The 576,716-nt window shown below is 36.9% G+C and overlaps 1 protein-coding gene across 2 annotated transcripts; it reads right to left on the bottom strand.

Moving 5' to 3' along the window:
- Positions 1–290,830: 290,830 nt before the first annotated feature.
- GABRB2 (gamma-aminobutyric acid type A receptor subunit beta2) lies at positions 290,831–525,893 on the bottom strand (the record flags this gene model as incomplete). 2 transcript variants are annotated; one of them, XM_080804923.1, is made up of 10 exons in its annotated part: positions 290,831–291,178; positions 322,263–322,376; positions 327,088–327,332; positions 330,859–331,011; positions 332,936–333,073; positions 406,622–406,704; positions 444,205–444,425; positions 524,480–524,547; positions 525,569–525,660; positions 525,817–525,893. In XM_080804923.1, the coding sequence occupies 10 exons, from the start codon at positions 525,891–525,893 to the stop codon at positions 290,831–290,833; spliced, it is 1,539 nt and encodes a 512-aa protein (XP_080661049.1). The 2 variants fall into 2 exon arrangements, with proteins under 2 accessions (XP_080661049.1, XP_080661050.1); XM_080804924.1 differs by lacking the exon at positions 322,263–322,376.
- Between the last annotated feature and the right edge of the window lie 50,823 nt (positions 525,894–576,716).

Raw genomic sequence — 576,716 nt, 5'->3', positions numbered from 1 at the left:
TTGAGATTCTCCAATGTGACCAGCACAGCCAGAGTTGGCTAGAGTCCTAGGTGCAATGCATAGTCCATCTGTTTGGTGTGAGGTTGGAGAATGAGTTTTGTGCATGGGACAGGTTCCAGTTGAATTTGAATTTTCTACAGATATTGAAGATGTGGTTGTAAGTTCTAAATTCAATGAACCCTAAGAATTAGAGAGTCTCACAATGGGCCATCCCCACCCCAAGTTTTTCAGTTCATACACAGCAGTGGTTGAGAAAGATAAGGCTGGTAAATCTAGTTAAGCACAATTCCTGGTTTATAGTAGGTATTTTAATAACTGTTTCTTTAATAATAATAGTAGTAGCATATCTTTAGTACTTCTATACATCAGATGAAGGCCAAGTAATTTCCTTCCTTCCTTCCTTCCTTCCTTCCATTTTTTATTCCTTTCTTCCCTCCCTTTCTTCTGCCCTTCCTTGCTTCCATCCATCCTCCCTCCCTTCTTCTCCTTCTCTCTCCCCCTCCTTCCCTTCCTTCTTTCCCACAAATATTCACTGAATTCCCTATACTGTCAGGTACTTTTCTAAGAACTCTGGCTATAGTAGTGAACAAGTACATTATGCACCTTAAATTATAGTTAGGGAGATAGTAATAATCAGGTAAATAAACAGCTTCGGATAATGACCCAGGAAGGAAGGACTACTTATCTTGGAGTGTACAGGAAAAACTTCTGTGTGGGAGAAACATATGAACGGACATTCTTTTAATGGGGAAGGTTTTCCAAGCAGACAAGTATCCCAAGATAAATGTCCCATATGAACCAGACTCTTTTGTAAAATAAAAAGAATTCAGCATCTGTGGAATAAGATGCATAATGGGAGAGAGTATTTCATGCATGAGGTTGAAGAGGAAAGCAGATGGCAGATCATACAGAGATGTTGTAGGCTATGGTGAATAGGGTTTCTGTGCATTATATTCTTTAATCAACATAATAACCCTGGGATGTAGGTGCTATTTGTAGCTCTATTTGCAGAACAGAAAAGTGAGATTTACAGAGGTGAGATGGCATCAGGGACACATCACTGGTAAGTCACAGAATTCAGATTTTGAATACAGACTGCCTGACTCCAGAACTCATTCCACTTTCTCAATGTAAATCCAGACATTATTAATAGCACCTTAGAATCACATCCTTTTCACACATCCAACAATTCGTCTTTCCATGTTCCCTTTCCCAACATGGAACACCAGGTACTAGTATAGATATGGGAATTAGAGTCAAACAACTTTAGCTTAAAATCTCAGCTCTGCCTTGACTGGCAGTGTGACTTGGTAAGTTATCATTCCTTGGGGCTTCAGTTTTCTCATCTGTAAAATGGCACTCATATTGTTACTTTCTTCCCACATCCTAGGTGTTGTGAGAATAAAGTGATAATTTTTTCATGGTAAGTGTAATTTGCTCATGAATTCTTTACAGACTAAACCAAACCAAACCAAACCACTACTACATAGCCCCATTTGCCACAAACAATCTCTCTTTCCTCTTTCCTCCCACATAACACTCAGTGTCACTATTACTGTCACCCAAACCTTCTGAGTCAGACTCTGGAGACAGAGTCAGGAAGGTGCATTTTAACACACTCCCCTGATTCTGCACACACCAGAGTTTAAGATCACTGAAATGGACCATGAACCAAGATTCAAGGGGATCTTTATAGATGTCTCTATCAACCTTAGAAACTGAAATTATATTTGCAAATATACACAGTGTTGGGCTTAAGTGGTATTTTGGATCTTTACAATGCAATTTCAATGCTATTGCAGCCAGAGTTTGGGGAGCACATTAATCCTTCCCTGCTACTGCCCATCTTCCATATTCTCGTGCCCTCACGACATTCCTATCTAAATTGTATGCAAAGAATAATAGCCAAATTGTACTTAACATAACGCTCAGTACCCAATTATGCTAAAATCTAGTCTGATTTGCCTGTTTACATTCAACGCCTAAAATTTAATTCAAATGTTGACATCTCAGTTTGAATCCTCAACAGACATTTCAAAATGTAATGTATACAAAGCCAAACTCATTGTTGTTCCTCTAAATCTGCTCCTTCAATAACATTTCTCATTTGGGAAAAAGAGCTTATCTATCCTTCCAACAGCTCGGACTTGGAGGGATCAGTTGCTCTTCTATTTTCCTCATGACTGATAGTAACAAATAATGTTGATTTTATCTTCAAAACGTATCCAGGGTGTGAATTCCCAATAACATGGCTACCACCACTCTGAACTGAAACATCATCATCTTTTGCCTGAGGTTTTGCAAGAGCCACCTACCTGGTTCTCCTTTTCCTGTCCTTATAAGTCCAAAACTGTTCTCAACAGAGCAGCCAGAGAAACCTGAATCAAGTTAAGTTACAGTCTTGCCTCACTATCTAGAAGCAGAGTTCCTACAAAACCTTTTCTAAGGTAAAAGAGCGTAAAGCAAAGAGTATATCCCACTTTCTAAATGTTCACACTAGGGGACTTTGCTTTTAAGAAAGGCCTGTGTTCATTCATTATCAGCTTTTCTAATGAAAGCAAAAATTCTCTTTGAATTTCTTTGTAACTAAAATCAGGTACTAAGGTAGATCATTCCTAAAAGTTACTTGGCGTAACTCAAACTTTTGGAAAGCAGGGATACCTGTATCTGTGGTATGTCCTAACCCTCAAAACCCATGAATGTTACTATATTTGGCAAAAAAAGATGTTGCAGATATGAGTACATTAATGATTTTGAGCTGAGAAGATACTGTTGGATTTCGAAGGTGTGCTGATGTAACTACAACCATTTTTTTTTTTTGAAGATTTTATTTATTTATTTGACAGACAGATCACAAGCAGGCAGAGAGGCAGGCAGAGAGAGAGAGGAGGAAGCAGGCTCCCCGCTCAGCAGAGAGCCCGATGTGGGCTCGATCCCAGGACCCTGGGATCATGACCTGAGCCAAAGGCAGAGGCTTTAACCCACTGAGCCACCCAGGTGCCCCAGCTACAACCATTTTTATAAGAGGGAGCTGGAATAGTCAGAGTCAGGGGAAAAGGTGGTATAACAATGCAAACAGAAACTGGAGCCATGTGCATTGAAAATGAAGGCAGGGGCCACAAGCAAAGGCATACAGGGACTAGTAACTCTGAAAAAAAAAAAAAAATAGGTAACAGATTTTCTTCTCACAACCTCCAGAAGGAACCATCCCTGCCCATAGTGTGACCTCAGTCTAGTAAAACTGATTTTGGAATTCTGACTTCCAGAACTATAAAAGAATAAATTTGTTGTTTAAAGCTGTTAAATTTGTAGTAATTTGTAATAGCAGTAATAGGAATCTAACACAGCTCTTCATTGTTCCCCCTAATCTTGAGTAAAATCCAAAGTCATCATAATGACTATAAGTACCTAAGCAATCTGCTCCCCACCATCCACATCATAGCATGGACCTCTTCTCCTATCACTCTGCCCTTAGGTCACTCTGTTCTAGCCACGTGGCCTCCTTATTAATCCTCAGCCACTCAGTTATGCCGCCTGTTTTTTGCCCTTGCTCCTTTCCATATCTGTAGTGCCTTTCTCCCAAAATAGTCACAGAATTGGATTTTTGCTTCCTTGAGTGTTGTTCAATTGTCATCTTCTCATTGAGGACTTTCCCTACCCCTCTACTTGAAATCAGAACAGCTCTTTTCACCCCTATAGTCCCTGTCCCACTTGTGTGCTTTAAGTTTTTCCAAAGCACTTACCATCTGAACAACTCTACATTTTACTTATTAAAAGAATATAAGATCTATTTTCTGTGCTTTGTACATGGCTAATGCCTACCACTCACCATGATGCTTGCACATAGTAGGTGCTCAAAATATTTTTGTTAATTGGAAGGAGCTGAAGTGAAGGAAGTTCTAACCCAGGACAATGTCCAGTACGATTTGGCATGCAGGCAGAGAGTAATGGCTAGGTTCCAAGGAGAAACCTGACTCAGCTAAGTGTAAATTTTATGAAGTTTAAGAAGAGGGGAGGCAGCTGACATGTCCTGGCAAACAAAGTTCTCATCTGACTTACTAACCAAGCTGTGTGTAGTGGAAGGCATGGGTTAAGGTCTCTAATCCATTAATATTCATGGCACAATTATTTCTTGATTTCTGGCCAATTATGTTAGCAATTCCCCCCTTCTCTTGAAAAGAAACCTGGAAAGGGGGGGGCATAGAGATGGGAATTAAATTTTCTTTCCCCTGTATTGGGTTATTTTTAAGCCCTTCAGAAATTCTCAAGGAAATGATTTAATGAGAAACCCACAAATTTCCAGATTTTCAATGACAAAGGATGATCCATGAGCAAAGTTTGGCTTCCTTTTCAGCATAAGGATGTATTCTATGCAAATTAAAAGCTCCTCAGTGGTCACCCATTAGTGATGGTGTAATATACTACATTACACGCACACACATCACACTGTAAGGGAAATTGATGCCTTTGGGACCTAAACCATGGATAGGATCCAAAGCTGGTTAGAGCAGCTGCAGGGATGGCAGATAGTCAGGCTTATCTGTCAGTTCTCAAATAGTTGCCCGAAGCTCTCAGGCCTCATCTAGAAGCAGTAGGAGAAAATGTATGCTGAATTAGTGATGCTGGCTGTGAGCATAGGAAAGCCACACATGTCACAGACTTGTTTGCTTTGAGTTAGAGAAAACATTTGGGAGATTAGGATTCGAAAAGCAAACTAACGGGAACCACTGTGTATTTTACATCCCACTCTCTTCCATGGGTCGCTACTCCTGCCTAATATCCTGTTAGGACAGAGAAAGCAAGTCAGAATGAAGTTAACAGATCTGGTTGAACCTACACAGTAAACGAATCAAAGAGCAAAGTCCCAAGGTTTACAGCAACGCTGGTTATCATTAGTGACTGCGTGTGACATATTGAAGGATGGGCACTTACAGAACAGTACTTTGTGTGGAGATTCCATGAATGAACGAAAACCTATTTTCCTCATGCTAATCTCTCATTTCTCACCACTTGTGCTCTTTATCAGAAAATTGGCTCACCAATCACCAAATATGTGATGGTTATTGATAAGACAAGAAGACAAAACTGAAGGGAAAAAGGAAATCAGGCAGCCAGAAAAGCACCCTGCCGCTAATCTTCTTCATTATTGTGGTGGATTACCCAATCCTTTCTGTTCTTGAAGTTGGCTTTGAGTCAGCCTCCTTTGGAGACCTGCTGAGTGTGTTACAAATATGGGTTTGACATGTAGCAGACGAGGATTTTTCAAAACACATGTTCAGTGAGGAGGGAGGTCATAGCTTAAATGAGATCAACACAGGTTCTTGGCCTGGCTTAGATGGGAGGACCTAGTATGTACAATTCTCTGGAGGGTCATGCAAGTACACCTGGGAACAACCTTATATCTTCTTATTGACCTCCAGATCTTGAGTCCTTTGTCATGGGGGCCTTTCCTCAGGTTCTCCTGTGATCTACCAGGGTTTGGGGCTCTTTTGGCAATTCTCAAGTATGTTTCTAACATCCTCCTTCATCATTTCTCCACCCTGAAATTATCTTGTGGATAATCCTGGCAGCTGGTCTTGTGCAATGCTGCTCTGGGTAGTCGCAGAGCTTCTGGTGGTAGAATCTTTCCCTGCAGCTTTTACTCCTGATGGTGGAGACAGTGTATGCCAGGTGACCAGGCAGAACAGATGGCCTCACTTTTTGTCTGGTTCCTATTTAAAATCAGGTTCTTCTCTTCTTATTTCAAAAGCTACTCCCTCTAAGCAATATTTACTTATATTAATATTCCTAGACTCAGATTTAGCCTGGAAGAAAATTTAGATGTTTTAAGAATTTTTAAATATATTTATTTTATAAATTAAAAATGCATGTGGTGAAGTAAATTCTAAAAACACACAGAAAGGCATGAAATAGAAGATAAAAGTCTCTCTTCTCTCTCTTCTCTTAAAGGACACTGATAAACTTTCTTACGTATCTCTCCAGAAATGCGTTTCTAATTATATCTGTATCTTTCTATCTTTCTTCTAATTCTAAGAATTAGGATAACACTATGCATATTTGTCTACAATCAGCCTTTTATTTTTAATAATAATAATAATTTTATTTTTAATAATAATAATATTTTTTTACTGTGGAAAAGCTTTTTATATTGATATATATATATATATATATATATATTACATTGATGAAATCTCAATATGAAATCTCAAAAGCTGATTTTTGCTTTTATTTCCCTTGCCTCAGGAAACATTTAGAAAGATGTGGCCAATGTCAAAGAGGTTGCTGCCTGTGTTCTTCTCTAGGATTTTGATGGTTTTAAGTCTCATATTTAGCTCTTTAATACATTTTGAATTTATGTTTGTGTTTAGTGTAATTAAGTGGCCCAGTTTCATTCTTTTGCCTGTTGCTGTCCAGTTTCCCCAAGACCATTTGTTGAAGAGACTTTTCCCATTGGATATTCTTTCCTGCTTTTGAAGATTAATTGACCAGATACTGTGGGCTCATTTCTGGGTTTTCTATTCTGTCCTATTGATCTATGTGTCTATTTCTATGTTAGTATGCTACTGTTTTGATCACTACAGCTTTGTAATATAACTTGAAGTCTGAACTTTTGATGTCTCCATCTGCTTTTCTTTTTCAAGGTTGTTTTGGCTATTTGGAGTCTTTTGTGGTTCCATACAAATTTTAGCACTGGGTGTTATATGCAACTAATAAATCATTCAAACACTGCTTCAAAAATTAATGAGGTATTATATGTTGGCTAATTAAACATAATAAAAAATTCAGGATTGTTTGTTCTCGCTCTGTGAAAAATGCTGGTGGTATTTTGACAGGATTGCATTAAATGTGTCAATTGCTTTGGTGGTAGAGACATTTTAACAATATTTGTTCTTCCAGTCATGAACATGGAATGTTTTTCCATTTCTCTGTGTTATCATCAATTTCTTTCATCAGTGTTTTATGGTTATCAGAATACAGGTCTTTCACCTCTTTGGTTAGGTTTTTCCTAGGTAGCTTATTATTATTTTTGGTGTAATGGTAAGTGGGATTGATTCCTCAATTTCTCTTTCTTCTGGTTCATTAGTGGTGTAGCTTCTGTGCAAACAATAAATAAAACTAGAAGGCAGCCTATGGAATTGAAGAAAATATTTGCAAATGGCATATCTGATAAAGAGTTAGTCAAAATATATAAAGAACTTATAAAACTGAAAAACCCTGGGCGCCTGGGTGGCTCAGTGGGTTAAAGCCTCTGCCTTCAGCTCAGGTCATGATCCCAGGGTCCTGGGATCGAGTCCCACATCGGGCTCTCTGCTCTGCAGGGAGCCTGCTTCCTCCTCTCTCTCTGCCTGCTTCTCTGCCTATTTGTGATCTCTGTCTGTGAAATAAATAAATAAAATCTTAAAAAAAAAAACCTGAAAAACCCATAAAATGAATAACCCAATTAAAAAGAGGCAGAAGACAGATATAGACATTTCTCCAAAGAAGATGTACAGATGGCCAAGAGACACAGCAAAGATGCTCAACATCACTCATCATCTGGGAAATACAAATCAAAACTATAATCAGATATCATCTTGTACATGTCAGAATGACTAAAATCAACAACACAAGAAACAACAGGTATTGGCAAAGATGTAGAGAAAGGGGAACCCTCTTGCACTGTTGGTGGGAATGCAGATTGGTGCAGTCACTCTGGAAAACAGTATGGTAGTTCCTCAAAAAGTTAAAATAGATCATAACCCTATGATCCAGTGATCACACTGCTAGATATTTACCCAAGGAATACAAAAATACTAATTCAAAGGGAAACATGAATTACTTACGTCTATCGCAGCATTATCTACAATAGCCAAATTATGGGAACAGCACAAGTTTCCAGCAATTGATGAATGGATAAAAAATTAAATACTACTCAGACAAAAAAAGGAATGAAAACTTGTCATTTACAATTACGTAAATGGAACTAGAGAGTATTATGTGAAGAGAAATAAGTTAGAGAAAGACAAGTACCATTTGATTTCACTCATACGTAGAATTTGAGAAACAAAACAAATGATCAAAAGGAAAATAAAAAGAGAGAGAGGCAAATCAAGAAACAGACTTATAACTATAGAGAACAAATTGATAGATATCGGAAGGAAAGTAGATGGGAGGATGGGTTAAATAGGTGATGGGGATTAAGGAGTACACTTGCTGTGATGACTACTGGGGATTGTATGTAAGTGCAGAATTACTATATTTTACACCTGAAACTAATATTACATTGTGTGTTAACTAACTAGAATTTAAATAAAAACTTAAGAAAGAAAACCAACACTGGGAATCCACAACATGTACACTTATATACCATTTCGTAGTGCATTAATAGAATACTTTTTTATCATTAAATACTCTTAAAACAAAATTAAAATTAAAAAATAGTTTATATTGGAGATGATGTCATATAAGCAATATAATCTTATTTTCTTTTCATTAACGACATGGTATTCCATCACATAGATGTACCAAAATTTAACTCGTTAGGCTCTTAGAGGTGGACATCTGTGTTATTTGTAGTAACTATCATTAGGTTTTTGCTACTCCAAACGTTTGCTACTACAAACATATGGGAATGGAGGTGTGAGGACCCCTGTCCTTGGCTCACTTTTGCACATATATAATAGTCTTTAAAAGACTTTGCTGTCCTAAAATTCTTTTGCATCTTACCCTGTTTTATTTCCTTAACAGCATACAGTGTTTTCTTTCTTTCTTGAACATTTTTTTTAAAATTTAAATTCAATTAGCTAACACATAGTACATCACTAATTTCAGATGTAGTGTTCAATAATTCATCAGTTGTGTATAACCCCCAGTGCTCATCATATCATATGCCCTCCTTACTGCCCATCACCCGGTTACACCATTCTCCCCCACCACCCCTTCCCTTTAGCAACCCTCCATTAGGAGGGTTAGGAGTTAGGAGTCTTTCATGGCATTCAGTGTTTTCTAAGCTAAGCCATTTGTTTCTATTTAGTTTCTCTCCCCCAGAATTAGAATATTGAGGTGCCATAAGAAGAGGCGGTATTATCTTATTCATTTCTGTATTACTACTACCCAAAACAGTGCATGTGACACAGTGGGTGCTCAATAAATGTCTGTCCAATTAAAAACAAAGTTAACCACAACATCTCTCATAGAATGAATTTGACTATGTATAACCAAAAACTTACAATGCAAACTGGCTTAAACAAAAGGGAAATGGATTATCTCACAAAACTGGAAGCCTAGAAATATGATGTTCTAAGCATTTTTTTTTTCCCTAGGCATTTTTGATTAGTGCCTTAAGATAGTCACTGAGGGCTTCCCATCTTTTTATTCTGTCATTTTCAGCACGATCTTTATTTTATGCATAGTTATGTGATCAAAGATGGCTGTAGGATTTGTGGGCCCCATCTCCAGATGTGATAATGCCTAGAGGAAGAAAGTAGACTATCCCTTTCTGTACTTCTATCCTAGAAATAATAAATTCGTTAGAAGTCCCCAGCAGAATGTCTTCTAACATTTTGTTAGCCAGACCAGTCACATGCACATTTCAGAGTCAGCCAAAGCAAGGGATGTGGAATTACCTAGCTTGGCTTACACTAATTGCCTTGAATAGAACTGAGATTGTGGAATCATCCATAGATGTCCACAATACTTGAGCTCTCGAGTCAAGTAAACGGTCCTGGTAGTCTGGGGCTCTAAGCCTGGGCATAGGTAAAGTGCAAGAAGTTAGTTATACAATGTAAATGGGACCAACATAGGAGGTAGAAATTTGGAACTACTGGGGATTTAAGGAGCTAAATTGCTCTGTAATCATGTAAGACATTTTCTGTGATGGAGACAGAGATACATATTTCCAGACCACATTTTTCGGGGGCATAACTTTAATTTCTAGGTCTGGGCTTAGACATAACTGTGATGAAAATCAGTGGCTTGTTCTAAGGTGACATGTGCATTTTTATTTGAACAGTAGCCGACACACATCAGAAGCTAAAACAGAAGACTTCAGGAACGTTGTGTGGGTTTCCACTGTAGGCCAAAACAGCTCACCTAAAAAACCAAGACTGTATTGATTCAAAACATATCACAGACCCAAACCATGCTTATCATTTCCACCCCTACAAATTTAGCTGAAGCCCCCTTCATCTCTTGTCTGGACCTTTCCTGCCTGGTGGTGTGTCCTTGTGCCCTTCTCTCTTGCCTTCCATCAGTTGGTTTCACATAGCAGCCAAGCAAGCTTTTAAAAACAAAATCAGTCACCATTTTGACTCAAATTCTCATGTATCTTTTCACCCCCCTAAGAGTAACATACAGTTGCCTTGAATTCTCCACCATGAGATGTTACCGATAATCCTTTCACCGCTACACTGCAACCCCATGGATGCTGATCTTTCCCCTTGAACATGCCAAGCCATCTTACCATCTGAAGGTCTTGTACCGGACTTGCAGTTTCCCATGATTGCACCTTCAGATTATTCAGGTCTCCCGTCCAACATCACACCTTCCCTAGGCCATCCCTGCACACTCTAGTTAAAGGCACTCTACCCCAAGTCCTAGTAACTCTATCACATGTTTTAATTTGTCCAGCGTTTTATCCCTATATAATGTCTTACATATTTATTTGCTTACTAATTCAGTTTCTCCCGCAAGAAGGTATATTCCTGGAGGACAGAGTTTTGTTTGGCACTTTATCCTCAGCACCAAAAACAACGGCTGGATTAATTCATTTTTGAGGTTTAATTAATATTTGTTAACAAAAATGTCAACACCTGTTCTTTTAACCCCATCTACATAGTACTTTCACATCACATATCACATATGAAGGCCCAAAGAAGGAACAACTTCATTGCAGGCATGTTTGATTCGGAGAATAGAAAAGAGCATGGGTACAGGCTTAAGGACTTTTTGTCAAATATTTAAAGCACTGTCATACTGTCATGTGGAAGTGTGGCTCTAAGGTCGTCGCTTCAACAGGACCAGTAGGTAGGAATTAGCAGACATTGACTTAGACACATACAGTCCACAGAAGTTAATCCCTAAACTGCCAGATCAATTTCTTCCTCTTATGGAAGGAATAATTCTTTCTTGCTGAGAGAGGTGCTAAGTCAATCTAGTAATAGAGGGCTGGGACAGAGAGGGCAATGGAAAGGAGAAGGGAAGGAGTCTTCGTGGGAGCAGAGGAGGAATTTTTGAAGGGGAGGATGGTGATTGAATAGCAGTGTACTGATAGAAAAGGGGGGGAGAAGAAAGGATTTTGTGATGTATTCGGGTCCCCTTTAGGGCAGATGAGTGAAGAATAGAATTCCTTTCTCTTTATTTTTGGATAGTGACTGTACTTCTTGAATATAAACTCCCTCTGAGACTGAACCAACTGGGTCCCTGGATTATAGTGGTTCCATTATAAAATACACTTTAAAACAATTGACTGAAAGTACAAAAAGGTGCCTGAAAAATAAGTTAATCTTGCCATTTGGAATTTAAGCAGAATCTCAAAGACGATTTGCAGGAGGTGAAAATCTAGATTATCTTCTGAAGCCTGCTTCAATTCAGCAGACTATGGCTTTAGTCTACTGACAGGTAGGAAGAGCTTCTGGGGGAGGTAGAGCAGAGGGACCATTGCATTTTCTTTTCCTACTGAGCAGAGAGCCCGATGTGGGGCTCGATCCCAGGACCCTGGGATCATGACCCAAGCCGAAGACAGAGGCTTTAACCCACTGAGCCACCCAGGTGCCCCACCGTTGCATTTTCTTAAAGTTGGCTCCTGGATGAAAGTTTGCTAGTGTGGCACTGAAAATGGGTATAATAATGGGACACTGATCATTTCTGTTTTCCCATCTAGAATTTCATGCCAAAATCACTTGCAGGGGTAGACAGTACAGGTATTAGGGGACAGGACAGGACAGGAGGAACTGGGTTCCATTCTGGTTACGGTTGGGTGTGTGGCCTCAGGTCAGTCGCCAAACTCTCTGTGCACTCTCTCCTGTCACCTACACGCAGCAGAATGGTATTCTGTGTAGAGAAAAGGTGTTCTGGTTTGGGAGCTGTCCTGATCTCAGCAAAAACTGGGCCCAGGGGGGCTAGTAAGCAGATGGTGGGCCAGGCACAGTGAACTGGGAAAAAAGGTGCTGGATGGTGGCTGTGTGTGTATGTGAACTTGGGAGTCCCCTTCCTTCTCTGGGCCTCGCTCTGCTTATTGGGACTAAAGGGGGCTCACCAAGACACTCTGACTCTTAACTCTGACAGTCTATTTAGCAAAGTTTCAGGTCAGTATATTTTGCTGTTGCATAATCCTCAGAAAGCTAAAGTTTAGAATAAAATTGGGACATAAAAATAAGGTAAAGGATGGCATCAATAAAGAAATGTAAATAATTGGTCCAGAAAGGCACCCATTAGAGAATGGAAAATCATAAACTTGGTTAGACAGAATAACTTTATAAGCAGCCATTGAAAAAAAAGTAAATTCTCAGCAGACTCTTCCACTACAAGTATTTCTGCAAGGTAGAGAACTATAGATGAGGAATCTCTTTTTCCCTTCTTCCTTACTCTTCATGACTGCTCTGAAAATTAGATTTTCCTTAACACACACACACACACACACACACACACACACACACAGTTCTCCATTATCTACTCCAGATGTCTTTCCTACTTTATCTCTCTACCATCCTTCCTGATCTTTTATGAAGGTGGACACTTCGGACTCTTCCTCACAAAGACTGTACTTTGCTGTCTGTATTAGCTTGTTCAGGCTGCTATAACAAAATGCCACAGACTGGGTGGCTTTAACAACTATAATTTTTTCTCTCACAGCTCTGAAGTTACAAGCCCAGGATCAGGGGTGCTGGCAAATTTGGCTTCTCCTGAGGCCTCTTTCCTTGTCTTGCAGACAGCTGCCTCCCAGCTGTGCGCTCACACTGCCTTCTCTCTGTGCTCTGGTTCTCTTCCTCTTCCTACCAGGATTAGATTAGTGCCCCACCTTAATGACCTCATTTTAACTTAATCCTCTTTTTGAAGTTCGTATCTCCCAATCCAGTCCTATTCAGAGCTACTGGGGGTTAGGACTTCAACATGGGAATTTTGGGGACACAATTCAGCTCATAACACTATCTTGTACGCTTTGTGCAGATGTTTGCCTCTTGGAATGTCTTGTCCTCTTTTCTATATTTCAAAATTCTACACATTCTTTAATTCTATCTTAAAAATACCCCTTTTCATTCCCTTTATTTATTGCCCGTCCCTCTATAACTGGCTTTTCTTTTAACTGAGGAAGTAACACTTGTACATGGTATAATAATAAAAAGCACAAATGTGCTGTCACGTAAATGATAGTACTCTTTAATACCTACAACCCCACCCAGAGTGCTCCTGCACCACCAAATGATTAATACTAGCTTTTGAAGACTCTTGTCTGACCCACAATACCATTAAGCCACACCATCTAGGGAGAAGGGGTGATTCTAAGTGAGGGACGGATGATGACATCCTTGTCTATTGCATATGCTCTCACTCAAGGACTCTCCCCATTCCTGATGATTAGAAGTGCTCCCTGCCTCGGCAGTGGGGCACAGGGAAGGCTTAGGGTTTATGAATCACACAGACTTGGATTTCAATGACAGCACTAGAATGTACTAATTGTGTACTTTGGACAAATTATTTCACCACGTTGGGTCTCTGTTTACTTGTCCATTACATAGGAACAACAATTAACTTTTTCAGAGAGCTGTAAGATGAAAGAGGTTGCTTGTGAAGTGCCATGTAAATGGCACCCAATAGTGAGTGCTAAGGATGTGTTTTTCCTTTTTGTTGCTGTTGGGGTCCCTTCAGGACTCTGCAACTACTTCCTCACTCATGGAGGCTACTTGGCTCTCCGCCTGTCCTGTGACTCCTTTGACGTCAGGACCCATGTGGGTGCAGTTTTATACCTTTGAAGATCCGCTAATTCTAACTCAACACCTTTTTAGGTGATTAATAAACATTAAATGAAATTTAAAACTGGATTTCTCTGGCACACAAAAAGAAAAGCATCATATTGCGGGGTAGAAAGACGTGGGTGAGTAACCCAGTTCTGTCACCACCTAATTGAAGTGTGGCCTCAGGCAAGTCATTTAAGCCTCTCTCATCCCCAGGTTCCTTATCTGTAGAATGTGGGTGGCCATCTCTACCTCACAGGGCTGCGGAGAGGAGAACTGAGGGAAGCATCTGATCTGCTGCAGGAAACAGAGGTACATAGAACTATGATGATCTTTCTAAGTTTGTTTTCCCTTCACGTGAAATTCTTCTTCTGGGTACACAGTTTCCCTGTTCCTCCTATTAGTATCTCTTTCCTCATATTGATAGCCCACAATAATCAAGGGCTGGGGAGAAGATAAGAAACTGAGGTCTGTGCAAATGTTCTAAGTTCTTTTCCTAAATTCTGACAGTTTCGAAGTGCATTGCTACAATTTTCTGTTCTTTTTTTTTTTTTTTTGTATGGTTCCACATTTTATTTTATTTTATTTTTTTTAAAGATTTTATTCATTTATTTGACAGAGAGAAAGATTACAAGTAGGCAGAGAGGCAGGCAGAGAAAGGGGCGGGGGGGTGGGTGGGGAGCAGGCTCCCTGCTGAGCAGAGAGCCCGATGCAGGGCTCGATCCCAGGACCCCGAGGTCATGACCTGAGCCAAAGCCAGAGGCTCAATCCACTGAGCTACCCAGGCGCCCCTGGTTCCACATTTTAAAAGGTAAATGTCAATGGAAATAATAATATACATAAACACCACTGTCATAGTGAAAATTTGTTGAGATAAATGAAGTCTTACATTTTAGTTAAAAAAAAAACAATTTTCCATTCTACTGTCAAACTGACTTGAGTGAATCATCTCTATGATAATCATTAGAGAAAGCCTCACATGATAATTTACTTAATGATAGAATCCACATTGTTCTGCACATGCCCATCCTCCTAAAATACAGTCAGCAAGTGAGAGCAGGACATCTGTCACTTAGTGACCCATTTGGTGCTACACAGTGCAGTATCTTCTGTGCAAATTCTAACTGTCCAGTTCTCTGGTACCTCATTTAATATTCCAGAACCTTCCATCTGACCATCCCTAGGGGTAAAGCACATTCTCAGACTTGATCCCATGTCCCCATCTCCAAGATCATAGCCTGAGTAGATCTCAATTAAAAACGGAGAGAGCAGCCTTGAAGTAGAGGTCAGGGAAGGCCATCAGACAGGCTTGTGGTAGGAATGAGGAGCGGGCAGAGATTTGCCAAGTTTGCTTAGGTCTGAAGTTCTCAAGCATTTTAGTCTCAGGACTCCTTCACGTTTATAGAAATTACTGAGGACCCTAAAAAGGTTTTGCTTATGTGGATTATATCTATCAACAGTTATCCCAATTAGAAATTAGAAGAAGGTACATTTTGTAAATTTAAAAATAGCAATGATAACTATTAACATCAGAGAGAGTATCAGTATGTGTCATATGTAGCCTCTGGAAAACTCTACTCACAAAAAAGAGTGAAGGTGAAAAAGGCAATGATGTCTTAGTACTACAGTAAAAATAATTCTGTTCTCATGGACCTCCAAAAAGGGTCTTGGGGAACCTTTCAGAGCTATTGGTTTAGGCAAGGACATTGGAAATTAGAACCTGAATATGTGTGTGTGTGTGTGTGCGCACATGTGCATGTGTTTGTAATATGTAATGTATGTAATATGTAATGTATTCATGTATGAATATGTAGTATTCATACATGAATATATGAATACAAGAATATATATGAATATGTATGAATATACATACTCTCTCTTTTTTGGTGATAAAAACACATTAAGTGTTTACTGTGAATTACCTATTATGTTAGTTCACAGTTATTTAATTCCCGTAGTACTCACAAGAGAAGATATTATTATTATACCCATTTTATAGATTAAGAAATAAGGCACAGGAAGGTTGAAATGCAAAGTGAGACAAATTTCTAAGATAAATATCAGAAAAGGACAAATGAGATTTCTAATGCAAATCATTGTGAGGGTATTCCAAAGCATGCAGATAGAAAACAAACAGACTTGAGGAACACTCTTCTGCAAACAAACTCCAGGCTGTGGGTTATTTGGCCTTGGAGGATGATAAGAGTCACTTTCCGGTTAGGTTCTAGAGAGACAGAGAAGGCTGTACCAGCGGCTGTTGTGTGCTGCCCTCATCTCTCTCAGAGCTGAGGGACTCAGAAACTCACTGCTGACTACTCTCAGTGAGTTCCTCTCTTAGAATTATTCTCAATGAGAGCATCTAATTCAAGTTCATATCTCTTCCCCTGGGGCAACCCCAAACCAGGATTGGTGAGCAGGTATAGACTAGCCCTTGCCTCAGGGCAGGACAACTCTGCAAAGCCATCCAATTCCAGACCTCCCTTAGGATCTGAGGAGGCCTTTCTTGCTTGTGTGGTATTGCTCAATACTTCCCTTTGCCCAGCCCTGCTTTCTTCACTGGGGCATCATCTTACAATCAAATCTCCCTCTCTGAGCCTGTTTCCCAGGGCAACAACCTAAGACAGATTCCTAAACTTCCACCACTCAACACAGTTCACTCCAATTTTTCCTAAGTAATAGGTCTCCATATAGTTAATATTAAGCCTCTTTGAAGTCAACCACCTGTGGAACCAGTGCTGATGTATGCTTGTTCAGCCTTCCAAGGACAGTCCTTTTGTTCCATGTTGGACACTTCTAATTTTGAGTTATTCCTCCTATTGAATGCAAATCAGCCTTTCTGGTGTCCATCCATTGTTTTTATTTTCCGAGTAGGGCTTTCAAGATTGACTCATTCATTCCTCCATGAGTTTTTACTTAAAAAAATTTTTTTTAATTTAATTTAATTTTTTTTCAGTGTTCCAAAATTCATTGTTTGTGCACCACACCCAGTGTTCCATGCAATACATGCCCTCCCTAATATCCACCACCAGGCTCACCCAACCCCCCCACCCCACTCTCCAAAATGCTCAGTTTGTTTCTCAGAGTCTACAGTCTCTCATGGCTGGGTGGAGTTTTTAAACTAGACCCATGAGGACCTCATCATAGTCAGAACTAGGCCAGACAACATTTTAGGTGTTTCCTAGTCCTGAGAGTTTCTGACTCCAGGAAGTTTTCTCTGGTAGGCTCTTCATGACAAAATGTCCTCCATTTTCTAACCTTCACCTTCATGCAGACTTACATGCCCCAGACCATAAGAGGCAGTAGCAAAACAAACTTCCTTCTAATTCTTCTTTTGTTTTCCACTATAGTAAAATGAGAGTGAAAATTTGGGGCCCCTTAGTTCCAGGTTTTCAGTTTGACCCCATATATCTCCTTTCTTACAAACCAACTTAGTTTTGTGCAATCTCATCTTCCCTGCTGTGCTCTGGAAGTAGGACAATTGTCAGTGTTATTTTTAATCATGTAGCGCTCAGGGAGATAATGATATTGATTAAAATGTAAGCCAAGGAAAGGTAATTCTCTTGGAGAAGAAGTGTGTCTTGCCTCCCAGGCGCCACTAGGTGGCATTTCATTAAAATGGTATTGCTATTGTGCTATTGTGCATATTAGTGGTAATTGCTCAAGCCATTATTTTTAAAGGGACAGTAGTAAATTCCTTGAAAATTTAAGTGACTGTATTTCTATAGGTAATTATAGTGATGATTCTAAAACAAAAGTTTGTTGTATTTTCTAAGATAAAATATGCAGATGCGTGCCTGCCAAACCTAGCTTAATCTAAAAAGACAAAATTTCTAAATAGGAGAAGGGGATTAAGAGGTAAAAATTGCCAGTTATAAAATAAATAAGCTATAGAGATGAAAAATATAGCATAGGGAAAATAGTCAATGGTATTGTACTGTTGTGTGGTGACAGACTACACTTATCTTGGTGAGCATTGTATAATGTATAAATTTGTAGGATTGTCTATTTACTGTCATACATATGAAACTAATACAACATTGTATGTAAACTATACTTCAATTACAATAATAATAAAAAAAGATTTCTAACCTGGGTCCTGACCCTAATTTATTGTGTGGCTTTGTGAAGTCACTTTCCCTCTCTGGGCTGACTTCTTTGAAGTGAAAAAGGAAAATCAAATAGTCTTCTAAGGTATCTTTACTTCTAATACTTACAATTCTGTTTCTTTCATTAATGTGTTTAAATTGTAGGTTTTCTAAAATACCCTCATCACCTAATTTGTAATAAAGATAAAATGTGATGACTGGTTTGTTTATAAAATAATTTATATGAAATATTATTGTGATTTTGACTATTCTAACTTTTTATTATTTTAGAGAGCCTGTGAGAGGCATTTATTCTCTTACGGAGTCTTGGAATCTTTTATTTTGAGCCAAACAACTTTAGTGGCTGACAACCTCTTTTTTACCCTTTCAAGTTGTTGTGGAATGAGTTTCTTTGAAACCTAGAGGAACTCATCTGAGGGAGCAAGAGAGGTCTTTACAGATAATTATCAGCAGTAGACAGGTGACAGCCCTCAACTCTTGTCCAGTTCTATAAAAATAAAATAAAATAAAATAAAAAACCTCTTTTAAAGTTTCTATTTTCCAGATTGCTTTTACCTGAACTATAAAAGATCCTACTGAACAGAGGGTTATAATACTTTACAATGTCACAGGATTTTTCCCTATCTTTCTATCTTGGTGACATAAAACAAAACAAAACAAAACAGGGGGATTGTGCCTTCAGAGCCTAAACTCCTCTGGGCATATGAATTTGGGCTCAGGGGAAGGCAGTGTTAACACTTGAGGAGAATTGCTGCTCTAATATGACACTGAATGAGGCCATATTAATTCTGTGGCTTGAAGTCTCCCTCAGCTTCATTACTCTCCTCACCCCAAATTCATAGAACCTCAGTCTGTCAGAGTTAGAAAGGACTTTGCTGGTTGCCTGGCTCCATGTTTTTCAAAAGGTGTTCTGTGGATAAGGGCCACTGTGGTAAAAAGAAACGATTCTTTCATCAAAGAAGTTTTAGAAAGTTATAGAGAATACTTTCCTCAAATTTTCACAGTGCACATTAGCATTCTCTGGGAATTCCTACAAGAAGAGAGCCTATTTGTATAACCCATTGTTTTGCATACCTATGGAATGCTTTAGGGGGATATAGCTCTGGTTTGTTTTATTTTTTTTAGGTTATGAAGAAACAGAGATTAGTCAAGAATGGAGGAGCGTATTTGGGATCAGAACCCTGTATCTCCTGTTCTCCCCGCCCCCCCCATTCTAATTGCAGACCTAAATCTAGAACATCTTTTACAATCCTACTAAGTGTAATATGGATTAGACACCTTTTAAAACAAAAATGGGCCTCATCAGTGTTGCTCAATATGTTACTAATGAGCAAAGTAAGTATCAGTGATGTTAAGTGACCTTCTCAAGGTTGTACAACTAAGTAGGAACATAACTAGGGATAAGGGATGAATTTGCTCCATGTCTGTCAAAGGATAGATAATATCTATAATCACGTCATCTGTCCACTTTAACCCATACCTTTGAATTAGGAATGAAGATTATATCTAAGCTATTCTATACACATATCATTGTCAGCCATTAATAACTTCAGCTGAAAAGGATTGCTTCTTTCCCCTACCTGAGGAACATGACAACAGGACAGAGAAGTTTTGATGATACTGTTTTGACAAGGAAGAGCCAATAAAAACAAGGATAAAAAATGTCAAATACATAACTGTGAATATAAATTCACTGAAGTTTGGCTTAGACTAGTTTAGTAAGCAATTAGTAATTATTATTACTAAAAACACATATTAATAGATTTTTTAATACAATTCCAGGGGTGCCTGGGTGGCTCAGTCAGTTGCATCTGCCTTCAGCTCAGGTCATGGTCTCAGGGTCTTGGGATCAGAGTCCCGCCTCAGGCACCTTGCAGAGAGGGGAGTTAGCTTCTCCCTCTCCCTCTGCTCTTCCCTCTAGCTAATGCTTATTATCTCTCTCTAAAATAAAATAAAATAAAATCCAATTCCAGCTGTGAGTAGTAGTGACAAAGGGCCCCAATATTAAAGATACTAACAATTATGGAAATAAAGATAGATACCAGCTACTAAGTGTTTTTGCAGTGCCAGGCACTGGGCTAAGGACTCACATACACTGAACCTCCCAGTGACTCTCTGAGGTAGGTATGCCCATTTTATGGATGATAAAGCTGAAGCTCAGAAAGGTTATGAGATTAGTCAAAGGTCACACAGTAGCAAGTGGTAGAATAAGGATTTGAACCTATAAAGTTAGTTTTTACAGATAGTGTCCTTAAATATTTTACAATATTAAGGAAATGCCACATTGAAAATCAAATCTGAAAATATGGTATTAGACATGTCTTCCTCCTCTGAATGCCCCCTTGCCCAGCAAGAAGAAAGGCATCCTCTTTCTTCCACACATTTCTGACAGAGAGTTCATTGCTGGCCATTCCCTAGGTAAGGTTATGCTGCCTTATACTCTGAGGACTCTTAGAGGGTGAACACAAACACTTCTGATTTCATGTGTAATGATTATGTGATTTGGAGAAGAACTGGGCTGTAGGCAACTTTCCAAACTCTGAAAAGAAAGAGTTTGCCAAAGAAAATGATGATGTGAATAAGATGACCTGAAGTGTAGTCTGAGTAAGAAAACTGATCTAGAGTAAGTTGTAAGCGTTCCAAAATGTGCTCATTGCCAAGATGCCAGTCTATCTAAACATACTCTGTAATAACCTTTGTTTTCCCCTATAACTGAGGTGATAGTAGTGGCATCCTTGGTTTTAGAGAATGAACACATTTCACTTGAATGGCTGGTTCCCTGGTTCTGGGAAGACTGAAGTATCTCCCAGACTTCTAGGAGTTCCAGGGCCTAGCTTCCTCTTGCTGACTTGTATCTTCCTCCTACAGCCATTGTTGTGTTGGACCATTCTCTTGTTTCCAGGGGAATAAAGCCACTCCTGTTTGTGAGTTAGATCACTTTACTAAAAATTTGAAGGGTCAAGGGGAGAGCTAACATTCCGAAAAGTTTTCTGCCATCTGTTGCCTCCTCTTCTCTCCTTCCCCTTTGTTTCTCCTTATTCCGTCTTTCCCTGTTGGGAACAAATTCCCCTTCCTGTCACTAGCAGGAGGCTTTGCCCTTTTCTGATGGCTCCATGTAAGCTGAAATGCATTTCCCACAGTCACTCAATGACTTTAAGAGAGGCACTAAGGACACTGTTTCAAGAAATATGGTTTGCTCCTTAAGAGAAATTCCGTTAACTTACCATTGGGAATAGTTTTCTCTAGCTGTTATAAACAATTACATGTGCTTGAAAATAGCAAAATTGTGTTTCTTCTTTCAAATTTTGTACTTCTGACTTCTCACTAATGCAGTCAACCTTTCTTCCTGGTTATTTAATACCAGTAGTTTACTAAGAAAATGGTTCTTTTGAAAATACTAGGCCTCTAAATCATCTCTTATCTCATGTCTCCTCATCTTTCTTATATAAGGAAAGTAGGGAGGATGTTGCCAGATACACTCTAAAGACGAACAAAATTGAGGCTTAGGAAGGTGAAATAATCAGAACGCAACCTGTACATATCTGCACCAACACCCCTGTTCTTCCTCGATGTACTCTGTAGCTTCTGATACATATCCTCCAAAATTTAGAAGATCACCAGTTTCACTGGTGGGCACAGAGTATGGTAAGCTCCGCAGTTTAGTTCCGGGGCTGGAGGCTACCGCAAAGAGAGAGAAGAATAAAGTAATAAGGACAAGGAAAATTTCCATTACCATTGGTCTTCCAAGAGCGTTGGTGAAGTCATCTGGGAGCAGTTTTTCTCTACCCTGCAGAAGAAATATGCTTTTATATTTAATTGGGTCATTATTAAAGTTTAAATGCTTCCTTTTGCTCTTAGGTCAAAAATCCAAACTCTTGACCAAGTTCCTGAGTGATCTTTCTAAGTCTTTTTTTTAATCCTCAGCTGATTTACCTGTTTCCTCCTTCGGTCTGCTTCAGCTGTGTGGCCTCTTTGTAGTTCTTCAAATGAGCCATGCTATCTTCCATCTGAGATTTCTCCCACCTGGTCCACTTTTTTTCTGGTTTTATGATTCCTGCTTGTTTCCTCTTTTGAAAATCCCTTCCTACTATCCTGTGTTAAAGAGCCTGCCCCCATTTTGTCCTATGCATTGACATGATTTTTTATGGTCTCTAGTTCCACAGACATCCTTAGGCTCTGAGGGTTATGCTTAGTGTAGTTCCAGGCACATAATAGGCTTTCAATAAATAATGGAATGAATATTTGAATGAAGGAATGAGCAAAGCAGCATGGTTGAGTGTTCTTTTCTGTTTGGGCTCAGCTCATTTATTTGCCACTTCTACAAATGCCTATAGGGTCTCACCCCCCTTGTGTGTGTATTAAGGGGACCAACGGTTTGGTCTGTGATAGGCCCTGCCGTCTGACACTTAAAACAGAGTAAGAAGTTGTCTGGGAGGCAGTTGTGGAGAACGGTAACCGAGCTCAGACTTTGTCTTTGCCAAACCTGCTTATCTACAACCTTCCAGAATCGCCTTAAGGCTGCCCCACATGTTCCATACCCAATACATCGTGATGACCGCTTAAGCTGCCGGGTCAGCTGTATTAAAACAACTCCAGCTACAGCTCCAGTGATTTCTAGGCTCTGGTTTTGCAATTTCTGAAAGAACTGCAAGGATAGGATTAGTAGCTGAATTTAATCTGTTTGTTTATCACAAATTGAGAAAGGCAGTTTGTCTACTTCCTCCTAAAAGGGAAAACATTTTTAAATTACACATTAGAGTGCTCATCCCAATTCCCCTCAATTTTCAGAGCCCACACAAGCCTAACTCTTCTTCGAAAACTCCCTGAACTAACCTGGTGTATTGTTAATTTTCTGAATACATTCTCTCTCTCTCTATCATTTTGTCACATAATCATGTAAACTCACATATTTTTACATATATAATGTTGCATTATTATTTAGCCTTTTTAGGGGTATGTGTGTATTCTGTCTCCTTATGGACAAGAACATGTGCACTTCCTTTATGAACCCCATCATGTTTAGCATGGTCATAGGCATTCCTTAAGAGATCAAGTATGTAGGTCCCATAACAGAATGCCACATATTGAGTTCCTCAGAAGCAGACAAATCCTGTTTGGCTTGCAGGATATTTGTCAGGCATCAGGGCATGGGGAATGAAGGTGGGAGAGGACTGGGAAGATGAGAAGTTCTACTGGGAGGCAGATCCAACAAAGCCTCAGCTCACCCCACAGAATTCTTCCACAAAGCACCAAAGTGACAGGATCTTTAGAACCTCCATCCCCTGTCTCAATCAGTCATTGTATGTGAGGCTGCCCCTTAAGGGCATGCCCTTGGGTGGCTTTCTACCATTGGAGCAAGGCCTGGAGAAGCTGACAGCTGAGGCAGCCTGCTGACAACTGAGGTAAATGGTCCTTCCATCGGTGGGAATCTGGGTGGTACATTTTATCCACCATAAAGGAGGTGACACCACTCAACAAAAGCCTTATGAGATTAAAATTTGATAAATAACTTGTGAGACTAAATCTCATTGGCCAGACTTGTGGTTAAGCTGAAAGACCACTGTATGAACCTAGATTCTACCTAATAAGGAAAAAATAGTGAGGACATCTTGGTGTGGGGATGATATGGGGCAGATGATGCATCCCTCAAAAGTTAAAAGGGTGCCCAACACATAGGAAAAGTTGCATCTCTAAAATCTCTAAAATCTACCCAGGACTCTTCCTTTCCATAGACAGTTCCTGTTAAATGAGTGCAGAAGTGTTCCCCACCCAACCATATTTCCTTAACAATGCTTGAAATCTCTGTCACGACAATATGTTATTATCTGGATCATATAAAAGCCTAAAAAATAGCAATAGCGGCTACTTATTGAAAGCCTACAATGTACTAGGCATTTTATTTTATTATTTTATTTATTTTATTACAACCTCAAGATCAATACCTGAGCTACAGATTTAGATACTTAACAGACTAAGATACCCAGGTACCCCAATGTATTAGCTGTTTTACATATCTATTTCTTAATTTGTGTGGGATTATAAACCAGGTGCTGTGCTAAACACTTTTTGGGGATTATCTCATTTAATCATAACATTATAATGTAAATTCTATTTACACTGTACATTCTATTATTCTTATTTTAGAGATAAGGAAATTGAAGTTTAACAAGGGGAAACAACTTGCCCAAGGTCACAAGCTAGTAAATTACAGAACCAGAGTTGAATCCAAGCAGTCTGACTCTATGGAGATTTTAAATTTTCTTTACAAAGACACCAATTTCCCACTAAAGATAGCTGTTTACTTTTTGAAATTCTCATAAGTCCCTCAGGATTTCAGGGCCTCAGGGGGTAGCCTCCAAGGCTTTAGAGCGTAGGAACTATTCTTCTTAATAATAGCAAGGTAAGGAATTCAAATTCCTTAGGAAGGGAATGAGAGGGACCAGGCTGACTTGTCCCATTGGAGGAAGAATCAGAAAGTAACCCTGCCTACATCATACCTACAGCAGCTCAACTAAAAGTCTTTAGGGGAACCAAAAGGAGGGATTAAATTAAAAAAAAAATCATGTACATAATATAACCTTCCTCCTCATTCTTATAAAAGCTGTGGTAGGGGCGCCTGGGTGGCTCACTGGGTTAAAGCCTCTGTCTTCAGCGCAGGTCATGGTCCCAGGGTCCTGGGATTGAGCCCCGCATGGGGCTTTCTGCTCAGCAGGGAGCCTGCTTCCTCCTCTCTGTCTCTGCCTGCCTCTCTGCCTGCCTGTGATCTCTGTCTCTCAAATAAATAAATTAAAAAAAAAAATCTTTAAAAAATAAAAAAAATTTAAAAAAATTTAAAAAAAAAGCTGTGGTAAAATTGACATAGCTCATAAAGACACTTGTGTGGGCGGGTTCTTTACAAAACTTGAGGTGCTGAGATCAGCATCCAAATGGATGCTGGGTGATTATGGAGACAATCCATTGACACAAAAGATCCCCAGGACAAGGAGGGCAAGAGGATAACTTATTACTATTATTTTTTAAAGATTTTATTTATTCATTTGACACAGAGAGAGATCACAAGCAGGCAGAGCAGCAGGCAGAGAGAGGGGGAAGCAGGCTCCCCGCTGAGCAGAGAGCCCTATGTGAGGCTCAATCCCAGGACCAAGACCACAACCACAGCTGAAGGCAGAGGCTCAACCCACTGAGCCACCCAGGTGTCCCCAAGAGGATAACTTGTAAATGAGTTTCCCTTTCATTTAAAACAACTCATCAGATTAGTTGCTGTTTCCATTTTGTGGTAGAAGAAATAGTGACTGTAAGACATTAACTTGCTAGCTGTCACACAGAGAATAATGACAGACCAGGTCCCATAGTCTTAATTCTTTTTCCTGTGACCTTAAACTGGCATCCAAAGAGGTCAGGAACTTTTTTTTTCTATGACCTTAAACTGGTATCCAAAGAGGTCAGGAGACATATTAAAACAAATAAACAAAAATCTGTTAATATTTTGATTCCTCTCTCCTCGGTTCTTAATTTTAATCTTTTTGACCTGAGCAGAAAAAGCTAAATGAAAAGTGAAAGCCACAAATAAGAATCCTTCTGAATGACTATGTGTATAATGAGCGAGAGCTCTGATCCCCTATCCTTCTTCGTGAGTGACAGTCATCACTGCATAATGAGGTCACAGCTCATGGAGGAGATGCAAGGAGCCAAGGGATTTTCAGCCTCAGAGAGCTACAGAAGCTACACACCATAACCTTTCGAAATTGGGGATCCTGTTCCTACCCATGACATCTCTGCAAAGCAATCATGAAATTTAAATCCACAGAGATCCATGTGTCGATTCAGCATGCAAGGTCCTAGCCCTCCAAGGAGCAGCAGGGTTTATATAAAAAGAAAACTGAAACATGAAAGCTTGCTATCAGTGTCACATCAAAAACCCAGCCAGAGCACTCTCCTCTAGTTGTTTCATTTTCACTGAAATAGGCATGGCTGCCATAGGAATTGCAGACCAAAGTGTCCTGATCTGACCCACAGATGGGAGGATGGAAAGAAGAAAACCAATTCAGGCAAATGTTTGAACTTTGAACATTTACTCCATGCGAGGCTGTGTTCCCTCTGTCCTCAGGGCAGGTAAGACAATAGAAAACGAGAGAGATGAGATCCTTGCCTTCATGGAGCTCACAAATATAAATTGGCAAGATGGGTAGGAAGATTTAGAGTACAAGACGGAGGAGCAAGGGAGATTCTCAAACTTAGAAGACAAGCCACTCATTGACTTGAATTGAGCTGTCAGGAGGCTTTGAAGATAAGAAATATGCAAAAACTTAGAAATTAGAACCATTTCTTTCTAGGCTCAAGATTCAGCAGAGGTATTGGGGCTGGGGCCAGGATGAACCCCATTGCCCCTGCCTCGCCCACTCATCTAGGCAAGACCAACAATGGTATATCACAGGTTCCTGGGACTATTAATAGGACTTCCCACAAAACTTCTGCCCATTTCTTTGGTGCCCCACACCTCTTTAAAAACTTTGTCAACAGTCATCACACCGAACTCCTCAATGCCTTTGTCCCATTGTGCATTATTGGGTAAACTGACAAGAAATGCAGGCAGTAGATTAAAGTTCTATATTACTGTTCAATTTGCCGAAGCTGAGAATTGTAGTGTGGGTATAAAAGAAAATAGCCTTCTTAGGAAATACACACTGCAGTGTTTAGGCATAAAGGGCAATAATGAATGTAATTTACTTTCCAACATTCAGGAAAAAGTATATATATATTTTAAATATAAATATATAAATATAAATATAAATATGAATATATATATATACATATATTCTTCACTATTTGTGTAATTTCTAAGTTTGAAATTGTTTCCAAATGAAAAGTTTTATAAAATGGTCCGTGACCCTGTCCCTTAAATTTTATCCTCACTTTGAGATTCTGTAAAATTTGTTTTCCATACTGCCACCATCACACAAGGCCCCAGAAATGTGATAATCCAACTGTAAATCCTTTGTACTAGCTTCTGTCTCGGGCAAATGCCCTGGGATACACTTATCTGAACAGAGGTTTGAACGTTTCAAGCAGGGTTTTATAAAATACTGGAAAAGAGCAAAAAACAAATGGAATAAAAAACCCACACACATACAAAAATACAAAATATATACAAAAATACAAGGAGGAGGCTGATAGACCTAGGGTCCAATCCTTGCTGATCCACACCTGGGGCAGGACACTGCCTCACTTTGTTAATCAGTTTTCTGATCTAGAGTATGGAGATAAACACAGTAGTTTTTTTTTTTTTTTTAAAGATTTTACTTATTTATTTATTTGACACATTTTACTTATTTATTTATTTGAGAAAGATCACAAGTAGGCAGAGAGGCAGGCAGAGAGAAAGGGGAGCAGAGAGCCCGATGTGGGGCTCCATCCCAGGACCCTGAGATCATGACCTGAGTCAAAGGCAGAGGCTTAACCTACTGAACCACCCAGGTGCCCCTAAACACAGTACTTTAAGTGGTTAAAACAAACAACAAAAAAAGATAAGACATAGAAAACAGATTAATAACAAAGGAGTGTATGCCCAGGCAACTAGCCCTTTTATAGTAAATACAACATTAAGTGACTGTAGTTGAAGCAGAGTGATACCAATACAGAACTGGACAGAAAAACAATGAAGCAGTGTCATAGTCTAGAAATCTATCTCAACTCCTGAAGAAATGTTATGTTTGAAAGAGAATGCATTTCAAATTTGGGGGGAGAAAGTTACACTCAATATGTTCTGTTGAGAAAAACAAAGGGCTGGAGAGAAATGGATTTTCAGAATGATGGAAAACAGGAAGCTGAGATGTTCAGGAACATCTGGGTCCCGTCCCCATTTTTCTATCTCAAATGTTAATGTGAAGTGTGGCAAAGAGCTTATATAGGAGAAAACTGAGGACAACTAGACATAAGATGCACAAGTAGAGAACTGAAGTTCTATTTTTGTTTGAGCAAACAGAAACAGCCCACATTTTTGTTTGGGAATACACCTCCTTCTAGGCACACACATTCAGTCTACAAGAATCAGGATGGGCTTAAGCAGCTGACATCATGTATTGAAGAAAATCATACTTTGTTTGCAAAGGCCAGATAGTAAATATTTTAGACTTTAGGGAACAAGAGACAAAATTGAGGATACCATGTAGGAGGCAGGCAGAATTCTAGAAGGCCAAACTTCCTCACCTCTGCAGGAATAAACCAGCAGATAGCAAAAAAGCCAGAGGTCATCTGTAGATGACCGCTGAAGAAAATTTACATACAAATGTTCCTTTCTTACTCTTCTTGTAAAATCTGAAGACCCAGCAACAGTAAGCCTACATGACAATATTCCTTTACGACAATAATTGGCTGCTTTAGATAGGCCATGTGGTTTCCACCTAGCCTACTTCCCTCATTTACGCATTTGAAGTTCATCTATATTGTTACATATATCAATAGTTCATTCCTTTTTATTTCTGAATAGCATTCCATTGTGGGATATGGCACATTTTATCCATTCATTAGGTGATGGTCATTCAGATTTTTCTGACTACCGTAAATAAGGCTACTGTAAACATTCACATACAGGACTTTGCATGGATATATGTTTTCATTTCTCTTGGGTAGATACTGAGAGCAGATTTGCAGGATCATATGGTAAATCTATGTTTAGCAACTTCAGAAACTGTTTTTCAAGCAGGCTTTTCAAAAAATTGGCTTGTTGTTTCTTACATATTTTGAATATAAGTCCCATATTACATAGATGATTTGCAAATATTTTCTTTTAATTTGTAACTTATTTTTCCATTAATGGTATTTTTTGAACTACAAAGGTTTTAATTTGATGGTCAATTTATCATTTTTTTTATCAATGTGCTTTTTTTTTGGTAACTAAAACTTGTTTGGTTAATCTGCAGTCACAAAGATTTTTCTCTTATGCTTTCCTCTAGAGTTTTATAATTTTTGTGATTACATTTAGCTCTATGGTCCATTTAAGTTAATTTTTCATATGGTATGAGATTAACATCTAAATACATTTTTTTCAATGTGAATGTCAACTGTTCCAGTACCAATTTTTGGAAAACTTATCCTTTCTCACAGAATTGCCTTGGGCCCTTTGTCGAAATTAATAGATCTAAATGTAAAAAAGTAGTTCTAGATTCTCAATTCTGTTCCATTGATCTATACATCTACTTTAATGCCAATATCACATTATCTTTTTTTTTTTTTAAGATTTTTATTTATTTACTTGACAGACAGAGATCACAAGTAGGCAGAGAGGCAGGCAGAGAGAGAGGTGGGGTGGGGGGAGGAAGCAGACTCCCCGCTGAGCAGAGAGCCCGATGTGGGGCTGATCCCAGGACCCTGGGATCATGACCCGAGCCGAAGGCAGAGGCTTTAACCCACTGAGCCACCCAGGTGCCCCATCCAATATCACACTATCTTGATTATTATAGCCTTCTTGCATGTTTTGAAATTGGGAAATATGAGTCCTCTAATTTTATTCTTTGTCTTCAAAATTGTTTAGCTACTCTGAGTCATTTGCATGCACTTCCACATAATTTTAGGTTACTTGTCAATTTCTGCAAAAAAAAAAAAAAAAGCCTGCTGAAGTATTGATAAGACTCAATACCTTATCTACATATCAATTTTGGGGGAAATTCATCTCAATAATACTGAATCTTCCATCCATGAACATAGAATCTCTCTCCATTTATTTAAGTCTTCTTAATCTATTTCTATAATGTTTTGTAAGTTTTGTCCTTCTTTTATTAAACTTATTCATATATATTTTTATTCTTACAATGCTATCATAAATGGAATTAAAAAATTTATTTCTGAATTGTTCAGTGATTGCATATAGAATTATAATTGATTTTGTATGTTGATCTTCTATTCTGTGATAGTGCTGAAATCATTCATTAATTCTAGTAATATATCTGTGTATTCCTTAGATTTTCTACATATGGATTACGTGTCTGCAAATTAATATGGTTTTTTTTCTCTTTTTCCAGTTTGGATGCTCTGTGGTCTCTCTTATTACCTGATTCCACTAGCTGAAACTTTTATTATTGATTAGAAATGGCAAAGGTAGACACCTTTACCTTGTTCTTGATGTTGAGGGAAAGAATTCAGACTTTCATTATTTCATTTAATGTTAGCTATAGGTTTTTGTAAATGCTTTTTATTAGGCTGGGGAAATTTTATTTTATGTTTAGTTTGTTGAGAGTTTATTTTTCCTTTTTAGTAATGAATGAGATTTGGATGTTTTAATTAGGATTTTTCTGCATCTGTTAAGATGATCATGTAGTTTTTGCTTTTTTTTGGGTAAATTAATATGGTATATTACATTAACTGATTTTGGAGGATAGTTTAACTTTGCATTCCTGGAATACATTCCACTTGTTCACAATGTATAAACCTTTTAATTTGTTTTTGATTGTGCTTGCTAGTGTTTTTGGAAAAATTTTTGTATCTACATATGAAAAATATTGGCATGCAGTTTTGGTTCTGTTTTTGGTGAGTGATGTCTTTGTCTTTGGTATCGGGGCCTTAAAGGATAAGTTATGTTCCCTCTTCCTCTGTTTTCTGGAAGAGTTTATAGGGGATTACTAAAATCTCTTATCTAAATGTTTGAAAGAATTCACCAGTGAAGCCATCTGGCCTTGGATTTTACTTTGTGGGCATATTCTTTTTTTTTTTTTTTTTTAAAGGAAATTTTTTTCGTGTTTTTTTTTTTTTTTATTTTATTTATTTGACAGAGAGAAATCAGAGCTAGGCAGAGAGGCAGACAGAGAGAGGGGGAAGCAGGCTCCCGCCGAGCAGAGAGCCCGATGCGGGGCTCGATCCCAGGACCCTGAGACCATGACCTGAGCCGAAGGCAGAGGCTTAAACCACTGAGCCACCCAGGTGCCCCTGTGGGCATATTCTTAATCATTAATTCAGTCTCCTTGTGGATTTTAGGTCGATCAGATTTTCAATTTATTCTTGAGTCAGGTTTATTAATTTATATCTTTCTATTAATTTTTCCTTTTCATCCAAGCTGAAGAATTTATAGGCATGAAGTTATTCATAATGTTTTTGAAACTTCTTTTAACTTCTATCAATTTGCTTATGATGTCTGCTTTTTTTTGGGTAATCTCTGTCTTCCTTTTCATACTTTGTTAGTTTAGATAAAAGTTTGTCATCTGGTTATATTGACTTTTTTTTTCTGATTCCAGTTTCCTTGATTTCTGCTCTAATATTAACTTCCATTTTCTTGCTTTGGCTTTGGGGTTTAGTTTACATTTTTTTTCTAGTTTCTAAAGATCAAAGTTTATGTTATTGATTTATTTTTTTCTTTATCAATACAGGTATTTAAAGCTGTATGTTTTCTTCTTAGTACTGCTTTACTGACATCTCATAAGTTTTTATATGTTGTGCTATTGTTTTCATTCAGTTAAAAATATTTACTAATATCCTTGATGATTTTTTCTTTGACCTATGTGTTATATAGAAGTGTTTTTATATTTTCAAATACTTATGAATTTCCCCTATTTCCTTTTGTTGATTTCTAATTTAATTCCATTTTGAGAACATCCTTTGTATAATTGAATACTTTCAATGTATTGCTACTGCTTTATGGCCTAGCATATGGTCAATACTGGAAAATGATTCATATGCACTTAAAAATAATGTATATTTCTCAGTGGTTGGATGAATTATTCCCTAGATGTCAATTATATCATGTTGATTCATAGCTGATAATGTTGTTTAAGTCTTATATATGGTTGCTAATTTTATGTCTAGTTTTTATGTCAATTTTTGAGAGAAGAGTTCTCAAGTTTCTAGTTATTTTTGTTGTTTGATGGTCTATTTATTTCTCTTTTCAGTTCTTTAAGGTTTTGCTTCATATATTTTGGGACTCTGCTGTTATGTACAAAAATGTTTATAATTGTTACATATTCCTTATTCTTTTACTATTATAAAATACCCTGCTTGCTTCTACTAACATTTTCTATCTTAAAGTGTATTTTGTCTAGTATCAGTATAGCTCCTTTAGATCTCTCATTTTTATTCTTTGCATGGTATACTTTTCTTATTCTTTTGCTTTAAATTTGTGTCTTTCTATCTAAAGTGTTTATATCTCAGTGTGTTTGTATTTAAAGCTTTGTAAGTAGCATATTTTTGGGTCTGGAGTTTATTTTAGTCAGTCTGATAGCCTCTGGCTTTCATTGGGAATTTTTAATCTATTTATATTTAGTGTTTAATGTGGTTGAATTTATTTCTATCATTTTGCTAATTGTTTTCTATGTATTTTTCCTCTTTCTGTTTTTGTTCTTTTTTATACTGCCTTTTAAATTTGTGTGTATGTGTGTGTGTACCATTTACATTCCTTTGTTGATATTTTTCTTACATAAACTTTATTATTTATTTTTAAGGTTGCTTCAGGGATTACAGTATGCCTCTTTATTTATCATAATTGACTTCAGATTAATACAAACTTAAATCCAGTAAAAAATACAAACTTGTCTTTATTATAGTTCCATTCACCTCCCTACTTCGGGTATTTATTTTCAAATATATAATCATATGTTATAAACTCAGTAATACAGTTTCTGAAAGTTGTCTTGAAGTTGAGAGAAGAAAGAAAAAAAATGTGTTTATATACTTTTTAATGCATATCTTGCAATTACCTCTACCAATGTATTTCTTTTGTGTAAATTCATGTTACTGTCTAGTTTCATTTCATTTTAACCTGGAAGATTTCTTTTGGGATTTATTTTAAAGGCAGATCTGCTAGGAATTAATACTTTTCATACTTGTATTTCACCTTCACTTTTTAATGGTTCCCCTTCATTTTTTAAAGGATAATTTTTTTTTAAAGATTTTATTTATTTATTTGACAGAGAGAGATCACAAGTAGGCAGAGAGGCAGGCAGAGAGAGAGAGAAGGAAGCAGGCTCCCTGCTGAGCAGAGAGCCCGACACGGGACTCGATCCCAGGACCCTGAGATCATGACCTGAGCTGAAGGCAGAGGCTTAACCCACTGAGCCACCCAGGCGCCCCTTAAAGGATAATTTTGATGGATGTAGAATTAACATTTACACATTGTCAGTGTTTTTTCAGGATCTGCAATATGTTATCCCATTGTTTTATGGTTCCTGTTTTTTTTTTTCTGACGTTGCTTTTTTTCTGTGGTTCTTTTCAAGATATTACGTGTCTGAATTTTAACAGGTTATGATGTGACTAGAAGTTTATCTTTTTGTCTTTACCATACTTAGAATTTGTTGTGCTTTTTAGATGTGCAGATTAATATTTTTCAAACATTTTGGATTCCCATTAGGCATGTTAGTACTTTTGATATAGTTCCATAGGTCTCTGAGGACCTGTTTATTTTCTTCATTTTTCCCCCTTTTCAGACTGTACAGTCTCTATTTTATTCTTTTTTGCTGATTCTTTCTTCTGCCAGCTCAAGTATATTGAATCCTTTCAATGTATTCTTTTATGTCAGTTATTGTACCCTTAATTCAGAATTTCAGTCTTGTTCTCCTTTATATTTTCTATCTCTACTGATATTCTCCATTAGTGATTTGTGATATTTTCCTTTAATTCTTTAAACTTAATTTCCTTACTTCTTTGAGTGCATTAATTATCCTTCATATTCTCCCTTTGTTGCTGCTTTGTAGTCTTTGTTAGAGTAAACAACTGGATACCCTCAATGATAATTTCTACTTATGCTTTTCTATTTATGCTTCCTTTGTGTGTGGATTGGACAAACTTTCCTGTTATGTTGCATTTTTCTTCTTTTCTTTTCTTTTTTCTTTCTTTTTTTTTTTTTTTTTTTTTTGGTTGGGAATGGGCATTTTAGATATATTGTAGTACTCTGGATTCTGGTTTCCCCATCCTAAGTGATGTTGTTTTTGCTTTAGTTGTTTGTTTAGTGACGTGGTTGGATTCAGTCTATCAAATCCTTCTATTTTGCATTGTATGATCAGTGACGTCTTTACTCAGGTTATCTTACAGAAAAAAATTTTTTTTAACCTTAAGGACTCGCTTTCTTAGGTTTGCTCTATCAGCAGAGCTTTGTGGTCAGCCAAAGATTGGTCAGAAGTTGTATTTAAACACTTTGAGATATTCCCTTTTTGCCAGTGGTTCTGTGTGTAGATTGCAGAATTCTTCAAAGCTCAAGAAGTTATCAAATTTGGGCCAGATTTCATTTTCCATTGTGCAAAGCTTCACATTCATCTAGGGATGAGTAGATAGCTAGAGCACTCTCTCTCTCTTTCTTTTTTTAAAAATAAGATTTATTTATTTGAGAGAGAGAGAGAGTAAGTGGGGGGAAGGGAAGAGGGAAATAGACAAGCAGTGAGCAGGGAGCCTGAGGCAGGGCTCCATCACAGGAGCCAGACATCACAACCTCACCTGAAGTCAGATGCTTAACCAACTGAACCAACCAGGTGCTCCACTAGGACCTCCTCTTGACTCTCCCAAGCACACAGACAGCCTTCTAAACTACCAGAAATGTTTGGATTATTATCAAAACTTCTCATGCCTACTTTGTTCATTGTATTTCCTTGCTATATTTCTGGCTAAGGTGTTATTTGGGCCAGTCATTATCACAGTCTCTGGCAGATGTGAGGTTTGTCCCCCCTAGATTGGCACAAGGATCACTACTGTTTTCAATAAAGCCCTTAGACATGTGGCTCCTCTCCAATCTGTTCCAAATCAAGTTAGCCCTCCATGGTAGTAGAGCTGTCTGTTCTTACACTCTGCCCAGCCATAGTAGAGCCACCATGCCATGAGCTGGAAGGAAGAATAGGAACAGCCTATAAAGTCACAAACTTTCACTGTCCTTAGAGATGGTTAGTAGTTTTTCTTGAGTAAATACTTCTCAATTTATTGTATGCCTTTGATCAATTTTCAGAGTCCTACAGTGATTGCTATTAACAATTCTGCTTTTATTTTTTTTAAGATTTTATTTTATTTTATTTTATTTGAGAGAGCACAAGCAGAGGGGAAAGGGCAGAGGGAGAGGGAGATGCAAACTTCCTGCTGAGCAGAGACCCAGGCTTGATCCTAGGTCCCTGAGATGACCTGAATAAAGGTAGATGCTCAAGTGACTGAGCCACCCAGGTGCTCTCAATTCCGTCCAGTTTTATCATTGCTTTTTAGGGTATTTGGCAAATCTCTCCTCTAACATTTTGTGGTTCCTTCTATAAACATATACATTTTATCAAGCATATTTTCCTACACATTTATACCCTACATATAAATGTAATCAAGCTTCAAAGCTGAATTCCCAAACCACCATGAGGTACCATACAGCATCCCACAACAACTCATAACCAAATTTTAATCTCCTTCTTATTCCCTGTGAAATTTCATGAAAATATATGATTTTAATAATACCAGGATTAAAAAACATAGAGCCTTTCTTTCTTTGGTCACTGGTAAGGAGAGAGAGGAGGGAGAAGTCTTAGACTTACTCTATAACCCATGTAACAACATTCCTGATGCGAGGAAGAAAGAACCTAGAAGGAATAAGATGGTAGTAACCACAGATCTAAACATTATTTATTTGACACTCTCATTTTACAGATTAACAAACTGAGTCCCAGGGAAATTAGTTCTGGGAGCAAATTTTAGATTATTAGTTTTTTAGAGACTCTGTTATGGGTATGTAGCTGTTATATTTTTTAGTGGCGACTGATAGAGTTGGAGGAGTTGAAAAGCTGTGTGGAAGACTGATGTTGGCTGTTTGGCAGGATAAAAGTACTCCCAGTAATTCCTTTTACTTTCTTTCTAAGGAAAAGAATATGCTTTGTTGTGACAGCAAAGGGCTCTTTCTACAGGAAAAGAAAAATCAATTTCTACAGATGCCAGCTCTGCATTCTCTAGCTATGTGGCTAGAAATATAAAACTGAAATATAATGGCCAGGGATTTGTATTAGGATTCACTTGGGGATATGTGCTGGGAAGAGGATGTGACAAACTTACAGTGCATTGCTTCTACACTCAGTTTAGAGATCAGACATCTACTTGGATCACTGATAGCAACACACAAAGTATCACCATTTCCTAGCTTCTCTTATAAGATTCTGGGCTGAAATAAGACAACTGCTTCCAGAAATGGGCTAGACATAAACAAATAGATCTCTTTAAAATGGATAGCGGTTTCCTCTGGTTTGGCTAAAGTCTTTATCCTCCCCCATGCCTAATGGCAGTGACTTTTACTTAATGCCTGTCCCATTGTATTAGACGCTTGGTTTGGATTTTGCTACACTTGGGCATTTCTTTGCACTTTCTATACCAAACAACCAGCATAGAAGTATAGATACTTACCTCTGTAATCGTGGAGATGGTTTATATGTCAGACACTAGGACAGGATAATTTTTAGCCAAAATAACAGATAGCTTTTAAAGGGAGTAGGGGGAAAATTAAGAAAATGATTATTTTGAGGTCTGTAGATGTTAGAATTTGAAGTTATCTGATACTGAATAGCATATGCCTGTTGGTCAGAACTGTTTTATATAGGGATAAATCTTCCTGTCTTGACCTAACACTGACCGCAAACCATGAAATTAGAAAAGACTGATGTCATGGGGAGGAAGAGAGAGGCAAAAGAATGGAAAAAGAAAGCAAAGAGACAAGGAGGGAAAAGGGAAAAGAAATAAGGGGACTCAGATGATGAGGTAGCAGAAAAGGAAAGGAAGAAAGGAAATTCAAGGAAGAAAAAGAAAAAATGGAGGAAGAGTAAGCAGAAAACCAGGACAGATGACAATGAATGCTCTGTTACACATCACAGGACCTGGGCACTATTCTACTATGGAGATGTCTATTAAGTTCTCTGGGGTTGTGTTTTCCCACCTAGAGAATGAGTAGGCTAGACTGAGTGATTAGTTAGGTTCTTTGGTGACTTAACATCCTGTAAGAATAGTACCCCATTATAGACTGCTTTTCAACATGCTTCCATCTGTGTTATCTTATTTTCTTCTACCACTTTCCTTACTTGGCCAATCCATTGCAGTCATGTATTCCTGCTATTCTCCAACATGTGGACTACACTCATCCTATTGAGCCCACCTAGGCATTTTGCCTTGTAATTCCCTCTGCCTGGAGTTTCTCCTATTAGACCTTCCTGAGGCATGCTCGTTCACATCACCTAGATTTATACTTAAATATTACCTCCTTGGAGAGTCCTTCTGCAACCTTCCCATGTAATGGGAGACCTTACCTGCACCCTCCTCTATCTCACTCTCTATCTTATTACTCGGTTCTACTTAATTCCTGGGTAGTATAACATGTATAATATAGTATAATATAAATGTGTGAATTTAATTTTGTTTTAATCTCTCTCTGATGCAAGGATTTAGTCTTGTTCTCTGGTGTACCCTTAGCACCAAGGACAGTACCTGCTACATCGCAGACACTCAATAAATATTCATAGAATAAATCTTACACCTGGCTCTAGAGGTAGACCAGCCAAGTTTTAATATCCCCTTTTTATAGATCAGGACACCACTGTACAAAACAAGTATCAGTTCGAAACATCTTGTGATTTGGCAGTTATTTTTGCCTTATTCCCCTGTCACTCTACGCATTTGCCCTGCATTTATACTAGACTTCATCACTGTGCTTCCCCACCCCCAAACTCTAACATCCTGTTCTGATTAATAAATTGCAATCAATTGCAATGCTTAATTACCTCCTCAGGAGGTCTGAAAAGAATGTAATAGATGGAGCATACTTACCTCTCAGCATGGGAGGGTAGTTATGGCTGGGTAACTCAGAAAAAAAATGCTTCAAGGAGAAAAAAATAAGCAGGCAAATGAAAAGTTGTTCTAAGTAGAAATGACTTAAATGTGTTTGCTACTTCCAAATATAAAGTTTAAAAAAAGTTGTTTGGTTTGATGTCTGGAGGGTTGTTTTTTTTTCTTAAAGATTTTATTCATTTATTCATTTGGAAGCAAGGGGGAGCTGCAGTCAGAGGGAGAAGCAAGCTCCTTGGTGAGCAAGGAACCCAAAGTGGGACTTGATCCCTGGACCCCAGGATCATGACTTGAGCTGAAGGCAGACACTTAACCAACTGACCCATCCAGGTATCCTTGCCTGTAGTGTTTAAAGCAGTATTTCTCCAACTATGATGAACAGACCACCTGATTCAAATATACCCAGATGCTTGATACAAAGGCAAATGCTTACAAAAATTCCAGATTGATGGAATCAGAGCCTCTAATGTAGCCCAGAAATCAACTTCTTTGCTAAGTGGCCCATGATGTTTTCTGATGCACACTAGAATTTGGCATAAAATTAGCTGAAAGATTATTCAGTTTTATTTTGCTCTTTAAAGAGTAATATGCTTTGAAATAGATTTTTTCCATTTATTTATCACAAACATTAAACGTTTATTTATCACAAAGTACCTGCTTTGAAAAGACACTATGCTAGGTAGATACAGAGATGAATTAGATGTGAGGTTTGTGGTAAGGGAACTCTGTCTTTTAAAATTACTGAAGGTCACAGAGAGAAGACAATGCAGTGTAATGGAGGGGCCCAATCCTGTAGTCTGGACTCTGTGTGGGAAAGCTACTATCAGGAGATTTGAAGGGATATCATGTGGAAGGGGCATAGGCCATGTTCAATATGGTCCAGAGAACAGAAGTAAGGCCAACGGGTGGCTGTTTCAGGAAAGTTAATTTGGGCTCCATATGGAGAAGAATTTTCCTTCTATCAGAGTTTCCCAGTTGGGGAGCAAGTGGTCATTGGCCTCATCCAAGTGGGTATTGGAAGACCATCTGTTAGAAATTTGAAAGCAGGGATTCCCATACTTAGTGAGAGGTAAAGCTCCTTTGCTTTTGACTGAGAGTCATGATTCTCATACCAAAAATACTGTATTAATTGATATTTTACAACAATCTGTAGTCCAAAATTCTTTTACACCTAGACTCTGTGAAGGGTATAAAATAGGCAATACAACTCATCATTGCTAGAAAACAAAAAGAAGAAGAAGAAAACAAAACCAAAACCAAAAACAGTTACTAAGATTGACAACCAGCCTTTCTGGCAAGCCTCCTGTGTGCTGATGCTGGACCTTATGTTAAACACCATCCATTTGTACTTTGTCCTTAGAGCAACCTTTGATCTGGGTACCATTATTATCTCCATGTTACTGACAGACTCAATGGTATTTAATCCAATGACCTCCTCAACCCAGGAAAAGGAATACCATTCTAGAATGACTCAGTATTGCAGATTTTAAAATGTTAAAACAAAGTTCTCAAGTGATTTTTGACTCTTTCCCTGGCTAATCTCTACGCAGCTCTCAGATCTTGCCATCAATGCCACGTCTTTGGGAAAACGTTCTCAACTCCCCTAGATTAAGCCAGGTCTCCCATCCTGTGCTCCATTGGTATCTTTAGCTCTTCCTAGTTACTGTGAACTATTATAAAGGGAGGAAATACCTGGGTATCCATTTTAGAGAGATTCAGTTTATTCACTTGAAACTATACCTCATCTGATGCTGTAATGGCATCATGGTGACTGAACACTAAATGTTCTTGGTGGGTTTCTCAGCCCGGAAGAGAATTATAGTATTCCATTTTTAATATAGCCTGAATCTGTCACATAAAAATCTCAACAATTCCTGGGCCTACAGTCAGTGGCTTTAGGATTGCATATGAAACTCTTCAGAGGTGGTCCTTGACCACCACTCATTGCCGACTCTTCCTTCTCCACCTGCAACTCTACCGTAAATGCCAGCTGTGCTGAGTTACAGACAGTTTCCTCATCAGCCTTGTTGTTTCTTATTTCCATTATTTGTTCACACTATTACCTCTGCCTGCATTCCTGTACTCTAGCTCTCTGCTTGGTTATCTTTCAAGATATCTTCTGAGAAGGGGTGCCTGGGTGGCTCAGTGGATTAAAGCCTCTGCCTTCAGCTCAGGTCATGATCCCAGGGTCCTGGGATTGAGCCCCACATCGGGCTCTCTGCTCAGCAGGGAGCCTGCTTCCTCCTCTCTCTCTGCCTGCCTCTCTGTCTACTGTGATCTCTGTCAAATAAATTAAAAAAATAAAAAAGGAAATGCTTTAAAAAAAAATAACTTCTGAGAAGCCACCCCTTCCTCACAATATACCCCACAGAAAATTCTGTAATAATACCAGCACCACTTGATTTCACATAAGCCTACTTTTACTAGATTGGGGGGTCAGCAAAATTCTGTAAAGACTGAGATGGTAAATATTTTCAGCTTTGTGGGGTGCAGTTTCTGTTAGCAACTACTCCATTCTGCTACTGTAGCACAAATATAGCTATAGATAATACATAAACAAATGGCCCTGTGTGTGTTTCAATAAAACCTGATTTAGCAAATCAGAAATGGGGCCAAATTTGGCCCACAGTCTGTAGTTTGTTGATCTCTGTCACAGACTATAGACTTTTCAGGATAACAACCATGATTCATTTATCTATTTCTAGGTACTAGCCTGATGCCTAACCCATGGTAGGTGTTCAGAAAATGTTTGTTGGCTGAATACATGATTCCAATCCTGATATAAACTATATAGCAGGCTGAGACAATTTTCCTTCCAAGAAATATCTTAAAATTCTAACATTCTTTCCATTTGAGCACCAAATTGATTATCTGAAAAGTGATGGAAATACCAGCTACCTTGAATCAGTCAGGGTTTTCAAGAGGACCAAAGAGCTCCGCACTTGGATGTGGACTTCTACAAAGAAGGCCATGCATGTGAGGGATTTTAACTTCTATCATGTGTTAACTGGATCTATAGTCAGTGAGATTGCCACAAAAATTTAATGGAGAAGTACACATGCAAATGTGAGGTCTGATTTGGCAAATGAAACCAAAAAGAAGATCCCTTGTAATTGACAGAAAGGTCTAAGGAACAGTTAAACACATGGGGGAGGCAGGGGAAGCATTTGCATCCAGAAGCTGTACTTTCTTGCCCTGAGTCAACCTCAGCACATGCTGGAGCTGTTTTGCTGCCTCATTACCAACTTATTTGGCTCTCAGATCCAGGGAGGCAGATTGGTTTGTCCTCCTAAGCACCAGTGCTGGCTGCTTCTCAGGGCCTGCCTATAGCTGAGAAGGACTCTGAGTCTAAACCAGCCTCAGTGAGTTTTACAAGAGAGCAAGTATTGCTCAGGGGACCTCTGACATTGAGGGGCAAATATCATAGATATCATAGATCAGGTTGCCTCAAGGGCCTGACTGTGTCCACTGCAGTGGGGAGTGAAGGGAAATATGTTGGTCTCGGGTACCAGGTAAAGGCATATAAGCCAATTGAAAAAGTAAGGTGTGGGGATGCCAAAATCAAATGTGCATCATTTCAAAATTTTAGTTAGAATCAAACCAGGATTGACTCTTTGTTTTGTTGACTGTTTGCTGCGCAGAAGGTTTTTATCTTGATGAAGTCCCAAAAGTTTATTTTTGCTTTTCTTTCCCTTGCCTTTGGAGATGTGTCTTGAAAGAAGTTTCTGTGGCCGATGTTAAGGAGGTCACTGCCTATGTTCTCCTCTAGGATTTTGATGGATTCCTGTCTCACACTGAGGTCTTTCATCCATTTTGAGTTTATCTTAGTGTATGGTATAAGAGAATGGTCGGGTTTCATTCTTCTGTACACAGCTGTCCAATTTTCCCAGCACCACTTATTGAAGAGACTATTTTTTTTTTCCATTGGATATTTTTTCCTGCTTTGTCAAAGATTATTTGACCATAAAGTTGAAGGTCCATATCAGGTCTCTCCACTCTGTCCTATTGGTTAAAGCTTCTGCACACAAAAGGAAACAGTCAACAAAACAAAGAGGCAACTCACAGAATGGGAGAAGATATTCACAAATGGCACTACAGACAAAGGGCTGATATCCAAGATCTATAAAGAACTTCTCAAACTCAACATCCATAAAACAGATAATCATGTCAAAAAATGGGCAGAAGAAATGAACAGATGCTTGTCCAATGAAGACATACAAATGGATAACAGACACATGAAAAAATGTTCATCATCATTAGCCATCAGGGAAATCCAAATCAAAACCACATTGAGATACCACCTTATACCAGTTAGAATGGCCAAAATTAACAAGACAAGAAACAACAAATGTTGGAGAGGATGTGGAGAAAGGGGAACCCTCTTACACTACTGATGGGAATGCAAGTTGGTGCAGCTACTTTGAAAAACAGTGTGGAGATTCCTCAAAAAATTAAAAATAGATCTATCTTATGACCCAGCAATTGCACTACTGGGTATTTACCCCTAAAGATACAGAAGTAGTGAAAAGGAGGGCCATATGTACCCCCAATGTTCATAGCAACCATGTCCACAATAGCCAAACTGTGGACAAAGCTGAGATGCCCTTCAACACATGAATGGACAAAGAAGATGTGGTCCATATATAAAATGGAATATTACTCAACCATCAGAAAAGATGAATACCCAACTTTTGCATCAATGTGGATGGGACTGGAGGAGATTATGCTAAGTGAAGTAAGTGAAGCAGAGAAAGTCAATTATATGGTTTCACTTTTGGAGCATAAGGAATAACACAGAAGACATTGGGAGAAGGAAAGGAGAAGGGAGTTGGGGGAAATCGGAGGGGGAGATGAACCATGAGAGACTGTGGAGTCTGAGAAAAAAAACTGAGGATTTTAGAGGGGAGGGGTGGGGGGATGGGTGAACCTGGTGGTGGGTATTAAAGAGGGCATGCATTGTATGGAGCACTGGGTGTTATATGCAAACAATGAATCTTGGAACACTACATCAAAAACTAATGATCTATTGTAGGTGACTAACATAACACAATTAAAAAAATATCAGTATGAATGGGACTGGAAGAGATTATGCTGAGTGAAATAAGTCAAGCAGAGAGAGTCAATTATCATATGGTTTCACTTACTTGTGGAGCATAAGGAATAACACGGAGGACACTGGGAGGTGGAAAGGAGAAGTGAGTTGGGGGAAATCGGAGGGGGAGACAAACCATGAGAGACTGTGGACTCTGAGAAATAAACTGAGGGTTTTGGAGGGGAGGGGGTTGGAGGGTTAGGTGAGCCTGGTGGTGGGTATTATGAAGGGCATGTATTGCATGGAGCACTGGGTGTGGTGCATAAACAATGAGTTTTGGAACACTGAAAAGAAATAAAATAAAATAAAATAAAATAAAATGCACACGATGTTGTAAAAATAAACAAATAAATAAATAAAGCCTTAAAAAATAAATAAACTAATTTTTCTAGCTTCTACTAAGAAAAAAAAAATTATCTAGGAAAGATCATGGAATCTGTCTTTTTACCTCTTACTTGGAAGAACCTAAATATAACCCTGTGTTATTGGTACTTTAGATTACTCGTTATATGGGTCAGTTATGCCCCTTGGTGCTAGTGGGCTATTGTAGAGATCTTTCTTTACTTAGAACATTGTCTTTATCAGTAAATTAGTTCTAAGCATTTCCTAAGTGATCTAAAAACTTATGAATATTCTTTTAGGTCAGTTTTACCTTATTTGCCTTCTGTCTGATTGGCCTGTTGTTTTGTTTTCTTGTCCTGAATCCAGCTCCCCCACCTGCTTCAGATTTCAACCTTGTATAACTGTGGCTCTTAACACTGGCTGTACAGAAGAATCACATGGAAAGTTTTTAAGACAGTTTGGTACTTGGGACTTCATTAATATGGTCAGGATTTGGACAACAGAAGCTTTTAGAAAATTAGATTCTCCTCCCTAGAGAACTATTTTTTTTTTTTTACTAATTTTTTTTTTTTAAGATTTTATTTATTTGACAGAGATCACAAGTAGGCAGAGAGGCAGGCAGAGAGAGAGGAAGGGAAGCAGGCTCCCCGCTGAGCAGAGAGCCCCATGTGGGGCTCGATCCCAGGACCCTGAGATCATGACCCGAGCCGAAGGCAGAGGCCCTAACCCACTGAGCCACCCAGGCGCCCCTTTTTTACTAAATTTTTACTAAATGTTTTCACAGATCGTTTGAGGTCAGGCTCTTGGGACAGACAGAGATGGTTTTGTGTCCTACTTCCCCCACTTACCATGTGACCATGGGAAAGTGGAATAACTTCTCTGTTTCTTGATTATTTCAAATTATTTAATGGGGCAAATATTTGTACCTTTCTCATAGAATTATTATAAAGAAGAGGTAAACATATAACAATATCTAGCACATGATAGATGAGTAATAAATACCGACTCTTAAGGATATTGCAGTTTTTGTTCTTCTTTCTGTGGTTCTTATGATTATGATGATTGCCAGCATGATATACATACTTCATTTACCTACTCCTGGATCCCTGTGGTTACTCCTAAGCACAACAAGAAGTTAATTTTCTATTTTTGTTTTTACATTCTATAGCTGACTATGTGAACAACTATACAACAGAGGTCTAGAACTAGTCAGGAATCCTAGGTTCTAGAATCCACTTCTGCTATGTACTAACTGTGTGATCTTGGGTAGTCATCTTGTTTTCTTGGTTACAAATAGGGTATACCAATACATACACACAAAAGAACACCAGCATTCCCTGAGAGGGAAAACATTTATACTTCTCTTTGTGCATGTTGTTCCACAAAGAGGACCTGGAATATCTTCCTTCTTGATTCTTCTTCTAGTGTACTCCTTTCAATGCTTAAGAACCAGCCAAAATTCTACCTTCTTGCTAAAAAAATGCATGGATCACATCAGTTTTACTTTTATGTTCCTGGAGTATATTATTGATGCTTATTTTGACACTCTAACTTTGTCTTGAATTATAATTAGTTCTTTCTCTACTCTCTTACTATGAGGTCACTAAAGATAGAGATTCCTTTTTTCTCCTCTTGTGTAGCTAGACATTTTCTAGAATAGAACTTAGCATGTTATATTAATCAACTAGAGCTGCATGACAACAACCTCAAAATCTCAGAGGCATACAAAATAGGCTTTGATTTCTTGATCATGCTTTGTTGGTCAACTGGGGAAATCCTACTTCAGGTTGCAGGTCTGTGGGTTGGCTGGTGCCGGGGTTGGGGCTATTGTGCTCCATGTGCCTCTCTTCCTCCTTCTGGGACCACTGGGTTAGCTGGAACATGTTCTCATGATCATAGCAGAAGCTCAAGACAACAAGCTCAACTATGCAAGTCCATTTTAAGCCATTGCTCATATTGTGTCTGGTTTATGCCATTGGCTAAAGCAAACCACATGGTCATAGACTCAAATCATTTTTTATGAGAACTGAAAAGTTACAGGAGAAAGATTATTGGAAATGATAAAGAATTATAACCAAAAATTCTTTCTAGCATGTGTGTAGTAAAATTGAAAAAGGTGACAAAAACCAAATAAGCATTTACATCTAATAAAACACATCTTAGTGCTAGGAAAACATTTCCTAAAATATTCATCATAGAACACTAATTTCAGCAGGCATGACTAAGTGTTTCATGATAAAGGTGGGATGGGTTCTATAGTAGAATAAGTATGGAAAATACAGTTACATTTAAATGGTTTTTGTTTTGTTAACAGACATTTTCAGAGCTTTTAATTTGTTAACTTGTCTCATAAATATGCTAAAGAACTATATATTTATTAGCTTTAGCAACATTTATAGGAGCATGGAACTTTTATTTTTCTACTTTTTATTTGATTTTATTTATTTAAGAAAGAGAGAGAGAGAACACAATGGAGGTGGGAGGAGTGTGTGCAGGGGGAGGGGCAGAGGGAGAGGGAGAAGCAGACCCCCTGCTGAGTAGGGAGCCCAACATGGGGCTTGACCCTAGGACCCAGAAATCATGACCTGAGCTGAAAGCAGATGCTTAACTGACTGAGCCACCCAGGTGCCCCAGGAGCATGGAACTTTTAGATGCTTCTTCTTGAACTAGTGATATGTGGGACCCATTTCAGAACATACTATGTTGGAATAATGGGAACACAGTTTTCTTGATCTTCCACTTAGAAGGGTTGTTTGAGGAAGGTGGAAAAGGATTATTAAGGTAATAAGTGTAGAAGAATGGTCAATTAGAAAGTTGAATGAAGATTCTAATTGATGACAGAAAGTGCACATAGTGAGGTAACTATTTAAGAAAATAGGCCCTTGGGAAAACCTAAATAATAAATAGAGAAATTGAGAATTTCATGGAGACCTTTTCATGCTGCAAATTACTATAATGTCAAAGCAGAATCTTGTTGATCAGTCAGAGTTACGACTTTGAATTGAAATTGCAAGTAATTAAGTGTGATGAGATTGATCAGGCCAGACAGTCCCCATCCTCTGAGGTTTCATGCTTCAGGCAGCAATGATTTTCAGGGTTAGGGGCAGGCCCATAGAGGGGATGAATTATTGGCCCACGCTGTGCTCTCCTGTTCTCCAATCATTTCCATTCCTCCCTCAGTCCTTTGTCCTTGCTTTTGCACTTCTTTACTAAACTGTAATCTTGAAAACAGGGAGTCAAAACTGTCTGGGCTCTGTTGACAGACAGCTGATTCATCGATTAGATGGCCAGGAGTGATAGAAACAATGCAGTTGTTGGGAGTGCAATGAGAGGTGTAGATAAGTGCAGAGAGGGAGGGAACTAGAAAAAGAGACAGAAAACTAATGTTATGGAGTAGGAGAGCTCTTCTGTACTCACTGGAGCCAAGCTGCAGGGAAATTTATTTACAAAGCTTTGTGAATCAGGACTGAACAATAAACATGGGGTGAGAAATACTGGAGGGAAGCACAAAATTTGAAGAGATAGAAAGTGTTAAGTAATCTTTTTCTGACAGTTTCAAAAAGAAACATGTATTTAATTTTTTTGTTCTCCTCATGACTATTACAAATTTGAGAGCAAAATGTTGATACTTCCTGTTAAGAAATAAAATAAAGATATATTTTATAGCAGAAGTGACAGGTTTAAAAGCCTAGAAAGTCCAAGTAGATGATGTCAGTGGTTGGAGTTGGACAGAGATAAACTGGGGAAATAGGGGATAGTGGTGAGTGAACCTGAAGGCACAGGTCCCATCAAAAGCATTGAAAGCGAGGGGGTAATCTGCAGGCAATTGTTGCCTTGCTACAATGGGGATCCAGAGTCACCAAATGTTCTAATTTATTAAAAAAAATAAAGGTCTATAAATGCACATCTTTTGTGTAAATTAATACCCCTTTGGGCATCCTATGTGGGTCTAACTAAACCATCATTTAGTAGTCTGTGAACTCTGTCTCATAAGACTATAGGGAGGCAAGATTGGGAATGCCAGCCTCTGAATCAAAACCTAGACTTAGATCCTGGTGACCTGGAGGTTACTTAATAACTAACAATTATCAGTAGGATGGGGGTGTTTGTGATAATATCCACACCACAGATTTAAGTGGCTTCATAGCCAATCAGTCACTACAGCAGAGTAAGCTTTTGCTGTTCTCCTTTGGGGTATAATCATTTCTGGGTAGTGGTTTTCCTACAGTGACTACATTTCCTAGCTCCTGCTTATAACCAGATGTGGCCTGGTGAGTAGTTCTCAATGATGGAGTCAGAGCAGAAGTGACACATATCAGTTCTGGACCAAGGCTGTCAGGAAGTAGGGACGTCTTCTTCCGCTTCTCTCTGTCATCCGAATGCATGTGATGCTGAGGGTGGCTGAGACACAAGATAGAAGAAGACTGGGTCTCAGTATTACCATGTGGAGGTCAGGATGTTCCTGCCACCAGGAACATCCATTTGTACTGTTAGATGAATGGTAAATGAATTTCTATTTTGTTTTGAACTTCTAGACACTTTGAGACCAATTTGTCACTGTAGCCTGGCCTAGCTTAATAGTATTATCCTTGATACATAGCAGGCACTGTGTGAATGTGAATTCCTTTTCCTTGAATTATGCTCGTAATTATGCTCAGTTACCTTCTCTTCTGCATGTATTATGTGTGCAACATGCTCTCAGTCTCTTTACCCACACGATGTCATTCTTCACTACCATTTTGCTAGGTGGATAATATCACTTAAATTTTATAGATGCAGAATCAGCAACTTTGAGAGGTGAAGTTATGTACTCAAGGTGACCCAGCTAGTAAGTACTAGAGCTATGTAAACTATGTCTGTCTAATTCTATACCTGGGCTCTTCCTTGCGAACCACACTATTTTCCTGTGGCACTGGAGATGAATGGCCCTAGAGATGAATGGAGTATAATGGAGGAAAGATTCCACATGTCCCTGAATAGTATGTTCAGAGCTTTTAGTCTCTTTTCTTTCTTTACCAATAAATAGAGCATAGACAGCTTCAGGAAACATTTCAATAATTTAGACAGATCTGTGTGACTCCTTGCTGGAACCTAAAGAAAGTACTTTAGCTCATCCAAATTAAACAAAGGATGTGACTTTGCAAAGAAACTTCACGCTGAATTACTCTATGACAATAGTATCAGACTGGACTTGCTCAGCTACATTTAAGGTAAGTGAAAAGAAAAGACTTTTCAATGTACCAGGGAGAGTATGGTCTCATCTCAAGTTTATTTGTGTATCTCTGGGGCCTGTGCAGTTTCTAACGTACACCAGGCACTCAATTATGATTTGGAAGGGAGGGAAGAAAGGAGGGAGAAAGGGATGAAAAGTGGCAAAAGGAGGAAGAGGTCAGAGAGATGAGGGAAGGAAGGAGAGGATGGAGGAATAGGAGAGAAAAAGTAGGAACAGGCATCATAGTGCTAAACTGCAGTCCTGTGTTCTATTTTTGGTTGAAGTCCCAGTGCTCGCAGTAACCAGCTTTATAAACTCCTAACATAAATTTAGTATTGAAAGTCACCTTGAGTGTCTTGTCTGAGCCTGTCTTTGAAGACAAGGAATTTGAGATTCAGAGGTTAGACAAACTTTACAAGGTTTTTCAGCTAGTTAGTTGCAGAACCATTATTAAAACCGCATTCTCGTGACTTTCATTTATACCAATTTTTAAAAACCATCACCATACAATTGCTGTGATGATAAATGTGGTTGAAATGAAAGTGCAAGGGCTTTTGGGCAGAGAAATCAGGAAGAAAAAGTACATATGTTTATATAAGTAGTTTCGTTATTCCCAGTGATTTATAATAAGCAACCTGACTAAATTTCACAGGCAAATTCAGTGAAGTCCCAACAAACATTTAATTTTGACAATTTTAACTCCAGAAGCTCAGCAATGAAAGTCAGAAGCAAAGAGGGAGGTTAGAGTTTAAATAATGAGGTGACTTGCCTATTACTCTACTCAAACATACAGCCCAGGCAGCCTGACACAGGAGGTATGGATCTGCTATTCTTCCTTTAATACTAAGTTCTCTCATGCTTCCCATGGAGTGAGCATCTCACTCTGCTGAGTGTTTAGTGTTTAAAGATACATATTTTTCATACAACATTGCCCCTGAATGCGAGCCAACTCACCACTTCATCTGGTGCTCAACTGAAGAAAGAGCAATCTGTTTCAAAATAGGAGCAAATGTAGTCTGTGTTGGATATGCTTTTAGTATTACGATCGCCAAGGTAGTGCCTCTTGTGGGGTGTTGAAGGATGATTTTGACTATTTTGGTGTTTGCTTTAGAAGCTAATCCTCTGTTGAGATGGGATGTCCTTGTATTGATCTCTACAATGGGCATTCAGTGTCCATCTGCTTGCTACTCTGACTTTAACATGGACAAGCATCATGTGTTTTAATTGCAAAATTAGTGACTTTTTAACTTTGACTCAAAGTGTATTATCAGATACACTTTGGAGGGATGATGGAAAATATTTAAGATTCCTAAAATTCTGCGGACCCATAACACAAAACTGGTAGGTCTTTTTTTTTTTCTAATAGTAATATTTAAGATTTCTCTCACTGTAAGGACTAACAACAAATATTACCCCCCAAGAAAGGAACTGTATAGACTTAAAAGAGCAATGGATAAGAGATCTAAGACCATGAGTTTGAATCTTAGCCTGCCATTAATAGATAGGAGGCACCAAGCATGTCATTTATACTGTCTGGGATATGATTTTACCACTTAAAATATGTGTAGGTTCTTCTAAGAAATGGTGACCAAGAAGAGTTGATGTCTCTTCAAAATCAGAGAAAAAACACTATCATCTTGAGCTTGTCTCTTCTTCCCCCTAGGCAAGAACAGTAATGAAAACCTCCTGTTCTAGCCAAAACACAATATAGAACCATAACATCATATCACCTTTTGAATTAAACAAGGAAAAAATCAGCAAGGAAAGGGCAAAGATGAGAGGACACAAACACTAAGGAATGGGGAGGAGAAATTAAAGATACCCATAGCTGAAAGATTCAAAAAGGAGAACAAAGCTTCAGAAGAATGAAATGGCCTCTCTTTTTTTGGAAGACCTCCAAAGAGATGAGTGATCACCAAATGAAAGAGAATGGAAGCTCATGAAGGGGGAAAAACACAACAACAACAACAACAACAATAACAAAAACAAACTAAAGTATAGTTGATTCTAATAAGAAGACACATTTGCAGCTCTCTGAACCTTGTTTGAGCTATTAATATAGAGGATACCTCCATTTAGGGCCAAGACATGGACATGCTTTCTCATATCATAGTGGAGTATGTTCTTTGTGTCTGTCCTCTTCACCTAACTGAGAGAACTTGAGGGCTCATACCAGGCACATAGTACATGTTTTCCTTTATTAAACATTATTCTAGAATATGTCTACTTTAACTGTCCTCATCTTAAAATAGTAAACTAGTTTTTCTTTTGTAGGCACAGAAACAGGATAGAAGAGAAGGTGAAGTTTAAGATCCTCTGTTAGAAATATATTTATAAAGAGTAATTTTAAGTGGCAAATCCAATACAGACAAGAGTGAAGATTATAGGGGCAGCTGAGCAAACTAAACAGAATGATATTAAGTTAAAATACAAGCAAGAGTTAAGCAATTCCAAGTTAAAGAAGGAACATAATAAGAATTCAGAGACAGGGATGAGGACTGTGGGTTGGAGCTTTGTGTGTCATTCAGCTGCCAGAGTCCTGTTGAGAAGAGAACATCCTACATAACAGTGGCTGTTGTGTGAGAAGCTGGGAGGCTCTTATATTTGCACTGCCCTGGTCTTAGGCTAGAAGAGCCAAAAGGACCCAAATCTCCTTCTTCCATCAGGGGGAGCCATGTTGCCTCAACAGACCATCTCTGGCCCCTGGAGTATGGAGGAGAAAATACAGGGACTTCAGAGATTAATGTACTCACTTACTGTATTTAAAAGCCCTGATGCTTCATAATAATTAGTTTATCAGAAGTACCTCCACCATTTGTTTTATAGCAAACAAGTGTAAGTGAAAGCAAGATTCCAAGTGCAAGAAGGGTTATGGTGATTTAAAAAAAAATGATAGTGTATAATATATTTAATTTAATTTTTAAAAGATTTTATTTTTTTTAGAGAGTGAGAGAGAGCACTTGTGAGTAGGGCAGGAGGGCTCTAGACAGAGGGAGAGGGGCGGAATCTCGAGCAGACTCTGTGCCTGATGCAGAGCTCCATCCCATGACCCGGAGATTGTTACCTGAGCTGGAACCAAGAGTCAGACATTCAACTGACTGAACCACACACCATCCCAATATTTAGTTGACTTTAAAAAGCCAAAATATATTTCTGAAAGACTGAGAAGATTCAGACTATCTATATTCTTTCCGCTGGTATGAATTTTGCCTTGAATAAGAGGGCAATGGAGAATTTTGCTGAAGTTTTACTGTGGGCTATACACTGTTCTAAGCACTTTGTAGGGCTTGTCCCCCTCAATCCTCACAAAACTATACATTATAGACGGGACTATTGTCAGACCGATGTTTAAAGATGTAGAGATGATACAAAATGAAGTTAAAAAAAACTGCCGATAAGTACAGGAGACAACACAAAAACCTGGATGGACTGAGTTCAGTGTCCACATTTTCAGGAACTGTGCATGAGGAGAGCTATCTCTTATTGTGACAACTATTATGTTGGATGTTTTAAATGTGTCTTATTTAAATAACTCCCTGCCAAAACGCTAAAACTGAGGGAAGTGATTTGCCTATTATCATGTAGCTAATTAGTAGATGAGACAAGTCATTTATTTCAAAGCCATATTTTTGATATAGGAACTGGGTGGGGGGACGATATAGGAAAAGAACAGATCTTGATTCCTCCCTTCTAGAACTTTAGAGTATCATAGAGGATACAAAAAGCAGTGGATAAAAAAACAGCAAAAATTGGGTTAAAATTCTAGTTCAAAATATGAGGTTTAGCAGTTGATTGTGAGGGCCAGGAGACATGAGGGACAATAGGGCTTTGGGGGCCTAAAATCTCCTGGAAGAAAGAGGTTGGCTCTGGAACTGCAGAAAGCCTTGTCAGTCTCATTCTAATCATTGCCACAATCTATCTGTTTCTTCTCTATGGATCTTGAAATAAACCTCTTGTCTATTTTCAGCTGAATGATGCCATGGAGACAGGCCTGGTGTCCAGGAAGTAGAGATCTAAGCAGTCTGTCCTGGAGTGCCTCATGACTCCCAATCCAGGGCCATGGGAAGAGCTGTCTGTGTTGCAGGGAGCCAGCTTGTGTGTGGTTGGAGTTAGCTGTGCAGCTGTGAGATGCGAGGCAGGTCTCAGGTGGGGGTTTTGGAAATTGGAAATAAAGGCTGCCAGTTACTACCATTTCATCTGAAGAGACTTTCGCAACAAACACTTGCAGAGAAATATATTCAGTGCAATTGTGTAGAAAGATGGGCCAAGAAGATCATAAGACAGAAGAAAAAGACACGTCTATTACATATTTTCACACATTTTTTTAGTTTCATAGAAAACAATAAGAAATACTTTGTGTTGAGTATGTACTATGTGCCAGGTGCTCTAAATACTTGATCTCTATAGAATTCCTATTTAACAAAGGGTACGGATGGAAAATTTAAAGAAGTTAAAGTAAAATCACATATCTTTGAGCTCAGATTGGCCTGAATCCAAAGCCCATGCTTTTTGACCTGACGTTCAAATGTCCTACACGTGTTCACAGAATCCATTATCTCAGAACTTCTTCTTAAATCCAGGAGCAAGTCTGTGTTATAGTGTATGTATACATATACATATATACATACACACATGCATGCATACACACACACACACACACACACAGATATATATGTGTGGGAGACAATAAGAGGTGGTAGCTATGTACATTGAGATTGGATCTTCTTGCAGGCACAATAGTGGAGGCTGGAGCAGCTGGGTGAAACTTCTAGTCTCTATCTCCATCATCATTGGTCTAAGTTGAGGTTGATATTTGCAATAGAGCTTCCATAGTACAGCACATGGGATGACTGGACATTTCTCTTAATTGCATTTGATCCTGATTTAGTAGCAACCCAGTATGGTTCCCAGAAATCATGTAAGCTTATAATAAACCCTTTTCTGCTTGAACTAGCCAAAATGAATTCTGTGGTTTCCAAAGGACTCTACAACTTATTTTATAGTCCATTTGATAACTGGGGAAATGAAGCCTCAGATGATGTGATTTGCTAAACATTCCTTCCATCATATTCTTTTTGCATAGATATATGTTTCTCATACAAGTCCTCTACAGATTAGCCTGTCTACATGGCTTTTACCCTCAGTGACTGTTACCGTGTGGTATTATTTTAGGCAACATACGGAATTCTCTTTCTGACCTAACTTTAAAGGAATAAGAATCCTTAAAAACACCATATGACAGGAGGCAATATATGGTGCACTAAAAATGTAGGATGTAGGGATATGTGTTGTTTTGCCAATTCAGCAGACTTCTTTTTTTGGTAAGAGCTGCCTGCTCTTCCTTTAGATAACTGTTTTTCCTCCCTCCAAGTGATTTTGATTTTGATTTTGATGAATCAAGAGATCCCTGCCAAAGGGCCAGCATGTTTCTCAGATTGGCCAACTAGGGTGCCAGCAGGGTCCACATGAGGGCATATGGCCCAAGTGAAGTCAACCACAGCCAGTTTTATGGTTTGTTTCGACTTTTGAGAGAGAAGGAAAGAGGGAGGGCGAAAGAGGGATATTCCCAATACACTCTACGTTTCCAGAAGCACAGAAGCTTGAAACTTCAAGGGACCATCTTGCTACCATATGGAACAAACTAATCTGAGAATGAAGTTTAAAAAGATGAAAATAGAGCTGATAACAGAAAGAGGAGATCTAGATGGGGCAAAACATCTGGAGAAAGAGAGGCAGAGGCTGATAGACAGAAAAAGGCAGAAGGAGCCAAAGGAAGACAGAGAAAGAGGAATTACTTTAGGCATGTATACTTAGAGATCACACAGGTACAAACACACAGAGACAGGGAGAAACACACACACATGGAAATATATATACAGGGACTCCATGACACTATCACTTGATATCATTTGAAGTCCTGCGGCCATCTGTGCCTAAGACAATATCTGTTCTGTGGACTTCCTGGGTTTAAGAGCCAACATTGCTTAAGCCAACTGGGGTTGGAGTCCTGAAGAATACAAACTAGGAATCTGGTGTTTGTGTTTCCATTTTGGTCACTTAGCCAGCTCTGTGACCTTACTGTGTCTCAGATTCCTCCGTTTTCTGATCTTTAAAAATGTAGCAGTGATACAGCTTTGTCTTCCTCCAGTGTTGAGAGAGCTGATAGGATAAGGCTATGGAAGGGGTTTGAAAGCAAAAACAATGTTATACAGATACATGGTCATCATCATGGAATGTCTGTTTTTGAAAAAATTGCCATGGTAGGAGTTTGAATGTTGTTTTTTGATGCTGCAGTTTTCATAGTGGACAAGGCCGGAGAAAAAGCTAATCCACCCAGGTGATGCTTTTTGAGGTAACAGAAAGCAGCTATTAAAAGGTGTCAAACATTTGGGGAGCTGATGTATCTAATGGGAGAGAACTGCTTTGAACAGAGATGACTGCTACTTTTAAGGACACCTTGAGGAAATGACCCAGAAAATTAGCATGATCACCTGCTGCAAAGTGGTTCTCGCATCTCCATTTGCTTTCGGAAGATAAGAAAATGGAGGGAGGACACGTAATTCCATTTAAAATCCATTTTTTAAAACTGATTTTGCAGAGAGTTAAAATCTTTGGTTAAAGATAAAAAAAAGAATTTTATCCTCATGCCTGTCTGACGAGAGATGTTTTCTTTGTAATCTGTTGGGTTCCTATAGGAGCAATAATGATGTACTGTTTTTTGTGTTAAAGGAACAATAGATACATGGTAGTTATGTTAAATAGGTTACCACCTAAAAGGAGGCTGAAATTTTCTGTAGAAAATGATCTCCAAAATATTAATCCAATTACTATACTGTACAGCTAAAATTGATATAAAAACCATATGTTAAAAAATAAAATTTATTAATTCAAAGAGAGTATTTAGTATGTACTGAATGCAGTTCAGTAAAATAGGTATTTCATATCCTTTATCTTCTTCAGTACTCATACATGAAATAGGAATTGGACCACATCTTACAGATGAGGACACTGAGGTGTAGAGAGTATGGGGCAGAGGCTCTCCCACCTGCTAGCACATCAGCATCTGAAGTATTGTTTAAAAACAGATTCTTTGGCTGAAGTGCAAGTGACTCTGACGTGTGAGATCAGGTAGGGAAAAAACCATGTTCAGTGATGGCTAACATTGTACTGATAGTTGATGGATTGTACTGATAGTTGATGGGGCCAGTATTTGATCTAAGTCTGTCTGTCTGACTCTAAATTCCACATTCTTTCTGTTTCACCATCTTTGTTAATGATCTTTCAAGGTGGCTTAAACAAACAAAAGGAATAGCAGATATCCTTTGTGTTGTTCCCCATTCCTAAAACATTTCATCAAGACATAGGAAATCACAAATCCTATTGAGTCTGCACTTCTGGAACAATTTTTCCTCTAGTGATGGTCTTGTCTATTTCAGACTCAACACAGGGCTAATTAAATGCTTGCCGTCTTTTGCCAGATTTGGCGAGTGACATTGGAGTGGCTATCTGTTTGCTGGTGAAATTAAGAGAACAAAAACACATTCACTTGAGTGTGGAAGGTCAGCTCTCCTTAATAAAGGGTTTGCAGCTTTGTGGAATTGGAAAAGGAATGTATTCTGAAGCTATTTTCATCCCATTAACTTAAGTCAGGAAGAATAAAGGCAAATGCAGTTTCAAAGATTAGCCTCCAAATCTGATGTGCACTTAAGAGGCATAACTGACTTTTTCCCCCTACCACCTCTACTTTCTCTGTTCCCTCCAGCTTAGAAACTTGAAACTGGCACATTCACAAATGCTGAGAGTATACTTGTACTTTTCATGTTTTTCTTTGACAAGACATAGATTTTCTGAGCTCAGGGTCTGTAAATCTACTGATCCTTAGGGAAGGAATGATTCTGTTTCCTTCTCTAAGTCCAGACACCCCCTGCACCATTTGTCTTTAGGACAGAAACCAAATAAATATGGGACCCTGATGCCTTCTAACATTTAATTCAGAGTTGGTGGCAAACTTGTTTTAATTCACTGTAATCAAGTTAATCCAACTGGTCTATGTTATGATTTGGGACATTCTTCCCTAGAGGTTCTGGCTTTCTGAGGGCACCAAAATAACAGAGAATTACCAAAATAACCAAAATAACAGGGATTTGAACTAGGAAAAGCATGACCACAGCTCAAGTCATTCTCACAAGAGTAGAGACCATAATACCCTCTAGTTCCACAAAAGCACACAAGGCACAAGGGAGGAGAGGCATTTCCAGAAAGTGATTTTTTTTTTTTAAGATTTTATTTATTTATTTGGCAGACAGGGATCACAAGTAGGCAGAGAGGCAGGCAGAGAGAGAGGAGGAAGCAGACTCCCTGCTAAGCAGAGAGCCCAATGCGGGGCTTGATCCCAGGACCCTGAGATCATGACCTGAGCTGAAGGCAGAGGCTTTAACCCACTGAGCTACCCAGGCACCCCCAGAAAGTGATCTTATCCAAAATGGCATATACATACTTTATGTGTATATAATCTTTCTGGTGTTCACAGTGGAGAGCAGCAATTCAAGATTTTTCCAACTACCCGATATTCTAAGATGAAGACTAGAATTTCACTTTTAAAGACCTTGTATTGTCTAGTTTTTTGTTTTGTTTTATTTTGTTTTTTAAACTTGAGAAGTAAATCTGGATCCTCATCAGAGGAACAAAAAGGTCAAGGTAGAAGAATGAGAAAGAGAGGAAAGGGAAGCCTCAAAATGTGCAGATGGGATTTTTGGCTAATCTGTCTTTAGCAGTGAAATTCCTAGTGGTACGTGGGACCTGGGTGAATGGGGAAAGTGCAGCATTATGAAGGATGTTGTTTGTCTGAATGAATTATTCCCCTTGATTTTAGTAGTATGCCTCCATTATTTTAAGACCCATTACTCTTTTAAAGAGGAATCCAAAGTTATCTCTGATAAAAAGTGGTGCTTTTAAACCGGTCCAATGAATCCATCTTCTAGGCGTCCACATTCCGTAAAAATGGGTATACCCCAATGGTATGGTCATGAAAACTCTATTCCCTGCTGGGCCTTCCCTGGCTTCTTACTTTGTTTCAGGCTTTATGGGAATTTTCTCCCACCTCCAACCACCTAAGTTAGGCAGATTTGATTTCCCCAGGTTGTTCCTCTTTTCCATAGAATCTTCACTTGATCTCTGGCTTTCCTCACACTAAGACATTCTGGGAAACCACTTGGTTCACTCCAAACCCAGCCTCCAGGATGCTTCTAGATGTATCAGCTGATTTAGTTGGCATCCATTTATTCTTGAGATTTTTATAAGAGGCATCATTTTACTCCATTTTCTATCAGTTAACCAGATAACCAGATCTCAAACTCCATCTGACTAATTTGCTTTGTGGCAAATGCCTGTTGGAAATGAATCTGAGATAAAAGTTAATCGTGTTGGGTCTCTGATGGCAAAACCCCAAATCACCAAATATTTGATCATCTTTTAAGCATAGTTACTACTAACCCTATCACCCTATCTCTCTTATTCATAGAGGGAGACATGCTGAAGTTAATTCAGGCAAATACTCTTTTTTTTTTTTTTAAGTTTCTGAAGATAATGTGGCCTTTTAAAAAATTAACATATAATGTATTATTTGTTTCAGGGGCACAGGTCTGTGACTCATCAGGCTTACACAATTCACAGCACTCACCATAGCACATACTCCCCTCAATGTCCATCCCCCAGTCACCCCATCCCTCCCACCCCCTCCATTCCAGCAACCCTCAGTTTGGTTACTGAGATTAAGAGTCTCATGGTTTGTCTCCCTCTCTGGTTTCATCTTTTTTCATTTTCCCCTCCCTTCCCCTATGATCCTCTGTCTTGTTTCTCAAATTCCTCATATCAGTGAGATCATATGATAATTGTCTTTGTCTGATTGACTTATTTTGCTTAGCATAATACCCTCTAGTTCCATCCACGTCTTTGCAAAAGGCAAGATTTCATTTTTTTGGTGCCTGGATAATATTCCATTGTGTGTGTGTGTGTGTGTGTGTGTGTGTGTGTGTATGTACATATCATATCTTCTTTATCCATTCATCTGTTGATGGACATCTGGGCTCTTTCCATAGTTTGGCTATTATGGACATTGCTGTTATAAACTGGGTGCATGGGCCCCTTCGGATAACTACATTTGTATTTTTGGGGTAAATACCCAGTAGTGCAATTCCTGGGTCATAGGGTAGTTCTATTTTCAACTTTTTAGGAACCTCCATACTGTTTTCCAGAGTGTCTGTACCAGCTTGCATTCCCACCAATAGTGTAGGAGTGCAGACAAATACTCCTCATTAGTAATTTTCAGTCTCTGATTCCAACTCCTTTGTATTCTATGTATCTGTTGAAAGGGCCTAAAACCAGCCAGTGAACATATCTTTTACCTACATCAGTGGCTGGCACAAGTGTTTCCTTCAGTAGTACCCTATTTCCTTCAGGTTGAGAGCTAAGAAGTCTTTTAGGCTTCTAGAAGGAGGAACTCGGTCTCTAACTTCACAGGACCAAAAAGAATTAGACCAAGAGGGAAAATGTCAAGAGAGAATTCTATCCCCCTTTAGTTCTATCCACAATCTACTCCCTCTATTTTCTCTCATCTTGTTCTTCAATCCTGTCATGGCACTACCTTTACCTTGATGGGGAAGTGAGGGGTGGCAGGCAGTGTGTGTGTGTCTGTGTGTTTGTGTGGGGGACTCTCCATTAGGGTTAGAATGGACAGCAAATAATGGTCCTTAGGGCATTCAGTGACAAAGAGAACTGGACGGTGAAGCTACAGGGAAATCAGTCATTATTGAACTCAGCTGGCTGAAGGCAAATTGATAAAACCCTGCTTGAGGGAAATCTGTTAGTATGTATCAATTATGTTTAAAGTGTATATTCTGTTCTTTAGGAATCTATTTTTAAAGAAATAAGAAATGCAGAAAAGTATTTGTGCCCAAAGATCTGAATCTCAGCATCATTTACATCACTGAAAAAAACTCAAGAATTTATGTTATGATAAATTACGAGTTATGAAATATCCACACAATGGAAATCTGTCATTAAAAATACTATTTCTGAAGAATATTTAATGATGGGGAAATTATTACACTAAGTGAAAAGGATAAATATAAAACTGTGTGATTATAATAGTGTTTTACCAAAAATGAAATATTGAAAAAGATTCTGTACAAAATGTTACTTGAATTTTGGGTGATTTTTTTTTCATCTTTATATTTTCTGTATTTAAACACACACACACACACACACACACACACACACACACGTCTCCAAACAATAGTCACTAGGTAACAAGAGACAGAAATAAGACAAAGGTTTAGTAAACCAAATGAAGGCAAACATTCGATGCCGGGTATGTCTGGGAGGTTCCCAATTGCAAGCAATAAAAGCTGATCCTGATGCAATAAGTAAAAAGAGATTGTTGAAAAGCACCCTGGGGCTTACAGAATTGATGAGGAGCCTGAAGATAAAGCTAGAGAAGAGCAAGTAGGCTATCCAGAACATTTGAGATGCCAGTGCAAGAGTACAAATGGAGGTCCATGTACTTTATGTTTAAATATTTATGAGTTGTAAATCAAACTAACAAACGATTACATGAAATATGTTCTATCTTTTGCTCTTGACAAATAAGTCTTCTTAAAAAAAAAACATGTGCGAAGCAACGGCAACTTCTAAATAACTGTGGATAGCCTGCACATTTTCTCTGGGGATATGGAGACACAGGAGAGGCCAGACAGGAATGGGGAGACATGACTGAAAAGAATTTTTCCCTGGCTTGCTGGCTCCCCCCCATCCTCAGTCTCCACTTCTGATGGCTCAGGAAATCCCAGAGACAAGCTTCCACATTTTTCTCCCTCTTTGAGCTGTTCTGTGGGGATAAGGAAGCTCTTTCTGCTAAAATTTGGCTGCTTGTCCACTGAAAACCCTTTTCCCCCGATTCTAAGCACTTCATAAGCCACAAGGTTTCTCTTCACCCTACAGAGTTCAAATTGGGCAACCTGTGTCCACAAAGTACCCCAACACCCCTGGCCTCTGATTGCTCTTCAAGGTTTCTCTGAAGAACCTCCCTTTCTTCTCTTTGTACACATTTGCAGGCCATAGAAGGGCATTGCCCGTACACATATGGATACCTCACATCATTATATTCGCATCCTACCACCTTACAAAAATCATCCCATGACCAATCTTAGGTCCCAGGAATGTGAGCACCAGTGGCAGTATGGTCTACCCTCATGAGTGTAAATATGAGGAAGCACTGAATGCAGGCTGTAGCCATGTGAGTAGGGAATTTTGGACCCTGGACATGAAAAATAGGGTGGGTGGGCTCCAAGTGAGGACAACTCTTTGCTCCCACTGGAAACAGGAACAGGGAAGAAAAAGAAAAGGGTTCAGGAAACCAAGGCTGTCTGGTCACCAGAAAAACCTGGTCAGGAAGGACTGCTTATGGTCATTGCCATCTTTGCTATTGGCGCTAGGTTAGGATTCAAGATCCAGGCAGAGGTCTTCTGATTGGACACTCGTGGGTCTCTTGACAGGTCCTAACTGAACTAGATAGCTATTATGCTACCATAGTTGGAGGGTGATACTAGAAAATGTCCTTTTGCCAAGGCAGTATACAATATAAGAGGAATCCTCCACATGGATATAATGAGGCCACTCAGAAGGGCAATAAATGCTGGGGAATCACCTAGAAAACAGGTAATTTATTTATAAAATTACTTACATAGGAGAAGGGTACAGCCACAGCTTTTTCTCTGAGAAGATTAATTAGGTTATAATACATTCTATGGTCTAAAAGTCTGTGTCCTTCCAAATTAATATGCTGAAATCCTAACCCCCAAGATGATACTGTTATGAGGTGAGGCCTCTGGGAGTTGTTTAAGTCATGCAAGGGAGTTCTCATGATTGAGCTTTGTGTTTTATAGAAGAGACCCAGAGAAATCTCTTGTCCCTTTCAGTATGTGAAGACTCCGAGAGGGTACTGGCTAACAAACAGGAATAGGGCCCCTATGTTGGTGACGATGTTGGTGCCTAGATCTTGGACTTCCCCAGCCTTCCAAACTGTGGTATTTTGATATAGTCGCCTGAATGGACTAAGGCAGTGGAGAAGATAAATGGAGGTAGGAAGTTAAGTTAGGAATGCTCTCTACTTTGAAGTAAGTATTCATGGTTACTTCTGAGACCAGTGGTTATTTAAGACAATGACCTTCCCATTCCATTTGGGGCCTGGGATTCCAGGTAGTTCCTTACAATCCTCTGTGGGTTATGGAGTGACTGTCTTGCTCCTCTGGCTGGACTGTATGTAACGTTGGGTGAGGTAGCTTTCTGCTTGCCTCCAGCCAAGAAATACATTTAGAGCCACAGAGGCAGAGAGTGTTGTGTATAGAATAACTACTCTTTGACAGAAGAAAGAACATTGGGCCCCACTATGTCTAGGAGTACTTGCCGATGAAGGATTCAGTGGTTCCCTCTGAGAATAGGTCTGTCACTCACACACACACACACACACACACACACACAGACACACTCACCCAGAGGGAGAAAGAGAGAGAGAATATATACGTTGAGGGGACCTAGAACACATAAATGCAATGAAAGAATTTATGTGTCCAATTCCTTTCACATCAACTATCTCAACACTTGTATGTGAATAAATGTAGGGAAATGGGTTGAGGAAGAACACTTTATTTCATACCTCTATTTGAGAGTATAATGCTTAGCTTCTGGTTAAGTCCTTCTGAAAATCAAAACAGCAGATCTCTGGGATAGGAATTACAAATTATCTCCTTCATGATCCATTATTTCAAAAGTTGTAACTTTTGTTATTGCAACTCAAGTGTGTAAATGTCTGTGTTTCTGGTTTGAATGAACATGGACTCTAGTATAGGTTTCTCTTTAGAAGGTTGAAGCAATGATGATGTCTTATACTTTATTAATCTCTTCTAACTTCTCATTCTTTGTCTTTCCACCCAAGTCTTGCTCTTTTTTCTCTAGCTTCCCTCTTGCTCCAAATTGACTACCTTCTCAGACTTTGCCATTTATGTCAATAGGGTAATTATTATCTTATTCAGAATCAATACCTGGTTGACATAATCAATGCCTCCATTTTCCTCATATCTACTCAGTCACAATTCCTGTCAGTCCTGTCAGTATGCCCATATGACATCTCTGACATGGCTACCATTCACCCATTTTCTACCATCATATGGCCTCCACAATTACTCATCCTTATCTATACTATGAGGTTAATTATCTCCCTTTTTTGAATTTCTCTCAATTCACTCAAGTCTGTATCTGTATTCTGTTAGGAGATTAATATGCTATTACTAAACACTATTTTAGAACTGCCAAGGAATTTCCAAGTCTTAATTATAAATTAAAAATTCCTTAACTTGGCATTCAAGGCTTTCACTCTGTCAGCTACCTACTTTTTTTTTTTCATCTTACCTCCTACAGAATTAGTAGCTATAATAGTCCCCTAAGTGTTTCTAAGAACCCGAGGGACATTTTTACCTGATTATCTTTGTTTCTGCTAATCAACCTGCCTGAAATTCTCTCCCTTATTCTAGTGCATTACTTAAAGATGGTCTCAAAACTGACCTTTGCTTTGGAATATTTTCCGAGCGCCTAATTTAGAATATTTTCTTTTCCTCTAATAACTTTTATGAACTTGCTCTCTTTACCATTCTCTCATTTTAATTTAATGCTAGCTAGCTGTAATGTTATTTCTCTCTTAATAGAAATACCCTGTCTTTCAGCTAGGTTGTATATTCCTTGAGTGTATAACCTTTCTTTTATATATATTTTTTTTACTTGAAACTCTAACAACAACAATTAATAAAAAGAATAACAGCAACAATGATTAGGTGCTTACTACATGCCTGACACTGGGCTCAGAGTTTTATGTTTATGATCTCACTTAACTCCTTACATCACTGAATGAGGTAGGCACTGTTAATCTTTCCCCTTCACACATAAAGAAGCTGAAGCTTAGAGAAGGAAAGTCACTTGTCTGAGGTCACAAAGCTAGGAAGTCATAAAGTCAGCATTTGAACCTAGATCTTTCTTGCAGCAAAGCCTAAACTCATAAACCTGTTTTCTACTGAACCCCAACTTTTTCATTCTGTGTGGTACATTCAAAGAAATTTCAAGGGTCAACCAAATACAAAGCATTGTTTTTATAAGATATCCACTGATATGATAACTTATAAATAGCTAAAAGTAGCTCAAAGTAGCCTGCCCAAAAGGGCTCCTTCCTATGGAGGCACACAACATTCAGAAACCCAAATATTGCCAGCTACCATGCAGGATTAAGGATGGCTGCCAATTCCTTTCTACTCTTTTCATCAAGAGGTCAAGTTTAATTTTTCACCTCTTGAAATTAAACTGCACTTAATGAATTGCTTTGGAATTAATGAATAGATTTGGGGCAGAAGAGAAAGTAGTGGTAGTTTTTAGCCTGGGACCTTAATGGATTTTCAGCTTTCACTTCCTCTCTTGGAATACTTTCCAGAGGGGAATTCTGAGTCACTCTGAAATGAGTCTGACTAGGAGTGCTGTCCTGCAGAGGTCACCTGGAAAGGGTCAGGCTGACAGGTTCAGTTGAGCCCAGACTTCCTGCCAGCTTCACCAAGGCACCACATATATGAGTAGAGACCATAATAGGCACTCTAGACTGGTCTGTCTGCCGGCTGAAGTGACTTCAGTCAATGGCATATAAAGCAGGAGACCCACTCACCCAAGCCCTGCCTTAATTCCTAACCCACAAAATCATGAGGTGTACTAAAATCATGATTGTTTAAAGCCCTAAGTTTGTTTTTTGTTTTTTTTTTTTTTTAAGATTTTTTATTTATTTGACAGAGATCACAAGTAGGCAGAGAGGCAGGCAGAGAGAGGAAGGGAAGCAGGCTCCCCGCCGAGCAGAGAGCCCGATGCGGGGCTCGATCCCAGGACCCTGGGATCATGACCTGAGCCGAAGGCAGAGGCTTAAACCACTGAGCCACCCAGGTGCCCCAAAGCCCTAAGTTTTGAATGAGTCTGCAGAGCAAGCGGTAACTGGAGCTAACTAGAACCAGGGGCTGTTAACCATAAACTGCTCTATGGGCCTACCAGGGCTTCCATCCCTTTTCCTTGCTAAGTGCTTATGTCATTCTTCTCCCTTTCTGTGGAATGACTTCCTGTTTTCCTGTACATAGAGCTGGAACCAGTCATAGCACAGTTCCCTAGTTTATATATCCTTCTGGTTCAAGAGATAATGGAAATTGAACAGTATCTATATTCAATTATGAGAATTATTAGTATGAGAAGTGAGGGCACAGGGCAAATTGCTGTCCCCAAGATTGGAGAGACAGGTGAACATGGGGAGACACAGATTACCAGAGCAGAGACTCAGGAGTGGAAACTGCCTTGGAAACCAATAGTAGGGTAGGAAAACCTGAACTGCAATTGACAAATTGCTGGAGGCTCAATGGGGCCAATTCTGTGAGCTAAAACCAGGAGCCTAAGTCATGGTAGGAGGCACCCTTTTATGGGTTTTTCCTCCTGGAAAATCTTTGATTTTCTGTAGTTTGAAAATGTTATGGTTAGGTATAGCCTTTTTATTTCCTTTTGTTTTTGTTGTTGTTTGATATTTATATTGCTCAGTTTCTCTCAGCCTCCTGTGGTTTGGTGTCTGACATTAATTTGGGCAAAAGTTCTGTTGTTATTGTTTCAAATAGTTCTTCCGTTCTCTCTTCTCTTCTTCTGGTATTCTTATTATGCAAATGTTACACATCTTGCAGTTGTCACACTGCAGTTGTCACACATTTCTTTTTTATTTTCCAGTCTTGATTCTCTTTGCTTTTCAATTTTGGAGGTAACAATCAAAAAAATCCTCAAGCTAAGAGATTCTTTCCTTGGATATGTCCAGTCTACCAGTAAGCCCATTGAAGGGAGGCAGTCTTCATTTTTGTTGGTGTTTTTGTTCTGAAGCAGTTCTTTTCTTTCTTGGGATTTTTATCTCTCTGTTTACCTTTCCTATCTGTTCTTACATGCTTTCTACTTAATGAAAGCCCTATTATATTGCACTCATTTAAATTCCTAGTCTGATAATCCAATATCCCTGCCATAACTAGTTCTGATATTTGCTCTCTCTTTTCAAACTGTGGTTTTGTCTTTTGGTATGACTTGTAACATTTTCTTGATAGTCAGATATGATGTACCAGGTAAAATAAAGTACTATGAGTAGGCCTTTAATGATGTGGAGAGGTATATGTGTGTGAGGCACGTGTTCTACAGTCCTATGAATAGGTCTTAGTCTTTTAGCAAGCCTGTGCCTCTAGACTGAACTTCACACATGTTTTTTCACTTTTTTCCTCTCTTTGGTGGGACCGGATAACTACAGTGAGCTGGAGTTGGTATTTCCCTCCTCACACATGGATCACTAGAGTAGATAGGAATTTAATATTTCCTTTATCCTATATGTAAGGTAGATCTGGCTATAGTTAGTTATTTCCCTTCCCTTTTGCCTAGGTCGGGTAGGCTTTGATAATACTTGAGCACATTCTAGGCTCTGGTTGACTCATCTTCTGAGGGCAAATGGAGCACTATGGTGTATTTGATTCCTTCCTTCCTCCCCCTGTGGGAATCTTGAGGAGATTTTTGTTTCATATTTACTGTGAGAACATGGAAAACCTAGAAGAAGTGGATAAATTCCTAGAAACATAAATCTTCCAAAACAGAATGAGAAAGAAGTAGAAAATTTGCACAGACCAATTACTGTAACAAAATTCGAACTGGTAATCAAAACTTTCAAAAAACATAAGTACATAACCAGATGATTTCATGAATGGACTTTACCAAACATTTAAAAGAGTTGATACCACATCTTCTTTCTCCATGAGCATAGGATGATGTATGGAACTGCTGAATTACTATATTATGCACCTGAAACTAATATAACATTCTATGTTAACTAACTGGAATTAAAATAAAAACTTAAAAAAAAGAGTTATTGCCTAGTTTTCTTAAACTATTCTTAAAAAAGAGGAAGAAAGACTTCCAAATTTATTGTCTGAGGCCAGCATTATACTGATACAAAAACCAGACAAAACACTACAAACAAAGTATAGGACAATATTCCTCCTGAATATAGATGCAAAAATCTTCAACAAAATATTAGCAAACCAAATTCAACAATAAACTAAAAGGATCATTCACCATGACTAAGTGGAGTATAGTTCAGGAATGCAAGGGTGATTCAATAGTCACAAATCAGTGTAATGCATCACATTGACAAGAGGAAGGATAAGATACCATATGATCATTTCAAAATACACAGAAAAAGTATCTGACAAAGTACAGCATCTTTTCATGATAAAAACTATCAACAAAATGAATTTAGTGGGACTATAGCTCAACAAAATAAAAGCTATATATGAAAAACCCACAGCTAACATATTACTCAATGGTGAAAACTGAAAGTTTCTTCTCTAAGATCAGGAACAAGATAGGATGCCCAATCTCAACACTTTCACTCAGGACTAGAATTCTTGGCTATAGCAATCAGATAAGAAAAAGAAATAAAAGTCATCCAAATTGATAAAGAAGTAGTAAAACTGCCATTACTTGCAGAGGACATGATGCTATATATAGAAATCCCTAAAGATTGTACAAAAAAGCCCCACAAAAAACTATTAGAATAAATGATTTCCACGAAGTTATAAGATACAAAATTAATATTCAGAAATCTGTCTCTGTACACTAATAACAAAGTAGTGGAAAGAGAAATTAAGAAAACAATTCCATTTAGAATTGTACCAAAAAGAATAAAATAACTAAAAAAAATTTAACTAAGGAGGTGAAAAATCCATACTCTGAAAACTATAAGACATTAAGAAAAGAAATAGAAGATAATACAATGAATGCAAAGATATAGCATGTTTACAAATTGAATGAATATTGTTAAAATGTCCACACTACCCAAAGGAATTTACACATTCAATGTAATTTCTATCAAAATACAATTTTTCTTTTTTCTAAACAGAACTAGAAAAATCTTAAAATTTGCATGGAACCATAAAAGATGTCAAATAGCTGAAGCAATCTTGAGGAAAAACTGGAGCTATCACAATACCAGATTTCAAGCTATACTACAAAGATAAAGTATTCAAAACAACAAGATCCTGGTAGAAAAATAGACACACCGATCAATGGAACAGGATAGAGAGCCCCAAATAGTCCCATGTTTAAATGACCAATCTACAACAAAGGAAACAAGAATATACAATAAGGAAAAGACTGTCTTTTCAATAAATGGTATTGGGAAAGCTAGGCAGCTCTACGCAAAAGAATGAAACTGAATTGCTTTCTTATACTGCACACAAAAATAATCTTAAGTCAGATTAAGGATCCAAATGGGACACCGGAAAACATAAAATTCCTAAAAGAAAACATAGGGAATAATCTCTTGGGCATAAATAACATATTTATGGATATGCCTCCTCAGGGAAGGGAAACAAAAGCAAAAAAAGAAAAAAAGAAAAAAAAAGAAAAGAAAAAAAAACTATAGGGACTCTACCAATCTAACAATCTGCTCATTGTCAAATCAAGAGAATAATTTCTGGGAGAGATGATTATTTTGAGCCAAAAAGTCAAATGCTGTTTAAAGTATGTTCTATTTGAATTTCTGCTAACATTCCATGTGAGAGTACATTGTGCTGAAAAATTGGTGGATAAATTTTCCACTGGAACAAAAAAATTCCAAGCCAAAGGTTGGTTTCTGGTTAAAAATAAAGAAGGAAAGGGGCACCTGGGTGGCTCAGTGGGTTAAAGCCTCTGCCTTCAGCTCAGGTCATGATCTCAGGGTCCTGGGATTGAGCCCTACATCAGGCTCTCTGCTCGGTGGGGAGCCTTCTTCCTCCCCAGCCCCACCTCTGCCTGCCTCTCTGCCTACTTGTGAGCTCTCTCTGTCAGATAATTAAATAAAATCTTTTTTTTTTTTAAAGAAGAAAATAACTAGTTTAAATAAAATTTCCAGTTTAACGAAAAATTATGAGATATGCAAAGAAACAAGAATGTATGAACCATACTCAGGAAAAAAGCAGTCAATATAGTCAATGGAAAACATGCTCCTAAACTGAATTTAGCAAAGACCTCACAGCAGTTATTACAAATATATTCAAAGAACTAAAGGGAAGCATTTTTAAGGAATTAAATGAAAGCATGTTGATCAATAATAAAAATAAAAATTTCAGTAAGAAAAATTATAAAAAAGACCAAACAGAAAGTCTTGATTTAAAAAGTACAGCAAGAAAGAAAAATTCACTAGAACATTCAATGGAACATTTGAACTGGCAGAAGAAATCAGTTGAATTTGAAGCAAGATCAGCAGAAATTATCTAAAGGAGACAGAAAAAATTACTATAAAGGAGAAATGGACAAAACCTCTGAACTCTGAGATAATATCATGAGTACTAACCTGCATGTAATAAGAATGCAAAGAAAAATAGAACATGGAGAATTTGAAGAAATCAAGGGCAATTTTCCCTAAATTGATGAAAATCATTAATCTACATATCTAATATGCTAAGTGAATCCCAAGTAGGATACACACAAAGAGATTCATATCAAGACACAACACAGTCAAATTGATGAAAACCAAGGACAAATGGAAAAGAGGCCATTGATACCTGAGGGTTTCACAATCTTTATCAAAATGCTGGACAAAACCACGTCTGTGATCTTTGCTCTTTAGTTGGCATATGATTAAGTCTCTTATCCAAGTAACTTGAATTGAAATTCTCTTGTGCAGAAGAACCCTATGAGCACTTCTACATGGTGTTTCATCTCTGACTGTGCAACAGAGTAATAGTACTAGAACACGGAAGTTTAATTATGAAAACTACACAATTTGGCCATATTCAGAGCAGCTTCCCCGACTGGATAGACTATGTCTAGAATAGACCTTTTGTCTCAGAGGAAAATGTCACTTGCCTCTTGACTTTTTAGGCATATTAGTTTCCCCAGAGAAAGTGAGGAGGATCTTCTAGCTTTTCTGAAAACGGTGACAGGAACATTTATACCTGGGGCCTGTTAAAAGACATAACTAGTAAGAGTTCATCAAGACCTGGCTGTTGATGCCAAGTTTCTTTTTCCCAGATTCCCCAGTTGCTCATTCTCTCTCCGCAGAGAGTCTCTAGATTCAGGGTGATTTTTTTTTTTTTAAAGATTTTATCCATTTATTTGACAGACAGAGATCATAAGTAGGCAGAGAGGCAGGCATAGAGAGAGAGAGGAGGAAGCAGGCTCCCTGTGGAGCAGAGAGCCCAATGCGGGACTCGATCCCAGGACCCTGAGATCATGACCTGAGCCAAAGGCAGAGGCTTACCCCACTGAGCCATCCAGGCACTCCAGGGTGATATCTTTAGGCAGGAATTCCTAACAGCACGTTTGTGAATTGGATCATTCAGGGAAAAATAAAACTCCAGCTCCAATGCCATCCATTCCGCTCCATGTCCCTAACTTCTTGGAACAATAAATCTGTTTTCACTGTGTATCTGCAGTCCAGCCAATGATTTCTTGGAAGTTATGAAGCCTCACATCAACTTATCTGCCAGTATCTCATGAATGGTGGATCTTGTTCTGCTTTGGCACATGAATATAATAAAATTTTTTCTACTCTGATCTTTTTGCTTCCTTTATCCTCAAAGTGTATTTCATTTGCAAGATTAAAAGGGCTTCTTACTGGGCACCTGGGGCTCAGTTGGTTAAGCAACTACTTCCCACTCAGGTCATGGTCCCGGAGTCCCGGGATGGAGCCCCACATCAGGCTGCCAGCTCCGCGGGGAGTCTGCTTCTCCCTCTGACCTTCTCCCCACTCACGCTTTCTCTCTCTCTCTCTCTCAAATAAGTAAATAAAATCTTAAAAATAAATAAATAAATAAAATGGCCTCTTACTGTCCTCCAAGCTCTGGGAGGTAGAAAGAAAAATAAGTAGCAAACCCAAGACTGAACTCAGCTAATAGGAGAAATTTAAATCATCTAATTTCCAGCAGTGATATTGCAACATCCTTACTAGATTTAAGGAGTTACTTAAAGGTAGGAAACAGGTCTTGTCTTTTAATAACAATACATAATGGGTTCTCAATCTCAATGTTGAAAGTTGCAGAACAGCTGTTTTGAGATATCATAATCAGGCATCATTTTTTTTTCTTTCTTTGGCTTGTGATTTAAACCAATTCACTGGTCTCTGGGCAGTATTGGTTATAGAGTTGTGGAACCTCTTAAATATATATTTACTTAACCTCACTGGATCTTGAAGCTTCATTAATGTTTAGGATCTATTCAGTTTCTTTTTTATGATTCCCTAATGAAAGATCTATTTGTAGTGCAGTCAGGACATTTCACAGTGCATTCACATATATTGGTGCATTTTTTTCCAACACTACAGTATCAGGACATTTCACAGTGCATTCACATATATTGGTGCATTTTTTTCCAACACTACAGTACAAATAGCACAATTTAAATGTACATATTGACAATTATTTTCACTTTGCCAAAGTGAAAATTTTAACGAATGCTTAATTTCTTTAATGTCTTATAAACCAAATTCATTAAATGTTCACTTTTCTGTTCTTTCCTGTTTTCTTACCCATTGTGTGTTAATCTTTCTAGCTGGTTTCTCTCCTCCAACTGGGAGATGAGAGAGATAGGTAGGGAGGGATTAGAACCACAAAATATTATTTCATACACAAGTATTTTCCTTGAAGTTTCTTTTGTAGTGACTGCCTCTGGTCCCAAGACGATGTATTAGCTTTTGCTATCAATGTGAGTTATAAGGGTATTTGCAATTTTTATTTTCCTCCAGTCTTTTAAAGATATTTTCTAGGGTCTTTATTCCATAAGCCATAGATGGGCAACATCAGTGTCATCTGGGAACTTGCTGAAACTATGCTATGTGGAGTCCCATTACAGACAGAGTTTTCATCTTATCAAGAACAAAAGGGATTCTTATAAACATTAAGGTTTGAAAAGCACTGCTCTAACTCACCGGTTCGCAAACTTGGCTGCATATTGGAAACATCTGAGGGGTTTTCAAAAATATTGATTTTAGGTCTAATCCTCAAAATTCTGTTTAAATAGGGACATTGTTATTTAAGAAAAACCCACAGAAACCGCAGGTGATTTTTAGTATGCAACAATGTTTGAGAACTACTGCTATCACATATATGTTACATTTACAGATATACAATGATACTATAAATAAACTTTCGGTCATATGTCTATGTTCTCCTCTCAGTACACTGGGAGATCAGCAGGTAGGTTATTAATGTGCCCATCTTACAGCTGGAAACAATAAGATTCAGGATGAATAAGTTATACATGAGGGATAATTATGATGGAATCTACAGTGTACTCTTCTGATGCTTTTTTTTTTTTTTTTTTTTTTTAATTTTTTATTTTAATAAACATATAATGTATTTTTATCCCCAGGGGTACAGGTCTGTGAATCATCTGGTTTACACATTTCACAGCACTCATCATAGCCCATACCCTCCCCAATGTCCATTTCCCCACCCCCCTCTCCCGTCCCCCTTCCCCCCCGCAACCCTCAGTCTGTTTCTTGAGATTGAGTCTTTTATGGTTTGTCTCCCTCCCAATCCCATCTTTTCATTTTTTCTTTTCCTACCTCCCCCCAAACCCCCCCACCTTGCATCTCCCCTTCCTCATATCAAAGAGATCATATGATAGTTATATTTCTCCGATTGACTTATTTCGCTAAGCATGATACCCTCTAGTTCCATCCACGTCGTCGCAAATGGCAAGATTTCATGTCTTTTGATGGCTGCATAGTATTCCATTGTGTATATATACCACATCTTCTTTATCCATTCATCTGTTGATGGACATCTAGGCGCTTTCCACAGTTTGGCTATTGTGGACATTGCTGCTATAAACATTCGGGTGCACGTGCCCCTTCGGAGCACCACGTTTGTATCTTTAGGATATATACCCAGTAGTGCAATTGCTGGGTCGTAGGGTAGCTCTATTTTCAGTTTTTTGAGGAACCTCCACACTGTTTTCCAGAGTGGTTGCACCAGCTTGCATTCCCACCAACAGTGTAGGAGGGTTCCCCTCTCTCCGCATCCTCGCCAGCATCTGTCATTTCTTTTTTTTTTTTTTTTTTTAATTTATTTATTTGACAGACAGAGATCACAAGTAGGCAGAGAGGCAGGCAGAGGGAGAGGAGGAAGCAGGCTCCCTGCCGAGCAGAGAGCCCGATGTGGGACTCGATCCCAGGACCCTGGGATCATGACCCGAGCCGAAAGCAGAGGCTTTAACCCACTGAGCCACCCAGGTTCCCCTGTCATTTCTTGACTTGTTAATTTTAGCCATTCTGACTGGTGTGAGGTGGTATCTCATTGTGGTTTTGATTTGTATTTCCCTGATGCCGAGTGATGTGGAGCATTTTTTCATGTGTCTGTTGGCCATCTGGATGTCTTCCTTGCAGAAATGTCTGTTCACGTCCTCTGCCCATTTCTTGACTGGATTATTTGTTCTTTGGGTATTGAGTTTGATAAGCTCTTTATAGATTTTGGATACGAGCCCTTTATCTGATATGTCGTTTGCAAATATCTTCTCCCATTCTGTCAGTTGTCTTTTGGTTTTGTTTACTGTTTCCTTTGCTGTGCAAAAGCTTTTAATCTTGATGAAATCCCAATAGTTCATTTTTGCCCTTGCTTCTGTTGCCTTTGGCGATGTTCCTAGGAAGAAGTTGCTGCGGTTGAGGTCAAAGAGGTTGCTGCCTGCATTGTCCTCAAGGATTTTGATAGATTCCTTTCGCACATTGAGGTCCTTCATCCATTTTGAGTCTATTTTCGTGTGTGGTGTAAGGAAATAGTCCAATTTCATTTTTCTGCATGTGGCTGTCCAATTTTCCCAGCACCATTTGTTGAAGAGGCTGTCTTTTTTCCATTGGATATTCTTTCCTGCTTTGTCGAAGATTAGTTGACCATAGAGTTGAGGGTCTATTTCTGGGCTCTCTATTCTGTTCCATTGATCTATATGTCTGTTTTTGTGCCAGTACCATACTGTCTTGATGATGACAGCTTTGTAATAGAGCTTGAAGTCTGGAATTGTGATGCCACCGACTTTGGCTTTTTTTTTCAATATTCCTTTGGCTATTCGAGGTCTTTTCTGGTTCCATATAAATTTTAGGATTATTTGTTCTATTTCTTTAAAAAAAATGGATGGGATTTTGATAGGGATTGCATTAAATGTGTAGATTGCTTTAGGTAGAATAGACATTTTCACAATATTTGTTCTTCCAATCCATGAGCATGGAATATTTTTCCATTTCTTTGTGTCTTCCTCAATTTCTTTCATGAGTACTTTATAGTTTTCTGAGTATAGATTCTTTGCCTCTTTGGTTAGATTTATTCCTAGGTATCTTATGGTTTTGGGTACGATTGTAAATGGGACTGACTCCTCAATTTCTCTTTCTTCTGTCTTGTTGTTAGTGTAAAGAAATGCGACTGATTTCTGTGCATTGACTTTATATCCTGACACTTTACTGAATTCCTGTATAAGTTCTAGCAGTTTTGGAGTGGAACCTTTTGGGTTTTCCACATATAGTATCATATCATCTGCAAAGAGTGATAGTTTGACTTCTTCTTTGCCGATTTGGATGCCTTTAATTTCTTTTTGTTGTCTGATTGCTGAGGCTAGGACTTCTAGTACTATATTGAACAGCAGTGGTGATAACGGACATCCCTGCCGTGTTCCTGACCTTAGCGGAAAAGCTTTCAGTTTTTCTCCATTGAGAATGATATTTGCGGTGGGTTTTTCATAGATGGCTTTGATAATATTGAGGTATGTGCCTTCTATCCCTACACTTTGAAGAGTTTTAATCAGGAAGGGATGCTGCACTTTGTCAAATGCTTTTTCAGCATCTATTGAGAGTATCATATGGTTCTTACTCTTTCTTTTATTAATGTATTGTATCACATTGATGGATTTGCGGATGTTGAACCAACCTTGCAGCCCTGGAATAAATCCCACTTGGTCGTGGTGAATAATCCTTTTAATGGACTGTTGGATCCTATTGGCCAGTATTTTGGTGAGAATTTTCGCATCTGTGTTCATCAAGGATATTGGTCTGTAATTCTCTTTTTTGGTGGGATCCTTGTCTGGTTTTGGGTTCAAGGTGATGCTGGCCTCATAGAATGAGTTTGGAAGTTTTCCTTCCATTTCTATTTTTTGGAACAGTTTCAGGAGAATAGGAATTAATTCTTCTTTAAATGTTTGGTAGAATTCCCCTGGGAAGCCGTCTGGTCCTGGACTTTTGTTTGTTTGGAGATTTTTGATGACTGTTTCAATCTCCTTACTGGTTATGGGTCTGTTCAGGTTATCTATTTCTTCCTGGTTCAGTTGTGGTAGTTTATACATCTCTAGAAATGTATCCATTTCTTCCAGGTTGTCAAATTTGTTGCCATAGAGTTGCTCGTAGTATGTTCTTATAATTGTTTGTATTTCTTTGGTGTTGGTTGTGATCTCTCCTCTTTCATTCATGATTTTATTTATTTGCGTCCTTTCTCTTTTCTTTTTGATAAGTCTGGCCAGGGGCTTATCAATCTTATTAATTCTTTCAAAGAACCAGCTCCTAGTTTTGTTGATTTGTTCTATTGTTTTTATAGTTTCTATTTCATTGATTTCTGCTCTGATCTTTATGATTTCTCTTCTCCTGCTGGGTTTAGGCTTTCTTTGTTGTTCTCTCTCCAGCTCCTTTAGGTGTAGGGTTAGGTTGTGTATTTGAGACCTTTCTTGTTTCTTGAGAAAAGCTTGCACTGCTATATATTTTCCTCTCAGGACTGCCTTTGTTGTATCCCACAGATTTTGAACTGTTGTGTTTTCATTATCATTTGTTTCCATGAATTTTTTCAATTCTTCTTTAATTTCCTGGTTGACCCATTCATTTTTTAGAAGGATGCTGTTTAGTCTCCATGTATTTGCGTTCTTTCCAAATTTCCTCTTGTGATTGAGTTTGAGCTTCAGAGCATTGTGGTCTGAAAATATGCAGGGAATGATCTCGATCTTTTGGTACCGATTGAGACCTGATTTATGACCCAGGATGTGGTCTATTCTGGAGAATGTTCCATGTGCACTAGAGAAGAATGTATATTCTGTTGCTTTGGGATGGAATGTTCTGAATATATCTGTGATGTCCATCTGGTCCAGTGTGTCATTTAAGGCCTTTATTTCCTTGTTGATCTTTTGCTTAGATGATCTGTCCATTTCAGTGAGGGGAGTGTTAAAGTCCCCTGCTATTATTGTATTACTGTCGATGTATTTCTTTGATTTTGTTATTAATTGGTTTATATAGTTGGCTGCTCCCATGTTAGGGGCATAGATATTTAAGATTGTTAGATCTTCTTGTTGGACAGACCCTTTGAGTATGATATAGTGTCCTTCCTCATCTCTTATTATAGTCTTTGGCTTAAAATCTAATTGATCTGATATAAGGATTGCCACCCCAGCTTTCTTCTGATGTCCATTGGCATGGTAGATTGTTTTCCACCCCCTCACTTTAAATCTGGAGGTGTCTTCGGATCTAAAATGAGTTTCTTGTAGGCAGCATATGGATGGGTTTTGTTTTTTTATCCATTCTGATACCCTGTGTCTTTTGATTGGGGCATTTAGCCCATTAACATTCAGGGTAACTATTGAGAGATATGAATTTAGTGCCATTGTATTGCCTGTAAGGTGATTGTTACTGTATATTGTTTCTGCTTCTTTCTGATCTACTACTTTTAGGGTCTCTCTTTGCTTAGAGGACCCCTTTCAATATTTCCTGTAGAGCTGGTTTGGTGTTTGCAAATTCTTTCAGCTTTTGTTTGTCCTGGAAGCTCTTTATCTCTCCTTCTATTTTCAATGATAGCCTAGCCGGATATAGTATTCTTGGCTGCATGTTTTTCTCGTTTAGTGCTCTGAATATGTCATGCCAGTTCTTTCTGGCCTGCCAGGTCTCTGTGGATAGGTCCGCTGCCAATCTAATGTTTTTACCCTTGTATGTTACAGACTTCTTTTCCCGGGCTGCTTTCAGGATTTTCTCTTTGTCGCTAAGACTTGTAAATTTTACTATCAGGTGACGAGGTGTGGACCTATTTTTATTGATTTTGAGGGGCGTTCTTAGCATCTCCTGGATTTTGATGTTTGTTCCCTTTGCCATATTAGGGAAATTCTCTCCAATAATTGTCTCCAATATACCTTCTGCTCCCCTCTCTCTTTCTTCTTCTTCTGGAATCCCAATTATTCTAATGTTGTGTCGTCTTATGGTGTCACTTATCTCTCGAATCCTCTCCTCGTGTTCCAGTAGTTGTTTGTCTCTCTTTTGCTCAGCTTCTTTATTCTCTGTCATTTGGTCTTCTATGTCACTAATTCTTTCTTCTGCCTCATTTATCCTGGCAGTGAGAGCTTCCATTTTTGATTGCACCTCATGAATAGCTTTTTTGATTTCAACTTGGTTAGATTTTAGTTCTTTTATTTCTCCAGAAAGGGCTTTTATCTCTCCGGAGAGGGTTTCTCTAATATCTTCTATGCCTTTTTCGAGCCCGGCTAGAACCTTGAGAATTGTCATTCTGAACTCTAGATCTGTCATGCTACCTATGTCTGTATTGATTAGGTCTCCAGCCTTCGGTACGGCCTCTTGTTCTTTTTTTTGAGGTGAGTTTTTCCGCCTTGTCATTTTGTCCAGGTAGGATTTGCTTTCTCCTGCTGTGGAATTCCGCTGTTCTTGGTGACTGAAGTTGGTTTTGGATCGGTTTCTTGTTGATCTTCTGGGGGAGGGGCCTGTTGTAGTGATTTTCAAGTGTCCTTGCCGCAGGCGGAATTGCACCGCCCTTGCCAGGGGCCGGGCTAAGGAATCCGCTCGGGTTTGCTTTCGGGAGCTTTTGTTCCCTGAGCGCTTTCCGTAGAGTTCCGGAGGACGGGAATGAAGATGGCGGCCTCCCAATCTCTCGGCCCGGAGGAGCCGAGAGCTTGGGGTTCCGCTCCTCAGTGCGCTCTCAGAGCAAAGCGCCCAACAGTCCCGCCTCCCTGGCTTGCGGTCGCGCCTCGAGGAAAGCAGTGAATTGTTGGAGCTGGAGAAAAGCGCCGGGTCGCTTTTGTCTCCGCGGCCTCTGGCCGCGCTCCGAGCCCACCCAGCCTGCGACCGGCACAAGGTAACCCTGGGCTTAGAGCTCACTCCTCGGCTTTGTCGCTGTAGCCGGCTTCCCCGCTCCAATACCTGCGAGCTCTGTGGCACTCAGACACCCCCAGTCCTTCTGTGACCCTGCGGGTCCTGGGGTTATGCTGACCCCGCCTGGGTTTCCCCCCAGTTTAGCCTCTGGAGCGATGTCTCCCAGTGGAGCCGACTTTTAAAAGTCCCGATTTTGTGCTCCGTCGCTCCGCCGCTTGCCGGGTGCCGGCCCCTCCCCCCGGGGTCTATCTTCCCGTCGCTTTGGATTCACTTCTCCGCAGGTCCTACCTTTCAGAAAGTGATCGATTTTCTGTTTCTGGGATTGTTGCTCTTCTTCTCTTTGATTTCCCGTTGGATTTGTAGGTGTTCACAATGGTTAGATAAGCTATCTAGCTGATCTCCTGCTACCCGATGTCGTCTCAGCCTGCTACTTCTCCGCCATCTTGACTCCTCCTTCTGATGCTTTTTCTATACTGTCACATTGCATTTTAGATTAGTGAGGCATAAAGTACTATTTTCAAAATCTGAACAATGTGTACTTCATCTGTGATTGTTTCTGACCCTACCATCAAAAGCCAATTTTGTTAAAATAAGTTGCTTTTTCCGTATAGGTTATTCTAGAAAGCTTGTTAAGTTGCAATAAAAGGAAAACCAACATGATCTTATCATTATTTAAGCAGTTTACTTGTTATTTTTAAAATTGGAGATCAAAGTTATTGAAGTCCACTGGCCAAAACCCACTAGGAAAACCCAGCAAAAAGTTTGATTTATTTCACTTGCATAGAGCACCTTCTAGATAAACCATGGGGGCGTGTTTGGGGAAGGAGGCTAGGAAGGCTTGTTCAGGCTTGTGCTGGATGATTCTCAGGAGAGATGAAGGAAGAAGGGACAAGTTATTGACTGGAAACTGTATGTTTTATAGAGGAGGTGGGAGGATTATGGGGGCTATTGTTGTCACTGTAAAGAAGCATCAGCTTCACGTATGTCAGTCAGAAGTTGTGGTATGTAGTCAATTGTGGTTGCAGAGTGACCTTATCTCTATTGTATTCCAAATAGGATCCTAAAGTGGTCTTATCTGAGCCTTATTCATATTCTGTGATATGTCACAGTCTGGCTACAAGGCTATTACCTTTTACTTTGTAAAAGTTTTATTTCATATGCTGTTAAGTTCTGATAACTCTTGAAAATTCTAATAAGAAAAAGAAAAGGAATACAAATTCCCATGTCCTACTACTACTGAGGTCTGAAAATGGACATAGTAAGGATTTCCTTTGGAAGTAGGTTACAAAATATTATAAATCAAAAAGATTAAGCATTTATAATCCATCAGCTTTTTAAAAAATTACCAACAGCTTTTTAAAAAGATTGCATTTGGATAGTTGAGAAAGTTTTTTGCTGTTGTTTTGTTGGGTTTTTGTTATTGTTGTTGTTCTGTTGATTAAATTCTAGGTGTATTTATGGTAAAATGTTATGGATAAGAGAATAAAAACAGAGTATTTAATTACCAACAAATTAAAGGAGGGAAGTGGAATTGGAAAACAAATATCTCTCTCAGTCAGTAAAAAAAAATCAACAGTAAAGGAGATAGATTAAAAGGAGAGAAAAAAATAGAAAGCACCAAATAAAATGGTAGAAATCAGTTCAAATATATTAATAATCACAATGAATTAAAATGGATTATGCCTGTCAATGAGGAAATAGATTATAATATAATATTTTTAAAAATCCAATTCTCTTATATTTAAAAGACACTAGACTGTGGGAAGCTTGAAAGAAAAATGATGGAAACAGGCATAACTGCCAAGTACGAACCAAGAGAAACCTAAGTGATAAGATGGATTATACTCTATGATCAATAAAGAACATGATTAGGTATAAAGTAAATTAATATGAAATGCTGATATGATGAAATGTTGATATGATGGGTTCAACTTACCAGGAAGTCATAATAATTATAAAATTTTATATATATATGCGCATATATATATGGCATTATATATATTACATGTAATATATATAGCATATATAAAATTATATGTATAAGCATATAATATATATAGCATATATATAGCATTATATCTACAGCATAAGAACTACATGGCACACTGATAGATCCACCATTATGATGGAAATTTTCAATGTATCTTTCTCAATTTTAAGACAAACAGGTGAAAAATTAGTAAGATACAGAAATTTGAATACATATGTAACAAGCCTGATAAGGTAAATGTAAAGAACACTGCCTCTAACAAGTAGAGAATATATTTTTTTTTTCAGGCACATATGGCACATTTATAAAGCAGACCTAAAACTAGCTCATAAAACAATTATTACTAAATTTTAGAACATGTGTATTATTAGAACACATTTTATAATCACAATGCACTTAGAAATAACTTTATTTATTTATTTACTTAAAGATTATTTATTTTTAGAGAGAGAGAAAGCATGAGTAGGGGGATGGACAGTGGGAGAAGGAGAGAATCTAGAGCAGACTCTATGCTGAGCATGGATCTTGATGTGGGACTCGATCTCATGACACTGAGCTGAAATCAAGAGTCAGACACTTGACCAACTGAACCCCCAGGTGCCCATACCTTTTTAAAGATAAATTTAAAGAAATAACTAACACTAAAAGAAAATTTAAAACAAAAGCCCTCTAAAGTTTTTATCTTGAGACAAAATTATAATGGAAATAAAAACTACAACTCAATTAAAATACTAAAAATACTATGTTATAGTCACATAATGGTACACCATAGAGTAATGAAATTGACAAATTATGGTGATATGGAACCATGTGGATGAATTTCACCAACATAAAACTGAGTAAAGAAGCCAAATATAGAAGTTTATACAATGTTTCCTTTTTCATAAAGATAAAAAAGGCAAAACTAATAGATGGTAACAGGTATCAGAACCATTCATCCTTTTATGAAAGGACAGTGATCTGGGAAGGGTGTATTCTGAGGTCCTGACAGTGTTCTGTAGTGTGATCTGGGTAGTGATCACATGGGGACAATACCTCTGCTACTACCACAACCTTGCAAAACTACTTTCACTTTGGAAGTATCCTGCATGCTGCAGACTTAAGGCTTGTGCATTTCTCTGTGTCCTTCAGTAGAAAACTTCCCTTAAAAAGGCAAACAAATCTGTGTAAAATACTATAAATACTTATGTGCTAAAACTTCTCTCTTTAAATAAACAAGATAATGCTAAACCCAAATTCAGAATAGCAGTTACCTCCGAGGAGCAGAGGGAGGTTGACATGTGACTGGAGAGGAATGAAGGACATCAGTAGAACTGGTGATGCTCCAGGCTGGGGTTGGCAAACTCTGTCAAGAGACAGACAGTAAAAGTTTTTTGCTTTTGCAGGACATACAGTCACTGTTACAACTATCCATCTGTGTTATTGTCACAGAGGTAGCCACAGACAACACATGAATAAATGGGCTTGACTGTATTTCAATAACCTTATTTACAAAAATAAATGGTGGACTGAATGTGGTCCACAGAGCAAAGTTTGCTGATACTTATTCTCATTCTTCACAGAAGATCAAATAGCCTTATTCGCAGTTCACATTGTTCTCTGACATTTTATGCTTTATAATTTATATCTCCTTTATTTATATAATTTTGCACATTTCAGAAAATATGCATCCACAGAACTCACATAGGATAGTATGAGGGCATTTAATGCGACAATACTTTTTTTTTTGGGACAATGCTTTTAAGATGGAGTTGGTACTTAAGATTTCAGTTGTATACACTGTGCAAATATGTTAGTGTCATAACCTTCTTAGGTAATTGACCTTGAACAAATTATCCAACCTCTGTTTCTTCACCTATAAAATGAAGATAAAAATTCCGTGTTTGTTGCTGCCACCACTGCCACCGCCATCAAGGCTTCTACTACTACTCTATTGCTACTATTAATCTCTAGGGCCCAGTTCTGTTTGGTAGAAAAGAAGACAAAGTAAACTCTAAAGGTACTTCTAGCTCAGTGTCACAGACAGATAGGAACAGAGTTAGGATTCCCCTGTGTTTGTCCAGTTGAGGTGACCTGATATAATGGATGAATAAGAACAAGGATATTCAGCCTATGTGTGTGACTGAGTATTTTATAACGCCCTTGGGAATGCCTGAGGCAGTTTGGTTCTTTAAGTAGTTCAAACACATTCTTGCACCATTCATTTATACTGGATATGAAGAAGATATTTGCTGAGTCTGTGTACTGTTAGCCTCAACATCAGAATGTTGATAAATCCCTAATGAGTAAGGCTTTACTGTAGAAAAGATACTAAAAAGAGGTCAAGAGGGTGTGTGGGAGCAGGATAAATGAGGCTATGCAGCCAAGAATTTAGTGTTGCTGAAAGTGCCACCACTGAGTGTATTGGCTCTCCTAGTAGACCTGGATTCTATCCTGATTCTGCCACTTCCTAACTAGGTCACTGATGGAGTTACTTAAAGCTAGAGCCTCAGTCTCTTAATCTGTAAAAAGGAAGTGATCATGAAAAGTACCTTTTAATGTTGAATGCATGTCAATCACTTTCCTTCATGCCTGCATTAGTAAGTGCTCAACAAAGGGTCTTAGTATCAATAAATACTAGACTGAGTGTTTCTTTCAAACATGGAGGGCAGAGGAAAAATTTTAAAATCTCCAACACTGGGCGCCTGGGTGGCTCAGTGGGTTAAAGCCTCTGCCTTTAGCTCAGGTCATGATCCCGGGATCCTGGGATCGAGCCCCTCATCAGGCTCTTTGCTCAGCAGGGAGCCTGCTTCTTCCCTCTCTCTCTCTGCCTGCCTCTCTGCCTGCTTGTGATCTGTCTGTCAAATAAAGAAATAAAATCTTCAAAAAATAAAAATAAAAATAAAAAAAATAAAATCTCCAACACTTTGAAAGAAGGGTGTTTCCCCCACAAGGTTTTAAGAATTAAACAAGTTACCATGCATTTGTTCATGCTCTCTACCAAAAATCAGTCTAGAGATTTTATGTGTATTATTCACTTAATCCTCACAAAATCCTGCTGAGGTGGACAGTACTATCCCCTTTTACAGAAAAATAAGGTCATGTTGAGAAAGGATGATAATTTATTCCAGGTCACATAACTAGGAGCTCAATCAAGGTCTCTGACTTTAAACCCAGTACTTTCATCAGCTCATCACGTTGTCTCTTTTTCACCAGATCCCTTTGTTCTGCAACGTTTTTAGGTGGTTCAAATTGCATGCACATTTTTGCATCTGTCGCTTGGGTATTGGTCTCTGACCTACTAGGCTCTCTTGTGCCAGGGGTCTGAGGTTACCACCTTCCTCTCAGTCCAGAAGTTAACTTTTAAGAATAAGAAATCTCCTCTCCCTGTTTCTAGTTCCCTCATATGCGCAGATACCTCCTGGAGGAAAGAGTTATTTGTGTATTTATTCAGGATAGACTTAGTGCAACCGGAAGACTGCGTGTGTTTGGCAAAATTGACCCCTCTTTTCCCAAGGGCCATTACAACTATATTTTTATATAAATCCAGCATGGAAACATTTTTTATATTTTGAATAATGTGAATTATTATTATTAACTAAATTAATAATAAATTGTTGATTATTAATTATTATTAAACCTGATTTAAATGCACATACATTTTCATAATCTCATGCTTCCTCTCACCTATAAATTTTGCATTTTCATCTTCATATGAGCTTTTGAGGTAAGTACCTCAAAATATTATTATTATTATTAGTCATTATTCATAATAATGAATGACAGCTATCTATTACCAATTGAAGAATTATGTCAAATAACTTTATACTTAAAGGAGAATAAAAGAACTGAAAATAGTGGGAAATATTTTGTCAACTATAGGACCTTGAGGTCCTGGTACAAGAGCCCCAGTTTAGGAAAGGTAGACACAGCAGGGCACTACCTGGCCCCAGCAAATGTCCTATCTCCTCAGAATAGACTTGGCTTTGAAGTGACACTTATTCCAGCTAAGTAGAATCAAGAGAAAAATCCCACTACTCTGTACATATAGGATCAACATGTTGTGCTGTTATCCTCTCCTCAGCACTCATGAGCTGTTTTTGTGACTGCAGGTTCATACCTTTCCACTGCACCATTTTGCTCAGTCCTACTTCTGACCTATATGCTTTGCGTGGCTGGAGTTACAGCACCTAACTTCAAGAGTTGAGAGAAACTAATTGGTTCTGCAAAGATGTCAGACCCACTGAGTGACTTTTATCTTCAACAACCTAATTAATGAATATTCCCTTCTCTACTGACTTGGTAAGTCATCTGGTGTATATGCGTGTGAAAAAAATTAAGAAGTTAAAATATGAATGCTTGTCAACAGAGGAAACTATACTGACTGAGCAAGTATTCTGTGCCAAATGTTGCATGAGGTGAGATACACACACACACACACACACACACACACATATAATGTCATCTAGGTTTTTTAATTAAAGGTTTTATTCATTTATTTATTTAAGAGAGAGAGGAACAGAGGGAGAGGGACAAGCCGATTCCATGTTGAGTGTGGAGCTGGATTCCACGATCCTGAGATCATGACCTGAACTGAAATCAAGAGTCAGCTACTTAACCTAGTGAGCTAGGCAGGCGCCCTTATCATTTAGTTCTTAACACAACCCTTAGAGCAGTGTTATTATTCCCATTTAAAGGCAAAGAACCTGGGTGCCTGGGTGCCTGGGTGGCTCAGTCGGTTAAGCAGCTGCCTTTGGCTCAGGTCATAATCCCAAGGTCCTGGGATGGAGTCTGCTTTGGGCTCCCTGCTCAACAGAGAGCCTGCTTCTCCCTCTGCGCTGTTCTGCCTATTTGTGCTTTCTAGATCAAATAAATAAATAAAATTAAAAAAAAAATTAAGGCAAAGAATATGGACCCACAGACACAGGGTGACTTCTTCCAATGTCTTGAAGTCTTAGAAACCAGATTTAAATGCACATACATTTTCATAATCTCGTGCTTCCCCTCCCTTATAAATTTTGCATTTTCATCTTCATATGAGCTTTTGAGGTAAGTACCAGTATTATCTCCACTTTACCAGTGAGGATACTGATGCTGAAAAAACTTAAGTAAATTGTTCAAGATGACAGTTTGTATATACAAAAAATAGTATTCTCATTCATGTATGTCTGAGTGCAACAAATTATAAGCATTAGCAGTGGCACTTAGTTTTTAGTGTTTGTTTTTTTAATAAAATACTATGTCCAACTAAGCCAGCTGACCATTGACTTGCAAATTTCAGAAAGAAAGACTGGGACTGAATCAAACTGGAATTATTCTACATGGATGGAGAAGACAGTAGTCTGAAAAATCTGCTCTGATTAGCCACTCAGCAAACTTCTTTTTCCTATTTTGCCTAATCAAGGAGTCACTGACTTCTTCACAGCTTGGGTAAGAACTACTGTGTTTTAATTGAGCAGTGGAAAGAAACTGCAAAGAAAAAACACAGCAGAAAGTGTTTTGCTTGCTAACTCATTACTACTTCTCAGAAAGCAGAGTGATGCCTGGGGTGTGGAGAACAGGGCCCTGGGAAGGGACTGTGAAACCTGATGGTAAATTCTCAGGTTGAGCAGAGATTTGAGGGGGTAAATCCAATTCTGCTCAACTGCTCAACTGCTGAATGACCCGCCAGGGTGTGGGGTGAGGAGGGGAGTTAGTTAAGCTCCTGGGATGTTGAAAGATTAAATAAGTTTGTGCAGGTGATGTATTTGGCATAGATCCTGGTACATAGTAATAAGAATACCATAATTCTCCATTATTATCATAGTGTCAGCTAGAGCAGAGGCTTAACCATATCTAGTCCAGACTTGGACTAGTCTATCTTGGTTCATTCATGGACTTATCCTTTCTTCTTGTTTCTGAAAAGCAGCGGGGGGTGGTGAGGGGCATGATGAGGGCACACAGGATCCTCTTGAGATGCTGCCTGCAGCTTTTCAGAGTAGTTGCTCTGCAGACCAGGTGTTCCAGTCACCAAATCTTTTGCAGGTACTTAGCAAATCAAAGCTGACAGCAGGAGGCTGTCAGCCTGACATATGATAAACACACTCTGTAATTTAGCACTTTAACACAAGGAATGTGCTTGCAGGATGAGTTAATTGCCAAGCTATCAACAAATGAGCACCCTGGAAGCCAGCTGAGAAAGGTCAAAGAAACTTGGGGGTAGTGCGAGGTTTCTAAGCCTAAAGAGAAAGTTGGGTGGGTATGGCCAGTGAGGGGATTGGCTGGTGGTAATACAAACTATATCAACTCCCGACAATATGATTATCTACACGCAAATTAAACAAAAAACAAACAAACCCAAAAACAAAAAAAAAAAAAAAAAAAAAAACCTAACCAAAAGAACAAATCAGAAAGAGCCCTAGAAATAAGGCAATAAAAGCCATTCATTTTACAGGTAGAAAGTGAGACCAGGGGAGATGCAGGGTTTGAGGGACAAGGAATGGCCTGAAAGCTAGAGAGTCAGAGACAAAGCTGGCTGATCTTTTGGGTCTGAATTCAGTTTTCATGCAATCATATGGTTGTTTTCTATGCAATTAGATTTTTATGCTGTGTTTTTTTTTTTTTCTGCTATTAAAATTTTCTTCTGGAATTGACAATGGGCAGCATAGTGTAGACTCTGGCATATCTTGGCCTGGCGGTTACTAGTTCTGTCATCTCAGGCAAATTATTTAGTCTTTCTTGTGCTTCATTTTCCTCAACTCTAAAATGGGTTAATATTAGTACCGATTCCAAAGGATTATTATGACAATTAAATGAGATAATACATGTTAAAGGTTTGAGTTTGTGAAGGTGTGAGTAAACTTCATCTAATGCTATTATTATTGGTCCCAGATTATTGGTTTAGTTTCTTGGTGATGGGTTTGGCTGGGATTTTTGTAGTGACTGAGGACATGGCAGAGACACCAGCTTTCTGATAATTTCCACCAAAGTCCTCTCTTGTAATTCTCAAATTCATATTGAGGGAATAAAGCTATCAAGAGAAAAAAAGCCCTGGACCAGTATTGCAGAATTTGGTTCTGGTCTCAGCTGTGGATTAATTATTGGGTCTACAATGGACCATCTACTTGATTCTTTTGAGTCTTTTTATCTGTAAAGGGGATAAGAATGTCAATCCCATTGTGTTATTGTACGAATCAAAATAATATAATACATGTTAAAGTATTTTGTATGAAATCTGTATAAACAAAATATAAGCTTTGTATTTTTTAACCCAAAACTTCTGATACTTCCTTTTCTCTCAGATCCCTGTTTGTTCTACCACTAAGTCCTACCAATTCTACCTTTAAAACAGATCTCAAATCCAACCAGTTACCTACCTCCACAGCTACTACCTTAATCCAAGTCCTTATCATTTTTCACAGGGTCATTTTCAATAGCCTCCTAATCTATCTCCCTGTGTTCAGTTTTTCTCTTCCAATTTAGTCTCCAAAAAGCAAATTGGCACTTCACTGTGTCACCTGGCCTCCTACACTAGTCTCCTTTCATGACGCACTCCTCACTCAGGCTTGCAAGTTCTCAAATACTTGATGAAAACATCTTTCTGTATGAGAAAAAGTCCATCTTCCATCTCTTGCATTTCCCTTACTGCTCACACAAAACACTTCTGGTCACCAAATACATAGGTGGGTCCCCCACCCCAATACCACATAGTGCTTCCTGACTCCAGCTAGGTGTCCTACAATTTAACTCAGGGCTGACACTATTTACCTGGAGGTAGCATCAGTTCCCCACAATCTAAGGACTCATTCCCAACAGACCTCCCCTAACCTCCTTCTGATGCCCAGCACGGGCCCAGTTTATCACCTGTCCTTCTGACCAACCAGCCCTAGATTAAAGGTTCCACAATACTCTGAGAAACATTACACTTACTTGATTACTGGTTTGTTATGAAAGTATATACTCAAAGATAGCCAGGTAGAAGAGATGCATAAGGCAAAGTATGAGAAAGGTCATGGACCACCTATGCCTCTCTGAATGCACCACTCTCCCCAGACTTCATGGTTCACCAACCTGGAATTTCTCCCAGCCCTCACCTTTTGAGTCTTTATGGAGGCTTCATTACACAGGCATGATTGATTAACTCGTTAGGCATACATGCCTGAACTCAATTGCCAGTCGTCTCCCCTTCCTGGAGGTCAAGGGGTAGGGTTGAAAGTTGCAACCTCTAATCATTTGTTGGTTATCCAGTACCCATCCTTGGGTGCCTTCTATAAATCACCTCATTAACACAACAAAAAACACCTTGACCCCTCCCATCACAGGAAATCCAAGGGTTTTGGTAGCTCTGTGCCAGAAACAGGAAGATAAAATAAATGCATATATATTCATGTGCATATACATATGCATATATAAGATATATTTGTAGTGAGATATATATATATATCTCACTACAAATCATAATGTCTTACTTTCCCACTTCACAATATTACATACAATGTTTCTTCCCCTTGAAATGATCTTGTTTCCATTCTTTTCTGGAATAATTTCTTATTTTTGAGGTCTCAATTTAATTGTTGCCTTAGGGAGGATTCACATGACCCTGCAATCTACATCAACTGCCTTTAAGACCTGGGTGTCTCAGTGGGTTAAAGCCTCTGCCTTCGGTCAGGTAATGATCCCAGGGTCCTGGGATCCAGCCAGTGCCAGGCTCTCTGCTAAGCAGAGAGCCTGCTTCCCACCCAGCCTCTGCCTGCCTCTCTGCCTACTTGTGGTCTCTGTCTGTCAAAATAAATAAATAAATAATCTTTATTTAAAAAAAAAAAAAAAAAAACCCACCTTTTTTTTAACCTTATGCACTTTTTACCTCATTTTTTTCCTTTGTAGCACTTACCTTTTAAATTGTATGCTGATTTTTTTTTTTTAATGTAATTCTCCCACTCAGTTTTAAGCTATAATGGCAATATAAGCTATTTATAAGCTATAATGGCAAGGACCATATATGTATAACACATGTTTGTATCACTTGAAGCTAGTACAGTATCTGGTATTAAGGACTCACTGTGACTTTCAAGATGGAGAGCTGGTGAAGGGATGAGAGGAAGGTCGCCGAGAAATTCCCCATCTCAAATTCAACCCCGAAATTCTATTTCCAAGTAGGATAAAGTAAGTACTAAGAAGCTCTTGCTTCTACCTAGCAACCACATATAACAGAATCAAAATTTAGAAATATTGGAAAAAAATACATTGGAAAAGGTATGGTAGCATAGATAGATAATTAATATTCCGGAGAGGGAACAGCCCCACTTCTAGGTGGGCTTTTTCTAGAGACATTTGCCAAATCTGAGAGTAGGGTGTCAGTCTGGCTTGCTATTGCCAACAGGATACTTCTAAGAGAGAGAGAAACCCATGGAGTTTCAGGTTATGGTTGCTACTGTGGCAATGTGAAACCTATAACACTTCTCACTTCTCTAATTCCACGCTTGGTATTGACACCAGCATAGTTCTGTACCCACGCAGCACCCCCCCCCACACACACACAGCTTTATTGAGGAATAGTGAACAAATAAAAAAAATTTTTTTTGAGATTTCATTTATTTATTTGAAAGAGAGAGTGTTAGTGCATGAGCAGGGGGAGGGGGAGACGGAGAGGAGATCATCTCAAGCAGACTCTCCTCTGCACACCGAGCCCAACATGGGCTCCATCCCACAATCCTGAGATCAAGACCTGAGCTGAAATCAAGAGTTGGATGCTTAACCAACTAAGCCACCCAGGTGCCCGTGAACAAATAAAAATTTTATATATTTAAAGGGTGTAAAGTAATGTTTTGATATACGTTTATGCTATGGAATGACTACCAAAATCAGGCTAATTAACATACTCATCACCTCACAAAGTTAGTTTCTTTCTTTCTTTCATCCCCCCCCCTCCTTTTTTTTTGGTGGTGAGAATAGTTGCTACTTTTCTAGAAAATTTCAAGTATTATTTCTAGAAAATTTCAATACAGAATTATTAACTATACTCACCACGCTTTACTTGAATCTCTAGGTTTTATTCATATTATAAGCAAAAGTTTGTACCATTTGACCAACATCTTTCCAACCCTCCTTCTGCCCCCACTCACTGGTAACCACTATTCTAATCTCTGTTACTATTACTTTGACATTTGTAGATTCCACATATAGAAGAAATCATGCAGTGTTTATCTTTCTTTGTCTGGCTTATTTCACTAAGCATAATGTCCTCTGGGTTAATCCAAGTTGTTACAAATAGAAGGATTCCCTCTTTTTTTAACAGGCTGGATAATATTCCAGTGTGTGTATGTATTTTATATTTTCTTTATCCATTCATACAACCATGGACACTTAGGCTATTTTCAGATCTTGGCTATTATGAATAATGATTTGGTGAACATAGGAATGCAGATATCTCTTCAATATACTGATTTCATTTTTCCAGGATATATACCCAAAAGTGGGATTGCTGGATTATATGATACTTTGATTTCTTTTTTAAAGATTTATTTATTGGGCACCTAGGTGGCTCAGTCGTTAAGCATTCGCCTTTGGCTCAGGTCATGATCTCAGGGTCCTGGGATCGGGCCCCACATTAGGCTCCCTGCTCAGTGGGAAGCCTGCTTCTCCCACTCCCACTCTCCCTGCTTGTGTTCCCTCTCTCACTGTCTATATGTGAAATAAATACAAATCTTTAAAGATTAATTTATTTATTTTAGAAAGAGGGAGAGAGACCGTGCAAGTGGGGGGAAGGGTAGAGGAAGAGAGAGAGACAATCTCAAGCAGACTCCTTACTGAGCAAGGTGCCTGACATGGGACTCAGTCTCACAAACCTGAGGTCATGATCTGAGCCAAAAGCAAGAGTTGGAAGCTTAACAAACTGAGCCACCCAGGCACCCTGATACTTTGATTTTTAATTCTTTGAGGACACTTCGACTGTTTTCCATTCTGGGTGTGCCAGTTTACATTTCCACCAACTATAAACATGGTTCAATTTTCTCCACATCCTCAACATTTGTTATCTCTTTTTGAGGATAGCCATTCTCACAAGTGTGAGCTTATATTTGTTTCACTGTGGTTTTGATTTGTATTTCCCTGATGATTAGCAATATTGGGCATCTTTTTCATGTACCTATTGGCCATTTGTATGCCTTCTTTGGAAAAATTTCTATTTTCTGCCTATTTTTAAATTGGACTTCGTATTTATTTTATTTATTTTTTTGGTATAGAGTTTTATGAATACTTTATATATTTTAGACTTTAACCTCTTTTCAGATATATGATTTGAAAATAGTTTTTCCCACTCTATAGATTGCCTTTTTATGTTGTTGATGGTTTTACTGTGCAGAGCTTTTTAGTTTCATACAGTCAGACTTATTAATATTTACTTTTGTTGATTGTACTTTTGGTGTCAGATCCAGAAAATCATTACCAAGATCAGTGTCAAGGAGCCTTTTCACTATGTTTTCTTCTAGGAGGTTTCCGATTTCAGATTTTATGTCTCTGTAAAGCACTTTGGGTTAATTTCTGGGACTGGTATAAGATGGGGGTCCAGATTTTTTTGCATGTGGATATTCAGTTTGTACCAGTTCCATTTAAGAGATTATTCTTTCCCCATTGTGTATTATTAGTGCCCTTGGAAAAGATTAGTTGACCATATATGCATGGCTTATTTGGGGGCTCCATTCTGTTCCATTGGTCAGCGTGTATATTTTCATGCCAGTACCATACTGTTTTGTTTTGTTTTAGAAAGAGAGAGAGCACAAGCGGTGGGAGGGGAGGGGCAGAGAGAGAGGGAGGGAGAGAATCTTAAGCAGGCTCCATATTCAGTGTAGGTTCCATCATGGGGTTCAATCTCATGACTCTGATATCATTACCTGATACAAAATCAAGAGTTAAGGGGCACCTGGGTGATTCAGTTGTTAAGTGTCTACCTTTGGCTCAGGTCATGATCCCAGAATCCAGGGATCAAGCCCAGCATAGGGCTCCCTGCTCAACGGAAAGCCTGCTTCTTCCTCTCCAACTCCTCCTACTTGTATCTCCTCTCTCACTGTGTCTCTCTCTGTCAAATAAATAAATAAAATCTTAAAAAAAAGAATCAAGAGTTAGAAGCCTACCTTGCTGAGCCACCCAGGTACCTCAGTACCATCGTGTTTTGATGACTATAGCTTCATAATATGCTTTGAAATTAGGCAGTGTGTTGCTTCCACCTTTGTTCTTGCTAAATATTGCTTTACCTACTCAAGGTTGTTTGCAGTTCCATACAAATTTCAGGATTGTCTGTTCTATTGCTGTGAAAAATACCATAGGAATTTTGACAGGAATTGCAGTGACTCTGTGGATTGCTTTTGGGTAGTATGTACATTTTACTGCAATCTCTGTCAAATAAAAAAATAAAAAATCTTTAAAAAAAAATACTGATTCAATCATACTACTTGTTATTGGTCTGTTTAGGTCTTCTTTTTCTTTGTGATTCAGATTTGGTAGGTTATTAAAATATTAAATATTTTAATCCATAAACATAGGATATATTTCCATTTATGTCTTCAGATTCATTCATAATATTTTACAATTTTCGGTATATGGATCTTTCACCTTTTTGGTTAAATTTATTTATGTTTTATTCTATTTGATATTACTATAAATGGGATTGTTTTCTTAATTCATTTTTTGATAACTCATTGTTGGTGTGTAGAAATACCACTGATTTTTTATATGTTAATTTTGTATCCCATAACTGTGCTGAATTTGTATATTAGTTCTGTTCATTTTTTGATGGAGTCTTTAGGTATTTCTATATATAAAATTATATCATCTACAATTTTATTTCTTCCTTTCCTCTGGATGCCTTTTATTTCTTTTTCTTGCCTTTTTGCTCTGGTGAGGACTTCCAGATCTATGTTGAATATGAGTGCTAAGAGTGGGCACACTTATCTTTTTCCTGAACTTAGAGGAAAAACTTTCAGTCATTCACCATTGAGTATAATATTATCTGTAGACTTATCATATATGGTCTGTATTATGTTGAGGTAACTGTCTTCTATATCCAATTTTTCAAAGAGTTTTAAATCATGTTGAATTTTGTCAGATTTTTTTTATCTATAGAGATAATCATGTGATTTTTATTTTTCTATTAATATGGTGTATCATATTTATTGATTTGTGTATATTGAATCATGCTTCCTTCCCAGGGATGAGTCCCTCTTGATCATGGTTTAAGAGCCTTTTAATGTGCTGTTGAATTCAGTTTGCTATTATTTTGTTAAGGATTTTTGCATCCAGGATCATCAGAAATATGAGGTGCAGTTTTCTTTTTTTCTTTCTATAGTGTCCTTGCCTCACTTAAGGTAATGTGGTCTCCTAAAATGAGTTTGGAAGAATACCTTTCTCTTTCATTTTTTGGAAGAATTTGAAAAGGATTGGTGTTAATTCTATTTTAAATGTTTGTTAGAATTCACCAGTGAAATCATCTGGTCCTGGATTTTCCTTTCTAGCACTTTTTTTCTTTCTTCCTTTAAAAAAAAAAAAAAAATTACTGATTCGGGGCTGCCTGGGTGGCTCAGTGGGTTTAAGCCTCTGCCTTCAGCTCAGGTCATGATCTCAGGGTCCTGGGATCGAGCCCCGCATCAGGCTCTCTGCTCAGCAGGGAGCCTGCTTCCCCCTCTCTCTCTCTGCCTACCTCTCTGCCTACTTGCAGTCTCTGTCAAATAAAAAAATAAAAAATCTTTAAAAAATTACTGATTCAATCATACTACTCGTTATTGGTCTGTTTAGGTCTTTTTCTTTGTGATTCAGACTTGGTAGGTTATTTGTTTCCAGATATTTATCAATTTTATCTAGACTATCCAATTTGTTGGTCTATAATTATTCATAGCAACCTCATGATTTTTAGTATTCCTACAGTATTAGTGGTAAAGTCTCCTCTTCCATTTCTGATTTTATTTGAATTTTCCCTTGTATTTTTCTTGGTTAATCTACCTAAAGATTTGTCAATTTTGTTTGTATTTTAAAAATCCAGCTTAGTTTGATCTTCTATATTATTTTCCTGGTATCTATTTTCTTTATTTAAAGTCTTAACTTCGTTATTTCCTTCCTTCTGCTAACTTTGAGGTTAGTTTGTTCTTTTTCTAGTTCTTTAAGGTCTTCATTTGAGATAGGTTGTTCATTTAGATATTTCTTTTTTCTTCAAATAAGTAGTTACCACTATAAACTTTCCTCTTAGAAATGCTTTGCTGCATCCCATAAGAGGTTCAGGTAAACAGTCTTATTGCCTCTCTTATACTGTGTTTTCATTTTCATTTGTCTCAAGATATTTAAAATTTTCTATTTCTTTTTTGACTGAGTATTTAGGAATGTGATGTGTAATTTCCATCTATTTGTGACTTTTCCAGTTTTTCTTCTAATACTGATTTCTAGTTTTATATTATTGTGGTTGGAAAAGATACTTGATACAATTTTAATCTTCTTCAATTTGTTAATACTTGTTTTGTTACCTAACAAATGATCTATTCCTTAGAATGCTCCACATGCACTTAGAAAGAATGTGTATTCTGCCACTTAGATGGACTCTTCTGTGTGTCTGTTAGGTTCTTTTGGTCTAAAATTTAGTTCAAATCCAATAATTCCTTATTAATTTTGTCTACATAATTTATCCATTGTTGAAAGTGGTATATTAAAGTTCTCTACTATCACTGTATTTTGTCTATTTCTCCCTTTAGATTTGTTAATATTGGCTTTCTATATTTAGGTACTCTAATATTGGGTGCATACATACTTACAGTCTTTTTATCCTCTTGATGATTTTTCATCCCTTTGCTCATCCTATATGTTTTGTTAAATCTGAAGTGACCCTTGTATAGGCAACATGTAGTGGAGTCTTGCTTTTCATCCATTTAGCCATTGTATGTTTTTTGAATGGAGAATTTAATTCATTTACATTTAAAGGAATTGCTAATAGGTAAGGCCTTATTGACATTTTGTTAATTGTTTCTGCCATTTTGTAGTTCTTTTATTTATTCTCTCTCTCTCTATTATCTTCTTGTGTGCTGTAACTGTCCCTCAGAACAATGTACTGACCAAACATGCTTGAACACGTACCAGCAACAGGCCTCTGGAGGAGAGGATGATATACATCCTTGAAGCCCAACAGCTGAGAAGGCCTGGCCAGCTCAGGATGGAATACCACCTGCTTCTTTTTTCTGTTATCTCCCCTTCTCCAGAGATCACCTGTAGTTAATTAGGTGATTCCTTTAAATGTGTTTACTCAACCACAAATCCTATACTACTTGATCAGACATATCTTGTTTATCTATAATCTCCTTCAACTCCTTTGTTGACTGTTATTTGTATCTAATAAATCCAGACTGAGGAGTTGTTCTGAGCAGGTCTTCTCAACTTCCAAACCCTGCTCCCATTCTCTTGAAGCTGACTTGTTTGTGCCTCATTCTCCTGTGTGGCCATTGGAAAGTGGCAAGTGGTCGTTGGAAAGGGGCAGTGTGCTTTGATGACTTTCTGTAATGGTATGCTTTAATTTCTCTTTCTTTTCCTTTTGTATATTCAACAGGATATTTGTAATAGAAATAAAATGCATAAAAATGATAGCTCAGAGGTTGGAAAGTGGTAAAAAAAAAAAAAAAACAACTGTGGTAAGGTTCCTACAATACTTGAGAAGTACCAATGATTTAAGGTAGAATATTTAAGTTCAGGATACCTATTGTAATCTCCAGGGTGACCACAAAAATAATAAGGCAAAACAGTTTACCCAAGAAGCTAATGGAAGAAATAAAATCATGTGAAATGTTAAAATAATATGGAATAATAAAAACACTTCATGAAAAAAGAATGTAGAACAGAAGGAATAAATAAATAAGAAACATGGAACAAAAAAAAATGAATAAAAGAAATGAATACCAAGATAGTGGGCTTAAATAAAATTATACCAATAATTATATTATATGTGATTGGATTTAGCAGTCTAGGCAAACGACAAAGGTTGTTGACTTACTAAGACAAACAACAAAAAACAAACCAACAAGTATATCTGTTTACAAGAGCCACATTGTAAAAATAAGGTCCTTGAATGCTTGGCATTAAATATGTGAGAAGATATACCTCTTTTAGTAAGTGATAAAAAAGAGCAGACAAAAAAAGCAGAATATAGAATTAATGTTTACAAAAACATAACACTCAGCAAGTACAGAATACAAGTTATTTTTTAGTGCATATGGACCACTTACTAAAATAGACACTTGTCTAAGCCAAAAATAATACATTTCAAAATATTGAAATTATAGAGTATATGTTCTCTTAGTAGAATTATAGAAGTCAACAACAGAAAGATAATTAGATAATTCCCAAATGTCCAGATATTAAGTAGCATACTACTTAATAGCCTATTGGTCAAAGAAGCCACAATGAAAATTAGAAAATATTTCGAAATTGAGTAAAATAGAAAAAATGACATAAATTCATTTAAAATTACTTTATGGCCAGGGCCCTTGAAGTTGAAGATTTTAGAAGTAAAATAAAATTGAAAAATCTTATGGTCAGATGGTATATTTATTTGTCAGAGCTGCCATAAAAAAGTACCAAAGACTGGGTGGCTTAAACAACAGAAACTTATTTTTCTCACAGTTCTGGAGGCTAGAAGTCCAAGATCAAGGTTTCAGCAATTTTGGTTCTTTTGAGGCCCCTCTCTTTGGCTTGCAGATGGCCACTTTTTTGCTGTGGCTCCACATGGTCTTTCCTCTGTGCACACACACCCCTGATGTCTTTTCTAATAGGGACATCTCATATTGGATGAGGGCCCAATCATACAACCTCAGTTAACCTTAATCGCCACCTCTTTAAAGTCCCGGTCTCTAAATATAGGCACACTGGAGGTTAATACTTAAACATATGTCCTTTGACAGGGGACATAATTTAGTCCATAGAAGATGAAAACAGCTTGGCCAGGCTTCTCTACATCATTAAGACTGGAAAAAGAGAAGAGGCAGAGATGAAGATAAAAGGGAAACACTTGGGGCGCCTGGGGGGCTCAGTGGGTTAAATCCTCTGCTTTCGGCTCAGGTCATGATCCCAGGGTCCTGGGATCGAGTCCCACATCGGGCTCTCTGCTTAGCGGGGGAGCCTGTTTTCTCCTCTTTCTCTCCTCCTGCCTTTCTGCCTACTTGTGATCTCTGTCTGTCAAATAAATAAAATCTTTACAAAAATAATAAAAGGGAAACACTTCTTAGAAAAACAGAGGTTCAGGAAAGGAAAACCTTAATAAATGAGCTATTGTCTGCAGTCAAAAGGCTACAAAGAGTGACAACTATAATATCACTAGCCATTAACATTTGTTACCTGCTTATTGTTAGAATTTTCTTGATGATTAAATAAAATAATCTATAATACTCCAACAAAATTCAGAGCATATACCAAGCATTCAAGAAATGCCACACATTTGTAATTATTTCTGAGCTTTGTTCTTGCCAGTGGAAGAAAGGGGCATGCAATGTCTCAGGAGCTGAATTGTGTTTAAAATGTGCTATTAAAATGTATGGGGTAGTGTTATCAAGTTTTTTTCAAGAAGCATAATGGCAAATGGAGGTTAGAAGAAATCTGCTGATGTATAATAGAAAGTACCGGTTGTCACGGTGAATCAAACCTTGAAGTACACAGAACATGTTTCATTTTATTTTAATTCTTATCCAAATGTCTATAAAAGTATTCTCGCATTTGGAAAAGAATACAAGTAAGCAATGAAAAATTGATTTCTCACTAAGAGGATATTTGGCAAATATGATGTAAATATGTATAAGCAGGAGAACAAAAAATGGTTTTGTTTTATTTTAGTTGAGAGTAAAAGGAGACAGGATAGAATTATACCATGGACAAGTTTCTGTATTTTGTCCTTCAAAGTCTCCACCACCCTTTCCATTTCAAGGGAAAGCCTGTGATACAGTTAACAACAAGCACCCTTTATTGAACACTTACTGTATGCCACTATAATGAAGTGCTGCAGCATTGCTGAGTACAGACCTGGAGTTTTCAGAACTGTCACTTTGTCCTCTGCAGGAGGAGGCCAGGTTAGGTACCCCACCCTTAACCCTCCCATCCATTCCTCTTTCTCTGCCCTCTAGGGCCATTCCCATTATTCAAACCTCTAGATCCAATCTCATGACTTCAGTAAAAACATCCTAAGTAATGTCCCTATTTCTGGTCAGTCCCCAATCAAAGTTATCCTCCATATACACTGCTGCCATACTTTGGTTTTCTGAAACACGGCCTGGAATTTGTGACTTCTTTGCTAAAACTGCAGCAACAACAAAATCATGCCTCCAGATCATATTCAGAATGAAATCTCCATTCACTCTAAGCTGCCTTTCCTACCTTCCCTTTCAATTTACTCTCACAGTTATTGGTCTCCAGCCATTGGAGATCACTACTTTACATTACATAAGGATGTCCTATAATTCCTCACATCCATGCCTTGGCTCACGCTGCTCTTTGGACTATCCTCCCATATGATATATCCCCATCTATCAAAATTACTCTATATACTTTGAGGCCAATATCAGCTCCTCTTTCCAGAAATCTGGAAATCTTTCCAGGGATACAGAGTCCCATTTCTCCCAGAGAACTCTTTGTCTTTACTGTCACATTTGACATGGTTATCTTATTGGTTTCCCAGAAGATAAGCAGTTTAAAGACACTGACCATGGACTATTTCTATTTCCACTGCTTTATAGTAGCCTCTCCTCAAAAAGTATTTGCTTTGGTTGAAGAGATAATTCTATGATACACGTACTTCACAGTCATAGTATTTACTAAATATGGCTACTATAGAATTTGGGCAGAAAGGAAGGGAAGTAGCTTAGTTTTAGAAAGTCTGTGTAACTTTAGAGTCAGAATTCCTTTCTCCTATTGAAAGAATATTGGAAAGATTTACTTGGAAAGTTTGTGTTGTGAAAATCAAAGTGAAGATTACAGAGGTTGTTTTTGGTTTTTTTTTTTTTTCTCTCTAATAAAAAACTACCTCACAAATCATAGCTGAAACAAACAAAAAATGGGACAAGGGCAGGCAAGTGTGGGAAACAGAGAAGGTTAGAATTCCCATTTATTTTATACACAGGGAAACTAAGGCAAGAGATATTTTTAGGGCATACTCTTTATGATATTGTAATAGTGGATTCATGACACTATGAATTTGGTTAAGTACCCAAAACTTTAGAGCACAAAAAGCGAACCTTAATAAATGTAAATTATACACAATTTAGAAGATTGGGGGATCTCAGAATGGAACACAGAGTAAGACAAAATACTTTTCACTATTACAAATATATGAAATAATCTTACTTAAGGGGAAGGGGGCAAAAGGTCCTGGCCTAACTAACTTTGGACATGAATAGAATCTGTTAAGACCAAAGGCAAAAGAAACAGCGCATAGGCACTGAATTCTAGATGATAAGGTTTTTTTTCCCATGGGAACATAGTTAACAGTTCTGACAACACTTTACATATATACTGAAACTGAACAGAACAACTAAATGGTGGGTGGTGGGAGCCAGGTTTCTCACTATTGGAGTAAAAAGTTAGAGATGAGCAAGGTAGAAAGGCTAAAATAATCCATGTGGTAATGGATTATAGTTGGAAACATAAGTATGAACTCATAGTTAGATTTAATATAGGTACTAATGGCGTCATATAGAAATATTTATAGATATGTGAATGCATATATAATATATATATATTATGCACACTTATATTTCCTTATTCAGTCAGCTGAGAGGTCCTACATGCAAGCAACCCCCATGGAAACCAGAATAACTAATGCTAAAAAGAAATGGAGCTCCATGGAGAAATGGCTGATTTTAGAATTGTGCTAGAAGTACAAGATGGGCCTAGAGCATTTTGTGCCAGAAAGTAGTGCAAAAATCAAAACAAAAAAAAAAAACCAACCAAAAAATCCACAATGATTATGTCAAAGGGACACAGGAACCAGCTGAAAGGACCCTTAATAGCCAAAGCCAGAATCGTTTTGTTACAGGATTTCTTCTCCCTCGGTGCCCATGGTTTTTTGTCAAGCTGCTTCGAAGAATGAAGAGGCGGACCAGACAGAGTGGTGGGCAGCAAAGCAAGGTTTATTGATTGATAACAAAGTGATCTTACAAAGCTCCTGAAGAGGGAGGGGACCCAACAGGGTTGCCTCGGGAATTTCTAAGTCTTAGGGGTTTTTATGGGCTTGTTGGCAGGCCCTTTTAATCTGATCAACCTTCCCTGTACCTCATGCAGTCAGTTTTTTGTCACATGGAAAAGGGTGGAGGGCTCCTTCCAAGGTGGGGTAAAATCCTTTTAAAGGTGGTTTCCTCTTAGGGTGGGGAGCACCTTGCCCCTGCCTGCCTGCCTTCCAAATATCTTTCTTCAGTTCCAACAAAAAATAAATAAATTAGCATTTGATTATAATTCAAAGTATAAAGTAAATATCCATGGGTCCATACTGATATAAGCAAGTAAACAATGATATAAGTGATAAATAAATAAGTGTTTAAATAAATAATTGAAGGTAGAGACACGTCTCTTGGCCAGAAGGATTTCAATGAATTTATTTACATACTCTACCCTCAACATTATCAATATTGGTTCATCGGTTGTAACAAATATAGTAATTAACACAAGATGTTTGTAATATGGGCAACTGGATGTGCGGCATATGGACCCTCTCTGTACTATTTTAGCAATTTTCTGTAAATCTAAAACTACTGTAAAATTAAAAGTTTATTTAAAATAGGATGGAAAAATATTCCTAACTGAAGTGAAAATCTGGTTTTATACTGCTCTTGCTTCAGAGACATCTGTTAGCATATTTGGAATTGCTCGTGTTCAGATATGCACTTGGTGCCAAGAAAATGCTTCCAAAATAATGGCCCCTGAACAAAAAGTCAGCTTTAGTAAAACAGTTTCGTGGTTCACAGTTTAATGGGCTGGAGCCAGCTCCTGTAGTTGGTAACTAGAATCCCTCTCCTATTTAACTTGTCCAATTACAGCAAAAACAGCTCACCAACATAGGAACGGTTTTGTAAGAAAAGAAAAAAATGAGGATTGTGTGACTTAGTACCTGTCTTAGCTGTATTGGCTTTAAGGCTTTAAGTTTTTCACTGAAGAGAGAGGAAAAACACTTTGGAATAGTGAGCTGCTTGTATATTTTTGTACCTCGTATATCACCTTTACCCTATGTTTCACTGTATTACCAGGGTTTGTATTTATGGGAAAGGGGACACAGCAACTGTGTTTAGAGATCTGATTTAGAGTCTTTTTCATATGATGTGTATTGTAAAAGAGAGTCCCCATTAATCCTTTGGCTTATGGGTTTGTGTGTATATGTAAAATACATCTTTTCTATTTCTGTAATTTAATCTTGAAATGACTGTTTCTAATAAATATAATGCTTAAATGCATCTGATACTTCAATAAGTTACTGAAAGCATGAGACTTGGAGCTTTAATATAATAAGTAAACATTTAATACAGGATTATTGGGGTACTTGTCTTTGTAATTAATGCCTTGATTGAATCAGTAATTATAATCTCTCAGCAAATTAGTGTATTAACATGTGCATTTAAACAGAAAAATTTATGCTTTAAAATAACTAAATATTTATTTAGCGTATCAGGATTATTTGAATAATTTAAAATTGGTATTTTCTCCCGTTCATTTAGACAGGAATTTCATACACTTGGTTAAAGTGTTCTATTTTACTTTAAATAGAGGGGAGTGGGGTGAGGGGAAAAAAAGATACAAAAATTATAAAATAAAAACCTACATTTTTGTCCAGTTTGGAATTTTATCCTTTTTGGAATTACCATTCTCAATTCTGTATATCAAAATCTTATTCATCTTTAAAGTCCAGTCTGTTGGGGCGTCTGGGTGACTCAATCCATTAAGTGTCTGCCTTTGGCTCAGGTCATGATCCCAAGGTCATGGGATTGAGCCCCCAGGGTTCTAGGATCCAACTGAGCATCTGGTCCCCTGCTTATCAGAGTCTACTTCTCCTTCTGCCCTTCCTTCCTGCTTGTGCGTGCTCTCTCTCTCTCTCTCTCAAATAAATAAATCAAATATTTTTTAAAAAGCTCATTAACTATATTTTTTCAAAGGTCTTATATTTATCCAGATAGACATGTAATGTCTCCCTCTTCAGAAACTCTGTTAACCTCTTAGATAAACTGCTTATAAACATGTGAAGAAGACTTATATCCAGCTAACCTTAAGGGAAGAGACTCCAGAGAAAACTAAGTCAAATATTTTTGTCTTATGGCCAAATACAGAAAATAATGTCAAATAATGGAAAGGAATGTTCAGTTAAAGATTATTATCTGAGTCACAATTCTGACTGCATGATATTATTGTATCTTTAAAGTTCTGGTTTGAGACTGTTAGATAGTATATACAAAGGGAGTGGATAGCTTTCACTTTCCTTAGGGAGTTATTAATTAGATCATTGTTCAGGAATTTTATCAGGAATTCTAGTTACTTTGTAATAGGGGTTGTAGATTTTGTCATGCAAAAAAAGCTTTCTCAGATGGGGTTTAGGAAAATTTCCTTTCTCTGCACTGGATGACTCATCCCAAACCAGACTGTATAAAACAGGAAACAGAGAAATAAACATGGAAGCTTTCTTACCCTGCAAGTTTTATTAGAAGAAAATTTAAAGGGAACAAAATTTCTTTTTCTCTTTTAAAGGGATTTACCATAGATATGGACAGGTAAATCAACAAAATTTCTTTTTTTTTTTTTTTTCACTGACCATTATTCTTTTCACCCTTGGGTTCCATGCAAGCCCAAGGAACAGAATACTTACTGCACGATTAACTAGAGAATTTTATTCTTGTGTGCTTTCAGAAACATTGTGTTGTTTGTGCTACATTAAATCAAAGTGAGAGAATGAAGGAGATCAAAGTTCCAGTCATAAAATAGCATTCCACTGTCACAACCAGCAACAATAGATGAGCGAAGACTGCTGTTTTCACAAACTTTCTTTGCCATCTTAGAAATTTGGGTTGCTTTTTGCCCTCCAGTACTAATTACAAATACAAAAAAGCACAGGCTTTCACAAATCAATTCAACTTCCTGGATATACTTTCAAATGTTTCATTCACAAACAAGGGACTATATTTAATTTCAGTTCCTACGTAACAAAAGAACCCTCAAATTTCTGGGTATTGATGTTTTCATTTTCTCCTCTCTTTGTCTGAAATGAAGACAATTTCACTTGCAACAAGGAACACAAATTGTTCATTAAGAGAATATTTGAAGCATACGCTTACCGCCAGTGAAATTATGCAAGGCAATGAGAGGAATTCAGAATAATCTTGAGTCACTAATGCTTTTGATGAAAACGATATTGATGTTGAAGATACCACAATGAACTTAACAGAGAAAAAGATGATAGCAATCTCAACTACAATTATAACTCTGTGCACTCCACTCTGAGTAATTGGTATACTGAGCAGCAAAAGTCAGAAAGGATACTGAAGATTTAAGAGCAAAAAATGATGTTTGTATAAATCATAATTATACCCAGAATTTGAGAATATGTATTTTTCTCAAGCACATAAGGAGCATTTAAAATAAACATATGCTATACCATAAGTATCAACAAACTTTAAAGAATGAATATTATCCAGATCACATTCTTTGAACATAATCCAATTTATTAGGAAACTAATAGTAAGAAAAGTAGGAACAATCCCTTATGATTAGAAATTAAAAAACAAAATATGTACTTTTTAACAATGGATGGGGTCACAAAAGAAATCTTAAAGGAAAATAGAATATACTTATAATTTAACTGTAATAAAAGTACTACATATCAACCTGTAAAGTATAGATAATTAAAGTTTAATTTGCACAACTGAATGTTTAATTTTGAAAAAAAGAGGAAAGCCAAATATCAATAAACAAATAATCTAACTAAAACATTAGAAAAATAAAAAGCAATAAACACAAAGAAATTTGATACTAAAATCAGTAATATAGAGAGAACAGAATATAGTGAAATAAAAGATACAAAACACAAAATACAAAACTAAAGTTTGGTTTTTGGGAAATTAATAAAATTGACACATTTCTCTTGGGACACATCCAAACAGAGAAGAGGACAAATAAACAAAATAAAAATGGGAAAAAGAACATAATCATAAATCCTACAGATGTTAAAAATATATTATTTAAGGGGCACCTGGGTGGCTCAGTGGGTTAAGGCCTCTGCCTTCGGCTCAGGTCATGATCTCAGGGTCCTGGGACCGAGCCCCACATCGGGCTCTCTGCTCAGCGGGAAGTCTGCTTCCCCCTCTCTCTCTGCCTACTTGTGATCTCTCTCTGTCAAATAAATAAATACAATCTTAAAATATCTATCTATCTATCTATCTATATAATTTAAGGATTATAGGAACAACTTTATGTAAACAAATTTGAAATGGACAAATTCCTAGATAAAGCTTACTTAGTCAAACTGACTAAAGAAAGAGGATATTTGCTTAGTTCTATAATCAACAAATAAATATGTAGTGAAAAATTTTCCTGCAAAAAAAAAAAAAAGACAAAAAACCTCAGATGATCTTCTAGGCAAGTTCTAAAGTTCTAATAATTATCCAAGGAATAGTTGATCCCAATCCCATGCAGCTAACTCCAATTAATAGAAAAGAAGGACCTCAACTACAGATCTATTTATTTAAAGCTGATATAACCTTGTTCCAAAGGCTGATGAAGAAGTAAGAGAAAGGAAACTTACAGTCCAGTTTCACCCTTGAACACTGATGCAAAAATCCTAAACTAGGGGTGCCTGAATTGCTCAGTTGGTTAAGCAACTGCCTTCAGCTCAGGTCATGATCTCCAGGTCCTGGAATTGAGCCCCACATCAGGCTCCCTGATCAGCAGGGAGTCTGCTTCTCCCTCTGCCTCTGCCCATTCCCTGCTCATGCTCTCTCTCACTATCTCCCTCTCTCAAATAAATAATATCTTTAAAAAGAAAAATTCCTAAACTAAATAGTAGTAATGGAATACATCAGAGCACAAGAAAAGATAATACAAAGTTAAAAAGTTAGGTCCACCACACCTCTATAGTCAACTAATGTTCAACAAAGCAGGAAAGAATATCTAGTGGGGAAAAAAGACAGTTTATTCAACAAATAATGTTGGGAAAACTGGGCCACTTTCTTACATTATACACAAAAGTGCATGAAAGGAATCCATCAGAATTCTAGAGGAGAATATAGGTGGCAGTTTCTTTGACCTCAGCTGTAGCAACTTCTTACTAGACACATCACCAGAAGCAAGGGAAACAAAAGCAAAAATGAACTTATTGGGACTTTATCAAGAGATTAAAAGCTTCTGTGCTATGCAGGAAACAATCAATAAAACTAAAATTCAGCTGATGGAATAGGACAAGATATTGCAAATGACATATTTGATAAAGGGTTAGTATCCAAAATCTACAAGGAACTTATCAAACTCAATACCCATAAACCAAATAATCCAGTTAAGAAAAGGGCAGAAGACATGAATAGGCATTTTTCCAAAGAAGACATCCAGATGCTCAACAGCATTCATCATCAGGGAAATAAAAATCAAAACCACAATGAGATATCACCTTTCACCTGTCAGAATGGCTAAAATTAACAACACAGGAAACATTGGGTGCTGGTGAGGATGTGGAGAAAGGGGAGCCCTCTTACACTGTTGGTTAGAATGCAAATTGGAGGAGGCACTCTGGAACACAGTACAGAGGTTCCTTAAAAAGTTAAAAATAGAACTATCTTACGAGTCAGCAATTGTATTACTAAATATTTTTCTACAGGTTACAAAAATACAGATTTGAAGGGGTACAGGCCTCCCAATATTTATAACAACATTATCAACAATAGTCAAACTATAGAAAGACCCCAAATGTCCATTGACTGATGAACGGATAAAGAAAGTGTGATACACACACACACACACACACACACACACACGCACACATACACACATGTATGCATGCACTGGAATATTACTCAGCCATCAAAAAGAACGAAATCTTGCCGTTTGCAATGATGTGGACACAACATGGATGGAGCTAGAGTGTATTATGCTATGTGAAATAAGTCAGTCAGAGAAAGGCAAATACCATATGATTTTACTCATATGGGGAATTGAAGAAACAAAACAAATGAACATATGGGAAGGAAAAATAAGAGAGGGGAGCAAACCATAAGAGACTCAACTATAGAGAATAAACTGAGGGTTGATGGAGGGAGATGGGCAGAGGATGGGCTAAAAGGATGATGGGTATTAAGGAAGGCAATTGTGATGAGCACTGGGTATTATATTAAGTGATGAATCACTAAATTCTACATCTGAAACCAATTTTACCATATATGTTAACCAACTAGAATTTAAATAAAAAATTGAAAAAAAAGTTAGGTCAACCAAAGATGCAAGATTGATTTAATAACTTTAAAATCCAATTGCTATAAGCACATCAAATATTAAGGAGAAAAAATTATCATCTTATGAAGAAAATATGTTTAATAAAATTCAACTTCCATAGATAAGAAAAAAATGTAGCAACTAAAAGTACATGAGAACTTTTTAACCAGATAAGTTTATCTATACAAATATCTATAACAAGAACTATTTATAATAATGAGATACTTAAAACACTATTTTAAGATTAGGGAAAAATACAAAGATACTGCAAAATTTTCTGTTCAACATTGTATGGTAGCTCAAGCTCTAGAAGTAAGGCAGGGAAAAAAGGATACACATATTGGGGAAAAAATAAAAAATTCTATCATTATATGTAGATGATAAAATTATCTACATAGAAAACCCAAAAGATTGTACAGACATATTATTAGAACTTATAAAAGCACTTAGCAGTTGCTGGATTAAACAAATTAATGAACAAATTCCAAATAAATTTTTTTACATCTCCAACAAACAGGAAATGTAATTTAAAAATGTGTCACTTATTTGGATATTACCTGGAGATAATACACTTAAATTATAAATCTAAAAAGATATAAAGTCCATAATGCAGAAAAAAAGTAAAAACTTCATTCAAAGACATTAAAAAAGACATAAGTAAATGGAGAATTACACCATGTCCATGAATTAGAAGCCAGATATCACAAAGACATTAACGCTTCTCAAATTGACCTAATCCAATGTAATTCTAAGATTTTATTTATTTATTTGACAGACAGATCACAAGTAGGCAGAGAGGCAGGCAGAGAGAGAAGGAAGGAAGCAGGCTCCCTGCCAAGCAGAGAGCCCCATGCGGGGCTTGATCCCAGGACCCTGGGATCATGACCTGAGCTGAAGGCAGAGGCTTTAATCCACTGAGCCACCCAGGCGCCCCTCAATGTAATTCTAATAAAGATCCCAATAGCATGTTTTGTGGAAATGGATAAGTTGATTATGAGATTTATATGTAAGAACAAAGGATCCAAATATAGCCAAGGTATTTCTGAAGATGAATAAGATAGGGCAACTATGCTATCTGAAATGAAGACTTATAATCAAACTCTAAGTCTTAACACTATTTTAGTGGAACATGAGAAATGGATCAATCAAATATAATAAAACCCCAGACATAAGACTACATATAAGGAAATTCAATTTTGACAAACATGGAGTAACACTTCATGGGGGAAAGAATAGGGTATTTAAAAAAAAAATGGTGGAACAATTTGTTATCCATAAGGAAACAGTTAAACTCTCAAACCACATCTTACAAAAATTCAATTCTAAAGGCAAACGTTAATGTTTATAGGAGAAAATACATATGGAAATAAAAATTACATAAATACTTATGGAAATACATATGGAAATACATACGGAAATCCAAATTACCTATTGCAAGGAGAGAGTTAATAAAGTAGTTTTTTTCTGAATATATTATGTTTTTTATATATATATTTTTTCTGAATATGTTATGGAATTCTACAAATTAACAAGAAAAGACAAATAATGTAATCAAAATTGATAAAGGACTTAAGAGACACTTTAGAGAAGGAATAAAAATGACTAATAAGGGGAGCCTGGCTGGCTCAGTGGGTTAAGCCTCTGCTTTCGGCTCAGGTTATGGTCTCAGGGTCCTGGGATCGAGCCCCGCATCGGGCTCTCTGCATCGCGGGGAGCCTGCTTCCCTCTTTCTGCCTGCCTCTCTGCCTACTTGTGATCTCTGTCTCTGTCAAATAAATAAATAAAATCTTTTAAAAAAATGATTAATAAGTGTATGAAATATGTTCAACATCATTAGTGGTCTTCAAAATACAAATGCAAATGACAATGAACATATGTTTTAAACCCATCAGATAGGCATACTGAAAGCCGGACAATAACAAGTATTGGCAATATTGTGATCAATGGGACTGCTTACATCCTGATGACATTATTAATAATACAAATTAGTACAACTACTTTGGAAACAATTTGGTAATGTTTATGAAGATGAAATGTCTATTCACCACAAACCAGTAATTTTTGGAGAAATCTTGTGTATGTGTTTTAGGAGTTATGCCTAAGTATGTTCACTGGGACAGCAGAGAAAGGTGGAACCAGCCAAACATGGATTGAAAGGAAAATGGAAAAATAAAATGGTGTCTATTAAAGTAATTCTAGACAGAACTGAAAACAAGTGAATTAAAGCTATATCCATCAACATGAATGAATCTTAAGAGTATACTATTGAGAGAAGAGAAGTTACTGAAGAATTCCTACACTACTATTCCACATACATCAATTTCAAAAACATGAAAATGAAATTATCTGTTTGCTGATGTACATACATGGCAAAAGCTTAAAACATAAAGTTCATAGAGTAGCAGAAGTGAAATTCAGGACAATGGTTAACTTAGGTGGTTTTGCAAGGGGAAAACAGGATAGGGCTTATATGTGGTTATAAAGTTTTGACCCTTAAGCTGGTGATGGGTATATAGGTGTTTGAATTATTATTATTCCAAATAATTTGCACATATTATAAATACTATTTTGTGTATATATCCAATCTTTAACATTAAAAAAACAATAAAAAAAGAAAATTCATTCATATAATATTAGATCTTACCAGAGGCCTTGCCTGAAAACAAAATAAAAGTAATACATTGTATGCTAATAAAAAATAAATTAATTAAAAAAGTAACTCAGGGGGCGCCTGGGTGGCTCAGTGGGTTACAGCCTCTGCCTTCAGCTCGGGTCATGATCTCAGGGTCCTGGGATTGAGCCCCGCATGGGACTCTCTGCTCAGCAGGGAGCCTGCTTCCTTCCCTTCCTCTCTCTCTGCCTGCCTCTCTCCTGTGATCTCTGTCTGTCAAATAAATTAAAAAAATAAAAGTAACTCAGAATTTAAAAAATATTAATCATCTATTTTATAATAATTTGAAAATGTGATAAGGACCAGATAAGACAAAATTTAGCAATGTTCTGCTTGATAGAAGTTTGGAGTTGAAAGGTAGTAGTCAATCTTGAAAGTTTCCCTTACTCCAACTATTAAATGGCACATTTCAACATATATGCAATATATAATATACTTCATCAACTGTTTGGGAGGCTGAAGTTTATCTAATTCTTTCCTTAACTATTAATTAAAAACAAGAAAATAAGTGCCTTCATGATTTTGTCATTTTGTCAGTTTATAAAGGTATCTTAAGCAGCCTCAGAGTGATGAAGTCTGAAATTATGTTAATATGCAAAGTGATTCATGATAAGATAATTATTGAAAATATTTCAGCCCAAATATAAATGTTTTAGTGCACATGTGATTGACTGGAAAGCTGACTAGACATGAGTAAATGAGGCCAAGCTGTTGTTAATAGGCTATACAAGAAGAATGGGGAACTTGATCATGGCTTCTAGGCTTTCTGAGCTCACCCATGGACTTCATTGCTTGAGTTTCTTTTCTGATGTTTTAGAGAGTACAATGGGCTACTTTGAAATAGTTTTGAACCATAAGAGACTATGGACTCCAGGAAATGAACTGAGGGTTTTAGAGGGGAGGGATGGGGAGATGTGTTAGCCTGGTGATGGGTGTTAAGGAGGGTGTGTATTGCATGGACCACTGGGTGTTATAAGCAAACAATGAATCATGGAACATTACATTAAGAAACAAAACAAAACAAAACAAAACAGAAACTACCTTCACAGGGGAAAGAAATGTATTTTGAACACAAGTCTTTTTAGAAAAATTTATAACCAAAGACTTCATTTTCCACTCCATTTCTGCCTTAGCTAGTAGAAGGAGCTGATGAGGGTAAACATAGTTAGGGATTGAATTTGTTTTATTCTAGGAGAAGAAATAAAATGGATCATGAAACAAAGAGAAAGGAACTGGATTGGGTGAATTTTTTCAGTTTAAAAATCAAGAAAGACTTACAGTTTTGGTTTATGAAGTAGGTGTTTTCTCAAGCCTGCACACTTTTAACAATAACTGCAAGGCAAAGAGTGTAAATGTTTTTTACTAAAGCATAAAATGATTACTGCAATATAAAACAAGTTTGAGCAGTGGAAGAAGCAGACTGGCTATGGAGAGACTGCAAGAAATTTTAGACTCTTGACTCATTAAGGTGTGATGAAAATAAAAAACCCACCCCTCAGAAGTAATTTTTAATCTCTGTCTCTCTCTGTCTCTCTGTCTCTCTGTCTCTCTGTCTCTCTCTCTCTCTCTCACACACACACACACACCCCTTTTGGTAGCTACTCTCCTGAGACAGTAAAATCAACTACTTCTGCCTCAGATATGGCATGATGTTTAGTCTATGAGAAAAGAAGGTGCTCGTGGAAACTTTCATCAAACTTTGCTGATTCTTCAGCAGCATTCTGATCACACTGGTATAGCTCCTGAAAGAGTAAAAGTACCATTTTGATTTGTACCCACAGGCCTATTTCTGCACCTGCTAAAATGTTTGCTCAAGTCTAGCAATGACACTATCTTGTCTCAAACATTTCAGAGAGTAGAACTTATAATTTTGGACCAACTTTAACAATTTTCTTCAGAGAATGTTAGAAGTGAAAGAGAATTTAGGAGACCGTCCCACACTTCCATCCCTCATTTTATGTAAGTGGAAGGTCCAGAGAAGTGAAGATGAGCTCAAGGCAACATACTCTTATTTCAGGTTCAATCACTGGTTTATCAACTTCTTTTATATAGAGAGGGAAAGTGGGAAGGAGAGGAAGTCTTAGAAAGAAGAAACAGGATATCAAAACAACTCAAACCTCAGCATATTCTGAGAGCTGGGGATTTGAGTAATGATGGGGGGAAAGTAAGGAAAAAAATACCAGATGGGAACCACCCTGCTTCGTTACATATTCTGTGTACTTTTCCTGCCCGGATGTCAGCACAAGGGACATTGATTTATAACGTGTGCTGTCTTGTGGCTCTCTCTAATGTCTGAATCTGCCAAATCATTACCCATACCTACAGTTGCTATCTCTTAAGTAGTATGGATATATCATTGATGAAAGAAAGAAGAGGGAAGGAAGGAAGGAAGAAAGGAAGGAAGGAAGAAAGGAAAAGAAAGATACACGGAAATATTTGAAATATATTGGGAAATTCACTGTCTATATTTAGATCCTGGAAAAATCCCACGATTAGGGTGCAGATCATTTAACTTAAATTTCAGGAAACATATAGCCACAACCGTATTCTCTCTGGAGCTGCTGGAAGTGACTCCCTTATTCACAATACACTGATAGAGCTCCAGGTACTTGCCACCTTGCTCACTGGGCAGGGATAAAACAGGAACCCAACTTTAGAATGAAGATGATAAGGCACTTTTCAGATCATGGCAGCTTTTCAGTCATTGGAAATTCCCTCACATGGAAACCACTGCAGCTGTTATGGATATTTAGACAATAGATTGAATGTGCTAGCATAAATAGAATCAAATCAAAAAGAAATCTGACATAGAAAATAGTAACTGTTTTGGTAATTTGCAAGAATAGGATTTTTAAAAAGATGTATAATAATTTTGAATTTTAAATATAATAACTCAGATTTTTAAAAAATCTAACAAATTAGAGATCTTGCATTCTTCTATAGCTACACTATTAATTTTAATAACATTTTATCCATGTTTGGATGAGTCCTCAATTGCAATAATTTGGTTTCAGAAGATAGCATTAAAAAAAAAAAAACAGGTGAAAATAGTTGTGAACATTCTTGTGAAGATACTTCATTCTACCTTATTTATAGATTGTAATAGATTATTTGTCATCAACTCCTTGGGTACTGAAGAGGACATTTTGTTATCTCCATGGTATGTATATTAAAATTCTATTTCAAGTTTCATTTTTGATGGCAGGCCGTCAAGGTGACGAATGCACATGCTTGATATTTTCTAACTTCCTGATAATGAGGTTGTATGAAGATCTTCATATTCATAGTAGAATATTCTTTGTATCATAAAACTTCAGTACAAAGTACAGAGCTAGCAAGTCTCCAAATGATAACTAAAATTTTGTTGGAATGAAAACCGTTGGATATGGTATTGAAAGGCTATCAAGATTGACCAAAAATATGTCTTAGGTTTAAAACCAAGTTTCTCTTCCTTTGGAAGTTACACGTGGGGTTTTTGATTAGTAGGTCTGCAATAATGTTTTCTCATATTTGATGGAACTTTATACAACCTGTATGTTGTACATTAGGTTATATTAATTTGCATGGATTTGCCAACACAAAAGCAAAAGAAAAACTGTAGCACAACCTTCCCTTCCATTATTAAGCGTTTGTACTAAAGGGAGCGGGAAGCAAGAGAAGTAAATTTACTTTTTGTCTCTCAGATCTTATGTGCCTCTTTGGATAGCCCCTCCCCTCCCTGAGTGTAAGTCTGGTATTTGAAGGTGAATTTTTTATACAATTGACTCTTAAGCTAATTTTCTCTGCCTGGTTCTTCAATGAAGAAACAGATTTGTTCCAAGACTGGAGGAAAGCCGACTATACTAGATTGAGAGATGATCTTATTAGCTCTCTTATGGTAAGTGAGTGTGGCCATGAATTAGGGGTATCAGGTAAAATGTAAGACACACAATTAAAATTGAAATCTGGAGTAGTAGAAAAAAATTTTTAGTGTGAATTTGTTTTACTAAATTTGTCAATGCTACCATAAATCCTGTATTTTAAGGAATATTTCAAGGACATTTTTCTCCCCACAGGTGATTTTGATTAAAACTGATTTTCATTTCCTGTATTGATATTTTGACCTAACCCTCTTGTAAAATGAGACCATGCTGCTGTTTTATCAAATTCCTTTATAGCTATTGTCTCATTTAGATCTCCATGATGATCCTCATGGATACCTGAAGTCTCTCTCATGAAAGCCCATTTTCCAGATGAGAATGTTGATATTCAGGGTAATTCTGTTAATCAAGGCCATTTGGAGAGTTAAGAGGCAGAGTTTGAACTCTCTTTTAGCCCAATGTTCTCTTACAAACTCACTCCTATGTGGGAGTGGATAATAAGGATATAATCTTAAGAAAATATTGGGGTGCCTGTGTGGCTCAGTTGGTTAAGCAACAGCCTTTGGCTCAGATCATGATCCTGGAGTCCTGGGATCAAGTCCCACATTGGGCTCTCTGCTCAGCAGGGAGTCTGCTTCTCCCTCTGACCCTCGTGCTTCTCATGCTCTCTCTCATGCTCACTCTCTCAAATAAATAAATAAATGAATAAAATCTTTTTAAAAAGTCTTATGAATATATTTCAGTTATTTCATTATAGTTACCCCTGCCCCCTCTTTCTCTCTCTATAATGTACTATAGTGTATAAATATAATGCCATAAAATAAAATTATATAATACTGCCTCCTTGATGGCTTTGTGTTTTAACCTAATAAAAATGTTTGCTTTCCTTCAAGATTCTAAATATAGGTGATTTGGGACAGTATTGTCTTCTACTAAGAGATTCAACAGGCCTATCTGAACACCTTAACATTTTTTATTTTTTACTGCATAGATTACCAATTCCTGAAACTGTTCAATGGCATAAAAAATAGTGCATAAACTATAGAAATGAGATTTTTTAGAAGAATAGTTCTTTAAATGGTTAAGTCTTCTGAGGCACTCCTGCCCCTGAGTCCACACATAATAAGCATTCACTGTTTATGCCTTTGTTTGAAACATATCTCTAAACCTTCTCTCTTGAAATCACTTTCATATAGTCTGTTGAATTGAGTTTTATGGTTTTAATGGTATAACCTTCTTTCCTTTCATGGTCTGTTTACATTTCTGGAACTTGAAGAAGTTGCACAGTGACAATATAAAGCAATACTTATGTTGTTACACACTAAAATGTTCTAGATGGTTAATAACACATACCAAGGCATGTAGTCCTAATCAGACCAGTTTTCATCTTGCCACATCTCTGGTATAATTTCCTCCCTTGATCATTTCAGATCTTCCCGGTAGAAGTGGAGAGTTAATAGTATCAGGAGGAGGAAATTTTGAGTGAATAGTTTCTTCAATGTTTAAAATGCCCTGAGCAGAGTCTTCACAGTATTGTCAATTACTGGGTTCTCAAAATGTCACATTTTCAAAGAATGTAACAAACATGTGTCAACCTAAATGTAGCTTGTCATGGCATACTGGAGTGGGGAAATTACTAAGGGATTAATATATATGAAAAATGTGGCTGAAGCTTTCCTATCCCCATGCATTTTTTGGTGGGTGAGTTCATTTTCCGGATTCTTTATTTTTCTCAAGGTAATCTCACCAAATCTATTTTTTTTAAAGATTTTATTTATTTGACAGAGATCACAGGCAGGCAGAGAGAGCAAGGAAGGGAAGCAGGCTCCCCGCTGAGCAGAGAGCCCGATGCGGGGCTCGATCCCAGGACCCTGAGATCATGACCCGAGCCGAAGGCAGAGGCTTTAACCCACTGAGCCACCCAGGCGCCCCACCAAATCTATTTTTAATTAAATCCTCAGTACTTTATCTAGTAGACAAATTTATCTTCTTCATTGAGGGTTGATGGTAACACACAGGTGCATAGTGACTTTAATGAAGAAATCTAAGGAATATGGGAATAGAAAAAACTAAGAAAGAGAGGAAAAGCTGGGTGGTGGTGGGGAAACCGTCAAAGTGGGGGAGAGCACTTATAAGGAAAATATGGAAATTGAGACTTTAAATCCTTTTGAATAGTAGAAAATTATGCCCTTCTTTGTTCAAAGGAAACTAAAGGCTTTATGAGTTCTTTGGACATCAAATATACTTCAGTGAGGGAGAAACATGCCACTTAAAGTCTCTTTGAAATTCACATTTGATATAAATCTCAAGTCTAAAAATGGTATTAGCATAAATAAATTTATAGAAGGACAGCTCGGGAAGAACATGCAAATAGATTAAAATACAACCCTATGGCTTCCCAGTTTTCTCTCTCTCTGGTACTGGCATGGAGAAGATATTTTGATTTTTCTTATTTAAATAAAGGAACAGTGGCTAAAAAGAAGCATTGAGTACAGATTCAAATGAACAGAACTGATGAAGTGGAAATGAATATGCTTGAATTAATCATAATGCTTTAATCAGGGTTTTCTAATGCTAGTTAATTGCATCACAAAATATAGCACCGAATGAGCTTGGTGAGTTGTAAAAGGGAGACTCAGAGACTCTGAATAGGATCCTGTTTTGAACAAGAGAGGTGTGGAAAAATTGACCAATTGCCACTGAAGCTGTTATGTGCCCAAGTGGCTGAATAAACTTGGTATCAGTCAACTCAATTAAATTATAGGCCTAAATTAAACTTATATCATAGGGCTACCATATTCAATTTCATTTGTTTTTCTAAGTCATCCCTTTCCCAAGAGACACTAAACATCTCTCATGACTGAAAATAAATTATCTTTCTTTTCCAGTGTGGTTTCCATTAATTTACTTATGCCGCATAATAATTAAAACAGTTTGGCCTCTGTGGCATTGAAATATCTATGCATTCAGAATGACTGTTGTCCCCAACAACATCAGAGCGGGAGACTCTACAAACTCTGCCCCCACCCCCTTCAGAAACATCACTCTGGTCTCTCTGACAGGACCAAAAGTTTTTATCACTAATTCTCCTCTTTGGCTTAGGACATAAATGATTTTAATTTCATCCTGCCTGTGTGACTTAAAGGACCATATCTTAAATACTGTTTTTGTTTTTGCCAACAGACCATTTCAATAATTAAAACCAATCTATTTTTTTCCCCTTCAGCAGCATATTCATTCAACTATCTGGCAAAGACTCTCTGATGGAATGTGTTGTTAGAATTTATAAACGCTAAGATCTCTGCAACTTCTCTGTCTCTCTTGCCTCAACATCTGAATCCAGGAGAGCCAGCTTATTCTGAGAAAAGCCAATTCTTAATGAGAACACGAAGTTTTGAATCAACAAACATCTACTAATCTTTCAGAATTCCTTACAAGCCCTATGCCTTCAGATCTTTGAGGCTAGTAGTAATGGTTTTATAACCCACATTTCTAATATGTTGCTTTTTCTTTTTTTTTGAGTCTCTGAAGGGAAATCCTTCATTTATAAACTTCTCTGGGTTTATAAGTTGGATGATGTCAGACTCTGGGGGTGAATAAACAAGTAAGAAAGTTAATTTATGGTGAAATTTGCGTGGGGTGGGGAAACGCATGGTTGGTATGGAGATTGGAAATTATCCAGTGAAGATGAATTGTGCAAACCAAAGCAATTCTTTCCCTAGCTACATTCCTGGGCCACTGAGATTTATCATTCTACACATATCTACCTACCTGACTTATCTAAAAAATAATCTAACCTGCTTTGTTTGCTTTTTTTGTTTATAATATCTGCTGTTTCTGTGCATTGTTTCTTCAGTCAGGACACCGGCAGACAAGTCACTTGTATTGAGCAACTTACTCAACAAATTTATCTGTGTTTCATTAACTTATTAATTGGTCTCAAAAGCCTAGGCTTTGTGTTCTAGTAGATGTCTGGTTTCCTATTGATCAATACTCCTTTATGCTAAAAAACACAGTGGGTTCTAGTCTAATCATGAAGTGGGAAGACTGTTTCCCTAATCATCCATCTGCTTGCTCTTACCTTTTCAATAAGTTTTTTTGATCACCTTAATTCTAATCAACTAAGCATGTCTCACTGAGGTGCCCAACAGGTTAGGACAGAATTCTATGAAGGGCATTTTCTATTAAGTGGCAAGGAGTGTCAACAGGTTAACCTCAATCTCCTCATCTGTAAATTCACACTTAATGCATTTCTTCAGAGAAAAGTCACAAGATCAAAATCAAAATAAAATTTTCATAATATATAAAAAAAGAACAGAGCAAACCAACCTCCTCTTTTTCATTTCACTCATTTACAGTATTATTAATAGCAACAGGTAACACTGGAGTATGACAGATCATTTGCAAACACAGCTGCTACAATTACCCTTATGTTTTGCAACATAAATTGTAAGCTAATCCCGTCGAGGGGTGAAGCCTAGTTTTCCCAACCCGTACATAGGCGGTCTTGTGATTTGCTTTGACCAAAAGAATGTTGAGGATGACTTCTGAAGCCAGAGCATATGAAGATTTGCAGGTTTTGTTTTTATCCTCTTAGAACGATGTCCTGAGATCACTGTGCCATAATGAAAGCTGGAAGGATGACCATGAGGAAAAAGGGATCTAGATGCCTCAGTTATCTCAGCTGAGTCCAGCCCTCAGTTGATTCTCCAGCAGAGAGCATTCATGAGTGAGCCCAGGGGAGACTGCTCAACCAACAGCCAGAATTATAGAAAATAATAAACTGTTTTTTAAAGCTATTAAGCTTTAGGATAGTTTGTTTTATAGCAATAGATAATCAATAGAATTATTGTGGTAAGGATTAGCAGTGAACAACAGAGAAGATCCTTGCTTCATAAATGTATATTCTAGACTCAAAGGTTACAAAAATTGTATTGTAATTGAAACATATATTATGCACTTTTTGTTTATGTTACATAAAGTGATGGTATGTAAAAGCATGAGTTTAATATTTTGCTGAAGGTTGTCTGTGATGCTTAGTAGGAAACATATTGGAGTTAATGGCTGAATTTTTTAATGCTTACTATATAATAGGTTTACAGGTATTTTTACAAGTGTTAACTCACTAAATATGTACAATAACCCTATGTGATATATACATATATATGTGTGTATATACACTTTGCATTAAAGGAAACTGAGGCACAAGAGGATGATAGTGTTAGCTAAGTTCACATAGATAGTAAGTATTGGAGTTGGAATTCCAAGGCAAGCAATCTAGCTTCAGAGTCTACACCCTTAACTTCTGCACACTGTTGGACTAAGCCAACTATTGCATTTACATAGAAATTCTCCCACTTAATTTAAGGAAGGCTAATTTTTATTATAATGTAGGAGATAAAAGATAAGGCTGATTAGAGTGTAAATCTCTCAGAAATCCCCACTGAATTGTCCCAAGGATGGATATAGGGATTTTTAGTTTTTTTAAACACCACTCAGACTTACCTTCAAGGTCACAAATAAAGTAGAAATTATATTTATTTAAAGCAGACAAGTGACACTGAACATTATTATACCAGAGATCAAATTAATCAAATTTTTTTCTGAATAGAGTAATATTTAATGCACTTATTTTGCTCACTCAAAGTCAGTAAACCTGTAAAATGTACATAGTTTTCTACACTATAATCTAGTGACTATTTTGATTAAAGCACAGTACTTACGTCTATCTTAAAGTGCGTTTTGTTGGAACTTAGCTCCCCTAAACGTTTTTGTTTTTTGTTTTTGTTTTTTTTTTTAATGAGTTTGTTTTCAGTGTCATGGGCAGAAACCATCTAGGGGGATGATTTGCCTGCACCAACCTTAAAGAGCCTACTAAATAGTTGAATTAACTATGGCCCTGCTGGGGGAGGCAAAAAATCTACTGAATTATAATCTCCAAAAATGGGGATCAGGAACACTAAGCATGTGAATATGTTCCTTAGGTAATTCTGAATATCAGCCAAGTATGGAACACCCGACCTGGCTATTGGTTTTATCAAAAAATCTTAGAATACTGCATTACCTACACACTCCCTTTCAACTCTCTGAGGTTATGGAGTTACGCAGAAAAGTTATTATTTTTTTTAATGTAATGATAGACTTCAAAAAAGGAAGTTCTTGACGTTTGTATTCAGTGTCTTGCCTTCCAGTTTATGGTTCTTTCTGTTTGGTTATCCTTTTCTCTTAACTCAGGGACTTATCTGCATGTTATACTCATTTATTTTAACCCACTCCTGAATACACTAAGATAAGCTATTCATGAACAATTGACATAAACTAGAAATTCACAGAAGAGGATTACAAATGGCCAAAAATAAAAATAAATAAATAAATAAATAAATAAACATGCTCAACCACTTAGATTATAAGATAAATGAAAAAAAAATCAGTTATGTCTTTTTTTTTTAAAGATTTTATTTATTTATTTGTCAGAGAGAGAGAGAGAGAGCGAGCACAGGCAGACAGAGTGGCAGAGGGAGAAGCAGGCTCCCTGCGGAGCAAGGAGCCCAATGTGGGACTCGATCCCAGGATGCTGGGATCATGACCTGAGCCGAAGGCAGCTGCTTAACCAACTGAGCCACCCAGGCATCCCTCAGTTATGTCTTTTTGTAACGTATCAGATGGGTAAGAAGCCTGAATTTTCTAGTGTTAGCAAGAAATTGACATTTCCAGTCACTTCTGGGCATTTAACAAACACTGATTATTTTGCTAACCTACACTCATTTCCTATCACTACCTCAGCTTAGAGACTAGAAATGTAAATACTCATTTCCCTAGCCTTCTTTGTAGCTGTGGTGGTCATATAACACAGTTCTAATTGATAAACATATATTAAAAAGTCTGTTGTGGAGGTATATGAGAAAGTGAGTATTTATTGATAAGAAAATAGAATTGCAGTAAATTCCTCCTGTTTCTGCCTCATTACGTTTTGAATGTAGACATGATACCTGGAGGAATGGTTTTCATCTTGTTAGCATAAGGGAAAGGCCAAGGAACTCACAGATAGCAGCTATAATATTTTTACGTTCTTGAACAAATGCCAGCAGCTGTCCACATACTACTTTTTGAGACAAATAAATCCCCATCTACATAGATTTCTTTAATTTGATTTTTTTTAAATTTAAAGAATTCCTAATTGATACAATGGGATTATAAAATGATGAAATGTTTTTGGAAGGCAATTTGACATAATCTATAAAATTTTAAATACACTAAGTATTATTATTGCAGTTTAATGTCTATAGTATACAAATTTATCCTAAAGATATATTCACCCATGTATGCAAAGATTAAAGATATATATATATATACATATATATATATAAACATTCATTTAAGCATTCTTACAATAGCAAATAATTATAAATTGTAAATAACTTGGATGTTTACCATTAAGAAGAATGGTTAAATAAAGCATGGGTACTATGCAGCTATTAAAATAAAGAATACACAAACACAGAAAGACCATCAAAATTCAGCGCTAGTTTAAAAAATACATTTAAGAACAATATGTATAATATAGATACCACTTTATACCAGTTAGAATGGCTAAAATTAACAAAGCAGAAAACAACAAATGTTGGTGAGGTTGTGGAGAAAGAGCAACCCTCTTCCAGTGTTGATGGGAATGCAAGGTGGTACAGCCACTCTGGAAACAGCATGGAGAGTCCTCAAGAAGTTAAAAATAGAACTACACTGGGACTCCTGGGTGGCTCAGTTGGTTAAGCGGCTGCCTTTGGTTCAGGTCATGATCCCAGCGTCCTGGGATCGAGTCCCACATCGGACTCCTTGCTCCGCAGGGAGCCTGCTTCTCCCTCTGCCACTCTGTCTACCTGTGCTCGCACTCTCTCTCTCTCTGACAAATAAATAAATAAAATCTTTAAAAAAAATAAAAAATAAAAATAAAAATAGAACTACACTATGACTCAGCAATTGCACTACTGGGTATTTACCCCAAAAATAGAGATGTAGTGTAAAAAGGGGTATCTGCACCCCAATGTTCTTAGTAGCAATGTCTACAATACCCGAACTGTGGAAGGAGCTGAGATGTCCTTCAAAAGGTAAATGGATAAATAAGATATGCTTCATATATACAATGGAATATTAGTCAGTTATCAGAAAGGATAAATACCTAACATTTACATCAGTGTGGATGGAACTGGAGGGTATTATGCTAAGTAAAATAAGTCAATTAGAGAAAGACAATTATCATATGGTTTCACTCATATGTGGAATGTAAGAAATAGCACAGAGGATTATAGGGGAAGGGAGGAAAACTGAATGGGAAGAAATCAGAGTGGGAGACAAATGGTGAGAGACACTGGATTCTGGGAAACAAACTGAAGGTTGTGGAAAGGGAGGTGGGTGGGGGGATGTGGTAACTGGGGGATGGCCATTAAAGAGGACATGTGATGAGATGAGTCCTGGGTGTTATACATAGCTAATGAATCATTGAACACTACATCAAAAACTATATGTGTGTGTGTTGGGGGGGCAAGATGGCAGGGAATAGGAGACCTAAATTTCACCAGGAATTCAGCTAGATAATTATCAAACCATTCTGGACACCTACAAACTGAACAGAAGATGGAAAAGAATAGCAGCAATTCTAAGAATAGAAAAGTAACTACTTTACAGAAGGTAGGACATGTGGAGAAGTGAATCTGAGGTGATATATGGGAAGACAGACAGCGGGGGAAGAGGCCAGCTCCAAGCATGCGATACAGCAGTGGAGTACAAAGTTGAAACTTTCAGAAGTCTGCTCCATGGAGGAAACTCACTCCAGTGACTAAGGGGGTGGGAGGATCCTCATTGGGTCAGTGTGGTCTCAGGACCCTTGGGATCACAGAATGACCAGGGGTGCCTGAGTATTGCAAAGCTCCCAGGTATCAGAGGAGGGAAGCCAGCTGCAAAGATGGAGCTGAGGAGGGGGCTTTCAGCTCAGGGTTGTCATAAACTGTGATCCAAGGCAAAGTCAGACCACTACTCTTTGAGCAGGGACCCCACAAGTGGCAGATCCAGAGAGACTCCCCCTTCCTCCACTGGGAGGAATAGCATGGGAGTTTGCTGCAGGATTCTGCTGGATTTGGAGACTCCAAATGGGGCTGTGTGCCAGAGATAGAAATGCTCAGTCACAGGCTGGGTGAGCTTGGGGTGTAGCTGGAGACCAGGGAGACAGGCATGATTGTTTTTCTCTGAAGGCTCACTGAAGAGGCGGGACTCTGAGCTCTCAGCTCCTCTGGGGCTGGTTTGGGAGGCCACCATTTTCATTCTCATCCTCCAAAGTTGTACAGAAAGTTGCAGGGAACAAAAGATACTGAGAGCAAACTGGAGCAGATTACTTAGCCTGGCCCCTGGCAAGGGCAGTGCAATTCCACCTCAGGAAAAGACATTTGAGAATCACTGCAACAAGCCCCTCCCCCAGAAAATCAGCAAGAACATCCCGCCAAGACCAAGTTTACTGATCAATAAGAACTGCAAAACATCAGTGCTAGGGCAATACAGCACAAAGAATTCACGGCTTTTGTCCCATGATTCTTTAGTATTTCAAAGTTAAATTTTTTAAATTTTTGTCATTTTTTCTGTTTCTTTTTAATTTTCCCTCTTTCCTATTTTATCCTGTTTTAACTATTTAAACTTATCAATACCTTTCTAAAAATCTTTTTACATTTTCATTTTTACAGTCATATTCTATCTCTTCATTGTATTTAACCTTATTTTTTGCATATATAAGTTTTTCTTTCTTTAAAATTTTGGGATACAGTTTCTTTTAACAGATTAAAATATACTCTAAATCTAGCATATGGCTTTGTTCTAATCTCCAGCCTGATCATACTGTCTCTCTATCTCTTTTTAAAACCAACTTCTTATCAATTCCTTTTTTAAAATCTTTTTTAATTTTCATCTTTACAGTCATATTCTATCCCTTCATCGTGTTTACCCTTATATTCATATATATGTAAGTTTTTCTTTCTTTAAAATTTTGGGAGGCAATTTCTTCTAACAGACCAAAATACACCCAAAATCAAGTGTGTGGCTCTCTTCTAGTCACCAGCTTAAATATATATATATATATATATAACCTTTCTCCCCACCCCCACCCCTTTCAGGTCTCTTCTGATTTGGTTAGTGTATATTTCTCTGGGGTCATTGTTACCGTTTTAGCATTTTGTTCTCTCATTCATCTATTCTTCTCTGGATAAAATGACAGGGCAGAAAAAAAGAACAAGAGGTAGTACCAACGGCTGGGGACTTAATTAATATGGACATTAGTAAGTTGTCAGAACTAGAGTTCAGAATGACAATTATAAAGATGCTAGCTGGACTTGAAAAAGCATAGAAGATACTAGAAATAAAATCCCTTTCTAGAGAAATAAAAGAACTAAAATCTAACCAAGTTGAAATAAAAAAAGCTATTAATGAGGTGCAATCAAAAATGGAGGCTCTTACTGCTAGGATAAATGAGACAAAAGAGAGAATTAGTGATATAGAAGACCAAATGATGGGCAATAGAGAAGCTGAGCAAAAGAGAGACAACTACTGGACCACGAGGGGAGAATTTGAGAGATAAGTGATGCCATAAGATGGAACAATATTACATCGATTATTATGGGATAACAATTATTATGGGATAATTGGGATCCCAGAAGAAGAAGAAAGAGAGAGAGGGGCAGAAAGCATATTGGAGCAAATTATAGTAGAGAAGTTTCCTAATTTGGTGAAGGGAACAAACATCAAAATCCAGGAAGCACAGAGAACCCCCCTCAAAATCAATAAAAATAGGTCCACACCCCTTCATCTAATAGTAAAACTTACTAGTCTTAGTGACAAAGAAAATCCTGAAAGCAGCTTGGGACAAGAGGTTCTAACATACAATGGTAGAAATATGAGATTGGCAGCAGACCTATCCACAGAGACCTGGCAGGCCAGAAAGGACTGTCATGATATATTCAGAGCACTAAATGAGAAAAGAAAACTATACCCAGCTAGGCTGTCATTGAAAATAGAAGGAGAGATAAAAAGCTTCCAGGACAAACAAAACTTAAAAGAATTTGCAAGCACCAAACCAGCCCTATAGGAAATATCAAAAGGGCTCTTCTAAGCAAAGAAAGAGCCTCAAAGTAACAAACCAGAAAGAAACAGAGACAATATACAGTAATAGTCACCTTATAGGCACTACAATGGCACTAAATTCACATCTTTCAATAGTTAACTTGAATGTATACAGGCTAAATGCCCCAATCAAAAGACACAGGGTATCAGAATGGATAAAAAAACCAAGACCCATTGACATGTTGTCTACAAGAAACTCATTTTAGACCCAAAGACACCTCCAGATTTAAAGTGAGGGGATAGAAAACAATTTACCATGCTAATGGACATCAAAAGAAAGCGGGTGGCAATCCTTATATCAGATCTATTAGATTTTAAGTCAAAGACTGTAAGAGATGAGGAAGACACTATGTCATACTTAAAGTATCTGTCCAACAACAAGATCTAACAATTTTAAATATCTATGCTCTTAACATGGGAGCAGCCAATTATATAAACCAATTAATAACAAAATCAAAGAACATGTTGACAGTAATATAATAATAGTAGGGGACTTTAATAGCACCCTAAGTGAAATGGGAAGGTCATCTAAGCAAAAGATTAACAAGGAATTAAAGGTCTTAAATGACACACTGGACCAGATGGACATCACAGGTATATTTAGAACATTCCATCCCAAAACAACAGAATACACACTCTTCTCTAGTGCACATAGAACATTCTCCAGAATAGATCATATCCTGGGTCACAAATCACATCTCAACTGATACCAAAAGAGCAGGATCATTCCCTGCACCCAGTGCTCATCACAACATGTGCCCCCTTAATACCCATCACCTAGTTACCCCATCTGCCAACCTCCCTCCCTTCTGTAACCCTCAGTTTGTTTCCTGGAGTCCAGAGTCTCCTGGTTTTCCTCCCTTTCTGATTTCTTCCCATTCAGTTTTCCCTCCCTTTCCCTGTGGTCCCCCGTGCTATTTCTTACATTCCACATACGAATGAAACTATATGATAATTGTCTTTCTCTGCTTGACTTATTTCAGTTAATATAATCCCTTCCAGTTTCATTATTTTTTGTTTATGGCCAGATAAGTTTAAAAGTTAATACAACTATTTCAAAAACTAATGATGTACTGTATGGTATCTAACATAACATAATTAAAAAATAAAATAAAAAGATAAAAATAAAAATAATGAATAAATTTTAAAAAGATTAATACAACCAATGTTTGTATAGGAACAGATAAGTGGGAGTAAGGATGAAATCTGTTACTAGAATGAGTCATTACTGAAAAAGTGAGGATGAGTGAATAGTGGATCTTTACAATTTTCACAATGTTTTTCATAATACTTAACACATATTGAGCACTTACAAGGTCACTGATGTGAGGTACTCTCTTTACATACACTACCTCATTAAATTCTTAAAACAAAATATAGTGTAGATTTCTATTATTTCTCCATTTTACTGATGAAGTAGCTAGCTGCTACTCAGAGAAATTAAGTAATTTGGCCAATTGAGTAATATACCTAGCATGGAATTCTATCCCAGGTCTTTGTGACTCTGGAATTCAAACTGTTCATTATTATCCTTGCAGATTCCAAAGGCATTAAACATGCACTTGCATATGACATAGAGGTTGGGTCAATATATAAGTCCCATATTGACAAGTATATTTTTTGTCTTGTTCAACACTATATCACCAGGACCAGGAATAAACTAGATACTTGACTTATATTTGCTAAATTGATGAATAAACATATATATAAATGAAAGGTTAATGATCTGAATATAAAATAAAAATAACTCCTTTTTAAAAAATGTTTATAGATTTTATTATTATTATTTTTTTATTTGACAGAGAGAGAGAGATAGTGAGAAGGCACAAGCAGGGGGAGAGGGAGAAGCAGACTTCCTGCTAAGCAGGGAGCCTGAGGTGTGACTCGATCCCAGGGCTCTGAGATTATGACCTCAGCCAAAGGCAGATGCTTAACCAACTGAGCCACCCAGGTGCCCCAAAATAACTCCTTCACAAAATCAGATCACCTCTTAGGATGCTATTAAGTGGTTTCCTTCCATGACTATTTGGCTAGAAATATTTTTTAAGATATCTCTTGTTTAATAATTTTAACATTCTAGGAAATGTTTATTAGTTCTAGAGAAATAGCCCAAACTGAAGACTGAGTGAATTTTCCACTGGTGGATGGAGAGAGTCCAAGTGGAACAATGCTTAAAAAAAGCCTCAAAACAGTATGTCCTCCTTTGCATCCTTCTATCAATGGGTCATAAAGAAACAAGCTGAGAATGTTGACTTTGAAGAGCTCCCAAGATAGCTTTCCAGATGACCTCTTGGTCACAAGGGCCTGTTATTTTAAAAGGCGTAAGTACCATAGAGAGCAAAGGGAGTGGCTGGAATGTCCTTCTTTGATTGGTGCATTATTTTGAGAAAAGCTGATACAGATCATTTTGCCTCAGAGGGAGGGAGCCCAAGCTCCTGGCTTTGCCTAGTTTACAAATCCTGAAACCAATTAATCTTTTAGAACTCCAAGGAACTTGCCAAACTGAAGAAAATAAGAATTTCTGTATATATGAGACAAGAAAATAACAATGGAAAATCTAGCATTTATGTGTCAGTACATATTGAGACCATGGGTAGTACTGGCTACCAACAGATCACTTTTTCTAATACATAGTTGGGGAAAAATTAAACCATTTCCCTGCTTAAGCACATTGCTTATGTGTCTCGCTGCTTAGACTCTTCAGAATTGAGTTCTGGGCCCTCTACTTAGCTCCATCTAGCATTATCTCCCACTACTGTCATATATGGATTCTTTTCTCCAGACAAAACAAGTTCTTAGCCTCTTTCTAAAATAAGCTGCAAGATCCAACATTAACATCTAACATTTATCAAGCATGTACCATGTGCTAAATATTCTGCTAAATGCTTATATGGATTATTTCATTTAACCTCATGACTCTGAGGTAAATTCCATTTTACAGATAAAGATGTTGAGGTATGGAGAGGGTAAGTAACCTGTCCCTCACACAGCTGTTAGTGGTAAATTTGAACTTTAACTCCAGCAGTTTAACCCTCATTGCTTTAATTGTTACCTCTCTCTTATAGAAGTAAAATGGTTTAGATCCTTAGTTTTACCCTTTGGCCAACATATAGCATCAAAATCACAAAATGAGTAGAATATCTCTTTTCTACCTCAAGAAGTTTGAAGATCTGTAGATATCATTTGAATTTGGTTCATTCAGTCTTTTAACAAGTGTTCGTTGAGTACCTCCTATGTGTAGGCACTGTTTTAAGCACGGAAGACATATTAGTGAACAAAACAGAAATCCTCACCTTCATGGAACTTATATTTTAGTATGTTCTAGTTCCTCAAATTTATCAAAGGGACCTATGTCCTAAATCTAAATATAGAAGTTTTCATCCCTGGCAAGGGATAAGCAGGCATGTAACTACTTTGCTTTCCCTTGGAGGCTGATTACTTAGAAAAAGAGACCTTTTCTGGAGGTGAAAATGATGTTTAGTAACCAAGAGATATCAAACTTTCATACTACAAGGGCCATCTGGGATATGCAGCAGACCCACTTCCTGGGTCAGGAGGTGACTGAGGTACACTAAAGAGAACTTACCCAGTCTATACAGACAGGCCCTTCTCAACTGTTATGGGCTGTCACCATCCCGGAATGTGGGCTAGTCTTATAAAGCTACCAGATTTCAAGAGAAGACAGAAATCTCATTATTTGTGTGAGTGAAATATTCAATTTTGTAAATTTTGGAAAATGAATTCAAAGTAAAAATAACAAAATACAAATACCAAAACTCTGTGCCAATTAAAAAAAAAAAGCATCTATTTTAAGGCCAAATAAATGTTTCACTAGTACTGCAAGATTCCCCTTACATGAGGTTTCTAAATTAGTCAAACTCATAGAATCAGAGAGTAGAATTGCAGTTGTCAGGGGTAAGGCAATAGGGAGTGGGAGATTTATAATTAATGGGAATAAAGTCTCAATTATGCAAGGAAAATGATTTCTGGAGCTCTGCTCTACAACAATGTCTCTAAAGTTAGCAATTTGTATTGTACACTTTAAAAATTTGTTAAGAAGGTAGATATCACAGTAAGTGTTTTTACCACAATAACAGAAAATTGTATACTCTGTGTGTTTGTGTGTATGTTTGTGTGTTGACGTGAAGCAATTAGGAATGCTCCAGCAGTTAGCCCTGTGATTGCACTAAAGTAATGTATCACCAGAGGCCTCTATTCTAAGCTAGAAAATACAGAATGAAGGAGGCCAGGGACCTTGAAAAAGATCCTATTAAAAAAAAAAAGAAAGAAAGAAAGAAAGAAGAAATTAAATCACTAACAAAAAAAGGTACAAGGAGTGTTTGACAAAAGAATCAGGAGCAATGTCAGTATCAGCAAGTATCTTTCTCCAGAAACATCACACAAAGTTTATTTCAGCCAGTGCCACTTCCCTTCAGGCTCTCTGCAGCTTGCTGACTTGCTCTGATGTAGAGACAGGGAAGGTCATTTCTCCTTTGTCCTGGAGCTCTGGTGGTGATAAACTTTTCCTCTGAAACTTCAGAGACAGGGATAGAGAAAGCCTAAGGCTCCTAGAGGAGTTTCTTGCAAAGGAGAAGTTCTACCTTACCCAGATTGGTTCTCTTGCAGGATCTGGGCATTGCTCTAGGCAAGATTTATTTTATCCATCATCTATCTATCTATCTATCTATCTATCTATTGATTATCATCTATCATCTATGTATTTATTGTGGTAAGAACATTTAACATGAGATATATGTCTTAAGAAATTTTTAAATGCATAATATCATCCTGTTGACTATAGGCATTATGCTGTACAGATCTCTGGAACTAATTCATCTTGCATAACTAGGCTTATTTATATGTGGCAGGTCTAGGCTTGCAATATAGATATGATATATAATTTCAACATTTTTTAGGCAGATATGTTAAAAAGTTATTAATTAAAAAATTTTAAACTCTAAAGATGCCTGTCTCAAAACATTTCCTTTACAATAACTGAAGTGTCTCCATATATTTCTATTCCTTCTACCCCCCACCTCCCCCCACCCACCTTTCATGCAGATAAATTATGCTGACTCTAGGAAGGGCTCAAGCTGCATGTCTGAGGATTTATTGGCTGATAATAGTTGGATTCACGAGAGCCTGCTCTGCCCCAAGCTTGTACTCAGTCCTTTTCTTTCTTTCTTTCTTTCTTTCTTTCTTTTTTTTTTTTTTTTTTTGCCCTAGCTTATTTATTTTGGAGAGAAACTGAAGTTAAAGAAGCTGTAGGCAATCTGCCTATATCCTCACAGCAAGTAACTGACAGAGTGAGAGTCAAACCCAAAACCATATCCAAGTACATCCTGTTAGAACCAACAGGATGGTCTATGGCATTTTGTAAAGCTAATAGCATTCTTTGATGGCATAACAATTTATGACATAGCATTATATCTCAATATGTGGAGTCTAAACCAGGAGTGGAGATAAAAACAAGTGTGGTTGTCTTAGAAAGCGTATCTACCATTCTCTGTCAAAATATTTAACATGTTTTTGGAGTAAATAGACAATTCCACAACTTTAAAAATATCTAAAATATGTTAGTGCTGTCATGTAGAACACAGTCTAGTTTATGCTATAGTAATTTTTAAAATTGGATTTTCATTGTTAGTTCTTTGGAAATAGTCCAAGAATGAACAAAGCATTAGACTTCATATACGGACATTTAAATCATTCATATCCATATTAAGAATGCATTTACAGCAATTGACAGTTGTCACTGAAATGACAGCTAATTAGAAGGGCAAAAATTTTTTAAAAAATTAGGAATTAGGAACAATCCAGATTTCTGTTCTATAAGAGGACTCAGCTTTATATCTCAGTTGTGATATATTAGTTCTTTAATGGTATAAAAAATTCATATTTTCCAGTTAAACAATAAGCAACTATTTTTATGGCATTTAAAAATTCAATTTACTTAAACTAAAACAACAATAGTTCATGTCTATTGGGAGACTCATGTCTCCCATCCCCCATCCCTTAGCTCTGGTAATCACCAATCTGTTCTCTATATCTATGAACATGGTTTTGTTTTTGTTGTTTTTTTCTTTTTTAAGATTCCACATATAAGAGGGATAGATCATACAATATTATTCTTTCCACTTATCTCACTTAGCAAATGCCCTTGAGGTCCATCCATGTTGTTCCAAATGTCAGGATTTCATTCTTTTTTTTATAGCTGAATAATATTCCATGTATGTAAATACCACATCTTCTTTATCCATTCTTCCATAGATGTACTCTTGGGTTGTTCCCATACCTTAGCTATTATAAATAATGCTGCAATGAACATGGGGGTGCATGTATCTTTTCAAGTTAGTGTTTTCATTTTCTTTGGATAAATACCAGGAGTGGAAGTGTTGGATCGTATGGTCATTCTATTTTTAATTAAAAAAAAAAAAAGCAACCTCCATACTTCTTTCTGTAGTGGCTGCACCAGTTTATATTCCCACTGACAGTGCACAAGTGTCCCCTTTTCTCTACACCCTTGCCAACACTTATTATTTCTTGTCTTTTTGATCTTACCATTATAACAAGTATCAGGTGATATCTCATTGGAATTTGACTTTTATTTTCCTGATGATCAATGATGTTGAGCATCTTTCCATGTACCTGTTAACTTTTTGTATGTCTTAGGGAAAATGTCTATTCAGATCAGCCCATTTTTTAACTGGATTGCTTGTTTGTTTACAACTGAATTGTATAAGTTCTTTATATATTTTGAATATTAGCCCCTTTTCAGATATATGACCTGCAAAATTTTTCTCCCATTCAGTAGGTTGCTTTTTCATTTTGTTGATGATTTCCTTTCCTGTGCAGAAGCTTTTTAGTTTGACATAATCTTACTTGCTTATTATTACTTTGTTTTGGGGTCAGATTAAAAAAATCATTGCCAAAACCTATGTCAAGGCACTCACTGCCTATGCGGTAAGCTATTTTTAAATATTGTAAATGATAGCAGGTTTTAACGACTATTTGAATAAAAGAAAGATAGCAATAAAGATAAAGGGTCAGAAATCTAAGTTGATAAAATAGTGTTATTGTATTTTTAATAGACAGTACCTGAAATCCACATTGAACTGATGTACTGCCAGATCAAAAGTATGCACAACTGGGATGGGAGTCTATAGCTAATTTTAGATAAACATTAATTCAGCCATGGAAAAGAGAATATGAAGGCAAATGAAGAACACAGCATAGTGCTCTTTTGACATTTGCCATTTGGTCTTTGAAGTGGAGGAAAAATAAGATAACAATTACATGACATTTGAGGTTAGATTTGAACTGAAAATTTGAATGAGCTCCAAATCTCAGAAAAACAGCAGAATTAGGGCGCCTGGGTGTCTCAGTGGGTTAAAGCCTCTGCCTTTGGCTCAGGTCATGATCCCAGGGTCTTGGGATCGAGCCCCGCATCGGGCTCTCTGCTCAGCAGGGAGCCTGCTTCCGTCTCTCTCTCTCTCTCTGCCTGCCTCTCTGCCTGCTTGTGATCTCTGTCTGTCAAATAAATAAATAAAATCTTTAAAAAAAACCCAAAACAGCAGAATTAGTGATTAGCAGGATTCTATTGCATTGTGACCAGCACAAGAAAAGGGTGGTGGGAGTAAATGTCTTCTTGAAAAAGAAGATCTGAATGTAAAGGGGAACACTAATCAGTGGAGGATAAATTGGTTTGAAGAAATATAGAAATATGGATAATATTTTTCTCAAATTACAAGATTTTCATACTGCTGTGCCCTGTTAGAAATTATCCAAGAAATAATCTGTACTGTTCCGAGATTGGATTTTGAGACTTGGTCTGTGTTAAGTCAACTAAAATCAGTATGAACTCAATTGTTCATTCATTTATTCAACAAATAGAAGTTTTTAGTTTGTTGCCTTTTCTTCTTGGCACAACTTTAAAATTTTATTTTACTACACATATCCTCTTTAGTGAACATCAGGTGGCATGGGTTAGGTTCCAGCACCATCTTCTAACTTCAAGAGTGTTCTAGCTCAGCTTGAGCCAATCAACATAATCTGTATCCCTTGACACCAAAATTGATTCAGGGATGGGCACAGGACAGCCAATTAAAAACATGAGAAGCTACTGGACATCTTGGAAATGGGATTTTCCTTTCTCTTCCATAGAAGTAACTAGGAAGAGATTCTTTCTACCTCTGATGGTGTGATATGAAGATGTGGAGCCTGGAAACACGGAAGTCATTATGCTGGCAAGAGAAGACCCCTGGTCATAGGTGGACACTACCCAACCTGTAGTTCATAAGAAGTCCTTTGTCATAGAAATACAACTTCTCAGCTACAGGTTGATGAAGACCCAGATGCTTTCAGGTAAGAGACTGAAGCACTAGAAGAAATTGACTGAGTTAGATTTTTAAAGGGAAATTTTAAGAAAAAAAGAAAAATAAATATTTCTTGGGAGGGGAGCATGATATAGAAATGAAAAACAAAAGCTTGTGCTACCCCATGCATAGATTGAAAAATGAACCAAAAAATTACAGAAAGTCTGAAAGGTTTATCTGATTGTGAATCAAACCAGTTTCATTGGAAAACATTTATATATCCTGAAGGCTTTTTGTGCAGAACAGAGGAATTTGGGGTAGTGTCCACAGCTTCTGAGAGCAAAAGCATGCTCTTTCCTCCTACAAATAACTGAGAACAAGATGTTTGTACAGAAATAATCAGATTAGTGTCAAGGATGAGTTACAAAGCAAGCAACATCTAAGAGATCAACTGTGCTATCTTTATCCTTAAGAACAATTTAAATCATTAAAAGTAGATTGGTTGTATTTGGAGCTCATATTGAGCTATATTCAATTACATCCACTTCACAGAAAATGTGGCTGAGATTGTTAACCTTTCTTTTTCAAAAGAGTAAAAGCAGCCTCCTGGCAAGACCAGGAATGGTTCTTTTTACTTAACACAGAATTGAGATTTATGGTGCTGGGTTATGTAAAATAAAAAGGAAAATAAATGTATTTGTCTTCTGGCTATAAAGAATGATCTCGTGGATTTGGCTTTGGACTTCTACATACAAAACAGGGATGTGTGATACAGAACATAAGACAAACTCTAATGTACATAGAAATCATGTGGGAATCATTTTGAAATGCAGATTCAGATTCAGGAGATCTAAGTGGGACCTTAGATCTGAATTTTTGACAAGATCCTCCATAATCCTGGTGCTTCCAGGTCCATGGACCACACTTTGTGAAAGAAAGATATAGAGTAAAGAGCTGGGCTACAGACGATGCAAGAAGTCTGGGCCTACTTCCAGATCTATCATTAACCAGTTGTGAAAACTTGCTAATATCACTTAAACTTTAAGTGCTTCTCATATATAAAATGATGGAGCTGGACTTAGTCATTTCAAAATCAATGACAAAGCTAATCCAACAGGAAAAAGAGGCTCTACATATTAATCACTGCATTTTAAATCTTCTCTATTCACTTTCCATTGCTCCTTTCCTTCAAGGAAGATATCATCTACCATACTAGCAACACGACTCTTGTCTTTGGCTCTTCTCTCTCCGCTGCCTCCCTATATTTAGTCAATCTTCAACTATCATCCAATTCCTTATAAGACAATTGTAGGCTCTTTTACTTGTTTGTTTCTACTTGCACTGGTGCAACTAAAATTCAAGTAACTATCATCTTCCTCTTGACCCCCCTATAACAGTCTTCTAAAAAGTTTCTATTCCTCTGTCTCCATTCCAATCCATTATTCACTCATTTAGTCAGGAAATGCATATTTTTAATAAACTGCTTCATAACATTTCCTGTCTTCTGGCCATAACTTTTCATGCACTGCAGCATATCTTTCCTCCTATCTTCTCAGCCATGTGGTTAGGTGGGTTCTACCTACCTTCCCATTCCAATACTGAATTTGTATCTAATTACCTCCTGCCCCCATGTGAAATCTTTCAGTGACTTCCCACTTTTTGTAAGTATATGGACTACAGTCTCTATTATGAAGCAGGCCATGCATGAGCTCACTCTTGTCCTCTCTTTCTCTTTCCTCTCATTCTCACAGTTTAATCACATTGGACTCTTCTAAGTTCTTTAAAAATCTCATGCTCTTTTTCATCTCAGCTTCTTTGTGCCTGTTATTCCTGCAGCCTGGCATTTTCACGCACCTCCTCCCTGATTCACCGAGTGCCTGCTGGTGAATTATATTTGCTGAGCTCTGCTAAAAATGTCACTTTCTGATTCCCAAGGTTAATTTAGGTCAGGACTCTGATATTAAATGTGCTGGAAGTACTGTACACTTGACCTTCACAATGCTAAGTAACACACATTTAAATATTTGTCCGATGTCTATTTTTGCCAGCAGACTATATGCTTGATGAGGACAGGTAACCCATCTGCCTTATACAGGGCTGGATTTGAGAATATTTTCAACAATTACTAACAGAATTCAAATAGGGAAATTACAGATAACAATTTGGCTTTCCACCTCTTTAAAGGCTAGGTTTTATAGAATATTGGACTTTGCTTAGGTACTTTGGTCTCCCTGCCTCCAATTTCTCTTTATGTCAATCTTTTTTTTATTACTAGCAATTATTTCAAACCAGAGCTCCAATCATCTTAATCCTTTGCCTCAAAAGTTATTTTATGGTTTCTCATTGTCTATGGAGAAATCCCCAAACTCATGCTCTTTGTTCAAGTTTCTTCATTAACTATTCTAAGAAACCTTGGAGATGCTATGTACTGCCTAGGCAAATATTCTAATATCCAGCCAAATGGAATAATTAGCTGTCTCTCAAACACCTCCCACACTTCCAAGTTCCATGATTTCATTTCTAATATGCCCCTTTTCTAGAATATTTCTATGTGCATAGCTCAACACAAATTCCATTTAGTTATCAGTCTTTTTTTATGTATATCTTGGGTTAAAAATGAGCTCTTCCTCCTTTATATTCTTTTAGTAGTTCACCTGTCCCTTCATGCTGGAAGTTTAAAGGGGTCTAATCACCCCTGTTCTCTTGTTCCATTTCCAGCCATTGAAATGTACACAGAAAGCCAACAGGGATGATTAATAATGAGGCTTAGAACTCATAAATGACAAATCTTTCTAGATTGTTGAATATGACTTAGACCTAAGGGCTTCCCTATTCCTCAATCCCTTCCCAAGTCTATATCCCATGTGGAAAAAATTAAATCTACTGAGAAGATGCTTATATAGGCAGCTAAATGCAAAATTACAGCTTCCCTCATAAACTCATTCAGGAAAATGACTTAAAGCAGCACTGTGCAGTAGAAATAAAATGCAAGCCACATATACAGTTTTAAATTTTTTAGTAACTATGTAAAAATCCCAAAGAACAAAATTAGTTTTAATAACATATTTAATTTCATCTCATATACCCAAAATATTATCATTTTAACAGGTAATCAATATAAAATTACTGATGAAATATTTTACCTTTTTTTGGTCATGATAAATGTGGTATGTATTTTATACTTGAAAGACATCTAAGTGCTCAGTAGCCACATGTAGCTAATGGCTATTCTATAGCATAGCCTGAGAGAAATATATAGGCTACAATTGCCTTTTTAAAATAAATTTTTATTTTGAACTTATAGATTCAAAAGATGTTGCAAAGAAACGAAAAGTAAGTTTCTATGAATCCTTCAGCTCACCTCCCTTAATGTCAATTTCTTTTATAATTATAGTAGAGTAGGAAAACCAGGAAATTATGCTGGTCCACCATTGCATTTTAAAAACAGTGACCTCGAGGCGCCTGGGTGGCTCAGTGGATTAAAGCCTCTGCCTTCAGCTCAGGTCATGATCCCAGGGTCCTGGGATCAAGCCCCACATCGGGCTCTCTGCTCAGCAGGGAGCCTGCTTCCTCTCTTCTCTCTCTCGGCCTGCATCTCTGCCTACTTGTGATCTCTCTCTGTCAAATAAATAAAATCTTTAAAAAAATAAAATAAAAAAAATAAAAACAGTGACCTTAGGGAAAAAAAAAACCAAACAAACAGTGACCTTAAAAAAATTGGGCAGAAGACATGAAGCAATATGGTTTCAAAGAAGATGTCCAGAAGGCCAACAGGCACATGAAAAGATGCTCAACATCACTGATCATCAGGGAAATGCAAATGAAAACTATAATGAGATATTGACTCACATCTGTTAGAATGGCTAAAATCAACACAAGAAACCACAAGTGCTGGTGAGGATGTGAAGAAAGGGGAACTCTTGAGCACTACTGATGGGAACTAGTGCAGCCAATCTGGAAAATAGTATGGGGCTTGCTCAAAAAATAAAAATAGAGCTACCTTAAGATTCGGGAATTGCACTAGTAGACATTTATTCAAAGAACACAAAAATACTAATTCAAAAAGATACATGCATCCCAATGTTTACAGCAGCATTATCTACAATAGCCAAATTATGGAAACAGTCCAAATGTCCATCAACTGATGAATGGATAAAGAAGATGTGCTATATATACATAAGGGAAAATTACTCCACCATAAAAAAAGAATGAAATCTTGCCCCTGCAAGGGCATGGATGGAGCTATAGATTATTATGTTAAGTGAAACAAGTCAGAGAAAGAAAGATACCATATGATTTCACTCATATGTGGAACTTAGAAAAGAAAGCAAATGTGCAAAGGGAACAACAGCAAAAAAGACAGGTGAAGCACAAGAGTCTTAACCATAGAGAACAAACTGATGGTTTGTTGGGGAGGGGAGTTGGGTGGAGTGACCAGTTAAATAGGACATGGGAATTAAGGAGAGTACTTGTTGTGATGAGTAGTGGATATTGGATGGAAGTGTTGAATCACTGCATTGCACACATCACACTGATATTACACTGTATGTCAACTAATAGGAATCTAAATAAAAACTTAAAAAAAAACCAAAATAATAATAAAAGCAGTGGCCTTTTTCTCCCTACCCAGATTTCTCTGAGATCAGCAATGGATAAGTTCTTTTTCTTACAAGGAACGATGAATAATAAGATGGAGAGATGGGATAAAGTTTTCAATTCCAATACTGCTTTCTTCTAGAGAGTGGATCAGATGTCACCTTCCATCTGTGAAAGTGAGAACTCTTTCCTCTACCCACACCAGTACGTCATATTCTGCCTTATTTTAAAGTTAATTATTTTCTCATTATACTTTTAGTGAAGAAGTGATAAGATTCTGGGATATAGGGAAACTTATTATTTTCAATATCTTCCACACATACCTTGGTTTGCATAGAGAAGATGCTCAGTGAGTATTTATTGAGGTGATTTCTTGAAATGATCCAATTGTTACATGAAAGGCATCCATTATTCACATTTTCAAGCTACTCAACGGTTGTATGCCTAAAAGGGAAATGACATAACCTTTGAATAGGTTGGAGGGATGGCTTTTCTTAGGCAAGAAAGATTTACAAGGCTCCGAGTAAATTAGCCAGTAGGGAATATTCTATCGATCTAGAGGTTTAAGCCCTTTTCCTTACTTGGTTTTAATTAGAAATAAGTCTTTGAGGACTTGTCATCCATTCTGTTGGTAGTTTTTTTAATTGAGTTTATCATCTCCATACTTCAAAAAGACAAAAGCAGAGATGCAGGGACCTCCCAGCCATACTAGCCTACAAGATTTTTCAGCTAATAATTGGTGCATAAATATAAACCATTGTTTTTTCTGTCTAATTTTTACAGTCTAGATGTGTTAAGTTAAATCAGCTCCAGGAGCTACTGACTTCAAATAGATTAAAACCCAAATACCTCAGCTGTGTGATTAGCTTTATTTTTAGATCCAGACAGGGCTAGGAACATGACAGAGAGCAAAAAATATATGTTTAATGAATGAATAAATGAATGAATGAATGATGTTCTCCTTCAGTGTCACTTTTGAATGTATGTAGGGTAGACTGTGAATTGGAAGGGTACTGGGTAATTTAAAAAAGTGATCTTATAACTCACCAGGAAATGTCACCAGCTTCTCAGTATCTCTTGGCAACAACCCTCCAAAGGTCTATGCCAAAAAACCTAAGCCTATCTAGGGCCCATGATGATCACTTTCCTTACTTTTATCGAGGGATATCTGTATGTTAGAGCTTGGAGTTCTGGTCATCACGGTCTTCTAGGAGTGCTCAAAGTCTGCACAATAAATAGCAGCATGTCTTCAGATCCTTGCTTACCATTTATTTAGATTTTTCTTCCACCTGCCAACCAGCCCCTCCTCTATTCTTTGACAGAAACTGGTTTTCCCTTTTTACTTAATGCTTCTACATCCAATTTAAAACCAGGTCTTACTGATTTTGATTTTAACTTACCCTGGAGTCTGTCCATTTCTTTTTAATGTGGCCACAACCCATCTCTAATTTAGGTAACTGCAAGAGTGCCCAGGGAACCCCCTATATTTCCACTTCTGCAGCTGTTCACCTAAAGGGTGCAGGTTGTGTCATGTTAGCTTCTCTGTTTCAAACCCTTCAACGTCTTCTCACTGGTAACGAGCTACATCTCTAATATGGCTTCAAGGGTCTTGACTGATTTGGCCCAGTCTGCTCCTTTAGGCACAACTTTGCCACTCTCCCCTCATGTACAATACCTGAGCTACACTGGGCTTCCTTCAGATGTCTAAAAGTAACAAGATTTTCTTCTTCATGTCCTTTACACATGCTCATCCCTCTGACTAAAAGTGTCCTTTGCTCCACTGCCCCACCCTCTTTCATCAGCTGATGCCCATTTATCCTTCAAGATTTCTTGTAAGTATTACTTCTCCAGATCCCTTAATTCAGGTTGGATCTCTTTCATGATTCCATTCACAAGTCACATCTCTTCTTTATGACATTCATTGTAATTATAGCTTTTGTTCAATATCATTTTTCCTTGTTCTACCATAATTTCCATGAGGCCAGGGTCTGTGAGCATCTTATGAACTATTATGACACAATGCCAACCTGACACAGTGCCTGATAGACTTTGGGTGCTCAGTAATTATTTATAAAAGAAATAGTATACATTCTCATCATTTTCAGTGATCATTTTCCTTTTTCTTTCACAGACCACTCTTTTCTTCATCCCAAAACTTTTCTATCTTCATAAATAACTTATTAATGATCCTAACCTTTACATGCAGTGCAGTGGGAAATACGCCATTGTCAGAAGCTGGATGGTTTGCCTGGGGAAGCATGTTTGTCTGGTGTAACAAAAAGGGTGCTCAATAGGGAGTTACAACTCCAAGGTTTAATGGTCTAAGGGAGTTAATGGTCTAAGATTAAGTAGCTACATAAACTTCACCTAGTTCCTTCCTTGTTCCAGGTCTTAACTTACTTTTGTGTAAACTGTACAGCAGAGAAACTTTAAATGACTACCTAGGGATAATGTTCTATGTTTAAGGGCTTCCCCAAAGAAAACTGTGATAGCTGGCCCTTCAGTTACAAAGAGTAGATGCCACAAAAGTTTTAAAAATAAAGTATAACCACCTTTTGGAAAGTCTAAGGAAAAATACTGATATTCTTTCCAGAAAAAAGGAATGTGTGTATGTGTATGACCATTACAAATTTGCTTAGAATTGTAAGTTAAGAAGTATTACTCCAAATCAATTTTATAGATAAGACCTTCTCTAGGCAAAGTTTTGAAGTCACTGAAGTTTGACTTTTATATCTTTTCACCATTCTATTTACTCTCTCTATGTTCAGTCACTTATAGGCACCTGGGACTACTTTCCATTTCGGTGTAAAAATCTCAATTTTTTTTCAATTGCCATGAAATATTACTTATCCAGCAGATAGAAAAATTCCAAAAGGAATTAAAAAGCCTACTAATTATGTAATAATATTAATAATGGTTAACACATATTGAACACTTACTAAATGTCCGGCATTATTATAATTACTTTACTTAACTTCACCGATCCCCTTGATTAGCTTCTCCTCCAGCCAAACCATTTTTTCTTATTCCTTAAACACCCATACACATTCCTACAGCTGAGCCTTTTCTAACATGGTGTCCTCTCTCTGATTCACATGTGAGTGAATAATTTGTTCCTTTTTTAAAACAAATTATTAACTTTATTTTTTTTAAGTATGCTTAGGTTCACAGCAAAATTGAGTGGACAGTAAAGAGAGCTCACATATATCAACCACCACTCCCACACATGCACAGTCTCCCCCACTATCAACACCCCACCTACAGTGATCCAGAGTGGCTCATTTGTTATCATTGATGAACCTACACTGACACATTATTACCATCTAAAGTACATAGCTTACATTAGTATTCACCCTAGGTGATATACGTTTCATGTTTTTTGACAAATGAAAAATGATATGTATTCTGTAGCATACAGAATAGTTTCAGTGCCCTAAAACTCCTCTGTACTCTATTTATTCAACTTCCTGCTTTCACTGAACCACCGCGGCCACTAATATTTTTACTGGATTGCCTTTTCCAGAAGGTCATATTGTTGGAATCATATAGTATGAAATCTTTTTCAGGTTGACTCTTTTCACTTAGAAATATGCACTTTAGTCCTTCCATGTTTTTTCCTGGCTTGATTATTCATTTATCTTTATCCCTGAATAATAGTATCCTACTGTTTGGCTGTAACACAGTTTATTTATCTACTCACCTATAGATGGACATCTTGATTGCTTTCAAGTTTTGGCAATTATAAATAAAGCACAGAAACATTTGTGTTTAATCTATTTATTGCTTCCTCATTTGCTGTCTATTTTCTCACTGGATTGTAAGGGGAGGGCAGGGATCTTATTTGCCATGTCTTACGTTATATCCCCCGACATAGTACACTGACTGGTTCACACCTGGTGTTCTGTGGCTATTTGTGGAATGCATGCATGAATGAAATGGTTCCATTTTTTCAACACACATATTCCAATTAGTTTCCAACACACAACTAAAACTACCTATATGTCCTAAGAGTGAGATGAGGAAACAACATCAGTACATTCTTTGGGTGGGGGGATGTGTCTGGGCCACCCATTCCTAGTGTTTTTTTCTCATTTTCCATTTTGCCCTTGGCATCTTTTAATTTTTAGCACTTGCAGATAAACCCTGAAGGATTGGGCTTGCCTGGACATCTTGATGCCTAAATCATAGATTGGATCTTTCTTTATGTTCAGCTTTACTATGTCATCTGACTACCAAAGTTATATAGATTCTACATACGAGGGAGGGGTAAGGCTAAAACCATTCTAAGATCAGGATAGAGAAAAGACTACTGCTAGGCAGCCCAGGCAAGACTAAAAGATAAGACAGAAGACCGAAGTATCACTTATAGCAATGTCTTAGTCCTGAAGAACAAAGAAAAGAGAATTTTCATCAGAGTAGATTTGTCTTCACTTAAAAACGGGAGCCTATTATAGCATCCCAATTCTGATAGAACCTTATCTTTCTGTTATTTAAACTCTCCCAAAACTCCTCTCTTCCTCTGTTCCTAAATCATGGTTGCTGAACTAAATATTCTGTGATTCTGCTAACATTCTATGAAGTTTTCATCCAGGTCAAAGAGTCAGTCGTTCTTGATTGTCCCAATCTCTCATGCACAATATATCATAGTCATTTGTTTACTTTTACCTCACTAGTACATGAGCTCCCTAAAGTCTCTCACCAGGCTTTTTTTTTTTTTTTTCCATTAATGTATTCCTGGTACCTATTATAGTGACTGGCATATAAACTGTGAATATTTGTTGAATTATTGAAACATCTATTTATATGGAGCCTCTAGTCCTCATAGCTTATACACATAAGTAATCAGTTGTTAGGGCCATAGGACATTACCACTGAAAAGGATTTCTCAAGATTTTCTAGTTGAATTCCTTAACTATATACATGAGAAAATTGAGCTACAGCTAACTAAGAATCTTGAAGAATAGTCTCACACACCCAAGTGGTTAACTTGTGCTGGTATTCTATTCATAAACATGAAAACTTAAGAGAATGTACTTAACAATGCAATCACAATGCATGCAGTAGAACATTTTCTCAGTAATTCTCCAACCCTGCAAGTTCTTGCAGTTTCTCTGGGTCCTGGATAGGCATGATGATTCTCATGGAGAAATGTGCCAGTTAGTAGAGGTCTGAGTTTTTTTTTCCAGTGTCAGATAATAGGGAGCTTGATTTGTTTCTCTGGGTCAGCAAAACAAAATAAAACAAAACAAAAACCCACCTCTGGGTTGAGTTAATACATTTATTAGCTGTTAATATTTATTTTGTACTTATTTTGTGCCAGATACTTTTCAAAGTGCTTTATGTGAATGAACTCATGGAGTCTATTCAATTCTTATCATTTTCATTCCGCTGGTAAAGAAACTGAGATACAGAAAAGTTACTTTTCTGTAACTTTTTTCTGTAACTTTTCTGTTATAGAAAAGTAACTTCCCCAAGGCCACACAGCTAAGTAGTGGAAGAGTCAAGATATGAAACCAAGCAAGGTATTTAAAATGGCTGAGAAAACAAAGTATTATCATTCTAGGTGGAGGTTGTATCTGGCTCCCTCCCCCAGTTGCTTGCAAAATTGAGATACAGCTTTCTCACACCCAAGATGTGCCTTTGGACTATTGAGTTACATGAATCCATCAGTTCTCTATTGTAATTAAGTCTCTCAGAGCTGGATTTTCTGTTGCTCTTCCTAACTGATAAGAGTTTGCAAATCAGTTAAATGAGTCACTGTGTACATGGAACTATGCCTAATAACTTGGGGCTTACTAAGCATTCAGTAACTTGTACCAGTATTATTCTAACCAGGAGTTGCTCTCTGGTTTTTGGCATTTTCTGCCTTTGATTGCACGTCCAAGGTTCTTCTCAGGTTCTTAAAGCCTCTTGACCTATTGAAATATCATCTACTTTAGAGTCCACCTCACTCTTTTCTCTTCTTTGCCCAGGTCCCTGGTTATCTGTCTGTAACCAGCTTCAATGAGATGCTCAAGGCCTTGTTCTCTGTGCTCATATAGCATATTCTTCCTCTATCATTTAACAGAGCATTGTAATTATTTGTTTCTGCTCCTTGAAAGCAAAGACTGTGTTTCCTATGGCTGTATTCCTTACAGAATGACAGATAGTAAGTGCTCAAAAATGCAAAAATCATCAACTGAAGTTTCCTTAGGTAAGCTCGTCTCAACATGATGCCCCTGGAGTAGGAGCAGGAAAAATGTCAGGAACACTCCTTAGTATATCAGAGTCACATTAATAATTTATCAATAACAAGCAAAGGAACAACAAAGCAGAGAAAGTTTTCCTAACTGTATACTCCTGAAAACAAAGAGGGATTAGTTGACTGGGGTTACTTATAAATGTAGAGTTCCTCGGAGTCTCTGGTAACGATTTGTAAACATCTTTGATTTTTATTTGTCAGAGAAGTATTTCCTCATTCCTTCATCCTAATGCACCATATTTAAAACTCATTTCCCAAATATTGTCAAGCTGAAAATTAAGCAGAGGCTCCCAACACACTTATGAAGACTTTTTTTCTTATCATTTCTACCAGTAATCAGTTAAAAAGCTTTAGTTAAGGATGAGGTGGGGCAGGGAACTCATTGTCTTACCCGCCTCAGTGGGGATAACTTTAGGTCAAAGTTTTCCTTTTAAATCCTCAAGTTGAAAGGAGTTTCCACATTCTGTGAAAGGACTGGAGATGAGATTGAAGCAGGGTACTGAGGGGGAGAAAACGTCCCCCAACAGGGCTTTCCAAGGAGACTGAGTGGGTCTCTTATTGTTCAAGAGGAAAAAAGAGAACAGAGAGTGTTTGATGCGGAACTTGAGCAGAGTCTCTCTGGGAATGGAAATGCTTCTAGCCGTCTACTTGGCTCTTGAGGTCAACTTCAAAACTTTGCTTCCTGACAGAATCTTAAGTAAAGGAGGCTCCTCTCCCCTGTGTCCTGCCTCAAAGCTGGACAGCCTGGAGCTGTCTTGTTTCACTGAATAAATATATTTTCTGAGTTAAGCTAGGGATCAGGGTTAGGAAGCCAGAGCAATGCCACTCTCCAAATCCAAGGAGTGATGGGACACCTGGGTGGCTCAGTCAGTTAAGTGTCTGCTTTCAGCTCATGTCATGATCTCAGAATCCTGGGATCAAGTCTTTGAGCTCCTTGCTCAACCGGGAACCTGTTTCTCCCTCTGCCTGCTGCTCTTCCTGCTTGGGCTCTCTTTCTCTCTCTGACCAAAAAAAAAAAATTAAATAAATAAAATCTTTTTTTTTTTTTTTTTTTTTTAAAGTACCAAATCTAAGGAGTGTGAGAAAGCCACCAAATATAGCTATTTAGTCCCAGATGATAATCATTTAGTTATGAACCTGTATGTCAATGCTCCTAATCACTATATGGTATTGGTGGTCTTAGTAAGGCAGGGTTTTTGTTTATTTCTTTAATGGTAGTTGCTCTTTTGCTTTTTTAACCATTTATTCTGTCTCTCTCGTTCTCTTTCAGTGTATGTGTGTCTGTGGTCTCCAATGCATTATCACATGAATGCTTGTCATATAAATGCCTGGAGGGGCAAATGCAAAGGACTATATGCTTTGTCCTCAAGAAAAAAGGAAATGTAGTACAACAGTAAGGAGTTTCAACTCCAGAGTCATCATCTGGGCCAGAATTTGGACTCTGTTTCTGTCTCAAAGTCTATATGGCCTTAGTCAGTTTACTGTGAAGATCAAATGACATAATGTTTTATGTACATTATTATGATAAAATTATACATTTATTGTACATTGTTCTACATAAAATTCAAATGTTATGTGTCAGAAACTGCTTATTCTATACACATTATTATATATATTATATACATTGTTATATATTAAAAAAAAGAGTTTCTGACACAAAATAGTTACTCACAAGTAAATGGTGGTCCTGGTGGTGATTTCCATCAAATGAAGTTTTAGACTACATTCTTTCTAGAAAAAAAAAAAAAATCTCACTACACTTATTACTTAGGCATCATAATGTCACCATACTTTTTATCCCTCAGTTATCAGGCTTGATAGTAATTTCTACCAAATGACATTCTTCTTTCCATTGTGGAGACAGAAAATTGTATAATGTGGAGAGTGATTGTTTAGTGAGACTGTAAAAGAGAAAAAAGTAAAAAGCCCAGGATCCTCTTTACTGGGTCTAGCTGTTACTGTTGGCTGCTAATGAATGACTCATAGCTGCAAATTTTTCTTCAGAAATTTGTCCTAGGGCAATAGAAGCCACCTTCCTCAGGGACACCTGGGAGGATATGCCAACAGCCCCCCACCCTTCCCCAGCCAAAGGTGTTGGGGAATAAAACTTGCTCTCTTGCTCCAAGGTGGGATTTTGGTAGTGCCATTGTGGTTGTGGAGTTCCCTGTGGGATCAGGCTGAGTCTGTGTTTGGCATCTTCCTCCACTTGATCTTGCTTCTTAATTTCCAAACTGATTTTGTCTGAAAGCCTTCCCTCAATGGCTTACTTGTATACAAGTCACCATCTTAGGCTCTGCTTCTAGGGGATTGGATCTAAGATAACAAGCAGTCATGGCAAGTTTCAGAGAAAAATTCCCTTTCTATGTCCTGCGCCTTGGCTTAGAGAGGTAGTCCAAAATGAACATTTGTTTTGGCTTCTAGCAGGCAGACAGGAGAATGAATTTCCAAGAACATAGAAGTGAGCTTGGTGAAGCACGCCCGTAGTATCTTTGTGAGGTAAGAATTGGGCAGATAGAAATGAGGTGACAAATCATTATTCAGTAGAAAACACTGTGTTGACACCTTATGTATGCTTTATCTTTTTGAAATTCTAATAATCCTAACATAATGTCTTCTAGGTTCATCCATGTCATTGCATATGATAGAATTTTCTTCTTTTTTAAGGCTGAATAATATTCCATTGTATGTATATACCACATTTTCTTTATCCATTCATCTGTTGATGGACATTTGTGTTGTTTCCATATCTCAACTATTGTGAATAATGCTGGGTGAACTTGAAGGACATTATGCTAAGTGAAATAAGACAGTAACAGAAGGAAAACTATTATATGATCCCATTTACATGAAATATCTAAAATAGTCAAACTCATAGAAACAGGGATAGCAGGAGAGGAGAAATGAGGAATTGTAGTTCAATATGTATAAAGTTTCAGTTATGCTAGATTAGTAAATTCTAGAAATATGCTATACATCATTGTATCTATAGTTAACAATACTGTATTGTACATTTAAAAATGTGTTAAGAGGGTAGATTTCATATTAAATGTCCTAGCACAATAAAAATACATTCATAGGCCTAAACGGTGGTTTAATATTTTCATGCTCATTTTGCAGATGAGCAAATTAAAGCATAGCAAGGGATGTGCCCAGGGTTGTATAAGTTTGTATATGGAAGAAGAGGAAATAAAATATATTTGATATGTAGTTAATAGAATTCTTTCTAAATATTGGCATAGTACTCTTTCAAAACTAATTTTTGGTGAACAGGGGATCATTTTTCTCTACACTGCTTGTTATCACTCAAAACCAAGAATGTGGTGGTAAGTTGAGGAGAAAATCAGGGCAGTAAACCTAGTTAAGAGTCTCTGCTTACCTGGGACTTTCTTATCTGAAATGCAGGGTTCTCAGCAATGTTATTTTCAAATCCAGCATGCATGGTTTCAGGGAAGCCTTGTGGTTTGGAATAATTTTATGATATCACCATAGCAACTTATGGGATTGTGCAGATACTGAGAATATAAATCCACAACAAAATTGGTAAGAAGGTAATTTTTTAAAACATATATAGTTAGAACTAAATAAAAACATAAGTGTTTTCATATAGTGATGGTGCACAAAGTGTTAAAAATGAATCTGTTTTTAATACGGGGAGCCCTGTAAGTAAAATTCAATGTGAATGACAGGTATAAAAAAATTCTGAATAAAATAGTGCTTGTATAGCAATGGAAGACCGAGGGCTGCAGGAAGAGCTTGCATGTTAGAAGAAGGTTGAAAATGTACTGAATAGGAGTAGCTGATGAATATTTCAAAAGATGGATGAAAATAATCAGTATAGTGATTATTGGATCATTCCCTTCCCCAGCCTAATGTGCTCAGTTTGGGAGTTTCAAAACTAGGGAATCAAAAACTATTAGTATTGAAAGAGTTCTTAGAGGTCATTTATGATGCTTGACACCCACCCCCACCACACCCTGCAATTTTTCCAGTAAATAATATACCAATAATATATAGTGGTGGATGTTGGTTGTTTTGCCTGCATAATCTGTATTCCTTCTTTATATAGTAGCATGTACTATAATTTTCACTGGGAAGCTAGCCTTCCCCATCATATCCTTCTGTTTGAATGGGTCTGAATCCACCCCAAACTCTGGCTCCTGGGAGGACACATGGCCCAGCTAAGCAGAGCACAGCATCCCCCACAACCACAACAATGAGAAGCCTGAGCAAAGGCTGAAGCCCAGTAGAAGAGATCTCACTCAGAATATTACCGAACTCTTGGGAAAGAGGCTTTTTCTTTCCACTGGATTTGCTAAGGTGTTAGGATGTAAGCTACGAGAAGCGGGTATCCATTTTAGTGTAAACAGATTAAATTTGCTGGAGAATGAAGGCAAAATACAGAAATATGACCATAAGCCTTGTGAACCCTTGGCAATGCTGACAATGTACTTTATCATTTTCTGAGAGGTCCACTTCAAATCTTTCTCTTCAAGCTTCCAGTACACTCCCCTCACCATTCACTTACATCTGATGATCCTGCTTTTAATTTCAGGGAGAGAATAGAAGCAATCTGCAGAGAATTTCCACTGGCAAATCTATCAGACTACCAGCTTTTGTAGCCATGTTTTATTACAATAGTGATCTGTCCCTGCTCCTGATACCAACCCCCTCTTATGGGCACTGGTTCCCGAATCTGAGTACATGCAATCAAGGAGCTTATTCCTTTGTTTACCCTTTGCTTTCCTTCATTATCAGAGTTCTTCTCTTTACTGTGTTATTGCCACCAATTTATAAATTTCCTAACTTTCCCCAATTTAAGAAATACACACATGAATGAAAAACATTCCTTCCCTGTCACATCTTTCTTCAACTTCTGCCCTATTTCTCTATTATCCATTCCTCTGAAGAGTACCCTGTCTCTTCTTTCTCCTCTAATCTCCTTTGGACCTTTACCAATCAGGATCTCATCATCCCACTGAAATCACTCTTGCCATGTCCTGACCTTACTCAACATCTTAGTAACATTTGGCACTATTAGATCACTTCTGTCTCTTGACCTATTGACTTCAGTTGACTTTGACATTATCTGCTTTTCCCTTACTGTTCTTTTCTCATTTTTGTGGCTGGATCTTCTTCCTCTTTTAGCACAGAGCTGAGTCCTACGCTAAAACATTGTCTATGTACACCCATTGTCTATGGTTTTAAATATTACCTTTTCACTCATAGATAACTCCCATCTTTTTATGTTCAAACTTCACTTCTCCCTTGAAATTGCCTTATGTGCACCTCTGAGTTTCACAATATACATGTAAAATTATTTTATGCTTAGACCCTAAAATATCAGTCAATCTTCACTCCTCTCTTTCTCTTATACCACAATCTAATCCATCATAAAGTTCTGTCTATCACAAACCTGACCACCTCTCTCCACCTTTACATCTTCCCTTAGTCTAAGTCACTACTATCTCTCACTTGGATTATAAGCATAGTCCTCTAGCTGGTTCCCTGCTGCTTGGAGTATCTTGCCTCTTTCAGACAAGAGTTTACTCAGCAGGTAGATGTGTTCCTTAAAATAGAAGCCAGATCATGGCGCTTCATGGCTCATAACATCCAACTGTTTTGCATAAAGCATGAAAGCAGGAAGACCAATTGGAAGAAGTCTGAGAAACAAATATAATATGCTGTATTTTGAAGGTTACATTTTGAAAGCCGAGTCTATAGGACTTGAGGATGGATTGAATGTAAGTACTGAGGAAGAGAGAGTGTCAAAAAGGGAGTCCTTGGTTGAGTGCCATTAGAGAGATGATTATGACATTTACCAAAATGAGAAGACATGGTGCATAATTGATTGGAGAAGGACCTGGGTCTCTAGCATCCAAGAAATCGGACAACAAATCCTTCAAGACAATAGCAATTCACTGAGCACGAGAACACATTTTTATACCTGTGAGTAATCCCAGGCATTCTCCCTAAACATGCCCAAAGAAGTCTTTACATTTTTCATTCTTTATGTGATTGTTTTAGTCTAGATAGTTCCTAGGTTTCTCCCCAGCTCTTCACTTGTTTGATTTATAGCAACACCTGCTTCTCCACAACCTGACACTCATAGGTTCCTGTTTTCACATGGGAAGAAAAGTTCTGGTTCCCAAAGTCAAATGTAGGTGTTATTTTGCATTTTCCTGCCTTTTCCAGGCAACAGGCCAAATATCAGCTCATGTGTATTAAAGTCATGGCTTTTCAGGATACCTAAATTCATCTTTTTGAAACACAGACTTGAAATAGCTTGCTTTATTCAAGTTGGGTCTCCCAACTGGAGTATGTTAGGAATATATATATATATATATATATATATATATATATATATATATCCGATGTACTTTTTATTGTAGATCCCTCTAAACTGAAGAGTATTTTCCTGTGGTCAAATTCATCCTAATGAAAGATATCCCAGAAACGGCATAGGTAGCCATTTATAAAGAAGAAGGAGGGTAAAAGTAAACAAAGTAAGAAAGATTAATGTGCCCACCTTTAGGAATAATGTGCTGCCTGCCTGAAAAAGAACCAAGTACTGTTGTTTCCAATAATGCTTCCATTAATCAAAACCTGGTTGTAACTGCATAATGAGGCAAAGAAGTTAATGGATATTAGAATATTGCTGTACTTTCTCCCTTACTGTCATGAGTGGCGAGCTCATGGTCTGGAGCAGCACCATTCTCTCTGTCCTAAATGTTATAGCTGGAGAGAAAGAAAGGACTAGAGCAATTCCCAATCAGGGTTCTGCAGATCACTCCCCAGCATTGAAAGATGCTCCAGAAATAAAACAGTTTCTTTGTTTATACAAGTAGAAAACTTTGCATACTATATAATCTTCTTGGATATTTATAAAACATATTACAAAGGTTCATGGTAAAGAAACTTGTTTACTTTTGTTGAATGCAAAGTTTCTCAAATGACTTGCTAATATTTTAACAATCTACAGTACAATTTGAGATGGGTGGAGTTATTCCCTTTTTACAGTTTCTACAGTTTCATTTACTTAATTACTAGAATTATCCAACTTGAACTCCACAAGGGTCAATGCCATGGCTTATGTGCTGTCTTTACCTGGGCACAGTGTTTGGCACAGAACTTGGGTTAAGTAGGCCTCGAAAACATTAATTCCATTTGAATCATACTCAGTCTAACATTCTGCCTGTTGGTGACATGAATTGTCCTTTTCAGTTTCTGTCAAATTGTGGAGCCATTTCTTGAAAGCTTAGTTGATCCCCATGTGGAGACTACCTTCTAGATCATGTTTGGAACTTATGTAGAGACTCAGTTCAAGAAAAATCCACATATTAAATTCCTAGTTTAAAACCCAGAATTACCTTTTACTTGTTCAAAACCTACTGTTTTTAAGATTCATGGAATTCTCCCTGGACTTTATTATTATGGTGTATATTTGGTGTAAAGGAAAAGCCACCATTTTAAGGTTTCCAGCTGTTTTCTCTTAAGCTGACAAAGCTTTTTGGATCAATTTTCTTTGTTCTAAGAACAATCTGTCCCTCTGAGGCGAGGCCAGATTCAGAGATCCACAGTACTTGCAGGAACTGTATAATATGTTGACAACACCTGAGCTAAGCTGGGAGCGCAAGCTGGTTGATTTGCATGGCTTTAAATGATCCCTTTAGAAGAAAAAGGATGGAAACCAACCACTTTCCTTTTGGAGAAGTTATTAGAAATTCCTAGGTAAATTAAAACAGCGCTAAAAAAGATTTTCTATCAAACAAAGGGTCTCAAAAAGGAATTCATCACGAGGAAAGAAAAATCCAGCAGAGAATAGATGGCCTTTGTGAAGAGCATTCCAGCTTAGGTCAAGCTTAGAGACCAGGGCTCAACGGATCAGGGTTATATAAAGGATTCACACAGGGTAGGGAACTACAGGAATATTAGCACAGCACAGAATTCAGGCATATTATGTGGAGCTAATTTTTTGTAGCCACATTAGAAGAACCTTCACTACAATAGAAGCAAGTATGATTCAAAATCTGGAATATTTTAGAAGAAAAATAACATGTCTAATTTATTCTGTATGGGAACGAACTGACCCACTTGGCTTGAGTAAGCCCCTTGGGAGCTGTAAATTTGAAGCAAAGGATTGCAATGATTAATAGGTTTTAACAAGATATGTGACTTTATTTTGCATGTGTTCATCTTCTGTTTCAAGAATTGTTCTTATAGCTTCCAAATTCTAACCACTAGGCTCTGTACCCATAGACCCTGTACTGGTCTTTGAATTATTTTAATTTAAATACTTAAACATATTTCCTTAAAAACAATGTTTGTCTTTTGTGTGTGGTGAGATAATACGACATACTGCAAAAAGGAGGATAGATTTTCTACTGAAAAATTTCCTTATCTGATAAAATGGGGAAAATATCCACATTTCTCTGTGGGTTATTTTATATAAAAACATTTTTATTTACTGAAGGAGTAATCTATCTGTCATTTTCTCCAATATCTAGCAAAAGTCTGTACATACATTAAATATTAAAAAAAAAAAACACCTGCTGCTTGATAGAAAGGCAGGAAATATGGCAGTAACAGGATGATATTCATAGAGCAGGCAAAGACAAGACAATCAAAGTAGAGTGGGTATAACAGAATAGAGAGACATATAACCACACATAATTTTACTCTGTGAAGGGCACTATGATAATATATCTATTCAAAAATTCACCCAACAAAGCTATGAGAAGTTGCTGTTATTATGCTCACTGTAAGTACTAGTGAGGTTATATGCCACAAAGTACAGAGCTGGGAATTTGACCACAGGACCATTTAAATTTAGAGTTCAAGTTCTTTTTTTTTTAATATAATTTTTTATTATGTTATGTTAGTTACCATACAGTACATCACGAATTTTTGATGTTCCATGCTTCATTGTTTGCATATAACACCCAGTGCTCCATGCAAGTGCTTAACAATTTCATTATAATACCTCTCTTATTAAAAATTGAGATTATTTATCCTTTCTGATGGCTGTGTAATATTCCGTTGCATATATGGACCACATCTTCTTTATCCATTCATCTGTTGAAGGGCATCTCAGCTCTTTCTACAGCTTGACAATTGTGGCCATTGCTGCTATGAACATTGGGGTACATATGGCCCTTCTTTTCACTATATCTGTGCCTTTGGGGTAAATACCCAGCAGGGCAATTGCAGGTCATAGGGTAGCTCTATTTTTAATTTTTTGAGGCATCTTCACACTGTTTTCCAAAGTGGCTGCACCAACTTGCATTCCCACCAATAGTGTAAGAGGGTTCCCCTTTCTCTACATCCTCTCCAACACTTGTTGATGAATACCCAGCTTTTGTATCAACATGGATGGGACTGGAGGAGATTATGCTGAGTGAAATAAGTCAAGCACAGAAAATCAATTATCATATGGTTTCACTTACTTGTGGAGTATAAGGAATAACATGGAGGACATTAGGAGAAGGACAGGAAAAGTGAATAGGGGAAATCGGAGGGGAAGACGAAACATGAGAGACTGTGGACTCTCAGAAACAAACTGAGGGTTTTAGAAGGGAGGGGGGTGAGGGATGGGTGAGCCTGGTGGTAGGTATTAAGGAGAGCACGTATTGCACGGAGCACTGGGTGTGGTGCATAAACAATAAATCTTGGAACACTGAAAAAAATAAAATTAAAATGTCAAAAAAATTTAAATTATTCCTATGTACCTCATGAAGTATCTAAATAAAAATACTTTAAAAATGTATTATAAATATAGATGACCAAATTTATATCCAACAGTAAGATGATTACCCTATTTTATCTCTTTCCCATTGCTCTAGAATGTATCTCTTCTCTTCATTTTCCAACAGTGATGGTAGATGATGTAGATTTTGTATATTATTCTTAAACTTATGAGCAGAGAAAAGCAGATTCCCACACTCATTAATCAACACTATTTGAAGATGGCTTTTCCTTTTCAAACAAGTTGGTTTCTATTGTAAGGGGAAAACACTCACTTTCTTCAAATGCTTCTACAATTTGGCAGACTGTCCTAGGACCTGATGAATCTAGCCAGCTACCTGGACACCCCAGCTAAGTTACTCAGCTTTTCATGATTTCAGTTTCCCCTTCTGTATTATGAGGGTTGAAGCCAAATTTTGAAAAACCATCTGGCACTAAAATTTTGAAGACCTAGGTTAAGTACAGCATAACTTAAGAGATTTATTTTTAGCTTAATCTGGACCAGTTTACCTGCTATTACCAGATGATAAATTCTAACAAAAGAAGCAGTGCAGGGCACTTGGGTGGGTCAGCAGGTTAAGCGGCAGCCTTAAGCTCAGGTCATGATCCTGGTGTCCAGGGATGGAGTCCCACCCTGGGCTCCCTGTTCAGCAGGAAGTCTGCTTCTCCCTCTGACCCTCCCTGCTCTTGTGCTCTCTCTCTCTCTCTCCCTTATTCTCTCCCTCTCAAATAAATAAAATCTTTAAAAACAAACAAACAAATAAATAAGTAATCAATCAGTGCTTAGTTTTTAGAAACGTGTTGATTTTTACTTAATTCCACTACAGAGAACATTTTGAATGATTTCATTTTTAAAAAATTTGTTGAGATTTGTTTTATGGTCCAGAATATGGTATTTGAAAAGAATGTGAATGAATATTAGGTAGAACAATCTATACATGCCAATTCAGTCAAATTGGTTGATAGTATTATTCCAGTTTTTCTACATCTTTATTGATTTTTCTGTCTACTCATTCTATCAATTACTGAGAAGGGGAATTGAAGCCTCCAACTAGAACTGTGGTTTGTTCATTTTTGCTTTCAGTTTTATCAGTTTTTGCTTCATTTGTCTTGAAGCTCTGTTGTTAGGTGTACAACATTTAGGATAGTTGTGACTTCTCAGTGAATCGACACCTTTATATAATTATTTCTTTATGTAATCCCTTCTTATAATATTTCTGATAATATTTTATTTTTTTATTATATTTTCTTGTTCTGAAGTCTCCTTTTCTGATATTAAAATGGTCATTATGGATTTGTTTTGGTAAGTGTTTGCATGGTAAATATTTTCCATCCTTTTATTTTTAATCAGAAGTATTTACATTTAAGCTATGTTTCTTATATATAACATAAAATGGGTCTTGATTTTTTTTATCCAACTGACAATCTCTATCTTTTAACGGACATGTTAGAACAACTATAATTATTGATATTGTTTGACTTAAACCTATCATCTTGCTAGTTGCCTTCTATTTATTCTATTTGTTCCCTTTCCTCTTTTCTCCTTGATCTCAAATAGTATTTTTATTATTCTATTTTATTTCCCCTACTAGCTTGTTATTCAAACCACTATTTTTTTATTTTTTAATGTTTGTCTTAAGATTTATGACATGTAGCCTTAATTTATCAAAGTATACATTCAAATAATATTGTATGATTTCACATAGAGTAAGAACCTTACAAGACATTAATTTCTGTTTCACTATCCTATTTTTTTGTTTTCACATTTTGCTTTATGTATGTTATAAAACAAAATACATTTTCCTTCTAATATGCTAACCTGATTCTATTACTGCTTAAACCCTTCAGTGGATCCCCACTGCCTTGAAGCATTGTGGTTGCTACTGATACATAACAAATCACCTAAGGTTAGAATTTCATATATAGCACAATGTGGAGAGCTTGTTCTGTTCCACAATGTTTGGGATTTCATCTGGAAATATTTGAAAGCCAGGAGTATCCCAATAAATGAGAGCTGGTATCATGTAGAAGACAATTCACTCACATCTTTGGTGGCACAGACTAGTTAGGGCTTCCTCACTAAATTGTGACTGAGTTTCAAAAGCAAACATCCCTAGAGAATGATACAGAAGCTCATGGTACTATATAATCTAGTATCAGAAATCAAAGTGTCCACCCAGTTTCAAGGGGAGGAAGCACATGGCTTCCATGATTTGATCCCTGCTTACATCTCTATGATATTAAACTTACCTGTTTTGAACTCTGCTCTCCAGACATACTAACTACTTTCCTTTAAATCTACCGTATTTACTTGCCTCTTACCTTGTTAATAAGACTACCTCTCTCTCTGAAATAGTTTCCCATCACATACTCCCACCCTCCTCATATTTCCTGGTTGACTTCCTCCTAGATGTTGTTTCCTTTCCTTTGATTTGCCTTCAAATCTGGGTTGCTCCTCTCTTCTTTTATTTCTATATCACCCAGCATAGTGCTTGGAGCGTGGTAAATGCTCAAGAAATATTGTTGAATGAATGGCTATTTCTCCCAAGTTAAGATATTAGGATCCAGCTCACCATGATATCCCTTGAGACTAGTACAGTGCTGACCCAGAGCAGGTGCTCAAAAACATTTGTTGAGGGTGCCTGGGTAGCTCAGTGGGTTAGCGTCTGCCTTTGGTTCAGGTCATGATGCTGAGGTCCTGGGATTAATTCCCACGTCAGGATCCCTGCTCCATGGGGAGTCTGCTTCTCCCTCTCTCTCTGCTCCTCCCCCACTCATGCTCTCGCTCTCTAATAAATAAATAAAAATCTTAAAAACTATTTATTAAAAGAATAAAGTATTGTGTTTTCTTGGTGTTTGTTTGTTTGTTTGTTTTTGAGAATTTATGGGACTAGGTAGAGCTCTTTGAAGAAGATATCATATTGGGCCAGTGCTATACCAGCTGTTGCTAAGAGAACTCTGCAGAGCTAAGATATGAGTCTATTGTGTTAGCATCCGAAAGCTTCTTCCAGGCTGGTTCTCTCTACCTCTCACTCAGATAAACACAGTCTCTGTTCAAAGGGAAGAAGCTATATCAGTCACAGAAGAACCCACCAAGCAGAGAACATTCTAAGACTGCTGCCAGAAACTTGGGTAGGGTTTGAAAAGAAGAAATTATGCAGGTTTTCCTCTCTCAAACTGGGCAACAGAGCTATGCAAGCTTCTTGGTCTTCCTATAAACATTGCTATGGTAACTGACAGGTAATTAGCTATTTATCACACATGCACACATGCATACCCACACAGTTTCAAGCTGGAGTCCTCTGCCTACAACAGTCTGTAAGCATAAGGAAAGGAAGTCGATTTGCACACTGTACCCAAAATTACATTTTTGGAAAGTCTTTCCATTGTCAACCTTCTCAGGAAACAAAATATTTATGGATGGGCAAGCATCACTAAAAATGATAATTTTCTCAAATGTTCTCTAAACGTTTTCCTTGTCACTCCTCCCCAAATAGAATTGGGGTTTAAAGATACATCTTTAAGTTTGAGCTGAGGAGCTGACAGAAGAGACTGCAAAACAAAGAGATAGAGATAATCATAGGAACACTAATGGCGAACTCACTTATTAAGGAAATGTGCAAAGAAACCAGATTTCCTTTTAGCTAGAGGTCAGAATGACTAATTATTTCCTTTCTAGACTCTAACATGCCCCATAGTGCTAATATGAAAAAGCAATAAATAAGGTGGATACTAAAAGAGAGTGAATTGCTTATTTTGGTCCTAATCTATATCATTTTACGAGAAGAATATTAAAGCCTATTGTGCATTTTATTCACATAATTTTGAACATATTTGTATATAATAACCTTCCACCCATAAGTAATTACATCCTATTTATGCACAATCAAAAGAGGCATTTGGAAGAAAAAACAAGTTCATAATAAGATCTGTAATAGAGATTAAGAAGGGCCTAATTAAAATTTTTAAGGAGGAATGAACTCTTTCTCAATGCACCCTTTATAATTATGTTATTTAAGTTTTTTGAATCACAACTTTATTTTGAAAAAAAAGAAAGAAAAAAACTCTGAAGCAATTACCAGAATATATATTTTGTCTTGCTTAAAGGAGCATAGCAACAAATATTCCTAGCACCTGTAGATGGAACTTAAGCTAGGCCAATATTTATTCAATGATAACACATATCACAGATCAAATGAGTATAAAGAATGTATTTTAGAAATTGTGCTAATGTCTTTCTCAGCAAGGAGCCTGTGCTCCTTGATCACTTCCCTCCAGGAAGCCAAGTATGGTGTTATACATTAGTAAGGAGTGAGTTTGAAGAAGACAAATCATCAAGACAGAGGCAGGAAAGCTACTTAGTAAACTCTTAAAAGGAGTCATGATTGGAAATCTCAATGGGTAATGTGCCTCTCAATAAACTCTAATATCCTGGGTTATTATTTTCCAGAGGTATATTTAACAGCAAACAAGAAGGAGGTGTGGCTTCTGCTTCCTGAATGTGACACTTGAGAATTATCTTGGTGGTTAAAGCAAGAACGTAGGGCCACTGCCTCTCCTACCATCATTTCAGCTTCATATTTCCCAATCCTAGCCTTGGCCTCCAATGAGATGAGACTGTTAATTTGGGCTTTCTAGATGCAAACATCTGTGAGGAGGGGGAATAATGGGCTCCCACAGCAACTCCTGTGGCTTATAGTTTGGTAGAAGAGGGCACACACATACACACCCTTATTAAGCTGACCCTGACACAACTCCCATTGGGAAGAGCAGATGCCACATGATTCAGTACTGCTTCCCTTGGCCTCTGCTATGGACTAAATCATGAACATCCAAAAGTCATGTTGAAGCTCTAATCCCGCAGTGTGACTAGTTGGATACAGTGCAGTAAAGAGGCAATTAAGTTTAGATGAGGTCACAAGGGTAGGTCCCTGATCTTATGGGAAGAGTGTCCTTATAAGAAGAGACACCAGAGAATTAATTCTTTCCCTTGCCACTCCCCAACCATGTCTGAACACCTAGGAAAGGTTACATGAGCACACAGGGAGAAGGTGGCTAGCAAGAGGGCTCTCTTCAATAAGAGATACTGAATTGGTTTATACCTTGATTTTGGGCTAACCAGCTTCCAGAACTGTGAGAAGTAAATTTCTGTTTTTTTTTTAAATTAATTAATTTTTTAAAAAATTTCTTTTCAGTGTAACAGAATTCATTGTTTATGCCCCACACCCAGTGCTCCATGCCATACGTGCCCTCCATAATACCAACCACCTGGCTTGCCCAACCTCCCACCCCCCCCCACCCCTTCAAAACCCTCAGATTATTTTTCAGAGTCCATAGTCTCTCATGGTTCATCTCCCCTTCCAATTTCCCTCAATAGCCTTCTCTCCATTTCCCTATGTCCTCCATGTTATTTGTTATGCTCCACAAATAAGTGAAACCATATGATAATTGACTCTCTCTGCTTGACTTATTTCACTCAGCATAATCTCTTCCAGTCCCGTCCATGTTGCTACAAAAGTTGGGTATTCATCCTTTCTGATGGAGGCATAATACTCCATAGTGTATATGGACCACATCTTCCTTATCCATTCGTCCATTGAAGGGCATCTTGGTTCTTTCCACAGTTTGGCAACCGTGGCCATTGCTGCTATAAACATTGGGGTACAGATGGCCCTTCTTTTCACTCCATCTGTATCTTTGGGGTAAATACCCAGTAGTGCAATTGCAGGGTCATAGGGAAGCCCTATTTTTAATTTCTTGAGGAATTTCCACACTGTTCTCCAAAGTGGCTGCACCAACTTGCATTCCCACCAACAGTGTAAGAGGGTTCCCCTTTCTCCACATCCTCTCCAACACACATTGTTTCCTGTCTTGCTAATTTTGGCCATTCTAACTGGTATAAGGTGGTATCTCAATGTGGTTTTAATTTGAATCTTCCTGATGGCTAGTGATGATGAACATTTTTTCATGTGTCTGATAGCCATTTGTATGTCTTCATTGGAGAAGTGTCTGTTCATGTCTTCTGCCCATTTTTTGACATGATTATCTGTTTTGTGTGTGTTGAGCTTGAGAAGTCTTTATAGATCCTGGATATCAGCCTTTGTCTGTACCGTCATTTCCAAACATCTTCTCCCATTCTGTGGGTTGCCTCTTTGTTTTATTGACTGTTTCATTTGCTGTGCAGAAGCTTTTGATCTTGATGAAGTTCCAAAAGTTCATTTTCGCTTTTGTTTCCTTTGCCTTTGGAGACATATCTTGAAAGAAGTTGCTGTGGCTGATATTGAAGAGGTTATTGCCTATGTTCTCCTCTATGATTCTGATGGATTCCCGTCTCATGTTGAGGTCTTTTATCCATTTCGAGTTTATCTTTGTGTACGGTGTAAGAGAATGGTCGAGTTTCATTCTTCTACATATAGCTGTCCAGTTTTCCTAGCACCATTTATTGAAGAGGATGTCTTTTTTCCACTGTATATTTTTTCCTGCTTTGTCAAAGATTATTTGACCATAGAGAGTCTGGGCTCTCTACTCTGTTCCACTGGTCTATGTGTCTGTTTTTATGCCAGTACCATGCTGTCTTGGTGATCACAGCTTTGTGTTAAAGCTTGAAATCAGGTAACGTGATGCCCCCAGTTTTTAAGTCACCCAGTACATGGTATTTTGTTATAGGATCCCAGGCAAATTAATCTAGCCCAAAGATCTCTGATGAAACCACAGCTGGCAATGACACTATCCATGTATAAGGGACCTTGCTGGATCTGAAAGCTCCAGCCTTCCAATATCACTGCCCTATACTTATGTTTCCATCAATTAGCAGTTCTGATTTAAGAAAAAATTACAAGCATATAGCCTTCCTTGTTCTCTGGCATCAATACTATTCTTGATTGTCATAGGACCTGGGAAGTATGAGGATATAAAGCACTTTCAGTGTCCGTAATCCCTAAAGAATACCTCTGTATACCTTTGCCACTAGCTTTTTTACCTCCAGGAAAACCCATTTTCTTGTACTACCATTCCCTCTGGGAAAGCTCATCACTTTCCACTGTAGTAGCTAAAACAAGAATCATTTCTTTTCCTTGTTATAAGTCTCACAACACTGTGTAGTGTTATTAACCTTATCCTTCCAGCTAAAGCAGCTGAGAAGCTCAGCCATTGCCCAAGATCACAAGTCTAGATTCATAATTTTAACCAGGTTTGGCTGACCTCAAAACTCACAAGACTATTACAACAAATTCATTCCAAGTGTTCTATGGAGCAGATGAAGCTATAGAATATGGGGCTAATCTAATAAACAAATCCAGACTCAAAGATTAGCTGTTGGCTTAATAAAGTAATCCTGTCTGGCAATATACTTAAATCTTAATAAACACTATTTAGCTCTAGAGATCTTCTCATATTGGGAGTGAGTTTGAGATTTTGGATTTTATAGTTAGATGCATAAGAAACTTTTCAAGAGAAAACCATAAAAAAACTAATGGTCACATTTCTGGTTTCCCCAAACCATGGAAAGAATCCAGAAGACAAAATTCTACTTTCAAAACCAATGCGTTAAATTGGAAAATACCAGATATAGGTAACGGTGTTAGAATGATGAGTGTATTTTTCTTTGTTTTCCATAATTTCTATAATGCTATTAATTACCTTTGTGATGAAAAAAATTATAAAAACGCTTATTGAAAACTTACTATTAAGGTCTGAATACTTAATGCATAATTAGCTCATTTAATCCTTATAACATCTTGTGAGTTAATTACTATTATTACTATCATCATTTTATAGATGAGGAAACAGTCCCTGGGAGATTTAATACTAGTAAGTGGCAGAATCAGGATTTAAAGCCAGGCATTCTTTCTCCAGAGAACATGCCCTAAACTTCTCCAGTGAGCTGCTGTTTGAATGATTCAATCTACTAAAAGAGAGAGGGCCAGAGCATTAGAATTTGGAGGTGTAGGATAGAAAAAAAGAGGGAAGAAGGTGGGACTGGGAAGCTCAGGAGCTAGACAAAGAGCCCTGCTTCAAAAGAGGTGGCAGAAATCTTTGCTCTGTGGTAGTTTTCTATCTCAAGTTAACATATCATGCTAAATTAACTCCCAGTCCTGAAATAAATGAGTGGCTTCATATCCTTATATACTCAGCTCCAATAATCATATTCCATGCTTTATTTCACTCAGTCTCTCATCACAAATTACAAGGTAAATGCCTTTAATGGGTATGCTTCAGCCTCATAATTAGCAACCTTACATAACAAATTATTTTTTTAGGTAATCCCATCTACAGAGGGCAATAGCTGTAGTGCTATAGTGATTTGCAAATAGTAGAAACGAGATGTGTTGTATAGAAGCGAGGCACTAAATACTCAAGTCAAGCAAAATAACGTCTTGATATTTTATATTACCCCATTACCACCTCAAAAATAATCACGTAAGCAGTATTTACTCAATATGTAATGACGATAATGCAAATCACTGAAAAGCAAGTATTCACCTACTTAATGGTTTCACAAAGACTGAATTTTACCTTATCTGAGGAGAGTGTTTTGGTGATGGTGGGAAAGTCACCATTCAGTTTGTTTAGAAAGAAGAAGAGAGTAAGTACCTTCATCTGTATACCCAAACATGTATTCATCATTCTATTCTATCCACCCATCACTCACCCACTCATCCACCCATCCTTCTATCCACTCCTCCATCCGTTCATTCATCCTTTCATCCACCTACCTTCCCAGCCACTGCCTGATCTAGGGAATATTTGTTGAGTGTCTATACTATAGCTCAGTCAGAAACTCTGCTTCTGCTGCTGTGGATTACTGTTTGGACCCTTTGTCCTCTTTTGCTCTCATTTCATTTTTTTTTTTTTTAAATGTAGACTGTGGACCACCTTCTTCAGAATCTCCTATGGTATTATTAAAAATAATCTCCTAGGTCTTATTAAAAACACATACTCTACACACCCATCTAACTTTACCTACTTTATCAGAATTACTGGCAGGAATTTTTTTTTTTTAAATCTTAAAGATAAATTTAATCTGTTAATAAATGCCAACCTGGACCAACTCCGTTTCATAAGAATTCTTCTAAAAAGAGATCAGAGAACAGAAAGAACCACAGCCATTCTTTCAAAGGTATTTATTAATCTCTAGATGCAAAGAGCTAATGATCTAGAGATAAGGAAATGAGAATAGGATACTGAAGACCTTGAAGAAACATTTGCAGGAGCTGACCTTCCTTAGGCTGGACTCCAGCCTAGATTGATAGAGGGTAAAATCAAGGATCTCAAAGCATTCACAGACAGTCATGGCTGTCCATTTATTTACATCTGATGACCTTCCTTTTAGGCTTCTGACCACTGATATTTCACTTCAGAAGCCTGCATAGCTGTTTTTGAGTTTGGAATCAGAATCCCAGTTGACCTGCATGATCATAGACAAGTTACCTAACTTCTCTGATCTTTCTACTCCTTAACTATAAAATGAGAAGAATTGTTCCTGTTGAAACATTTGAACATTTTAAAACAAATGTTGACATTACATTTCTTTTGGTTCTGTAGCCTTGCTCAACACTGGATTATGCTGTGCATGGTTTCAGCTACCTCCAGCTCCCTAACTATGCTAGATCTGTTTATTTTTTATTCCTTCCTTTTACTGAACTCTTCTCTCTCTAACCACCTACCTCAAATAGCCCAAATTTCCCTTTTGCATGTAAATTTGTATTAAATAAAGAGTTGTGTCTATCTGTATATCTTCATGCTGAGTTAGTAATCTAGTCGTACCCAAGAAGCTGAATTTTGAAAAAATCCAGAATAGGATTTTATGTACAAGACAGTGAGGCAGTAACAAATTTAGAATTTCATAGTAGATATATTCAAAAAAGTCCAATGGGAACCTATACCAAATATGAGTGATAAATGCCAGAAATGCTTCCTATATAAATTTCATCATCAGAATGTCATTCAGGGTCACTCAATCACTTATTTATTCACTCTATCTATCTATCTGTCTATCAATCATCTACCTATCTATCTATTGAGTTTCTACAAGTTATACCGTATGTTCGGGGTTGATGTTTCAACAATGAATAAGAGTTAGAACACTAGGACAACTGTCCTCAAAGAGCTGATAGTTTAGTGAGAGAGCAGAACCATTTACTTTATGTATGTATACAGAAAGAACAAGCCCTTGAGAATAAATGTTAGTGATATTCCAGCAAATCAGGTTTGTCTATAGGTGGTAATTAAACTTGAATCACTAAGTAGATCTATGGAGGATGGAAAAGGGATCAGGATGGGGAAAAAATGGAGAGAGAGGTTAATATTTTCATAAGAGTAAAGGTAATAATTTTTAGGACTGTTTGTTCTCTAAATCTATAATGATTATAGTTTATAGAGTTAGCACAGCAGTTCCCATGTTCATGTCCAAAATTCCTCTCACTCAGATAGCTTTGATACATCAACTAAAGTGGTGGGTGACCCTTCAGAGATAGAGGTATTTGGTGTGTATTTTTTGCAGTGGAATGAAGTGGTCTGAAAACTAGCATTGAGCTTTCTGTTCTGAAGCCGAAGTGAAAAATAGCCCATTGTGAAGGTTAGGATGACTGGATGAGTTAGGATGACTGGATGAGAGGAAACAATACCCATCAACATGCCCTAGTTCAGGGGCTTGTTCCCCCTCATACTGGGGTGCACAAAGTTGACAACTGTCAGTTTCACGATCAGTAAGTTGTCATGTCCAAAAGAGGGAAGTGTCTTATCCAAGGACATGAAGCAAGTTGTCAAGAGAGCCAAGGTGAAAGCACAAGCCTCTCAATTTTCAATCTAGCGTTCTTTTGGCCACATGTCAGCATATCCAGGCACTGAATCTTTATGCTACTGTCTCAGAGGATACTCATCTTTCTCTGGAAACTGCTGACAAAGAACCCATTTTTCACTCAAAATGTAACGTGCAAGTGAAAGACCCATACCAGATGGCCCATTACCTTAGCACCCAGCACATCAGCCAATTTTTGCCTCCTATGGTGAGAAGACACTGCACAGAGCAAGACACTCTGAATCTCGGGCTGCAACTCATATCAAGTAAAGCTCCATTCAAAAGGCACTGTGCCATGAAATGGACACCTATCATCCTCCTCATTACAGGTAGTGTTAAAGACATCAGCACTGCCCACACAACTGACATTCATGTGTGACAGACACTTCATACGGTAAGAAATTCAAATGACATAATATATACCTATATTCTTACTTAACATGCATGATTTCAACTCTGCACCCTTCTCCTCATTCCCTACTCCCCAAAATACGTGTAGGGGGAGAGACAGAGACAGAAGAGGAAGAAACAAAGGACAAAAAATAACATTAAATAATACTGGCAATTTTACCCTCTCATCCCCAAATGTCTTTGACACTTGGCAGAAATAATGACTAATCCTACACATGAGATTCTTCTCTTCAGGTAAAATTTTTGACAAATTGTACCTTACTCGCATAAGGGAGAAATACTGACACTGGGCACTGACTTCATGCCAGGTCTTCTGTGAAAAGCTCTCATACACATTGTCTCATTTAATCTTTCTAACAGGCTTATGAGCCAATTGATAACTTGCATAGCCAAAGTTCTAGAATCATGAAACACAGAAAATGTTTGTATGACAATATTAGCTTTTACTTGTGTTCGAATTTATGGTTTTCAAAACATATCCACATCTATAACCCTACTGAATGCAATTAGTTTCCAGACGAGGAAACAGGAGAAATTGTGGCTGTTTTTCTGACAAGTATCCCTTTCTTTGATGACTATCTTCTTCCCCCTTTCATGTGGTCTTGGGGATGTCAGTCGAGTAGCTACTCTGCTCTGCCACCCTTCCGAGACACATGGTTGGGCATGTTACCAGCCTGACTTCTCAGATAGTTTCAACCCCCGTGGTTTCTTGAGTTTTCATAGATAGACAAAGGAGAGATGGAGAGATCTTTCTTCCTTTTGGATATTAAATTACGACAAAAATCTTGGAGCCCTTTATGGCCATTTTTGTTACCACCTGCGGAGAGTTAATGTAAGAAGACTGTTTAAAAAGGTTTAGAGTTGAATTTGACCAAAAGAAGAATTTGAGAGATGGAGGGAGCTTGCTGTTATTGCTAACCCCTTGGATGATTTCCTTCATAAGCTGGTTTAACCTGCGTTTCTGTAAATTCCAACTAAAGAAGTCATGACTAGTGCACTCACAGAACAGGAACCAGAATCAAAATCTTGGTCCTTTCTGACTAGGCTAGCCCTATGTCTCTAGGGAAATCTGGTGCCTGAGGAATCATGTAGAGTGGGCATAGCAGATGAAAATACTCTGCTTTTAAAGGGAGGAGGAAGAGGAAGAATAAGTGTGGAACTGATCACTCAAATTAAAAAGACAAAATGAATAGGACTAGGAAATGAGCACAATGAATATAAGTATACTTCTTCCCTAATTCTGCCAGTAGCTACCCTTAAAAATTAAACTTAATCTGCCATTCACTGCTGACTCCAAGGCAATGACCCTTGTCAAGGAATTCACAGCTTCATTACTTGGGCATGGTAACTAAAACTGGAGTGGTTTCACCTTTCTTTCCATCTTTGCCACTGTTTTCTACAACTGGGCCTTCTGACCTGCTTAGAATATGTTAATTTACAAAATGTAGTCATTTCCCTTATCAGCCCCTCCAGGCAGTTGGCAAGAAGTATTTTCAGCTACAGACCTTGCAATCAGCCACTCAGACCTGCTGGCTTCCTGTGCCCTGACAGATAGAGCTAATTAGCACTCAGCAGCTTTCAGGCATTATCTCTGGCTCCAGAACATCCCCACAAATGAGGGGCAGGCCTGTCTCCACCCCTAAGGGAGAAGAAGAAAATCGCAAATATTTGGAGGTTAAACAACTTCCTTAAAAGTTCCTCCCTTGACTGCAATTCCATTTCTCCTTTAACGGCCAGCTAATGTCCCATCTTATCTGAGCAGCTTTAGGGGATTACATCAACCTTTCTGTGGTGCTTCTTTGTCATGTGGATTTGTATATAATTTTCCTACCTTGTCATTACCATACACAGTGCAAGAATTGGTGGCATAATCCTTATTTATCCATCCATCCATCTATCCAGTCCACCAGCATTTCTTGAATCTATGGTCTATGTCAAGTACAGTAGGAATTCATAAAACCATGCACAAAAGATAGTTTAGCTATACAGTACTTGTGAGAGAAAGACAATGGTTAAGAAAACAAATTACCAGGGTAATTGTGTATCATGATGAGAGCTGAGTTAACAAAATCAAGTAAAGATAGGCAGAGTGAAGGGAGGTTTGCGTGGTTAAAGAAAGCCTCTCTGGGGAGGTGATGTGCAAGTCCAGATAAGAGTCAGCTACGCAGACATGCAGAGATGGACATATTCCAGGAAGAAGAAAGCAGCGAGTCCATGGTCTCCGTGTGGAAATGAGGCCTGAGGCTTGTGCATTTGAGAAACAGAAGGACAATAAGTGTGACTGGAGTATAATGAGGGAAGGAGAGGTTGGCTTGAGAAGAAGTAAAAGATTCACCCCTTCTTTGAATTATCTTCTAACTGCCATGGAGGGTCATTAGAAGACTTTTTTACCACGTGGACCAGAAACTGACTTACCTTTTCAAAAGCTCACTCTGGATGCTAAGTGGGGAATGGACTGCAGGGGGCAGAAGACAAGGACAAGCCACATAGCAGTTTGGCTCCCTTTCCAGAGCTTACAATGTGCCTGACACTGTGCTGAGGGTTCCACTTAAGTTCTTTTTAGATCCCTTTAGAGCCCGAAGAAGCATTGATTATTTTTGCATTTTATAGATGAGGAACCAGTTGAGAATTCCCCCCAAATCATAAATATTCAGAGTTTGAGCTGGGATTTGCAGCTACAACAAAATAGCTCCAGAGCCTTTGCTCTTAAATGCTTTATTTATTGTATCATGCTGTGCCATGGACCCTTGACCTTCAGAGATTTAACAATCAAGGTTTGGATACATTGTAAGAAATCCTACTATCCCATGATGTATTAATTTTAATTTTGTGGAAGCTCCCACTTGTGTACACTATAAAGATGGTGTGTGGCAGGGAGGCACTTAAAGGGTGAGTGGTTCTTCTGCCAAGAATATGCAGTAACTCTTGTGGAATATCTCTCTAGAGGCTAAGCATAAGAAACATATTCTCCAGGGAACTGTGATTCAAGAACATTTTTCTGATATATAGAATTAAGAATGTGAAAAGAACACATATTTTTCAACTACTATTGCTTTTTTAAGAGAATTTATTTGCTGTGGAAGTATTTGCAAATTGGAGAACTCTGAACATCGGTAGATATACTTTTCAGATTGTCAAGGGTTTGTAACATATCTATAAATAAAGGTTTGGGAATACCCATCACTAGGTCCCTTCAGTAAAGCTTCCAAACTTTGTTCTGTCAATCTCACTTCTCTGTAATTTACACATAAAAATTTGAATTTGATTACAGAATTTAATAGCCATGAACTCCATGTAAAATTAATATAAAGCATGCAAACTTTTGTAATTATTCTTAAAACTGGTACCAAGATCTGGAATTATCAAAATATTTGGGTGTTTTTCTTTTTAAAAGGAAAAATGACAAGGTGAAGTGAGCCCCAACTTAGAGGTCCTTGAGTAGAAAGGAATTCTTTTTAGGGATTTCCAAGGGAAATAGCAAAATACCAGTCCCTAGCCACTCGCTGGAGTTAGAGTTAATTGTGGGAATAGACAAAATTCACATAGTCTCTGGCACCAACAGTTAAGTCCTCCTTAAAGTGGGGAGAGTACCATCCCAAAATGCACCCTTTATACCTGTCCAAACCTCTGCTCCTCTCCTTAGAACTCAACTGCAATAGGTCTTTTCTTTCTGGAAACCAAGGGCTCATATATCTTAGAGTATATATAACCACCCTGGTTAGGGCAATGATATTGTACCAGTGATTTACAAGACCTGTCCCACAGCCCCAGATGCCCAGGCAGCACTGTGGATAATGTCTGGATAGCCAGACAGGCCGCATGGTTTCTCTAACTACAACATTTATTCAAGGAATGCAGTTATTTATTAAGAACCATGCCAGTTATTTATGAAGTATTGTGCAATATTAGAGAAGCTTCAAACACTAGGTAGTATCTAAATAATGGAAAAGTCATCTGGAAAGTTCTAGTATTAGCAAATAGCCTTCATTTTGCTCCCTATATTTTATTTACCCAACAAATTATTATTAAGACTCTATTATGTAATAGAAACTTATTATGTAATAGGAACTTTTCTTGGTTCTCGGGGCACGTTAGTGAATAAATGGACAAAAATCCCTGCTCCCTATTTAATAGCTAAGAGATGGAAACAACTGGAATGTTTACCAATAGATAAATGGATTTTAAAAATGTTGTCTATACATACAATGGAATACTAGGAAGACTTATTTTTTTAATTTTTTAAAAAAGATTTTATTTATTTATTTGAGAGAAGAGAGTGAGTAGAGAGGGAGCAGGGAGGGAGAGGGACAAGCAGACTCTGTGTTGAGTTTGGAGCCCAAGGCAGTCTTGACCTCATGACCCTGACATCATGACCCCCAGATCCTGACTTGAGCCAAAATCAAGAGTCAGATGCTTAACAGATGAAGCCACCCAGGTGTCCCATGACAAAGCCTCAAAAAGGCAGGTCTGACATGGATGGATCTTGAGATCATTATGCTAAATGAAATAACCTAGTCACAAAAGGGTGAATGCTGTATGATTCCAAGTATAGAAGATATCCAAAATAGTCAAATTTATGGAAATAGAAAGTTAAGTGGTGGTTACCAGGAGCTGGGCCGAGGGAGAAAAGGGGTTATTTAGTGTAGTGGGTATAGAGTTTCAGTTCTGCAAGATAAAAAAAAAAGTCTGGAGATCTGTTTCACAACTATATATATATATATATATATATATATATATATAGTGTGTGTGTGTATGTGTTGAAACTTGGGATTGAACAGTCAAAATATTCTTAACACTACTCAACTGCACATAAAACATAGTAAAGATGGTAAATTTTATATATGTTTTTACACAATTAAAAAAAAACACCTCTGCCTTGTGGAGCTTACATTCTAGTGAAACTAGGGGTATGGTAGGGTTAAGTGACAATGTATAATAAGCATAATAAATAAATTATAGAGTATGTTAAAAATGATAAGTACTATCTAAAAAGTAAAATGTAAAATAGGCAAGAGAGGACTTGAAGCGCTAGTTGCAGAGTGAAGTTCAGTGTTAATAGCATTTAAGACCTCAATTAAAAGTGATATTTGGGAAAAACCTTGAAGCAAAATGAGTGACTTAGCTATACAGGTAACTGAGGAAGAGGCAAACATTTCAGGCAAAAGGAACAGGTGGAGTAGACCTAATGGAGAGAACATGCCTATTGCATTAGGGGAACAGCAAAAAAGCTAGTATACTTGCCCCTTTGAGATACTCACAATGCTGGTGCCATTCAACAAAGGTGTGCGTCTTTGTGGAGAAGGTGATTCAATCTTACTCTAATGCCAACCATTCATTCATTCATTTGTTGCAAATTTTGCTCTTTATAAGGTTCCCAGTACTGTTCTGGGGTATAAAGATACAGTGGTAAGCAAGACAAACACAACCTTGTTGCTGGTAGGGGAGAGGAACGGCTCTCCAGGCAAGAGTAGTAACTGGTTGGTGATTTATAGGGATGTATGAGGACTTACCCTACGTGGGAGGTCAGAGAAGGCCTCCTTGAAGGTAAAATGGACATTTTCACCAAGACAGCTAGGAGTGGAAGTTAGCCAGAAAATGAGCAAGAGGAATAGTGTGCTGGGGTGGGAGGGGGCAGGGGGGAGGTGGGGTGTTGAAAGCCCTGAGGCAATATGACAGAGCATAGGAGGAACTCAAACAAGTCTGGCATGAGTTGAGTATAGAGGGAAATGGTACATGGTGAGCACAGTGAGAAAGAAAGATGCAGGGAGACATCACTGGGAACTTGAAAGCTATTTTAAGGATTTTTTTTAATTAAAAAAAAAAATAGAGCGTTGCAAAGAGGAAAATGATGTAACCAAATTTTGTCTGTATTTTTTTTTTTTTCTGTACTAAATTGGTTTCTTCAAGATCTTTGGCTCATTACTATATTCTACATCATTGACCTATGTGTGGCCCTCTTTCATTGATTATTTATTTGCTATATACAGTAATAACCTTTGGACTCAAAGCTATGAAGTTTTGACAGTATCCTTCAATTACTTATATAATTGCCTCCAATTGCCCTGTCCCATACCCCTGTCCTTCACAGTTCAAAGTAATGATTACCCTAGGTTCTGAGTTTATCTTTCTTTTATTTTCTGTTCTGTGTTTTTGTTGTTGGTGGTGTTGCTCCTGTTTAATTAAATTTTGAAATTATGGCTAAAAACCTAAAACATAAAATTCACCACCTTAATCACTATTGTGTATAGTTTAGAAGTGTTAAGTATATTTGCATTGTTGTGAAATAGATCTCCAGAATTATTTTATATTGCAAACTGAAATTGTATCCATTTGACAACCCTCAGTGTTCTCCTCCATCCTACTTTCATTTTCTGTGATTTTGACTGCTTCATATCTCACATATAAGTGGAATCATACAGTATTTGTCTTTTTGTGACTAGCTTATTTTATTTAGCATAAATCCTCAAGGTTCATCTATGTTACAGCATGTGATGGAATTTCCTTCTTCTTTTTAAGCTAAATAATAGTCTTTATACCACATTGCTTCAAGAATTCTTAGAAGGTATACTTTTATTTTGGCAAGAGTACTCTGGCTGCTATTGGTGTTTTAAGGGAGACTAGATAGTCCACAAGAAGGCTGTGATGTCCAAATTGCACTAGTGACATCAGTCCTTGTACCCTAAGCATTCCCATATAAAAATGTCGGTTAACTAGAGTTCCCTAGGCTGGTGTATCATGTATTTTTGGCATGCTGGTTGGTGCCTGGCAATTATCCTCTCTTCGGTGAATCTGCCATAATTTATGGAAATCTACTAATTTCTCACTGTGTGAGATCAGAGATCTCTAGCTGAAACCCGCAGGGTTCTAAAAGTTACCAATGGGCAGAAAGACCCCCTGTACTTCCTCAAATGATCAGGATTTTCTTCCTTTTTTTTTTTTTTTTCTACCAGAAAAATCTTGAAATTTAGTACCAGACACAGAAATGAAAATTTTAATAGTGTCTTCCTTTCCTTCTCATTAATTCATACATGACCTCTTTCTGGAATGCTTATGAGTAAACAGGAATTCAATGGGGTCAGGGAGGATGAAGATGGAGCTGTTGCAGAACAAAATACTAGGGAGGGGCAAGGAAGGGGACAAAAAAGAAGGAAGAAGAGAAAGAACAATGTATGGCCAGGAAAGTAGTCAGTCAGTGGGATGCAGAAGGAATTACGCAGGGGAGAATATTTACTGGGGCACAGAGCATTACAAAAGCAGCAAAAACAAGTAGGAGAGGAGGTGGGAGAGGGAAAGAGAGGGCAGAGAAAATGAAATTGTGCCAACTCCCAGGGAGATTGCTGAGGGGTTCCAACCTGCAAAGCCATCTGTCTCCTCGGATTCTAGGGCAAACCTCATTAATGTGAGGAGGCACCCCACGGCTCCATCCCTACCCCGGGGGACCTCAGATCCCCATCTGGCAAGCTAAGGGAACAAGTGTATTTGCTCTGCCATGGGGTTTGGATTCTCTTGCATACTTTTTCTAATAAGAAAAATGAACCTTTTCCACTATTTGTTAGCTTTTATTGCCTAGTCCATGTTATGTTATTCTAGCCCTAGGGGCCACAGTAACTTGATTTTAAGTTGATTATTGAAGGAGGCTAATAACTTAACTCTTTGTTCAATTAAACTCTGAAAAGCAAATCTTCGTTTTCAGTCATCCTACCTGGCAGGTGGTCAAAGACGTCTACCAGACTTCCAAATGGTGGTTCCTTGGATGTGGGCCAGATGGTGCAGGACTGGGGTTACTCAGAAGGCCAAAGGGCCATGGGCTTGATGAGACGTTCTATTTCTTCCTGGAAAGAAGTGGGAGAAGTTAGGGGACCACTACAAATCTAGAAATTTACATTTCTAGAAGTGAAAAATGCTATACATAAGAACCATAAAGGGGGTGAAAATATAACTGAAACTTATTTAAGAAGCATTCATGCACATACAAAGGCTTATTTGAAGATGGTTAAAATCTCTCAAAGGTTAACTTCCCTCTGTCATGACAGTATATTCATTCTTATTAGGGATTTGAGGACTTGGCACTCTCTTTGCATTAATTAAGTCATTTATTTATTCAACAAATATGTATCAACTACTCACCCAGTGCCAGTACTGTGATAAATATTGGGGCTATATTCATGTAAAAGATAGATTTTTTTTTTTTCCTGCCCTCATGGAGCTTGCAATTTCTTATGGTAATTGAGAATGCATAAAGAGAGGGAAATTGTCAAGAACGCATGCAGAAGATATAATCACTTCGTCTTTGGGATAATTGAAGACATGACACCAGATTCTTCTCTAGCCTCAATTAACTTCACATTGGAACAAGGGAAAGAAGATGCAGTGGGAACCCCAGTGCCTGCCTCATATTTCCACCTCCTCTACTTTGTTGACCTTGAGCATGGCATATAACCTTTCTGAGACTTCATTTCTCTCATCTCTAAAATCCAATCTGCCAGATTTACTTACCTCACAAAGCTGTGTAGTTGAAATAAAATCAAATTTGGGAAGCACTTTGTAAATTTTATGGTATTATACAATGAGGTGTTCTCAAATGCCCTTCTTCCCTTAGGCCTTGGTTTCAAGCCCTTGGGTGGACAAATCCTTACTCTGTCACATCCAGTTGTGTGACCTTGCATGTTTTTATGACACTTTCCAGGACCTTTTTTCCTAATCTGTGAAGTGGATATTACAGCATTTCGCCCACACATTAGCAAGCATTAACAAAGCTAACAATGTGAAGCCCTACTCTGTAAGGCAGAAAGTGTGGTGTCCTTGATTTTTAAATGTTACTTCAATGCTTCCCTCTGTTTTTGTTCTGCTTTCTCCCACCCTTTCATTTGACCTCTAAAAACCACTATGGATAAAAGATCAAAGTTCACAAAGTTATTGTTGGTGGAAGGGAAACCGTATGAGTTAGTTTTCATTGTCAATAACAAATCTTAAGCACTTAACCTCTTTTTTCTCTGGCAAAGCTATAGTCACTAGAATGGCGGTAAACAACAATGTTAGAATAACAATAGCAGACAGCAGAGTTAACTGTGGAATTATGACTAAGCACTTTAAAAGAAAATCTCATTTAATTTTCTACTATCTAAATCAGACACTATTATTATAAGGAAAATGAGGCACAGAGAAGTTAAATAACCCATCCAAGATTATGTGGTTGGAGCCAGAATTTGAGCCCAGGCACTCTGACAGAATCCGTGTTCTCAGCCGCTTGGCATGCTGGGTTCCTGGTCACCATGTTTTATAAAGACTGAACAATTCAAGGAAAATTGACACCTTTTCTGGATTTCTCATTCAGGTGCTACAATTAATTTTTTATAAAAGAATTACAAATAAATATTGGATGATGATTACAAATAAAAAAGGATGGATGAAAGGATGGTTGGGGGTTGCCTGGGTGGCTCAGTCTTTAAGTGTCTGTGTTTGGCTCAGGTCATGATCCCAGGGTTTTGGGATCCAGCCTGGCATTGGGCTCTCTGCTCAGCAGGAAGCCTGCTTCTCCCTCTCCCACTCCCCATGCTTGTGTTCCCTCTCTCACTGTGTCTCTCTCTCTGTGTGTGTCAAATAAATAAATAAAATCTTAAAAAAAAGAAAGAAAGAAAGAAAGAAAGAAAGAAAGCATGGTTAGGTAGGTGGGGGATGGGAGATGGAGGGATGAACAGTCCCTGAAAGCTTCAAATAGTATGTAGTTCTTCCAGGCTTTAATGTAGTTCTTCCAAAATTTTTAAGATTTTGATCTTTCTAGGCAAAATCTGTGATGTTCCAGAATTTTCTTTGTCCTGGGTTTTTTTTTTTTTTCTTTCCTTATACTTTCTCTACCTTTGTTTCAGAGAAGAACTACTAAGTCCCTTCTTATAGGAAAGTTACTAGCTGCTGCCACTGTAGCCTCAGCTGTTTTTAGCTCTGTTGGTTTATTCAGCTCCTTTGATCTAAATCAGTTTGGTTCAAGCACTGCAAATCACCATTGCTTGCTTTTATCTCTAAGGAACGGGATGGGAATAGCAGAGAGGCTGCTGATAATCAATTCGTTACTAATACAACTGATAACAATCATATGAGAGTCCTCTGGAAGCCAGGAATTGTGATAGATTGTTTTATCGTTTTATTTTATCTGCATTAATTTTCCTGCTTAGGTGTTATTCTGTCCATTTTACAGATAAGAACATCAAGTTCAGAGCCCCTGACCACAGGGAGTATGCAGTGCAACAAGGTTACAAGTCCAGCTGTGGCCTGTGCTCTTTCTTTTATAAACAACTTCCCACTCTCCTCTCAGTTTCAAGTTCTGATCAGTGGAACGTTAAATGGATCACTAACTCCTTTTCAGGGCTCAAGATGATCTTTTTGAAAGGATGCAAAATTGCTTTTTATCTGTTTCTAGTCTCAAAATTATTCTTTTCTTTCTTATCAAAATCGGAAGAGCCACCTCCTGATTCCAACATTCTCTGTATACCTGTGTCACCCAAGAGCTTTGACTCATTCTTATATTTTTATATTCATATCACTTTTACCCTTGCATAATGGTTACATACCTCTTTTAGCATAGGAATGAAAAAAATCACATAAAATTCTCTTCTTTACCATGAATGACATGTTGTGACAGTAAGTATAAATAGCTTGAATTGATTCCATGTGTCAGGTCTATTTCAGCGAATACCTGGTGTGAATATTTATTATAAATGTTTGAATACTGATGTCATCTCTCCACTGGGCAGGAAAAGCCAGGGTAAAAGATGTGACCTTTACTTTGGCAATTATACAGTAGAGATTGTTGCTATGCCATGGCTGTACTTCTTGGGGGAGGAGCATGTGCATGAGAATGTGGTAAAATAACCTTTTTCATAATCTTCAGGCGAAAGTGATGCTTCATTCTCTGTCTTCTTCCTGCTTTGGATAAATCAAAGGGTGTCTAGAAAACTGTTAAAGAAGGTGGGTGTGGCCCCTGCTTTGGAATGAGAGCTGTATTAACTGGGTCCTCTGGAAGAAGAAGATGAGGTGGAATTAGGAGCACAAGAGGTTGGTTGTGTGAGAAAGATAAAAGGAAAATAAACAGTATTGGGCACAGAAAGCTTCCAACCATGTTGTAGATTGGACAAAAGTCTTGGTCAACTGAATGCCAACCATGTTGTAGATTGGACAAAAGTCTTGGTCACTGAATGGAGGAACTCTAGAGGAAATATGTCCCATTAGAGGTGTGTAGTCTTGCACAGAAGTGTCCAGGCTCTAAGATCCCATTGGAGCTGCCCAGGAAGAGGATGACACCAGTTTGAAAGCTGGAGAAAGTTCTGAGGGTGTAAACAGTTGGAAGTTAGTTTACTGAACCCTTTGCAACTGCATGGCAATTCTTTCTTGAAAGCAGAGTCAAGTAGTGCACCCCTGTGGCTGTTCTAATCCATTTGAGGTCTTTTAATCCCATTCTTACCTGTTACTGTGTAGTCCTAAAATCTCCTAAAAAATTCTTGGGCATCCTGCAGCTTCTTCAAATGCTTTGCATTTATTAAAGTTTTCTTAGGGACTCCAATGTGCATATTTATATTTTGCAGCCCAATTAGAAATAATATAGTACTTTTTCACACAAAATGCAGAAACTTATACCCCAATCCTGTGTGTTGTAATGATCTTTTATGTATCTCTATAGATGTTACAAATCCCACAAGATAATATTAAGCTTTGCTTTAAATTTACAAAGTAATTACGAGAAATTGTAAGAAAGAATAAAATAATTTTTAAAAATTCATCCAGATATTTTACCATTTCCAATGTTCTTCACTGTATTTGAGGATCTGAATTTGCATCTGGTATCGTTTCTTTTCAGTCTGTAGAATTTCCTCAACCATTTTTACTGGCACAGAATTCTCTAAAATGTCTTGGACTATTATTTATTAAATGCTTTGGTTGTCATAATGTTTTCTTTCTTCTCCTTTTGAGATTCTAATGTTTGTTGAACCAGCTATTATTTCACAGGTTCTTAAGACTTTATCCATTTTACTTAATTTTATTTCTATTTCTCTTATTTTCTTTCTTGTATTTTTTCCTTCTCTCCTTTCTTCAAATTAGATAATTTCTACTAATGTACTTTTCATTTAGCTTACCTAATTTCTGTCATCACCATATATTTAATCTTTGGTTAAGCTGCTCTGAGTCTAGCCATACTTGTCTGGCCCAGGGAACAATGAGGGATGTGGGAAGAAAGAACATGGCGATCCTCTTTTTCCTTTGAGAAAAGTCCCTCCCATCGACCTCAGCAGTAATGTTTCCTAAGCAAGGAAAAAAATGCATTCTTTTTCCCAACAGCACCCTTGCCACCTCACATGAGCCAAACCAACTGCACTTAGCCTTAGGCTAAAAGCTTTGAAAACAACTTACTTTATATGCCTCCCTGGCCCCCTTGCTCTGAAAGAACACTCCCTACCAATCTGTCTTCTTCTGTTCAGTCTGCAGAGCCTCAGATATTTGCTTTTTTTCTTTCTCTTTTTTTTTTTTTTTTATTAAGTTCAAGTTTTATAGCCATTTTCTGCAGGGGAGTCATCAGGTGAGGTCTTACTCTGCCATTGTTAGATGCTGCTAACCGAAGGCTTTTTAAAAAACATGTCAACTATGGTTCAACTACATATGACTTAGTGAATTTTGCTCCCTGAATCCTTCTTGAATTTGGTCAGATCCTTTCGGGTTAATGGCCACTTCGATGGTATTACTTCTGTCCTGTTCAACTAGTTTCTTTGAATATACTTTTATGTGAAGAGCCCCAATGGCAAATATGCCACACGATGGCCAGAGAGATTCAGTTATAGTCCAATGTTAACTAGGTCACTTTCTTATTTAAAATTTTTAAATGTATCCCCAATACTTTTAGAATAAAATTTTAAATCCAAACATAAATAAAACCCTACACAGAATGGCTCTTGCCTGTTTATCTTGACTAGATCCCTATTTCTTACGAGCTCCAGCCACATAGTCTTCGTTCTTCTTTTTCAGTGACATGAACTTTCATGGTCATAGTCTATACACAAAGGGAATATATTTTTGGACAGGAATACTCTTCTTCTTTGCTGAGTAACTTCAGTTCCTCCTCCAGATGTTAGCTCAAATAGCAGTTTCTCCAAGAGGTCTTTTTGTCCTTCAGATTAGCAAAGTGTCCCTTGTGATAGACTTCCATTGTACATGATTGCTTGATTATCACTAGTGTGTTATCCTCAGCTTTTTCCATTTGAAACATCATCTTCCAATACTATACTATTTGATTTAATGTTCAGGGTTTTGAGCCAAGGTTACTTCTGAGTCGATTCTGGTCCTTTACTGTTTCTGTAGATTGAAGCTATCTTTCATGGGCTGCAGTTTTGCTGAAGCATTGAAGGCATCATGAATTATAATAATTAGAGAATTGAACATTTTTTGGCACTCAGGACATAAGTGTGTTGGCTCTCAATGTTGTACTCTTGGAAATTGAGACCCTGTTCTTATATATTCATTCTCAGCTGCTTTCAAATACGATTATCATTTCAGTTTTGATGACTCTAAATGCTTTCATATGATTCAGGCCCAGGGCTAAATTATTTTTATTTTGCATATTTATTTTTGAAACAAAGTTGAAGCATCTTGAGACTCAGAAAACTTCAGTTTGAAAAGATGTCAGAGCTTTGCAGCTGGAGCCCTGGAAACATAAACCTGGAACAAAGCCCTCTGCAAGAGGTGGGTGAGGTGGGAGAACTGGATTTGTTGGAAAACTTTGGATCTCTCCAAAGTCTTCACATTTAGGGGAAAAGTACCGTTTTACACCCCATGGAGATGTCTGACTTCAGCTTCCATTTCTGTTAAGAGAACTGAAGAAATCTGATCTTCTGGAATATTTTTTTAAATAGATTTACTTAATAGATGGAAATGGGCAGTATTGGAAAATTGGGCCTAATGCATTGTTATTCTTTCTCTTGTTTGCACTTGTTTTATAGCAACTAAAGAAAAAAAAGGGAAGATGTGCTGTAAACATGTCAGCATCAGGATCTAAAACTATGCACTGCAGTACCTTCTTTTATTGAAGCAAAACTCATATAACATAAAATTAACCACTTTAAGGTATATAATTAAGTGAAATTTAGTACACTCATAATGTTATGCTACTATCACCTCTAGGTAGTTCCAAAAACTTTCATCACTGCAGAAGGAAACCTCATACTCATTAAGCAGTCATTTCCATTCATCTTGTCTCCTCCTTCAACCCCTAATTAACTCTCTGTCTATGGATTTACCTATTTGGTATATTTCATATAAATGGAACCAATCATTTTATTTGTGACCTTTTGTGTCTGGCTTCTTTCACATTATGGCATGTATCAGTACTTTATTCCTTTTTTTTTATGGCCAAATGATATTCCATTGTATGTATATACCACAATTTGTTTACCTATATCCCATTGTATCTACATACCACAGTTTACCTATTTATCTGTTTTGCACTTTTTGGCTATTGTGAATAGTACTATTGTGAGTATTTGTGTAGAAGGTTTTGTTTGAATATCTATTTTAATTATTTTGGGGTATATACCTAGGAGTGGGATTGTTGATCATATGGCAATTGTATGTTTGTTTTGACAACCCACAGAACTATTTTTCACAGTGGCTATACCATTTTACATTCCCACAAGCAGTGTATAGGGATTCCATTATCTCTACATCATCACCAAAGCTTATTTTTCATTTTATTATTTTTTAAATTAAAGCCTAGCAGGTAGTATGAAGTAGTATTTCATTGTAGTTTTATTTGCATTTCCTTAAGGACAGTGATATTAAATAATGTTGTATGTGCTTGTTGGTTATTTATATATCTTCTTTGAAGAAATATCTATTCAATTACTTCACTTTTTTGTTATTGAGTTGTAAGATTGTTTTATATATTCTAGATATGAGACGTTTATCATATATATGATTTGCAAATATTTTCCCCATTTCTGTATGTTGTCTTTTCACTTTCTTGATAGTGTCCTTTGATGCACAAAAGTTTTTTTTTTTTTTTAAAGATTATTTATTTTTTTATTTGACAGAGAGAGAAATCACAAGTAGGCAGAGAGGCAGGCAGATAGGAAGGGAGAAGCAGGCTCCCTGCTAAGCAGAGAGCCCGATGTGGGGCTCGATCCCAGGACCCTGGGATCATGACCTGAGCCGAAGGCAGAGGCTTAACCCACTGAGCCACCCAGGTGCCCCGATGCACAAAAGTTTTAATTTTGGTGAAATCCAGTCCGTTTATTTCTCTTTTGTTGCTTATTCTTTTGGTGTCATATTCAAGTATCCATTGCCAAAATCAAATTCATGAAGGTCTACCATATGTTTTCTTCTAAAAGTTTGAGTTTTAGCTCATATGTTTTGGTGTTTTTCTATTTGGAATTAATACTTGTATATGGAAGAAGGTATAGGTCTAACTCCATGCTTTTGCATGTAGATATTTAATTGTTGAGACACCATTTGTTGAAAAGATTTCCTTTTCCTATTGAATGGCCTTAGCATGCTTGTCAAAAATCAGTTGCCCATAAATGTGTAAGGTAATGCATTCTTCTTCATCAGTGTTTTTACACTCATAAACATTATCTTTCTCTTGGGTAATGGAATCAAGATATATTTAATATTTTGTTTTTGGAAATCAATCCAACCTCTGCATTTTTACTTGCTAGAGTAAATATTGATATTCTTATTGTAATATATTACACTGTTCTTTTGTTCTACCACTTATTCTTTTTTTTTTTTTAAGATTTCATTTATTTATTGGACAGACAGAGAGAGATCACAAGTAGGCAGAGAGGTAGTCAGAGAGAGAGAAGGAAGCAGGCTCCCCGCTGAGCAGAGAGCCCAATGCGGGGCTCGATTCCAGGACCCTGAGATCATGACCTGAGTCGAATGCAGAGGCTTAACCCGCTGAGCCACCCAGGCGCCCCTCTACCGCTTATTCTTTTCCTTATAAAATTGTGGCTTATCCCATTGAATCTAAAGTTATTGATGGGCCTACGTCTACACTTGCTATATTGGTTCTTAAACTGTGTTAAATGTCAAAAGAAGTGCTCATAACGTCTATCTTGAGTGTTAGCCTATTATAAAGCAGTTATTAAGATGTCTCTCAGAAATACCATTAATGTTGGACATTTGAACACATTGAATATTTAATATTTTCTTCATTATCAGTTTTTAAACTTAATGCTGAAATTGAGATCTTTTGATCACACTTTATATACTACATTATTTCTACTCAGTTTCATTGTTTTTTTTTAAAGATTTTATTTATTTATTTGACACAGAGAGAGAGTACAAGTAGGAGAGGCAGCAGGCTCCCCACTGAGCAGAGAGTCCGACATGGGGCTTAATCCCATGGATCCCTGGGATCATGAACTGAGCTGAAGGCAGACACTTAACTGACTGAGCCACCCAGGCATCCCTCAGTTGCATTATGTTAAGATAAAATAGATTTTCTTTTCCTTAAAGTCCCATACTGAATACAAATAAGTGCCTATTTAATTTATATTTTATGAAATGTGGTCTATAGACTCTTTTCTTAATTCTGACTCTAGTGAAGAAAATAGTTCTAAATATATGAGGATTTATAATATAGAAGTATTATAAAAAATGTAGGGCTATTAATGTATCCTGTAAGTTTTTGTAAATTACTTTGTAAATTATTTGTAAATTGTTCTGCATTTACTTCAATTTTTGTTAATATGATTGGCTAGATATTGGATCATAGCCTTCTGTTATGTGTATATATGTGTGTGTATCCATATATACATATGTGTATAAACTAGTATTTTCTTTATTATCAGTTATTTCTAACCTACTATGTCATTATACTTAAAGTGAGTTTCTTGTAGACAAGAAAGAGTTGGGTCCTCTATTAAGTCTGATCTAACAGTCATTGCCTTTTAATTGGGGTGTTTAGTCCATTAAAATTTAGCTATCAGTATTGTTGCACTTAACTACCATTTTGCAATTTGTTTTCTGTTTTCCTTTCCATTTTTTGCTGTTGTTCTTTCCTCCTCTCCTATTTTCTTAGAGGTGTTAATAAATATTTTTAATATTCCATTTTAATGCCTCTGCTGACTTTTTAGCTAACATATTAGCATTATTTTAATGGCTACTCTAGAATGATAATATATATCCTTAACTTATCACAGTGTTCTTGAATCAATTTGCACCACATATAGTAAAATGTAAGAATGTTGCAACAGTATAGTTTCAATTGCTCTCTGGACTTTGTGCTATTGTTACTTTACATAATATGTAGGCATATAATAATACATCACATAATATGTGCTACAATTTTTTTCCAATAGTCATATATCTTTCAAAGAAATTAAGGGAAGAAAAAATCATATATTGAACATTTTCAGTGTACTCTCTTGCTGTATATACAAGTTTACATCCTATATTTCCTTGGTGTTATTCAAGCTTAAAGAATTTTCCATAATATTTCTTGGAGTTCAAGTCAGATTACTGATAATGAATCATTTAAGTTTTTGTTACTGAAACTTTCATCTGCCAACCTGCCATTAAATCTATCCAGCAAATTTGTCATTTTCGATATTATACTTTATAATTCTAAAATTTCCATTTGGTTCTTATAGTTTCTATTTCTATTATGGGCTTTCACATAATTCTTCTCATTATAAATATATTTTCCTTTAAGTCTTTAAATGTATTTGGAATAGGACTCAAAATCCAAACTCTGTCTTGCTTGTGGTGGGCAACAGTTGTTAACTATTCAACTCTTTCAGTTTTCCATCTGTTACTTTACACTGAGTACTCTGGAGCTTCACTTAATTCACTTACAGTTCAGGGATGACCAGAGAAGTTGAGCAGAGTTTATTTGCAGATTTTCAGAGTTTTGTGGCAACTTTTTTCAAAACTGTCACATTTATTTTCCAGGTTCTCTGACTGAAATGAATTTCATTGTCTAACTCCTTAAGATTGTAAGCCTGGGACTAGAAATGCCTATTTAGATTTGGAGTGTTTAGATGAAATAACAAATCCCTCATATACTTCTTTTTGTCTTAAACTGGTTTGATTTGATTTTTCTTCTATTGCAACAGAAGAAGGCCTGATTAATATAAAGGGTTTTGCTAATTAGCAGATCCTCTTGAAAAAAAAAAAATGGAGTTTCTTCAGTGGAAAGTCATGATCCCAATCCTCTAATTCATGTCAAATTCAAATTATATAGAAACACTGTACCTTCACCAGGTTATAGTAGTAAAAAATGTAACCAATTATTTGTTTAATTTCTGGGTTTTGTTTTGTTGTTTGTTTGTTTTTGCTAGACTGTGGTGAGATTCTTAATGGCAGCAGAAACATCTTATTTGCTTCAGTATTCCCACTGAATAGCATGGAGGGTTTGACAAATATTTGTTGAATGATTAAATTTTGATTTGAGTTTAGCAAGTAAGTTTCAAATTATTATCTAACCAAGCACTTATTGAGTCAGAGATTTATTTATTTATTTAGCATTAACTGATATAATTTTTAAACTTTATACATCGAAAAAAATTTGTTTATAGGTAATATACCTCGTGGTGTGGTTACATTTCTGTACTTTATACGTACAACTATTTTGTTTATTTATTTTATATATTTCACCATGTTATAATATATTTCCCCCAGCATATTTATAAACACAAGGTAATGTATCATATTTTTTCATGTATCTCTATTCATAATTCAGTTCCATCTACAAACTATTGAGTCAATAATTGCTTGTAAAACCAAAATAAATGCAGAGTTATTCAATTTCTCTGCAGATAATTATCTGCAGAGAAGTCAGAGATTTATTAATCAACCCATTCTCTACACTAAAGCTAAAATAATCTTTAAAGAGTTAAAGTAAGATATTTCATAGAGGACTTAAAACCACCCAATGGTTTCCCAAAGCACTCAACATAAAATGTAACCTTACTTCTAGGGTCTAGAAAATGTACTGTGTTCTGGGCCTTTCCTCTCTAATCTCATTTCTTACTACTCTCACTTTTTCATCATGCACTGACACATTGGCTTTCTTTCTGTTTCAAGATTTTATCGTCTCTAACTTTATTCTGACTCAGAACTTTTTACTTGCCATTCAGGCCTCCTAGAATATTTTTCCCACACATGTTCATATAGCTGGTTCCTCATCATTCACATCTCAAAAGCTGACCTTTGCAGAGAACCTTTCCTGAATCTCTCCACTTCATGTAATACAAATGCATGAGCACCCTCCTCCTAAACTCTATATAGTGCATTCCTTTATTTTTTATAATTTACAGCATTACTTATTTATGAAGTCATCTTATTTATTTTCTTTTTTATGGCCTTTTTCATGTCATAAAATATAATTTCCATAAAAGCAGAGATCTTTTCTGCCTGTTCACCCTTAGATCTCCAGTAACAGTGCTTGCTGGGTGAATAAATTTGGTGAATAAATGAATTTAATTATAACAATCAAATCAAGGGTGATTGTAAATAATCTGATTTTAAAATGGCCAATTAACTAGGAAAATAAGCAAAAGCAGTTATTTGGAATCATGAAATGAAACTGTTGTTTCTCCGGTTCTTTAGGGCCAGGGATTAGGTGAGCCACAAAAATATAGCTATCATGTAAGAAAAATTGCAAAGGACCAGCCTAAGTTGTTTTATTGCTCTTTTTGAAGTAGAATTTATACATAAAAATGAGAACCATTAAAGTTAATGCTCTCACACAGCCTGGTCATATTGATTTTTCTCCACAATTGATCTCATTCATTTTGGGCATTTACTATTTACTAGATATTCATGTAGGGGTAGACATTAACCTCTGTGTTGACTGTGATCATTTTTATTGTTAACTTTTTTATACTGTTGCTCCTAACACACTCACATGAATGCTTTTGGTGATTTTTACTGTAAACCTGCCATTTCTTCCAATGAAGACCTCATTTCAGCTCTCTGTTCATAAACACAATAGCCAGTGTACAGCCCTGGTTGCACATTTATTCTACTTATTATACAAGTGTGTATGGAGATGGCATATACCTTAAAGGTTTTAGTACTGTTATGTAGGAATCAAGGCAAGTGTAGGTCACAGACTCTTTCTTCTATCTGCTTTGCAGACCTTCCAATTCTGGAGAGAGATTTCTCCTTTATATGCAAGTGACTTGTGAACAAATTTGATCATTGATCACAAAAAAAGCATCATGTTTTCTCCACTTGTTCTGATCTCCTTCTAGGGGATATCCTAAGATGTCTGCATCTTCACATCTTTTGGGAAACACTGCTGTTTCCATAAGTTCCAACTGCTTGCTTTCTCTGAGTATTACCATGTGCTGTTGCTGCCTCCACTGTCACTCGTGCTTCTGTCAATGGCATGACCCACCACAGCCCCCAACATGACAGGGCTGTGCATTTCAGACAGAGGCAGGATTGATTTTTTTTCTTTTTTGTAGCCTTCTTTGCCACACAACCTCCAACAGAGAATTCTGTGTCTTCCAAAATTTCCCGGCGAGTTAGCTGCTTTTGATTTCACTGAGGGTTCCTGATCCTAACCTCTATAGATTCAGACTGTTGCACGAATCCATATGGGAATCTATACTCAAGTAAAAATTATGTAATAATTGTGCTCCTCCTCTGATAACTAAGCCCTCGTTACTGAACCATGTATATTTGTCTGACTCAATGTCAGCTACTAACACTTACAGAGCACTAGACACGTGTTTTTTGTCTCTTCGTCTCAGTGTAATCCCATAAGGCAGATGCTGTCATCTGCAAGAGAGCAGAGATTTTTGTCTGTTTTGTCCCCTGCTATATCCCCAACACCTAGAACAGAATCTGGAACAAGTAATTATTCAATAAATATTTGTTGGATGAATGAATCTTCATTTCATGCATGAGAAAATTGAGGTTTAGCAAAGTAAAGTAATTTAATCAAAGATGTGGCGGCATCAGGATTTGAATTCAGGCCTATCTGACATTGAAATCCTCACTCAGAACCTTCTGAAAATTGCTTGGTCTCAGGTAGAGATTTCTGTCAGACCCAGAACACCAGACACACACGTCTAAATCTCAGCATGGAATTGGACCAGGCTCTAGTGAGAACTCTGCTAATACTCATTTTGTGAAGAAAATGGAAAAGTTCATATGGAGTTGAACATTTTTAAAAAAATAAAATACTAACACCTGACAAGAATAAATAGATTGTTTAACCATTCCTAAGCACATTCTCCCTTCTACCAGCCTAAGTTAGTCTGGGCTCAAAAACTGTAATCAGTTACAGTAATCCCTCACCTGGAAACCTTTACTTTCCTCCTACCCAACTGTTCCCATCCTCAATGATCAACTCAAAAAGAATCATGCTAGTACAATTTTAACTTCCTTGGTGTAAAGTTAGTTCTTTCTTCTACTTGAGCTTAGTCTTTGTTTGCCTAACATTATTGTGAAATTGCTGAATAAACAGTAGCTATTTATATTAATTGAGTAAACTGAATAGCTCAAATTGAGTAGAATTTATTATATTGCTTGCTTGTTAATTATATGCTATTTTGAATTTCATTTGTGCACGTGTCTTCTCTCTACAACTGAATTTCAGGAAACTTGAGGAGAGGGTGTGTGTCCTTTTTTTGCTTCACAATGCATACAGTGCAGAGACTATTGTTAGACACTAAACTTTTGCTAGTACTGAGACTGATTAGCAGATCTGGACAGGGTCTTGAAAAAGGCATGGCTGCCTTTGGCATCACTATGCTTACCTTATACTCCATTGTGTTGATCTTCAAGGTTTACACAACTCAAAGTCAGAGTATGATATCTCTGATTAGAGAGGTTTGTATGTAAATGGTTTTGCTCAATAGAGATTTTCATTTCTGATGAAAACTTTTAATTGTTCAGTTGCCTGTAGAAATTCCAAAGTACCTGAGAAGTTCATTAATGACAGAGGCAGATATTTTGTTGAGGGAAATCCAGATGCTGATTGTTTTTCCTTGGATGAGGATTTGGCCTGATTTGTTTGATTTACAAGAGTCTAGAAATGTCTCAATTTTTCTTAAATGGAAGTAGCAGACAGTTAATTTAAGTTCTTCCTGAAGGATGATAAAACTCACTGCAAACAGGGTTTTTCTCAAGTCCAAGGTGACCTTATTCTGGAAGAATTGCCATCAACATCTAACCCTTCTACAAGGATGCACCTGCCCAGTGGAAGCTAGGATGAAATATACTGCAGCTACATGTGCTGCTGAATTTTTATAACTTTATTGGACTAAACATAAATTAGGGTATTTGTGCATTTCCATGGCGTTTACAAATGAACCAATAACATATCTGAAATATTCAAGGATGTCATTTACATGTCTAAATCTGAGAAGGAAAGTATTATCTGTTAACTCCTTCATCAACTATATGCTTCATTTAAATCAACATATTCTGCCTTACATATTTTCAATAAAAGCATGAGTTTTTTGTCCTAGATTATTGGGGTATTTCCCTATTTTCTAAACTCTTTTCTGTTTTAAGCACAGTCAAAAATGAGAAAACGATATCCCCAAGTTCCTAAGGATGTTACCTTTACTGGGCTTTGTATTTATGAAGGCAATTTGAAGTTACAATTCTTGACTGCTAGAAAAGTCCTTAATCTCAAATTGCATTATCTCAAGACATCCTAAAAATCTTCTAGCTCATCAATGACAGCTCTGAAATAACAGGTGTAGAGGCAGACAAAAACAAGTTATCCCAAGCAGATCACCCTAGACAGGACTCAGAAGAAGAAACAGATTAAAAAATAGATGACAACTGCAAAAATACACAAAGATGCTAAAGCATACCTGTAGAACTCAGCAGGACACTGGACATTCAGATTTATAAGCATTCAATTCATGACTATCTTCTAAGATAAAATATACAGTCCTATAACCTGTCTTCTTAAGCTCCATGTATGTGTTAAAATGTACTATAGTGGGGTGCCTGGGTGGCTCAGTGAGTTAAAGCCTCCGCCATCAGCTCAGGTCATGATGACAGGGTGTTGGGATCGAGCCCCACATTGGGTTCTCTGCTCAGTGGGGAGCCTGCTTCCCTGAACTCTCTCTCTCTGCCTGCCTCTCTGCTTACTTGTGATCTCTGTCAAATACATAAATAAAATCTTAAAAAAAATAAAATTTACTGTAGTTTGCAAATATATTTTGCATATGTTATTTAATTTGATCTTCCCAACTAACGTATTAACCTGACAGAATTATATCTGTGTCAAGATGTGGAAATTGAAATATGGAGAGATGAAACTGGCATGGAGAGCCTGGTTTGAGTTTTGGCTCTACCCAGAGACCTCTTCTAATTATGAAGTAAAGTCAAGTACCTTAATCTCATTGAGGCATAGCTTACTTATTTATTAAACAAGGGGAAGTTCTACATGCCTGATTGTTTCAAGGAGTAAATTAGGTAAAGTGTGCAGAGTGCTTCTTAAGCATAATGTTTGGCACATAGTATGTGACCTGATATTATTGGCATTTTCAAGGTTACTAAGCTAATAAATCACAGAGCGAGGCCCAAGACATCAATACTTATTGAGAAGTAAATAGTCTAGATATTGAAACTCAGTATAATATGATCTGTCCATTTACCCTTGACAACTTTCTGAAATTGATGTCAGTGACTCCCACTATGAGGATGATGTTACAGCTGGTACCTTGGCATTTTCACTGCATTTGATATTTTTATAAAGGCTTCCTAGCAGTGATTTTTTTTTTTCTTCACAAGTATCCTGTGTAGTAAGACAGATTATATACTGATTTTCCAAACAGTTCAGGGAATTAAATTCCAGACCCATCAGGTTCTCTGTCCATGGTACTCAGTGGCTCAGTAATATGCCTGAATGATACGCCTTTGTTCTAAAGGGGCCATGAGGCCTTTTTTCAGTGCCTCTTCAAATCTGAGATTGGGATTCAGTGGACTGATTTTCCTTATCTTCCTCTTTCCTGAAGGTAAGTATTTTTGGATTCAGATTTTAAAGAGGATTTCATCCCCCTTTTCCCATCCTGGCGAGAACCCTGGACCAAGCCAAAGTTCTTCTCTTGGGCTTCTGCAACAGACATGTAAGTGGACTTTCCTGTTTTCATTTTTACTCCCCTCCAATTTGTCCATCATGTGCAAAGTGACTACTTTCAAGGTACATCACATAATGTTTTCATCCTCTAATGACTTGCCACGCTCTTAGGAAAGAGTTACAAATTCCCACTGTGGCCTTAAGGGCCCTCATGTCTGGCTTCCAGGCACTTTTCCCTTATGTCAAGCCACTCTCCCACATGCCCATCAAGCTCCTGCCATACTGGATGACTCTCACATTCTTAAACCCAGCATGTTCTTCTTTAGTTCAGTCTTTGCAAATGTTGTTCCTTCTCCTAAAATTCATAATCTCTTAGCATCACCTGCATAAGCATATTGATATGGCTGGTTCTTCCCACTCTTTCAACCTTGGCAAAAATGTCCCTTTCACAGAGTGGCTGTCTCTGACTTCCCTGACTACGGTTCTGAATGGTTATTCTCTTACACTGCTTCTTTTACATTTATCATAGATTATGGTACTTTATCTGTTTTCGTTATCATGCCTCCCCCATTAGATGGAAAAATCCTTTGAGAGCAAGGGCCAGGATTGTTTTATTCATCAATGTATGTCTAGCACATATAACAGTACCTTTTGCTATATGTAGAACTTCAAAATATAATTATTGCATGAATGTTTAAACCTACATACACTTGTTGTTTGCTAGGCCATAAATTCTCAGGCCCCAAAGAGAGTTGAGGGACCACATAGTGGTTTTTAAATAGTGCTGTTTGGAGACCTTGGTTTGATGTTTGTGACTTAAGGCAGAGCTGATTTCCAAATAGTGTGCCATAAATTGGCTTCAGATGTGCCCAAGATTCCCCCACCTCAACCCTGCAGTGGCTCTAAGGGTCAGCTAAAACATTTAAGCCATTAACTTTCAACCTGTCCTGTCAGTAGCCTGCCCGTTTGTCTCAGCAAGTTACATAAATACTATCAATTCTTGCATGTTCCAGGAAATAGAAAGGTTACCTTAAATTGGGGTGAAGGTGAAGGTAGAGGAAAGCAGGTGAGTATAATGGTTTGGTCCTAAGGTCATCTTCCTTCCAACCCACAAATGCTGCCTGGTACCCACATTCAACCTGAGAATCAGAGCAGTCATAATCTTATCAGCTTTATAAAGTGAAGCTTCTGGTTCAAATTTACTCTTTAGATATTTCTTTTTTCATACAAAGAAATACGCTTCTTAAATGATGTTCGAAAAATATTAGTAAAAGGACCTCACTTGACAAATAAGGGAACTTAGACAAGCAATCTTCCGTGCTGGACTGTTTTTATTTCCTCTTAGAAAGGCTTTATAGGGCTGCCTGGGTGGCTCAGTTGGTTAAGCAACTGCTCTTGGCTCAGGTCATGATCCCGGAGTCCTGGGATCAAGTCCCACATCGGGATCCCGGCTCCATGGGGAGTCTGCTTCTCCCTCTGACCTTCTCCCCTCTCATTCTCTCTCTCACATATTCTCTCTCTCAAATAAATAAATAAGATCTTTTTAAAAAAAGGCTTTAAAAAGCACAGGCTCTCAATCTAAAAGTCTAAATCTAAAATCTAAGAGTTTGTTGGGGGATTTAAAAAAAATTCTTATGTTAGGCAATACCTCACACTAATGAAATCAGAATATTTGGAAGTAGGACTGAGGCATGAAGATATTAAAATAAGAAAACACTTGTTGAGATTAGTTTTAATAATAAATATACTTAATTTCTAACCTTTCATCTCATTAGTGACTGGTTTCAGAAACAATGCACAAAATGGCAATAAAATTAACAAAATACAAATAGCATTTTAATGGACTTAAAGACTTTTTTGGGAAAATATTCTTAAAAATTGAAAAAGTAATAAATTTTTTTGACAGTGTAAGAGCTCTGTAATTGAGAATAGATTTCTGGAAAAAGAAAGTATTTGCCAAGCTTACTGATTAGTTGCATAATTGGAGATGACTGCTAACCTCTTTCTTGGAAGGCAACATTAGGTTTTGTCGTGTTTGGTAATAAGAAATTGGCATGTTGCATAGGCTAGAGTACATGATGTTAATTTCAGATTCATGGGAAATGTTACTTAATCCTATTAGTGTGAGTTATATATGGCTATTTACAGCCTAAGTGCTGCAAAGTGAGGCTCTGTCAAAGGTCTGTCTCTTCCACCAAGCAGGGTGATAAGCAATATGGAAATTTCCTTCTAAAACCATCACCCTCTGAAGCTGGGACAAGAAGAGTCCTTTGTGAGGTTGTTGTGAGGATCAAACATGGAAATATAAAAAGCATTTAAACACAATGCTTGGCAAGTAACATGGGCACCAAATGGTATCATTCTTATAGGTTATTATTCTAAAAAATTGTGTTGATTCTCTTGTTGCTACTAATAATTTAGAAATCCAGAGATCTGAAAATGCCCTCGTAGCACACTGAGAATTGTTGTATCCTATTCTCGGTGCCAGGCACGGTGTTCACTGTTTGCTATTCTTACATGCAAACTGGTGTTGTACATCGAAGAATGTATTAAATGACAGACAAGAAAACCAAATGCAAGATTCCACCTAATTGGCTAATTGGTTGAAATCCTGACCATTTCATCAAATTTTCAGGTTCTTACAAGGAAAATACTAGAAATTTTACAGACATTATCCTCTTACTGTCAACATTGAAAAATTTTGATATGTCTTCAGTGACATAAAAGACTCGACTGAAGTAAGAAGGTGAGGAACTAGGGGATATATCACACTTAAGAGAGATAATATAAGGTCAGTACAGGTCCATTTTAAATTGCATATCATAAAACACCATTATCACTCTGCTAAACTCAGGACCTGATACTAAAAGGATAATACAAGAGTGGGGACACAACTGTTAAGTTGTTTAACAGCATTTAACTACGCTAACTGCCTGGACACATATACAGAAAGGCATACATATGAATGTCTAAATAATAAAAGTATGTTAAATCAATACGTCAACATAAGAGCAACAATTAAATTGTATCATTCTGCACAGTAGTATAATCATTAGGAAATTAAAGTTAGAATCAGTGGGGAAAATGTTTTCTTGAAACGGGAGTAACTCTAAATTACATAATGCATTTTTGATGACTAAATTCATCATACTGAGTTTTCAATCAGGAGCTAGAGGTATGAGTTTTGTAGTGACCTCAATGCCACTCCCTCACTTCAAAGCAGGGGCACATCTCTCTCATAGTTCTGTTTTCTTCCTCTCTCATCTTTTTCTTTCTTTCCTTGCAACTGGTGCCCTGGTTGTGGGCAGGAGTACCCAGTCAGCAGTCTTACGAGCAATAGTTAGCTTGTCTGTTCAGCCACAACAATCCCCTTAACTGCCCCTTATACAAGCAGGTTTCCCCAGTGGTCATGCTGTATGACATCACCCCAACATTTTTCATTCAGAAGTGGACATTCATTCAAGTGAAGCCATGGTCTCCTTCACTGGAATTTAGGATGAGGTAAAGAGATGGAAAGAAAAAAATGCAGGAGAGCGTGATGTCTCCTCATCACTTAGGTTTCCACTACCATGTCCCTCCCTTGCAAAAATCTTTCCTGACCATCCAAGTTAGAAAAGCCCACTTCAATCACTCTCTATTTGACACTCTCCTGTTTTACCTCAATTTTGTCACTTATCAGTATGTGGAATAATCTTATTCTCATTTATATATCTATTACTGATATCCCCTCTCTGATGATAACTGTGCAGGTGGGCACCTTTGTTTCCTTGCTTTCTATGCCTTTGGAGAATAGTACCTGACACATACGGACACTCAAATGCTGAATGAGTTCATGAAAAGGATGACAGACATGATTTTTTTTCTGTGTCAGAAGCTATAAGCCAGTATTTCTTTATTCATTTGGAATAATTGTACTTGATGCCATAAGGATAATTCAATTAAAACTGACAAAAGTTAAGTTCATACAAAGGTCTTCTTCCCTTTCCCCCAAATCATGCTCTTCTTCATTTTCTCTCTCAGTAAAAGATACCACTCAGGATACAAAAATGATTTTCTAGAATAATTTAACTCAAATCTTTAATGACTACAAGCATCCTACCATTTTCTTTCCCAATTCTCATAGTTAAAAAGAAACATGACTTAATTCTCTAATTCTGAACAAGGAAAAAAAGCCTAGAGAAGAAAAAGAAAAAATTCATCTCAACTTAAATTTTACAGACACTTGGCCTCCCTTACCAAGTAACATTGATCCTTTAAATAAACTCTCTCCTATAGGATATAAACTAGTTACAGTGTAGCAGACTAATTCATTCTTCATTTAAGCTAACTTTGTTTTTGAGACCTATTCTGTGCAGGGAACTATTCCAAATAAGATATGCAAAAAAGAACAAAGCCATATTTTTCTCCAGGAGCTGTTCATCTAATCATGCATTCTGGATAAGAACAAAATAGTTACAAAGAACACAGAGTTAAAGTGCAAAAATATACAGAACATAAAAGGAGCTATGGACATCCACAGGTATAAGTGTTCAGTTTTGATGGTAGGATAGCCTACATGTATTTCTGAACTAATGTGTGCCTCTGTGCAATGATTATGTACTAGGCCCAGGGTGGATAAACCAGAATTGATCTCGTGGAATTTATTATTTAGTAGAGGAGACTAAGTAAGAGAGAAACAAGTACAAATTGTAGTAAATGCTATGGTGGAAAAGAACAGGGTAATATGAGAAAAATATCTTAGGAGACCTACATTAAGTGAGAGGCAAAGTAAAAGAGGTCTTGAAAGGCTTGTCTGAAGATATGACACTGAAGCTTATACCTAAGGCAAGGGAATTGACCCATTCAGGAAGGGGATGGATATGATGCAGGCAGAGGGAAGTAATCACCTTGGCATGTTAGAGGAAATGAAAAAACGTCACACAGCCAGAAAAGAGAGAGCAGAATAGCTTGAGATGTGTTGGGAAATGTTGGCTGATCAGGCAAAGCTTTGCAAGGTATTGTAAAGAGTTCATCTAGTTAAGCAACTTGAAAATTAACTAGGTATATTATTTAGATTTTAAATAATTAATAACTACTGACAAGGCACAGTACTAGGCACTGTTTCCAGGCAAGCTGACATGAGTAGACGTCAGATGAGTGTGTCTGAAACAAACTCTCTGTGGTTACAGGAGATCCAAGGACTTGGCTTAGAACACAGTGCCTTCACTCTTAAGTCTAGTCCTCACCCCTGGTCTCATTAAGAGTCTTCAGAGATATGAAGAGCCTCATCTATTCTCTGCTCATTATTAGTAAGAGGAAATTACAAAAGAGGAAAAATGCCTTCATCAGAAGAAACTCCTTTAATCTAGTTATAACTAGATAATGTTTTACATCTGCTTCTGAGGTGTCCCAAAGGGAGGCCTTTTATTATTAGCATTGCCAGAGTTGTGCTAAGTCTGCTGTATGCCAAATGCTTTAGAAAATCCCACTGACATCCTTGGCTGTTGTGATGTTGGGAAATTATAAGCAGTGATAAGATGTCAGGAGTCCCACCTGCTCTAATGTCTAGGAAGAGGCTAAAATATACTTTGAGGATATTAAGTTTAAAGAAAAATAAGCATGTTTCCTTTGATGCCCTGAGAGTGGGGAGGGAAAATTCTAAACATTTGTATAGCTAGCCATTTCCTCTATGATGTGGGATGTTATATTTTAAAGACTTGGGAGAACAAAGCATGATTCAGATTTCTCTAGCCTGCTGGAATCTTTAATCTTTCTAAAAATGTCACTTATTTGATTTTTCTAATTGAGGTATAATATAGTATAACATTATACTAGTTTCAGGTATACAATGTAACAATTTGATTTTTATGTATATTCTGTGAAATTATCACCACAATAAGTCTAGTCAATATCTGTCACCATACATAGTTAAAAAATTTTGTTCTTGTCTTGAGAACTTTGAAGATTTACTCTCTTAGCAACTTCCAAATATATAATACAGTGTTATTAATTATAGTCACCATATTGTACTTTTGATCCCCATAACTTATTTATATTATAAGTGGAAATTTGTACCTTTTGATGCCCTTTAGCTATTCTGTCCCCCACACCCATCAGGTGCTTATTGGTAAGCACCAATCTGTTTCCTGGATCTATGAGTTCTGTTATCTATTTATTTACTTTAGATTCCACATGTTAGTGAGATCATATGGTATTTATCTTTCTCTGTCTGACTTATTTCACTTGGCATAATGCCCTCAAGATCCATCCATGCTGTCACACATAGTAGCCTGCTAGAATCTTGGCAGAGCTTTTTTAACTTTAATGTGCATGTGACTCACTTGGGGATCTTAAGATGCAGATTTTTGCTTCAGGAAGTTACAGGTGGGGCCTGACATTTTGCATTTCTAACAAGCTCCTAGGGATGCAGGAGATGCTGGTCCATGAGTCAAAATTAAAAAGCCATATAATTTATTTTGGAATGAGGGCGATGCAGAGCTGTTGAGAGATATTGGTAAGACAACTGTGTTCTAAATATACTTCCTACTTAGGAGTCTTGGACCTCTGAATGTCCCTAATGAGTGATTTACTCCTGTGTGTTTTAACCTCTTCTTGTTTTCTCTTTCAAATGCAAATACTTTATGAACTGAAATATATCAAAGTTCACTGAATTCTGTTTACTTTATTTCCTAATATCTGTATCACAGCCTCTCAAATTTTTACATCCTTTTTTCATACCTTTAGCATGTTGTTCTCTGCCCCTCCCCCACCCCCACCCCCTGCAAACTGGATTGCTCCAAGGGCATCTTACCTAGACATTTTGTCTCTTGTATCCATTATGACTTTTCATGTAGGAGCCAGAGCTTTCTTCTAAAATGCAAACCTTTTCATTTTTTCTTTTCCTACCTCCCCCCAACACCCCCCCGCCTTGCATCTCCACTTCCTCATATCAAAGAGATCATATGATAGTTGTCTTTCTCTGATTGACTTATTTCGCTAAGCATGATACACTCTAGTTCCATCCACGTCATCGCAAATGGCAAGATTTCATGTCTTTTGATGGCTGCATAGTATTCCATTGTGTATATATACCACCTCTTCTTTATCCATTCATCTGTTGATGGACATCTAGGCTCTTTCCACTGTTTGGCTATTGTGGACATTGCTGCTATAAACATTTGGGGCATGGGATTGGGAGGGAGACAAACCATAAAAGACTCAATCTCAAGAAACAGACTGAGGGTTGCAGGGGGGAGGGGGGACGGGAGAGGGTGGGGGGGGTAAATGGACATTGGGGAGGGTATGGGCTATGATGAGTGCTGTGAAATGTGTAAACCTAGCGATTCACAGACCTGTACCCCTGGGGATAAAAATACATTATATGTTTATTAAAATAAAAAAATTAAAAAAAATTAAAAATAAAATGCAAACCCTGTGTAATGACCTATCCTCAAATCTTTCAATGACTCCATATTGCCATCAGGATAAAATTTAATAGGATTCTGAGAGGGATTTTTCCCTCTTACTCTGAAATAATAGTAAGGCCCAAAGTTGAAGATTATAGGCAATAGGTTTCTCACATTCTAAATTAAAATAGCTGCTGGGAGAGTTTAACCAGTCATAGATAGACAGATAAAGGGATATTTAAATTGGCCTTAAGCAATTGTTGAAGCTGGTCAAACAGTGTAAGGCTCTTGTCTCTGTGTTTTGTGGTAAGGTTAGATGGATGTAAAGTAGGGGGATGAAGAGCAAGCTGGAAACCACAAGCTTGAGCTGGACACCCATGAGACAGACTAAAACCCAGTCAGTCCCTGTCTTTGACCTTGGTGACAACAGTGTCCTATAGAAGCCAGGGCCCATCACAAAACTAGATATGCATACCTTGCTTAGAAGTAGGAGAAGCTGAAAGGGATCCATGGGAAGACAGAACAGTTTCCATCCCAGCTCCTGCTTCATGAGAACAAAGCTAATCAGCAGATATTAAATATTTGCATGAGCTACATAATGGATGCAGTCTCCCTTTTATCTTCCAGATCACCCAGGAACCATCCGCATCATACACCCTAACTGGAGACATACAAGAAAGTAAATACTGGAAAATGTAGTTCAGTTTAGTTGTTGACACATTACAAAGTTATCATAATGGCTTTGTTTTTTAAAAAACAAGCTCATAGGACCACATTCCTTTTTCTCAGAGTATTTGTCTTAGACTTTGGAAATACATTTCTTCTTCACAAGGTATTAAGCCTTGTTAAGGCAGAAGATATACTTGATTTTGCCCCCACCATATTCATAGTGACCAGTAGAAGGCCTCATAGTAAAAGACACTCACATATTTATTGAATAACAAATGGAAGAATGTAAGAATGAATAAAATGCAATAAAATTATAGGAGTAAAATGTATTTCATTTGTGTCAGATTTCTGAAATGTAGAATCCTGGGACCATGGGATATTTGCAATCATATTAAAAAAGAATTCTTTTTAGATGTAAACTGATTTCAGCCAATATGGTATAGCAGAGATCATACTTACCCTTCCCCAAAAACATTTAAGAATGAGCAACATAAGTATATGGAACAACAATTTTTAGGACACTGAATATCAGGCAACAAGGACCAGTAATCCTTAGAAACAAGAAACAAGTGAGGTAAGCCCCATGTGAGAAACAAGAAACAAGTGAGGTAAGCCATGAGCTTATTTCCTTATGAGAGCTTCTAGACCATGCTGCATTGGGAGGAAACACAGGCAGAGCCACACAGATTCCGGGAGTTCAGGGGACAGAACTGAAAGTCCAAGGAAAGTCCAAGACAGAGTTCACAGGACTGAATACCAGAGAGGAGAAACCTGTACAGAGAGATAATTGCAGAGATCTGTGGTGTCTCCGTAGAGTGTACAGTAGAGTACTGATCAAAGCATGAGAATGAGAAAATTTCCTGATGAAAGGAAGAACCATCCCAAAGGACCAAAGATTAAAGATTAGCATTTACATGGGGCTGGAAGAAGTAACAGAACTGACAGATTTTAGAATTAGCAGGTAAGAACTTTAAAACAGTGATTACAATGTATACTTCCAAAAAGTTAAGTGGAGACAGGGAAGATATAAAAACAAGTCAAATTAAACTTCCACAAAAGAACACAAAAATGACAAAGGGGAAAAATACATCAAACTGATTTAATGGCAGATAAACATTTCAGTACAGGATAAGGAATTTGAAGAGACATCAATGGAACCTATACAGAATGAAACCAAGTAAGAATAAAGGAAAGAAAAGGAACAAAAAAGAGAGCATTAGATAGTGGGACAATTTAAAGCAACCTAAGGTATATGTAATTAGAGTATCCAAAGAAGAGGAGAAAAATTATATAAAGAAACAGTGACTGCAAACTTCCCGAATTTGATGGAAATTATGAACCTATAGATATAAAAAACTAAAAATTCTCAATCACAAAAAAATGTGAAAAAAACTACACTGAGACACATCATAATCAAATTGTTTAAAGCCAATAATAGAAAAGATCTGTGTACAGGGGAGCAAAGTTAAAGATAATAACATACTTCTGACCAGAAAGAGTGTAATCATGCAAGTGAAAAGACATCTTTAAAGTTCTGGGGGTAAAAAGTATCAGCTGAGAAATAAATACTCAATGAAACTATTTTAAAAATTAAGGTGAAATAAAAAGGATTATGAGGTAACAGTAAGAATGTTTGTATATCAACAAATGAAATAACAGAGAAAATAGACAAATTCTTAGAGACAAGCTACTTAAATATACTAAAAAATGAAATCTGAATAAATCTATAATAAGAAAAGAGATTGAATTACTAATAAAAACTTTTTCCACAAAAAAAAGCCCAAGACCATGTGGCTTAAATGGTAAATTCTGCCAAATATTGAAAGATGAATTACACAAGTTCTTCACAAACTCTTCATCTCTTCATATATCTATCTTTCTATCTATCTGTCTATGAATGAGGGGGAAGCACTCCCCTTCATTCTATGAGGACAATATGATTTTGATACGAAGATATTAAAGGAAAACTACAGACTAATATCCCTTATGAATATAGATTCAAAAATCCTCAACAAATAATAGAAAAGAGAATCCAGCAATACAAAAAACAGAAAAAGATTATATGCCATTACCAAGTGAAATTCATCCCAGAAATGCAAGACTGGTCCAAGATATGGAAATCAATCAATGTGACACAGCTTATTAATAGAATAAAGGACAAAAAAAATGTGATCGTTTCATTTGATGCAGAATAAGCATTTGAAAAAATCCAAACCCCTTTCCTGATAAAATTATTCAACAAAGTAGCAAAAGGAGTGAACTTCTCAACCTGATAAAGGGCACAGCACTTATGGGATAACCCATAGATAGCATCATGCTTAAAGGTGGAAGACTGAAAGTTTCCCCCCTTATACCAGGAACATGACAAGGACGCACACTCTTATTTCTCCTACTTAACATTGGAGTGGAAATTCTAGTCAGTTTAATTGGGAAAAATAAAGAAATTAAAGGCATCCAGATTGCAAAGGAAGAATTAAAATGATCTCCATTTGCAAATGGTCTTATATATGTAAAGTCCCAAGGAATAAACACACACACACACACACACACACACACGCGCGCACACACACACACACACACACACACACAGACAACTATTAGAAGTGATAAACAAGTTCAGCAAATTTACAGAATACCAGATAAATATGCAATAATCAGTTGTATATCTACATACTATCAGTAAGTTCTCTAGAAATAAAGTTATGAAGTAATTCCATTTATGCCATAATCAAAAAGCATATTTTATGCTTTGGAATAAATTCAACTAAAGATGTACAGACTTACACACTTAAAACTACAGAAATCATTGAATAATATTAAAGAACTAAACAAATAGAAAGACATCCCATGTTCATAGACTGAAAGACAATATTGTTACAATGCCAACATTCCTCAAATTATAGATTCAGTTCAATCCCTATCAAAGTCCTGGCTGGCTTTTTGCAGAAGTTAACAAACTGATTCCAAGATTTGCATGGAAATTTAAGGGACCCACAGTAGCCACACAACCTTGAAAAAGAAGAACAGAGTTAGAAGATTCACACTTTTCAATTTCAAACTTTAAGCTATAAGCTACAGTAATCAAGACTGTGGGGGTACTAGCATAAGACTAGACATATAAATCAATGGAATAGAAAAAAGAGTACAGAAATAACCCATTAATTTATAGCTAAATAATTTTGAAAGGCACACCAAATCAATTCAATTGGGAAAGAACAGTCTTTTGAAACAAATCATATTGGGACAACTGGATGGTGGCATGTCAGTTAATTTGGACCTCCCTACCTCAAACCACATTAAAAAATTACATAAAAATGGAACAAATATCTAAAAGTGAGTGCTAAAACTATAAAAGTTTTAGAAGAAAACATAGACAAAACTTCATGGCTTTGGTATAGGTTATAGGTTCTTAGACATAATACTAAAAGCACAAGCAAAGAAAAAATAGAAAAATCAAAGAAAAAATCTTGACTTCATCAAGATTCAAAACTTTTGTGCTCAGATTGTACTATTAAGAAAATGAAAAAGCAGGGGTGCCTGGGTGGCTCAGTCGGTTAAGCATCTGCCTTCAGCTCAAGTCAAGATCTCAGGGTCCTGGGATAGAGCCCTGCATTGGGCTCCCTGCTCAGTAGAGAAGTCTGGTACTTCTTCTCCCTTTGTCCCTCCCCTCAGCTTGTGTGCATCCTCTCTCTCTCTCTCTCAAATAAATAAATAATCTTAAAAAAAAAAAAAGAAAATAGAAAAGAAACCCAAAGAATTAGAGAAAATACTTGTAAATCATGTATCTGGTAAGAGTCAAATGTACAACATTCTTCCAACTCAACAATAAAAGGACAAATAGCCTAACTTAAAAAATTGGCAAATAATTTGAATAGACATTACTGTAAAAAGATATATATAAATGACCAATAAGTACATCAAAAGATGTTCAATATCATTGGTCAATACAGAAATGAAATTCCAAACCACAATGAGATACTACTTTATACTTGCTAGGAGAGAGAGAGAAAGGAAAGAAAGAGAGAGAAAAAAGAAAGAGAGAGAGAGAGAAAGAAAGAAAACAAGTGTTGGTAAGGATATGAAATTAGAAACTTATACACTGCCAGTGGTGTTATATAATGATAAAACCCCTCTAAAAAGTAATTTGATACTTCCTCAAAATATTAAACATAGATATACTTATAATGACCCAGTAATTCTGCTCTTAGGTATATACCCATTAAGATTGAAAACATATGTTGACATAAAAACTTACATACAAATGTTTATATAAACATTATTCATAATAGCTTAACAATGGGGAAAAAATGTCCATGATCTGATGAATGGATAAACATAATGTGGTAAATTCACACAATGGTTTTTTTTTCCATCATAAAAAGGAATTAAATGCTAATATATGCTACAAGAGATGAAACATGAGAACACTAAGTGAAAAAAGGCAGACATAAAATGTCACATATTATACAATTCCATTCTGTAAGATGTCTAGAATAAGCAAATGTATAGAAGTAGAAAGTAGATTAGTAATTAGTATCTTATAGATTACTGGTTAAGGGGGGGTATAATGGTCAGTAACTGTCAATAGGAACAGATATTTTTTTGAGGTGATGTAAATAGACTGGCATACAGTACTTCTACCCAATGATAATTGAGATTATCAGTGAGGTGGTCTATGTATCCATGAAAGCATATGCCCTTCAATATTTTGTACAAATATTAGCATACTATAAATATCGTATGCAAGTTGAAGGGGAAAGAAGCCAGAGATTAGGAAAAAATATTTGCTTAACATATATCTGATAAAGGACTTACATTTAAAATAGCTCTTTAAGCTCAACAATAAGAAAGTAAAAAACTCAAAGAAAAATACTGGCTTGAACAGACATCTCACCAAAAACATAAAGATGGCAAAAAGACATGAAAAGATTTCAACATCATTTGTCATTAGGAAATTTCAAATTAAAACCATAATGAGATACCTATCCACATCTATTAGAATGGCCCAAAATAAGAAAAGACTTGACTATACCAGTTGTAGGTGAGAATGGAGAAGAATTAAAACTCTCATACATTGCTGTTAGGATTGTAATAGAGAGGATACTCACCCTGGAAAAGACTTTAGCAGTGTGCTAAAGTGTTAACAGACACTTACCATACTATACAACCATTTCACTCCCAAATACAATCCCAAGAGAAAAGAAAATATATATGTCCTTGCAAAGATTTATACATGAGTGATTATAGTATCTTTGTTTGCTATAGACAAAACTCAATACAAAACAACCCATTTTTAAAAACTAGGCAGAAAATCTGAATCAACAAATACATGAAAAGATGCTTAATACCAGTAGTCATTAGAGGAATGCAAAAATTAAGTGCACAATGGGAAAACATTACATACCTTTCAGAATGGCTAAAATTAAAAGGACAGACCATGCTAAGTGTTGACAAGAATGTGAAGGATTTGGAACTCACACATTGCTGCTGGGATTATAAAATAGTATAATCACTTTGGAAAATAGTTTACAGTTTCTTTAAAACTGAAGCATCCTACTACCACATGATCCAGCCATTCCACTCCAAGGTACTTATCCAACAGAAATCAAAGCAAAAGTGCCTATATGGACTTGTACAACGATGTTCACAGCAGCTGTATTTGTAATAGTCCTAAGCTGGAAACATTCAAATATCCATGAATAGCTGCCAAATTATGGGATATCCATAAAATGAATTCTACTTAGGAATGAAAGGGAATGAACTATTAATACATGCAACATGAATGAATCTCAATTATGCTAAATGAAAGAAGGGAGGAGAAAAAGAATATATACTATATGATTCTATGATTACATTTGGAAATACAAATTAATGTACAGTTTCAGAAAGGAGATTAGTGATTGCCTAAGGGAGGAGTGCAAGGAGGGGTGGGAAGAAAGGATAACAAGGGATCATAAGGCACCTTCTGTGGGTGATGAAAATATTCATTATCTGACTGTGGTGATGGTTTCATGGGTATACATAGATGTCAAAACTTAGGAAATTGTACACTTTGATTTGTATAGTGTATTGTATAACAATTATCCCTCAATAAAGCTGTGATTTTTTTGGTATCAATTTTGTTCTTTCAGGTACCACAAATTTTAAATGATTCTATCATTTGGTTCAGTAATAAAACTTCTAAATCAGCATTACAACTGACACTAAAGGGAACAGAAATGCTCAAAACACTCATGACATCTCATTATCCACAGCCTTCAGAATCCAATAAAGTAGCTCCCTACAGGTACAGACAGGTCGTCTTAGAAGTTCTTGATTCAGTTAAAGGATTCCCCCCACCTTTTTTTTCCCAGTGAAATGAAGAGTGAAAACTGGCAAGGATTTAAACAGTTATTAAATGTATTTCTATAATTACATTTTCAGTCTTCATGCCAATATGAAGTTCTTTCCCAATTTAAATTTGAATCCAAAGCTTTTAATATCAAATTTTGTAAAACACCTGTTAATTTCTGATATGCTATTATTTGAATGATTGGAGCATTACAAATATTATTAAAATAATAAAAAAAGTTATTACAGCATCACTGCACAAGATTTGTATTATATATATCTCAAACTTCGGTTTTTCATATTCCAAGTAGGTTTCAAACTTCTGTGATTTAAAAAAAAATCAAGAATAACAAAATAAACCAGAATGATTCTGTTTTCTGTAATGGCACATATTCAGCAAAAGATGAACTGTTATTCCCCATAGAAATAACTGTGATGGTACCATTAGTCAATATGCTAGCCTTTTAGTTGATCTATGTTTATTACTTCCATATCTGCTCAAAGTGATTTATTGTAAAATCCCCACATTTTATTATCATCTCATACATTTTTCAATGAGGGACTGATTGTAATTCCTTATGGTGGTATTAACAATAAAAGAAAGCTATTAGGATAGTGCTCTCCAGAGACTATTTGAAGTTAATAATACCTAGATAAGTTCAGTGATCTGTGGATTGCAAGTTATGAAGGAAATTCTAAAGATAAATTCCCAACTGAAAATTTCAGATGTGGGGGAGGTTGCCTTGTTATCACACCTTAACATCAACTAATTCACTAGGACTTTGAAGCAGGGATTGAAAATAAGTCTGAAGCATAGAAAGAGAAGTTCATCTTGTGGTTGTACCAGTCTTAGAGGTCAAGGTTTTATCTATTCTTTGTACCTTTATATATCTTTTTCAAATTTTTATTTAAAATTTTGTTAACATATATCTTAATATTTATTTCAGGAATAGAATGTAGTGGTTCATTACTTATATATAACTCCCAGTGCTCATCGCAAATGGCCTCCTTAATACCCATCACTCTAGCCCATGTCCCCCCTACCTCCCTCCATCAACCTTCAGTTTGTTCTCTATAATTTTTAACATCTATCTGTATATCTATCATCTATCTATCTGTCATCTATTTATCTAATCTATCTTTCCTTCCATCTTCCCTCTATTCTTCCTTCTTATCTTCCTTTCTTCTCTCATTCCTTCCTTCCTTCCTTCCTTTCCTCCTTCCTTCCATCCACCCATCCACCCACCCCTTCCTCCATCCATCCATATTTTATCTTTTCCTTCCCTCTCTTCTGTTTTTCCTTCCTTGTATCCATTCACTCCCTCTTTCCCTTCCCTTCCCAACGAATGGGTATTTCTTCTCATTAGTTCTTCAGATCTTCGGGACAGAATTGGAACATCAAAGAGGAGTCTTTCCTAGGAAGGGAATAACTCACACATAGGGTTTTACACAATGGATGAATAAAGGAAAATATATAAGACAAGATTTGTCATATACATGACAAAGACTGTTACCTAAAGAGATTTAGAGCAATGTCATGAATGTATAAATGTGGAGTAATATAAAATTGGATTCTAGTACTGGTTTTGGATGACCCACCCATCACACCCCCCAGAGTGGGCTCTGAGCAATTATTTAACCTCTTAAAGTTTTGTTTTCCTTTCTTTAATTTCATAGAATTATTGTGTTATTAAATCAAATGATCCATGCAAAGTGCTTAACACTGTGTCTAATACTTAGTAAGACTCAATAAGTATTTATTGAATGGTCAGTATTTGTTAGAACTATCCTATAAGAATGAATAACAAATATAGAAGATCTGAACACCAGCACATTTGATTCTCTCTCTTTCTATATATAATCTATATAGACAAATAAATAGATCTCATATACCTCACATATGTGTAAATGTCTATATTTTTATATAATTACTGCATCCAATATACAAAATATACAGTATTTTCAAGTACACAGAGGATATTTACAAAAATTAACTCTATAGTGGGCAATATAATAAGTCATAACACACATTAAAAGATTAAAATTATTGCAATAGATACAATGCAATTATTCTGGATGACTAGAAAATATGAGTTGAAAATATACACATAACTAGAATGCAAGAAGTATATTTCTAAATAACTTATGGGTTAAATATTAAATATTAAATGTTAATTAAAATTAGAAGGTGCTTTTAATAGAATAATAATAAAAATGTTTATAAAAATGTGTGCAATGTAACTATGAAGTACTCAAAGGGAAATTTGAGGTTTAAACTCACATAGGACAAAAGAAGGGCTGAAATTAATGAGCCAAGAATCCATCTTAGGAATTTAGAGAGATAACAGCAAATTAAATCCAAAAGATATAGTAAGAAGGACAGTGAGGAGATATGTGCAGAAATTCAACAGAAATAAACATAAATCAAAAGAAAATAAATATAAACCATACCAAATAAAGATCAATAAAGCCAAAGTTGGTTCTTTTAAGTTGATTCTTAAAATTGATAAACCTGTAGGTGAGAGTCATTGATATATGCATGCATGTACACACAACCACACCACAATAACCATCAAGAATGGAAAAGGGGACCTCATTATAGATTCTAGTGACATTTAAAATATTGAAGGAGGTATTATAAAGGACAAAAATCTAGATGAAAGAGAGAAATCCTTGGAAAATCATAATTTAACAAAACTGATACTAGAATATAGTGGCATGAAGGAACACAGGCAGATAATCTAGCCAGTAAATTTTCCTTCATTACTGAATAATCATAATTTTTCAAATATTTTGAAATTGCAAATAATGGTAGAGGCATGAGGCTCTTTTTTAATCAAAATTAATCCAAAGGGAGAGTACTTTTAAAAGACCAAAGACCATTGGCATCTATGTCATACAAGCAATTTTTAATGGGCTTATTTATGAAGCCAACCTAAAAACATGATAAAGTATAAGTGTTCTGTATCTGAGGTAACGCTGGTGTCCTATACCACATGGGTGTCCTATAATTTAACTCGATTCTGACACCAGTTGCTTGAAGACAGCATCGGATCCCACAGGTTAAGAGCTCACTTACTCACCACCCCGACCCCCACTTCAGGTGCCCATTTCAAGTCTATGTTGATAGCTGTGCTTCTGACCAACGGGTCACACAAACCTATTCTTAGATGTTGGGGAAGGTCACCAAAAAGATGTGACTGCTAATTGTCCCCTGAGATGGATCTGGGCACTCAGAAGTTCTTACCCAACTCTTGTCCTTGGAATTTAGATTCTGCTTGTCTTTCCTGCTCCCGGAGGCTGCTCCAAGAATATAGCCTTGAGATGGTGAGGGCAGGTATTGAATACCTGCACAGTATGTGTGACTAAGCCCAATTAGATCCTGTTTCAGTGGACTGGTACAGGGTCAGCTCATTTTGCTGTCATACAAGGCAAGCCTCCTACTAAAGTTCCCTTTCTTTATTAAAATTGTTACCTACCAACTTAAAGTGGCCTGCCTCTTTGGTTTCTCCCTGCCCTCCAAGTGTAGGAACCAGTTTCGGATTGCACTGGGAAGCTCCTGGAAGGATTGCAAACCAACACTGGGTTTGATTAATTTGATAAAGTAGCTCATAGAATTCAGAAAAAAATCATTTTACCAAATTGTCAGTTTTTTATAAAAGGATTTAACTTAGAAAAAGCCAGATGAAAGAGATGCTTAGACCAAGACTTGGGGAAAGAGTGTGGCTCTTCCACTGCCCTCTCTAGGTCTGCCACTCTCCCTGTGTCTCCAGGTGTTCACCAACTTGAAAGCTCTCTGAACCTTGACCTTTTGGACTCTCTCTCTTTTTTTTTTTTTTTTTTTTAGCAGCTTCTTTACATAGGCACAATTGATTAAATCAGTGGTCACTGATGATTGATTCAAGTTCCAGTCATCCCCTGAGGTCAGGAGTGTTGGACTGAAATTTCTTATCCTCTAGTCCTATGGTTTGTTCACCAGGCAACTGGCCCCCATCTTTAGGAAAAGTCTAGAAATCACCTAATTAACATAATAAGAGACATCTTTATGGTTCTCAATACCTAGAAAATTTTCCATGGGTATTAGAAGCTCTGAGCCAGGAGCAGTAGATGAAGACCAAAAATATATTAATTAAATAATCACAATACTACAATAACATAACCTGATTCTTCTGTAGCTATTTCATGTTTTGTGTGTGTGTGTGTGTGTGTGTGTGTGTGTGTATGTTTTGTGTTTTTGTTTTTGTTTTTTGTGATCCAGTGTTTATGAGAACTGAGGCTCAGGCAGCCAAGAATCTTGTCCAAGTTTACATACCTTGTATATGATGGAGGCTGGATCTCAAACAAGAGTCCCTGTTTATAAATCCAGTATTCTTTTTTGTTGTAGCTGTTTCTTAAATCTATATCCTTTATGTTGGTTTTAGATTAGGGAATTGAAATAAATTAATTTAAGTTTGCGACATTAGTTTGTGTTTTGTTATTTTGCTTTGTGTTTCTCATTTTCAATAATATATAACCTTTTTTGGGAGTCCTATTCAAGACCAATTCTGCATCAGCTTTAGTTCAGCTTTCAGATTTTTTTCCATTCTTGGATAAGGCACAGGCTTGGATAAGACAGTCATCTGTCTTTGAAGATAACTGGAAAGGCCACTAATCTTTTTCTAGTTCCTTCTAGTTAGTATAAGAATGAGGACAACAAGTAAACAGATTTAACGGTCTTTCTCTTACTTCCAGGCTAAATGTCTGGTATTACCGGTTTTCTTCCTTCCTTTCACTCTTCCTTTCTTCCTTCCTTTATTTCTACCTATTCGCATCTAAGGTTCATAAAATCATGAATTTTTTTTTTAAGATTTTATTTTTTTATTTGACAGAGAGAGGGAGCACAAGTAAGCAGAGTGCCAGGCAGAGGGAGAGAGAGAATCACGCTCTCTGCTGAGCAGGGAGCCTGATGCAGGGCTTGATCCCAGGACCCTGGAATCATGACCTGAGCCAAAGGCAGCTGCTTAACCAACTGAGCCACCCAAGTGCCCCATCATGTATTTTTAAAATACACAGGATTCTACTTGCTAACATTCAAAGTTATTTATGGAGAAGACCAAAAATAGTGTCAAGGAATACAAGAAGGAAGCAATTAATTGGAACATAATATGATAAGGAACAGAGGAGTGCTCAGTACAGAAATAGTAAAAACACTAAACATGACCAACGAGCTCAACTCTTCTATTCAAAGAACAGATCAATTTTTCAAAAATACAAGAGTAAACAGTCAACCAGAAATTCAGTAGTAGGCTTCATGAGACCAGACAAATTTTTTTCACTGAACAAGTATTTGCTGACCAAAAACTATGTGTCCAACACTGATTTAATCCTTGGAAATTCTGCAGTAACCAAAACAGAACAGGTTTTGTTTTTGAAGCTTGTATTTTAGTGGGAAAGGAAAATAAGAGATAATTAAACACACACACACACACACACACGCACGCACACACACGGTCAAATACGAGTACAATGAAGAAGAATAAAGCAGAGGCAGAGTGAAGGGTAGTGAGTGAACACAGAATGATACTAATTCATATAGGCTCAGTGAATTCTTCTCCGATATATCTGGATGCAGTTCTGACATTTGAATGAAAGCATCAGCTAGGTGAGGGTACTAGCTGTGTGGATATCAAGGGAAATACTGCATAAGACAGAGAAAAGAGAGAGTGCAAAGACCCTGAGGTACAAGTCTGGCTGACATATTTAAGAATCACTGAGAAAACCAGCAGGCCTGGAATGTGATGAACTTGGTGGAGAGTTATGGAAGTGTAGCAGGAGAGGCAGTGAGAGTATTTAAGCTCTCAGGGTCTGTACCTGTCATTACATGGATTTGGATGGAAGTTTCCCATTCTACTTAAATAATGCTTTTAATAAAGAGCAATGAAGAATATTTAAGAAATGAACCAAAGTGAGTGAATTTTAAGTTATATGCAGTTTTTTACTCTCATAAATTAATGGTTTCAAGAACCTAGTTGTAGAAACATTATTTTCCTGTTAACAGCTTAATATTCCACTTTTTTTCTTTTGTGGGAGTCCACATTTTAGCCTTGAGTATTACTTTCTAATGGGGACACAATAAAGGAGTTTTTTTTTTTAACAGGGAAGTTAGGATTTTATATATTAAAAAGCCAAAAAAATCTATAAATATTAACAGTATGCCATAATTAAAGTTGCGGGATATGATGTTACTTGACTCAGTGTGTCACCCTAACAAGTATTTAAAGAAAATCTGCTAGGTCATACATCCTTTAGCAATACAGCACTGAACATAACAGTGTCATGTTTGCACAACAGCCACGAAGCAGAAATGATGGTAATTTTGCCACCGGTGCCACTGGAAACCTAAATGCTACTGCTCCCTTGTCTGCCTCCCCTGCTTTCCTTGAATCACTAGTTTCTGTTTCAGGTTTTTGCTTTTGACAAGCAAAGCCTAGGCCCATGTATGTGTCTGAGCTTCAAGAAGCCTGGGGAAGCTCTCATCTAGACGCTGTTTCTCCCACAAAGTCTCAAAAGATGGAAAATTTCCTGGACCACAATACAAGAAAGAGTTCCTAATTATGGAGAGAGAGAGAAGTCCATCAAAATGCTGAGCATTTCTAGCATTCACTAGAAACAGTGAAGATGAGAATATACCCATGATATTAAGAGATGCCCTGAATGTAGCAGAAATGAACCACTTGTTTGAACCTTGCCTGTGACTGTTTTTGCCACCACCTGGCTGATGGTTCTTGCCCCTTGCTTTCCCCAGGACCATATTGTAAATATTCAGCAGAGAGCCTTTTGGATACTTTGTGAACTTTTGGAGACTCTATGCTATTTTCTTGTGGCACAGATGGCATGAAAGGGGGTCCTCAATATAAACTATAGTTTATGAAGAATATTATCATTTGACAAAATTCAGGAAGAGCAAATGAAATAGCACATCTATTTCTTAGTAGTTTCTGAGTGAGTGAGCAGCAACCAAAATTCATCATTAAGAACAAAAATTACTGATATTCTACGTATATTTATTTGGAGAGAGAAGGACAACCCCAAGCCACACTTGTCTAAAATATATCCTAAAAACAAGTAGACTTTGCATACCCCAAATGTACACAGTTTAAGTGATTAAAAGAATGTGAAAAGTTTAATTCTGACCACATCACACTTTTTACTACCAACATGTCTCTTATTAATCAGTCTGGTTTGGACCACTCTTCCTCTGGGATTTTTTTGGGCTTGGTTTGGTGTATTTGTTTTTCTGATTGCAGAGGTGCCACTGAGAGGCTGAAGAGTGCTTTTTGACAGCCTGCTGTGTGAGGAGAACAGGATGTAACACCCAAGTTCCCCAAGTGTAGATCATGATGGTGAGCCCTCTCAATTTGTGCAGGGTCCTGAGAATACTGCAGAATTACGCAGCCTGGATCTCCAGAAAGATGGCGGAGAAGTAGCAGGCTGAGACGACATCGGGTAGCAGGAGATCAGCTAGATAGCTTATCTAACCATTGTGAACACCTACAAATCCAATGGGAAATCGAAGAGAAGAAGAGCAACAATTCCAGAAACAGAAAATTGATCACTTTCTGAAAGGTAGGACCTGCAGAGAAGTGAATCCAAAGCAACGGGAAGATAGACCCCAGGGGGAGGGGCCGGCACCTGGCAAGCGGCGGAGCGACGGAACACAAAATCAGGACTTTTAAAAGTCGGCTCCACTGGGAGACATCGCTCCAGAGGCTAAACTGGGGGAAAACCCAGGCGGGGTCAGCATAACCCCAGGTCCCGCGGGGTCACAGAAGGACTGGGGGTGTCTGAGTGCTGCAGAGCCCGCAGGTATTAGAGAAGGGAAGCCGGCTACAGCGACAAAGCCGAGGAGTGAGCTCTAAGCCCGGGGTTACCTTGTGCCGGTCGCAGGCTGGGTGGGCTCGGAGCGCGGCCGGAGGCCACGGAGACGAAAGCGACCCGGTGCTTTTCTCCAGCTCCAGCAATTGACTGCTTTCCTCGAGGCGCGACCGCAAGCCAGGGAGGCGGGGCTTTGGGCGCTTTGCTCTGAGAGCGCACTGAGGAGCGGAACCCCAAGCTCTCGGCTCCTCCGGGCCGGAGACTGGGAGGCCGCCATCTTCATTCCTGTCCTCCGGAACTCTACGGAAAGCGCTCAGGGAACAAAAGCTCCTGGAAGCAAACCCAAGCGGATTACTTAGCCCGGCCCCTGGCAAGGGCGGTGCAATTCCGCCTGCGGCAAAGACACTTGAGAATCACTACAACAGACCCCTCCCCCAGAAGATCAACAAGAAACCCATCCAAAACCAACTTCAGTCACCAAGAACAGCGGAATTCCTCAGCAGGAGAAAGCAAATCCTACCGGGACAAAATGACAAGGCGGAAAAACTCACCTCAAAAAAAAGAAAAAGAGGCCGTACCGAAGGCTGGAGACCTAATCAATACGGACATAAGTAACATGACAGATCTAGAGTTCAGAATGACAATTCTCAAGGTTCTAGCCTGGCTCGAAAAAGGCATAGAAGATATTAGAGAAACCCTCTCCGGAGAGATAAAAGCCCTTTCTGGAGAAATAAAAGAACTAAAATCTAACCAAGTTGAAATCAAAAAAGCTATTCATGAGGTGCAATCAAAAATGGAAGCTCTCACTGCTAGGATAAATGAGGCAGAAGAAAGAATTAGTGACATAGAAGACCAAATGACAGAGAATAAAGAAGCTGAGCAAAAGAGAGACAAACAAATACTGGACCATGAGGAGAGAATTCGAGAGATAAGTGACTCCATAAGATGACACAACATTAGAATAATTGGGATTCCAGAAGAAGAAGAGAAAGAGAGGGGAGCAGAAGGTATATTGGAGACAATTATTGGAGAGAATTTCCCTAATATGGCAAAGGGAACAAACACCAAAATCCAGGAAATGCTAAGAACACCCCTCAAAATCAATAAAAATAGGTCCACACCTCGTCACCTGATAGTAAAATTTACAAGTCTTAGCGACAAAGAGAAAATCCTGAAAGCAGCCCGGGAAAAGAAGTCTGTAACATACAAGGGTAAAAACATTAGATTGGCAGCGGACCTATCCACAGAGACCTGGCAGGCCAGAAAGAACTGGCATGATATATTCAGAGCACTAAATGAGAAAAACATGCAGCCAAGAATCCTATATCCGGCTAGGCTATCATTGAAAATAGAAGGAGAGATAAAGAGCTTCCAGGACAAACAAAAGCTGAAAGAATTTGCAAACACCAAACCAGCTCTACAGGAAATAATGAAAGTGGTCTTCTAAGCAAAGAGAGACCCTAAAAGTAGTAGATCAGAAAGAAACAGAGACAATATGCAGTAACAGTCACCTTACAGGCAATACAATGGCACTAAATTAATATCTCTCAATAGTTACCCTGAATGTTAATGGGCTAAATGCCCCAATCAAAAGACCCAGGGTATCAGAATGGATAAAAAAACAAAACCTATCAATATGCTGCCTACAAGAAACTCATTTTAGACCCGAAGATACCTCCAGATTTAAAGTGAGGGGATGGAAAACAATGTACCATGCTAATGGACATCAGAAGAAAGATGGGGTGGCAATCCTTATATCAGATCAATTAGATTTTAAGCCAAAGACTATAGTAAGAGATGAGGAAGGACACTATATCATACTCAAAGGGTCTGTCCAACAAGAAGATCTAACAATCTTAAATATCTATGCTCCTAACAATGGAGCATCCAACTATATAAACCAATTAATAACAAAATCAAAGAAATACATCGACAGTAATACAATAATAGCAGGGGACTTTAACACTCCCTTCACTGAAATGGACAGATCATCTAAGCAAAAGATCAACAAGGAAATAAAGGCCTTAAATGACACACTGGACCAGATGGACATCACAGATATATTCAGAACATTCCATCCCAAAGCAACAGAATATACATTCTTCTCTAGTGCACATGGAACATTCTCCAGAATAGACCACATCCTGGGTCATAAATCAGGTCTCAATCGGTACCAAAAGATTGAGATCATTCCCTGCATATTTTCAGACCACAATGCTCTGAAGCTCAAACTCAATCACAAGAGGAAATTTGGAAAGAACGCAAATACATGGAGACTAAACAGCATCCTTCTAAAAAATGAATGGGTCAACCAGGAAATTAAAGAAGAATTGAAAAAATTCATGGAAACAAATGATAATGAAAACACAACAGTTCAAAATCTGTGGGACACAACAAAGGCAGTCCTGAGAGGAAAATATATAGCGGTGCAAGCCTTTCTCAAGAAACAAGAAAGGTCTCAAATACACAACCTAACCCTACACCTAAAGGAGCTGGAGAGAGAACAACAAAGAAAGCCTAAACCCAGCAGGAGAAGAGAAATCATAAAGATCAGAGCAGAAATCAATGAAATAGAAATTAAAAAAACAATAGAACAAATCAACAAAACTAGGAGCTGGTTCTTTGAAAGAATTAATAAGATTGATAAGCCCCTGGCCAGACTTATCAAAAAGAAAAGAGAAAGGACGCAAATAAATAAAATCATGAATGAAAGAGGAGAGATCACAACCAACACCAAAGAAATACAAACAATTATAAGAACATACTACGAGCAACTCTATGGCAACAAATTTGACAATCTGGAAGAAATGGATACATTTCTAGAGACGTATAAACTACCACAACTGAACCAGGAAGAAATAGATAACCTGAACAGACCCATAACCAGTAAGGAGATTGAAACAGTCATCAAAAATCTCCAAACAAACAAAAGTCCAGGACCAGACGGCTTCCCAGGGGAATTCTACCAAACATTTAAAGAAGAAATAATTCCTATTCTCCTGAAACTGTTCCCAAAAATAGAAATGGAAGGAAAACTTCCAAACTCATTCTATGAGGCCAGCATCACCTTGATCCCAAAACCAGACAAGGATCCCACCAAAAAAGAGAATTACAGACCAATATCCTTGATGAACACAGATGCGAAAATTCTCACCAAAATACTGGCCAATAGGATCAAACAGTACATAAAAAGGATTATTCACCACGACCATGTGGGATTTATTCCAGGGCTGCAAGGTTGGTTCAACATCCGCAAATCCATCAATGTGATACAATACTTTAATAAAAGAAAGAGTAAGAACCATATGATACTCACAATAGATGCCGAAAAAGCATTTGACAAAGTGCAGCATCCCTTCCTGATTAAAACTCTTCAAAGTGTAGGGATAGAAGGCACATACCTCAATATTATCAAAGCCATCTATGAAAAACACACCCCAAATATCATTCTCAATGGAGAAAAACTGAAAGCTTTTCCGCTAAGGTCAGGAACATGGCAGGGATGTCCGTTATCACCACTGCTGTTCAATATAGTACTAGAAGTCCTAGCCTCAGCAATCAGACAACAAAAAGAAATTAAAGGCATCCAAATTGGCAAAGAAGAAGTCAAACTATCACTCTTTGCGGATGATATGATACTATATGTGGAAAACCCAAAAGGCTCCACTCCAAAACTGCTAGAACTTATACAGGAATTCAGTAAAGTGTCAGGATATAAAGTCAATGCACAGAAATCAGTCGCATTTCTTTACACTAACAACAAGACAGAAGAAAGAGAAATTGAGGAGTCAGTCCCATTTACAATCGTACCCAAAACCATAAGATACCTAGGAATAAATCTAACCAAAGAGGCAAAGAATCTATACTCAGAAAACTATAAAGTACTCATGAAAGAAATTGAGGAAGACACAAAGAAATGGAAAAATATTCCATGTTCATGGATTGGAAGAACAAATATTGTGAAAATATCTATTCTACCTAAAGCAATCTACACATTTAATGCAATCCCTATCAAAATCCCATCCATTTTTTTAAAGAAATAGAACAAATAATCCTAAAATTAATATGGAACCACAAAAGACCTTGAATAGCCAAAGGAATATTGAAAAAGAAAGCCAAAGTCGGTGGCATCACAATTCCAGACTTCAAGCTCTATTACAAAGCTGTCATCATCAAGACAGTATGGTACTGGCACAAAAACAGACATATAGACCAATGGAACAGAATAGAGAGCCCAGAAATAGACCCTCAACTCTATGGTCAACTAATCTTCTACAAAGCAGGAAAGAATATCCAATGGAAAAAAGACAGCCTCTTCAACAAATGGTGCTGGGAAAATTGGACAGCCACATGCAGAAAAATGAAATTGGACTATTTCCTTACACCACACACGAAAATAGACTCAAAATGGATGAAGGACCTCAATGTGCGAAAGGAATCTATCAAAATCCTTGAGGACAATGCAAGCAGCAACCTCTTTGACCTCAACCATAGCAACTTCTTCCTAGGAACATCACCAAAGGCAACAGAAGCAAGGGCAAAAATGAACTATTGGGATTTCATCAAGATCAAAAGCTTTTGCACAGCAAAGGAAACAGTTAACAAAACCAAAAGAAAACTGACAGAATGGGAGAAGATATTTGCAAACGACATATCAGATAAAGGGCTAGTATCCAAAATCTATAAAGAGCTTATCAAACTCAATACCCAAAGAACAAATAATCCAGTCAAGAAATGGGCAGAGGACATGAACAGACATTTCTGCAAAGAAGACATCCAGATGGCCAACAGACACATGAAGAATGCTCCACATCACTCGGCATCAGGGAAATACAAATCAAAACCACAATGAGATACCACCTCACACCAGTCAGAATGGCTAAAATTAACAAGTCAAGAAATGACAGATGCTGGCGAGGATGCGGAGAGAGGGGAACCCTCCTACACTGCTGGTGGGAATGCAAGCTGGTGCAACCACTCTGGAAAACAGTGTGGAGGTTCCTCAAAAAACTGAAAATAGAGCTACCCTATGACCCAGCAATTGCACTACTGGGTATATATCCTAAAGATACAAACGTGGTGCTCTGAAGGGGCACGTGCACCCGAATGTTTATAGCAGCAATGTCCACAATAGCCAAACTGTGGAAAGAGCCTAGATGTCCATCAACAGATGAATGGATAAAGAAGAGGTGGTATATACACACAATGGAATACTATGCAGCCATCAAAAGACATGAAATCTTGCCATTTGCAACGACGTGGATGGAACTAGAGGGTATCATGCTTAGCGAAATAAGTCAATCGGAGAAAGACAACTATCATATGATCTCTTTGATATGAGGAAGTGGAGATGCAAGGCGGGGGGGGTGTTGGGGGAAGGTAGGAAAAGAAAAAATGAAAAGATGGGATTGGGAGGGAGACAAACCATAAAAGACTCAATCTCAAGAAACAGACTGAGGGTTGCGGGGGGAAGGGGGGACGGGAGAGGGTGGTGGGGAAATGGACATTGGGGAGGGTATGTGCTATGATGAGTGCTGTGAAATGTGTAAACCTGGCGATTCACAGACCTGTACCCCTGGGGATAAAAATACATTATATGTTTATTAAAATAAAAAAATTAAAAAAAATTAAAAAAAAAAGAATTACGCAGCCTGCATATATATTGCAGCATATATACAATGACTTCAATTCCTGAAATTAGGTTGAAGTCAGCCCAGGGTGCCAATGCTCCTCAAGAGACGCTTAATTCTCTTAGGTCAAATGTAAGTCTTTCCTAAAAGAGGGTAATGTATTTCTAGAGCTCAAATTATTTATGAATATACTTTCTCAAATACAATGCCTACTACACTTTATGAAACAAAGAGGCACACTGGTAGACCATACATTAATGACACTACAGGAAAATAAATAATAAAAACAGACACACAGAGACTCCAGTTGTGGGAGCCTCCATATGCAGACATTTAAGTAAATATGCTTTCTACACAAAAAGAAATAAGCAATTGACAGTTTTTACAGAAAACATAAACTATGAAATTTAAAAAAAAAGTAGCGTGGAGGTTCCTCAAAAAATTAAAAATAGACCCAGCCATTACACTACTGGGTATTTACCACAAAGATAGAGATGTAGTGAAAAGAAGGACCATATGCATCCCAGGGTTCATAGCAGCAATGTCCACAATAGCCAAAATGTGGAAGGAACCAAGACGCCCTTCAACAGATGAATGGATAAAGAAGATGTGGTCCATATACACAATGGAATATTACTCAGCCAACAGCAAGGATGAATACCCAATTTTTGCATCGACATGTATGGGACTGGAGGAGATTGTGTTGAGTGAAATAAGTCAAACAGAGAAAGTCAGTTATCATATGGTTTCGCTTATTTGTGGCACATAAGGAATAGCATGGAGGATGTTAGGAGAAGGGGAAAATAAAGGAGGAGGAATTAGAGTGGGAGAAAACCATGAGAGACTATGGACTCTGAGAAACAAACTGCAGGTTTTAGAAGGAAGAGGGGTAGAGGGATGGGTGAGCCTAGTGATGGGTATTAATGAGGGCACAGATTGCATGGAGCACTGGGTGTTATATGCAAACAATGAATCAAGGAACACTACATCAAAAAGTAATGATGCACTGATTGGTAGCTAACATAACACAATAAAAAATATTTAAAAATTAAAAAATTCAGTAACTAAATAATAAATTATGTGAAATGGACTCAAGGATAGGTTAAAATCAGAATTCAGACAACCAAAAAGAAAATCAGTATACCAGAACATATGTAAAAATAAATGTATCAAATAACCAGAAGGAAACAGAGTCAAAATAATTAGTAACATTGAAAAGAATTCAATCATTTGTGCTATTAATGTCCCAGAAAAGGAAAAGAGAATAGAACAAAGATAATATTTGCAAAGATAATGGCTGATGGACATTAAGCCACAAAACAAAATAGAGTCTTAAAAGGTTTTTATCTGAAGTATTAACTCAAAAGAAGTGAAATATATGTCTATACAAAGACTTGTACTCATATGTTCATAGGGCTTTATTTGTAATAGTTCCAAAATGGAAAGAAAAATACCTAGAAGTCCATAAATAGGTCAATGGATAATTTATGATATATATTTATAATAGACTACTACTCAGAAATAAAATTGAGCTATGGACACACAGAATAACATGTATTAATCTCTAAATAACATTTTAAGCTACCAAATCTGGGCAATAAAGGAATATGAACCATTTGATTTCATTTATAGAAAACGGAACCATTTGTACTGACATAAAGCAGACGGATAGTGGTTGTTTGCAGATAGGCATGGAGGGAGGGATGTATTATGGAGAGTCATGAGAACACTTTTGTGGGTGGTGTAAACATTCTTCATTATATTGATTGTGGTGATGTATATTTTATGTGTATTTTGGACATGTCAATTATATTTCTGTAAAGTTCTCTTTCTCTGTAGGTAGATGTCTATCTATCAGAACTAAGTAAAAGAGTTGATGTAGCTGTATCTAAAGTAAATTTTAGATGATAAAATTTAAATATCATAAATGATAAAATTTTCAATTCATCAAAAAAAGACAGTTCAAAATCAGACACAGAATTTGAGAGAAATAGAAGAAACAACCAACTCAACAATTACTGTGGAAAAATTTTAATCATTTATGTCAATAATATATAGAAAAAGCAAACAAAAAGTCAGTAACATAGAATATTTGAATAGCACTGTCAGGAAACTAAACCTAACATATCTATATAGAACAAAATGATGTACATGCATTCATTTCAAAACCAAAAGTGTAACTTCAAAAAACTGACCACATGCCAAGCTGCCAAAAGGAAGCTTTTTTAAAAAAATTTTATTTATTTATTTGACAGAAAGAGATCACAAGTAGGCAGAGAGGCAGGCAGAGAGAGGGGGGAAACAAGCTCCCTGCTCAGCAGAGAGCCCGATGGGGATTAGCCCGATGTGGGGCTTGATCCCAGGACCCTGAGATCATGACCTGAGCAGAAGACAGAGGCTTAACCCACTGAGCCAACCAGGCGCACCTAAAAAGTGAGTCTAAAAACATTTTAAGGAATTGAAATTTATACTGTTTTCTGGCCATACTGCAATGCAAAATTATAAGCTGGAAAACTTCATATATTGGACATTAAGAAATATTCTTCTTAAAAACCCTAAGTGTCAAAGCAGGAAAAATAATGGAAATTAAAATATATTTTGCAGTGAATGAGAATGAATATGTCAAAAAGTAAGCCTCGCAGGGTACAGATAAAGCCATGCTTAGATGTAAAATTATGATATTTTTATTTTAAAAGATTTTATTTATTTGTTTGACAGAGACAGAGAGATCACACATAGAAAGGGAGAGAAGGGGAAGCAGGCTCCCTGCTGAGCAGAGAGCCAGATGTAGGGCTCAATCCCAGGACCCTAAAATCATGATGCAAGCTGAAGGGAGAGGTTTAACCCACTGAGCCACCCAGGCACCCCTAATATTATGATTTTAATGAAAATATTAGCATATGAATATAAGATGAAATCAACAAGCTAAGTTCAATTTCAAGGAAAAAAACCTGTAAAATAAACCCAAAATAAGTAGAAAGAAGAAAATGATAAATATAAGACTAGAAACTGATAAAATAGAAAACAAACATAAAATAGAGAAGATTAACAGAGTTAAAACTTGATTATTTAAAAAGACTAACAACATTGGTAAATTCCAGATGAGAGTAAACGAAAGAGAAAAAGGGAAGTCTTGTAATTTCATTTTAAATGTTCACTTTAACCCAGGGTTGTTTTAACAAAGACGTTTTATTTTTGTTCTCTGCTTTGTTTTTGTTTGACTTCTTGTTTTGATTCTAGTGGAAGTACTTTTTGTGGTTTTCTTTTATTTCAATCCTTTATTGATTTCTAACTTTATGCCACTATGATCATAGAAATATTGCTTGAATTACATTTTGGAGGGATGTAGTGAGGCTTAATTTGGGGTATAATGTGCAATCAGTTTTCACAAATATTCTACATGTAGTTGTAAAGTTATAATTTTTGTTGTCAGGGTTTATATTTTTATGTATGTCTCTTTTACACACTTACCGATTATATTGTTTAGGTCTTTTACATTATTAGTCATGGTTTCTTGAGCTGATTCAGACTGGTGTATATGTTAAAGAAAATAATTATCATAAGACCTTATTATACATGTTAGTTTCATCATACCTGTATTTCTTTCTGTTAAAATATTTTGGCTTGCTACCACACTTCTACATTCTAATATAATCTTACATAAACATGTACATGCATATGAAAGAGTTGTCACTGTTTTCAATAAAAATGTTATAAATTTTAAAAAATTTTTGAATAAAAAATAGGTAAACTAAACCATTGTCAGTTTATCTGTCTATTTCTATTTGCATTGCTTTTAGTATCTTTCTAAAATTTGTGGTGCATTACCTGGTGCAAAGATATGAATAACTGTATCTTCTTTGTATATTGTGGTTTTCAGCATTGTAAAATACCCTTTCTTGCCTGATGTTATTTGATAGCAAGATAATGACCACTACCTTTTTTTATGAATTTGCCTGGTAGATATTTGCTGCCCTTTTATTTTTGGATTCTTTTTGGATTCTTTCTGGATTCATTTTAAGTTATGCAACTCATATCCAATCAAATTATATTTTGCTTTGTTAGCCAATTTGAAAATGAAGTGAGTACACTAGCTGTACTCACATGAGATAATATTTGTTCTTGGTTCTGAATTTATTTTATGATTTATTTAGAGCATATGTAACTTTTTACTGTGGTTGATTTTCCCTATTTTTTAAAAAAAAATTTTTTTAAAGATTATTTATTTATTTATTTGACAGACAGGGATCACAAGTAGGCAGAGAAGCAGGCAGAGAGAGAGAGGAGGAAGCAGGCTCCCCACTGAGCAGAGAGCACGATGCGGGGCTTGATCCCAGGACCCCGGGATCATGACCTGAGCCGAAGGCAGAGGCTTTATCCCACTGAGCCACCCAGGCGCCCCTAAAAAAATATTTTAATAGTTAGGAAAGTTTACATTTTTACTCTCTTCACTCTCTTAGTTTTCCTTTAATTTTAATACTTTCTGTGGTTTTTTTACTGTAAGGAATAATGAAATTACTTAACAGCCACTTCTTTCTTCCTCTAGCTAAAGGTAGGATAACTTGAGCATTAAAAAGAACAATGGCTGAATTTCTGTTTGTATCTGTTTAATAGTAATCAAGTCAGCAAATTCCAAGATGTAGGAGAATCAACAGGACTTGAAAGCTAATTTCTGTGTCTTGTCAGATAAAGGGCTGGTTTCCAAAATCTGTAACTTACCAAATTCAACACCAAAGAACAAATAATCCAATCAAGAAATGGGCAGAAGACATGAACAGACATTTCACCAAAGAAGACATGCAAATGACCAACAGACACATGAAAAAATGCTCAACATCATTCAGTATCACGGAAATACAAATCAAAACCACAGTGAGCAGCTACCACCTCACAAGGGTCAGAATGGCTAAAATTAACAAGTCAGGGATCAACAGATGTTGGCAAAGATGTGAAGAAAGGGGAACCCTTTTACACTCTTGATGGGAATGTAAGCTGGTACAGCCACTCTGCAAAGGAATATGGAGGGTTCCTCAAAAAGTTGAAAATAGAGCTACCTTATGACCCAGCAATTGCACTCCTAGGTATTTACGCCCAAGATACAAATGTGGTGATCCAAAGAGGCACCTGCACCCCAATGTTTATAGCAACAATGTCCACAATAGCCAAATTATGGGAAGAGTCAAGATGTCCATCAACAGATGAATGGATAAAGAAGATGTGGTATACACACACACACACACACACACACACACACGCACATGTGTATGCATGCACATGCATGTGTGTGCTCATGCAACACAATGGATTATTATTCAGGCATCAAAAAGAATTAAATCTTGTCATTTGCAACAATGTGGATGGGACTACAGGGCAACTGAACTTATGCTAAGTGAAAGAAGTCAATCAGAGAAAGAAAACTGTCATATGATATGACTCACATGTAGAATTTAAGAAATAAAACAGAGAAGCATAGGAGAAGGGAGGGAAAAATAAAACAAGACCAAGTCAGAGAGGGATAGGGAGAAAAACCACAAGAGACTCTTAGTCATACAAAACAAACTGAAGATTGCTAGAGGGGAGAGCGGGGAATGGGGTAACTGAGTGATGGGCATTAAGGAGGGCATGTGATATAATGAGCACTGGGTGTTATATACAACTAATGAATCACTGAACTCCACCTCTGAAAGTGATAATGTACTATATTTTAATTAATTAATTTTTTTTAGGAAATCTAATTTCTTCAATAAAACATAGCAAGGAAAGGAAATAACCAAAGGGGAAAACGCAAAATTAAAAGAGAATTAGGAGATATATCAAATAATTCATTGGCCTTATTTGGATTCTGACTCAAACTAGCAAAATGTAAACACATAACATACATTTGTAAGAGAACTGAGGAGATATGAATATTGACTGGTTATCCAATGAGTCTGAGAAATTATAGTGATGCTTGTAACAATGTTATTGTGGACATGATCTGATTTTGGAATGAATTTATTTTTATCAGAAAAACATACTAAACATCTGTGGAACAAATATATATCTACACCTTACTTCTAATTAATTTGGATAGGGTGCATAGAGTGTGTACCTAGAGATTAAAAAAAAAATGGTTTGCTATAAATTGCTAATTATTGTTAAAGCTGGATGATGGATACAAGAATTTATTTATTTTATTATTTTTAAGATTTTATTTATTTATGTGTCAGAGAGAGAGAGAAAGCACAAACAGGGGAGCAGCAGGCAGAGGGAGAAGCAAGCTCCCTGATGATCAAGGAGCATGATGCAGGACTTGATCCCAAGATCCTGGGATCATGACCTGAGATGAAGACAGATGCTTAACCAACTGAGCCACTCAGGTTTCCCTTGATAATATGAATTTACTATTTACTATCATCTTAATCATTGTATACATTTGTAGTTTTCATTATGAAACAGTTACAAAAAAGAATCATGGCTTTAATTTATTAGAAGACATTAATATATTTTAAACTGCCATGAATTCATAGGAAAACATACTCTTCCTCACAAAAATAAGACTGCAAAAATAAAATACAAGTCCAAAAAATAATACAAGTCATTGAATACCACTTCAGATGGCTAAGATACTAACCATTACTCTGAACATTGATAACTATGGGTAAGTAAATAAGTATATTGCTTTTGCCTTGTGAGCCCTACTTCAGGGGAATTAAATAGTTCTGGTAAATGGGAGGGATTTCTTTTATAAAGAAATATAAAATAAGTGCAAAAGAGATGGCAGAATTAGAAAAAGAAACCACCATTTTGCAATCCATAACAAAATAGCCAATTCAAGTACATGGTCATCAAAACCATTCAGTGAAATTAATGAGGGCTTTACAGAGGAAGAACCAGATTGCCATCACCTATAATCACAGATCAATCTTAGCATCACTGAAAGTGAGACTGTCCCTTCATAAGATATAAACCATTATGAATTCTTGAAAATTGAAATTCTTCCTGAATTTGGCCAGAGTTGGAGCTCCATATTCCAGTCCATAGAAAATGCAGTCATGATAAATAAATTCAGCTATACTATGAGGAAACAATCTGCCAAACCTAAAACATAGAGTAGTACACTTTATCTGAATTTTTTAACAGATCAGTGGCATGAAAAATGGGAGTGGAGAGGAGCCACTGTTCAATCTTAAAAATGACTTAAATGACAACTACATTATTAGCCACTTCATGCAATTAGTGCTTCCTGCTTAAATACTAATTTTGTTAGACAAATAAATTAAATTAGATAAATAAATTAAATAAACAAATCTCATTAGAAAAACTTGAATATAGGCTGGAGGAGAGGCAAGAAGCAGAGGAGTAGTGGACTGAAATGACGTCAGGTTCCAGGAGTTCAGCTAGATAGTTATCAAACCATTCTGAACACCTAAAAACTCAAGGAGATAAAAGAGAAGAAGAGCAGCATTTCTATGAACATAAAATCAACCACTTTCTGGAAGGTAGGATGTACAGAGAACTGAAATCTAAGGTGACTGGAAGATAGACTGCAGGGGGAGGGGCCAGCTCTCAGCAAGCAGTGGAGCAATGGAGCACAAAATCCAAACTTTTAGAAGTCTGCTCCACTGATGGACATTGCTCCAGAGGCTAAGCGGGGGTGGAGCCCTCGTAGGGACATTGTGGTCTCAGGACGCACAGGGTCACTGAAAGATCGGGGGTGTCTTTGCAGAGCTCCCAGGGGAAGAGCCAGAGGAATGAGCTCTCAGCTCAGGGTTATCTTAAACCATGATCTGTGGCACAGTCGGACCACTGCTCTTTGAGCAGGGACCCCAGAGGTGTCACATCCAGGGAGCCTCACCTTCCTCCTTGAGGCAGGAATCTACTGGGTTTGGAGACTCCAAATGGGGCCATGTTCCAGAGATGGAAACGCTTAGTCACAGGCCTGGTGAACTCGGAGCACGGCCAGAGACCAGAGATATGGGAGTGTAGGACCACTTTCCTCCATGGTGCATTCAGGAGTGGGGCCCCAAGTTCTTGGCTCCTCCAGCCAGAGATTGGGAGGCTGCCATTTTCATTCCTGTCCTCCAGAGCTCTACAGAAAGCATTCAGGGAACAAAACTTCCTGAGAAGGAATCCCGGCAGATTACTTAGCCCGGCCATGGCAAGGGCAGTGCAATTCTGCCTTGGGCAAAGACATTTGAGAATCACTACAACAGGCCCCTCCCCTAGAAGATCAGAAAGAAGATCAGCCAAGACCAAGCTCACCGATGAAAGAGAATAGCAGAGCTCCAGAGATACAGGAAAGCAATGCATGGAATTCATGGCTTTCTCCCCATGATTCTTTAGTCTTGCAAAGTTAAATTAAAATTTTTTTAATTTTATTTTTTCCTTATTCTAATATTTTTAACTATTCCTCTTTCCTCTTTTAACATTTTTTAAAAACTGGTTTATCTTAACAATACCTTTCTAAAAAAATTTTTTAAACCTCCATTATTATAGTCATATTTTATCCTTCATTGTATTTAACCTTATTTTTTGTATACATATGGGTTTTTTTTTCTAAAAATTTTGGGACACAATTTCTTCCAATAGATCAAAACATATCCTAAATCTAGCACAGGGCTTTGTTCTAGTCTCCAGCCTAAGCATAGTCTCCACCCCCCCCCACCTTTTTTCTTCTTTCTTTTTCTAACCAACTTGTCATCAATTCCTTTTTTAGAGTTTTTTAAAATTTTCATCTTTACAGTCATATTCCATCCCTTCATCATGTTTACCCACATATATATGTGTGTGTGTGTGTGTGTGTGTTTCTTTCTTTAAAATTATGGGAGGTTGTTTCTTCTAAGAGACCAAAACACACCCAAAATCAATTGGGTGACTCTCTTCTATTCAGCATTCTAATATATGTGTGTATGTGTGTGTGTATGTATATACATTTTTTAAATTTCTTTTTACCTCCTTTCTTCTCCCCCCAGTTTGGGGTCTCCTCTGATTTGGTCAGGGTACATTTTTCTGGGGTCTTTGCCAGAAGACTTGGTATTTTATTCTCTCATTCATTCTCTCATTCTCTCATTCATATTATATTCTTATCTGGATAAAATGACAAGGTGGAAAAACTCACCACAAAAAAAAAAAAAAAAAGAACAAGAGGCGGTACTGATGGCTAGGGACCTAATCAATACAGACATTGGTAATGTGTCAGATCCAGGGTTCAGAATGACGATTCTCAAGGTGCTAGCTGGGCTTGAAAAAGGCATGGAAGATATTAAATAAACCCTGTCTGGAAATAAAACCCCTTTCTGGAGAAATAAAAGAACTAAAATCTAACCCAGCTGAAATCAAAAAAGGAATTAATGAGGGACAATCAAGAATGGAGGCTCTTACTACTAGGATAAATGAGGCAGAAGTGAGAATTAGTGATATAGAAGACCAAATGATGGGGAATAAAGAAGCTGAGCAAATGAGAGACAAACAACTACTGGATCACGAGAAGAGAATTCGAGAGATAAGTGATACCATAAAATGAAACAATATTAGAATAATTGGGATTCCAGAAGAGGAAGAAAGAGAGAGAGGGAGAAAAAGGTATATTGGAACAAATTATAATAGAGAATTTCACTAATATGGCAAAGGGAACAAACATCAAAATCCAGGAGGCACAGGGGTGCCTCAGTGGCTCAGTAGGTTAAAGCCTCTGCCTTTGGCTCAGGTCATGATCCCAGGGTCCTGGGCTTGAGCCCCACATTGGGCTCTCTGCTTAGCAGGGAGCCTGCTTCCTTCTCTCTCTGCCTCCCTCTCTGCCTACTTGAAATCTCTGTCTGTCAAATAAATAAATAAATAAAATCCTTAAAAAAAAAATCCAGGAGGCACAGAGAACGCCCCTCAAAATCAATTAAAATAGTTCCATACCTCATCATCTAATAGTAAAACTTACTAATCTTAGTGACAAAGATAAAATCCTGAAAGAGACTCATGACAAGAAGTCTGTAGCATACAGGTAGAAATATTAGACTGGCAGCAGACTTATCCACAGAGACCAGGCAGGCCAGAAAGAACGGGCATGATATATTCAGAGCACTAAATGAGAAAAATATGTAGCCAAGAATACTATATCCAGCTAAGCTACCATTGAAAATAGGAGAGATAAAAAGCTTCTAGGACAAACAAAACTTAAAAGAATTTGCAAACACCAAACCAGCCCTACAGGAAATATATAAAGGGCTCCTCTAAGCAAAGAGAGAGCCTAAAAGAAACAGACCAGAAAAGAACAGAGACAATACACAGTAATAGTCACCTTACAGACAATACAATGGCATAAAATTCATATCTTTCAATAGTTACCCTGAATGTAAATGGGCTAAAGGCCCCAATCAAAAGACACAGGGTATCAGAATGGATAAAAAAAACAAAACCCATTGATATGCTGTCTGCAAAAAACTCATTTGAGACCCGAAGACACCTCCAGATTTAAAGTGATGGGGTGGCAAACAATTTACCATGCTAATGGGGTGGCAATCCTTATATCAGATCAATTAGATTTTAAGTCAAAGACTATAATGAGATGAGGAAAGACACTATATCATACTTAAAGGGTCTGTCCAACAAGAAAATCTAACAATTTTAAATATCTATGCCCCTAACATGGGAGCTGCCAAATATATAAACCAATTAATAACAAAATCAAGGAAACCCATTGACAATAATACAATAATAGTAGGGGACTTTAACACCCCCCCTCACTGAAATGGGCAAATCATCCAAGCAGAAGATCAACAGGGGAAAAAAGGCTTTCAATGACACACTGGACCACACAGATATATTCAGAACATTCTATCCCAAAGCAATAGAATACACATTCTTCTCTAGTGCACATGGAACATTCTCCAGAATAGATCACATCCTGGGTCACAAATCAGGTCTCAATTGGTACCAAAAGATTGAGATCATTCCCTACATATTTTCAGACCTGCAATGCTCTGAAGCTAGAACTCAATCATAAGAGGAAAGTCGGGAAGAACTCAAATACATGGAGGTTAAAGAGCATCCTACTAAAGAATGAATGGGTCAACCAGGAAATTAAAGAAGAATTTAAAAAAATTAATAGAAACAAATGATAATGAAAAAAACTGTTCAGAATCTTTTGGACACAGCAAAGGTGGTCCTAAGAGGAAATTATATAGCCATACAAGCCTTTTCAAGAAACAAGAAAGGTCTAATTACACAACCTAACCCTACACCTAGAGGAGCTGGAGAAAGAACAGCAAAGAAAGCCTAAACCCAGCAGGAGAAGAGAAATAATAAAGATCAGAGCAGAAATCAATGAAATAGAAACCAAAAGAACAGTAGAACAAATCAATGAAACTAGGAGTTGGTTCTTTGAAAGAATTAATAAGATTGATAAAACCGTGGCCAGACTTTTCAAAAAGAAAAGAGAAAGGACCCAAATAAATAAAATCATGAATGACAGAGGAGAGATCATAACCAACATGAAAGAAATGCAAACAATTATAAGAACATATTATGAGCAACTATATGCCAGCAAATTTGACAATCTAGAAGAAATGGATGCATTCCTAGAGACATATAGGAACCACCAAAACTGAACCAGGAAGAAACAGAAAACCTGAACAGACCCATAACAAGTAAGGAGATTGAAGCAGTCATCAAAAATCTCCCAACAAACAAGAGCCCGGGGTCAGATGGCTTCCCAGGGGAATTCTACCAAACATTTAAAGAGGAATTAATACTTATTCTCCCGAAACTGTTCCAAAAAAAAAAAAAAAGAAATGGAAGGAAAACTTCCAAACTCATTTTATGAGGCCAGCATTACCTCGATCCCAAAACCAGATAAAGACCTCATTTAAAAAGAGAATTACAGACCAATTTCCTTGATGAACACAGATGCAAAAATTCTCACCAAAATACTAGCAAATAGGATCCAACAGTACATTAAAAGGATTATTCACAATGATCAACTGGGATTTATTCCTCGGCTGCAAGCTTGATTCAACATATGCAAATGAATCAATGTGATACATTAATAAAAGAAAGAACAAGAACCGTATGATACTTTCAATAGATGCTGAAAAAGCGTTTGACAATTTGACAGCATCCTTTCTTGATCAAACCTCTTCAAACTGTTGGGATAGAGGGTACATTCCTCAATATCATCAAAGCCATCTATGAAAAACCCACAGCGACTATCATTCTCAATGGGGAAAAACTGAGACCTTTTCTGCTAAGATCAGGAACACAGCAGGGATGTCCACTATCACCACTGCTATTCAACATAGTACTAGAAGTCCTAGCCTCAGCAATCACAAAACAAAAAGAAATTAAAGGCATCTGAATCAGCAAAGAAGAAGTCAAACTATCACTCTTTGCAGATGATATGATACTTTATGTGGAAAACCCAAAAGACTCCACTCCAAAACTGCTAGGACTTGTACAGGAATTCAGTAAAGTGTCAGGATATAAAAATCAATGCACAGAAATCAGTTGCATTTCCATACACCAACAACAAGACAGAAGAAAGAGAAATTAAGGAGTTGATCCCATTTACAATTGCACCCAAAACAATAAGATACCTAGGAATAAACCTAACCAAAGAGGCAAAGAATCTGTACTCTGAAAACTATAAATTACTCATGAAAGAAATTGAAGAAGACACAAAGAAATGGAAAAATGTTCCATGCTCATGGACTGGAAGAACAAATATTGTGAAAATGTCTATGCTACCTAAAGCAATCTACACATTTAATGCAATCCTTATCAAAATACCATCAATTTTTTCAAAGAAATGGAACAAAGAATCCTAAAATTTATATGGAACCAGAAAAGACCCTCCGATAGCCAGAGGAAATTTGAAAAAGAAAACCAAAGTTGGCGGCATCACAATTCCAGACTTCAAGCTCTATTACAAAGCTGTAATCATCAAGACAGTATGGTACTGGCACAAAAACAGACACATAGATCAGTGGAGCAGAATAGAGAGCCCAGAAATAGACTGTCAACTCTATGGTCAACTAATCTTCAACAAAGCAGGATAGAATCTCCAATAGAAAAAAGACAGTCTCTTCCAAAAATGGTGTTGGGAAAATTGGATAGCCACATGCAAAAAAATGAAACTGGGCCATTTCATTACGCCACACACAAAAATAGACTCAAAATGGATGAAAAACCTGAATGTGAGACAGAAATCCATCAAAATCCTTGAGGAGAACACACACAGTAACCTCTTCAACCTCAGCTGCAGCAAATGCTTCCTAGGATCATTGCCAAAGGCAATGGAAGCAAGGGTAAAAATGAACTATTGGGACTTTGCCAAGATCAAAAGCTTTTGCACAGCAAAGGAAACAGTCACTAGAATAGGAGAATGTATTTGAAAATGACATATCAGATAAAGGGCTAGTATCCAAAATCTATAAAGAACTTATCAAACTCAACACCCAAAGAACAAAGAATCCAATCAAATGATGGGCAGAGGACATGAACAGACAGTTCTATGAAGAAGACATTCAGATGGCCAACAGACACATGAAAAAAATGCTCAACGTCACTCAGTATCAGGAAAATACAAATCAAAACCACAATGAGATACCACCTCACACCCGTCAGAATGGCTAAAATTAATAAGTCAGGAAACAACAGATGTTGGAGAGGATGCAGAGAAAGGGGAAACCTCCCACAGTGTTGGTGGGACTCCAAGCTGGTACAGCCACTCTGGAAAACAGCATGGAGGTCTCTGAAAAAGTTGAAAATAGAGCTACCCTATGACCCAGCAATCACATTACTGGGCATTTACCCTAAAGATACAAATGTAGTGATCTGAAGGGGCATGTGCACCTGAATATTTATAGCAGCAATGTCCACAATAGCCATACTATGGAAAGAACCTAGATGTCCATCAACAGACAAATGGATAAAGAAGAAGTGGTATATATATACAATGGAATACTATGCAGCCATCAAGAGAAATGAAATCTTGCCATTTGCAAAGACATGGATAGAACTAGAAGATATTATGCTGATCAAAATAAGTCAATCAGAGAAAGACAATTATATGATCTCTCTGATATGAGGAATTTGAGAGGCACAGGGGAGGTTTGGGGGTAGGGAAGGAAAAAATGAGACAAAATGGGATTGGGAGGGAGACCAAGCATAAGATACTCTTAATCTCACAAAACAAACAGAGTTGCTGGGGGGGAGGAGGGGCTATGGTGAGGGTGGTTGGGTTATGGACATTGGGGCGGGTATGTGAAATGGTGAGTGCTGTGAAGTGTATAAATCTGACGATTCACAGACCTGTACCCTGGGGCAAATAATACATTATATGTTAATAAAAATAATTAATAAATACATTTTTAAAAATGAAAAAATGAAATAAATTGGAAAAAAAGGGAAAACTTAAATATAGATTGCTATTAGACCAAAGTAATTTGGGTTGATTTTGTTTTGTTATAATAATAACATTTTGATATGTAAGAAAATGTTATTTTTAAAATATTATTTATTTATTTGAGAGACAGAGAATGAGTGAAAGAGAGCATTAGAGGGGGAAGGGACAAAGAGAGAGGGAGAAGCAGACTCCCTGCTGAGCAGGAAGCAGGTTGTGATACTTGATCCCAGGACCCTGAAATCATGACCTGAGCTGAACACAGCCGTTTAACCTACTGAGACACCCGGGTGCCCAAGATAATGTTATTTTTGTGATATACATTGAAAGATCTTGGAGCTAAATGACAGTGTATCTGATATTTGTTATAAAATACTCCAGGAAAAAACCTCAGAGTATTAGATGAAATAAGAATGCTAAAATATTGATGGTTATTGGAGTTGGGTAATTGGTAGATGGAAGTGGTTTATACACTTCTCTTTTGGGGTATGTTTAGAAATTTCTGTACTAAACAGTTTAAATAAAATGAAATATAAAATCTGTCTGGTATGATTTACAAACAAACCACAACAACTGAGACATATGTGAAATGAGTCTACAACATTTTGCTAATGAAGCCATTAATCTTTATGCCCAGTCCTTAAAACATATACACACATGCAAATCCAGGGCTGTGTGTGCTTTCTGAAAGATATTTATCACTTTCAATTTTACCAGTTCACACAAGTTGAGGAGGGTAAATCACATCTGTCTTATAGCAAGCAATCTGAAACTTGACATTTGTGATAAAGAATAGGCAAGAAGTCAGAAGTTATATGCCCTAAAAGGCTTCTCCCCTACCCCACAATAAACTCTATTCATCAAGCATAAAGGAGGAAATTACTCAATGACTTAAAATACACAAGCGAAAACCGAGCATTCATGAATATACAGAATATGTGCAACCCCAGGAATGTCCTTGTAAGCCAAGTTTTCCTTTTCACTGGAGTCAAAGCATGTCTGAGTAATCAATTGATAAGATCATTTTATTTTTATTTTTTTTAAGTAGAACTTTTTTTTCTTTCCACTAAACAATCTTATGACAGAAGAATATGAAACAGCTAAGACTATGGATTCAGAAATTATGAGTTTAATATACTTCCTTGCTCCTATTAGCTGGGTAAAGCTTAAATGCTTAATCTATAGAATGGGGTATAATAACTACTTCATTGTTTTGTGGCATTTTCTGATTTTCCTCTGGAAACCTCCCCTTCTACACTTTTTATTGATGGATCCTCTTATGCCATTCCAGGGGTATGCAACTCCAGGCCTGATGAGTCAGTCTTCTGTTTTTGGCTCTAGCAGGGTTTCCTAAGCTCTGCAATTTTGAATTTGGATCTGGATCACTTTATTGTTGGGGGGGGGGGGTCGACCAGTCCACTGTAGGGTGTTTAACAGCATCCCTGTCCTCTCCCCACCAGATGCCATTTGCATGCCCAAGATGTAACAACCAAAATCATCCTGAGGCATTGCCAAATGTGCAAAACTGAAATTCATGGGACACGAGCAACTGGCTCAGGGGTAGGGTATATACCTCAAGTTGGTCTGGTTGGAGTAAATTATTGGAATTACTGGGTAGGAGCTGAACTCTTTTCACTGGGTTTGCTCAGCTAGGGGGTTATAGGTTTGGAACTATGGTGGATTTATGACTACACTGTGGCAAGGCCTTTCCTGAACCTAAAAAAGGTAGAGCCAAGATATAGAGAGAAAGGAAAAAAAAAATTGGCCTGGGCAATTTTGTTTAAAAGTTGTATCCAGCCATTTCTGAAGAAAGGTATCACTGGACTTTTAATATACCGAGTAACAGTGCGCTCTCCTTACTTCTTGAGTCAGTCTGAACAGATTTGAGGTGCTTGCAAAGTAGAGGCTAGCTGGGGCACCTGGGTGGTTCAGTGGGTTAAAGCCTCTGCCTTCAGCTCAGGTCATGATCCCAGGGTCCTGGGATCGAGCCCCACGTCGGGCTCTCTGCTCAGCTGGAAGCCTGCTTCCCTTCCTCTCTCTCTGCCTGCCTCTCTGCCTACTTGTGATCTCTGTCTGTCAGATGAATAAATAAAAATCTTAAAAAAAAAAAAAAAGTAGAGGCTAGCTGTACTGTAACAGCAGGGCTGGAGTAGGAACTCAGATCCATTCCATATTCCATGAGGCAGGCTGAGATGAGTATTTCTTCATATCTTTGTGATATAGATTCCTATGAAAACCTGAGACAGGTTTTGAGGACTTTTTTTCCCTAAAACATGCAGGTAAAAGTGTAATTTTTACCTCATTTCAGCGGACTCAAGAACAGCTCCCCAAAGTCCTAAAGATTTTAAATTTCAGATGTGAATTAGAGAGCTTTATGTTCTAAAATGGGTTCTGATGTTAGCACATGGCCTGAAAGATCCAGACAAATTTAATTACGTCTCTAATATTTCTTTCTTAAAGACACAGAACAAGAACCCAGTGATACCTTTGGCAGTCTCCAGAGTCCCCATTCTCGGTGTCAAAGCCAGAAGATGATCAGAATGAAAGAGATCATTTGTTTCCATTGTATTAAAAAGATAGAGACAGTCTTGTGCCTGGCAATGATATTTATTCCTTGCCACACTGAAACAGCTTTAGCAATCAGAAGGAATCTCCTTGTGCATTCTCAGGACCGCTGGCAGAGATCGTGCTGCACCACCCTGCCACCCTGTGCGGTTGGGGAAAAAGACTTTCGAGTAAATACGGCTGCCTGAGAGCATCACCTGGTGTGCCCGATTTCAGCGCACCTTGAGCAATGATGAACCTGGGAGTTTCTTTTTCTCACTTAAGAGTTAGAACATCAAATAGGCTTCCTCAACGTCCCACTTTGAGATAAGACTGGGGATTTACCAAAACCACGTGAAGTAACCTTCTGTTTCATCTTCAAAAAAGGTCCTAGTCCTCATGGCCTGCCAGCTCCAGGAGATACTCTCACCCTTTGGTTTTTGTGAACACAATTGCTGGTGGTTTCAGGCACAGGTGGCATGGACTTCTCAATCTTTTATTGGCACTACAAATATATCCAATACATGGCTTAGGTGGCTCCTTTGTGACATAGGGTTAGAATACCTTGTTTAATAACCAGCTCACTTGTAATATCCTTTTTTTTTTAAAAGATTTTATTTTTTATTTGACAGAGAGAGAGATCACAAGTAGGCAGAGAGGCAGGCAGAGAGGGACAGGGAAGCAGGCTTCCCATTGAGAAGAGAGCCCGATGCGGGGCTGGATCCCAGGACCCTGGGATCATGACCTAAGTGGAAGGCAGAGGCTTCTGAGCCTCTGAGCCACCCAGATGCCCTACACTTGTAATATCCTATGTTACTTCCAAGTCTCTGTTATCCTATCTACAATGGGAGCTGGCTGGATTAGATAACCTCTGCACATCTTCAGTAGCACCATGCCCAGGGCAGAGTAGCAACGCAGCTGTGGAATTCTAACATGGACATGCCGACAACTTGATAATTTCCTATGCATTATCTCATTTGACCTTAACTGCAACCCAATATGGTAGGTGATATTGTTATCCCCATTTTAGGGGAAACTGAGGCAGAGTGAGGTGAAATGACTTTCTTCTGGCTACGTAACTATGTGATAGCATCAAGCCAGGCCCTCAGACTACTTTCTCACTCTCTTCGCAACATCACCTGTGTGACTCTAGGGCCTATGTTTTCCCACAACCACATGTGCTTAAGTTTTGGCTTGAAAATCAGTCTGCCTTTATGCAGCATCTTTAACTAAGTCCTCCAAAGGAATGTTCTCTGTGAGGTGTACCTGTAACCCTACCATCAGGCACCTGGAGGACCAAAGACCTCCAGCAGCCAGTGAGATTATCTTGATTACCGGCTTTTAAAATATGGCTTGACTCTCAAATACCATGGGAAACTCAGAATCCTTATCACTGTCCCCAGCTTCTTGTGAGGATCATGTTATCTTGCTTATCTCTTATTCACAATCTCTACTTCCATTGATCTTTTGCTTTTATGTATCCCTTTCTCTAGCTATTTCCTTTTCTATAATCATTATTAAACAAATGCAGAACGTAGTAGTTTTCCTATTTTCTCCATTAGTCACCTCTCTATATATTAGACTTAATTTTTTTTAAGATTCAGTAGAAACGTAGACTTGTAACATCTAATTAGTTCTTTGGTCCTTTAGTTTTAAGGAGCAATGATTTGGCAGGAAATGATATTGTTTTCAAAGCAATTACCATTCTGTAAGATCGACATTGATAACCTGACATATAAATATCTTGTTCTTTACTGCTATTGCACTAAAACATCAAAATCACAAAATAATGACAAAGCTAGGTAAATCCACATCTGTCCAATGGAAAGAAAAAGTTATTCTAATTACCTAAATTATGCCTACCCTCTTTAATATTCTAACAGCTTTAATGATAGTAATTGGATTTAGAAATGGAGTTAAATAAAATACACAAAGCTTACTGATTTTCTCTGAGGCAATGATGAATTTGCAAGTAAGAATGCTTTCTAGAAATTCCGTTGGCTGAAATCCAAGACAACAATCTATATGTAGAATTTATTACTTATTTCTTGAACTTCCTAACCTGCTAAAAATATGATAGCCCCCTTATCTGTTGCTGTGTCAGATTTGGAGCTCATCAGGCAATCTATACTATTCTCATTTATTTATATAAATTAAAGAGCTAAATGTAAGCTTTTGGAGGAGGGAGTGTAGAGGGTGATATTTTGGTCAAGGGATCTTGGAATACTATAATTCTACCCAAAAGTATAGCCTGCCACCCTCTCTTTAAGGTTCCCAGCACAACTACAAATGGTGGGGCACCTGGGTGGCTCAGTGGGTTAAGCCTCTGCCTTCTGCTCAGGTCATGATCTCAGGGTCCTGGGATGGAGCCCTGTGTCGTGCTCTCTGCTTGGTGAGGAACCTGCTTCCCCTCCTCTCTCTGCCTGCCTCTCTGCTCACTTGTGATCTCTGTCAAATAAATAAATAAATAAATAAATAAATAAATAAGTAAATAAATACAAATGGCAAAAATGAATACAAGTGTTCTTTGTGATTGTGCTGAAGCTCTAGAAATGGAACTTTCTGGTAAGTCTGATGAGCACCTGGATTACACTGAAAGCACAAGGTACATGGCTTAAGGCCCAAGGTGATACCACAACTTCCTGGGGAATGAGGCCCAGCAGGTGTTCCAGAATCTGACCAAATTATCTTCTCTTTTTGGTTTAGAGAAGAAAGGTATGAGGAAGGATTCATCTGGGTCAGAAGGAGAGGAAGATATTTCTTCCCAGCTCCTCCTCCCACACTATTGCCTCCACGCCACAGTCCTTTGCAAATAAGGAATATGGAACACATGTGTGACCAAGATAAATGCATCTTAATTTATTCTCATCATCTTGTTTTTCATCCACTTCTACTAGTGAAAAAGGAATGAGGTTGATAAGAACACAGCTATTATAAAACATCTCAAGCAATAAGACAGAAATTTTGAAATATCTTACATAATAGGTAAGCATTAAGGAATAATTTCTCATGCTATATTTTAATACTTACTGTGCTCTGGGAAACGGTGAAAAAGCCAGTCTCTGGGAGGCAATGTTATTTTGAGGTTCTATTCCCAATATTATATGTGATTAATAAGCACAGAGAAATTCAATTTAAACAAAGTGCTTTGTGCATTAAAAATGAGGCCTACACATATACCATGGAAATGAGTTTTAAATGAGACAGTTACCACCAACTAAGTTTGTAAATGAATTATTACCATCAATTTGAAGCTTTTTAAAAGCTTTTATTGTTAGGTTGCTTGGCTTTAAAAGGTGAATTAGGGATGTAAAAATACGGTCATGCAACATAGCCATGACCAAAAGATGCTATTGAATCTTATTTCTACTTCATGCATGCATTCATGGAAATAAAAATTCATTACCACACTGGCCTAGGGCAGAGCAGGGAAATGGAAGAAATTAAATTTGGGGAGCTCTCAGTCTCTTCTTCCTGAACTTTTTGCCCTTTTTCTGGCATTGAACTCTAGCCTTTCTTCTTGCTAATCACAATCTGCTCTTGGGAAAATCTCTGAAATAAGCCATTTTCAGGTAGTGTAAATTTTGGTCCCTGTATTTCCTGTCCAAGGGAAATTTTTATGCCTTTTGACATTTTTGCTTTGTAGCTTGTTAATAACTTCAAGCACCAAATAACAAGTGGAAGAGATTTTCTTAGATAGAAGAATCCTCTCACTACCCAAGCTACTTAAATTAAAGTTAGGGGCCCTTTACTTCACCTAGTTCTAGTCCTTTTGGAATAACTGAAGAAATGTCATATTGCGACTCAAAACCGCACATTACCTCAGAATGACAAGATATTATCTTTCCATCTTTTATCCTTATTTGAGAAATAGTAAGTGGAGCAAACACTAACACAACAGATTTTTCACAGGTCTTCTGAACACAGCATTTGCTCCTGAATCCCTCTGACAAATTATTTGATTCAGAGTTTAGGGGGATTGAGTGGCAGAGCGGACTAACTGGGATACTGGAATGCATCTGTGAGTCCAACCATGACTCATTTTCTGAATCTTGGTGAGATGGATTTCCACAGACCAAAATTCTAGATAGGATGAATAGGTTCTGTCATCTTATCTTGATAATGATTTTCATCATCTTCAATTATTATGAAGGTACCCAGAAACAGAAATTAATTTCCCTTTTATTTTGCCAAATTACAGCACACATTTACGTTCCTAGGTTCAATAGTACTAGATGACAAATAATTGTTTGTCTTTAGTCAATGAAGCCCAAATAATATGTGTTTTTTGGATGCAGTTGTTAAGCATGATCTTAATCAATGAAATCACTAAATCAGTAAATAAGTTGTAAATAAGCAAGCTGTCATTGCTATTGTCCCATTTTGTGACCCATTAGGCATATTCTATTCTCAACAATTCTGAGTTCCTAGAGAGGGAAAAACTGCACCTTCCGGATGGAATCAGCGCGGAGCTTGAAGCTTGGGGACCATTTTGCAAATGTTTCAGGTAATTAGTTTCCAACATAGTGTCCCCATTATGACAATCCCTGAGGCAACATATGGAAGTCATTATATTGTCTGACAGCTGAAAAGTGGTTCAGAGTAGGCTTTGGGGCAAGGCATGCCTCGATTCAAATCCTGCTTTCTCCAGTTCCTAGCTGCATGTAGGGGTTAGGGTAACACTAGCTGCTGTAAACAAACAAACAAACAAAACCCCCCATAAACAAACAAACAAACAAAAAACCCTAAATCTTAGTCATTTAATACAAAAGACAGGGGCATCTGGGTAACTCTGTCAGTTAAGCATCTGACTTTGGCTCAGATCATGATCTTAGGGTCCTGTGATAGAGTCCTATGTCAAGTACCACACTCAGCAAGGAGCTACTTCTTCCTGTCCCTTTGCCCCTGCCTCCTGCTTGTGGGTGCTCTCTCTTTCTCTAATAAATACAAATGAAAATCTTCTCAAAAATAGAAAAGATGTCAATTGTTCTCACATATAAAGACAAAAACAGGTACTCCTGATTGGTTAATGGCTGTCCTCCAAGCAATGATTTAAGTTATCAGGCTCATCCATCTTATAATTTTGTGATTCTCTAAGATGGGTTCCAAAATTTATGGTAAAAGGGGAAAGAAGCATGGAAAACTGAATAGGGGTTATTACTATGAGTTAAGTCTGGAAGTGGCACTCTTCACTTCTCTCAGACAGTATTGGCTAGAACTCAGTAACATGACTACAATCAACTGAAAAGAAAAGCTGAGGAATCTTCTCTGAGTATGTTTCCAGAAAGAAGAAAAAAACCAGATTGGGTTATGAGGTAGGCAGGCTCTTTCATTCTGAATGACCTACACAATACTTGATCCCTCTCTGCATGATTATCCTCATCTAGAAATAGAGATGCCCATCTCCTCTCAATTATTGTAAGAAGTTTATTACAATGAATGCTTCAAATAGCAATAATGGTTATTACAATTAATAACAAAATATTATTGAACATTTTTCCTCTGTGTTAAGAGAGATTTTATTAATCTCCTTTTTTCTTTTTGGTTATTCACAATTTAAAATGTATTATTTGAATGAATGGCTCCTTCATCCCACTTTAGGTGGATTCAAGGAAAGAAACCTGAAAATGGTAGAGTGGCAAAGGACATACTATTTATGAAAGTTCAAATCAAATGCAACAGAAGAAAGAAGAATTTTAAGATTGACCCAAGAAGTATATATTCTTTCTATGATTCTAAGAATGAAGAAGACTTGAATAATTTTGTTGGAATTTTCTGTCACCTGCTTATAATAGGCATAGTGAAGATGCTATCCAGAGAAAATAAAGCTTTTGTCAGAATTTCTTCCTTCACTTCTAACTTGTTTTGAAACCTTTAGGTAAGAGAAAAATTTGGCGTCCCTAACTGCTGATCTCAGAGAAACTAAAATGCTAGACATTTTTTTTTTCCCAAAATTACAGTTGGGTCAAGTTTCCTTAATCAAGCTCCTATATTACTTCTACATACATAAACCTTTGGCATAATTTTGACTATTAAAAAACAACCTCACAATAACACACTTTTAATTCAAACTAAAATAGTTACCAGGGAAACTCATTTACAAATCATGAAGGAATATAACCATAAGGTTTTCTCTACTAGGGAAGAATTCTACACCCTGATGGTAATGAAACCATTATTATTATAACCATTATTTCTTTGGGCTTATATCAAGGAGTGTCAATTCTTGGCTTGTTTTTATGGATGATTTGCACTGGCCCTTGGGACAGAATCTTCCAGTTAGATTGAAATTTTTATGAGCTAACAATACTTTACCTATACTTTAAAGTGAGTATGACACAGCCAGGGAAGATATGTTTACCCCAGTGGATCAAGGATGGAAAACACTGGAAGTAAGACCATGTTGGCACACATGAGAGACGAAGTTTTTGATTGGGGTACGGAAGTGCTAAGACAAACTGGTTTTGCTAAAGAAGTTTGATAACATGACTCTGGGAAAGATTTGAGGATGGTTTTGTAAAAGATATCTGAAACCTAAATGCTTAGCTTAAATAACCCACAAGAGTGGCTAGGAGACAGAGACTTAAATATGTAGAACCATGCAGTGAGCTCCCCCTTAAAAATTTTAGTAGGGGAACTGGACCCTTAATGATTGGGCTATTATTAATTTCTTTAGGCTTATCCTTCTTCTTTCCCTTCATTGAGCTCTAAACTGCTAGACTATAGTATTTGGAGCTCCATAGTTCTTTCTTATTTCTATACTATAGCATTGCTATTCCTCTAAGCACAGACCCATTCCTTCTTTCTTCCCCTGACTCCCTCCTACTCATCCCTCAGACCTTGGGTTAGGTGATGCTCTTTACAGGGGGCTTTCATGGCCCTCGAAGAAATGAATTACATTTTCTTTTTATGTGTTCCTGCTTATCCAATGATTTATTATAGTAGCTGTGAGTTGCCTTTATTAGCTTTTGTATTTCTGGAGTTTAGATAGTAAGTTAAGTTGTCACTGTGTTTTCCCAGTATCTTGTAAAGTGCTATGTACATGACAGGTCTTAATAATTTTTTTGAATGAATAAATGACAAAAGAATGAGATCTGTCCTACTATTTGCCTTTGAAGGGTATTTCAGTTCCTCTATTTTGGTGAAGTTATGCTATGCATCAGACCCATTGTCTTCACTAAGGTCTAACTTATTTCATGTAAAATTTGAATGCTTTTGAGATCTGCCTAAAAGTGATAGATGAATTAGTCTGAAATACCAAGAACTATGCAATGGTTTGGTGGTTATCTGACTTGAGAAAGAGTCATTTTCTCCCCTATCCATTGCTTTGAAGATAACTTTTTTCTTTTTATAAGATACATTTCTCATTTCTCAAAAATGATCCCTTCTTATCCCAGTCATGCAGAGCATAAATAAATTATGTTTATAAAAATAAGCTGTAATCCAGAAATGAAAATGGCTATATGAATGGAAACCCAGTGTTATTATCTTCAGTCACCTTTGGAAGTTTTGCATCTGAAAAACATCAGTTTTAAATCAAATTATGCTCAATTTCATATTTCTAACTTATGATTAAAACAGCATTTGGACCAGCAGATTTTTCACTAACACCATTCTTGTACACAAGATGCTGCCTTGTGTTCCATCTAAATAATCCTTTACAGGGACGAAAGGTTAATTACTGGCTGTTCTAATGATTTGTTGTTATTGATTTAAATGCTCCATTTGTTTCAATCACATTTGTATGGTTTTACGCTACAAAAATTCCCATTAACCCCTCAAGAAAGTACAGTTCCCCTATCAAATAATGTTTTCTAAAAGTCTAAGGCAAAGGCGAAGAAAAAGAAAGCAAAAATACTTGGAAAAACCCTTAATAGCAACTTTTCCATGGTTTGTGAATAATTATCACTCCATGTGGGGAAAAAAAAATCAACAAGATTAAGCACATAAATACCATTAGTCTGCATTTTCATTCTCAAACCAGACCATGCATATTTAAATTTCAACTTTACAACTGAGAAGAATGGGAAAATGGAAGTTAAGTAATTGTCCATGCATACAAAGAGAATTAAAGTCAAATGCAGGATGATAATTTAGATCTCTTAAGTCTTTTTTGTGTTTTATTCTCATCTAGAATACATATACACACACTGTAAGCATTGAGAGATAAAAATTATTATAAATCATATATTTTGCTTATTACAAAAGTAGATATAAACTTAGGAGAATGATTTTGGGCAACTGCTTCATGAACAAAATTCCCCTTCCTCTTATTTTTTTAAGACTAGAAGATAAAATAAGCTTTGAAAGACTCCATGAAATACTCAATAGTAGATATTTTCAAGAAAGAAAAAAAGGACTGAAGCTTTCAGAGACGCTGAAAATTCATTAGTTTTTAATACCTAGATGTAGAATTTTAGGCTTTGAAATCCATTTCTGACACTTTCTTTAAGATTTTCTTCAGGGTATAATACCCCAAGTATTTAAATGTACCAGGTGCTGTCTTACTTCTTGGTCTTACATGAATTTTATATATTGTAATAATTTGTTAAGAATGAAGACCGGTTCAAATCCACATGAACAAATTATTTATGTACACACTTTCTAATCTATATACTTTCAAAAATTCTGTCCATCAAAAGTTTTTGAATGGCTCAAGTGAACTGTCCACCACTCTCCAGAAATGGTAGTTGCTATTGTGCCATCACCAGCCAACTACAAACAAGTAGAACTAACAAAACCTCACAGGAAAATGTCTGCATTACAAGATTAACTACAAAGTATTGCAATTACTTTATATTTTCTTGAATTTACAGCATGGATAGATAACCTAGTTTTACACTTATTCCAGTGGTGCCCCTATTACTCAAAATGTTATAAGAACATTAAGACTGCACTATACAACCAGCTAATAAACCAGTTGAAAGAGCCAGGCTTGCCATTTCACAATTAAGTTTTTTACATCCACATGATATCAGGGTTTATTTCTGAGGGTACACGTGTCTTCATGCCTCATTTACTGCAAACCATTGTGTCCTCAATTAACTTTGGAACCTAAAAAAAAAAAAAAAAAAAAAAAAAAATCCTTTGTGACTCAGAACTCTCAGAACTAGTGAGGTTTAAGCAGGGAGAGAGAGTTTTTGGGCCTGGAAGATAAGCACTTTTCTCAATAATTTAACCAATAAATAACTAGTAAGCAATTTGGTTTTTCATAGAATTCGGAGCATTGCTTTCTTTTTCTTTTTCTTTTTTTTTAATATTTTATTTATTTATCTGACAGAGAGAGATCACAAGTAGGCAGAGAAAGAGAGAGAGAGAGAGGAGGAAGCAGGCTTCCCGCGGAGCAGAGAGCCCAATGCGGGACTCAATCCCAGGACTCTGGGATCATGACCTGAGCCGAAGGCAGAAGCTTAACCCACTGAGCCACCCAGGCGCCCCTCAGAGCTTTGCTTTCTAATCACCTGCTGATTTCCCCCATGACAATGTAGAGGAACAAACACCAAGTCAGGGAGTCTGCAATTTGATCATCTTGCCTAGAGAAGGATAGGAAAAAAACCGAAATTCCCATATTGGTCCAGCTGAACCCAACTTCAGCCAATTTCCCCTTCCCTCACTTCGTTTTAGGTCTTGTTTTGTTTTGTTATTTATTTGTAAGTCACTTTTCATTGTCTTGAGACTCACTAAAAAATACTTGCTTTGGTCAAGTATTTCTGGTATCAAGTAAGGGAAATCTACTCAAATTATACTAAGTCAAGAGCAACTTAGAAAGAAGCAAGAATATATCCCAAGAAACATGGGCAGTCCAGAGTCCAGTCTGACAAGGGTGGCAACAAATAAACACACTAGGCTCCAAGGCAGCTAACACACATCTTCACCTGTGTATCTCTGGAGCCATATCATCTTTCATCCCTACCGTTCTCCTTTGTCTCTTTGAATTCTTCCTCTTGGCAGACTGGCTTTCTCTCCCTCTGTTGCTTGTGATGCATAATGGCCATCCAATCATCCCTACCATCCCTGAGCTTGTATCTCCTTATATCTCCTCAAGTCAAGCAAGAAGAAAAGATGAACAACATCTGGAAATGCTAATTTCAGACTTCTAGGAGAAGAATTGGAATTAAACAATGTGAATCAAACATATACTTGATCCAATCATTTCTATCTAGGAGAGGGAATTTATAGAACACAAATAGGATATCAACACCACTTTCCAGCTCTCCCTGCTCTGCATGGGTAGGGGTCATATGTGTATGGTATGTGGTGTATGTGTATGGTGTCTACCATCCTGTTCTCCATGTTAAAAAGATAATTCCTCATCTGCGTTCTTCCCTAAAAAGATTTTCCTATTTTTATTACCTCAGGGAGAATGTGAAGAGGACAAATTCTGCCAAGCAATGCCAAAGCTATTCACATTTTCAAAAGTAAATGAAGACACCATAGCTAATCTCTGGAAGGCATCCTGCACAGCTAGATGATGCTCAACAAAGAAATCAATTTGGTTAAAACAAAACCATCCAGGATAGCATCTTATAGACATGATGAGAAGCTTCTCTACTGCCTTTGCTTTTTAGACAGTTGCGGCACCTTAGAAAACATCATGGGCACATTCCAGCCAATCAGCTTTCTTCTGACATAAACACCCCTCACTCAAGCACACAGATTCATTTTTAAGGTAGAATTTAGGTTATTTTTAAAAACAACTGGAATGCTAGCTAATAACCACTGGATAGCACTGTACTCTATCATTCAATCATTTCTAAATGAATAAGTTTTGAGGCTCTGCTAGATACACAGAGTATGGCCCATACCCTTAGAGAGATCACAATTGGCTGGAAGGGAGGGTTAGGCAAACAGGAAGATGTTAAGATACAGGAAATAAGTTTTGTGATGGAAGAAAGATGACTTTGGAAGAATGACTTTTGTGATTGGATCTGAAGGATGTTTGGGAGGTTGAAGTAGAGAGGTAAGAGAAAATGAGGCAAGCTGGTGCAGCCAATTTGGAGAACAGTGTGGAGATTCCTTAAGAAATTAAAAATAGAACTCCCCTATGACCCTGCAGTTGCACTACTGGGCATTTACCCCAAAGATACAGATGTAGTGAAAAGAAGGGCCATCTGTACCCCAATGTTCATAGCAGCAATGGCCATGGTTGCCAAACTGTGGAAAGAACCAAAATGCCCTTCAATGGACAAATGGATAAGGAAGATGTGGTCCATATACACTATGGAGTATTATACCTCCATCAGAAAGGATGCATACCCAACCTTTGTATCAACATGGAGACTGGAAGAGATTATGCTGAGTGAAATAAGTCAAGCAGAGAGAGTCAATTATCATATGGTTTCACTTATTTGTGGACATAAGAAATAACATGGAGGATATGGGGAGATGGAGAGGAGAAGGGAGTTGAGGGAAATTGGAGGGGGAGATGAACCATGAGAGACTATGGGCTCTGAAAAACAATCTGAGGGTTTTGAAGGGGTAAGGGGTGGGAGGTTGGAGGAGCCTGGTGGTGGGTATTATGGAGGGCACGTATTGCATGGAGTACTGGGTGTGGTGCATAAACAATGAATTCTGTTACACTGACAAGAAATTAAATTTAAAAAAATGAGAAAAACAAAAACAAAAACAAAAACCCCTCATACATTATAAATGAAGCGGTAAAAAAAGAGAGAGAGAGATAAAATGAGGTATAAATGGTTAATTGAGGGTATATATTTATTAAACAAATGGTTATGTGCCAGCCTTTGTGATACATGCTAGGAACACAAGGTTGACTAATTCACATAGTCTCTGAATTTTCAATTGAATGGGGGACATACAGAGTAATCAACATATCAGCTATGTAGTGATGACTGCCAAGAAGAAAGAGTATAAGGGAAATTCGTCCTTTCTGATGGGTGAATAATATTCCATTGTATATAAGTACTACATCTTCTTTATCCCTTCATCTGTTGAGCATCTTGGCTCCTTCCTCAGTTTGGCTATTGTGGGCATTGCTGCTATGAACACTGGGTGTTATAGGCAACTAATGAATCATTGAATGCTACATCAAAAACTAATGATGTACTATATGCTGGCTAACTGAACATAATAAAAAAAGAAATTAAAAAAAGAAAAGAAAAAAATAAGGGAAATATTACCCCTTTCAAAGGTGGGGATGGCTCATCTTACTTCTGCTCGTTTAGCTAAAGGAGGACTAGACCTAAGAGACAAAGTGGAAGGAAGGAGAGGCCCTTGAGATCAGTGTGAGTGGAAGAGGGAGCTCCAGGAGTCATGGTACAAGACAAGGTGGAAAGTTGGGCAGTAACCCAACTACACAGGACCCAGAAGGTAAGGTGAAAGATTTTGACTCAACCCTTAGTGCAGTAAGAGTACACTGAGGATGTAGCAGAGTAGCATATTATTGTATTTGATTTTTGGAGAGCATTTCAGTAGTTCATGAATGAGGAAGTATGGATTTAGGAACCTAAAAACATTCTGTCTGATGGAAACTCAGGAATGGTGTGGAGAGAGAGGCTGGAGAGGTAAACAGGAGGAGAACATAGAGTATATTGTAATCCCATGGGAAAATATATCATCTGTGATTGATAACAATACACTGCTGGGGCTGCCATAACAAAATAGCACTGACTATACCATTTAAACAAGAGAAATTAATTCCCTCATTGTTCTAGTGGCTAGAAAGTCCAAGATCAAGGTTTAGCAGGACTTAATTTCCCATGAGGGATCTCTTCCTGGTTTACAGATGGCCACCATCTCTCCATATGCTCATGTGACCTTGCCTCAATATATGTAGACGGGATGGTAAGAGAGAAAGAACAAGCACTCAGATGTCTCTTCAGACAAGCATACAAGATTATGTGCTTCCCCTTGTGATGTCATTTAGCTTTAATTTTTTTCTAAAGGCCCTAGCAGTCACCTTGGGGATTAAGACCAACAAATGAATGGGAGGCAGGACACAATTCTGTGGGTTCACAACATCCAGGAAATTCATTTCTTCTATATTTCCCAAATACTTTTTGTTCATGAGAATAGCCATTTGACTAAATGTAATACCCTCTTTTCACCAAACCAATGCATCCAAGAAAAGATGGCCTTATAAAAAAGCTAGAGCCTGAAAGAATACCTTTGATTATAAATCTCATGAAATAGTTCACCTCAAGTGATTTGCCTCGATTCTACGGGGAAAAAAAACAGAAAGAATTTGTAAAGCGACTTTTCATTCCTTTCTTTTAATGCCAAATCTTACCATTGTAATTATTATTCATTTCATAAGATAAACGTTTCCAGAAACTAATATCCCATTTACACTTGAATTAATTATTTTGATTACACGCTATCTTGGAAACATTCCACCAAAATGTTTAAGCCTTTCCTCCCCTTTATTTTAGCCTGTCAGGAGTCCAGAGACAGTACCAAATGAATAGCACTTCTCAACTAAAATGAATTATTTAAGCATTATATTCTCAATGATTTACCATGGCAGAGAGCTGAGCTCAATACAAGAATTTCCCAAAAATTGTGTGTTCCACATTTCTGAACATGTTTAAGCAGAGCCTGGAAGATTACTTGGGGGCATGAAGGTGAAGTAGCCGCACCAGAATAAATGACCTTAAAAACATCACTCCCAACCATTCGCCTCCATTATTGTCAGGCCACTATATCCAAATTTCTATCTTTATTTTAGTTGTTAGGCTTCATAAACCTCAGGAAACTGAAACTTGCTTTTCTAATTATAGTTATTTGTCTCCACTTGCACAGTCTTATATGGTGATTGTGCTTATCTTGTTTATCCCGTTTATCCAAAGTGGATTTTATTCACTGAGAATGAGATGACATTTCTTCTGAGTTGTTATAATGTGTGCTTTGCCAAGGCAGATGTCAGATGGTGTTAAGCTCTATTCTCCAAAACCTATGCTTCCAGATGGGACCTTAATATCTTTGTTTTGCAGAGGAGGAAACTGAGACTTTTGTTTTGAATATAGGCAGTAACAGATATCAATATTTTCAGTTTTCTATATCTTCCCATAGCCATACCCCAGCATAGCATGGAGAAAGTGAATAGATTTTAGAAATAGGCAGAAACAGGTTTAAATCTAAGCTCTGACATTTACCACTTAGCCTTGGGTAAGTTATTTGACCTCTTTGAGTCTCTACTTCTTCATCCCTGAAATATAGATGTTGTACTCAACTTATTGTAAGTATTAGAAACAACTTGTGAGCAAGGCTTGGCATATGGTAGGCACTTCAAATGTGAGCCCCTCTTAATGTCACTATCAATCTTTCACCGCAGAAATAGCAGCCTCTGTGTTTCCATTTCTTCTCTGTTCCTTTCTCTCTCAGCTTCATATTGCCTGTGGTCATCAGTTTTATCTTTGTCTCTGCTTGTCATCTCATTCCAAGTCTGGCCAGGACAATATGTACAGGGCCAGAACCAGAATAGGGAATGGTGACAGAAGAGAAGAAGACTCCTTCCTGCTGATTCACTCCTGAAGGTGGGAAGGCACTGGCCACTTCTCACTTTCTCTGTTTACAGAACTCTGGGCCCAGAATCTGGGCCCCCAGTATTTACACTAGAAGCCTGAGAACCAACATCTTCTAGTATCTGTGGGTGAGTCAGTCCTCTTTTGTTCTTTGGGTATAAAAAATCTACCCATTGGTAATGAACCCAAGAATTAAGGAAAAAATAACAACAATAACAAAAAATAAAGTAATATAAAGGCAGTGCCAGCAGGAAAGGCAGCTTACAAACATTATGAACCATTTCCCACTCCTTACCTCCCCAGTCTAACCCCTTCCCATACATACATAGATTGATTGCATTTGTACCAAAACTGAAACGCTGTTCATTCAACAAAGAAACATAGCTAGGAGCAAGCTAGACTAGAGCCACATTTTCTAAATCTTAGTCTTTGGTTCTTTTTACCAAGGCCTACCTCCCTAAATAATATTCTCATGTAGATTTGAATCAGCACCCCCCACCTTTTTCTCCTAACTTAAACCCAGTCAACACTCAATTTTTCGCACTAATGGAGAGAATAATTTATAGTTAATGTTGGAATATATTCTATAATGGGTGTTTTCTTTTCTTTTTTTTAACAGAGAGAGAGAGAGATCACAAGTAGGCAGAGAGGCAGGCAGAAAGAGAGGGGGAAGCAGGCTCCCCGCTGAGCAGAGAACCTGATGTGGGACTTGATCCCAGGACCCTGAGATCATGACCTGAGCTGAAGGCAGAGGCTTAACCCACTGAGCCACCCAGGTGCCCCTATAATGGGTGTTTTCAAAGACATACTTCCCCAATTACCTTCAGCTGAAGGCAGCAGAGTGGCACAAAATGGGCAGCAGCTTAGGTTTCTGAATGTTTATGTCATTTTTTAATACATGCTGTCTACAGCATCTATCTGCCATTTGACCTTGTGATGAAAACTTGTTTCTCCAGGATCCTCAGCATCTTTCCCTTTCAGGATATTCATGAATATTTAGAGAAATGTGTTGTACTGAAAAGAGGGTACTTAATCCGTTAATTATGCCTATTAACTTGAGTATCCCCAGCGTGTACCACAGAACCTGGCACATAGTAGATGTTCAATAAAGTTTATTGAGTGAAAGAAGCTTTTGCCCCTGCCACTGACTAGGTGTAAAATCTGTGGTAAGACACCTCACTTCTGAATCTCCATTTTTTCCCTTGCTAAATGGGAATTATAACTTTCCCTAACTAATAATAACAATGGCAACTAAAACTTCTAGAGCACCTACTTTATGTCAGGCATAAGACTATGAACTTTTCTGGCTTCATCTCACTTGTTCCATACAGAAGGTTTATGCAGTAGGCATTATAATCTGCTTTAATTATTGATGAGAAAATGGAGGCCCCAAGGATTTAAATAACCTGTCCCATCTGGAGAACCACTGAGTGAGAAGTTCTGACAATATCCTTAGATTTTCAGATTTCATACCTACTAACAAGGCTTTTCATTCTGTGAGCACATCGATGCTGATGAGAGCTGGATGATGAGATGCCTGCCCAAGGTCATCTAGAAGCCCTTCAGAGGGAAAAGATCAGCAGAATAAAGTTTAGGTATGGAGAATTAGGAATGTCTCCTTTAGCCAGTCAAGGTAGGCAGAGAGATTTAAAAAAAATAGAGTCACCTGAGTTGAGTAAAACACACGCAAAGGAATTAAGAAAGAAAGAAAAGTAAGTAGAAATTACAGATGAGGAGAAAGAAAACAAGGCAGGAGACACCAAGGAGGCACCATGGTTAGTGGTACAGATTGTGTGCAAATCTCCATTCTTTAACCATATCATCTGGGACCTTGAACAAGTTTCGGAACTCCTTTAAACCTTAATTTTCTTATTTAAAACATGGGTAATTATAGCACTGGCCTCCCTCTGTGGTTGCAGGTGGGATGAGATGATGCGGGTAAAGCACTTAGCCCAAGGCTGGATGCTTAGGAAGTACTCAGCACATATTAGTTAATTATTAGATGGTGGAATGCTGTGCATTAACTATTGACTATGCTTAGACATGTGAAGTGAAATCACACTTCAGCTATTCTCAGGGGCTGCCCAAGTGAATCTCTTCCTCTACCTTGGCCTGCCACAATTTGCAGATATATATATGTAACTCCCTTCTTTTCCTTGGTCCTGCCCATTGCCCTCTAAACAAAGGGAAAAGACCCAAGAATAAAAATAATTCATGTGGCATTTACTCTACCACCGGTGAACACTGACTTCCAGCTCTCCATATCCCCACCTTTTCCTTCCAGTATAGGTACTCACCAGGACTTTGAAAAACCAAGATGTTTCAATGACATATTTCCACCCCTACCCAAACAAGAGAAACATGACCTTTAACATCAAATTTAAGACTTCATGGGGGTCACACGAAGACTTAATAAAGTTTGACATTTAATTTCTTTTTTTAAGGCTTCAATCTGAGATCCATTTCTCAGGTTGGGCTCAAGGTCAGTGTAACTGGCATTCCTTCCCAATGGAAAGTCAAGCAGTGGGAAGCCTTTTTCAAGTCTGCATGATGGTGATAGGCATCACTGACACCAGAACTGAGATCTTCCTATCCCTTTTCAGAAAAAAACCCTGAGTGTTTCAGATTTATTCTTCCAAAAATAACATAATACTACAACTGTGCCTTTTTATTTTCTTTTGGGGAGGGAACAATGCAGCCCTAATAAGAAATCACGAGACCACATTAAGTAGAATACTTAAATTACCCTTTCCTGATGTTCATTAGTTCCTTCACAGGGGCTTGAGGAGATAAACAAGAGATCTGAAGAGACTAAACAGTTTTCCACATATACAGCTCTGAGCCAAATGCTGCTTTTTGTTCATGTGATGCCATTCAACTTATTTTTATCTAGTGCCTCTTACACAAAGTGTTTCAAATATTTTACAGTGAGAGAGCTAAGAAAGAAAATGAAGGTGGTTGACAAATTAGGAGTAGTTACTTCTGGGGAAACAGAACAAAAAGGCAAAGAAATTTATAGAGAGGGAGAGAAACAAAGACCCCGAATAACAGACAGGTTTGGAATGCTGTCATGGTAGGAGTTTGCTCATACAATATTTAGGGAAGCTAAAAGGAAAAATGTCTAAAAATGTCAGAAAAAATACTTATAATACTTATGTGGTTTGGGTGTGATTAAAAGTAATCTGATTATTACCTCACAGAATAAGAAGTAGAAGTTTCTATGAGAAAGGTAATAGTTGAGTAGGAATAGAAATATGTTCGTGAAAGTGACTCCCTTAAAGAGCAGAGTCAATGATAATGCCCAGTGAAGAATTTGAACAGGTCAGGGGTAGAGTCAATGTTTGGTGTTTCTGGACAGCAGTTTATATGGTACATGGGGCTAGAGCAAATAAAGGCTATAGAGAATACACAGAATCAGAACCTAAGAATTTGTGTATTTACCCATCTAGAACTCAAAAAAAGAAGGATCCATGAAAAGAAGCATAGCTCAAAAAGGTCTCAGAATAAAGGCAATCAATTCCAGAGCTTGGAGAGGCTTAAAACCCATACTCTATCAGGTAGAGAGAGGGCCCATTCTGAAGACTTTAAGCACTTACTGGTTCTGCTGGTCCATTTGCTACTCCAAGGCACTTGTGGATGTAAAGAAAAAGCAGACACTGCCGGATCCACCTCGACCTTGCTTCATTTACCTGGAAAGAGTGATTTTATATTTTAATGGGAGAGTACTGGGTAAAGGTTTTTTGGAGGTCAGTTACTACGTTGGGTCCTTTCCATTTTTCTCTAAGCTTCACCACCATCTTGCCTGCACCTTACCAATGAGAACTGAGAGAGGACAAGTAACCACCTGAATCTACATATGCTAGTGATTGGCTTAGCTCGGAACAATTAGGGCATTGTTGGAGCACTCGATTAACAATTTTAACTAACAAGATACGAGGAGTCGTGGTTTTTTTTTTTTTTTTTAAATGCAGCTGGAGTTTAGTCCTGGAACTTATTATTTTCATCTGTAGATAATATGCCATGAAAAGTGCAAGAATATAGAAGTCAGAAGACTTTCTTCTGGTTCTGTTTCTGTCACATATGATTTATGTAGTTTTGAACAAGTTACTTAACCTTTTTGAGCCTTATTTTTCTTATCTGTAAAATGAGTTTTGCTTATATAGAATGGTATGGAGGTTAAATTTTGCAATGTCAGTCAAAACCTTTGGCTGTGATTCAGTTCTGTGTGTAGCTATTGGCCTGACTTGGCCAATAGTACATTTCTGTTCTTTTATTCTAGTGAATATCTAGTTAATATAATGTTTCTCAATTTAGATGCATAAATAAGAAATGTTTACTCTAAGACTAGCAAGAAATAGAAACTGACTCAATCTAACTTACTACAGCAAGGTGTATTGTAAGGGTCCCGGGTATCTCACAAAATTTAGTAAGTACAGTCACACCCCATGAGAACGGCTGTCAAGAATTCAGTAATTTTCTCTTCCTTTTTTCCTTACCCCTCAACACTTGTATCTTCTACTCATCTGCTTAATTCATTTTTCAAAAAGACTAACTTTGGGGCACCTGGGTGGCTCAGTCATTAAGCATCTACCTTCGGCTCAGGTCATGATCCCAGGGTCCTGGAATTGAGCCTCACATCGGGCTCCCTGCTCAGCAGGAAGCCTGCTTCTCCCTCTCCCACTCCCCCTGCTTGTGTTCCCTCTCTTGCTGTGTGTCTCTCTGCCAAATAAATAAATAATTTTTTTTAAACACCAACTTTTCTGTCCACTCATCTGCATACATACACATAGCTGTCTATTGAGACACCTGAAGCCACTAAAGTCTATGTGACTCTACATTCTGGCTGTCCTAGGTTAACTACATTAATTTTGTGTCTCAGTTTCCAAGTCCAAAGAGAAGGAATGTGATGGACTCAGGTTAGTTCAGATGTGAACCTCAGAGTTCAATCAGTTGTAGATAGAGGCTCTGGGTCAAAGGTGGGTAAGCTGGCTTTTCTAACCTGTGATGGGACACTTTTTACAAGAGGAGGTATGAATGAGAAAGAAAGGGTTGTCATCAATACTTGAGGTAGGCACAGTAGCTTTCTTGAGAGAAATTCAAAATATTCTACACTGAGTACTTCTCTACAATCAAATGCTCCTTTGAGACTCAGGATTAAGAAATAAGGTAGAGTAAATGACTTTCCCCAGTGTTATGCAGATATAATTGGATCTAATTAGGCCATTGAGAAGAGATCTAAGGTCATTATGGACCACAATAAGATATTTAGGATAACAAATATTATCCTTTAACTGTATAGCACATGCTACTTCCATGCCTTACAAACATACTCTCCCCTCGCCACGCCGGTAACTTCCACAGCTATAATCTTCTATTATATTGAAAATTTTCCTTTTGAGTTACTGGAATCTCACAAACCAGAGGACTTAAAAGGCTGAAATGTGTTTTGACAATTTCTTCTGACACCTGTAGAGAAATCACTGCCCTGACTTTGATTTAATCAACAAAGAGCATTAAACTCCTAACATTTAAATAGATAAGTGAATGATTCTTTAAGGATCATAAAATTCCTTTGTCTCCATTGGCAAATCCATTATTTAAAATAGGGCAATCACCATAGTGTTTAAAAGTTAAGTTCTGCTCCCGGACATGGGCTTCTAGCCAAGACTGAGCAAAGTGCAATAACTTCGAAAAGGCTAATAACTGTGAAATGTTATTACATTATTTGGACATTGCTCTGAGAGAGACTAATAGCAGTGACTTAATGTGTGAACTGCCAGACTACAGAAGCAAATGGAACTGGATTTCTGTCCATCAGTAACTCACTCAATTGCCCCAGGTAGAAAGCTCATCATGATATACAGGATCTTGGATTGCCCCCCAAAACTGACTTTCTACATACTACTGCTTTCCTTGCTAGAATTCTTGACTTTTTTTTTTTTTAACTTGAAAGAGTTAAGACTGAAAGGATTGATTCTCTGAAATGCTTAGAGAGAGAGAGAGAAAAAAAAAAAAAGTTTGGGCTACTATTTTGAAAAAGAAAGGTAAGAAAGAGCAGCATCATGGGGTGTGATAATAGACATCTTTTGGGTCAACAACTCAACCCCATTTTCTCAGACAATTGTTGGAAATGATGTCCTGACTAAATCTGTCTGGGCCAGAGAGGAAACCTGACCAAGGCAAGCCCATCACATTCTCTCTTGAGAGAGTTTGGAAATAGTATTCAAAGATATTGGTTAGATTACTTTAGTATTTGAACTTGGAGGACATTTAAACTTGGCAGCTGTGAGTGGTCCTTTTAAATTATGTTTACAGAGCAGCACAAAATGTGAGGAAAAGAGAAGAATGAGACAGGAATATAAAATGAGACACAGAGAGGTGGATTTATAAGTGTGCAGAAAAAGAGAAAGTGAGCCTGACTGCTTCCTGATAGCTTTTCCTGTTCTAATTCATTGTAAAGCATTTCTTGAGAAATGAGACATAACACTGAAATCTCAACAAGAACAAATCCTAGGGCGCCTGGGTGGCTCAGTGGGTTAAAGCCTCTGCCTTGGGCTCAGGTCATGATCCCAGGGTCCTGGGATCGAGCCCCACATAGGGCTCTCTGCTCAGCAGGAAGCCTGTTTCCTCCTCTCTCTCTCTGTCTACTTGTGATCTCTGTCTGTCCAATAAATAAATAAAATCTTGAAAAAAAAAAAAGAACAAATCCTAAACTATTTATATGTGAGTTAATTTAAGTGGGTTCCTATTACTTGCAACCAGAGTAACTCTGGATAAGACAGTTGAGACCAAGTTTATAAACCGATGAGAATGAAGAAAGACTGATAGATAAGAGAATTTGTTGAAGAAACCTTTTCCAAAGTTCCCAGATTGTAATACTTCATTTATTTTGTTTGTTTTTGAAGTACAAGGCTTACAAATTCCACTTTTAGAAGATAGAAAGTTGAATGAGATAATTCTTTGAGTTTCCCTTTACTAACATGATCCTAATCAAGACATTAATTTGGGAGGAAAACATTATTAAACTGACAATAGCTTTTTTCAAAATGGATATTTGAATAAAGCAAACCTCTTCCTTGGTAACCATTTCAAGTTAGAAGGTAAGAAACTACCTCAAAATGGAGCCTAAGCTCTTAATCACAACAACAATGACCCCAGAAAGGTATTCATTTCACCCAGACCACTTTTGCTGGAATATGGCCCTAATAGTCTTTTTCTTTAATAGGTATAAAGAGATCAAGTGGTAAATCCACTACTTACTAAGAGGAGACACAGAATCAAAAGAGTATGCATTGGAGCAGATACATTGAAGATGGAGCCATTGCTCCTAAGAACCAAAGAGAAAGAACATTGATGCTGCTGTGATTTCTCATACAAAATCAGACAATTGTCAGGTGTGGGCATAAATAGCCAAAAGTTTCTCAGCTCCCAAACGGAGGAGTAATGTGATTGAGGAAGGCTATTTTTTCTAGCTTTGTATTTTTTTGAAGGCACAATTGATAGAAGTGTTTGAAAGTTAGTGGTGATGATTGTACAATTCTGAATTTGCAAAAATATACTAAATTGTATACTTCAAAAGGGTGAATTTTATGGTAAGTGAATTATATCTCAATAATGCTATTTTAGGGCGCCTGGGTGGCTCAGTGGGTTAAAGCCTCTGCCTTCGGCTCAGGTCATGATCCCAGCGTCCTGGGATCGAGCCCCGCATCGGGCTCTCTGCTCAGCAGGGAGCCTGCTTCCTCCCTTCTCTCTGCCTGCCTCTCTGCCTACTTGTGATCTGTCTGTCAAATGAATAAATAAAATCTTTAAAAAAAAAATAATAATGCTATTTTAAAAAAATGTATGCAGGAGTTTCACAAAATAGCATAAATAGTTGAAAATGTCACTGTTAATGGCACAATTAAAATTTACTTATATGTTAGAAACAGCTTCCCTGGGCTACCAACAAGAAATTTTATTAACAACTATTATATTTAATTTGACCTGGAATTTATTCCAGATGTCTTTAAATTGCTAAGACTATTTTCTGAGGCCTGACAGAGAGAACAGACCAGCTTATTCTTTCATGAAATAATTTCATGAATCTACAATCTTCCTGAAGTCAATATCCAAATACTATGAAGTAAATTGGGCACTATTTGTGACCAGAGAAACAATGCTTCATAGATTAAGTAGCATGGGGAAAGAAAAATTTAATTCCCTCCTGCCTTCCTATAAATATATTTCTGAGGGACCGGAAGCTAACTTTTGAAAGCAAGGTTTTCTCCTTTTTGGACCTAGTGATGAAGATGAGAATATCCTACATGATGGGCAGGAACACAAGGAAAAGACTTAAATAGAAATGTTAAAAATACACATATAATTTCCTACTGTTCTTTTAGGGCATAGTTATACCACCTTGATGGGGTAGTTGTGTTTTCAGAAGGGCAATGACTTACCCATACTGCATAGCCAAAGTAGTCATTGGTCCACACTAAAGGGCTTATTGAGAGGCTATACACATTCACTCCATAAAGACCATGAACCTTTCTCTTGTTTCTGGTCAGTACCGTGGAAGCTTGCTCTCAACCAAATGCAGGCTCATGAAAAAGACTGAAAAATTCTCCACAGCCCATAGTAATATAATAACTGGAAATAATAGGTACTATGTGTCAGGTTCTTTACTGCAAAATATTTATTTTTCCCCAGTTATAGATAATAAAACTGAGGCTCAAAATCCTTCAATGAGTTTTCTAAATCTTCCCACCTAATAAGTGGAAAAACCTGAGTCTGTGATGCTGGAATCAAAATTCTATGCTTATTGTCTCTCACAAATAATTAAAAATGGAATGCTAATGTTGGATATGCTTTGAGAACTCACTAGCCTATTTTTAATGGTAAATTTAGCAGTCCAGAAAGGGCAAATGCCTTGTCAATGTCCATGGTCATACAACAAGTCAATAACAGATCTGGAAGAATTATTGTTTAACTTCCTTTCAGATCTTTAACACTGATGTATAAGATATCTTTATTTTGATATTATTCTAGAAATTATTTTCATGTGTGAATCTTAAGGGCAGTATTTCCTCTTAGACTTTGCCATCCTCCCCTTTTGGCCCACCTCCCCTCTACCATGTTGAGCTACAAACAACAAGATATAATTAGAATAATATTAATTTGTTTTTCCGTAATACTTTACAGCAGAGTTTCTCAACCTTGGCACTTAAGATTTTTGGTCTCAGTCATTCTTTGTTGGAAGTGTGTGGGGAATGCCTTGTGTGTTGTAAAATGTTTAGCAGGATCCTTGACCTCTAACTACTAGATGCTAAGAAATCCGTTCCACTTCTACCAGTTATGACAACCAAATACATTTTCAAAAAATTGAAAAATGTAAACATCCTAACTTTACACTCAGAGAACTAAAAAAAAAAAAAAAAAAAAAAAAAAAAAAGACAAACTAAGCCCAAACTTAATAGAAGGAAGAAAATAACAAAGATTAGAGCAGAAATAAATGAAATAGAGACTAAAAAGACAATAGAGAAAATCAATGAAACTTAGAGCTTATTGTTTGAAAAGATTAAAAAAAAAATAGACACACTGTTAGCTAGACTCACTTAGAAAAAAATGAGTGAAGACAAGTAAAGAAAGTTATATATCAAAGAGAAGCCATTGCAATTGGTACAACATATGTACAAAAGATAATAAGAGAATACTATGAACAATTATATACAAACGAGTTGGATGATCTGGAAGAAACGGATGAGTTTCTAGAAACACCCAACCTACCAATACTGAATTATGAGAAAAAGAAAATCTGAACAGACCAATTACTAATAAGGACATTAAATTAGTAAACAAATCCTCCCAATGAAGAAAAGTCCAGGACCAGATGGCTTCACTAATGAATGCTACCAAACATTTAAAAAGACCTACTACCAATACTTTTCAAACTCCTCCAGAAAGTGGAAGAGGAGGAAATACTTCCAAACTAATTTATGAAATCAGCATTCCCCTGATACCACAACCAGACAAGGACAATACAGGGAAAAAATTACATGCCAATATTCCTGATGAACATAGTTGCAAAAATATTCAACAAAATATTAACAAACTGAATTCAACAATACATTAAAAATATTGTCTTCCGTGATCAAGTTGGATATATTCCAGGCATAAAAGGGTAGTTCAAAATTTACAAATCAAGAAATGTAATATACTACATTGACAAAATGAGGGATAAAAATCATATGATCATCACAATGGATTTTGACATTTGACATTTTAAATTTTGACAAAATTTAAAATTCTTTCATAATAAAAACCCTGAACTAAATATAGAGGGAGCATACTTGAACATAATAAAGGCCATGTATGAAAAAACCACAGTTAACATTTACCCAATGATAAAATGAATGAAAGTTTTTCCTCTAAGAGCAGGAACAAAACAATAATGTCAACTCTCACCTCTACTAAACACAGTACTGGAAGTCATTTGGCAAGAAAAAGAATAAAAGGCAAAGAAATGGAAAAAGAAGAGGTAAAATTGTCGCTATTTGCAGAAGACATGATATTATACAGAAAACTGAGACTCCATCAGAAACTGTTAGAACAAATAAACACTTTCTGCAAAGTAGAAGGATACAAAGGTCAGTTTGTTTCCTATGCACCAATAACAAACTATCAGAAAGAGAAACAAAGAAAACAACTCCATTATAATAGAATCCAAAAGAATAAAATATTTAAGAATGAATTTAACCAAGAAGGTGAAAGATCTATACACTAAAAACTGTAAGACATGGATAAAAGAAATTGAAGAGGATACAAATAAGTGGAAACACATTCTTTGCTCATGAATTGGAATAATTAATATTGTAAAATGTCCACACTACCCAAAATGATCTACAGATTCTTTGCAATCCTTTTCAATATTTCAATGGGATTTTTCATATAAATTTTTAAAAATCCTAAAATTTGTATGGAACCACAAAAGACCCTAAATAGCCAAAGCAATCTAGAGAAAGAAGAGCAGATATGGAGGGATCATACTTCCTGACTTTAAACTACGTTGAAAAGCTATAAAAATCAAAACAATCTGGTATTGGCATAAAAACAGATACATAGATCAATGGAACAGAATAGAAAGCCCAGAAATAAAGCCTCTCATTTATGGTAAATTAACTTTTGACAAAGAGGATAAGAGTGTACATTAGGGAAAGTATAAAATAGTCTTTTTAATAAATGGTGCTGGGTCATATGCAAAAGAATGAAACTGAACTCCTATCTTAGAAAATACATGAAAGTCAACTGAAAATGGATTAAAGACTTGAATGTAAGAATTAAAACCAAAAAATTTCTAGAAGAAAACATAGGGGTAAACTCTTTGACATTGGTCTTGGCAATGTTTGTTTGTTTTTTTTTAATGACAACAAAGGCAAAAACAAACAAGCAGGACTACATCAAACTAAAAAATTTTGGTGCAACAAAGGAAACCATAAATAACATTAAAATACAACCTGTGAAATGGGAGAAATATTTACAAACAACATATTCAGTAAGGGGCCCAAATCCAAAATATATTTTTAAAAACTGATATAATTCAATTGCAAAAAATCAAATAACAATTTAAAAATGTGCAAAGAATCTAAATAGACATTTTTCCAAAGAAGGTATACAAATTGTAATGGCACATGAAAAGGTGCTCAACATCATTAGTTATCAGGGAAATAGAAGTCAAAACCAGATACCACCTCATACCTGTTAAAATGGCTATTATTTAAAAGACAAGAGATAAATGTTGGTGAGAATGTAGAGAAAAGAGAACACTTGTACTCTTGTAAACTGGCAAAGCCACTATGGTAAACAGTATGCTTCTTCTTCAAGAAATTAAAAATAGAACTACCAAAAGATCCAGCAATTTTACTTCCAGGTGTACAGCCAAAGGAAATGAGATATCAAGGTGATATCTGTATTTCCATGTTCATAGCAGCATTAGTCACAAAACCAAAGTATGGAAACAACCTAAATATTCATTGACAAATGACTTGATAAAGAAAATTTTCTTTAAAAAAGAAAGGAATCCTGTCATTTATGACAGCATGGATGAACCTGGAGGATATAATGATAAATAATGCCAGACAGAGGAAGACAAATAGTGAGTATTGCATGATATCACTTAAACATAGAATCTTAAAAAAGAAAGAAAGAAAGAAAAAGAGAAAGAAAAGAAAGAAAGAAAGAAAGACAGAAAGAAAGAGTCAAACTCCTAGAAACAGAGAATAGAAAAGTGGTTGACAGGGGCAGGAAGTTGGAGGAAAGATGAAATCTGGTAAAAGTATAAAAACTTTCAATTATAAACTGAGTAAATATAATAATATAAACTGAGGATATCATGTATAACAGGGTGTCTATAGATAAGACTATATTATATAATTTAAATTTGTTAATAGACCCAACCTTAAGCATTCTCACAAAAGAAGGTACAAAATAAGTAAAATGAAAGGTGCTTTTTGAGGGGCGCCTGGGTGGCTCAGTGGGTTAAGCCTCTGCCTTCGGCTCAGGTCATGATCTTAGGGTCCTGGGATCGAGCCCTGCATTGTGCTCTCTGCTCAGTGGGGAGCCTGCTTCCTCCCTCTCTCTCTGCCTGCCTCTCTGCCTACTTGTGATCTCTGTCTGTCAAATAAATAAATAAAATCTTAAAAAAAAATGCTTTTTGAAAAAAAAAAAGGTCTCCCATACCTGAAGTCTTCTTTACTCATGCAGGGTAAGCATTTTACTATCCATGTTATAGATGAGAAAAATGAGGCTAGTCAGAGGAAATGACTTGGCTCAAACAGGAAGTTCAATTTACTCACTGAATGATTCTCTGAATTTTAAGAAAGCAATGACAATTTTTTTTTTTTTTTTTTTTTTTTTAGTTTATCCCTATTAGTATCTAATAGTGTCTGGCATATAATAGGTACTCTATAAATATGGAAGGAAGGAAATGAGAGAGGGAAGGAGGAAATTGAGATCGAAACCGAGGTCAGTCTGATTTCAAAAGTTACTCTCTCAGGCTTCATTCTGTCTTGCAATGTAAATCTCCCTGAGGATTGTTGGCTAGATCCTGGTGACCTAGGAGGCCATTTCTGATTGAATGAGGTTCAAGAATGGAGGGGATGAAGGCAGGAGGAAAGAAGCTACCTGGAAGCCCTCTACTTGGCCTAGTAGCCAAAGGGGTTGCACAGCCTGTTCAATGGAGGAGATCCAATTACAGAGTGAATCATTATTTGCATTTAGAATAAGATATATTCCATTCAAATTGCAAATGAGATTAATAGCAAATTACTGACTCCATTCCACTGCATGAGTAGCTTGAGACTTTTATCTCAAGGACTCCATTTTAAATGCAGTGAGATACATGGAAAGGTTATGCCTTCTAGACCCTCTTTATCTCAAACTGTTGCTTGCAAACATATTTCTCCATCTTCTTTTCTGATAGATTCTCACTGCTGCTGAGGCCAGCTGCTCACACAATATGCTTGTAGCAGCTTTTCTGGCAGGCTCTTTCTCAGAAAGCTGGTCTTGTTTATGGGCTTTCCAGATGACTGCATGCTCTAAAGCTCACCCAGGCTTCAGAATCAGAGTAATACATATCCCTGCAGGTATGCATGGTCCAGGGTCAGTCAAAATTAGTGGGATAAAAAGCAGAGTTATGACATTCATAGTTCCATGTTAACACAAGAATGACAACATTAGCAGCAGCAGTAACAATATCTTGGTAAATTTACTTAAAATGCTTAAAAACTGCAAACCATTGCTAAAGACCACAGAGTTACTTGGCAGAATCAAGGGGTGTTGCAAATCACGGTAGAATTCAGGTTTTTTTGTAGCCCAACCTCTCTGACCAATGAAAATAGACTCAAGTATAATCAGCTCAAGCACAGAAAAGGAATTTATTGACTCATGTAACTGAGAAGTCCTGGGCTTATGTAATAGTTAGATGTAGGCACTAACAATCTCATCAGGATTCTTTCTCTTTTTCTTTTCTCTGTTTGAAAAAGGAAAGCACTCGTTCTCAAATTGCATATCATTCTCCCCAAAAGGACTCCACGTGGCCTGTGGGTGACATGGCTACCCTGGTACAAATCATTGAGTTTACAGGGATTGGTTAATTTCTTCAAAAAGTCCATTCTGGAGATGGGGAATGTGGGATACCTTGATTGGCAGTTTCACCAGGATGTATGAAATAAGGCTTCTAATGAGCCCATTCATTTACTTATTCAAAGGAAGAAAGTGAAGAGGTTGAGTTGGATTTCATTCCTTCCTATGAATAGGATAAGTATTTCAGAGCTTCCATTCAGAACCAGGGGTCCATCTTTAATTATTTTCTTCTACTTCTGTCATGCAAAGCAAGATACTCCCCTGCCCTCCCCTGTGCTTATTACATCAAAGGTAGAAGCTTATTTATTATTGTTTGTTTACTCCTAGAGCCCACTCACTAAGGACAGAGGCTTCTTTTTTATTGGAGCAACAGACCTTATGTTCCCCAGTGAAAGAAATTTTAGTAACACAAAAATTAAGATAATTTGAGGCTAAGGGCTTGTTTCTTCTATTTTTTATCGCATTCTCTGACTGGAGGAAAAAGAATTGAGCTGTGTTCTTGTGCTTTGTTTTGTTTTGTTTTGTTTTAAATTTCTCAGGTGAATAAAACCATAAACAAATCACTGAGTAGTCTCACATTAAACAAATAAAAGCTACTTGTTACAAGACCCAGAAACTTCATGTAATGCCACATTCTCTGGCATTAGTCATAGTCAACATTTTTGAATAATAATTTCCCATCTTGGTCCTAGTGTCTAATTAATGCTAGGAACTTTAAAAATATTTACAAATTTGTAAAGAAGAATTAGTATTAGCCTCATTTTATAGGTAATGAAACTAAGGATTAGAATGTTTGAATTGTTTAAGCAGGGCCACAGAATTAATAAGGAGAGGGGCTGGGATTCATACCCAGATCTGTCTGGCTTCAAGCCCATCCACCCATCTCTCAGGACATTACATTGTTTACGCATGAGACACTGTGTTCTTTATCATTTGTTCAAAGATGTTTTTCAGTTGACTAGCACTTATTAAAACAGTTAAGTGAAGGCCCTATTAAATAAGGGATGCTCTTTTTTGTCTGTGAGACGGGGGAATACTGTTCATCCAAACATTCTGGATCATTAATAGTTAATTTGTTTCAGCATCCTGTATTTCTTACACCGTTCTTTTTCTTTTCTCTTACTCTTGTCAAATTAATAAGTGAACTAAAATGATCAGTGCATAAAATACCACAACAAAATCTATGAACACCTGAAGTTGAGCTTAAGTCCATCCTGATGCCTTCTACCAAGAGAAAGAGAGGCAATAATTAATTATCTTAGAGAGTAGTATACAACAGAATAACCTCTGGATCCTTGTTAAAAAATGAAGATGTTAAGGTCCCAGTCAATAAAGATTATACTTTTGTATATCTGAAAGGGGACTAGCCCAGGGAATTTAGAGAAAAATGGTTTTCCAGCAAGCAACATTTTAGAAAACCTTGGTCTACAAACTCAAAAATTAACTTGATTCTTGTTAGATGTGGTCCCATCTCCAATGTCCCATTGCTTGACTGAAGTTTGATAATTACAATCTGTAATTTCTAGGTCATATTGGAAAGGCCACAATGATAACAGACTAGATTAAGCACCAGGAGACCTGTGTTCTGAACCTCTCTTGGTTTTAGTTTTCCGTATTTATAAGAATTCCATGTGAGCATTTTGAACTAAGACACTATACAAATTCAGAGACTTTCATGAGGAACATCAGAGATGGTGGCTTCTAGAACTGTACAGCTGCCAAAGGGGCTCTGAACATAACTTTTATTCAACAATGACAAAAACATGAACCTTGCGACTTATTTCTCTCAAGGAATGATGGAATTCCCAAGCTTATATGCATTTCTTCTGAAAGAATTTTGACTGTAATTTGGATTGTTTCCCTACCTTTTTCCATTATTCAGAAACCTGACAACTTTAGTGTCGTGAGACATGTATCTGTAATATATACATAATACGGGGAAAAAAAACAATAAAGGACACACACCGATGAAGATAGTCTTACTGTCTTCTTGGTCATTCCTTAATAGAAAAGAAAAGTAATGGACTTACTCATAAGTAATTAGTAATAATACAAGTTTTCTTACATCTTTCAGAAAAGATCATTTGGAAGTACTGGTTTCATTGTAACTGCTTGCTATTTCTCTGAGTTTAATTCTATTTAACCTGATAGCCCAGAAATGTGTCTATTTTCAAACTTGCAAATGCAAGGCAGCTCACAAAAGAAGAAAAATGGCCAATGAACATATGAAGATATTTGATCTTATTAACCACCTATGAAATGCAAAAGAAAATGGTGTCTTAAAATTGTTTTAAGTTAAGCAAAATTATGACAATGTTGGCGAGAATTGGGAAAACGCTGATAAGAAATACAATGATGTGTATAATTTTTTCAAAAATATTCATGTAATTTAACTTAGCAGTTTCCTTTATAGATAGGTATTGCAAATGAAGATAAGCATTAACTTGTTCAAGTCTAATCTTCCAAAGGCTAACGTGCCACCAGTTAAGGAGTCTGTCATTATGGAAATCTCCATGGAAAGCAGCCTGTCTCAGAAGTTAATTAGTCCTGGGCGACCTCAAGGCTGGACCTCAGGCCCTTGATTATTCCAAAAGGGAGGAGTTTCCCCAATCACAAACACTGCTGTAGCAAATTCTGTCACATTAGTTGCTGCGTTACACAGCTGTCATATATGAAAGGCTGACATTCAACAGAAGAGGGCCTTCAGTAGTACTATAACTAGTAATTATCTCCCTCTAGATGACAATTTCCTCAAGGGCAGGGGAAAGAAGGGAAGCTGTTTACCTTGTAGTTTGTGGATCCTAGCAGATTGTTGGCAAATGATATTGGTGATGAGAATGAGGATAGTATTAGTTAATATCTATTGATTATTTACTACTGTCTGAAATTCCTCATTTATATGTGATGATAAACTCTGAGACTTCTTTGAAATAAATTGTAAGGGATATAAGAAGTCCATCGTTTCTTCTTATCCATCCCTTACTGATATCACATCCATAAAAGGCACTTTTAATAACATTTTGACTATGGAAATAAAGTTATTCTTAAAATCAACATTTATATTCCATAATTTCTCACTAAAGCTATAAATATTTCATACAAAACCTTATTTTTGAACTATAGTATTATAGTAGCAATACATTATTGTAGTAAGAATCAACAACACTGACTCTGAGTAATGTCATTTCATTTTAACATAATCACTGAAGGATTTTGGGTTCTACAATTACATTAAACATTTAAGTAAAAAAGAAATCTCAATTTCATTTTATTTGTCTAAAGACAATTAAACTACAAATGTTCTAATAAAAGATCCCACATTCTTTCATCTACTTCTGTCTAGTTTTTTTTTTTAAGCTTTTATTTAAATTCTAGTTAGTTAACATACAGTGTAATTTTAGTTTCAGAGGTACAATTTAGTGATCAAAACTTCCATGTGACACTGGGTGCTCATCACAAGCACAATTCTTAATTTCCATCACCTACTTAGCCCATCTCTCACCCACTTCCCCTCTGGTAACCATCAGTTTCTCCTCTATAGTCAAGAGTCTGTTTCTTGGTTTGCTTCTCTCTTTTTTCTTTCCCCTTTGCTTGTTTGTTTTGTTTCTTAAATTCCACTTTTAATTCTGAGACTTTTTCAAAGGCAAAAAGTGGCCTCCTCTGTTCTAATTGAACTCTTTTTTGTTTTCATTTAAATTCATTGTCATTTATTTTGGTCTCTTTTCAGTTAGCAAATAATTGGTTAACATCCTCTTAGCAATAAACTATTTCCTATATAAAGTTTACCATGAAGTTGAGCCCAAACATTACTTCTCCAAACCAGGCTATCTCAGTTCTTGATTGTTTATGACACAATTTATACTCCTTCATCTTTTTCTTCTGGTCTTCCTTTATCATTTCCATTACTTCCACACACTTCACAACATGCTTAATCCAGCATATAACTCTTACAAGGAATACAGGTCCCATTGTATATGAAACAGCCAGATAGAGAGTGTAGTTCCATAGTCACCTTGCACATCATTAAAAATAGCCCTTTACTGGGGCACCTGGGTGGCTCAGTAGGTTAGGCCTCTGCCTTCAGCTCAGGTCATGATCTCAGGGTCCTGGGATCAAGCCCTACATCGGGCTCTCTGCTCAGCCGGGAGCCTGCTTTCCCCTCTCTCTGCCTGCCTCTCCGCTTATTTGTGATCGCTCTCTGTCTCTGTCAAATAAATAAAATCTTTAAAAAAAAATAGCCCTTTACTATGTCACAATTTGAGTAATTGTTTTAGCACCCCTATCTCTCATTAGTAAAGGGAAGGTGAACTAAAATTAAGCTGGACACTGGGTCAAACGGCAAAAAGAATCTCTCCCTAATACATATAAAGCACATGAATTATCTTTTTGTTGTTGTTGTTGTTGTTGTTGTTAGAAGGACTATGTGGTTTTTTAAAATGAAAGTATGCTCTCAAGGTGGGAGAGTGGATAGGACCAGAAGTGACAACTACTCAATTACCTTTTTTGACTCATGATAATTTTAGTTGGGTTTGTGTTACTTACCCTTGAAGAATCCTAACAAATAATGATTATAAAAAGCTCTAGGAAGGAAGACTAAGAAAGTAGGCTGTTAAAAGAACGCATTAACTATCATAAAGGGTATGCTAATGGGATTAAAAGAAAAAAAGAATGTGATCTGAACTGTGATGTAACAATAAATAACAACAGTAACAAAGGTAGCTAGTATTTACCTAGTACCTATTTTATGTGCTGAATAATCTACAGTAATGAAGTCATGTGATCTTCACAAAGAAACTCATGAGATTCGTAATGTTATTTATGATTCCTTGTTTGCAGGAGGAAAAAGAAAGTGAGGAGTGATTAAGAAATTTTCCAAGAAATTCATATAATAAGAGCTAGAGCCAGGCTTCAATTCTCCTCTTCAATTTTTTTTTTCATTGATCTTCTAAGGTGGACACCTTAAATATTTTCATGTATTTTCTGCCTTAAAATAAAAGCAAAAACATACTTATTCTCTCATTCACTTATTTCTTTGTTAAATACTGGCTGAGTTCTTGCATGGTATAAGGCATAGTGTTAGGCACGGAGGACACATATAGAATCAGGACCTTCTTCATGATTACTGTAGTTACTTCTGCCAAAGGTCTTACTGTTTGGGAGAAATACATTTCCATGAGAAAAAAATGAAACTTATGGGAATTTATCTCATGAGGCATGTTGGCATACAGATTCAGGAAAAATTCTTTCCTTTCTTAATGTCTGTAAATAAGAGATTATGAAGTATTTAAGTATCTATAATAGGGTGTTGAATCATTAGGTAAAAAGAAGTTGGCTAGCAGATAAAACTTCTTCTAGGAAGGTTAGAGAAAACTGAAAACAGATGATGGGGTGGGAAAAGAAGTTAAAAAAGCAAGGGAAAATACTAGACCAATGTAATAGTTGTTGTTGTTGTTGTTGTTTTTAATGCAATAATGCAAGATGGCAAACAACTCCTAAATCCAAGTGGCAACCGTTAGTTATTTGCTTATGGGTCTGCTTGTCTGCTGAGGTAACTCTGCAGCGGTGAGTTGATATCAGACCTACTCTTTTTGTTCTTTTGGAGGGATCTGTGACTTCCAGGGACATCCCTTTCTCATGATGGATGACAGGGCCACATTTTCTCTCCAGGCTAGGAGAGGATCCTTCCTTTCTTCCTATCTTCTAGTGGTTACCAGCAATCCTTGGCATTCCTTAGCTTACAGCATTGTAACTCCAGTCTCTGCCTCCATTTTAGCATAGCCATCTTCCTTGGTGTCTTTGTGTCTAAATTTCTTCTTATAAGGACACCAATCATTGGATTAGGGCCCACTCTAACCCAGTATGACCTCATCTTCACTTGATTGCATTTCGAAACACAATCTTTCATTTTCTATTCACCAGGCTTAATAGTTACCCATGATATTCCTCTTGCCTGAAATATACTTCTCTTTCTCAGCCAGTCATATGCTATCTCATACATCTGCATCCTCCATGACATCCTAAATGTATTGTGGATGGGTTTGAAGACTTGCTCACTTCCATATTTTTCTATACTACTTGGCATTTGGTAGGTTGTCAAAACAGCTTGTTGAATTTATTTTAAGTGAGAAAAACATGTTCAGTGATTTATCTGGTTTAAGATCAGATATGCTGAATCCCAATTACAAGAAGTTTGCCCTCCGTCATAATGTGCAGGAAACCATGCCTTTCCCTAGGAAAACAGATTAAAGGGAGATGACATTGAAACAAAGAGCTCCTATTTAGAATTCTAATAAATGATGCTATTAGGTATGATTTTCTGAAGATACCTCTAATTGGAGTCATGCCTTATTCAGAAGTGATTAAAGGTATCATTTAGGCAAAAAATCAGTCTCCTCTTTTTGATTACATCTGTAATTATAATGCATTAACGGAACAACTGTAAATACAGAAGCCTCATGTGCTTTTGACATCAAAATACAATGGTGAAAGCAGTAAAATGACTGAGATGGTATGTCAGACAAAGTCATGGTAATTACCTCAAAGTGTCCATACTATCAATCCAGTGTCATAATGTGCTGTAGGAAGAATGTCTTATATGGTTTATTGATGCTTTGGCGGGTGATTCAGTCCTTCTCCTTTCAATTCTGAATCAGTTTCCAAAATTTCCATCGTGTACCAAGGTATGCCTGAGCTATGCTTAGAAACTCCTGGTGTTAGGAGTTTGAAATAATCCAGAAATCATCTCTTCTACCTTTCCCTCTTTCACTTTGTAGGAGGTGAAACTGAGACTCACAAATGAGTTGGCACAAGGACCCAGGATTCCTTCACTGACTGGGCCACACCACTCACTTTACTTCTGACATGAGCTAACACTCCACTCACATGCCTCCCAATGTGAATCAAATTCATTTTAATAAGCACTTTTTCCTTAGTGATATTCAAAATGTAAGTGACAAAAACCCAAATCAAACTAGCATCGGCCTATCTAACTGTAGAGAGTACAGGCCCATGTGTTTCCACATGATCCAATGATGCCATCTGGACATGGTCTCACTTTTCCCTTATCTTGTCTCTGCTTTCAGTTATATTGGCTCAGTTTCCAGGCAGACTCTCTCTTTGTCCTGGCAGGTGGGCTGCCAGATGTGCTACATGTATGCCCCTCCCCCTTCTCAATTCCAGCTGAAATAAAGAGATATCCTATGTACCACACACCTGTGTCATAGGGTTGCATGCCATCGATTAGACGGACTTGGCCACTTATTTATCTTCCAAAAATCACTGTGGCCAAGTTAGATAGAATAAAATAACTGATCATTCTTGGGTCATGTGTCCACACTGGAGTCCACAGGGGAATGAGCCCTAATAAATCATGGGGACTGTGAATGGGAGAAGGTAGCTCTTAAAGTAGAGTCAGAGAAATGAAAGGAATCTGAAGGAGGGTGGCATTTTATCTCCAACATCTTCAGCATTGTGAGCTTATGATGATAATGGGAAAAAAAAAGACCAAATTTCTGTCAATTCTATTATTATTTCAAACTCTTTAGGCAATGTATCTCCTTATTGCTTACACCCAGGAAGAATTGCCGTCATGGCTAACCCCCCGTAATTTTTGGTATGTCACTATCTCTAATAACACAGGGAAAGGAAAACATAAGAAGTTTCCATTATAAATGTAGATCAAGAAAATGAAGATGACTATTTAATAATACTAATAGTATCTGAGTGCATACAGTACTTGATACCTTATAGAATGTTTTCACATTGATATTAGAAGACTTTTTCTTCTGTGTCAGAGAGGAGGAAACTGAGCTTTTAGAGAATTGAAATGGAGTTCCTAAAGTCACATAGCAAATTAAGGGCTGTTTATCCAGTTTCTCTGTCTAAGCTGTGGGCTTTTCTATTTATACCCTAGATCAAACATCACAGTCTCATTTTCATTGTCAGCCTTTTGCTTCTAATAGGTGTCAGGGTCATGCATGGGAAGAGAAAATCATGAGTTAAAAATAAATATGATACATGGAAAGATGAGGCTTGGGGTAAAAAAAATATCAGGATGAAAAGTTCCCATAATGAAGAAATCTCTATTTTCAGAGAGAAATTAGGGGCATCTCTATTCTCCTAAATGCAAAAATATTTTCCCATTAAGCCCTGCTCATTCCCAAGCATTATTATTATTATTCACTATAAAAATCAAGAGCCTTTTTTTTTGTTCTGTCAAGACATTTTTTAGACATGCTGATGATTTATAGATAAAACAAAATTTTTAGCCAGAACCCTAATGTGGGAATTCAGAACATTTTCAGGGACACTGACATTGTCAAGCCAAACCATGACCCTGAGAATTTTTCAGCAGTATTAAAAAATTTTAGTGGTTATGACAATACCTAGGTTTCTTATGGAAAATCTGGGGTCACTAGGTTCTATTCCCAAACTTAACTAAATTAGGATCTTTGGTTATGACCAAGGCAATATTCTTTCAATAAACACCCCAATACTGGGCTTCATGTCTGGAAGAGTACTTGGTTGTTAAAATAATTCGTTTTTTCCTTTAATAAATATAAAATAGGTACTCTGGATACTTTCCTACATTAGAATATATCAGTGAAAAATAAAAGACAGTACCCATACCCTTAAGGATATACATTCTAGCCATAGAGACAGATGGAAAAGATCATAATAGGTAATTCAGCTATATGATATCATGGATGGAGAAAAAGTAGAGCAAGGGATAGGCTTAGGAATACCTAACCTGAGTGGGTATAGTTAGGGAGTAGAGGACAAGTCCCTACTAAAATAAATAAATTGGTAAGGATAGAACTCACTGAAAGACTGGAAGGGGCTGAGGGAATTCATAAAGTGTATTCTGCGGGGGGAGGATGGTTCTAGGCAGAGTGAGCAGAGTAAAAGCGCTGCATGGTAGAGCAAGGAGGTCAATGTGTTTGGAGCTCAGAGAATCAGGGGAAGAGTAAGATTCAGCCTCAATTGGGCACGTGCAGAGAACCAGGCTGTGTATGAATTTTCAGGACATTTTTAAAAAGTTGACTTTTACTCTGATTGAATTGAGGAGGCATGCAGCATTTTGAGTGGAGGAATTCCATGATCCTTTCAAAAGAATCACTCTGGGTGTTGTGTTGAAAACAGTCTGTAGATTGGGAAGGGCTGTAGCAAGAAGACAGGCTGGGAGGCTGTTGAAACAGGCCAGGCTAAAGACTGTGGTAGCTCAGATAAGGGTGGTAACAGGTAGAGAGAGTGAGCAGTGACCAGCTTCTGGATATATTTTGAAGTTGTAGCCACCATGATGTTCTGATAAATTGTATGTAAGGTGAGAGAAGAAGAGGAACAAAAAAACCACTACAGGTATCTAGGCTAGAGTAGCTGAAGTTGCCAGCAATTTTGGGAGAAAAGGCAGTTTTGACTACTTTGGGTTTGAGAGGTCCTGTAGACATCCAAAATATAATACCAAGCAAGTGCCTGAGGTTTAAGAAAGAAGTATAGAATGAGGATATAGATATGAGGCAGTTCAACAGGAAGAAGTTGGGGTCTAATGAGAAACCAGCAAATGACTTCAAGAAGGGGCAGTCACTGAAGTAAAAGCAAAACCCAGAGAGTGCCAAGAAGGTTGGTTCCATGAGAAAAATGTCCATTATGAAATAGTTTATGCTGTCACCTAACACTACACCTAACCATATTCAGGATTACTCTTGGTTTTGCAGAAAGTGTGGATTTTATTCAGCTATTTAACAAATAGCTACTAAGCATATGCCATGTGCCAGGCAGTCTGCTGGGAATTAATCATCAATCTCTGGAGTCAGGAAAGCTCTCTCAGATGAAGTGATGTCTACATTTTTACGTGGAAAAGATGAATAGAAATTAATGAGGGAGAGATTTTGGGGATGTGGGAAAATGTTTCAGGAAGAAGAAACACTATGTTTCTGGAGGCTACTAGTATCTCTGTGAAATTGAAAGTAATTCAGCCTGGTGGGATCCTAGGAGTCAAGTGTGGATGGAAGAAGCAAGGTCTAGAAATAAGCACGAGACCACAAAGACCTCGAGAACCAGGATAAATTGGGGCTTTTCCTAAGGATAGAGTAGAAACTTTGAAGGTTTTTAAAAAGGGAAACAACATGATTAATTTGCATTTTGACATTACCTTATCTGCTTTATAGCATGTGGGCTGGTGTGATGGCTTATTTTATGTGTCAAGTTGGCCAGACCATTATGCCTAGATACATGGTCAAATACTATTTTGGGTATTTCTGTGAGGATTTTCAGATGAGATTGACATTTAAATCAGTGGCCTTTCCAGACTGTGTGTGGGCCTTGTCCAATCAGGTCAAGGCCTGAGTAGAACAAAAGATTGACCGTTCCTGAGCAAGAAGAAATTCTGCCAGCAGATGGCCTTTGGACTTGAACCACAGTTTTGTATCTTATCTGGTCTCTAGCCTGAGAGCCTTTGGACTTGAACTGTAACATCAGCCCTTCCCTGGGAGTCCAGATTGCTTGGTCCACACTGCAGATTTTGGACATGCTAGACTCCATAATTTCATGAGCAAATTCCTTAAAATAAATCCTTCTTTCTATATATAAACATGCATCCTGTTGGCTCTGTTTCTCTGGGGGAACCCTGACTAATACAGTTGGGGAGGGGAAATTGAAAACAGCCCCCACCCCCCAGGCTCTGCATATACTGTGTGAGCTTGGGAGGCTCCCTGGACATTTATTTGCTTTTCCCAGCCCACTCCAAACCAAGGATTCTAAAGAGGCTGTCCCAAGTTCTTCAAGACTGCTCTTGGAACAAGAACCAGAGCCAGGAGCCAGTGTCCTTATTATCTGCCAAAGCTGAAATGGGAAAAGCTCATTTCAAACTGGCAAGATCACCCCCGTAATTTAATTTTAAATGAAACTTCTAAAACGTTTAAAAGTTTTTATTTATTAATCATTTTGTACTTTGCATGCATCAGTAGTTTTGTCTTATGCATACAGAGATACTCTCTAAATGTTCAAATGAATTCCTGGCAAGTAGAATGAGAAATAAGAATGAATAAATAAGGATTTGGCGAGCCACTTTGAAAGGTTGCCAACTCAAATGGTTCTTCAATCCCTCCAAGGGTGTTTTGAAGCAAGTAAAGAAAACTAGGTGAAGAAAAAAATCTTTCCACTTTTTTTTCATCTTTCTCTCTCTCTCTCTCTTTATTTTTTTTATTTTATTTATTTATTTATTTATTTTTAGACAGGCTTGGTCCATTCAGAATGAGAAATGGAAGCTCTAACCAGGGCCACTTCTCTGTTGATGTTCCAAGACCCCTGATGGTTCCCTGCCACAAATCTCTCATACCACTTTAAGGAGCATTTCTTTGCCTGCACATCCAGAAAGTCTCTTGATCTCTTAGGAAGCTTCAGGCTCCTCACCAGTTTTCCTCATGTTCAGTTGACCAGATAACCAAGAGGTGTGCTTTCTCTCTCTGTATTGTCCTAGCTATGAAGAAATGTTCAGCCATTACTTTGGGGACTTAAAAAAATAACAACATCTTCCATGTTGAGAAGTATGGCTTTTACAATTCAAAATTGTTCTAAATGATGACAGAAAAAAGATAAACCTATTTAAAGAGAAAGCAAGAAAGTGGATTTTCAGAACCCTTTGGAAGATGTGTTAAAGTAACTCATTTGATTTCTTTAAACAACTTTCTTCTCTCACCCAAATAAATTAAGGAAAACATCAAAATATCTAGCACTTGACAATTCTCAGCTTCAAAAAATAACATTGAAAAAAGTGTAAAACTATAAACATAAAATAGAAGTTTAGGAGTAAACACTCCTCCCCTTCTTTTTCCCTGAAGATTTTGGCCTTGTTTCTAACTTCACTCTTAAAAATACTGTACCTCCAACAGCTAATTGAAGCTATGCAGTGTATTTTGTAGCAGGAAAACAAAGGGATTAAATGCATGGGATCTGGAGTTAGCTAGCTCTTGATGCAATGGCGATTGTGGCCATGTTATATTTGTCCTCAGTAACATAAGTATGGCAATGGTTTCTACCTCATGCTGTTGTTTTGAGAATTAAATTCATATTACATACCAGACGGGGGTGGTGTCAAGTGCTGAAAACATTTTTAAAAGACTTTCCTTCCCTGGATATTATACAGAACTGATAAATTATTGAACACTTAAAAAAAAAAATTCCTGGGGAGGAGTCAAGATGGCGGAGAAGTAGCAGGCTGAGACGACATCGGGTAGCAGGAGATCAGCTAGATAGCTTATCTAAACACTGTGAACACCTACAAATCCAACAGGAAATCGAAGAGAAGAAGAGCAACAATTCTAGAAACAGAAACTATCGATCACTGTCTGAAAGGTAGGACCTGCGGAGAAGTGAATCCAAAGCGACAGGAAGATAGACCCCGGGGGGGGAGGGGCTGGCTCCCGGCAAGCGGCGGAGCAATGGAGCACAAAATCGGGACTTTTAAAAGTCTGCTCCACTGGGAGACATCGCTCCAGAGGCTAAACCGGGGGGAAACCCAGGCGGGGTCAGCATAACCCCAGGTCCCGAGGGGTCACAGAAGGACTGGGGGTGTCTGAGTGCTGCAGCACTCGCAGGTATTAGAGCGGGGAAGCCGACTACAGTGACAAAGCCGAGGAAGTGAGCTCTCAGCCTGGGGTTACCTTGTGCCAGTTGCAGGCTGGGTGGGCTCGGAGCGCAGCCGGAGGCCACGGAGACGAAAGCGACCTGGCGCTTTTCTCCAGGTTCCAGCAATTGACTGCTTTCCTCAAGGCGCGACCACAGGCCAGGGAAGCGGGGCAGTTGGGCGCTTTTCTCTAAGGGCGTGCTGAGGAGCGGAACCCCAAGCTCTCGGCTCCTCCAGGCCGAGAGATTGGGAGGCCGCCATCTTCATTCCTGTCCTCCGGAACTCTATGGAAAGCACTCAGGGAACAAAAGCTCCCGACAGCAAACCTGAGCGGATTACTTAGCCCGGCCCCTGGCAAAGGCGGTGCAATTCCGCCTGCGGCAAAGACAATTGAGAATCACCACAACAGGCCCCTCCCCCAGAAGATCAACAAGAAACCCAGCCAAGACCAACTTCACTCACCAAGAACAGTGGAATTCCACAGCAGGAGAAAGCAAATCTTATCTGGACGAAATGACAAGGCGGAAAAACTCACCTCAAAAAGAAGAACAAGAGGCCATACCAAAGGCTGGAGACCTAATCAATATGGACATTGGTAACATGACAGATCTAGAGTTCAGAATGACGATTCTCAAGGTTCTAGCCGGGCTTGAAAAAGGCATAGAAGATATTAGAGAAACCCTCTCCAGATAGATAAAAGCCGTTTCTGGAGAAATAAAAGAACTAAAATCTAACCAAGTTGAAATCAAAAAAGCTATTAATGAGGTGCAATAAAAAATGGAAGCTCTCACTGCTAGGATAAATGAGGCAGAAGAAAGAATTAGTGACATAGAAGACCAAATGACAGAGAATAAAGAAGCTGAGCAAAAGAGAGACAAACAAATACTGGACCACGAGGAGAGAATTCGAGAGATAAGCGACACCATAAGACGACACAACATTAGAATAATTGGGATTCCAGAAGAAGAAGAGAGAGAGGAGCAGAAGGTATATTGGAGACAATTATTGGAGAGAATTTCCCTAATATGGCAAAGGGAACAAACATCAAAATCCAGGAGATGCTAAGAATGCCCCTCAAAATCAATAAAAATAGGTCCACACCTCGTCACCTGATAGTAAAATTTACAAGTCTTAGTGACAAAGAGAAAATCCTGAAAGCAACCTGGGAAAAGAAGTCTGTAACATACAAGGGTAAAAACATTAGATTGGCAGCAGACCTATCCACAGAGACCTGGCAGGCCAGAAAGAACTGGCATGATATATTCAGAGCACTAAACGAGAAAAACATGCAGCCAAGAATCCTATATCCGGCTAGGCTATCATTGAAAATAGAAGGAGAGATAAAGAGCTTCCAGGACAAACAAAAGCTGAAAGAATTTGCATACACCAAACCAGCTCTACAGGAAATATTGAAAGGGGTCCTCTAAGCAAAGAGAGACCCTAAAAGTAATAGATCAGAAAGAAACAGAGACAATATACAGTAACAGGCACCTTACAGGCAATACAATGGCACTAAATTAATATCTCTCAATAGTTACCCTGAATGTTAATGGGCTAAATGCCCCAATCAAAAGACCCAGGGTATCAGAATGGATAAAAAAACAAAACCCATCAATATGCTGCCTACAAGAAACTCATTTTAGACCCGAAGACACCTCCAGATTTAAAGTGAGGGTGTGGAAAACAATGTACCATGCTAATGGACATCAGAAGAAAGATGGGGTGGCAATCCTTATATCAGATCAATTAGATTTTAAGCCAAAGACTATAATAAGAGATTAGGAAGGACACTATATCATACTCAAAGGGTCTGTCCAACAAGAAGATCTAACAATCTTAAATATCTATGCTCCTAACAATGGAGCATCCAACTATATAAACCAATTAATAACAAAATCAAAGAAATACATCGACAGTAATACAATAATAGCAGGGGATTTTAACACTCCCCACACTGAAATGGACAGATCATCTAAGCAAAAGATCAACAAGGAAATAAAGGCCTTAAATGACACACTGGACCAGATGGACATCACAGATATATTCAGAACATTCCATCCCAAAGCAACAGAATATACATTCTTCTCTAGTGCACATGGAACATTGTCCAGAATAGACCACATCCTGGGTCATAAATCAGGTCTCAACCGGTATCAAAAGATTGAGATCATTCCCTGCATATTTTCAGACCACAATGCTCTGAAGCTAGAACTCAATCACAAGAGGAAATTTGATAAGAACCCAAATACATGGAGACTAAACAGCATCCTTCTAAAAAATGAACAGGTCAACCAGGAAATTAAAGAACTGAAAAAAATCATGGAAACAAATGATAATGAAAACACAACGGTTCAAAATCTGTGGGACACAACAAAGGCAGTCCTGAGAGGAAAATAGATAGTGATACAAGCCTTTCTCAAGAAACAAGAAAGGTCTCAAATACACAACCTAACCCTACACCTAAAGGAGCTGGAGAGAGAACAACAAAGAAAGCCTAAACCCAGCAGGAGAAGAGAAATCATAAAGATCAGAGCAGAAATCAATGAAATTGAGACTAAAAAAACAATAGAACAAATCAACAAAACTAGGAGCTGGTTCTTTGAAAGAATTAATAAGATCGACAAACCCCTGGCCAGACTTATCAAAAAGAAAAGAGAAAGGACACAAATAAATAAAGTCATGAATGAAAGAGGAGAGATCACAACCAACACCAAAGAAATACAAACAATTATAAGAACATACTACGAGCAACTCTACGCCAACAAATTTGACAACCTGGAAGAAATGGATACATTTCTAGAGACATATAAACTACCACAACTGAACCAGGAAGAAATAGATAACCTGAACAGACCCATAACCAGTAAGGAGATTGAAACAGTCATCAAAAATCTCCAAACAAACAGAAGTCCAGGACCAGATGGCTTCCCAAGGGAATTCTACCAAACATTTAAAGAAGAATTAATTCCTATTCTCTTGAAACTGTTCCAAAAAATAGAAATGGAAGGAAAACTTCCAAACTCATTCTATGAGGCCAGCATCACCTTGATCCCAAAACCAGACAAAGATCCCACCAAAAAAGAGAATTACAGACCCATACCCTTGATGAACACAGATGCGAAAATTCTCACCAAAATACTGTCCAATAGGATCCAACAGTACATTAAAAGGATTATTCACCACAAACAAGTGGGATTTATTCCAGGGCTGCAAGGTTGGTTCAACATCCGCAAATCCATCAATGTGATACAATACTTTAATAAAAGAAAGAGTAAGAACCATATGATACTCACAATAGATGCTGAAAAAGCATTTGACAAAGTGCAGCATCCCTTCCTGATTAAAACTCTTCAAAGTGTAGGGATAGAAGGCATATACCTCAATATTATCAAAGCCATCTATGAAAAACCCACCGCAAATATCATTCTCAATGGAGAAAAACTGAAAGCTTTTCCACTAAGGTCAGGAACACGGCAGGGATGTCCGTTATCACCACTGCTGTTCAACATAGTACTAGAAGTCCTAGCCTCAGCAATCACAAAACAAAAAGAAATTAAAGGCATCCAAATTGGCAAAGAAGAAGTCAAACTATCACTCTTTGCGGATGATATGATACTATATGTGGAAAACCCAAAAGGCTCCACTCCAAAACTGCTAGAACTTATACAGGAATTCAGTAAAGTGTCAGGATATAAAGTCAATGCACAGAAATCAGTCGCATTTCTTTACACTAACAACAAGACAGAAGAAAGAGAAATTGAGGAGTCAGTCCCATTTACAATCGCACCCAAAACCATAAGATACCTAGGAATAAATCTAACCAAAGAGGCAAAGAATCTGTACTCAGAAAACTATAAAGTACTCATGAAAGAAATTGAGGAAGACACAAAGAAATGGAAAAATATTCCATGCTCATGGATTGGAAGAACAAATATTGTGAAAATGTCTATTCTACCTAAAGCAATCTACACATTTAATGCAATCCCTATCAAAATCCCATCCATTTTTTTTTAAAGAAATAGAACAAATAGTCCTAAAATTCATATGGAACCAGAAAAGACCTCGAATAGCCAAAGGAATATTGAAAAAGAAAACCAAAGTGGGTGGCATCACAATTCCAGACTTCAAGCTCTATTACAAAGCTGTCATCATCAGGACAGTATGGTACTGGCACAAAAACAGACATATAGACCAGTGGAACAGAATAGAGAGCCCAGAAAGAGACCCTCAACTCTATGGTCAACTAATCTTCGACAAAGCAGGAAAGAATATCCAATGGAAAAAAGACAGCCTCTTCAACAAATGGTGCTGGGAAAATTGGACAGCCACATGAAGAAAAATGAATTTGGACTATTTCCTTACACCACACATGAAAATAGACTCAAAATGGATGAAGGACCTCAATGTGAGAAAGGAATCTATCAAAATCCTTGAAGAGAATGCAGGCAGCAACCCCTTTGACCTCAACCGCAGCAACTTCTTCCTAGGAACATCGCCAAAGGCAACAGAAGCAAGGGCAAAAATGAACTATTGGGATTTCATCAAGATCAAAAGCTTTTGCACAGCAAAGGAAACAGTTAACAAAACCAAAAGACAACTGACAGAATGGGAGAAGATATTTGCAAACGACATATCAGATAAAGGGCTAGTATCCAAAATCTATAAAGAGCTTATCAAACTCAATACCCAAAGAACAAATAATCCAGTCAAGAAATGGGCAGAGGACATGAACAGACATTTCTGCAAAGAAGGCATCCAGATGGCCAACAGACACATGAAGAATGCTCCACATCACTCGGCATCAGGGAAATACAAATCAAAACCACAATGAGATACCACCTCACACCAGTCAGAATGACTAAAATTAACAAGTCAAGAAATGACAGATGCTGGCAAGGATGCGGAGAGAGGGGAACCCTCCTACACTGCTGGTGGGAATGCAAGCTGGTGCAACCACTCTGGAAAACAGTGTGGAGGTTCCTCAAAAAACTGAAAATAGAGCTACCCTATGACCCAGCAATTGCACTACTGGGTATATATCCTAAAGATACGAACGTGGTGCTCCGAAGGGGCACATGCACCCGAATGTTTATAGCAGCAATGTCCACAATAGCCAAACTGTGGAAAGAGCCTAGATGTCCATCAACAGATGAATGGATAAAGAAGAGGTGGTACATATACACAATGGAATACTATGCAGCCATCAAAAGACATGAAATCTTGCCATTTGCGACGACGTGGATGGAACTAGAGGGTATCATGCTTAGCGAAATAAGTCAATCGGAGAAAGACAACTATCATATGATCTCTTTGATATGAGGAAGTGGAGATGCAATGCGGGGGGGTTGGGGGGAGGTAGAAAAGGAAAAATGAAAAGATGGGATTGGGAGGGAGACAAACCATAATAGACTCAATCTCAGAAAACAGACTGGGGGTTACTGGGGGGAGGGGGGACGAGAGAGGGTGGTGGGGAAATGGACATTGGGGAGGGTATGTGCTATGATGAGTGCTGTGAAATGTGTAAACCTGGCGATTCACAGACCTGTACCCCTGGGGATAAAAATACATTATATGTTTATTAAAATAAAAAAAAAAAGACAAAAAAAATTTCCTTCCTCTCTTAATTTTTCCCTTGCCCCTTCTCTTTCTTCCTCCTTCTGTCCTTCCCCAGTAGTATTATGGGTTGGACCAGGATCTTCGACCCACCACTGTGGACTAGTGATTTTCAGACTGCTCCTTTTCGTGTAAAGTTCTCTTCTTTTCCTCTGCTGCCTCACCTCAGAAGTTTCCAGATTAGTTCTTCATTTCAGGTTCATTTACTAAGCTCCATTCTCCACGGGGTCTTTGGGGAGACGGAATTTGTAAATAGTTTCTATTGCCCATTTAGTTAATCTATTGCCCATTTAATCCCAGGCCTTATCTCTGAAGTTGTTGACCTAGTCAAGAATCTAAGTCCGCTGCACACTCTGTAGTGCTGGAGTTCTGTTGAGCTTCCACCCTTGTCCTCCCCTGTTCTTTCTCCATCTCTCTTACAAAAGATCCTTGCCCCTTCGTAACTCTTTGCTCTTCACCGAAAGCCCTCCTTGGGTGGTTTTGTGTGTTGTTTTCAGTCAAGTTCTCATCCACTGCTAGATGGGTCTGGGAAGTGCTGGGGGAGGGTAAGAGTCTTCAGAGTCAGAGGATAGGGAAAAGAGACAATGACCTTCAAAGGGAATGACTTAACAGTAATCAATCACATGTTTGCATTGTGAAAACTTTTGTTGCGATTTTCTGTACTTGTTTATACTGCAAAAAAAAAAAAATCTATATCTTTTTTATTTGGAGAGAGCACAAAAAAAAAAAAAATCTCATTTTACCTCATTTATAAGGCATTCCCTACTGGAAAGGGAAGAAAAGTGATCTTGCCACAATTATAATGGCATAGAACCTTGCTCGATCTTCAAACACTTTCATGGAGTTTGTAATCTTTTTCCTAGGATTACAGATAATAGAACATCAGCATGGGATTTTTGGCATAGAAAAGAAAAAAGCTTTGGTGTCTCTTTGACAATATGCACCTGTCCAGAAATTAAAAGAGACTGAGACCTGTGTGTCTCAGTCGTTTAAGCATCTGCCTTCAGCTAGGTCATGATCCCAGCATCCTGGGAAATCCCAGGTTCCTGGGATTGAGCCTCACATCTGGCTTCCTGCTCAGTAGGGAGCCTGCTTCTCCCTCTTCCTCTGCCCCTCTCTCTGTGCTGCTCACGAATGAATAAATAAAATATTTTTTAAAAAGAAAAAAGGAAATGAAAAGATTCAGTGTTTGGGGGTTTCTTGCATTCTAAGATTAATTTGGCTACATTGAGCTTGCAATTTCTCAAGACAACAATTTGATGGGACTTAATAGTGGTTGCCTTTAGATAGAGTTTGTCCTCCCCAGTTACCCACAGCCCCCACCACTCCCATTGTGTTATGCTAGGTCTGTATTATTTTTTTATAATCCTATAAAGCCCTGTATACACATTTGAGTTTCTAAAACATAGAATGTGAGATATATTCATTATGTAGCCAAATTTTCTATCTCTTGTTAGCCTTCTAATTTTCAGAACTGAAACCAGCTATGTCCTCTTTGTACCAGCTAGTCCTAGAAATAGTGTATTGCTGATCTAGCATCAAATTCATCCTGTTGTTTCTCATTCTATTTTCTGGGGTTGAGGGACCAAGGGCACAGTAGGTCCCAGATGGGAATGTAATAATGAATCCAATCTATTTAGGAAAAAAAAACACATTTCTTTTCTTCTGATATGTTGCAGCCTGTTTGATGCTTTCACTGTGATCACAAGACTCTATCACTTTATGGACATGTCTAGGTCAGTGCCAGAGGCTGGCTTCCCAAGGTTCATTATACCATTTCCCCTGAGGTCTTCCATTTCCTCAGGTGACCACCACTGAACTTTATGCAAATCTCTACTGCCATATTACTAACTACCCTTCTGTCCAATCTGAGAGAAATTCCTTTTCTCTCTCTTCACCCTCAAAGACATTCATTTTCCTCAGTATTTAACACTAAGTATTATCTCTGAGTATGTTCTTCTGTTCTTTCTAATAAAAATCTCTGAAGTGAAAAAATAAATATATAAATGTATGCTAATGTCCTAGCTATCTACTTGAAATAAGAGAAAGGACCAGAACATATACAAATCAATATATTAATAAGGAGACCCACCATTCTTTGTTACCCTAATGACCATTAGTTCCAGCCTAATCATCTGGGGCTGTATAGAACTTACCACCCTATGATCATTCTTTGGTTCTAGAACCATGGAGTGGTTCTAGTACCATGGTGGGTAAAGTGGAAGAGGGCTGCACATTTGTCTAATGCTCTGTCACATTACACATTACATCACATGGGGATAAGAATGTTTTTACATTATTTTGTAGCTTTCTGCTTGAGGAAATCAAAGATTATGGAATGATTATGCCTGTTGATATCCCTGAGAAGTATTCCTACTAACCCAGTATTATTCCAGAGGGAAGATTTCATGGTTTAGAGGGATATTCTGCATGAAAAATGATGTGTGATATTTCAGAATTAGAACAAGTCTCAGAAGAGAGCCAGGGTATCTGAAGTGTCCTAAGAAGAAATCATAGTAATTGGGAAGGAGCAAGATGGTGGAGAAGTAAGAGACTGAAATATCATCAGGTTCCAGGAATTCAGTTAGATAGTTATCGAACCATTCTGAACACCTATAAACTAAACAGGAGGTAGAAAAGAAGAGCAGTTCTAGGAACAGAAAATCAACCTCTTTCCAGAAGGTAGGACGTGCAGAGAACTGACTCTGAGGTGACATATGGGAAGAGAGACCACGGTGGGGAGGCGCTGGCTCCCAGCAAGTGGTAGAGCAGTGCAGCACAAAACCAGAACTTTAAGAAGTCTGCTCCACTGAGGGATGTTGCTCGAGATGCTAAGTGGGGGGTGGAGCCCTTGTGGGGACAGTGCAGTCTCAGGACCCATGGGGCTACAAAAAGACCGGGATGTCTGAGGATAGCAGAGCTCTCGGGTATCAGAGTGGGGAAGCCGGCTGCAGAGATAGAGCTGAGGAGGGTGATCTCAGCTTGGGGTTACCTTAAACCATGATCCAAGGCACAGTCAGACCTTTGAGCCCCACAAGTGGCAGATCCAGGGAGCCTTACCTTCCTCCTCCGGGAGGAGTGGTGTGGGAGTGCACTGCAGGAATCTGCTGGGTTTGGAGACTCCAATGGGGGTGAGCGCCAGAGATAGAAATGCTTGGTCACAGGCTGGCTGGGCATGGAGCATGGCAGGAGACCAGGGAGTTGGGAGGGATTGACTGCTTGTCTCTGAGGGCACACTGAGGAGTGGGGCCCTGAGCTCGTGGCTCCTACGGCCGGAGACTGGGAGGCTGCCATTTTCATTCCCCTCCTCCAAAACCCTATGGAAAGTGTTCAGGGAACAAAAGGTCCCGAGAGCGAACCTGAGCAGATCACTTTAGCCTGGCTCCTGGCAAGGGTGGGACAATTCTGCCTCAGGCAAAGACATTTCAGAATCACTGCAACAGAGCCCTCTCCCAGAAGATTAGCAAGAACATCCAGGCAAGACCAAGCTCACAGATAGAACTGCAGAAATCCAGAGCTAGGTCTTTTCAAAAAGACCTAAAAAAAAGTCTTTAGGTCTTTTCAAAAAGACCTAAAAAAAGTTGAAAATAGAGCTACCCTATGACCCAGCAATAACACTACTGGGTATTTTCTCTAAAGATACAAATGTAGTGATCCAAAGGGGCACTTGCACCTGAATGTTTATAGCAGCAATGTCCACGATAGCCAAACTATGGAGAGAACCTAGATGTTCATCAACAGGTGCATGGATAAAGAAGATGTGGTGTGTATATATACACAATGGAATACTATGCAGCCATTAAAAGAAATGAAATCTTGCCATTTGCAATGCCGTGGATGGAACTAGAGGGTATCATGCTAAGCAAAATAAGTCAATCAGAGAAAGACAATTATCATATGATCTCTCTGATACGAGGAATTTGAGAGGCAAGACAGAGGGTCGTGGTGGGTAGGGAGGGAAAAAATGGAACAAGATGGGATTGGGAGGGAGACAAACCATAAGAGACTCTTAATCTCACGAAACAAACTGAGGGTTGCTGGGGGATAGGAAGGGGAGGGATAAGGGGGCTGGGTTAATGACATTGGAGAGGGTTTGTGCTATCGTGAGTGCTGTGAAATGTGTAAGACTGATGATTCACAGAACTGTACCCTGGGGCAAATAATACATTATATGTTAATAATAAAAAAGAAGATATCATGGTAGTTTGGAATATGAGTAGGGGAATTTACCCATTATGAACTCATCACCACTTCTGAGGGGAATGTCTGGGGACTTTCTCATCCCAAGGTAAGTCATAAACCATGAGCCACACCCATAGGATCATTTCCTATTAGCTCTCTCACCATCCCTCTACTTGCATGAGTTTGTGTGTGTGCACACACACATAGCCCACCAGTTATGTGAACATGTTCATGTATTTGAGCATACTTGTGTTCTAGATAGAATGCAGAAACTGCAGTATTAACTGCAAATGCACGTCTTTCGCATGTCTATATTTACATAATTTGCAATATACAGTACAAGCTGAGAAGAACTGGTTCTTCAGTCATCACATAATTCGGTCTTTTCGGTGGTATTCATTCTGTGGTGACAATAGCTCCTTTCAATCCTAACTTTATTGGACAAGTGTGCCCTGACATGACGCTTCCCTTACATATAGTGTCTATAGGGTGCTGCTGGGACCTTCTAAAGTCATGAGAGGTGAAAATCACTAAGCTTGTCACCAAATGATTTGCTTACTTTAGGAGAGTTCCTGCACATTTGAGAGGTGCCACATAATCTAACTGGGCAGAGGTTTTGTGTGCTCAACCTCTATTTTTCCAGTACTAGTACAAGATCTGGTAGATGGCAAGCTCTGAGCAAATGTTTCTTGGAAAATGACCAAAAGGAATGAAAGGTGAACAAGCCTGGTTGCCCATATTTAATGATAAAGTGGAAAGAATTTACAAGGATTTGGAGATGAGACCAGCCTGGGTAGGAATCCAAGTCCTTCCACTCTCACAGGCAAACTCTTTCTGATCCTGAGTGTCTTTTACTTGAGGAATATGGTAAGGATTTTAAATAAGTACTAAATTTTTACAGAGCTTAGCATAATGTCTCCAGTAGATATGTATTGAATATTAAATGAATGACCACATAACGTTTATCATGTTTCATGTTTAAAGCCAATTTTTAAATTAATTATCCTTCATACAAAATACCTAACCTACGAGAACATTTAATAATTACTGTGAAGTTTTATATATAATATAATTTGTGATATATATGCTAACTCTTCTAGTGATAATAATTAAGAAAAGCAAAAACAATAGTATCTACTGTTTACATACCACTTGCCATGTATCTTGTAGGGTGCTAAGGACTTCTCATGGGTTATTACATTTCATCTTTACAACAGCCCTATGAGGGAGGTGCAGTTGTATCATTGCTTTAAAGATGGATTAAGTAGCTGCATGGTCATATACCTAATATGTGACAAGTTTGAGCTCCAACTCAAATCTTCCCAACAGCAAGTCCCAAGTTCTGAAGCTTTCTGTTGCTTTTCGCAGAAGCTGAGATTCTACAAACTGGCTCTTACTAATAGATTATATAAGTATGTATGTATCTGAACCCAATGAAACTACACACACACGTCCTTTTAAGTTTTATTTATATTTCTTATTCAAGAATTACACACTAGCCAACAGTATTATATATTTACATGCTGAAACTGGCTGTAATAAGTTTAAATTCAAGAAAATAATTCTTATGTGCTACTCATTTATAATCCTCATTTGTTACTATCTCATGTATCCCAGAGATTTTAGTAGTCCTGTTTTTAGAAAGACATGAAAATAGATGCAATGATATTCACTTGTGTTTTGCATTTTCTAGCCATTGGAAAATGTGCATTATGTGCATATTAAGAAAGGCTACAAGGTAATTAGTAAGGCTGATAATCACTACATTGTGAAGAAACTAGAATATCATTTTTTATAAAAGGACAATTCATAACTGTGCAGGGACAATATTCATAACAGAACTATTTAAACACCCATGCAAATAAAATTTGAAAATGCTATGGAATTTAAATCATTTGCAACTTTGTTTGAAATAATTATGCTTAAAGTGACCATGGTTGAACTCAAATTACTGAACTGAAAAGGAAGAGATACAAGCTGATGGAACTCTCAACTTGTTTCAGGTGGTACAAGGACACACATGGGCATCAGATTAGGGGACATTTGACAGGTGAGAAGACAGTTGGTTTTGAAAGTTAAAAAACACAAAGTTTTGTCATCATTTTGGATCTATTTATGTTTATCATAAAAACTTTTCAAAGCAAATTAAAATCTGATGTCAGAATTTTGCATATATCCACAGAAATGTTTTAATTTTCAAATAACTAATAGATTATTTAAGGGTGTTGCTGCTTTTTTTTTTTTTAATGATTTCTTTAGGGCAGTATCTTAATTCACGTTCTGTTGGCTCCTTACTAGTTTTTACAATGTTCCTAGTGTATTTGGAAAATATTTTTTAAACCTTTGGTGTAAAGCAGTCTTTTTTTTTTTTAATTTTCTCCCATTTTTCCTTTTTTCTTTCCTTTTTTGTTTTTTAATAATTCTGGAGTCTTTGGTTAAAAGGAATAATACTATCTAAGGACAAAATGCTATTATTAAAAAAAAGTCTGTGTGTATTATGTGTAATAAATTTCTGGAACAGGTATGAATAATAAGCACTTTTATTTCCTGTAGTGCCATCAATATAAACTTTTACTCTTTTAAAATTGAGATTTAAGTTACAACCTTTGGTTTCTTGAACTCTGACATATAAAAAACTCTACCAAGTTATCAATGATCATTTCTGCTTTTCCCATTTCCATTTCTAAGGCTATCTCTCGGTTGTTACATTGACTACATAAACACTACAGCATTTCCCATAAAGGGGATGAGAGTGGGAGCAAGTGAGTGGAAAGTGAGTGTGTGTGTTTGAATGTGTGTGTGTGTGTGTGTGTGTATACGTGCATGCATGTGTACATGTGTGACTGTGTGTGTGACAACAAATTGAAACCCTTCTGTCTGGGATCCCAAACCATTTATGCAAAAGGGTGTTTAAATTACTCTGCTGGGGCACTGCAGTAACTGTACTTAGTAAAAAATAAATAAAAATTAAGAAAAAAATTAAACAATTATTTGTATCTATTGACTAGTAATTTACAGCATGTTGAATTATTTACATAATATTATAACACACGAACTTAAGCCATAAACAGAATTAGCACGTTGCCTTACCATAAAATACAAATTAGAAGTTAAAAATATTTAAGAAATCTGTTTTAATATTTACACACGCTCAGTGAAAGTTATGGTTGCTCACATTACATGGACTCTGTACACTTAGCAAAATGGCATGATTGCTACAGTTAAGAGTATTTGCCCTAACCAACATGGTGGGGTTTAGTTTTTTTTTTTTTTTTTTTACCTCCTTCAAGGAGGAATTTTTTTAAATCATTTTCTGTTTTCTTAAGACTTTGTTTTTAAATCACCAATAGACAATGTTATTTGTTTCCTTGAAAAAGAGAGCAAGTAGACAAGCAATGTGAGAACTAGTTAATTCCCGATGTTCTGAGGTACAGTACTATTGTAGTGTCAAACTGTGCAATGGTTCATAAGAACTGTAGGCATTGATCTGCTGATAGAGAAATGCTCAGGACCCTGTATTACTAGTTTCCATATGTTGATTTGTTGGCTGCCAATTAAAAATACTCATACACTGGTTTAATGAAGGAAATAAAAGATATTAGCTTACTCCTTTTGTTTTCCAACATATGAATGCATATATATGTATGTATGTTTACATGGATCTATATATACACATATATACACGTAGATATGTTGTAAGACCTGTCTTTATTGATTGTTTTGCTGTTTTTGTTGTTGAGGATGAATTTAATCATAAAACTGGAACACAGTTACCTATTGAAAATGGAAATTATATTAGTTGCCAATTTAGTGCAGGTCTTGCTTAAAATGAACATGATTCATTTTCCCACTGCGTTCCACTGAACTTTCTCTGTGTTGTGCTTTTTTATAAGCTGACAGACTTTTTGTGTTCCTAATGCTAGAATGTAAAGTCTTTTGGTTCATAAAACATTTTTATTATTATTATTATTTTTACTTAGCACTGCTTTTGAAGACATGAGAAGAGAAAAGGTCTAGATGGCACTGCTTAAGTATTTTCCCCTGTTATTAAATTGCAGTAGAAAGAATTGTAACATTCCTTATGCAAACACATGATTATGTTGCATGAGTTTTCAATTCTGAAAATGCATTTCATACCTACTAGCAGTCATGTACAATATATATATACAGATTGAGATCAAAGGTTTCATTTAGACTGTGCATTTTAGAGTCAGAATTTGCCTATGAATTTCACAAAGATGAAAAACACCTTAATTGCTGGCTATCTGGCTGTTTCATAATCAAAAGAAAACTATATATATGTATATGTATAAAGTGATAGTAATACCATATCAGAATTGCCAAAACACATTTTTGTGGTCCTTAAATTTAACCACTGGATATCAAGCTGACTGGTCTTCAAAGACTTATGAGATCTAGCACCCCTCCCCAACCCGCCCTCAATTTGGTGACTACAATCCAATTCAACTACAGTAAAAATATAGTTAAAATTAAATTCTACATCTACTGATATCTCTGGGCAGGATGAATCAGTCGTTTCTACCTACATGGTTATAGAATGCCAATATATGAATTTTGCTCTAGGGCATCTGTATCAAGCTCCCATGTTTCTCCTTTTTCTGTTTTGTTTTGTTTTGTTTGTCACTGTGAGCAGAAATGAATCCCTGATCACATGCTTTTGAGGCTCATGTTGCAAAGTTTCTTGTCTCACTTTGATCTAGATTACCATGGTGACTTCCCTGGACATTGAAATTTTGTTGTAACCATAAATGACAATATCAAGGATTTTTATGGCTTTTATGATAATTGCAAATAAGAGCCCACTTCTAGACTTGGGCTCTGAGTTGTCTCTAGAAAAACCTTTCCAGAATGGAATTTGGAGTTGTGCACCTGAGTTATCGATATGCTCCTTCCTGATATATATTACTCAAACTTTAACCCCTGGCAACAAGGGACAGGCACCTTTATTAGAGTGATGCCCCAAAATGATTGCCTAGGAGAAATCGTGTCCCTGGAGAACTTGAGGAATTAATTTCTACTCTGAGCCCATGGGCAGAAACTTAGCTGGATTCTGCCCAAAGACCATACTCAGAGGTGTTCAAGTGTATAATCAAAAAATAAAGGCCAGAGTTCCCTTTGCTGGTGAAGGAAAAAAAAAATACCTCCCATCTTAGAGAAAATTTAGAAAGCTGAATACTAAACCCTTTTTTATCCCCCCCCCTAAAATTGGAATAGGAGGGCATCAGAACTCCATCATATTCCAAGCTGCTGAATTATCAGGGGGGAAAAAACCATACATTTAATCCACAGGCAAATACTGGCCTTGGCTACTATGCACAATTAGGGATGTTACTTTGAAAAATAAGTGTTTTTTGTTTTTAAAATAGAAATAGCAAAGTCATCCTCCAAGAAAAAATTCAATCAAATCAAACTTTAAGGAGAAATTAGCAATTCACTATTTTCTCCAAGAAAAGCAAAGTATGAACCTCACATTGATAGAAATAAAATATATTAGCTTATTCTCTTTCCTGTCTTACATATGAATGCATATGTCCAATTAGTATAGAAAGAATCACACTGACATAATTCAAAAATTGAATAAAAACAATACATCATGCCTGCCTATCAGTTACATATTTTTCTATAATATCAACTGAGGCTCATAACATTCATCATGTTAATGTGGCTTTGTTGTTATCCTATGCTACACTACTTTTCATATTTTCTTTCATTAGGTCAGTTGCAACATATACTATGTAAGCACCCTTAAGAAGTCAAACCCAACAAACCCGCAACTAACTCTACTTGTGCACATAATCCTTTAAGTATTGTTTGCTATGAAAAATACAAAAGTGAATTTCACTGCACATAAGGAAATGTAGTTCAATCAATCTCTTCAAAGCCTTACTTTGTCTGTCTCCTAAGAATATAATCAGGATTTCAGAAACAAGAAAAGCTGGAAAGGACCATTAATCCTTTAAAGAAATGAACAAATCCTTCTTTTGAAATACCCTATTAAATTCAGAAATAAACTTACAGGGAAATGTTGTAGAGACAGCTGACATTGTCTGAGAGGATCAACCTGTTTGCTAGCTTTGTCTGTGCTCTATGTTAGTGTATTTGAATGACTCGCAATCTAACCTACATCTAAGATACTTCTAATTTTGCTAACTTTTCTATTTTGTAGTTGTCTTTTGATTAGATAAACTATAAAAACTTCTTTAGATCTGCTATCAAAAGCTTGTGAAGTTGGGGGAAAAAATCTCTCTCACTGGACCTTTTGCCATGTACAAAATATGTATAAAGCAGATGCTGCATGGGACTGATAAGGGTCATGCTGCTCATTTGCTTTAATTTTGTTACAACAGTCACTTCTGTTTCCACTCTGCTCTGGATTATTAACTCTTATTTTAACCACCTACGAAATAGCTTTTTAGAAACATTTCTTGGCCACCATGCATGATAATGTTCAGCAGTCCCGTTTCTAACTGTCACAATGGAAGACGTCAGTTTTGACTCCCTATGCTCAAGCAGAGACTGGACAAATTGGTTACCGAGTCTCTGTCTGCACTCTCCCTATCCTGTTTGAACTATGTGAGAACCTTCTGGAATCCAGTGAGAATTATCTTCCCATGACACCATTATCACCTTAATAAGACCAGGCATAGACCATCTTCAGTAAGCATGTTTGCATGGCATTGCAAATAATGTTTCATAAGCACAGTGCCATCTCAACAGCATGCCAACGTTAGAAATGAAGATGGGGAGTATCTGGGTATGACCACTTCTCAGAAAAATGACACAATGCTACTGAGCCCTCTAAGAATATCTTCTAAATAATTGCCCTCTATATAGTCTGCACACTAAGCAGATAAAGTGGAACACTCAGACACAGTCTTGCCAACATGTGTACAAATCACTTGCATTTCAACTGGAAAACCACAAGGACCTAGTGTTTACTTAGCAGAAGCAACCCAAATGGTATGAAATGGACCACAGGATAGGCCAGCAACTAAGGTATTTTAGCATCACTTTTGTCCTGGATTGATGTGTTTTCCAAGTCCTACGTCAGGCTGTACAACTGGTTTGAGGAGTAATCTAGTCCTTGCTTCCCATGGGAGGCTATGTTTTAGTTCACATAATAAAGCCAATAGACGATGTTGAAGAAGGAAAAAACCACTGGGAAGAATATGCGGGACCACCGATCTATGGCATTCACATCAGTCAAGTCGGGGATGGTGATTTTCAGTTGGGAGGCGCGTCTCCGCAGGCGGCTTTTCTTCTGTGCCACATGTCGTTCCAGGGCATTTCGGCCGAAACTATGCCTGGGCAAGCCGGCTTTCCGGTACTGGATGCTGGTGGCATCATAGGCCAGCATTGTGCTCCTGGGGTCTCCAAGTCCCATCACAGCCTCAGATGTGGCCATTTCATTTTTTATCTCAAGAGTGCTCAGTAAGATGTTCTCATGTGGGTCCATCTGCAAGGAAGAAGAATCAGAAATGATGATCGAAATGGGAAGCCTTTATTGGTGCTAATTATAGAAGGCACTATGATATGTGGGCTAGGTTGCATTTATCAGAGTGGCTAAGAGAACTGGTTTTGAGATTACATTATCTGAGTGGGATTACAAACAGATATGGCTCATCATTTGACAACCATCATGGCCCCAAATCAGTGTGTCATTTAGAGCCATTTGAGATCACTGAGGATCATCAGGTTATGCTCTGAGATGAGAATATAGTTTGATCAAAGCTAAAGTCTCACAGTTTAACTATCTCATAGATATCTTCTAATGGGTTCCTAATGGGTATAATTTTGATGCTCAAAAATCAGAGGTACTCTGACATTCACCGTGCTAATGATTGTCTTTCCAAAGACCTGTCAATTACCAAGTTGTTTCAAAGTGGTCATTCAAGAGATGAAGAAGGAAGAGGAGCATACTGGCTGGGTGTGTGGGTTTGGGAGCCAGGTGTCTGGGTGTAAATCTTGGTTCTGCCACTTACTACTTAAATGACGGTGGGTGAATTCCTAATTTGAACAGTGGCTCCATCACTGTAAGCTACACAAGCTCCAGTTTCTCCATCTATCAAATGGTATGACAGTGCAACCCTAGAGGATTTCTGTAATGACATCCTGATATCATAGATTGTTGCTAGTACCATTTTCATTGCTTCTACTTAGGGGCATACAGAGAAATAGAAGGCATGATGCTATAAAGAATTTACAGTTCTGATATGAATACATACAAAATTAAACTGTGCTAGGTATGAAATAGTAATAAGGGATTAATAACTGAATTGCACTCATAGTAATAGCTTAATTACAGATGAATTCATGATAAAACTAGAACTAAAAACAGTAGATAACACTTGCTATATATGCCAGAGACATTTTCAGGTAACTTCATTCAATTATGCTTCTTAATACCCACAGTTACAAGATACCACCTTAAATTTGCTATGTCAATATAAAAAGGGTAAAAGAAGAGTTTTGACAATAGCAATTCAGGCATCATGTGATGTGCCCAAATGCAGTAACACTCAGAACAACAAGGAACTTGAAAATTAACATCTGGGCAAACTGTGCCTAGACGAGGGCTGAGTGGGGTGAGGGACTGACTTGAGAGGGGAGGGAGGGAGGGAGGTTTCAAGAAGAAGAGAGTCAGTCCAAAGCTGGTTATACTAAGTGGAATTCTGGGCCTAAAGAGTAGAATTAAGGTGGCCGGTAGATAGGGTGACCCTTTTTTCTCTTGGGTGATTTCTACTTGGCTAAGCTAAAAGAAAAGAATGAATACTGACATTGTGATACCTAAATATTAAATGACCATGTTAAGTTTTTTTGTTTGTTTGTTTTGTTTTGTTTTGTAAAGAAGGAGAGATTTGGGTGTCTTATTTTTAAGAGTTCTCAACTGCTACAGATAATAAAACCTAGATGCAACACATTATTATTAATAACAGAGTACATTTATTTTGGTGGAGAATCAGGATATGGCAATTGCCAGTGAAATTCCTGAAATATAAAATAAAGGAAAAATGGGCAATAGTAGATAATGATGATATATGGAAGCAAGGGATATAACCAAACACTTAACTGGAAGATAAAATGGTCTGAGCTTCATGAATTATGCAGAAGGTAAAAGTAAGCCTGCTAAGATTATATACTAACAATTAACTTTCAAATGTGGTTTAATGACCCTGTATTATAAATTAAAATCTAAAATCTCTTGAGAAATAAAAGGTATAAAATACGCTAGAACCTAGTAATTGACCAATTAATCTCTGCCCACTGATTAGACGTTCTGTATGTTTGGTTTATGGTAGTATTTTGCTTAGTGGACATATAAGTTTCTAAGATTTGGAAATGAAACCCAATAAATGTTGAAACACTTCTGTCAAGGAAGGGCCAGGTATTGGCTTTATTGATGGATCCAATGGCCCCAGGGAAGAAAGCAAATATTCAAAGGCATGTACTAGGTACCAGGGTTTTGTGGAAACTCTTGCTGAAGGCTCACAACCATCTTTTGAAAAGGAATTCTTTCCTAGGTCATCAGTGAAGGTGTTCACCAAATTTCACAAACTCACATACTTACTAAATGGTAGAGGTGGAACCCAAACCTTGATCATTAGAGTGCACAGCATGGGGGAGAGAAGTATGACTTCACAACACTCAAGGAAAGTGAAGCTGATGGACGAGGGGAATCTAGCACCCTCATTATTTCAGACTGGGTGCTTATTTTCTGTTCTCCTCTGGGTTGTTAACTCTTATTTTTACTACCTGGAAAATAACAGTAGCAAAATTTCTTTGGCCACTATGCATGACAATGTTCAGGAGTCTCTCTGTCTCTAAGCACCAGGATATTTGCTTTTCTATTGAGTCATTATGTTGAGAATAGTTATGAATCTCTATCAGACTTGGCTGAATTAAAAACACAAGTCAATAATAATAAGCATTATAAAAGTAACAGAAGCATGGCAACCCTTCTGGGTCCCCTCCCTTTTTGGGAGTTTTATACTATCACTTTACTATCACTCAATAAACTGCTTTGCTGCCCACATAAATAAATAAATAAATAAATAAATAAATAAATAACAGGAGCAGTGGACTCTTACGATGGAAACTTCTTCTAAGTTGGATAATTCAACTGATTTCCGTGGGTTTCTGTTTTGTTATCTATGAATTTCAAGATTTGTTAGATTATTCTTGAAGTTTTATCTATTATTTACTTATTTATATTTTTATAAAGATTTTTATTTATTTATTTGAGAGAGAGCACAAGCAGGGGACGTGGCAGGCAGATGGACAGGGAGAACTAGACTCCCCACTGAACAAGGAGCCCGATGTGGGGCTTGATCCCAGGACTTTGGGATCATGACCTGAGCCAAAGGCAGATGCTCAACTGACTGAGCCACTGATGCATGCCTATTATCTATTTTTTAATAAAAAAATTAAAGAAATATATCTATGGAACACTAGTGTGTGTCTGGCACTGTGCCAATATCATCACAGTGGTGAAGAAGATGGCATTTCTGCTGGTCTGGTTGCTGGTCTGGTAACAGTCTCCAGAAAGAATACTTGACTTGGAGTCAGAAGATTGGCATTCTGGCTGTTTTGTTTGTTATTTTTTGACCTTGGAAAAGTGATTCATTCATTCATTCATTCATTCCGATTTTATTTATTTATTTGAGAGAGAGAAAGAAAGACAGAGTGGAGAAGGAGCAGAGCGGGAGGGAGAGGGACCAGCCAACTCCAGGCTAAGCGTGGAGCCCAATGCAGGGCTCGATTCCCAGACCCTGAGATCATCACTTGAGCCTAAACCAAGACTCAGAGGCTTAACTGACTGAGCCACTCAGGTGACCCAGAAAAGTGATTTAATCCCTTGAAGCTAGTTTTCTTCAATGGTGAGAATAGAGTTTTGAGAGATTAACTGAGATAGGTATGTGGGAAGGACTTGGGAAACAGAAGTAACAGGTAGGCAGATTGTCATGACAGGCTACAAATGCAGGGGATACACAGATGCTAGTGGGCTGGGAAAATAGATTAAGTAGCTATGCCTAAAAAACAGTAAGGATATTGCTCTTGCAGTGTTTGTGGAGTAGATACAGGTGAAGAGCTTTCTGTAGGTAACCATAATCATCTCAGCACTGCTGGAGATCTGCTCAGGCTGAAGTGGGAGAAAGGCAGAGGTGGGGGATGGATTGAACCTGTGCATCAGTTTATAAGGTGCTGGTCCTCAAAGTTGTGCTATATTAGGATACTTCAACCTCAAAATCTGACTGCCTGGGTAGTCTCAATTAAGGTCACTAATAGTCAAGGAATACATGAACTTGAATTAAAAAAACAAAATAATGCTTTTCCTGAAAACTCTCAGCCTTCACCATGGGGCTGTAAAGTGGAGAGATATAAAGTATAACCACCTTCATTTCTAATTTTTTTCCCAATTAACGGGGACATGGAGGAGGCAGCTCAAGCAGGTTGTAGTTTACTAGGTTGTACCTCAGAGTTAAGCCCTGAGACACTGCTCTGATTACCCCACCTTGTCCTTCTCTGAAAGACCAGTTTTTCTCACCATTTTCTCATGTCCTATCTAAAGCCTTCTAGGTAATGCCCACCTTTTTACTCGCCTCCTCAGAAATGAGCTGCCTCCCTCCCCTGACACCACACCGTAGCGTCCATTTCCCCAACTTGCCTTGGAATCACCAGTTCCGAGGATTTTTTTGTGTGTGTGTGAGGTATACAATCATGGCCTAATCAACACCTGGAACTGCGTCAGTTTTCTACTAAAAGGGAAGATACAGTACAGTGTTTCCAAGTTCTAATTCTGGACTCAGACAACCCAGGGTTTGATACTGGGTTGAACCATTCACTAGCTTTGAAACCATGGGCAGATCATTCAACTTCTTTGAGTACATTTTTCTTATAGGTAAAGTGGGGGAAAATGCCAACATCCGTCTCCTGGAATTGTTTGAGAGGACTAAATAAGACAGCCCATGCAAAACACTTAGGACGCTTTGTACAAACTAAGCACTCAAAAACTCATGACTGATCTTGCTTTTAAAAAGCAATAAATATTCATTAAATGAATACATTTGATCTTCCACTGCCATTTTTTTTAAATGCCATGGAATGTATGAGCAAACCAGAGCTTTGAATTCATCAGATTATTTAATTTTGCTTTGATTAGTGGCTTCTTAAAGTGCTGAGAACAATGCTAATACAAAGTAAACACTAAACATGTTTTTGTTGTAATGCGTAACACATTTATTAAATATAATAAATAAGTCTAGGCTGAGTTACTTCTGAATGTTGAGGTGAGATGAGTAGCAGCTGCCTTTCATTTCATAGGTGGAGAGGGGGCACAAGTCTTCATGGATTCACAGATCCACCAGCATCCTCCTGACCACCAAGGAAAACAGCCCTGAGGCCAGGGCCAAAGAAGGAGCTGTCTCCTTTGCTGGTGTGGCAGAGCAGGGAAAGGGTCTGGCTTGTCTTTCCTCATTGCCCTTCAACATCCCACCATAATGCTCATCATTAAGATCATCTGTTTAATATTTGTCTGCCCCACCAGACTATACTTCTTGGTAAAGGCAGAGACAAGGTCTCTTTTATTGTTGTATCCCCGAGCACTTGGCATGGTGCCTGGCACATAGTATGCTCAATAAATAATGCTGATTGAATGAAATTAATTTTGTTACCCTTAGTAACTCAATTCCTCTGTGAGTCATAAATAAGGTGGATTTTGGGGGGCCTGGGTGACTCATTTGGTTAAGGGTCCGACACTTGGTTTCGGCTCATGTCATGATCTCAGGGTCCTGAGATCAAGCCCCACGTGGGGCTCCATGGTTCTCAGCTCCGGTTTTGCTTGAGATTCTTTCCCCCTCCTTCCCACCCCCTGCCCGCCCGCTTTTCCCCCTATTTCTGTGCATGCACACGTGCTCTATCACTGGCTTATTCTAAAATGAATGAATGAATGAATGAATGAATGAATAAATAAAATCTTCTTAAAAGGTGGACTTAATTTTTTAATACCAGTCTGAAGATTGGAACTGCCTGAGACTACCTCTCTAATTCCTTTTCTGCTCTAAGGTTTTGCTCTCGACTTATATAGGTCTCTTGCTGGAGTGTCATGCTCAGGTGCCCAAAATCTGGAAACAGATTTCCCATAGTGCCCTGGCCATTTACATGATGGATGTGTCGTTCTTACCCCAGAGAAGGGAGCTTAGTGAGTAGCCACTAGAAGCCAGGACTAATCACATCACATATTGACTTCTCAGTTATTCCAGTGGCCCTGTGGGCCGGGTACTGATCTCATATTCAAAAAATAAAGCACAGAGAAGTTAAGAAACCTAACATATGTTCACACAGTGAATTGGAGCAAGAATTAGAACCTAGACTTTTTGGGGGCCCTGGGTGGCTCAGTTGGTTAAGTGTCTGCCTTCAGCTTGGGCCATAATCTCAGGCTCTTGGCATCTAGCCCCGCATCAGGCTCCCTGCTCAGAAGTGAGTTGTTTCTTCCTCTCCCTCTGTGCCTCTTTCTGCTTGTGCTTGTTTGCTCTCTCTCAAATAAATACAATCTTTAAAAGAAAAAAAAAATCTGGTCTTTTTTATTGTGTTGTGCTGAGGCATAGCAGCAGCCCCCAAACCCATGTGTACTCTACAGCTCATCAAAGAGGGCCCTCTCAGTGCATGATAGGGGCAAGTCATCTGAAGGCTTGCAAAATTTTCCTTAGTGAGGAACAAATAAGAGTGTTTGTATTTACATACGTCACAAAGATGACAGCTGTTGTAAAATCTTGTTAACTATAACGCTTTCACCTAAGTAGAGTAGACATCTGTGGTCTGACTATTCATCAGCCCTCCCAGTGACAATTTCTATCTAGGAATCACCACTCTCAGTATCTCTTTGGTTTGGTGGATGGTATAGTCTGTTTCAGTGGTTTCCAAACTTGAACACGCATCAGAATCCCTTGGAAACCCCATTAAAACATAACGGTCTCTGGGCCCCGCTCCCAAAGTTCCTGTGTTAGTATGTCTGGAATAAGGCTCAACAATGTGCATTTCTAACAAGTTCCCAGGTGATGCCAGGCTGTGGGGCTGAATTCACGGTTGGAAAACTATCAGTCTATTGGAAGCAGCAGAAGGGCATGACTTTAAATAAAGAAGAAGCAGAGGCCTTGAGAAATGAAGAAAAAGCTGAAGTTCTGACCACAGTCTACACCACCACATTGAAAAGCAGGTTTCATAGAGAGCATATGTGATCTCCATTTATTATTTTCTGGTGGTAGGCACTGTAGTAAGGGCTTTACACTTATTACATGTTTTTTTTTTGTAATAAGTGTAATAAGTAAAGGCTTTCCACTTAATATTACAATTGTAATATTTCACTTTGGACAATAACCCTATGAGAAAGTTATTTCTGATATTCTGATTTTGAAAATGAGAATTTTCAAATGAAAGAATCCAAAATTCTCATTTTGGATGAGTAGTGATCTGCCCAGAGTTGGTATGGAATGGACTAGTACTTCTTCTATTTGTCCCAAGGTTCCTACTTCTAATGATCAAACAATACCATTGCATATCTTGAGACTTTCTTCAATGCCATCTTGAAATGCCATCTCTGTATTGGGCTGTATTTAGGTACAGACATTCCAGAAAATGGAAAGAATAGCAATTGCCACGTGATTTAGCTCATCTTTGAAACTGGGTCTCCACACGAGCCTTGCCCAAGTGGATTTCCTAATTGCCTTTTTCTTTACTTGACCAGCGGGACGCAGGAGAAAACACTAAACTCTTTTTTTTCTGATTCGGATATTAACAAGACCTAGCTTCCCTTACCAGAAAGATCGTGTAGCAATCTCTATTGCTCTGGAAAACATAGTAAAATATTTATCAAATTTTCATGTCTTGGCATTTTTACTTACTCAAGCTGTGAGAAATTTGTTGGTAGCAGTTAAAACAAGAGAGAGAAGGAAGCAAAAGTAAATGAAGGGAAAGAAAAGGAAGAGAGACTAGTGGATAAACTGTCACTGCAGATAAATTGCTTTAGCAAGAGCTATGCCAAGGCCTTGTTTTAGTCCAAGAATCTATACTGTTTGCTTTCTCATCTTGAACTTTAACTCACAAGAGCCCCTTCCTGATCACAAGGGTTTTTGGAGAGACCCTATTAAACAGGCCAGTGTGAATAAAGTCTCCTGTTTCCCATTCAACAATCCCTCTGAAAATCGTGCCTTACCTGGAGGTATTTTGCTTATCAATCAAGAAGGAAATGCTGAAATTTTGGGAAACAGACTGATTTATTTACTCCAGCATTCCAGAGCCTCCTGTGAATGATCCTCTTTGAATAAGGCAGTTTGCACACTGATTGATTCAGTCATTCTACTGGGTAGAAGGATGGACTTCCCTGCTGACTTATTTCCCAGACTGACCACTGTGCTGATGGTTCAAACAAGGGTAAATTCATGTTAAACCTTGGGATTCAGAGGTTTTCTCTTCCTTCGTTCCACTTCTCATCCCAACATTTTTTTTTTTCCCCATCAAGGAACAGAACATGCTTTGGTTAACAGAGTTCAGTTTTGCTTTAAAGGTATCACATTAAACAATGAGGAGCAGACTTTATTTTTATATAATTTGTTAATTCCAGTTATAGTTTCAGGTTTCTTGCTGCCTTTTCTGCACCTTTCCCATTGACAGATGTGTCCCCTGGAAGAACGTCCTTGTCCTATAATCTTATACAGAAAAACAAATCACATCCCTCGGTGGCCCAGCAGCATTGCACACTTATCTTGGGAAATGAGAATGGGTCTCTTTTAAATCCCAGTTCACCACTCCTATCATCAAGAGAAGAGTGAGAAGAGAAATTGCAAAACTCCAAGAAATCCTAGCTGTGAAATCCAATTGCTGTGACTAGTTGGATAGGAGATCTTGTTTTATCTTCTATGAAGTGACACTGTGACCCGAGTAACTTGAAATGCTAAGGCAATGAACTGTTAACCCTCTGGGAATATCCAAAGTACTCTTTTCAAAGGAAAAACACTCAGAAACCACCTAACATGTATTTGGTATTCTAAGAGGTAAAAGAAAGTTCACCCAACTAGAATATGAAATGGGGAATCTAAGAGAACAAGAAAAGGTTAATATCTTTGTCGATCCCTCCACCAAAATAAATGGAAAAATAGTAACCAAATCTGGAGTTTAGATCTGGAACAGAAATATTGGAAAATACTGATGAACTAACTACCCAGGTAGTTGCAGGAGGGTGGTCATTTTTAAACAAAAACTGTAAGAAAAAAAAAAAAAGACTGAGATGTTTACTCTTTTTTTATTCTTTTATGCTATTGTGAAGTGTTTGAAATCTTACAGCCACATTATGAGGATAAAGTTAGTCCTATCAGCACTTCGTAAACAACCCTTTCTGTCAAAATTCAGAAGTTCGTAAGTAGCTTAAAGTTTATTAAGTGTAAAGCAATCATTTAAATTTATGTTTGCAGATTCAAATCCTGTACTTTCTCTACTATTTTCACATGAGGAGAAATACTTACGGAAAGGATATGGGCAGGTCTAGTTATTGCTGTTTAGTTTTCCAATTTTTAATTTTTCATAGGTAGATCACAGGAGTGCATATTTCAAGGTTTACTTAGTCAGCTGATTCCCTGTTAAGGGAATCTCACTCTGTGGTCATCCCAATGTGGTAAGATTCTGCTCCAGACACACACACACACACACACACACACACACACACACACATCCATCCGGCCAGGTGGGTGAATCATGTGAGCTCAGTGAGGTTTTAAGTTATTCCTTCAAATGATAATGAAGTTTTTAGATGAAATAATAAGGATACCTCAGGAACAGAAAGAGAAGAATATGATGTTTCTCTGAAAAGGACCCCAGAAGATAAAGCTTTTATAAAAATTGTGATTAATACAGGATCATGAGTGAGAAGACCTCCAGCAAGCATGAGCCACCAAGTGAACTGAGGCTCCTGCTCTTTCTGGTCCTTCTCATATGCCCCTTTCAACATTCACAAGCAGACTGGAAAGAACACTGACTTCAGTGATGAGAGCCAGTTCTAATCCTTGCTTGCTCTCGGCCTCAGTGTTCTTTCTTGCTCTAGAAAGTCTAGGTGGACTTAGGACAGCCTTGCTAACCCCGTCCACCAGGTTAAATCCTCTATTACCAACTGAGCCCTCCTTCCCAGCACCACCCCGCCCCCGTGATAGCAAACATGTAAGCAGAGATTGTATTTTATTGCTTACATATTCCTAATGCTGGCCACTGTACTTGATACAAAATATTCAAAATAAAACTTGCTAAATGGAATTACTAGAGGGTTAGACTAAGTCTAGGATCATACATTCAAATCTGGCTAGGGAGATCATACAAAGGTGTGAAGCAGGTGTAATGGAGAATAGGAATAAGCTGGCCCTATAGTAAATGAAACTAAAAAATAGAGGCCTGCCTGAAGGACATTTATTATTTATTTATTTATTTATTTATTTTCCTGAAGGAAATTTAAATCTAAATTTTTAAACATCACTATAGTGGTCAAAATCACATGTAAGGGTTCAGACTCTGGTCTGCTATATCAGTCATTGTAGGTATCACTTATACAAACGTTGTCTTTCAGTTCCATTTAATCTATAATTATGAACGGCTTTATTGCCTTTTCAAAAAAACTCACGGCATAACATAGGAATAATACATAGGGAAAAATCTGCCTAGCAAAAATCCTGCAGGTCTGGAGCTTCCTTCAAAACTGTGGTCTAGGGGCGCCTGGGTGGCTCAGTGGGTTAAAGCCTCTGCCTTCGGCTCGGGTCATGATCCCAGGGTCCTAGGGTCGAGCGCCACATCGGGCTCTCTGCTCAGCAGGGAGCCTGCTTCCTCCTCTCTCTCTGCCTGTCTCTCTGCCTACCTGTGATCTCTGTCAAATAAATAAATAAAATCTTGAAAAAAAAAAAAACAAACAAACTGTGGTCTAATTGGACATAATAGAAAAACAAAAACAAAAACTGTGATCTAGACCCAATGCTAGTATTATATTTATTTTCCTAACTGTGTAGGGCCTTGCAGTGAAAAATTCTGCAGTATCTTTCTGTTCTTGAACTTCCTAGGTAGCCTTCTTAGTTTTTTGTGGCTTAATCTCTTCCAGGCCTCTTACTTTCACAGAATCAAATTTATTTTTCTTGGAAAATGATTCCTTTCTATATATGTGTTAATTTATGTGGAATTTATTAAGAATGATATGTAAATGACAGAGCTCATGTATTTTTAAAAATAATATTTGGATTGAGATTGAAGGATGAATGCTAAATTTAGGGGAAATGAGATTACATTCAAATTAATACATTAAATAATAAAATAAAATTAATAAAATATATAATGAATTGGCTAATTTCTTTTGGAAGGCTGATAGAATTCTCTTTGGGTTCCTCTTCTCAATTTAATAAATAAAGCTACTGTTTCAACTAAAGTTGAAAGTCAGGAGTTGTTTTAATTGTATGGAAAAAATATAAAAGATTGGAATCATAGTCAAATTTCCTGAAGCTGGAAGAAGTGAAGGAAACTGTATTCACAATCTGTTCATTTTAATGGACATTTCTTCCATCCAAAGGAGGGACTTGCCTTGTATTACTGTACATCTTTAGGATGTGTGGAACGGAGCCAGGTTTAAAATTAGCTTATATAAACCCTGAGTGTTATTTCGATAAATTTTGAGGTAGATGTGAGAATTTGCCCATCCAGTCCTGATAATTCAAACATTTTAACACCTGGAAACTCGGGTCCTGAGAGGTAAAGGTTTGTTCCAGTTCAATTTCCATCTGAATAATTGACTCCAGTCCCAGGCTGGAGAGAAACAATTGATCTAATTTTTTTATTAGCTGGTTCATACAACTCAAAGCATTCCGGATGATGACTTGCTAAAGATGTTTATACACACCATGTAACCAGTAATTCACAATTTCCCAATCCATTTTTAACTAATACCACAGAGAGCATTTGTTTTGGTTTCTTCCCGCAAGCTGCAAACATGCCAGTCAAGTGTTTCTTTTTTTTTTTTTTTTTTAAAGATTTTATTTATTTATTTGTCAGAGAGAGTGAGCACAGGCAGACAGAGAGACAGGCAGAGGCAGAGGGAGAAGCAGGCTCCCTGCTGAGCAAGGAGCCCGATGTGGGACTCGATCCCAGGACGCTGGGATCATGACCTGAGCCGAAGGCAGCCGCTTAACCAACTGAGCCACCCAGGCGTCCCCAGTCAAGTGTTTCTAATGCACAGGCATAGGGAGAGGGAGAAAAATGGATAAACTTTACCAAAAGAGGAACTACATTTTCCCTCTGGGGTTTCCACATGTTGTCAAGGGTGATAACAGTGCATGTTCCTAAGAGGGAAGAGGGGTGGCTTTTCTAGCTCCCAAAGCCCAGAACAGTGAGTAAAAATTGAGGCAATCGATCAGGTCAAATTTCAAGACTCACTGGTAGGTTATATTTGACTTAAAGATTGTGGTCCATAATTACCCCAGGTCGTTGGAAGACCCATGGTTTTCTCTTGCTACTGGGTTTTGAAACCCAGCCTTGTCCCATAAGGAGGACAAGAACCACACATTGCTTTTTCACTTCTGTGTCAGAGGGAAATTACCATCTGCTTCTATCTGTCATCTAGAAGCAAAGAAGTCGAGTTTTAGTTTCTATCCTCGTCAAGACACGAGTGCTTTAATGCAGTTATAAATCTGAGAGTTCCCTCCCCCTCTAAAATATTGACTCAGAAAAGAGAATTAGCCTATTCTAATCAAACAAACAAAAACAGACAAACCATCTAGACTATCAGCAGCTCCACTTCCATGTATTAGAGACACTTTCTCCCTCCAAAGAACGTTACCCACTGCCTCCTATTGTTTTTCATTTAACTTGGCGAAGATGCCAAAAAGCTGACCTAATGCAGACCAGATAGGCAGGATTCCAGTGAACACAGAACAAAAGGGTAACAGAAAGGAGCAGCATATTCATCTCCACAGAGATGCCAGGAACACAGCCAGGGACCTTTGCTTCTATGGATTTAGAATTTCATTTGGTTCTTGAATGGCAGGGGGCATGAAAGTGGTGCTGAAGTGGGTCTCTTGAACAGAGGTGGGCTGGAGGGGGAGAGTGCATGGATTCACACTGATTACCAGATTCTCTGAGTGGGAACTGAGACACATTTTTAGCACTGAACAGCACTGCATCTAGGAACTGTGCTTTAAAAAAGGCACCAGTGAAAAGTGACTCAGCAGTAATAAAAAAGTGGTGTAGTCCCCATAACTTAGAGTGTGTACTTGTAAGCGTGTACCCACTCTATACAGCAAGAGCAAAATAACTGATGCTAAGGGAAGTATGATTACAGAACAAATGCCTTCATAACAAATACGAATGGCAAAATCTAATTACAACAAAAGCATTTATAAGCTCCACACAGTTTCTTAATAGGACCATGGACTTTCTAATGTTTGTGTCATCAGATAATAGAGAGTAGGGGACCCATACTCATTCTTTCTTACTCATATGTAGCTTGTATCTTCCACAGCCCAGTTCAAAAATGTTCCTTCCATTGGGGAGTCCCTTTTGACCATACCCCACTCTGTCAGGTCCTCTGATATATGCTCTCACAGCAATGAAGATGTTTCCCTCACTGCCTTGGTTTTTGCTTATGTATTATTTCCATAGATGCTTGTTGGAAGTGTATCCTCCCTTCCAGATACGGTCACTGTGAGGGCAAGGAGCATGTCGGACAGGGACACAAAAAGTATTGTTGAATTCGCAGGTAATACTTGTAGTCAATGTTTAGTGGGCCCGTATCCTGTATTCCAGGTAGTTAAAAGCACTCTACAGGGATTGTGGCATGTATTCCTTGCCACACTCCCTTAGGGTAGCTTCTCTTACTAACAACTCTCGGGGAGTGGGGTTATGGACATTGGGGAGGGTGTGTGCTGTGGTGAGCACTGTGAAGTGTGCAAACCTGGCGATTCACAGACCTGTACCCCTGGGGATAAAAATACATTGTATGTTTATAAAAAAATAAAACAAAATTAAACAAACAAACTCTCATTTCATAGATAGGCCCACTGAGACTAAAAAGTTAACTCACTTGCAGAAAGTAATGCAATGAGTAAATAAGGGATCTGAAATTTGAACCCAGACAGTCCTATTTCTGAGTCACCACACTGAAGATGGAAGGTACACTAGGATTCATATGTCCCCTTGAGAGAGTAAAATTCCCTCTTGTTTTGAGGGGAGACATTTAGGAATATGCGCATGCACCGTGCAGCTGAAGGAATGGTGACAAGAATGGGGCAGGGACAGTGGGCAAATAAGAGATGATGGTCTGAGTCTGGAAGTTGCGGGGAGGAATAAATGTGGCCCTGGGCCTTTATAAAAAGAGACTCAGGCCTTTCCAGAAGGGGAAGAGAAAGAAAGGGGAAAGGTAGAGAGGGGGGCCCCTTTGTCTACACAACATTATACTCAGTAAGTACTAAGTTAGACAGCTTGAGGGAGCTCATCTTTTCCTTCTGGACCTTTCCTGCCAACTTTGACTTGACTTCATATTAGGAAGAGCCACTTTGTGAAATGAGAGGGACTCACGTTACATTTTAAAATAAGCTAGTACAAATATCCAAACCCTTTACCTGTAGACTGTAGGAACTCTCAGGGTAAACCTATAAGCATTCATCTTCTCTTGGGTTGAGGCATTAATGGGCTCTGAAGCCACACTGCTTGGGTAAGAGGCAGACTGGATTAAAGGAAAGGTCACAAAGCTCTGTGATCTTGGGTAGGGTATTTAACCTTTCTGAGCCTCAGTTTTCTCAACTGTAAAATAGGTAGAACAGTGTCAGCCTTATTGGGTGGTTGTGAGGATTAAATGAGAGAATTCATAGAAAGTACCTAAAACAGTATCCCATAGGATAAACTCACAGAACAGTAACTTTCATTGGAGAGGAGAAAGTTCTAAGTCAGGGACAGATGAAGGAAGCAGAGATTCTGGAGGGCACATAATAAAGATAATGTGGAAGGTTTTATGAGATATTAGGTAGAAATAAAGGAATTGAACTGTTGTCACATCATGGCCAGGAGAGGTTTGAGATGATAAACCAGTTTTTAAACTAAAACAGCTGTGGCAGTGGTGACAGAGGACCACACAGCACTTGCTCAGCTACTCTTCAAGAAACAAATGATTGTAGCAAGACACCCATGCAACTCTGTGCTACAGCCCTTTGGTAGGGAGCTTCCTGTTGGTTTGGGGTTGTGTGAATTTTCTAGGTTCAGTCATCCGGGAAAGTATGTAATGTTGAGAACTCTCATTATTCATAGGCCTAACAAAATAATATTTATTCCTAATGCTTAATGTTGTTTGGTTCTTCATCCTTACAGTGGGGGGAAGCAAGAGGTAATTCAAAGTGTTCCATTTTGTTGTTTGCCAGCAGGATCAGTAAAATTTGGGGAAGGGAGAGTTTGCACTCATCAGAAAAGGTAAGTTTTCGGATTTATTTCTATCTTCTCTTACTTATGGGAAATGAGGAACTTTCCCCAATCAAATACGTTTATAATGAGAGTTTCATTACGATGTAGAGAGAATATGAAATTACATTCTGTAGATCATCTTTGTGCAGCACTATTTTAGATTTCAGTGTAGATAAGAACATATATATAGTTAAGTCTTAAAGGCATGAGTTTTGAAATCAGCTTTGTATTCTAGCTTCTTTACTGGGTCCTTGGTCAAGTTCCATAGCTTAGTTGAGCCTCAGGTGTCTCATCTTTAAAATCAAGTTATAGCACCTCATCTTTAAAATAAAAGCACATTATACAATGGTTTGTTTTAAGCTGGAGACAAGATACTTAAGGAGCCTACCAGCATGTCCAGCATATAATTAGGTGTGTAACAAAAGGTAACACTGTTACAATACTTAAAACTTTGACATTTCTCAACTGGGAAAGAAAATGTAAATTCACTGGTTTACATAGGTAGGTAAAATTAATTCTTTGTATTTCCCCATTAACCTCTGTGGTGGATTGTGGTTGAATCTATCCCACCTGTTGTAACAATGGGAGAGACAGATCCCAGTCATGGGCCAGACTGCTATAAACCAGTCTTGGTATTCCCCCTCCCCTTACCAGGGATTGGTCCAGGAATGGAAAGGCGTAATGTAACTGAACCAATGAAAAGAAAGGAAAGGTTTATTGGAGGCTTTGGGGTTTAAAAAAAAAAAAAATCCCCAGCTTTCCTTCTGGATGTGTATAAAGAAACATGGATCCTTGTTGTTACTGGATGTCCAAAACGAGATATCACTGACAAGATTTTGGCTGGCTTGCTTGATATCTCTCTCCTTCTCTCTCTCTCTCTCTCTCCCCATGCTTCTTTGCATGCTTTGCACAGACCAGATACATTAAAGGTGGATGGAAAATCAAAAAGGTATCATTAATAAAATTCAAAATAGTAATTTCAATAATTTCAGATAATATTCAACCTAGGATAATAGTAAGGTCATGTATTATTCATCTATATTTTTATATATGTAAATATATATATGTATGTTTATATCTACATGAAATATAGATATACAGAAATGTAGGGACAGTTTTCCAAAATCAATAATCCTGTTAAGAATAAAGTGATCCTACAGTAATTTTAATAAAAATGCCTTCTATTTATTTAAGTTACTTATGTCTTATCAAATGGGTTTCGTGTCTTTTATTTCATTGCCTTCCACAATGTCAGAAGGAATCTGAAAGGCCCAACAAGGACTTATCATCTCACGGATTAACAAAACTAAGACACAGAGAAATTCTTTTCCCAAAGTTGTAGGATTTTTCAGAGTCTGAATTCAACTCTTCTTGGCTTCTTGAATCTAAATTGTACTCTGTGCCTTGCTCTGCCAATGATAGAACTGAGGAAAGCTATTTTAAAACAGCTTCACATGCAATCCGTGATGAAATTGTGCAACTCAGAGAGAGAAACCTGGGTTTATGTTCCAGCTTTGGTTAGTCCCAGTGCTACCACGAACTAGCTTATGTGACCCTGAGGAAGTTACTGACATTTCTGGGTTTCAGCGTCTGCCTATAAAAATGAGACATCACACAGGGAAAAAAAAAAAAAAGAAATATATATATATATATATATCAGTATGTACAGGGATGGATGTTAACTGAACTTAGGACAATCATTTTGCAATATATACAGATAACAATCATTATGTTGCAATCCTGAAACTAATATAATGTTAGGTCAATTATACCTCAATTTTAAAAAAAGGAACTAAAAAATGCAACTACAAGTAAAAGAAAGTGTTAATTAAAAACAGTAGAAGCTTATGTTGAGGCGAAGTTTCCTATCCTTACACCTGAGAGAGGCACAAACCAGGCAAATGGACCAGCTGGTCCCCGAATCAACAACAGAACTTTCAGACTAGTTCTCAAGGCAGCAGCCACTACTCCTTTAGGGTCGGGACTCATTTGCATTCCCTGGGCTAGCTCCTTGCTGTTGAGTGCGGTCCAGAGATCAACAGCTTTGGCATCACCAAGAAGTTTGTCAGAAGTGCAGAGTCTCAAGCCTCACCCTAGACCTACAGAATAAGAGTCTGCACTTTGGCAAGATATGGAGATAGCTTTTATGCACATTAAAGATTGAGAAGCACTGGGTTACATCATCTCTTAGATTCTTTAAAGTTCTCAAAGTCAATAGACTGTAGGACTAAAAAAAAAACAAAAAAAACGAAAAAAAAGGAATTTTTTAAGGATCTTGGGTAGCTCTCCAAGTCTGCTAAACCAGGTCTTCAATGTCTATACTGTAAAGTGGTAGAGGAGTCCACTGGTAACGTTTTGTGCTCCCTTTTCAGAATGCTGAATTAATCACAATCAAGGCACCAACTTGATTTGATAAACCCCAGGGGGAGAGTGAACTGGAGAGAGAGTGATTAAATCCACTTTAGTCAGGGATTCCTATACAGTGGTGGCCAACAACTCCTCTACATTTAGCCAATTTCATGGTGATTTACTGCAGCCAGAGTTTGCCAAATGCACCATCTACTCTCACATTCAACCCTTGTTGGGAGACTCCTATTAATCTGACACAGCCTTATCAAACATCTCTCTGTTCCATTTTAACAACAAATGATTCTTGTCTCTGAGATCTGCAGATGATGGTGGACAGTAAATGATTAAACTTTATAAAATTCAGGCTATAGGTTGAGTTAGGAAATGAAGAAAATTATGAATTTATGGAGATAAGAGAGAACATCAAATCTAAGGTGATACTTTGGTAAAGAATATCAGCTAGACTCTGTGTCAAATATTGAAAACCCTCAGATGATGATGATGATGATGATGATGATGATGATGATGATGATAACAAAAGACCTGGGTTCAAATCCTAGGTTTGCAACTTACTAGCTATGTGGCTGAATATGTTATTTCTCTGGACCTCAGCTTTTGTCATCAATAAAATTTTAGAGAACTATAAGAATATTTAGTAACTAACAAGCTTCAAACTTTCATGAGCATCAGAATCATTTGGAGAATGTGCTAAAATTTAAATTCTTGGGTCATCAGAAATTCTGATTCAGTAAATCCAGGAATGGGCTGGGTTCTGCATTTTTTAAAGTATTGATTCTGATATTGTGGTCTGAGGATGACCCCCTATAAAATGCTACTATGGGGCATTGGATGGTAAAAATTTAAGTAAAAATAACTTGCAAACCCTTGGTAAATGTTAGCTTTTTAGATATATTAGTATTTCAGAAGTGCTTTGTTCAATGTTACATACGGGGGAGGATCTGGGATGAAACAATTTCCAACGCACCAGAATGGTTTCCTGTTTACTAGTATTTGTCAGAGTACATTGTTGAAAAATGCAAGGGATTGAGGAAGGATGCAGATCAAATTATTAAATATAATCAAGTCAAGGAGTGAAAGGCAGTGCTGACAATGTACACGTTATGCCACAGAATTGGGATCTTTGTTATTTCATTGCTGTGTGTCTGTGGATAGTCAATCTACCTCTCTGGGTATCAGCTTCTTCATTTATAAAATGAGAAGATCAGTTCATATTAAGGGTTAAATTGCTATTGTTATGTCATAGCCATGTATATCCGGGCAGGACAGAAGAGCTCCTTGCCCTTTTTTTCCCCTGAGATGGAATGTGCCTTTTACTCTGTGAAGCTTTTTCAGAACATGCATTTAAAGTTAACACCTCAGTAGCCAGAAACTCAGTAGCATGTATCACGTGTACTATTTACTATTCATTCTGATTATGTCATATAATTTAAAAGAATATTTTAGGGGCAGTGGACTGTCCCATCAGACTGGCTGACAGAGACAGTGCTTCTGAATTCAGAAACAAATCTTGAGAAATGGGGAAAAGTCAGAGTTCTGCCCATGCAACTCTTTTCACAATAGACATCAATTTTGGGGTTAGCGCTTAAGAAATGCTTGCTTTCCAAGTACTTCCTCATATTTCCTCCTGCAATCCTTACTATCTTGAGGGTAGAACAGTAAGCTCTATTTAAAAGTTGGAAAAGGAGGCTCAGAGAGCTTTCTCAGGCTGACATATCTAATAAGTGAGAATTATGGGCCTTAAATTCAGGACTGTCTCAAATTCAGAATCGAGTAGTTTTGATGAAGCTGGGTGTGTCTGTTCTCTTAACAGCTGCGGTACTTTCCAAGAGCAACAATTTGATAAACTTGCTGAATGACCAACACATTTGTGATGTTCCTTCTAAATCTTGTCCCTTGTGAGAAAAGTTTAAGGCTACCCTGCTGCTGCGAGCTGTGGTGATGGGAGCAATGTGTATCTGAAAGACTGTCAGAGGAATGCAGCCCATGTTGTTGACATGAGGGAACCAACATTCTCAACCCTGAGAGGGGTGAGGAAGTGTGAAATGCTCCAGAAAGCAGTATTCGCTGTTGAGGACTCTTCCTGCGGGGCACTCCCAGTCTGGCCCCTGGGTTGGCATGCATGCGCTCCAGGATTCAGAGATAGTCACCCTCCTGTAGAGAGTCATAGCAATGTCTGGGACTCAGTGGAAGAAACTGACTGTGGGGTCTTTGAAGCTGGTCCAGCTTCCAGAAATTTTTTGCAGCAGAAGCTAGTAGTGGTATCAACAGGCAAAAGAGACAGCTTGTTTATTGCTGAGGGAGATTTCGAAATTATTTCAGCTTCCATTTTTGTTATGTTTCTCTTGGTGCTTTTTGCCAAAATTAAAAAAGCATCAAGCAATTTTGTAAACCTCTTCTCAACAGAGGCCATAAAAAATTCCTAATTTCTTTAGGAACACAAGACTAGCTAGAGGTACTTTACTTGTTTTGTTTTTTAACAATTTTATATTAATAGAAAGATAGTTAATAAAAATTTAATGCCCGTCCTTAATTCCCATAGCTGCCCATGGAACACATGGTTTTCTATTTTTCAAGAATTCATAATCTTGCCAGAGTTTTCTCAGTAATAATTGTATTCATTATACTATAACTGTTACTACATTTCCTAAAACCTGAGATTTCAAAAACTACAAAATACACCATTAATTCATTGGCAAGTTTTTTATAAAGGAAAAAAAGAAAGAAGCTACATGTTTATAATATAGGTAAGTACCATACTAACTTCAGGAGCTCTTCAAAAGTGAAGCTTCGTCTTAAAATTGAAAACAATCACATATTTTTCCTTAAAGACTATGTTAATAATCCACAAGTTGGGCTTGACTTCCAGTACCAATCGAACAACACGGTAGTGGTATTGTATTTTGAATTCTAGAATGGAATGGAGCACCTGAAGAGGCAAAGTATTACTAGCGATTTGAAAAACCACAAAGTATTACATATACACTTTTTCTTTTGTTTGCTAAATTTTGTTTACTGGCAACATGGGATAGAACAGATATGTTTTCAAAATTTAACTCTTTGGTTGTAGTTCTCATTCTAGGAAAAAATTTAATTGAAGGGAAATGAGTCATAGCTGATAAATATTGTCCTCCTCATAGGACAGGAAATAACCAGATTTTCTAATGAAGAAGGGACTCAACGGAGAAACTGACCAGGTAATGGACAGGAACATGGCAATAAGATTCAAGGGGCTTTGGTCCTGGAAATGTGTTTCATCAATGAATGCCTAGGTGTCTGTTCTATTTACTCATTTATAAAATGGGGATTATATTTACCTTCTATGTATCTGGTTATTCTTGAGATAATTGAAACACATTGAAAAAGTATAAATACTACACAAGGGCACAATATTTTCATAATCTAATGGAACTGCCTGCTTGGCTACTTGCCACCTCTTACTGCATCTTATTATTCAATTACATTCTAATATATCCAATGAAAGAATTACATCTTATTTAGATGAGTTAATTTTAGAATAGGGGTTGGATTCATAGTACTTTTAGTGGTTCCTAACCCAGGAAATTATTTTACAATATTTCTCTCTATAGGCATTTTTCCACATTTTTCCAAAAGGAAAGTTATTAAATAAAATGGTTTTTAACCACAGAGTATGATATAAACTCTGTACAACTGTTTGTAAATTTTTAAATTAATAAGCAATTGCTTGTAGTAGAAATAAGTGAAAGGAGGTTTAATCAAAAGGAGGCTATGGGACAAATTAATTTCAGGCAAGAAGGCTCAGTAAACATTCTAGAACCACATAATTTTTAAGGTGGATGAGATCTTGGAGATCACTTCCTTATTTTGTAGGACAGGTTGACTTCTCAGATATTACAAGTACGGCTTACGTGTCAGAATTAAAACTTAAATCTCAAGTCATCTGAATTTCATTTTGCTGTACCAAGGTAGAAGTTTAATTTTTTAATCTGCAGGCATCCATGGGCAGTGTTGTTATAGGTATGCCCAAGCTTAAAAAAAACAGTGGAGGTCTTTGTTTAACTGTATCATTGGTGACATCGACAAGAACGTCAGACAGCATGGGCTTGACCGCTCCCAAGGCAGGCTGCTAATGATACAGACTACACCGTTCTCTCCCTCTTTCTTTCTTCTTCCCTCCCTCTCCCTACTTCCTGCTTCCTTCCTTCCTTCTTTTTCTTTCTGATAGCAATAATTATTGGAAATGAGCATGTGCTGTTTATATGTAATTGGATTATTCTGGCTAAGTGATATATGAAGCATTGGGAAAAGTAGGAATTGTATGTGTGTGGTTTGTGTCTGCAGGGGTGTGGTAGGTATGGTGACTAAGGGTGTGTGTCTCTGTGTAAGGAAGAGAGAAGGTAATAAGTGGGTCATAGGAATATACTGGCAACCTGAGTGGGAATATGTATACATGTACACACTCACATACTGTCTTAAATTTTAAAAGTAATGTGCGCTCATTATAACAGTTCAAACAATAAAAAAGACATAAAAATGGGAGTGTTTTATCATCCCATCCCACCTCCAAATGTAACCACTGGGAAAATGGATTTTTAATATAATAGTGTTTGTGCTATTGGTTTTACCCCTGGAAAAATATAAAGTTGACCATTATCTTGCACTAACAATAATATATTATCTAAGATGGATTAAATGTAAAACATGAAATAATCAATTAAGTATGAAAAGGAAAAAAAAAAACTTCAGAAAAATTCATTAGACCATATGCCTAACCTAGAGTTTCAAGAACAATTTTTATCCATTCCAGAAAACCCAGAAATTACAGAAGTATAAATAATTCGACAATATAAAAATTGAGGACTTGTTACAGAATGATTGAGAGCTTGGAAAAAATATCTGCAATGCACATACTAATAAATGGTTAGTATATTCATTATACTTAGACCTCTGGAAACTGAAAAAAGAGAAATGGATAGGAGTAAACATAGACAAGGGGTTCCTGGGTGGCTCAGTCTGTTAAACATCTAACTTGGGCTCAGGTCATGATCTCAGGGTCCTAGGTCAAGCCCCATGTTGGGCTCCCCACTCAGTGGAGAATCTGCTTGTCCCTCTGCCCCTACCCCACAAAGCTTTCTCTCAAATAAGTAAATAAAATATTTTTTTAAAAAAGAGTAACCATAGGCAATTCACAGGGATGTTGATTTCACCATATCAATATATGAAAAGTTATTAAATTGCTTAACAAATGTGGGAAATGCAAGTTAAAGAAGATTATACCCATGATAAATTGTGAAGAGCAATCAATAATCAATACTTCTGAAGGGAAATGAGAAAGAGAATCTGCTCATATAAAAGTACAGACAGATGTGGGGCGCCTGGGTGGCTCAGTGGGTTAAGCCGCTGCCTTCAGCTCAGGTCATGATCTCAGGGTCCTGGGATCGAGTCCCACATCGGGCTCTCTGCTCAGCGGGGAGCCTGCTTCCCTCTCACTCTCTCTGCCTGCCTCTCTGCTTACTTGTGATCTCTCTCTGTCAAATGAATAAATTAAAAAAAATCTTAAAAAAAAAATGCAACAGATGCATGAAAAAAAATCATCATGGGGCACTTGGGTGGCTCAGTCAGTTAAATGTCGGCCTTTGCTTCAGGTCGTGATCGTTGGGTTCTGGGAGGTCCTGGAGTCCCGGCCCCCCATACTGGGCTTCCTGCTCAGCAGAGAGTTGGCTTGTCCCTCTGTTCCTCCCCACTGCTGGTGCTCTCTCTCTAATAAAAAAAAAAAATCTTAAAAAAATATTTACAAACACTTTGATTGTTTTTTCCCCTCAAAAAGTGGGATTTAAAAGTTGGATTATTAAATGACTATAAACATGTGTTTTGAAAAGCAATTGATAATTAGAAAGAAGGCAAAAAATTATGTTTCTTGTGGGAAAAAAAAAAAAGCTTTACCTGATAAGAATGATAAGAGAAAAAGAAAATACAGAAACTAAACATTTTTTATAAGCGCAAATATATTAATCTTTTCTGGATTCTAGATTTCCTGTCTTGTTTTACCTAATCCATGTTTATTAAAATGTTTATACAGGATTTTCTGCTTTTTATGTACCTTTCCTCTTTTAAAAATATCTAGCTCTTTAATTTTTCTAGAATTTAATCTGGAGGAAAGGATGGGTTAGATGTATGGTATTACATTTAAATATTCCCAAATGGTCAGACCATCCAATTACTCACCACTGTTATTAAGTAACTCACATTTTCCCAATGACATTAAATGATACTTTTATTAATAATTTAATTTTCTAATGTTTCTAAGGCAATTTCTATGCTCTTTATTTAGATAGCACTGATTCAGTACTATACCACATTAATCACTCTGGTTTTATAACTCATTTAAACTTCTGGTAGAGGTATTATTTTCTTATTTTTTTTCACAATCCTGATTCTTCACATGTTTTTTTTTTTTTTCTTCCAAAAAAAACTTTAGAATTGCTGTGTCAAAGTTCTAAAACAAACCACTAAAGATCAAAACTACAAAGGAAGCCATTGGTCATCCAATGGGATTACACTAAACTCATAGAATAATTTAGAAATACATTGATTCTCTTAAAAAGTTACCTTGTTTTAAAAAGTAAGTTTTTTTAACAAAGTTTTCTTTCATCAAAAACTTATTATTAGTAGTAAAAGGGATCTTTTCTTTCCTTCCAATATTTTTATTATTATTTATATACTCTTTATATAGAAAAGCTGTGAAAACTTCCCTTTCTCCTTTCTCATGTGGTTTCTAAAAATTTCTCCCACAATCTTTCTTTCTTTCCTTCCTTCCTTCCTTTTCTCTCTCTCTCTTGCTTCTTCTTTTTTTTTGCTAAGTGTGAAATCTTTTTTCTTCCTTTTAAAATATTCTTTATTTTCTCTCATATAATTTTCACTGGCTAGTAATTTTGACAAAATTAAATAATAGTGTGAATGGTAAGCATCCATTTCTTGTCCTTGCTTTACTTTTCTACCCTAAGACAAAATGTAAGGGAGAGCTTTTTGCTAGATGAAGAGAAGTAAAGAAACAGCAAGAAAAATATTCATCGTTTCCCAATTTTCTTATGGATTTTAAATTTACAACCAAAAATGAATACTGAATTCAAAAGATAACTTTGAATGTCTCTTGGTAATCTACTGAAAGGATGAAAAAATTTTCACCTCTTCAATGTAAATAAGACATATGTTAAATATATGTATATTTACATATAGTAAATATGACTATAATTTTATTTTGAGATGACAGTATGTGCTTATGTTGCAGTTTGCTTTTAATATTCTCTGGATTAAACTTAATATTTAAAGATTTTTTTCTCCACTGAAATAGTCATTAATAAAATGCATCTATAGCTTATTTTCATATATTTTTGTTTTTTTAGATATGGTTTTGCCACTGAAAGTATTTGCTTATAGTGTTTGATGAGACTTACTGCTAAAGCCTTCTAGGCTGGAGTGGGGTTACATTGTTTTATCAGTTTTCTTTGTTTTTTCTTTGGTAATTGCTCTTTTTGTCTTCTCTTTCTGCTAGGGTCAGTTTGCTAATTTATATTTTCTAAGAATGTCATATATTTTATCTACATATTCTGAGATCTTTGTATAATTATCTTTTATTTCACCTTTTAAAAGAAACAATTATTGTGCTTTTAAAAAATTTCTACTTTGGTCCTCTCTTTGCTTCTTTAATAAGCTTTTCCTTGATCAATTATTTCCCTATTCTATTTTCTTAAAAGAACTGATTTATTTATTTATTTTAAATTTTATGTATTTACTTGACAGACAGACAGAGAGAGAGAGCACGCGTGCGCACAAGCAGGTGGAGCAGAAGGCAGAAGGAGAAGCAGGCTTCCCGCAGAGGAAGGAGCCTGACGTGGGACTCGATTCCAGGACCCTGGGTTCATGACCTGAGCTGAAGACAGATGATTAACCTGCTGAGCCACCTAGGCATCCCCAAAAGAACTGATTTATTTTTATGTTATTTTGCTCCGATATTCTATTTTGTTAACTTATAATTGACCTTGATTAATTACCTTCTCCTGCTTCTTTTAGATATGTTGTTGATTTTTTTTTTAAACTTTTGAATTATACATTGAATTCACTTTTTAAAATTACTGGCTAGAAATGTGTTTGAAACTATAACTTTCCCACCATTATTTTAACCACATGCCTTGGAATTAATTAGACAGTATTTTAAATTGCCATTATTTTCTAGACGTTCTTCAAATTAATTTTTATTGTATCTGACATGAGTTGTATAAAAATGAGGTTATGCAATTAATAAACTTTACTAAATACATTACTCAGGTAATGTTTCTGATATTTTCTCTTTTTATTTCCTATCATTTTATTTGGATGCTGTTTCAAGTTTAATTTTATGAATTGCATGTAAATTATTAATCAATGATAACACTTTTATTTTGGATTGCAATTATTATAAAATATCCCTCAGTCAATATTTTTTACCTCCTTATTATAATGTAGTAATAGTCCTAATATTAATACTATAGTGCTAATATTAATACTATTAAAAAGTAATAATATCCAATCCTCAGTTATCCTGATTTGTATTTGTATTTGCCTCAATTGTTTTTGCCTGTGACTTTACAAAGAATATTTCTCAATACCTTTACTTTAGAGGTGTCTCTAATAAATAACATTTTGTTGGGTTTAGTTGCTTAATTTAATCTAGCAATCTTACTCTTCTGATAGGTAAACTGATTAGGTGCTCTAGTTATATATAGCAGTTAAGACAAGCTTGGTCTTAATTCTATTGTCTTAATTTATTCTTTAAATTTCCTTTTAAATTGTCCTTATCCTTTTTTCTGACATCTAGCCTTAGCTGCCTTACCTTCATCTTTCTTTATTTCCTTCCTATTATCTGAGGTTTGTATACGATGAATTGTCAGTTCATCACATGGATCCTGATCCTTAAACTTTCATGTTTCAGTGGATGCGACAGATCTGGGAGATAAAATGCAGATTCCTCAGCTGTCCCACTAAGAAGTGTGATTTATGATATCTCATAAATAAAGTGGAATCTACTTTTAAGATTTTATTTATTTATTTGACAGAGAGAGAGAGAGATCACAAGTAGGCAGAGAGGCAGGCAGAGAGGGGGAAGCAGGCTCCCTGCTGAGCAGAGAGCCTGATATGGGGCTCAATTCCAGGACCCTGAGATCATGACCTGAGCCCAAGGCAGAGGGTTAACCCACTGAGCCACCCAGGTGCCCCTGGAATCTACTTTTTAAGCAAGCACCCCAGATGACCCTAATGTAGGCGGTCTATAGTGCACCCTTCAAGAAACACCATTGTAGTAATTGTAGTAATTGTAGCTATGTTAATTTTAAACATCCTTAATCTTCAACTTCTTGATTCATAAACCCTAAAGAGTAAATGTCGAGTCCTTGCTATGAATTAGGAAACAACACTTTATGCCTCTTCAAGGATACACATCCTGATTTATTCTTTTTATATAGTATTTAGTATTCAGTTTTTTTTAATAATTGAATTATCTTTTACTTATAACTCTAATTTTTGGAGCTCTATAGCTTTAGATTGACATGCTGTCTTTAGTTCTGAATGCTAGCACACTGGCTTTTCCTGTTCTAAAGTTCCTTACTTGGACTACCTTTAATTGGAGCTAGACTTTTTTATTAAGCATTTTAAATAAGGTTTCATGGATGCTCTATTTACTAAACCTTGAATACTGAGGATAGTTTATTTTCTTTTGCCTTTATCTATCAACAATAATATTCTTAGTTTATTCTTTTCCCCTCAGAGCCCTATAACATTTTTCCATTATTTTACAAAATTTAATATTACTATAGAGTAGTTTGAGTCCTAACTTTTTTTTTTCCTTCCTTAGAGATCAGCTACTACTTCTGACTGGAAGTTTGGTAATGTCAGAAGGATATAACAAGGTGGTAATGAGATTATATAATTTTTAACCTTGGAACCCAGTATATCCTTATGGCTTACCGATTAATTTCATCACAGATATGTATAAATATATAATGTCTAGCATATTAGTTAAGAGTGTAGTCTGTAGTCATATTTTCTGTTCAACCATTTCTTAGCTGTCTAACCTTAAGCAAGTTAATTACACTCTCTGGGTCTCAGTTCATCATCTGTAAAATTATAATTACTACAACAAAGGATAATAATAAGAACTATGTCATGTTGTAATATACGTAGAGTGTCTAAAAATAGAAAAGGCATTCAGTAAGTATTCTTTATTATTATAATTATTGACATCAGATTTTTTCTATTCCATTTTATTCCATTCTATACTAACAACATGATTCTGCATGTTTAATCTCCTACCTGTTTTACATATTTATTATGTCATTTTCTAAGTGGTTTTCTCTCTTCATCTCTCTTCTCTCCATTTGGCACAATTTTCTACAATCTGAACTCTGTGTCACTGCATTGATTTTTTTGCCACACTTACTCTCTTTCTCACTGTTTACTAGTTTCTATAGAGATTGCTTTGTCTTCATTTTTAATCACTGCATAATCTTAACCACTTCTTAATCAATGCATAGCACCTTGTTTATCATCCCATCCATGATCTTTTGTTTCACATTCTCTTTCAATTTTTGGTGAGAAAAAGCTTTTGTTAGGGAAATTTTAATTTATCCTGAAGTATTTTTTTCCAGTAAGAGTTGTTATCTGTCTTTAGCATCCTGAGTTCCTTTCTCTCTCTACCTGGGAAGACAGAGACAGAGTAATTTATATTTTTCATGTAGAGTTGCCATGCTGTTTCTTTGCTTAGATGCGTCTAATGATCTCCCCATCTGCTCAAACATAGCTTGGGTGGATTTGTCTGGATTCTGCTTGTGTGAATATTGGCTCTGCTGATGCATCTCTGTCTCCCTGCAGAGCTTCAGTTTGAGTTGAGTGTTGATTGTTTCTGTTTTGTTTTTCTACTTCTGTTTTATTCTCTATGGCTTTTTTTTTTTTTTCCCCTCTATGGCTTTTGAATGGAGGGGACATAGGTTTTGGATTCTTCTACCTTCACTTCTCTAACACTTTTTCAATTGGACACAGGCATCAGTTTTGTCTCTCTGTCATTTTAAGGGCTGGGTGACATCATGTATGTGTGTGCGTGTATGTACTGCCACATTCTCATATGGCTCTAGTAGGTATGTCAACTATAGCAGAACTTTACTATGGAACAACTTGGCAATAATGTATCACTCTCAAGGCACATACTTTTTTACCCAGAAATTCCATTTTAAGAAATATATCAGGAATCAATGGTGTACAAACATGTCACCAATGGAACGCTTAGTGTTATTTATAATGGAAAACCACTTGGAAACAATGCAAATATCTAACAATAAGTGTTCATGACATAAATTATGGTACATATATCAATAAAATATCTTGTAGCTACTAGAAATGATGTATATTTATACTTGAATGTACAAAAAAGGAAGTGGAAAATAGCAGTATGCAAAATACCAGAGCATAATTCTTTAAATAAAAGTATGTCATGTGAATAAAAGGCAATGTTAACAATGATTATACTGGGTGCAGAGGTACAGACAGTTTTCATTGCCTTTTATACATTAAAAAAATCATGAATTAGCTTTATAATTAGAAATATAGTAATAGAACTAAGAAAAAAAATGAGAAAGATATACATTCTCTGTTATCTTCTCCAGAGTAATAACTATTTATTGATTGCTCTTTGTCTGGTACTATATAAGGCCCTTAATAGAATTATCTCATTTAATCCCCTCAGCAGCTCCATGAGGCAGAAATTAATGTTTAGTTTTCAGTTGAGGAATTTGAAGGGTGGAAAGGTTAAACATATCTAATGTCACATAGCTCATAAAAGACCATGCCTGAAGGTAAACCTAGTTCAGTCTGATTCTAAAAGCCACCATTTTCCCAGTGGACCCTATCGCCTCTGAGGATTGTCACATACATTTTGATGTTTTTACAGGTTACAGATTTATAAGCTCATTATTCAAACTTTTCAATGCCAGTCCTTATTTCATACACTAAATTTGAACTTAAAAGAGAACTCAAAGAACAGAATAAAGAGATAACCACCACCAACAAAGAAGCATAAAAGCAGAAGACATTAAGATTCATACTTCAATGTAAATCATTGAACATTCTCTTTAAAAATAATGTTTAATGAAATAGGGAAAGAGTTCTTAGGAAATTAGGATCTAAATCAGTATTAGAGAGTATCAACAACTCTTTCAAGTCATCAACTGAAAAATTTAATGCACCAAAGAGGCAAATTGTCTTTAAAATATTCTCATAATCTGAGGATTTTCCTGAATTTTCATATAACTTTACCAAGTCACTAGAACAATCATGCAGTATACTTTGGTTCTGGTTTTGAAAAATACAACATTCTTCAATTGTTTTCATCATAAACCCGAATTCCAACTGTCCAACGTGATTTTTCTAAATGATTAGCATTCTACCCAGAATACTGCCCAACCAAATCAGTCTACTTAAATTTCAACAAGAGTAGCTAGAGTTAAAAATGAAAACAGCAGCAACAACACAAATGAAGTGGCCTAAGAGAACAGACACAGTAGGGGCCAGATGTTTAGGGGGCTAGGACTAACTTAGTGATGGCAAAATTTCAAATATCTCTTCTCCTGGAACCTACCTAACACCACTTACCAGATTCTGTTACTATGCATACCACAACAAGTAATAAAGTTAAAAGACAGTTTAAAAACACCAAAACAGAGTAGTAATTTAGTAGATAAACTATACCTTTCTCCCACCCCAAAGGCAATAAAAATTTGGAATTAAGGAAACTTGAGTCAGAACAGCAAAATTAGAGAAGAACAAGATACTCAGAGGATACAATAACAGCTTATCAAGCATCAAGTCCTCATAGGAAAGATTCACAGGCATTCACTATCATTCACTGCCTCACCAAGCAATAGAAATTTTTTAAAAAATGCAGTTTGGATAAATTGTGGATGATAAGGTAGAATGGTGACAATTCTCTTCCTCCTCCAATGTGGAGGGCAATATGAATGACAATTCGCCAATTTAAGAATTGCAAATGCATGAGGAACTAAACTGTAAGTATTAGCAAAAAAAAAAAAAAAAAAGGGTTTTCCTTGGAATTCATTTAAGTCAAGAGGTATAACAAGGAACAATCTCAATTATTGCCTTTTACCTATCATTATAATAGTGCCGAGTCCACCAAGGTAATAGTTATTTGTAAAATATATAACAATAAAGCAACAAGGACTTGATGCAAACATAACATCCCAAGGCATAAATTAATAATCTGGGCAAGAAAATATAGGTCCTTAAATTCTGAGTCAACCAATAGAAAGGTTATATAATTCTCCACCTATTCCACTAACCAACAGAAACAACGGGAAAACTAAGAAATGCCACAGTATATAAAGATATTCTAGTCTCTCAGCACAAATGAAAAGGACTCTCAAAATACGAGGCACTTGGTTTCTTTCTCTAGCACAATAATAATGACTGAATGGAAACTCATTATAGCTATATTAAAAAAAAAACAAAAACAAACAAACAGGAAAATCCCATTTGGGTCTCATGAAAACATTTAAGTTATTTCCAAGTCTCTGTGGATATAAGTCCATAGATTATATGCAAAGATCCCATACATTATTTTACAGGGAACAGCTAAACAAATTGGCTCCAACAGAAATACAAATAAATGGATTAAAAACTGGCTATCTAACCGTATACAGAGAGAAATCGTAATTGGTAGTCCGTCTAGTTGGGGAGAGGTTTCCAGTTGGGTCCCACAAGGATCGATATTGGGTCCCATTTTGTTTAATATCTTTATAAAAAATCTGGAAAACAAAGTAGAGAATGTGCTAATTAAGTCGACTGATGCCAGTAGATTAGGATTTGTGGTTAAAGTAAATTGGATATTGATAAATGCTACTGGTCTTTAGGAAGACTGGTGCTAACAGAGAGTAGGATTTTGAATTACCTGTATTTTTTTAAAGTATCATTAAAAAAAAAAACTAATTCCAAGCACTAGAAATGAATAGATTTAAATGGTTTTAGTGGCTTTGCATAACAAAAAAATTAGGCACAAGGGATAAAGGCAACACAGAGACTCACAACACCTATGAGTGCAGAATAAAGAATGTTCCCCAAATTGACATCTTTTTGGCTTTATTTGGAAAACTGGTGGTTATGGGTCCCTCAAAGCAATTAAGGTATTGGAGGTTTTTCAGATTTGTAGGAGTCAAGGTGGTGAAATGGCAGGAGTAACTAAATTCTCAAATATAGTACATTTGGTAATTGGCAACAAAATAAACAATGAACAACATAAAGCTTAAAGGAAGAAAGGAGAATTGGAAACTTGAAGGCATAAGCAAGAAAAGGACGTGAAATTAATCAAGAACAAATTCTATAAGGAAACACACACACACACAACAAATAGAAGAATGCAAGGGAAAACAGGAAGGGCTCTCCTAACACTAGGGTAGAGATTATATATATGAGATTATAAATCTTATATATATACACACACACACACACACACACACACATATATATATAAAATTAACAACTCTGGAAGACACTTGGAAAAAATATTCAGTAGACTTCTTTTTGGTTTGAGGTTTATTTAAAATTCTTAGTATTTTAGAACTTAATTTGTTACATGAACACAATGAAAGTGATACTGTTTGTTGGCCATGGACTCTCGTTTGTAAACAAATTTTGTTTTTTTAGGTGAAATTAACTGAATTGAATATATGGACTAATGTGGAATCAGCTTTTAAATTTTGTATCATTTTTGTACTTGCTAGCATAGCAGAATGTATGCCAGATAGACTGGAAAAGCCAGATTAAGTCTCAGAAATTTTATTAATTTTGTTATGCAACCTTGGATATTTTATTCTCCTTAAGAGCCTTAGTTTTTGTATCAATTGAATGACAAGATAAGAATTGTTTTAAGAGCTGCATATATTTTTGTTAAATTAAAAAGGTACAGGAAACCAGTACAGAGAAGAGATTGGAAAAATGTGGAAGTATGTCCTTGGGTAACAGTTGGCTCCCACCTGGCTAGGCTTCCCATATTCATCCCTCCCTGACCTTAGGACAGAGCACAGTTTAAAAAATCACTTTAGATGATCTGACAAGCTGCCTGCGTCTCTAGGAAACCATCAAGGGAAGCTGAAAAGGTCAATCCCTTTTCTAGTGACTGATTTTTCCAGAGCATCCAACAATACTTAACTGATTATTTGTGCCCCAGCTTTAGGGAAAAAAAAAAAGAAAGAAAAAAATTAGAATTACAGTTGAAAAGAAGGGACATTATTGATAAGAAATGGAGTGACATTATTCATGATGCCAACACAAAAGAAAGTGATGTGCAATCAGAGCCCCAAGTAGATCTCGAATCCTTCATGCTGGCTTAAGAAAAAAAAAAATAGGAGTATGGAATGTGAGATGGTCACTGTTTTGTTTTAATTAAATCAAGATGGTTCTAAGTATTCTGGCCTAAGAAATGATTAAGTTTGTAGTTGGTTTGCTATGGATTTTATAGCTAATATGTATTGACAATTATTTCCTTGCATTGACTTTAAAACTTCTAACATGAAACATTCCTCTGTAGATAGTACTCTCTTTCAGGAATGGGACTACTCCTTATATAGTAGATATTTACTCTGTAAAATACACAAACAAGCATTGGCTATATGTCTGGAGACTGTAAATTTTAGTTTAAAAAGTAATAATTCCTATTATTTACAATATTTTAATATTTTATTACTATTTATCACTTACAGAGTGTTTGCTATATATTGAGGACTATGTTATCCTCTCTACATATTATCATGAACAATCTTCATAATAATTTATGAGAGAGGATAAGGAAACTGAAGGGTCAGAGAGGCTTGCTTGCTTATTTGTTTGTTTAGTATGTATAGCCACACAACTGTAAATGGAGGGTAAATGCTGAAACTGACTACAAAATACTTGTTCAGAACCGTTGTGCTAATTATAACTTCTGATGTCTTGACATTACACATCTTGATTGAAGAAAGTGGAGAAACCACTTGCATCAGGACAAGCATCTTATATTTTTCTGGGCCTCAGTTTCCTATGCTTGACACTATAGGATTGGACTACATCAGGGTTGTTTAACATCAGCATCATTGACATTTGGGGCTGGATAGCTATTTGTTAGGAGGAGGCTGTTCAATGCAAAGAAGGATGTCTGGAGCATCCTTGGTCTCTATTCTCTAGATACTGGGAGCAATTCCCTCCTCCCAGTTTTGACTATCCAAAATATCTGCACACATGGCCAAAGATGCTCTAGGGGAAAAAAATCACCTGTTTTTTGAGAACCACTGTACTAGAAGAGCTCTGATATCTTTTTTGTTCTCTCATATTCTATGCTCGGAATTGTGGGTTCAACTTCAGCCAAGAGGATGGGTTTTTCACCACTGTGGGGTATTTGCTCAGTGAACCATTCTCTATCTTGGTCTCAGTACATTGAATTTAAACTCTGAAGCTCTCCAGGTTCAGTTTGCTATAAAACTGCCACTCTCTGGTTTTTAAATTTATCATTTAAATGCAAATTGGTATAAAAAAAATAGGGTAGATGAAAGTGAAAAGAGATCAGATGTTATCTTATTAAGTCAGCATTTCATTAGGCAATTGATTTAGACTCATTTCAAAATGCAGTCCTATGAGATAGTTTTATTTATTTATTTATTTATTTATTTATTTAACTAATGCTACTATATCAGAAAAATCACAGAATGGATTTATAAAGTATTCTTTCATTTGACAGCCTGAGAGAACCTTAATGCTAGGTTGGAACCTATTGACGGATTCTAATAAGTGAAAACTCAGGCACTGTAAAGAAATTGACAATTTTCTAGACCATGGTTCATTAACTTTCAAGGGTCATACTTAAAATATGCATTATTAAAAACATCATCTCCCAGGGTAGGAGTGTCTTCTCTTAGAGAATAGCCCCTGTCCCCCAATAATGAGACCGATGGATATGTAAAAACAGTGAGTTGGAAGGTTTCATTGGGTTTGTTCTAAATAAAATTCAACTGTAGAGCTTATTTATGGTGTGCTATCCTTGGAAATCACTTGAAGATAGAAATATTAAAATGTCAATTAAATAATGATTGATATGGTTAATAATTCCAGATGGTTTAAAAGTATTATTGCTTTCCTGGTTTCATCACAGTGAACTATTTATTGAATTTAACACTATGTTCTACTTTATAAACACTCTTTGCAGCAGATATTAAAATAGACCTTTTTTATCTATTTTGAAGGATTTAAATTTGGACTATGGGAAAACACATAGATAAATATTCTGTTTAGTACAGAGAGTTTGATAGAGGAAGCCAGGTGAAGTCACATTTGGGTAGTAAAAAGGGACAGATCCACTGGGACTGATGTCAAAAACCTCAAAATGGAGATTCTAAATCTTGACTGCAAATTAGAATGACATTTGAAGAATTTTTAAAAATTATGATGCCCAGCCATATTCTAGTACATTCAAATAAGAATTTTTGGGAAAGGGATTAGGCTTCAGTATTTGTTAATGCTCTCACAGTCAGTTTGGCACCCAAAGTTGAGAACCATTGCCTTAAAGACTAAACAGGGTTGGGACACCTGGGTGGCTCAGTTGGTTAAGCGGCTGCCTTCGGCTCAGGTCACGATCCCAGCGTCCTGGGATCGAGTCCCGCATCGGGCTCCTTGTTCGGCAGGGAGCCTGCTTCTCCCTCTGCCTCTGCCTGCCACTCTGTCTGCCTGTGTTCACTCTCTCTGACAAAAAAAAAAAAAAAAAAAGACTAAACAGGGTTTACAACTGCATGGAAATTGTTCTTTGACTATGCATAACTTAAGCAAGTTGGCAGTCTCCTATAGTCATATGCTCCAGCGATATTAAGTGGTACATGTGCAAGGCATTAAGTGATTATCTGTCACTGAGGGAGAAAATTATTCTTTCTCCCCTTCACTTATCTTTCTATCCTCTTGATGACTTCAAAGAGAAAAGACTTCATTTGTTGCTGCTGGCTCTTTAATACATCTCTGTACTCGTTTATCTCCCTTTTAAATCAAAGAATAGGCTCAGGCCCAGGGTCTTCATCTAGTATAGCTAGAATTTAATAATATAGTTTCATATTTCTCACTTAAGATTATCTTCCAGCAAGTAATACTGATTTAAGTGATATAAAATTTCCTTTGTTGGTTATTTAAAGTGAGCAAATGTAAATAAATATAAAATAAATAATAGTACACATTATACTCATATATGGAAAAAGTCACAAGGATAGTTCTCAGATGACTATGCTTTGGGCAACCCTACTGTTAACGTAAAGGGTATCCAAAGGTTGTATCATGAGTTTGGGCTATAATTGTGCCTCCACCACTAATTAACTTAATGATTTTGGAAAAACTACCCATTCTCTTCTCTGGGCCTCGCTTTCCTCATTCATTAAACAAGGCCATTAACCTATATTGCTGGCATTCTTCTATAAGTTTAGGAAGCAAGGAGGGCTTGCCCTCTGGATTTACCTTGTTGACATCCAGGCGCATCTTCTCATTGTTGGCACTGGCAGCTTTCTCAGCTGCTTTCTTTTGGCGTTGGGGTCCCCTCCCAAAAAAGATGTAGTTGACCAAAGCATATTCCAGAAGGGCCATGAAAACAAAGACAAAGCACCCCATCAGGTACATGTCAATGGCCTTCACATAGGGGATTTTAGGGAGCGTCTCCCGCAGGTGGGTATTAATCGTGGTCATTGTAAGGACAGTTGTAATTCCTGAAAAAAAAATGACAGAGTTAGAAGAATAACCATCCTTGCTTCCTTGCTGTTTTCATCATAGTTGCAAAGGTTTATTGTACTCTTTAACTCATTCATATATGCCACAAAATACTTACTGGGTACTGATTACATACCTGTGCTGTGATAGGCCCTGGAGGCACATTTAATTCATGAATTCATAGTAAAATTAATCACTTGGAAACTTTTCCTTTATTTATATTTTTATATTTATAGTTAGATATCTAGTGAGGGGCTAGAGATGTGAATTAAATGCCATGGCAGACATCTGTATAGGGTGAACGCTGAGGATGTGGAGAAGACCCTAGGTGAGCCTCATGATGCAGCAGGAGAGGTCAGGAGATGGAGACTCTGGAGCTGAGTCCTGAAGGATGAGTGGGAGATACCCAAGTGATCAAGGATTTAGAGCTCAAGGTGTGGTAGAGAGAGATTTTATAAAGGTGTCTTTTGTGTGTGGAGGAGAAAGAATATGGCCCATCAAAACCATTTCAAGGAAGTGAATGGGGTACATTATAGGATATGACAGGAAGCATGGTGAGGAGAGTGAAGATTAAGTAATGCTGCATAATGGAGAGCCGTATATACAGAGCCTAACTGGGGAGTCTGAACTTAAAACCAAAGGTGAGGTGGGGCCATTGACCAGCTTCAAGCAGGGAAGCAAGGGACAGATTGTGTTTAGGACAATCACTCTGGTACTCATGTGGAGGATAGAAGGAAAGCATACAAGACAGGAATAAAGAATACCAGTTATTAGTTTTTCAGAATTATCTAAGTGATACAGAGAAAATAAATTAAAATGATCACAATAGTACTGAAATCAGTGAATGCATTATATAGATAATACAGACAAATGACTATAAAAACATCAAAGCTTGAAATGATGGGTAACAGAGAGGCCGGTGTCTAGCCCTCCTGTTTCTGGATTGGGCAGCTGGGCACGTAATGCACAATAAACAGTATAGAGGCATTTTAAGATTATGGGACATGGCATACTGGGTCAGGTTATAATTGTTCATTCCACTCAGTGGTCATCACCAAGAGTGAAGAATAGTTTCCCTCTACAATTGGAAGGTATGCTGGATAAAAGCACTGGGAGTCCAAAGTCCTGAGTATGGCAAGGTCCAGTTTAGTAGCAAAATAATGATGTAAAAATAGAGCCCAGAGATCAAGATCACACAGATGGGAATTGTATGATCAACATTTGAATAGGGGTCTTTCTGACTCAGAAAGCTGAGTTAAATTTCATGTCTATGATTTTTTGGAAGTATAAGTTTTCTGATTTAACTTTGTTGCTCTAAAAAGATAATAATTTTTGTACTGTTTTTCTACATGCTCATAAAACAGCTATAGAAAAAATAAATTTGCCCATCTAATTCTGAGCAGGGCCAGAAAAACTCTGTTTTTGCTTTAGGTGTTTTAGAATTTTTTATCTTTTTTATAATATCAGTCATTTTGAACACTTACCAGTTTCATTTATCTTTTCATTATTTCAACTGCAGGGTACCCTGTTCAACTTGTATGTCATAAAACTGACAGTGCTGATTTTGTTTTTTATCTCAATCTTATTTTAAGATATTTCTGACCAAGTAAAAAATTACTCACATCAAAAGACATTTTACAAATTTCTTTTAAAAAGTGAATAATTTATTATTCCTGTAATAAACATAAAAATGACATCAGACTTTTCACTTTGGAATAAGAGGATATTTACAAATTCCATTCATTACTTTATTCAGCAAATATTTACTGAACACCAGGGTGCCTGGGTGGCTCAGTGGGTTAAAGCCTCCTCCTTCGACTCAGGTCATGATCCCAGGGTCCTGGGATCGGGCTCTCTGCTCAGCAGCGAGCCTGCTTCCTCCTCTCTCTCTCTGCCTGCCTCTCTGCCTACTTGTGATCTCTGTCTGTCAAATAAATAAATAAAATCTTTAAAAAAAAAATTTACTGAACACCATTCATTGTATGAGATATCACAGGTATAATGGAAGCAAAATTAGATATGGACCTTTCTTCAATGTATCTTTCAATACCATGAAAAAAAAGGACATCGCAAACCAAATAAATATAAGTTATAACTGCACTGGTCTACAAAAGGAAGTTCTCTAGTATTTAAGAGAGTATATCACAGGGGACCAGACCTAGTCCAGGAGGTCATTACTTCTCCCTTCTGTTCTTGAATCACCACAATCTAATCTTAACAGAGCAGCCAGAGTTATCCCTTTCAATCTGAAATCAAATCATGTCATGCCTTCACTCAGTGACTCTCTAATTTTATTCAGAATAAAAGCAAAACTTTCATCATGGCCCTGGAACTGCTTCATAATCTTGCAGTTCCCTTTTTCCAACATTATCTTGACCCCTGAACTCTCTCTTGCTTTCACTTCACTGGCCACCTCGCTGACATCCTTGGCACTTTCCTACCTCAGGTCATTTGTAGTCGGCCAGAATATTCCCATCTAGACATTTAAGTGAATTTGTCTTCTTGAAGTCTTAGTTCCATTGATAATTTCTGAATGAAGTTTATAATGATTATTGTAAACTGCACCCCCTGGCATATCCAACCCTTATCTTGTGTATTTCCCTCTATACTTACTGTATTACACAGCTCACACATTATAAGCAAAATAAATTTATCGTCTTTTTACTGTTGCCGTATCTTCCAGAAGAGCACTGCTTTATCTCTAGTGTCTAGTATGCTTGGCACATAGTAGGTGTTCAACAAATATTTGTGGAATGAATAAATGAATGACTTCTCTAAGGAAGTGATGATTGGATTGGGATATCACAGTGGAGGAGTTAATAGCCCAACATTTTAAAGGGCTTAGTCAGAAATTGAAATAATAAAAATAGTGTAAAAGATCATAATTTATTATATCTGGAGTTAGTAACATAAAAAATGTTCATGAAATATAATTTATTCTCTTCCTCTGGTGTTATAAGGAAAAAAAAAAAAGACAAGCATAAGATAAGAGATGCTGTGAATAATTTCCCAGCAATCTTACTTTGTTGTCTTCTGCCCTCTACCATGCTAATCCAAAATCTTAATCAGACTTTAGAAGTCTTTTTAGTTATCTGATAGTTACATAATACATTTCCTTGTCTTTAGCTCAGAGAGATTAAAAAAAAAAAAAAAAGATGGAAGGGAGCTCTTTTCAGGTAAGGAAGCACCAATGCAAATTGAACAATTATCAGGTGGTATTACATGAACTATGCTTCAATAAAAATATCAAATTGACGGGAATAATTTCATTACCTACCGCTATATGGTTAACTAAATTTGACATGAAAGAGTTTTAATTTGTATTTAATTGATTTAATGCTGAATCAGATAACCCAAAGTCTCACAGCCAAATTCTTGTAATGCGCACAGTCCAGTCTTGTCACGCATCATAAATACCGGGGTAAGGAAAGGATATGAGTGGACGTGCATGCGCATACACACCCACAAGCACACACATGTAGACACACAGAGTCAAGCTCCATAAGCAGTTAGAAAATGGCCTACCTAATGCCACTCTTGCAGCTGATGCATCATAATTAATCCAGAAGGACACCCAGGAGAGGATAGTGATCAGGATGGAAGGCATGTATGTTTGCAGAATAAAGTAACCAATGTTTCTCTTAAGCTTAAAGCTGAGGGACAACCTGGGATAGGAACCTAGAAAGGCAATTTTAGAACGTCATCATTATCAATCAATATTTATAGATACTTTCCCTTTAAGGCCCATAAGTAGTTTGTATATCTTTCTTAAATTCAATTTTAGCTCCTGGTGAAGGGCACTTTCTCCTGCAAAAGTAGTCTGAGAACACTGGGATTTTAATTACCAAGAGTCACTCGGTGTTGAGTACACCCACACTCCTGAGTAATTAAAAGAATTCCAGCTCTCCCTGCTCAGCCTCCGGCACTGGATCAAAGACACGCATTCTCTACAACTATGAAGACAAAATAGTTTGGTACAGCCCCTTTGTTCCCCCTCAGCTGTTTCTCAACAAGGCTATCCTGTAAGATTTTTTGGTTTTGTACGTAAGAATAAGGTTGCAAAATTGCATCATATTTTAGTAATCATATTTTAGTCATATTTTAGTAATCTCCTCCCAAGCCCCAGAATTCACTGTAATTCTGGGATCAGTGACACGGCTTCAGGTATACAGCAACTCCCTAAAGTTCTGTAAAAGTTTTCACATGTATGGATCACACTTGTTTCTAATTCCATTGATTCCACTGGAGTTCTAAAGGGATTTCTGACCCATCGAACAGTGGAGAATCACTGGTTTCAAAGGGTATTTGTAGGAGACGAAACTAAAGGATCAGATTCCTGTAGCTAGGTCCTTCTATTGTGATGATCTGGGGAATTTCTCTTTAAAAAAGATATGTAGGGGCGCCTGGGTGGCTCAGTGGGTTGGGCCTCTGCCTTCGGCTTGGGTCGTGGTCTCGGGGTCCTGGGATAGAGCCCTGCATCGGGCTCTCTGCTCGGCGGGGAGCCTGCTTCCTCCTCTCTCTCTGCCTGCCTCTCTGCCTGCTTGTGATCTCTCTGTGACAAATAGATAAATAAAATCTTTTAAAAAATTAAAAAAAATTAAAAAGATATGTAACTGAACATAGTCTTAGAATATAAAAAGTCACATTGATAAATAGTGTGTGGGGGGAGGAGTGATATTTATACTAATATTGAAAGAAAGCCTGTCTAGCCATCTTGGGCTCAGTAAGTGTCATAATACTGAAATAAGAATATTTCAAGTATGAATTCATTTCTACAGTATTAGGGATCCAGAGGACCTCAAATTTAGGAAAAGTTTCTGTTGTTTATTTTTTAAGGCTAGAGGCTTCGTATTCTTACGAAGTCATACAACTCTTACTTGAAGTAGTTTGCAGGAAAGGAAGTGCCTGAGTCCTTACAGGATTAAAATGTATAGTTACAGTACTAGTATTTCTGTGCCTGGTGAAATCATAAAAAGAAATATTCGTGTGGGTTTATTGGTTTTTTTCCCCCTTAATGAGTATGTAGCAGAGAATTACTTTCCTGAACTTTTTTTTGTTGTTAAAATTTTGTGCTGATGGAACCAAATTTGACAACCTAAAGCCTCGATGCTGGAAGAGGAACAATGGAAAAGCATCAGGATAATCTCAACATCTGGAAGGGCTTTTCGCTCCAAAACAAGAGGTAAGGTTACATAAAGAAATTCTTAACCTTTGAGGAAAGTGTGGAATTCTCTTCCTGACTTGACTCTTCCCGGTATTTTTCAAAGGATTATGAGGAGTACTATAGAATGCATAAAGTTGGGGAAACAACTCTGACCTGGGTCTTTATTTCTCCTTCTGTGTTCTGTCTCTAACCATTAGTCCGTTCTTGGTAGATGAGAGGAGTAGAACTAACTCTCTCAGCTTTGTTGGGGGTGGCTCCTGGGAAAAAAACTGCGTGGGTCCCAAATGAGCAATGAGCTTGAAGGGGTTCTGAAAGTTTGCAGCAGATCTAAATCTTCTAGTCATCATCTTTCCCTGGGACCCAGTTGTGATATAAATAGACTCTTTTGCAAATTATGTGGAAGCCCCTTCTCCCTTAACCCTCTTCCCTGATACAAACCTGTGGAAAAAACGACCTTCTTGGTGATAAGTTTGTAATCCACAATAGAGAACTGTGGAAGTTCAATCTTTGTTACTCCTGTTACTGCGTTATCATCCCCACGCCAGTAAAACTCAATGTCATCTGTGGTATATCCATCTGTAAAAGAAATCACACACATACACATACATATACAGATACACAAAACAAACAAAACAAAACAGAAAAAAATACTTGTTTAAAAGATGAACTATGTTAATGATAACAGCCACAGCTAAAGGCTACTCTATCGGGTATCTTGCTAAGCACCTGGACTATATCACATTTAGTTTTCCCAACAGTCTCCTGAGAGGAGTATAATTAAGCTCACAGGTGGCTGTAAAGGTTTAGTAAAATTAACAGCTTGCAAGTAGGAAGTAGTATACAGTTCCGAACTGCACCTCGGTTCCTCTGATTATGAATCTCATATTCTCAAACATTATCACATTGTTACATGACCCTGGATGGTACTTTAAGTGAAGACAAAAGCAGAGAAAAATATCATTTAAGTCATCAGTGCAGTACTGAATGCTTCAAACCCCCCGTATAAAATTTTTGAATTACAATATATTTGGTTTCAAGTCAGAAGAGTAGTGATTACGAAGAAGTGAGTCATCTTTTTTTTAAATATTCATAGACATGATGTCCGAATTTGATTCTGCAGCAGACCTAAATTCCAAAAAATACCCCCCCCAATAACCTCAAACAGCAGCAATTCTAATAGTTTTAAGGTGTAAATACAGATGTATTGTGTGCACTATAAACACACATTGCATTTAGGAGGCATGTTTCTACTCATTCACCAGTTATTTATTGAGCACCTACTATGTCCATCAGTACACAGTTACTGGGGCTAGAACTCTGCATAATAAAAGCATGCTCTCTGTTACACTTTCAATCCATGAGGCAGAGTAGAATAAGCACACATATCTTAATGACTAAGCATATATATAACTGCAATGAATAGGCACATATTAGATTATAAATAGCAATACAGGGAAGCATGCAATGAAATCCAGTAAACATTAATATTTATAAACAATATACCCACTCCCCCAAGATCCCTCCTGTGAAACATAAATTATATTGTATATCATATTTACTCCTTCAAAGAAATTTTGCATCCAGAGAGTTGAAAGTCTAAGAGGTAGGCAGGACAGATATTATAATCAAAATTTTGAAAATTTAATAGATTATACACCACCAACATTTTTATTAACATGATCTCATGTGGAGCCATTCATTTTGTTAGAGAATGTCTTTCTTCTATGAAACTTTGATTTAAAAGCAAATTATTCATAACTTTAAAGGGAAGTCCAGGTATAAAGTGAATGGCACAGTACACAGATTCTTCTCATTCTCCCTTAATCTACCCCATTAATATTCTCTCTCTAATCTTAAGAACTAAAGCATCTGTCCCAAAGGATAACTGTTGTTCTCTGTGATTGCAACTTTCTTAAAATGGCCATGGGAATCTTCACCATCCAGGACTTCATCTCAAATATAATCCCATTTCTCATTGTTTTTTTGCACACATCTCTCAGTTATGAAATGGTTTAGTCAATGACAATCCCACCTTTAAAAAAAAAAAAAAGATTTTAATTATCTATTTGAGAGAGACAGAGAGCACAAGCAAGGGGGAGGAGCAGAGGGAGAGGGAGGAGCTGACTCCGTGCTGAGCAGGAAACAGGATGCGGGGTTCAATCCCAGGACCCTGGGATCATGACCTGAGCTGAAGGCCGATGTTCAACTGACTGAGCCACCCAGGCACCCCTGACAATCCCACCTTTGATAAGACAGTTTAAAATAATAAAAGAAGGGCAATTCGGGGCGCCTGGGTGGCTCAGTGGGTTAAAGCCTCTGCCTTCGGCTCAGGTCATGATCCCAGGGTCCTGGGATCGAGCCCCGCATCGGGTTCTCTGCTCAGCGGGGAGCCTGCTTCTTCCTCTCTCTCTCTGCCTGCCTCTCTGCCTACTTGTGATCTCTGTCTGTCAAATAAATAAATAAAATCTTTAAAAAAAAAAAAAAAAAAAAAAAAAAGAAGGGCAATTCATTCTTAGAATCAAGCTAGCTAGTTAGAAATGCATTGTAAAATTGGATTTGTGGTATATAAACATGAAAGAAAGTATTTATGAATCAAGAAGTCCATAGTTTTCTAAGGAAAAAAAAAAGTGTCAAATGTGGCCATCTTCAAAAGAGAATGAGAGTAAGTCAACTCTTACATTTTCAATGAAGAACTAAGTCTAAATTAGTGAAGAATGTTTCTGGTCCTCCAGTTTCCTTAGCTCGTTTTTACCTCACTTGTTCATTGCTACAAACCTTATCACGGAAGCCCTCTGTAGGCAGAAGCCTGGGAACATCTGTGGTGTTTCAGTACAGTTGTATAGGAGATGCTTAATAATTGCTTAATAGGTAAAAATGTTATTATTGAATATAGCCTTTGTCAAAATGCCAGCTGTTTGACAACGTGCTTGCTGGATAATACTTGGTAGAGGAGAGGCATTTGGGATATATTGTTAAATTAATACATTAATTATTTAATACCTGTGTGGATTTGGGTGATGGTTGCTTATCTGGATGCTTGGCATTTTGGAGGTATTGATCATGTTTATACTTCTGTCTCCTGCTTCTAATATGGTACCTACACAGAGCTGTATTAAATAAATATCTTCTGAGTGAATAAAAAAAAAAAAGTCACCCAATGATAACATAGCCCTTAAGAAAAATCCAAAGGGGGTCACCTGGGTGGCTCCGTCGGTTGAGTGTCTGCCTTTGGCTCTGGTCATAATCCCAGGGTCCTGGCATCAAGTCCCACATCAGCCTCTTTCCTCCATGGGAAGAATGCTTCTCCCCCTACCTACTGCTCCCCCTGCTTGTGCTCACTCTCTCTATCTCTGACAAATAAATAAATAAAATATTGGTGTATGTGCTGCCGAAGCGAGCACTAAATAAATAAAATCTTAAAAAAAAGAAAAATCCAAATATTCTTCATTATGTATTTATCTTTATGTAATAGTTCAGCAAGTTGCTTAACATCTCTCTGTCCTCCATTTTTTATTCTGTAAATTGTAACAACAGCAATAATAAAAGTTACTTCATAGAGTTGTTTTGCAAGAAAAATGCGTTGTTACTTATAAAATGCTTAGAATAGTACCTGGTAGATAACGCTCAAAAAGGTTAGCTTATACTTTTGCAAATAAGAATTATTTAAAATGAATTAAAACCTCATATTCAGTTGCATGTCACTTTGCTTCTATTTCATGAACACAGGAATGCATTTACACAATGAGAAAATTGGGTATTCAATGATACAGAACCCTCCGAGGTGTTTGGAAGTTGAAAATGAAACATCTGAAGTTTATTCTGATATCTAAGATTTTGGAATTGACATAATGGAACAGCACATTGTAATACTTCTTGGTTACTGCTGATCTTAAAAATCCCAATCTTCTTGACTTCATTTTGGGTTAACCAAGTGTAGAATGTTGTCAATGGACAGCAAATGTATGCTCTTGCATGACCGATTTCTGAAGATGAAAGACCAACAATCCATGACAGTGCCAGGGTGGTCAAGTTCACAAGCCAGCTCAGTATGCTGTGTAGGATAACCTGAAAGCAGATCTAGTTTTTCTCCTCCTCCTCCTCCTTTTGTTCCTCCTCCTCCTCCTCTTCCTCTTCATCCTACTCGTTCTCCTCCTCCTCCTCCTTCTTCTTCCTCCTCCTCCTCCCCTCCCTCTCCCCTCCTCATCGTCCTCCCCATCTCCTCCTCTTCCCCCTCCTCCTCTTTTTCTTCTTCATCTTCATCTTCTTGGAAGAAATATTTAACAGTCTCTCAAAGTGATTAAAAAATAAGACATATGCAAATATATATGACCTGACTTTTACAGCTTTCATAATATTAATGAGTGAAAAATAATTAGATATCTTTTAAAAGATATCAGAAGGAGGAGATGCACTGAAGCTTCTCATTAATGTCTTGCAAATTAAATTCATCTTTTGTATTTTATTCATGGGATTGCAGAAACTGAGTCATTAAATTGTATTGTTATCATTAAAAACATAACCCACATAACTTCAAATGGCTTACGAATAAACCAAAATATAAATTCACTGGAATTTACCTGAAGGAATTAAAACTATATAAAATGTTAAAGTTTTTGATCAGTTCAGATAAACATGTAAATTTAAAAATCTATATAATATATGAATGATAGATATGCTTTCTTTTAAATATTGATAAAAATATATACTATACGAGATCCAAGAAGCAGATATGCCATTTTAAGAACATTCACATAATAACTGAACATGTTTTTACAATTGTGACATGATCTTATTACATAACATGGCATTTTAAAAAGTTGTTTTTCAACTCTTTAGTGTCAGTCTACTTGTCTATTTTGTTATCGACTAAGTAAATATTTCATGTTAAAAGAATTTTACTGTGTAGGGAATATGAACCTATACCAAGATATTAAATGGGGGCCGGTGAGAACATTTAGAAGAAATGAATTATCAATGCCATCATTTTTTTTTCTAGTAAGAAATTAAAGTGACTTAATGTTCTCTTGTTATTTATTTAAACTTTGCTCCCCAATTGGACTGTTAAACATTCTAGGGTAATTATCTATTTTCCATCTCCCATTGTAGCCAAGTAGCAATAGTAACATTATAGTTGCTTTAGAGATTTTATTTATTTATTTACCTAAGAGACAGAGAGCACCCACCCACGGGGTGGGGAGGTGGCACAGGGAGAGACAGAGGGAGAGGGAATCTCAAGAAGCCTTGGTTGTGAGCTGAGAAGGAGGTGGGTCTAGATCTCATGACCTTGAGATCATGACTCTGAGATCATGACCTGAGCCAAAATCAAGAGTAGGAGATTTAAATGACTGAGCCTCCCAGGTGTCCTTGTAGTTGTTTTAAACTGTTAATTCTCAATCATCATAACCAATTGGTGATGTTTGAGAATTATGGGCTAGTATTATTGGGACAATCCACTCTAGTCCTGGATGGTTTGGGTTTTTTAAGGGTTGTCTTATTTCAAATTTTCTGCTCTCTTATGTAACTATCAGAGTGCTTTTTTTTTTTTTTTTTAAGATTGTATTCATCTATTTGAAATACAGAGAGCAAGAGTGAATAAGAGAGAGAGAGAGAGAGAAAATGAATGGGGGAGGTGACAGAGGGAGAGGGAAAAGCAGACTCCCTGCCAAGCAGGGAGCCTGACATGGGGCTTGGTCCCATGACCCTGGGATCATGATCTGAGCCAAAGACAGACACTCAACAGACTGAGCCACTCAGGTGCCCCACTATCACAGCACTTTAAAAGCTTTTTTGAATTGGACACCTCATTGTAAAGATTTTAGCATGTCACTCTCCTAATAGTATTTAAAATTTTATGTAGTAACTGTTAACAGTATATAAGTAACTATAATTAAAACTTAATTTATGTTCTGGGGAACACTAATCCTGTGATGTGCCTCATGGAACAGGGTTCTACAGTAAATGTATTTGGGAGTACCTACATATTTTGGGCAGCCTCTTATAGTCACAAACCTTTAGCACAGTACACTTCAGAATATCCCTCAATAAAGAATTTGCTTAATATTACTTACCCTTGGCATTTCCCACACCTATTCGACCAGACACATTGTTTTTTCAGGATATAAAAAATATTCACACAGTGTAATGACTCCATAAAGTGCTAGAGCTATTCACACATTTTAGGGTGCTTTAGTTATGTTCCTAAGTAAGTACCTGAGAACATAGTCCCTTGGAAACATATCTTATTCTTTAGTGGATTAAAAAAAAATTTTTTTCCCTCCAAAAGTTTCCAGAAGAGAAGAAAGACATTTGCAATAACAACAGAGATCAAATTGCCTTTTAAGGCAGACAAACATTTCAGGGAAGTAGCATGACCAAATGTGCAACAAAAAAGCAAGCTTTTTTCTCATGACTAATGCAATGACCACAATTAGAAGTCTATCAGTCCACAGTCAGAATGGATGCCCCTCTATACAGAGCCCTGTATGTTGTGCAAAGGAGCAAGACTGAATACAATCAATGCCAAATGGTTATGAGGATTTTTCAAAAGGGAGAGAGAGAAACTCCCTTGTCAGCTATAACTCTTTAAATTCAGCAAAGAAAGTGTTCCAAAGACACTCTGAGTGATTGCTCTGACTCCTTAATTGCATCTTATTCTTTATTCTCCTCTTTAGATGGACTGCTAGACACAAATGTTCTGCTATCAAATCATTTCTCAGCCTTGAAGCTCAAAATAATCGGCCTAGGGTAGGTCAGACTCGATTACCAAGTGGCATCTTAGTAAGGAACACCATCAAGTCATGGTCTTGCATTCAACTCCTACAACAAAGATAACCTATTTTTTTTATGTTATTAGCATTTTCAAATTCAAATATTTTGTAAGGGATTGAAAATGATCATAATCAAGTAAAATATTAGATTCTGTGTTCTAAAGATAATTTCTCTTTTTGGATTTCATTGCAAAACGTAGTATTTGTGGTCTTTATATGGAAGCAGAGAGGTCTGGTAGCTGTTCCTGTTAAGTGTAACTCCATGATGTGTTTCTTAAGCTTCCTTATGTTTGTACAGCTTGAGCAATTAAGCTGATGCTCCAGGTAAGAGAAACCATTAATAATAAATAATAATGATAATTACATTATAATAATAAAAATAGCCACAACAATAATAGCAACTGTCATTTCAGAGCCCTTATGTGAAAGACACTGCCTTAAACTCTCTACATGGTTCTTTCTAGAACCATATGAACTAGACTGGGTTATGGTTACCAGGATTCTTCCCCTCTATTCAACCCTGTTTCTCCCATATGCATGAACCCTAAGTCCTGAAATAACAAAGAAGAGACACAGAACTGTTGGCTAAGAGGACAGACCAGTACTTCTCCGATGTAACATGCACAGAAATGATCTGGAAATCTTATTAAAATGCAATACAAATTTAGTAATCCGAAGGGACAACTGGACCCCAATGTTTATAGCAGCAATGTCCACTATAGCCCAACTATGGAAAGAGCCCATCGACCGATGTCCATCAACATATGAAAGGCAGCTATGCTCACCACTATACCACCAATGCTGTCCATCCACACATGAATGGATAAAGATGTGACATACACACACACACACACACACACACACACACACACACACACACACACACATATATATAGGAATATTATGCAGTCATCAAAAAATGAAATCTGCCATTTGCAATGATGTGGATGGAACTATAGGGTATTATGCTAACCAAAATAAGTCAATCAGAGAAAGACAATTACCATATGATCTCACTGATACGTGGAATTTGAGAAACAAGGCAGAGGATGATAGGGGAAGAAAGGAAAAAATGAAACAAGACAAAACCAGAGAGGGAGACAAAACATTAGAGACTCTTAATCTCAGGAGACAAACTGAAGGTGGCTGGAGTGGATTTGGATGGGAGGATTTGGGTGGCTGGGTGGTGGACACTGGGGAGTGTCTGTGTTGTAGTGAGCGCTGTGTAGTGTGTAAGACTGATGAATCACAGACTTGTACTCCTGAAACAAATACTACTTTATATGCTCATGATAATAATAACACAAAACTTGGAGAAAACAGAAAAAAGAAAAATAAAATGCAATGTCAACTAGGCTTAAGTAGGTGGAACCTGGGATTCTGTAGTCCTGATAAACTTCCAGGCAAGGCAGATGGCATTTGCCACGTGGATCACCTCAGCAGAGCAAGTGATTAGGAGAATGCTGCAGAGCAGACAGCATTTACCTTGCCATGGGAATCAGGCAAGGGATGTCTGGTATCTAGCGTGACCAAGAGACAAACAATGTTTCTTCTGAACCAAGGTTTTATAACTCCAAGATAAAAATATTTTCTCCCACCTCTGTCTCTCTTGTAAGAGAGGAGAGGAGATGTTTCTGATGCTGTCTCTCCCTAGCAGTCTGATTCTCTTCAATAACCTACAGCGCACAATCACCAATAGCCCAGAACAGAGAGATGGTGTCAGGTCTGAATGGTTTCTGCACATCTGTATTCACATCAGTTATATTTTTTTTAATCCCTAAACCTTTTATTTTTTATTTTTTAAATTGTTTTTATTTTTTTATTAACATATAATGTATTGTTAGCCCCAGGGGTACAGGTCTGAATCGCCAGGTTTACACTCTTCACAGCACTCTCCATAGCACGTACCTTCCCCAATGTCCATAACCCCACCACCCTCTCCCTACCCTCCTCCCCCCGGCAACCCTCAGTTTGTTTTGTGAGATTAAGAGTCTCAATTCACATCAGTTTTATTTGAATATTTAGGGTGAAGAATAGTCCACCCTGGCATCAGATCTGACTTCTTGTGTTCATATCCGTCAATAGACTCATTAACAGCCTTCAGGATTTCCCCTTCTTCTAGTCTGTGCTACATACGCTGCTCTTATACCTCACTCACAAACAGGTTAATGTGTCATTTCCATGCCTTAAAAACACATAACAAGGGGCACCTGGGTGGGTCAGTGGGTTAAGCCTCTGCCTTGAGCTCAGGTCATGGTCTCAGGGTCCTGGGATAGAGTCCCGCGTCGGGCTCTCTGCTCAGCAGGGAGCCTGCTTCCCCCTATCTCTCTGCCTGCCTCTCTGCCTACTTGTGATCTTTCTGTCAAATAAATAACTAAAATCTTAAAAAAAACAAACAAACAAACAAAAAAAACACATAACAAGACGGAAAACAAAAATGTGGGAAAATGTCTTTATGGCCTTCTCAACAAGTCCAGATTTAAAAGCTAATTCTTCATTCAGGCATTCAAGACTCTATCACAGGGCTTCTAGCTACCGCAAAGCCTCATCTTCTGTTACACTTCTTCCTCTTCCAAAGCTCCACCCATACTCTTTTATAGTCCTTTGGTCTCCAAGCCTTGGCCCAAGTGATTTCAGTGAACCGAAATATTTTCCCCACTCATATCAAATTTCTGTACAGTTTCAGGGTCCATCTCAACTTCCATCTCTTCCAAGATCATCTTGTCTTTCCTTCCTCGAGTTTTCACAGCACTCTGCTTGAATTTCTACTCATAGAGTTGTCACAGCCAGTTTGCCTGAGAAGGTTTGTAGATGTGTTCGTCCCAGCCACCAGACTACCCTGGAGGGTGAGGAACCAAGTCTGATAGTTCTCCGTGGCCTGTGTCCTCTTAATAAGGGTCTTAACTGAGGGAGGCACTCATACAAGATTGCTACATTGAATTGTCAACATACTAACCCTCTGGCTGTGGTTCACCGGATCCCACTTCTGAGAATGGAGGGAAGAGCAGATGCTACTTGCTGAACTGCAAGGTGGTCGGACTGCAAACTTGAGCATCATTAGAGATTTGGGATGTGGAATTCCCAGGCACCAGCCTTAGAGTCACTAAAAGAAAGGCAGTGCCATAGGTACTCGTCCATAAGAGGCAGCTGCTAAGTTGAAACAAAGGCCATTGTGTCAAAAGAAACTTCCTGGTGTTGCTGACTTTAATATATATTATCAATCTTGGAATGGCCATGGGCCTCTGGTAATGACTTTCTCTGGGCTGACAGATTTTGAAAACCAAACTGCCACGGTAGCCTCCAGGGGCAGCCAATACCTACAGTGCAAAAAAAATAGTGCTCCCTGGTGACAAGGGGATTTAGTCAAATGGAAGAGTTTGTTAGCTCAAGAGTGATAATGGAAGATATTTAAATTAACAAGACCAGTTGAACGGCCTAGGAGATACGCACAGCTGTGTAATAAAAAGCTATCAAGTGTTATACCAACCCATCTGCTTTCTCATAAGGGGTGACAGAGAAAGCGAAGGCCTAGTCTGCTGTTGCTGAAAGTGGTCGGAGTCTCTCTGTCTTAACCCATTCTTTCACACACCTTCGCTGTGACAGGCCTCAGCTGGGGAATCACACACTGAAGGTTATCAGACCAGATGTTCTTGCAGAGGAATTTTTAGTCTGAATGACTGGCTGGTCTTTGAAACAGACTGTTAACATGTGTCTTGACAAATAAGAAAAAAAAATTTCATACTGCTTTTATTTTTTTAAGATTTTTATCTACTAATTTGAGAGAGAGAGAGCATGAGGCGGGGGAGGCAGGGGAGGGGGAACTGGAGAGAGAGAAGCAAGCTTCCCACTGAGTAGCTGAGCAGGAATCCCAATGAGGTGGAGCTCCATAGATCATGACTTGAGCAGAAGGCAGACACTTAACTGACTGAGCCACCCAGGTGCCTCTTCATTCTATTTTTAAACTCCAGTTGTGAGTCCCCTTCTTCTGTGCTTGCATAATAACCTGAAGTAGCACTAAATAAATTTAATTAAAATTATCTGGTAAGGAATCCATACACTATACTCAATTACGAGTTCTCAATTTAAACAGTGAGCATACATTTTTCAAATTAGTACCCATGGCTTGGAGTGGAAAGGTGGTATATAGCAGATTATTAGTACATTTGCCAAGACGGACCTGAATTGTTTGGTGAAGGGCTTATGTGAACAGCAGGAGGCCTTGGGGGCTCATGCATGCCAGCTGCTCTTGAAAACATATATGCATAGTTAAATATGGCATTGCTATTTTGTTTAGGGGAATCAGAATGAATTCAAGAGGTGATTTAATGCAAGGGAGTTTTAAAGTTGCTAAAAATCATTTCCTGTGTGATGCCATGTGCTTCACAAGCATGATCTCATTTAATCCTTTTGAGGTAAAAACTGTTATCCCCAGTTTACAGATGAAGGAACTACAATTTAAAGAGGTTACGTGACTTTCTCAAATGTCAGAAATGGGAGTTGAACTAAATCCCCTTCAACATCAGGGTCCAATCCCTCAGTAACTACTTACTGCTATTCAAGGCCCTATTTTCAAATTATTCTGTAATATCACAAAAATATGTCTGTAATCATCCCTCTCACTGTATCAATGCCTTTTTGCAATGTGACTCTGCAGCTCCTCCCAAGAAGAGGTAAGAGTATTTCCCTAAACCCTGAATTTCAGTTGCCCTTGACACTTGTTTTAATCAAAGAAGTAAACACGGAGCCAGTTCTAAGCTGGGGCTCCTGAAGGTTTAGTAGCTCCCCCTCCCTCCCTTTTGGAATCCCGCTACCACTCTGTGCAAGGCTTTGCACAGCCTGTGGAGGAGGAGGGACACGTGGCCACTCACCCCCATCACAGCTGTCAGCCAGCTCCAATCCTGTCTGCGTGAGAACCACACATGCATGTGTGAGCCTGGCTCAGAGCCTCCCAGCTCACCTGCAGCTTCCTAAGCAATAATAAATACTTCTGTTTGAATCCACTAGCTTTGGGGGTAGATTGTAAATTAGTTAAAGCTAATAGAGGACACTAGGTTCTGTAGAAAACAAAAACAAACATTTTTCTTCACCTTCATTTCCAGGATAAAATTCATACTCACAGCTGGGCATTGCTTCAGAGAATCTCCAACTGGATTCATAAGTACTATGGGCTCAGCCATATGGCATAACCCAAATCAGGAGACCTACCTAGGTTCCTATCCCAGTGAAGCTACATACAGGCTGTAGGATTGGGGGCAAATCATAGAACTCAGTTTCTATACCAAAAAAATAAAGTTTTTCTAAATAACAACCCTCAAATTTTTGGACTTAGAAGCTCTTTATACTCAAAAAATTACTGGGAGCTCCCAAAAGCTTTTGTTTATGTGGACTGCACCTACTGATGTATACTATGTTAGAAATTAAAGCAGATATTTAAAAATATTTATTCATTCATTTAAAATAATGATGATCCTATTTACATGCTAACATAAATGACATTTTTATGAATAGTAGTTATATTTTACAAAACACACACACAAAGACTGGTATTGTTTTGTATATCTGTAAATTTCTTTAATGGCTGGCTTAACAAAAGACGGCTGGATTCTCATATTTGTTTCTGCATTCAGTGGTTGTGATAATTTGTTTCATGGAGCCTTTGGAAAACATGACTGTACATTTTGAAATAATGAAAGTGAGAAAAGCAAATAAAGGCTTAGTATTGTTATGAAAGGAGCTTTAACCTTGAGGACACTCTGAAAAGGTCTCAGCAGCCCCCCAGCGCCCCTGTAGATCACAATTCAAGTCACTATTTTAGAGGATATCTAATCTGAAATTTGGTTAAATTTAAGGAAAACTCCAAATAATTCATAATTTAAATTACTAAGGACTACAAAAAACTAGTAATTTTGTTTTTTTATAGTAGAAATAAAAATAAGGGACCTTGAAAAATAATTTTTATTCCTTTGACTAAATGTGTGTGTATGAAATTATATTTTTAAGATTTTATTTATTTATTTTTCAGAGAGAGAGAGAGAGAGAGAGAGAGCATGAGCAGGCGGAGCTGCAAAGGGAGAGGGAGAAGCAGACTCCCTGCTGAGCAAGAAGCCCAATGCCAGACTTGATCCCAGGACCCAGGGATCGTGACCTGAGCTGAAGGAAGACACTTAACTGAATAAGCCACTCAGGCATCCCTGAAATTCTTGAAATTAAATGCAAATCATTTGGTTCTCCAGTGCAGTGAAATACATATTTTTTTAAAAAGGAGTTAATGCATTTGTATACAATTGAAGCTATTGTCCATCCCTATCGGACTATCAGTTTGGTGGAAGTTGTATATATGTGAATGCAGTGAACTGCTAATTCTCTTTGTTTGGTCTCTAAATACCTATACAAATTAATTCATATAAACAAGACCCTGAAATTGACATCATTAGTGCAAGCCAAGCAGTTAACATTTGGAGCTTCTAACATGGAATAAAACATTTTCATCTTAAAAAATAAAGTTATGATAAAAAACAGCTAAGGTAATGCCTTAAGCCTTGAGCAATATTGAGGCAAATATGCACTTTTTTAAACTATTGATTATATTCCTGGCTTCAGAATAAAATTATTCCTTAAATATAATTTTTTAAATGTTGACACCAAAGATGAAATACAGGACATGTGGAAAATGCTTAAAACTAAATAATTATCAAGACATGACCCAAATTCAGCCAAGCTAAGTGCAGTATCCTATGTCTCTATAGGTTTGTTTGTTTGTTTTTTTGTTTTCAAGCTGAATAGAGAACTAGCTTGCTATGGTGATTTTAATAAAATGTCTACATATTATTTGCTATTACTAACTACAAATGGTGAAGCTTAATTTCCATCTCCTGGAGTGTGGGCTGGACTTAGTGATACAGAATATAGTAGAAGTGATGAGATGTTACTTTTGAGATTAGGTTTTAAAAAGACTTGGGCTGGGGCACCTGGGTGGCTCAGGTGTTAAGCGTCTGCCTTGGGCTCAGGTCATGATCCCAGAACCCTGGGATCATGCCCCACATCGGGCACCCTGCTCTGCAGGAAGCCTGCTTCTCCCTCTCCCAATCCCCCTGCTTGTGTTCCCTCTCTCACTGTGCCTCTCTCTCTGTCAAGTAAATAAACAAAAATCTTAAAAAAAAAAAAAAAAAAAAAGACTTGGGCTTCTTTTGAATGTACTCCCTCTGTCTCTGTCTTTCTCCTTCTGCTCTTCAGGTTCCACTATGTTGGAAGCTGCTCTGTGGAGAGACCCATGTGGTGAGGAACTGAGGGAGGCCTCCAGTTGACTGAAAAACTGAGACCCTCTATCTAACTGGAACACTGTGAGGAACAAGACCTACCACAACTCTGAGTGAGTTAAAAAAATGAGTCCTTACCCGGGTGAGCCTTCAGATGGGACCACAACCCTGACCAACAGCTTGGCCACACCTCATGAGAAACCCTGAGCCAATCACCTAGCTAACTGACTTGTGATTTCTGACCCTCTAAACTATGAGAAAATAAATGTCTACTCTTTAAAGCTATTAAGCTTTAGGGTAGTTTGTTACCCTGCAATAAATAATATTGGGTAAATCATTTTAATATTTATCTTCGGTAAAGAATGGGCACAATCTTTAATGTGTGATAGAGTAATATTCCCTCTCTTGTAGGGTCTAAACAGAGTAGCAAAGAAAGGAAGCTGATTTATTGGTTGTCTCATCCTACCAGTATCTGGGTTAAAATATTTGGCAGTCAAATAAGGGTTAAGAATCTCAAATGCTTCAGGGGTCAAACAAAATGGGTAATATATATAAGTCCTGAGGACAGTGCTGAACTGGAGAGTGTGCTCCTATATCTGAAATAATTCAAATTCAAGGACTAATGCCAGAAAGAGTGACATTGTGCTGGCAAATAGACAGACAAACAAGTACATTCTGAATAAATCTGTCACCTGAATCTGTGAGTTTCCATCATAAAAAATCAGAAAGCACATTTCCATACTTGTAGAGTGACCTGATGGGCACCTCTGCTACTAGTTTGCTTTCTAAATTGGTGTAAACCAATTTGTTTAGAAATGTGGGAGCCCCTTTCTTCCACCATTGCTTAGTAACAGACTCAGAACTGTGTGCCTCTCCTAACATAATGGTAATTAGGTCAGTGATTTCAAACCAATAAACACCCAAACAAACATAATTTTCAAGATGGTGAAGTGTTTGGGCAATTTGTTTCCAGCCTGCAGAAGCATAGCTTGAGCATTTGCACTTTGAATATTTGCAACCCAGCTTGTTTAAGGCAAGATGCCTGAATGTCTAAACATAACTAAGGTCATACCTTTGATTTGGCAGCAGGTAAGTGCAGTGTGCATGATACCTTGTACCGATCCTACCAATCCAAATCAACTATTTTATTAGTATTTTTTCTATGTAGAACTTGGATATTCGTTAGCATGTGACACTAAAGCAAACTATCCACAAAGATTTCATAAAGCAAAACAAAAAGAAACCAAAATACTAAAATTAATTTCCTTTGATCCTAAGGCTTGTGCAATTGCAGATAAAAGCGCAATTTTCGGGGCACCTGGGTGGCTCAGTGGGTTAAGCCTCTGCCTTCAGCTCAGGTCATGATCTCAGGGTCCTGGGATTGAGTCCCGCATTGGGCTCTCTGCTGAGCAGGGAGCCTGCCTCCCCCTCTCTCTCTGCCTGTCTCTCTGTCTCTCTGCCTACTTGTGATCTCTGTCTGTCAAACAAACAAATAAAATCTTTAAAAAAATTTTTAAAAAAAAGGGCAATTTTCTGACGGGAGGAAAAACTCAATTGATTTTCAAATTCAAGGGGCAGTTTTCTCCAAACCACAGTATCATTATAGAACATTGGTTTTAGAGTACAAATGGTTTCTATGATGAGGGGGAAAATAAAGGACAAATATTACCAACATAGTTAATTGGCATTTAATATAACAGCGCTAGGACTTAAAGAGTGATTCACCTCAGTAGTATCCTCAAATTTTAGTGAGCCAACGAATCACTTCCAGGACCTGGTATGCATGCCCATTCCTGGACCATACCTACAGAGTCTAATTGTGTAGGCTAACTGTGTAGGTACATTAATAAATGTACCAGCAGATTCTGATGCATGGACTACATGTCTGTGCTTGGGAGAAACTCTGCTCTATAGAGTTTGAAAAATTCCTTAAAAATTCAGGAATGTTCTAAGACATACATATGCTTATATTTTCTTAGATGTAGAATATCCTAGGAGCTAGGGACTCTATAATCTTGGAGTCTATATATGAGGTAATGAACCTCTCCTCTGGCTGACAGCATATATATCTGCAAATCTGTTATTTCCATATGTCCAAAATAAAACTCTAGCTGTGGTCTCTACCTTCCAAATATATTCATTGAATTCTCTCCGTTTCCCAGTACTGGTGTCATAGACTATGACTACATCAGTTCACGCCTGCAAAACTGCTATCACGGCCTAACTGGTTTTCTGGGTTTCAGTTGTACTCCCCTACAATATATAGTAGGCAGTGAGCTTTAAAGGAATAACCTGACCATGTCACTCTGTTCAAAAGCTTCTAGGTACTTCTCAGTTTACCTTATAAATAAAACAAGAAACCTGCTTACATGATCTGACTCTGGTCTTGCCTACCTCTTTGAAGTCAACTTCTACTATTTTTCCCTTAGTCTTTTAGCCAAACTATATTGGCCTGCTTGGCTCTTTAAACACAGGAATCATCTTCCCAGTCTTGAGACCTTAGCACTTGCCTTGTACTCCCTTCATGTAGATCTTCACGTGAACGTCTCTTATTCCTGATTCAGGTTTCAGCTTCAATGACCTCCAGATGAAGCTTGGCCTCTCTACCTTATTCTGAGCCATCACCCTGATTCCCCAAAATAGTTGTTCTCTGTAATTTTGTCTTAATTTTCTTATACTTGATCATTCAGGGATGAGTTTCTCTATTCATTCCATTGGCTGTCTCTCTGTACATAAGAATGATGTACATTCTTATGGGGCAGGAATGTGTCTATTTTCTTCACTTTGGTATAAAAAATATCTAAGATATTGTTTAGTACATGATAGGTTTTAAATAAATGTTTTTGAATGAATAAGTAAATTCTGTTGATTAACATCTACATAACAGGTAACATTGGTCTCATCATCTGTATATATTCAAAATAAACCAAGAAGATCTTCAGTAGGTATATAGTTTAAAATCTAACAGGTTAAGAACTGACTTTTAAAAAGAAGTATTAGACTCAAATCATAACAAATATATATAAATACACAGATTGGAAGATATCTATTTACATGGAAGGTTTGCCAATTTTTAATATGTACAAGAGCATTTGAAACCTTATTTAGTATTCATACTACAAAGAAATGGGTCTTCTTGGTTCATGTTCTATGGAATTATGATACTCTTTATAAAGTATCTTATTGATATCATAAAATGTGTTACTCAAAAATAGATTTCTGTTATGGGTGCCTGGGTGGCTCAGTGGGTTAAGCATCTGCCTTCGGCTCAGGTCGTGGTCCCAGAGTTCTGGGATCGAGCACTGCATTGGGCTCTCTGCTCAGTGGGGAGCCTGCTTCCCCCTCTCTCTCTGCCTGCCTCTCTGCCTACTGGTGATCTCTCTCTCTCTCTGTCAAATAAATAAAATCTTTAAAAAATAGATTTCTGTTATTAATTTGTTGACATGCCACTTTAGTTCCCATTCCTTATTCTGTTGTCAACTCAGTTTCTCCAAAATACAAGACTCACTGGTGGATATATGGTTTTAACAAATACAAGGGGCAAGAATGAAGTAAGTAAAATTTAAAACCAGTGTTTAGAGCCAAGCACATGCCAAAAAAAAAAAAAAAAAGTAGGATCTGTTGAAGACAAAGGGAGATTGATGCTTTGCTACACTTTTTCAAACTTTGCAAACCTACCTAAATTTAAGCAAATAGATGGCTGAATAGACCAAATGGACATCATGTTTTAAGATTTGTCATAATAAATAAAGAACCACAAGAAAATTTTCTGTTTTAAAGTTGTAATGGGAGCTAGGAGAGCTTATATAATCTGAATCTGGCTTATATCTATCTTTACAACTTACGTAGAGATATGGCATATAAAAGAGAATAACTATAGTACATAAGTTTAGGGTTCTCTGCCCACCAACACCAAACATCAGTTGAAACTACTCCCCACAACCCCTGCTGAACTTGGACGGTACCCTCAGTTGCAGCCATGGCTGGTTATACATGACGGATGTCTACTTTAGGCTGGTTTAAGCATATTCCTTTGCTAAGAATATGGAATCCACATATTGAGAGATTGAATCAGTATATTTACCAGTGAAATATGAAAAGGTAATGATTCAGAAAGGGAGAGGAGAATAGGAACAAAGAAGCCATAACTTGCTATAGGAAAGTAGAGGAAGTCAATATGCAGAGAATGAACAATGAAGCACGATACCATGGGAAAAGGTACACAGGGCTCCTGAGAAAGTCAGAGGGAGGCAGAGAGAGACATAGACAGAGAGGTATTCTAGTTCTCAAAGCCTCAAGTTTACCCTTGGAATCCTGGATGTTTTCAAATAAATTTGAACAACCTTTTCTGAGATATCTCTGAGGTTGCTTGTTGTGTTGTTATTCAAAACATACTTATTGAATGCCAACTATGTGTAAGCATGGTTCTCAGCACTTATGGCACATTGGTAGAAAAAATAAATTTAAAAAAAAAAAAAAACAAAACCCAGCTACCCTTACTGAGAATGCATGCAAGTGGGGGTAGATAGACAATAGATAATGGGCATAACAAATAGGTAAATTATATAATATATTAGAAAGTAATAAGACTTACGTTGACTATGGACAAATAAAAAAAAAGTAGTGCAAAGTGAGTAGTATGTGGAATCTTGGGAGGGCACTTAGGTTGCAATTTTTTTAAAAAGATTTTATTTATTTATTTGACAGAGATCACAAGTAGGTAGAGAGGCAGGCATAGAGAGAAGGAAGCAGGCTCCCTGCTGAGCAGAGAGCCCGATGCCGGACTCGATCCCAGGATCCCGGGACCACGACCTGAGCCGAAGGCAGAGGCTTTAACCCACTGAGTCACCCAGGTACCCCAGTGAGTTTGCAATTTTAAAGAGGGTGGTCAGTTCAGGCTTCATCAGAAAGCTGAATATAAGGAAAGACTGATGAAAGACTTAGCCACAGGCCCATTGGTGGAAGAGCATTTCAGGTAGAGAAAAGAGATGGTTCAAAGGTCCAAAGCTGGGATGATACATGGTGTACTGGAAGGATAGTAAGAAATCCAATGCCGCTGGAACAGCATAAGCAAAGCGAACGAGTGAGAGATGAGGTCAGAGAGGCACTGGGGAAGGGGTCTTAAAATATGGAATCATGTAAGCTATTATTTGGAATTTGGTTTCAAAGTCTGAGTGAGGGCTTTGAGCAGAGACATGACAAGATCTGGCATATGAATTAAGAGAATTATCCGAGTTTCTATGTAGAGAATGATCAATACGGAGTTAGGTAAAGTTTGAAGACGGGAAACCAGTCAGAAGACTCTTGTAGTAATCCTCGTAAGAGATAATGGTACTTCACGGCATGGTGGAAGCAAAAGGAGTGGTGAGAAGTGCTGGAATTTTAGAAATATTTTGAAGTCCCAGCTAATAGGATTTTATGTAAGATGTGAAAAAAAGAAGTTGACAGTTAAACCCCCTATGTTTCTGCCCTGAGAAAATGGAAAGATGAAGTTGACATTAAATGAGATAAGAAGGGCTGCACACATCACAGATTTTGAAGAGAAGAGAGGAGTTCCATTTTGGGCATACCATTGAATATATAAAGTCTGGGAAAGAAGTTTGGGAAAGAAGTCTGGATTAGAGATAAATATTTGGGTGCAATCAGCATATTGATTGATATGTAAAACAATGCAACCTTGTGAGACAGCCCAAAGAAGTGAATGCAGATTAGAAAGTAATCCAAGAAGTGAATCTTGATATGCTCTTGGATTAAGAATAGAGGATGAAGAGAAGGAAACCACAAAGTAGATTGAGAAAAAAAAATCAGAAGTAAGAAGGAAGCCTAGAGAGAGTGCAGTTTATGAAATCAAGGGAGGAAACTGTATTAAGGAGAAGGGGGTAATCAACAGTATCAAATGATCCTGATGTAACAGGTTGTGGAAACAGTACAAGATGGAAGTTGAGGAATGCCCATTTGAGGTTAGCAATGTGAAGAGCCTTGTCAACCATGACAAATGCAGTTTGGGGGGCACGGTGGAAGAGAAAGGCATACTGGAATGGTTTTATGATAACATGAGAAAATATACTACTAAAGGAATTTTGCTACAAAAGGGAAAAAAGAAGTGGTATGGTGGCTAGGAGGATTTGTTGGGAAGAAGGAAGATTCGTTTGGGGTGCCTGGGTGGTTCAGTGGGTTAAGCCTCTGCCTTCGGCTCAGGTCATTATCCCAGAGTCCTGGGATCGAGCCCCGTGTCCGGCTCTCTGCTCAGCAGGGAGCTTTCTTCCCTACCCCCTCTTTCTCTCTGCCTGCCTTTCTGCCTACTTGTGATCTCTGTCAAATAAATAAATAAAATCTTAAAAAAAAAAAAAAGAAGGAAGATTCATTTTTTAAAGTTGGAAGAAATAACAACAGCATGTTTATAATACTGATGGGAGTGATCAGTAGAGAACTAAAGATTAATGATACAGAGAAGAGAGCGTAGATTGCTAGAATCATCTTCTCAAGTGGGCAAGATGAAATTATATTTAGATGGAAGCATGATAACCGCAGGGATAAGGCAGATGTGTGGGCATGGATTCTGGTAGGTGGATAGGTGTAGCGGTGGGAATATTCTGAGTTCTTTTACAATGATTCAGTTTTCACAGTGAGGTAGGAAGCAAAGTCATTAGCTGAGAGTAAGAATGCAGTAGCAGGTGTCGGTAAAGTAAGAAGAGAGGGAGGAAGATACAGAGTAGTCATTTAGGAGAAGAGAAGAATGAATGGACCAGAACAACATATTATTATTTGGCAGCATTAGAATTTGAAGTCTGTGGTCATGAATTTAAAGATCCTTTACTTGAGCTAGTATAAGTAGACTTTTTCTTTGTATCCAAAAAGCCTTGACCAGAATACAGAATTACGTGGAAGCAGTTTTGCCTCCTGGGAAATCTATGGGGTGGCAATTTTTTATTTTGATGTTTTAGTAATGAAAATCTAGGGCACCATTATGTGTTACTTTTTTTTTTTTTGCATTGGAAACAGAAAAAAGCCTAACTCATTTTAGCACATCTAAGCATATGTAGTCTGGACTGTTAAGGACTCAAGAGTTAGATGTATTAGAAAAAAAAATACGTGTATTCAAAATTCAATAACAATTTTTGAAATATTTGCGACTCTGTCATCAGTGTCATTTTCCAGTCTTTTGCTGTTATGCAGTGCTGATAATACAGTGCATAGTTTTAGGATCTCTGCAAAACAACACTGAAAAATTTTTACAAACATCAAATGTTTCATTGTTTTAAATAGAATTGTAGTTAAGTTTGAAATAAAATATTTCATAGCACACAAGGTTGTTTATTTGTTTTCCCAAAATTCATACGTTGAAAGCTAATCCCTAATGTGATGGTATTTGGGGGTGGAACATTTGGGAGGTGATTAGTTCATGGAGGTCGAGCCCTCATAACTGACATTAGTGCCCTCATAAGAGACCAGAGACTCCCTTATCTCTTCTACCATATGAGAACCCAGGAAGACTACTAGGAACTATATATGAACCATAAAGTGGGCTGTCACCAGACACTAAATCTGGTGTGCCTCCAACTTGGAATTATAGCCTCCAGAACCATGAAAAATAGAAGTTTGTTGTTTCCAAGCCACATAGTCTGTAGTATTCTGTTATAGCAACCTAAAGGAACTAAGACACATGCTATGCGCGCGCGCGTGCACGCGCGCACACACACACACACACACACACACACACACACACACAGAGTTTCTGAAGCCACATGATTTCTCTTAGGGTATAAGGGTGACAAGCAGGATAGATATGTCTCTACTAGAATTTTGATGATAACAGTGATAACTGACAATAGTATATTTAATGACATATTGCCATATGTAGGATTAGGAAGCAAATGTTCATATCCCCAGCATTGCCTGGTTCTAAAATATACCTTACTTATATGGGGAGGGGGGATGTCAGAGTCAACAAGTGTTTTTCTCACATATTAAACATTTAAGGACCAGATTAAATGGCTTCTTACAGGAAGACTTGATCTCTCTGGCTGATATTAAATTCCCCCTATCCTGAATAACTTGAAAATAGAACCTGCATTTTTAAAAAGTATTTCAGTTTGTGTGATGATTACTTCATACCCTGTTTGGCTTATTTTCTGAAATACTTCTTAATATAGTAGTGTTTTGTGACTGAATCATTCATAATAGTCATAATATGACCTCATTAATCTAACACTTCACTGTTCCTGCTGCTACCACCATGTTTAATAAGCCAGAGGCACTTTTAATAATCAGGCATTTTATGCACATTAAAAATATTATCGTCATCCCAATTTTACAGATGAAGAATTAGGGATACAGAGAGGTTAACATATCTGCTCTAATCAACTAGTAAGTGGTAGAACCAGGATTCTATCCTTTGCCTATCTATCTCCAAAGCGTTTTCTTATTCATTGTGCTTTGGCGTTTCTCTTCTTTCTCTTGTTTAAGTAATATTCACATGAGCCTCTGAGATAGCAATATAATGAAGATGTTGAGGATTAATGATGTTGTTTTATTTTTACTCTTGTGGCAAGGTGGGATTTGTGAATAACTCTTCTTTCTGTCTCTGGAATCTGACCACATTACAAAACTTGAGACATTGCTTAGAGCTGGGGTTATGCTTAGGTGGGCCTTTTGCCTGCACCTGGGAGATATTAGGTACTTCAGGTGTCCAGTGAGTTGGCATTAAAAGTTCCCAGCTTATCTAGAATGAGTTCTGTAAAGCCAGCGAAGCTGGCACTTTTATGTCAGGGAGCATTTTGTTCTGCCCAATTCCCCAGAGACTCAACGTTATAAAAAGTAACCTAGATTCTAAAGAATACAATAAACCATCTCAAAAGGAAATGACAGTCATAGAAAGGGAATCTCTTTCAAAACTGCATTTAAAATGAAAAATATGACTGGCACAGTTAGCTCCAAGGCAGAATGCTGCTGATGAAGCAATGACCAAAGAATATCTATTATCTCTCCATCATCCAAGGGTTTCTATGTTTCCATTGCTCTTAGCTATGAAATAGGCAAGTGATTGTTCTCCACATTTGGATACTTGAATCTCATTCAAGTAAATGTGCACAAAGGACTATAAATTTAGAACCAATCATTTGACATTATCTGAACAAAATCAGCAGAGATCTAATTTAACCAAAGAAAAATTTCTATTCAAATGCCAGTCATCTGGGTACCTTAAGAGCAGGAACAACATTCATCATTGTCCTACTTAGAACGTGGTAAGTGATCAGTTAATTCTTAACTGAAAGAATGTATGCATACATAGATGAATGTATGGTGCCCCATTTTTAATAGAAAAATCAGGGCATGGTTACTAGGACAAATTGGTTATTATCCACTTTGTTGTTGATAAAGATTACCAAAATATTGTTTGAAGTACCCTCTTAGAAATTCAGACACTGTTCTAAGATATGGTCAACTGATGAGGGGGGAAATGTATGGAAAATGATAAACACAATTTCTAATTTATTAATCTTTCAAGAATCGGATTAGGAATTTCTCGGTATCAGTAGTGCATGTTAAGTTCTCTATTCTTGAATTTTTTTTAACCTCATTAAGTAGAATATTTATAAATTTCAAATGGTAAGCATGAGTGAAATTCTCTGTACACAAACTAAAAAAACAGACTTAAATGCTATAACTGGATTCACATACATGGAGTCGTTGTGAAGACACAGTGAGATCATCCACATGAAAATGATCAGCGTGAGGTCTGGCACATGTTGAGAGCTCAATAAATGTGAGATATTATTTTTGTTGTTGAAAATTCAAATAAATTATTAAAAATAACCAATCATGTATTTAGAGTTTGCAGAAATACTATGAGTTAACGTTTTTTTTCTTTCTAAAAGTAGTGACTAAGAATTATCATCTTATTTCAGTCCTCCCCAATTAATACATTGGAATTTCTGGTTTATTTGTTGCATTTAATTCAATCCCATCCCTTCCCCAGTTTCTACTTACAGCAAAATTCATGTGCACACTTGAATTTATTATAGGTGGTATCTTTCTCAGATGCATTATTTAAAGCCTAATTATCCCCTATCTTCAAAACACCCCAAGAAATGTCACTTTGAGTGTCAGAAAATGTTACAGTATGTTTCAAAGTTCAGTGGGATTCACATATACATTCAAAGACCAAGTTTAGCTTCAAAACATTAACACCAGAAAATAACAGAATTTCACAGGATTAAATGTCTCCACCAAAGATAAGGAGGCATTTTAATGGGAAATTTTCAAGATTCATTTGGAATGAAACTTCATAGTCTATCTGTAGTCAGGCAACTCAGCAGAGATTCATTTTACTGCACACAGCATACCTGAAGTAGAAACCCCCAATTTACTGTCTAATGTGCATAGGCAAGTCTAAGCTTCCCACCTCCAAACTGTGTTTTAAATTTGTGACCTCATTTCATACAAATATCCTGTTTAATTTATGACCCCATTTTCATATGCACAACCTTCCCCACACATATTTCCATCTCTTAAAATATTTAAAAGACAAAATACAGAGGAGAAGAAATAATAGTTGGAAAGGGAGAAAAATTAGGCAAACTTGTCCACAAAGTACTAACACTTTCATGCAATTAACTGCAGGAAAGTCAGTGTAGGTGTCAGTGAATGGCCACTTACAGGCCAGTGATTTGGTTAGAGACCTCTGTGACACTGTGTTAGGTATTACTGGTTAGGGGGTGGGATGACAAATGCAGCATACGTCAATGGTGCCCAAAGCATCTGCCCTTATGGAATTTGTGAAGTAATTTTTTTATTAGAATAGGATTTGGGAAACAGGTATATTACCTCATATTCAACTGCTGATCAAACCTGTGGCTTTAGACAAGCCACAGTCTCTCTTAGGTAGCTCTTCCTCATAAACAAAATGGGGATCCTACTACTCTTCCCACCTTGCAAGGCTACTACAAACTTTAGATGAGAAAATGCAAGGGAAGTAGAAAAACATTAATATCATAATGCCTTGCATGAAGTAAGCGAAGTGAGTTGTCTTTTAAATGAATAAACTGTCATACTGCGGAGAAAGCGGTCAGCTCCACAACCTCCGAAACCTTTCTCCATTACCAATACTTCGCTAACTAAGCTGCTTTTATTTCTTAAAGTTTGTGGATACTTTTCTAACTGCATTTGATTTTCTACTCCTCCTGAACTTCCCAGTCTGTCAGTTCAGTTTTTTCTTGCCTAAATTGGAGATGCAATGACTGTGCTGATAAAGTTAATTCTCAGTCCTACATCGTAGGTTAATTCGCAATCCCATGTCATAACCAATGTCTGAAAGCCATCCTGCACAGCTCGTAAGTAAATTGCCCACATGCAATAATGACCTTGTCACTCCTATTTGAAAGCTTTTGATGGGTTCTCCATTACTTACTGGGAAAAATCTCAAGTTATTTTATTTTATTTTTTTAGAGAGAGAGAGGGAGGGAAAGAGAGAAAGAGAGAGAGAGGGAGATGAGAGAGGAGGGGCAGAGGGAGAAGGAGAGAGAGAGTCTTTAGCAGCCTCCACACCCAGCACAGGGCCTGAAGCAGGGTTCTACCTCACAACCATGAGATCACGACCTGAGCTAAAATCAAGAGTCGGATGCTTAACAGACTGAGTTACCCCAGGGGCCCTCAAATAATTTTTTAAATCAAAATTGGACACTTAAGATCTTGAGTGCTGGAAGAGCAATTCTGGTTTGATAGTGTCAGCCATGGAAATTGTCTTACGTTCTTGAGCAGCAAGGTATAAAGGAAGGCACGGTTTTAAAAAGATCCAGCAATATTTTAGAAATAACAATGGAAAACAGAAAAACCTAAAAGCAGGGAGCTGTAGTGTCAGAAACTGCCAACCACAGATCTTCAGACCTAGCTTGGCCTGCAGACATTATTTATGGCTAACACTTAAGAAATGGGAGATTTCTAATTTCTCTTGGGAAAAAACAAAAACAAAAACAAAAACCTCTCCAGCAATCTTCTGGAGTAGAAGCTACCTGCTATAGATGTTGCATATTCTTCCCACCTGGTCCGACTGACTTGATTATACATTCCACCTGGTTTTAGGGGAAGCATGTCATGTTTCAGTGTCTGCGTAAGGAGCTCTAGTGAGCCAAACAAGACCTGATAAAGGATTAGACTAGGGAAGTATTTGTGGAGTGGGAGAGAAGCTAAGAGATACTTTGATGGAGGACTTGTGAAACCTGTTACAGATTTAGTGGAAACAATGAGGCATCATTTTAGTTATGTCTTTCAAGTTCCAGAACTGCTAGATGGCTGATTATTCTATCTGTTCTCATGGTAAAATTTTCATGTTCAGAATTATGTTTGAAAGCAAAATGTAGGGTCCTGTATAGCAACTTTTATTTTTGTGACAGAATCAATGTCCTCGGATCTCTTTTCTAGAGAACACAAAAATCAGCCTAGTTATAAACATTAATAACTAAATAATGCCTATGGGACGTGGTGGACCTGCAGGTCTACATTTGGAAACTTCTAACCCTGGGGACGCCTGCCTTCAGATTTCTTTAGGTTTTATTATTAGAAGAACTTGCCTAAGAAAATCTGATAAAATTCCCATTTTATCTTATGTGGCTGTGAACATATTAGCATATCCAAATCTATGCTGCAAAATAGATTTCCTGCAGGGAAACTGGCAGCTCCTGCTGAGAGACCATTGAATTGTTCTCAATTAAGGTGTTTTAAGAGCAACATTTTTTCCCTAAAAATAATAGCTTAAATGGCAATTCTATTTTTAAACAATTCAGGAAAGAATATGCATTAAAATATGCACAGATAGTGCAGATTTCTCATACACATGCGTGAAGACCTCTCCTTCTTTTACAAAGATATCATTTACATGAGGCCGATTTGAACTTTTCCTTTAAACTGGAAAGAACAAATGGTTGAGTCTGATCATTGAAATAACATGCAATAAAAACCTAACTTATGATGGGGGAAAATGAGATTTCTCTCTGCCTCTTTATCTCCGAGAGAGAGAAATTGAGAACAAGAATGTAATAAAAGATCACAAGTTCATACTAGCAGAGAAAGACAATTACGTATGATCTCACTTACTTGTGGAATCGAAAAAATCTGAACTCAGGGAACAGAGTGATGAACAGAGAACAGACTGGTGGTTGCCAGGGATGGGTGGTTGGGTGTGGGGAAATGGATTAAGGGGTCCAAAAAGGTAGAAACTTCCAGTTACAAGATGAATAACTTGGAGATGTAATGTACAGTATGGTGACTAAAGTTAATAATACTGTATTATACATTTGAATGTTGCTAAGGCAGTGGATCTTAAAAGTTTTTATCACAAGAAAAAACATAACTATATGAGATGATGGATGTTAACTAAAATTATGGTAATCATACATATATGTGTGTAATCATATGTATACAGGCATATATATATATATAAACATACACATACTTTGAGATGTACAACAATATTTTATATATATACATATATGTGTGTATATATATATAAAATCATTGTTGTACATCTCAAAGTAATACATACTTGTGGTAAAAATTTTCTTTCTGTCATTGGGAACAGATTTGCCAAGCTTCATACAGAAATTTCATTACAAATCTGTTCTATTCTCCAGTAACCAGAATTCAACCATGTTAATATTGATTTAAGACCTTTAAAACAATATCCTTCAGTACAATTTGCTTGTCTTATTTGTCTCTCTTCAGAGTTTAATATTAAATGGTAGCTCTCTTAAAGTGAACTTAACTTGAAAAGGTAATTAGTGATGTCAAATAAGTCTCTCTGACTAGTGTCTTCAGATTTCTTCTTTTGTAAAAATTAAGCTGTTTCTGCTTGCCAATTTATGTCTAGAATCATTCAGTAAGTTTTTAACCTATCAACTCAGTGATAGCTGAAGCTCCATATAATGAAGTACTCAGCAGCACTAAAAATCTTTAGGTTAATAATTAAGAAGAAAAAAAAATAAAAATGAGACTTATTTTAGTAGTGCATGGCACTGGAATCCATTCTTTATCAAGATTTTTTCTTTTCAAAAATGAAGAGGAAAAATAAAATACCAGGTGGCTTAGAGGATCATATGTCCTTTTATGGCTGTATGTATGAATGATTTACGACGGAGGAGAAATACAGTGTTAGAGAAAGTGTTATTTGGTGTCTTGTCCTTTTGTTAAACAGTAGGTAGGCTTAGCTCAATTTATCAGTCACAGTGCTGATAAATCTGAACTTAGCTTCAGTTTTGAGAGACCTAGCTGTGTGGAAGCAGAGTTGAAAATAATTTTAGAAGAATACGTGACTTGAGATCACCTATCTAGAAAGAGGAATGTGAACAGATCTACCATCTCCATTTGTCAAAATGTGCCAGAAACCTTTGCAACCAAACTCTGTAAATCTGTCATTTTGCCTAGAGGAAATTGTGTTGTATAACTTCCCATTGGCTGTGGATCATCCAAAAAAACCTGCTTTCCTTTTTTCTCCTTCAGCATTCGATTTGGTGTTTTGGCAAGAGCAGGTACTCAGAGTCTTTTGGCCAGAGAATTAAATCTTCTGCTACTTGCAAATAAAGTAATGATGTAGTAGTCCATACGCTTTAAGAATCTTCCTGCCAAAGAGATAACAATGAAACTGGAATCAAGGGGCAGCCTCCACCTTTATTAATCACTGCACAATCTAGCTTAGAAGAATAGCCACATGGTCATTACGGATACCACCTTGATGACCAGGTTGGTGGAAAAGCCACTGGTATGAATAAGAAATACCAGCCTTAAGCTTTTGGGAAATTCAGTATCTATTGTGCTATGGATTTCTAAAAGCAGAAAGTAATGTTTCTAACCTTGTTTTCAGAAAAATCATGTAGCAGCATGTTATTATTTAATAGTTCTGAGGTGGGTAGTCCTACACTTCTTCTCACCTCTACCTCCTTTTAGCTCTAAGTGCTGGTCACACTGGGTACCAAAAGTGTGTTAAGCCATAGTCTTGTCTCCATAGCTCCCTCTGGCAAATATCAACTTCCAGAATATAAAAAATAGGATATTCTTATTAGTAAATAATTTTTCATTTCTTAGTCACGATTGGGGCTTAAACTTTCTTGGAAGTACACTTTTAGAATGACTTCAAAGCTAAGAAAAAAAAGAAGGTAAAATTAATGACCATTTATTTAAATACATGAATTGTCTTAAAATAACAATATCTATTATCTATTTCTCTATATTGGGCCACATCTAAATTTCTAAAATAAGTATCTAAAGAGAAGACAAGGCACAATCTAATCTCTTTTAATAGCCTTTAATGCATCCTGTGGACTAGAAATTTAAAATGCCCATTGGTTTATTTCTATGAAAAGAAAGCGCTGATGGGCTGATATGCAACAGAACCACAATCCGCCTACGCAGCAGAGCCTTATTCCAGAGCTGGCTGTCAAGGACAAGTGCAGGATCGAGTAACAGTTTTTAAATGGGATTTTGAAGGAACTTTATATATCAATGCTGAGTCTAAGGATGGGAAAGGATTCCAAAAGTCCTGTTGTCTGATCCAAATGAGAGTCAAATACACGGCTCATAAAAATACTTTGTGTGGAGCTGAATCCAATCACTAGCTAATTGATTAAATTATTTCTCTCTGTTGGACATGTTGCCATTTGACCCAGAAGTGACACAGATCAAATCTGATCTGCAGATGTATTGTTTTGGATCACCTTCAGTGTTTTGCAATTTAAAAAAAATTACTTGCCAAACATTTTATGTCTTAATTTCACACAAATGAATTTGGAAATTCTTTTTGAAAAATCAGAGAATGTGGCCCCTGAGGGACTGTACTTCTGCACAGGAGAACAGACTTGCCTGGCCACACCACCCTGGGGCTGACTCTGCCTGCCTTCTCCTGGGGAGAGGGAAATGCCCCCTTCTAATTCTCCACAGTCTCCATCTCTCTTTTGTGGTATGCATGGTCATTTTCACTTGTTTTCTTTACCTCCTTACCTTCCACAGGTATTTGAGACTGTGTCTCTATTTTGGGTTGTTTCTAAAATATGTCCTTCGAAACGTACTCATTTACATGTGCCCTTAGCGTAAGACTAACGTAATATCCACTAAAGTAGAATAATCTTCATGGTTCCGTCTTTTCAGATACTTCTCTTCATTATAAGGAAAACATTCATGGACCCACCTTCCCTTCATTAACAAAATATAGATAATATTCATAATAATAGATGTGCTTAATATTTATTGAATGTTTACTCTGCTCCAGATACTGTCCTAACCTTTTTTGCATGATTCATTCACCCATTTAAAGTCCATGTCAATTTTTATTTGGTATGGTCATCTCCCTTTTATAAATGAGACAATTAAAGGATCATATAAGCAGTGGTAGAGGTGAGATCTACATGTGGCCAGTGTGGTTCCCAGACCCTATGTTCCATTCTGCTATGCTGCACGCACTAAGTTCTACTACATTAAAATTATTGGAACAGAGTTCCCCTACTCAGGGAGTGAGCAGCCCCAGCCTCTTTAGAAAGAAAGCACTATTTCTTGATTGGATTATGTGTTCTTTGTGCGTTGAGTTTGATAAGTTCTTTATAGATTTTGGATACTAGCCCTTTATCTGATATGTGGTTTGCAAATATCTTCTCCCATTCTGTCAGTTGTCTTTTAGTTTTGTTGACTGTTCCCTTTGCTGTGCAAAAGCTTTTGATCTTGATGACGTCCCAATAGTTCATTTTTGCCCTTGCTTCCCTTGCCTTTGGCAACGTTTCTAGGAAGAAGTTGTTGTGGCTGAGGTCGAAGAGGTTGCTGCCTGTGTTCTCCTCAAGGATTTTGATGGATTCCTACCTCACATTGAGGCAGAACCAGAGGGTATTATGCCAAGCAAAATAAGCCAATCAGAGAAAGACAATTATCATATGATCTCTCTGATATGAGGAATGTGAGAGGTAGGGGGTGGGGGGGGCCATGGGGGGAAGGGAGGGGAAAAATGAAACAAGATGGGATTGGGGAGGGAGACAAACCATAAGAGACTCTTAATCTCAGGAAACAAACTGAGGGTTGCTGGGGGGTGGGGAGGGATAGAGTGGCTGGGCAATGGACATTGGGGAGGGTATGTGCTATGGTGAGTGCTGTGAAACGCGTAAGACTGATGATTCACAGACCTGTACCCCTGAAGCAAATAATACATTATATGTTAATGAAAGAAAGAAAGAAAGAAAGAAAGAAAGAAAGAAAGAAAGAAAGAAAAGAAAGAAAGAAAACGAACCCTTGGTTATGGGGAAAATCAAAACTGTGAAGTGCCAGGGGCATCAATATTCCAAACTAACACACCTCTTTAGGCAGATGCCTACATTCTTTTTTCTTCTTGGAAATTGGAATTCCATATACAAATATGTGTTACATAAGGACATCCCTTGGGCATCCAAGTGCAATAACTGTGGGTAAATTATCATAAAAAAAGACCCAAGTAACAGTCCCTTCTCAGCTCATATACTGAAGAGATATCAGTCACAGACAAACAAGTTCTGCCTTGCTGGGCTCAATTTCCCCACAGATTCCCACTGATTCTGTGACTTACAAAAGCATTTCAATAGACAATACATTTCAAGAGAATCAACCTCAGTACACTCATAAAATAAAGAAAAACTTAGCAGTGCTGGTACCTTTATTAATTTTGGAACTGTGCTCCTTTGGGGGCTCACACTCAAGGAGAACTTTGTTTAAAAAAATTTACCTTTCACCCATTGTTCCACAGCTGGAACACATTTTATCAGCCATTGCGCACTAAATCTTTCCACTTTCATAATGTGGCATTCTCTCTCTCTCTCTTTCCCTCCCTTTCCCCCTCCCTCCCTGCCTCCAATAGATCACCTTAGAAATTGAATCTTATGTGTCAAAAGTTTCAGAACTGTCCTGGGCAAAGAAGTTAGATATTTAAGAGTTGTGACTCTCATTCATTCTCATCTTTAGCTTCCACGCATGCCAGAGCTTTGCTGCCTCAGGCTATGTTTATTTTACAGCTTCTCCTCTACAGACCTTCTCTTTACTAAGCAGTTTGCAGATATTTCAGATTACAACAAGTCCTTCATTCTCTGAACACCCAGGGTACTTCAAGTCTGTGACACTCGACCAAGTGTTCTTTTCTTTTTTTTTTTTAAGAGTTTATTTATTTGTTTGAGAGAGAGACAGAAATAGTGACAGAGATAGAAAAAGAAAGTGCTAGTGGGAGGAGAGGGAGAAGCAGGCTCCCCGCTGACCAGTGGAGCCTGATGTGGGGCTTGATCCCAGGACCCCAGGATCTTGACCTGAGCCAAAGGCAGACACTTACTGACTGAGCTACCCAGGCGCTCCTTGAGTGATTTTTTTTTCTATCTCTTTTTTTATGTTGCCATCTCTAGTTCATTCTTCCCTTCTGAGCCAAGTTCCTTCTTGACATTTCAACCAGACTTGAATTTATAGAGGTATCTCAAATTTAACATCTTCAAAACAGAAATCTCGATTTCTACAGCAAAACTGTTTCTCACAAATCTCCATCTCAGTAAATGAAACCTCCATTCTTCTAATTGCTAAGTCATCTTTGACTTCTCTCACTGAACAGCCATCAGCATATACTACTGGCATTTCCTTCTAAATATATCTAAGATTAATCATTTCTCATAAATTCTGTCCAAGCTATGAAATCTCTTCTCTGAGTTATCAGTAAGAACATTTACACTGGCTTCCCCAGGGCATTTGTGCTTGCTTTACTTTCTTCCTAGTGATTATCTTTCCTCAATATACATATGGCCCAATCCCTAACTTAATTCAGGTCTCTGCTCAAATCTCACATTATTGGAATGGCCTTCCATGATCACCATATATGTTAGCTTCATGGCACATGCTACCTCCTACATTATATATGTATTGGTCTATTATATGCCCCCTTCAGTAGAATTTAATCTCTTCAAAGGCATGATTTTTTTTTTAAACTTCTTAACTCTAATGCTGAGGAGAGTACTTAACACATAGTCAAAAGGAATAGATAAATGAATGAATACTCCGGGTAGACAAAATGCCATATTTTCTATGTCTTACTATCCCTTATGGTATCTCACCCAGTATGAGACACAAAAAGGAGATTTAGAAACTGATTATTTGCTTCTCACATCCTTCATTATTCAGAAAGCTACTTGAATGCATGAGTTGAACTGGTTCTCAGACACTAGTATAAATCATAGTCTGTAGTCAGTATCCAATAACTACTTATGAAACAAATGACTTCAAAACACCAAAAAGGAAGAGATCAAGTTTAAATCTTTAGGAGAGAGGTTATAAATTGTTGGCCAGGGGACTAAATATTGTAATAAACAAATACTGCTTTTAAAATAATTTGATACAAAAATTAATATCTAGTTTCTCTTGAAAAGTCAGAAGATCCAGCAACAGTACCTTGTTGCTCCCTCCTGGGAGTGGTCACTGTAAGTCATAATTTTCAAGCTTTGAAGTTTTGGTAAATAATCTTTAAAATATGTATTTTAAAAGCATAGACATCATTTTTTGAGTTTTGAGTGTGTAAAGGGTCAAGTGTATGTGTGTGTGGGGGGGGTTGACACTCATATGGAAAAAGCCTTGGTAATCCACTAACATTATGGAAACCCCCGATAGAAAAACAGTGTTTCCAGATCTCAAATTTGTTCTCTAAGGATATTAATCATGGCTCCTCTTCAGGAATTAGTGATAAGTCTCTGAAGTAAACTTTTCATTTTTACAGAGAATGTTTACTGAGGGAGAAATACAATACATGATATCATTACTGAGAGATTAAAACTACATTACTAAGAAAAACATATTCTCGGCAATAAATACAATTGAAAACCTTCTGCCTGACAAGAATTTTTCTGCTATTAGATATATGAAGTCTATAAAAACAAAACAAAACAAAATGGAGTTGTCAATGCATCTGAAAAAGAAAGAAACATGAATTATTCTGACTGCAAGTTCTCTGATAGCAAACGCTACTTTAAGTTGGAAAGTAATTTACACAATGTCTCAAGATAAATGTTCAATGTGTTAATAAATAACTAGTTTTAGCTAAGTTATGGGTGGTCTAAGGACCCAGGGAGTTCAACACTTATTTTTGTCAGAACAGAAAACCCTTATTAAGTTTATAAACCAGTTATTTGGTTGCAGCACTTGCTTTCCTATATAAGGACCGGCTACATTTGCAAATCAGTTCACAAAATTTCTTTGAACTCGTAACTGGTCTGACTGTAGTATTAGACTTAATACTAAGTGTTTAACCACTATATATAATGTTATTTAGATAGGAAATCCAGTTAGAATTTCCCTCTTGGGACCACAAACAAGTCTTGTCCCATGGATGGGTAACTAGGTAACCTGCACTTTGGCGCAAGTAGTCCAGAAGGGGACCCAGAGACTGGCCAAACGGATTTCACAACTAAATGTAGAGAAGAGTCTATACTGAAGAGGATAGGAGGGGTGAGGACCTAGGGTCCTCTAGGTCCCTCTAGGTCCACCTCTAGGGGAACCTAGACTCCCCAGGTCTAACCACCAGAGGGAGAGGTAAGAAGCAGACTAGCACAATGGGGAACCTAAAGGGTAAAATAAAATCTCCAGGCATTTGGCCTGGAAAATTAGAGGGGCTGAATTTCATGAGTGCTTATAGATGAGGAGAACCAAGGAAAGAGAAATGTAGCTAAAATTAAATTTCCTTACAATGTGCAGCCCCTTGATAAATACCTTAGACATGCAAGTGTGACATTCCTCAAGGAACTCAGGGCTGTCTTAATACTATGTTTTGCAGGAGAATACAAGCTACCTTATCTTGACAATAGCCAGGACTCCAGGATCCTAAACTCTTCCTTAACATGCAAAAATCTCTTAGAGACTTACATTATTTCTACCCCTAACCCCCCTCCCCCAAAAAAACCTTAAAAGTGTATAATCAGTCCTTCCTCACAATCACAAATGCAGCTCTTTTGCCCGCAGCCCCTGTCCCTGTGCTATAATAAAAGCACCTTTTGCAGACGTTAAAAAAGAGAGAGAGTGAGAGAGAGAATCTCCCTCCGAGGATTCCAATTTCAATTTTTCTATTCTATTTCTTTGAGATTGAAAACTTTGAGAACTCTGAAACTAAGTATTTAAGAAAACAGGTTTATTAGTTTCATGCCTTTGGAAAATTTATTTAATCTTTTAGAAGTTGTGTTTCCTCTTCTGTTAAGATGGAGGAATAATCACCGTTAATAGAAGGTTGTTGTGTGGCTTAAGTAAGCTAAATTATGCAACTGGGTAACACATAGTGAATATTCAATAAATTTGTTATTGACAAACATGAACATAAATATATTCAATCTTAATCATACTGAAATACGAAGTTCATGAGGGAAGAAACCATTATTTTTACATTAACCTTAATTCTCTACAATACCTGTAATTAAATATATTCTCAATGAACTCGATATGGCTCTTTAAACAAACTATGGCAAGACTTAGTGGATTGAGGTCATGTGATATTTTTGTAGTTCTGGGGGGCAAACACATGTTTTCACCAGCTGGTACCATTCCTGGCTTTAAGCTAATAGCAATCATAGTGATACGTTTACTGTGATCCACAAGTGGAAAGGCAGTTATGAGACTTTCTGAGACTAAGTAACAGGAATTTTCCTAAACTAGTCCTATTCTGCTAAAAATAAAACTTGATACAAATTGATTATAATGGCTCTGAAATCATGCAGCCAATAATGACAAAATACCACAAACCTCTAAGTATCAAAAACATGCAGTGCATTTAAAAAGCATGTATTTTTTAAGCACATATTAAAATTTGAAACAAAACCGAGAACTATTAAACAGAATCAGCTATAGTTTAATTCAAGCCAGAGTGACTGATGGAATTTGGAACATAAGATACAGAGAGGTCCATTTACACCAGTCACAGGAGAGCTACTTGAATGGCCTGATTCTAAAGATAAAACAATCATGGACATCAGGGAGGGCATGTGCTACGGTGAGGGCTGTGAAATGTGTAAGACTGATGATTCACAGACCTGTACCCCTGGGGCAAATAATACATTATATGTTAATAAAAATAATTTAAAAAAACAATCTAGAGAAGTGGCTTCCTAAAGTCATTCAACTAGACTAGAAATTTAATCTCTTCACGGTCATTACACATCACTAAACCATACTCTCCTGCTTTTTTATTGAAACTACATTAGGAATGACATTAGCTCTCATTTAAAAGTAAGCATAGAAAACATATTTCAGTCTTTCATGAAACATGTGTCTGGACATTTTTCTGCGCCTACCCTAAGTAGTTTCTGGGCACACAGAAAATGGATAAAAAAGAAAGGTAAGGTGTCCAGGAGCTGGGGCCCAGTGAAACAGTTATTTCAAACATAAACCCTTTACAGTTATCTAAGTAATATAATACATATGTTGAGTGAAGATAAACACCAACAAAAACAAAAGCAAAAGCAACATGGTGAACAACACAGGTCCTGATACTCACTTCCACACTGTGAAACTTAGAAGGAACCTCACACATATGTCCTTAATGGTCCCAGAATAATACTGCAGGGTTTGTGGGGTGTGTGTGCATGCGTGTGTGTGTGTGTGTGTTTGAATTTCCTGAGTTTTAGAGATTTTGCCCTTTTTGCCCCCTCAGACATGTGCTTGTATTTGTAAATACTGCAAATATTTGAGCCAAAAAGAAAAATACTCATCCATCAAAGAGCAATATACCTACAAGATGATCTCCATTAAAATATTTCAAATAACACATTCTCAAATTTCATTCCATTCCTGTTACATTGGTTCTCACCTTCCAGGTGCTCAAGTATTTCGGGTGATGAGTCAACACTCTCTGACCACAGAACATATTTTCATACATTATTTCTAATACCCATTAAAATAAGACTTCACTGCCCACCGCTTCCAATTATCTCTGGTCCCTGACTCAACTCAAACTGTACTATTAGCATTTCACTCCTTTGGTTGAAATGAAGCTTGGGGTTTAATATATGTAAAATTGTGTATGCTGCTCCTTGGAGGGAAAACTTTTGAAATCATTGTCAGTTGTTTGTGCCACAGTGTGCAAGTGCTGAATGCATTCTTTCTAGAGAGCAAAATGAAAAAAATACTGCAAGAAGCCTGAAGGAGGAAAGGGACAAGGTGCAAGTGGAAAGCAGAAGATGCAATTAACTACAGTAGTAGATAAGAAATACTGAGAGCTTACTACCTGCTAATCTACGATCTCACTAATCTAGCTGATCTCATTTAATTACCCTCTCAATGACTTTTTTGTCTTTAAATGTTTTGGTTGGGGCTATATGTCTGTAGAATCTGATTCATTAAGCTTGAATCTAGAAGCCTATTTTTATTTATTTATTACTAAAGATTAAGTGAAATGCAACATTATATTAGTTTCAGGCATACAACATATTCTGTATATTACTCAATGCTCACCAAGATAATTATCAGAAGTCTACATTTTAAGCAAACATTCCAAGTCAGTTTGATGCAAGTGTTCTGATAACCACACATTATCAAATATACCCTCTGAAATAGAGTCTAGTATTATTGGAGTCGGATCTGCCTTATTTTGCAACTCTATAATAAAAAAACAGAAAGCAAACAAAACCCCCAAACTTCTTTCCACAAAATTATACCTCTTTAGGAATTTATTTTACCACTGAGGGTATAAACTGTCACCTGGGCAGTGGAAAGTAGCTTTATTATTTTATGAAATGCCAGATCACTTTCACGGTAGCTTATTAAAATTCTGCACTTTAAAAATTCCTTTCTCTTTCTTTTTCTTAATGACATGCTCAGATGTTCTTCAAATTCTATTTAGAACCCCGGTGTACCAGCTTTTTACCAACTGCATTTGCAAATAACAATTTCTGACTTTGGGAGTTAAGAACTGAGCTGCATTGCGACTGTCGGGGGGAATTAGCTTCCTGTGCAAAGTTTCAAGAGTGATGCTGAGTCAGTAACCCTTCTGTTCAGGACATGCAATGCTCTTGTGAAAAAGGATTCTGACTTTTGAAAATTAGAAAACAGAGTGGCTAGAGCTGAATTAAATCAAGCTTTAGGGAATGCAGAAACTTTTGACAACACAATGTTTTAAACCTGAGGGTGAAAACATACTTATCACATGGAACCAGAATGACAAAACTATAATGAGGTGGAAATTAAAATGGCTGTGTCTTGATACAACACGATGTGACAAAAGATCAATTGTTCTCCTGATTTTACAAGGGGAAAAAGGAATGCACTTTATTGAGTCTAAGGGTGAGTATAAGGGGGTCAGAGAGAAGATATAAAAATTCCATGTATTCTAAAATAAACAGATCTTTACCTGATTTCAAAGGCCCCACCACAAAGCTTTGGGACAAGAGAAGCTATTGAAAGATAAATGCTGGTACCCAAATGGCAGATTTAGGGGGTCCTTCAACCCTCCCCACAAATATTATATCCCCTTTATTTCCAATGTGGGCATTGGACCCAGGCAATGCTGAAATCCCAACATTTGCATTTATCAGTTTGAGTGACCTCAGGTGATCACTTAAATTATTAGAGCCTCAGTTTTTACAACTATAAAATGGAGATCACATTATCTAATATTTTGTCTAATGTCAATGTGTCAAGCACTAAGGATAGCTCCTGGGATATTTGAGGTACTCAATGGAAGCCGCCACCACCACCAACAGTACTACCACAGCAGCATTACCATCATTAAGAATTAGGATGAAGAAAAGGATATGAATTGACCTTGTGCCCTCCTTTGGACATAAGGCAAGAGAGATATGCAGGATCGGGGAGTAGGGAGGAAAGGGAGAGTTTACAGGTGATTTGGATGAATGATCCCTCTATTACATGAAGACATGGTGGCCTGGCTGAGGTCTTAGGATGAGGCTGCATCCCTGTGGGAGAGGATAGGCTTCATTCTGAAGGGGGTGAGTGGTTATTCTCGGTGCTCTTTACAAAAGGAAAACAAAGCAAAACAAAACATGTCCCCTGACACTTGGAGGCAAGTCAGGAAACAGGTTAGGCAATGTCCTCTAGAAGTTTCCAAGCTAAATGTGAAATAAGAAAATACCCTGAAGTGGTAAAGCACGTGAGCTTTGGAGTAGTCGAACTCAGATTCACATTCAGTCTGATTTCAATAGCTTTAGCTTTGCAAGTTAGGCCAAAAACTACTTCAGTTTTCTTTTGTATTAAATGTGAATAATATCTATTTTATTTTTCTAGGGTATGGACCAACTAATATTTATAAACAAATAGTCCAGTATTGGATATGCAGTATATTTTCAATACACTTTAATATCTTTAATATTATTAGTAACATATATTATCTGGCTGCCTGTTAGGCTGCCTGTTCATTTCCCTTTTGACATTGCCATGCCTTAGAATGAAGTGCTGCTTAGTCAATCTAATCTAAGCCTTGCTATGCAGGTTTTAACAAGTATTTCTTTTGCCTATTCTTGACCCAAGACATTGAAAAGATGGGACAGAGAAGAAGGAGGAGGGGGAAGAAGAAACTTCAAGTGGCAGATGAGAGCAAATGTCAGGAGGCTGGCTCAGATCCCCTCACTGCCAGGAAGAGCTGTATACTCAGCAGCGAGCCTGAAAAAGCTGGACAGTAGGTTGTTGGCATAAGGAAGTATTTCATCAGAGATTTCCCCAAATTACTTAGATACTCAGAATGAGGGTGTATAAAATTGAAGGTTCCTGTCTCCCGGCACAAAAAAAATCTATTAATCTCCATTGTGTCCACTGATCATAGAACTTTTACAGTCCTCTAACTGGGTCATAGTCTTTAGTCTCCTAAGTGATTGATTCCATAGCAATTATACTTCTGCTTATTCTCAGTTGCTCTCTTTCTTTTCTGGGCAAATGAATATTATCCTCCTTCACCTTTCACTCTGGTCTTGCTCCTTCTCAGAGTTATTGTCACATGACTCATCTCCCAAGGACCTAAATTCTACACATTGTTTCAGAATCTTCTGGCTTCTATGACATGTTAGGTTTCTGTCTCTTACACATAATAGGATGGTAGCCTCATGGCTTAATTCCAAATCACTTGTTCATCTCACCCTACAATCTAGTCTACAATCTAGTCATAAAGGTCTATTCTTCACTTTGACAGGCCAAGGTTCCATTCTTCACTTAAGCAGCTCTGTGGATACCCAGAGCCTTTCAATCTTGCCATGCATCCCCTTGTGCCAGTCTCCTGGCAACCTCTCCTGAGGAAAGGCTGCCAAGATCCAACAGACATCTTCTCATCCTTCAAAGAGAACTCTGAATGGATATCAAAAGATTAAGTTTTAAAAACTTCATTTTTTCTCCTTTCTTTGTCTATTCAAGTGTTTTTCTTTTTTTCTTCAATTTTAGAAAATTTGTACTATTTTTTGCTTCTTTGTAGTAGTAAGATGATTTAACATGAGATCTATCCTTTTAAGACATTTTCAAGTATACCAGACAGTACTGTTAATTATAGGCACAATGTTACAAAGTAGAATTCTAGAATTTATTCATCTTATAAAACTGAAACATTTTAACTGTTAAACATCAAACCCTTTTTCCCCAACCCACAACTTCTGGCAACCACCATTCTCTCTGCTTCTGTGGGCTCTACTATTTCAGGTACCCTGTATAAGGGGAATCATACAGTACTTGTCCTTCTGTGACTGGCTTACTATGGCTTACTATACCATTCCAAACATATAATCAAGAAAATGGTTTAAATAACAGTCATATCCCCATCACTCAACTTTAAGTGTCATCACTGGATGTCCAACTATGTTGATTTGTTCCTGTACTGTCCAGTACAATAGCACTTGCACTTGTTAATTCATTAAAGTTAAAAAATACACCAAAGTTCAGATCCTCATGTGCACTAGTCACATTTCAAGGGATCAATGGCCACATGTGGCAAGTGACTATCACTGGACAGTACAACTCTCTACAAAACAGTTGAACACTTCCATCATCACAGATCTTCTTATTGGACAGTGCTAACCTATATCCAACCCTAACCACAGAGCATTTTGAAGTCAGTACTATGTCATATAAACATAACATCAATATATTAGCAATATGTTATAGTATTATGAATGTATTTATAGTGATAATATATAACAACAGTAATATGTAATAATATCAAATATGGAATCACTGTTAAGGTTTGTCCCTTATAATAAAGCTCCTTAACCTGGGGTACATAGGAGCCTTCAAGGGCTTAGCAAAACTTCTTAGGTTATAAGAAAAAATTTGTTAAAGATATACATGCCTTTTTCTGAGGAGATAATTTATGGTAGTAATTCTAAAATTCTAATAAGGGTCAGTTTTTCCAAATACAAGAAACCCTCCCTTAGAAAAAGGTGTGGTCAACTAGATAATTAAAGAAATGAAGTATGGGGATATGGACATTGGGGAGGGTATGTGCTATGATGAGTGCTGTGAAATGTGTAAACCTGGTGATTCATAGACCTGTACCCCTGGGGATAAAAATTACATTATATGGTTATTTAAAAAAAAAGAGATGAAGTAGTTTAATTGTTAATACAACTGTAAAACCGGCCTTATAAATGTAAAATTAAGAATATTCTTAAAGACATCTTTTTTCTATACATTTCATTATTTTTAACTATGAAGTATAAATGGGTGTCTGCAGTTTTCATCTGTTATATAGTAACGTATAATTGGGTATGTAGAAGAGGGGAACATGCTTCTCAGTTTGTTTTTGATATGATTAGGTTAAGACTTCTTAGAAAAGTGGAGAGTTTACCCTAGGCTTCTCTCGTGGTAACTGTAGTGTTCACCTTCATTCATTTATTCCCCATCCATCCACTCATTCATTCAATACCTATTTACTACTAGCACCCACCATGTGCTAGTAATATAAGCCCATGGTTTTGATATGGTTAAGAGATGACCTCCAATCTAAGGGCGCCTTGGTGGCTCAGTCAGTTGAATGTCTGCCTTCCGTTCAAGTCATGATCCCAGGGTCCTGGGATTGAGCTCCGCCTTGGGCTCCCTGCTTATCAAGGAGCCTGCTTCTCCCTCTCTCTCTGCCTGCTGCTCCCCTTATTTGTGCTCGCTCACTCTGTCAAATAAATAAGTAAAATCTTTAAAAAAAAAAAAAAAGAGTTGATCTCAGCTCTAAATAAGCCCTTAGCTGGAATGCAACTTTGGTTCATGGGACAGTTGGCATTACTGAGGATAACTGTGCCAAAGTCCAGGGACAGGTGACAGTAGAGTTTTCTTAATTCAACTCCAAATATTTATCCAATAATTACTACAAAGCAGGCCTTGTAGTGGGTAAACCAGACAGATGCAGTCCTCACAAAGATTATATTCTCCATTTGCATTCTACCTAATATCCCCAGTCTGAGAGCTGGGGAGAAGATTGTCTCTTGATGAACACTGATTGGGGCAGTAAGTAAGAAAAAGTGGGACTATATAGTTTTACATTTGCTGTGACTTCTCTTCTTTCATTCTCTAAGTTGTGTTTCTGATTTTGTACTATCAAAATGTTAGTTAACCTATTGCCGCTTTGCATGATCTTCCCCAGGACCACAGTCTAGATACCCATTAAGTTAACTAGAAAATGAGCAATCCCCAGACACAGCTGGAGTCTTCCTGTTGAGAATCTGTGACCTTTTCCAGGAAGTTCCAGGTCTCTGATTTCCTCTTGTCTTTCTTGAGCTAAGAATCCCCATCAAAAAGTCTCTGTGAATATTCTCTTCCACTCCAGAGGCAAATATCTGCCAATTGTATCTGTATCTCTACATACTCTGCACATACTGCCAACTGAATTCTAGTACATCAATCATTTTTGAAGTCTTTAAAGCAAAATCTCTCATGAACATTTTTCTGTAAATACTTTTTCCAGCAAACTTTTCTCTCCTCATTTCTTTCTCAATAGTGATGATGTGGAAAGAGGCCCTCTCATTTGGAAAATTCTTTATGAAACTAACAGAAACAGTCTTGGTTATTGATGCTTGAAATAGTCATTTTACATTTTCTTTAGTACTTCAAGCTTGTTTCCTTTTTAGGAGGATAGAAAAAAAAAGTTCTTGGTGGCAAAATAGGAGATAGGGAAATTGATCTTAGCTTGTTAGTATTCAGTTATTTGAGAATCCCTACACACACAAGATTTGAAAGGAAAGTTATTTTATTTTATTAAGTCAATAAATATCACCTGATTGTTTGCTCTGTGCAATGCTCTGTGCTAACCACTGGATACAGAATACTGAGTGATATAAACATGGTCCCTGGAGAATAATGGGAATAATGGGAAACAGACACTGAACAAACGAGCACCAGAGTAAATACATCACTATGCACTGTGAGAAGAGCTATGTCGTGACATAAAGTATCTGGTACTAAAAGCTTTAATAATAAAGGGCTTAGTTAATTCCATTGTCAAGAGAAAACCCCCCAAAAAGTGGGTAGGAATTAGTCGGGCAAAGCTGGGAGAGTTAGCAATGGAAGTATATCCCAGAAGGAGGTGGGGGGTGGGGAAGCATTTGAAGAAACAATAAAGAGGAAAGGAGTCAGCCGGTTTGAAGAGCAACACAGGGCGAATGGAAGAGCGTGTGGCAGTTAGAGGGTCTCTATTTTTCAATTTGAAGCGTTCTTTCTGTCAAATCTGCGATAAGCTTGCAGCACATTCTTTGCTATGCATGTTTTTCAAATAAAGTAAGTTTTGACTCTTGTATATATTTAATTCTTCAATATTATCTTCCAATAAAAGGCAGAGGTGCTGTAAGATAACAGGTGAGTCTTAAGACACTGTAGAAAACTCTTTAAATTATAAGTGCATTGTTGCACTAATGCTTCTATTGCTACGCTTATTTAAAGCCTTGGTATATTTTATTTTTATTTATTATTTTTTAAAGAATTTATTTATTTATTTGACAGAGATCACAAGCAGGCAGAGAAGCAGGGGGAGGGGGGGAAGCAGGCTCCCCACTGAGCAGAGAGCCCGATGCGGGGCTCCATCCCAGGACCCTGAGACCATAACCTGAGGCGAAGGCAGAGGCTTTAACACACTGAGCCACCCAGGTGCCCCCTTGGTATATTTTAAATAATTTTTTAAAATTTTATTTATCTGACAGAGAGATCACAAGCAGGCAGAGAGGCAGGCAGAGAAAGAGGGGGAAGCAGGCTCCTCACCAAGCAGAGAGCCCAATGTGGGGCTTGATCCCAGGACCCCGAGATCATGACCTAAGCTGAAGGCAGAGGTTTAACCCACTGAGCCACCCAGGCGCCCAGTCTTGGTATATTGTAAACATGATATTCCATTGTGGTCTTTGATGTTGTTATTGGTGGAGAGAGTAGAATTATCACCCTAGAAAGATCCAAACCTGTGTTTTTTGTTTTTTCCCCTGAGGTCTGGGATTAAATTTTGTGTGGCCTTTGACAACTTGTTTAAAAATTCTGTGCCTCAGTTCCTCTGTCTATATAACCAGGATAATAAAGTTAGCCTTGGGGAATTTAGCAGATGGCTGGGATAATTAAATGTGTTAATATTGTGAAATTTTCTTGCAAAATATGTGCTACACAAATGTTCCCTATGTCATTTTTAATTATTTATTTTTTCTTTTTGGAGTGGCATTGTGAGGAGGTGTGTGACAGTCTTGCTCAAGAATCAAAATGCCAGTGCCCAAACTGTCTCCCTCACTTCTACGCACCTACCTGCGCTGGTTAACATAAGTGACTGACCTTGTCTATGCCCGCATTTCCTTAGCCAAAAAACAAGGGAAAGAATAATCCCTAGTTCATACACTTATTAAAGGATCAAGTGAGATAATCAAGGAGAGAATCTAGAACAGTACTTGTGACATAATTGGCTTTTAATAGCTGTTACCTATTGTGGTGGTGGTGATGGTGGTGGTGGTGGTGTGTGTGTGTGTGTGTGTGTTGGGATGGAAGATGTAGAAATACATATTCAGAAGTTGAGTGGATTCCTGGATTTCACTGGATACTTCCAGAGCACTCCCAGCTCAAACTGCTTTCCCTTCACGTTCAAATTATTCTTCTAAAATAACCACTAGAAAAAAAAAATCTGTGGTTTGATATTATGGACCTACCCAATCATTATTTTCACCCATCTGAGGTTTATACTTAACCTAAGTGGCCCTCAGATTTATTTAAGCTTGTGATCTCTGCTAACATTTAAATAGCAATATGATTTCCCCCCAAAATCTCCCAGCCTAAAAGGACCTATTGTGATTTAATGCCACAGGAAAAACTTTAATAATTTTTGATACTATGCAATCTACAGTGAAGACTGTCAAGAAACTAAAATATGAAGTTTGACACCCCTATACAGTACACTTTCACAAAATTTGGACTGCTAACTTCTTCCATTCCTTTAACTGGGAATCCATAGGACCCTGGGATCATGACCTGAGCTGAAGTCAGGTGCTTACCAGACTGAACCACCCAGGCACCCCATACCTATACTTTATGCATCTTAGGAAACTGACCAGCATTTATAATTCTGTCAAAGAATTTAAGGAGCTCAATTTGTGTTGGAGATACAGGGTTATATCAGTACATTGGAAGAATATATAAGATTATATCAGAACAGGTTTATTACTCTGGGGTAACAAAATATCATAAGAAGAAAACAATACCCAAAGGCAAGAAAACAAAAGACCAGCTTATTAGACCAAATAAAAAAATTCAAATTCTCTATGATGAAATTCACCATAAACCAAATGAAAAGACAAATGGTGAACTGAGTCTTTACAAATGTGAAACAGAGGGTCACCCTTTTCCAAATACAAAGAATAAAACATTTTGAAAAGAAGAAAAATTAGCATAATACTAGCCAAAAATTGATAGAAGAAAAATATCAAAATCTGATAAATATTTGAAAAGATGCACAAATTGACTAGCGGTCACAGAAAAATGCAGGTTAATTAGAGAAAAGTCTTTATCAACCAGACTGCAAAAAAAAAAAAATTGTTAAATATTGACAAAATATACTGTTTGCAATTTATTTGTAAATATTTTAAGTGGAAATTTCCCTTTCAACCAACACCTCCAGTCCTATTAATCCAATATCCTGTGGAATACAAGAGTACAGAGACAGGTAAACAGTGCTTTTCATTGCTTTCATTGTATATGATAGTTGAAAACTCAGAGAAGACCTAAAGGTTCATTAATAAGGTAATGATTAAACTATTTATGGCACATCTGGGGGCACCTTGGTGGCTCAGTCAGTTAAAATCTGCCTTTAGCTCAGGTCATGATCCCAAGGTCTTGGGATGGAGCCCCGGGGCTGTGAGGCTGGCTCCCAGCTCAGCGGGAATCCTACTTCTCCCTCTTCTCCCCCTCTCACTATCTCTGTTGCTATCTCTGTCCCTCTCCTTCTCAAATAAAAAAATAAAATCTTAAAAAAAAATTACGGCACATCTATATAATAAAATACTAGGCAAGTGTTGAAAAAAATTGAGTGATATCTATTAATATTGACATTGAAGGATATCCATAATGCGTAGAGTACTTAGGGGGTGGTTACAAAACAGTATTCATAGAAAACAGTTCTGGCTACACAATCTATTAGCGCTGGTTATCTCTAGAAAGTATAAGGGATGATAAAGAAATTTTATGCCTTACTTTGTATGTTCATATTTATATATCATAATCAAATTCAAATGTGACATTTGTAATTAAAATAAATGAAAAATCCATTTTCTAATCCTGTGGTATTCACTACCTTAGGCTACCATGCTCTCTCTGTCCTTAGCTTTGTGAATTATTGACGGCACATAATCGCAGACGGGTACTTCTAGCTGTGTATGTTAATCATGTTGGAACTGTTGGTATAACAGCTTTGTTCATCCCAACCTGGGGCCTCCTGTGTCCTGACACCTAAGACAGGTGAAGTACTAATACCACAAAATCTCCTGGAGACCCAAGAGGTTATCCTCACTCAAAGCACTTTCCAGCCTGATGTATCCTGGTGACTCTGTTGAGAATATAACCCTTGAGGTTTTCAGAGAAAACTGAAACTTTTCTAAGATGTCAAAATACTAATTTTCAGGGCACCTGGATGGCTCAGTCATTAAGTGTCTGCCTTCAGCTCAGGTCATGATCACAGGGTCCTGGAATCAAGCCCCACATCAGGCTCCCTGCTCGGCAGGAAGTCTGCTGTCCCTTTTTACTCCCCCTGCTCGTGTTCCTGCTATCTCTCTCTCTCTCTTTGTCAAATAAATAAATAAAATCTTTAAAAATATATTAACTTTCTGTCAAACCAGTCCTCTGAGAGATTTCATAGAATCAAAGAACATATGTATTAAAATCATTCATACAAATTAGCTGTGTGGAGACTGTACAGTATCTATACCACACAGAATCCATATATTACCTAATGTCAATAACTACTCATATTTTTCTCTTTTCATGCTGAAATAGGTAATAAATCCCATGTGATAGATGTGAACAACCTTATCTTTCATGTCAACTATTTTTCTTCAGGAAAGAACTACATAACTAAAAATACTTAACCCTAAAATTAGTATAAAATCAAATGAAACATTATATAAGAAACTATTAGTTTAAATCAATAGTTAAGCTATTGAAGATTTAACACATCTAGAGATTTTCAAATCCTATGATTTTTTTAAAAATAATGAATCATACATAATTAAATCTAGGGAGATATTAATACACAAATCCTAACAGCTTTAAGGATTTAAATTCAACTAAACCTCAAAAAATTGGCACAGAAAGCCAATAGCAGGTTTTGAAAGACAAAGTTCAAAATGTAGGTTTGTCAGAACACAGAAAACTGAACTATGATTTGCGATCACAAACTAAATATATGCATCTTTCAATGTAAAGTTGTTCTTATTCCACTAGGTGCAAATATGCTGGCCATAATTCTAAGAATCTGTGAAAGGATTTAAAATTTAAATTCCTCTAAAGTGATTTTATGAGGTGCTCAAAGTATCTAGAGATGTCACATAGATGAGTTGCTTTCCCTTTGATTCAAACTTGTAAAAAAGCATTTCAGAAAGATCAGTTGAAAAGATTTTCAAGATACCATTCATCAAAGATGTCAATAGATGAAAGCTATAGAAATTAGTCCATTGATATATTAAAAATAACCATTTAAAGATTTATTATTCCACAAATTTATTATCTATAGTCTATCAGCATTTTTCAAACTGAGAGGTATAATTTGCTTGTGATGCTGGCTTTTGATTATACAAACTGCATTTTTATTGGCACACATTTTTTATTAATTTAACTGTAGAAGATAGATAACACGAGATATATTGGCCATTATGCATTTAATCATTCTTAGGCTATGCAACATCCTCCATAAAATCAGATAGTGGTTACAGTTTTAAAAATATTTTTACTACTGGTTAATGTATCATCAAATCTCTTCACCGTTAATTTCCAGTCTGTCTTCAATGACAACACATTGATTAATCACTCTGATCAAGAATATATGGTTTTGCTTTAATTTTGGTAAAAATGGAAATAAAATCACACATAATACCCACAAAGCATACTATAGGTCTTAGACAATTCTTCTCTTATAATCACATGTGTGAAATAAAAATTATTAGAAAATTTTATTTTAATCAATTCTTAGCTCAATTTGTTTTCTCAGAATCACAGACTATCAAGGAGGAAGTAACTTATGACCTAGACATTCTAGCCATGACTCTGTCATTAACCAGATTAATGACCTTAAAAATATTGATTACTTATCTGTAAAATGGAATTGTTGAACTACACAATACGTAATTCTCAATCCAGTGCACTCTATCAAAACAATAGACAATGGGAACAATGCCAGAATGTGATGCATCCAAGTTAAAACACAAACCATTAGTGGTTTTAGTTTAATAGTCTATAACCATCCAGATCATCCAATTTAGTAGGAGGCACCATGTCAAAATTGTAGATAATTAAACTTCTAAAATATACTCCTAAAATTCCTTATTTCTACTGACTCATGTTAAAAGTGTGGAAAAAAATTGGTCTTTGACTAATATCATCTTGACACTGAAGCAAAAGAAATTTCACCAACTAATGATATTTGTTTTGAAAGCATGATTTTTAATAGATCTCAGATTCAGTATGCATTTACAGATTATAGATAAGTATTTACACACACACACACACACACAAACACACCCCTATAATGTGCACATGTGTGCATGTGTGTGTGTTGTATGTAGAAAGAGTAACAGAGATGAGAGAACCAGAGAGACAAAGGAAGAGAGAGACAGAGGAAGACAGGGGATTAAGGAATTGTTTTAGATTATGTTTTGATCGGTATCTACGAAAGGAACTGTTTCATAGAAATTTTCATCAATATAGTATCAATATCTGGGATAACTCAATTAAAAACCCCTGGAATACACCTCTACTATAAATTTTACATGGGCTTTTCTAAGAGAAGGAGCAACAAATTACAGAAGACCTACATTTGTATTGCTTAATGAATAAGTGGCATGGACTTTGGAATCAGAAAGACACAGGCTTAAGGATGCATTCCATGCACAGTATGAGCTGGGCTTCTGGGAACTTAACTTTCCCTGAGCTTAAATTTCCTCAATTCCAAGATGATGATGATGATGACAATGACTGTATAATAGTAATAATCATACTAACACCTAAATCGTAGGCTGTTTTGACAATAAAATTAGGCAATGTATATAAAGCACAGTACCTGGGACATATTATTGGCATTATCTTCTTTTGCAAAATAAGTTTCCATTATGGTAAACTTGCAACCTATGTTTCAACTAATAGACAACTAGTCCAGTTGGTAATGTTGGCCTTTACAGGGTCAAATATGATCAGGGTAGCCCTGTTCTTTCCTGCTTTCAAGTCAGCTCTCCTGGATTTTACCCGTTGTTTCTTAAGGAAGTAGATTAAATATTTGTGTGGACCCATTTAATCATGAGAAATATGAGATGAACCCAAATGGAGGGACAGTCTAAAAATATTTGACCAGTTCTTTTCAATGTGCTGAGACTATGAAACAAAAAGGAAATCTGGGAAACCATCATGTGAAGAGACTAACAAGACATGATGACTAAATAAAACATCAGGAATAGATTCCTGAACAGAAAAAGGCCCTCCATGGAAAAAAAAAAACAAAAACTGATGAAATCTTATTGAAGACTTATTTATTCAATAGGATTTTACCAATGTTAATTTTTTAGATTTGAGAAATGCATCCTGGTATGTAAAATGGTAACATTAGGGGAAGCTAGGTGAAAACCTGAGGGAACTCACTATACTATCATTAACACTTTATTTATGAACCTAAAGTTACTTCAAAAAAAATTTAAAAATTTGGGTGGAATCTGAGGGGTAATACTCCAGATAAATGATCAGGCTTTAAATTAGTCTCTATTTCCTTTCTCCTAACCCTTTACACCCCAGCTTCTCTCATAACAGGAGGCTCATAGCACTGTCCTTAACTCACCTATGTTCTTGGATCCACACCAGTGCTCCAAGGAAAATGGTTAAGAAGAGTATACCCACATGTGCATCTTCTCAGGTTTCAAGTAAGTACCAAAAATAGAAATTTATGGTTCAGGGGCCATCAATGTTGTTAGACAGAATTCATTCCAGCTAAGTTCTAAGAGCACAACATCTTTTTATTACTCTAATAAATTAACCAGCAATGACAGTTTTGTGGCAATTAGGTTATATAAACTTCTTCCCATAAAGACACATCATTAGGTTATATTTTTAAGCTTCCATATGTCATCTAAAGTTAGGCAGAAAGAAACATGCAATGCAATCTTTATGACAGATTTTCTTAAATTCACTAGTTTTCCCATTTCTCCTGACATTCTGTTGAAATTTTCATACTCTACACTTTGGCATTTGACAGGTTTGCTTCAACTAACTTTGTAAGGCAGGAGCATATGTTAAAAATGGCAAACCATGCCCTCGTGTGTGTGTGTGTGTGTTTGAGAAAGATAGAATGGTGGGTCATTTTAATAAGGCAGATTTTTTAAAATCTGTGATATCAAAGAAGCATTAGGAGGCTATATACTTTGTGCAAAACAACTTCCATTTAGTTTCTTTAATCATTGAGATATTCTCCTGGGGTGGAGTGGTGGGAGTAAGTCAAATGTGAAGTAGCTTCACAGGGTAGAACAAAAAAGGCAGAATAAAAAAAATTCTTCACAGGTAGAATAAATATATATATATATATATATATATATATATAAATTTTGAATTCTTATACAGCATAAAAAACAACATCATAGCGAACAGCGAATGCATAATAGTGTTAGGAATCATGCTTAGAGAGAAAACCGGGAATATGCATTGAGAAATATCTCTTTCTCTCTCTTTGTGTATGTGAGATCTATGTAAATACGTTTCATTATCTCTCCAATTAGATAACTGATACCTATCTTGGTATCAGAACTTGGTTGCAGATATTCACAAGATGTAATGAAAAATTCTGCTCCTCTAGAATCCAAAAGGCAAGAAATAGTAGGGATCATCAAACCAAGAGACTCAGCATTCACTGATGGGTTATTAGTTGTCTCTAAGTAGGGGCTGGATCATAGATCATGTTCCCATATTAGGGAGCATCTCCTAACCCTGATCCCCATGCCAACTGAACTTCTGCTATCAAAAGCCATATTAAGCAACAGCTTAAAACTATCACAGATGGATTGAAAACAGAACTGGTGACATAATTTTCTGGGGTGCAAAATTAAAATGAGAAGTCTCTTGCTGACAAATTATGAATTTCAGGACAACATCAGAGAATTACACCAAGCATGAGAACCCTGTAATGATAGGGCCCTGTTTTCCTGCCCAGGTCTTGTGCCCATGAAGCCAACTCTTAACAAGAATGTTAAACTCTGCATGCAGACAGAGCAGAGCGGTGCTCAAACTCTAGTACTGTCATGTACTCTGACACAAGAATATTCATCTAGGACCTTGATAAAAGGCCCCTGTGATAGTATTTATGATTATCCTTGCCTCTTCTTATGAAAATGATCAGGTATCGGGATGCCTGGGTGGCTCAGTTGGTTAAGCTGCTGCCTTCGGCTCAGGTCATGATCCCAGGGTCCTGGGATCGAGTCCCACATCGGGCTCCTTGCTCAGCAGGGAGCCTGCTTCTCTCGCTGCCTCTGCCTGCCTCTCTGCCTACTTGTGTGTACTCTCTCTCTCTCTGACAAATAAATAAATAAAATCTTTAAAAAAAAAAAAGAAAATGATCAGGTATCTAAGTAAATAAGAGTAATTATATTATTTTGAACTAAAAGAACACCTAGTGACGATCTGGTTTAACTCCCCCACTCTCTGAAGAACTTACTTGATGTCTGGCACTAGTCCATGGCTCCGACTTGGATCTTCTGACCCTACACACAATGCTCTTTCAGTAACATTGTGGGGGAAGAATGGTTGTTAATGGCTCAGGGTTTGGAACCAAATAGTCTCACGCAAATTCTGGTTCCACTATGTGAAACCTTGGGCAAGTTGCTTAACTTCTCTGTGCCTCAGTTCCCTTATCAGAAACTGGGCATTCTAAAAGTACTTTACAGGATTAACGTCAATGTTTCTTATAAATAATTCAAAACACTGGTTATTGTATAGAGTGTTAAATAAATGTTAGCTATTAATATTTTATGCTTCACCTCTAAAAACACCTTTTTGGAGGCAAACAGTGGATAACCATATTGAATGGTAGGAGAAATGTAAGCTAAATTAGAAAGTGGATCTAAATTATAGCCAATTAGATAACTTTATAAAACAAATTATTAATGAGTTCATATATATATAGCAGGGCTACTTTTATATATTATTTAAACTTTTTACTAAGAGTTTAGATAAAAATGTATGTGATATGATTTTAAATTCATTAATGCCACAATTCTGGGAGGGAATTTTTTTTTAAGTTTTGGGATGTAGAAATGATAAACAGAGGAAGAAATAAAGTAAACAAGATGAAATTTCACAGGGAGACCTGTTTTGTTTTTTTTTTTAATGAAAAAAAAAGATATCAAAGATATATGACTTTAAAGTAGAATGAAGCTCCACATGAAATCACAAGATAATGTGATGTTCCAGAAAGTAGTATAATTCCAAGCTGTATGGATAGGGTATTCAATGAAGGAAAGGGTGAAAAGAGGTCAAATTTTAATGTCAATCAATAGTACAACCACAAGTATCCACCCATGCCTAAGGTTTCTCAGTATATTCCTTTTCAAAACTTCTTAAAAATATAAAAAAAACACTTTTAGCAATATGTCATACAAAAAAGGACATAGGCTAGATTTGGCCCATGAATCATATTTTGCCAACCTCTGGTCTAAACGTTTTCATTCAATTGAAAAACGGGGATTATCAAAGCATGTAAGGAGTAAAACACTATTATATGAGACCTATAAGAGTCCTACTTTAAATATCAAGGCATAGATACATTGATAATAAGTGAATAAAAAGATTAATCATGTAAAAAGCAAGCATAATAATGCCAGATGGCTATTTTAATATAAAAAATGCTTTGAGACAAAGAATATTACTAAAGAATTCATCATAATAAAAGAGAAAATTAATCAGGAGGACATATCAATTATCAACATGCATGCCACAAATAATAGTCTTAAGATGTATGAGGCAAATATTTATAGAATGAAAGAAAGAAAAATTACACAAATAGAGCAGGAATTTCTTTACAGCCCTTTCCCAGGATTTGACAGGGCTAGAAAATAAATTGGTAAAGACAAAGAACACACAAAGAATAGTATTAACCATCTTGATCTAATTGTCTTGTAGAATAATATATCCATCAGGTACAGAATATTTACCCATGATAGATAACCTTCCATAAATTTTAAAAGGTTAAAAACTATAAAGAAGGCACTCTCTGACCACAACAGGATTGAATTAGAAAATACTAATAATACTGGGGCACCTGAGTGACTCAGTTGGTTAAGTATCTCACGCTTTATTTCAGCTGAGGTCATGATTTCAGAGTTGTGGGATCGAGCCTTCATTGGGCTCCATGCTCACTGAGGAGTCTGCTTGAGATTCTCTCTCTCCTTCTGTCCCTCCCTTCAACTCGCCCATGCTCTCTCTCTCTCTCAAAATAAATAAATAAATCTTAAAAAAGATTATGAATAATACTATATCTAGAAAACCTCCAATGGGAAGTAAAACAACACAATTTTAAGAAATTCTTAAGACAAAGAGGAACTCACAAGAGAAGTTAGAAAATATTTTAAAAAGAATGCCCATGAAAATACATTAAAATTTTGGGAAAGCAAATAAATCAGGGCTTAGAGAGAAATTTGTATCTTTAAATCCTCATATTAGAGTAGATAAAAGTTTTTGACTCAGTAGCCCCAGGTTTCATCTAAAAAAATCTAGAGAAAAGATGAGTAAAATAGGAAGCAAAGGAAGAAGATAATAAAGAACATAAATCAATAAAGTACAAAATAGTCACTAGAGGAAATTAGCAGAGCCAAAAGATGATTTTGAAAATGCTATCAAAATTGACACACCTCTAGTAAAACTGAGCAAAAAAAAAAAAAAAAAAGGAAAGAACACAAATCACCAATATTAATACTGAAGAGGGGATTATCACTACAGATGTTTTAGGCATTAAAAGAATTATAAGAGGATACTATGAACAACTTTGTGCTAAAATTCAACACCTTAGAAGATATAGAAATGTTTATGGAGAAATAGAACTTACCAAAATAACACAAAAAGAAAGAAAATCTGACCAGCTCTCTATATATTGAAGACATAACATTTATCAAAAAGAAGACTGAAAATATATGAGAATAAGTTCTGAAGCCCAATATACCATATACAAAACTATTACCTAAAATTTTTACTCAAACAAAGTCAATTTTTCCTCTTTTTGTCTTGTCTTTAGCAAAGTCTTACAATATCACACCAACACCGTATAAAAATGACAATGCACCACGACCCAGTAAGATTTATCCCAGGAATGTAAGACTAGTTTATCCTTCAAAATCAATTAATACAATCCACCAAAGTACATAAAGACAGAAAAACCATGTGATCAGCCACCGAGAGGCTATTTATTCTTCTTTTTTAGTAAGGTTGCGGAGGCAGCTGATAGCTGGATATCCTTTACATTCTGGGAGTTAGCCTAATGAAACACAGTAGTCTCATTTTTCAATTCCCATTATTCTTCTCCTTAATTTAAAGAGGCTAAGCCTGAGTTTGATGGTAAAACTGAAAAGAGCTCCTTAAATGTAGCATCTGATAAACAAAAATGGGTAAGGCTGGCTATTCCTTATTCATCGAACCCTCCACTCATCCATTTATTACTCAACAAATACTTTTGAATTTTACAATGCTTTGCATTCAGCACTGTGGATGGAATGATGAAAAACGGCCATTGTACTTATCTTGTGAAGTTTACAGTCAAGAAAGAAAGGCAGACATTAATTATAAGAGAATAAAACCCACAAATATTACAATTGTTAACAACTAGTATGAATGCTACAGGTGCTTTGAGAAAGGGAAATTAAGAAGGCAATGCTAAGAAATTAATTACAGCTCTAGATTTGAAGGATGAGTAGGAGTGAGCTAGGCAAAGAGAGGAAAAAGCATTGTAGGCAAAGAAAACAGCAAGGCAGAAATCCCTGAGGCTACTGAATTTTTTTTTTTTTTTTTTTTTCTTGGTATAGGTGGCTCAGTGACTTGCTTCTCTGGATTTTAGGTAAAGAATGGTTAGGCTGAAAAGCCAAGGCTGCTCTCCGAACTGACAACACCTGCTTTTCAGTGATGAAGAGGTAGTTCACCAACTCAATGTTATTTACAAGAATATAATAATCATTAATATATCTTCTTTGGGGGACTTGTGAAGGTCCAGGAAAGAAGCCTCTAACCTCTGATTCTCTCTTCCTGCTTTCCATAGCCAAGATAAAAAGAGGAAAAATTTACTTTGAGTAAAAAGTATAGATAATAGTTTTCTATATGGTATATTGTGCTTCAGAAATTATTCTCATATATTTTTGGTCTTCTTTTTGGGTCATAGATGCACATAATGGATAATTAAGAAGCTTACAATTTCAGAAACCAGGTCTTGAAAGGTAAGTTTAGACTAGCCCAATAGAATGCAGAGGACCACACTGAGTCTAAATATATTCTGTCCCTTCCTCGGGGTGCAGGAGTTGCATTATAGCCCACTGGGACTTCAAAATGTTACAGCAGAGTGATTACAGGGACTGAGGATTTCTCATTGCTCCAGGAATGTCACTCATCTACTACTTGGCAATGGAGAGTAGGGCAGATTATCTGTTTTCTTCTTTCTGGAAAACCTGATAAAGCATTCTCATTGTCTCAGATTTCCCAGAGGAGAGAGATGGTTAAAATGAGAAACCAGAACCCCCGTGGCTTATATAACAAATCCTTCTGTTGGCTCTTGAATGAGTCTTTTTTACATAATTTCTCCCAGTTCCTTTGATGGTTTCCTAAACCCAGTAAGGTATCAGTAAGTATGTGTTTAATTGACTGTGAGCTACAGTTTCAAGTTCTGTTTTTAAGCCTGTATTGTTTTTATTAACTCAATGAATAAGCATCACCAACATGGTTAAATTATCATTCTGTAATTAGACTTTAGGGATTAAAAAGAGCCCATTCTTACCACTTCCAAATGTGTGTTTTAAGTTACTTAACCCTCATTCTCCCCGCTCTATAAAATAGTGATGACATTGTACTTATACCAAGGGCTATCGGTGAAGATTAAATGATTATAAATGTAAAGGGTTCACCACAAAACTGGCATTCCAAGTGGTAGCTATTTTTAGTATTGCACTGAATATACTTCTTCAAATCCTAAAAGAGTCTTTTAGTTAAACTTTAAGGAACACTTGGCTAACGTATCTTCACAACTAGAAAACTGTAGCCAATTAGCAATGACCTTTATTTACATAGGCACTAAGAAGAGAAGGTAGGATTGGAAAGACATACTAAAATAACTTTCTTGGCATATGTAAGTAATCTATAGTACTCTGTCTTCTCCTTATATATTATTTTGATACAATTGTAAGCAGAACAGCCTCAATTATTCAACTTAAGGCCAGATCATCCTTAATGTATTTTCCATGTCTGTCCACCAAGGCTTACCTTTGGGCAGTAAATTTGATTAAGTTTAGATTCAAGTAGTACTTTATGTCAGGGGAACATAAATACAAAAATATTTCAGAATGTATTAAATACATTTAAATACAAAAATACTTCAGAATGTATAACCGAACTAAATATTTATTTCTTAAGGCGATAAAAAAGGCCATTTGGAGTCAATTAATCTATCAATAAGTAGCTTTCTCTTAGTGAAAAATAAATCTTTAATTTTTTCCCCCCTGGGGGTGCCTGGATGGCACACTGGTTAAGCATCTGCCTTTGGCTCAGGTCATGATCCCAGGGTCCCGGGTTCAAGCCCCGCCTCTGCTTCTCCCTGTCCCTCCCCTCCTTCATCTGCTCATGTTCCCTCTCTCACAAATAAATAAAATCTTAGAAAAAATAATGAATTTTTTTTTCTGCTTACCAGAAAAAAAAAACCAACTAGAGAAACAAAGTGCCTAGCAATGGTTTAAGAAATTCTCAACACATTTATGGATATTATGATTAATATGCATATACGAACAGAGTATAAACACTCCTTTGATTATGGGGACTAAACTGGAATAGGGCAAATTCCGACCTTAAAATAGCTTAAGAACTTAATACCTAGTTTCACCGTTAGTGTTTATTTGACTTCAACATCGTCCTTCCTTGTATAATTTTTTAAAATATTTTATTTGTTTATTTATTTAGAGAAAGAGAGAGTGCACGTGCTCTGAGACTGAGCCCCATGTGGGCCTTGATCTCATGACCCTGAGATTATGACCTGAGCAGAAAATATAAGTCTGAGGCTCAACTGACTGAGCCACCCAGGCGCCCCAATTTCCTTGTATATTTTCAAAATAGGTGGTATACTGATTGACAGCAAGTCCCTGAGGATGTCTGGCTGGGACTGAATCCTGACTACACCCCAGTGTATGACATTTACTTAATCTCCTATTCTCATGGGGTTGACTGAGTAAAATGAGACAATGAATATAAGGCACTTAGCACTTAGTAAGTGCTCAATAAATTCTATCTACCTACTGTGGTCACAGAAAAATTAACATAAAGTCTCTAGTATTTTCATGCAAATAGCCTGAAATCACTTGCCAAACAGCTTGGGGCAGCGAGGGTGATAAATCCCAACAGAGGGGCTTATATTTAGGGAATTCCTAATTGCACTATCTTGTTTAAGGAGGATCTTGTTCTAGAATGAACTTTGATGAAATAAATGAATTAAATTGGTGAAGTATTTCTTCACTACTTTCCTGTCATTTGCAAAGCAATACAGGAGATAAAGGATAATATAAGACATAACCCTTCCTTCAAGAAACATAGAATTCAGGATACTTAGCTGCAGATAATACAAAGTGACTTGGGTTAAACTAAATAGAACAGGCATTTATTAAAATGATATTGAACAGCTTACAATAGACCAGAAATCCAGGTGTGGAAGCTATGAAGTCAGGAACAATGCCCACAATCGTAGGACAGAACAGTTGTCGTGAAGTGGTCAAGGCACATCCACTAGGTTGAGGTAATACAGTTCTCACTGCAGTTCTTACAGCGACTTGTGCCCCTAAACACTTCCACCTATCCACTGCCGGGGCTCCTACCTTTCTTAGGCTGGGTTTTCCCGAAGTCGTTGGTTTTCATGGCACAGGATTCCAATTCAAAGTGATAGGATTGGTAGAACCCTGCTGTTGCACCCACCTTCTCAGCACGTAAGGCTGAGAGAAAGCTTTTCCAGCTTCTGTTATGGGAGGTTCGCTCTATTTTATAAAGTAGGTGATTATTAAAATCTAGTGTTCATATATGGGCGGGCAAAGAAAATAACAAAGTCCACTGAAAACATACAATTCAGCAGTTAGGATTTCACAAATATAGAATTCTCAGAAATAAATTATTTATAATAGAAACAGGAATATATTAATTTTATGTTAAGGATATAAACAAAGAAACAATGTGTACAATGGTTAGACATGGGCTCTAAAATCAGACTGATCAGGGTTCACATCTCAGCTTGGCCACTCTGCTCAATAATGAGTACTGCCTGACTACATTCCTCACTTTTGCCTATAGTTCTAAATGCGATCCAGGCTCTGACAATCAGATACACTTGCTGGAGACCTGAATTCAGAACTCGAGAGAGAGGTTCAGCATTTAACACCTTTTATTGGTACCGATTACGTGAAAAACAGTATGCTCTTGGTCTAGCAACTAGGACAGTGGCTCTTTAGTTCAGTAGGCAGTCATAATACTCCGGCATGAGTACTGCCTTGCCAGTACAGGCCCCAGCTATGATTGTAGGAATTATACATAAAGGCCCAATCTAGAGTCTGTTCCTTCAGTCTTCCCTAGAATTCAGGAAGCCAAATAAGTCTCTTCCTGTTTAAGCTAGCTACACTGGATTCTGTTTTCTCTAACTACACATTCACCTGTTAACCTGTTTGTCCTTTTGTAAGTTACACAACCTCATTAAGGCACTACATCCTCATTTGTAAAGAAGAAATAATATTAGTAGCTGTCATATGAGATATTTAGCTGAGATCATGTATGTACATACACAGCACCATGTCTCATACAAAGTAAACATTTAATAAGTGATAGTTACTATTATTGTTGGTATAGAACATGATGACAATAAATATAATAATCATGGTACTGGCTACAGTGGAGGTGGGAGCAGAGACAGAAGGTAAACTCTGGAAACTATCAAGAATAAAAAGGTATTAGATTTGCAAAAACAAATTAACAGTATTGAAACACTACTAAAGGGAAAATATCTTCAAGTGGTAACACAAGGAGCTAGATTCAGGAACTGAGAAAAGTCAGTCTGAGTTATAATTCACTGGGCTGCAACTATGTAACAAAACAACATGAGTCTTCTGGAAATGCTTCAAGGAAGGTCTGTGGGCGTATTTATCCCTCTGGCTTATGATGTTCACATCAGGTTTCATGAAGTGCTCTCCAGCTTTCACTAAAAGTGCTAAGAAAGCCACAAATGTGGCATTTTCACTTAATTAGGACCAAGTATGAGTTGAAGCCCAGCCAAAAAAGAGACAATTTTTGCTGACAGCACTACTGGCACCTTTTCTGATCTAAAGCAGAACCAAATAAACAAGTTTGTACGCCCACCACCCTTACCCCATGAGATCTGCATTAGAAAAATGTATAATACACAGTGAGCACCTAAACTGCATTTTTAGTTTTAATGGTAGATTTCAAAGCAGGGGGAAAAAATGAGCATTAGAAACACAAAAGAAAGTGGCCATCAATTTCAGAAAGTACATACAAATACACACAATGCAGGGTTTTGAACAGAGCCTCATCCAACACTCTGTCCCCAGAGACTTAGGAGTTCATTTAGTCTTTAAGAAAACATTCCATCTTTAAGAACCCATATGGGAATCAGTTTCCTTTTAATTTCTCCTTGCTGTTTTTCTTTTTTAAATTTTTATTTATTTTTAAAATTTCTTTTCAGGTTCCAGAATTCATTGTTTATGAACAACACCCAGTGCTCCACGCAATACGTGCCCTCCATGATACCCACCACCAGGCTCACCCAGCCTCCTACCCCCCGCCCCTCCAAAACCCTCAGTTTGTTTCTCAGAGTCCACAGTCTAGAGCTTCCCTATGACCCCACAATTGCACTACTGGGTATTTACCCCAAAGATACAGATGTAGTGAAAAGAAGGGCCATCTGTACCCCAATGTTCATAGCAGCAATGGCCACAGTCACCAGACTGTGAAAAGAACCAAGATGCTCTTCAACGGACGACTGGATAAGGAAGATATGGTCCATATATACAATGGAGTATTGTGCCTCCATCAGAAAGGATGAATACCCAACTTTTGTATCAACATGGATGGGACTGGAAGAGATTATGGTGAGTAAAATAAGTCAAGCAGAGAGAGTCAATTATCATATGGTTTCACTTATTTGTGGAGCATAAGAAATAACACGGACGACACGCGGAGATGGAGAGGAGAAGGGAGTTGGGGGAAATTGGAGGGGAAGATGACCCTTGCTGTTTTTTGAGTTGCAAGCTGAGCCTGTGCCAATGCATCCTAAACTTTATACCTGTGCTTACAACATGGTCAGAAGGTTGAGCAGCTCCTAAGGTCTGGGCTCCTTTAGTTACCAAGTCAGCTTAATACAGGTGAGGGTGGAAGCCTTTGTGTTTAATTTGCCTGGGTTTGGCATAGTATTTATATTAATGTATACAGGGCAAAAAGCTAATAAGGGGCTGAGTCTACTGCTAAAAAATTTCTCCCCGAATTCTCTGTATCTAAAACTCTAGATTCCAAAATTACCTGTCAATTCATGTGGAAATCTTGATCACTGCCAGGATAACATGGTCTACCCACATTCTACCTTTTGGGCTAGCATTTACTAAGGTACGTATACACACTTCATAAACTTCTTCCCTTTGCACACCATGGCAGAGATGGCCTAATGGTGCCTTAAGGGAAATGAACAAAACAGGCAGATTCTCACCTGTGAGACTGAGAGATGTTAATTTGATAACACTATGAATTGTGCTTCCTTTCGGTTTGCCCACTTAGGAACAATAAAATAATGGTTTCCTTTTCAGTTAAGAAGATGTACTTCACTTCTAACGCCCTTTGGCTTCCTTTTACATTAAGTGTTTTTGAAATCAGGATATATGTAAAACCATATCAAAAGACTTTAAATTTTATATTTTCTATAATGTAGTTATTCAACTTCTTTGAATTTACTTTTTATATTATTGTTACTCAGACTTTTTGAAATGAAGAAAATGTTCTATATACTTGCACTGTTCAGTATGGCAGGAACTAGTCACCTGTGGCTACTGAGCACATGAAATATGCCTAGTGAGACTGAGGAACTAAATTTTTAGTTTTTAAAATTTTAATTAATTTAAGTTTAACATGGCATATTGCATTATACCGAAGAGCCATATATACATATGTGTGTGTGTATATATATACACACACACATATATAAAATCATGATTGTATTTAATGATAAATAGCTTCAGTCAAACACAAATTATAACATTATTAAAAATAGCAACATAGTGGAATTATTTTGTGTTCTACAATTAGGAACTGACTAAATAAATTATGATTCAGCCACAGGTGGAATACTAGACAGACATGAGAAATTATGAGAGGATTTCAGAAATTGGGATATTTGTGATATGCTATTAAATTTTAAAAATGAGGTTGAAAATTGTATATGTAGTTAAAAATTGAATTATGTGTATGAAAAAGGAGAATTCCAGCTTAAGATTGCGTATTTGCCTTTCCAGCCTAATTGCAATCTCATAGAAATAACTGTAAGGAGAAGGAATGGTAAAAATCCGTAATAGTACTATAAATTACAGGAAAGTATTACATCAACAGGCTGGTAATTTTGAAAAATGTACAAACGTTAGAATGTAGATGAGGTCACACAGACAGAGAAAACCACAAGAACAAGTTTTCCATGACAAGTGCCAAGGAAAGGGCTGATCTTTCCACTAAAGTCCTAGAGTAGTGTGGTCTTTACACCTGCAGCATTAGTATTGCCAGCAAATGTGAAAAATGCAATCCTGAGACTCGCTTCAGACCCAGTTTAGTTAGAAATTCCAGGGATGGGACACAGCAATCTGTGTTTATTTAGCAAGCTCTCCAGGACATTCTCATGCTGGCTAAAGTGTGAGAACTGTGCCCTTACAGGACTCTCTTCCAACTTTGTTCATTGTCATCACCTGCAGAACTTTTAAAATGACTGATTCAGTAGGTCCATGGTGTGGCCTGTTCATTTGGATTTTTAAAAACTCCCCAGGGACTCTCATGTTCAGAAAAATTGAGAAGCTCTGCCTTAGAGAATTTGCAGACTTGGGAAGTTCACAGAGTAGAAGCCACCATGCCACCAACAGACAAGTCCCCTTGCTTCTCTCACATCGGGCTGTGGTGACTGCCCCTGAGATAATGCTGGAAAAAGGCCTCTTAAACAGAGTAAGGGGTGCCTGGGTTTCTAGTTTAGATACTGGGCTGAGGAGAGAATCAGCACAGAGCCCCAAACAGCCCTGGGTACTGCTACGAAAGGAAGTAGGAAAAAAAAACAAAGATAAGTTGTTGGTCCATCAGATCCTTCTAGGAATGAAAGGGTAAAATTATGTAAGGTGTTTAAGCCTCAGAGGAGCCTTGGTTCCCTATGAAGGATCTTAGCCCACTCTCCTAAAGGGGGAAGCTGCCTGCTCAGCATGCCCCGTTCTCCTCCTGCTTCCTTTCTCCTTATTCAGGCAAGAGGTTGACTATGAAAACAGCCATGTAAAAGTGCTAAAGAAACCCATATCAGTTCGGAAAACCTGTATCAGTACCTTGTTGGTCAAACTACCCCTTTATTTACAAATATGAATGGACTGCCAAGATCAGCAGACTTACAAGGAAAACTATCAGCATAACAAAAGAAGGGCCACATAAATAAACATACATCATCACAAAAGGAATTAGAAAGATCAAGAGAGCAGAAGAAAACTTGGAAAATAATTTAAAATGATATCCTTAAAATAAAAAGGACATTCCATAAGAAAACAAGTGACTATCAAAAACGTGTAATCAAAGAATGAGAAAGCATTCTTAGAAATTGAGAAAAGGATGGCCAAAATAGAATACCACTAATGATAATTTCTTTGGAATAAAATAAATATTAATAATCTGGAAGATAAAAATCTACAAATTTTATTTCAGAGCCAAGGCAGATAAATGTGAGAGACCCAAGGTCTATCCATGGGAATTCCAGAAGGCAAAAATAGAGACTACAGAAAGAGAAAATTTTAAATGTGAATAAAATCAAGATTTCTCTTTGGGGGAAACAAAAAGCTTTAGATGGAAAGAGTTCAATATTCTCACTTTTCATACTCTACATTAAAGTGTACCCTTTATATCTAAGTCAATTCTTCACTTTCTCATAATGGAAGAATTGAAAGAACAGAAGTCCTAAAGTCCAGATACAGAAGATCACAAATAATATGTTCACAAGATGCCAGAGTTTCTAAATACACATCCTGGCATTTGTTTATTGTCAAAAAGGAATAATAATTATTAAGCAGTGATCACATTCCAACCAAGTAGCACACAGCAAGGAGGGGGAAACAAATGCTCCACTTCCACACTGCTAGATACAATTCAAGAAAATACCAAAATGGGACAGTGATGCAAATTAAATTTGCATGCAGTAACACCACAGAGCATTTGCAATGCTCTTTGATTCTCTCTAGATAAATAATTATGTCTAACTCCCACTGGAATGTCACAGGAATATTTTTTTTCCAACTTGAATAATTCTAGGATCACCTAAAATACTTGGTAGCTTCATGATTTTAACATCCCCCCCCCACACACACACAGACATACGCACACATACATTCTCTTCTGCTGTGGTGATTCTTAAAGCCTTAATGAGATCAAAACCCTCAAGGGAGTTCTAAATTTTTTAGAAAGGCTGGAAAATGTGGGGGTCTTAGCCTTAATCCTCACACTACCATTGAGTGTGTGAGGAAATCTGAGAAAAGAAAGATTGCTAGATAAATTACAACAGACCATCAGCAAAACACACATAGCATCTACTTAAAATCTTAGCCAGCATCTGATTTTCATCTTTTCCTAAATAGCACTGCTCCCAGATGTATATGCATATGGGATCTGCATCTTCACAGAAACCAAGTTCGCCTAATTGTCCTTTAACTAAAGTCCTACATATTTTTGCTGGTGCCAAGTAACCATTAACACAGAGCTTCTTAGAAATCATATAATCCCATCACTTGCCCAATGCAAGAATTCCCTTTTTACCAGAAAATGGTCTTACAGCATTCAACAACCTGCTGGATTTTCACCAGGTTTAACTGCTATGAACTTTTCTTTTTTAAAATATTTCAGTCCAAAATTGCCTTTTGGCATCTTTTGTCATTAGCTTCGTTTTGCCCTTGGAGCAGAATGCTCTCTTAATAGGAAATGCTGTAATTTTTGGAAAACATTCAAATACTGCTACTCTCCCTGGGTTTCTGTTCCTCAAGGTAAATGTACGGGTAAATTTCTTCTACTGATTCATCATACTCCATGGTTTACCTACCATTCATATTTTGTTTATTCTGACTGCTAAATATTCCACTTAAAATGTTGTGACTCTAATTGAGCCCAATATTCCAGGTGAAATTGATAATGATAACAATAATGATATAAAGATAACAGCTGCTACCTATGGAAATACCAGTACAAGAACGGCACAAAGCTTTCTGTCTTGATTATCTCATTACCTTAAGGTATTGCAATATAGTAGAGATAAGAAACCATAGCTTGAAAAAGCCAAGTGACCTGTCTGGTTAGCTTGAGGAATCAATACCAGAAAGCTACCTGTATCCAATAAATGACCTCTCATCCACTAGACACATTAACTCAGAATCCTATCCAATCACTACTTCCTTTGTGATGAGTATTTTGAATCTAATGACATATTCTAAGTGCAATCAATTTTCACTTTAGGAGTGGGAGAACACTTCTCTCCAAGTTCTTAAAAATCACATATGTATATTCACTAAAATATTAACCAGTACATAGCATAAACTATATCCAAAATATATTAACCTGTGCCATAGTAAATATAGATTCAATACCTTAATTTGTTTAAATGTATCAATCTACATTGACCTCTTTAATAAAGATTATTTTAAATAAAGCTGTTGAAAGAAAATAGAGCCTTTATTCATTCAATAACCTAACAGCAAGCTTTTTAATATAATATCCAAATTGGAATTCAATAAGACAACAACAGGCATATTTTTATTTCCTCATTTCCTTAAAGCATGGTGACTTTCTCTAGGAAGAAGAGAGGCCTGAGCCAACACACTCTCACACATTCATAGACGTGTTTACTACATCGATTGCAGAGACTTTAGATGGTCAGCAGGTGATGACTTTCTTCTCTGGTCAGTTTAGAATATTAGCAAAATCACAAATGAATTATATTTTTAAATGGACTGCACTTTCATTTCATCTAAGTACAGTGTCAAAGAGCTTTTAAATCTCCCTCTTTTGATTTTGAAGCTAGCTATTAATTCTTTTCCCTGTGGCAGAAGTAGAAGAAATTAATTTGCATTTTATACTGTAGGCACAGCTGGCTGAGACATTCTGTGAGTAAGTAGACAGCCCTACAGATAATAAGACTTACTTATATTGTAAAAGCGAGAGCTAGAATAAGATCTACAAAAGTTGAGAGGGGCAATGTTTTGAGTGTCTCTTTGGCTGGATTTACAAGATCTCATAGTTAGGTCAAATCTGTGGTAGTACAGGAATCTTTAAATATAATAAAATCAGTGCTATAATAATAATAATTAATTACCAAAGTTATTGCTCATTAGATGTCTACCATGTACCAAGGAAAGTGCTATATTCTTTATCTTAATTAGTTCATTTAATCCTCAAACAACCTGATGTGGTAGATATTATTCCTATTTTATCTATGAGGAAACTGAGGCTCAGGTAAGTTGGGTGACTTCCCTGACATAAGGTAGGTATTCAGAGCCTGTGAGAGGCCGGCAACAACTGGTTTCTGATACTGCCACAAGGGGAGTATTGGATTTTTTTAATTTTTATTTTATTTATTTTTTTATTTTTTTGTATCCTAAAGGGAGATGCCTGACTGGCTATCCTAGTGAACACCTGGCATAGCCCTGTGAGCTGCTGGGAAAGTTTTAGATCCTCTAATTTACTATAGATAGCACCAAAGCTGAGACTGATGGAAAAATCAACAATATTCAAGATAAGAGCATTAACCTTATTCTCTGAGACCCTGAGGCTGTCCAATCCAAGTCACCCAGAGATAGGCTGAGATAAAATCATACCAACAAATGGGGGAAAAAAAGAGAAACCTTTGGGGTTTTGGCAATGTGAGTATCCTGCCAATAGATCTAGTTGAGAGAATTCCATACTCCCTTTTACACAAGTGTTTCACATGCCCCAGGTGAGGAACCTGGACATGGGGTTAAGGAGTATAAGACAATCTTACCCTTCTAAGGAGGGGAGAGAGACCATGTAGCTGATATTGATATGGTAGCTAATTTGGCTCAGAATATAAGAGATTAGGTCTCTAAAAATTCCCATTTCAAAGATATATCATACTCTCCTTGTCCCTTTTGCACTATTTTTCATTTCTGGATGGAACATATATTTTTTTTAAGATTTTATTTATTTATTTGACAGAGAGAGACACAACGAGAGAGGGAACACAAGCAGGGGGAGTGAGAGGGCTTCCCGCTGAACAGGGAGCCTGATGTGGGGAGGCAGATGCAAGGAGCCCAAATGGGGCTCATCCCAGGACTTGAGCCAAAGGCAGACATTTAATGACTGAGCCACCCAGGTACCCCTGGATGGAACATACTAAAAAGCTTTGCAGTAAGCTCAATCCTAATACTCCCTCACTCAGAATCAAATTATATTATTTTCTCTGACATTAAACCAATATACTAATTACTGACATAGAGACAAGGTAATAATGACTTAGTAAAGCCACTACTATGGCCATTTGCACTTGAGAGAGGTAGGGAGGAAGGGCAGTAAGGAGGGGAATGAGGGAGAGAAGAAGAAAAGTAAGGAGAAAGGTGGAGGCAAAGAGGGAGGGGAGAGGGTGAAGGAAAATACATGAATGCCTAGATTTTCCTTAACAGAAAGAAATAGTTAAATAAGGTCTAATGTCAGACATGAACTGCAGAGTTACTTGTTTAAGGGACAGGATCCTAAATTCATTTCAATAGGCTTAATTACTTAACTACCTACTTAAAATAGCAAGACTTGCATATCATATATTTTCAATATGACACCATATTTCATTGCCATTCATTCATATTCATTCATATAGCCGTGATTTGCTGTCGGGCTAAATATGAATAAGTTTCAATTTTTTGTAAGTATAGGATATTTTCTTGATTTCTACATTAGGGATCTTCCTCTTAATCTGGTCCTTACAAAATCAGTGGCTTTAAATGCTAAGCCAGCTATCAATTACCACATCAACACAGAGCCATTATTCCTCAGTGTCTGTACGATCTTGGGCAAATCACTTTATCTCTTTGAGTCTGTTGCCTTAGATGTAAAGAGTGGAATATTAATATCTGCCTATGAACTTTTAGCTAAAAATGCTCATAAAAGACAAACAGGGTCATTATATAATGATAAAGGTCATCATATAATGATAATTATATAAATTAATCACAAATATATAATAATTTTAAACATTTATGCAACATTGGAGCACCTTAATATATAAAGAAACTATTAACTACAAGAGATAAATGGAATACAATAATAGTTGGGGACTTTAATAACCCACTCGCAACAACAGTTAGATTATCTAGACAGACATCAATAAGGAAACAGTAGATTTGAACAACATTACAGACCAAATGAACCAAAAAGACATACAGAACATTCTATCCAACAGCAACAAGATACATATTCTCTTAAGCACGCACAGAATATTTTCTAGGATAGATCATATGTTAGGCCACAAAATAAGTCTCAAAACATTCAAGAAGACAGAAATTATATCAAGGGTCTTTCCTGATCACAAATGTATGAAACTAGAAATCAATAACAGTAAGAAAGCTGGAAAATGCACAAATGCATGGAAATTAAAAAAATCCTGAACCATCAATGATTAAAAAAAGAAATAAAAAGGGAATCAAAAAAATATTAAGACAAATGAGGCAGAAACAATATATCAAAACTTATGGGATAAAGCAAAAGCTGTTCTGAGAGGAGAGTTTATAGATACAAACATGTTTCAAGATAAAAGAAAGATTTCAGATAAACAACCATTATATCTCAAGAAACTAAGAAAAGAACAAACTAAGCCCAAAGGTAGCAGAAAGAATGAAATAATAAAGATTAGAGCAGAAATAAATGAAATAGAAACAAAAGCAATGAAAAAAAAGTATAAAATAAAATAAAAAATACAGAGTTCACTCTCTAAAAAGATAAACAAGATTGATAAATCTTTAGCAGACTAACCAAAAAAAGAGTAAACTCAAATAAATAAAGTTATAGATGAAAGAGGAGACATTGCAACTGATACCACAGAAACACAAAGGATCAAAGTGACTATGATGAAGAATCATATGCCAATAAATCGGACAACCTAGAAGAAAGTAATAAACTCTTAGAAACATACAATCTAGGAAGACTGATTCATGAAGAACTAGAAACTATGAACAGACCAATAACAAGTAAGGAGATTGAATCAATTCTTAAAAAACTTCTCAACAAAGAAAAAAACCAGAACCAGGTGTTTTCACTGATGAATTTTACCAAATATTTATTTATTTCCAAAAATTTAAATAAAAATTAATATCAGTCTTTCTCAGACTTTTCTAAAAAGTTGAAGAGAAAAGAATGTTCTCAAACTCATTTTACAAGGTCTGGATTACCCAGACACCAAAGTCAGATAAGAATACTGCAAGAAAATTACAGGCTAATATCCCTGTTACATATAGACACAGAATTCTCAACAAAATACTAGCAAAACAAATTCAACATCACATTACAAAAAAAAAAAAAATCATATACCATGAGCAAGTGGGATTTGTCCCTGGGATGTAGGGATGGTTCACTATATATAGATCAATAAATGTGACACATCAAATTAATAAAATGAAAGATAAAAATCATCTCAATAGATGTAGAAAAAGCATTTGAGAAAATCTAACACCCTTTCATGATAGGAACTCTTGACAAATTTGGTATATAAGGACTGTACTTCAACATAATAAAGGCTATATATGACAAATCCATAGCTAACATCATACTCAATGGTTAATGATTAAAAGTATTTCCTCTGGGGCGCCTGGGTGGCTCAGCGGGTTAAAGCCTCTGCCTTCAGCTCAGGTCATGATCTCAGGGTCCTGGGATCGAGCCCCGCATCGGGCTCTCTGCTCAGCAGGGAGCCTGCTTCCTCCTCTCTCTCTGCCTGTCTCTCTGCCTACTTGTGATCTCTGTCTGTCAAATAAATAAATAAAATCTTTAAAAAAAAAAAAAAAAAGTATTTCCTCTAAGATCAGGAACAAGACAAGGGTACCCACTCTCAGTGCTCCTGTTCAGCATAGTACTGAAAGTCGTAGACAGAAAAATCAGGCAAGAAAAAGAAATAAAAGATACCCAAATTGGTAAGAAAGAAGTAAAATTATTTCTGTTTGCAGATAACATGATCTTATGTATAGAAAACCCTGAAAGACAGCCCAAAATCTGTTAGAACTAATAAACAAATTCAGTAAAGTTGCAGGATACAAAATAAACATACAAAAATCAGTTGCATTTCTATATACAAACCATGAACTCTAAAAACAAAATAAACAATGTCATTTATAATAGCATCAAAAACAATAAAATAGTTATGAGTAAATTTAAATGAGGAGGTAAGTGATCTGTACAATGAAAAGTATAAGACATTGATGAGAGAAACTGAAGACATAAATAAATGGAAAGATAGCTTATGTTCACATATCAGAAGAATTAATATTACTTACATGTCTATATTATCCAAAGCCACTCATAGATTTAATACATTCCCTATCTAAATTCCAATGTATTTTTACAGAAATAAAGCAACAAATAATCCTAATATTTGTACGGAACCACAAAAGACTTAGAATAGTTAAAGCAATCTTAAACAAGAATAATAAAGCTGGAGGCATCACACTTCCTGATTTCAAACTATACCGCAAAGCTATAATGATTAAAACGGTACAGTATTGGTATAAAAACAGACACATAGACCAATGGAACAGAAATAAACTCTCACATATATGGTCAGCTCATCCTTGACAAGGAAACCAAGAATACTCAATGGGAAAAAAATAGTTTCTTCAGCAAATGGTGTTGGGGAAACTGGATATATACTTGCAAAAGAATTTGTATCAGGAAAATACAAATCAAAGCGATAATGAGATATTACTTCACACTTTTTAGAATGGCTATTATCAAAAAGACAAGAGAACAAGTGCTAGTGAGGATGTGAAGAGGAGAGGAAGAGAGCACAAGGGAAGCTCGTTTTCGGATGGTGAGGTTGTAAACTGGTACAGACCCCATGGAAAACAGGATGGAATTTTCTCAAAAAATTAAAAGTTGAACTATCTATCAACCAGAAATCCTTCTTCTTGGTAAGTAGATGAAGGAAATGAAATCTCAATAGCAAAGAGATATCTGCTTTTCCATGTTCACTGCAGAATTATTTATTTATTTATTTATTTATTTATTTATTTTTAAATATTTTATTTTATTTAACACAGAGAGATCACAAGTAGGCAGAGAGGCAGGCAGAGAGAGAGAGGAAGCAGGCTCCCCGCTGAGCAGAGAGCCCGATGTGGGGCTCGATCCCAGGACCCTGAGATCATGACCTGAGCCGAAGGCAGAGGCTTAACCCACTGAGTCACGCAGGTGCCCCTGCAGAATTATTTACAATAGCCAAGACATAGAGATGACCTAAGTGTCTACTGATGAATAGGTTTTAAAAAATGTGATATATGCATACAATGGAATATTCAGTCATAAAGGAAATCTTGTGATTTGTGACAACTAGATAAAACTTAAGCAGGTATTTTTAAAGATTTATTTATTTATTTGTTGTGGGAAGGGCAGAAGGAGAGGAAGAGAGAGAATCTCAAGCAGACTCTTTGCTCAGCATGAAGCCGATGGAGGGCTCCATCCCAGAACCCTGAGATCATGATTTGAGCCTAAACCAAGAGTCGGTGGCTCAACTGACTGAGCCACCCAGGCACCTCAAAACTTAAGGTAATTATACTAAGTGAAATAAGTTAGAGAAAGACCAATAGTATATGATCTTATTTATATATGGAATCTAAAAATAAATACTGAGGTCATAGAAACATAGGGTAACTTGGTGGATACCAGGGGGAGATGGTTGAAGGTGGTTAAAAGGTTACAAGTGTTCAGTTAAAAGATGAATAAGGTCTGGGTATCTACAGAATAGTGATTATAGTTAACAACTACGTATTTTATACTTGAAAGTTGCTGAGAGAGTAGATATTTCTTAACACACACACACAAACACACACAGGGTAATTGTGTGAGGTAATGTATGTGTTAACTAACACTACTGTGGCAATCATTTCGCCAAAATAAATTATAGCATTACACATCTTAAACTTATACAATGTTATATATATCATTTATATTTCAGTAAAGCTGGGGAAAAATTTTTGTTAAAAGGTAACTGTGAATTGAAATAAGAAATGTAAAAGCCCCTTTATTAAAATTTAAAGTTTCTAAAAGTCTGAAGAATTATCATGTTAATTTTAAAAGATTCATGTCAGAATTATAATTCAATTACTTTAAAATACCTGGGTGTTGCCTGTGCCCTTAGGCATTAGTTCTTTAAAATAAAAAGCTATCTTTTACTTACCTGAGGGGGTTGTAAACAGCTCAAATGAAATAACAACAGTGCAAGTGCTTTAACTATGTGCAAAATTATGATTATTTAAAATTCCATTCAAATTCCATCATGAAAAATTCTCTTACCATAAAAATTCAATATTAGTACATGGCAATCTACTTAAAAAAAAAAAAAAACAACAAACACCCACATCCTTACACCAACAATTTGAAACAACCAAAGAATTTGGACTTTGAAGAACATTCTACTCTTAAATTGTATCGTAAGTTATGAAAATGCAAAGTTATCCCAAAAATACTTACATAAAAATAATCATCAAAATCCTACAGGCCAATTTCATTCAGTAGTTCCTTATTGCAAAGATCAAATGTGAAAATGATGATTTAGTAACAAATATAAAATCAAGTTCTTAAAAATGCATGTAAATTTAATTATCTCTGCAAGTTTTTTTTTTTTTTTAATGGACAAAATACCAACAATGTGCCATAAATGCTTGTATTTCCTCTCAGAGCAATGACTTAGAGTTGGACTCCTTGTCACAGCTAGAGTTCCTCATAACAGCTGAGATATCCTATCTGCACAGCAGTCAAGTTACTCATTATCTAGAATGCTGGATATAAAATCATTAGTTTCCAATTGTTTCATGGGATGAGGTATGAAAACATTGCAAAGAACTGATGAGAGATTCAAAATCCCATTCTATCTCAAATGACCTCTGAGTGTGACCACCAAAAAGGAGACAGGTTATGAAATAAATCAATGTTTTCGCCCACCCAATAGGGTAGGTGAAACTGAGGGTTTTAGGGGGTGGTGGGGGGGTGGGGTGAGCGTGGTGGTGGGTATTATGGAGGGCACGTGTCGAATCGAGCACTGGGTGTGGTGCATAAACAATGAATTCTGGAACATTGAAAAAAATTAAATTAAATTAAATTAAAATTAAAAAAAAAAGAAGGACACTGAAACTGTGGCCCAGAAAAGCAACAACACTGCAAAAAAGGTCAGCACAGGAAAGAAAATAAACATGCACATATACACCAATCTTGTTCATCATATGGCCTTCAGCAAGAATATAAAATAAATTTTAGACACTGAAAATGGTCCCTCAGAATAAAAACCATTCCACCAATCCACACTCTGTGAATGTTTTGACTGGTCCAGAGACCACATTGATTTTGCAATTGCAAAGAGATAACGTTTATGAGAGGCAAAAACAATTGGGATTTCCTGTGTTAGCCTACCACCACCGCTTATTTTCTCAACCCTATTGCAGCCCAATGCACTAATTCCATACTTTAAATGCCTAGAATAGCACTTGGTCTCCTTCTAAGGTCTTAGGATCTTCCTTTTATTGCTAGATTATGTCTTCCCTTATATATCTCTCCCTGGGATTTAGAGATGAGACTAAGAGGTTGGCACATTACTGAGGAAAGATACTGTATCTCCATCCACCAGATTTACTGTGGTAGCAAGACCTTTGTAGGACCTGTGGTCTGGACATGAACAAGAATAACCTTAAAGCAGTGTTCAGTCTAGCTGCATTCTTAGAAAAACTTACAGCTTTCAATTTCCAAGGTGCAGTTTTGTTCATCCAGTGGGTACCGCCTTAAGTCCATCATGCAAGCAGCTGTGGTTGTGATTCTAGAAGAAAAATAGTAACAATATATACTGTTAGCTCGTCCATGGCTGGAGTCAGAAAAATTAAATCTAATATCAAATATGGCAGAACTGGGCCTCTAGGAGACTGATTTAGCCAAAGTTCTAGCAAAAAAAAAGGTGTAACAGCTTTGGATAACCATTTTCCTTTATAAGCCTCAGGCTGATTTATTTAAAAAAAAAAAAAAAAAAAGACGGAACTAAATCAGTGTTTTCCCAGAGTGCGGTGCATTACCTGTTGTACCAAAGTCACCAGGGAGTGTTTGTTAAATGGGCAGCTTCCATGATTCAGAATGTCTTGGTGTAGAGAGGGATGGTCCCTGGGCTCTTTATTTTATAGGCGTCACAGGTGATTAAGAATATCAACATAGGAAATTTCTCATCAACTCACATTTGACTCCTCCTCCCTCAAATCTAATCTTCATTAAATTTTGGCTTTGACTCATCATTTTTGACATTTTTATTGCATTGTATAGTACTTTGCAACCACTTTAATACAACACACAATCAACCTTTCATCTATCACCTGATTTGCTCTGTGCTGAGTAATCTGATATTCTCATGACCTGTTACAAAGCATCCTCCTATGGGCTGGAAGAGTGACTTATTTAGAATACTTGACACCTTTATTATTTTATCAGAGAGATATGAATATGTCCCTTTATTTTACTATTTTTTTAATTTATTTATTTGACAGAGAGAGAGATATCACAAGTAGACAGAGAAGCAGGCAGAAAGAAGGGGAAGCAGGCTCCCTGCTGAGCAGAGAGCCCAATGCAGGCCTCGATCCCAGGACCCTGGGATCATGACCTGAGCAGAAGGCAAAGGCTTAACCCACTGAGGCACTCAGGCGCCCAAATATGTCCCTTTAATGTCTTTATATTCCTCTATCAAAAATTTTCAGTAATCTTTTATTGAAGACCTATTAAGATGAGTCAAAGAGCATGTAGCCCTAAATGCTTTGTTAATATATATTTTCTGATCAATAAGACAGCATAATATCATGAAAAACACAGTTTTAGAAAACAATGGACATAGGTATAAATTCTAATTCTGTCTCACTAACTGACATCAATGCTGTTAGTATCTCTTAACCAACCTTAGTTTATCTCTAAAAAGGGGATATTATTATTAATAACAATAATAATTACATAACAAGGTTTTTATAAGCATTAATAATTTATAAAGAATATAAAAGAGTACCTACATATAGCAGGTCCTTTACATCTGCTGAAAAAAAACTAAGAGAAGAAACTGATACTGAATTTGACCAACTTTGGCTCCCTCTACTCTGAAGGGCACCTTACTATGAGTTAGGAATAGAGAAATATGATACAGCCCCAACTTGGGAGAAAGAGGCCCCAGCCAGACATTTTCCACTGAGAGGTTAGTCAGAGTTAACAAGTAATCTAAGTAAACTGAATTTATGAAATTCCTCAGTTAGGTGTGAGTCCCACTCCTTGGTTGTAGGATGGAAGTAAGTGATTAACTTAACGTAGGTAGTTCATGCCTCTTTAGTTTGATTACTGCTTCATTAAGTTTGTGCTCTGTTAATTTTTGTGTTTGTTTTTTTTTTTTTTCGCAGTAAGAGAGTATCCTAGGGCTGATGTTCATCCTTGATTCCTTCTTCCCTTCACCAGGAGTTAGCTACTCTGCCTCAGATCCTTTTCATCTCCACTGCCTCCCTCAGAATCTATGGCCTCCACTGCCTCACCTCATGCTATTACAATAAATTGGTCCCCTGGCCTCTCTATTTACTTCCCTACTGTCCATTATCCACACAGCTATCAGACCTTTGAAAATACAGATTTTATCACTCCTCTGCTTAAAAGTTTTAGTGGTTCTTCCAATAAAATCCAAAGTCTTGCTGTGTCCTACTGTGCCCTGAATAATCTGTTTCTTCCTTCCCAGTATTATCTCATACCAAGTCCATACTTGTTATCTTCCAGTCTGCACATTTTTTCTTTCTACCTAGAACATGTGTCTTCCTGATCTTCACAAGCCTTCTCTTATGATCCTTCAGGTCAAAAATCACCTCTGAGAGGCTTTCCCAAACAGCCCACCCAAAATAGTTGCCTTAACTAATGTTGCATCTTACCTTTTTATTGCCTTCAGACAAGCATTGCAATCTGAAATTATCTTGCTTTTTTTTCACTTTTAAAAATTTAAATTAGTTTCAAGTATATAACATAATGAATTAACAATTACTCAGCCATAAGAAAGGAATGAAATCTTGTCATTCGTGACAACATGGACAGACCTAGCAAACACTATGCTAAGTGAAATAAGCCAGACAGAGAAAGACAAATACCATATGATTTCACTTCTATGTGGAATATAATAAACAAAGCAATTGAACAAACAACAACAAAGAGAGAGAAACAAACTGATGATTGCCAAAGGGGAGAGATTAGGGGGATGGGGGAAGGGGATTAAGAAGTAAAAACTTCAGTTTTTCTTTTTTTTAAGTACCATTTCTCTCAAGAAAATGTAAGCTGTTCAGGGGCACAGGCTTTGTTCTATTTATCGTAAGGCAATCAATAAATATCTGTTGGATAAATAAAAACAAATTATAAAGAAGCAAGCAGTTTGTTTTATTGATTATAAACCTTTTGTTTAGAGGACTATCTTATTGCATAATTTCTCTTCTTTTTTCCAACTTATAATGTGCCTTAAGTTTTAGGGATTCTTCTTATATTTTTAACAGTAAATAAATTTTAATCCATTTGATTAACAGTGTGTATATAGTACTAGGGTTTATCTTATCATCAAGCTGATTGTTTCTTTCTTTCTTTCTTTTTTTTTTTTTTTTTTAAGATTTGATTTATTTACTTGACACAGAGAGAGAGAACACAAGTAGGCAGAGTGGCAGGCAGAGGGAGAGGGAGAGGGAGAAGCAGGCTCTCTGCTGAGCAGGGAGCCCGACCGTGGGGCTTGATCCCAGGATCAATCGTGGGATCATGACCCGAACCGAAGGCAGCTACTTAACCAACTTAGCCACCCTGGCACCCCTGTTTCTGCTTTTAATGAGACTTACCAAATACTTATATTTTACAAATTCTAGAAATTATATAAAAATTAACATTCACATTTAACTATTAATTATATAACATTTAATTATTTACTAGGGGCTTAAAAATGATAACTTATTTTGGCTATGAAATATTTGACTGAATTTCTAACTGGTCTTTCTCTTTCTTTCTTTCTTTCTTTCTTTCTTTCTTTCTTTCTTTTTCTCCCTCTCCCTCTCTCCCCCCTTTCCTTCCTTCCTTCCTTCTTTTCTGCTATTTTTTTTCTTTTTTAACATGTAGTTACAGGCTGAATTGCTACTAACATACAGAAACCTGCATTATGTAGAAGAGAGATTTTAAAGAAAATAAAATTATGTGTATGATAGTCATACCAAAACTTCCATGTTACTTTTGTAAGATAGCAGAAATAATCCCTATCTTGAGAAACTAGAGAAAATCAACTTCATCTGACAGAATGAACACAAAGGACATTAAAGGTACAAGGGCATACATATGATAAAACAAAATAAGCAAGAGCCATAAACAGATGCTCAACTGTGTAAGTAGGGGTGAAGCTTTCAGTATATAGGTTGTGGTTCACACTTTTTGCGGATACATATTCATGGCAACTAACATCTGTGAACTGATGCTGTAAACATGAGTGCTGTGAACAAGAAAAATAAGTTGACTGATGCTATTGCAGAAGAAATGAGTTTCTATCCATATTTAAAAAATAAAATAGATGAAAATGTTTTAGTTGCATCAACATTTGTATTTACACCAGTGTTTTAATTTTTTAATGTTATGCTTTATAAAACAGAAAAAAATACACAGAAGTATTTTTCTAGTCAATGTTTACAAGGCATTTGTGTCTCCTATTGGGTTAAAGCAGAAACTCCGCAGACAAAGTATTCCACTTGGAGTCCTGTTCATACAGACCAGAATGAGTGAGCTGGGATGAATCACTCAGATCCTACCATACTTGGATGCTCCTGAACACTTGAAATAAAAACTTGTCATCCTAATTGGTTGTGAGATGATAAAAGCAAGAAGAGATCTGTAACTCATAAAATGTCCTGTAACTTTTGTAATGACCACCTGCTAATGAGAAGATACAGTAATAACTCATTTGATCAGTGGTTGGTATGTGGAAATATGCATATGTATATGTTTATATACATGAAGAGGTATCGAATACTCATACACCTATATTAAAAGTAAAGTGGAACCATAAAATACAATGTAAATAACATCCAAACATATAACTCTGCGAAAAATTATGCCATATATGTATTTAGAACTACATTCAACAGATTTTAATACAAGGTACAGACATGTGTATCAAACCTGCATCTTCTCCACATGATTTGTCAGATCAGGAACTACATCTGTTTTTGTCTTATTTGTATTTCAAGCACTTTGGCATGTCCCTAGCGTGTATCACTAACCCAAGATTAAAATAGTCATAATAATAATAAAATAAAGAGAAGAAAAAAAGAAAGCAATGGTCATAAGCATTCTCAAACTGAGAATTTTGAAACAATTCTCTGTATTAAGTGCCTCATTTAATTAATGTAAAAAAATTCTAAAAGAACAGATTTATAGAAGAAGCTACTCATAAATGAATCTTATTTAGAAAAGCTTAATGATCAACATCAAAATCTATTCTTTGGAACTTTATGATTTATAGCAGTGCTAAGTTTCTCTAAAAATAAGTCAATACAACAAATATACTTAATGGGGTTTTCATAAACCTGCCTTTCTCAATCCTGATAAACATCCTTAATGGGCCTTAAATTACTCAACACTAGTACTAGGAGTCTTCAAAGTGAAGCTAGTAACTCATTATGCAGGTATTCTGATTAAATTTTAAGACCACTGTGTAGAAATAGCTTTGTCTTTAATCACAGGAAACAGTCAATGATGCTTTCAGAATGTACCTCATTTACACGCCACAAATTTTCTCTAGTTACACGTGGAAATATGCCTTTTTGGGGCTGAATACTATTGCGTGATGAAAGCCACCTTTGGGGAATGTCAATATTCTGACCAGGATATTCCAAAGGCCAGATCTTTGGTGAAATTTTTTATTCCTTAGCCATTGGGCCCTGTCAACCATAAAATACTGACACAGTACAAGAAAATTATATATGTAACATACCCTAAAACAGTCAGTAAAGGCACCTATAAAATCAGGAAATTCAACAGCTTTGCCAGCATCTTGCACCAAAGCCATAACAAATATTTTACGGTGTCATTGCCTGAAACTTAATGATACTACATAGCATTCTGAGATTGAATATGATCAAATATAGTTATTAAGAAATAATAAATGTCTTTGCCTCTCAGCCAATAAGAGATAACTCAAAATCATAATCAATGTGACATGTTTTGGCCCTTTCAACAGACTCTTTTATTTTTTAAGATTTATTTATTTAAGAAGGGGGAGAGGGAGAGTGAGGAGGAGAGGGAGAGGGAAAGTGAGTCTTAAGCAGACTCCATGCTGAACATGGAGCCCAAAACAGGGCTCAGTTTCACAATCCTAAAATCATGATCTGAGTGCCAACCAAGAGTCCCACACTTAAGCAACTGCACCACCCAGTACCCCACAACAGACTCTACAAGATGAGCTTCCAGCACTAGAATATATGGTCAAGCAAGTACCTTAACAGGTGAGAAGTTTGTCAGGATTTCAACCAGAGATAATAAGAAAGTGACTGTGAACTTCTACTTTGATTTCTTTATCTAGATAACCACCCAATTAGTCTACACACACAAAATTCTTTTTTTTTCAATATCTTTGTATTTTTTTCAGAAAACAAATGTCCATCTCCAACTATATTCAAAACATGTTTTCCAATTCATAGCATGCTTTTATTTTATTTGAAATGTACATTTACTTAAAAGCCCAACTTCCTGTCATTATAAAGGATAAGGGAATCCTATAACATGAGTAGGCATCATTACTAGAGAAAAATTACAATGTTAAAAACAACCAATGATCAAAAAATATGTTTATATATATTTTTTCTGGTTGTTTAATTAAAGACCTCAGGTGGGGGTGGGGGAAGACCAATATGCTGAATTTAAGCACGAGAGTACAAACTGAAATTTTGAAAAGTTCTAAAGAGCTCATCTGAGTCATTTCCCCAAAATGTACTTGAAAAGATTTGCTTCTGTATCTCCAAGCAGACTTGATATTATTTTGGGTCTCACAACCACTTCAGCTGAGAAACTAATTTCTCACATATATTCTTCTGTGATATGCTCTTGCATTTTATAGAGTAGGTAAAGCATTGATACAAGACTTAAATAACTTCAGCTTTGCATTCTTGCTGTTAATAAACATACCTCATATTAACTGATCACTTATTGCATTCCAGACATCATCTAGTATTGCTTACATGTATCATCTCATATAATACCAGTGTCCTATTTTTCCCACTTTGTAGATAAGAAAATTGAAGCACAGAAAGGTAGAGTGCTTTTCTCTAACAGTTACAGAATGAGTAGTGGAGTTTGGATTTAAATCTAGGATGTTTGATTCCACAGCCCACGTACTTAGCTACTGTACTATAACTAACTAGCTAGTTGACCTTGATAAAGTCATAGCTTCTCTGGGGAACTGGCCGATTTCTGGAATCGCAAATGAGCTTGGAAATTCTGTAATCCTATGAAAATACATTGCATGTTCTGTGACCCTGTATATTTTGTAATTGTGTTTTACCCACACATTCAAATGCTGTATTTCACAGCTGTTCACTCTGTTTTAGTCAATTATGTAGATTAGCCTACCCCAGACAAGCAAAAACAGGCCTCTCCCCAAGGAGTCCCACTTAATATTCTCCCCTGATTGAAGGTCTCCCTCAGCATTTTTCTTCCAGCCTATGTTCTTGATTTACCTCCACAGAGTCCTGCTTAAATTAAAATCTCCAACACTCATGCATAATTGTTTTTAAAAGCTCTTTACAAGTCCTCATATAGAGTCACATGCGCTAGTACACTCAACTTTGTAATCACCAAAAAAAGTAAGATTGCTAGCAATCATGTTCCCATTTGATAAATCGTGCATTTGAGATTAGAGCTATTTGTACTGTTCTGCAGCTGTTTGGCCTTCTGTGACTCTTTGCTTTTCTGGAATCTTATCCTCTGTAAAGATACTGTGACCATTTAAAGGCTACACAGGTTTCGGCTACAAATCCTGGTGCTATTATCAAAGGCATTTCCTTAAATAACAGCCTGTAGAATCCAAACAGCAGTATTGAACAGAATCTCACTTTGCAAGTATATAAATCCCACTCAATCAAAAATATTAATCAATATGGACATACAGTCTAAGCCTTTATTCTTCTGCAGTCAGTCGCTTGTTTACCAAGATTTCCCACATTACATTCTCGATGGTCTCATCTGCAAATTGTGGCTTATTTCAGCAACGAGAATATGCTCCCTTCATTCTAAATTATGTCTTAAAGGAAGTCTGAGTCCCTGAGAAAAAGTAATACTTCTATTTTTTGACTCATACCCTAACCACTAAAATTTGATTCCAGATCAATGTAAGGGATTTAATTGAACTAGAACCACTTATCAACTAGAAAGACATAGAGCTGGGACTCAGATGATCTCAACAGTGATTTTGTTTTGTTTTTGAAATTTAAAACAATATCCACGTATGCCAGAAACTTTTTGTTGCATTTGTCAAAATACATTTAAAATGTTAAATTCTGGGGCGCCTGGGTGGCTCAGTGGGTTAAAGCCTCTGCTTTCGGCTCAGGTCATGATCTCGGGGTCCTGGGATCGAGCCCCACATCGGGCTCTCTGCTCAGCAGGAAGCCTGCTTCCCCCTTCCCTCTCTGCCTGCCTCTCTGCCTACTTGTGATCTCTGTCAAATAAATAAATAAATAATCTTTTAAAAAAATGTTTAATTCTGATTTTTAACACATCTAGAATCATACCATTTCAGAATAAATTAATCACTTTTATTCTAGTCTTTTATTTGTTTATTTGTTTCAAGAAAGTAAGGAGTTCACAGAGGCTGATTTATAGCTAGCCAATGTCAGGCCAGGGTTACAACCTCACTTGGGTCTATTGCCATTTCTTCCAAACCCTTCCAGTATTATTTTATAATATAAACTACACATGCTGGATGTCTTCCTTTGCCTCTCCAGCTCCACCCTCCATCACCATATTTTGTGACCTTACAGACTAGAATGTTTGGATTTCATAAACTCTCTCCCTGATTCTCTGGCTTCAGGTTGGATTTGGCCACTGGGGAGCAGACCAGGAGTTTAGAGAAGGAAGGAGAGTGAGACCAGGGGAACTCTCTCCTAGGCTCCATTCCTGTGGAACTTGTGTCCAGGTTCCCCTGGCCCTGCCTTGTTCTCTGTCTGGCATGCCAGGGAATGGATGGGCAATCCGCTGATCCTATCTTGGGGGCGGGGAAGTGCTGTTCCCTTTGTAAACTTCCCTTTTAATGCACTGTCTTCAAATTATCCCATTTTCAGAGCGCTCTCTGTTTCCTGTTGGGCCCTTGACTGACAAACTATATTGTAGAAATGTACTTAAAATCTGAGGTTTTTTGAGTTAGACTGTCAAAAAAATTAGAAGCATTTCATTCCTGGGTCCTTTGTCTTGGGATTTTAGGGATGAGGGAATGAAGGTTCCCTCTACCTTAAATGAACTTCCCCCCTTCTATGACTACAGTCTCAGTTCATCACACCTAGGAAGTGTTCTCCCTCCACCTTAGCTAAAGTAGCCCTAACTCCCCACCCCATTGGCCACTGTCATATTTCATTTTACTTCTTTATTTCATTACACTTGTCATTATCTGAAATTATCCTGTGTATGCATTTGTTTGTTCATGACTTTCTGTCTCCCTAGGAGACTCAGGGTCTATCTGAAGTTGGGTTTTCCAGTAGACCCTGAAAGAGGCTTATCAAGCATCATCACCTATGAAAGAAAGGGAGAAGAGGCAGGACTGGACACAAAAATTGTCAGCACAGGATTCAGGCCCAATGGCATGGAAGTTCTGGAGGGAATATTGCCATCAGAGTACCTATATGAGCCTGACAGGGCCTTTAAACCATCTCCCTCCCCACCACTGCAATACACACACACACACACACACACACACAAACACGTGCAAACACACACACTCCTTCCTTTAAGCAACTGGCATCCAACATCTGAGGAAAAGACAAACCATATGAAAAGCTCAGAGAAACACTTTTTTGTAGTAGATCCAGCTTTTAACATGCCATCACAACATATTTTCCCTGCGGTACATAGTTGCAACTGCGATAACCTTAACCAGTAAAGTAAAATAGGCTTTACTACAGTAACAGTAACATAACTGCTGTTATGTTTCAAACATGAAAAATGAATTACAAAAATCTGCCTCCTGCCAAATACTGGCAACTCACCTTGTACTTCCAATTCCAATAAAATCCACAAACACTGCAGTCTCTGGCCGTTCTGCCACTCTGATCTCCAATGGTAAAGATTTCCAACTAAATGACAGTTTTTCTATGTAAGAGTTAAGTCTTTTACATAAAATAGGCACCAGATGTGTGGAAACAATGCTTAACACCATTAGAAACCACAAATTTGTAGAAATACAAATTAAGCCATGATTATTATTGCTTATCTAATCAGCAAAAATGTAAAGGAATTATAATATTCAGTTTTATAGATTCTGCAGGGAATCTTATGCTGGTGCTAGAACTTATGCTGGTGGTAGAACTCAATGTAAATCAGTACAAACTTTCTGGGTGGTAATTTGACAGCACTAATCAAAACTCCCAAAATGAGCAACCTTTTTTCTTGAAATTCCACTTTAAGAAATTAATGCGAAAATGAAATCATGTAAAACTATATACAAAGATGTTAAGTATGACTTTAAACTGGGAAAAAATAGAAACATTTATACCTATAAATAATAACTTATAAGGATAATTAAATGCATTTTGATTTAGTAATATGATGCAATAAAAAGCACTTTGAGAAGAATGTGGACATAGAAAAGTGCTCTTGATTTTTTTCAGAGATTAAAAAAACATTAGAAAGCAGTTAAGTGCAATCTCATATTTACTTAAGGAGGTATATTGGTGCACAATTAAATGGCTAAAAGTATACTAAAATAAATAGCGGAAATGTAGTTGGGTTTTGTTGTCTTATATTTTCTGTTGTTTCACCATTTTTCTGATGAATTTATGGTTGCTTTACTCTGAAAAATGTTAAGGTAATTTTTCCTGTCTGCTTTAGTCTTGACCAAGACTATTCATTATTACTCACTTTATTCGCAGCAGCATTTGTTTGTATTGTGAATGTTTGATAATGTTCAGGATACTTAGATTCCATGGGTTGGAAATGTTGGTCAGCATGTTAATTGTGTCAAATGTAGGTGCTTCAATAAATTTCCTATGCCATTAAAATGTTGGCAGAAATGTCATCATTTGATTATAAATTCTCAAGGTAGAAAGGATGATTAAATGATGTACAGATATACAAATAGCTTTCTGATGAGTGAATTCCTTTCATTAGACCGCTATAATTATTGTTTTAACTTGAACCTCTCCAGTGACTTGGAATTCACTCTTTCTGAAAGGACCCTATTCCATCTTTGAAAAACTATGATTACCAGAAAGTTTTTCTATATTTAACAGAAGTTTCAATCTCTTTAACTATAAATTGTTTCTCTATATACTTTGCAGTATTTTGTATAGGGAGTGTTTTTATTTTACTTAGTGATTCACTAAAGTTTTTGATGTTATTTTGTCATCAAAGCTATAAATCATTTACATTCTTGTTTCTTAAATTGCTTATGTCTAGACAGTCCCTCTCCATCCTAGGATGAGATAAAGATTTTCTCCATATTTCTGTTTCACAGTTTCAAATTTTATAGTAGTTCTTAAATCCATTTGGAATTGTTACTGATATACTGTATGCACTGAGGACATACTTGAGATTTTTCATGGAAAGAACGGGCTATGGTTTTTTGACTAGCAAATTGTCATTTTTTTTAATGTCATAAAATATGGATAAAGTGGAATTCTCATAATTGCTGATAAAAATGTAAATTGATTCAAACTTTATAAAGAGCAGTTTGGTTATCAGAACCTTTCACATACTGGCCAGTAGTTTTGCTTTTTGGAAATTTATTGAGGAAAACAGGAAAGAGGGCAAAGAAGCATGTACAAGGATATTCATCCTTGTATGACACATCATTGTAAGGCATGGAGAACACAGCAGCTGGTAAACTGATGGTATAAGACTCTCATATACATGAACACAGAGACCAAGAATAAGCACTTGGGAAATGACCAAGGAGTCTTGAGTTCAGGTCTTGATTCTGTGTTTTGCTGTGTTTCCTTGAGCCAACATATGAGGAGGAACTTCTACAATGCAAAAGGTCCTTCTGAATCTGGAAAATTATTTATTCAGAATTCTACGGAAGCATGACTCTGAGAATCTCACCAAAAAGCAATTAAGATTAACTTTCTTTTGACTTATGGAAATCATTTTATTTATCCAGAGGTGTTTAGTTACTTAGGACGGAGTTTTGAAGTGAGTATGGGGGGTGACAAAAGCAGTTCACAGCAACTAAAAACTGAAATTCAGAGAGCCCCACACAAGTAAAGACTGATTAAAACAAAACAAAAAAGGTGTGCCTTGGTGGCTCAGTTAGTTAAGCATCCCACTTCACCTCAGGTCATGATCTCAGGGTCCAGCGATCCAGCCCCGCATCAGGCTCCCTGCTCAAGGAGGAGACTGCTTGTCTCTCCCTCTGCCCCTCCACCCCTCGCTGGGGTGCTTGCATCCTTCTCTGTCTCTCTCTCAAATAAATAAAATCTTTAAATTAAAAAAAATTAGAGGCTAAATTGGAAAAAGGTATATTTGAAAAATTCCTACTAAAACACATCTATAATGCAGAGTTGTTTGAAGACACAGAGGAAAAGAAAAAAAAAATCACCTTATACCCAAATGATGGCCCACTTTCTTAAGAAGTTTAGTTGACAAAATAAACAGGTAAAGCAGAATGAAGTGGTTCATAATTTTTAAAATGGGACCACTTTAAAGGAGACTTTTATTTTTAAATTTTTTAAAAGATTTTATTTATTTATTTGACAGAGAGAGAGATCACAAGTAAGCAGAGAGGTAGGCAGGGAGAGAAAGAGAGAGGAGGAAGCAGGCTCCCCTCTGAGCAGAGAGCTGGATGGGGGGCTATATCCCAGGACCCTGGGATCATGACCTGAGCCGAAGGCAGAGTCTTTAACCCACCGAGCCACCCAGGTACCCCTAAAGGAGCCTTTTAAAGAAACAGAAAAGGCTCACAAAAAAAAAAAAAAACCATAAACACATTAAAATGACAATTTACAATAGAAATTACTCAAATATTATTATAGCACATTGCAAAAAACCAAGCATGAAAATAAGCACATCCAATTCTGGGGTGAAAAATGAAAACCGATAACAGAAGTTATCATAAGGGAAAAGGTGTGTATCACTGTGTTTATATGGACAATTTCATTTCACCAAAACTGGGAGAGTGAAACAAAGCTGGAAGAATCAGAGAATGGACAACAAAGTTAAAGAATGCTTGCAGTGTCAGTGTTTTGCCTAAATTCTATATTGGTCTCTCTGTCTCTCTATCTGTTTCTCTCTCTAGGAAGAAGAAAAAGAATACGACAAAATGGCTTCATAATTCAGCAAAATGTTACTGGGTATTAAAACCTGAAAATTAATTGTTTAGCAAATGGCTGGATGGGTTCTGCTGTTCCAGCTGGAGAAGAGAGAGTAGACTGATGGATATAGTAACAGCCTCTATTTATATGGAGGACTCAAGGGAGTGATGATCTGCTGTTCACATTTTCTCCTATGGACCAAATGGAAGCTATGGTCATAAATTCTATCATGAAGGACGTGGAAGATTTAGGTTAAACAGAAAGATGACTTGGCTGGTCATGAGGGCTGTAAAATAATGAAATGGCTCCCCAGGGTAGATGGTAGATTTCCCTTTCTGAAGATGATGTGTAAAGAATAGGCTCATCTGTCAGGGTGATGAAGGCAGGGGGCTAACCGTGGCACAAGGAGAGTCTCAGTGATGGGCTGTGCTTTCTGGTTCACTAAAGCAGCATCTATCTTTAATTTTCAGCTACCGAAGCAAATGCCCCAATTCTTTGCAGCCTCAGCACACCTTTGCTAATTTGGCTTGTAATGGATTTTAGCTTGATAAAACAGACAATAACTTGAGGACTCCCTAAATGTAATTAAATAACTAAAGAGTTGTAATACAGCCTATAAACATTGAAAGTATTTCAAGGCATGCTTAATGACAACAAGGGCTAGGTAAAGATCTATTCCTGTCAAGTAATTATTAACAAAATCATTCAAGACTATCCTTATAGCTCTGGGATGCAACATTATATGTTGGTCATAATTTTTACGCTTGGTGTTCACATTAGTTAAGGCATTTGTGGTGATGTAATACTACAATGTTGCTAATGAGTAATTATTTCTATAAGTGATTAAGATGTATCACTGTGCATACCAATTTTATATTTGCTATCTCAATGGATTTCTTGTCTTCCCCCATCCAAGCCCCCACCCCAAAGCTCATTCAACTGTTTTTTCTTGACAGGAAAAAAATAGTCTAATAATTGCCAAATGCACACCATTCCTGAGAGAAATACAATGCAACAAACTAATTTCTATCAATTCTTAACCTACCATTAGGTAGTAAAGAGAGTATAAGGACTTTGATCTGGGTATGTATTAATTTAAAAACCTAAACCTAAAATTTGCAAGTTGATTATAATTTGGTAAATGAGTTTGAGAAAGATTTAAGCTCCTGAATTATAATATACCTGAGTGACAATAAAGAATTGATCAATATTAATATCCATAGTGAGTCTACATTTTTGTATGATGCTTGATAAGAACTGGAGAAAATATTTTACAAAATTACTAAGATGTTGTCTTTGGCCTTAAGACCTTAAAATCAGAGCTCAGATACAAGATCCAGGAAGAAAGTGGTCCAAGAGGATATTAACTATATAACCTTGGATTAATTATTTAACCTCTTTGAGTCTCAATAATAATAATAATAACATGTCAACAATAAGGGCATCTACCTCTTAGTATGGATATAAAAACTTAAACAATACATAGAAATTGTTTAGCACGGTATAAGCATTCCTACAAACTTTAGCTATAAATATAATTATATTTATTTTTACTTATATTTATTATTGTTAGACATATGTGTTAATTATGAATAATTTGTATTATAAGATCTCCAGTAAGGAAGATGATTGGAAACTGAAGCATCCACTGCAGAGAAAATGAGCTATCAGCTAGGTGACAGAGAATAGATAAGATTTTGTTAAACAGAACGTAGGTAGGAGGATTTTCTCATCAGCTTTGCACAGGGTGAGCACATGCTCAGAGTCAGGACATAGGGGTAAAATGGATAAAGAAATCTGCATGGTAAGCACATTTGTTGAGATTCATAACTGTTTGAGGGGCTGGATGTAGTGGTTGACCTTATATTCCAGGCAACTTGGTTTATATTTTTATCCACTGAAAATTACAGAACATGGTATAATATAATTTGAAACAAAGTGGTAAAATTATGAGATACTTAAATCTGATTGATGAGTCACATACTCAGACACCTAAATGGTCATTTTATGGCCTCTGTAGTATGTGGAGTAGGCTCAATGTAAGACAACTGGGAATGGTGAGGACTGGGGTGAACCGGAGAAAACATACCTTTTCTCAACAAAGTATTTCTCAGCTCTAGCTGAATGCTGCTATGTGGGAAATAAGGCGCAATGTCTCCAATCATTGGATTTTTAAATAACTAATTAGAAAATATAAATTTTAAAATGAGATGTCCTAATTTTTTAAAATGCTGTGTTGGTCAAATAAAACACCTCCATGAATTGGATATGTCTTGAGGGCCGATAGTAGGCATCCCTTGATATAATCCGTAATTTTACAAATGAAGAAAGCAAGTCTCTGAGACCTTAAGTGAATCACCTGCATTGACACAGAGTGAGTTAGAGGCACCACTGGGATCTGAACCAATGGTAATTTTATCCAAAGGTAAACTAACACTCACTGAGGGCTAGGCTTTATCCCAGTCAGCATGGAACCATGTGGGCACATGCCCAGAGCCAGGGCATCTTGGAAGTTTCAGTGCAATGTCCATTGTACTAATACATGACTTAAAGTTCTAGATTATTTTTCATTAGAGTCTGAAAGTAAACAATGTAGCAGATGAACAGAGGTTGAAATAAAATTTAGAAAAACAAGTGTAAGCATTGGTTCTCTTTTCTTGGTGTTAGTGTAATAGAGAGGAAAGAACATGTCCAGGGGAGTCACATGGTCCTGTGTTTACCATTTCCCAGTAATGTCACTTGAGGAAGTTAGTTTGCTTGTTTTTAAAATGGAAATAATGATGCCTACCATGTAGGGTTGCTGAAACTCAATAACTTGATGGCATGTTATCACATTTGAGTGATCATGTCATAAAACTTAGTTTTCAAACATTGATTTAAGAAAGTCAAGGAAAGAATGAATGATTTAAGAATCAGGAAAGCATGTTCTGATGTAAGCATTTATAGTCAAGTTCTCTAGGAAGTGTAATTTAAAACTCAGCAATGATAACAACTAATTAAATTACTAACAAACAGCTCTGCCATTCATATAATCTAGATCAGTGAAAAATTCAGACATTGTTAAAGCAGAAATAAAGATGGGTTACCCATAGTATTGTTATTAAGATTAGTTGCTTTTACTTGTGATCTCTGTCAAATAAATAAATAAAATCTTTAAAAAAATTAAGATTAGTTGCTTTTATAATATACTATAAGATAGAAGAATTGTGAGTTAAAGCCAATTTTCACAGTTAAAGAAATGAGCCGAGTTACTGTAAATCTTCAAGAAAATTGATGAGTTGGGGCCATAAGCAAGCCTTGTAATAGAACAGACTTCTGTATTTACAAACGTGACTCCAAAACACAGAACTAGCATTTTTGGAAAAGAGGTGGGATAATATTTGGCATCAGTCTTAGATTTCAAGCTGGACCTGGCATTTCCAGCTCTGTGACACTGGGGATATTACTAATCCTTCTCACAGTTTGCTTTTCTGTAACTTGTGGATAAAAAATGTCCATTTTATAGCAGTGCTATGAGAAATCAAACAAATAATGTCTATGAAACACTTAGAGCAATTACTTGCAAATCCTCAGCGTTAGGTAGAGGATAACTGCTCTTATCGTCATTATTATAATCTATTTTAAGACACGGGGGGAGTAGAATTTTTTTAAAGATTTTATTAATTTATTTGAGAGAGAGAAGGTGGTGGGAGCAGGTGAAGGAGAGGGAGAGAATCCCAAGCTAACTCTGCGCTGAGTGCAGAGCCTGATTTGGGGCTTGATCTCACAATATTGAATTATGACCTGAGCTGAAACCAAGAGTTGGAGGCTTAACTGACTGAGCCACCCAAGCACCCCTAGAATATTTTTTTAAAAAGAAAAAGAAAGGATTAGTTAAAAATACTATTGCAAAAAAATACTACAGTTAATGCTTTGAACACATGGATAACATGATGAATTTTTTATTTTAAAAGTAATATGATTTATGTCAAATCTAGAATGGCAAATTCATATTTATGCCTTTGATTTCCATAATTGACAGGAATACACTATCAAATAGCAGCTTCTGTGACACTGGAAACACAGTATGTATACCTTTTATGTTGTCGTAACAATCAGTAAAATATTCCACAAAAACTATGTAAGGAAAGCTCTTGATAAAGAGTAGTTTCTAGATTTCCTCTGCATGATTTTTAAACTTCTTTCTCTAATAATGGCTTTTTAAAAATAATTTTTTTAAAGATTTTGTTTATTTACCTTAGAGATAGAGAGAGCACGTGCATGCAAGCAGAGGGGGGAGCAGAGGGAGAGGGGGAGGAGGAGAGAGACAATCTCCAGCAGATTCCATGCTGAGCACAGAGCCCAACATGGGGCTCGATCCCACAACCCCGAGATCAGGACCTGAGCCAAAACTAAGAGTCAGATTCCCAACCAACCAACTGAGCCACCCAGGCAACCCTCTAATAATGGCTTTTTTATTTATTTATTTATTTATTTAAAAGATTTTATTTATTTATTTGTCAGAGAGAGAGAGAGCGAGAGCAAGCACTGGCAGACAGAGGCAGAGGGAGAAGCGGGCTTCCTGCCGAGCAAGGAGCCCGATGTGGGACTCGATCCCAGGACGCTGGGATCATGACCTGAGCTGAAAGCAGCTGCTTAACCAACTGAGCCACCCAGGCATCCCTAATAATGGCTTTTTAAAGGAAGAAACACAAAGCGGAAAGAAATACAGCACTTCTATCTTCAGGTTTATGTAAAAATAAATATCTAAGATTAGTTAATTTCTTTAGGTGATTGTTCAATCATTTTTCTCATTCTGGAAAATACTGTTTTATATTTAAAGCATAATTAATGTAATCTTTGATTTCCATTGATACTGAACTGATACCATTTATAGGAATAGTGTTCATTAAATACAAAATGTTAACTAAAGATTTTGGGAGTGTTTTATCCCATCTGAGGAACCAGGCCAGGTGCATATATGAAGTGGATCACCACTTATTTCAATTGGTTAGCATATAGCTTTAAAATGTGAATTAAAAGGTCTTTAATGAAGACATGCATTTTCCAATTTGTCTAAGGACCCATCTTTCCAGATTCTCTTGTTAGTAATGCACCCAGGCCCAGTGGATGTTTGACTCCGTGACACTGGCTTCAAGATACATTCATACCTCAGAGATAATGTAAGTTTGGTTCCAGACCACCGCAATAAAGCAAAAATCACAATAAAGTAATTCAAATGAATTTTTTGGTTTTCCAGTAATATAAAAGTTATGTTTATACTACAGTCTATTAAGTCTATAATCTATTATAGTTTATTAACTGTGTAGTACCTTATGTCTAAAAAACGATGTACACACCTTAAAACAATTTATTAAAACAATTTATTGCTAAAAATGATAACCATTATCCAAGCTTTCAGCAGTTTATAATTCTTTTGCTGGTGGAAGGTCTTTCCTCTATGTTGATGGCTACTGACTTATCAAGGTGATAGTTGGAGAAGGATGGGGATGCTTGTGTCAATTTCTTAAAATAAGACAATGAAGTTGGCTACATTGATTGACTCTTCCCTTCACAAATGATTTCTCTGTGGGGCACTTGGGTGGCTCAGTTGGTTAAGCAGCTGTCTTCAACTCAGGTCATGATCCCAGGGTCCTGGGATCAATTCCTGCATCCGGCTCCCTGCTCAGTGAGGACCCTGCTTCTCTCTCTGCCTGCCGCTCCCCCTGCTTGTGTGCTCTCTCTCTCTCTCTCTCTTTCTCTCTGTAAAATAAATGAATAAAATCTTTAAAAACACAATAACAACAAAAACCCACAAATGCTTTGCCTATAGCATGCAATGCTATTTGATAGCTTTTTACTCACAGTAGAACTTCGTTCAAAATTGGTGTCAGTCCTCTCAACCCCTGCTTTGTCAACTAAGTTGACATAATGTTCTAAATCCTTTGCTGTGACTTTGACAGTCTTCACAGCATCTTCATCAGGAGCAGAAGTCATCTCAAATCATCACTTTCTTTGCTCATCCATGAGAAGCAACCCCTCATCCGTTCCAGTTTTCCCACGAGAATGCAGCAATTCAGTCCTATCCTTGGGCTCCACTTCTCACTCTAGTTCTCTTGCTGCTTCTACCACATCTGCAGTTACTTCCTCCACTTAAGTCGTGAACCCCCCACAGCCGTCTACCAGGGTTGAAATCCACTTCTTTCAGACTCCTGTTCATGCTGATAGTTTGACCTCTTTCCATGAATCACAAGTGTTCTTAATGGCATCTAGAATGGTGAATCCTTGTCAGAGGTTTTCAATTTACTTTGCCCAGATCCATCAGAGGAATCACTATCTATGGCAACTAGGAAATCTATGAGAACTATGAAATTTATGGCCTTAGTAAATGTATTTCTTAAATAACAAAACTTGAAAGTCACAATTACTCCTTGATCCATGAGCTTCAGAACGGATGTTGTGTTAGCGGGCATGCAAAAAAACATTAATCATGCTGTACATCTCCATCAGAGCTCTTGGGTGGTCAGGTGCATTATCAATAAACAGTGATATTTTGAAAGGAATCTTTTTTTCCAAGCAATCTTTTTTTTCTCAACAGTGGACTATAAATAGGAGTGCTGTCATCTAGGCTTTGCTGCCCCATTTATAGAACACAGGCAGATTAGATTTAGCATAATTCTTAAAGGCCCTTGGATTTTCCAAATGGTAAATGAGCATTGGCTTCCACTTAGAGTCACCAGCTGTATTAGCCCCTAACAGGAGAGTCAGCCTATCCTTTGAAGCTTTGAAGCCAGGCATTGACTTCACCTCTCCAGCTACAAAAGTCTTAGAAGGTGGTTTCTTTCAATGGAAGTCTGTTTTGTCCACATTGGATATCTGTTGCTTAGTGTAGTCACCTTTATTAGTTAGCTTAGCTAGATCTTCTAAATAACTTGTGGCAGCTTCTACATCAGTCCTTGATGCTTCACCTTGCACCTTTTTTTTAAGGTTTTATTTATTTATCAGAGAGAGAGAGAGAGCGCACACAAGCAGGCGAAGTGGCAGACAGAGAAAGAGAGAGAAGCAGGCTCCCCACCGAGCAAGGAGCCTGATGCAGGACTCAATCCCAGGATCCTGGGATCATGACCTGAGCCAAAGGCAGTGGCTCAACTGACTGAGCCACCCAGGAGTCCCACCTTGCACTTCTCCGTTAAGCAGAAGACTTCTTAAACCTCATGAACCAACCTCTACAAGTTTCAAACTTTTCTTCTGCTGCTTCTTCACCTTTCTCAACCTTCATATATATATTTTTAAGATTTTATTTATTTATTTGACAGAAAGAGATACAGTGAGAGAGGGAACACAAGTAGGGGGAGTGGGAGAGAGAGAAGTAGGCTTTCTGCCAAGCAGGGAGCCCGATGCGGGGCTTGATCCCAGGATCACGACCTGACCCGAAGGCAGACACTTAACGACTGAGCCACCCAGATGCCCTGCAACCTTCATATATTGAAGAGAGTTAGGGCCCGGATCTGAGTTAGGCTTTGGCTTATGGGAATGTTGTCGCTGATGTGATCTTCTGTTCAGATATGAACAGATATGTTCAGATATGAGCAAGAAGACTGTTTTGCTTTCTTATCATTCATGTGTTCACCAGAGTAGCCTTCTAATTTCCTTCAAGAACTGTTCCTTTGCTTTCACAGTGTGGGTAGCTGGCAAGAGACCAAGTTTCCCTCCTATCTAGGTTTTTGACATGCCTTCCTTACTGTGCTGAATCATGTCTAGTTTTTTATTTAAAGTGAGAGACAGATGTGTGAGTCTTCCTTTCACTTACACTAAGAGGCCATTGTAGGATTATTAACTGGCCTCATTTTAACACTATTGTGTCTCAAGAAATATGGAGGCTTGAGGAGAGGGAAAGAGATGAGAGGAATGGTCACATGGTGGAGCAGTCAGAGGACACGCAACGTTTTTCACTTAGGTTTGCCATCTTATGGGGGTACAGTTTGTCAGGACCCAAAACAAAATAGTAGCACTAAAGATCACTGAACACAGATCACTGTGTTATATCACAAATATAATAATAATGAAAAAATTTGAAATACTGTGAGAATTACCAAAATGTGACACAGAGACATGAGGTAAGCAAATGCTGTGGGGAGAATGGTGCTGGTAGGCTTGTTTGATGCAGGGTGGCTACAAACCTCCAGTCTGTATCTGTGAAGTACAATAAAGGGAAGCACAATAAACCAAGGTATGACTGTAGTTAGTAGTTGAAAACCACTTAAATATTCTGAAATACAGGGTTGGCAACATGCAGCATTACCTACAAATATGACAGATTAAGTAGCTTCAAAAATCATACTGCAGAAAAATGAAGGAACATTATTAAGTGAATAAAGAATATTATCAAATGGGCAAAAAACATAATCAATTTTATGTGAAAAAATATTCAAAGAATACAGAAGGAAACTACCTGACCTGAAAATGACAGGTATCTCTGAAGGTATTTTTTTCTTTAAAATTTGATACTTTTAAAAATACTTTACTTGGGGCACCTGGGTGATTCAGTCAGTTAAGCGTCTGCCTTCAGCTCAAGTCATGATCCCAGTGTTCTGGGATCGAGTCCCACTTTGGGCTCCCTGATCAGCTGGGAGTCTGCTGCTTCCTCTGCCCCTCACCCTTCTTGTGCTCTCTCTTTCACTCTGTCTCCCTCTCTCAAATAAATAGTTCATAAAATAATAAAATAAAATAAAATACTTTACTTTCCAATTTTTCAATGACTAATATTTATTATTTAGGTAACTGGAAAACACACTCTGTCTTACTAAAAAAGGAAGGGAGAGAGAAAGAGAGAAATAACATTTCTTAAATAACTCCATATAATGGAAGGCAGAGTACTCAGTAATTTTTCAAACCTCCAGTGCCTCATCATTTTACAGATACATGACTTTACAACAATGCCAACAATTATGCTGCACATCCTATCAGCCCATATGGTCTATAGACATGGTATATATGCAATGATATATAGATATGGATATAGAATGATGTTTTAAATTGAAGAATCTATGAACAAAATCTCTTACCTACAAAATATGTGGCTGGAATTTAAATTTATAAGATTTATTTTTCTAAAATGTAGGAGCTATAGCTAAGAAAGCAAATCATTCCCAATTTATGTATCTCTAAATATGAAGACTAGTTTGTATCAGTTATAATAACCTATGTGTTCACAGAAAGGTAAAACAGACAATACAGAGTCACTGTTACAACTGCAGAAGTCAGATAGACTTGAATCTAATATTAGGTTCTGCGCTTACAAGATGTGTGACGGTAGATACTTCTTTAACATTTTTGGGTTTCACCTTCCTCTTGTGTAAAAATACCTACTTTTTGGAGTTAAAGTATATAAAGCGCTTCGTATAGTGTGCCTGGCCCCAAATGACTGCTAAATAACTGTGGATTAAAACAAATGTTTAAATGAGCAATAAATGAATGGAAAAAATAAACATGGAAGTAAATAAAATGTCATGGGCAAAAGTATATGCTTTGTGTTAATTTGGGGAATGTATTTAAAATAATATATCTAGTGTTATGTAGTCTTCCACCAGCATATGGAGGTAGCCCCTTTGCTGGCCAGTGGCCCCATAGAAGGGTTAATGGAAACTAAACCTTACTATCCTCTATGGGGAATTTTAAGTGACAGTACCAGAGCTCTCCTCCTGTGAACGTAGAGAAATGGATATGTATGTGCCTTCCCAGTGCTGAGCAACCTGTCCACAGCACAGGCAGAGCATCACTGTTCTGGGGACTTTGGGATTCCATGGGTAACAATTACTCAGTGACCATTACCTGGGTCAGACGGAAAAGAATTCCCAGCCACTGGCACTCATCTGCTCTACCCTGCCATTGCGTTTCTTTTTCATTGCTCTCCTCTTTTTTTGATCTTGGAGTCTCCCTCTAGCCCTGTGACATGTCTCCCCATCTGTTCATGCAGATGGTGCTATCCAGAGAAGTAAAAAATCTGGTGTCCCCAAATCCCTCCTGATTCAGTTGGTTCTCTTTAAAACAGAGCAGTGGAGAAAATAAATGAGGAAATGGAAGGTATATTTTATTTTATTTATTTCTTTAAAAGATTTTATTTATTTATGAGAGAGAGAGAGAGAGAGAGAGAGCACAAGCAGGGGGAGGAGTATTAGCGGAGGAAGAGGGAGACAATCTCCAGCAGACTCCATGCTGAGCACATAGTCAAGCATGGGGCTCAATCCCACCACCCTGAGATCATGACCTGACCCAAACCAAGAGCTGGACCCTTAACCAACTAAGCTACCCAGGCCCCCCAAAACCATATTTTAAAGCACAGAAAGGTAATGGCTCATAAAAGAAATACATTCATGTTTCGTGTCTGGTTTGCTGTGAATGCTGTCTGCCTAGGTAAACCTTTACTCTGACATTCTCCTGAACAAAACTGTGTTTGCAATAGCTGACAGTACCTGAAATATAGAATTAAACCCCCCCTTGCCCTCCAACCCCCACCAAATCTTACCAGTCAGCAACTTCACTAATGACCTATGGAAATTTGGATCATGTATATTTTACTCTTTTTTCTACCCATGCCTATGAAAACTAAAAACTTGCAAGGACAAAATTGTTTTTTGAAATGAAAGGAGGTTGTCACTAAACAATAGTAATTTGATTTTGCAAGAATTTAAAAATACTACAAAAGATGAAATTGAGCCAAGCATCCCACTCATGATGGAGAAAACAGAAGCCTAAGCATCAATCAAAAAGAACAAAATCACAAATAAAGGAAAAGTAACCCTGGGATATAGTCTCTTCTTTGTCTAAGATGTCTGAGATCTTATAATAAAATAAACACTAAAACTAAAACCTATCTAATGACTCAGACTATAGTCAGCCTCTTAGGCAATTTTAAAATCTTAAGCGTTCTCAAATTAGAAGGTCTGGTAATCTATATTATTTGGAACTTGGCCTCTCAGAGTAAAACACTGTTTTTCTTATGCCCAGAATTTAGAAATGCATTTTCACTCCTGTGTTGATCTCCCCCTCTATTCTTTTAGTGCACATCCCCACCCAGCCCCTGGCCAAGCATGTTGTGGACACAGATGTTTCCTCTTTCAGAGTAACTCCACCTTCCACAAAGGATCAGACTTATGGTTTGTCTCACCCCCCATCACTGGGTGATGACTGATTGTTCCAGAGATTAAGTAACAGGGATCCATGAACTAACCCTTAGTGAGTAAGGTTAGTGAAGCAGTGAAATGTACAATTTTGTCACATACTAAATGGGCTAATTAAGAGCCAGCTGGGAGTGGGGGGCAATGTTTCTCATTATCACACTATAGACCCTTTTACATAGGCAGAAGATTGACCCCTGTGTCCTTTATATCTAACTTCCCAAAGGAAAAATAAACCCATGATTCCAGCCAAATGGGCTAATATGATTTGCAAAAAATATTGTTCTGAACAAATATTAGTGGTTCTTTTCTCCACACAGTAGTCAACCTCACTCCTCCCACTTCCTGCCTTGCTTCCTATCACACAAACACAGAAAACATACACGTGTGCACACAGGTGCACATGCATACACACACAGTTTGAAATATAGACAAGATAGTTCAAATAACATAAAGACATACTCTATACTAAGCAAAGAATATGATATTTCTTCTCTGTAATCAATGAGAAACTGTATACCTTTTTAATTATAAAGATTTGACTATCATAAATAAAAAAGAACAACTCCCTTGAATCAGCCATAATGAATTTTTTAAGGTGTGTGTCTGAAAAGCACTAGCTCTCATTAGAACGTGTTTTCTCACTGACTCATTCTGCAGTAGAAGGCTAATATGGATCACCTAAATTCCACGTTCATAGAATATTCCCTTCACCTTCACATCCCTGTATATCTTTTAAAATACCGCAGGCACAGCAAATGATAAGGAAACATAAGAAAACACCACCCCAATGGGAGTTTCTACACAGTCAACTCACATTTGCATTTAAGTCACAACTTGGAAAGCTGAATTCATGACAAATGCTATTTCTGTCTTTGTTTTCAGAAAGCCTTCTTATCATCTACTTATATAAATATCACCTCAAGTACCATCTCACTGCTAACATAGTTGTCCCCACTAATAAAGAGAAATGTACACAGTATCTACTAGGTAAGACAATCAGATTTTTCCACCTTATTAAAACATAATAATCTTAGATAATTCTCCATGATATTGATTTGATTTGATGCTTCTCTTTTTCTCCTCATAATTTACCTCAGTATGCAAATTCATTGTTTAAAAACATTAGATGTCATTTTGCCCGAGTTACGTGCATTGAGACAGAATGATAAGTCAATTTGAGATAAGCCCTGCGGAGAGCACAGGTCCCTTCCAACTGATAAACAGAGTCAGGGAGTCACACTGATAAAGTAGGGAGTGCTGTTGAGAAATTGCTATTACTTATTCATTCATGCAGACATTAACTCAACAAGTAGTTTTTCATTGACTCGTAGGAGACAGGCACTGTTCAAGATGCTGGAATATAGCAGGGGAAAAATAATCAGAGGCCTCTGGTCTCATGGAGTTTATTGTTTAGTGGAGCGAGGCCAGTAAGAATAGTGAACAAATGAATACTGCATTTAGTTATAAAGAACATAAAATGCAATAACGTGAAAGAGAGGAAACAGAAAGACTTAACTTTCTTCCTGTGAGCACACGAATGTGTTCTGTCCATAAGACCGTTGTGTTTTGTTCTTTCGAACGGGAACACTCATTCCTCAGATTTCTGCCTACTGATCTTCATAAGCAACATCTTGGTTCAGATGTCACTCCTAAGTAGGACTCCAGCCCTCTCCTCCAGTCACTCTTCCTCAGATCATTCATGCTGTGTAATTTTCTTCACGGAATTCATCACAATTCCTCATGTTTATCTTTTTTTTTTTTTTTTTTTTTGGTGCTGGTGGTTTATGTATGTTTCCTTTACTAAGTACAAGTCACTGGAGTTAGGGACGATGCCTGGTTTATTTACTCCCGCACCCCCACTCCCCACAGCAGTTGACTGGATGAATCAATGCATAAATGAACTAAAGATTCAGAAACTGACTTGACTATAATGTCTATGTTTCATTAAACATAAATTCAAACACTAGCATTTTCTCATGCTTCCTTTGGGTACACGACACAGACATTCCTAAGATTAGGTAGTCACAGTGAATAACGGCATTCAGCTATCAGTCTAATGAAAATTCTAGTATGTCTGTCCCTGCTCTGCTACATTCCAGTCCATGCCCTGCATCATTTCTCTGCATTAAGTCCTGTTAAAACATAAAGCACATGGGCTTCAGAGTCAAACAGACTTGAATTCTCTTCCCTGCCTTGACATTTCAAGTTATGCTACTTTGAACAAGTTACTAGATTGTCTAGGCCTCAGTTTCCTCATCTATAAAAATGGAATGATATTGATATCTGCCAGATGGGATTATTTGGGGATCAGAAGATACAATACATGCACTGTATAGGATACACAGCATGTAATTACTTGATATTGATGGCTACAGTTATCTGGGAACATAGCAATAAATGAAGCCACAACAGTTATTTATTGGGCAGCTACTGTGTGCTGGCTACTTTATATAAGTTACATTATTTAATTTTTAAAAAATTTTTAATCATATTCTTATAAGTTAAGTAATATTATTATATTTTCAATTTAAAGTGCTTAGGTAACTTTTTAAAAAGGCACAAAACCTACAAAAACTCCAGAACCTGGCCCTCTCCCACTATCCTATCCTATTTCTCTTTATCTCACCATTACATATGTTTTCATCCCACTAATCTCTAAGTTCTGAGTCTCAATTTTGGTTGCCTCATTCATCTTCATGTATCCCCAGCACCCAGCACAGTGTTGATACGTAATAAAAGTTTAACACCATCATTTCCTCTTGCCAAATATCATCCAGTACTAATCATGATATAAACAGCAGGATAGGTCAAAGTTAGACACATGTAGCAATTTTACAATGGCAAATAATCTATACAAAGAACTGAGTTTGTGCTGAGCACTTTACTAAGTGCTCTACAAATATTTGTTCTCTCAATCTCAATCCCAGTAATCTCTCAATCCCAGTAATCCCAAAAGATGGGTACCATAAAGCCCTATAACACTGATAAGGGAACTGAACCTCAGAAAGACAGAGCATGGCGAGTTTGTGACAGAAGAAGTCCTTGAAACAAGACAGTCAGAGCCCAAACCCATGCTCTAAATACTCAGCAATACTGCTTCTCCAGTGGCTTTGTGTTCTGTGGCCTCACTATACAGCGATGTGAAAAGTGCAGATGCCTCCTGCTACTTTGATGCCAGAAGCATCTCTAGTCTTTATCCTGATCCTTTTAGTAGTTTCCCTTAGTTGTCAGACTGTTAAAACTGCTAAAATAAAAGTCCTAATTATTTCCTCTATTATAGCTAGTGAGAACAATTCAACATGGAATTAATATCTTCCTCCAAGGATTTATGGCCAGTTAGCATTTTGTTGCCTTTTATTCTGTCCATATGAGTACAGATAATGAGCTGCTTCTGAGAAATGAAATAGCTTGAGCATTTCATAATGTGGTAACTGTGATTTGAGTCATTAAGCTATTATACTGGCTTGGTCTCCAAAAGAAAGGTTTGCTTTATTTGTGACCTCCAGAATAAAAAGGTAGGGATGGGTTAGAAATCCTCTCTTACTAACCATTTAGCAAATCAAGGCATTAAAACTTACCAAAAGTCCTTCAGCAAAAAAAATTTTGGAGGTGATATCCTTAGATTAGAGAGCTTTTTAGCTCCTTTATTTTTTTTTTCTCTCCATGGGAAATAAGGCTGAAAAATACCTCAGTGAAATAAATGCTTTTTAAAAAAATTATGCCACGAAACAAATACAAATTTTCTTCAGTGTATTCTGGAATCTTCTCAAAGAGCCTTGTAGACAAAAGTAGTTCTAGTTCTAGTTATCTGAAAGTCAGAGGTACAACTAATAGCTCAATACTTTGTTTTCCCTTCCAGGATGAGTATTAATGGTAGAGTTAGGGTCAAGGATCTCAGTGAAAGAATGCCTGTGAATCCTTGACATGAAAGTGTACAGATTACCAAGGTTATCATTTCCCAGATCATAAAGAAGTTAGCTTCTTCAATCCAGCAGAAGAGTCTGTGGACAGAGTAAGTCTGGGGTGGCTTTCGGTCTCTGGGAACCATAGAAGCTAGGTGGCCTCCTCACTTCCTGTAAGGTGTTTCATCTTTGGCTAACTGACTGTCTAATCTTACAGTGGTTGCTTTTTCCCTAGTCTGCAACCAAATTCCACAATATGACTATGTAATTATGAAAAAAAAAGAGAATTTCAAAATCCCTATACCCCAAATTATAAACTGTATTTTGCTTTTCCTTGAACTGGGGGTTCAAAAACATGAAGCAAAAATAAGTTTCTGCATCTGAATTGTAAAGTAGAAATCCTTCAAGGATAAAGGATGAAAGTAGAGGTGATGGTATTAATTTAAACCCAAAGAATACACAGCATGTGCTGTATGTATAGAAATGTCTACAAGCTAGCCAAAAACAGTGCATAAATCCACGTTAGGGAGCTTGTTTAAGACTGAGAAACCCATACTCATTTATTTATGAACAGCAACCATGACAGTTTCTCTAGGGGGAGAGAAATGACTATTAGAGGTTCCTTTTAGGAGCCTTGGAAACTTGGGCTCCCCTTTCTCCTTCCATCAAGATTTTCAGTATTTGTTTTCCTTAAGGGTCTTTTTGCATCCATCTACCTGGACAGATACTGCATTTTCTCAGACTCTGGGAAGGTGATTGAGATCATGGGCTTTAAGTTCAATTCTGAGCCCAAAACCAATCAGCAAGTTATCTACTTGCTGTCTACATCAGTATTCTCAAGCATAAAATAGAAGTAACAGGGGTTATTTAATGGAGATAATTCAGGATGTGACATATAGAAAGAACTCGATACAGGTTACTCCTACTGCTAACACTACTACTATCCTCTCAACTGCTCATTTATATTTGCTTTGAAAAGGTTGTTGTCTAACCAAAACTCTGCCATGAATTAACTCCTTACAAAGACTATCTAATCTAACTGCATTTTGCCTATTTGCTAAACAAGTTGCCATCAAAAGCTGCCAACAAAATTCACTGATTTCATGAAATCATATTACAAATTTACTCCAAATGTAATTGGAAAAAACTTTAATGCTTAGGACAGCCTCCACTGTTTGAAGGTTAGGTTTATTGAAGTCCCTTTAGTTTTCTTTAGTTTTAACATAAGAGAAACAGAAGAAAAAAATGTTGCTGAGGTATATATGTCTGAATATATACACACATACATATATGTACACAAATATATACCTCTGAACTGATACATAGACATATTTATGCCTATAAATGGAGTAATACACCTATATACGAACATACATGCAACACCTACAATTTTAATTTTCCACTAGGAAATATTTTGCTTAAAATAAAATAAAATAGAATATTTATTTTAAATGAATTAAATAAGTGAAGATCTAGCTTCTTTCTATGATGACAATATTCTTGTGCCCTAAAGAGCTCATTCCCAATGGAGTTAGGAATGTGCAAGTGTCATCTCCAGATGTGCTATGTGTTGCAATGCTGTATATAGCTATGCTCATGAGCCTGTGAATAATGGGTCTTCAGTGAGCTTTAATGCTTCTTCCCTTTTCAGACAAGGCCCACTTCATGGCACCATAGTACTCATTTTTGAGGCCTGCAGTATGAGACCCATGTCTTTACAGGGGGTAAAGCTGGTGTCTTCCCTGCTTTGAAATGCCTGGAGTTTCTGACCATTCATCTTTTCCCCAGCAGCCCTTTGACATCTTTGGTTTTGGTTCTGCCAACGTCCAGCTATCATTTGACTGAAAACAATGAACATGACGACAACTAGGGACCCATCTAACTGGCACTGAAAAAGATTCACTGACTACTGGAACATTATGAATCAGTAATGGTTAAGAAATGTTTAAATGTTTTTCATCTAGGGGCACGTTGGTGGCTCAGTCAGTTGAGTGTCCAACTTTTGGTTTTGGCTCAGGTCATGATTTCAGGGTCCTGGGATCAAGCCCCTCAATGGGCTCCATGCTCAGCAGGGAGTCTGCTTGAAGAGTCTCTCCCTCTCCATCTGCCCCTTCCCCTCCTCTCTCCCTCCCCCTCTCTCAAATAAGGAAATAAATATTGAAACCATATGTTATTCATCTGAAAATCCATCAAAACATGGCAACAGAAAGAGCTGTGGATTATTTCCTAGGGCTGCTAATACACACTGCCTCCATTTCTCAAGTCCAAAGAATGGTGTGATCCTGATTCTACTTTTTAGATTTGGATTTGACTTACTTGCTGACATCAATCAGACAATGATGACTCTAACTAACCAGATGACTCCAGCAGCAGCAGCAAGGATAGCAAGCCTAGATTAGCAGTTGTGGGTTTGGGGTTCTACTCTGTGCTTTACCATTAACAGTGGGATGTTAGACACAACCCCATTCTTTCTGAGCCTCCCCCTTCTCATCCATTAAAAAAGGAGGTAAACTTGGAGCTGTCAGAAATTATTTCTAAATATTTTTAATCTAAATAATTTTCTCTAATAGGGGAAAAATAATGAGCAAGAAAATTTTTAAAGATTTTATTATTATTTAGAAGATATTTATTATTAAAGAAAGAGAGCAGGAGTTGGGGGGGTGACGGGCAAGAGAGAAGCAGACTCCCTGCTGAGCAGGGAGCTTGATGTGGAACTCGATCCCAGGACGCTGGGATCATGACCTGAGCCAAAGGCAGATGCTTAACCAACTGAGCCAGCCAGGCACCACAAGAAATTTATTTAAAAATTATTTATATCTCTTTGGAGAGGATATATTCTATAGAACAGTATCATTATATGCATTTTTTTCCCAAGAAGAGGAGGTAGATGAAAATGACTTTTCCTTCTTAGAAGTCTGAGAAAATCTAGACAGCAAGGTCTCATACTCTAGCCATGACAACTGATATTCTTTTTTTTTAAAAAAAGACTATTTATTTATTTGACAGAGAGACACAGTGAGAGCAGGAACACAAGCAGGGGGAGTAGGAGAGGGAGAAGCAGGCTTCCTGCAGAGCAGGGAACCCGATGTAGGGCTTGATCCCAGGACCCTGGAATCATGACCTGAGCCGAAGACAGACGCTTAACGACTGAGCCACCCAGGCGCCCCAGATATTCTTAATAAAATTTGTGTTTTTCCACTTGACAAAAACACAATCACCATCTCTATGAAAATGCATTAAATCAATTAAGAAATCCGAGTAAAAATTGATACTTTATTATTTGATAGACTACATTTCAGTAAGGGATGGCCACTTGATTATTTGCTTGCTTAATATCCTGTGGTAAAACTTTAGGAACAGAAGAAGAAGGCAAAATCAATAAAACCTTTCCTGTCTAAATTCATTACAAGCTAACATTATCCTTTGCCATTTTCCCAATGACAGAACATACATAGCAGGAGGTGGCTGAATTGCCTTCTGCTTCCTGCTGAATTTTTCTTTAAGAATGTGAACCTTTAATCAGAAGTGACATGTTTCTGATCTAATGTTACATATGGGAGGTGTACGGGCATATGAAGTCAAGGCCTCCCCCTCACATCAAAAGACAAATAGCTATTTTTAGATGGGTCAGCTATTACTGAAAGACTAAGCCATTCTTTCCTAAGAACTGGTCTAATAAAACCAGTATTGGTACATCTCCAGAGCCATTTATTTAACCCATGAGACTACAAATTATAACAGATTATAAGATTACAAATTGTTCAACAAATAGCTTTGCCTGTCACTAAAATATTGAGTAAATTTTAAATGGGAGTCCTGTATTTTATAGCAACAACCACATATTTCTCACCTTATGTCAAAACCATAAACCATATCCTATATTAGATAAAGAAATATATCCCAAATATGTCCCATAATGGTTAAAGAAGAAGAGGAGGGTTTTCTTGACATGCAAACATGTTTATGATATATCCATTGTTATTTTAAAAATTCAAATCACAAAATGGTATGTATAATGAAAATCTGCTTTTATAAAAAACTTCCTATATGCTTTTTTACTAGAAAAGTATCTGGAAGACTATAAAGCAAGGTATAGGTAGTGGTTATCTCTGGTGGTATAATTAAGGGTAATTTTATGTTCATAGCAGCATTTTCTAAGTTTTTAATAATAAATGTACATCACCTCCTGATAGGAAAAGTGCTTTGTCTTAATTATGTTTGTGGAAGAGTTTTTAATATGTGATAAAATGCTTATGATATAAATAATATGCAGCCCAATTTAGATTCAGATTCTAAATGTTAACAAAATGTACATTATTATATTAAAAAAAGATGTTATCATTTGATAACTCAGGTTTTCTTGTGTACCAAAATGTAATAATTTTTTTTGTTTTCTTAATCAGACTTTTTCAAAGAGATAAATGCAATTGCTTAATAACTGAAATTAACTGAAATATCATGTTAAGTACTGCTGTATGCATAATGAGATGGGAGTGTATATGCTTAAAAATTATGTGCCATACATTAGCAAAATCATAGGACTATGAGATTTGGGGAGCTAGAAAAAAATTTAGAAATCACTTAAATGAGTAATTATAAGAATCATTAATCGTAAGACAAGGCTTCCTAATTTTATGCCTACTGTCAATATTCATTTACTTTTGAAATCTAACAAATATCTCTTATTTCAAGTAAATAACAGTCTACATTTTATCTATATAACATTCTTTATAATGTCAATATCAAATTAAACCTGATTTTTACCTGTGAGGGCTTTAGCTGGATTCATTAACAAAAATCTTACATTTTCTATACCATTTTCCCTTGAAGTGTTCTGAAAACGATTTGATTGGGCCAATCTTATTTGTGAGTATTATATAGTTCATCTGTTTGAAATATTTCCTTTGTAAATTGCTAGGAATTCTTCCACCTCGTCAGCTGGAAAGTCTTTTGTCACCAATTATCCAGCTGGGTTACTCCTGAGAAAATATTCTTCTTCCTCCAGCTATATTTCCTGACAGAAATCTCTAAATAGCATTGTTAAAGACAAGAGGTATTTGATTTTACGATCAAATTGGTGTAATTGAGCTATCAACCAGTCAAGAGTGAAGGTGAGAGTCTATATTCAAAGATTTCATTATTCTTTAGCCACAAACTATAAATTTGAGTTTCAAAAAGGCATTATTCATAACTTTGGTTTATTATTCCTGTATCCCATAGATTTTTTTAAAGGTATTATTTATTTATTTGACAGGGAGAGAGCAAGCGAGAGTACAAGCAGTGGGGGAGTGGCAGGTAGAGGGAGAAGCAGACTCCCCCGCCGAGCAAGGAGCCTGATCTGGGGCTCCATCCCAGCACCCTGGGATCACGACTCGAGCCGAAGGCAGACTCTTAACCAACTGAGCCACCCAGGTGTCCCCTTATCCCACAGATCTTATAAATACGTTGAGAAACTAGACATACAATGAAACACGAGGAAAAGGAAAGTCTTTTTGAGAAATCACACAATACTGAATTAAATAATTATTGTGTGCATGTTACAAGCAAGGCCCTGGGCTGGGGCTACAGGCAGATTTACAGGTGGTCATGCCATCTGGGTCTCAAGCCAGGCATCCATTTTTCTTGCTCCAGATTGTGTGCTGTCAAATGCAATGCCTTGAGTTCATTGACTCCAGTACACATTTTCTTTCGTCATTCCCCTTTTCACTCTAGATAACCCTGGGCTAGATGTTTCGCATTCTCTTTAATCTACGTGCTCACTCTTCTGGCTCTACACAATGAACCTAGTGTCTTACTTAGCTGAATTGTGAAAAGATAACTGAAGTAAAATTCTACAATATAAAATGGCCATCTTGATATGTGAAGCTTTCCCTTTGCCTGTCTTCAAATATCCCCACATTCATTTATTCGTTAAATAGTAACACTGAACACTTATTATGTGCCAGTTACTATGCTACTCCAAATATATAATTTCATTTTCTAGACTGATGTTAGATTATATAGTTTTTTAGATTCATTAATTATTGATTCAGAGGATGACTGGGTTGTAAAAACATTGGCATCATCTAATTTACCCCTCTGTTTTATATACAAGGAAATTAAAACCTGGATAAGACACTCAAGGTTCAAAAAGAAGTTTGTTACAAAAGTCAAAACTAAAACCTTTGTTTCATTACCATTATGGTTTGTTAAGGAAATTAGTTTCATTGACTACTTGTATCCATTTATGTATCTGAACAACGTTAAAACTTTGTTCTCTGAACCTCTAATACAGTTATCAACCAGAGGAGCACTGGGATAATGGAGAGTAAGCTGCTAATCTGTGCTTTTGGTTATGGGGAAACAAAAATCCAACCAGAATGAAAACCATTAAAACTTACCCATAACAGTAGCACCTAAAAAATTTTCCATGTTTCTAAATCTCAATCTCCATTTCCTGAGCTCCTCAAAGCCACTGTACCTTAAGGCAAGCTTGCTGAGTGGCTGCTATGCTCCCATCCTCAAAACTCCTGCTTTCCAAACACAATATATCAGCGTAAGCGTACTCAGAGCTCCTGCTGTGTACAGTCAGACACAAAGGGCCACTCATGAAGGAGGACAACTGATTTCATAAAGAGGTTATCAAGATTGTAACTGAAGGGTTTGACCACTCCTTCCTGGGTTATGGCTTAGCCTGGTTTTCTATGGTCATGGGCCCCACACTCTGAGCCACACACCCTTTGAGATGAAGTGACCTCCTTTTCAGACATAGCTCCTCAAAGTAGATGTCGTGTATAGAAGATTCTCCACCTCTAAGAGATTAGAAAGATCTTTTCTTGGCTACAGACTTTTAAATCTTGAATGATATTTCCTGGATATTAGAATCAGACATTCCTAGGTCTCTGAAACATAACGTTTTTCCTCTTCCAAATTTTATCACAACAATTTCTAAACCTACAGATAAATTGAAAGAATAGCACAATGAACACCTATATACCAATGACAAAACTAAACAAGCACTGGTGTGCCTGGGTGGCTCAGTAGGCTAAGGGTCTGATTCTTGATTTCAGCTCAGGTCATGATCTCAAGGTTGTGAGACCGAGCCCTGCGTCGGGCTCTGCACTGGGCGTCGAGCCTGCTTAATATTCTCTCTCTCCTTCTCTCTCAGGCCATACCCCCCCTCTCCCTTTCTAAAACAAAAAGAAAAATTAAACAGTCATTAAAAATGCATACCACTTTCTCCTTCTTACGTTTTAATACCTGAACATTTCACTAAAGTAAGCCCTACAAAAGAAGCTTACTCAGATCCTCTGAATGTTCTCTCCTCTGGCCCCCTTGTCCCTCCCTGCCAAAGTGTGTGGATCTCAATGGAAGAGGAGTTTAAGGGTAAGTAGGAAAAGAGAGTAGGTGGTGTCAACCCTAGCAATGGTAATTTTAATTAAATTCCTTTTACTTATATATTGCAAATGAACCTCCTGGAGTAGAGAAGAGAATATGTGGTCTGCTTTCAATTTTCTAGCAATGAAAAAAACATTCTATGATTAGTTAGTAAAAACTGGAATAGGATACTAATAAATTTTCTGAAAAACCTTGTTATCAATTTCCAAGTCAGAATTAACAATACAGCTGATAGAATGATTAGAATTCATGCACCTTCTCTGTCTAGTAGTGTTAATTTCCTACATGTCAGACGTGTTTAAACCTTTATTCCCTATTGTTGCGAGTTTTAGTTACAGCAGTGTCATATAGTGGGGCTTAAAATAAGAATGAGCAGTCATTGATGTTTTTGTCTGATTATATAATGACATAAAGAAGCCATATTTTTCATCTACACTGGTCCTCTCTCTTTCCCTCCTCAATTCCAAAAACATCCTGACTGTTGATTTTCCCATCCATTCAACTTTGCATATATGTATTCAGAATTACCACCTTTATTGAGCGTATTTATGGTGCAGGTGCCTTGCCAGGCCTGGGTCTACCAAGGAGAATACAGCTTGTTCTCTGCTTTCAAGGTGGGTGTTCCACGGAAATGGGAAGAGCTCAGGGTAATTTCTGCATGACTGCTGTGCAGATTAAGCGATTTGCTAAGCAAATGCCTCCAGCACTGGGTCTGGTGTTTAGCCAAAACTTGCCACTTGCCAGTCCTCCTCCTCCTTCACTGCCGAGTGGGTATTTCTTCTATGCCTCCTTCTGCCTTCTTCAGGATTCTAACCGTTCTCTGCGCTTAACTCTTAAAAAGTGTGACCTATAGCTTCTTTTGAACCCCCATCTCCCCCACAGCCTGCATGGTCACACTCTCATCAAGGTCTTTGTGATTCTAAATGTTTTATAGTTCATTCCAAGTGGTAAATTTAGTACAATGCATCCATTAACACAATTCTTTCCATTAGTGCTTTCAAAGTCCTCCACTTCGGTGGAATCTTTGCCGACATTGCCAATTTCTCTCTCTGCTGTTTCTCTTTTTTCTAAGACACGCATGTGAGCCCTGCCCCTATCCAATCCATCTGCTTACCTCCAGTGGCTGACAGAGGACACACATGCCTTCTCCATGCCTCACCCTCACCCACTTTCCCTTGGTAGCCAAATGCCACTTTCTCTAAAAATATGATCAACCAAAAAGCTGGTTCATAAGCACCCAAGACAATGTGCCAGTCAGACACACAATATATCAGACAATGAAAACAAGACATGACAGACAAGAAATATGTGGAAGTGAGAAGCCTCCCAGTGTAGTGGTTAAGAGCTGTGGCTCTGAATTCAGATCTGAATTCAAATCTCATCTTTGTAGCTAACTTGCTTTGTGATTTTAGATGTGAGCCTCAGTTTCTGCATTTAAAAATAAAGATCATAACCATTTGTAACATATGAAGTTGTTGTAAGGATCAACTATAACAATGCATGGAAAGCATTTAACTCAATATCTGACCCCTAACTCCTAAAAATGAATAATAGTATTGTTACTACCATCATTATAATGATAAGGTAAGCACACATGTATGCAAAACAGAATTGATCGGAGACATTTGAATGTTTCAGAGTTTAGAGTTTCTTCCTGATAACACAGAGGAATCCTTTATATTGTAATAATGTAAATTTTCAGAGTAAGATAACTATCTTTTTTTCTCTGTTTTCTTTTAGGAAACCAGCTATTGCTTCTAATACAAAATAAACTTTAAAAGAAGCAGCTGTCTTATTTTACAATTCAGCCTCACCTTAACAGCAGAGCATAACAATTACTTTCTGACATAAAAGTACACTGAATAGTATAAAGTTATTATTAATAAATGTAGGATAATGACTTTATTTATTTGCAAGTCTGATTGCACAAAGAAGGCACAAAAAGCCTTCCCGTCATCAGAGGACCAGACCCAATTCCTGCAGCTTACAAGCAATTTATGAAACAGAGCATCTGCCATACTCAAACAAGTATTCAGCATCCAAAAAATTTTTTCCCTTTTAAGGAAGCCCTATATCTCAGCTATTTTGATTGCTTATCCTTGCTCCTTAAAGAAAGCAGCTTTAGGATCAGCAGCTGATATTAGAAAATAATTCAGAAAAACTTATTCTTAGCTAGGGCTAAGTCCCCTTGTCAACATGTTCCCCTAAGCTCTCAGATGTCCACTGGATAGGAGATTTAACTGCTTATGATAGAATTGAGGGAGGAATATGGAAAACAGCACAATATTGTCCTCCAATAAAAATCAATAGCTATTTCATTCAGGAAAAATTCAATTTTGAAATGAACGCTACAAACCTGAGGCCATAAAGAACTGTCCCATCTGGATGCAGGCGGATCATGCGGTTCTTGACAGTCACTCCATGTACAAATGACTTCTTATCATTCAAGAAGTAGGTATCCGGTACCCAGAGCTGGTCTGCCACTCTATTGTCCAGAGTTAAGTTTAAAGGTATTACATTATAGGACAGTCTCTTATCTCTCCAGGCTTGCTGGAAATACATTGTCAAGGTATAATCCTGTGAATGTGAAAAGAAAATGGTTATTTTGTACACAAACGTGGGAGATAGGCAAACATCTTATTATTCATAAGAAAAGAAAATATATACAACCATACACTAGAAACATACTATTCACATATAGGCAAATATTAATTTATTAAACCCCTTCTAACTGAACACCCACTATGTGTCTGTCAGGCACTATGGCAAGTACTGTAAATATGGAAATGAGGAGAGTATATCCTGGTAAAATTTATTATATAGTACCCAGGAAGAAAGATGGTAAGGAATAATTAGTGAATTAACTAGACTTTCCCAAAGTGGGGTACTTAAAATTGTTTTAGATGGGATACAAATACAATTGTAAAAAAGTGGTTAATTGGGGCACCTGGGTGGCTCAGTGGGTTAAAGCCTTTGCCTTCGGCTCAGGTCATGATCTCAGGGTCCTGGGATCAAGCCCCGCATCGGCCTCTCTGCTCAGCAGGGAGCCTGCTTCCCTCTCTCTCTGCCTGCCTCTCTGCCTACTTGTGATCTCTGTCTGTCAAGTAAATAAATAAAATCTTTTAAAAAAAAAGTGGTTAATTTGTTATAGTAATTATTGTAAGAGTTTGTCAAAGAGAATCCTAACCAGTCTAATCAAGGGGGATTTCCCAGGACAGGTGGCATTTATACTGAGACTTATGTAGCTTCTTGGCTAAATAATATTAGCCTAGTCAGTATTTCATGAGAATTTTAATCCCAGGATATTGAATCATCAAGAGGCTCTTAGCTTTTGAGAAACAATGAGTTGTTATAACGTGAGCACTGGCCTTGAAGTCCCAGATTCAGCATTTCTCAATTGTCTCTAGTGTGTAAATTTTTACAAATTCTTTTGCTTAAGTTCTATTAACTATAAATGGGACTTTTAATACATACTTGGTCTAAGCAGAAGATTGTTGACAAATGTATAACTCAAATGCAATTTGTAAACTACAAAAAGCTATATATTATGAATAAAGCATTTACATATATATATTGTGACATGTTTGATCCATTAGAGGCCTATGGGTACAATGTAATTGTTCTCACCCTCATTTGAATGACTTAATGAAAGACCAAATATCATTTCAAAAGATAATTACCATTCTATTTTGAAATCAGTTCACAATGCTCTACTTGAGGGCTTTTGAAAAAACCAGAATCATGTATTAATCATCTCTACCTCTTGAGAGCTAGCACAGTCCTAGGGCACAGTGAATGAATGAATGAATGAATGAATGGGTAACCAATAAGGTACACCTACTGGATTTCTGCACATATCTGTATACTTGTGTAGATAAGATACACAACTCAATCTCTGTGAAGTCCTTAAGTTTTTCCAACCCTTACTGAGATTTATAATGCTAATTTGGTTATGTAATTTTAAAATATAACTTGTAATATATTACCTGCTAATAACATTGAACAGTTTTAATAGGAAAAGTATAATCCCTCTGCAAAAATATTAAGTATTTTCACTTATTTCATAAACATACAAATTTGATCTCATTCAGAAGTCAGGGTAGGGCTGACTTCTGAATGAGAGGTATAGAATCAAAGCTCTATTCTAACAAAAGACTCATTAATATCCTCAAGTTATATCAAATAATGGTGGGTAAAATTTCCTTTAGTGGATCAGTTTAGTTAGTGCTTTGAAGTGCTCTGTAATACTCAGCTTTCATAAGAAAATAGTATGAGGATCTCTAGAATAACAGCTTGATTTATAGTAAAAACAAACTTTTAGACTTATAATTAAAAAACAGAAAAAGGACCAGATACATTTTTTGGATAAGCCTATGATATACCCTAAAAAGTAGGACATAAACAAATAGGCAATTTATATGGAACTTAAGAGAACACATTTTGTAATTTCCAATTCTTGGAGATAAAATTCAAAATTTGATTTTTATTTCTATTAGAAGACAAAGCAATTTATGCCTCTTTGATCATAAACCCCATTAAGATTTAGGGAAGATAATACTGCTTGGAAAGTGCTGGGGTTTATCAGTCAGCTGAGATATGTTTGGACACAGAAACTGTATTCTCTTTGGGGTTAAATGAATGGTACCACTGTAATAACCAGTACCAAATGCTAATGCCCATTATTTGTCAGCAAGGCAAAGCCTGCTAAGAAATGCACCCAGACAGACTCTAGTAAGTCTGCTGTCACACCAATTTTCACTTTATTTTTTTATTTTTTATTAACATATAATGTCTTATTAGCCCCAGGGGTACAGGTCTGTAAATCACCAGGTTTACACACTTCACAGAACTCACCATAGCACATACCTTCCCCAATGTCCATAACCCCACCACCCTCTCCCTACCCCTCTCCCTCCCAGCAACCCTCAGTTTGTTTTGTGACATTAAGAGTCTCTTACGGTTTTTCTCCCTCCCAATCCCATCTTGTTTCATTTATTCCTTTCCTACCTCCCAAACCCCCCACGTTGCAATCACTTTATTTATTTTTAAATGACCCATCAAAGACACTGTCAAGAGTAAAGAAACTCCCGAGTCTAAATAAATATTATTGGACTTAAGAAGAAAGAGTGGTTCTATGTTCCATCCTCTCCCCCAAGCCTCTATCCACCCAAGATAAATCCTTTGAACATTCACATAAAAAAGTGTATCTCTTACGTTTAACAACCCCACCTTTTGAAAGTTGTCTCACAATTGGTTTATTCAACTGGAAAAGCAAAGACAGAAACAAATAAACCACTTCTGGATGCTTCTCAAGCTAGGGCATCACCATGCAAGAAGGACTTAGATAATCATAACTAAAACCAATTGACTTTGAATGTTGAAAAAGATTCAGTAAGCCCACTACAGGCTATCTCTCTCACTAATTACAACTAACTATCCTGGAAATAATTAAGAAAAAAAAAAAAAAAAAGAAAAAAGGAAAAAACCTACCTAAGGCTATGCAAAGTAAGAATAGTATGTGGATTGGAGAGGGAATCAAAATGTGAAGAAAGACCTTTCCATTGCTGAGTTTATTGTTTGTTTTATTTTTTTCTCCCTATTTTATCTCATTAAACACATAACACACAAATCCCAAAGCAAATAAATGGAGAGATATACCATGTTCCTGGATCTGAAAAATATTGTTAAGATGTCAATCTCCCCAAACTGATCTATAGATTAAATTCAATCTTAATATACAAGCAGGATTTTTTTTTGATATGCAGTAGCTGACTGTAAAATTTATGTTAAATTTATGTTAAAAGCAAAAATAAATGAGATTAGAGAAAACAATTTTGAAGAAAAGAGCAAAGTTGGAGGACTCTATTTGATTTCAAGACTCACTATTAAGCTATATCTAACAATAAAAGAATCTAAAAACAAACCCACACAAATATGCTCAATGATTTCTTACAAGGATGCAAAGGCAATAGATTAGAGAGAGCATAATTTTTTTAACAAATAGTCCAGATCAACAGGAACATCCATATGTAAATAAAATTGTAAGAACCTCACCCATACTTTATACCTTACACAAAAATTAATTCAATTACATAGACTCCAAAGTAAATGTAAAACTATAAAACTATGAGAAGAAAACATAAGAAATTCTCTGTGAGTTTGAGTTGGGCAAAGACTTTGATATAAGCCGACAAACACAAATAACAAAACAAAATACTGATAAATTGGACCTCAACAAAATTCAAAACTTATGCTCCATGGAAAACTCCATTAGGAGAGTAAAAAGACAAACCACAGACTGGGAGAAAATGTTTGCCATCGTATATCTGACAATGGATAGATATTCAGAATATATAAATGTATAAAGAATTCTCAAAACTGAACAAACAACCCCATAAAAAGTAGCCAAAAATGTGAAAACTTAACCGATAAAGAAATGCAAATGATAAACAGGCACATGATGTGATGCAAAACATCATCAGTCATCATGGAAAATCAAATTAAAAACTACAATGAGATCCTATAACACACCCATTAGAAAAGCTAACATAAGGGGGAACTGGGTGGCTCAGTCAATTATGCATTCGACTCTTGATTTCAGCTCAGGTCATGATCTCAGGGCTGTGAATTGAGCCTGGTGTCAGGCTCTGCCCTGGGCATGGAACTCCCTTAAGATTCTCTTTCTCCCTCTTTCCTAGGCCCCTTCCCCTCCTAAAAAGAAAAAAAAAAAATCTAAAATAAAAAACATCAAAAAACAACGGACAATTCCAAGTGTTGGTGAGGATGCAGAGCAACTGAAAATCTTATCTGTTGCAGGTAGGAATATAAATTATCAGCCATTTAGAAAACAGTTGGACAGTTTCTTACAAAGTTAACATACATTTGACAAATGACCTAATAATCTTACTCCAGCGTGCAAATATTTACAGCAGCTTTATATTAATCACCAGAACTGGAGACCATCTGGATGCATGATCTTCAGCAGATGAAGAGATAAACAAACTGCTACACCCATGAAATAGAATACTACTCAGCAACAAGAAAGAACAAACTCTTGATATATGCCACATTATCGATATTTTTCAAATACAGGATATTAAGTAAAGGATACATATTAAATTACTCCATTTATACAACATTCTGTAAAAGGTAAAAGTATAGGGGCAAAGAGCAGATTAATAGTTCCCTGGGATTCCAGAGGGGGAAAGGCTGACTGCAAAAGGCCAGCATGAGGGAATGATTTGGGGTAACAGAATTGTCCTGCATTCTAATTGCAATGGCAGCTATATGACTAGGCATTTGTCAAAACTCATGGAACTATATACCAGAATGAGTGTGTTTTTATGTAAGTACGTTTTTAAAAGAATTTAAAACTGCTTAAAAAAAAAAAACAAAGTCTGTAGGGTCAGACACACACAGGTTCATTCATATCCTAGATCTTTTCCTCTGTTGTGACCTTGGGTGTATCCTCTCATATTTCTGCACCTGCTTTCAACTCAGAAGAACAGCTAAAGTTAATTAACTTAGAAATTAGGGTAAACAAAACTGCTTTGACATGTGTGGGGAAAAAGCAGACTAATGCTACAAAATAAGTCTCCTCTGTGCATACTAGGGGAAAAACAGCCCATCAGGGCCAGCTGAAAAGACTCCCACTAAATTCAACAATTCCTCATTGATACGATGAGGGAGCTTGACTAAGCAGCCCCTAAGGCTGTTTCTAGCGATAAAATAATTCTAAGTAACGTTTTACTGATTTTGCGTTCAAATGCATACTGTCACTTAAAAATCTTCTTAATGTCTATTTCTTATATTTCTTTTTTGCTATCTTTGTAATTTGTTTTCTAATAACCAAGATTCAAACTTTTCCTGTTTCTTTGGCTTACTCTTCTAGAAAATATATAGTATGAAATAATTTGTGTGTATATTTCTTAACTGTTTTAAAGTTTATTATTGTGCAAATTGCCTATTCATGCTCTCTGAACATTTTTCTGCTTGAGTGCAAGATAGATATAGATACAGATAGAGATATAGGTAAATGATACAGGCATAGATACAGATAAAACATTTTTACTTTTCTATTTTCTTTTCTTTCTTTCTATATTTCTTTCTATACTTATCTTGACTTTGTATTTGGAAACATGCTAGTACAGAGCTTCACGCAGCTTCCTCTAAAAGTAACATTGTGCAAAACCATAGAACCATATCAAACCAAGGTAGTAACATTAATATAATACTAGTAACTAAATATAGACATTATTAGAACACCACCCATTTGTTCACTAAGGTCTTTTTACTGTTCCAGGATCCAATCCAAGATACTCCCTTGCAGTCAGTTTTTATGCTCCTCAGCCTCCTTCAGTCTGTGGCAGCTCCTCTTTGATGATGTTTATGCTTTCAGAGAATACTGGTCATTTATTTTGCCGAATGTCTCTCAGTTTGAGTTTGTCTGATGCATGCTTATGATCAGATTGTTTATACATTTTGGGCAAGAATGTCACCAAAGAAGCATTATGTCTCATTACTTGTGATATTAATCTTGAACAGCTGATTAAGGCTGTCTTTGCCAGGCTTCTTCACCGGGAAGTTAATGTTTTCCTTTATAGTAAATAAATATCTTGGGGTGGACACTTTAGAACTGTGAAAGCAGTAAGATTATCAGGCTGACTTCTATAATCAGTATAATCATTTGCATGTTTTCCAAATTTCTATTTCTCTTCGTTCACCTCAACCTAAATTGATGTATTCAACCTGTTGATAATGCTTAACTATTGGTAAGACAAACCAAAAGAAATATATACCAACATAAGCCATTTAATGTGCTTTATTATTAAATAATGAGAACTATCTTCTTGAGGATAATTCTGTCTACCTCCTCCTTTCACAAACCAGTGGAATTGTTCTGGATCCTGCTCTCAACTACAGACGTTCACTCTGCAGGTATGGTGCAGCATCTTATCCTGTCTCAAGCCTGCAGATTGCACTTCGTGGTCTATATTCATACAAGGGCCTGATTTGCTATTCAACTACAAAGCTTCAGCATTCTTTCTGTCTTCAAACATCCCTATGGTTTTCCATGTGCTTTTTTGTTCTCTGGATACCTCATCCTTTCTAATCAATGGAGCTTTCCCTTTCTTCTTTCAAAGCATGGCTATGTATGTGAGAAAAAATGTAAATGCAATTATATCATTTCCCACCCCTTTATGTCATTTTTCTTAGTTTTCTGTTTGGGAGCACAGAGAGTGGGGAAGGGCGCGGATTTCACATGTGTTTACTCTGCCATCTGAGGACATAAGGACACCTAACAGTTTATTTTTTCAAGGAGCAGGGTTTGAGGCTTATTTTCATCATTGATAGTGTGTGGGTTGTTTAATTTGCTTTACTTATTGGAACTGCATTCTCTAAGCTTGACAATAACTGCCGCTTCTGTGCTAAAATATTGAGCTTTGGTGATTAATCTTTTTTTTTTTGAGATCTTCTAGATAATAGTTTTGCCTCCAAAATTAGATATTTTCAGATCTCTCTCTTTCTCTCTCTCTCTTTGCTTAGGCTTTCATATGGTGATGGGTATTAAAGAGGACACCTATCGCATGGAGAACTGGGTGTTATACGCAAACAATCATGGAACACTACCTCAAAAACTAATGATGTACTGTGTGTGACTGTGTACTGTATGGTGACTAACAGCATAATAAGATAAAATAAAATAAAAATAATAATAAATAGAAAAATAAAAAATAAAAATTTTAAAGGAAAACCTGCAAAAAATGATAAAATTTTTAGCTTTATCTTAATTACCTCTTGCTGAAATGACAACTGTGCCTAATATACCATAATCTATTATTTCCTTTAATGTATTATACTAGGTCAAAATTGAGGTTTTGAGCTAAGAATCTGAGTTTCTGACTTTTATAAGACAGAGCTGATAATTTTTTAAGGCAGTAAAATCTGTGATTTAGGAACCGTGACTGCAATTTTAATTTAATTTAATTTAGTTTAATTTAAACATAATGCAAATTTCATGTCAATAAAACTCCATGACAGTTTGTTCAACATAACACATTTATCACTTTTACTATCATTCTGGGCATAGTCTTTAAATTTGGGGCATGTTTAGAAAATTTTTTCATTGTTTCTGTTTGGAATTTCTATTTTCAAAAAATGTAACACAAGAGATTGAATTCAAAGATTGAGATGCTAAATTATTCCCCTAATTAATAACTTCTGTTTTTATTCCTGTATGAAAGAAAAGACTTTACATCTGAGGTAGAAATTAACACTTAATTAAATATCATAGGAAGACACAGTCAGTACATAGTAAGGGCATTCTCAACATCTTAAGCCGTCACCTCCTTGAGAGCAAAGAATGTTTCTTAGTCCTGTGTATGTAGACAATATTGCGCATACTTTCTGATAAATGGTACAACTACTTTTGTCTGTTAAATGGTACAGATTTCCTTGTGAACACCTGGGAATATGTACAGAGGTCTAAATTGTGTATACCCTTTACTCTGATATTTACATTGCTAGAGATATTTGTAGAAAATAAGCAGTATGTTTTGACAACTTTATCTACAATTAACATAAATCTCTTACTTTTCTGTCTTCAGTACTAAGAATCTAATTTAAATCACACTATCAGTGAGTAAGTGTAATGCCACTATTACGTCTCCTTGCTTATAGCCCTTGTCTTCACAGGACTGTAGAAACAAAAATCTGTTCACATCTCCCTTGGTTAGTAGTATCCGGATGCTTTTCATGGCACTTAGAATAAAACCCAAACCTACTACCAGGCCCTACATGACCTGCATTCTATAGGCCTCTCTGATCTCACCTCCTACTACCCCTTTTCTTCCCCCACCTCAACTCACTAAGCTTATCTACTACTTAAGCTTTTTCTCTGTTTCACAAATACTCCAACCTCCTTCAGCCTTACAAACTTTGTCTTAACAATTGACTAACTGGAAAAGCTATGTACCTGCGTCTAATTGGCTCTTCCTTGGGATTCAGAGCTCAACTCAAAGATCAAACCTACTCAGTAGGTTCTTCCCTGACCATCTTACTCTCAACCCCAGCAGTCCTATCACATCCTCCATTTTTACTATGTTTATAGCGCCAACCATTTTTTTCAACTAATTCTATTTATTTATTGGCTTACTTTATTTTTCATCTCTCCCAAGTGGAAGGTACATTCCATGAAAATACAAAGCTTTCTTGAACTTGTTTATCACTATGTTCTCATGTCTAAAAAAGAGTTTAGCAGAGTAGCAATACAAGAACTAGCTACTGAAAGACGTGAAAAACTGGGGCCCCAGGGCTGCTCAGTTGTTAAGCATCTGCCTTTGGCTCAGGTCCTGATCCCAGGGTCCTGGGATGGAGCCCTGCATTGGGCTCCCTGCTCTTTGGGAAGCCAGCTTCTCCCTCTCTCACTCCCCCTTCTTGCATTCCCTCTCTCGCTGTGTTTCTCTCTGTCAAATAAATAAATAAAATCTTAAAAAAAAAAAAAGATGTGAAAGACAATGCACAGACATTTATCTCCTCAAAAATACTTATTGCTGGATTACCAAAAAAAAAATTAATTAAGACCATCAGCATGGAACTGAGTAAATACAAGAGAAACGTTGGAATTAAAAATAACATTGTAAAGATATTTGTTGACATGAATAGATATTCTCAACATATTATTATATATTAGTGTTTTTTAAAGAATACTACAAAACAATATGCACAATATGATCCCATTTTGAATTATATAAATATATATATTTGGAAAAAGTGTCTAAAAGAAATATAATTATTAACATATAAATATAAATATTAACAGTGGTATCTCTGTATGGTGTGATGACAGGAGATTTTTAATTCTTTTTGTAATCTATATTATTTTGTTTTATAAATAAAAATTATTTCTTTTTTTGGTTTATGCAAATTCAAGTTAGTTAACATATCAGGTATTAATTTCAGGGTAGAATTTAGTGATTCATCAGTTGCATATGACACCCAATGTTCATTATATCAAGTACCCTCTTTAATACCCATAACCCAGTTACCCTAGGTCCCCACCATACCCCTCCAGCAACCTTCAGTTTGTTTCCTATAGTTAACACTCTCTTGTGGTTTGTTTCTCTCTCTGTTTTTAGCCTGTTTTATTTTTCCTTCCCTTCTCCTATATTCCTCTGTTTTGTTTCTTAAATTCCACCTGTGAGTGAATCCTATGATATTTGTCTTTCTCTGACTTATTTAACTTAGCATAATACCCTCTAGTTTCATCTACATCATTGCAAATATCAAGATTTCATTATTTTTGATGGCTGAGTGATATTCCATTTATGTATACTTATATACATATATATACACACACACATATTACATCATACCTACAACAAAAACTGTATAAATAAATAATTCCTTGTTGAATTAAATTATAAAAATAGAATCTAATATTAAAAATATGTCTTTGCTTTCTGCATATTTTGGAGATCAGCATAAAGGAAAAGGAAATGTAGTCATAAATGAAAAATTCTCAGCCTTTTGGCTTGTTATTAACAAAATACACACTCCTTTGTATTAATCAAGGGATTTTATCCAAAATCACATGACAAGTAACATCTTTAAATGGGAAACTATTTTTCCATCCCAGGGAAATTCACAGTTAAATCATCATTGAGAAGTGAAAGTCCATCCCTAATTTTCCTCCTAAATCCTGAAAGAGGAGATCCCAGACTCTTCCTCTGACACTAACTTCTGTTTTCCTCATACTAACCATTAAGAAATTTCATTATTAATACAAAGGCTTCATATCTGTTCCTTGTTTAATACTCAGAGGAGATAAACACACATGTGCACACACACACACACACACACACACACACAGCACACCACACACAGCATACTGCAGTGCAAATTTGAGTCAATGGATTTTTCCAAAAAGCTTTCAAAGAGACTCCATTGTTTGTAAATTCCAAACTCTTCTTTATGGTCTGTTCTACTCGCTTCATCTCTCTGCATCTCTGTTTCCTCATCCAAAATGAATCAACAGAAATTAAGAGCTTCAGAGTTTTCAGAATTTGAGTTTCAGATGTTCTAGGATTGTGTCTCCATTTTTCTGCAACTAATCACTCTCCTGAACTTTTTGTTTCAACTAAACGTGTCTACCTCCCCAACAGATCTTTACTTTCCACTTGGCTTATTCTTTTCCCTGTACCTTTCCTTGTCTGCCTTCCCAAATCCGACCCATTCTCTAAGCATTTATGAGGACTCTCCCACTTCTCCTTCTGCCACTACCCAAGTCTGTCCTCTGAATCCTTTAATGCAGAGGTTTGTAGCACCCTAAGCATCATTGAATTGAACTTTTACTCACTGTGATGTTAATTAGAGGAGGGGGGTAGCCTCCCCAACTAAACTGTACTGTGTTCTCCAAAGTCAGAAACCATACCATTGTTTGTTCAGAGTGACCTGAGCATCTCACCTTTAACATAATTGATGCCTTATAAATATTTATTCATGGACACACTAAAATAAAGCTTGTTCTACTTCTTCATTTGTCCTTTTGGGTTTCAAATTCTGATCATTTAACTCTTAGTAATCATTACTCCTGAATCCACCAAGGATTTGTTCTCCCCACCCACAGGCATTTGAGAGTGAGTTTTCATTCTGTCCCTTTCCCACATGTTTCCAATACCCTCAGAGCTACTGTTTTTGTTGTTGTTGTTGTTGTTTTTAAGTTTTTTATAGCTCCTCTCATTCTACTAGCAAAGTCCCCAGGGCTGAGAATGAGGATTTCTGAAGGACACGTTATCTATCCAAAGCAGAAAGAACTCAGAGAGAAGTACAAATATTCCCACAAAGCCCTTTCCACATTGCTAGCTCTTTAAAATGCTCTCTGTCTTCCACATCTGAGCCCACAAATTGGTGATCCAATTATAGGTCATGGCAATATTTCCACATTATCAACCTCCTAAACTAGAATGTAATGGAGTAAAACTCAGCCCCCACTTAATAGAAGCCATCACACCAGATGTTCAATTGCCGCATTTCAGAAGAAACACATGGCTGCAGCTCTGACTAATTGCTAGAGACACATTCGGGACATGAGAGCTGCACCTAAGATCACTCATAAGGGAAATCTAAGTTCAGAAGTGACTGATTATTTCCTTGTATGTGAAACTGAAATGCACATGGTCAAGACAATGAACTCTTCCACTATTTTGCTTAGTTCACTTTGCATTTTATTACAGACTAACCTTCGCAGTGATGATGGGACTAAGTCCAAGGATGGCTACAAAACTAAGCCAGTATAACTGGTTATCTCTGTCCCCATCTTAATATAGAATGCACCCTGAGTAGAGAACTCAGTTCACCCTGAGATAATCAACATCAAAATTACACTTTGTATGTATGATTTGTTCCCTATCATTTTGTCTTTTTTCTTACTCAGTAAGGTTATCTCAAATTGCTTTAAAATCTTTCTCCAATTTTAATATTGAACATTGACCCTAGGCTAACACTTTTTACATGCATTATCTTATTAATTATCAAAACAGCCCTATAAGTTATGCATTGGATAGATTCACCACTTCCTAGCTACTGTGATATTTTGGGCATGCTACCTAAATTCCCTGAGACATCATGCTCTGTAAAACAAAGTAAATCATATTCCTTATTAGCAAATAAGTTCACCCAAGGAAAGTGATTAGTAGAATACTTGGCTCAGATGAAGTGCTCTATAAACATTTGCTGTTATTATCATCATTGTTTTCATTATTTCCATTTTCCACGTGACACATTTGAAACATGGAGAGGTGAGGGTTGCCTGGGTGGCTCAGTCGGGTAAGTGTCTGCTCTTGGCTCATGTCATGAGCCCAAGGTCCTAGGATGGAGCCCCGCTTTGGGCTCCCTGCTCAGCGGAAAGTCTGCTTCTCCCTCTCCCATGACCCTGTCCCCAGCTCATGCGCGTGCTCTCTCTCTCTCTCTCTCTCTAATGAATAAATTTAAAAGATCTTAGAAAAAATAAAATGAAGCATGGAGATATGAGTCATTTTTCCAATGTCACTCAGTCAATAATTTCCTAAGTCATGATTTGGTTAGGGGAAATCTCTGGCCATGGATCCCATGTTTTTAGTACTATAATGAGCTGCCTCTAGAACACTGATCTTACTGCCAGTTTTGATTCTGAGTCATCATTTCCCAACATTGCTTTCTATTCTACTCCACTCCAAAAAGTGAGGGAGGAAATTATATTTCTAGCTAGATAGCTAGCTAGCTATCTACACAGTTACATAGAAGAACAAAGAAACTAGAACAATTATGGGCAAATAAAAGTTATTTCTCAAGGGGAAAAGGTAAACATTGATCCCTGAGAATTCTCTGAGATTTGAATACCGAAGTTGTGTATATATGCACATCTTCCTGATTAGACATACAGAGACTCAATTTTACACCAAAGATGATTGCATCAACTCCCTCTGACCCTGTAGAATGACTAACATAGCTCTGGTTTTTCCAGAGTGTATAAGTTACTACTGAGAAGCCCAAGGTAATCAGAGGGACTATAGGGGATGATCTGTAGTAATGCACTTATTCAGAAATAATTCAATTGGAAAACTATTTTCAGCAAACTAAAGCATGCTCAACGTAGATAAGAAAGAAAGAAAGGGAGGGGAAATGGTAAGTGCTATTAGGGATGTGGAGAAATTGCCTTGTGCACTCTTGGTGGAAATGTAAATTGATGCAGTTGCTGCAGAAAACAGTATGGTAGCTCTTCAAAATATTAAAAAATAGAATTACTACAAATAATATGGAGGACAAGGGTAGATGGAGAGGAGAAGGGAGTTGAGGGAAATTGGAAGGGGAGGTGAACCATGAGAGACTATGGACTCTGAAAAACAACCTGAGGGTTTTGAAGGGAGTGGGAGTGGGAGGTTGGGGGAACCAGGTGGTGGGTATTAGGGAGGGCACGGATTGCATGGAGCACTGGGTGTGGTGAAAAAACAATGAATACTGTTACGCTGAAAAGAAATAAAAAAAAATAGATTACTATATGATTCAGCAGTCCCACTTCTGGGTATATATCCAAAAAGAATTGAAAGCAGGATCTTTAAGAGATATTTGCCCACCCATGTTCATAGCAGCATTATTCACAATAGCCAAGAGGTGAAAGCAACCCAAATATCCATTAATGGATGAATAAACAAAATGTAGTATATATAATGAATTGTTTTTCCACCTTTTAAAGGAAGGAAATTCTGGCACATGCTACAAAATGGATGAAATTTGAAGATATTATGCTAAGTGAAACAAGTCAGCCACAAAGAAACAGAAAATGTATGATTCTGTTCATATGAGATATCTAATGGTTAAATTCAGAGAAACAGAAAATATAATGGTGTTTTCTAGGGACTGGGAGGAGAAAGAAAGGTACAATTGTTTAATGGGCATAGTTTCAGTTTTTCAAGATGGAAAGAGTGCTGGAAACTGGTGACATAACAATATAAATATACTGATACTACTAAACTGTTTACTTACAAAAAGTATATTAGGGACACTTAGCTAAGTTACCATTTGCAAAAAATAAAGAATCATTTTATAAAGCACTCACTTGCTTTATAATTTTAGATTTGTATAGAGTTATTTAGTAAACCTTCTACTTTTTACATGATATTTTGTAAAAAATATATATATAAGAAAAGCTGGAGATATTCTTTCTCCCTCTTTTTGCACGAATGTATTTAGTAAAAAAGTAATGTTACAGAGCTACCCTATGACCCAGCAATTGCACTACTGGGTATTTACCCTAAAGATACAAATGTACCAATCGGAAGAGTCACATGCACCCAAATGTTTATAGCAGCAAATGTCTGCAATAGCCAAACTATGGAAAGAACCTAGATGTCCATCAAGAGATGAATGGATAAAGAAGATGTGGTATATATATATACAACAGAATACCATGCAGCCATCAAAGGAATGAAATCTTGCCACTTGCAATGATGTGGATGGAACTAGAGGGTATAATGCTGAGCGAAATAAGTCAATCAGAGAAAGACAATTATCCTATGATCTCCCTGATATGAGGAAGTTGAGAGGCAGGATGGGAGGTTTGTGGGGTAGGGAAGGAAAAAATGAAACAAGATGGGATTGGGAGGGAGACAAACTATAAGAGACTCTTAATCTCACAAAACAAACTGAGGGTTGCTGGGAGGGGTATGGAGAGGGTGGATGGGTTATGGACATTGGGGAGGGCATGTGATATGGTGAGTGCTGTGAAATTTCACAGACCTGTACCCCTGGGGCAAATAATACATTGTATGTTAACAAAAATAATTAATTAAGAAAAGAAGAAAAAGTAATGTTACAAAGTCTTTGTTGCTGTAGGATACAGATACAGAAAGATTGGTTTGATCAAGTTAATAGGAACAGTTTTACTTGGGATATAGAGGTATATTTAAAATCTCCAAGGAAAATTGCATTTGTGGCTATTTGACATGACAGTATTATTTTTTATAACTCACCTTGAATAACAGAAGTTACATACACATCACTATTATTTTTTCAAATCAAACAAATTCATTGAGTTATCATTGATGTAAACTATTACTTTCACCAGATATGATACATCTGATGGTTGGTCTCAAAAGTGATCTTTGAAATTACCACGTTTTAAAAATTCATTTTCAGCATACAGCACACTGACCAGTGGTGCATATTATTATTAAGTACATCAAAATAAAAACATTTACAAGATGCTTCTAGTGTTTTTTGGTCTCCCATGGAGTTTCCTACAATGGTGCACTAATCTACCAGTTACAAAAGAATAACTTTGCAAGAGATTTTAGGGAGAAGGGAATAGGCAAACAAATATTCCACATAGATCTCCATGAGCATTTGTCATGACTGATTGTAATTATACTACATCATTTTATGTGTCCTTTCAAATAAGTTTGTCTTACCTTATTTATGCATACTTGCAATGGGTAGAGCTCATCCTATGTTATTTGGCTAATTTAGTTTTTCCTTTAATTCTAAGCAGTTGATTTTGTAGGAAAAGAGAAAAATCTGAGGAAATGACAGATACAGGAAATGCTATATAGACCCTTTTCAATATTTTAGATGCTTATTTTGTTCTGCCTGGCATGAGATAGGCTCATTCTTTCTGAAGCAGTAGCCTCAGAAGAGATCTGACACTATTAAAAAGAAAGGACATTTTAAAATAAGTACACATCACTGCTTTCATACTTTTGACAAGCTTGTAGATGCTGAGAAGGCCAATCTACAGACCCAGGTAGGAACAAAGAGAATATGCTTAGTCAATGCTTCCAAGAGAATACCTGATGTGTTAAGATGAAACAGAAATGCATATGACCACTTTTGGAGGCAAAGCCAATTTAAAAAAAAAAAATTGGGACGAAAGTGGCATTAGGCACAGAGCTTTGCCACTTCCCTGTCTGCATCAGATATTCTTAGTACCTACTGAATGCATCAACAGGCCAAGATTTCTGAGGTTGAAGTAGCTTCCTTCTTTCTTGTATGACTGTCCCCTACATATCTAACTTCTGCAACTGTAGAGTCAGAATTTGACAATCCTTTTTAAATTGTGCATCCTAACACCCCACTCTAGTTCTGGCCCTGCATGATGTATAAGCATATGTCTCAGATTTTTAAAAAAAATATGCTTATTGATTTATGTTATCGTGAAGTAGATTATAGAAGATTTGAATACTATGTAAACATTAGGATGAAGAAAATTTAAACAACTCAAAATAGCACTCTTCAGAGTAACCACAAACACATTGGACTGTTTCTTCAGGTAATCTCAAAGCAGTCCTCCAAGTATTACAAATTTATGGTTTTATGCCACACACACACAGACACACACACACACACAGACACACACACACGCACTCTTCATAATCCTAATGATTTATCAAGCTAAGCCTGGGACCATTTTTCCCAGTCCTCCCATCAACTCTCTCCTCATTGTCTTTCTGAGACTATCAAATGTAAGCCAGTACAATGTGTTAATTCCTGAACATAGCGGCCCTTTTTCACCCCTCCATGACCCCAGGGAATGACAGAGCCCCCGATATATTGAAAGAACCAGAGTGCCTGATCACACACGCCTGCTCAAAAAGGAACAAATGCACTCATCTGTTCGATAAGTGAGAAATATACTATTATGTTAAGTCAGTTACAAAAGCTGGTTTTACAGAAAACGTAGAAGTTCATCTACTAAATTCATGGATTGTGATAGAACTGGAGTTTCAATGACTAGATTACCTACTTCCTATACAGCAACCAACAAGAGGAGTCTCCCAGTCCTCTCCACATACTGGAGAGAATGGTACCTATCTTGCAAGATTCTTGTAAGAACTGAAGAGCACATGTGTTTCTGTACCTGGTGCAAAGTAAGTGGTCAGTATTGTCAGTTATTATTGAAGTAAGCAAATCAAAAAATAATAACCATTCTTAGTAGGATAGCTATTGGGGGGTTTTTATTGTACCAAATTTAAATTTTTTTTCATTTCTTTATCATTTTGTGTATTCTGAAGAAGATTTTGAGTGGACTTGAACATGTTTATCAGAAACCAATGTTGAAGCAAATTAGATATACTGCAAGTATAAACTTGGTCAACGTAGGGTCACTGGGACACTTCATAAATTTCAAAAATTGCTACTTTCATCCTTCAAGAAATGCATAAAAGTTTATAGTTTGATGATGAATATAATGATGCTTCTCATTTTAGCATTATTGAGATGGTGAAAAAAACATTCTATCAACTAAGTTAAAGAGCTATCAATTTGGGTTTTCAAATCAACAGTAAACTTATACTTCCATTCATGCCCAACAGGAGATATATGACATGAAAAACAAATATTAAAGAGAAAAAAAGTGAATATGAAACAGTCTATACATATCTAATGACATAAATAAGCATCTAGTTAAACAACAGATGCATTTAACCAAATATTTGGTTATCAGTCATGTATTAAGTACCTATCGTGTATTAAATACTATGTATTACAAGTATAATATACAGGCCCAGTTTCCAAGTACAATAGCTTATATACTAAACCTAGTTTTCCAAGAAAACAAATTAAAGGCAACTGGGTGAACAGAATCACATATTAAACATGGCCATACAGGTGAAGAAGCCTACTGGCAGAATCACAGGGAGAATTAATGTTAATATACATAAAGGACTTGGAACAGCACAGGAATTCAATATGTGATCATTATAGTCATTTTTGGTACTTTCTCTCCAATATGTCTCTTTCTAATAATCACACTTACTTATTTCTGAAGAGAAAAAGGTTGTCATAGATGCTCCAGGATCCAATGATAAATGGAGCTGTTATACATCAAAATAAATTTCTGACTTCCCCCAAAGTGAAAATATAAATGGCAATCTAAAATTATGTTGCATACTTCTATATATGGCACATATATTCACTTAGAATAGGCCTGTTTTCTGAATCCTTTTTCCACAGAGAGGAGCAGTATCTTACCTTAACCAAAAGCAGAAGCATGCTAACAATTTATTCCATCCACAAATCTGGTATTACATGGTTAGCTTTAAACCATTCAAGAAAATTTTATAATAAACCTATGGCAAGAGTCTTAACTTAAATTTCATATACATTCTGACTCAATGAGTTTGAGGGCAAAGTTGATGATGTGATTTTAATATTTAATACCAAACTGAAAGTTCATATTCTGGAACTAGAATGATTTGGTCATTCATATTTCCCAGGCTACAGTGCAAATGAGCCAGGAGTCAGCCAGTGGTCCCAAATCCCCAAATTATCACAGGGAGTCCAATTCCCAGAGCTGGGAGACCCTATTTCAATTTGGAGTCCAGTCCTCACAATTTACGGAAGAGGAAACTGAAATCCTGAAACTTATAATCCTGCCCACAACCATAAATGCATACAAGGGCTAAGTGGAGACAGACCACAGGGGGTCACACCATGCCATCTTGTACTTTCTCCCCATTCTCAGCTTTACCATGAACAGTAAGATTCACCTCTTTCTAATTTTCTCATTAACCATTAAAATACCTTCCAAAGTTGTGGGTGGGAAGAGAGCAGGAAAACGTCCCTCATGATGTGTGCATTTGTGCCTTGATTTCGGGGATTTAGAAAATGAAACTATATACTTTCTATAAAAAGAGACCTGCCAGACCTGCTTTTGTCCCTGTCTTCTTCTGGTTCCATGAGGTAGAACTGGTTCCTGATTAAAAGAATTTAGATGACTTTATAGCAACATAGTTACTGTGACAGTTTTCCAATCCAGCATCATTCCTTCTCACCCTAATGCTCCTTAAGAATCCCAAGAATCTCAGAGTGTCTCAGAGGCTGTCTCATGGAAGAAAGGAGCACCTTTAATGTGCATTAATACTGACACTGCCTTCTCTACACTAGTTAAGTTGATCTTTGAGCCATTGTCAAATCTATTTTTAGCACAGTAACTTTCCCTATATAATGTCGAAACTACAATCCCAGTCTTAAAAAGGTGGTACCCCATAAGATGAGAAGTACACCATAAAGAATACAGTAAATGATATTGTAACAAAGTTGTGTGGTGATAGATGTTGACTACACTTATTGTGGTGAGTACTGAGTAATGTATAGAGTGTATAGAATTGTTTAATCAATGTGTTGTTCACCTGCAACTAATATAGCACTGTATGTTAATTATATTTCAATTTTTTTTAAAAAAGTGGTACCTCAGAGGCATGAGCATGATCATATCAATTCCTTCAAAAAATATACTTTGTAGATCAGTGACAAATATTCAAAGATACCTCTTCTGGTATAAAAGTCCATTGGTCCAATGTGTCTTATTAAACATAGAAGTTTGAGAAGATAATTTTATTTTGAGTTGAGCATTTTGTTCCATGTTTAATTACCACCTATGAAGAAATTTGAAAGGCAGACAACAAGTATTCTTTTTTACTTCAGAAACTCTAGATTTCATTATATTTCCTACTTGACTGTGGTATGAATTTTCATATATATCATCAGTCTGGCCACAATGTGTTCTACACAACAATAATTCCACTAAGATGTTTCTCAAGGAACGTGTGCCATGGTCAATTGTGTTAGGAAAACACAACATGCATTCTATTTTTTTCTTAGGGATTTTCTTATTACTGAGAAGTCCTAGAATAAAGAAACTTATTAACCTAATTCATTACAGAATTTCTCAAACTCATTGACCATGTAATAAATAGAAACTAGCAGAATTCCCATTTACATGTGATGTTTCTGTATTATTTAGGAAAGGCCCCTTGATTTTTCTTTCTTTCCTAGCCTACAAGCCATACTAAGACAAAGTTCCCCTGTATCTTGCTTGCTGCTGTATTCCAGGGATGAATAGAGAACCTAACACATGGTTATGTCTCAAACATAATTCTGAATAAACAGGTGGAAGGGTTCAATTATATAAAAATTAGATACAACCAAGAAAACAAAAACAAAAAAACAGGTAAGTTAAAAATTCTAGAAGACTATTATCTCATCTCATTATTGAATCAATATTGCTTCAAAAATGGGATTGAAATGGACTAAACTAGATTTAAGGTGAATAACTCTCAGATACATGTTGTAATCCTGGATTCAGAATTCTGCTTCAGAAAAGCCCACTGCAAAGGAAAATGTGAGAAGAAATTAATACAGTATGTTATAGGAGCAAACATATTAAAATAGAAAGGTATTGCTATTATAAATTATGGCATAAAATAGTATAAATATATGTATATTTATGATTTAGACTAAAGAAATCTAGATGAAAACACAAGAACGTGTTAAAAGTGGTGGGATTATTGTGATTTTATTTTGATTCCAACCTTCCTCTTTAATGAAAGAATCCATTCTCCTCAAATCCCTGACAGATGGTAACCCAAATTCTGCTTGGATATGTCCAGTAACAAAAATCTCTACCTGGCAAGGCTAGTACTGCACTCTTAGAGGATGACAATTATAAGAAATGTGCTCCCTATGACGTTCACCCATAGAGTATACTAAAACTGATTCTATCTTTAAAAATGTAACTGATATGTAGCTTGAGACATGGTAATAAACAATGGCTCAAAGATAAAGGGAATGAAAAAAAAGCATAGTGTTATTTCATTTAAGCATATTCCATGTTCACTTGGTTATCACTGTGCCCATGTTATTTGATTCAGTCTTCATTTTTTTGCATGGGTGGTTTCTTTTTCTTTTAAGATTTTTTTATTTATTCAAGAGTGAGAGAATGAGAGAGAGAGCATGCATGAGCAAGTCAGGGAGGGGCTGAAGAAGAGGAAAAAAAAGGCTCCCTGCTGAGAAGGCAGACCCTGGTATCATAACCGAAGCTGAAGGCAGTGAACCACTTAACCGACTGAGTCACCCAGGTGCCCCAGGAAGAAAGAGGCTTAAGCAGACTCTGCACTGAGTGCAGAGCCAAGAGGGTGCTTGATCTCACAACCCTGAGACCAAAACCTGAGCCAAAATCAAGAGCCAGAGGCTTAACTGACTGTGCCACTCAGGCACCCCTGCATGGATGATTTCTTTACAACTATTATTGGATTAAAAACATCAGCCCAACATATTCCTAGAGAGATATATTTACTTCCCAAAGACATCCATATGTATTGACCATCCACTCTTGAGTAAAAAGAAGTCATCAACTTGTATTCATTTCCTCTTTTTCATGAACTCTCTTACTATGCCCTACACAGTAAGAGATGTACTATGCTGTTTCTTCTGCCTATATTACTTTTCCTTTTCCTTCCTACCTAGCCATTTCCTCTGCATTTGACCAATTCCTATGAACTCTTTAGGTCCTAAAATATGTACCACTTCTTTTCTAATGATTGATTCTCCACATCTACCGTAGTCCTCTACCCCTGTATGCCGTACATCTCTTACCATGTGATTAACTTGACACTTCTCCACCAATAAATGGCTCATTTCTCAAAGTACAATGGAGAATCAGAGATGAGGCAATCACACAGAGAAAAAAGTGTCAGTCTGGAAAGAAGGACCTCCAAATAAATCTGCCCCTTGTCTATGAATTCCCTCTCCCACCCCATTTCTACCCAAGGGAGAGCAAAATTGATGCTCACTGTTTCTATTGTTCAAGTTATAAAACACTAGGCTATGCATAATACTAAATATCTAAAAAAACATTGAGGGGCACCTGAGTGGCTCAGTCAGTTAAGCATTTGCTTTGAGCTCACGTCATGATATCAAGGTCCTGGGATCACACCCAGTGTCAGGCTCCCTGCTTAGTGGAGAGTCTCTTTCTCCCTCTCCCTTTGCCCCTCCCCCCAAATTGTGCTCACACTTGCTCTCTCTCTCTCAAATAAATTTTTAAAAAATTCCATAGCAAGGAGTTTATGTAAACGCAGAGTACATAATGTATCCACTTATCTCCATCCCACAACTCCTGACTATGTTTAGGCAACCACTGTTTCACCTGTTTATTAAAACTAGTCTCTCTGCATCCAATCTCATTCCTTCTTATGTTCTCTACATTTTGATAGAGAGAGCTTCTGAAAATGCAGTTCTGATCTTGTCCTTACCCTGTTTATAATTTTTTCAGTAGTGATCTGTAGTCCTCAATATAGAATTCAGACTTCTCAGTGTAGCATATAAGGACCTGCCTATTTTTCCAGCCTTATCTCCAGAAACGTCCAAGCTCAGAAGTTATTCTTCAGAACATTGAACTTATTCAACGTCCTGGATCTGCTAGGCTACCTAACAGCCAGATCTTTGCATAAGCTGTTCTTCTGCCTATATTATGTTTCCTTTTCCCTCCTACCTAGCCATTTCCTCTTCATTTGAGCAATTCCTATGAACTCTTCAGATCCTAAAATATGTACCACTTCTTTTCTAATGCTTGATTCTCCACTTCTACTGCAGTCCTCTACCCCTGTACACATAAAACCCTGAACTTGTCACTGTCCTGTTCATTATACTTACCATTATATCCTTAGCGCTACCGATGACTAGCACAGAACAGTGATTCAAAAACATTTGTTGAACACATGGGTGGATGGGTGGATGGATGGATGGAAAAAGCACCTCCAAATACAACAAGTTAAAGGAGATAGTTGAAGATATCTGGGGGGAAGGGTCTAATGTTCACATGGGCTCAGTTGATCATATGATAACAGAATCATTACCTGGAAGGAAAAGAGACCACTTGTGTATAACTCTGGAGCTAGAAACCATGGCTAACAGGTAGAAGTTTAGGGAGAAGTATCTGAGTTAACAAAAGACATAATTATCTGAAAATTATAGCTATAAAGATGTATATGTCTGCTATGAAACAAAAGGAATATCCTGCCATGCATGAGTACAGTATAGACATAAGATTTGAAAAAATCATTTGTCAGAGGGTCATTGTAGATATCAGCAACATAGAGAAGACAGAAATGTCAGATGAAGACTTTAAATAAAAATATAGCTCATTATAGAAGGAGAGGCAACGTGGGGGGTTTGGAAGGTAGGAAAGGAATAAATGAAACAAGATGGGATCAGGAGGGAGACAAACCATAAGAGATTATTAACCTCACAAAACAAACTGAGGGTTGCAGTGGGGAGGAGGATAGGGAGAGAGGGTGGTCGGGTTATGGACATTGGGGAGGGTATGTGCTATGGTGAGTGCTGTGAAGTGTAAACCTGGTCATTCACAGACCTGTACTCCTGGGGCTAATAATACATTATATGTCAATTTAAAAAATAGCTCATTATAATTAGAGTGAGGAATCACTACCACTGTTCTACTAGTATTACTACTACTACTACTATTGCTGCCAGCACCACTCAGTATTAAGGGCCTAATATGCACAAAACACACTGTTTTATATAAATTACTTGTAATCTTCACAATAACTTTGAAGTATAATGTTATTCTCATCTTTTCAAGATTAGGAAAGTGAGAATTTGTCACTTATTTAAGGAATGTAGTTAAATGACAGAGCAGGATTCAAACTCAGACTACCTATTTCCAGTACCATCATAACTACAACCTAAGGTCCAGAGACTAGAATGAGAGTAGTTACCATTTGTTGCCTCTGTCTGGTCAAATTCCATTTCTTCAACTTCTGGTTATAGCAACCTAAACCTCTTCTTTGAGGAAGAAATCCTCTCCCTACTGTATCCATGTGATTTGGGTAATATTGACTTTCTGCTCTTGAGATGAGATACACCTGGGTAGATTATTTCATTCTGTTGGTTTACAGATATTCATGTGACTGCAGCCAAATCAGTGAGACTCAATCCATGACTTCTGTTTCAGCATTTTGAAAAAAGAAGCTATTTGCCTTTGTGTCCTGGAATTCTGATGGTCACCATTTGGAAAGCACTTGACTGGGAATGAAGAAAAGTACAACCAAGAGATGGGAAAAGGTTACTTCCTGACCATATTATATGAGCATCTAGACTCAGCCATGCCTAAACTAAAACAATGCCTCATCATTGTAATTATGGAGATAATGTGTTTTCTCTTTGTTTAAGCCTGTTTGTGCTTTGTCTCTTTTCTTGGCCATTTAAGTGATCCATACCTAATACATGGTATACCTGCTTATGGTTAGGGTAATTGCAGACAAATGGATTCATGCTGAACTTTGAAAAATAGGTAGACTTTGCAAAAGAAAGGAACGATCTTCTTCTTCAGTTACATAAATAACTATTAAATGGCCAGAACACCTGTTAGAGACAGGCATTATAAAAACTGTACCAGAGCACCTGTTAGAGACAGGCACCTGTACCAGAGCACCTGTTAGAGACAGGCATTATAAAAACTAATAAGGCACAGTTCTTGTTCTCAAGTTTCTTAGAATTTCATCTACCATAACTAAATAATCTCCAGAACTAAATATATTGTCCATTGAATTTAACCTCCAGTAAAATGCAGACATGAAGACACTTTGTCAACAATGATGGATTACATAATGGTGTCTTTCACATATCACTGAAAGATTCTGATCCATCTCTGATTTGTTCCAGCCTGGTTTATGTGGGCACACCATGATATCTCAGGCTGAGCACACCACAGGTTAGGCTGGAAGGATGGTGAATCAATTTTAAGTGCATTAGTTCATGACATGTTAAGTCAGCTGTGTAACATATAAATTTATATATTAACTTGGTGGCTTTCTTTATGCCACCCTGAAAAAGACTGATATGCTTTTTCCTCCCATATAGTCCTATCTTTCTAAGCCTCCTCCTTCGCAGCTGGAGATAATAAATAGTCATTTCAGAAAGGCATCATGAGCATCTATGTCTTCCAGACACTGGAGAAGTCACTGTGATGGGCTGTCTCATAAAAAATTTCGGACATCATGGAACATAACCCACATACAAAACCCTTAGCTTTTCTATATACTTTGGTTAGCAACAGACAAGGAATCTTTACCAAATTTACTAAGAAGAAAGAATAAACTTAGTTTTTGATTCAACAACAAAATTGGGTAGTCCCTAAGCAAAATTCAAGATTACAAGTACCTCCTTCTATAGCTGTCCTCATGCTGTCTAAAAGCCAGGGGACTGAGATTTTTTCCAGGTCTGCCTGATTCAGTAGCAACACAAATTTGGAAAATATTCCTCCCCCAGTTTTCCTGGTGAAAACCATTACCCTGTGGTTTTCTTCTAAGTAATAAGCTAACCTGAAAAATTAATTTGAGGTTTGTGGTTTTAGCTTATTATAGAAAAATAATGCTGCTTTCCCGGGTAAGTAATCACAGAGCTCTCCCATATGTTTTCCCCCCAAAGTGGTAGATAATGAAAAATTGATCTTAGCCTGGTAATGTGAGAGATGATCTCGGGAGTCTCAGTAAAAAAAAAAAGCCATGCGTGTGAAATTGTAAATGCATTATGATTTGGGTTGAAAGCAGTTGGACTTGAATTTGTGAATTTGGACTTAAAAAGGAAAAATTCCAAATACATTTTTGGCTTATAGGGACAAGGGAAAGATTTGGAAAAGATCTTAAATGTAAGAAAAATGCTTCTGTCCGTTGACTATAGACTACTGTTGAAAGCTCTATAGTAAGAGATACAGCACATCTATGTGTTTGAAACTCAGGCCTGGCTCTGCTCCTTCTCAGCTGTGTGAATTTGGCTGATCATTTATCCTTTTGTCAGTTTCCTTACTTGTAAGATGAATGCCCAATTCAGAGTAACCAGAAAGGTTAAACTAACATGTAAAAAACATATAAACTAGTGCCTGCTTTATAGTAAGCACTGAATAAATAGCTAGAGTGACAGGAATTACAAATAAGTAAAGAGAATTTCCTCATGGCTTTACTCCTAATTAGATTAATATGTTTTGTTGTTTTTATTTTTTTGTTTTGTTTTGTTGTTTTTAATACTTAAAATTTGAAAGGAAAGTTTGACTACACCTAACCTACACCCTGTGAAACTATTGTCTGAAACCAGATGATCTAGTGGTGGGGGATTAAAAATCCTTAAGAACTAGGAGGAAAAAAAATGTAAAAACACAAAGGAAAAAAAAAAGAACCAGAAGAGTACAGAGTATGCCCACCTCCATTAAAATGCATATGAATATTTTCCATATACCTTCATGCACAAGAATAATTGAACAGCTATTTCCATGAATTTTTCTATTAATATAAATAATGGTTCAAGGGTCAATATGGTTTGGATTTAAAATGGAGAGGCTTGAGAGAGTGAAACAAAAAAACCTGGCTTGGCACAGATGGTTTAGATTTTTCTTCCAGTTTTGGTATTTCACTTTCTTCTGAAGACTGCAAGACTTTAAGATTCCAGTAGTCTCACAATACCCTTCAAGCCACATGCCAATGTGGATACTAAAGTTCAGTCATTGGTTTCAAGATTTCAGGCCCAGGGAGCTTTGTTTCTCAGCCTCTCTTGGGGAGGATGTACTCCTTCTCTTATTCTGGTCTTTATTCTTTTTTACCTAGGGCTCATTACCTCACTTTATGCAGTTTTGGTGAGAAATGACTGTATAAATATGGTTTTATGGCTAGAGAAATACTTATGAAACCCTTAGGGTAGGAAAAAAGTTATTGCCTTTTACTATTTTATGATTATTGGCTTTTGATTACAGAATGTTTCAAGGAAATCTCTGTTGTTAAAATAGTTGATTTTTTTCACATTATAGTTATCTTTTTATTATCCCCAAGTGATGAAATTAATTCCTCTTCTAAATTCTTGTCTAATCCATTCAGCATGCATAGCACCAAAAAAGCTTTTCGCTGGCCTAAGGCAAAAAACATGCTTACCTGTTGCTTTGTTACAAATTTTGTGTGGTATCTCTTCAGAAGAAAATATTTACAAAAGGCATAGATTGATATCATAGCTGTACAGTAAGCCATAGATATTATTCCCAGCTCAGAAACAGCACTTAGCAAACTCATGAATCAGAGTCTGTTCATGGTTGTGTTGCAAAGTATAATTATGTTTTACATTTTGTTAAGTACCTATACTTCGATTATGTGTCAAGAAGTTAACATATGATTAGAGAGCAGAAATGCCTTGTAAAGAAATGCAAGACATACTGAAATTCAAGCTGATCTTCACTTGGTAATTGGAACCCTGGACTCTAATGAAACAGCCACTGTTCTTCAAATGAACAGATGATTGGTGTTGAAGGTAGATGGCGGCTGAGTAGCAAAGCTGTAAACAGACTTTCTAATTTGTTTCTTCCCTGCAGAAATGACCAGCCTAGTTTTGTAGTAAACTATCTCAGAATATTAATATAGTAGAAGATAGAACGACCCTCAAAATTATGTACAAATATTTTTTGGAAACCCATGAAAAAGACCACATAAAAGAGGCAGAATAACAATAGTTAACCCTTACCAAGCACATATTCTGGGTCAGCCAATTTGCATAGTTATCTCAGTAAATTAAACAACAACCCAATGAGGTAGGTATTGCCAGCCCCCACCTTCTTCCTAACATATGAAGAAACCCAAAGAGGGGCAGGGTAAGTAAACGTGTCAAGTTCACAGAGATAGTAAATAAGGGACTCTGAACTCAAATCCAGGCAGTTTGACTACTGAGCTGAAGTTTTCACCATACAGCGCCTAAGTGAAAAATCGCTGAAAGAACCTACACTGAGAAAAATATATCAGGCTATATGACCGGGAAATACTGAAGTTGCCACACAAGTTTTTTTCTCCATACCAAGTTAGACAAGCTGTACGGAAGGATTTATGCTATCAAGAAACAGTCTTTTGAAAAGTAAATAATAATAATAATACAATACTATCCCCAAATGTTTCACCTTAAGCTTATTTAAAGTTCTTTACTTGATGACTACAAGACTGCAAGCACCTTTTCTTTATGACATTGAACTGTTTTCATAGATTTAAATTCTAAACTCAATCAAATATTTCCCTAAAGCATTCTATGGCTCTCAATTTATGGATCATGGGGCAGTAGATAAGAACATGTCTTTGTAGGAGGCCAGAAAATCCAGTGTTTGTGCTTTAAGCATGGAACAGGATTGCTAGACTTCATGGGGAAAAAAAAAAAAAAAAGAAATTCTCCCCACAAATAAAAGCTTTCAGTGGTTTTGGGAGAAGGGATACAATTGTCTCAGCTGCAATGTATTCCCTTGTGTAACCATTTAGGCCACTTACCTATGCTAGTTTCTCTGGCTAGGAGTCTTTCAATTTCGCAAATACATTTTCTGAGATTGTCTTGGATTCTACATGCCATGGATGAAAGCAATTTTTAAAAGCATAACAGTAGGTGCATTCAGCACTAGGCTTAGCATTTTGGGACATAAAATAAACACAGATCTTCAAAATAAGAAGTCTGGAGAAATCATCTGTGGAAACATTTTGGTATAGTGGTTGAGAATTCTGGTTTAGAGACAGACAAATGTGGCTCAAAAGTGGCTTACAGTTTATTAATAATGTGAACTTAGGTAAGTTATACAGACACCTCCTAAACTCTTTCAATGGATTATATAATGGGGATGATTAATTCTACCTGGTAGAACCACTGTGAGACTTAATTAACATATTATTTAGTAAGCTTTCAAGATACTACTCAGTGCACAGTAAGTGTTCAATAAGCACCTAGAATTTATTACTGTCTGCCTAATTCCCAAGCTCTGGGCTGTTAAAAATTATTTTATAGAACAGCCAACACTAGTCTAGAATTAATGAGTAAACTGATACAGATACTATGGCCTTATACTGAATTTGTCACATAATAAGTTCACAATAAATTTTTATAAATAGATAATAGAACCTAAAAAACACATCTGCCTCCTGTTATATTACTTTTTCTTTAAAGTATTCTCATACTATGCTTCTAAAAGCAAGAGAAACCATCCTTTCTCACATGTTTATGGTTCCTATTTTTTTTATTTATTTAATTTAGAGAAAGATTGATAGAGAGAGAGCATGTGGAGGGGGAGGGACAGAAGGAGAGGGAAATCTAGAATCTGCAAGCAGACTCCCTGCTGAGCACAAAGGCCTGATGTGGGACTCAATCTTAGGACCCTGAGATCATGACCTAAGGTGAAATCAACAGTCGGCCACCCAACCGACAGAGCCACCCAGGCATCCTGGTTCCCAGGTTATTTCTGAAAAATCATTTATTCTAGGTCTGTCTCCAAAGAGCAGTCAGAATAACTGATTTAGAACTTTACTCCCCCCATAAGCTAGAATTTCATTGCAGTTTTGAGAGAGTTTTTAATGGTATCACAAACCAGGAACTCTTTCCTCATTTGTAAATCTCTTTTCAAAAAAGAGAAATCTTTTATTGGGTAAAGCCAGCACTGCAAATTGAAAGTAATATTTACTAAAATTACTCTTGAAAACAAAAATCAGTTTTAAAAAAGATAAAACTGCTGGCCTTGTAATTCACAGAAAAAGGTCAGGAAAATAATCATGTAGTAGCAGTAGTAGTAGTAGTTGTAAGGAAAAGGAGGAGAAAAAAATTTTCCCAAGTATGAGTATCCCAGCAAATTATTTACAAGTGGAAAAGTGTTACTATGCATAATAAAAATGAAAACTGAATAATAGCTAGAAGACTAAAATTCTATCCCATGAAATTTAAATCAATGACTCATGACTTGTCATTAATTAATGTTCCTTTAAAAAATGATTTTATTTACAAATCATGTTCTCATTGCAAAACTTCTTGGATGCAAATGTAATTCTCAGGAACTATGTGAATGAGACTACTGAAGTAATTAAATAAAAGCAATTATTCCTATGATCTTCTGATAAGATTAGTTCTGGTTCCAGATCAGAAGAAAGACGTCTGAAGGTGCCATTTGGAATCTTTCCTAAGGGTCCATCAATACTGCAGTGATTGTCCTATTCATTTGGAAAGATATTTGCCCAAGGGTATAGTGGGCAACATCTGTTTTAGACTCTTCAAAATCAAGGAAAGTGATTTGATTAGTCTTCCAGAAGTTCTTTTTAAAGGTAAAAGATATTTGCCTAGAAAATCCTCAACTTGATGAATCTATTCCTTATATTACTGAAGATTAAGTCTTTTATTAAATTTATTTTTTATTTAAATTTGTCTTGTTTTATTTTTCCCTTCCTTCCCCTATGATCCTTTATTTTGTTTCTGAAATTCCACGTATGAGTCTGAGATCAAATTAAGTAAATTGACATTCTGATTGCATACAGACATTCATATACACATTCTTCCTATAATATGAATATGAATATACATGAATATACATATACATGTATATACATATTAATATTCCTATAATATGAATATTTTATGAATATATATTATACATATGTAATATGTATATGAATGTGCATACACACATTCATATACACATTCTTCCTATAATACATTCTTCCTATAATACATCAGGTATTTTACCTTTTTGTATATGTTCAGCTTCATCAACAGAGCCAGGAGTATCAGGAAGCAACATCATATCAAGTTTTGATGATGTAGTAACATCATGTAAAAATGCCAATAAAGAAAGCGGTATGTTAGGGAGGGTGACTCCCTATAACTCAGATGCAAAAATAGATTAAACTAAATTTATGTTCCCAGTAGGATAATGTGTATCTGATTACAGGCCCATATTTCAATCTTGCTTATTAACAACCTATGTCTTCACTATAAGACCTCAGAAAATACAAGTCACTAGTATTTTAGAAATTTAAAAAAGAGAAACTTGATTATTCTTAATTTTAATATCAGGTAGCTAGACTCAACAAATATCTTTCATCATACCTATAATCCAGACAAAGGATCTTAATTTATTAATTAAAAACATTAGCATGCAGGTGCTATCATTAGATGTTACTGTTAACATTTCTCTGTCTCCTCCTCTCTATAACCAATCATGTGGATCCTATCTTGCAAATGTTTACAGAATCTAGTCCTCTCTCTCCTTTCTAGTCTCTATCCCTAAATGTCCACTCCTTGGATCAACGCAAGGAGCAACTAACACGTATTCCTGACTCATCCCATTTCCCTGCAATTCATGCATGTTCCATGTAGCTACAAGGATCTATAATTTTGCACTTATTTCTTTTCTTTTTTCTTTTTTAGAGTTTGTTCATTTTTTAAATTAAAAAGTAACAAACACTTGTAATACATTCAAACAAAATATAGAATGTGAAAAGTAAATGTTCTTTCTTCATCACTTTACACCCACATCCTAAAGGTAGCCACTGCAAACAGTTTGGTATGGGTCTAATGAGTTCACACTAGACATGTTCATCTCTAACAGGCATTTGCACTTCAAGACACATCCTAGACATTTTTCAAATAAGTATAAATGAACTTACTTGAACATTTTTATTTCTACCTGGTGCTTTATTGTATGGGTTTACAAAAACTGATACATTCATTTCCTCATTCAGATACCTTTATGTTGCTTTCAATGTTTGTTTTTTCTATTACAAAAAGTGCTGAAACAAATATGACTATAAACATATATTTTTGAACCAATGAAAACATTTCTCAGTTATAGATTCTTAAAGAAAGTTAGCTGCACCCAGTAATATATACCATGTAAAAGAAAGCTGCTTCAAGCTGCATTTTTAATTTTGATAGATATTGTCAAATAGCCAGCAACAATGTCTTGAATAGTTGAGAAAATTAATGGTAGTTTAGCATCTTTCAAAAATAAGGTGGTATCTCTTTATTACTTAATCATTTCTTCAATTATTGCTGAGGCTGAGGAATAGTTTACATAATAATCTGTCATTAATGTCTCTTCTCATTTTTCTATTTGTTGTTTCTTAATGATAAAAATGAGATGCTTACATATTATAGATAATAGCACTTTGTTCTAAGTGGTTTTCCCTCTCTTGATTCTGGAAAAGAAGTAGACAAAAAAATCTCCTATTTTTATTAATGCCATGTTTTATCACATAACCATTAATAATTTTAGGTATTTCACCCTTTTCCCCCTGACTTAAAATGGCACCTTTTCATTGATTTATTTAATCCACAAATTTTCTCTTTGAGATAAAAGACTCCATTCTCTCTTTAAAAAAACTGAGATTTTGATGAAAATTCTATTGTATTTTCATATCAATTTCAGAGAATTGAGGTTTTAGTAACACTGAATGTATGTTTATAAAGCTATTCAAATTCAGGTTTATCCTTCATTTTATAAATAACTATGCATATTTCAAGATATATTTCCAACACATTTTAATGGATGATTGCTGAAAGAAAATAAAATCACCAATTTTTGTATATTTGTATGGTATCTGACCATCTTAGCACCCATGGAGATGATAATATATTAATATAGTATATTGCACCAATATATTTGTTAATGTTGAAGGATTCTTATGTTATAAAATACTACTTGACATGGTGTATATTTCTCTAAACACACATCTCTTGTCATAATAAGTAATGCTCTCTAATAAGATTTCAAACTCAGATGCCCGTAAAAGCCCAGCAGGTGGTACAAACTAATAAAGAATTAGACTGTTATAAACTAAAAATAGATATGTGGTGCTCTAAAAAACACACATTTATTATATATCTTTCAAATTTAAAAAATGAATTAATAAATAAGCGATAACAGTATCTCTTGGCATGTGTTCTTTTGAGCAAAAGTTATCTGTTCTCTGTTTTCCATTCATGCAGTGATCATATACTGACCACTGGTTTATTTGATCTCTAGGTGCCTGGGTGGCTCAGTGGGTTAAGCCTCTGCCTTCAGCTCAGGTCATGATCCCAGGGTCCTGGGATCAAGCCCTGCATCTGGCTCTCTGCTCAGCAGGGAGCCTGCTTCCTCCTCTCTCTCTGACTGTCTCTCTACCTACTTGTGATCTCTCTCTCTGTCAAATAAATAAATAAAATCTTTTAAAAAATGATCTCTTCCCTCTAGGAGCTTATCATCTAATTATAAACACATAATAAAAATTTATATAAATCACTAGACTGTTACAAGCTCTGCTAAGACTGCACTTGATGATGAAAAAAGAAGAATCTGAGAATTACCTACTGGATTATGTAATAGATGAGGAGAGATTGTGATAATTGACTTAATTTCTCCTCTTCTTCCCTAGTTCCAATATGAAATGCGAATTATGGTGTCTAACATATATTATCTAAATTAACTGACCCATCACTAGACATACAAATTCACCTTAACAACTGAAAAACAGTGGGGATATATTTATTCATATGCATGCCTGTTTGTGCCTGTATGTGTTTGTGTGTATGTGTGTCTAAGTGTATATACAGGGTGACTGAAGACTGAAAGCATTTTCCAGTATCTCCTGAAATATAAAAAGTCTGTTTACTTTTCTATGTGGAGAAGCATTAAATGTAAAGCCAAATTTTGCACCTCATAATCTGTTTAGTAATTCCCCAGATAATATGTAATGTCTAGAGTGACTGGAATATTGTGCATTTTCAAATCTGAAAAAGCCCTTGGTGTTTCGTTTTCTTTTAAAATCCTAAAGAAAAATTCAAATCAGTAAACAAACATCTCACAGGTATTTATCATAATCTTTCCTCAAAGACAGAGTATTTTTCATTACTCAATAACTGTGTATGTATATGAGTAGTAGAAATTAAGACAACTAGTCTATATAAAGTCCTTATCACAGATCTAGCTTCCTAACTCCAGTACTTTGACCTTTACAAATTTAATTGGCTTACAACATTTACTATGTTTAAAGTGGTTGGTGTTGTTATTACTGTTGTTGTTTTTTTACAGTTAAAGCCAAAAATCACATATTAAGTCATTAATTAATATCCAGCTACTCCTAAAGTTATAATACTCATGGTCTGAATTCTTTAAAATTAAATTCACAAGTATTACTATGTTTTGTGTGATTAAAGTTTCGATTGATTAAACTCTGTTATCATAGGAACATTTTCTTGAATAAACCCTTCCTTATATGTTCTTGAGAGTTATCTATTACAAATGATTTAGATAATGAAGCATTATCCATAATAAAATACTATAGGATAAGGGCAAACTGATTTATGTAGAATAATTTAAAGCAAGTAAGTAGTTTAAAGCCATCAGACTTTTTTCCCTTTTGACTTTCTGTTTCATTCATTTCAAGGAATTTTTTTCAGTTTATCCTCCTGTAGAAAAATCTGTAGATGGTTTCCCTGAATCACCCTGAATTTCCCCTCTATCAAGGTACCCTTGAGAAATTAAATGTCAACATCTCAAAATAGTGGATTCTATACTCCAGAGGCTGAATGGTTTTCAAGGCTCAATGATTAAAATTGTGGCCATAAATGGAAAATTTCTCTGCTATTATTAGTGGGGTTTCAACCATGCTATTAGCTGAACCAGAAATAAAGTTAGGGATACACTCCATAAGGAAATATGCCACTCTAAAACAGAGGACAGAGTGAGACCTCCACATGAGTAGGGAGCACACAGGAAAGGGATTTCATAGTTCTATCCCCTATGTCTTCTGCAATAAGTTGGAAAAACTAAATTGAAGCAGATAGGTTGTGTGTGTGTTTGGTCCACTACTATAAATCTTCACATTAGACTTTCTGTAACCAAATAGTTCTTCACATTTCCATTCCTAACTGAATACAATAAAGGTTGCTACAGTCCACAACGGAAAGCAGAGGTAATAAGGAGGACTATTAGCAATAATGATAAACACATGCCACTCTTCCCTTTCCCTTTCCAAGACTGATAGGCCTTTGACAACATGCCACCAAATTGCCCTTAGTAAGGCAATGTGGGCACAACAGAAAGATTCAGAGAAACCTGGTAATGATTCCCGAGTCTATCCCTTACTAGCTATGTAATTTGACATTGGACAAGTTATGTAAGCTCTCTAATTCTTTCTTTCAGCCTGTAAAATAGTGACTGTAATACCTCTAGTCAAGGATTTACGGAAGGATCAAATAAATTAATCATCCAAAATTCCCAAACAAGTATAAAGTACATAGTTAATTGCTCATTACATACTAATTTTTCAATTTATTTTATATCCAGATAAGATTATTTTCCTCAAAATGGAGAGAGACTGTTTTTCTTATAAAAATAATCTATAGATTGTAGAAAAACTAGGAGACACAATAAGGAATAAAGGAGAAAATAATCAAGCATAACCCACTACCTAGAAATAGCCACTGTCAAAAGACTGTCATATAAACTTAGAAAACAAATATAAATATAAACTTTATGACCATATTACACATGCTATTTTGTTACTTGCTTTTAAATATATATTTATATATTTACATTATTTATTATTATTAACTTTATATATATAATATATATATCTTTGATATCTTCTACATCATCAATTCAATCAATGTCTGCAGAGGAGTCTCCTCAATTTTAGATACCACTAATACTCTTATTGATTAATGTAAGTTTTTTAATCTGTAAGCTTTTTTCTATTAATTGATAAATTGGTAAGGAGTATTCTTAAATATTTCATTTTTATATACTTGGCAAAATATCTTTTCAGGGAATAGTTCATATATATTATTATTATTTGATATAACTAGTACATTATAAATGCTATTCTCCATAAGACTCATGCCTCCTCAGGTGCCTTTAGGTCCTTTTTCCCTTCAAAAAGTAAATAACCCAATAATGTCCAACATTTGAGGGGACATACCCCTAAGATAGAAGTTATTAATCTTATATATGGAGTGCTTAGAAACTGAGCTCCAAGTTATTGAAACTCTCAAGATGAGTTCTAATTCAATGAGCCTCTGTATCATGCTTTAGATTTAAAAAATTGCTTCAAGCTCAAAAATGATTTTCAATATGATTACTTCTTTAAAAACAGAAGGCAGCAGAGAATCTTAGCAATAATTCACTTAGTATCTGGCAAACCTCTCCCAATCCTTGATCTTCGAGTCTTGCTAGAGGATAAGCCTGAAGGACACAGCCCCAGGTGAGGTGACGGCCATTAGCATTGCTCAGGTAGAAAGCACCACTGAGTCCTGAGGCATTAAGATTGCTGAAGTGTTATATATAATAGGCAGAATCTAATCTGAACTCAGCAGGGCACAATCATGTGATCTTAGAGGAACTCAAGTTTAAATGTACTGCCTTCTTTTTTGAACAGCAACTAGAATTTCCCAGTGAGCCTGGGTGGAAGACAGCCAGTCTGTGGTGGGCAGAAGGACCTGCAAAGCCTGCAATATGCAATACCAGAATCACGATAATCGTACCAACATGGCGTTTGCCTCAAAACCTCTTTGTTCCCTGACAGCTCAATTTCTTCTACACATCACAGAAGCTGACTTCTGTTACTACCTTTCAAGGTACTTGACAAAGATCACGTATTTTATTCACTCTCCAGCTGGGCTTCTAGCCTGTTCTCACACTAATCCTGAGTCAGGAAGCCTCCAAGGATTCTGTCTCTGTCTTGGAGTGCAGCTACCCCCTGCCTCTATCACTTTGGGAGAAAATTTTCTTGCTTGGGTCTCTTGGTCAAACTCAAAATTATTTAAAGATTTCTTGACTGTTTGCAATATGAAATACAGGATGTTTATTTTGGGGATGTTTAGACATGTTTCTTAGAGAAACATTTGGAAATAATAATCAACTTTTGGAAATAAAGAGGGTAAACATAGCTTCACCCCTAATTTTCTTTGAAAAGCTACTGCAAAGTAGTGCAGTCATGAAAATACTACTTTATTGCATATGGGAAATACTAATTTAACTATGAAATTTAGAATGCTTTGCATGGATCTTTGAGCATGTTTTCACCGTGAGTCAGACCCAAAGGATACAAATATAGAAAAAGTCTGACTGAAATGGATGCCTTAAAATACATCATAATTGATCCTCTTAAGTATTCACATAGCAAAGAATGTGCATTACATAAGTATGTTAAGTTAATTCTCCTTGGTATCAGGGACTCTCCTTGGTATCTTTGAGGAATCACTGTTCTTCCTTTCATAAAGAGTTAGGACAAATTAAAATTATTTAGTTTTATATCATTTCTCTTAACCATACTTAAATAGCACCAATGCCATTAAATTAAAAGAAAATAAATTGAGAACCCAAAATATCATGTTTCTGTATTTCTATTCCCTCTGATACTCTGGAGCTACAGTTATCTTAAATTTTGGTTAAAAAAAGTATTAAATTCCATTCACCAAATCAAGGACAGTAATCGATTAGATTCTTCTTGCAGTTATTTTTTTCCAAAGTTTGTACATCAATCTTTCTCCAATAATACCTTACCAATCACTATTTCAAAAATAATTCTATTATTCAAAAATTATTCAAATTATTCAGAAATGATATTCAAAAATAATTTCAAAAGTAAAGAGATCTCTTGTTTGAGAGAGAAAGCATGTACCACTTCCTCAGGCCTGCATTACCAGCAATAAAATATGGCCAAACATGAGGAAAACAGAATTTCATATTAAAATATTTTAAAAAGTAGGTTTTTTTCTTACTGAAATTGAATTATGTTAAGAGCCTACAAAGCGTGCAGCATTTCTTCATTTGTAAAATAGGGGGAATAAACTAATTAGTTAATCTTTTATGAGCCCTTATAAGCTTTGAAGCTTCATGGCCTTCCTTTCCAACATTTAAGAGTTCATGATTCCACTGGGTAGTTGAAATTAGTAAAATACACAGAATGCAACTATCTCTAAATAATGAAATTATCAGTCACTTTTCAGGCTTTGCCAACACCGTCTTTTAATGACTGTGTAACATTTTGAAAACAATCAACTAGGTAAATATTAAATATAACAAAATTTTTTTTACTAATATGAGAACCATCTGGGGAATATTTTTAATCCATTTATCACAATGACTACTGGATAAGTGGGATAAAAAAGAAACATGAACAGGTCAAATATTTTATCTTCCTTCTGGGGTGGGAGAGAGGGAAGGAACACAAACTGCAACGAATGTGAAAGCTCATTAATTGCTTTGCTTATCTCTTAAATATTTTTTAATAAAGTACTATATCCCGTAGCTCTTCATACTCTATGATGAGGAAAATTGATTTCATGGTTCAAATCCTTAGCCTACTAGCTAGGACAGCAGTGAAAAAAAGTCATCCAAACAATATCACAAGGCAAGTGGTGCAAATCCACAAACGCAAATCCACAAGGAAAGCTTTGGGAATCCTGTGGATGTAAAATGGCAGAGTTTTAAAAATTTAAATATATAGGTTCTCCTAGGGTTCATTTCCTAAGATGCCTTTTATCATTCTGAGGATAATATTGTTGAGTCTGCTGCAGACGCAAGCACTGGGGAGATCTGGGACTAAATATCCAGGCTACTACTTGCTGTCTGTCTTTAAGTAAACGAAGTATCTTTCTGGGACTCAGTTTCTGTTTCCTGTGTGTTTGGTTGGTTGTTTCTTTTTGTTTTTTTTTTTCCCCTTACATATATAAAACAAAGGGGCTGGAATAAATGACCTTGAAGTCAGTGTGAAGTAATGGAAAGAATATGGTTGTAGGGATCTGGTAAATGGGGCTCCATTTGTTAAATGGACATACTAGGGTTATTGTGGGGATTATTTGGTAAATGTATATAAAGTTACTATAATTTGGAGTAATCCTTAATTGGCAATTGGTGAATGGACTTTTTGCTTTGCTTGTTTTTTGCTGCTATTGTTGTTGTCCTTGATTTTTTTCCCCTTCTTTTCGCTTACCTTACAACCCTTTTTGAATGATATCAAACTATTAGCACAGATCTCCCTGAAGCCTTCAATAATTATAGACTCATATTGTGAAAGTAAAAATCCATTTAATTCAGAGGAAATTACTCATCAGTGATTTCTACTTCAGGTTTTATGTCATTTAAAAATGTTTCCAAACATATCAGGCAATGTAATATAATTTCTCTAAATCTTTTAATCCCAAGTTATTATTTTTAATCAAATTTTTCCTGATACATGTGTTTTAAAATGGATATGTATCATCCAGTACATACATGGAATGTTTTAAATAATAATTGAATTTTCAGTGCTAGTGAAACCCCTTAAGTTCTTGAATAAGTGATCCTGTGAAAAAAATATACACTGAAAGCTCATTGACAAAATTATAAAGCTATCTTGAAATCAAGAAGGAAACACAAAAACTATGCATGTGTATGAGATTTACTCTCCAAAAGAAATCTAAGCTTCTTTTAAAAAATCTTTTTTCTGCCAAGTCTTTGTCACAAAAAAAAAAAAGGAAAAGAAAGAAAGAAAAAGAAAAAAAGTGTCGTGAGTAGTATTCAAAGAATGAGAAAATAATGTGCCTTTAGCAAGGTGGAATTAATTACCTTTCAACCACAGATCTTTAAACAGACAGTTGGGTTTTTCCATTATCCATTTTAAATCACAGTAGCCTTTTGAGTGCTTTATTTCAGAAAATGTTTAACTATTACACTTTCCCTTTTGACTATTTAAAAGATACTGACCTAATGATCCTTTTGTTTTTCAATGTTAATAGCTCAGTTTTAGAGATGTACCAACTGAAGCATTCTGTGTTAAATTACTGCTATACTTTTTTAATATTACACCAATATCTAGTGCATTGTCCAAGAATAATCTAATGTATGTATTTTATATTGATCCTGATTTTCTTGTAGGTGGTCTGTGCACTTACCTGTTTTCAAATCTGGGTATTTATCTATCTCTTCCTCTCTACAACTGAAAAAAAAAAAAAACCATTAAAACCACTTAGTGGGTTAAGTATCTGACTCTTGGTTTGGGCTTAGGTCCTGATCTCATCAGTTGTGAGATCCATCCCCACATCTGGCTCTGTGCTCAGCAGGAGTCTCTTTGGATATTCTCTCTCTGCCCCTCCCCTGTTTGTGCTCAAGCTTTCTCTCAAATAAATAAATAATTCCTAAAAAAAAAAAAAAAGAAAAAGAAAGCTGGAATGACATGTTAAATAATTAATATATATTGAATACCTTAATTAAATATATTATTGTTAAACTTATTTATACCTGTGAATAAAATGCATCTATAATATATAAATGATTATATATAAATTATTACATTTATAGTTATTTTATATTTATACTTTATATTATTGTGTTCTTATACACAAACATGTCTGCATACTTAATATAAAATATCTCATATTTTATAAATGTGTAATATTATTTATATTTCCATTGTTTTATGGAAACCTCAGTATAGTTTCATTATACTGATGGCAAAAATAGGATTTAAATTGGAATATAAAACAGAATAAAAAATAAAGTATTTTTGATATAATACACTTCACTATATAGATGTACACATATCCCAATGCAAATGATGATAATAAGGAAAAATATTCAGATTGTTTAAAATATCAGTATCTTCATTATTTAATAAAGTCACCATGAAAGAGACAAGTTGTTTATTAGAATAGACATGAAATGCATACATGTGTATCCAAATGAATGAACTGAATGATCTACAAGTCAAAAACTATCTTGATAAGCAACATAAGATTGAAACCTATTTCTAACGTTTGGTTCTGACTATGAAGACTGATGGATATTAGACTTACATTTCCATAACTCATGTCTCTCCTCTCTTTAGTGCTTGCTGTCAATAATTGTAAAACCAGATAATATATATAAATCAACTGAGTCAACTGTGTTCTAATACTGAACATAATAATATACAGAGGGCTGTGACCCTTGGAAGAAAGGAAACAGGTAGTGAGCTTCACAAGCAGCACAACCTCCTGCCTGGAAGCACTGTTCAAAGCACAGCAGAAGGAAGTACATCTTAAACAGGGAGCAATAGTCTGGTAAGTAGAAGAAATGGATATCAAGATTTGGGGCTGGTAAAGCAACTGGAATTTGTGGGACAAGGAACTAAACAGAGTACTGGAGAGGAGACAGTTACACAGAGAAGAAACTCTAGCAATCTCCACAGGAGTTTTCCAGTGAGAGTTGGCCAAATGCTAAGCAATGCAAGAATAGGGCAAAACTCTGTAAGGCCCTGAAGAAAATAATTTATGGGGATCTGTGAGCAGGGAATCTGGAAATTTTATAGGTCATACAGTGACAGCAACACTGGACTTCCAACAAGTCAGAGAACAAAGACTTCAGAGGAACACTCCAGTCATTCAGTTGAGACTCAAAAAGGCCATTTCTTAGGAGTCAGGCTACTGTAGCAAGGAGAAAAAAAAAAAAAAAAAAAGAAGCCTAAAACCAAGTCTTTCATTTTTATTTTTTTATTTATTTTTAAAGATTTTATTTATTTATTTGAGACAGAACATGAGCGGAGCAGTGGGGGAGGAGGGTAGGAAAAGTGGGGGATGGAGTCAGAGGGAGAGAGAGAAGCAGGCTGTCTGCTGAGAAAAGAGCTGGATGGGTGGCTCCATCCCAGGACTCCAGGATCATGATTTGAGCTGAACGCAGATACAACTGACTGAGTTGCTCAGGCGCCCCCTAAAACCAAGTCTTAACAAGATCCAAGCAACCCGCTAGTAAAGTAACTACCTATCACAACACTCAACAAATTTTAAATAAAGAAAACAACAAACTATTGGTAATGTGGCATTAAAAAATTCGCCATACATTCAAAAATTACTAGACTAAAAGAAAAAAGAAAATGTGACTAATAAACAAGAGAAAATAGTCAACAAAAGAAGAACAAGTGTTGTTTTTATTTGCTGCTATTTTTTGTTTGTTTGTTTGTTTGTTTGTGGGGGCAGTATTTTGGTTTTCTTAGATAGGGACCTTAAAAAAATCTTTTATAAATATTTTCATGGACTCAAAGGAAAAGCTGTGTACAATAAGGAAACATAGAAAACCCCAGCAGAGATATAGAAACTATATTTTTTAAATCAAAGATCCTAAAATTGAAAAAGAGAAGAAAAAAATGTAACTAAAAAATCTTCAATAAATCCAAACTGTGTCAGGAAAGAATGAAAAAATGAACAACAACAAAAAAAAGCAAATGGGACAAATGGAATGGAAATAGTAATATGGTGTATTTAACCTCCCAAATATTTCAATGGGTACATTAAAGGAAGATATAAATGGAGTAAACACTTAGTCATATGAAACTCAATCACATGATAACTAGAGTGGAAACATTAAAAACAGACAAGACTCCTAGACAAGGAACATGACTGATTATCAAGAGGGAATGCCATAATAAAAGCATAAATTCATCAAAAGACATAACATGAAATGCATATACATTTCATTCCAGAACTTTGAAAACATGAAGCAAAACTGACAGACCTAACTGGAGAAACAGATGAAATCCACAATTATGGCTGGAAATTTTAACAACGCTCTTCCCCTAGTTGATGGATAAAGTAGACCAAAAAATCAAGAAGGACATTGAAGATGTGACTGACTCTACATACCAAATAACCAAGTTAATATTTATAGAACACTACATCCAGACAGAAGAATACACATAATTGTCTAGTGTACAGGGAATATTCACTAAGATAAACCATATGCCAGGACATTCAATAGGTCAAAAATTTATAAGGACCAAGGACATATATATAGCACGTTCTCTGACAACACTAGAATCAATCTAAATTTCAATAAAAATGACAACAAAGAAAACCTTGGAAACCACACAATATTTAGGAATTAAACAAAATTATTTTAAGTAACTCATGAATGACTTAAGCAATCATGAGGAATATTTAAATATTTTGAATTATGGGCCCAGCACGCTTCCGCTGCGCCACTCTGCTTAAAATATTTTGAATTAAATAACAAAAGCAAAGCACTTAAAAATTTGTGGGAAGCAGCCAAACCAGTGTTTATAGAGAAATCAACAGCTCTTTATATGCCTATATTTAAAAAGAAGAAAAGTTAAATTTAATAATGTAAGTTTTACTGTAAGGAATTATGAAAACAAGTATGAATCAAGCACAAAGTAGAAGGAAGGAATTAATAAATATAAGAGAAAAAGTAATTAGAACAAAAGCAGATTCTTCAAAAATATCAATTAAGTTGATAAACTTTTAGCCACATTAATGAGGGGGAGAAAGAGAGAGATAAAAGATACAAAGAGAATACAAACTGATATCTAAAATGCAAAAGGAAATATCAGTATAAAGCTTGAAGGCATTAAAAAGAAAAAAATGAAATATGATGAACAACTTTATGTGCACACATTTTCCAAATTAGATTGCAAATTCATTGACAGAGACAACTCACAAAAATGATACAAGAAGAAATAGTAAATATAAATTGCCTAATAACTATAAAATAAAAATGATTCATAATGAAATTTTTGCATATAAAGATTTATAATCCCAGATGGCTTCACTAGTGAGTGCTATCAAATTTAAAGAAGAAATGTTACTAATTTTACACAAACAACTTAAGAAAATGATAAGATCAACATTCTCAAGTCTTGTCCTGAAGCCAACATAAACTTGATACATAAAATAAGAAAAGGATATTACAACAAAAGAAAATTATATACCTATTTTCCACTCCACATGAACACAGACACCAAAATCCTTTAAAAACTAGCAAATCTAGTAATAAAGTAAAAAGATAATACAGAATGATCAAGTGGAGTTTATCTTAGGCATATCGACATGTGTTCATGTTTTAAAATAAACCAATATATTTCTCCTGCTTATTAACATAATATAAAAGAAAAATAATTTGATCATATTATTAGGTTCAGAAAAAGTATATGGCAAAATTTAATACCCCTTTGTGATTTTTTTTTAACCCACAGCAATTAGAAATAGAAGGGAAGATCCTTATTCCAATAAAAGACATCTCTGAAGAATTTGCAAATAATATCATACTTAATATTAAGAAACTTATTTCCTCTGAAATCAGAAAAAGCTAGATTCCCTGCTATCATCACTTCTACTTCTCTTCAATAATTTGTTGGAAATGAAAGCCCCTATAATAAATAAGTAAAGTAAATAAAATCATAAAGATTAGAAAGGAAGACCTATAGCTGTCTTTATCCATAGATGAGATGATTATGTACATAGAAAATTTTAAGGAAACTACAAACAAAAGTACTAGGATTACTAAGGAATTTAGGAAGCTCACAGAATGCAAGGTTAATAATAGTGAAACTGGGGGCTCCTGGGTGGCTCAGTGGGTTAAAGCCTCTGCCTTCGGCTCAGGTCATGATCCCGGGTCCTGGGATCGAGCCCTGCATTGGGCTCTCTGCTCAGCAGGGAACCTGCTTCCCTCTCTCTTTCTGCGTGCCTCTTTGTCTGCTTGTGAGCTCTGTCTGTCAAATAAATAAATAAAATCTTTAAAAAAAAATAGTGAAACTGCAAAATAAATTAATTCATACTGTTTATAGAAACATCAAAAACACAGAATACTTAGGAAACATTTTAACAAATCATGTACACTATCTCTACACAAACATTTATGAGATAAATTAGAGAAGACATAATCAGTGAAAGAAATACCTCATGCTCATGAACTGGAAGACAAAATATTGTTAAGATGTCACTTCTCAGGGTGCCTGGGTGGCTCAGTCAATTAAGCATCTGCCTTCAGTTCAGGTCATGATCCTAAGGCCCTAGGATGAAGCCCTGCATGGCTGGCTGCTTCTCCCTTTCCCTCTGCCCTTCCCCCACATTGGTGCTCACACTCTCTCTCTCAAATAAATTAAAAAAAAAAAAAGATGTAAATTCTCCCCAAATTGATCTATAAATTCAATGCAATCAAAATAAATATTTCAGAAGGTATTATTTTCAAAAATAATTGCTTACTTCACAATTTACATAAACCTACAAAGGACAAGAATAAACACAACAACTAAGGAAAAGAAAAACCAAGTTGGGAGGACTTACATTACCTGATTTTGAGTCTTACTCTGAAATAGGGATCAACAAACTACTGTCCACAGGCTGGCTTGTTTTTATAAATAGAATTTTAGTGAAATATAGCCACAGCAATTTATTTACATATTATCTATGCTACAACAGAGCAGAGTAATTTTAAGAGAGATCTTATGCCCTGCAAATCTAAAATACTACTTTCCCCTTTAAAGAAAGCTACAAATTGGCATAAGAGACAAATAGAGCAATGAAACAGACTAGAATCCAGCAATAGGCCCATACCTGCATATTTTAACTTTTGACAATGGCTTCAAAGCAATACAAAGAAAAATGGTCAATTTTTAAAATTTTTTATCTCAATCCATAGAGAAAAATTAACTCAGGTTGGATCACAGACCTAAACACAAAAGCAACAACTACAAAACTTCTAAGAAACATAGAATATCTTTGTAAACTTGGATACCCAGAGATTTTTTGACTAGGATACGAAACCATAAATTAGGTAAGGAAACACTGGTATATTGAACTCCACAGAAAATTTTAAACATTCTGCTCATCAAAAAACCGTTAAACACAAACTGAGGCATATTCTAAAAAAAAAAAAATGACTGGACTTTTCAATATTTCCAAGGTCATAAAAGATAGGACCTGTCCAGGAAACTGTCACAGATTGGAGGAGAAATGAAAACTAAATGTATATGGTATCCTGGATTGGATTCTGAGCCAGAAAATCTAGGAAAATCTATAGTTTGTAGGTTATTTAATAATATCTTACCAATGTTAATTTCTTGGTTTTGGTAAAAGTTACGTAAGATGTTAACAATAGAGAAAGCTAGGGGGAGGGTATTTGGGAACTCTCTGTACTATCTTTGCAACTCCTCTGTAAATCTAAAATTATTTTGAAATAAAATTTCTGAGGGGGAAAAAAGGTTGTTATGAAAATGAATAGGCAAACCATAGGCCAGGCAGAAAAACTGTATGTAGAGATAGATAGAGAGATATGGCTAGAGATAGAGACAAAGACAGAGATAATCTTGTAAGGGACTGTACCCAGAATGTGTACATAAGCGCTACAACTCAATAATAAAATGACAAACAACCCAACTAAAAATGAACAAGACTAAAACAGATATTTTACAAAAGAAGATATGCAAACTGGCCAATAAGTATATGAAAAATTGCTCAACAGCATTAGTCATCAGAGAAAATGCAAATTAAAACCACAATGAGATACCACTACACCCCCACTAGAATGGCTAAATTTATAAGGAACAACACCAACGTCTGGCAAGGATATAGAGCAACCCAAATTTTCATACACTGCTGGTGGAAGTGTAAAATGAAATAACCACTTTGGAAAAGAGTTGGGCAGTTTCCTAATCCTACTAATCCAACTTAGTATTGGGTATTTATACAAGAAAAATGGAAACACATATATACAAAAAGATCTGAACAACAATGTTCAAATACCATTTTAAACTAAGCATTGTTTTAATACTAGTTATTAAGTTAAAAAAATTATATTACTAAATGACTATTCTGTGAGAGGTACTATGCTAAAAATGTTATAGATTCAGACTTCCTTAACCCTCACAAAAAAACCTTATGTAGCTCCCTATGTTGTCTACTAATACATATGTTCCTCAAACATTCATTAAAAACCTATATTGTGCAAAGCAATGTTCTAGGCACTGCACACATACAAGCTAGATGTCAAGATCTTTGCTCTCTCTCTCTTTTTAAAAAGATTTATTTTTTATTTTAGAGAATGAGAGAGAGAGAGAGAGAGAGAGCGCCCAAGCATGCAAGCAGGAGGAAGGGCAGAGGATGAGAGAGAGGGAGAGAACCTCAAGCAGACTCCCTGCTGAGTGCAGAGCCCTACACAGGGCTTGATCCCACAACCCTGAGATCATGACCTGAGCCAAAAATCAAGAATCAGTCACTCAACTGGCTGAGCCACCCAGGCACCCCAAGTTCTTTGTTCTCTTAAAGTTTAAACTCTACAAGGGGGAGACAGTTGATAAATATAGACTATGTTAAGATGGGTAACAATACTGTCCCCCTTTTATAGATGGGGTTTCAGAGATGGTGGCTGGGATTTGAACCTAATTTCTCTGACCCAAAACGCAGACTCCCTGAGTACCGCACGATCATGCCAAAGAGCATAGCATACTCCCTGCTTCTTTAGACATCACCCCACCTTTCAAGTTACACTTTACCAAGGAGAGGGACATTAATACAACTATGATAGGTAGGGTTTAATCAAATTTATAATAAGGAAAATAAACTTCCCAGGTTTCTAAAGAGAAAATAACACTGGACCTATGGTTTCTACCAGGAGGAGGCAATTATGCAGAAACCTAAAGGATGTACTTAGTAAGTAAAAGGGTAAGTGTACCATCTCTTGCCCTGACTCTGATTCATAATGGTGTAGGCCAAACTATTCTATCTCTTAATCTTAATTGGCTTCACACATCATATTTATGATCATCTTTGTACATGACCACAGAATCATCATGTTTTCTGCTACTATCATAAAAAGAAGGCATGGAAATCTTTAAACCACTGTTGTATAAGTAAGGTAGAATTAATTTGCCGGAACAACCTAATTTTCTCTAAGCTATTCTCCTTGGAGAGGTTTTGTGGTTCCTTTTCGAACTAGCAATACTTAACTCCATTACAGATAGCTATATAATGAAATGAGGCAACACTACATAAATGGGGTACTAGATCTCTCTTATTTCATTTGCTTTGCATTGGTCTCAAAATAATAGACGTAAAACATGGCATGGACAATTCACTCGTTGATTAAAGTGCCCCGACAACCAGTACAATATCAGATACAAAGCATATATTAAATATGATTTGCTGAGTGAACATTGATGATTTCCATCCATTCCAATGTCTTGCAGGATAAAATAGCTTTCCAGTAATATCTTTGTCATGCTTCTCATTTTGTGTACTACAGTCTAGCAATATCAATCCATGTATATGTCCCTGAAAATATCACATTCAGTTTTATTACTTTGCAAATTTGACATATGCTGTTTCTTTTGCCTGAAAAGCCTTTATCCCATTCTTTTACACAAAGAAATCAGCTCGGGCATCACATTCTCTAAAAAGTCTTCTCTGACATTCTCAGAGAGCAAATCACTCTCTCCTTGGCATGAGCTCTATCTTATTTATACCCATGTCAATTACTACACTCATAGTGTAGTAATGCAATACACTGTATTACATTATTTGTTTACAGGCTATCCTTTTCTCCCTGACTTCTCTTTCTCAGTCCTCGCTTCATACCTCCTCCGCCCATGCATCACAGTTAAGACATTATACCTAGTAGGGTATGTAAACTGAGCAATCAGAACAAACACTGACATTACCCAACTAAAACAGTTCTAGTGGAGGACTATCAACCCCTCCTCTACACCCTACTACCTCTGTCCTAAAGAAGACTGCCATCACCTCTGCCCAGCCTTCCGCATTCCTTCCTAAAGACCTTCTAGCCTCTAGTTTCATTCCCTTAAATCCTCTCTTCACATTTTGACCAGCATGATCTTTTTTTATAAAACTGATTTATTTTTATTCCTTAAGATCTAGCTTGACTTTCACCTCAGAAAATTCTTTTTAAAATAAATGAAAAGAATAAAATTCTTCCATGACCTCTTTAAAAAGTTATTTTGTTACATAGTATTTGTGAATTTTAATTATTTAAGCTTAGATGTATACTCTAGTCTAGAGGATAATGTAGTTTTTTTTTTTTTCTTACATATCTATTAATGTACCAAAGAACCCAATGTTAGGTCTACCGCTTAGACTTCATTTATGACAAGAAAAAAAAAAAAAGCTTTATGGAAAGAAGGCAAGGAGGAAGAAAAATTCATTTCTTATGATGATTTGAATAGCTCCAAGATTTTTTGGGTTTTTGCTTTATGTTTTTTTTAGCTTCCGTTTTACTTCTTTGGTCTTTTAAGGACATACCCATAATTGCTAGAGGGTCACAACCATATTCTTCCCATATCACAGTAGTCAGGATAAAGACAGTCAGGTTAAGGAAACAATCACAATGCTATCAGTATTTTGACTGTGTTATTTTACTACACCACAGATAGTTTCATAGTAAAACAAAAGGGCTAGTCCACAATGATTGAAAAAGTAGCAACCTCACATACATACTAAATACGCGATAAGGCTCTTTCTCCTGAATAGATTTGGTCTGATGACACAGGTTCCTGTACTAATCCACATCAAAACTGAAGGTATATGGAACTTAACAAGACAAATCAATACAATTGGAAAATCTTGCTCTTTTCTTATGCAAAAAGAATTATATATTGTATGAAACAATTTTATTTTACATCCCAAAGTATATCCTTTTCACACTGCAGAATACACAGTCTTTGGAAAAAAGCTTTAAAAATATGGAGAAGTAATCAAAATTGAAACATTCATAATGCTCACCACCCAGGTACATATTACATAAGTTATTCTTACTAAAGCTACTAATTAAAACAAAACAATTTTGCTGTCTTTCAGTTTCAAAGAAAAGTGATAGATTCAAATAAAGCCACAAATGCAAAATAATAATATTTTAACACAAGAAATATACCCAAACACTATCTAACCATTAGTTTTCTACATGTCTATTTTGAAAAATTAGGATTAATATCACCAAACCAAACAAATTAAATTTCAAACAGGATTTAATAGTAACATACTAAGGTTTAGATAAATCTCCACTATAATCATCTGTAACATGTATCCATAGATCCCAACTAAAACTGACTATCAATGGAAAGAAATTGCTACAAAAAAATCACACTGGAAATGCTAACTTCAATGAAGCTGGAAATGACCTATATACATTACCAAATTCTTCATCATTTGATTGCTTTTTCAAAGACAAATTCATTTTAAAGTCACATGATCTTGACTCCATTTTATCTGGAGCAAGAAAGCAAATATTTTTCATATACTTATACTCTTCCCATGCCACAAATATTAGCCAAGTGTGATTTCATTCCAGAACTTTATAATCACAGCCCAGTGATGTACTCCTCACCTGATACTTGTGCTTAAACAGTTGCAAATGTGTTTGCTGATTATCTAACCAGAGTTTTGGATACTCTTCCCTCATTTCTTCCCAAGGGTGGCTTCCTCTCATCCTTTATCACAAGCTTAAATTCAATCTCTTTCAAAATACAACCACTTGTTCTAAAAGAGTCATTCCACCCCTTAGCTACTCTCTCACCATACCCTTCATTTCCATATTCTGTTTATTTCCTGCATAGACTGTGTAATATTCTTATTTGCATGTTCACTTGATTATTTTTGGTCTCTTGTAGAAGAAGTACATAAGATGAAAGATCTGGTCTGTTTCATTCATTTTTCTTATCTCCTTAATATGAAACACAGTTTCATAGAGTATCTATCCTAGAATGAATGCTTAATGAATATTTGTTGGATAAATGAAAATAAGAAAGAGAAAGTAAATTCTCTTGCCTTCTCTTTATCATTAAAGTATATGCATTTTTTTTTTAGATTTTATTTAAATTTATTTGAGAGAGAGAATGAGTGCATGAGTGGGGGTGAGGGGCAGAGGGAGAGGGAAAAGCAGACACTCTGCTGAGCACTGAGCCGGAGGGGCTCAATCCCAGGACCCTGAGATCATGACCTGAGCTGAAGGCAGATGACTAATGGATTGAGCCACCCAGGTGCCCCATAAAGTATATACATTTTTAATCGAGTCATTCTTATAAGCTATCACTGCCCCAAAATGGTCCTCTGTAGGCATGAGAAATGTGCACTGATTATGAATGTGATGCACAGTGGATCCAGTCACACTAGAACAATGGCCTTTTGGACAATCCTACAGTGCTGAGGTATTCCAGATTCCCCAGCCAAGGTTGACGTCCACATACAACTCTGCATTCTAGTCATCTCAAAACTTAGCTTGAATTTTGAGTTAAACTGGTTTTCTTCATTTATGAGATGTGTGAGTTTAAAAGTTGTTTACTCGTTCAAATCTCTAGTTTCTTCATATTAAATATACTTTAGTCTCATAATCACTAATTACTTATTAAGAAATTGTATGTTAACCCAAAGCCTTACCAGAGCAAGTGCTCATTAAGGAGTAGTTATAATAAGTGTATTAGTCAGGGTGAAGTTGACACATAAAATTAACCATTACAATAATTTTGGTCCTTATTTGTTGATGCTGCTGTATGTAATAATAGTCTATTCACTCAGATCAGTTAATTTCAATAGCTACCGAGTTCACTTGAAATACAGTTTATATAAGGAAAAGGACCATGTTAGGCAAAATAAACTCAGTCTATACAGTCAACCTCTTCTTTGAGTGTTATCATTTTTTTTTCATTAAAAATATCCCTACAATCAGTTCTACACTAAAATCTTCAACAGATTTCTCTGAAACTGTATTTAACATTTTGACTAAATGTGAATGGAAAGGAAATTAAAATGCAAAAAAAAAAATCAAAAGTTAAAGAATTTTTTGTTTTCAGCAATATGAGTCTATTATTGGAAAATATGCACCACTCTACCCAGGAGACAATTTGCAAAACAGATCTTTTAATTTGGAAAATGAATGAATTGCATACAAGTATAGCTGTGAGAAACTCAATTTTACTATAGATCTTCCTGTTTTTATTTTTTCTAAGCGGCTTAATTACCCAAACAAAATATTTAACTTCTGGTATGCTTCACATATCCCATTAATTCCACACTAGTTTTAAATTCCTTTAAACGTCACTGATTTTTAATTACCATGCAAATGCATTAACTAAGCTTCTTAGACTTAAAGGTTAGAAGCACATGCTAGAGAGCTGATAAAGGAATTTTCCCCTTTCTTGTTAATAACAACAACAAAATTGTGAATTCCTACTCTGTAGCTGTAATTCTTTAAGATTATTTCCAATACACTAAAAATGTAATTCTTAATTAACTCCAAACAACCCATCAGCATATTTGTTTTATAGGTAAGGAAACATTTTTAGCTTCAGTGTACGGACTGAACAACAGGTATCAAAAACAGACATTATAATTTAGGTAGAACAAAAGTACAAACAGCATGCCACACTACAAAGGTGCAAATCAGCTGTCTGACTAAGCTGGCATTGGCCCAATACCGTGGTAGCTTTTCTGCCTGCCACTTCACGGAGGTTTGTCATGAGGCAGCTGCTATAGAAAACAAGCACAGACTATGCAGTGTCATTTGCAAGACTTTGACTTTCAACCCTAGCATTTGCTAGTTGAGTGTATTATAGTTTAATCTCTCATTCTTACTTTCCTTATCTGCAAAAAAAAAAAAAAACTTATTAGCATAACTTGTGTGTAATAAGACTTAAATAAATAAAAAATCTTTTATTGTTGTTGACTAATCTTATCTTTTTGCCATTTATATTGCTTAATACTTTAATATTTATTGAGTGTTTAGTATATGCCTGAAACTGTACTAAGGGCTTTATACAATCTTTCACTTAATCCTCACAACACTGTGAAGTAAATATTATTATATCTGCTTTGTATGATTTCCAAGGACCCCTCTTAACAACTACAGATACCATGGTTTCTGCAAAAGACATATGTGATTTTATCATGGCAACCAGAGGTAATCATTTCTGTGTCCAAATTATGGAAAAGGAAAGTGAAGATAAATACAAGGGAGCCTCCCCACACATACATATAATTAATAAGGGACCAACTGAACTTGAACTCAGCTATTTTATTTATATTTAAGGGTAATGCTATTTCTGATATGCCACACTCTATATGTGCTTCAGGGTTTGCAAAGCAAGAAAAGACCTGATTCTTGTCTTTGAGGAAGATTTAAACATAATGGATTTTACATGATGTTTAGCACATTTCATGGAATATTCTTATTAAGAAATTACAAACTTTCAAAAAGTGTTTTTGCTTAATCCATGTTCAAATAACCAAAACAAAAAGGCACAAAGCATTGCTATGAGTAGCCCAGGTAACAAAAACAAAAATGAAGCTCTGACCCGAAGAGTTGAAAAATATTTCACTCGGCTCCTAGGTCCCAGTCTTTGACATGTCTCTTCTTTTTTTCTAGCAATAATGAATACTTGACTTAAGGGAACATTTCACCTCATCTCACTTCGACTTTTGTCTCACCTTTTTTGTGTATAAAGCAGCACCGTTTTTTTGTTTGTTTGTTTGTTTGTTTTTCAGGTATTTTGCTAGGCTCTTTTCGGCTCTGTGACTGAATTTGATGGGTTAGAAAATTCCTGATGTGAATATATAAATTAATAGGACAGAAACTGGCATGTTGGGGGATATGATATGAGGATATCTGTGTCCAAACTTTTCACAAAGACAGCTGGGATGTAAGTGGAATTTGGACAAGATAAACAGTATCAGGTATACGCAGTTACCATATATGTATACCGTAACAAGTATGGTATAACAAGTATACCATTATGATGGTATACTTGACAGGAATGAAAATTTCCTTCTTCCATCATTCGTGGGGTTAGATTATTGACCCTGATGAAAGATCTCACATCATTCTGGGAGAAGTAATATGGCCATGCCAAAGGCAACATAAAGATCTCAGTCTGAAAGGATGTATAACACTGGATCTTACGGCTGGGATTAACTCAGATTTGAGTTTCTGAGAATAAATTTGTGCAGCAAAGGGTGAAGCCATTAAAGAAAGAATATGAGTTAGATTTAGAAGGGTTAACTTCCATCTCGACTTATAAGTATGGTGGATAATCACTGTTTTTCCCAGTGACTTTGGTTGAACTCAGTTGGGGTAATATATGGCTGCCCATAGACATTTTTATGTCAGTAATATTCATCATCCTCATAGGGTCTGGAAGAAAACCTAGAGAGCAAACTGATGTAAACTGCTTCTTCAGGTACCTGGTGTTATTTGGTGGGACATTAAAACAGCTGCAGTGACCACTAACTACATCACTCTCTATATTCAGGCTACACAAAATGGGTCATAATAACGTGTTAGTGCCACAGGAACAGTTTACAGGGCTGACTCTAAAGAACACAGCTTACCTAAATTTTGGTGAGAGGGAAGTGTGACTGACACAACCGACAGATGACAAAATACAATTGAAAGTTTCTGATTTGTTCATGAGAGAACACTGAGGTACATCTGAAGTAAAGCGCTTCGCCAGCCCTCCGTTCTGCACCACATGGGAAAAGCTTATTATTTTCTAATTATGCCATATGAAATAAAAAGTATGAACAGAAAGAATACCTTTGAAAAGTCAAGTTCTTGATCTAGAAAAATTTCAATGATGTAAACAATGAGCTTAAAGGAAAATGAAGACCAAGTTTTAATCCATTCTAGAAAGGGGATCTCATACAGATATCATCAGCTATAGACATTACCATCCCATTGCTGTAACTTAACTGAAGGACAGGTAGTGGGGATAGACTTCAAAAATCTTTAGTGGTCAGTTAAAGTCCAAATGGAGTTCCCTAACTTTTGCAATAGTTTATAGTAAAAAGTACATCTGATTGTAAAGAGTGAAAATATATTAAATATTATCTATGATCCCATCATGAAACAGTCTTTTATAGGTGATGCTACTTGACTACCAAATTTTTCTTAATTACTGAGAGCACAACATTCATAAACACTGCATCCCACAGAAGCCAAAGATTTCTACAGCTTGATAAAAATACATCCACATAACAGAGAGATACTCTGATTAATGCATGATATTGATAAAAAAGGACACTGATAAAGTCACTGGTATTTTGAGAAGACATTTTAAAGCTTACACATTATTTTCAAATGTAAAAAAAAAGCCGTATTACACACTACAACTTATAAATGAAATCAGAATTCTTTGTGCCATACCTATAACACAAGCTCTTGACCTAAACTCCACCATCAAATTTTAGTTTGTAAAGGAATTTACTAACTCTTGAAACAAATCACTGTGGAAAGCAGCAGTGGCAGTTTAGGCACCAACCTAAAAACAACTACCTTTGAATTTTATAAGGTTAACAAAGAATCATATGTAGCTTCAGGGCAGAATTTATGAAGTGGTAATGAGCATGTTCAGACGGCCATTCAGAGTATCTAAAGAAAGGTTCAGTTTGGATGTTAAGTTATTTTGAAAACCACTACGGCCTTTAACACACACCAGAAAAGAGATGAAGAGGCAGGTCAGGGGTTCCATTCTGGAGATCATGAGCCACAGCAGAACTGGAAACACTTTGAAAAGAGACTAGAAATTGATCCAGGCACACATATAGACTCCGAGTGGGCTCACCATATGTTCAATTATCTTGCAATTCAAGTCTGCTGTGCTTCAGATACAGTGATTATATTTGGCCTACACTAAGGCATCACCCTTTGTTTGAACAGGAGTAGTTTTTCCAGAAACACATGCATTAATTTACACAGGAGGCTTATGGAGCTCTCCTCTAGGTACCTACTCTTCTGAGAATCATTCTACCACTATTGGTAGCCACTCAGTCTCTACTGTGGACGGGAAAAATCAATGAAGCATCACGATGAAACCTTTAGGATTCAACAAAGGTAGTTAAAGTAAAAACATTTTCATGTTAGAAAAATTGACTTTTTAATAAGCATCTTCTATGTGTAAGGCTCATCAGAGATTGAGGCATTAATGAAATAAAGCAAAAGACTATCAAGAGATAGTTTGAAATTACTAAAGAAAATGCAGAATGAAACTAAAATAAAAAATATCCCAATTTAATGAGACAAAAAATGATAATAATAAAAGTGAACAAAGGTGAAAAAAGATGGAATTTTGCAGTTTTTGTTTTTAAAACTATGAACCTTGTGATATAAAAGTTATGTCTAAGAAATCTTTTCAATAAGCAAAGAAAGGTCAAGGTATAATACAAAATACATTTGATTATTTATTTATTTATTTATTTATTTTTTAAAGATTTTACTTATTTATTTGACAGACAGAGATCACAAGTAGGCAGAGAGGAAAGCAGAAAGAGGGAGGGGGGAAGCAGGTATGAGCAGAGAGCTCAGCTCCCTGCTGAGCAGAGAGCCCGATGAGGGGCTCAATCCCAGGACCCTGAGATCATGACCTGAGCCGAAGGCAGAGGCTTAACCTACTGAACCACCCAGGTGCCCCTACATTTGATTATTTAAATGGCATCTAACACCATGATCATATTTTCTTTTATAGTTCTCTTTTCCAATGTTGTTTCCCCTCTTTAGCCAAAGTTGATATTAGATTTTGCATTAAAATGGAGTATAAAATGAACCATAGCAGCTTGCTTTTAGGATAATTTACCACCAAGTGAATTGTAAGAGCATTAAAGGTAAAAGAAGTTCTTAGCAGCTTTAAACCACACCTTCCACCTGGCCATGAGGTTATATGAGTTGTATAATTAGGAAATATTTCTATGGCTCCCCTAGTATGTAAGAGAGGCTTATAAAAGCTAGGTGGTGGGTGCCTGGGTGACTCAGTTGTTTAAGTGACTGCCTTCGGCTGCGGTCATGATCCTGGAGTCTGGCGACTGAGTCCTGTATCCACCCGCTCCCCGCTCAGCAGAGAGTCTGTTTCTCCCTCTGACCCTGCCCCCCTCATTCTCTCTCTTGCTCTTTCTCCCTCTTTCAAATAAATAAATAAAATCCTTAAAAAATAAATAAAAATAAAAATAAAAGCTAGGTGTCAAGAGTAGTCATTTTAAGTCACCTATAACCTTGAACACTTACCAGATACTCAGCTCTTTCATCATAAAATAAAGAGATTTGAATTTGAAAGATTGGATTTTAAAATAGAGATTTGAATTGCAAAATGCCTTTCTGGTTTGCTAATTTTTACTTTTAGATTTTAATTTATCGAAGAACAAATCTTCATGAATCTATACGGTTATGAAATAAAAAAAATCTTTTATTATTTTAACCTATTCAGATTCTTAATATTCAGTTCCCAGCTGTCCAGTATTTCATCTCTTTTACATAGGTTCTTTGGGAATAGTATCCCTTTAGACATAATGTGATAGCCAACATCCATATGTATCAAAGATAATTTTTTTAAAAAGATTTATTTATTTGAGACTGAGCATTAGTGGGAGGGGCAGAGAGTAGGGAGAGAGAATCTCAAGGGTACTCCATGCTGAGCTTGGAGCCTGATGTGGGGCTTGATCTTATGATACCGAGATCAGGACCTAAGCCAAAAATCAAGAGTTGGACACTTAACCAGCTACACCACCCAGGCACCCCTCAAAGCTAATTTCTAATGAATGCTTCCTTTGTACCAGAAGTATCCTAAAAACATTAAAGAAATTATCATATTTAATCTCCAATAAACTCCAAGAGATTTACTTCATTGGACAGGTGAAGAAATTGAGGCTCTGAAATTAAGTAACCCACCTAATTCACAAGTGCGTGAGATGCTAATGAAGTCTGTCTGTGTCCAGACTGTGTTCTATGAAACCATTCTCAAGAAATCTGTCCTATGACAGTTGGCTCCTGGTCATCCCAGAGGAGAAGCTCTGTTGTTTTGGTATGGGCCGTAGGCCCTCAGAAAAGCATATTTGCCTTTCTGAAATGAACAAAGAAGCAGCACGGGTAAATTTCTCATCACAGCTTGCCACATTAGATCTCAATGATCAATAAAACTTTCCAAATAATCAATTGCTGCTATAATGCACTGCCTCAGAAAACAGGTAATGCAAATCATATTTATGGATTTGGGGAGGTTTTCTGCAAGAGGTCTACTTTGTTGGCTGTGACTTGGAACGTGTATAATTTATGACGTTTGATTAAGTGTGCCAATCCTTCAAATGCAGACAAATCTCATGGGGACAGGCAAGCTGAAGGAACATTGGTTTTAGTGGTTTCCTGAGATTACCCAAGGCATTAAAATGAAATGATGCTTAGCAAATCCAAGCTGCTCCTTTTGGATTAAGTATTATGTTTATTGACTCTTTAAAGGAATGTATTTGATGTTTGCTCCAAGTACTTTATCTATGATCACTAAAACCTCTATCACACTTTAAGATTTTTAAAAATCTTTTCCTCAATCATACTTCTAATATCTTGCTTCCTGAATTAGTAAATAGAACCAGATTTGAGTTTGTAAAATCAGGATTCTAGTTCAAATTCTACTATGTAGATAGTTAGTAATATGACCAAGTATTAATAAGTCACTTAATGTTGCTGGATTTTATTTTTGAAAAAGACAAAGAGAGAAGAGGATGCATGGAAGAAGAGAGGAAGACAAAAAGGGAGGAAGGGAGGAAAAATATAAAAACAACTTATGTTTATCTCCAGGAATGGTGGGAATATCAAATGAAGTAGATTATACCAAAGCACTTTTAAAATCCTAAAATGTAATAAAAATTTCAGTATTGGTATCATCATTGTTGTAAGTATTTACACTCAACTAATAGCCTTGGTAGCACATAATAAAATTCAAAAAAATAATGGGCCATGATGTGTTGTTGAGGGGCCGTATCTAAACCAAGCTATGGAGGTAGCAATCTGAGCAACTGTGTGATGACAAATTACGGTTTTTGGTCTTGTCTCGGCAAAGCAGGTAAACCAAACTTTGAAAGTAGGAAGGGACTTATATTCTGAACATTTGCATTTTATTTTAAGAGTCTTCACTCTCTGGGAATGACTTTGGCAATGACTTCCAAATGAATCAGAGAAGACAGAGTTGCCTTTCTAGCATTACTAAGCTGTACAATCAGTTCTTTTCTTTTCTTCCATCACAGAAGGCAAATAGTAGCTATAAAGCCATGTTGTAGGGCACCTGCATTTCCCAAGGTGAAATCCCATGCTATGTTCAATAAAAAGGGTGTCATTGTCCATATATGAACCTTGGATCTTTATCCATTGAACATAAAGCTCTCGTTACATCATACAATTAAAAGCTCCCTAGTTGTTCTCACACATTTAAGATTAGACACACGTGATTCAGAAAGAAAACTACCTTGGGAAAGAGAGTAGAGTTGTGTCTTACTTGCATTTTGGCTTCTCAATAAAATTCTTTTCAGAAATATGAACAGATATTAGCCTCCAGAAGTATTAGCATCTGACTTCATAGCAGACTGCTGCAGACAGAACACCTTGAGAGGATTATACCCCTAAAGCTCTAAAGAATTAGCAAAGTGCTTATTCTGCAAAACAACTGCAAAATATTCCATTGCAAAGAAGCACACTTTCTGATAAACAACACAACTAACAATTTGTCAGCTTTTTTTCTGGCCTAATAAGCAATGTTGTCTTTTTTTTCCCCCTAGTTCTTTCCAACTTTGATTGCAAATTTAACAATTTAGAAATAATTTTTTTTAAAACTGCTTTTTTTTAACTCAAAGATTTTTCAGGATTTCAGAACTAGAAGATCGTATCAATCCAGTCATTGCCCTTATCCCCACCCTGCCCCCATACCACCACCATATCACACACAGAAATGTAACTATGATCCAGAGAGGGGGAAAAAATAACATACTTGAGATCACACACTAGTGTGTAGGTGAATTGGAGTTAGAACTTAGGTCTCCTGAATACTAGCCTAATGTCCTAGAATTTCTTTCTAGCACAAAGCTTTTTTGACCATCACATGATCATGTTCTCTTCAAGATATCATTACCCTTGATCTGGTGTCCATTCTGCATATACTGAAATCACGAGTGTGTCAGAGGTCTTATAACACCATACAAAGTTAATTTTAGTGTAATGTTATTAATAGATATAATTTATTGAGATTTATGATGTGCAAAGAACTTTACTAAGCCCTTTATGTATATTAAATCATTTAATTTTTATTTTACTTAATTATTTACTTATTTTAAATATTTTATCTATTTGACAGAGACACAGTGAGAGAGCAAACACAAGCAAGGGGGAGTGGGAGAGAGAGAAGCGGGCTTCACACCTAGGAGGGAGCCCAATACAGGGCTCAATCCCAGGGCCCTGAGATCATGACCTGAGCCAAAGGCAGACACTAAATGACTGAGCCACCCAGGTGCCCCTAAATCACTTAATTTTTGGAATTATCTTCTGAGGCTGGATATCATTATCCCTATTCTACAGATGAGAAAAGTGATGCTTTATGACATTAGGTTACTTGGACCATACTACTACACAGCTGGTAAGAAGAGCCAAGATTCCACAAACTAGATCTTCAACTACTATGAAATTCTAACAACGTTTATAAAACCATCAAAGAAAAAACATACAACTCAGAAATTTTCATAACCAAAACTGCCTTTATCAGTTTTAAGAAAGAAAACAATTTCTTCTTGTAGTTGGAGACATAACTAACAAATGTATTTAGTTCTAATCAAGCAATAAAAAGCAGATTGTTTAATTCTGTTCTTTAAATACATTTCAGCCAATTTCAAAGACTTTCAACATTAATAAACAGTTTCAAGGGCTGAGCTTAAAGCTTTCTTTGTCTGGTAGGCTATATTATTCATTGCTGAAATCCCTGCTCTTCTTACATCTGAAATATGATGGCATATTTATTAGCTGTTAAGTCACAACAATTATACCTCTTTTTAGGTACAATCTGGTACTCCTATTTAGCTCTGCTCTTGGGTTTAGTTTTAATTCCATCCATAATTCTAGTGCACAAACTTCAAAAAAGAAGAACTGCCTAAAGACATCAGGTTGGGAACCATTTGAATTCTGTGGATTCTATTGTCATCATTATTGATATGCAGATCGTTACATAACTGTAGGACTATTGTGACAGCTCTGTACAATGACTTCCTGAACAAATTCTGAAAATCAACCAAAACATTCTTGAATAAAAACTGCAGATTGAAAGTGAGCTATGATAAAAATTTCTGAACAAAACTATGATTTTGCTGTGCTATAACCTCTTAGGAGCAAAAAGCACTAATAAAAGGGATTATAGATTTTTCTACCATTAATTTAACTCACTTCTTAGGTAATTTCCATGAGTCAGACCATTTTGAGCTAGATCTGGCAGTAGTTAAAATAGTCAAAAAAACAGAAATGGTCCTAACTTCATGAAGCATAGTTTAATGGGCTATGGGATTATTTCTCAGTAGAGAGAAACTTTTAAGGACTATGAGTAGAAAAGATCCTCCTGATTTTAATTCTTATATTAATATGATAATCTTCTAAGAAACATCTATACATTTTTTAGATCACACAAATTCACAATTGCTACATAGCAAACCTCAATGTAAGTTACTATCATTCTTTTTTTTAAAACTATCTATGATATTAAGGAGCAAATCTAAGAATAAGTAGTATGAGACAAAGAGCTTCACATTATTTTCTATAATTCTCCTAATTTTAATACTAAAGAGGTTTTCCTTTTTACGCTTTCCATAATCTCAATTAACAAAAATGTACTTTTCGTGAAATCACATTTTTCAGTACATTCTTATTTAATTTGAACCCTCTCTCATTCAAGTAAAGTCCAAGCAGATATATAAGCAAGAACAATGATATGCAATTTCACAGGCTTCCTCTTCTGGTTTATATATCCAGAATATTTTATATTCATTCTATACTAATTGCTCTAAAACACAAGTCAGAAACTTTTCTTCTATAATGACCACAGAGTAAATATTTTGAAGACTTTGTAGGCCCTATGGTCTCTGTTGGAACTACTCCATTCTGCCTTTAAAATGCAAAAGCTGATATGGATAATATGTAATCTAATGGGCTTGAGTGCATTCCAATAAAAGTTTACTTATAAAAATAGGCAACTTTTGGCCATATTTGGTTGACCCTTGCTCAAAATTATCAACAATCTTTTGGCCAACACTAGCTGAATAAAGATGAGCATGATTATCAAAAGCACATCTCACTAAAATCCAGGTTAAAAAATAGAATATTCTATAATATATATTTGAAGATAAATTTTATAATTATCTTTTAGAAGGGAAAATAAATCTATAGAGATTAAAAATCAAATTCCATTTTTTTCAGATTACCTTTCAATTGTGCTAACATTCTATTTATGATAGTACTGTAACTATATTTTTTATGAAAATAAACAGAACCAAAACAACAGTTGTCGAAAGATCAAGCCTTCCTTGTTATATCAGTTAGAAGTCTAAATTCATTAATGTGTACACATCAATACTTTAATATTAAAAAACATTCATCCAGTATAGACATTGTGCAAGGAAAAACATATATTTGAACTCATGGAAAATAGCATGGAATTTCTCTCTCAGTTTGCTATTTAATTACAAGTAACACATTTTCCTGTACAAAGGTATACCATCTTTTCCAACTTATGCATGTGGCATTATTATTTCATATTATATCCCCATCTACTCATGCATCTAATTTAAGTTTTCCAATATTAAATAACTCATCCAGAAACTGGTAATTTTTTATTAAACAGAAAAGAACGTATACTCAATTTTATGTGTGTGTGTGTGTGTGTGTGTGTGTGTGTATGTGTATGAGGGCCAAATACTATATCTGAGCTTTTGCTTTTCCTTAAAGGAGCTTCTGACTTAACCAATACAAAAGTTATAATTGAACTAAGGAGTCTCTAAAATCCCCTAAAATGTATATAGTATTCTAACGCTTTCCCTAAACTTCTGTAACATCTATTGGGATATTTTCTAGAGATCTCAAACTTCACGCACAATTAAACCATTCTTAGCTGAAGGATGAAAACTAAAACTCTTCAGTCAATGTATTTAAAATGATCAAATTATTTATGAATTTAGACTACCATAATGGGGAAGCCTTTATCGTCCTCAATCTTTGGTGATCAAGTCTTGGATAAAGGTCATGATTAGATTTAGTATTAAATCCAGAGAAGTCTTTACTTTGAAACAGGTATTTGTAGCAGTATTCACATATTGTGTCAATTACATTGTTTTTTTTCTCTGGTTGTAACTGCTCTAGATATAAAATATACCCTTTTCAACTATCTGTAATTAAATCATCCATACTTCAAGTAATGGATACCAGACCTTAAATGTAGCATGTGATGATGATTTGGCCTACTACATCAAAAAAGCTTTCTTATTTTCATATGGTTCATAATGTGCAAGATAAAAATGCGGTATGTAAGCAGAGAATTCTGTTTTAAATCTAAATTTTAGATTTAACCTCAATAAGGTTAAAGGAATAGAAGGAATCTTTAAGACTATGCCTTCAGTGGTAATTCATCTTGGTTTTATGAGGACAAGTAAGTGAATCCTATGTTGGAGATTGAAATTGAAATAAAACAATCATTTTAAATGTTTATGTTGGTTATGAATAATAAACTGCAAAAAAAGTACATAAAAATGTTCCTCTCTCCCCACATATATATATATATACAACCAAAATATATACATATACATATATATTTCCTCTCTCTCTCTCTCTGTATATATACACACACACACATATATATTTCAAACAGGTTAGTGACACTTAAGACACCTCATGCATAAACTGAAATAGAAATGGTACTCTGAGTTGTAAAGATAAAAACACCTTTCTCAGATGGTTATACGGCATTTATTCTTTTGGCCAAGGATCAAAAATAATCATTGGATATAAAAATCCTATTCACAATAACCATAAAAACTGTAAAGTATTGAAGAATAAATTTAATAAGAATTATAGGAGGCCTATGAGAATAAATTTAACAAGAAATGTGTAAGACATGTAGAAAACTATAAAACTTTACTGATGGACATAATAGAATATATACAAATGGTGAGACACAGTATGTTTTTCATTAGAAAGAAACCAGTATTGTTGAGAAGTAAATTTTCTTCCAAATTTCAAAGCAAGTACAACCAAAATATTGGTTGTATTTTTTTAACTTGCCAAAATATAAAGATTGTATAAAAGTATAACTATCTCAGTGTCAAAAAAAAAAAAAAAAAAAAACTACCTCAGCGTTTAAGTATAAATAGAAACATAATGAGGGGAGATTTGCCTTGATATTTAAGGTCAGAATAATTAAAACCACATGATGCCAGCACAAAAAGAGAGAGAAAAAAAATTAATAATGCAAATTACCAAGTAAAAACATAGACCTAAGGACACACGAGATTTCCTATATGATAAAAACAACATTTTTAATTCTAGGGCAAGAACAGATTATTTCATTAAATTTTACTGTCACAACTATGTATCCAGCTATCTTTCTATCTATCCTATGGATAGTCCCATTTCAGAACTTATCTGAAAACACATTTTAAATGGAGTCAATATTTACATAAAATATTGAAATGAAAAATCACATAAGATACTGAAAGATCATTTGAACATTCCTTTCAAATCTTGGCGTAGACAAGACTTTTCAAAGTCTGAAAACAAAGACCAAAAACCATAATATATCTTAGTAAATATGAATATAAATCTTCTGGATAATAAAGTATATTATTCACAAAGTGATTACATAAGGAGGTATGTTTATAATGGGTAAGAAAGTGTTAATACCCTTAATATATAAGAAGTTCCAACAAATCAATAAGAAAAAATGAATTCTCTAATAGAAAAAAAGATATCAGTAAATGACAGGAAAAGTCAATTCAGAGAAGAAATACAAATGTCCTATTAAAAAAGCAGTAGAGATGGTTATTTTGCCAAAAAAAAATTAATTAGTCAAGGAAATTACCAATGTCACCTATTAGGTTGGCAAAGGTAGAAAGAATGAACACACTTAGGGAGATACCCAGGAATGGTCTAAGTATGTGCACATGGAACTCTCATACACTGGTGGTATGAACCTAAATTAGCACCTAAAGGAAGCACAGTTTTGTTATATGTATCAATACCTAAAATCTACAAGCTCTGGCTTCCAGTAATCTCATTTCTAAGAATTTACCAGGGGAGATACTTTTACAATGGCATCAAATAAGACCACATATGATGGCTTAATATAGTTTCATTTACAATGGTAAAAATCCCCCAAATAATCATAATGCCTATCAATAGGATTGATTTAATAAAATCAATGAAATTCAGCAACCCATGGGTACTATGTTGTACAAAAATTTTAGATGTCATCAAAAGATGATCACAAACTATTAGGGGCAGAAACAATATAACATGATGTCTGATACTATCTGATTCTATTTTATGTACATCTCAAGAAGTCCGGAGTTTCAGTGACCATTTGGCTAGCAGTATTTATATCTGGGTGATGACATTAATAGGCATCTTCACTTTTAATTATAGTTTACTAATTTTCCTATAATGGACAGAAAAAAGGGAAAATATTTTTTTTAAATGGGAGAATATTAAGAAAATTATATAACAAATTTGTCTACTTTGCAAAATGAACATAACAAACAGCTGGAAGTTACTTTATATCTTTTATTTGATTTCCTTGATTTCCAAATACAGAAACTGAACAAGAATTCTATAGGAGGTTTTATCATCAGTGACAAATTCAGGACAAATCCAGAGCTTCCTAGTCACTACTTTTGATATAAGTACTGAGTTTTTCATAATAACTATAGAAATAATCTCTTAAAAAATGCAATAGCATATTTTAGCCCAAGGATTGCTTACTTTCAAAAGAAATCTAGAATTTAATAATTTTATATATATATATATGTATGTACATATATATACACACACATATACGTGTGTGTATAAAATTAGATATATAAAATATATGCAACCAAATTTTATTCTTAATTTTTATCAACCCCGTTGTATATTTGATAAAGTAGAAAAAAAGAAATTAGAAACATTTTAAGCCACATGTTTTTCTCAACCTTGAAGAACACAAATGTATTCAAACTGAAGTCTTTTAGATTGACTTTGAAATACAACAAAATTATTATTTCACACAAATGCTAATCATCATTTTAGTAAATATTCTGAGATGCTCAGATCCTGAGATAGGTATTAACTCATTAAAATAATAAGTTAAGATATCAAAAACTGATATTTTCTTGTTTCTAAAAGTCGTAAAATTTAATCAAAATCTAATTTTGTTCTTAATTCTCAAGATTACCATATCCTTTTTTCAAGTAGATTTTTGTTTCAAGCAAGAATTGAATTCATTCTCCAGTGATGTACGATGATTTATAATATCCAAGAAAAAGGTAAATAATAATCTTCAATTTACCCACAAACTCTAATGATGCTGACAGAGTGAAAATTACTAATTTAATTGATCTCTCAATGAATTAGACTGCCTACTTTTGTGTATTATGGGTTTTATTCCTTATGTTCTATTTATTTCATTTTTGTAGGTTTCCCAAAAGTCATCTGGGAATCTGGAATATGGACTATTAATGATCATCTGGGGAGATTATGATAGAAGCAGGCCCATTCAATTTTTCAACTTCCTTTTCCTTTAACTTCAGAAAAACACAAAATAAATGGGATAGGGAACAAATCAGGCTCAAATTCCAGTTCCAGCACTTTTCCAGCTATAACATAAGGAGGGCTGTATTGTCTTTGTCCTAATAGGCTCTAACTCACAAAAATCTTCTAAAACACAGTTTTATCCATCTGTAAAATATAATATTTCTTATTTCATAGAATCTTTGAGAATTAAATGTGAAAACATTTAGAAATTAAGGTTTCTCAAAAAATGGTAGTGACTTTTAGTAGGGTCATTAATCAAAATAAATATATCCCAGTTACATGTCAAAGATATACTGCAATTTTTCAACTCCTGTTTTTTACTGACCTTTTTAAATTAAAATATTTATTAACTACCAAATGCTTAAAAGAACAGAGAATCCACATGCACTTTAATATCACTGATTTCATATCATGAAAATTCAAAAAGACGGTCCTTAATTATATATACATTCTTATACGCTACATCTTTGTTGCATACTTTACATATGTAAATATTCATTTATACTAAACAGGACCCAGCAACTACATAAGAAAGGCCTTCTGCTATTTCTCAACTATATATTTTTTAAAAATTGTATTTATTTGACAGAGAGAGAGACACAGAGAGAGATGGAACACAAGCAGGGTGAGTGGGAGAGGGAGAAGCAGACTTCCCACTGAGCCGGGAGCAGGATGCAGGGCTGGATCCCAGGACCTTGGGATGATGACCTGACCTGAGCCAGCAGCTGCTTAAGGACTGAACCACCCAGACGCTATTTCTCAACTATTGAAAACACACTACACACTCCTCAAGAAGAGGAGCACATATGTCTAGCCCTCTTTTCATCTCCTTCTCTGGGTCTCTCTAGCTTTGTCTCTCTCTCTCTCTCTTTAAAGCTCAAAGACTTAAGTAGCATTTGATTTAATCAGGTTTTATTCCTGCCATGATTACAATAGGCACAACAACAGCAACAACAAAATAGAAAACCCAGAGCTCCAGGATTGTTGCTATTTTTAATTAAGAGACATTTTGTCCAAATCTGGGAATTTTAAAACTAGAACACATCTATAGCATTGCCACTTGGGGACTCAAGTAACCTAAGAAAGTTCCATTAAAAACAAATTTCCACCTAAGTGGTGGTGATGATGATCAGAGTCGGTTTGGTAAACTAATAAATAAAGCCATTTTAAAGTGTGGCTCTCAAAGCTCATTCATTAAACAGAGAGGAAGAATTTTCTCGTCTGTTAGAAAATGTGCAATTAAGATATGAAAATGAGAGTAGATCTTTCTGTGTAATCAGAAAACGATATATTTGTCAGAAAATATTACTTCGTAGTGTTAAAAAAAAAACAATTAGCAAAATGCTCTTATTCAAATTTCTTATGGAACAGAATTTGGCCTCCAACACCTAAAGTTTAAAACAAAGCATCCAAAAAATCTGAAGGAAATGAGGTAAATTGTGTTTTTCATATGCTCTGTAATTCTACAGATCTTTCACCTGTAAATTTGGCAAGTACTTAAAATATTATGACTTTCAGATAACAAAGGTATCATTCTCTAATGAATTCTGTTAGAAAAATGGTTTGCCATACAGTCATGCTAATGTGATTCAAGTAAACACTTAAACGCATTCTTCCAACACAAAAGCCAGATGCAAATTTACACAGCCTAACAGATCACCCCACCAGTGTCAAAAGAGAGTGTTGGTTTAACAGTGCTTGAAAGAGGAATGGTTTACACAACTGATTGATGGGAGAATGTTTCAAGAGATCTTCAGTCTATTAACTCAAACATTGATTTGGGAAAAGAAGTAGAAATATGTATTTACAAAATAAGTCTTGAAGTTTCTCTGTAGGTCAAAGAAAGCAAACAGATAAAGTACTTAAATTTCATTTTTTTGGAGCACAATATATTCAACAGTGGTTAAATTTACAGAATGGTGATTAGATTTTTACAACCCAATAATTGGCACCTACTCACTTGTATTTAAAACTCTTTACATCTTTGCTTGTTTTATGATATTCCTTAAAAAGGCCTGTAAGTCATTTCTTTAAAGATGTTAAATGTTAAAATGTTAATGTTAAAAAACGTTTCTTGAGAAATCTACAGTTGAAGAAATATTAACACCCTTAGAAAATGGACAATTTTTAAAGATTATCTATGCAGAATTGTTTAAAAGTTGACTGTGTGACTATACTGTCCTTTGTGAAATCCAGTTAACTTATGGTTCTAAGTAGCAGGAAGATTCAATAATTATTTTAAAACAAAGGCTTTGGGGCACCTGGGTGGCTCAGTGGATTAAGCCTCTGCCTTCAGCTCAGGTCATGATCTCAGGGTCCTGGAAGGGAGCCCCATATTGGGCTCTCTGCTCAGCAAGGAGCCTGCTTCCTCCTCTCTCTCTGCCTGCCTCTCTGCCTACTTGTGATCTCTGTCTGTCAAATAAATAAATAAAATATTTTAAAAAAATAAAATAAAATAAAACAAAGGTTTCATTCTGGGAGAGATAAACAGCACACTCTCTAAAACACTACTTGCCTGATGTTGATGCTTTAGAAATTAGAAGGTAGGAATAAATGGGACTGTTTCCACAAAAAGGTCACCTTTGAATTACGTATATTACAAGCCATACTATCCAATATTTCCTCTTAGCAGAATAATAATGCAGAATAAAACAGCCTTTAATTTCCATTATCATTGACTCTATTTCTATTTTCATGGGAAATGAAAAACCTAACCCAGTGTTAGATGAGCATGAGATTAAAAATATAACTTCATATGTATTTTATTGAATCCTCTTTAAATCTCTATTTTGAGGGGCATTTGGGTGGCCCAGTGGGTTAAGCATCCAACTCTTGGTTTTGGCTCAGGTCATGACCTCTAGGTGGTGGGGTGGAGCTCAGCTTCAGGCTTTCTGTGCTCAGCATGGAGTCTGCCTGAGATTCTTTCCTCTTCCGTCTTCCTTCCTCTTTGTGCTCTCTCTCGCAAATTAATTAATTAATTAATTAAAATCTTAAAAATAAATCCCTACTTCTAGTATGTTTGGTAGTGTAAAATTTATATATTAGTGGATAGATAAATAAATACACATTTCTTGAGCAAGTCAAGTGGATGGATTAAATTCTAGTGAGGAATCATCATTTCTATTTAAAATAAAAAATAAAATAGCTGAGTGAATCACGGCTTTTAAAAACTACCTATTTAATTTAAAAAAACTTCATGGAAAAGTCTATAGATAAACATTTTTAAAAATGTTTTTGATTCGATGGTCTTATACCAATTAGGCACTGAATTATTGATCTTTAGAGGAGCAATCTCAAGATGCTTAATCACTGAGGCCTTAGGATTAAGCATACTTCCAGAATAATAATGAGGCATCCATAAATAATTTACAGGAAGCTATTCAGTGGGATTGTCTCTATATGAAAATGTGCAATACTAGTATTACTAGCCTCCAATTAAATCGCTACCTTTCGAACCAAGGAATAGCTAAATCATATTACCCTGAAATGTATATTAAAATATAAGTATTTCTGATTTTTTTAGACATCTTAAAACTAAATAATAGATGTAGCTATTATTAATTTATTCATAGTATCAAACATTAAATAGGTGCTCATCCCTCCCCCATTTCAAAATCTTTGTTTCAACTTTTGTTCTTTCTAAATATTTTCATCGTCTGGGTCAATAAAACTGGTGTGGCAGCTCCAAAGGACATTTTATAAAAATAAAAGCCAAAGTTAGAAAATGTTTTTCAACATCTTCATACTTCCTTTAGCGTCGCCTGTCTTGTACTCCTCTCTTTGTGAAAATGCTTCAGATTCTCTCATCATGTCAGAGCACCCACTCAAGAAATTCCAGTCTCTTCTGCATAGCTGCCAAGGTCCTGTGCAATTAAGCCTCACCTTATGTGTTCATACGCTGCTTATTCATACCCTACACCACACCCTACTATTCCAATCCACTCACATTAACTGTAAAATCTGTCTAGTTCTTAGTTTCTGCATTTGTAAAAGAAAGTGATAATACAATTACCTAGCTCATGGCGTTTTTGTGAACATTAAGTGAGATAGTCATATATACCCTAAATTTATATTTTTGTAATATTATTATTGCTAACATACAATAACTTTCTTCATGTTGTCTATACCCTATTACCCTTTCCCACAGAACCGTTCTTATTTTCCATCTATTCAAATTGCACTGATCCTGTTTGTTTAGTTCAGCTGTCTTCTTCATGACGTCGTCTTCTACAAATCCCACCCACTCTGATCATTTAGCTCTTTATTGTTGCAAAATCCACATTATAACCAGAGGCCAGTCAGTTGTTGTAAAATTCCTTTAATTAGTGATTATATTAGCTTCCAACTTCACTATAAAATTAGTGTTCCTCAAACAGTGCCCTTCAGATAGTACCTGTGTCAGTCACATAGAAAGCTTTTAAACATGCCGATTCCTGAATCTCATCCAGTCCTACTGAGTCAGACTCTGGATATGGACCTAAAAATATGAATATGAATACTAGACTCAGATGATTCTACTGCACAGGAAAGTCTGAGAATCACTGTAAAAATTTGGTTCTCAAATTTTTATTTTGATTCTTCTCCCTAGAAGACACACCACTCTCTTCTCCCACCATCTGAAATCTTTTTTCCATCTACCCTCACCTTCCTCTTCAGGCAATAAGATTAAGGTTTCTTGACTCTAGAGTTACTTAGCCCCTGTGTAAGAACCATTTCATGTCCTTCCAGGATCCAGCTTAATTAACAGAGTGCTACTTAAGTTAGCACTCAATAAATATTTCCTTGTAGCTTGATGTCCTGTAGTCCTTTAAATACCCCTTCAACAAATTCATCCAATCCATATCTGTTGAGCACCTATTGTCAGGCATTGTTATAGATACTGTCCATGCATCTCTGATCTTCTATGGCTTACTTTTGTGTATCACTTTTCTAAAATATATGTAGGTTCACCTTTAAAATTCATTAATTGTTGCTATTGTGTTAGGAGAGAAGTTATTTTATCTTCAATTGCCAATTACTTCTAAGACCTCTTGGCAAGTAAGTGGGTGATAAGTGCCAAATTATAAAGCAAGGAAAAATGAGACTTGGCAATAAAAATGCCGATAGAATGTTAAAATGAGCACCAGCAAGAGCCAATGGGCTGAAGATATTCCTATATTTTTCCGTATAAATAGGAACAAGATAATATAAACCCATTTCCCTCCTTGTTTAATAAAATGTGTATTTTGTAAATAAAACGCACAACTAGAAGCAACATATAAATCTTGTGTTTGTGGGCACCTGGGTCGCTCAGCCAGTTAAGTGTTTGCCTTCAGCTTGGGTCACGATCCGATCCTGGGGTTTTGGGATCCCATCCCACATCAGGCTCTCTGCTCATCAGGGAGACTGCTTCTCCCTCGCCCTCTGCTGCTCCCCCCTGCTCATGCTCCTTCTCTCTCTTTCTCTGTCTCTCTCTCTCTCTCACAAAAATAAATAAATAAGTAAATACTTTTTAAAAAAATCTTATGTTTGCGTCCTTTAAAAACTCATAACCATCCTTCCTCTTATTCCTCTTTTAGCTGTTTCTAAGTGTTTTTGTCATCTGAAAAATGTAAGTTGATTTTGGAAAAACTGAGTAATATCAGAATAGAAACAGAGTAAAGAATAGCTGGTGTAAACATGAGTCAAGTTGATTCAAAAACTTTTTTAAATTTTCCATTTATATGCTATTTAAATCCAGTTCTCTATTTTATATATGATTTGTATATTATTGTTAATGGTGCATAAGTAAAAGAAAATATGTTTATTTTCAAATAATCAATAGCTAGAATTATGACTAATAATCTATAAAATGTATTTTTAAATTGCTTTTTGAAAAAATACAGGATGAATAAAAAATAAATGTCAGTATATTCATATGTATGTTTGTAAGATCATGGAAAAATACACATCAGTTCACTTAGGTGGTAGTAGAGATGTGTATTTTTTTATGAAGCATAAGTCTGTAAAAAATATTCATGACGTACTAAGTGAAAATGTAGATTATAAAATTTTCTCTACAAAATAACTGCAATGTGTCAAATATGAATAAACAAAGAGATGAGAACTAGAAGGTAATATAGACCAATTAAAATACAGTTTTAATGAAATAATGGGGATGTGAATAATTTTTGCTTTCGATGTTTGCTGGCATCTTAAAATTGGTTTTGTCACAATGTACCTCCAAACATAAACGTATGTAGTGATTAAGCAAAAGGTTATTGAGAAAAATCTCAACCTCAAATCTCCTCTTTTCTCTTTGGTTGGAGATAAAACCACAATACCATTCTTTACACCAATGGTTCTCAAATGGGGACAATCCCCTCACCCTACATGACACATTTAACAATTTCTGGAGACATTTTTGGTTTTCACAACAGCAGAAATACTTCTGGCAACTAGTAGGTAGAGGGGAGGATGCTGTTCAACATCTTACAAGGCACATGACAGCCCCCTAACAATAAAGAAATTTCTGGTCCAAAGTGACAATAATGCTGAGGGTAAGAAATCTTGTTATAGAATGATCACAAAACAAATCAGTGCCATTCCCCCAAATTAATAGACACACGTGCCCCTCCCTTGTAGCTAGGAAAAACACTTTGTCTGACTTCCATTCTTTTTTTTTTTTATTTGACAGACAGAGATCACAAGTAGGCAGAGAGGCAGGCAGAGAGAGAGAGAGAGAGAGGAGGAAGCAGGCTCCCTGCTGAGCAGAGAGCCCGATGCGGGACTCGATCCCAGGATCCCGGGATCCCAGGATCATGACCTGAGCTGAAGGCAGAGGCTTCAACCCACTGAGCCACCCAGGCGCCCTGTCTGACTTCCATTCTTAAAGGAATTCCCACAACCATTTAATTATTTGAGTGGGGGTTGAGAGGAGTACATAGAAGTACCCATGATGCACTATAATATGAAACCTGAGATACTTCTTTAGCCTGCTGTCTCCTGCAGAGTAAGCCCATAATCCTATCTTTATTTCATGTCATAGTTAAGCAAGAGCATTATTCAGGGTATCCATAAAGTAACAGCAAAAAAATTTGTCCTAAGAGTCAACCAAGAAAAAAACAGATTTATCAGCTGTAATATAAAGTGGCATAGATGTTTAAAAATAGGCAAGTCTTCTAGAGATATGATCTTTATAATGAGTCTCATTGATGCTACGTGGGATGGAGAAAGGAAAGATCTGGGAAGAAAAGAAAAAAAAAAGTTCAACCACCTTTAAGAGAATTATTTGCTGGAGCAATTTATCAGAAATCAGAAAAATGTGTTCTCAATGGAAAAAAGTTCAATTGAAAATGAGGTTTTTATAATAAAAAAAATAAGGGAGAGGGTGTGGTCTTTTCACATAGTGTCCACCCACAGGCATAACCACTGAGTTTATGTTTCTTAAACATACCAGTCAGTATTTTCTGGCATTTATTGGCCTTAATGGTTATCTGACAGATTCTTCTGGAGCAACAAGAAAATTATTAGATAAGTTAAAAACAGTACCCATTCATAATGAAAGAAATTATGAATCAAGAAATATTCTAGATTTTTCAAGATCTTACGTAAGTCTTCTTTTATTGTGTGGTTTAAATTATGTACAATAGATGTAATTTAATGTATTAGTCTCTCAAGGATGGGGACCATTTCTTTTATTTAATATACCCTGAATAAAGCACCTACTTGGAATCACTTTAATAAAAATTAAGATTTTTTTTAAGGTGGATAAAGTGAGAAATATCATCTTATGAAGGATTAGTTTATCTGGTCTATCCACTGTTTCAAAAAAAAAAGAAGAATGAAAACAAATCCTGAAACAAAACAGTGTCCTCAAGGGATGAAAATGATTTTTTTTTTAAATGAGGCCTTGTTATACTTAAAACTGCAGTATAATCATATGACTAAGATTAAGGAATGTGAAATCAGTCATTTGCTAGCTGTATGACCTTGAACAAGTCACTTAACCTCTCTGGGCCTCAGGTTCCTCCTTCGCAAGTAGGTTGATAGTAGCCATCTCACTGTTTTTATAGGAAGATTGGATGAGATAATGTAAATCAACAGGATAGTTACATGAGTTAAGAACTCAGTAAACATTAACTATATTTTATTATATTAGTGTTGTGATGACAATGAAAAATATTGGCTACTGTACAAGAGAGGGAGAGTGGCAGGAGAGCGGGAAGGAGAAGAAGAAAAAGGAGAGAACGTAACGTGCTTGCCAAAAGTTGGGTAGGAGGGTTTCTAAGCATAATGTGTTTAGAATTAAGTATGCCATAACCTTCGCCATGCTTCATGCTTCATAGCCATCCTTCTGTGTGTCCCAGCTAACCTCACCTACTTACCCATTCTCCAGAGTCGTTTTAACGTCCCCTATTCTCAACAGAAACTGTCTCCCATGTCAGAGAGAAGAGAGAGGTATTCCATCAAGCAAGCCTCTAGCTTCCTGTCCTGCCACTCTACCTATCCCTTGCATTGTATCTGCAACCTACTCCCTTCTAAAGGAAACTTCTCCAAATTATATATCATTCCTTTTAGCAATTGCTCTGTCCCTACTTCAGTTCAGATCCAAATTTTTCAAAAGTGTGGTTTCCAACTACTAAAGCTCCTCTATGTTTATCAGAGAGCTCTTGTTACTACTCTAGTTGGGAGCTAAGTCTCAGAACTTATTTCAATTGATCATTGTGGCATGTGACACTGCTAACCACTTTCCTCTTCTTTTGTTAAGACTGATTTATTTATCTGAGAGAGACAAAGACAGGCTGAGAACATGGGTGGGGGAGGGGCAGGAGAAGAAAGAATCTCAAGCGAAGTCCCTGCCAAATAAGGAAACAAGGAGTCTGAGGCAGCCTTATCCCACAACCCTGAGATCGTGACCTGAGCCAAAACCAAGAGTCAAAGGCTTAAACAACTGAGCCACCCAGGTGCCCCACTTTCTTCTTTTGGAACCTCTCTTGCGCCTCAGTTTCCAAAACACTCTCACCTGCAGGTTCTCTTCCTAACCCTCTGATTACTGCTTAGATACTTATCAATCTTTGTGGACTCCGTTTCAGTATTCCTCCATGTAAATTACAGTTCTCACCAGATCTCCATTTGTCGCTGTATTGTCACTTTCCCTATTTAATTGTACCCATTCATACTGTTATAAGCACTACTTATATGCTGATAATGTCCAAGTTCATTTCTCTAGTCATGACTTCTTACGTGGCTCTAGACCTGTATTTTCCAATCTCCCATGGGAGATTTCACGTCTGTAGAAATGTCAACATATCCCAAGCTGAGCTCACTGTCTGTCCATATGCCTAATTCCCCACCCCATCTCCAACTTGGCTGCCCTTTTCGTGTCCTCCATATCAATAAATAGTGCCATCAGAAATCAGGATTCACCAAGTCCTTTTGCTTCTACCTTGTAAATGCCCCAGTTTTTTATCTTTTCTTTTATATCCCTGCCTCGATTCATCAATTCTTCCTGGATTTTTGCAATGAGTTTTCATTTTCTTTCCCAACTTTACATTTTGCTTAACTGTATTTCAGAAGCATCTTCCTGAAGTGTGAATCTGTTCATGCAATTCTCCTATTCATATCCTTTCATGGGTCCCTGCAGTCTTCAAAACAAAATTTAAACTCTTCAGCAAGCTGCATAAATGGTCTTTATAGGTTGATCACTGCCTATGATCTCCATACCAGCTCTTACCACCTCCTCACTCCCACTCCCAACTCCAGCCATTTAAAGCTACTTACAAATCCCTAACCCCATTTATCTCTCCCATGCTTTTTTTTTTTTTTTTTTTTCCTTCTATGTGCCATTATTTTTGCTTGGGACATCTAGCCACAGCCCTCTAATCCCATCCTCACCTGGGAATTTCTGTGTAATATCTGATTCTGCATTCCCAATACACCCTGTGTATTTCCTGCTTCAAAGCATTTATAATCCTGCATTGTGATTCTTCCTACATTGGTTAAACAGTGAATGCCTTGAGTTTGAGGCCTATGAGTCTATGTTCTGTTTCTCCACATATATGGTATGGTGTTCTAGTGAATAATAACAAATTGCTGTTATGAAAACAAATAGTTCACCCAATATCTGTGGCATTCACCAGGAGTCAAACATCCAGCCAACCATTGTGTACAGAGCAAGATCTATACACTGTAATTCTGTGTATAGATACACAGGGGAGATACACTGTAATTCTGTCTATATTCAGTTTATAAACATGAATCAGGAAGCTAGAATGAATATGTAGCATATATAGCAATTTGAAATGGCAAATACCAAACAAATGGTGAAACCAACAAGTGACAAAGGAACACATGGGAGATACAGACCACTAGGTACTCTACTGACTGCTCATTAAAAAAAAAGTTTTAGAGAAAAGATAAATATAAGTACAGTAAGAGTCTGCAGAAGAATTAAGAATAGTGAACACCTAGATGCTAAGTCTCATGAGGTCAGGGGACAAATCGATCTTGTTCACTGTTCTATTTCTAAGGCCTAATATGGTTGGATCATAGTAGCTGCTAACTAAGCATTTGTGTTGAATTGAATTTTAAACTGTGCATCTGGTGATGCAAGAAAACATCTGTTAAAAAAAAAAAAAGGCAGCACTTTTTCTCTTTCGCCATTCCATAAAAAGGTAATTTGTGTGTGTGTTTACTAGAACTATTTCCTCAAAAGTGAAATATTGCTTCACTCTTTGGTTGGCAAATGTGTTGTTTCAAGATGGAGAAGTATCTGCTTTAAATGAAGAGAAAGCTATTTCGGTCCTTAATTCTCAGAGCCAATTTTGGATCTTAAAATGCACTTTTCATCAAAGAGTCTTAACAAAAAGATTCCTGCCAATGTAACCAAGACATCTAAAAATATTTCATTCTAAAGCCAAGCTTTCTGCTCAGGAGCATTCTAATTGAAATTGCATTCTTCCAAAGACCTAGGATTGGGCCAATAGTCACCGGAGTAAGCTACCATCCTCACCTTCATGAGTAGGAACTCACAACTGCATGATATTTAGGAATTCTGCATTTTCCTTGCATTTATGCTGGATTTCCAAGTTTTCCAGGAACTTCTTTGTACTCAACAGAGCTATTATACTAAACCAAACCAGCAACACATATAACTATGGGTTGGAAGTCAATTTAACATGTCCCCTCTCATTTCAAACATAAAGAAAATTGAGAACTGGTAATATAAATTATTCACCCAAGTACATTTAAGGCACAGTTAGAGTAGACAGAGTTTCTTGAGTGATAGCCTGTTATTCCATCTTCCACATAAGCTATGTTCATAGAACATCAATACCTTCACATAAGTTGTTTTATTAATTCTAATTGTCACTAAGCAAAATGGGACTACTCCTTCCCTCTTACAGGTGAGGAAATTGAGCTTCATCTGTCTTTGAATTCCCTCAGGATGACTGAGCAACAGAAGCAGAATGAGTATTCAAAACTCCTGACTTGGTTCAGATATTACTATTATTGTGATTTATTAGGAGCATCAAATTGACATGGGTCTTTTCCTTCAGTACAAATGAGTCTTTAACAATCTATATGGCCTAGTGTCTACCATCCCTCAAAGGAAGATTTGCTATAGTAAAAGAAAGTTACAATTACCAGAGGTTGCATGTCACAAAACATAACACGTATGTTAATTAATTTTGAGGTTTCATTTAAATAATCATTCTTTCACAACTAAAAATGATCAAAAGATACTAATACTTTTAAACCTGTATACAGGGGACAATATGCCATGAACATCTTCTCCTTCTTTTTTTTTTTTTTTTTACACACCAGTGATGAAATTTCCCATCTGTTGCTTCAAATCAAATAAGCATATCTAAAAATAAAATATCCTGCAAAATTTTTCTTTGAAGGATTAATTTAAAGTCACTCTGACTGTTAGCTGAAATGTGTTAATTTTTCAACAAGTAAAAATACGTCTGGACAAGTCTACATGTGTTAGCAGTAGGCTAAGAAAGGAATCTGGTATGGGATTTTTGACACTTGGTTCTAATCATTAATGCTGCAGTACTGGCCTATTTACAACGCGACATTTGTTTTTGCACTTTCAACATCCCATGATTTTTCAGCAACAGTAAATAGCTTTAAGAGATGACACCTTGCCTTAGCTGGTGTCTATATTTTGACTAGCAGGTCTTGGCACTGTGTCCAGCTCAGATGCCTTTCCAAAATGCTGCATGCAGGTAAAAGGTGAACAAAACTTAAGAAAAAAAAAAAAAAACACTAAACATTTGGGGGATATAACACATCTAAGTTCCTAGCTGACCTATCACAGCAACTTCGAATCTTCTCATCATTGTCTGTTTGGACTCTGTTTCCTAATTTTTCCATAGAATACCATTTTGTGATGCTGTTATGTAAAAAAACAACATAAATCAAAAGGCAAAAGAAAGGAGTCTAATTTGACTATATGTAGGACACACAGAACAATACCTGATTTCTAATCACTTTGTTTCTAGCAACACAATTTAGATTCAAATGTTTGGGACTTGGGAGGTACCCACTTTAGGACACTTTTTTGCTTCACTCTTTTTTTTTTTTTTTTTTTTGCCTCACTCTTTTTGGCAAATGGTAATGGTTATGGTAAAACTCCAAATTTAAACCAATAAAAGACCTCCATAATCCCACAAAAGTGAATATTTGTGTATCTGAGAGATTAGTTTCCCAAGGAGGACATATTCTCTAGACAACAGGGGATTTTCATAATGTGTGGGAAATCTGTGGTTCTGAATCACCCAAAATTGTCTCAGTCTGTGTTTGTATCCTGTGTATCAAAAACCTTCCCAATAAGTAGAATATAAGAAGACACACATGACATTAAAACATGGCTGAAACTGTTGAATATTCCCTGGAGTAGTCGTGAGATGTTTTATAACCTTGTGATACCTCAGGATTATCAACTGTCTTTGGAGAGTGTATAGGGATAAGGCTGGTGATTTGAGCTTGCTCTCTATTTGAATTCTGAGAATATGAAAATTTGCATAATGTTGAGAGCCTATCCACTACCTAGTACTTTGGCTGTCTTGAGTTAATTAATAAGTGTCCTAACTTTCAAGTCCTGATGGCTGGCTTAGAAGTGTTTTTGCATAAAACTTTACACACGACATCCTCTTATTTAAATAGTGCATTTCATTTCTAGGAAGAACCATGCCACAGCACGATCTTCTGAAATGTGCTGTGTGCTTTCGGGATTGAAAGTAACACTCGCATCTTACATTCAAAGGTGGCCTTTCTAGAGAGACTTTTCCAAAGGAGAAAACTTCAAAGACACAGAGTAGAAAAGTCACTGGAAAAACAAGTAGCAGCCCAAGTAATCTGGGGTATTTGGGACACTTGTCATTGTTTTGTACGTCTGTAGTGACCCAAGGTGGGCAGCAGGGGGCGCTCCTGCATGAAGCAAACCCCCACAAGTGTCCCTGGTTGGGAACACGGACGCTTTTTCTCTTAGCATTTGCCCCAAGTCCAACGAGGTAGCCAATAAAAAGTGCAGTTGTTCATAAAATGTATGACCTTAAGACATGCAGTGAATACCATTGCAGAAGTGACTAGCTAGGGTACATAGGTCTGAGCTTGCCTTTAGAAAACAGGGTGACCAATTTTTGTAATTTATTTTGATGGGCAGCAGACTTTAAAAGAGCTGGTGAACAATTGTGGGAGGAGGAGATTGCCATCAGCTGTAAAGAAACCATCTCTGAAAGCAACAAGTGGACATCAGTATCCCAGGGTCATTTATTCAGCCTCTTTGTGACAGTTTAGTTTATAGTTATATTCCCTGTGAAATATCAAATCAAAACCTTTCCCTCTTTTCCTGACCCCACCCCAAACTCAGAAAATCCTCGATGAATCTCGTTTCCCACTAAACCTTAAGAAATGTGGCTTCTGCAAGGGATCTTCTGCATGTGGCTGTGTTTTGCACGTGAATTATGATGCATTTTACTTGCTCTGTAACAATTCCCAGGTATCCAAACCAGGTTGGAAAAATCCTTAGGGACCAAAAACGATGGCTTTGAAACCTCAAACACAGTGGGCTTCAAAGCAAAATCCCCAGCCCTCAGCCCCACTTCATACACATACTCATGTATACACCATCCCCACCAACCCGATTCTTTCCATTTCCTTTCCCCAAATGAAGGTCTGCGGAGATACAACCATAAACCTCAGTACTCACCATATTAACTTCGGAAACCATATCAATGCTGGCGATGTCAATGTTCATTCCCACAGCCACAGGGGGACCTGTGAACCAAGATAGCCAGCCACGTGATTTCTGAGAACTTCATTCATTTTCAGCAAGAGCTGTCCCTGGGCATGGGGTATTCTGCCCCAAATGCCTCCCCCACTGCTCACCCTTATATTCTTGACTTCTCTGCTCCTTTTTAAAAAGAGTGCCAGGCACTCCTCTAGGAAATGCTCTATGGAACGTGTACACACGTGCCCTCGTGTAAGAGGGATTCCAATTCTATCTACATATGTAGATGTCTCAGTATGAGAAAACACACAACTGGAAGAAGTCAGAGGAACCGGTCTAGCCTGAGGGAATTTTTATATATTGCACTAAAACCCCCTCCTCCTCATTCTTTCCCGCCCCCCTTCCGTGCGCAGGTTTTAACTCTTTGAGTTTCGGAAGAATCTGAAGCAAAATTAAATGGGCATATCAGTGTATCTAAGGCTGCAGCAAGAGGTCCCTAGCCCTTCTGCACTTACCCTCCTTGTCTTTTAGCCCTCCCCAACCCCTTCCTTCCCCACCCCCCCACCCCCGCCCCAAACAGTGGGGCTTCCAGGTCTGGATAATACCCAGATACCAGCCACTTTAAACCATTGCCAGAACTCTTCCAAAGTAGGCGGGCACAGGGGATTAATGTCACTTTTCAACCAATTGCCTGCACATTTTGTTCTCAAAAATGTTCACGATGGCCTCCAGTAAGCCAGGTTCTCTGGGTACACAATTTACTAAACTTAAGAGGTTTGTATCTCAATGAAGCAAAGACAGTGAAGCAAAAGATTTCAGCAGTGAAGCTTAAGAACAGCAGTCACCTATACACTCTAAGAGGGTCTCGCTGAAAGACCATCTAAGTGCTAGATAGCAACAAATCGGCTTAAGTTTGGATCACTTTCTCAATATGGTAACAGAGAGACACATTCGCTATACCACATGCAGCCAACAATGAGGGAGAGGCAAGAGACAGCGCGCACAAAGCTCACAAGACAGCTTAGGCTATAGCTGGGCTGTTTCTTATTTCCAAGGCAACCCCATTACCTCCAAAATCTGGTCTCAGACGAATGTCATAGCCTTTCAGGAGTCTATCCACTGTCTCTTTAACCAGCGACATATTACTAGGGTCATTGACACTAAAGAAAGAAAAGACAATAAACAGGCATCAATAAGGCAGCAGGCACATCGTCTTCAGCATTTATCTGATCCTCACTACAGATCCCTGCTCACAGAGGTATGCAGACAGAGCCCTTCAAAGTGAAATGAAAAAGAGAAATGCTGGGCACACTTACCTCTGCGCACAGACAGCGGCGATTATTAAGGGGAATGACCAAATCCCAAAGTAGCCCTTTTTCCGGACTCTCCACATCCCTTTAGTTTTTGATGGGATTGAGGGTTTCACTGAAGAGAGGAGATCCAACTTAGTCTGCCCAGTGCAGTAATTCTAATGTGAGGCGCATGCGCACGGTGTACCAAAACATCAAAGGGGCAGCGGCGGCTGCCTGGGACCGAGCAGATTTTCTTGCTAAGGAAAAAAAAAAAAAAAAAATTAAAGGGGAAAAAGGAAAAACATATATATATATATATAACATATACATATTTGAATAATATAAGAAAGTCACCCCAAGGAGGACCCAGAGTAAAATCTTTGTTTTCCTTTCGTTAAGACAAAACAACTAGAGCCTCTGGTAAGTTTTGGTAGTTCCTGGAGGCAGCTTTGTACCTCACGGGTTTTTGGGGCGTGTTTGTGTGTTTCCTCTTAAATATGCACAACCAGACAGGGAATTTAAAAGACAGCAGGTGTGGACTGCTCATGGAAATGGGTTGCCTGGGAGCCCACTTCTGGTATCAGCAAGCCTAAGAGGAGAGGAGTTTGAACTTTATTTCCTGGCGAATAGCATCCCCTGCGTGGGGCGAGATTTGTGCTGGAGATGGGGGTTGTGCGGTGGGGAGTGGGGGGGGGAGGGACGGTGGGTGCAGCAGTCCAAGGGGGAGGGAAGAAAGAAACCAATGGGAGAAGTGCTGAGCAATCCGTCGGATTTGGGGCGGGGGGGGGGGCGGGTAGGGGAGTAGAGAATAAGAAAGAAACGGAAAAATAGAAAAAGAAAGAAAAAGAAAGGAAGAATAAAATGATGTCTGGTCTCTTCTAGGAGTCAAGGAACAAGCTTTTCTTCACTACTCACGAGCGGTTTCTTTCTCCTCCTCCTCACCCTTTGCCCCCTATTCCCAGAGAAGAAAACCTCGGGGTCCCGGTTTCTTGCCGTGTGACGTGCCTGACCCGCTAGTCCGGATTATTTATAGAAGGAGGTGGGGGGGGGGGGCGAGGGGAGCAGAAAGGCAACGCTGTCTCTCCAGGTTTCGGTCTGATTCTGCATTGGGAAATTATTAGTGGGGAGGGTGGGGTTTGGATGAGGGGGTGATGATGGGACTTGCGAGCGTGGGGAACGCGGATGGCTAGAGCCTGACCCTGGGTGCCAGGGGCGAGAGGGCTGGAGCGGCGAAACGGTGCTGCAAGGGCAGGTGGCCCTGGGGGGGCGCCCCTGGCGGACCCCCCCCCCCACGCCCCCTCAGAGCACGCGCACAGGCGCGCGCACGTGCAGGCACTCTCCCAACCCGCCTCCCGCGCCTACTTACCTCCCGGGCCTGCGCTGGCCGCCCACTCCTGCCGCGGGCGGAGCCGGTGCCCCCCGGAGCTCTGTCCCAGCTGGAGAGGGCGAGTGGCGGCTAAGGGACACCTGGCTGTTCTGGGGCTCGGGATGGCAAAAGCCAGAGCGGTCCCTAGAAGGCAGCAAAATGAGGAAGGGGCCTAGGGACGCCTGGGGGCCCGGCGTTCTCCCTCTGTCTCCGCTCCACCTCGTCCTCGCTCCCTTTCCCAGTGCCGGGAGAGCCTTTACCCGGCTCCCCAATGCCACCGGAACCCGGAGGAGGCAGCGAGTGAGCTCGGCGGTTGGAGAGGGAGGGAGATACTCAATTCACGGCCGAAATGTTTCCTCAGCTCGAGGGAGAGAGACGTGCCGCGGGTGCCAGCAGCGGCTACAAGGCTGGGGGTTCTGGGTGTGTGAGGGAGCCCGAGGCCAGGACGCCTTCCTCTCCCGGTACTCCCGAGTTATCTTGGAACGAGGGAGGAGGGAGGAGGGGATGTAGGGCAGGTGATGCCGCTGCCCCTTCCCCCACCCCTCGGTGAGGAACGGGAAAAGCCAGAGCCCAAACCTACGTTCGGGACCCAGCGCAGTTTTCGCTTCTAACTCCTATTGCTGATCATTGCTACCCATTAACTGAGCGCCTACTACTTGCCAGGAGTGCTTTATTAATTCTTACAACTGTCCCAGGATTTAGCCACCACCTCAGTTCCCTCATACGGATTTAGAAGCTGGTGCACTGAAGCGAAGTGACTTGGCCAAGGTCACCTAGTAGGCTAGAGGTGGAACCCGAATTGAACTCCAAAGCCAGTGTCCCTAACCTAGACTAGACAGCCTTGGCCCCCAAGTCCGAGACCATGCCGGCTGCCGGCTCTCGACTGCCGCAGAGCTCCCGGGGCACCGGAGCCCTCGGCGGCTGCGGGAGGAGCGGGAGCGCGAGGTTCCAGGCTTGCCTGGCCCAAGTCTGAACCGAGGGGAGGCTCCCGCCGCCGGTACCCGCTGTAGTGGGCCGGGGGCTCTCCGAAGGCTAGTAGTCCCCGCAGCACCCGGGACTCCTCCGGGTCCTGGTCCCAGCCAAGCTCCTGACCCAATTACCTCTTGACCGCCTCCCTCCCTGGCCCCCATCCCGCCTAGGCCAGAGGGTCTTCCTGGGGCGGCTCCGGGGAATGACTCCTAGGCGAGGGTGGAGGCAGGAGGGCTTCGAGGCGGGAATCCGACAGCTCCCGTGTGAGGGAACGCGAGCAGGGAGAGCTCTGTGCCTTCGCTAAGGGAGTTTCTGAATTTGAGACAGGTAAAACAACGCCATAAACCTTGCGGCTCTACAGCCTGACGTTCTGCGGGGCTCCGGGCTCAAGGAGTCCGCTGAGGGGCAGACTGGGAGACAGAAGGAGAGACAGGAGAGATGAAATCCTTAACTCTCCCATCTGTAATTATTCCGGTTGAGAGTTTCAAGGACAAAATGTAGACCCATGGCAGAGGAAAATTGCCAGTTTTCCTCTTTTTACACTTATATACAATGGGAATCTTTTACACAAGCTAACATATTGAAGAGAAAACAAAGTTTAGTCTACCAGCATTATATCAAGAGGAGTCCTAAATCAGTTTGAACGCCAGGTAATTAACTGGTGAAAACCTAGGAAACTTGTCTTTTTCTGGAAAGCACTCCAAAACAGGATTTTCCTTCTGACCATTAGTTATCCATGTTGCACTTTCTGCACTGCCAGCCTCCCTTCAGTTTGGGTTGAAAGAAGAATATTTAGTTAGCAGAACAATACAAAAAATATTGTCATCCACTGGTAATAAAAATAGCCCAGTGAACAATTAAACAAGTACTTGTGGAAGACTTGTCTTATACAGAAAAATAAGTGAGAGGAAGGCAAAGAGTTAAAATCAAAGTAACTTGCATCTCAGCAAGTAAAAGGATAAGCACAATACAAACTGTGAGTTTCAAAGGAACTGGAGGCAGAACTTCTGGTTCAAATCCCAGTTTGAATACTTAGTATCTTTGTAACTTGGATAGGTCAGTAAACCTGTCTAAGCCACATTTCATTCTTCTGTAAAAATGGGAATGATAATTGTACCTTCTTCATTTGATTATAGAATGATGTAAATATATTTGTAGGATTTAGCATGAAATTAACAAATATTAACAAATTTTAATGAATAAAGCATAATGAGTGGACAGGACAACAAACGAGATTTAATAACATTAATGTATAAAGACTGAGTGGACATAAATTTAATGTGATGATGCTAGGCTGGCTTGAGAAGAGAGGGGCTGACATTTCAAGGGAACTAAGATAAGGTTAAGAAGGCAATGTATTAAAGGCAATCTAAAAGAGAAACAATAATAGAATATTTTCTTTATGTGGTAACATCTCGGGGATATCTCTTACCAATAGATACTACTAATATAATCAAAAAGATATTCCCACTACTTATAACATCTGAGATCAACTTATATCTAAAGTGAGTCTTATTGTACAACAGAATCAACATGAGAATGTCTCTCTGGAACTGATAACACAGCCTAAGAATGTGAAAATTGGAACAATAATGTGCAAGGAGGGCACTGCTGGAATCGAGATGTATTAGTTGTTGGAGAGCATCCTCCATGATCCCAGAAGCATAGCAAGAAGGCAAAAATGTAAGTATTATTAAGAGATCATGATTCAAAATTATCTCTGAGTATGAAGCACATAAATTCCAGATAAAAACCAGTCACCAACCATCTGTCCTTCCTTAGTCTTTACTATAATATTTATTCATTTATTCATTTATTCAGTAAATATGTATTAGGCACCTACTCTATGTTAAACATTATTTGACAAACATTGGGGTTGATGTGTTGAAAAGGCAAACACGGTCCTTATCTTCTTGGAGCTTACACTCCAGTATGGGTAGAGCCATTATAGAAGTAATAACGTATAGTGTGTATCATAAAGCGGGAAAGATAGGATATTATGGAATTCATAATTGGTACAAATAAATCTGCTTGAGGTATTGGATTAAATTTGCTGGTTAAATTAATGCATCAACTGAGATTTGAAAGATGGGTTAGCCTAATGAAGAGTTGGGGGAAGAGCGTTCCAGGAAGAAGGAATAGTATGTGCAAATATTCTGGACCAAGAGAGGATGGCATAAATGAAGAATGAAGGAAAAACTATAAGACTAGAGGAAAAGAAGGGCACCTGGGTAGCTCAGTTGGTTAAGCTTCTGCCTTCAGCTCAAGTCATGATCTCAGAGTCCTGGGATTAAGACCTGAGAGTTGGGCTCCCCCCCTCAGTGGAAAGTCTGCTTCTCCCTCTGACCCTCCCCCTTCTTGTACTCTCTCTCTCTCTCTCACTCTCTTTCTCTCAAGTAAATAAATAAAATCTTTTTAAAAAAATAAGACTAGAGGAGAAGAGTAAGAGTGGCCCCCAGATTAATGCAGTTGGAGAGCTTCACAGTAGTGATTTGGGACCATTGATCTGTGGAGATAGAGGACTGATGAGTTTTAATGACACTGGAAGTAAGATGATAGTAGCTGTAGGGAGATCTATTATTGCAGGAATCCAGATGAGAGTTGATGTTGACCTGCATTAGGACAGTGACAATAAAGATGGAAAGAAGTGACCAGAATTATGTGATAGAGCTGACTGAACTTTGTGACGGGTAGAATATGGGGAATGAGAGAGAAGTATCCAAAGATAATTCATACATTTCTTCTTTGAGCAATTCAGTAGTGGTGGTAGAAGTTGCTGGTGATAATACACTCAGTTTGGGTCATGATAAGTTTAAGGTACCTGCTAGCCATCCAAGGTGCACCACATGTTTTGATCCATGCGCTTCTGGACCTCAGCTTCAGCTCAGAAGTGAGGGGGAGGCGGGACCAACACAAAATTCCTGTGTTCCATTCTAACAATTTTATTTTTCTTTTCTGCTTTGATTAATCTCTTTAGAACATATTACTATCATCTTATATTTTACCCATTTTATTTCTATCTTACTGCATTGACTAAAAGTTAAAAATAGATATTTTTGTCTGCTTTACTCACCACTGTATTGCAGTATCTAGTGTCCGTAGTAAACACTTAATATGTATGTTTTAATGAATGAGTTTATTTGTGAAGATCCTGATGGTGTAAATAACTTAAATCATAGGAGCATATGAGACTTTTCTCAGAAGGATGAACAGAATGAGAAGACCAGAGGATCTAGAAGAGAATCTTCTGGTAAAGGACAATTACAGCCATCTGAAGAGCTAAATTAGGACTGGTCCAAAAGGTAAGAGGAAAACTACTGTGATGATAAAAGCTAAGGAAAGAGAATATCCTGATAAAGAAGTACTTCTCAACTGTATTAAATTCTTTATTAATTTTGGAATAGAACTTATATGCCTATGGTATAAAATTCAAAAGGTAATTCACTCTGTCCCTCTGCCACCCTCATTCCTTCCCCACAAACTAACACAATTCCATTGGTTGGGGGTAATGTGACATTCTATATCATAGCCTTTTATCTGATGATGAACAAGTATAGAATATGACCCCAGATACTAGGTCATTTTCAGTAACCTGCTGCTGGTGGCAAATCATCAGTGATGATGATTTTGGGGAAAGTCTTATGGAACGTGGGTTATGTGTTTTGCAAAGTCATTTAAATATTTGTACCTGTTATTTTTTTTAATGAATAAAGGATCTCTTAGCTTTTAATATTGATTGAGTTCTTTTAAATTAATATTTAGAAATTTCAGTAATACTGAAGAGTAGGGAAAGAAGAGTGGGAAGAAAATATACATTTATTACTTTCAGTACATACAACAGCACAAATTTATCCAATTACTAATAATATGTTTTCAAGCATATGGCTTCTTAGACCTACTGTAATATACAAATAAGAACCATTTTTAAATAACCTCTCCATGTATCTTACACATTAATGCACCTTAACTTATTTTTATATGCTAAAAGATCATAGAGTAGTTTAAATTTTATCAAATATTTTTCCCTTATGCTAGTCAAAAATACCCTTTATTTATTTGTCTGGCAAACTTTGCTTTCACAGACACTGGAAAATGAAATTTCTCCTAAATTACTACAAATTCCAAATCATGGGCTTATGGCTCACTGTTATCTTATTCTGCGGACTTAGAAATATAAATTCTATGTTCACTGAGTCCTGCCTGTTTCTCCTTCAGCAGTTTAACACTAACATTAAACCTGGGTTTCTATATAATTCTTGGCCATAGTAAGTCTGATGACATAAAAGTCAATTTAAATTGTTTAACTAAAAATTAACATATAATAGTAATAATGAAATACTAATGTGTCAGATACTGTTTCATATGCTTTGCATGTAATAACATTAAATCCTTATAATGTGTCTATGAAATGTTATTATTATAATTTTTTCTTATATGAGGAAATAGAAGCAAAAATTAAGTGCTGTAAGATTATACAGATTATAAGAAAAATTTGAAGGACTCAGACCTTCTTAATAACTATGCGACTTTATAAATAAAACTTCTGTGGATTTGTTTACTTTGTAGTTAGTTTTCAGTTTGTCTCCTCTAGTGAGTTAATACAACAGAAATAAAATCTTAGCCAAAACAAAGGATCTCTACCTCTAATGGAAATTTGATTTAACAATCAAATGACCAACAGGAAATTTTAAGAGTTTGAGTTACTAGAAGCTTTTTGAAAGTTCTTTTCCCTTTAATATTCTTTAGTCCTTTATACCTTTTAGCACCACCTCAAATTAATCGATCTTCAAGAATACAGAAAAAGTGTGCCTTAAAGTACAAAATGAAATTACCGATGCTCCAAATGGAGGTAAAATTGTTAGATGAGGAAATTACCTTAGCTCTAATGCCACACAAGGAGACAAATTACATTCACAGGCTCAGTAGTAACAAAACACCACATCCCTTCTCTTTTTACCAACTACTGCTCAAAACCTGAAGGAAGAGGGAAGCTGAGCTTCATCAATATAAGTAAAGGAGCAAAACTGACGTAAGCAGTGACACCGCAGGTCCCAAGGAGTAACTTTTCAAAATCGCTCTCAAGTTCATTGGTTACTTAGGAATAACTTTGAGAGATGGCCAGAGAGAGGTAATCTGACTTGTGAAATGAAGCTTTCCAGAATGTGGGTCACACACTCCCAGGTCTCTCCTGATGCTCCTCTGCCAGGACTATTTATCCAGTAGATGCCTGAGAGAACCTCGGGTTTACAAGCTTTTTGAGGGCCTATAAAAAATGTTGAAATCTTGAAAAAAGAAGTACATATTGGTTCCAAATTAGCAAACTACAATGCTGAAATTAATTATGTTTAATTAAATATCTAGAAAATGTAATACTGTGTCTGTAATTATAAAATTTAAATTCCATATGGGAAATGTGCATTTTAATATGTTTTATATAATATTTCAAGGGGCCTCCAAAAATTAGAGGACTTGGGCAAATGAAAGTCTTAAAAGGTTAGTCTCTTCCTACTTCTGTGCATCTAAAGCCAATTGTAGAGCCTTGTTTTTTTGTTTTGTTTTTCTTTAAATTCACTCTGAAAACATCTCCATTTGTTAATTCCATGAGGGACTTGTATTCTTATTTTATTATTCTCCATGCTCACTGCATTTACTTACCTTGTATGAGACATTCAGTAATTGATAAATTAAAATTCCAATTATTATTCATGGTGAATACCTATTAGTATCACTGGTTTACTAGCTTGCTTATACTATGATGAACATCAACAATTACTCATTTAATTCTGTGAAGTAATTATTCAATGCTCTTGGGCCTGAAAGAGACAGAAACCAAACTCAGACTAGCAAATGTAAGTTAATATTAGGTTATGTTACTGAATAAGTCAAGGGTGTTCAACTCAGTACAGGTAGATTCAGAAGGCTTAAAGTTTCTCATTTCATCTGTTTGTTGAAAGTTGGCTTCAGTCTCGGGCTGTCTTCCAAAGATAACCATCAGTTACTCCAGTTCAACAACATTGAGAGGATTAGCAATTTTATTACTCCACCAAACTATGTGATAGGACACTAGGGGGGCTTGGATCCCACTCCTATTTTCAACCTATCACCTACGCTAATTGCTGGGCCTATGATCACTCCTGGTCCTGAAGTTGGGATGACCCAAATCCAAACTATGTGGACTATGAATGGTTGAGAAACAATGACCCAAAGTCAGATTATTAATGTTCTATTACCAGAAAGAGGAAGAATGGATGCTGAACAGATAAAGTCACAAATGTCAACTATAGGTGGAATAGGTGTTATGACTAACCATATGTTTTGATATAGAAATTATAACATGGGGACTTGAATATGACTAGAAGGAGAACCTAAATTCACCATATCTATTTTACATGAATGTCCCTGCAACTGGCCAATAAGGATGAATGAGTCAGTCTAGGACATCCGATCTCTCAGATTCATGTCAAGGGTGAAGGATTGCTACTTACATTTTAGCAGCTCCCATAGTCATGTGTGAAACAATCACCTTGAAAACTGTTTAAAAACAATCATGCTGGGGGCGCCAGGGTGGCTCAGTGGGTTAAGCCTCTGCCATCAGCTCAGGTCATGGTCTCAGGATCCTGGGATCGAGCCCCACATCGGGCTTTCTGCTCAGCAGGGAGCCTGCTTCCCCCTCTCTCTCTGCCTGCCTCTCTGCCTACTTGTGATCTCTCTCTCTCTCTCTGTGTCAAATAAATAAAAAGAATCTTTAAAACAATCATGTTGTGACTGAATAAACATAAGTAAATACATACGGGAACTGACATAAAAATTTAATAAAATTATGAACAAGAATGACTAGTAATAAAGGTTCTCAATAAGTGAATATTTGAGTAACTGGGACCTATTGTTACAAATATTGTAGTATTAATGTCAAACAATTGAATTAGCTCCACTTATACATGGTAAGACCTTATCAATATACGTTGAATGAATTCCACAACAGTTTTGCTGTCTAACCATTTAGTTAGAAGACCTCCTGGGAGCCTGGGTGGCTTAGTTGGTTAAGCAACTGCCTTCAGCTCAGGTCATGATCCTGGAGTCCTAGGATGGAATCCTGCATAAAGCTCCCAGCTCCACAGGGAGTCTACTTCTCCCTCTGACCTTCTCCCCTCTCTTGCTCTCTTTCACTGTCTCTATCTCAAATAAATAAATAAAGTCTTTAAAAAAAAAAAGAATCTGTATCCCCTGAAAATTTATAAAATATATATTATCTTAAAAAAAATAGAAGACCTCCTGGGGCACCTGGGGGGCTCCCTCCATGAAGCCTCTGCCTTTGGCTGAGGTCATGATCCCAGGGTCCCCATATCAGGCTCCCTGCTGAGCAGAGAGTCTGTTTCTCCCTATATCCCTCCCCTCACTCACTTTCTCTCTTTCTCATTCAAATAAATAAATAAAATCTTTTTAAAAAGACCTCTGATATTAATAATCATAGAGTAGTTTAATTAGTGTTAATACACAATCTTTCTTAATAATAAAATATACCTTTAAAAATAATAATAATAAAATATACCTTTGTTTGGTATTTAACTATGACACATAAGTCATTGTGGATACCAAATGACCTTTCCTGATACTTATATTCTCATCTCTCTACACCTCACTAATTTTCACAAAATACTATGAAGTAAGTTCTAATATTATCTCCACTTCACAATATTATGGAAGTGTCAAAGGTTTTGTGATTAAGAAATCTTCTCTGCAGAAAAGGAAGAATGGAGAACTAGTCAAAGTCTGTCGGAGTGAAGATTTTCTTTATTGGAAACCTTAAGAGCAGGTGATAACAACCACTGTTTTCTTCCATGTTTTAACATAATTCTCCCATATTACAACTGCCATGAAGACATGTTTTGTTCCTAGTTCCTGAGAAAATGAATTTGCTTTTGGTTTCAAATAAATTATTAAGAGCTGTGAAAGAAGTGTTTCCACTCGGGGATGTGTTATGTGGTGGCCTAGAGCACAAAAAATTGCTCTAAAAAATAAAAACAATTCTTTTCAGGCTAGAAAGCCCAATAGACAATTTTTACCAATGTCATTCTTTTGACTGTAATTTATCTTTTTAAGAAAATTTCCAGTTTTCTTGAGATGTAATTGATATAGGACTGTATATGTTTAAGGTTTATAGCTTAATGATTTGTCTTACATGTATTATGAAATGATTACCACAATAAGTATAGTTACATCAATTATCTCATACAGATACAAAAAACAAAAAAAGGAAAAAAAGACATTTTTCTTGTGATGACAACTCAGCATCTACTTTTTTTTTTTTAAGATTTTATTTATTTATTTGAGAGAGCATGAGAGAGCAAGCATGAACAGAGTGAAAGGGCAGAGGGAGAGGGAGAAGCCATCTCCAAACTGAGCAGGAAGCCCAAATCAGGGCTCATTCTCAGGACCCAGGGATCATGAACTGAGCTGAAGGCAGAGGCTTAATGGACCAACCCACTCAGGTGCCCCAGAATTTACTTTGTAACAATCTTCAAATACGCCATACAGCAGTATTAACTACAGTCATCCTGTTGTACCTCCCTAGCACTTCTTCATCTTGCAGCTGGATGTTTGTACCTTTGGACCACCTCCCTAAAAATTCTCCCCCACCCACCCTCCACCTCTGGTACCCACAACTCTGATATATTTTCTCTCTGAGTTTGTTTGTTTATTTATTTTTTAGATTTCACATGTAAGTGAGATCATGCAGTATTCGTCTTTGTCTGACTTATTTCACTCAGCACTGAAGTCTCTCAGTTTCCATCATGCATTCACAAAAGGCAGAATTGCCTTGCTTTTTTTTTTTTTTTTTATTCCACTGGGTATATGCACCACAACTTCTTCATCCATTCATCCATCAGTGTACACTCAGTATGTTTCCATGTCTTGGCTATTGTAAATAATGCTGTTATGAACATGGGGGTGCAGAGATCTCTTCGATAGAAGGTTTTTGTTTCCTTTGCATTTTTTCCTAGAAGTAGAGTTGCTGTATGATATGATAATCCTATTTTTAGTTTTTTGAGGAAAATGCATACTGTTTTACAAAGTGACTGTACCAGTTTACAATCCCATCAGCAGTACAAAAGGATACCCTTTTCTCTACATCCTTACTAGCATTTGTTCTCTTTTGTGTTTTTGTTGATGTGTGAAATGTGTTTGGTTTTGTTGATGCCGTTCTAACAGGTATGAGTTATTGCCTCATTGTGGTCTTGATTTGCACTTTGCTAATGACTTTTTTCCTGTACCTGTTGGCCATTCATATATCTTCCTTTGAAAAATGTTTCTTTCAGGTCCTTTGTCTATTTTTAAATCAGATTATTTTATTTTTTATTAAACAAACTATCTTAATGAGAGCTTAGGATTGAGTGATTTAGCTGTCAGAGCCAATGATGATCCAAAAGAAGCAATGAGAACTTTGGGAGTGGGTACGCTTCGAACAAGCACTTTATCCAGAAGTTTGCATGTAGACACTGGATGGTTCGGGAGATGGTTTTGAATAGTATATGGACAGAGATTTAAATAGGATTGTATCACAACATGGCTCAATTCCCTTTCCATCCTGATAAAGCTGCCAAAAAAGTCTCAGTTGACACCAGCATGCCATTAAATTTCCCTTACCATTTTAAATAAAAGGTCAGTCTTCAGATGCAAATTATTGATCTATCTCATTACGCTTACATTCCACTTATGGCCAAAAGTACTGAAATTCCACAAAAGGTAGTGATATCACCTTTCTTTAAAATACATTTATGTAAATTAAAGGTGATTAAATTCAAGGAAATACCAATAAAAATAACAGAGCAGGTGGTACATGTATTTGGCAAAAATAGTGTTAGTAGTATGAAAAGATCCTGATATGCAAACATTTGGGAAACTCTGACTAAATTATTTGGGCAGTAACAATCTGCCAAAGTTCTATAAGAGAAACTCTCGTAGTTTAGGCTACAGTGAGGGCCTTCTAACTCTTTAGTACCTATAATTACCAGAAGTCATGAGTGTGAATGATCATTCAGGAGATGTGAGGTGAACCTGAACATCATCAGACAAGGTCTTCTCTATACGTAGGTTATCAAAATTTAATTCACCAATTCCGTGAATATACTGAGCATATCTATGCATGTGGAAATGTGCTTGGTTCTGGGGTGAACAAAAAGATGAATTAGACAGTGCTCCTCCCCTCAAGGAGCTAAATTGTAGCAGCCTGAGGAGGATAGCAAAAATGATTACTTTAAGTGGTAGAATATTAATGTCACAAGAAAGGCATAGACCAAGAAGGACCTAATCCAAGGAGATGGAAGGAAAAAGAGATCACAACTGGTTGGAATCAAATAGGAAAGCCTTTATGGAAAAGATGCTATTTAAAATGGCCCTGGAAGGATGGGGAATGGGAAAGTTTGAGGTAAGTTTCTTTACTGGCAAATCAGCATCTGACTAGAGAGATAAATGGCTGGCAAAGTCAGCCATGATGCAGAGAATGTTAATATCAGGACAAGGATTTCAAATTATGGACATAGATGTAGGGTAGCCTGGGTTCCAGTCACCCTTTGATCATTTATTAGCTATGTTATAGTTGCCACATCATTTTGATCAAAGATGAGCAAAACTTTTTCCGATATTAAACATTTTAGGTTTTGCAAGCTACTTAACTATGGGCTAGAGGCATGAAAGCAGTCATAGACAAACTTAAACAATACAGATCAGTCATAGATTAAGGAGAATTAGAGAAGGAAAAAAACCAAAACCAAAACCAAAATACTTCTGGGACAATGTGGTAAGATTTAACCAAGAAAGAAAGCAAACAAAGCAAACAAAACACTTCTCATATTATATAAATGGCACTAGTGATTTGAGAGCATCTTTTATGTCATTTCCATGTACAAAGGGGCATGAAAGTATTTGAAAGAAATGACATGGCATCATAGATCAATTTAATCTTAGTGCAAAGTTGAACTGAGTTAGGGAAGAAACCTTCTATCTCAGATTCTTTTAAAATTATATTTAAAAAGTACTTAAGAATTTACTGCAAGAGACCTGACTAATAAAATGAACGCTTACTAATTTTTTTTCATCATTTTTTTTCATGTGGTATATAAGGAGATAGCCGCCTCCTTCCATCCTTCTATATGGAGAGGGAAGTATAAATGGATATGAAAAAAGAAAGCCATTAAGTTGTTATTTTGACTAAAACTGATGTTTTACCAGGAAAGAAAGAAAGCAGAGTGGGAAGTGGTGGTTAAAAAACAAACAAACAAACACTAAAATTTAAAGTTAGGTACCAGATAAAACAACTTTTTTAAAAAAAGATTTTATTTATTTATTTGACAGAGAGAGAGAGAGAGATCGTTAAGTAGGCGGTGGTGGGGGTGGGGGTGGGAAGCAGGTTCCCTGCTGAGCAGAAAGCCTGCTACAGGGATTGATCCCTGGACCATGAGACCATGACCTGAGTGAAGCAGAGGCTCAACCCACTGAGCCATCCAAGCGCCCCATAAAATAACTTTTGAAGAGAACAAACCAAACTCATAATTTTGGAAAGACCCTCAAGTAATCATCGAGACGTTAAGGTAAAATACGAAGTTCATATGAATTTTTATAGATAAAACAAAAACTTCAAATAGATATCTAGCTTGCAGCAGACATTTCTGGTCTATACCTTCAGACGAGCTTACTTATTTATTTTCCTCTATTATTAAGGTTACGCAGAACAGAATGCTAGGACTCTACCTAAATTTTTTATCCTCCCGACCCCACATCCCTCCCCCCTACCCCCCACACACTATTTTGAGTGATGTCTGCTGCCAGTACCTGCATTCATCCTCTTCAGTATACGACCCTTGGGGCTACTGGAGCAGCTCTGTAACACTGAGATCGCTGGAGAGTTTGCAGCCTTGCCGGTGCCCATTAACTGATGATTATGTGGTGGAGAATAGAGCAATCCTTAAGCAACTTACACTCCAGCATTTCCTCATAGAATCAGACAACTTATCCTCCTTGGCTTTTCCTTGAAATCTCACCCTTATTTGGTTTGCCTTGCTTCCCTTTATTTCCTCTATGTGCTTATCACTTGCCAAGAAGTTTCTTTTTTTTTTTCTTGGTCTGCTTCTGGGGAGTGGACCTAAGACCACTGGGAAGTATGAAATCCATTCTAGGGAAAACCTTTGTTTCTGGAAAATATGACATCACTTTTGGAGTGCTGCAGATGAAAATTATATCATGAGTTACGTAAGAAAAACAATCGGTTTTGTTGTTTTCACACTAGCCGTGTGATTTTTTGAGGGGGAGGGGGGAGGAGGTGGACAAGGTACAGCCTCTTCCTGTCTCTTAGTTGTCTCATACGTAATACAAGGCTGTCAGACTAAGTGATCTTTCATGTGCCTTCCATATCTAAAATTCTGTGAACTAAACCAGGAGGTTGACAAACTGTGGATCACTAACCAAATATAGCCTTGCCCCCTGTTTTATTGGAACATGGTCACGCTCATTGTTTTAGATACTATCTATGGTTGCTTTTATGCCACAACTACAGAATTGAGTAGCCTATGAGGTAGGTCTATTATCATCCTCAACATTTTTTTAAGCGAGGAAATTAAAAAAAAGTAAGGTTAAACAACTTGCCCAAGTTCACAGGGCAAGTAATGGCAGAGCTAAAATTCACATTCAGCCCAATCTGCCTCCAGAGTTGGTGTTTTTAACCACAGTGCTGAACTTCCCTAATTTAGGACGGACATAATGAAAATGAATGTTAAATAAATGTTAAATTACTCATAGTAACTACATCATGGTTTTGTTTGTTTGTTTGTTTTTAGTAGCGGGGTTAACAGTAACAGGAACACATGTGGAAGCATGAATGGAGGAGAGGAAGGGGGGTGGGTGTCTGCAGGTTCAACAAAGTTGTTAGGAAATGGCAAGAATAAAATTAAACCTACTTATTCCTTTCACCATCACATTCCGTTCTAAAATGTGGTTTCATGTTCTCTTCACTTTCTCTCATAGTGCAAATCACAGACAAGTTCACAAACAAATTCACAACTCAGATGCTTGACTTGGTCCTTAACACGGCAGCTCCTGCGTCTGTGGAGCGGAACTAATCATTTTAAGTCACTTCTCACTTCTCATCCCCTTCCTACTTCCTCTGAGATTGCAATTTTGTTAGGCAACATGATGGATGACAATGTGAAGATAGACAATTTTAATTCTGACAATCCACAGTGTTATACTGCATCAACACAGTCTGTTTTATATTTTTTGTCTGTTTTAAAGCCCATTGACATAAATTCCCTCAACATACGTTTGTGTATACTTTCCCACTGAGTTAAAGACTCATTTGAATAGAACAAGTTCATATACTGATATAAGTTGGTGAAGAAGGAAATATCCCAAAGAGGGGAGGATGGAGAGGCATTTTTCAATTTATTTTCCTTAAGTGAATGATAAATAGGATTTGAATCATGGAGGAGTAGGGGTAGCCAATATGAATTTCTGTTGTTTTTCTTTTTTAAGAAAATTATTTTTCCTGGTAAATATTTTGTCACTCACAATTTGACAATCACATCATGTGAATTTGGCTAAAATAATCTGGTTTTGGACATTGTAGCTATAACTTAACACCATTCTTCAAGTAGGAAAAGTGGGTGATACATTCCTTATTGTACCCAGCTCAGAATTTCCCATGATAATTTTTAGTAGTGTCTAAGTCTGCAATAAAATTAAATCAACTTCCTTCTCTCCTTGTGTGTATGTGTAGGTTTGTGTGTGTGTTTAACTTTGACATTATTAAATGATTGCCTGAGTATATAATTGTACTAGCTACTGTGTTAAGGGCTTACCATGCTTTACTTCACTCAGTTTTCACATTAATCTGTGAGGCTGGGTTTGTTGTCTATAATTTTCAGATGAGGAAACTAAGATTGTTTAAGTGAAGGGACTGGCCCAAGCTCACAAAACTGGTAAATAAGGCACTCTAGATTCTAACTCAGGTCAATCTGGCTCTAGGTAGTTACCTTAAATCCTGTACAAGAACCCAAACAGGTAAAATATAAAAATTCTCCAATAGTAGTGTGAATCAAGAAAGATACAGGTTGCCAAATGGGGATCAGAGAGTAACGATGATCGACAGGGCAAGTGTTAAGAATTTGTATTACCAAGGTCAAGAACAGATCAGTGATACCATTCACCAAGGTAGTTAGAGAAAGAAACATTTATCCTGGCCTGAAACTTGGTAGAGAGAAGGGTTTGGGGGACAGGTTGGTGACTGATGTTTGGAACAGCACCTGGACTCAGAACCAGCACAGAAAGACCTACTAACACAAGAATCTTTCATTAACATAAAAGATGTATAGGGACCTGATTCTTCAGCAGTAATTTTCCAAACTAAGGAAATGAATCAGCATTTATGGGACACCTACTTTGTGTTGAATATTTTACATAGACTGTATCGCTTAGCTTATTTATTCTTCACAAAAATACAGGAGAGACTAGAGAAGTTAATTATCTTTTCTACAACTACACAGGTAACAAGGAAGAATATGGATGTGGGGTACCATTGGAAAGAATGTTGGCATTTCACCTGTAAACTAAAAAATGTTTTTCATTATAAGGTGGTGCTACTATAAGCTTATAGAAGAAAAAGTCCTGATAATTTAGGGATGTTCCAAAGTTTTGTTTTTTTCTTCTTCATGATGAAGTTTATTTTTTTAAGTTTTTATTCAGATTCCAGTTAACATATGATGTAATATTAATTACACATGTACGCTATAGTGTTTCAATATTTCCATACAACTCATCAAAAGAAGTGTTCATCAAAAGTGCACTTCTTAATCCCATCACCTATTTAATCCATCTCCCCACCCACTTCCTCTCTGGTAGCCAGCTGTTTCTTCTCTATAGTTAAGAGTCTGTTTCTTGGTTTGCCAATCTCTCTCTTTTTTCCCTTTCACTCATTTGTTTTGTTAAATTCCATACATGAGTGGAGTTATATGGCATTTGTCTTTCTTTGACTGACTTATTGCATTTATGAAATATTTTCTAGCTCCATCCATGTTGTTGCAAGTGGCAAGATTTCACTCTTTTTTTTTATGGGAAACAAAAGCAAAAATAAACTATTGAGACTACATCAAAATAAAAAGCTTCTGCACAGCAAAGGAAACACTCAACAAAACTAAAAGGCAATTATGGAATGGAAGAAGACATTTGCAAATGGCGTATCTGATAAAGGGTTAGTATCCAAAACGTATCAAGAACTTATAAAACTCAACACCCCAAAAATGGGTAATCTGACTAAACAATGGGCTGAAGAAATGAACAGACATTTCTCTAAAAAAAATTCTCTAAAGATACATGAAAAGGTGCTCAAAATCGCTGATCTTGAGGGAAATACAAATCAAAACTACAACGAGATATCACCTCACACCAATCAGAATGGCTAAAATCAGCAACACAAGAAACAGTAGGTATTGTTGAGTATGTATAGAAAAGGGAACTCTTGCACTGCCCGGTGGGAATGTAAAGTTTTGTTTTTTCTTGAAAATTGATTTAAAGAAAGCAAAGGCACAGAGTTTTATGGTTTTGAAAATATCCATTATATAAATAATATCTACTTGCTTTGAAAGAAATATACATCATTCTTCACCTATATTTTAATGCTATGCATGTTGAATTCAGACATGTAAACTGCTAAATCTGCCTCTGAGACTGAAAAAGTATTGGAAAATAAGAGAAGAAGTTATAAGGTCTCTTGAGAAGCTCAAACAGACAAGCTGTTTAAAAATGTAAGTTGTGCTTCCCTAATACTTTTAATTTTTAGCAGGGTTTTCTATGAAGGCTATAATGCACTTAGCATTTAACAACTTCTTTTGTCCAAAATTTCTCACTAAGATTTGACCCAAAGGAAATGGAATCCAAAGTCAAGAACCAAGACTTAGAAGGCATTAGAATTCTTGATGAATTTTGTTTTGCAATCCATATATACCTTTTGAGAAAAAGAAGTAATTATGACATCAAATTTCCTTTACTTAAATCTGAAGTACACTTCTAAGAACTCACACAAAGCATGATTTTATATTCAGCTAGTCTCCTTTTTCCTTGCCTCATTCCTTAGGCTCCCATTTCTTTCTGAAGTGGTTTACTTGCACTGTTTTTCTGCACAACTTTAAGGGGTGCAGCAGGTCCATCAGATCCTTTTGCTCCATGGTCTTCCAGGCACTCTGTGTTAGAGCCCAGAATTACTTCTGGACCCTCACCTCACTCACCCCCTCCTTCACTATGCTCCATATGCACTACCCATCCATACCAAGCAGGCTCCTGCCTCTGAGCTTTCCCCTTGTGGCCCTTTGCCTAGAATACTCTTTCCCCAGATTTTCACATCTAGTTCCATGTTCAGGTCTCATCATCTCACATGCAATCGGCTCGGACTGGCCATTCCTATGCTTCAACAACTCCAGTCAAGCTTTTCTCTGTCATATTACAACTCTTCACTATCTTCTCTTGTGAACTGTAATTTTTTAAAAACTTGTTCATTGTTTGAATTCTCCCATTAAACATAGACTTCAAGAAATTATGTCTATCTTCTTTAACACAGTAACCAAAAGATCTGACATATAATAGGTCTAAAATAAAATTTGCATTGAATGAATGACTGAATTTTGAATCTTTCCTTCTCCATGAATTTTTCCTCTTTGACTTAATATTGCTGTTTTCTTCCTCTCATCAGGTATAAGAGTTGCATATTTTCAAGAATATTATGTGAGACACTTTGCATATTTTAATCCTTGTAACAACTTAGTGAGGTAACCAGAAATATGCTCATGGAAATTGACAAAGCTAATAAGTATCAGAACCAGAATTCAAACAAAGGTCAGATGATTTCATTTTCTAAAAGAATTATTTATTTATTTATTTATTTATTTGAGAGAGAGAGAGAGAGAGGGAGGAAGAGCAAAAGAGAACACGAAAGGAGGGGAGAGGAGGTCAGATGATTTCAAAGTGATAGTCTTATTAAACTGTGTAAGTATTTGCTATCTCATGGGGATCCTTTTTTTCCCCCCCTAATTGCTGTGGCTAGGACTTCTAGTACTATGTTGTACAGGAGTGATAAGAGTGGGCACCCTTATTTGTTTCTGATCTTAGAGGGAAAGCTTTCAATCATTCACCACTAAATATGATATGGGCTTCTCATATATGGCAATATTGAAGTGAGGTCCTTGGTTGTGCTCAGTATCTTGTTTTAGTAAATTCTGTCTCCTTTGCTTTTCTAGTCCAACCTTCCCCCTTCCCCAAGTCAAGGATTTTATCTTGTAACCTCAATATGGTTGATAGTTCTTTGAATACCTTGTTTTAGGTTCCTTTTGCATTCTAACAGCAAGGAGCATGGGGTAAGGCACATTGTAGACATGTCATCAATGCTTGTTGAAGTAAATTTACCAAATGGATAGATAGATGATAAAAATATGGAAAATCTCCTAGAAGGTTTTTGAGAACACACACTGGTTCTGCCCTGAATGAAATTTACTGTTCAAACAAATATAGATTCAGAGTCTTCACTGTATGTCCCTTAAGGTGAATTAGTGTAAGAGAATGGCATAGTTATACGTGAAAATTAACCAGTCCTTTCAAATTTATTGAGAAAATCCAGGATATTGATTTGAAGTAAAATATTCTGCCTCCCCCCTACCCCCACTGCCCGAGATTAGTAGGTCATATCACAAAACTCCTCTTGAATTAGACTTATCTTCTGGTTACTTTCTGTCTCTGAGGAATTTTCTTGAATTTACATCGATTCTCTGATTTCCTACAGATAAAGATCTTTCCCAAAAACGAGTGGGTTACTAAATGGAAATATTACATATGGAGCTGGTTATTTATTTTTTAAGCAGCAATTGAAATTGCTGAAGTGAAGAAAAACAACCATATGAATGTAGATCACCTAGTAAGACTGGGAATTAAGAGAAACCAATGTTATTTTTAGGGATTAAACCAGCTAATACTTAGAAACACTTAACATTCAATGTTTTTACTGAACATCCACTGTGTGGTAGGTACTTTCTAGGCACTAGAAACACTGTGGTAAACAAGACAGTATTCTTTTGCTCCAGGAAGGCACATTTTGGTAGGGAATCGTTATTGAATAAATAAACCTAAGAGTAGGTACATAATAACTAATTGTGATAAAGTAATTTTAAGAAAAGAATGGGGAAATAGGGAAAATTATGGGAGGAGGGGGTGTTGCGAAGTCACTGTATGCTATGCGACAAAATTACATTTAGATTATAATCTGAACGCATTACCCAGGCATAGACTGGTAATGGTGGTGTTGGGATGAATAAGAGAAGTGGTATAGAGGGGATGAATCTAGTGGAGAGAATAGTGAGTGTGAGATTCTCACCATTCTGAGATGGGAAAAAGACTGACGGGATTGAGGAACTCCAGTGTGACTGGAGTAAAGTGACCAAAGGAGCCCCCAAATACAGAGAATAGACCATATTTGGTAAGTAAACCAAGTTAGATGGAACTACTAACAATGACTGTTAAAAACGCATTGTCATGTTTGTATTTTTGTTTTTATTTTGGTGGTATGATTGATTCAATCAGATACCTTTGTTTTCTCTTACAAAGTCCCTACAAATTCACGCATTTCTTCATTTAAAAAGCAGCTATCAAATATCTGCAAAATGCAGGGGACCACCCTATGCACTGATGGCATTTAGAAATGACCCAGCATGCTAAAACAAATCCGAGCGTACACAAACTGAGTCACAGAATACATTATTTTCATAATATTAGAAATATATATTTTGTATTCAGTAGCCTTGGGTTAGGGTAAAAAAGGATGAATGAATTCACAAATAATTCTCAGAATTGCTGATTTTGAACAAAGATCAGGCTCCAAATATTACTCCTTTAGGTTGAATCCTAGCTTGACCACTTCCTGAGTGTAGGCAAGTGTGTTCTTTTCTTTGAGCCTCAGTTTACTGTCTTGTAAACTGGAGATTGTGGTAAAAATCTTACTTGACACACAAATTAGGGAAAGCCTAAACAGATAATGCATGTGAAATACAGATCTCAGTGTTTGTCAGTTGTAACAGACTTAATAAATGATAACCATTATATTTTACTTCACACGCTGAACCAGAAGAATATTTTCTTTTTATTGCAATTTTCAGTTTGAGGGCATTATTTGACTCTAGTCATACCTGGCTGATTGTTAGAACAACCAGAAATAATCATTTGATTGGTCTGTGGACATGGCTGGGCAGCTGTAGTGTTTAAAGCTCCCCAGGTGATTGTAATGTGCAGCAGTGGTTGCAAACCACTGACCTTAAGGTTGTTTCAGTAGGATGACAACAGCTAACTTCATGCTGTATTCTGACCTCCCTCAGGTAAGAATTCTAATAAGTGGTGGAATTGCCAAAGGGCAGGTACATACTTCAGCATTAAGGAATCTGAAAGATCCATGTACCATGTACTAGGTTCCCAGGGCCCTGTTCGCCCTACATTTTCTTTCTTTCTTTTTTTTTTTTTAATTTATTTATTTGATAGACAGAGAGCACAAGTAGGCAGAGAGGCAGGCAGAGACAGAGAGGGGGAAGCAGGCTCTCCACAGAAGCAGAGAGCCCAATGCGGGACTCAATCCCAGGACCCTAGGATTATGACCTGAGCTGAAGGCAGGGGCTTTAACCCACTGAGCCACCCAGGTGCCTCTGCCCTACATTTTCTGTTTGGTATTAGTTTCTAACTTGCTGTGAACATTCAGTCTCTCTTCTCTGGAGCCCTACCTCCCACTGCCTCTTTGTAGAACCCAGTGACACGAAGAGTTAAAATTACTTTTTCAAGTTATTAGTAGGAACATCTTTGCATCATAAAATGTTCATACACTTAATAGTCTCCCAGCAGCCTGAAGGAGCCTACGTATTTCTGAAAGTGTCTGATGGACTTTAAGTAGTATCTTGAATATAGTATCTTGAATGAAGTAGTATCTTGAAGTAGTATCTTGAATCTTGAAGTAGAAAGGATTTGAGATGACTGATCATCATGTTCTTTCACAATTAGTCCCCTTCCTCCAGTCTTCGTAAGTCATGTCTTTGATTATATCATTTCCAGGGCAAAAACTTCCCGTGTCTTCCCATGACTACAGAAAACTTTTAATTTCTTGAACATGGCTTTCAAATCTCTTGACTGTCTGGACCAACCATCATTTCTAGACATGTTAAACTTTTTCTTTTGCAGAAACTCTGTGCTTTAGCCAAATGATCTATTTACTATACCCTGAATATACTTTATGCTTTTTGTCCTGTATACCAGTGGTTCTCAATCCACTCTAATCTGCATATAAACCACTTGGGAATCTTGTTAAGGTACATGTTTACTAGTATATGTTATTGAACACATTTAACAGTGTTCATTATAGGGTGCACAATGAGGCTCTACATTTCTAACAAATTCCCATGTGATACAATTGCTGTTGGTGCTAGAACCACATTTGAGTAGCAAGGATTTACACATAGACTAATAACCTCAGGTGAACCAGAATGTTCTATTTTGTCTTCTTTGCTCATATCATTTCTAGTTGTCTTCAATGTTTATGTGACAGAGTGATTAACTGAGATATTAATTTGCTTTTTTTCCCTTATGGCCCATTCTCATTCTTCATCCATTCCACAAAGGTATCATGATCTTGTGTATCTCCTTATGCCAGGAGAGGTACCTGTTTCTGGGCCAGAAGAAAGGTGACTTACAAGATAAATCCTACTCTGATTTTTGTTTTCCTAAAGCCTAAGTGATTGAGAGGAATTGTGTTGGCTTCCTTTTGGAGGAGAAGAGAGTCTGGCTCTTTGAGAAGTGGCATCAGTGAGGAGAATCCCATGCTAGGGAAGGGGATGGAGATCTGAGGAGGCCAAAATGCCTAAGGGGATGTTTGCCTGCTGTATCTATGGTGCAGGATCCCTAGTAATGGAGCTCCCAAACTTGCCAGAAAGACAAACACATCAAGGTAAGTTCTGCACATAAAAAAGAGAATTTTGGTCACTGGCAGAAGGAAGCTCCTTCCTCTCCATATTTAAACAAACTCAGAACCTCTGTGCAAATGGTTGGAGGTGGAATTAAAAAAAACAAACAAACCCTGATGTGATGTTCTACATGTTGGGGAACTAAAAAAAGGTTTTAAGTAGATTTATAGAAAATGAATGGATACTTCCTTTAGGACTGAATGTTTGTAACAAGTTTCATATGTGCTAAACTTATTTCTGATCTAGTCTCCTCAAAGCCTGATTTGATGTGTTTAAGGACATCATGACTGAGACAATAAATCCTGACTTTGGAATTCTGATTGAATTCCTAATTTGGGTATATGTGAGCCTGAGTTCTCATCTGTAAAAATGTGGCACATAGCACTTACTTCATAGAATTATTGAGAGGTCTAGAAATAATAAATGCAAAGCATGTCTTATATAGTGTCTGATTAGTAAATATTTGCTGTTGTTATACCTACTAACTTTACCACTAGTATTATGACTGCCATAAACAAGTGTGTTATAATCAAGGTAGCATTTTATTCTCACAGTTTGACATCCTCAAAATTCCTAGAGCAATATTGTGAAATAATTTATTTGAGTATTACTCAGAGTCCTCCTGCATAGCAACCAGGCACTAAATAATAAACTTTTGATTATGATGATGCCTATGAATTTATTGCCTACTTTCATAGTTATTTTTCCATATATCTTAGTGCCATACCTGTAGCATAAACTCTAAAGACAGAAATTATGTTTTATACTTCCTTGTAATCTATAAGTGATTCCTGTTTTATAAATAGTAGACACTTAGCAAATACTTGGTAACTGGTTGTTATAAAACAATGAGTTTTGATAACTTAGGAGAAGAGAAGGAAACAGAAATTTTAGACATAATTTGGTAATCTGGGATTAGACAAATATTAAATTTTACTCTATATTATCTCCATATTGCTTCAAGCTTAATTATATCTGAAAGTAGTTTACGGGGTCACCTGGGTGGCTCAGTGGGTTGAGCCTCTGTCTTCGGCTCGGGTCGAGATCCCAGGGTCCTGGGATTGAGCCCCCGCGTTGGGCTCTCGCTCGGCGGGGAGCCTGCTTCCCCCTCCCTCTCTCTGCCTGCCTCTCTGCCTACTTGTGATCTCTGTCAAACACATAAATAAAATATTCTTTTTAAAAGTAGCTTACGTTTTGTTGCTTACCAAGTGGGCTGAATGTTAGCCTACATGCAACTATGGAAACCACAGCAGGGATAAGCTGACCAGTAAGGAGAATCTCATTTTCATCTGTTTTATAAATATTTTTGCAAAGCTTTTGAACCTAAGGTATTAAGAAAGAAATCATTGCTGTTAATCCAATTAAATAGCTCATATTTTTAAAAGTAATATCCTGATGCGTATGTCAGCAAGTTATAATAATAACTTCTTTAGAATTCAGTTAGTTTGGGGTTAAACTCTACCCTAGCTAGCAACAGAAACTTTACAGCTGCTGTCAGAAAAACAGTAATTACTTTGGTCAACATTTTCCAAGAAACGCCAGCTGTCTTATCAAGCTTTCTTTGTCAGAAAGACTCCTTTCCTTTTAGGGGGCATGAGTTGTAGAAGAACCACAGTAGTGCTAGTGAAAGAGTTGGAAAAAATATATTTCGGAAGCCATATTGTAGTTTTTGTTTTTGTTTTTATTTTGTTTGTTTGTTATGCTAGAATTTGAGATTCTAATATCTACTGTGTCTTTAGACAAAGTTTCACTGAATTTTAGGGACTTCAGAAAATTAGAAGCTATAGCTTTTTTCTCTGAAAATAAACTCACATGGAATCAATACTGACAGTGGCCATCAGTGCAAATCTCCACCCACCTAACATAAAGAAAAGTGAAGATATCAGTAACATATATCGCATATGCTCTAAGACTTCATCCCCTCCATGTGACTTCATCTGAATAGAAGCCTCACTCTAGATCTAGCTGAAGGTCACGAATGGTTCATTTTTTCAGTGCAGGTATTCAGGGAGATTCTCATCATTCACGGAATTAGGGTCATTCAGAAATGACTTCTAGTTTTTATGATTATTCATCATGTTTTTTTTTCTCCTCATTTTCTCCTCTGAGGGAGCTTTAATGAGAAGGAAATTATAGTCAGGTGATGAGGAAGGGATAGGTGAGGAGAGAAGAGTGAAGGATTGGTGTAAATGGAACTGATTAAAGCACCATTAAAGGTCCAAACCCTGTATTATTAACACTTAGTAGTGGAATGTTAACAGTAGAAGACTGGCACTGATTATCATTATCCCCATTTTCTTATGCTGACTTTCCTTCTGACTTTCCCTGTCATTGATGCCTGACAGCTTTTCTAATTTCATCTCATACCATTCCCTCCTTTCCATACCGTGCTTGAGATACTCAGACATTTTTGATTCCCAGACTTATCAAGCTTATTCCTAATTAGAAATTTTGCACAGGCTGTTCCTTCTGCGCGTGTCGCCAAGCCTTGATCTTCGTATGACTGTCTTCTGCTTATCATTACAATTTCAGCTTAAACGCCCCATCTTCCCAGAGATCTCCTTTGATCATCATGCATAAGGTACTCACTAGCTTTTTATTTTAATTATCTGAGTGATACTTCACATTACCTTTCTCAATTTCTTAAGCATTTTATTATCATTTTCCTCCACTTGAAGATAAACTCCACAGAAGCAAGTTTCTGACTGGTTTTGTCCACTCCAATATTCTTAGGAATTATAACAATGACAGGTGTAAGTAAACACTCAATAAACATTTTTGAGGGAGTGAATGAATTTGAGAGGACATTACTTTAGAGATTTTTAGTCAAGTGATTTTTAAATTGAAATTCATAGATTATATAAATACCTTTGTGTAAGTTGTGTGTGTGTGTGTGTGTGTGTGTGTGTGTGTGTGTGTTTTCCTGAGGTAAGTCATGGTTTTCAGCAGACTAGCAAAAAGGTCTCTGAACCACTGTCTCATATATCAAGTTGGATTCCCCCAGAAACAGCTCTAAGATGAGGATTCATGTGAAAGTGATATATTAGGAAGTGTTTCCATAAAAGGCACATTGCCAAGTGAGGAAGTGAGACTAGGAATGGAAGCAAGCCAAGCAAGGGTGAGATAGCAAACTAAATTCTGCTGAGGGTACCATTGGGTTTGTTTTGCAAGAGGGGCTCTGGAAACTGAGTATGCCTCACTCAGAGTAATGGATATCAAGGGCCTAAGAAGCTGGGACATTTATAAACTACATGTTTAGTCACTGGCTCATGGTTTCCCAGGGGTAAAGATGGGGGTAGGGGTTGTAATTCTGACTCTCTCAGTTTTCAGATAAAGCTTTCTCAGGAAGCTTGAAGGTGGTCTTCCAATAAAGGGAGACAGGTTCTATCTATTGAAAATAAAAGCATACTGGAATCTGATGTTCATGAAAATGTTAAGAGATCCCAGAGGATATGGGTAGAGCACTGACAGGATCTGCTATACCTTCTTGAAAAGAAAAAATAGTGTAAGAATTACCAATTTAGTTTAATTTTCTTATTTTAAAATAAGACCTACTAAGATGAGGTGGTTCTCAAATAGTTATACAGTCAACTGGTGAAATGTGTTTGGATCAGATCTAAGGTCTTCTCATAACTAGTCCATTTGCTATCCATTTTTAAAAATTCAAAAGATACTCTCTTTGAAGTTATGGAGAATACAAAGATGAATAAATTACTGTTCCTATTCATAGTGATTATAGGAGACAAAAGATGCATATGAACAAGGACCATAAATAATTGCTTTAAAAAAAGAATACATTTTAAGAGAGAATCAGAGCAGAGAATAATCACCTCCAGTTTAGGGACTGAAGGAAGATTTTGTTGAAGTTGAGATATTTGACCTTGGTGTATTAAAAGAAAATACATTCATTCATTCAAAGATATTTAAATGAGAATCTATTATATTTTAGACATGGTGATATGCACTGGGAATAAGGTAGTGAATGAAAAAGGCCAAGTCCTTACTCTTGTTTACTTTATATTCTATTTGGGTAAAGACCAATATTAGTAAAGAAGAATAACAAACAAACAATATAATGCCAAATAATGGTAAGTATTATTCAAGCTATAAGGATAAATGAAAAGAAGTGAAGGAAGAAAAGTTGGCTACTTTAGTGATTAGAGAGGATCGCTTTCACATTTGATTGAGACCCAAAGGATGAAAAGTGTTAGAAGCAAAGAGGGAAACACTTAGGAGAAGAGAAATCGAGGCAAAATAAAGGCAAAATAAATGCAAGAGCCCTGAGATATGAAAAAACCTTGGAATAAGTCAAGAAATAAAAAAGAGAGTGAGTTTGAAATTTTAGGAATTAAAGCTTATCCTGGCTTAGAAAGATCTGCAGGGTCTTGTAGGCCAGAATGAAGAAATTTGCACTTTTTTAAAAAGGTTTTTTTTAAATTTAATTTTATTTTTTCAGTCTTCAAAGATTCATTGTTTATACACCACAAGTGCAATGATTAAACATGACATTGCTTATGTTTCAAAATTTACTATGTGTACTAGCTGTAAAAGTTAGAATATGAGATTTAAAAAAAATACTATTCATATATCAGCCACCCTCCAAAGAGTAAATAGTTAGGTATAAATCTAAGATAATATGCACAAGATCAGTAGGAGAAAAACGAAACGAACACTGTTGAAAGAAGATCTAAATAAGTGCAAAGACATTATGTGTTTATAGAATGAAAAATTCAATGTCAGTAAGATGTCAGTTCCTTCCAACTTGATCTAGAGATTCAACTCTATCCCAATCAAAATTCCAGCAAGCTATTTTATAGATATCAACACAATGTTTTTAACATTTATATGCAAATGGAAGGGCATAGAATAGCCAATACAGTCCTAAAGAAGCAAAATAAAATTCGTCGAATCTACTTCAAGATTTACTCTAAAGTTCTAGAAATCACAGCACTTCTTTTGGTAAAAGAATAGACACATAGATGAATGTAACAATACAGAGAACAGAAATGGACCCACACAAATTTAGTTAACTTATTTTTAACAAAGGCACAAGGCAATGTAATATAGAAAGGATAGTCTTTTAAATCAATGATGCTATAAAGGATAGTCTTTTTATATACAGGTGTTTAAAAAAGTACTTGGAAATCTATATAAAAATATGAACTTAATCAGATAGTATACCTCATACAAAAATTAATTTAAAATTGGTTACATACCTAAATGTAAAATGAAAAACTATAAAAATTCTAGAAGAAAACACAGGAGAAAAGCTATGCGACCCTGGGTTTGTTGATAACATTTTGTATACAACACCAAAAACAAAATTCATGAATTTTTAAAAAAAAGATAATAAATTTGACTTTACTAAAATTAAAATCTTTCATGCTGTGAAAGATACAGACAGGCTTATAGAAGCTCTTGGTTTCTAATATTGTTCTTCAAATGAAAGGGGCCAAGTGTCTTTGGAGAAAAGCCTTATTCTGGGACTGGGGCAAGTATATGCATGATGAACCTGGAGCATATTTTAATGCCGGAAAGAAAGAAAGAACAGAAAACAAAACAAAATGCCACACACAACTGTGGGAGTAAGCCAAAAGGCACAGAAACTGCAAAACGCCCAATGGCCAAAGACAGAATTACTTGAGAGGCAAAATAAGTAACATAGCATTAGATTACAATATAAAGTATAAAATAAATATCCATGACCTCCTACTTATACAAATAAGTAATTTAGTAAATAAATATGGGAAGAAGAATTGCCGAGTTTCCTCTTAAGAATTTTGAATAATTTATGTAAATACTCCTCCATCAAGATGTGTGGAGTGGGCATAACTCCTTAAGTGTGTGCATGGTAACTTCCTTCCCAAGAGTACTCTGTGGAAAGGAGGAAAAAAGGAAGCTCATAGTAGAGAAACCTGACAAACATTATCTCAGCCAGGTGATCATGGTTTCTTCCACAGCAATGTCATATTGACAACATGATCTCTTGCTATGATATGATGAAAATGACACCTTACCTCTGTGGCCTTTTCCCCCCAAACCCATATCTCCAGTCTAATCATAAGAAAAAAAGGAACCCCAATTCAGGGATACAAAATGCCTCTACAGAACGCCTCTTTAGTACCTCCAAAATTCTCAAAGTCATCAGAAATAGGGAAAGTTTATGAACTGCCACAGTCTGGAGAAGCCTAAAGAAAACATGCCAGCTAAATGTAATGTGGTATCCTGGATGGAGTTCTGGAACAGAGAAATAACATTAGGTAAAATCCCAAGGAAATTTGAGAGTGGTGTCACCAAGTTGGTAACATAGTTTGTTCCTGACTTCACTCCCCCTCACAAAAACAACTAACAACTATTTAAGCACACCACAAACACTGAGAGAATACTAAAACCTAACAGTGAGGCTGAAGTCTCCTACCACAGAGACCAAGACAGACTGTATTATAAGGGCGAGAGAAATGGCTGTGTGTTGACTGTATTGCCCCAATATAGCACCATGCAGAGAGGTCTCCCTTGAGCCTCTGGTTCCTCTAGTGGAGAAAAAGAAACTTTGGGGACAACCAGTCCCCAGCATTGTAGGTCACTTTGCAGGAGCCCTTACTCTGATCTTGAAACCATGAGTCTGTAGGGGAATCTACAGGGCCCAATCACTGGGAATCTGACTGTGGCAGAGAAGGGAGGAGGGGCTTCTAACAACCAGCACACATATCTTGGGAGACTGATTTCATAACTGCAGTATCTAGGTAGTAATCCCAACCAGCAGTTTTGCTCATCAGCAGAATCATGTTTGGGGCACACTCTGACCAGGGAACTTGGTATTATACACATCTGTCTAATTTGCATCCTCAAATAAGGAATTTGGGGCCATAAAGCCTAGTTTGCCAATGCACAAGCAAGGAGTTGAATTGTAGGCCCACCCACTATGGAAAGTGCCTTCCAGTACCATCTGACCAGACAGGCTGGTGAGAACTCCTAGGAGTTCAGTGTTGCTTGAGCTGAGAGGTAGCCAGGCAGAGCTGATCATCCCCAGAGCAAAGCCACTGCCAGGGTTGGAGTGTTATGGTGCTATGCATAGGCAGGGTTATTAATTCATAGATAAGGCTGTGGGTAGTTTCTGGCTCCATTCAACTGGAGATCCTGTTTGGAATTTGAGAGTAGTCTGGACAGGCCCCTCCTCCTGTGCAGGCAAGGAAACTGAGATGTAGCCCCATCAACTCTGGAGAATGTTTTTCAACCCCATCTGACCAGAAGTGTTGGCAACAATTCCTAGAAGGAGTGTAGCCCAGCAGCCCTCAAGCTGAAAGGGGAATAGGCAGAAGCAACCATTTGAAGAACAAAGCCAGTGACCCTGTTTGATCAGGAAAGTTAGGGTGTGGGTCCACTTGAGTTAAGACAACATTACCAGACTTAGAGCTGCTACTCACACTGTGACAAGGTGGGAACCTAATTTGTAACCCTGCTCATTGCTGAATAAATCTTGTCCAACTATGGAACATTATAGATCACAGGAAGCTGCATAGCCCATACATGTAAAGTACAGTAGCACTTGAACAGAGAGCACAACCCATGGCTTCTCCCACCTGCAGAGCATAACTGGTGGCCTCAGCTGATCAGGGAATTCATTGTACACTCTGGTCTGATTTGGGTCCCCAGCCAATGATCTGTACAAGCCCTGGATCACATCCTTCTCCCTTGCCAAAGAACGGAAACTAATTCATCTCTGACCTACTATAGAATAGAGTACCTGTCCTGACCACTTAGTAAACCTGACCAGAGAATCCAAGAAAATACAGAACCTATCCTATAGCCTCATTTGTGTAGGAAACCAAGCCAGCAGTCTTATCCAACTGTTCACAGCCAGTGTCACACTTCCCATCCCCGTCTTCAGAGCTCGAACAGTTGCCTCACCCAAAAATAGACCATAATAGCAGGCTCCACCTGCCCAAGAACATTACCAGCAGAAGAACCCAGAAACCTAAACTAAGCTGACTGATGAAAAACTGTTTCTGCCAAAGAAAACATGTTAAGTCTGGAAGAGGAGCCCAATTACTCAAATACGCAGATGTCAATGTAAGTAGTTAAGAATTGCAAAAAAATGTCAGGTAAATATGACACCACCAGAGGAAACTAATAAATCTCCAATATACTGGCCCTAAAGAAATAGAGATCTACGAATTGTTAGATAAAAAATTCAGAATAATCTTTTTAACAAAATTTAGTGAACTATAAGAAAACACAGATGACTAAACAAAATTAGGAAAAAATGCATGAACAAAACAAGAAGTTTGACAGAGAAATAGCAATCATCAAAACACACACAGACACAGAGAGAAATCCTAGAGTTGGAAAATGCAAGAACTAAATTGAAGAATTTAATAGAAAGTTTCAAAAATAGACTCAACCATACAGAAGAAAGAATCAACCATCTGGAAGATAGGACATTGGAAATTACTCTGACAGAGGAAATAAAAGAAAAGTAATGAAAAAGAGTAAAGAAATTTCCTTTAGGAATTATAAGACACAAAGAAAAAAATAATATTTGCTTTATGGAATTCCAGAAAAAGAAAGGGAGAGTAAGTACATGTAAAGCAATAATGCCTGAAAAATTCCCAAACCTAGGAAGACACATGGACATCCAGATTCATGAGTCCCAAGGGACTCAAATAATTGAATTCTATTAGGACCACACCAAAATACATTATAACTAAACTGACAAAAGTCAAAGACAAAGAGACAAACTAGAGTGATAATAGAAAAGATAGAACTTATGTATAAGGGAACAAACCCGCATAAGATTATTGGCAGATTTCTCAACAGAAACTTCAAGGAGACAATAAGAAGATATATTCAAAATATGGAAGAAAATAACAGTCAGTCAAGAATTCTATACCTGGCAAACCTGTTCTTCAGAAACAATTGAGGAATAACGACTTTTCTGAATAGACAAAAGCTGAGGGACACCATTATCACCATACTTGCTCTATAAGAAATGCTGAAGGGAGTTCTTTGAGTAGAAATAAAAGAATGTGAATTAACATCACAAAAACATAAAAAGGTAATACAAATCACACTGGTAATAGCTGGTAATTATAAATATATAGTCAAAGGTAGATTCCACAATATGATAATAGCAATAAGACTAGTGATATAGTGATGCATAATTCACTTAAAATGGGGAGGCTGCTTCTCCCTCTCCTCCCCACTCATGTTCTCTCTCTCACTATCTCTGTCTCTCTCTCTCTCAAATAAATAAATAAAATCTTTTAAAAAATAATAAAACAGTGGACTTCAACAACACTCTAGACCAAATGGACCTATGAGACATACACAGAACATTCTATCAAACAGCAGAATACACATTCTTCTCAAGTATACATGGAACATTTTTTTTAGGATAGACCACCTGTAAGCCATTGAACAAGTCTTAGCAAATTCAATATTAAAATTATACCAAGTATCTTCTCTGACCATAATGGCATGAAACTAGAAATCAATAGCAAGAGGAAAGCTGGAAAATTCATGAACACATGGAAATTAAGCAACATTCTCCTGAATGACCAGTGAACCAAAGACTAAATTAAAGGATAAATAAAGTTTCTTTAGATAAATTAAAATGGAAATACAGCATATCAGAACATATGAGATGTAGCAAAAGCAGTCCTAAGGGGGAAGTTCTTAACAATAAACACCTACATTAGGAAAAAAGAAGATCCCAAATAAACACCTAACTCTACACTTTAAGAAACTAGTAAAAGAAGGACAAACTGAGCCCAAATTTCACATAAAAAAGGAAATCAAACAAATTAGAGTTGAAATAAATGAAATAAAGAACAGAAAACAGTAGAAAATATTAAACAAAGGTATTTCTTTGAAAAGATAAATAAGTGAAAACCCTTATCTAAACTAACCAAGGACAAAAGAGAAAGGACTCAAATCAAAATTATAAATGAAAAAGGAGATGCCAAAACAGATATCACAGAATTCAAAAAATCCACGAGTCTAGTAAAAAGAACTATATGCCAACAGACTAAACAACCTAGAAGGAAGGGGAAAAATTCTTAGAAAGATACAACTTACCAGGACTAAATTAGGAAAAAAAGAATAGAAAAATCTGAATAAAACAATTATTACTAAAGAGACTGAATCAGTAATCAAAAACTCCTTATGAAGAAAAGTTAAGAATTAGATGGCTTCACTGATGAATTTTACCAAACATTTAAAGAAAAATTAACAACAATGATTCTTAAACTCTTTCAAAAATTGGAGAGGAGGGAAGACTCCCAAATTCTTTGTACGAAGCCAGCATTATCCTGATATCAAAGCAAAAAAAAAAGGATGCTACTAGAAAAGGAATCTTCACACCAATATCTTCAATTATAAATGCAAAAATTCTCAATAAAATGTTAGAAAACCAAATTTCAGCAGTACATTAAAAGGATCATTCACCATAATCAAGTGAGATTTATCTCTGGGTTGCAAGGATGATTCAATATATGCAAATTAATTGATGTGATAAATCACATTAATAGAACAAAAGAAAAGAAAAGGATCACGTGACCATCTTAATAGGTGCAGAAAAGGCATTTGACAAAATTTAACATTCAATTATGATATAAATTCAACAAATCAGGCATAAAAGAAATATATCTCAATACATTAATGGCCATATTTAACATCAGTTAACATCATACTTAATGGTAAAAGGTTGAAAGATGCTCATCTAAAATCAGAAACAAGACAAGGGTGCCTACTTTCACCACTCTTATTCAACTTAATACTAGAAGTCTTAGCTAGAACAATCAGGCTGGAAAAATATAAATAAAAAGTATTAAAATTGGAAAAGAAGATGTAAAATTTTCTCTCTATGGAAATGACATAATTTTATATATAGAAAATCCTAAATACACAATCAAAAAATTTAGCTCTAATCAATGAATTCAGTAAGGTTGCAGGATACAAAATTATGTAACATACAAAAATCAACAGTGTTTCTACACTTGAATAATTTTCTGAAAAATAAAGAAATTGATCTTATTTACAATATCATCGAAACCAATAAAAAACACAGGAATAAATTTAAGGTGAAAGATATCCACTCTGAAAACTACAAGATGGTGAAAAAAATTGAAGAAAACACAAAGAAATAGAAATGTACCCTGTGTTCATGGATTAGAAGAATTAACATTGTTTAAATATCAATACTACTAAGCCATCTATTGATACAATATAATCCCTATCAAGATTCCAATGCCATTCTTTACAGAAGTAGAAAAAACACTCATAAAATTTATGTAGTACCAGAAAAGACCTCAAAGAGCCAAACAAATCTTGAAAAAGAAGAAATAGACAAGTGTCATCCCCTTTTTTGATTTCAAGCTAAACTATAAAGATATAGTCATCAGAAAAGTTTAGTCTTGGCATAAAAACAAACAAATAGACCAATGGAAAGAATTGAGACCCTATAAATAAACCCAACCATATATGGTCAACAAATATTTGACAGGGGATCTAAGAATATTCAATGGAGAAAAAAGTCTTTTCAATAAATGGTATTAGAGTAATTGCTTATTCATATGTAAATGAATGAAACTGGGCATATATCTTATACCACCCACAAAAACTAATTAAAATGAATTTAATTCTTTAATGTAAGACCTGAAAACATTAAAATCCTAGAGGAAAACATAAGAATAAAGCTCCTTGACACGGGTCTTCATAATGATATTTTGGATATGACATCTAAAGTACAGCCACAAAATTAAAAAATTAACAAGGAGGACATAGCAACTAAAAGCTTTTGCTCAGCAAAAGAAGCCATCAACAAAGTGCAAAGAAAATCTAAGGAATGGAAAAAAATATTTCCAAATCATGTATCTGATAAAGAGTTAATACCAAAAATATATAAAGAACTCAAAGAACCCACTAGCAACAAACAAACAAGAACAAATAGAAAAGAAAAACAAAACAAAACAAAAATTTAAAAATGGGCAAAGGACCTGAATACATACTTCTTTAAAAAAGATATATGAAAGGCCAACAGGTACTTAAAAGATAATTAAGGAAATATGAATTAAAACCACAAAGTGATGTCACCTCACAAATGGTAGAATGGTTATTGTCAAAAAAAAAAAAAAAACAAAACAAGACATGAAAAATGCTGGTGTGGATGTGGAGAAAAGGGAACACTTGTACTTTGTCAAGAGGATTGTAAATTTGTATAGACACTATGGAAAACAGTATGGCTAATTGAACTACCATTTGACCTAGCAGTTCTATTTCTGGGAATATATCCAAAGGCAATAAAAACACTAACTCAAAAAAAATCTGCATCCCCCTGTTCACAGCACTAGTATTTACAGTAGTCTAGCCATGGAAATAATTAAGTATCCATCAATGGTTGAATGGATAAAGAAGTTATTTTATACACACACACACACACACACACACACACACACACACACACACACAACATTATTCAGCCATTAAAAAAAAAAAAACAAGGAAATCTTGCCATTTATAAGAACATAAAGGGACGTTGAAGCCACTATGCTAAGTGAAATAAGTTAGAAAAAGGCAAATACTGCATGTTCTCACTTATACCTGGACTCTAAAAACAAAACACAAAAACAAAAAATGCAAAGAAAAAGAGAGTTATTGTCATTGGAGGTGGAGGTGAGACAGGGGAATTTTGAGAAAGGTGGTCAAAAGATTTAAATTTCCAGGGATGCCTGGGTGGCTCAGTTGGTTAAGCGGCTGCCTTCGGCTCAGGTCATGATCCCAGCATCCTGGGATCGAGTCCCACATCGGGCTCCTTGCTCCGCAGGGAGCCTGCTTCTCCCTCTGCTACTCTGTCTGCCTGTGCTCGCTCGCTCTCTCTCTCTCTCTGACAAATAAATAAATAAAATCTTTAAAAAAAAAAAGATTTAAATTTCTAGTTACAAGATAAATAATTACTAGGGACATAATGTACAACATGATGACCAAAGCCAACACTGCTTGATATACAGGAAAGTTATTAAGAGAGTAAATTCTCAGAGTTCTCATCACAGGGAATTTTTTCCCTTTTTTTTCTTTCTTTTTTAAAAAAATTTATTTATATGAGAAGATGGATGTTCATTGAACCTGTTATATAATCATTTCAGAGTTTATACAAATGAAATCACCATGCTCTAAGCCTTTGACTTATTCAGTGAGGTACATCAATTGTTTCTCAATAAAAATGGAAAAAATAAAATGCCCAAGTTTAAAACAAAAATCTAAGAAAATCAGAATGAATTGTGAACTTTAGGTAATAATAATGTTTCAACACTTGTTTATTAGTTGCAACAAATATACAAGATTAATGTAAAATGTTAACAATAGGGCGAACTGGAAGTGAGCTACATTGGAACTATTTTTACTATCTTATAACTTTTCTGTAAATCTGAAACTATTCTAAATGAAGACTTTAAAAAAAAAAAAAAAGAGTTTATTTGTCAGAGAGAGAGAGAGAGGAAGAGAGAGAGTGCACAAGTAGGGGGAGCGGCAGGCAGAGAGCAAAGCAGAGCAGGCAGAAGGAGAAGCAGTCTCCCTGCTGAGCAAGAAGCCCCAGGCAGAACTCAATGCCAGGACCCTGGGATTATGACCTGAACTGAGGCAGACTCCCAATTGACCGAACCACCTAGGCATCCCTAAAATAAGAATTGTACTTAAAAAATCATGGTGATGGGGCGTCTGGGTGGCTTAGTGGGTTAAGCCTCTGCCTTAGGCTCAGGTCATGATCTCAGGATCCTGGGATCAAGCCCCGCATCGGGCTCTCTGCTCCGCAGGAAGCCTGCCTCCCCCTGTCTCTCTGCCTGTCTCTCTGCCTACTTGTGATTTCTGTCTGTCAAATAAATAAATAAAATCTTAAAAAAGATTACTGTGACATGATAGCAAAAAAATAGGAAATGACTCAAAAGACCATCAGTAGTAAAATAAGTAAACAAATTTAGGTCTATGCTTTTGGTGGAATACTACACTGTGCTAAAAATAACAAACTTATTCATACAATAATCTGGAAGCATTTCAAAAATATTTTGTTGAGGAAAGAAGCCAGAATAAAGAGATAAAGAGTACATACTACATGATTTCATATATATATATATATATATATATATATATATTTCCATGTGAAAAAAAAATCAAAATAGTGGTTGCTGCTGAGGGATGGGCATTGGAAGATGGCATGAGAGAAATTTCTGGAGTTTTGAAAATGTCCTATACTTCAATTTTGGTATGGTTGCATGAAATATATATGTATTAAAACTCACTAAATCGTATTTTTACAATCTGTGCCTTTCATGAGCATATAAATTTTACTTCAGAAACACTCACCTTACAAATTTTAAAGTACTTGGCTACTGTGGAGAGAATGAATTTTAGGAGGATTAGTATCAAGGAGACTATTGAGGAGATTATTGTGAAACTCAGGAAGAAAAATAAATGATAAAACAGAAAATGAGAGAATAGATAGATTGAGGATATATTTTGAAGCTGGAGGCAACTAGCACATTGTTGTTTTATTAGGTGTAGATAATTAAAAATTTTTAGGAAGAGAACTCAGGTTTATCAACAGACCCAGATACCAGTTTCAGGCCTGCTACTTCTCCACTATGTGATCACACACGAACAGCTTCATCTGTTTGAGGGTTCATCTCATCTTTTAAAGTGAGGTAACTAGACCTTCTGTCTACTTAACTCATAAATTCCAGAAAGAATTGAATGAGGTAATATATGTAGAAAGTTAATAAATTGTAATGTATTATGGATTTAAAAATTATTATTAAATACATTATGTAAGTAGCATGACAGCACTGGAAAATATATCATGGATATTTTAATCATCAACCATGAGCAAGTAAAATATCCTAGGATAATAAACAGCTCTATTTCTCTGGAGGAATATTACAACTAAGAATCTCAATTTTGAATCTGAGTTGGAAAACAAATTTTGAATGCCTGGTGAGAAATCAAGGTTGCAGTACTGAGCAATTGTGCTATATCATGTCTATTAGGAGAGTCTTCAGAATTCTACGCACAGATCTTCCTGAAACATGATAACACCTCAGACTCAGCATAGTATGCATCTGCTTGCAAATAAGCACAGAGAAGCATTGTTACATCCTTAGAACAACTTATCTGGGGCTATGCCATTCTAACTCTGTGCTCAGAACTCTCACGATAAGTCCAGCATGACAGCCAATCAAACATTACTCCACTAAGGTTTCCTAGGAAACAGACACACGGCTAAAGAAACGAATTACACACAGTTGAGAAGAGAAATACTGCAGCAATTTCACCTTACTGATATTTTTTCTTCCTAAAAAGAATATATGTATATACATAACAAGGATAAGTTTTGGAAAAACAGCACTAAAAACCAACATAACAATGAAACAAAGGGCCAGAACACCCCTGTTGTCTAAATCTAGGAATACAATTGTCTTTTGGAATATAGTTGCAGATAATAAAATAGAAAATAGTGATGTGATTTGAGAAATACTTTAACTTCCTAGAGAAGATAATTTAGGATAGCATTCTTTTTATTTATTTATTTATTTGACAGACAGAGATCACAAGTAGGCAGAGAGGCAGGCAGAGAGAGAGGGGGGACAGGCTACCTGCTGAGCACAGAGCCTGATGGAGGACTTGATCCCAGGACCCTGATATCATGACCTGAGCCTAAGGCAGAGGCTTAACCCACTGAGCCACCCAGGCGCCCTAGGATAGCATTCTTGTTCTATCCTCATTTTAAACTAATATTTGGTTGCTTGGATTATTTTTTGTAAAGATCTGATTGTGTGGGTATTGGAAGACATATATTTGCTTCTTAAAGAATGTAGAACATACCCAAGACATAGTAGGCTCTCAAAAAAAATTATTACATCAATAAAGAAATAGCACTAAATTTTCTGAATTCATTAATGTCCCTGTTCTATTCTCAACTCAAGGAACAAGCATGATTAGTTCAATGAATGATGAACAAGCACCAGATTAAGGCGGCAAAAGAACAGTAGTCTTTGGCCATTTTTCCTTTTTAAAATTTGCCTTCACTTTCTGCTGATCTAGAATGCAGTCAGCATGTTCTAGCTAAGGTCTAACTAGATGTAATGAATTCCTGACTCTTACATTTCTAGCCCTTTTTAGAAGAGATGAACTTGAGTAATTAATTAATCTAACAAAATGTACTTTATTAAGGCCTCACAGTATGCAAATGCTGATTGGTATAATTGATTTTGAACAAACACTTAACATCCAAAAATTAATGAATTTTTGTGTATCAGGCCCAGTCAAATATTACAGACTTTTAGAGCTGCAAAGGACTATGTGTGTATGTGGCTAGACTTAGGATCTCTAAATTTCTGAATGCCATTCATCAGCAGCCACTGCAATAGATTAGAAACTAAATGATACATAGAAAACAAGCCAGACAAGTGCATTTTCTTTATTACTAGCTAAGCTATAACTCCAAATCCTACTTATTTGATCTCTTCCCCTGGTAGTCCCCAAATGAGCATCCAGAATTTCTAAAATGTGGCTGGATTATCTTAAAATCTAGACTAGAGGAAGTTTAAGTATCCAGAATATAAAATTTGTTACATAGAGAATCATATCTTCTTATTTACCCCTATATCTTCAGTGTTTAGAACAGAAGCTGAGCTTAGTACAGTTTTGCTGAATGAACGTGGGCTCTTTTGTACCTCTTTCCCCTGGGACCCATCGCAGTAGACCAGGATTGATGAGTAAGGGTCTGAGAGAAAGCCTTCCCCTCCCTGGAGAATATAGATGAAGTCACTGAGATTGAGGTGTCATTTATTCTATTTCCCTCATTGAATGGATAGAAATTATGAATTACAGGGAAGGTGATGTTTGCTGAAAGTCAGATGTCCAGTTAGAGAATTTCTGAGCTTGTTTCATCTTCCTACTATACCACAGTGTGATTGGAAGGAATTAATGGACTGAAAATTGGATGATTAAATTCAGTGTGGTTCCTTTTCAAGGAAATATGCATGATCTCTTAGAGGGCAGAATTGGACCATAAGAGTAAACTTCTGCATCATAAAGATAACTTTAAAAAGTAATATAACTTAAACATTTTCATTTTTATGATTTTTAAGTCATACTATGTTTCCAAATGGTCTACGGATCCAATTTTTTTTTAAATTTCTTTTCAGCGTAACAGAATTCATTGTTTTTGCACCACACCCAGTGTTCCATGCAATACGTGCCCTCCTTAATACCTACCACCTGGCTCCCCCAACCTCCTGCCCCCCGCCCCTTCAAAACCCTCAGATTGTTTTTCAGAGTCCATAGTCTCTCATGGTTCACCTTCCCTTCCAATTTCCCTCAACTCCCTTCTCCTCTCCATCTCCCTATGTCCTCCATGTTATTTGTTATGCTCCACAAATAAATGAAACCATATGATAATTGACTCTCTCTGCTTGACTTATTTCACTCAGCATAATCTCTTCCAGTCCCGTCCATGTTACTACAAAAGTTGGGTATTCATCCTTTCTGAAGGAGGCATAATACTCCATAGTGCATATGGACCACATCTTCCTTATCCATTTGTCCGTTGAAGAGCATCTTCATTCTTTCCACAGTTTGGCGACCATGGCCTTTGCTGCTATAAACGTTGGGGTACAGATGGCCCTTCTTTTCACTACATCTGTATCTTTGGATCCAAATTTTTTTTTAAAGATTTTATTTATTTGACAGACAGAGATCACAAGTAGGCAGAGAGGCAGGCAGAGAGAGAGGAGGAAGCAGGCTCCCCGCCAAGCAAGGAGCCCGATGTAGGGCTCGATCCCAGGACCCTGGGATCATGACCTGAGCCGAAGGCAGAGGCTTTAATCCACTGAGACACCCAGGCACCCCTGGATCCAAATTTTTAAAAACTTTCTATATATGTATCTGTAGAGAGAACCTTTTAGAATGATCTACAATGAAATGCCATCAGAGATGTCTGAGTGGTAGAATATTATGTCATCTCATAGTTATTGAACATTAAAGTTGATTCTAAGACCATTTTAACCAACACTTTCATTATTTATGGTTTAAGATAAATATATGAGTATACAACATTATACATCTAATTTTGTGTGTAAATATAAAATAGTGCTTGGCATCTGGGAGGTGTTCAATAAATTTTTGAACAGTTTATATGTAATTTACGCGTATGTAGAAACATAATGCAGTAGAACCCTTTTGACTATTTAATACATTATTACATACTTTAGATAATCTAATTTTAATTAATTAAGATTTTTGTCTATTTAATTGTAAATTTTTCAGTCCTGATAGGGCAATATACCTTATAGTGAAATGGATTATGCTATCTAGAACTGATCATGCTGCCTCGAGTTTGGATTTTACGAAAATCTTAAATCTATCAAACAGTTTGGTGCATACAGCTGAAGATATCCCAAACTGAATTATTTGACAGGGAAAACAAGGCTGCAAATGAAACAAAGACAGACCTGCTTCTCTTCAAGAGACCTCACTGAACCAAAAATTACTAAAATAATTACAACCTTGATTATTGTTTTAAAACTGTCAAAATATTCACTTCCAAATACCCTCTATTTTATCCTGTTTGTGGACAGCCAAAGATAGAGGGGAAAAAATAGAAATACTGCCCAATATAGCTATTCTTAGATGATTCTCTCAGGTGGTTAATCATCAGGATTAATTAGCAAGCAGCAACTGTGAGAACTTGATCTTTTTTCTTAATTCTTAGTCTTACATCATCAGGTATTTTCTAAAATCAGGCTGAGCACATCCATAAATTAAGTCTTCAAGCTTGCCCCTGAGGGAAGAACAGCCATAGGTGTCCACCCAGCAGTAAGAGCCGTGCTCTGAGTGCAGAATGAGACAGGGATTTGAAAAATACATTTGTCTCCACCCACATTTTCTTCCACTGACAAATGTTATGGATCTCCAGGCCAGAATTTTACTTCAACAAATGGATTTACAAAAATAAAAAGAAAAGAAAAGAAAAGAAAGAAAGGGGGGAGAAGATACCTGTCAGAGATACAATACCTGCATGAAATTGAATATCTAATTGTGCCAATAATCCTAAAATAGTACCTTTCAAAACAACTGAGTGTTGCTGTCTCAAAACCAGTGTATGTGTCTAAATGGTCCCATAGTTAAACACTTCTGGTCATGGGACTGATAGGCTAGGAAATAGGAAAATGCTTGCTGAAACTGAATATAAAACAATTTTTTAAAGTTTTATTCAAACTCCAGTTAGTTAACATACAGTGTGATATTGGTTTCAGGTGTACAATATAGTGATTCAACACTCCCAAACACCAGTGCCTATCACAAGTATACTCCTCAATCACATCACTGACTTAACACATCCCCCACCCCACAACTTCCCTCTGACACCATTCTTTTATAACTCCAAATTCTAAACTGGTTAAGAATACTGCCTTCTGGGACACCTGGGTGGCTCAGTTGGTTAAGCAGCTGCCTCTGGCTCAGGTCATGATCCCAGCGTCCTGGGATCGAGTCCCACATCGGGCTCCTTGCTCGGCAGGGAGCCTGCTTCTCCCTCTGCCTGCCACTCTGTCTGCTTGTGCTCACTCTCGCTCCTCTCTCTCTCTCTCTCTGACAAATAAATAAATAAATAAATAAATATTTAAAAAAATAAAAAATAAAAAAAAAAGAATACTGCCTTCTTCATGCTACCTCAATGAGGAGTACCATATTCAAGAAGCTTGTGTAGATTTTGATACATAACAACCTAGATACTTGAGTTGATATTAAGTATCATCACTCATTTTTTTTTTAAGATTGTATTTATTTATTTGACAGAGAGAGGTCACAAGTAGGCAGAGAGGCAGGCAGAGAGAGAGGAGGAAGCAGGCTCCCCGTTGAGCAGAGAGCCTGATGCGGGACTCGATCCCAGGACCCTGAGATCATGACCTGAGCTGAAGGCAGAGGCTTTAACCCACTGAGCCACCCAGGTGCCCTCATCACTCATTTTTTAATGAACATTTTTGAGCCTGTGCTGGAGCTGTGAGGACAGGGCAGGGGAAGTAACGGGTAGGAGTATGAACCATTTCTTCTCTCATGAACTTTATGGGTCCATACATTCATTATTTTTATATAATATTACTGATTTATATATTTGTGATTTTGCACAGGATACTTTTACATTAGATCTAAAAAATACAGAGCCTGAGTATTTATTCTCACATCATTGAAAGAAGCCTGAATAATTGGCATCAGGTCTCAGAAAAATGGGCAACTGTAGGACTAAATAAGAGGTAATATACGAACCATCTAACAAGAATTGTCAGTGTGTATACTACATACCAAGGCACTATGTTAGTCAGTCTGTGAGCGCTTTTGTTTTTCCATTTTTTCACCCTCTGACTTGCTTATTTGTAATTGTCATCTGGACTAGGAGCTAGGATATTTTTGGGATCACAGAGAGTCAACCTGAATCACAGTTTCCATGAAGAATGGAAGTATAGTCACAGGGCTTCCAGGGAAAGAACCACAAAGTCATTTTAAAAACAAGATCCATTTGTAAGTTTTATCCCTTCTTTTAAGCATCAGGAATGATAGCTCTGGAGTAACTCTCAGTAAAAAATAGATACAATGTGTGTCACACAGGTGCTTTTTAGAAGCTCAAACTGCTTTTCAATAACATATAATATTTCTAAGTGGTCACAATATTTCTCTTTGCAACTATTGTTTAGAGAGGAAAATAAGTATTTAAGGGGGAGAAAAATTACTATCCCTTATTACAGAATAACCTAGACACTCAAATTTCTGATAGGTTCTCCAGTTTTTACTTCATGAGTCAAGGCATTGTAAGTGTAGATTATGGAAATCTCAATATTATTTCTGTGTGTAAACATAAGTTAACTGAGATAATATTAAGTACACCATAATAAGACATTATTGAAACCCTAATATATTTGCCATGCACTGTGATAAGTATTTCATATCTATGTAGTTTTAGAACAACTGTTTGTAACAATGATTAAAGCTGTCTTTCAAATATTTCCAATTCTCCAAACCTGTAATAGGATTGCAGTTTTCTTCCCCCTTGAAGTTGGGTGAGGCCATATGACTTTCCTTGGCTGGTGAAATACAAGCAATTAAAACCAAGTCAAAAACAAACAAACAAACAAACAATAAATAAATAAATAAAACCAAGTCAATACACACTTACTGCTCTCACTTTCCCTCTGCTCTAGTGATCAACACAGTTTTATGTGGTAGCTACTCTAACAGCAAAGGTTCCAGAGTGAGAAGAAATGAAGTATAGTACCTCAACTGACCCACAAAGGGCATATAGGACCAGTGAGAGGGAAAACAAACCAACCTTTGTTGTATATGCCACTAAAACTTTGGAATTTTTTTTTGTAGTTTTTAAATTTTTTTTCTTTTAATTTTTTTCTTTTAATAAACATATAATGTATTTTTATCCCCAGGGGTACAGGTCTGTGAATCGTCAGGTTTACACATTTCACAGCACTCATCATAGCCCATACCCTCCCCAATGTCCATTTCCCCACCACCCTCTCCCGTCCCCCCTCCCCCGCACAACCCTCAGTCTGTTTCTTGAGATTGAGTCTTTTATGGTTTGTCTCCCTCCCAATCCCATCTTTTCATTTTTTCTTTTCCTACCTCCCCCCAACCCCCCCTGCCTTGGATCTCCACTTCCTCATATCAAAGAGATCATATGATAGTTGTCTTTCTCCGATTGACTTATTTTGCTAAGCATGATACCCTCTAGTTCCATCCACGTCGTCGCAAATGGCAAGATTTCATGTCTTCTGATGGCTGCATAGTATTCCATTGTGTATATATACCACCTCTTCTTTATCCATTCATCTGTTGATGGACATCTAGGCTCTTTCCACAGTTTGGCTATTGTGGACATTGCTGCTATAAACATTCAGGTGCACGTGCCCCTTCGGAGCACCACGTTTGTATCTTTAGGATATATACCCAGGAGTGCAATTGCTGGGTCATAGGGTAGCTCTATTTTCAGTTTTTTGAGGAACCTCCACACTGTTTTCCAGAGTGGTTGCACCAGCTTGCATTCCACCAGCAGTGTAGGAGGGTTCCCCTCTCTCCGCATCCTCGCCAGCATCTGTCATTTCTTGACTTGTTAATTTTAGCCATTCTGACTGGTGTGAGGTGGTATCTCATTGTGGTTTTGATTTGTATTTCCCTGATGCCGAGCGATGTGGAGCATTTTTTCATGTGTCTGTTGGCCATCTGGATGTCTTCTTTGCAGAAATGTCTGTTCATGTCCTCTGCCCATTTCTTGACTGGATTATTTGTTCTTTGGGTATTGAGTTTGATAAGCTCTTTATAGATTTTGGATACTAGCCCTTTATCTGATATGTCGTTTGCAAATATCTTCTCCCATTCTGTCAGTTGTCTTTTGGTTTTGTTAACTGTTTCCTTTGCTGTGCAAAAGCTTTTGATCTTGATGAAATCCCAATAGTTCATTTTTGCCCTTGCTTCTGTTGCCTTTGGCGATGTTCCTAGGAAGAAGTTGCTGCGGTTGAGGTCAAAGAGGTTGCTGCCTGCATTCTCCTCAAGGATTTTGATAGATTCCTTTCACACATTGAGGTCCTTCATCCATTTTGAGTCTATTTTCGTGTGTGGTGTAAGAAAATAGTCCAAATTCATTTTTCTTCATGTGGCTGTCCAATTTTCCCAGCACCATTTGTTGAAGAGGCTGTCTTTTTTCCATTGGATATTCTTTCCTGCTTTGTCGAAGATTAGTTGACCATAGAGTTGAGGGTCTATTTCTGGGCTCTCTATTCTGTTCCATTGGTCTATATGTCTGTTTTTGTGCCAGTACCATACTGTCTTGATGATGACAGCTTTGTAATAGAGCTTGAAGTCTGGAATTGTGATGCCACCGACTTTGGCTTTCTTTTTCAATATTCCTTTGGCTATTCGAGGTCTTTTCTGGTTCCATATAAATTTTAGGATTATTTGTTCTATTTCTTTAAAAAAATGGATGGGATTTTGATAGGGATTGCATTAAATGTGTAGATTGCTTTAGGTAGAATAGACATTTTCACAATATTTGTTCTTCCAATCCATGAGCATGGAATATTTTTCCATTTCTTTGTGTCTTCCTCAATTTCTTTCATGAGTACTTTATAGTTTTCTGAGAATAGATTCTTTGCCTCTTTGGTTAGATTTATTCCTAGGTATCTTATGGTTTTGGGTACGATTGTAAATGGGACTGACTCCTCAATTTCTCTTTCTTCTGTCTTGTTGTTAGTGTAAAGAAATGCGACTGATTTCTGTGCATTGACTTTATATCCTGACACTTTACTGAATTCCTGTATAAGTTCTAGCAGTTTTGGAGTGGAGCCTTTTGGGTTTTCCACATATAGTATCATATCATCTGCAAAGAGTGATAGTTTGACTTCTTCTTTGCCGATTTGGATGCCTTTAATTTCTTTTTGTTGTCTGATTGCTGAGGCTAGGACTTCTAGTACTATATTGAACAGCAGTGGTGATAACGGACATCCCTGCCATGTTCCTGACCTTAGCGGAAAAGCTTTCAGTTTTTCTCCATTGAGAATGATACTTGCGGTGGGTTTTTCATAGATGGCTTTGATAATATTGAGGTATGTGCCTCAGAGTTTGAATCAGGAAGGGATGCTGCACTTTGTCAAATGCTTTTTCAGCATCTATTGAGAGTATCATATGGTTCTTACTCTTTCTTTCATTAATGTATTGTATCACGTTGATGGATTTGCGGATGTTGAACCAACCTTGCAGCCCTGGAATAAATCCCACTTGGTCGTGGTGAATAATCCTTTTAATGTACTGTTGGATCCTATTGGCCAGTATTTTGGTGAGAATTTTCGCATCTGTGTTCATCAAGGATATGGGTCTGTAATTCTCTTTTTTGGTGGGATCCTTGTCTGGTTTTGGGATCAAGGTGATGCTGGCCTCATAGAATGAGTTTGGAAGTTTTCCTTCCATTTCTATTTTTTGGAACAGTTTCAGGAGAATAGGAATTAATTCTTCTTTAAATGTTTGGTAGAATTCCCCTGGGAAGCCGTCTGGTCCTGGACTTTTGTTTGTTTGGAGATTTTTGATGACTGTTTCAATCTCCTTACTGGTTATGGGTCTGTTCAGGTTATCTATTTCTTCCTGGTTCAGTTGTGGTAGTTTATACGTCTCTAGAAATGTATCCATTTCTTCCAGATTGTCAAATTTGTTGCCATAGAGTTGCTCGTAGTATGTTCTTATATTTGTTTGTATTTCTTTGGTGTTGGTTGTGATCTCTCCTCTTTCATTCATGATTTTATTTATTTGCGTCCTTTCTCTTTTCTTTTTGATAAGTCTGGCCAGGGGCTTATCAATCTTATTAATTCTTTCGAAGAACCAGCTCCTAGTTTTGTTGATTTGTTCTATTGTTTTTATAGTTTCTATTTCATTGATTTCTGCTCTGATCTTTATGATTTCTCTTCTCCTGCTGGGTTTAGGCTTTCTTTGTTGTTCTCTCTCCAGCTCCTTTAGGTGTAGGGTTAGGTTGTGTATTTGAGACCTTTCTTGTTTCTTGAGAAAGGCTTGTACCGCTATATATTTTCCTCTCAGGACTGCCTTTGTTGTGTCCCACAGATTTTGAACTGTTGTGTTTTCATTATCATTTGTTTCCTTGAATTTTTTCAATTCTTCTTTAATTTCCTGGTTGACCCATTCATTTTTTAGAAGGATGCTGTTTAGTCTCCATGTATTTGCATTCTTTCCAAATTTCCTCTTGTGATTGAGTTCCAGCTTCAGAGCATTGTGGTCTGAAAATATGCAGGGAATGATCTCAATCTTTTGGTACCGATTGAGACCTGATTTATGACCCAGGATGTGGTCTATTCTGGAGAATGTTCCATGTGCACTAGAGAAGAATGTATATTCTGTTGCTTTGGGATGGAATGTTCTGAATATATCTGTGATGTCCATCTGGTCCAGTGTGTCATCTAAGGCCTTTATTTCCTTGTTGATCTTTTGCTTAGATGATCTGTCCATTTCAGTGAGGGGAGTGTTAAAGTCCCCTGCTATTATTGTATTACTGTCGATGTATTTCTTTGATTTTGTTATTAATTGGTTTATATAGTTGGCTGCTCCCATGTTAGGGGCATAGATATTTAAGATTGTTAGATCTTCTTGTTGGACAGACCCTTTGAGTATGATATAGTGTCCTTCCTCATCTCTTATTATAGTCTTTGGCTTAAAATCTAATTGATCTAAGGATTGCCACCCCAGCTTTCTTCTGATGTCCATTAGCATGGTACATTGTTTTCCACACCCTCACTTTAAATCTGGAGGTGTCTTCGGGTCTAAAATGAGTTTCTTGTAGGCAGCATATTGATGGGTTTTGGTTTTTTATCCATTCTGATACCCTGGGTCTTTTCATTGGGGCATTTAGCCCATTAACATTCAGGGTAACTATTGAGAGATATGAATTTATTGCCATTGTATTGCCTGTAAGGTGACTGTTACTGTATGTTGTCTCTGTTTCTTTCTGATCTACTCCTTTTAGGGTCTCTCTTTGCTTAGAGGACCCCTTTCAATATTTCCTGTAGAGCTGGTTTGGTGTTTGCAAATTCTTTCAGCTTTTGTTTGTCCTGGAAGCTCTTTATCTCTCCTTCTATATTCAATGATAGCTTAGCCGGAAATAGTATTCTTGGCTGCATGTTCTTCTCGTTTAGTGCTCTGAATATATCATGCCAGTTCTTTCTGGCCTGCCAGGTCTCTGTGGATAGGTCCGCTGCCAATCTAATGTTTTTACCCTTGTATGTTACAGACTTCTTTTCCCGGGCTGCTTTCAGGATTTTCTCTTTGTCGCTAAGACTTGTAAATTTTACTATCAGGTGATGAGGTGTGGACCTATTTTTATTGATTTTGAGGGGCATTCTTAGCATTTCCTGGATTTTGATGTTTGTTCCCTTTGCCATATTAGGGAAATTCTCTCCAATAATTGTCTCCAATATACCTTCTGCTCCCCTCTCTCTTTCTTCTTCTTCTGGAATCCCAATTATTCTAATGTTGTGTCATCTTATGGTGTCACTTATCTCTCGAATTCTCTCCTCGTGGTCCAGTATTTGTTTGTCTCTCTTTTGCTCAGCTTCTTTATTCTCTGTCATTTGGTCTTCTATGTCACTAATTCTTTCTTCTGCCTCATTTATCCTGGCAGTGAGAGCTTCCATTTTTGATTGCACCTCATGAATAGCTTTTTTTATTTCAACTTGGTTAGATTTTAGTTCTTTTATTTCTCCAGAAAGGGCTTTTATCTCTCCGGAGAGGGTTTCTCTAATATCTTCTATGCCTTTTTCGAGCCCGGCTAGAACCTTGAGAATCGTCATTCTGAACTCTAGATCTGTCATGTTACCTATGTCCGTATTGATTCAGTCTCCAGCCTTCGGTACGGCCTCTTGTTCTTTTTTTTGAGGTGAGTTTTTCCGCCTTGTCATTTTGTCCAGATAAGATTTGCTTTCTCCTGCTGTGGAATTCTGCTGTTCTTGGTGACTGAAGTTGGTTTTGGATGGGTTTCTTGTTGACCTTCTGGGGGAGGGGCCTGTTGTAGTGATTCTCAAGTGTCCTTGCCGCAGGCGGAATTGCACCGCCCTTGCCAGGGGCCGGGCTAAGTAATCCACTCGGGTTTGCTTTCAGGAGCTTTTGTTCCCTGAGCGCTTTCCGTAGAGTTCCGGAGGACGGGAATGAAGATGGCGGCCTCCCAATCTCTCGGCCCGGAGGAGCCGAGAGCTTGGGGTTCCGCTCCTCAGTGTGCTCTCAGAGCAAAGCGCCCAACAGCCCCACCTTCCTGGCTTGCGGTCACACCTCGAGGAAAGCAGTCAATTGCTGGAGCTGGAGAAAAGCGCCGGGTCGCTTTCGTCTCCGTGGCCTCCGGCCGCGCTCCGAGCCCACCCAGCCTGCAACCGGCACAAGGTAACCCCGGGCTTTAGAGCTCACTCCTCGGCTTTGTCGCTGTAGCCGGCTTCCCCGCTCTAATACCTGCGAGCTCTGCGGCACTCAGACACCCCCAATCCTTCTGTGACCCTGCGGGACCTGGGGTTATGCTGACCCCGCCTGGGTTTCCCCCCAGTTTAGCCTCTGGAGCGATGTCTCCCAGTGGAGCCGACTTTTAAAAGTCCCGATTTTGTGCTCCGTTGCTCCACCGCTTGCCGGGTGCCGGCCCCTCCCCCCGGGGTATATCTTCCCGTCGCTTTGGATTCACTTCTCCGCAGGTCCTACCTTTCAGAAAGTGATCAATTTTCTGTTTCTGGAATTGTTGCTCTTCTTCTCTTCGATTTCCCATTGGATTTGTAGGTGTTCACAATGGTTAGATAAGCTATCTAGCTGATCTCCTGCTACCCGATGTCGTCTCAGCCTGCTACTTCTCCGCCATCTTGACTCTCCCCCCTGGAATTTTTTTTTTAATCATAGCATAACCTGTCCTAGCCTGTCCTAATTAATAGGTTACCAAGTAGATATTATCTGCATTTTATTGATAAGTTGAAGACTCAAGTAAATTTTCT

Source organism: Martes martes, assembly GCF_963455335.1.
Source record: "Martes martes genome assembly, chromosome: 5".
Classification (NCBI taxonomy): domain Eukaryota; kingdom Metazoa; phylum Chordata; class Mammalia; order Carnivora; family Mustelidae; genus Martes; species Martes martes.
This window is presented reverse-complemented; position numbering and strand designations above follow the sequence as displayed.